General features: G+C 47.7%; 21 protein-coding genes and 1 long non-coding RNA gene across 53 annotated transcripts; 15 read left to right on the forward strand and 7 right to left on the reverse strand.

Annotated features, from left to right (window-relative positions):
* Positions 1 to 12,518: 12,518 nt before the first annotated feature.
* Positions 12,519 to 31,197, forward strand: TRPV3 (transient receptor potential cation channel subfamily V member 3). Its single transcript, XM_084493363.1, has 17 exons — positions 12,519 to 12,674; positions 15,965 to 16,069; positions 17,720 to 17,803; positions 18,875 to 19,032; positions 19,702 to 19,878; positions 20,084 to 20,224; positions 20,666 to 20,946; positions 21,671 to 21,847; positions 22,932 to 23,090; positions 23,548 to 23,649; positions 24,196 to 24,269; positions 25,182 to 25,347; positions 25,864 to 25,930; positions 26,314 to 26,585; positions 27,395 to 27,507; positions 28,238 to 28,308; positions 29,211 to 31,197. Exons 1-17 carry the CDS (start codon positions 12,556 to 12,558, stop codon positions 29,303 to 29,305), a joined length of 2,361 nt encoding a protein of 786 aa, XP_084349489.1. The 5' UTR covers positions 12,519 to 12,555; the 3' UTR covers positions 29,306 to 31,197.
* A 145-nt stretch (positions 31,198 to 31,342) lies between these two features.
* ASPA (aspartoacylase) lies at positions 31,343 to 47,276 on the reverse strand. 7 transcript variants are annotated; one of them, XM_084493375.1, is made up of 7 exons: positions 47,182 to 47,276; positions 38,775 to 39,037; positions 36,153 to 36,348; positions 35,044 to 35,137; positions 34,137 to 34,244; positions 33,092 to 33,201; positions 31,343 to 32,541 (listed from the first exon to the last, which is right to left on the reverse strand). In XM_084493375.1, exons 2-7 carry the CDS (start codon positions 39,011 to 39,013, stop codon positions 32,329 to 32,331), a joined length of 960 nt encoding a protein of 319 aa, XP_084349501.1. In that variant the 5' UTR covers positions 39,014 to 39,037; positions 47,182 to 47,276; the 3' UTR covers positions 31,343 to 32,328. The 7 variants fall into 7 exon arrangements, with proteins under 7 accessions (XP_084349501.1, XP_084349498.1, XP_084349502.1 ...); XM_084493372.1 differs by lacking the exon at positions 47,182 to 47,276 and adding an exon at positions 40,715 to 40,833; XM_084493376.1 differs by lacking the exon at positions 47,182 to 47,276 and adding an exon at positions 40,363 to 40,452.
* SPATA22 (spermatogenesis associated 22) lies at positions 41,449 to 58,638 on the forward strand. 8 transcript variants are annotated; one of them, XR_014684876.1, is made up of 10 exons: positions 41,449 to 41,711; positions 42,962 to 43,054; positions 43,417 to 43,497; positions 44,227 to 44,281; positions 44,419 to 44,514; positions 45,298 to 45,652; positions 45,975 to 46,104; positions 46,958 to 47,055; positions 55,814 to 55,906; positions 56,009 to 58,638. XR_014684876.1 is itself a non-coding variant. In XM_084493364.1 (9 exons), the coding sequence occupies exons 2-9, from the start codon at positions 43,012 to 43,014 to the stop codon at positions 47,638 to 47,640; spliced, it is 1,050 nt and encodes a 349-aa protein (XP_084349490.1). In that variant the 5' UTR covers positions 41,449 to 41,711; positions 42,962 to 43,011; the 3' UTR covers positions 47,641 to 48,103. The 8 variants fall into 8 exon arrangements, 7 of the variants coding, with proteins under 7 accessions (XP_084349490.1, XP_084349493.1, XP_084349496.1 ...); XM_084493364.1 differs by lacking the exons at positions 55,814 to 55,906; positions 56,009 to 58,638 and adding an exon at positions 47,449 to 48,103; XM_084493367.1 differs by lacking the exons at positions 41,449 to 41,711; positions 55,814 to 55,906; positions 56,009 to 58,638 and adding exons at positions 41,764 to 42,071; positions 47,449 to 48,103.
* LHFPL7 (LHFPL tetraspan subfamily member 7) lies at positions 47,483 to 112,826 on the reverse strand. The gene is made up of 3 exons (XM_084493379.1): positions 112,474 to 112,826; positions 101,455 to 101,593; positions 47,483 to 51,926 (listed from the first exon to the last, which is right to left on the reverse strand). The coding sequence occupies exons 1-3, from the start codon at positions 112,759 to 112,761 to the stop codon at positions 51,700 to 51,702; spliced, it is 654 nt and encodes a 217-aa protein (XP_084349505.1). The 5' UTR covers positions 112,762 to 112,826; the 3' UTR covers positions 47,483 to 51,699.
* Positions 64,320 to 114,840, forward strand: LOC311421464 (uncharacterized protein). 6 transcript variants are annotated; one of them, XR_014684880.1, is made up of 6 exons: positions 98,902 to 98,939; positions 104,524 to 104,645; positions 106,252 to 106,368; positions 108,709 to 108,896; positions 111,083 to 111,322; positions 113,316 to 114,840. XR_014684880.1 is itself a non-coding variant. In XM_084493380.1 (4 exons), exons 1-4 carry the CDS (start codon positions 98,906 to 98,908, stop codon positions 108,784 to 108,786), a joined length of 351 nt encoding a protein of 116 aa, XP_084349506.1. In that variant the 5' UTR covers positions 98,902 to 98,905; the 3' UTR covers positions 108,787 to 109,107. The 6 variants fall into 6 exon arrangements, 2 of the variants coding, with proteins under 2 accessions (XP_084349506.1, XP_084349507.1); XR_014684878.1 differs by lacking the exons at positions 98,902 to 98,939; positions 111,083 to 111,322; positions 113,316 to 114,840 and adding exons at positions 64,320 to 64,527; positions 76,859 to 76,948 and having other exon boundaries at positions 108,709 to 109,107; XR_014684881.1 differs by lacking the exons at positions 111,083 to 111,322; positions 113,316 to 114,840 and adding an exon at positions 110,024 to 110,052.
* A 2,332-nt stretch (positions 114,841 to 117,172) lies between these two features.
* AKAP10 (A-kinase anchoring protein 10) lies at positions 117,173 to 136,965 on the forward strand. Of its 2 annotated transcripts, XM_084493384.1 has the most exons (15): positions 117,173 to 117,992; positions 121,220 to 121,267; positions 123,583 to 123,765; positions 124,103 to 124,654; positions 126,061 to 126,159; positions 126,679 to 126,763; positions 127,127 to 127,250; positions 127,838 to 127,974; positions 129,044 to 129,188; positions 129,920 to 130,093; positions 132,328 to 132,437; positions 133,300 to 133,382; positions 133,978 to 134,030; positions 134,619 to 134,714; positions 135,490 to 136,965. In XM_084493384.1, exons 1-15 carry the CDS (start codon positions 117,188 to 117,190, stop codon positions 135,493 to 135,495), a joined length of 2,700 nt encoding a protein of 899 aa, XP_084349510.1. In that variant the 5' UTR covers positions 117,173 to 117,187; the 3' UTR covers positions 135,496 to 136,965. The 2 variants fall into 2 exon arrangements, with proteins under 2 accessions (XP_084349510.1, XP_084349511.1); XM_084493385.1 differs by lacking the exon at positions 121,220 to 121,267.
* Positions 136,966 to 137,843: 878 nt separating this feature from the next.
* On the forward strand, positions 137,844 to 145,037 carry NLE1 (notchless homolog 1). 2 transcript variants are annotated; one of them, XM_084493398.1, is made up of 13 exons: positions 137,844 to 137,897; positions 138,092 to 138,235; positions 138,310 to 138,527; positions 138,609 to 138,688; positions 138,954 to 139,030; positions 140,382 to 140,479; positions 141,643 to 141,835; positions 141,982 to 142,117; positions 142,455 to 142,501; positions 142,652 to 142,854; positions 143,788 to 143,947; positions 144,037 to 144,107; positions 144,593 to 144,860. In XM_084493398.1, the coding sequence occupies exons 1-13, from the start codon at positions 137,892 to 137,894 to the stop codon at positions 144,603 to 144,605; spliced, it is 1,446 nt and encodes a 481-aa protein (XP_084349524.1). In that variant the 5' UTR covers positions 137,844 to 137,891; the 3' UTR covers positions 144,606 to 144,860. The 2 variants fall into 2 exon arrangements, with proteins under 2 accessions (XP_084349524.1, XP_084349525.1); XM_084493399.1 differs by lacking the exons at positions 137,844 to 137,897; positions 138,092 to 138,235; positions 138,310 to 138,527; ... (1 more) ...; positions 138,954 to 139,030; positions 140,382 to 140,479 and adding an exon at positions 140,598 to 140,739 and having other exon boundaries at positions 144,593 to 145,037.
* LOC311421473 lies at positions 144,374 to 151,197 on the reverse strand. The gene is made up of 2 exons (XR_014684883.1): positions 147,776 to 151,197; positions 144,374 to 146,094 (listed from the first exon to the last, which is right to left on the reverse strand). It is a non-coding gene; the product is annotated as an uncharacterized lncRNA (long non-coding RNA).
* Positions 151,198 to 151,351: 154 nt separating this feature from the next.
* On the forward strand, positions 151,352 to 190,955 carry ULK2 (unc-51 like autophagy activating kinase 2). 2 transcript variants are annotated; one of them, XM_084493382.1, is made up of 28 exons: positions 151,352 to 152,016; positions 153,254 to 153,346; positions 154,570 to 154,611; positions 163,527 to 163,559; positions 163,920 to 163,956; positions 165,041 to 165,214; positions 166,321 to 166,394; positions 167,407 to 167,508; positions 167,847 to 167,905; positions 168,220 to 168,302; positions 171,592 to 171,642; positions 172,006 to 172,094; positions 172,627 to 172,798; positions 173,718 to 173,778; positions 174,019 to 174,111; positions 177,364 to 177,501; positions 178,564 to 178,709; positions 179,264 to 179,344; positions 181,976 to 182,262; positions 182,390 to 182,583; positions 183,099 to 183,208; positions 183,855 to 184,007; positions 184,735 to 184,943; positions 186,235 to 186,413; positions 187,336 to 187,454; positions 187,820 to 187,977; positions 188,867 to 189,002; positions 189,102 to 190,955. In XM_084493382.1, the coding sequence occupies exons 1-28, from the start codon at positions 151,924 to 151,926 to the stop codon at positions 189,167 to 189,169; spliced, it is 3,234 nt and encodes a 1,077-aa protein (XP_084349508.1). In that variant the 5' UTR covers positions 151,352 to 151,923; the 3' UTR covers positions 189,170 to 190,955. The 2 variants fall into 2 exon arrangements, with proteins under 2 accessions (XP_084349508.1, XP_084349509.1); XM_084493383.1 differs by lacking the exons at positions 151,352 to 152,016; positions 153,254 to 153,346; positions 154,570 to 154,611 and adding an exon at positions 160,313 to 160,453.
* Positions 190,956 to 193,998: 3,043 nt separating this feature from the next.
* Positions 193,999 to 206,453, forward strand: LOC311421470 (aldehyde dehydrogenase family 3 member A2-like). Of its 4 annotated transcripts, none has more exons than XM_084493395.1 (11): positions 194,002 to 194,269; positions 194,542 to 194,773; positions 194,867 to 194,952; positions 201,247 to 201,455; positions 201,595 to 201,712; positions 201,843 to 201,984; positions 202,079 to 202,245; positions 202,715 to 202,814; positions 203,641 to 203,876; positions 204,836 to 204,959; positions 205,285 to 206,453. In XM_084493395.1, exons 1-10 carry the CDS (start codon positions 194,108 to 194,110, stop codon positions 204,914 to 204,916), a joined length of 1,533 nt encoding a protein of 510 aa, XP_084349521.1. In that variant the 5' UTR covers positions 194,002 to 194,107; the 3' UTR covers positions 204,917 to 204,959; positions 205,285 to 206,453. The 4 variants fall into 4 exon arrangements, with proteins under 4 accessions (XP_084349520.1, XP_084349521.1, XP_084349518.1 ...); XM_084493392.1 differs by lacking the exons at positions 194,002 to 194,269; positions 194,542 to 194,773; positions 194,867 to 194,952 and adding exons at positions 200,017 to 200,222; positions 200,496 to 200,727; positions 200,833 to 200,918; XM_084493393.1 differs by lacking the exons at positions 194,002 to 194,269; positions 194,542 to 194,773; positions 194,867 to 194,952; positions 204,836 to 204,959 and adding exons at positions 200,017 to 200,222; positions 200,496 to 200,727; positions 200,833 to 200,918.
* A 438-nt stretch (positions 206,454 to 206,891) lies between these two features.
* On the forward strand, positions 206,892 to 213,317 carry LOC311421471 (aldehyde dehydrogenase family 3 member A2-like). Of its 3 annotated transcripts, XR_014684882.1 has the most exons (12): positions 207,004 to 207,263; positions 207,942 to 208,115; positions 208,306 to 208,537; positions 208,643 to 208,728; positions 209,525 to 209,733; positions 209,854 to 209,971; positions 210,102 to 210,243; positions 210,338 to 210,504; positions 211,418 to 211,517; positions 212,265 to 212,500; positions 212,666 to 212,815; positions 212,925 to 213,317. XR_014684882.1 is itself a non-coding variant. In XM_084493396.1 (11 exons), the coding sequence occupies exons 2-11, from the start codon at positions 207,954 to 207,956 to the stop codon at positions 212,678 to 212,680; spliced, it is 1,467 nt and encodes a 488-aa protein (XP_084349522.1). In that variant the 5' UTR covers positions 206,892 to 207,263; positions 207,942 to 207,953; the 3' UTR covers positions 212,681 to 213,317. The 3 variants fall into 3 exon arrangements, 2 of the variants coding, with proteins under 2 accessions (XP_084349522.1, XP_084349523.1); XM_084493396.1 differs by having other exon boundaries at positions 206,892 to 207,263; positions 212,666 to 213,317; XM_084493397.1 differs by lacking the exon at positions 207,004 to 207,263 and adding an exon at positions 207,364 to 207,785 and having other exon boundaries at positions 212,666 to 213,317.
* Positions 212,976 to 219,289, reverse strand: LOC311421467 (multidrug and toxin extrusion protein 1-like). Of its 4 annotated transcripts, none has more exons than XM_084493388.1 (18): positions 218,978 to 219,289; positions 218,486 to 218,665; positions 218,173 to 218,274; positions 217,893 to 217,961; positions 217,591 to 217,739; positions 217,448 to 217,490; positions 217,310 to 217,354; positions 216,864 to 216,961; positions 216,593 to 216,690; positions 215,984 to 216,097; positions 215,804 to 215,871; positions 215,453 to 215,561; positions 215,270 to 215,345; positions 215,122 to 215,191; positions 214,734 to 214,866; positions 214,347 to 214,441; positions 214,056 to 214,203; positions 212,976 to 213,936 (listed from the first exon to the last, which is right to left on the reverse strand). In XM_084493388.1, exons 1-18 carry the CDS (start codon positions 219,056 to 219,058, stop codon positions 213,731 to 213,733), a joined length of 1,884 nt encoding a protein of 627 aa, XP_084349514.1. In that variant the 5' UTR covers positions 219,059 to 219,289; the 3' UTR covers positions 212,976 to 213,730. The 4 variants fall into 4 exon arrangements, with proteins under 4 accessions (XP_084349514.1, XP_084349513.1, XP_084349512.1 ...); XM_084493387.1 differs by having other exon boundaries at positions 218,486 to 218,725; XM_084493386.1 differs by having other exon boundaries at positions 218,486 to 218,728.
* Positions 219,290 to 219,833: 544 nt separating this feature from the next.
* Positions 219,834 to 229,503, reverse strand: SLC47A1 (solute carrier family 47 member 1). Its single transcript, XM_084493391.1, has 17 exons — positions 229,359 to 229,503; positions 227,783 to 227,884; positions 227,218 to 227,286; positions 226,734 to 226,882; positions 226,285 to 226,327; positions 225,510 to 225,554; positions 225,011 to 225,108; positions 224,679 to 224,776; positions 224,247 to 224,360; positions 223,958 to 224,025; positions 223,396 to 223,504; positions 222,930 to 223,005; positions 222,529 to 222,598; positions 221,755 to 221,887; positions 221,293 to 221,387; positions 220,973 to 221,054; positions 219,834 to 220,645 (listed from the first exon to the last, which is right to left on the reverse strand). Exons 1-17 carry the CDS (start codon positions 229,455 to 229,457, stop codon positions 220,410 to 220,412), a joined length of 1,686 nt encoding a protein of 561 aa, XP_084349517.1. The 5' UTR covers positions 229,458 to 229,503; the 3' UTR covers positions 219,834 to 220,409.
* Positions 229,504 to 234,841: 5,338 nt separating this feature from the next.
* Positions 234,842 to 287,012, forward strand: NXN (nucleoredoxin). 2 transcript variants are annotated; one of them, XM_084493400.1, is made up of 8 exons: positions 234,842 to 235,174; positions 269,845 to 269,962; positions 271,472 to 271,605; positions 272,068 to 272,168; positions 272,447 to 272,553; positions 280,140 to 280,319; positions 282,880 to 283,004; positions 285,809 to 287,012. In XM_084493400.1, exons 1-8 carry the CDS (start codon positions 234,857 to 234,859, stop codon positions 285,989 to 285,991), a joined length of 1,266 nt encoding a protein of 421 aa, XP_084349526.1. In that variant the 5' UTR covers positions 234,842 to 234,856; the 3' UTR covers positions 285,992 to 287,012. The 2 variants fall into 2 exon arrangements, with proteins under 2 accessions (XP_084349526.1, XP_084349527.1); XM_084493401.1 differs by lacking the exon at positions 234,842 to 235,174 and adding an exon at positions 265,887 to 266,087.
* Positions 287,013 to 288,850: 1,838 nt separating this feature from the next.
* Positions 288,851 to 290,822, reverse strand: MRM3 (mitochondrial rRNA methyltransferase 3). Its single transcript, XM_084493405.1, has 4 exons — positions 290,611 to 290,822; positions 290,290 to 290,534; positions 289,714 to 289,881; positions 288,851 to 289,578 (listed from the first exon to the last, which is right to left on the reverse strand). Exons 1-4 carry the CDS (start codon positions 290,805 to 290,807, stop codon positions 289,013 to 289,015), a joined length of 1,176 nt encoding a protein of 391 aa, XP_084349531.1. The 5' UTR covers positions 290,808 to 290,822; the 3' UTR covers positions 288,851 to 289,012.
* On the forward strand, positions 290,802 to 296,213 carry GLOD4 (glyoxalase domain containing 4). Its single transcript, XM_084493406.1, has 9 exons — positions 290,802 to 290,978; positions 291,179 to 291,228; positions 291,897 to 292,017; positions 293,004 to 293,148; positions 293,357 to 293,493; positions 293,803 to 293,889; positions 294,119 to 294,232; positions 294,319 to 294,405; positions 295,020 to 296,213. The coding sequence occupies exons 1-9, from the start codon at positions 290,889 to 290,891 to the stop codon at positions 295,083 to 295,085; spliced, it is 897 nt and encodes a 298-aa protein (XP_084349532.1). The 5' UTR covers positions 290,802 to 290,888; the 3' UTR covers positions 295,086 to 296,213.
* A 178-nt stretch (positions 296,214 to 296,391) lies between these two features.
* GEMIN4 (gem nuclear organelle associated protein 4) lies at positions 296,392 to 299,842 on the forward strand. Its single transcript, XM_084493404.1, has 2 exons — positions 296,392 to 296,423; positions 296,522 to 299,842. Exons 1-2 carry the CDS (start codon positions 296,414 to 296,416, stop codon positions 299,704 to 299,706), a joined length of 3,195 nt encoding a protein of 1,064 aa, XP_084349530.1. The 5' UTR covers positions 296,392 to 296,413; the 3' UTR covers positions 299,707 to 299,842.
* A 385-nt stretch (positions 299,843 to 300,227) lies between these two features.
* TLCD3A (TLC domain containing 3A) lies at positions 300,228 to 305,019 on the reverse strand. Its single transcript, XM_084493407.1, has 5 exons — positions 304,860 to 305,019; positions 304,679 to 304,762; positions 302,570 to 302,783; positions 301,952 to 302,047; positions 300,228 to 301,679 (listed from the first exon to the last, which is right to left on the reverse strand). The coding sequence occupies exons 1-5, from the start codon at positions 304,979 to 304,981 to the stop codon at positions 301,410 to 301,412; spliced, it is 786 nt and encodes a 261-aa protein (XP_084349533.1). The 5' UTR covers positions 304,982 to 305,019; the 3' UTR covers positions 300,228 to 301,409.
* A 182-nt stretch (positions 305,020 to 305,201) lies between these two features.
* On the forward strand, positions 305,202 to 365,009 carry VPS53 (VPS53 subunit of GARP complex). The gene is made up of 22 exons (XM_084493408.1): positions 305,202 to 305,311; positions 306,652 to 306,732; positions 307,819 to 307,868; positions 308,650 to 308,716; positions 322,383 to 322,469; positions 322,707 to 322,822; positions 323,852 to 323,971; positions 329,277 to 329,355; positions 330,717 to 330,860; positions 331,395 to 331,537; positions 332,217 to 332,358; positions 334,216 to 334,317; positions 337,479 to 337,573; positions 342,131 to 342,373; positions 343,854 to 344,001; positions 344,918 to 345,000; positions 347,485 to 347,563; positions 352,992 to 353,140; positions 358,348 to 358,417; positions 359,621 to 359,758; positions 362,963 to 363,067; positions 363,406 to 365,009. The coding sequence occupies exons 1-22, from the start codon at positions 305,228 to 305,230 to the stop codon at positions 363,574 to 363,576; spliced, it is 2,496 nt and encodes an 831-aa protein (XP_084349534.1). The 5' UTR covers positions 305,202 to 305,227; the 3' UTR covers positions 363,577 to 365,009.
* A 4,746-nt stretch (positions 365,010 to 369,755) lies between these two features.
* Positions 369,756 to 375,129, forward strand: RFLNB (refilin B). Its single transcript, XM_084493409.1, has 3 exons — positions 369,756 to 370,002; positions 370,917 to 371,026; positions 372,265 to 375,129. Exons 1-3 carry the CDS (start codon positions 369,808 to 369,810, stop codon positions 372,593 to 372,595), a joined length of 636 nt encoding a protein of 211 aa, XP_084349535.1. The 5' UTR covers positions 369,756 to 369,807; the 3' UTR covers positions 372,596 to 375,129.
* Positions 375,130 to 383,838: 8,709 nt separating this feature from the next.
* Positions 383,839 to 417,322, forward strand: RPH3AL (rabphilin 3A like (without C2 domains)). Of its 2 annotated transcripts, XM_084493423.1 has the most exons (14): positions 383,839 to 386,034; positions 386,219 to 386,378; positions 386,617 to 387,506; positions 387,645 to 387,736; positions 387,843 to 387,927; positions 388,016 to 388,125; positions 390,543 to 390,651; positions 391,959 to 392,102; positions 394,130 to 394,259; positions 398,301 to 398,387; positions 406,262 to 406,436; positions 411,644 to 411,760; positions 412,209 to 412,391; positions 416,566 to 417,322. In XM_084493423.1, exons 6-14 carry the CDS (start codon positions 388,104 to 388,106, stop codon positions 416,601 to 416,603), a joined length of 1,005 nt encoding a protein of 334 aa, XP_084349549.1. In that variant the 5' UTR covers positions 383,839 to 386,034; positions 386,219 to 386,378; positions 386,617 to 387,506; positions 387,645 to 387,736; positions 387,843 to 387,927; positions 388,016 to 388,103; the 3' UTR covers positions 416,604 to 417,322. The 2 variants fall into 2 exon arrangements, with proteins under 2 accessions (XP_084349549.1, XP_084349550.1); XM_084493424.1 differs by lacking the exons at positions 386,617 to 387,506; positions 387,645 to 387,736; positions 387,843 to 387,927; positions 388,016 to 388,125 and having other exon boundaries at positions 383,840 to 386,034; positions 416,566 to 417,321.
* Positions 417,323 to 431,458: 14,136 nt separating this feature from the next.
* Positions 431,459 to 453,571, forward strand: DOC2B (double C2 domain beta). Its single transcript, XM_084492913.1, has 9 exons — positions 431,459 to 431,897; positions 439,830 to 439,909; positions 444,292 to 444,366; positions 445,574 to 445,683; positions 449,292 to 449,418; positions 449,590 to 449,747; positions 450,911 to 450,992; positions 451,175 to 451,271; positions 451,471 to 453,571. The coding sequence occupies exons 1-9, from the start codon at positions 431,567 to 431,569 to the stop codon at positions 451,605 to 451,607; spliced, it is 1,197 nt and encodes a 398-aa protein (XP_084349039.1). The 5' UTR covers positions 431,459 to 431,566; the 3' UTR covers positions 451,608 to 453,571.
* Positions 453,572 to 455,031: the final 1,460 nt, after the last annotated feature.

Raw genomic sequence — 455,031 nt, forward strand, 5'->3', positions numbered from 1 at the left:
GACCTTGAAAGATCATCTAGTCCAATCCCCCTGCCGGACAGAAACACCTCAATCATGTTACAATATATATCCTACCTGAAAAACATGGAGCCACACAGCCATTATTAAGAGTGTACTTTACTGTGCCCTCTGCAACAGCTGGCATTGGAACCTGAATAGCCCTCTTCCTAATTAAACACTAATATTAATCCCTTCTAAGGCAGCATATAGGCATATTTTTGGTAAGGTCCATGGAAAACTACACAGCCCACAAGAGGGCCCCCTAGCTATGTTCAGGATGCTTCCCAATACCTCTGGAGTACCCTATAGCTGCCTTGCCCCGAGAATGTTGCTCTCCCTCTGACACCACTTTGTCCTGCTTTGCCGCCCCTCATCAGATTCATTATGCAGAATCATTTTTATTTTTGCCAAATGCCAGGTAATCCCACTGCTCTTTGGTGGCAAACATCTATGTCACACTAACACATTACTCAATCTTTGCTGGCATCTTTGCTGGAGTCCCTGGTACTCAAAAATCCCCAGGGTGTTTCCCCAACAACTGCTGTACTGCTGCAAAACACAGGGCATCCCGCCAAACCCATAACTTTATGGAATAAAGCCAGTGGACTCAGGTTCTGATGCTGGAAGTTTTCAGAGCACCATCAATAGGAATTTGGTATGTTTTAGGTTAAAAAATGAAAAATAAATTGTTGTGTTAAATCTGCCAAATTCAAAAGAATCTATGTGCATTAAAAATCCCAGATAAGGTGATGTTTGGAATAACCCCATGTCGGCTAGTGTGTTTGGATATTTAATATCAGCTTGTATGTTTTGGTGTGTTAGAAAGAATCTTCTTGTAACGATGGTACTTTTTATGAATCTTCCTTGCTCCATTAGGCAATAGGCATAGATTCACTGAGGCCTGGAAAGATGTCTTAATTGACATTGCCAGATGCAGCATAGAGATTCTGGGTCTTCTGATGTGGTTACGGGGCTCTGAAGTGCTTCCCATCACCCACATCACGCAGACTGGGGTTACTTCTGACTCTGGAATAGTTTCCACAGAGAAAATATGGACTGAATTTCTCCTACATCAGATGTTAAACTGTACAAAACACTTCAAAATAGATGATGGAAAGAAATAGTTATTTCTCTGGAAAGGAGAGGAAATCAAATGATCTTGTGAGACTTCTGCCTTTCTGGTGTGTTTGTGAAACTGGCAGAGCTGCATCACTATTAGTAACGCTTCCTGTTTCAATATGCAGGCAATGAGTGGGTATGAAGAAACATAAACGTTTACAGAATCACTGAGGTTTTCAAATTCCATCATCGTCCAGAACTGTACTTCTCTGTTGTTGTTGTAATCAACCTCCCTGAAGGTTTTAGTCACCCTAAATGTTGCTATGAAAGGTTATGTCGCTTGGAATTGCCACGTCAGCTGACAGTGGAGTAGACAGGGAGAGCAACTCCCAGTTACAGGAAGCGAAAGGAAGTGTCCTACTCACTCAGCCAGAAAGAGCAGTTTTAAGCCAAGTCATCAAATGGAAGCCATTTATTTCCAAGCTGATATAATAGGTGTAACCTAGACAATTCCTTGTATTCCAAAGGAGAATGTGAACAATGAACCACTCAGAGAAAAGGGATCATGTCCTCAGTTTCTTTTAGAGGGGGAAAGCCAAGAATGTTCAATTGGTATAGAGCAAGACACAGTAAAGGTAGTGTCCCTCATTACCAGCAAGATACAGAACAGTGAAGAAGCTGGAAATGGGTAGAGGGTTCTCAAGAGACTGATTTGCAACAATAAATGGAAGCAGTTAGCTATATCTTAGCTAAGGACTGAATGACAGAAAACAGAAGCATTGACAAAGCGAGGACATGATCTGCATAATAAAAGAGGTTTTAATGAGAATAATTGTTTGAAATTAAGACAGAGAAAATGTACCCTGAACAAGGTGATCTGTCCATGGGGCACGTATGATGTGTATCTTCTCAAAGAACTCCCTTTGAAAACACTGGAAGATTCAAACTTCAGGCCTTGTATGCAAATACATCCAGTGTCATCCTGACCGCAGCAACATGGGACCTACAGATTTAGCTTTCTCATTTTGGGGAAACCAAAGTATCAGAGGATTTATTTTGACTTGACAACGTTCGCCTCGAATTCTGCTTCACTTATTTCCCAGAAAGAGCTTGACAGTAAGTGGAAGGGACCTGCAGGGACTTTATTTTGTTAGAGTTAATGAGCATCTGATACACTGCTACAGTTTAGGTGAAGTTTAGAGCTCAGTATATAACCTGCTAGTGGGTGAATTTTTGTTTCCCTCATTTTTTCCCCATCTCTAACTAGATCTTTGAAGGGGAAAGAACTATTCCAGAGATGCAGATGGATGAGACTGATGATGTTTTTTTCCTTTTAAAGAAGGAGATTTGATGCTCCTTTGACTGAACCATCAAACGACTGAAGTACTAGTTCAATATGAAATGATTAAGGTTCCTGACCAGTTTTGATGATTAGCCTTGAAAGGCTAATAAGTCAAACAGCAGCAGAACAGATGTGAGCAAAAGAAATGTAGCGTATAGGTGGGGCACGCTTTGTTCACGGTGTATTCCTTGGGGCATTTTCATATTGCTTAATTCCCCTGCACTGCTAAGCGTTACCAGAAACTATGCACCACAACTGAAGATTTACTAAGGGTACGGACTCACTCTGAAATAGCTGTAGAACAACCCTGACCTAGTTGGGACTGTGAGGCTCAGAACAGCCAAGTTTGTGCTTTGAAAGCTTGCAATGAAGTGTTACACGTTGGTTCATGTAGGAGACGTGGTGCCGTTCTGGGTGACCCCTAAGTCAGAATCAGTGGAAGGGAAAATTGCCTGCTCTATGGTCTTAAAACTGTTTTTCTTTCTTTCCTCAAATAGAAACCTCAGAAGGTTTCATACCCAAGTGAACCTCCACCACTGACCCTACATAGCCTGTGACCTACAGCACCAGCAGACAGCATGTGCACACAGGACAGACACAAGAAGTGCCCAGCACAGCACTCATCGATGGACTGACGACTGACAAAGGTCTTTGTAGGTCTGCGCTGTTACTATGTGCCTAGGGAGTGGCAGGGGACACTACCAGTAGCACAGATACAGGAAAAGAGTGAGAAAAAGTCATTCATCCCATCACTTATTATGATCTTGTGCTTATGTAGTCCCCTGTAACTTCGCCAGGAGAGGGGATAAATGTGACCTGAAGTCAAATTCCAATGCTACTTATATGACATGGATTTTTACTACACTGACTTCAATTCATTTATGACTGAGCTTGTGCGTATGTAGAGAATGGGCCACAGGTGGAGGAATTAGAGAGATTCAGGTGGAAGTGACCACATTAGCAGGTGGTAAAAGAGTATAAGGGTGGGGAGGAAGGAGGGTTTTCCTTTTGCCTTTCCCCTTCCAGGAGGGAATAGGTAGCAGCTGAGATATGGGATCAGTTTTGTGTTGGTTTGTTTTTTGTTTTTTTGTTTTTTTCTCCCAACTTTTTCTATATTAGAGTAGCCCCTGTGAGCTGTAGCCATGGCTCAAGGCACTGCTGTGCTAGGATTTACTCAGACTGACTGATGAGTGTCATGGGCAGCGTTGCTCATTGTCATAGGCAGGAGTCTAGGGGCATCAGAACTGCAGCTGGAGAAAGCTGCTTGAATTGGGTCCATAAAAAATAGTTTGGGGAAATAGGAAATAACTGGGGTGCCTGACTGTTGGATGATTCTGGCAGTCCCAACAATAATGCTGTTCCTTCAGTGCATCAGGCTCATCTCCCTTGTTTGCCTGAAGGAAAAATAAGTTGCATAGAGACATATTTGCAGGATGTATACTTGTGGTGGAGCCTACAGTAACTCTTCTCTATCAATTTGGGAATGGGATTGCTCTTTTATGGCAGGAATCTCTGAGGAATAAAATATCCAGGCCTGAATGTTATCCAAATGTACATAATGATATTGCTAAAGAGGCTGATTTGCCCTTGCAGCCTGGACCATACCAACTGGCAGGCGATATCCCAGTATTTTTCTGGAAGGATTCTTTCCCCAGGCTGTTTCCTGTTAGATGATGGTCAAACACTCACAGGCTAATTTATTTCTCTGTTGCTCAGCTGCACAAAACAATCTCTTATCTCATGGTTCGTAAGCATGCTACTTAAATATTTGCAAGTGCTATTCAGTTGTCTGGAACAGTATGAAAAGCTCTTCATACATGTGTGAAGCAGCACACAGATATGATCCTGGAACAAGCTCAACTTCGAGTGGAGGAACAGGAGAACATTTTATGAAAGATAGTATTACTGAAGCTATGTTCTTGAAGAGCAGTCAGGAGTATACTATTTTAATTCTTTAAGCTGAAGTGTCCAAATCTGAGAATGTTTAGTATTAGTTACTTTTATATAGCAAAATATGCGTGTCCAAAAGTGTTAGCGCAGTACAAAGTCAGTGCAGACTTCTGCTGTTCCTCATAGTCCTTTATTCTCAATACCTCAGAGTGAGAACAGTTTAAAAAAAAAATAAGAAAAAAAGTGAGGAACAGAAACAACATCTGTAAATCAAGGTATGATTTTCAAGATGAAAAATCACATATAATTCTTAATTTTAAAAAAGCCTAAATCATTTACAGAACTGATTGAATTTATCTCTAAAATGGGGAAATGCTGGCATACATATGTAGGGGAGATTTTCCATCTGAGATGATACTTGTTTGAAGTATTGTGAGAACAGGAAAAGCAGCCTTTGAAATGCAACAAGCATCTCTTTGAATTCACATAGAATTCTATGTGATTCTATTCTTTTGTACAGGAAAATGAGGGACAGTAACACTGATCTATTAAGCAATAGCTGTTTTATTATTTTTCTCTTATAAAGTTTGTGTAAGACTGAAGGAAGGTGCTAAGGATCAAGGTCAATCTGTCAATTTGGGAAAGGACGACATATCTTTTTACTGGTGATATAAAAAAGATGTTGCAAGAGAGACAACTGACTCCTTATCATAGCTGACTGAAGAGAAATCAATAGCGTGAATCTTATTAAGACTGGGGAATAAAAAGTACCAAAAAAATCTGGCTCCCCAAATCAGGAGTTCAATATTAGCAAGCAAGCCACTGAGATCAGGAGATCTCTGCCATGCTACAGCGTCACTCCCCCTGGAACAGCTGCAGCATTTACACCTTCAAACACAGTGAGCAACAAAGCAGCCTTTCTGAGCTCTGTTAGAGTAGAACTGTGGCCACACTTGTGATTTTCCTATTCTCTCCCACATCCTTTCTATCTCTCCGTCTGCTTAAAAGTTAGCTGGAAAGCCTGTGGGAAAGTGATAGTATCTTACACCTCTTAGCATACCCTACAGAAGTACATCTTCATGTGGTTCTTCAGTATAAAATGTATTACTTGCATTAAATGCACATACATTCTTTTAAAACCATAGATCTTTTGGAGTCTTCCCACAACAGACCAACACTTCTGAATCCCTTTTCACAGAAACAAAGAGAATTTAAGTTCATTTTTTCCACAGTGAAAAAAATCATGAAAGACTCTTATGAATCAATTAAACACTATGCTCAGGGGAATTGGGCTGCTACTGGTAGTTGGCATGCACAGTGTTTTAGTACTTAAGCTTTTAAGGAGCTTGGGGAATGGAATGCTGACAATAAGTAATTTACAATTATCCATGCTGTTACCTGTTAATGTTAAAAATGCTTTTTAGACAATGACGTTTCCTCCTAGTGACTCCCTGTCGGTGTACTGAAAATCACAGAATTAAATATAAAATCTGAATAATTTCCTAATTCAGGTTTAACACAGATTATGTCACATGTCAGCAGAACAGAAAATGCAATTCTGACTCGCTGATGTCAAATGGCAGATCTCCAAATGCTCAATCCCTCCCATCTGGGGCTTCCTTCATCTTGTTCATTTTACTTTCTAGTGAGTCTAGCACTTGCTAGAAAAACAAAATAATGAATGCCAGATAACACGTCTGCTGCTTATTGGTGCTGCGCTGACTATCCAGATACAAGGTCTTCAAGTAATTTTTCATAGATGTGCCTAGTTATTAATGTTCTTGACCTCTATGGCATATCTCTAACTGAAGCATCTGGTAGCCATTGTAAAACTCTGTAAAGTGGTCTGCACAGCCATGGTACAGACTATTGCAAAACATTTCATGGCTTGTCAGAAATCTTAGACTGGAACGGGTCAGGAAACATAAAGGTTAAGTGGGTTAATAATTAAAACTATAAGAAAATGGTTGTGCAGATGTGACTTACTATAGTTCTGCCTCTCATTTCCTGACTTTTAAGTCTTCCCTTAAAAATTCTCTGTTCAGGCTCACAACACCTATGTGTAAGCACATGACATTCTTACCTGTTTTCAGGAAGATTAGCTAGAAACAGTCTGTGTTCATAGTTTTTAAATCTGACAATTGCACGGGAAAGGCCACACTTAGGTTTAGCAAGCCAAGGCTGTCCTTGTAATGGAAGGAGAAGCTGTTAACGTATACCAGCCAGGGTGAAGTGTAATTCTTGGGCGTGTGAATTGTTATAGCTCTTACAATCTTCTACACCTTTTCATAGGCAAGTTTGATACAGGGCTCTGACTCTTGCTGTAGCTTGTCCCAGTTTTTCGTTTTGGATAACTGCCATGACGTTATAAATAGACCACACTGATAGGTCCTATACTCTTCTAAACCACACAGGTCTGGGTGCTTTCAGATATAGCTTTCAAAGTTCAAAGTACTGCTTGCTGCCAAACTAATTTTCTCTCCATAGCAAAGGAATTTTTTAACTGCTCTTCTACTGTGGTTTATAGGAGAGTTAATGCAAAGAGTCCTTAAATGCACCCTCACCCAGATTTAATCAGGCTTTGCCTATTTTCACATGCAGTACTCCAGCTCAGAGTGACTTCAATTAAACAGTCTCTTGTAGTGTATGTGGAGAACTAAGCCAATGTTCTCCCAGGCAAGATTAAATGCCAGTATTCAGTCCTTATTCCAGGTGGTTAGACAAGCAGCTAGGAGTCCATCAAAGCAACTGACTCTAGACTGCAGCATAATAGCTTAGGCAGTCATTTGACAAGGCGTGAACGACTTTACCCAGTGCAGGGTTTGGAATATATCATCATAAATTTGTGTCAGGCAAAGCTGGATTTGTGCTCAGCTCATCCAACCAATGCTCTCCTAATGCCAAATCAAACTGGCCTAGGCATGGCCCTTTTCACCGTGCTGTTCTGTGGAAGCTGATTCATTACCAGAAACATCCTAAAGGTATTTTATGTTTGTATTTCCAAATTCTCTGTCCATTTCCTACCAAAAAAAAAACCAAAAAAAAAAAACCACTTGACTCTTTCTTACCTTATCTACAGCTGGAGAAAGATTTCTGTTTTTTTTTTTTTGGCCTGCACAGTTCCCCTTGAACTCACACCTTTTAATCAAGTAAAGGAAAGAGGAGCTCTATATTCATCTCTTTGGCCTCACTGCAAAGACATACAAATTTTAAGTGTACTATTTCTGGTGATAATGGAAAGATTCTATTAGGAGAGCAGAAGAATTTATGGTTACTCTTCTGGCACATCCCAGAAAAGGAGTCTACATTAACCATTGCTCAACAGCTCAGAACTAGCAAAGCTGAAAAACGCCATTCCCTGTAGTTCACGTAGCAAGAAGTAACACTAGCACTGTTTATGTGAAACGCCTCTTTGTATCCTCACGGACCCTAAGGGTACACATTCATCAGAAAATATGGAGATAGGGAAAGATCTAAACACACCCACCATGTTTTCACTGACATTATCACTATGAAAGTGTAATATTTTCTAAGCCCATTTCTACTTTTTCAAAGCGATAGTAAAAATGTTTGCTTTCTGGAGCACTTAGCATGATCATTTTCTCATTTTTGCTTTGTGCTTTCTGAATAGTTCCATAATATATAATAAACTAAGCATGACATTAAGGGATGTCATTTACAACCCAAATGCATGTGCATAACCATTTTCTTTTGAATACAGTATGTAAACTGCAGAGCACTGTGATCGTTTGAGATATTCTACTGGTACTATTAAGTCATCTGTAAGCGACTCAGCTTTAGTAATATTTCAGTATATAATTATTGCGTGTGTGTGTGTCATCCCACTTTGGCAGCTATGAAGTAAAGAGGTTGTTGTCTAGCAAGTTTCTCTCTGCTGCCTAATTTCAGATGTAACAAACCCTGTAAGGCTGCAGTACTCCAGCGCTGTACTTATCTGTGCTTTCCAACAGCTGAGCAAACCGGATGACTGAAGAAGGGTGTTTTTGCGTTTTTAGGATAGTTTTGAGCTTGAATATAGTTTTACTCGTTTGGCAGATCAGTCTCTTCGGATGTTGTTGAAGTGTCAGTGGGCCCTAAACCTGAACTTCATTCGTACCTTTCGGAGGTGCCTTCTTTATACTGAAATGCAAGTTTTGTAAACAGGGTAAGTTCTCAGAGCTTCTGTGGGTGTTCGGTGTAGGTGTGATGCTTTTGTGGAGAATGAAATATGCTGAACTTTCTTCACTGAATATATCTTTCAACTGGAGAATGCTTTTCTATTGTGCTTGTTGCTGTTTTTCAAATTTATAAATGTCTTTCTCCCAAGATGTGCCACATGGACTCCTTAGGCATTCAGAAGTTATGAAATATGTAGTTAATTTCATTTATACTTCTTGGCCTGATGTATTGTGAAACTCCCTAATTTCTGTGGTAAGGGTGTCTAAAATATACTGACATACAGGCTAACCTTATAACGCGTTGTCTTCTCCTACTGAAAGGTTCGGTCACTGTAGTGGCTGTCAAAAGCAGAATACCTGGCTGAGCAGAATAGTCTTTATTTCAACTCACTAAAATTTCTTCTTTTTATTACATTTGGAGATAAGCAGGTAAATAATTTTAAAGGACTTTCCACACAAAAGAAAATTGCTTTTCACAGATACTTTTAAAATCTCTGTTAGGAAAAACCTTCATAGGAAAAGAACAAATTTCTCACCAGGAAGAAAATAACTTTTTTGTAGTGCCTGAGGTTTACTACAGCCCTTCAAAAGTTAGAAAATCTTACAGATAGTTTGAAAATCTTACAGAAAGGTGGATCTCTTTTTGTCAAGTGTGATTTCTGCCGATTGGATTTATATACCCTAAATAGTGCACAAAATTCAAAATGGAGTCTTACTACCGTTCCTCTGGGAAAGGGGATTTCTTTTTATGAGTTGGTAAGAATTAGTTCATAGGTGCTAGAAAGCATCACAGTCTGTGCTGTGGGTGTTTGAAGGGTCCTGTGAATGAAACAGCTATTGGTAATCACTTCCTCTCCTCTGCCCCTAAGGCAGTGGAGACCTTTGTGCCATGATAGCATGGGTAAATGTTTCTTTTTATTTGTAGGATTCTCTTTTTAGCCACTGTGTTTATACTGTCATTGATCTATAAAGATAATAATATATATGATTTATCTTTGTCTCAGGTAAGCACAAGGTGAGTCTGTGATAGCAAGTAACGTCCTGTAAAAGTGGCAGAGTCCCATTCATCATTACAGATAAATGTCCTTTCCTTATCCCCACCACGCTGGAGGTGACATACCAAGTCCTCGATGTCCTCAGAATCCTCCCCAAAATAATTCTTACTACTAAAATTAACACGGTATTTTTGTCTCACTGCCCACTTCAAATAAACTGCTTCTGTGGCAGCCTGTAAGCAATGATTAACCAGATAATGAAAGAAAAAAAATAGTTACAACAAAAGATGACATTCTGTATCAGGTTACATAGGCTACAGTACTTATTATCTGACATTCTCCAGACTGTTGCACTGTTTTTCTCCGTAACTCGTAGATTACATAAAATGGTAGTGCACAGGAAGATGATGATGAAAGCAGTTGGTCATTAAACTAACAAGACAGAGGGAGGGAAGAAGCTGATAAGCATAAAAAAGCTCTATTAACTTTCGTGAGATTTGCATGGGTATAGCTAAAACAGGAACTGAGTTCTGTAGGAGATACCGTCAAAAGCAGTTTTCATCTAGACATGCAATTAATCGTGATTAAAAATGAGAAGCAGACGCTACTTCAGCACTGTAGCAAGGTACTTCTACCACTGTGCCTGCAGTTATTTACTTGTGCGCGCTCTGACATCTCGTTTAAAATAGTCTCTGTGGCTGAGAGTCCAGTCGTAGATGTGCCTTTGAAAGCAGTAGTCCATGTATTAAAAAATAAACCTTTCCTCTTTTCCTCCCTAAATTGCTTCATTAAGCAATTTACCTTTTTTATTATTACCTTTGACTATTTTCACCTCTCTAAATGTCTAACATATCTGCAGTGAAAATTAGCTGCAGGTGGGGCTTTTGTCTTGCTCCCCCTGTAGATGGCCCATGCAGAAATGTGGTGCCTTATCTGAGCAGCTCTAGCATTGCTCACAAATCAAAGTCTCTTCGCTGTGTCCGTTGTGTTTTACAGATTTTAACTTTGGTCTTTATTTTCTCCAACTCTTGCAGTTGCTCCCGCTGACCCCTCTAATTTTGACACGTGCCAGCTGCGTCCCTCTTAACTTGGCATCACATTTTGCTGACACATTTTTTGACCTACTGGTCTGTTTCCAACTATTCTTTTCCTATAAAGTTGCTTCTTTTGTAAAGCTGTTTAATGCCCATCTCCATCTTATTGTAGTCCCCTATAATTGATTTATGTCAAATACCACATTCGCCTCTTCCTCCGGATGGGAAATGTCTTTACTCTGCTCATAAACTGCTGTGTATTCTAAAATCACTTGGTAAGAAGTAACTCGCAGAATTATTTATGAACTAAGCACAACAACAGTAACTTGCTTTAGCTGTGCTAAGTGAAAATGTTTATCTGTCTATGAACTCATACAACATGTGTCTGAAAACTATATCAACTGCATTTTCAAAGGCATGGACAAAACTTTTTTCCTACTTCAAATATGTAATGCCCTACTTCAGTTTTTCTGTTCACTAATTGTGGTGAAAGCTACCATTTCCTTTGTATGCAAGTGTACTAAGTTAATCAAGTTTGTCCTTTATAAATTATTTCTATGACTATTGTAATATGAATTCTTAGGACATGCATTCACATGGTATATTTCTGAGTGGCACTGGTGTGATGTCACATCTCTCTTGTAAACATGTCTAACAGTGGTAGAAAACACAAAATTTTATTTTCATGTTGTTTTTTAAGCCAACTCTTTCAAGTTAGACGGTACTTTCCAATATTTCAGATTTCTTCTCTGTTTGGGTTAGTGAAAAGAAATTACAACTGCACTTCCATGTGTTGGGGCCTTATAAATTCTCAGTTTTCTGTATTTGGGATGGGAAATGTCCTATACGTAAACATCAATCATATATATGTTAACGGATTTATATTCAAATATTTGATATGCCTGTCTCCTTTTCCACAGTAGGTGTCTTTTCAAACATGCTTCACAATCTGCTTTCTGTATCTTGAGAAAGAAGTAGAAGGTTTGTATGTACATTCGTCACATTAAGGGAAGTGGATGTAGGAAAGGAAAAACATGCAGTTCTTTTTGTGCAATCCTGCATGCAAATGATTTTTATAAAATCCTTGGGTATGGAGGGCATTGCCCTGATTTGCTTGGGAATGGAACCATGACCTCGCAAAACTTAGTGTTTTTACACTTAGTGAATTTTAAAGGATCCTAAATTCATATTGTTTGCTTCCACGGTATTGTTGGTGATTTAAAATGATGCCCTTGAGTATTATGTTGAGAAAGAGGAAGATAATTATTCTTCATTAATTACAGAATTCCTATTATGAACGTTTATAAGCAGATAACATGTATTAACATCTGTTTATGTTATGTGCTGTTGATCATTTCCATATAGCAGAGTCATGACTTTTTTTTTTTTCCCCAAAGAAATGTTGAGAAATGTTGACAGCACACAAAAGTCCTTGATGTCATCCATGTGACCATTTGTTTAGCTGAGTTCAGGCTGGACACAGTATTTAGAGTCTGACTGTTGCTTGTGCTATTCTGATGCATTCAAAAAGTTCAGGGCTTTTTCTGTGTTCACTACCCTTTGTGTATGAAACCTCCCTTCTCACATCATACCTGCTGCACAGATCTTTCTGTAACTGGCCACTTTTCTAAAGTTAAATTCTTTAAGAACTGACTGCTTATAATAATTGTAAATATGCACACATTATAGGGGAACTTATGAAAGCCAAAGAGAACATTGTGCTCTTTGCATTTCTCTATATAAGATATACTGGCACTGTGACTGACAAACGCCCTTCAGTTTAATTTGGGCACATACTTGAAGTTACAGTTCTCCTGGATTTATGGTGTGGATTTTCCACTCATAATGGAACTTCTCCTACAATGTAATTTAATCAGTCTTGAATATAACCCTCCAGCCTTGACACATAGAATAACATGTATGTGCCTAATAACTGAAAGATGAAAAAATATTAAGAGTTGTGTGCTCACGTGTGAAGAGATTGTAAACTCTTGGTCACTAAACCTTCTTGAAATGTACAAGTGGTAAGTAACTGTGATTCTATCTACTGCAGAAATATGATTAAAGATAACAAAGAAGTTGTTCCACTAATGGGCAAGAAAACAAATCCATCTGGTAATCCCCCTTCAAACCAGCAAGAGAAAAAGCCAACTGAGAGCACTCCCACAAAGAAAAGGTAGGACTCTCGCTCACTCTAAAACATTACAACTCCTTGTTATATCTACTGTAGTAGATATTTGCACTGCAATATCACTAACATCTTTAATGCTATATATATGGATGAGATAGACCTCATAAACAGAAGGTGCCTTCAAAAAATCATGTGCTTATACTGTTTATAAGTGGAAGAGTATCCTGCTTACTTAGACATAAAATGTGTTCACCCTGATGGGACAAATACATAACCCCTATCCTAGAGACATCAGACTCAAGCATCAGTCTAAGTTAGTGTCAGGCTTTCTGCATCCAGTCTATATAGCTGTATAAACTTACGTGATTGTGGTCAATCAATGGTCATCATTTCAATAGGAGAATGTAAAGTGATCACATGGCAGGGTACACCAGGTTTCATATAAAAGATGCTGGCCTGAAAAAAAGGGACATTTCAAATTTAGCGTCACATGAGAACGTAAAGGATTACGGGGAGACAGAGGTGGAATTAAGGAATAAGGGCTGGGTAGAGCAGGAGGTTTGGGAAATCCGATTACAAACAGAAACCTGAATTCACTCTATTTTTCATAATTCTGATTAATGAGATTTCTTATTTTATAAAATATTCACTTTAATTCATATTTTATGCTAGTGAATTAATACAATGATTAAGGGTTTGAATTTAATATGAATAGAGAAATAGAAGCAGTAATTCATCCATGATACTGTTATTGAAACTACCTAAGTTACTGTAGACTGAGGATGGATTTTCATTCATAAACTTTTCACTCTGTGGCTAATTACTAGCTATTATAGTAATTTTTGAACCTCTGAAGGCCTAGGCAATTGTGGCTGTTCTGACATTTATAATTTCTTAATAATCAGAGGAATCACTTTCTACAGAAAAGGTGTCGTAAGTTATTTGAGACCCACTGCCTGGGTGGCCCAATTTCTCCTCTTGTCATTAAATGTAAAAAGAGAAGCTCTTCATTTGAATCGCTGCACTTTGCTGGTAGAATGGGGAGATTGAGGTATCTGAACAGCTCACAATACACTTAGTACTCCAAAAATGGGCGATTCCATGGAAGATTTATAGTTAAAACAAATATTGGCAAACAGTGGTAAATACTACCCTTCACTTAGTTATCCCCTATCTCCCATTTGGTTTTGTGGCATCAGTAACAGTAACCTTGGGGATTTTGCCATCTCTCTACCAGCAGCTGAGGGTGTGACTACCAACATTCCTGTAGTATAAGGAATGAAGATCACGTGAATTTTAATGCAGTGGTTTAACGTGTTCTATTAATTATATGTTTCTATGCTGCTGTACTTCTGTTGCTTCAAAATGCTTCCTTCTGGTATGCTGTGCCACTAAGCAGCTAGTGCATCTCCATGGGTAGCATTTCTCATTTGGCAAATGTATTGGCCATGTGTACTTTATGAAAAGACATTGACTTCCCCTTCTTGAAGCTGCTGGTATTTGGGTGGACTAGCAGAATGTAATTAAGCACAGGAAAACCAACACGTACGCTGGGGAGGAGTGCTGCCAACGTTGTCGGAGCCTGATTATGTTTGTGGGCAGTGTTCCTGACAGTATGCACCATGGCCACGTAAGCACTTGGTTATTTTTTGGCAATTGTCCACTTTGCGTGGTGGTTTTTGTTTTCCCTCCCCTTCCCCCCATGTTATCGCCATGTAACCCACATGTTAGTATAGGTTAGGTATGTCAGCCTCCAAAACAGGGCCTACTTCATAGCTGTTATATAGCTTTTGGTTGCACATGAACACAATCCTAGGAGAGACATCAGCCTGTAACACACCATCTCCTCCTGGTGCTGAGCCAAGTGCAGGTGGGACGGTCCAGCTAAGCCTGAAGTGCAGCACTTCTGGCTTTCTGTAGATTCACTGTAGCCTCCAACAGATGTTGGGACAGATCCTGCACATCATAGCCAGGGAATGCAAAAGCAGGATGAACCCATGGTGTTTTCACCCCTCCTCAGTCTCTCTGCCAGGATCTCTGTGAAACAACAGTGATTTACAGCAGCTGCAACCCTGGTGAGTGTGGTAGAAGTGATGGCAATAGTCCTGTTTCTGTCTAGTTTTTTTCCTGTGCTCTGAGGAGCACTCTATGCCTAGGTAGTTTCAGGGACACTGTTGTGCTAGGCAGAAGCTGCACATCTTGAATGTTAAAAGGTATATAAGTTTAAACACCTATACGCAGTGAATTAACACTGGGATCCCCAAGACATTGGAAAATGATATGAACTAGGGCCATTATTAGATCATGCTATTTTTAGCAGATATCAGTGGGTTGTTCAGTAGCGTTCTAATAACATAAAGCATTTTAGCATGAGTATGTGTACTTTGATTCAACAGGATTCTTTGGGGGAGATGCAGTTAAATGAAAGGAAGAAATACCCTAGGGACTAAACCACAAATATTAGGTGAATTGGAGGTATTTTTCAGGTGACTACTGGAACATTTTAGATATGTAAGACAGTTGCTGAATGAGAAGCCTTGTGGGAGTTACTACGTTCACCACTGAAACTCCCCTGTCTTAGATGAAATGTAGCGTGGATTAATGAGATCTAGTAATACCAACCCATTGACTTTGCCTCCCAACTCTGCAGGCTTTTAAAAGGCTAAATCTTCCAGTTCTTCTCATATTCGCTTTTCTGTGTTGTTTCAAATTTCATTTCTTTTTCCTATAAATAGTTATTTGTTAGCTAGACATTGTTAAATGTCATGCACTGACTGGCAAGATTCAGTTCTGGAGGGTGAATATGTCTTATGTCATTAAACACGTGACCTTTCAAACTTTCTGATTTAATGTTTATTACTGCTGATAGGTTTGGAATGATCTATTTTGATGGCTCCTGGCTGGAGAAATAGGGGCTGCAGTAGAAGGGCGAGCATATTAACGTGTCTGTGTGTGTATGCATATATGTATGTCTGTTCAATAAATGTATGGCGTTGCATTTAGCGCTTTGCACAGAAGGCAGGTGCAAGGCTGTTTTTAGGCTGATGGTGTAGTGGCTTAGACATGTCAGGACCTGATGCCATGCCTCCTAAAAAAAACTTGGGATCTTTTGCCCATCTTGCCAGCATGTAAGTGCTGGACACTGCCTAAATGTTGGAGTCTGGGATCCTCCCAGGCAAAAGTAGACAAGTCTCTTTCCATCATCTTATTAGATATAATGCCAGCAAATTTAAACTGTCAGCATTGTCCCAGGCATTTACATGTACTGCTTTGTTTATTTTATGGTTCAGTTTGCTTTTTTTTAACTAATATTTTTAATGCAATGTGTTCAACAGTTCACACTTCTTTCTGGAGATTGATGGTTTTGAAAGTAATGCAACTCCAAATAATACATCTCCCCCTGTGTTTTCAAAACCAATGGATTCAAATATTCGTCCATGGTAAGTTATAGAGGCATATTCAGTAGTCATATTGCAAATATATCTATTTTATTTTCAACAGCTACTCCATATTTCTCCTTATATTTCAGAGCTAAAATTTCTCATGACTTTTCATAGATTTTGGTCACTTTAAAGACAAAACTCCATTGGAGGTCTATTGTTGCTAGATAATTTATCTTTATCTGCTGCTATCGTTCACATCAAATAAATCAGGCCTCAGATTTGAATTAATTTAAAATCAATACTATCTTCTTTTTTTTTTTTTTCTAAGCCCCTTATTTGGGATATGTTAGTACAAATGCCCTGCACACCTTTGTGTGTTTTCTGATAGGTGAAAACCACAGCTTAATTTAGTAAACCACATTCCCAGCTCTGTGTGCTAATATCCTTGCTCTGTTGCTCATTAACTACCAAACAACATGAAGATACTGAGTCTGAGATGTTTAAGGCAGCCATTTATGCTGAATGAATAGAGAAAAAAATGTGTCTGGGAAGAGCACACCTAATTTTTAAAAATTGGAGTGGTACTAAAAGCCAGTGATTATGAATACGGGAAAATGTATCAATTTTAGCATAAACTCAGAATTATCAAATGGATTTTTGTTTGATGGATGTCTGGTCAGCTTTTTGGAATTAGCTGACCAATTTATTTTGGTTTCAAAGGAAAGGCATCAAAGTTTCTGCCTCTCATTCAGGGACAAACCTGCACAAGACACACGTATGCTTTGTCACTAGATTCCTCACGGTTTTCTGCAGAGAAGTGATGGACTGAATAAGAATGGACTCTGAGCAACCACCTTTGTTTCAAATAAATATCTGCAGGGCAATGTTAAATGCTTGCATTTTTGTCCATACATCCACTTTGTCAATAGCTAATAGTTTAGTCTCCCGAAGTTATTAACTGGTGATTGTTCATCAAATCTGAACATTATAGAAAACAAAATTATAAGTGAAAAAAAATTGCTATCAATTCATTTTAAAGTCAGATCTGCCTTTAGGAATGTCTGGAAATGGCATAAGTAATTACAAAATACTAATGGCACCGAGATCCTTTAAATTTATTACTGAAATATGTATTTAGAGCCCAGTCTTTGATTTCTTTTAGCTGAGGCTTCCATCTCAGTCAGCTGCAAAATGTTCTTGAGTTGCCTGCAGTGTACTGCGTAGTAAATGTTTAAATCACTTTCATTGTTTGTTTGCAACCCATACTGATTTAGCACTTGTTTTGTGTCAGATGACAAATTCAGGATGTGAAAAGGAAGAATGTAAGCTTCAAGCTGCAGCACTCAGGATGTTGCATAACAAGCACTGAACATTTAAAAAAAATTAAAAAAAAATTCCCACAGATAATGAAATAACATAGTAAAATAAGATAGTAAAATGTATGAAATAACATAGTAAAACAAAACATGTGGTTTTCCTAAGGATTTTTAAAATATAATAAAGTCTTTTGGGTCTCACCCTTCGTACCACTCACTTGAATATATACAAGGGAGATAAAATGATAAAATTAATATCAGTGTCAAATTAGATTAATTTCAGTTCTACTGTAGATGCGGCTTCCTAGCATTGACTGATTCATCATGCAATTTGGCAAAATGTCTTCCTATATCTTCTTGACTTAGCAGTTATGCTTTTTGTTTTCTGCAGTGCATCTGGAAATGGAGAAGATATGGATTCCCCACAGTCTCTTCAGGATGATGTGACTGAATATAGCCCTAACGTAGACAGTTGGTGAGTAGTACATTTTGTACAGATTAAGTCTATGATAGGGTAGATATCACCAATTTTGTTTGACATTTTTCAGAAAAAAGATACCCATGCCTTTCTTAGTTTTCAATAATTAAACTTTGAAATGAACAACTCTAACTTGTGCTTTTCTCAAATCTCATATTTAGTATGAGGATTCTTCGTATATAATTTCTGTTTCATAGATGACAACACAGGACCTAAACTCTTATGCCAACAAGGCATGAGAAAATTCCCAGAAATCAGTATTGTGTACCAACCATACAATGTACAATGTATTTTTCCTTCAAAAGCCAGCTCTAATAGGCTAGAAAGCATTTCTTTTAGAGGTGAAACATTGCCCTCTATTTCAGTCAGTATTAAGAAATCTTTGTTAGCTTGATGGAATGAACAAAATGTACTTTCTTAACACTTCTGAGGACTAGTAATCCTGATAGCTAATCTCACTGTGAAAAGAAGATATATAGCTGATGCATTAATGAGGCTTCCAAAGGAAATCAGCTGGAAGTATTTCTGACTGGGGGTAAAGTATTAAATCATTCCAGAATAACGTATGACCAGGAAAGTTGTGTAAGAAGACGTGAGATTAAAAACAATCTTCTGCTGTGAGTGGGATGGGTGCAGCTGGAGTGCAGCATCAGATAACTTCAGGCACTGAAGTCATAAAGTTGTAGATGGGTCAGAGAAGCATGGAGGGGAGTAATACTGAAGGCAATGTAAAGAAAAGTGGAAAGAAGCATATTCATTAGTGTTTCTCAGCCTTTGTTTTAGAAAAATGGACAAACTGACAAAAATGCAAAACAAAATTACTCGAAAAATGTACATTGTAATAAAAAAGCTCTCAATAGCCACTTCTCTGCAAATAAGCAACCCACATAAACGTAGATCTATGCCAAGTTTTATATATATATACATGTACACACATATATATATGGGAATAGGGCCAGTATATGTAATCTGGTGTAAGTAATTGCATTTCTTCTTCCTCTGTGCAGAAAATAAAATAAACCCAAGTAAACTGATTCAGCAATTTCATTATTATTTTTGATAATTCAGTGCTAACATATCACAAGGTCCTGAGCAGACAAGTGCCCGGAAGAAGTTGAAAAGATACATATTTCGAGCAGTATCTGAGGGAAATGTGGAAGAATTGCAAGGTCTGCTCGCAGAGCTGAAGGAAAGATCAAATGCATGTACAAACATGACTGTGCCAGGTAAGCAGTGGAGTTACCTGAAGGAATACTGATACCACATCCGGCAGCACATGTATAGTCTAAAACTAGGAAACGCAGCAGCTACTTGCAAGTGAATTTGAAGTCACTTGTTTTCAATTAAATTTATGCCATTTCTTATTTCTAAATGAAAGATTAAGATACTCAAAAAGCTACCTCCTTGCTGTCTCTGAGGCAACACTGGAGAATATTTGTCCACTGTTTATAATATGCTGAGGGTCTATCTGCACTGTATTCCCAGAGCCATACGTAAATTAGCCTTTTGCAGTATGAGACTCAAAGCTGATGTCTCTACCACCCTGTAGTCAGTCTAATTGCAGTATAGAGAGGGTTTGTGATGTATTTTAGCATGGCAGAGTGGGTTGGGAAGTTAGGAAAGGGTTTGGGGTTTGTCTGGATTTACCATGGCAGTGGGATATCTGAAAAAGAAACCAAATACACTGGCCTCCTTATAAATCAGTACCACATCTCTGAAAGTGTCATCTCACAAAGTAGCCCAAATAGAGTAAATAAGGAGTAATTGCTTGCTAAATAATATCATATATATTCCCCAGGTCCCACCCCAAATAAACAAAAGATTAGAATTATTTGCCTTCCACTTAATAAATAATGAAGCCTAACGTGATCTAATCTCAAAATTTACTCTTGCAGATTATCTGATGAAAAAATTCACAGCTTCAGATACTGGCAAAACATGTCTGATGAAAGCTCTGCTGAACATCAACCAAAACACAAATGAGATCGTGAATATGCTACTCTCCTTTGCAGAAGAAAATGGTATTTTGGAGAGGTTTATCAATGCAGCATACACAGAAGAGGCCTATAAAGGTACTGCCATCTGATACCAATTCAGGAATATGGTTAAATATACCATCAATAAATGTAATGTTTTCTTCCAACATTCTAAGAATGGTTTCAATTCCTGAAACAACTTTGATTCATTGTTACTGGTGCTATCTGTTGTGAAACATCATTAATGTTTCATAATGTGCTTAAGAGATTTCACACTAAATACCTGCGTCTGCTGTTTCAGGCCAGACAGCTCTAAATATTGCCATTGAAAGAAGACAATATGAAATCACTCAGAGCCTTATAGAAAAAGGAGCTGATGTCAATGCTCACGCCCAGGGTATTTTCTTTAATCCCAAACATAAGCATGAAGGCTTTTATTTCGGTAAGTAGAAACGTGATCTCTCTCCAAAAGGCAGGAAGGAATACCCAAACAAGTAAGTCAGTATGGAAGATGGGCAAGTGTGGATCTTTAATATTAGCTGACCTATATTAAGAAAGTCACATCACAAGATATGAAAATGTCACAGTACCTTTTGTAAGGTAACTTGTCAGAGTGCAATGTATTATAAACACTCAGAAATACTTGTAAAACAATTATTAAATGCTGAATAGCAAATAAATTGGCATAAATTTGAATCTGAAGATTGTCTCCAAACAATGTTTTCTTGCAAATGAAGTTTTTCTAAAGCAAAAGCCAAATTAAAAATAATCAATATTTAAATGCGCTTTCAAATACTAAGATGCTTAACATAGTCAATTCTATAATACAGTTTTAATGCTTGTAATAAAACATGAACAGATGTTACATTTTATAATTTTGTAGGTGAAACTGCACTGGCGTTAGCTGCATGTACCAATCAACCAGACATAATTCAGCTGTTAATGGACAATACCAGGACTAATATTACTTCTCAGGATTCCAGAGGAAACAATATCTTGCATGCATTAGTTACTGTTGCGGAGGACTTTAAAACTCAGAATGACTTTGTAATCAGAATGTATGATATGATTTTGTTGAAAAGTAAAGACAGAAATTTGGAAACAGCAAGGAACAAGGATGGTTTGACACCACTACAATTAGCTGCAAAAACTGGGAAATTAGAGGTAAGTATTAGTTCAGTAGTATCTAAGAGAAATTAAATATAGAGAGAGTCAAGGCCAACCATGTACTCAGACATTAGTGCTCTAGCATGTAGTTTTCCATGCTGGTTATGCAGTACTATGTATCAGTAGTATTCAGTGAGATAATTTTGCTCAACATAAAAGCAAAAATTTCTATTGCAGTGTTGCTTCTGCTCTTCAAGGTTTTTCTCTGACAATACCTTTCTGTATCCATGCTATTTAAAAACAGCCTTGCAAACCTTTGTATTGTACTGAAACTCAGAAGTATTGCATTTATTACAAAACTATTATACAATATAAAATCTTTGTAAAATTTCAGAAGACTCACTAGTACTGCTCTGTTAAGCTGCTGTGGCATTTGGCCCACATAAATCATCTGTGTTGTGGTAAAGAGTTGACAGTGGGTTAATTTAGAAAGTAAATGATTAAGTTAAGGGAATGTGAACTCATGGAAAATTGTGCTTTCATCCTTTAGAAAAATCTCTCTGATAGAAAGGCTAGAGGCATTAAAATACTATATTTATTTCCTAGAGGTCTGTAACCTCTAACACCACTTATCAAATGACGGAATTACAAATGTATTGAATTGCACTACTCTAGCAAATGTGATAGATTTAACGTATGGGTTTTGGCAAGTGTATCAGTGTGCTTTCTCTTTTCCCACGAAGAATGCATCTGCTTACAAATGATTCTGTTAACGTTTTAGATTCTGAAATACATCCTGAGCAGAGAGATAAGAGATAAGCCTAACAGGAGCTTGTCAAGAAAATTCACAGACTGGGCTTATGGTCCTGTTCAGTCTTCTCTTTATGATCTGACAGAACTAGATACCACCACGGACAATTCAGTATTGGAGATTATTGTTTATAACACGAATATTGGTGTAAGTTGTCTATTACTAAAATTCATGTATTTTCTAGCAGTATACTCATTTCAGGTGCTTTAGCCTACACATTTGACTGAAGAACTTGTAAAACAGTAAATAATAACTTCTGCTTCTTAGTTTTGTATTGGAAGCAAGGTTAATTTTACATCTCTGTAGATTCTCAGCTGTAAGTGAATATGGATTCAGATCCTCAAACATTGGCTAAGTATTTTGGGAGCGTTTCTTTTTCTACATTTAAACCATTAATTTGCCTTGCATAGGAACATAAACAAGGCCCAGCTGGTCAGACCAAAACTAGTATAATTCCTCCATGGTTTGGTCACTGGCAGCTGCCTAAGAAAGCTCTTGAGAACAGGGGAAGCAAGCAGCAATGCATTCACAGGATACTCCACCTGTCCTCAGGAAATTGCGTCTCACCAGGTTTTGGAGGCAGGGGTGGTGTTTTTTGTTCTGTGCCCTGATGAAATGCTTAGCACACATAGAAGCCTGTGGACAGGAGTTGCCTGTCTTTACTAATACCATTATTGCTGTGCTACTGTTTATTTTCATGGCATATGAAGTGTTCTTAAGCTGTCAGAACAACACCCTATTTTGTCCTATTAATACAATTACTACAATTAACTTATGTATTGTACACAGTTGTTCTAAAAGAAGGTTCTATTAACAGTCACGGAAGCCATAGGGTTGTATATTTACTTAATAAAAACTTCACCTCACATACATGTATTTTAGACATCTAGGGTAGAACCTTATCACAGAATTTTAATTTTTCAAAGCCAGAATTTGATGTTTGCCAAATTAAAAAACTGTCATAAAGCTTCTGTACGAAGCAAGTGCAGAAGTTCACACTACAGTTTTATCACAATCACAGTTTAACAAAGCATGGCAGGTTATCACAGCCTGAATTGAAGTTGGCTCATTGTATCTTGTAAATTTAGGGTCTGACAAATATATTTGAGTACAGATGTGTTTCTAGATCAGCAAGATACTGAATTAAATTTATAAAATACATACCTGAAATCATCTCAGTTTCCTTACAGGTGGAAAGTTCAAATCTTAATTGTTTGTTTGTTTTCTACAGAATCGTCATGAAATGCTGACTTTGGAGCCTCTGAATTCACTGCTGCGAATGAAATGGAAGAAGTTTGCACGACACATGTTTTTTATGTCATGTTGTTTTTATTTCCTATACAATATAACACTGACATTAGTTTCCTACCACAGACCTAATGAAAATGAAGTGAGTACAGTAACTTAACAAATTTTACTGCTTTAAATTGCAATAGTATTTCCTGATCTGTTTTTAAAATGCTGGTGAGTCCAAAAAAAAACTCCACCAAAACCAGATACCAGTTTATCTGGCTACAGTAAGAGCAGGTTCTCCCAGATCAGGTCTTTGCATCTGGAAGGAAGAGGTGTAACAGAGGAAATAATTCTATTTGCGTTTTGTGCAAGTGACCTAAAAGCCACATAATACAAAGACAGGTAGTTAAATTTCTAAAAGTGTGGGGAGGGGTTTTGCTTTTCTTTTAAGAAAGAAACCTCTGCTATTCTCTGTAAATCCACCATGAATTCAACTCTTAGTGTAATGGCAGAAATTGGGTACCCAGAGAGCTAAATACATGAGGCTTTTGGTTACTTTGCCTTTTACCCTTCAGATATGGAACTCAGTCTTTCATTTTGGACCTATCTTGCAGGCTCCACCTTATCCACTAGCTCTAACACGTGGTGTGGGATGGCTGCAGTTATCGGGACAGGTGATGGTTGTGTTAGGAGCAATATTTTTAGCCATAAAAGAGGTAAGACTTTTAAATAACAAATACATAACAGAGTAGGTAAAGAACTTGTCTAGATTTACGAATATGCTGATGATTTGTGTAATGTCTAAAAGTATTTGGCAGAATATGTCACTCATTCTGAATGACCCTGGATATTTATTTGAATATGACTGTATTGCTCTGTGAAACAAATATGTGAGGGATTTTCCTTTGGAATTCTTAAGACAGAGAGATTTTGTATTTATATGACAGTAACGTTGTCTAATTACTGGGGCTAAGTACAGTGTTGAATTAGAACCTATAACAGCAAAAAGCAGGGCATAATTTTTTACCATATACTATAAGTAATTAAAAACAGTATCTAGTTGTTAAATTATGCCAAAGATGATAGAAATTGAGACTCCGCTGTTACAGCTCCATAAAATATTTTTAATTCTAGAAGCTATCATCTTGTCTTATCAATAGATTTTTAGAAGACCAACTTCAAATGCATGATTTTGAAAAAATGATTTTGAGCCCTGCTTTTTCTTACTACCATTTCTGTATTATATTTATCTGTTTACATAGAGTGTAGCCATCTTTCTGCTTAGGCCCTCAGACCTGCAGTCAATTCTCTCAGATGCGTGGTTCCACTTTGCATTGTAAGTCTGTCATGCATGTATTTGATGCTCTCTATATAATACTTATCTATCCTGTGGTCACAGGGAATGATTCCTGGAGCAGATGCTCAATTTTCTTTAGATTATTAGTTTTCAGAGGGATGGATGTAATCTTCCATGCAGCTTTTCTGTAGCACACACTAGTGCTTTCACTGATCAATAACAATACTGGGTGTTGATGTGTACAGGCTGTATTTTTCCCCAAAGTACAGACTGTCTTTATCTCCTCCAGATGCTGTATCTCTTCATGCTGTATATAGAGAAATGTGTTTAAGAAATCTTTTTAATAAACCAGATCTAGTTTTTAACTCCTCCAGGAAGGAAAAATAGCATAAAGCTGGTTCAGCTGGTCAACTAGTCTTGATCACAGATGGTTCCCTCTCCTTTCTAGAATAAGATTGTGTGATCAGTAAAAAGAGGTGTCTTAACTACACTTTTCTTTCTCTTTCTACAATCATGCTAATATCAATTTTGTGCTGCCAAGAATCTGGTCTATACGCTATCAGAGTGCATCACATGTTCTCTTAGTGTCTTCCTTGCAGAGAGGTTCATAGAAATATCTTGTTAGACCAGAGCTTTAATTAAGCTGCGTCAGAGATGCTATTAAGGATTCCTAATATCTTGCCAGCAAAATCAATTGGCCAGCTATTCTGGGGAGAAGGGTTTACTTAAAGTAAGCTTTAATAAACATAACCATGATATATTAATATACTTACACTTTCTTAAGTCATCTATTTTATTGTTAAATTATATAGGTTATGTTTGTAATGGGGAATGGAATGCAATATGAAATTAGAATTCAAGCATAAGAAACAAGTCATTTCATATTTTTCCATAATGCTGTTGGTTTTGTTCTAGTAATTTCCCTTTTACATACATGTGTTTTTTTAACAGTTTTATACAAGCTTTGCTTGTGATCTTCTCTGTCTTTTTGTACTTGTTTTCCTACAAAGAACACCTCGTGTGTCTTGTTTTGGCAATGGCCCTAGGATGGGCTAATATGCTCTATTTCACCAGAGGTTTCCAGTCCATGGGAATATACAGTGTTATGATTCAAAAGGCAAGTATGTTTATTTGTTTATTTATCTGCCTTGTTACAGTGATTGCTTATCTATATGAAGCATGTTCAATTTGAAAATATTTTATGATTCATATTGAAATTTCTTATTTTTGTATTTTGCTGAAATAATGCATATAATCTACTTTATAACTTCAATAACAGAGACTACCTTGAATCTTAAAAGTAAGATTTTATTTTATTAAATATGCAAGTAATTTGTGTTTGTGATTTTCAAATAAGAGTTCTGCTATTTAATTGCATCATAGGTTTAACGCCTATATTGTGCAGCTATAGTCACCATTAGAAGTACACAGCGTACCAGGCTCTTACTTGCAAGATTAAAAAAAAAAACAGACCTAAGTTTTCTCTTCCCACTGAGGCTACAATCAGTTTGCTTAATGAAAACAATCTGATACTTCAGTGTTTACTGCACATGTATGCTAGCAGAATATATAAGCATAAAACTAGTTCTCAGTTTTAATTCCTGATAAATATTTAATTTAATTTAATTTTTAGGTCATCCTGCAAGATGTGATAAAATTTTTAGTTGTCTATATCGTGTTTTTGCTGGGATTTGGCGTAGGTAAATATTACTGGAGAAAAGCACTGATGCTCTGTGTGAGTAAAAATTTTGGCATTATTATGAATAAGAACCCTATTGTCATGATGAGAGCTCATGTTGGGGTTTCTTCTGGACATTAAAAAGCCAAGTTTAGAAATTTAAAGTCTACCTAGAAACTATCTGAACAGATAAGTAATTTGGCTTTTGCTCAATTGCTTGCAATTTCATCTGCATGTGGGTACTTTCTGTTTCCTTTTGGTAATCTGTCACCTAGCTGCTGATGCGTATGTTGCTGGGTAGCTGTAGCTCTTTATTATGCAGTGCTTTTTGAATTCTTCAGGATAAAACGCGATGTATAAATAAAGCATTATTGTAATTAAAATTTTCTCATGCTTTTTCCTCAGCTCTTGCTGCATTGATTGAAACTTGCCAAAACGGCAGTGAGTGCCATTCTAACAGCAGTCTGGGACCTGTTCTGATGGATCTTTTTAAGCTCACTCTAGGACTGGGTGATCTGGAGATCCAGCAAAATTCAAAATATCCTGTGCTATTTCTTCTGCTCCTCATAACTTATGTTGTGTTGACTTTTGTTCTTCTCTTGAACATGCTTATTGCATTAATGGGAGAAACAGTGGAAGATATTTCTAAAGAGAGTGAGCACATCTGGAAACTCCAGGTTTGTTTGTGAGTTAGCTTGCTTAATGAAGAATTGATGCATTGGCCAAAATCTTCTAAGCTGTATATGTGGTCACTTATTGTGCTCATAGAAGGGGACAGATAATGACAATGAGAATCTCCATTTGCATATGTGTACAAAAAATGGAAAAATGTATGTTTAGTATAAGAATATCCTGATAACTTCAGAATTAATAGAATTAATAGCTATCCTAAAGGTAATCTTATGGCTTGAATTTTCAATCCCATGTGCTGTCACATAGCTTTGTGACTTTCATTCCCATGGGTACGTCACCAGGAATGTTTGTTTTACTATCTGCCCAGAAATCTGTAACACAGCATACTTTGCGATTTCATCCCTTGAACTTGCACAATGCATGAGTTCACTCTGATTTTTTATTTTTTACCTAAGCATGCTTTCTGAATCCCAAACTGTAATCACGAATGCAGTCAGAATTAGGACTGGAGTTGCTTTCTGTGATGGGCAGCATCCCACTGAAGGAGATATAGCCCTATGGCAGAGTGTTGGTATGAAGGTATTGGGGCTAAGCCCTAACCACTGAGCCTACTTTGAGCATGCCTCCTGAGCTGGGTCTAACTAGAGGAAGTTGTGGACTACCTAATTGCATATGCCAAATAACCAGTGGCATTCCATATTATTTACTACTGCTGCTGTGTGTATCAATTATAGATGGTGGATGGGAGGGTATGGTATAACATATTTTAATGAAAGATGGAGCTCAAAAACTGCATATACAGACATTTCTGAATATAGTTAACCATCCTGATGTTACTATTTATTGTTAATAGAGAGCTAGAACCATTTTGGAATTTGAAAAATTCTTACCAAAATCTTTGAGGAAAAAATTCCAACTGGGAGAACGGTGTAAAGTGGCTGAAAATGACACGAGGGTGTGCTTAAGGTAAAGCAAAGTTAGAATATTGTGCTATTGATTATGCTCTGTATCTCTCTTCAGGGTTATTTCTCTTCAAAAGACTCTGAAATATTTTATACATCTGTACAAAACATCTTCTGCTTTTAATACATAGCTCTTTATAAGAAGAAATAGTAAATGCATTTACTGTACTAAAACTCCATTTGGGTTTTTTTAGTTCTGATCAATTGCTTAAGAAAAGGGAAAATACATAAGGAAAATACGTAATTTTTTATAAGAAAACTGATTTTCAACCTCAGGTATGTTTTTAATGTAGAAGTATCAGATTTGCTTGCAGGAGATACCAATTTTGTCATAATCACCTTTGAATGTTAACTTAAAAGTAATTATATTTGGAATTAATTGCTAATTGATATGATTAGCATATTGAAGAAAATGTTTCTATGCTGTTTTATGAAAACACTAAAATATTTAATGTGAGTTTCAATACTATACTCATAATGTGTGGAATTACAAAATAGTCTGAATATCATTCCCATCTACATACAATGTGTAACACTGCAAAAGACAGTCAACCTTTTAGTAAGACAGGTGTTGATGATAAACCACGGCAATCCCAAGACGGAATGAGGAAATAAAAGGGCAGTGATATAAATATGAAATATTATGAAATAAAAGGAATGAGGAAATAGAAGTGCAGCTATGCAGCTAGGAGAGAATGCGTGCTAATAACATAATTTATATACAATATAAACAGGATTAATGAAGTGAGATGGACCGAGTGGAAAACGCATGTTTCATTTATTAATGAAGATCCAGGGCCAACAGGTACTGCTGAATTTTACACCACAGTATTTGTGAAATCTTTTTTTCCTTAGAAATGCCTTGATGTAGTTTTATACCTTTAAAAATATAAACTTGCGTAACCTAGATATTCAAAAACTCTATTTACTGCAAGGGAAACTCATGGCTAGTATGGTAGGGGTGTTAAATTAGTTTAAAAAATTTGGAGAGAGGTTTGGTTACAACTTTCATTATTTATGCTTTGGTATTGAAACATGGTAATGTTACCATATTTATTTTTCTCTAAGCAGTTACACTTGATCTAAGTTTTACATTTTCTTCAGGCATTTGAATGGTATAAGAGTGAAGAACTTGTAAACAGACAAAATTTTTGTTCTGAAACAGCTGTCACAAACTACATTAATTTCCTCCTTGAATAGTTACATACAGCATTGCAAAATTTGGCAAGAAATCAGACTGATTCTACCTAACAATACAGTAGTTTGCTATGTTTTAGTCCTCAAACATTCATGTTTGTTTTGCGATATACATTGGATGACAAATGGCTCCTTGTAAATGTTAACCAGGAAATTCAAGATACCCATCTGCTGACAGTGTTGGAAGTGTAATAGAGAAATGACCTAACTTTGAGGTGTCAGATGTCCTTCTGGGAACAAACGTCGGAGTGTATAAGGGCATCTGAAGATCTGAGAGATTTGTTTTGCAGTTTGTTCTTTAGTCAATTAACATTTATACTGCTTAGTAGAACGATCTCAGCAACAATGAAAAGGGGCAGACAGAAAACTTTGTATAAGATATGGTAGCAAACTGACAGCTTACTATTTAAATAAATGCATGTTTAAAAAAAAATCAGTTGTGCAAAAATTTGGTCTTGCATATACAGTTTCTACCATATCCTGTTTTGTTTATAATGCACTTTTTTGCAGATCCAAGCAAAGTTCAAGATAATTCAAGAACTAATAGCAAAACAACCCTGAATACGTTTGAAGAAATGGATGATTTGCCTGAAACTTCTGTTTAGTTCTTCTGTATTTCATGTGTGGATGTTTTGGAGGCTAAAAGCATCAGAAGCTGATGTTGAAAGCTTTTTTAGTATTTTGGACAGCTGTAACCAGCTGGAACACAAACTTACAGTGACATGGTCTGATGACTTTAACCCATTTAATCAGTGCAGCTATGCTAAAAATAAAATGGACTATTTAACTGGTTCAATTTTGAGCCTCTTAAAAACCATTGCTGTCCAAGTATGTATGACTATTCAAACTTGGATCTAGACTATGTACTGGTTAAAAAAAGGTCTAATGTGAGATATTTCTTCCTTTTGTGGAAAACTGAGATCTTTGTGATCCCAGTCTGATGTCTTTTGTTTTCAAATCTTTAACACATTGTATTCTGAAAAAACTTAAGCTTTTGTCATGGAGAAAAGAAAGGCATTTCAATTTTGAAGACTACTAAATGAAGAATGTTACTTTGAAATAACAATGTTCTGGAAACATTTGAAACTTTTGTATTGATGGTCAGTGTTACTGGAATCTTTATCCCACAATTTGGAGAAAGCCTCAAGTGGAAACATAGCCCCTTTGGGTCTCATTAGCTTTGTGATTTATTTTCCTGTGTATAATACCTAGGGTACAAATGTGGTCTTTATTCATGTGGATCATATGTGGATTTTTATTCATTATTTATATATGTGCCTTCCCATAAAATAATAGGGCAGAAACACAATTCACAATGGAGAATTTCTGAGTTTGTTCAAGTCACAATGTCTTTATTTTTCCTGTTTCTACCTGGCTTTTCCATACTGGTGAATCTTGCTATCACACTGGAAGTTTTCAGGTTTAATTAAATCAATTTCTACATTCAATCACTTCAGAAAGATGAAAGTCAATATTTCTTCCCAAAGGAACAGAATAAGTTAAATGCAATATAATTGCAGACTTTATTTTATTTTATTTTTTTAATTCAGAGGACTGTGTAATGCATTTCTGTAGCACTTTTTATTTCATTATTTGTGATGACCTAGTACTATAAATTATATTTTTTACTTTTCTATTTGTGTATGTATAAAAAGAAATAGTTGTCCTGTGTACCTTTAGATTTCAATTATTACAATATGTATCCTCATTGTCATGGATTTTTGTCGTATATACATTTGGTGCCTGTTTTAAAGGTACTATTTAGGAAACACTCAGGTAAATTCTGTTTTGCGTTTGAATGATAATATGAATTGCATTGGATTCTTACAGCTAAGCCTGAAGTGCGCAAAATGGTCCAAAAAACTTTCTTAACACAGAAGAGAACGTGAGGGAACTCTCCATCGGAAAGGATAGTGCAAAGCTATTTGCAGCGATGGTGAACATATTTTTTGCTACCAAACTGGTCTTCTACAGATGTCCTATGAGGCATTTGCTACCGTGTATGGCTCGGATGGATGGGATCAAGTTGAAATCTTCAGTTACTTTTTCACAGTGCATAGGAATTCCAGGGGAAGGACATTCATGCATATCAATATACTGATGTAGTATCTGAGCATTGTTTGACCTTCTTAGTAGGATATGTGAGTATGAGAAGAAAAAATCATATCTTCCAGAATCATTCATCTGTGCTGGTTGATTTTGCATTGAAACTGACAACAAAGAATATTGTCTTAGGACTATGCAGTTCCATTTGGATTCTTTTGAGTGCCAGTTTTTGTACCAAAAAAATACCTCGTCACATATACTCAGGAACCGGAATAAATGAGTCTGCGCTGTATTCCATATTGTTATGGATAGACTTGTCACTAAAAACAAGTTCAGATGTCTCTGCACTGTTCTGAGGTCAGACTGTAGGCACAGCCATAAAACAGGGAAGACACAAAAAACGTAAGGAACGTGCTGTAGCCATGTCCAGGTTCAAAGCTATGTGATACAAATGAGGAAGGGGGTGGGTGGGTGGGATTGTTTCTAAAAGTTCTTCACTGAGAAAATACCTTGCATTTGTGGCCATAGAGTCCTGCCACATACCAGTTGTCTCCTATCTCAAGGCTCTTACCGAGAAAAATGACTACAGCAGATCATTCTGTACTTTTTATACAATATTTATTTCAATATAAAGAAATAAAATGTACTTCAATAAACATCTCATTCTGTCCTGTATTTTTATTTTATTTTTGTAAAGTTACACAAAAGTAGCTAAAAAGGTTTTTGGCTTAGTAGTGAATAAGGAGGACATCTCTTTTTGAAGTATATACTTTAGGGGTTATGTTGGTAATGAATCAGTTAGTAAACAGCTAATTATTGTGTGCTTTCAGAATTTGTGTAAAGTTCTTAAAGTTTTTTCTGTCTCTGATTATTGTCAAATACATTTAAAACATCTGTAAAAAGTTAATTAAATCCTCATCTTCTTCTCTTTTTCAGCTAGTATGACAGGCTTTCTTTCTACAAATACAGAATAAGTCAGTCTTGAAATTCTGATAAGTCTCTCCATACAGATTTCTTCTTAATTTCCATTCTGAGATAGTCAGGTATGATTAGTGCATTGTTCTTCAACACAGCCTGCATAATTGCCTAAATCCTGCCTTGTTTTTTGAAACCTTTCAGGGCACAACAGTTGATGCAAACTTTATTTGGAAATGTTACAAGCAGGAGGTGGAGACAGTAAGTTAAAAAAAGTTAAAATAAAATTGCTGTATTTTCTTCTTTATCATGTAGTTTGGGGGGGGTTAACTTTTACTTTCTATGTAATTCTGGATAGATGCTTTATAGCTACTCATCAATATATCTTGTATATTGTAATATATAACATATATATTTTATATAGAATAAACTATCAAACTTCATAAAAATATGATTTGTATCTATACTAATCTATTAGAACAAGTAAATAGTAGCCATAATTAGCATTATGACATTATCTTTGATCTTAAAAGTTCTCAACAATGTTAATTAAATTACAATTCAAAGTTAGATTCTGTATATATTTAGTCTGTGAATAACAACTGAATGGCACTGAATTTCACAGAGAAGAAATCCACTATTTGTAAGGATAACTTGTAAAAAGTTTTCAAGAAGTATTCTGGTCTAAAACTGAGGACCTGATATGTTTTGCAGTGAGTTCCGTTTTGATTGTTTTTACAAAAGCTTGTTTCTTTTCATAATACGCAGCTTCATTAATAAATGTTGGATAGACTGTACAGTCCCCTTTATATGCAATTACTTCTCCATCAAGAGTTAAAAATAGAGGATCACCATTGTTCAGTGGCTGCCAATCTTGATCCTTAGAGAAAGAAAATAAATAGAATATATTTACATGAACATTTAAAAAGAAAATTAAAGTGAATTCTAAATTTATGCTCAATAATTATATTCCCTACAGTTGATGGCAAAAGCTTCTAAAAGAATTCCTTTTAATTACATAATATTGGGTTTCTGGCCCTCATTTTCAGGTTTGTGTTGAAATAACTTACTGGTAAAGGTGAACTAAAAGGAAACCATGTATGCTCACAATTGATTGAAAAAGACCCTCACTTTAGAATTAAAAATTAAGATTCACATTTTAAAATATAAGCTATCCTATTGTCATGCTCTTTTCAGTTTTAGGTTCAAAAATTATTTTAGATTCACTTATCTACAAATCAGTTACTGAAATATTGTATGACCTTAGTGATAGAACTTACTATAGGGAAGATCTAAAGTATTCAGTAAACCCAGTGGCAATATTCTCATTTTAAATATTTTATTTACTATTAAAAACATACTATAATGTAGCAGGAGCTACATAGGAATACTTATAAAATGTTGTAAATGGACACTGCTATAAAATTTACCTGCAGTTTAGGGTGAATAATAGCAATAACTTCACCATTTTTATTCCTGGGATAATCTACTTTCTCCATTATTTTATAAACCTCAATTGTACATGGTGGAAATTCTTTTCCTAGAAAGAATAAATGTGGTTTAATGTCAAAATGAACAACGGACTGTTAAAAAGAACAATGCATTACTTATTCTCTGTAGAATGGCTTAAATTATTAGCTTGTACATTGTTAAGGTTTGCACACCAGTGATTAGCTCATACATCAAAAGCATGTCTAGTTCCAGGTCTTTCTTCCCCTAGAATCCAAGTTACAGAAAGATAATTCTGTTGTGTATTGTTCCATACATAGCCCTGATCTAAATTTGATCAGTGGTGCTGAAACGTGAGATTTCACTATATACTTAAAAATACTTATTTTGTAGATGAAGAAATTGCTGAAAGGCCTATATTGTTGCATAACACAGAATGGTGTCAGTGCTGTTTAATCTTTACTATTCCAGCACAATAATGTAGATTCTGACATACACAACTAAATTCTTTTCCTTCTACTTCCAAATGTAGCCTACTGACAAATGTACTCCAAAAGAATTTTCAACACCTATTTTTGTCAGTATGTTTTACATAAGTGTACACAGGTAATAACAAGAATCTTACAGGATTTCTTGACTGTAATTTGAGATAATGCACAGAAAATGTGTAAATTATACATCTCCTTAATTTATGTACACAGTGTTCTCAATGAACATACTACTACACAAATACTTAGGTACTATTTCGGATTCTTAAAGCAACTTTAAGATCAAGTACACATACTGAATCTTTTCTAAGGGGAAATACCCTCAAAGCTACCCAAAGCTGCTATAGAGAATACTTCGGACCTTCTCCTGATGTTGCAGTTAGGTCATCTAGACAACACCTGCTCTGTATCCCCTTCAATTTTACTTGTTTAAATGTAAAGTGTTGTAGCTCAACCTATTTTATTTTTTGAAAAGCTACTCTTGAAATAGTCCACTGACATGACACAGGGGGGTTTATTCTTTCATTACTTACTCTACCTTCATTAAAAAGTTGAACAAAATCAAGGCCATGTTTGACAATCTTCCTCATTTTGTCCAAAGTATCGGCTCTAACAACACCTTGTGGCTGGGGACCCACCTCCACACCTGTTTACAGATCAGGGAGATTATTAATATAGCCATAATATATCACAGACTACAAAGGAAAAATACATGTCTGGTTGGGTCTGTGTTTTATGTTTAAGACAAACTTTAAACTATACAGTTACGTGATTTTGGATGGCAAGCAGGAAATTTAGCTCCTGAGTAAGGATCAGTTCAAAGAACCATATGTACATTTTAGAGTGTGCTCCTCGGGTAAGGGAAATGGTCACTACATATGTTCATTTCTCTTACTCTTTTTTAAAATTATCTTTCCATGATGCATTTTGGAGAACTCAGTGTTTAGTATGACAGGCAAAATAACATTTTTGTTTGTTTGTTTGTTTTTTCCCCTTTTGTTACGATTTTGATTCCATAAATGAAAAACTTAACAACTTCCATGCAGAAAATAATTTTCACCTTCCTTTATTACATCATCTTTTTTTTCCCTTCTTGGCTAGGGCCCAATGTTTCAGGCAAGGCTTATTTAGAGGAATTAAATATTTCTCTTCTGAAGCTGTTACTTCTTTCTTATCCTCATATATTATAAATATTTTCTGAAAACAGTGGGTTAACTAAGTTTATAAATTTCCATCTGGTTTCTGTATTTTGTAAGCCAAGTAAAAATCAGTGCACTTCAGAAGAGAAAATCATAAACATTTGATTTGGTAAAATACATTGTCAAATAAATAGCTACTGGTGATCAGAGCACACTGTATAATGTAACAAAATGAACTGATCAGGAAACAGACATTTTTATATAATTTCTTGTAGGTTAAAAATGGTATTTATTTTTCATATTTACCAACAGGATGTTTTGCTACAGATCGGGTTGTTGCATATTTCAAGTTAGGATGTTCAATCAGCAAAACAGGACAGCATTCTGGAGCCAAAGCATTCTGTGGAGATTGTTTAAAAATGTCTTTGTTATGCAAATATTTTAAAATGTTGTGCCACAGAAGACTACTGATGCAGAAGTGATTTACACAATGTGTTCAATATGTTGCCTTTATTTCACAGTGCTCAAAGAAGTAGGACATCTTTAGAAAACATACAAAGCTGTATTTGTTGGTCTTCTTTCCATTAACTCATGCCAGGCATGGTCCACTGAACTTTGCTGTCTCCTAATATAACTGAACACAGTGCTGGCCTTAAATTGCTAACAGGAAGAAAAATCTACACATCAGTGTTGCAGAATTTATAAGCAAAATACTTTAAAGCAGATTTCTAAGCAAATCTTGTAGATTTAAATTAGATCAAATCAAATGTTAAAATATGCCTTACTTGTAAGGTAAATAATAATAATAATAATCTAAGTGCACATCATTGGCCTAACCTTTATTTCTTCACTCATTTTCTAGGTCACCAATAGCATCAACCAGATTACTTAAAACAGCACTTCTGCAAACCTCACTTCACTGATATTTTTCAGCCCCAGAAATAGCAGAATCAAATAGGTTTCAAAAGCATATTAATATTCCTGTAAGTAGCGACAAGGGGAACATTACTTGTTACCTGGTTCCATTAGTTTTTCCATGTCTTTATTTCATAAAATTAATGTTTAACTATTTAGTATGTGTGACCCAAATTTATTTAAATTGCTGAGAGATCAGTGTGGCATCAGATTAAATTACATTTATTTTCACAGATTTTGTTCTAAGCATTACTCTCTGTGCATCAGTCTTACTAGAACTCATGTTAATACATGAAGATTATGAATGAGGTCAAATCTGAATTACCTGATATTATAATAAAATTATTAATTATCTCTGATTTTAAAAATCAGGAATGATTAAATATTTTAAACAGTTTTGCAAAATAAAAAATAGAATATTTAAAGAAACTAAGAAATAGTATATAGTAATACATTACAAACAATAATCTATTTTAATAATTCATTTAAATTAGTTTTACCTTGATATAATGAAACATTTGAATTGTAAAGTCATCCCTGGAGTTTTCAAGAATAAGGGTACCACCCATGTTAGAAGTGGTGTTGTGAAGGTCAAAAATAAGGTCATAGGCATCATCACTACCTTTTGGACCAAATATATGATTGATTTCCTGAGCCCTTCTCACTTCATATGGAATATCTTCCACCACTGTCCTGCTGTTAATATTAGTACAAAAAAATTAGTAAACTCATTCCATGGCTTTACAGTCAACAAAATATGTATATCCTTTTCTTTTCACTTTAATTCCATAATTGGCTGGAGTTGAAATCACCTATTTAAGTGCCTTACATAAAATATGGTGTTTGTGCTTGAAGGAAAAATGATTGTTATTGAAAAACAGATCTTACTATTACTATCTCATGCAGATTTTTTAAATCTGATTTTAGCTATAGACTACTTACTTCTCTCTTATTTCTTTACATTGACTTCTAGTCCATACCTCCATTTACCTCCATGCAGAAAACTAACCCCAAATTTATCAAAAACTTAAGCCACTTCCAAGACTGAATCCAGCTTCTACTGAAGATGGTATTTGGACATTGCTTTGTGCCCTTTTGTCATGGACCTCAGTTACAAAGTCTTTCATAACCTGACTTCATGTATTCTTGTGTTCAGATCAGATTTTATTACAGCCTGTTGTTTTGAGTACTCTTGGCCTTCAAAGCTCATAGAAGATTTTGCTACCTCAAACCTGTTCTTCCAAAGTTTTAATACATTTAGTCTCAGGTGGCTGTATCAGTAGTAGACTTAAAAAATGGTCTTAGCCTAAGGAATGGTCTTAGATATTTGCTTCCTGTCTTTATAGGGGAAGTATAGGAAACTGATACACGATGCCAAGTTACCTTCCTTACTTAAACAGTGTAAAAAGCTGCTGCAGTTTAGACTTGTTCTGCATATTCAGCAGATTTGGTATTCTTGACAGGCTTGGGATGCTACCCAAGTACAATACAGAAACACCTAGTATCTTTTGTGCTAAATTCAGTTTTTTTTTTTTCTCAGTACAGCTCAAGCTTTGTAAGGTTTCGATTTTGTAAGAAATACTGGTATTAAGTTGCATAAAGAAAGGTTTGTTAAAAACTGGCAAAACACCTTGCTAACTGCACAGATATTTAAACATCAGAAGAGGTTGCTAAGGAAAATTATGGGGCCAGCTCTGCTGAAGTAAAAGAAATGGCAAGGAAATCTATTACGAATGGTGATGTGAACTTGATCTACTGGTGGGATGTGATGTGGGTAAGAATTCTTACTTGAGCCTCTCAAGCTCCTTATTTTTACAATTCCGTATATCACAGAATCTATCTCTGTATTCTCTAGTTCTGACTTTGAAATTTGGAGTTCCTTCACATAAAACTGTTAAATACTTCTTGTCAAAGCCAATAGGACTCCCACCGTTCCTTTCAGTAGTATCAGGATTTTCCCTCTCCTTCTGATTTTGTAAAATCATTTGCAGTCTTGAAGGGTCTGCACTTAAAGTGATTAGGTAAAAATCATTCAAATATATTCACTACTATTGTAAAAGGACAGAGTAATAGGATATACAAAGGAATATTATTTTTAAAAATGATGACAACCTGGAGGTGTTTTAATCTTTTTTTTTTCAACTGTCCTATGTTCAAAACAACCTTTTTTTTTTTTTTTTCCTCATGTTTGTCCTAAGTAAGCAATTAAAAGAATGGCCTTAACATTTCCGTGTAATTTTTTAAAATCTAATTTAATAACCAGCAGTAAAATTGTTAAATGACACCAGGTGAAAAAGCATGCAGGCTAAGAATAACCTGATTACAAAATAAACATGATACATTTTTCTTTCAGTGATATTCATTTTCACCACTAAGACCTTTCTGATACATAATTACCTGTTCAGCATGCAACTATACCAAACATTAAAAGTGTTTGGTTCATATGACAAGGTACACCTCTGGAATAGATGTCTCGAAAGCAGAAAAACATAAAATCCCATTAAAAATGTGAAATCAATTACTACTGTACAGTAATTATAGATTGTACTTCTCCAATATAAAGAGACAGTTAGATTATTGAATTTTTGTTGATCTTTTTGCCATTGATTTCTTTATTTCTTACACCTTATTTCAAGTTTTATTTTTTTATTATATGTAACTGAAATTAAATTGTATCCCAATTTATATGCCATTTTTTCAGATACGGGGGTCTCCATTTAGATTGTTTCATGTTTTCACATATCCTATATTACTACAAGTATAATTGTACTCAGAAGAGCTCCAGAGCTTCATTGCACTAGAAGACATGAGAAATAATGACTTCACAACTCAGAAAAGCAATACTTAAGTTTACACAAACACAGCTAATCTCATACTAATTTAAAATGCTATGTTTAAGACTATGTGTTGGTTTGAGACTCATTCTATTAGCGACAAATCTAAAATGAAACTGCTAACACAATTTGTTCTTTTTGGGTTAAAGGTCAATAATTTAAGTTATGTGACTGCACAGTTAAAATAGTAGTGGAACTTGTGTTTACAGTTTAATCTGGAAAAGAAGCACCTTACAATTTTTTAAAAAAAGAGAAAATTAAAACAACAGAAAGCATGACTATTCTTACCCAAGATTATCAGGGTCAAAAACACGGTTCAGGTCACAGTCAATGTATCTAGTACACTTCTTCACAGCTCTTGGATTGGTAAGAAATGGTTTCACTTCCATTCCTGTTCTTTGAATTTCAGCTCCATTCTCTTGCCAGTGCTTGACCAAAAATATCCCTGATAATTCATTACCATGAGTTCCTCCAAAGATAGCAACCCTTCTGACTGGAGGTTTATGAACAACAGAACAGGAAGTCATGCTTTTCAGCAGCTATAAGAATTGCTGAAAGCAAAACAGAAAATAAGGGTAAAGTAAAGCTTGTGTCACCAAGAAAAAAAAAAAATATATATATATATTTTTTTTTTTTAATAGGAAATTATTTATGCCTGTTTAGGTCAGACGTGAACGAAGCGAATTAACATTTCTCTACCAGTTTCAGATTCCTGTTGTGAGGCGGGGAGTTGCTCATCGGACTCTCCTCCCTCTCAAGGATCCCTCCCCTTCATTTACCATATTTAGTAATACCTCCAAGGCTGGTAATGGTACAGTTAGATAGTTCAAAAGTTAACTTTTTCCCGGCTGGCTCTATTAATATGTGATATATAGGCAAATAATGTGCTATGAAAGTATGAAGAAACTTTTTTAATGCATACTTCAAGAATGTACTTAAACGTCTAATATTTTTGCATTGCAAGCTGTGGGTAACTAGTATATTCATGTGTGTTTTACATTACATAAACATTACAGTATACAGAGCAGAATGATTTAAAGAACAGAATGATTTAAAATGAGAAAAAAATAGTAAAATATGAATCATATCTTGGCTCTAGATCAACACATAATGCTGAAACATCAAGTACTTTCATCTAAAAAAAACAAGAACAGCTGAGTTCCTCAAAGCATGTTGTTGCTTGTATGACCTTTTTTGTTTTATAATATCTGAAGAACAATGATCAGAATGAACACTATCTGAAATTAAAGTGTAATATACCCATAAGTCACCTAGTATTCCTGGCTCTAGTTGTGTCTTGGGATCTGCTAACACAGACCTCTATGACATTGAAACAACTTGGTGAAGACCCCTTCTAACATCTGCAACCTCTTATTAAAAAAGGAAATTGATACAGACCACAGATGGATATAGTTTTCTCCCCCCAAAAAAACTTAGGCAACAACTTCTTCCACTTCCAAAAGCATTCAGGTAGGATTTCTGAAAGGAAACTTCAGCTAAACATTTAGAGAACGGATCTTGATAACAATAAACAAGGTCTTACTGCTGTAAATGACAATTATTCACAACTAGTGTCCAGCACACAATATAGATATAAAAATGTTAAACTGTAAGGGAATATAAAATGTTTATCAAACTATTCTATTTTATTAAGAATATACTCCAGTAACTGACAGAGTATTTGGCTAGTATCTGTGAGAGGTTTTATAACCCAGGTTGATAGAATATATGTCTATGAAAATAAAGCTAAACATAGGACTTACCTAGACAAGTTCTGTCAGTCATACACTTCCTAAGAATGTTATTCTCTACATTGCAGCTTATGTCTACAGATTTGCTGAACCTTATAGCAAGTTAATATAGATAGACTGCTTACTTTGTCGCTGTATGACTGTTGTAAGCTGTCAGATATTTAATCACAGTAAGTAATTTATTAAGCAAAGCAGTAAAGCTCTATTTTACAGCACTGGACAGTCTGTACTGTCCTTTGACCTTGGTCTCTAGCAAAGGTGCCAAAATGGCTATTTACATGCTGCTTGAAAAAAAGACTCGTGCTCTGAATCTTGGTTTGTTGAATTTAAACACCACCGCAGTTTGAAGAGTAAAGAGCAAAATTCAGATATGCAGTGCTAGTACACATACTTTATCTTTCATTGCTGATGGTGCTGAAATGGTTATAATTCCTTGCAAAATGTTGAATGAAATACAGAGATCATTTGTGCACTTACCTCACTTAACATGCAAGAAGTTTGTTTCCTAAGAGCTTTCTTAGGACAGATACAGTGCATTTCCAAATGAGGTTAGGAACTAAAGCCATGGAAGCTTCTTTTATACCCTTAGAGCAAGTTAACTTCCAAAGAGTTTTTAACTCCTGGTCTCCCGGGACATTACAAACACCCATGAATATGTGGCATAAATGTAGACAATTGAAATGTTTTCAATTTTCTTATTTCCTTTTTTCCTATGCTTTGCCAATACTTGCATGTTGACAATTATGTAGGAACATACTTGGTTTATTAAAAATTCAATATTGTTTTTATGTACTGCTTTTTTTCAACAAGAGTTTTGACTTAGTTTATGACTAAGGAGTGGGGGAAATAAGTTATTAATGACAACACTACGTTCGCTAGTAATCCCTCCTTTTCCACTGAGGTGACCTGATCTAAAACTCAAGAGCACTCCGAAGCTAGCAGTTTGAAACAGAATCTGCTTTGATCTGAAAGCTAAGATTTAACACGGGAGCCTGACAGAAATTACACCGTTGCAAACAGCTGTGTTAAAAACCCAGCATGAAGAATGGAGATAGCTTTATTTATAGCCGTGCTTGTGTTCACCATTTGTGGATATTCAGCTTGTGCCCAGGGTTCTGTGAGCCCCAAACACGTGGGTTGGTACCCGAGGGCAAAGATACCTAATTAAATCCTAGAAACACCAATTTATTGTTCCTATATTGGTATTGAACGGGGATGAGTCCCCAGCCCCGCCGGTGCCCCAGGGCGCTCAGTAGCGGCCTCTCATGACCACCGGCGCCGGCAGCGGCAGGCGCAAGGAATCGGCTCCTTCCCGCCCTTTTGCCACCTCGCGCCTCAGCGAGGGCGTGACGGTTTGGTCCGTTACTTTTGGCGGGCTTCACCTCAGCCCCAGCCCTCAGCCCCCTGGCCAGTCGCTTCTGTTGGTCTGTGAGGGGTGCTGCTCTTGTGTGAAGTTCTGAGGCGGCTTATCTCGGTATCTCCCCTTACCTATCTTTACTTTTACTTTTTTTTTTTTTTTTCTTTAACTCGGGGCCTTGGCTTGCTCATCTTCAGGAGAAGACAAAAAGCAAAGGAAGATAATCTAAGATCTTATGCAACACAAAAACTGTCTTCAAAAGCTGAAATTCCAGGTTTATGGGATTTTATTTGACAAGTGTATTATTTACTGATTGTCATTAAGCTTTATAGAGCTACCAATGCATTTTAAATATAAATTAGGTAACAGCAATAAAGTGGAAGCTGCTGCAATGTCATGTGTAGTTAGCGTGTATTACAGAATTAAAGAGTAAATTGATTCAGCTGTGGTAGATACTTGGGCTTAATTCTTATCAAGGTATGTAACAGCTGCATACAGTTAACTACCAAAACAACAAAATAAATATAAAGGCAATGGTTTATGTTATTTATGCATAAGTATGTGGTATTATTCATGTGCCACTAAACGTGATACAAATCAGTAGCTAACTGAGAGAATAGCAACAAATGATACACAATAGTATTTGTAGTATCCTCAATGCATACTATAATTTATGGATATTTCCTATAAAAATACTTTAATCAGCAAGCAAATATAGTAAACTATCTGTATTTAATATGCTAATTTAATATGCTAATTTATATCTTTTGGTCATAATCTTTTAAAGAATCTTTGATAGTAATGGTTTTTGATGTGTGGAATGTTTTCTCTGAGGAATTTGGGGAAAGACTTTAAATCTGTACAATACAGTACAGAAAAGGTTATTTTTTTTAAAGCATGACAAAAACCTACATAGTATCTCACATGTAGTTAAATCATGAGGTGTTTTTTTTCAAAGCAATATACCTTGTCTTCATGTTTTGCAAACAATGCTTAAGTATTTATTTTTATTAGTATCGTATCTACCTGAATTAAAAAATGTTCTTTATTTTTTGAATGTATATTTACTTTTAAAATCAAAAGTGAATTCAGTATTTTTTACGGTATGCAAATAACAGAGAATATTTTTTTTTGTGCAAGGATGTAATAATTTGGGTCATTAATCTGCAAAGACCAATTGCATGCTATTTGTGTACCTGTGAATCTTCTAAATCTGGTTCAAATTCTCACACAATATAGACTTCTCTAAAGTAATGTTTATAGCAGAGTTATACCAAGAATTAAGATGAACCACTATAAAGTAACATAAAATTTGAACATGTTTACAATATGAATTAATTTACTTTTTCCATTTACCTTTCATACAGCAAATTTGAAGTAATCAATACAGTGTTGCCTATTAAAATACAGTACAGAAATGAAAAGGAGTTTATCTGACACTTCAACTCGCACCACAGCAGGTACTATGCATTCTTTTGTGCTTTACAGTTTATGCATTTTTATGCTTATACCCTAGAACACCGTTTCCCGAGTAGACTTGTTTGAATTTCTATGTTATTACAGCACAGTGCAAAATTTTGGAGTAATGGGATTAGTCACTAAGTGAAATGTTTAACTCACAGACTGATTTGCAGGATTGAGTTCTAGAGATACAAATTCTGTGAAGCAACGTCTCATCTATGTTATGTGTTTATGAAGTATAATTCCTATGGATGATGTAAAATAAAAGAATTGTTAGGTAATTACTATTTACATAATTTAAGTATAGATTGTGTATCCTTTTGCTGTTGGTATAACACTATTATGTGAATTTTAATTTTAGGTTGTCTGCCTGTACCACTGTTCAATCAGAAAAAAAGAAATAGACAGCCCCTCACTTCAAATCCACTTAAAAATGAGACAGGTACCAGTTCTGTGACTTGTACTTATGACTTATCTCCTACATCATTGTAAATGAGATACGTATAATTTTAACGGCTCTAAATCCAATTAAATGTTAACTTTGTTATTATTATTATTAAACTAGATATTGTATTTATAAAGATCTATATGCATCCTTTATATTTATTTCTGAAAAGTTCATTATGTAAAAAATGTCCTCCAGGAAGTTCCTTTCTCCTCTGTACAATTGAGCTTTTTTACTTTGTGCCTAGAGGGAGGTCAACTCTTTGTGTGTTAGAGAATGAAGTAGCACTGGCATTTAAATAGAGTCTCTTGAAACTCTGACCTTTTGTTTTCAGTTTATTTCAATCAAAATTCAAGCCTTGTGTTACAAGAAGAAACATAAGATGTCTGTCTTGTAACTGAGAACTTTTTTTCAAATTGTCCTTAGAAAGGACTATGCTGAATTCAATCTGTTATTATTTTCATTATGCTTTGCTTGAAATAAAAATCTCTGTGCTTATAAGAAATGTCTAATGTTTATAAGTTAAGCATTATCTAGAAAAGCAACTTGTCAGAAGTTGCCTTATAATTATAGATATCAAAGGATCACACCGCACCCCCCTTTTTTTTTCCTCCTGAGCAAGACTATGTGTGGAACGTAAGGCAGATAAAGAGTAGGAGGCCTAAGCAGACTTTTAGATCTTTTCAGTTTGTACATATATTCAATCCTTTGTCTTTTGATAATTAGGCTGGGGAACTGCGAACCCAGGAGGAGCTGAACTACAGAAAGCAGTGAACGATGGGTATGTAAAACTAGATTATTTGTTATTTACTGATTTTATTTGGGTACTATCTATTAGTTTCACAACCTATGAGCCATGTGCATGTCTTAAAATAAAGCTGCTATTCTGTTACTGATATTTTAACTTATCTTTTAAAGCCGAGGAGAACATGAGATGGCTCTTTCCCTTATGAAACCACCAAATGCATCAAATTCTAATGTAGCAAATGCTGGCAAAAACTTCAATGCCTACAGGTTAGTTAAGTCTTTAATTTTTACTACGATTATCCAAAATAATTTTTATTCTGGTGTGATACAACTTGCATTATTCCATATTCTAATAACATTTAGAGCGACCCTTTTAATTCTAAGGTCATCACCGTAGGCCTAAACAATTACGTTCTGCTTATGAGCCAAAAACTACTGAAATGGAGTATCTTTCCAGTGCACCTAATGAGGCCTAATATATAGCCTTTTTATTTTTTTATCATAATGGTTTCACATTGACAAAGTACTCAAGTATGTATCTAAATCTCTGGGTTTAATTGGGTTTCACACGAATAATTGTATGAGGAAAGGGGATCAACTTAGCACCAGGAGAGAACTTCAGAAGGAGAATTCTAGGAATCATTTATCAAGAGACTATCGATAGTTTCTATCAGTGTACATTAAGGCAATTATATATAGAAACATTCAATCAGAACTTATGAGTTATGAGACTTATGGAAAATTGTAAATCTTAGGTCAGGAAAGATCCCTCTGTAGGACAATTTATTTCCCAGCTTGGGACTGCAATTTTTCAGTCATATTAAATTCATATTTCAGTCACATTGAATTCAGTGGGATTTAAGCAAGTATGTAATCACTGTTCTGTATATGGATAAATTTAAATATATGTTCAAATATTTATTGAGTCTAAATATTTAACAGATTTAAAACTGAAACAATACACAGATTGCTTTTATATACCGTAATTACATATCTAAGTATTCAGAATAGATATTCTGATACTGAATTGTGTCTTATGTTACGCTTCAGGGCAGAAGAGAAGACTCCCAGTACTAAAGTTTGGAACAGAAATGAGTATACTCCTCTAAGTAACAGAACAGATTTAATATCTGATAGTGGAACTATTCGAAAGTTTGAGAACCCTTCAAATACTTTGAAAACTGTTCAGCAGCAAAAAACCAAAGATAATTATAATTCACCTCAGCATACCAAAACAAGAGCAACTAACCAAACATATGCACGTACAGGCCAATGGCCAGTGAAAGCTAACACTGTACCAAGAAGTCTGCAGGATCATGGTCTGGCATATAAATTTAACTGCAACAGTCAGCAAAGTAACATGAATGAAAAACAATTTGATTGTGTTCCAGAAGACAAAATTCAGGTAAATTTCTGTAGAGAGTTAACAGAAAGAAACAATGAAGAAAACTGTAAAGAAAAAGAAAGTTGAGGAAAGATGAGGCTTTCATCGGTCCTAGCAGCCTTAATAAACCCTTAAGTTTATAAAAATTTGAAACCAAGATTTTAATATTGTAATAGCCTTCAGTCCTCAGCATGATCATACAGATTGGAAGGGGTTATTTGTATAGTCTGAACAAATACTGTAATGTAAATATCGGATATATAACAATATTACATAAACATCTATCTGCCTTTTAAATTCTCTAAGTGTGTATCTAACTTGAGTTTTCTTCTTCCTCTGAAAGGAAGTTTCATCATCTGAATTAAAACCTAAAGAAGAAAGGAATTCTTTGCGAATCATATCTGCAGTCATTGAAAGTATGAAGCACTGGAGTCGATATGCTTACAAAACTGCACTATTATTTGAAGTTTTAGGTAGGTGTTATAGGTTGTGCTACAACCAATAATAATGATAGGACAACAGCCAAGAGAAACTGTGTTATTAACTGTTAAGGAACAATAGCTGAAATAATTAAAAATGCAAAATACTAGCGCTATTTAATTTTCCTGCTGGGAGATCTACTCAGCTATCAAAGGTGATTGAAATAGGAGCAAAAATATTAAAATAGTCATCCATCAACATTTAAGCTCTTTCTACCCTGTTCGTTTACTTTCCTTGTTACGATACATTCTATAAATTTTCTTATTTAAAAAGAACCTTCTGTAGAGGGGTACAGATTTACAATAATCTTTAATTAGGGAATAAATTCAAGCCTGGAGTGCTTCTAAATGAAGATGACTTTTAGTGTGTTTCACTTTGCGTTTTAAGTGACGTTATCTGAGAAATGAACATGACAAAAGATGAAAACTGGCTAAACTGTTTAAATCAAGATGAATAAAAATACACAATGTAATGGCATCTCAGAAACTATAATTTTGACAAGGCTACAAATATATGTAATGCTTAAAGTTGATTTGTAAATGAGGATCAATAAAACAGAGAATTTAGTTTTGCTCTAATTAACAGGAGAATAACCCATTTACTTTGACAGTTGTGAAAATGGCATTTTATCACTCAGTTTAGACAGACTTCATACACAATTTTACTGTAAAGCCTGTAACTTGTATAGGAACATCCAGTGTTGTCAGCACGAATTGTGATAGGATGCTGATGCTGATTTATGTATCTTTGTGCTTTTGTGTAAGAAATGTTGTCGTGATAATTTTGCACCTTATTTAGTACTGCTGTGATGTTTACATCATAGTTTGTCATTGCTATATGTTGTAGGCACACTTGATTCTGCAGTCACATCTGGAGCATACGGAGCAAAGAATTTTCTTTTGAGAGATGGAAAGGAGAGTCTGCCTTGTGTTTTTTATGAAATTGTAAGTATTCCCACTCCTACATACAACACAGACACCACTACCTACAATCCCTTTTAAGAAGTTAATAATATACAGTTCCAATGAAACAGAAAATTACTGTGTAAAAGGAAGGCTAGATGTTTATACCTTAATGTTTCCAAACTGTTGTAGAGCAATATCGCAACCACTATTTAGGCATCCTCAGACTTCTGTTTCACCAAAAATACTGATGATGCAGTGATGCAGCTCGGACTTTCAGTTCAAATCCTAAATATTTGATAATAGCAAAAAAGCTGTTATAAATTCCTTCTGTGTTTGATATAGTCATCAGAAATCCACTAACAATCAAATATTTTGAAAGTTTTCATGTTAGAAAGGTGATATAATTTTTTGTTTATTATGCTTTTGATGAAGGACCGTGAGCTCCCAAGACTAATTAGAGGTCGAGTGCACAGATGTATGGGAAACTATGACACAAAAAGGAATATTTTCAAGTGCGTCTCTGTAAGACCAGCAACTATTCCAGAACAAAACACTTTCCAAGAATTTGTTAAAATGGCAGACGTTGAGATGACAGCATATGTAAAAACAATGAATGAAATTTAAAACAGTCAAAATGGTTGTCTGAAACCCATTTTCATTCCTTACTACCAAAAAGGCTGGACATCCTAAAGCATTTATCCAAACTAATACAGAAAATGTCATTAAACAATTGCAAATATTACTATGCTATGTTATCTAACAAATGTTAATGACAATATTTTGTTTCCACTACTACTTTTAATAGTTCATATTTTCTAATTATCTGTGCAGGTTTTGTTATGTAGCTGATTAGATTTTACTGGAAAAATTCTGAATTAAAATGTTGAAGTTGCTTATATGTACATAGTTTATTTGTATGAACTGTTCCTGCTTAACTAGGATGAGTCAAGTTCTATTTTTCTGGAAAGAAATGGACTGTTTAATCAATTTCATCAAAAAAACAAAAAAACAAACAAACAAAAAAAAACAACCTCACTATCCATGGATCTTTTTCACTGCAAAAATCACGAGGAATACCCCATTCATAGCTCTTTTGTCTGTTATTCCTAGTGGATTCAGATCATTAAAAGCAGAACAGGTTGATTAGTGACCAGTCAGTGAAGAAAACACTTAACAGTAGAACTATCTTTGACACATGAGAAGGCGAAATGAGGCAGAATCACAGGATATAGCTACATATTTTAGGTATTCATATGGTTTCCATTCTTATGTTATCAGATTATATTTTTCTTTAAAAACTATGAATCATTATAACACCTGTATAAAATAGCAACATACCTTGAAGCTGTAGGGACATTGTTCAAGGACACATAGGAAGTTGGAGAGAAATAACTACTTAAACATAGAACTTCCTTTCCTTTGCCATAGGAACATCATCTGAGGGACCGTGTATATGTTTATGTGTCTTAACCTTCAGACATTGACTTTCATAGATTATTCCTGCTGTTTCTGTTCCTTTTTTCTCCTTACTTCAATAGCTTTGTACCAAATCTGTTGGGAATTATTTTTTTTGTGTGTGGTTTGTTTGTGTGTTTGTTGTTTGTTTTATTTATTTATTTTAAAAATAAGATATCAAAATACTGAACAGTGTGATTTTTTTTTTTATTATTATACAGTGTTGGCAATTGGAAATTTCACATTTAAAATAATTGAAATATTGTATCCAACAAGTCAAATACAGAAAACAGTTAATATTCTAAAAAGGAGCCAGCTAATCAACGCAGAAACACATTAATGGAAAATACAGCTTTTAGTTACACTTAAAAAATTATATATATTTAGAATAAAACTTGAACCTGATCCCAGAAATTTTTTGACTTTTAACAAGAAAACGCTTTACACAGTTTAACTCGCAGACAGTCTTTATTTAAAAAAGTGATCTGTCAGTGTTAGCACATGTATTGTTAGCAACACCCTCTAAATCTGTCAGTTGAGGAGCTAAAGTCACTAACTTAGTTTATTAACTGTAGTAAGAATCATTTCCATCATCATCTCTTTGTTCTGTGCTAAGCTGGTTCTGAGCATGGATTTTTAAAGTAAAGTTTTGGCTATCCAGTTGTACAGGTGATATACATATACTTGATTTCCTTTATATATTATAAAATATTAAAGAAAGTTCCAAATGGAAGCATTAGTTTAACTCATAAAAGGTGAAGAATATTGCAGAAAGTAGAGTTTGACAATGCTCACAACAGAAGAATTTGAGTTTTAAAAAGTAATGGATTTGGTACAGTGGCGTTGTATCTTGTAGGACTCCATTATAAAAGTAAGTCAAAGTTACAAAGGAAGCTTGAACTATGGGACCAGACCTGCAAGTATGTGTGTAATCAATATCACACAAATGTAGTTCTAATGATTTCAGTTGATTGACTGATGGTTCCACTTCTGCATATGTAAAAGTTATGTTAATAAACAATGATAGGAATAGATCATTTGTGTCTACTAAGTATGTTATGGATGTTAATAAAAATCTAAATTAATTTTACTTCCAGTATTTAGAGTTTTGCAAGAAAAAATATTTCTACTTTACACTAACAAATCACTTTTCTAGTGAAACATTAAGTAACAGTCGTAAACATTACACAAAACAGAAAAAAACCTACATAATACACTTTATACACATTACTTAACATTTTTCAGTTGTTGATTTTTTTTATCCATATTGATCCTGTCTTGTATAATGGTACTAGTGTAAAGGCACAGGTTGGTTAGGAAAGAAAAGCCTGCCTCTCTGTCTCTCTCTACTTCGTGGTGATGACCTTACCTGTTGTTTGTTATTCCTCACTTTTCTGACTTTTATATGAAAATTATCAATTTCAGCTATTCTTTTAAAACAAAAGTTTAAGACATTACTGAAAAGCACATTACTATACAGAAATGATTGCAATCTCTTCTGCTTATTTTAGAGACATTCCTTCAACATACTTTATTAAATAGTTGGAAGATACAATTCCTTAGTAAGAGCAAAACCATAGTGCTCTCATTCTCAATGTACTTAATTCTACTTCAAAATCTGTATTCAAAGATTAGTAGTGGAACTTCCGAAGTTTATGTGCAGAATTTGCCTTTAGAGTGCATGACAACATAACAACAGACCATTATCTTGAAAAATAATGCAATGTTCCATTGAAGTTTATAAGTTTGAGGAATGTAAACTAGACTGTAGAAGTCTTTGACGTATTAAAATAACACAGTGATTGTTCAATCTGTTTGCATTTTCTTATACATCCTCAACATGTCTCTCTGTCCCTTCATATACACTTTCCATTTAGGAAAAAAAAAAAAGGCAAACTAAATTCAGGAATTAGTTGGGCTCACTTAAGTGAAAAATAATAAATTTGATCACTTGTTTTTTGCCAAAATAAAAAACTGAGAAGTACAGCTCTGAATTAAATATAATCTATCTTTTTGTTAATAAATAATACAAAATAAAATATAGAAAATAGAATTAAAATTCAGATTTTAAATGAAAAACATAATAGTAGGGTGAGATTAGAACCCAATGTTTTGTTTAAGACGATCAAGTGCACTTATTTGAATCTTTGATAGTAATGAATCCAATGCTACCGAGGAAACTAGACAGATTTCAAATACAAGTCCATGAAATATGTCCATGTGCTAGTTCTGACACAGAATCAGATTCGTCATATTTGTTGTGTTCAGTAGCATTTTTTTGTTGTTGTTTTTTACAATAGTGGGATCTTAATATGAATGGAAATATTAGAAACTAGTTAATTCTGGCAAATATTGTCACTACATACAAGGGCCATAGGGCACATACATTTTGTAAACACAGTTTTTTCTTTACAGCCTTAAAAACAAACAACAACAAAAAACTTACAGTTGTCATAGTTCAAGTCATTTTGTAAAATTCCACATAAAGTTACAATCCTAAGAAATGTGGATTTTTTTTTTCAGTTGGTAACCTGTTGTATCATCATGGAGCCCTTAGAAGTAGTTAAATCACTTTCTCTGTCTCTCTGAAAAAAGTCATCTAAAATTTATCTTAATGAAGATGACTGTAAATCTTGAAGATTAGATTGGTATTAAAAAGTGTGCTGACAATTTACAATATGGAAGTATTACTAATACATATAGACTAAAAAGAAACTTTTTCTTGTATACAATTCTTTTTAGTTATCAAGCTTAATTTTAGGCCATGGCTACTAGTAGTCTTTTTTCACTAATCAAAATAATTATAACAAAATATCATTATTGGTTTTAAAACTATTGGGTTCATAAAAGTTTTGACATTTAATAATATATAAAAAGTGAATTGAAGCTTTTAAAAGACTTACGGTTTTGAGACACAAATGAAACTTTGGGAGGTAGACAGATGTTTTGAGGATAAACAGATATATTTTTTTTGTCTAAGGCATTATGCCACTGTATGTTTAGAGCAGTAAAAAGGCTGCTGATTAATCTTAGTTCAATTCCAGAGTGTTCGCTACTTATACGTACGGAAGACTATCAATGCACTTTTGGTCTTTGTGAATCTGACCTTCTCTCCCATCTCCTTTTTTTCCCCCTTCTTTTTAGCAATACAGCTAAATGGAAGTGCTATAATAATTCTGCCCATTGCCTGTAGACAGGAATATTCTGTTCTTAAACAGTAATAAAATACTATAAAATAGTAGGTATTGGAGTTGGAGATATGTGCTCTTTTGGTGCATATTTTGCAAAGAATGGTAAAAAGACAGACAGCATGACCCCAACAATTGCCAGCATATACCCCCATCCAATCTGGCAGTCTCCTGCATAGTAGATGTCTGAATTCTCACAGAATCTCTTCACAGTAGCAGAGTTGAAACCAAAAGGGTAAACCAAAAGCCCAGAAGCCATTATGAACACTAGAGAAGAGGAGAAAAACACAGTTATTATTGAACATTTAATTCCTTTGAAAAAAATCCTTGTTTTAGAAAGGCAAATGTTATGTTCAAATCAATGGGAAAAGTTATAGCTTAAAAAAGAACCTTCCAATTGTCATATTGTTTTCCTTTTCATAATTACCTCTGATGGACAGCAGTGTCATAACATGGCAGCAAGTTGGCATTGGGATATTTTTTCATGAGAACTGTTGCCCATTATGTAACTTCTGTAATACAGACCATTTAAAAAAAGTAAGATGATTCAGATATAATGGAATCCAGAGGAGAAGATATCCTAAGACTGCAGATTCCAAACCAGCCTGATTATCTTTTCAATAGCATTTTCAGACTTGAGAAAAACAATTACTTTGTTCTGCCAAATAAAAACTTTCAATGAAAGAGATAAAATAGATTTTTTTTCAGATGCTGCTGATTAAGTTCCGATAATGTAAGCACTTTCTTATTATTCTCAGTATTAAAAACTCAATTTGTTTAAAAAAAAAAAAATCCTGCATTTGACCCAAAGATTGTGAGGTGAAGAAAATATAATTTGTCTTATTTTTATTTGGATTTGAGCATTGGAATCTTTCAGAATATATATATATATGTGTGTGTGTGTGTGTGTGTGTGTGTGTATTTTCTCTGTAAATTTGAATATTAAAGACCTAAAAATTAAGACCTAAAGTTTCCATGTTATCTAGTTTTGACAGCTTGGGTTTAAAACCATAGAGTGAAGATAACAAGACGTGCTGTAGAATCTGGAGATTCAGTGTAAATGCACAAATTTAAAGTAAGAGGAAAGCAGCAAGTTTTTTACTTCCTAAAGCCAAATACACTAGCAGATTAATCCAGTGTATAATGAGGAAATGTATCTAAAATGCAAGCAAAGCTTAAGCTATCTCTTGATGTTTGAAATCCAGACTTGCCACCCGCAATTACAGTGTGTATTACCTGTTAGCTTTTAATAGAACTTCGCAGATTTTAGTCTTTAGTGAATACGTTATATATTTAAATATCATGGTTTATGCAATTAATGAACAGTAGAACTACTTTTCCAGCTTTGAAAATAAGCCTGTCAAGGTGTAAATCATGGCTCTGATAGAGATGCATTATAATACTCCAGGTACAATGCTCAGGGCCTGGTTTTGTCCACCTTGGAAGTCAAGAGGGGCTGACCGAGGCCAATATGAAGGCTTATGCCATCCCAGCCATTGTATATTCTTCTTGTTTAAAAGAACACTGAGAAATTATTATTTTAATTTTCTTTATTTTGTGCTAATGAATTACTGCTGTATTTAAAATCTGTAGTGTATTTTAAAAGGCTTTATTTTATGCTTTTTAGGAGGATAATTATGATGCAGACCCTATTCCGAACTTCTGTTCTTCCAGAATAGCATTTTGTTCAAATTCAAGGTGTATAAGTAATTCAGGAATAGTGGTAACCAGAATTAACTGTTACATTTGAGCTAATAGATAATTCATAACCAGCAAATATTTAATGAAACATTAAGATGATAAAACAAATACTACTTACTATTCTCTGAATTTGTAATTGCCTTTAAGGTAAGGCATGTGCATATTACTCCAATTATAATATTGGAGAGGCTAAGTCTTAGAACTATCCACTAAAAACAACAATCAGTCGTTAATCTTGTTTAATTAAAAAAACTTTAGTAAGTTTGTAGGCTACTTGACCTCAAAAGTTTTAACGTGCTCGGCTTGTAATGTCCCTTAATAATTTGAATAAAACCTTTTCTTCTAGTCTAAGTGGAACCACTGAGTTAATCCTTGTAAAAAACAGTAATACCACGAAAACAGAACTTAAAAGGAGAGAAACTGGAACAGAGGCAAACTTGCAAGTCTGTTTCCCTCTAGGGTAACTCTTGTAAGGGTACAAAGAGAAACTGCCTGCCAGAAAGTGGAATTCTCTGAGAGCAGGTGCTTTTCCCTTGCTCCCACACCCACTCTAATTCCCTTTCATCACCTTTGTGAATGGTAAGGTTACACTGATTCACAAGGAAAGAACACAGTGGCTTTGCCCTCTTTCCAGGCTTAAGGTGTACGAAGGTGTCGATGCTACATGCAAGGTCCTTCCCAGCCCAGCCAACATCTTCAGCGCATGCTTTTCATTCCATGACATTTAACCAGAGGGAGTCCAAGATGCTGAGCACTGTACAATTCTTAGCAGCTGTGCTTGTGTGCTCAGACTCTACTGTTAAACAAACATACAGAAACTGAAGCTAAATACAAAGAAATTAGTTGTACTATGCAGAGCTACCTTTACTGCACATATTAGACCACTTAAAACAACACAAAAAATAAATACAAAATGAAGCTAAACTAGACACATACACAACCTTCTTATCTATCAAAGGTCACTGAGCTTTCCCAAAAGAAGAAAAAGAGCTAAGGGCCAGCACACTTTCTTTGTTCATTAAAAAGTTGTGGCACACTTGCATGGCCAAGAAAATTATCATAGAGTACCATCTCTGTGGAATGGAATATAGAAAGCAACCTTGGTGAACAAACAGAGGACTTTTCCTAATGTTATTGTAAAGTTTGAATGTTAAACATCTAAGCTGAGCTGTATACTAAACTGGTATCAACCCATAAAACTATTTAGGCTGTAGCATTTGCTTGTGGGCTCAGATGGGAAGTGGAACAACATACTATTGAAAAGGCTGTGATGTAAAGTGGATTTGCAGCATAGACCCACTCAGAACCCACACTGCACGACTGCATTAAAAATCTTGAAATAGCCATATGGTGGAAAAACTTCCGTAAAATGCTAGGGCCATTTGCAAAGGAAAGCAAATGAGTTTTAAGAGAAACAGAATCTTCTCTAAGCAAGAATCAGGTCTAATAGCAAAATTTCAGTTCATTCACCTTTTCAAAGCCAAAATAATCCACACATCTCATTCAGCTGAACAAGTCATTATGCACAATTGGAAGTAATCTTTTTATCATAAAATCCCTTTAAACTTTGCTGTTAGAATTTGCTGTTTTTCTGACAGAATCTCAGCCCTCCTGCTCTACTTCATAAATCTGTCCGTGTATATGTTTTCTTTTTTGTTGGGTAACCCAGCTACAGAGTTATTTTGAAGGTTGTGCTTTACAGTGACACTAATGTTTTGATTACTTGGTGCTGATGTTTTTGTTTTTATAGTTTGATTTAATAGAAGAAGCTTTTTTTATTATATATATATTTTTTTTTTTGTGAGGATAGAAATAATCTGTGACAGTTGAGTGTAATGTGTTCACATATCAAATGGGCTAAAAAGTTACTCATGGTTTCATATCCTCAGGCATGTCACAGAATGGCCTCATTATTCTCATTTAGGTGCCCTCTTTCTTACAAAGGCTCAAAATATTGAATAGCCTGTTATTATCAGCAGAAGCCAAGCTTTCAGACATGGTGCTAATGACTGCTTAATGGTGCTGTCTATCAGCAGTGCAGTTAGCTGGGAGAACACACAAAGAAACAGTGGGACTCCATTTAGGCACCTCATATAGCACTTATGCCTCTGCACGGTTTTCCAACAACAAACATCTCTTTGAAAGGTGTCAGACTACAGCAGTGAGTGTGTATTACCATTATATAAAGTGTAATCCCACTGCCATAGAAGATCATGAGAAGGCAAGACAACATATTTGGGCTTCTTCTACAATATAAAGCATACGGAATATAGAGCAGACTTGCTGGTAAAATGGATGGTTGGATTTCTTTTTTTAACATGGTTTGACTGATCATTTGGTTCCTCAGACTGTTTTTTGACACTTATCTGCCATAAACTACTGTGTTTTGCTAGAAACATGCATTTTATTTTTTTTTATTTTAGTATCTAACACATGGTATTTGTTATCGCTAGGACATCATCACCTGAGTTCTCACAGGCCACCACCAACAGCCACTGTTGAATGCAAGTCAGTTTATAGTCAAGTCCATGTGCATCGAGTCAACTGTAAGTCACTTTTAATTTCTGCTTTCTAACCTTCTGCCCTGACAAAAAGTTACAGTCTCACTCTTCTTCTCTTGTTCTCTGTACTTCACTTGTGTCCTGCAGCCAGATGGCAACTGACAGTTTCTCCTCTGAAGGGTTTGCTAAACAAGGCTGTGCTCTTGTTACCTGCTGCACAACCAAAACTTTAAAAATGTTTTCCTCTTAAAAAAACAACAACAACAAAAAAAACCACAAACAACCTACGTGAATTTGTCAATTTCTAAATAAAATAACTTTCATTATAAGGAACAGGTTATCATTAGAGTCCTTTTTATGGAGAACACAGAGTGTTCTATACAAAAAGTTTTAAATTATAATTGGAAATAATACTGAAATAATATCATTACTACTCAGGGAAAAGCAGCATTTTCTGCTGTTTTAAAATACAATAAATTTTAGTTCTTTGTCATTGCACAGGTTCATTTATTTCATTAATCTTCTGAAGTACTATTTAAGTATTTAACAGGACAACACATTGTGATTGATTTAATTTTAAACCAGACAAACCAAAATAATGCAGTTCTCTACAGTATGTGCAGAGGGCACTAATGTACAACTGTCTTAAATACCATGCACAAAAAAATGGCTATTTCCATTTCCATTTCTTTCCCAAAGACTGCTGGAGTTTTCAAGATATGAAACAAATAATTTAACAGCTTTCTGTATCGTGAGGCAGGAGTGTGAATACTTGGTTAAGATTATGTGTATCCTTCCATACTAATGTTTAAACTCTGAAAAGAACTGGAGATGGAAATGGTCCACAGATATAAAGATCAAAAAGAACAACGGAGGGTGTATTGTTTTATTTTATTGTATTTGTTAATGTGTTTAAATGATGTGTAACAATGATTACAAGTAGTAAAGTATGCTGTGTGCCTGAATTATCTTCCTGGAATTACCTGCTGTAAGAAGATTATTTGGTCTTAGAAGTTTAATTTTCTTACTTTAGGAGTAAATTATATTCCTGATACTCGTAACTATTATGGTTTAGTTTCAAGAGTGTAGGACTTCTTATCAATCATGAGAGTTAGGGCTGAATCCTATGCGAGTAAGAGTATTCTTCCAAATGTGTTAAAGATTACTTTACCATCTTATCTATTCTTGGAAAATTTTTATTGACAAAACTTAATCTACCAAAGCAGTTGTACTTTCTCACTCATCTCATCAAGAAGTTTCCTCTTACATATAATCCATTGTCTCTCTTCTTAAAGCTGGCAGTTCATCTTAGGCACACTCAGTTGACTTTGAGTAACATTTCCTCAGGTTTATACAGTGTTCTCTAATAATTTTATTAGCTCCTCTTAAGCTTTTTCTTTATGTTTATTTGATTTTACTAATATAATTTTAAATAAGAAGGTAGATGCTGATCCAAAGACACAGACACCCTAACACAAAGCCAGAAATACAGCTAATATCTGAGCTGCACTGAGAAAAACCTTTAACCAGTAAATCAGCCAGAAATCTTCAAAGGCATCATCTTTTCCTACTGCACTGGCTAGGCTACTTTTAGTAATTTCCAGCACTCTTCCCTAGCAAATATTTTTATGGCATGCCTGAAGGGTCACTACATTTAGGATATTTTGTACGTACATGGTGCAAGTTCCCCTGTACAAAAATGAGATATATTTAAGTCTTTTCTACCAACTGGAAGCCTTAAGACAATGCTAAATAAAATCCAAGGTCACAATTGTTCTCCATGGTAATAGCTGCACATGAGTCTACAAGCAGAACCAAGAGGCATTTTGGGGCTATCCACAGATGAGCAATTTCCTTTGGCTACTTCAGAAGAGGAGGAATTACCTAGACTAAATTTGGTGAAAGCTGAAATACATCTAAGATCAGCAGGCCTCATTTTAAACGTCAATTAAGTATAAATAAAATGGTTGGAAAAGTGATTTATTAAAGATAAAACTAAAGCAGACAAAATCTTGCTGTGATGGAAACAAAATATTTGAGGGGTGAGGCAAACAGGGACCACTGTTAAATGCCATTCTCCTCTACAGAACTAGCAGGTGCAAGTCAGGTACCCATAATTCAAACTTTTGAAAACAGCCCTAGCAATTGTTTTCTCCATAGAAAGCAAAATGGAGAGAAGGGAAAAGTGATAATAATGTCCATATACTTGGTATCAAAATGAAGCTGTCTCCCTCTGAACAAAGACCTGGAACTAGTTATAATGATACAGTCACTTCTAACATATTACAGTTTAGCTCTTTTCCTTTTAAAGAATGATTCCATTGGCTTCATTTCAGTCAAACATGTTGTGATTTGAAGAACATGTATCACTCCTGGACTGCTGCCAAATAAGTAGATTATACCAGTTCTTTTTCTAGCTTTTCTAAATGGTGCAACTCACAAGTTAGAACTTCACAGCTATAAGATAAATGTGGTTATAAAGAAAGCTACGTAGCATGTCTAAATCCTTTCTTAGCTAACAAAGGATATGTACTGGTTTGTACAATGTTTCAGTCTGTGTATAAATAAATGCTAAGTATGTTACTACAGCTCGCAGGCTGAGGTACTGCATCAGATATAGTAACTTATATTTTTATATATGTATATATATGCAAAACTACTGAGAAATATATGTATGTAAAAAGCTGGACAATATTACTATAGCGTTTCAGTTTATCTGTATTTAGCTGAGGTGGAACAGGAAGAGGTTATTTTAAATAAAACTAACATTGAAATAAGAGTGCCCACACACCTTTTTTTCAGAAATCTTTTTAGTACCACTTAAATACCCCACTCAAGTTCTGTTGGCATAGCTTCCTTATGCAGGCAGGCCCTTAGTGCACAAACAGCCTGTTACAGAAATGTGTAGCTAAATCTACCCTACATTTTAACTGAAGGAAGTGGAATCTAACTATCCAGACTTTGGAAAAGAAATTCTCTGAAGACAACATAGGGGTAATTGGCCTTGGTAATTGCTGCATTAGCTACAAGTTTATTAAGGGCCACAAAAGAAAATGCCATCCCAGTGACCTTTGAGGTTGCGTTTCACAGCATGTTTTCTACATGAGAACAAATGATGAAACTTCAGTATTTCTGCCAAGTGAGTGGTAGCTATGGTGAAGATTTATTGGTGTAATCTGGTAATCTATGGGCCTAATCATGCAGTTATAGAGTTGTGTGCCATTTACTCAAAAAGGCTGAAGTGATCTAGCACTGTGTGGACTGTGGTGAAGGAGTGCATTTTGTCATCAGCAAGGTTAGAAGATATACAGCCTATTTAGCAGACTGTAAAAGGCAGAGACAAGAACTAGTGGTTCTCAGAATAGCAGATTGTTACACAGAATGTTACAAGGCTCAGAGAGTTAAGAAATTGGGACTGTCAAATGCACTCTAATTTGAAAGCCATTAGAATTATCCTATTTTTTTTTTTTAATTTCTCCAATAATTATTTATATTTTCTATTTAATTTATGGAAATAATGGAAGTCATGCTCACTTCATCTCTTTCAGAACACCAAACAGAAGTAGAGTAATAATATAATATTGACACATTTAAGTGTTGGATTCTTTAGATGAGAGCAGCATGCTCAGGATGTATTGTGCCTGCAATGTGCCTGCATTCCCTTATCTATATTAAATTTTATTCAACAATTAAGAAGTGCTAATAAAAATGCATATTTCAGTTGCTCTATTTTAGGTAAACATAATATGGTACATGTTTTCTAAGCAATGCACATTGGTTAGCTGCTCAGCTCCATTTCTACTGATAGAAATAAAGGTGGCAAATGCTTTGCTTCTGTTAGTTAAGCTATCCATGCCAGAACTAGCATGCTGTCCAGCACAGGCAGGGAATGAAATTGATAACTGAAAAATTAATCAATACTTCTTCTTGTAATCTTTTGGCTAAGAACAAATGCAGCTTCAATTCACCATCCAATGCATTCCCTAGCAAGAATAGTATCAGCCTGGGTCCATGTGCAGCTGGAAGCAGTGAGGGAGCAGACACATCTCCTTGTAGCATATTGTCTCTCCCAAGGTGACAGCTTGCCTGGGAAGCGGAGATTCTGCGCAGCCTACATGCAGCAGGTCTTGGCTCCTGCTCTGGCTGTCAGTTCCAAGTTCCTAAATAGCTATTTAGAGCAGCGGATGAGGTCCAAAAGATGGGCAGTGATGTGTAGATCACCTGAAATGTCATGATTTGACATGACACATTTGCTCCCTTCTTTTCCCAACCTGCTCAGACCTCATAGGTCTGTTTTAAATCAATTTTTCCACCTCTCCCAAGACTCACAATTTAAGCAGAGCAGATGCTCATGAAAACAGATTTATAATGAAGCTGGTAGCCATTAAATGCTAGCCTTACATCAGAGGTGACCTTATTGTAAAGGCATCATACAGTGAATTTATTTTGACTTTGCACATTCTATATCTTGTCACCCACATCACGGAGATGCACGATGTGGCAGCTGAGTCAGTGGTAGCAGGAGGCCTGATGCCTGAGAGTAATGCCCACGTCTCACTTCGTTACGGTTGCACTTTACATCCCAACAGTCTTCAAGCCTCAGGGATATTGCATTCATTACCTCTTTCAGAGGCATGTATTTTACATAAATGGCTGAATGGTGATTAGAATCCCTGACAGAACAGCATTTTATATGGAATGCAACCATGAAAAATACATGCTTAAAACAAAAAAGGCATCTTAGATCCTTCTTCTAATTGATTTAAGCTACAAAGATCAGCTTCCATTTTCCCAGGACACAGGAACTGCCAGGAAGACACAAATTGCATGTTTTCGTATCTCGTAATAAAAACTCTTTGACAGGGGTCGAAACTACAGTTTTCTGTTTCTCAGACATCCTAGTCCTGTGAATGTCATCACTCAGCAGAAGTACATGTACTGCCACCTGATCATAAAAAACAGTTCTGTAACAACCCTCATTTCACGCTACTGATTCCAGCACACCATAAATCAGCAGCACCACAAGTAATGCTGGAAGTAATTGTCTTCTCCAGGGCTCCCCTCTTTTTACAGCCCAGGTGCCACAGCTGTAGCCATATGGTTGGGTACATCCTACTGAAGTCGGTTATAGCTGCACCTCCAACAGTAAATACTTGGAAGGTTGTTTTTTTTTTTTTTTTTTTTTTTTTTTTTTTTAACGCTGCAAACTTGAAAGTGCAGCTTGTAGTGGTTTTCCTAATCTTTAAAACTGTTATAAAAAAATCACCTGTGGCTTAACCCTAGATGCTCTGCAGATAGGAAATGGGAATGCAACTGCTAATTCACTGAAAGCAGCCTGGTATCTCTGCAGGTCATCCCAGGTCCAATCCTCAGACAAGTCTGCCAGCGTGCTACACTCTGACCTGTCCTTCTTAAGTCAATGCACGCTCTTTCTACTGTCTACTGTCTACTTTTCTGAGCAGAGGTTGCCTGTACTGATTGCCAGCTGTGCAAATGAATTAATGCTAACATTTTGGCTCCAGACTCTTTACCTCCCACTGCAGACACAATTTATAGGTACCTGAGCAAGTCAATAGTTACCTCAGCAAGTCATTGGTTGCAATGGGCACTGCCAACTATGACATTTTGTGATTCTGTTGTACTTAAAGAAGCCGCTTCTGGCTCATGTCCCTTCTCTGCTTCATGGAGCTAGAAGCCCATTGTTGACTGGCATGTGCTATAGCTCTCAACTCATAAACACACACATGTAACTTTAGGTCACGGTAAAACAAAAGAAGTATTTGAGTTCTGATGCAGAGACACTTAGTTAGAAAAATAATATAGAAATCCACAGTAGTGATAGAAATACCCAAAATGACTAGCTACATACAAGCGATTTGGGATATCTGACTATTTTTATCAGGTTGGCTCTGCTGCTTAATTTCCCATCTTCAATTATACCAAAAGGACCCATACTTCCTCCTTCATTAATGCATTTAAAGGATTTAATGAGTTACTTCATCAGGTTAATAAATCCCTTCAATAACTTTATTACAGTTTGATACAATTATTCAAGTGGTTCAGCTAACAAATGATCATCATTTATACTTCTTGACAGAATAACTTAGTTAATATATCTGGACCATGAAATACAAAATCTATAAATAAACTATGAGGACGATTGAATCCCCCTCTTTGTGGGGGAGTTTTTATATCTCCAGTTAAGGTAGCACTGAAAATTCTCTGTCTCTTGTGCAACTTCAGGCAAATGCTAAGAACTGCAGGAGACTGGTGCCTCCTAGCAGTATTCTGCATCCTGCTGAGTGCTTAGGAAGAAGGTGAGCTGCTGCAGGACTCTATAAGCAGATCTCTTAAAAACGCATTAGAAAGGACATAGCCTGTATTTATTTTTTTTAATGCTTTATCAGGTTTAAAATCCAGCTTAATAAAGGCTGTTCCATTTCTTAAGGTTAACATATTTAGCTAATTTTGACAAGGTGCAGTGACACCATCAGAAAATAACATTGTATTCTAGAAATTATTTTAAAAGTAAATTGAATTGGTTGCTATGCCATTTTTTTTCTTTGTGGCATCATAGTAAATGATGGCACCAATAGAATAACCTAAGGGGCAAGGATGTTTTCAGAATCTTGAACCTTTGATTGGCCAGTAGTATTACAGTTTCCTATTTCCAGAGTAATAATATTTATGGTAGGTAGACTGCAAGAATGGAACCATACCATTTATTTACTTTACTTGATAGCCACCTCTGGCAAGAACAAATTTCCCATTAATCACCATCTTATCTCTGTAAGAAACAGTTACTCTCAAGGACATCTGTATTATTCCCTTTGTTTTATTAATACAGAGAATAGCACTGCTATGGATCTTCTGACATCGAAATGTATTTATTTTCTATACTTTCTTTTTTAAGGGGAGCCGAAATGCTTAAATAAAACAAGCATTGATCTTTGTTAATAAACAAACTACTGAAGACCCAGATCATAGAGAGGGACATGTGCACTGGAAATCTGAGTACATTTATTTGTTGTTTGTAAAGAAACTGCAAATCACTCTCCTCTGTTTTTTTTTTTTGTTTTTTTTTTTTGTCTGCTGAAACTTCAGTTATGAATTCTGAGTTTCTCCTGGGAATGCAGATGATCTTGTTAACATGTAAGTGCCAGAAATACAGTGCCCTCCAGTCCCGCAGGTCAGGGAAGTGAAGCTAATTTCTAAGCTAAGTCTTTAGCTTGTAATAAAAAAAATCTTATTTCTCTTCCCTTGCACTTGGTCTTTAGTTAGCATTTTTTAAGTGACATATTATGTTGAGCCACAGACTGATTTGTTTTTCTAATTTTTCAAGAATATTGTATCATATATTTTCATATTTAAAAAGGAAATCAATATAAGCCCATCAGGGAACAATATTACACAGACAAATTCTCTTTCATGTGAGAAAAGCATTAGTGGAAATTCTTCTATGAGACAAGATTTGTGAAAGTTTCTCCCTGTCAGCAGGTTTGGTTCTGTTCATGTTCCTAAAACAAAAGATAATTGCAGATGAACACAGGTCTCAGGTCAGCTGAGAAGGACCAAGCTCTTCCTCTAGCAGCCCACTAACTTTTGTGCAATCTGCGTTGAAATAATGGAGCCACAGTTTCCCATTTCCTTTCATTTTGGTTCCAAGTGCCCTGCAGAGCTCAGAGTGGCAGGGCCACTCAAGCACTGTGATTGCAGAGGAGACGCAGGCAGCATTTAATGGTTGCTTTCCTGTGCAGCCACCTCTCAGCTCAGTCTCAGCAAGCGATAACTGTTGGCAGCAGGATCTGCTGATGCTCACGTGTGTTAGACAGAGCAAAGTAAAAGGTCCTGCTGCCAGCCTGCCCTGGGACGCTTTTCTCTCCATCTGTCACAGCTCAGGACACAGAATACAGCCTTGCATTGGCTGTTCTCATCAGTGCCTACTGAAATGTGTCTGTCCGCCCTGCAGGCCTGAGTCTCCTTTCCATGGAAAGCAGACCCTGAAGATGGAGGAAAGGAAAGAAAGAAAACTGCTCCATGCTCTCTAGAGCATGATGGCTCCTCTTCAGAAGTGATCACGTGCTTGGCAGGCAGGAGATGCACCCCATGGCCCAAAAGCAAATATCTATGTTTCAGTAGCACAAGCCTTGCGCAGTACCAGAGTTAGTAGTTTTGCTAGTGCAAGGGGGACCTGTTCACTTTCATTTGCTGTTTAATTAGGTGTCCAACACCATACAATGGCAAAAGACGCTTCCTTTGATGGGATGAGCCACCTAATTGTCAGTTGAAAATGCCGTCGCGCCTGCCTCCTAAATCCACGGGCTGCTCACACAGCAATTACTCTGGAGTCTGTCAAATGTGATTTAACCAGTAATTTGCCTGCAAAGTGAAAGCTGTTGTTTCCAATATAGTAAAGGTTTCTACCCTCTGCCCTGCCCCTGTGTCACAGCTGGGCCCAAGCTATGCTAGTCCTGCCAATCACAGCTGTCTCCTATGGGATTTAAGGTGTGGGTAGGGTTGGCTGAGCCAGGAGAGCAGTGGGAGCCTGGCAAAGACTCTGGAGAGTCTGTGTTGGAGTTTGGCAGGTTGCTGTGTGTCTGTGGGGGTCTAAGGATGCTGTTGGGAGGAACACTCCGTAATGCAGCTGGGTTTTCCTGACTCTAGAGGTGAGTGCAGCCTGGCTTCAGGCATCCTTGCTCTGCTGTGCCTGCCCAGCTCCCTGCCACCCTGCTGAGAGCTGGGATCCCCATTTTGCTGCAGGCACCAGCACCGGCACTGCCAGCCCTACAACACAGCAAGGAGAAATGCCCCAGGCAGGCACTGTGTCTGGGCTGGTTAGTGCATGATAGGGGCTTCCTTCAGGGATGACAAAAATAACTCCATTGCATCTCCATCTTCTTGCATGTTTGAGTTAATAACATTTATGGGGCAGCACAGAAAAAATTAAGTTAATTACATCATTCATCATCTCAGGATACCAAATTACACTGTAACTGAAAGAGATACAGAGAAATGTATCTAATAAACGTAGTGTATTTTGCACAATTTACTTTGCATTTTCCATATGCTGCAAAAAGCACAGGACAGTATGACTTCTTAATGATCATAATGTATGTGCAGAAAGAGCAGTTCCCTGAGGACTGCTGATTAATCAGGGAAATACTCATTTGTTCTGCCAGAAGTGATGTGCATCAAGGCACAGCAAATGATGAATCTTAAATGCATACAGCAGCCATCAGGGTTCAAAAGTTTCCATTCATTTAACTATTTTTCCCTTCAAGAAAGGAATAAGTTTCTGCACAGCACTGGGATATAATGGCACTTGTTCTCCATCCTAATTCCTTTAGGGTTTTGTCTCATGGAGGCATAAAGAGGCCCCACATTCATTTCAGCAGCTGTAAATGTATGCAAGTCAACTTCCAAACTAAGAAATCACTGCTGCTTGCTTAGAGAGGGGGAGGACATAAGGTCCCCACTACAGTATCTGATTACAGTGGAAGGGTCTTGGGAACAAGTTAGATTTAAAGGATTTTTCATCAGGTTTTTAGTACCCTAGAAACACTGCATGCCCACTGACTGCAGTCCTTCCCACACTCCATCTCAGTCATATTAATTTTGTGGTTTGGCACGGTTGTTGCCACTTTGAAGTTTGCTACCTGGTGTTTGCTAGTAACGATGTGCAACTTCTGTGCTGCACACGTATTTCTCTATAGTGTTCATTTGCAAATGAGCCACAGAGAGAACAAACTAAAAGCAGATGTGTCATACTTTTCTCTGTACATTTGGAAGCTCAGTCGTGGAAATGTCTTTGTCAAATAAATGAATTCCAGGTCACTGGGATAAACAGATGCAATAAAATACTTGTATGCAGAAGAAACCCATATGAAAATGAGATCCAATAACTCTTCAAGGAAATTGCTGTGTAAGAGATCCAACTTTGAGGCTTACCTCAGGCTTTTACATAACATGATAGTTAGTACTTTAAATTGGAGAAAATGTGATGGGATCTTTCAGCTTTTTTCCACTTGCTTTTTCAATTTCATGGGATCAGCAGAAAGTGAAGGGAACCAAAGCTGAACCAAAAAAAAAAAAAAAAAAAAGCTGCACTTTTGAATCCAGTGCTGCCTGAGCACACAGTGGGGAATTTTTTTGGTGGAGAAAGGAGTATGTCTTCCCCCTTATGGGCATCCCAAAATTGTCAGAAAATGTGGATTTTTTGTTTTCAAAATAGCATGAGATAGAGGAAAAACAGAAATAAATGGGAAGGCTGAAACATAATTGGAAAACAGCAGATATTTAGTTTGGCTCCTGATTTATTAATGCATTATAGTTATGCACTCAGGAATGAAACCTCACTTTAAATGTTTTCCAATTCTAGCAGGGATTATTTACAGGAAATAAAAACAGTTAAAGAATTGGAATAAAAGCCTGCCTGTACTGAGTTGACAGGAGTGTTGCCACTGACCTCATTGGGCCAGGTTTTGCCCCCAGATATCTACAGAGAACCACAGTTCTCTTGCAATACGACTAGCAGATTAATATTCAACAACCACAGGCATTTTCAAAGCTGCAGTGACAAAGTACTTAAAGTTTATCTTCCTCTACACAGTCCTTTATTTTTATTTGGTTGGCCTAAAAACTCTGCTCCACGGTTTTGCTTTTTAATGCAAGACAGACGCTGATCCATGCTCCATTTTAGCCCAATGTGGCCACTCCCACTTGGCGTAAGCACCCCTTAAAATTATTTTCCCTCTATGTTTGTTATAACATTTTTTCCTCTGAGATATCTGCTTTTGCAGCAGCAACTTTAAGGCATTCCAGGCTACTGAAGAACTACAAAATCAGCACTGTGCTCTTTGATATCATGAAGAACATGCTTCTTTAACCCTGTCCTTCAAAAACCCATAAGCAGTTGCTGTACTTCATCAATTTGCCATATGCTTTTACAAGGAACATTTTGCATCTGTCACCATAATACAGGAGAAATGCCAGCTTTGGAGGAGAAAACATTAACTAATTTACACAAAGCTTTAGGTGGTCTATTAGCCCAGCATAAAAACAAGAACATGTAATTACTGGATCTACAGACAGAAGTAAATTTGATTGACTACAAAGAAGGATCAAGTGGAGCAATTAACAACAAAACGCAAGTAAACTCTTTTGATTGGGAACCCAAGGCCTGGCTGAATGGTGCTGATAGCACAGTATCTCTCTCTGCTGTCCCAAGAGATGTAACTGCAGAAAAAACTTTAACTCCATGCAAACAGTTAAACTTCTCTCAACAACAGTGCTCTGCTATATGCAGCTGTTGAGGACTACTTGGATTGCAGAAGATACAAACCAATAGCTGTATAGCCAGTATGTAGTCAGTTCAGCACAGTAGTCTTCTAACAGTATCTGCATCGTTAATTCTGTCAAATCATTCTTTCTGCTTTGTTTTTGGACAGGGCTAGGAGCCATGGTTGCTCTTCTGTGGCTGATGCTATTTTGGGAGCATAGTGTCTCTCACCACGTACGTGACTGGGCAGTGCAGGAGATGCTGTTCTAAAAGTGTGATTGAATAGTTACTTCATAGGCTTAAGTTCATCAAGATACTTCTAACTGGTTAGACACAAGTGTGCTGTTAAACTTAGAACGACAAAATCTGTCCAAAAGAAAAGCATCTCCACTTTCCAGCTCCTCAGCCCCACAGGTTAATTGCAAGTCTTTTGGCAATGCCTGTGGTAAGGCAGGAAGCTGGGGTGTTTCTGTCACAGTTTCTGTTCATTATTTGATTTAATGCTCTCTATGAGCAATTGCATCTCAGTGTTTGTAATAAGAAAATGTCATAAAAGTACCTGCTGCCTGCTTCAACATCTTTTGGCTTTGACAGTTCAGATTTACAGCTTTAATTCAGCAGTGTGGAAGTCTGGTATTCTGTACACAGTGAAGGGCTGAAGGAATGTTATTTTATAAAATGACTTACCTGTGTTCAGTGACCCATGGAGGATCAAACTCCTCAGCCCTTGTACGATGACTTGCAGATAAATTTGTAGTCCAGATTGCCCAGTGCCAAATTACAAAGTTAACCCCCTGTATGTCCCGACTCAAATGTTTTGCCTCCATAGAATGAAGAGTGGAACTTTCAGCAGCTTAAGTAAACAAGTGCTTGACTGGACTCTCTTGGCCTCTTCTCATAAAATCTCTCAAGCTTAATTTCTCAATCATGTATACAACAAACTGCATTTTAAAATTGTGATCTCCCTTTCTTACATTTCTACAACTTAGGTTGGATATTAGGAAGAACTTCTTTACTGAAAGGGTTGTTAGGCATTGGAATGGGCTGCCCAGGGAAGTGGTTGAGTCACCATCCCTGGAGGTCTTTAAAAGACGTCTAGATGTAGAGCTTAGTGACAGGGTTTATTGGAGGACTTGTTAGTGTTAGGTCAGAGGTTGGACTAGGTGATCTTGGAGGTCTCTTCCAACCTAGATGATTCTGTGATTCTGTGACTTTTTTTCCTAACAGTTAATTTGCTGAGGGATGGTGTAGCTAGAATAAACAAACAATTATCAGTGAATCCAGCACCTGCATTGTTCTTGCTGCTTTTTGGACAACTTCAGAACAGGATGACTGAGGCTCCTTCTATGGGCAAGAGATACAGGCAGTGTAGAGGACACAGCTGTATCCATGCCGTGATCTTGCATACTCTGACACAGCTCCAGGTGTATTTGGTATTCTCCTTAAAGCCTCAACCCACCACTGAGTCAGAAAAACTAGCTTCCTCTCTCCAGACTAATATAAGTAGGATTTAGGGGCTTGAATTGTGACATCTGTTGCCTGCCCCTCACACCACTTCCCTTATCAGCATTGACACAAACCATTTTTCCAGGGAATTCATCTGAGTGAGGCAGTATATTGCTGGTTTTGGGGTCAGTGCCAGGACAACCTGTGTGCTGGGAGTAGGTCAGCTTTTGTGTGCAAGGCAGACAGCTGTTTTTATCAAGTAGTTTCTATAGCAATCATAGAATGATAGAATCGTTAAGGTTGGAAAAGACCTCCAGTGGCAATTTGACTTTCCATGCATTTGTGTTTATTGAAATGGTTTATAAAATACTGATAATAAATAAATAGTGCACTGAGCACTGTTACACATGTATAAGGCTGCCACAGTGTGCCTAGCACAGGCCTGGATTGCTAAAGACTGAAAGAGACTGTCAAAGAGAAATGTAAAAATTTCACCTATTTAAGAAAAGATTAGATCTTTTCTCTCAGTTCTGCATCTAAATCTATGAAATCTGCACACCTTGACCCATGAGGAGGATGCCAGGAAGGTGGGACATGCCATGAGCACCCATAGCATAGCAGGAGTTGGAGTATGTCCGTCAGAGCAAGTATGGTCCTATTACTCCTGATAAGCAGGTGATCCAGCACTTCATTGCACAGAGGCAGTAAGGCCAGATGCAAGGTGCACCTTTACACACAAAGCCTGCAGCCCACATTTTGCAGCAGTCACTACACAGAAACTGCACATCTGAAACACATGCTCGTCCAGAGCTAAGTGCCTGCATGAAAGGCACTGACACACACCACTTGGGAGACCCTGGACAAAACAGCTATGGGATTTCCTTTAGGAAAAGAGCCTTGTGTGGCTGTCACACACAAGACAATGTCACCCTGCTGAGCACAGTGGGTTAGGGGGAGGTGAGTAATGAAGCATTAAGCAGAGGTGAAGGGAGGCAGCACCCAGCCATTGCCCAGACCATCCCACACCACAGGGAGAGGCCAACTTTGACACTTTTGCTCCTTTTGCAATCAAATTTGAGTCCTGCATCTCTGTTGCTGCTGTGTTCCCAGGGGTCACATTTGGGGCTGTCATAAAATGCAGGCACGCCAGCATTTCAAATGTCCCCAATCTGTGCCGTATATGCAGCTGTTTAATGAGGCCTGCTGTCATTACAGCAAAATGACTCAAGGACTTTCTTAAAAAAGCTTCTTATTTATAGTGCCATAGATTACCTCAATGCCTTTTTACTGGGAGGTCCTTTGAAATGCTATGCAAATGTTATAAAATACTCCTGAAATAATGTGAATTTAAACAGAATCTAAAAAAGAAATCATAAATCCTGGTTGGAAGAGAAAGCATTCATTGAAATCTGCTGAAATCTTCAGCAAAGTAGTATTTTTATTAAAATATTCTCTTCTAATCATATCTCTATGATTCTATGATCTCTGACTTCTGTTGGCACATCAGTCTCTTTCCATCCTTTCCATCACATTTCTGTGACATCCTCACTTTTTTTTTTTTTTTTTTTTTGTGTGTGTGTGTAAAATACAGACTAAACTTCAGTGTTGTGTCCCTATTTTTGCTGTTGTTTTCTGTTATGGCATAAGTTTCAGTTTGCACTTCAATCTGTCATGGAGATACGGAAAATTTGATTCGTACCAACCTCTGTGTGTATTAGTGCAGGCTTTCTCTCACCAGATTAACAATAGTTAATACTAAATAATAAATAGTAGTTAATAGTCAATTAGCAGTAGTGGAGATGAGCCCTCCATGCATCCCTGTTTGAACAAGAAAAATATTTGAAGTATCTACTTGGTGAAAAGAGGAGATATCCAAGACACGCTGATTTAAGTCCTCGTGTTCCTACAGCGGATAATTACAGGTGGAATCTTAAATGGAAATGTATTTATCAGACTTGGACCTGCTGCCAGAGCCCTTCCCATCAAAACTCAAACAGCATCAGTAAAGTGAATTTGTAATGAGAGAGGTTCCATTTAGCCTCTAAATCTTTTTTTTTTTTTTTTTTTTTCCTTAGGTATCTATATTTTAATGGAATTAGTATGCTTTTTAATGTAGGAGACATTTTGATGATCTTAAATACAGTCTCTAATTAAACATTCTGTAATTAAACTTGTTGGTTTATCTATGTAAAATGCCAAGGAATTAGAGCAAGCCTTATGCCTCCAGGTTAAGCCCTACTTGAACTCAAAGACACACGGGGAAGACAGCGTCTAACACCAGGTCTCATCTGATAAAGCAGTTGTGAGAGCAGGAGGATGCCTGTATACCAGAGAGCCCATGCAGCTGCAGTGGGGCAGAGCAAAGGAAAGCCCACGCATTTGTGCTGTGTCAGGGCTGATGGGCTCAACGTGCTCCCAGCAGCCTATGTGCCTCCTGGCCTGGCTCAGTTGGAAACTCCTGCCTCTCTGGACTTCTTACTCATTTACTTTTTCCGTAACCTTTGATGAGATTCCCAAACGTGATGTGGCATTTGTGAGACATAGACATCATTTTAATCAGAAAAGAATATTTCGGCAAACATGCAGGTGACATAAGCACACTGGGTTTTGAATGTCTTTATCCTTACATGCCAACATATATTATTGCATCCCAGAAAAATACCTTCTAAATTATCATTTTAATTAATTTGTGGAGGGTCTGTCTCATAGAAAGATTTATGCTATATTCATCTTTGTTTGCTATATCTGTAAAACATCCATTATTTTTCCATTGTGTAAGTGATCTCATTTCTGTTGGTTTCCCTGCAACACAGTGCCATGTTCATTCCTTCTTATAAAATCTCAGAAAGAAAAGCAATTTGTAAGAGTGACAGAAAAATGGCTTCTCATTTGTGTACACTACAGCAATCTGACACACAGAAAGAGGCTCTGGTGAGTTTCACAAGCCCTAATTCTCACTGAGTTTCAAGCAATCCAGATTTAAAAAAAATCACGTCAACCAATTCGATCATAAAGATTCTAATTCAGCACAGGTTAATTGAGAAGTCAGATTTCCTGCTATCACTTCTGGAGAGGAGGGAGATAAGCGAACACAATGACTCTTTATCAACAATATGGGGACTTCATTTAGGGAGAGAGCATTAGGTTACAGGCTAGAAGATTAGTAGCAATCAGACTGCTCTCAGAAAAGAAAATGCACTGGGTAATAAAGATAGAAGGCATGAAGCTGGATGCATAGAAATGAGGTTTGATGCCAAATATTACAGGTCAGATCCGAGCTATCTGTCAAGTTGGCACCAATCATTGCCAATGCACAATTATTATTATTCACCTGTGATCAGGTCATTTACCACTATCAAGTCAATGGCTCCACCCACCTATTCCATTTGCAAATGGCATTTTAATGAAAAAAAAGTCTATCTATTATCTATCTGAGATCACTAACCATTGTATTATAGCATGAAATAAATTTACTTTTTCCCAATCACCCATAAAAAGATATCAGCTGTTATTCTGTTTCTGAGACATAACCCCATAAATCTGAGTGCAGTTCTGCATTTAAAGCTGGCAGGCTTATTTTTCCTTTTTCTTTGTGTACCATGTGTTTTCCATACCAAAAAGTGCCTGTTTTGTTGTAAGTGACAGAAGGAGAATTTAAAGGGATGCTGGAGGATCATAAAGACTCCCCTCTACCCAATCCCAGGCATGCTTTCACCTTATTGTTCTGCTGACTAAAGAATTAGAAACTATTAATATTGTCTCTGCTGGCAGGTCAGAAATATACTTATTCTGTAGTCAAGTAGATTAATCCGAAGGGGGAAATAACCCTGCAAAGCCCTGCGAAAGCTCGCTGTCTCACCAATCCATTTTCTAAACCCAGATGTTTTCAATCTGTTAAGTGTTAATCTCACAATATTTCTTTTTATGCTTACTGAAACAATTTTAACATGTTTTGAGCTATTAGAGAATCCGTGCTATTAGTGCAGTTATTATTTTATTATTCTTTATGAAGGAGCCTTTTGAACAAAACCCATCTGTGAGTTTGTCAGTCCGTTGCTCACATTGAGGCATGTTAGGACCTCTTGCCATTGGCTTTTCTGATGGGCTCTGGATACTGCCCAACTTTGGCTATTCTTTTCAAAGGAGCATATACTGCAGTCAGAGGCAATATAATACGTACTAGGTAAATTACAGATTAAACACTGGCGTTCTATGATGAGAGCCTGAACGAAGCAAGATTTAGGCTTCAAACAAGATGATTGAAGGGCTTGGTCCTGGGAAGATATTGAGCACTTGTCCCTTCTGCATATCGGCAGGGAATTTTGGATGCTCAGTGCCCTCCCTTGAGAGGTGATCTGAGTGAAACAGTTAAGCTACAAAGCAGTTATTACAACGCTATATCCAATGACTAATTGAGGTTCCTGGGCAGACCAGAATGAGTAGGCAGAAGTTGACGTCAGAGGAACTGTATTGCAGAGACCATGACGAGTATGTAGAATAGGTTTGCAAATGAAGGCACTGGAATCTAGCCTTGGATATACTCCAGCAAAAACTTAGTAACTCTACAAAATGTAGTTAGTAGTTTTTCCTGAAAATTTAATTGATTTTTTTTCTTTCTTACACACATCCATCTTATGTCTTATCTTGGCATGACTTTCGTCTCTTCTGATAAAGAGATGGTTTGAAATAAGACAGCTAAACTGTGAGTTTTAAGCTGAGACCTCTTCTGTGATAGGTGCTGATGGGCCCTGCTATCTGGGCTTGCTGTGTGAAGAATAATGGCTTGTGAAAGGAAGGTTACGAATAAGGTTATGAAACAGCTCAGGAAGCCTTGCATTTCATGTCAAGGATCTTAAAGGTTATAGGAGGGCTGCAAAACTTCCCTCTGGAGCTGCTGACAGATCTGTGTCATGATTATTACCTGATTTTGATAAATCATGTTGATCTACCATTTGCAAAGGCTTCAAAATGCTGTTTGTGAGTCATGGATTCCTGTGAAATACTGGATGAATTCCATATGAAAAAAAGAGCTTATGCCTTCCTACATGTCCTGCTGGCATATATACTGCACAGAAACTAGCCTTTGCCATCTGAGGGAGGGACTTTGCCCCTAGGGAGCTGCCCAGCCTTCATGTTTGGCACTTGAAGGCTTTTCTCCATTTGTATAGTGTGTGGAGCCTCTTCCATTTTGTGAATCTCCATAGACATCCCAGATGTCCTCAGCCATTTAGCCCCTGAATCCTTAATCAAAGTCCCTTTGCACAGCAGCAAGCTGTAGATTTTGTCTGTGGGAACTGGCTAGGAGAGAATACGTGTAGCTGCAGGCAGCTGTGCTTACGCACACAGGGTGAGGGGGTTATCGTTGGGTTTAAGGATGCTTCTTTCATTAGTTTGGTAAGAGATGAGGGAGAGGAATCAGTTTAAAAATAAAACGAGGATTTTTCAACTTGTCCTTAGCATTTATAGGGCTTCCTTTGCCTCACAGACAGATCGTCGAAGAGAAGATGGAAAGCTGTTCATCCTTATTTCTTGTGCTTTTAGTTCAGATTTTCATTGTTTATACTACTTTAAGCAAAATAACTGTTGTGGAAATGCAGTCATTTAAAAAATCCAGCCTACTAAGCCTTAAACAGCAAAGACATGTCCTGCTATGTTTGTTCCTTTGTTGTTGCTATGGCATTACCACACATTTTTCCATGTAGGAAAGGAAATCCCATGGAGACCAGATAATAAAGGCTTGAATTTCCAGGGCACAGTGTCTGTCTCGCCTCTTGACCTGTTTGACACCCTCTTTCACCAAACCTGCAGTCATTGTATCCAAATAAACAGGCAGCCATCAAAGGAAATATTTTAAAAGGATCGCTTATGGTTAGCCTTGATGAAATATACATTGGAAAACCTGCATTTTAATCACATTTGGAGTTCTGCCTTTCAAAATGCAGGTTTTGTTTAACTACATCAGACTTGTCATTCACGGAAGTTTCCTTCCGTAGGATGCCTGCATTTAAAAGTCAAGTTAACGAAACCCAAACAAATTTCCCAGGAGGCCATAACAAGCTAGACAAGCATCTCACACACTTGGTGTCTGACCTCTGCACTCTACCAGGTGTGTCTGCCTGCTACTGCAAGTGTCTGAGTTGCTGCATATTTATTCAACATCACCAGGTCACAACAGGGTGCTATGAGGTTTCATCAAAATATCATCACTGCATATTGCTTGCTGGGGTAACCGTGGCTTAGACCTTTCATATGGTGTGACACTAGTTTACAAAGATTATTCCTGTGTCCTAGCCAAAGTCTGCTCTGTCATTCTAGGTTGCACATGATCACTGTGCTTTGGTTTATTTTAGAAATACCTATTTCCTAGTGTTACCTGAAATTATCCTTTGCAAAAATCTTGAAATTGATGCATTAATACAAGTTCATAAAATGCTCTGGGACATTCATCCCATGTGGTTTTTCATTCAGGCTAAGATACATGGTAGTTGTCATACTCAGTACCATTGATCTTCAACTTATTTTATTATATACATGGTTGTAATTTAAGTGTCCTTTGTTGAAGACAGGGAAGAGAGAACAGTTCACAACTGACTAAAGAGCAAATGCCTCAGATTCAAAATTGTTCTGATGCACAGTGGCATGGTGTATTTTGGGACATATATCTTGGCCTTCATTTGTTGTCTGTCATACACTGCTGTCATTTTTCTGTAACATAATTCAAAGGCACTGGCCTAGCAATCCTGGTATAGTAATAGTGCCTTGTATCCTCTCAGCTTTCAAAACCACATATCCATATTGCATATAGGATATTGCAGCCATAAGCCATATCCAGCCAGCACAGGTTAATCTGCCACAGGCAACATATGGCTTGTGGCCTTCCAAATTCTTTAGACAGTACAGGAAAACAAAAAGCAGCCTTGCAGACTTAATGGACCTTTAATGGGTTTGATGGATTCTGCATCAGCAGTTTCTAATGGAACAGTTAAAGAGGAAAAATTTCTTTCCCATAGAGATTCCTAGGAGAAAGTGAACTGACGGTGCAAAGGCTCCTATTTGCAACACTTTAATGCTGTGCAAGAGAACTCAATGACAGGACTCAAAGTCTTTGGCTTCTCTGAGATGTCATTGAATTTTCAGGGGTTAGTAACTGAGCCATGTCCGTGCCATAAGCTTGTCACGTACTGCTGCACCGGTAAACCCCATGAAGCCAATGACCTCCTTGATCAGGGCCATTTAACTCAATCCCTAAAGCTGGTGAAGAGGGGGTGCAGAAACTGAGGCTAAAAGTCTGCTCCTGTGCCTAGAGGGCAACTGTGTTTTTAGATGGGGGGTTGTTCTGTAGTGATCAAAAACAAGACAAAGGCTAAAATTCCTTTGTTGAATCCAGACTGGCAGCAGCAATAATATATTCTTCTAGTCACATATCTTTGCCTTTGTTATTTTTGCATAATCTTTTAACTTCAACTATTGATAAATAAAATGGCTTACAAATCAGAAAGTAAATCACCATTCTCCACTAAGCTACTACTGTGCCTTTCATTTGTAAGGCAGTTTTCAAACTTGTTTTTTTAATCAGTTTGTCTGACATTTTGTTTTTCTACTATTATATATGGGCTGTATCTTATGAATGGATATGTAAAATACTTTAATTCCAGTTGTTGCAGTTTCGCAGATGCCCTCACACAAAAGCTTTCTCCAAGTAGAACATTCAGGTACAGAGTTTGTTCTCAGTTGTGCTGATACAAATTCATCCATCATTCACTGAGATCAAAAGGGCTTTCCTCAGATCTAGAACCATTTTCAACGTTTAAGAAAAAATCTGAGCAATACTCTTCTCAGAGTGTACATCACCACCTCCCAGCAGCATGCTTTGAAGATGGGGTTAACTCACTTATCCAGTGTCCTCAGCTCAGTAACTGAACCTGGTGCTTCTTGTTGCAAGGGATTACCAAATGCATTCAGCTGTGATTTGACTGCTTTAGTAATAATATGTCAGAAACATGGCCCCATTTGTGCTGGACGGATTTTGTAACATTTGCTTTCCAAGATTTTGGATGCACCCAGTCGTTTGCAAACAATGGTGTTGTTGCATATACTAGAACTCAGTGACTAATTAAAGCAAGTATTAGTCCTCTTTTGATGGCAGGTGTTAACTTTTTTCCTGTGAGAGAGCAGGCTATCACTAAAGCAAACCTGCAGCTCTTAAGCCTTTGCTTGCAAAAACTGTCACCAGATGCCAAAAACCTTGCCAATTATTACTCTCTGTTTCACAGGTTCCTCTGATCTCTGAGCTTCTGACTTCACACCTGAGTATGGAACAGACAATGTGTGAAAACAAGAGCTTTGTTGCTAAGGAGCATTTAGTATGTAATTTTGCCATTTATTTTCATATACTAAATGATAGTTCATTTCTTAGGAAGAAATGTGTAATGTGGTTCACAGCAGCTGTAGGTAAGGTGCAGTAGGAGAGGGAAAGAGCAGTGCCTAAAAGCTCCTGCACTTGCACACTGTCTTGTTGGGGCCAGACCTGGTGCCAGAGCAGCAGCTGGCCCATGGGAAGCCTCAGCATGGAGGCAGCGTGGGCTCTGCCACTTGCAGGCTGAATGGGTTTCATTTTTCATCTCAGCACATGGAAATGGTATGGTTAATTTGTATGACATCGTTGTGACAACACAGAGCTGTGAAGATGACGGATGTCACAGAAGCCATTACAGGGCAGTTTGTCAAAGATGACTACAAACACAGCACAAGGCAAAAGACACAGTTTTGTGTGTGTAAATGAGGCAATTACAACCAGAGGCATGCAGGGCGCATATTTGCAAAACTACAGCTCTCTTGTTTGAAGATGTGCCTCTCAGCCACATTATGCAGGGCTTTCCAGGCTTGCCTGGTTTTGCATTCAGGCATAGAGAGTAGGTGGGATCTGCTCAGCCCAAATTGATGCTAGAGGCCTTGCACCACAAGGCCAACAAGTTTTGCTGGTGCTCTGCCGGACCCAGCACAACTCCTCCCTGTTTTAACCACAAAGTTCCCAAAGACCAGCCTTTCCTGGGGGTGGAGAGCAATCCTGCACAAGGCCTTCAAGAGTAATTTATCCTTATTTAGAAAGGCGTGTTATTCTAATGGCATTCCATGCAAGGCATGATACAGTTTAAATGTTCTTCACTGGTTACAAACGTGACCTTCATTAACTCAGCTTTGTGTGCCTAGATCTACAGGAACAGCTCATTGCATTTCAATTTAATTTAATTTGAATGATAATTTAAAAGTTGTTTGATGCAAATGCGACCATCTGCATCCTTGCAGCTGACACAATTTTTAAAAATGAGTTTATTGGCAGGGGTAGGAGGAGCTTGATGGAAAATGGGAGCTAGGGGCCTTACAAGCACCCCTTAGAGCACCCCAGGAGGAAGCTGTGAGGATTGGGGCTGGGGGGAAGAGGTGCTAAGTCACGGAGAGGAGCTGTTGTGGGTTCTCAAAGCTGTGCGTGGCCATGTAGGCATGGAGAGATGTCATCAAGCAATCCCAGCTCATGGTACTGCTCGTCATCTGAGTCATGGTAACTACCCTTTGGGCAAGTCAGCCAGAGCTGCCCTGGCACAAACTGTGTGGTAGCTTAAGCTGCTTGGGAGAGCTGAGCCATGTTCTTTGCTGCCTCGTAGGTGGCACTCCAGTGCCTTGGGCTAGCTCTTGCTATGGATTTAATTTCTGTCCTCAGACTAAGAGCTTACATTCTTAGCAGCACCTGTCAGAGCTCACAGTGACTTTGATGGGAGAGAGGTTGTAGGAAAAGCTCTATGTCCTTGCTATTGGCAAAATCTAAGCTGTGCCTGTGTATCTCTCCCTTCTTCTGTGGGCTGTGCAGTCCTGGACACTCAGGGATAGTAAATAAAAAACAGTGCTAATTGCTGTTTGTTCAGTCACTCTTCAGCTACCGAACTTCAAATAACTTGGTAAGACTGAAACCCTGACATGTTGCACTGACTCTTCTAGAACTCACTCTGTATTGAATACTGACTTTGTCCTAAAGTGATATGATAAAGTGATTTCTGTGACCAAATAAAGACCTTGAAAAGGCACCAGAGGAACTATTTTGCTCCTAATGCTTCCTTGCTTGCAGAATTGCTCAGGTAGGACAGAAGGGGAGCTCCTTGCCCAGCCCTCATTTAGATCAGCAGCAGTTCTCCTCTCCAGGGAGCAGTGTAGGATGTTTGGAGAGTAGCTTCCCATCTGGGTCCACCAAAGCCTACGGGATCTCCACTGAAAGGGCCAGTGAAGGGGAGAGAGCTGTGGAGGTATTAAAACAAATTGCTTTCTGTCCTGTACTCTGAAAACCTTCTGTATTTCCAATCATGCTTTTTTGGCACCTGTGTGCAACAGCCATTGAACTGGTGCTCATGGGAATGTCATTGAAAGCTTTTAGCTAAATTTGCAGGCATCATCTCCCTTGCTGTTGTGAGCCTGGATGAAGGAAATGAGAAAATGACCCTTTCTAATATGGAGCGGTTGGCATAGCATTGTCTGTGGCTCAGGAGACCTGGGTTTAATTCCGAGTACAGCCCCGTGCTCCTGAGAGGCTTAATTCTCTCTTCTGATTTCTAGTGAAACTGCAGCATTACCATTCCTAAAGAGGCAACTGTGCCAATCTCTGCTCTTTTTGGGGGTTAGCACTGTGTGCTGCCATCTTCTTAAAAGCAAAAAAAAATGAGCGTGTGCTACTTCAGCATAGTGGAATTGTAAGTGGGGTTTATAGCAAAGCTCCATGAGAAGCAGATCCTTTATTAAAATGAGCATGCTTATTATGAACGGTAGCGTTTATTGTCTTAGACCTAGGAACTGGATGAAATATTGTTAGAAAAATATTGCAGCAGCTTTCTGTGGCAAAGACTTAGCTACTGATGCATTTATGTAACGTTTTTCTTGCCTTTCATTTAAAGCCACGCTTTCTGCCATTTCTCTTGTGCTCGCTAAATTGGGACATGAGAAATCACATCTTTGGCAGCAAGAGCAATTGCCTAGAACTCCCCATACGGCTCAGCTTTCTTGTTGTGTTGTGTTTCGCATGCCTCTGAGCTGCATTAATGGTCACTCAGGAACACCAAAGCTTGGAGATGCTTGTATGGCTGCATTTTAGGAAGCAAGGTGCACAAATGACTCGGTTAAACTTGGTCTCACTTGAAGTTCACTTTACAAGCAGCCTGTCAGTATCCTCGGCTCCCTAACTGGCAGAAGAAAACTAAAAGTAGCAACCTAATTTCTTCATTTCTATTGGATGCCTCTTACTCTATAAATTACATTTAAACTGTATTTATGAACATTAACCAATGTTATCTAATTCAGCTTTTGGAAAGAAGCAAGGGAGAGGCCCCTGCTTTTCTAATGAGAGGATCAGATGGTGAATAAGGTGTACAGAGAGACTGAGAAGGTGGTTGGGAGCAGAGGCTTTAAACTGCGACTGTAAGGCTGATTTTGGATCCTTCTGCTCTGTGTCAGTATTGCTTCTCACTGAAACCATTAGAGAAACACTTAACAGAAAAAGGCAACCCCCCCGGGAGAGTCTTCCACCTCCTGTAGAGATTTGGAAGAAGGCTCACATCTACCCATTAGAAAAAAGTACTTTTAGCTTTTAAGTTCATATTATGGATCTAAACAACATATGCTAGAACTGAACACAGTCTTGCTGGGAGGGGATTTGCCAAATCCAAGGCTGTTTTAGCAGTAAATAATAAACCTAATTAGGCTCCTTCTCTCTGGAGCATCCAATTTTGCAATAGTGATACAACAGGGCATCAGAGCCTCTCTTCTTAATAGACGTTCAGAATTGCACTGAAGTGTAACAACAACAAAAAAAGCAAAATAACTTCATGTTGTTCTTGAGAACAGCCAATTGTAGAGAGTTACATTATCTGTGGTTGTGTTTCCCTACTATTGTACATCAGCAGCTTCTTTAAAAAAAAAATTCGAACAGCAGCTGGTCTGATGGCTGTGCATTGCTATGCAAGGCAGGGAAGGCAGCTATTTTATACGAATACTGATTGCAATGTGAGAAAACTATGGGTGCCTTATTTTTCTCACAATACTTAGTTTCCTGGTATCAAACATCTCTTTGATAGAAACCTTATAGTTTGGCTTTCAAGAGGCAAAATCACTTTAACTGGTGTGTTAGAAGGACTGCAGATTTCATCTGTCACTGAAAATCCTTCTGTGCTTCTTCTACAAACACAAACATCAAATGGTGGAGCTCTTCCAAGGCTGTCGGCTCAGATATCCTTTTCTGGCCTGGAAGATGCTTAAAATGAGAAGTTTCAGGGAGAGAGAGAGAGATGAGAGGACTCATGTTTCACCATCTTCACGCTTGCTGTGAAAACTCCCACTATGCGCATTGCCCCTTGCTGGCAGTTCAGCTGAAAGACTGGGAATTCAGCTATCTATTCCCTTTCGATCTCCAAGCTTTGGCTCTTCCCTCTGCACAAACCTTGAAACTAGTCAGAGGAAATGAACGGTGCTTCTCCACCTGCCGGTCTGCCAAGCCTGGTTGGCAAACCACAGCTGATGTTGCTACTTAGTCCTGTGAGCAGCCAGTGCTGGTCGTGCGAGGAATGTTTCGTGCCTTTGTTGCAGGAGGAGAGTTTTTTGTGCTGATGGGGTAGGAACCCCTCAACAGCTTGGTAGCTGAGCCTTTTCCCCCTTGTGTCCTCATAAATTAAGCATAACGGCTGCCTCCTGTTCCTGCAGACAGCCACATTCTAATAAATCATGTAAATAGAGACTTGGAGACTCACTGCCCTTTATTTCACTCAAGTCCCGTAACTCAGCTGTTAATTGGATCTGAGATAAAAAACTATTTTCCCGCATGCTCCCTAAGCATGGTGCTGGAAGGTCCTCTCCAGAACAATACCCTATAGCATTGCCCTCTTTGTTTTGCTCCTCTCCTGCCCCGTGGAAGAGAGCAGTAAGGCAGCACAGCCAAACCCATGACGAATTTCTTTCCTTGTGGCTTTTCCAGGTCATTCCTGTCCAGGTATCAGCTCTGAGCTACCAGTGTTTTGGTGAAATTTTGGGGGCTGTTTTTTGCAGCAGTGGCACAGCTGCCAATGCAGGGCTGTTTCTGCCTTCAGTCTCAAAGCAGTGGTTTCCAAGGAGCCTGGCCAAGTGTAACCCCTTTGGAGCAATTACGCCGGGCTGCTGGGGCTGCTCTAAGCAGCAAATGCTTCATCCTAACAGTAGCCTTGTTTTTCAGAAAGGTACTAGAAATTTCTGGTAGTTTAACTGATGTAATGCCCCTTTTCAGGTGGGAATTTTATAGATGAAAACAGACATGTGAGGTTCAACCAAAAAGGTGCTTGAAGCTTCTTTCTCAGGAAGTAAATGCTAAATTTTCTCTTTACTTCTTGTTTTGCACTAACTACAACACAGAAGTTGTTTCAGGCTCTTTAAGGACAGCTCTTTAAAGAGATTAATAAAACCTATACCTACGGAAATGAGGAAATGCAATGTTGTTTTTTTTTCAGCATTTTTTCCTCAAAAGGGAAATCCTAACAACTTTTGCAAGAAGACTTGCAGTGGGGTCTCTCATCTAGAAATCTGTCACCTCCCTGGTCTTGTCCTGGCGAGTGGGTGGCTTTGGCTTGGGACACAAGCTTCCAGCCTGAGCACACTGTGCACAAAGAGCCCTGAGAGCAGGGTGATGCCTTCAGTTGGCCCCGTGCAGAGCTGTAGCCTCACACAGCTCATGCCAGCTAGGCTGTGGCAGTTTGGCTGCTGCCCTTGGTGTTTGTAGACCTAACCTGAACCAGTATCTAGGAGCAACAGCAAGATAGATAGCTTTGGCAATTAGCAGTGCCTAACTGAAGCTGCTGTGGACCAAAGGCACGTTTTTAGACTTCAGAAGCAGCAATTAGCGTTTCATTAAAGTAATGAGCCTAGCTAGACTTCTGAGCCTGCCTGGGTATGCTGTTCTAATTCTGGGATCCATTGATAAACTCTAGGGGCATTAAGTGACATGCATTGGATCTTTCACCATAAAGGGTGAAAAACATGCCTGGAAAGTGAAGATTTTTGACTTTACTCGGTTGGCTAATGGCCATGGACATCTTGGTTTATGTAGGAAGCATCACCAGACAGCACCAACTGCAGAAAAGCCAGATGGGTGCAATTGGCTCCATGTCCTTGAAACTGGGGTCTCTGTAGCCCATAGGAGGTAGAGGTGGCTCAGGGAGGCTGTTTCAGCTCTGGCTTTCAGGTTCTACCTCCAATCTAGGGGTAAAGAAAATATAAACAATGTCCTATCTGTAACCCCAAGCTAGCATCCTTTTCATTAGTGTTCTGAAGGAGAAAAGCATGTTTCTGCTCCGGTTTCATATTTCAGTTCTGGTTCCTGTTTGGAAAAAATAATGCCTGTGTTAGGAAACAGATTTTTCTTTTTTCTTTTTTTTTTTTTTTTTTTCCTCCCTTGAAGTCTTGCCTGCAGCTGTGGCTTGGTGGTTCGTTCACCTTAAAACTGAGGTCAGGTCTGCCTTGAGGGGAAGAGGCTGACACCACTTTGCCAGGTGCTAGCGCCCAGTCAGGCTGAGGGTCAGTTAGGCTGTGCCACTGTTGGGCATCAGGGAGTTGGGATGGCAGAGATGCATTATGTGCATTAAGATGCATATGCTACGTTCAAGTGCCAGGTTTCAAAAACTATTAGCTATAATATGGTGATTCACATCTTGTCAAAACGTCTTTTGGATGCTTTCATTATTTTGCATCCATGAGATGAGTTAGTGACCTTAAACAATTTGTTAAACTTGTTCCTGCCTGTACAGAGAAAGCAGTCTCATTCTCTTAATTGATAGCTGCTGTTCCCTATCTTTCTTGCTTGAAATACCCAAAATATGAAGGGTACAATATTATTTATTATTTTCAGGGATTCTTGTAATGAAAATCATAACGCAGAAGTTCATTAAACTTTTCCTGACCAAGTCTCTAGTGTCCCCACATTTCGTACAGGTTTTAATGTGGTGTTTATTCCATCTTGGCCTCACCTTGTGAAAAATGTTTTGTCCTTTGGTATACTGATATATTTAAAACTGGACTGGACAAATAAATGCACTGAAAAAATGCTGAAAAAACATCTTATTTCATTGGCAGATAGATGAGATGTATCTTTATAGGTAGCCCTGGTTTTGAAGGTCCAGGATAAAAATTTGCAGTGCACATCCCTCCCCACCACCGTTCTCACATATTAAGCTCCAGCTAACATACCAAACAGTATTTAGTGGTTTTGCTAGGAAATGCCACTACAGAATCAGCGGAATACACCTTTTTTTTTTTTTTTGACTGCTCTTTGGCATAATACAAAAATAAAACATCCTGCTGTGAAGCTTTCTAATATTCTAAGGGTATTACCCAATGCAGCTGTTAAGATAGCCTCTTTTCCTTGCAACATGCTAAGTTTTGTGCTTTATTACAACCAGTAACTTGGAAACTTACTAAAAAATATTAAAAGGCACAGACCCATGCTTCAAGCAGCCTTCTGCTAAAGAAATGGACATGATAAAGTCAGAAACTTTCTAGATAGCAGTTTTATCAGGGAGGTGTTAAAAATAACAGCCAATAACCAAGGAAGTCTTTGGTGCCTCTCTTCTGAATCAATGTCCTTTGGTTTGAAGATATAGTCCTCTGGGATATGCACTTTGCATTTCCATAAGGACTCTCTCAGCAGAATGTATTGCTGGATATACCAGAAAAATAGGAATGCTTTCCTGTAGACAAAAACTTTGGGATGAAAAAACGTGTTCCCTCATTCACTGCTCAATTACGCAAAGAGGTTTTTATTTATGGCTCTCTATCAGGCTTGGGATTTTCAAGGGGGAAGAATACCGAAGTATCTCATCTGGCTCCCATGAAGTTTCTGCCACTGAGCTGAGCAAAGGGGAAGGAGCTCAGCAATGGGATGCCCATTTGCAGGTCAGAGACAGGCCCCTCCCTGTGACATTGGTGTTCAACACCCACTAAAACTCCAACCTCAGCACTGGTCACCATCGGCAGTATTTGTCACAGCTCATTACCCAGCAGGAATGTGGAAGCCTGGTGACCTTTCCCAGGGGGACAGGCAGAAAAGCAGCTACACAAAAGAGGGAAGAAAATGTTGTACACTTTAGAAGAGAAATAATTGAATGTTATTGTGATGGAAAACACTGAGCTGACAACAGGCACGGACAAAGATTTTCCTTTTAGAGCATTGATTGTGGGATATGTGGGGTTTGGACATCTGCCGGGGTTCAGCTCCCCTTCCTGCCTTCTCCCCTCAACCCCACTTCTAGGGAATTTCAGGCAGGTTGGGGAATGGCCCTCAGGTCCCAGTGGCATTAGGGTGTGGGGGAACCAGGCACCTTAGTGATGCACTGGAGCAAGGATCAGAGGTAGGAGAGCTGGGGCTGCTTTGTGTGGTCTCCTGACAAGCAAAAGATGCAAGAGCCCTAAATATGTGATTTCTTTGCCTTGAATCCTTGAATAGGTATATTTTTAGCTTTCTTCCCAAAGCTTCCCAGCTTCCACAGTGAAGGAACAGAGCCCCTAGGACTCCTCCCAGACTGCCTCCAGAGCTTCTTCAAATAGGTCCAGGTTTCCAACTACCTTTTCCCCCCTTCATTTCACTCTAGTTTTTATTTAATCTGACTTCTCCAGTCTCCTGAGACAAACTGATTAATTCTTTTCCCCTTCATAGTCCCCTGAGTCCCTTGTTCAATCTTTCCTGCCTCAGTGAGATCTTAATAACTGCTGTCTGTGGCTGGAAGTGGGATTGGGTCTCAGAACTGTAATTAATTTTTTACTTCCTCCATTGCTTCAGTATGCTATTTACAGCTGTCAGCCCATGCAGAAGTGGAGGTGAGCAGACTCCCTCCAACTTTTGCTGCTGATTAATGTGTTGTATCTACCTTTCTTTCTCCTTCCTCTCTTACATTTCTTGGTTTGCTTTGTAACCAGTTTACTCTTGATATGTGAAAACACTGATGGACTTCCAGTGAAAAGCATACTCCCAGAGACAAGAATTGCCACTGTTCCCTCTTTGCTCATGTTCTGTTATTTGAAAGCCTCCTGGTCCAGACAGGTTGCTCATGACAGGACATCCAGACCCACTGCAGCAGCATGACCATGGTCTGTCTATAATCTCCCCAATTATTTCCTGTAGTCTGCTCACCAACGCACTGACTGTCAGCCCAGGGAGTGCTTTGGAGGCATTGCACAAAGGGAGAAGGGTGTGAGGAACTGGGAGAGTGATGGGAGAGAGACAGTGGAAGTGACTAGGAGGATGGGCAGCCACGAGTCAGGAAAGATCTATTAAAAGGGCTTGCAGTGGTTGGTAGGGGGGAGCACAGCGAATGCTCAAAGCCTGCAAACATCACCAAATTAGGTAGGGTGATGCTGTGGAATATAAATATGAGCAGATTGAAATTAATGTAGGTATAATTGGGCTGAGTGGGGGTAGTTGCTCCTTGCTGGCTGTGGGAACCTTCTCTGGTGGGGCAGGGAGCCCCGGCACTGACTGTGTTTAATCCTGAGGGGAGTGCCTGGGCCTCCTGCCCAGGACCCGCTCAGGGTTTCAGCAGTGAACTGGAAAGCTGCATTCAATATGCCAGCAAGGGAGTGAATGCAAATTTCCTCCTTCTCTCTCTCTCTTTTAGGTGAGATTTATGCCACCTCCACATGCACAGCCTCCTGGCAGCAATAAATCACAGAGGGGGAGGGAATGCAGCAAGGAAATGGTTACCCTGCAGTTTCTGTGCGAGGGGTAGGGAGATGGGATGTGTGGGATCAGCCAGCCGCTCCCAGGCACGTATCCCTCACATCACAAACCCGGTCCAGCACACACTCTTGCTCCTTCCAACAGCCACACCAGAGACCACCTCCCTGAGCCAGGGAAACAGAGAAGGGATTTGCTGCTTCAGTCACCCCCCTCCCCTTCGCTCTGTGTGAGTGTTGCACGTGTGCCCAGACACCGCAGGCTGGGACAGAGCTGGCAGCCTCATCTCGGCAGATGGGTTTATTAGAGATGAGCGCTTTGCCTGCTCTGTGCCAAAGTCCTCCCCAGCGTGTGATGAGCTGGGCATCCCCCAGGCACGGGCTGCATCGCAGACCTACAGCTCCTGCATCAGCAGGCACCTCACCTGCTGGCTGGGATGGGTTGGGGGTCCTGGTTCAACCCAAGCTGTGGCAGAGCACGGCCCTGCCAGCAGCTGGTGCAGGTGGAAAGACATGAACTCTGTTTTGCCCCTAGCAATGGGCATTAATTCTGCTCACCCTGCAAATCTGGTGCAACCTCCTTGACCTCTCTGTTTCCTGACAAACGTGTCTGGGTTCAGACTGGGGAAAGCAGAATAGCCACAAAGAGCAGCAGGGGCATGAAGCAAAATAAGCAGATGTGCCTAAAGAGTATCTCTCGCTTGAGGACTGGAAAAACTCCAGAGACGCCTCCCAGGCACTATTAGTATTGCCATTGGGTGTCTTAACCTCTGCTCTGCAAAGTGGAATTGGTGGTGAGCAAGGCCATGGACATATGCAAAGCAAGGCAGGTGCTGCAGGAGAGCTCTCAGTAGCCACACACACCCTGCAGGGCACCAGCTCAGTGCTCTGCTACATTTTGCAACTCCTTGGCAAAAGCACCCAGTTGATCTCTGATAAAACCTTTCTGTCTTTTCCCCAATAGCCTCAGCCATCTCTCAGCCTTACCTTTCCGTACCCCTGCTCCTGGGACTGACGGGGCAGCTGTCAGGACTGGAGACACAGGAGATGCCAAGTCCCTTTCACACTGGCCACAAGCAGCAAGCTCAAGAAGGCACAAAGGGAAAAAGTTCCCTCTAGTGCGTCGTGCTGAGCCCGGCACACTCTGCTGCCTACCACAGCTGCTGCCTGGGCCAGGGAAATAAGCCCTGCTCCCGAGGTTCTGGGTTCAACCTCCAGGAAAAGCATTTGGCTGCTGCCTGTAAGCACGTGACTACAGTTTAATCCACTTTCAGAGCAGAGTTCTGACAGGCCCCCGGCAGAACTAGGACAGCTAAAAATACTCAGTGCATGGAGAAAATAATAATTTGGGTAGGACTGAACCCAAGTGATTTATCTCAAATCAAAAGGTGTAAAATGTGGTCGTATCGGGTCAAGCATCAGAAAAGGAACAAAGGCATGAGCTGGTCACAGGGTTTAAGAAAAGCAGAAAGATCTAAAAATAAAAAAATAAAAATTTCATATTAAGAGCAGCAGAGCCTGCACTAGCAACGCAGGGATGTGTGTGCCGATTTCCCCACCATACGCTGACTTTACCTTTACTGTCAGTCTAAATTCTGCCAATTATTAAATTATCCAACTTGCAGCAGGAACACAGTTAGATGTGATCCAAATGGTGTCACTACAATTATGGTAATTATCTGAAAACAAGCCAATTACTTCCCTCCTTCATGCCAGTTGGTACCAAGATAGCAGCTGTTCGAGGCAAATTTGTTATCACATTACTGTACATTTGTTAAAGGTTGAGGTTATAGATTCTAGCCTTCTTTTAAATATTAAAAATGCAATAAAGTCATGGAGTGTATAACTTATTAGGATTTTTTTAAATGTCAGGGAGAGAGAAATTTCTTTTACATGCCAAGAGAAGTGGTGGGAAAGTGATTTACTAATGACTTGTGGATGGAAATGTGTGCTTTGCAATCAGCATACAACTGAGCTATACATTAACCTGTGTCATCTCGTTACCTCTGCTTGTGTAAAATGAAACAAAACCAGAAGTTTTCTAGGTTTCTTTTATACTCTTCCTTCAGTTTTAGCATTCAGGACCATTCAATACATTGGGAGGTGTCCTGCAGGGTCAGCCCCACCACTGGGTTTGTTTTCAGCAGCTTGTTCAGCTTGTCAAGTGCTTTGGCTCATTTAATCTTGTGACACTCGCTTATGGAGAGTGCATGCAATGGATGGCTCAGCTTCACCCACAGCCCTGGGAGCTTTGCGCTGCTGCCGGGGCCAGCGGCTCTGCCTCTGGGCAAAGCAAGTTGGGACAATGCCGGGCAGAGCCACGGGAAGCTCTGCCCGTGTGAAGAGGCTACTGAAGAGTGAAGTTATCAGGGCATCCTTTACTTTTAAATCTGTTCCTAGTAAGGATGGCCTTGCTTATGTTACTGAGCGTCACAACATACAAAACCCAGCACTTGCAGCTAGTGTCAGAGGTGCCAACAAAGCACCTTCAGACCACGGATCAGCATGACCTCTTGTTTTGCACAGACCCTCCTTGTAGAAAACCAGAGCCTTTCATCTCATGTTTGCTAGTGTATCCTCCCTTGAGCTGACCTTATTTTTTTTTTCTTGTGGTGTTTTGAAATCTTTGGCTTTGATGTGCGCAAAACACTCCTTTCAATAAATGTCAAGAGCAGATTAAAGAAAATTAAACAGCAGAAATAAAAGATACTACTACTTTTCAGTTGGAAACAGCATTTTCATGACAACTGAATGAATCAGCTATGAAAAATGTGTTTCCCTCTGTGCTTAAGGTACATACCAGTAGGATCTGTTTAGATCTGTGGGCTTATGTACACCTTCATGCATCTGTAATTCCCTGTAGCTTGTGTGCAGCTACACAGTCAAGGCACAGGGCAGAGCTGGGTTCCTGGGAGCAGGTTAGTAGCATTAACCTGCTGCTTTGCTTGAAATAATTAGTCTTGCTCGCAGATGACCTTCACAGCAAGCGCTAAAGACTGACAGATTTGGGTTACACTGGAGCAACAGAGAAGCATGTGTCAGAGTGCTCCTCCTGGAGAAAACCCTGCTGCTCACTCCACTGCCAGCCCCCAGGAGCTGTGGCTGGGCACTGTGGCGCCTGCCTGCAGCAAGGGGGTTCCTCACCTCCCATGGGACATGGGAGCCAGATACAACCACTGGGCTCCACTGTGCCCTTGGACATCCCTGGGACCTTCATGCTGTTCTTAACTGATGCCATCAGCTTTCCATTTTCCTTTCCCAGAATGTCCCCTCTGCTGTGAGAGTGACATGTCCGGACTCTCTCGTTTCTGCATTTTGGGTCATTCCTGCTAACTTGGCAATATGGGAAATATGGCCCCGCATGGGAGAGCATAGATAAGCTATTCCTTACCAATCACCACTTGATTCTCCCTCGTTATCATTTAACTTTTAGTTATTGCCATTGTTCTTTTGCTTCATGTGAAGCCAATTCCATATTTGTTATCCATTAAAACTGCCCTGTTCATATTTCTCTCTGTTAAGCAGCAATGAGACATTTAGCCACAAGGATTATATTTGATTGAGTATTAAAAAAAAAAAAAAGAAATCCAGGCAGTTCCCTGCCCAATTGCAGCATTAGCTATGAGTGTGTAAACAGGTTTCTGCTTATCAGTCCCACTGCTATCTTCTGCACACAAACTGCTCAGCCCCACAAAATCCAATTTCCGAGAGGTTAGAGAAGGAAACTGTTTGCAGAAACACAGCAATACAAATCTCTAAAGCCACAGCCCTCATTATGCTGACGTCAAAGGGAGAAATGCTGCTTGACTCCTTCTGGCACCCAAAGGTGACATTTACTTTTGTGACTTTGATTGGAATCAGCCCAGCTTTGTCATGGGATCATTTCCTCATAATTTTCCTCACAGTCATCACCTTCTGTATCCCCCAAAAAAGCCTGGAAACTTGCCTTGGAAATGCCAGTCACACGTCGGCAGGAGACACGGGAACACCGGCTGCTACCTCCCATGGGGTACTCGGCGCTGGGCACGGAACGAGAGGACAAGCTCCTACATTCAAGGCATGTTTTGAGCATTTGCACGGGACCTGTTGGTGCACAGATGCTGCAGCTCTGTCCTGGAGGAGCTGAGCCCTCTGGCATTTGGGAGGAAGGAACGCAGCACCAGGGATGCTCTGGCTGGACCCTCTGACCTGGCTGCCACAGGCGACAATGGGAGGGATGCAGACCACTGCCAATTGGCAGCATCCAGCAGCAGCAGTGCTGCGAGATGCAAAAGGCAAACATGCCTCAGCCCCAACACAGGCACGAGCTCTTTGTTTATTTCCAAATTGAGCGATCAGGCAGCAGGCAGCCCGCCTCCGCACTGACTCTCCTGCAAAGGGCTGTTGCCCAGAAGTTCACCGCATCACTAAAAATGCAAACTGTAAGCTGATTAGCTATTCATAGATACTCTTTCTTGATTAGCTCACCATTAATATTTCAATGTCAGAACTGGATGCACAGTGCCTCCCAGCTCTCTTCCTTCCTGCTTAATTAATTTTGACCATCGCCAACAACGGTTTCCGACAGATAGCAGAAATTAAAGTGGGCTGTTCCGTGACTTTGCTTGCTGTAAACAGCTATTTGCAATTCCTTTTCATACATCACCCACCTGCAACAAAGAGATCACAGCAGCAGAAAATGAGTCTCCCTCATAAGGGCTTCAGAGCTCCAAAAGAACATTTGCTTCTTCAATAAAAATAATCAAAAAGACAATGTGGTAGGCGCAACTCAACAACAAGATTTGCATCTCACCTAGTAGTCAGCTGGCTGTTAAGCCTTAAAAAAAAAAAAAAAAAAATGTTAATTTGTCTGTAAAAAGACAGGGCCTTTGATTTAGGGGAGCTCATAAAAGCTGTAGTATGCCCCAGCTGTGAGAGGATGTGATAATCGCTGCAACCCCAGCAGTGGTATGAGCAGGTCGCCTCGTAAAATGCAGGCTGCACAGCTGCCTAACACACACCAGACTCATCCACAGCTGATAACACAACAAGCTGCTAATAGCTGGATTGATTTTATTGACACATTCAAGATATGCCTACCTGGAGCCACAGCAGCACTCAGCTTGGGTTTACAGAAAGATAAATTTTGCCTCTCTTTGTTGCTACTTGAGCTGTATGTCACTGCTGCAAAACAAGTATTTTGCTACTGGACACACTGCACATCTCCATCTACTGCTGCAAACATGTCCCGACCCATCCTCCAGCCTCTCGGAAGGATTCCCTCTAGGGAATGCACCATGATGGTGGCCCAAAGAAAGTGGTAATGTAGGAGCGGCACATTGCAGCCATGCTCGGCTCCATCCCCTCTACACAGCAGTAACTCAGGCTGTTAAATGCCTGGCCAGTGCTTGCCATCTGCTTCCAGTCTTCTAAGAATCCCGCTGCGTAATTCAATCAAAAAGGAGAAGGTCCTTGTTTCACTGAATCGTAAGTCACTCTTCAAGTAATTATATTTTTATACCCCTATCAGGAGGCAACAGGGGCTGTTCATTTTATGGGCTTCAGCAGCCAGGGCCGTGTCTCTGCCAAGGTCATGGCTGGGAAAAGAACACAATTTAACATTTTCTCAGCTACCAATAAGGGCCAGCTCCTGCTAGTGTCTCCTGTGCAGCCCCTGGGCCAACTGTGGTTCCCAAACGCCTGCTCAAGAGTACTCTTCTTGCAGAGCATAGCAAATGCTCTGGCTGGGACCAGAAGAGCTGACCAGCATGGTCAGTCCTCCCCTCCTTGATGGCTACTCAGAGCCTGGCTCTCCAGTTAGAACTTTCAGAGTGGCAGGTGAAAATCAAAGACAGAACAAGGCCAAACCATCAGCATGAGGCTGATCCTCAGTGGCATAAACATGCCAGTCCTGCCCTTCCAGAGCAATGCACAGGGTGGCTTCTGCAGCACCGTGATTACTGCCTAACTAGGAGCAAAATCCTGCTTATCCCGGCATCTGGAGGAAATGCAGGGTTGCATCCCTTGTGTGCTGCCATAGAAAGGTCAGATGAGATTAGTTCAGTGGAAAAGCCTGCCAACTTGCTCTATCTAAAGTGCCTGGGATGCAGGCCTCAGAAAAAATCAAGGAGTCTTTAAAAGATCAAAAGCAGTAACCTCACTAGAGCTTTCTGCTGCTCTTTGTGGTAATTTCCCTATTACAGACACTTCCACCATCCTACAGTTTGTGCCCTCTCCACAGACAACCTTTCTTTAGCACCAGCGTCCATTCTTGGGTCAGTTCTCCACCTGCTCTTTCACTGCCCCAGATGTTCAGTATTTTAAGCAGATTTATTCCCTTGACTTTGAAAAGGGCTTCACCATGTTTCCATCTGTGTTTACACTCCTTGCAGGGTAAATTTCTCCTCCTAGCAGATCTGTTCCTTACCAGTAAGGAAATACAACTCAGCATAGACTCAGATTGGAAAGCAGAGCAAAACATTTCTGAACAGCACTCACTTGGGAGCTGTGCTACGTGCCCACACACGGATGGAGACCTCTGCCAGACCAAACTGCATTATCAGACTGTGCAAAAAGGAAGCTGCAACTGGCCCATAGCCACCGCTCATGCATCCGCTCTCAGGGCTGGCCTCCCAGCTCACCCAGATCATAGAGCAGTTACTCAGGATGCTGAAGCCAAGCACTCATCCAGAGCAAGCGAAGCAGGACTGAAGCATCTTGTGTCCCACCAAAGGGTCTGAGCCACGCAGCTGGGGCTGTGCTTCAGGTCAGACAGGGCTGTAGCTACCAAAAAGGCACAGTTTGTCAGACCTTCCCAACACCTTTCTCAGGGAAATCCCATCTCTGTACTTGCCTTCTCTTAAAGCAGGACTGGCTGATTTATTAACAAAGCCAATTCTAACTGCCTAGGCAATTTGCAACACAAAGGACAGTGAGCAGCTGCAGCCCAGATTTATCACCTTGCTCACCAAATCCAGTCAACACTTCTCTGCTGTGCACCAAGAGTGCAAGGTCTAGTAATGACTTCCCAGGCAGATCTACAGATAGTGTGAGCTTCATCAAATCTAAGAAAAGAGATTTCAAGGCATGTGGGGGCTTCAACCTAATCTGATATCAGCTTTCATGTTTTGGGGCAGCACGTTGCTGCTGGTAAATGAGCGGACATGCTGCTCTCATAGCTGTATGCTGCTCCTCTCTGCACTGACAGCTCCCTGTCCCCACGTTCAGATGACTGTTAAATTACAGCCAGGATCTCACCAGACATTTATGTCTGACACCCAGGCTAGAGACTGTCTTCTGTGCTGCTACTACCAGTTTAGCACATCATACTAAAAGGCCCAAAACTTCTAACACTGACAGAAAGGGAGGGCTGGATGTTTAGGTTGATGATGGCTCCCTAAAGTGCAAGCATCCTTCTACCGAGCAAACCAAACTGTAAACTGCCCATGACAGTCCCCAGCTCCCTGTTATCATCAGAGAGAATGGGGACTTTTTTTTTTCCTCTACTTTACACTATACATTCAGTCGAGATGGATGAGTCAATAATGATGATGCGACTTCTACACAATTGCTTCAGGATGCATGAAATGCAGCTAGGACCTCCACTCACACAGCGAGGGAGGATATTCAGGTGGCCTTGAGGTGATTTGCAAGGGTCAGTGTCCATCTTCCCAGCAACAACAGATACAAATATGAGCCAAGACAGAGGAAAAAAGGGAATAATCAAACCCTTTTTGAAAAGAAACATCAGCCAAAACACCTAATCGCATAGCAGGGAGATAAGGAGACGTGCTCCTTCTCAACACTGGGCAGCCAGTAGCGACAGCTGTTAGATCATAGATGCTCCAAAGCTTTGCAGGATCTGGTTTATCACATCCCAGTTGTGCTATGAGCAACCTTCCACTTGCAGAGGAAGAAGGACCCTTCCAGGAACAGCCAACAAGCACAGCTAATGTCCACGAAATGTAAACCACAATCAAAGGCATCTCTTCCCAGAAACTCGTGTGATGAGTCTGCTTGGGAAGGTATGGCTTGGAGAGCTCCCTGAGCATCACTGGTACCTTGAAAATATCAGAATTCTGAGAGCAAATGTCTGCATGGAGAGGCACAGACAAGGGGAAGCAAACTCCCTTGGAAAATGAAGCATGAATTTTCCTATCTGAAATAATGCACAGTGCTGGGCTCCTTGGGGTTGGCTTGTATTTCCTCAGGGGAAGCAGCTTGGAAGCCCAGGGGAGCTGATTATTTGTTGTTCCCATTTATTACAAAGCACTGTTATTATTTACAAAACATACACTTTATGTACTGTTACTGCATTCATGTGCAATAACTAGTCTAAACTCAAATCCCTAGGAGAACTGCTGAAAGAGAAGCAATTCTACCACGTATTAATAACCCTAGGATTTCCCCAGGTTTAAGGGAATAGAAAATATGTCTCATACAAGTGAACTTGCTCTTTCTTACAGTATAAAACTGCTCTTTTCCAATGATAGCAATGAAAGGATATTGCTTCTGTCACTGATGCCACTGGAAATGTATTGCCCCTCTCCAAGAAACCAATGAAAGGATATGGCTGGTTTATTCTCTAAATGAGGCTGCTGAGAAATATGCTGCTCCCAGCGCTAGCCCAGGCATGATGCTACTGCTGTGTCCCCAGCCTGAAGGCACCATGTGAGCATCTTGGTGCCAAATGGCAAAACTGTGGAGAAAACCAAACCAGAGTTTGAGATCTAAGCAGAGGAAAGAAACTGTCCAAATGTCAGATAGAAGTGAATCCCTAGGTTCCCTCACCGAGGCTGGAGTAGGGCTCAGCTGCTCTATAGCACAGCCAGGATCTGGCCCCTTCTGCTTCAGCAGCTCTGCACCTCGTGTGAAATGAGTTTAAACCTTGGGAGGGAAGGCGAGCCCACACTTAACCTGTGGCCAGGAGCCTGGCCATTAGGAAAGCTGCCAGACACTCTCCCTTTTACTGCTAGGTTTAATGGCCTGGCTCTGTGCTTAAGATTTTAGGTTTTGAAAGCAAAATCACAGAATGGCTCTCAAACCGACACTGTCTGCCACTCAAATGTGTACACCAAAGTGAGCATGTTCATGTTCAAGGCAAGTTCATGGGCTTTATAGCCTGCTTTTACTGAGCTGAATTCTGGAGCAACTTGGCAAAAAATGCAGCAAAGCAGAGGGCTGCATCAGCAAAACATGAGCAGGTGTAAGTCAGGCGTGAGCAATGCCGGTGCCGGAGCGGAGCAAAGCGCAGGCTGTGCTGCCACAGAGGTTCCTCTCCAGCGCCCCGGTGGCAGTGCTCAGTGCGGTGGCATGGGTGCCTGCCCACAGATATTTATTGGTTGTGTCAGGAATTAGTGAGAGTTCACTGGCTGAATAATAATGTGCCACGGGCAGTTTTTTGACGTTGCTAATGTAATTAAAGCAAGCAGGGGGAAAAAGCCTTGCATGGGGAAGGAACCGGAGCTTTTGATGTTGTTGGTTACTGTCACTATCGCAAGGACAAAATGTGAAATGTGAAAGGGAGAGAGTAAAGCTGGCAATGGGGACCTGTGCTGTGACAAGGACCATGCAATTACTTCCAGCTGTGATGGGAGCACTGCTCCTTCCAGCGAAAGCCAAGGGAAAAGCAGAACAGGTGCCCTTGGAACGCAGGAGCTGGGTTCACGTGTGAAGCTGCTGCTTTTTACTTGCATGCCTAAGCACTTTGCAACAAGGCTGGACTTTGCTTTGGTTTTGGTGCTTCTCCTCTTGCTTAGCCAAGCCTTGCAGTTCTGGGGAACCCTTTGTGGATGGCTGGAAATGGCGTTATGACACCAGTTTTTATATGGTGCCTTGGTGGTCAGACCCAGCCAGCCAGCAAGGTCATCTCATTAGGTCTTGACAAGACACTGCTGCTGCAAGGAGAGGGGCTGCTGGGGCTCTGTGATAAAAGCCAAGATGCTATTTTTATGTCAGGGATAGAGGACTGATAAAGACACTTTGGGTTACTTTAAATCAAATCAATGCCTGGATAGCAGGGTGCTGCTCCCCTCTGCCACTGCTGCCAAAAAATAAAATAAAATTATCAGGAAACTATCTGCATTGGCTCTGGCTTGGGCTGCATGGAAGGAGGATGTGAAAGGCTGTATGGTCTTGGACCTTTCTCTTTTTGGACATTTTTAGCCCTCAGCATTTTAACATTGGACACAGCTTTGGTTGCCCAGATCCAACCTGTCCACTGCCTTGGACAGCTGTTTGCTCCATTTGTCTCCTCAAAGAGGCGCTGCAGGGGCCGTGCCAGGGACACATGCAGGGGACACTGCTTGCACTCTGGGACTGGTGGGCACATCCCCTCCATCACAGACACCATCAGGCAGTGCTCCAAAACCACCTTGGGTGGTAGTGATGGCAGCAGGGAAGGGGGGACCTTCACAGTGTTTTTAAGAGCAGGTCAGCAATTAGCAGGCAGCCATGACCCCTCTATTTGCTGCCACCCTGGAGATGCTAGGAAGGTTGAAGTACCCTGGCAGCTTGGCCATACACTCTCTTGGTACTATTTTTATCTAACTTACTAATTACACATTACCTATATGTCACCAGGCTGATCAATACTAGTCCGAGAAATCAATACGGACGTGGAGGACAGTGCTGTTTGCCATTCAGAGCCTGCACAACGAAAAACAGGGCACCATCGATCCCAAAGGTGGGCTGAGACATGGGGAGGGCCAGGCTGCGTGATGGGGGCAGCGAGCTCACGCTGCCTTCCTAAATAACTCTGTGACACTGCCACCAGGCCAGCCTCCTGGCCAGGGACCTGCCATCTGTGTGCTGCCTCCTGGTACACGCCTGCACCCTGATGCTGGGGCAAATCTCCTGCCCCTCCCGCAGCACGCCTGGGCAGCCTGTTTGGTCCTGGTTGTTTTTCAGCCCTTGGGAGGCAATGCATTTAGAAGATTCACTCTGATCGGAAAATTAATGATTCTTCCTCTCTCTGTGTTCTTACTTGATGATCAGTGTCTTAAGTAATCAGAGGGTACTTCCAAAAGCACAAGGTCTCCTGCATTTTGCTTTGCTGCCTGACTAATCAAAAGCAAGCTGTGGCTGCGTCTCTAATGCCACTGTGTTACTTGTGCCAGCAAGAGGGACTTGAGCTGCGAAATGCAATCAAATTTTGTAGGAGGAAGCTCTCAGGACTACCATGAAATTTAGGATTAAAACGAGGTTAAGTAAGGGAATTGCATAACTGGGGGCTTTTGCCTGTCTTACTGGAGTCTTAGGACTGTTCTGATTCTGTCATAGCGATGCTGGGAAATGGCTCTCTGAAACTAAAAGAACCTTAGAAAGGCACGGGTAGGTCAGGATCATTTGCCCTCAGCACTTGGCTCTTTTGAGCAGATAGTTGATGGTGGTAGGATTAGACAGAGAGCAGTGCGGGGTAAAAACAAAACTCCCCCCAGAGGCTTGCCTCGTGCTCAACCATGCCTGTGCCCTCGCCAAGGCGCAAAGCTCTGCAGCCTCCTCCTGCCACACGTCTGGGAGAGGCTGCGGGGCAGCTGGGGGAGCAGCCAGTTACCAACTGCCGATGGATCAGGAGCCCTTTGCCTGAAAAGTGTATGATGGAAAGCTTCCAAAAAGCAACAGTCCTGGCTTTTATCAAGGCTTCTAGGGTAGCAGAAGGAGCTCTGGGTAGAGGCTGCTGGTCCCTGCAGCCCACCTTTGAAGACCTGTTGCTTTTCCTAAGCAGCAGATGCAATCTGCTTTGGTGCCAGAGCACATCTGCCAGCAGCTTAATCCAGCAACAGACCTGTAATCCTTCCCTTATTCTCCCAAGCCCCCAGAGCAGAAAGCTGCCCAGATTTGCTGTTTGATGGGGTTTACCCAGCCTTGGTTGCTATCCCTGTTTCCACTGGCAGATGAACATCATCCGCGGGAGCAAGTTCCCTGGGGGATTTTCCCCTAGCGATGCTGTAGGGACACCACCCCATGGTTTGCACCACTCTGCAGCTCAAGGACTTCAGGTTTCAGTACCGCCAAGGGGCTGCGTTCAGCAGAGCAAAACCTGCTTATGGTGGGGATAGAAATGGAAAAACACTGCCAATCTGCAGCGGCATACAGCTCTAATCTTCTCCCCCAATGTGGCAATGTAGCTGGGGACTGTGTGGGCTGTGATGGCTCCGAGTGGGTCCCAGGGGCTCCCTGGGGCATCACCGATGGGTATCATGGGTGAAGCTGATGCCTGAGACACTGCGATCACCCCACGCTCCTTCCAGCAGCTTTGCCACTGGCAGTCACATGAAAACCTGTCTGAGAGCTTTGCAGAGGTAATCTGAAATGTCCAGCTGTGAGCCTCCTGGCACAGCACCTGGAAGCCACTGGAAAGGTTGTGCAGCCACAGCCAGCCTGGAGAACATCCCTGGCCCTTCCCTCAGGAGACATTCCCCCCTGGAATAAACTCCCAACTTACAAATACTAGCAAAGAGGCTTTTTCTGAAAAAGGACCATAGCAGGATTTCAGCTGTGCAACATTTGCATGCCCTGTCCCTCTCCACCTGCAGCAACAAGCTGCAGCTGGGCCCTGCTGCCCCATATATAAATGGGGCCAGTCAGGCTGCTCCTCCCTTTTTGGGGGTGCTGTGATGTGGGCTGCTGAGGAGGCACTACAGCAGAAAGGTAATTTTAGAAAGATGGCACCGTGCTTGGGGGGTGAGCCACATCTCTAATCTCTGAGAGGCAGCTTTGCCTTTCTTGTAGGGTGTGAGAGCTGAACAAATATTCATCCCCCTATTTCTCTGCTGTTTGTTTACTCTCATTAGGGATCATCCTCATGTCATTTGTGCGGATATGTTGTGTTGTTTTTTTTTTCTATGGAGTGGATGCCAGGCATCGGGAATCATGTGTTCAACGTATGGTGGCAATTAGCCCAGCTCTGAACCCTGATGGCATGTCTGCGTCTGCAATTAGTGCTCTGCTCTATCTGCATGAATTTTCTGTCTTCCTTCCATCTGGGGCTGGAAAAGGCATGACTTGGTTCTCTAAAAATAGCGGAAAATGTTAGATGCAGCCTGAGCCCCTCTGCCACTGGCTGTGGGCTGCTCCCAGGATTGGGCCGCATTTGGTTTGGTCTCTGCACCTGGGTTTGTGTGAGTGTGGCTCAGGGCACTGGTCTGATACGGTGCAGGGGCTGTTCCTGGATCTGCCCGTGCTGCTGCTCCTCATGCACTTTATGGCAGGTTTCATGCTCCTGGCTGAGTGCACCTGGCCCTTCACTGGGAAACCTGACGGCCTGGCTCAGTGTTTGATAGCATAGGGCTCCTGCCTGTGGTACTCTGCCAAATTCCCTGAGTTGTTTTTGTAGCATGGGAAAATAGCAAAGTTCTGATTTTGGGGGAAGAAGTCAGGGCAGACAGAGGGATGACACCTGTGGGACCTGCTGTGCTGTAGGGGAACCTGGGGTTGGGAGAAACATGGCCCTGTCCTCCATCCTACTGCTCTGCTGGCATCTCGTGGTAGTCTGACAGGGCTCTACCCCATCAGAGCTGGCACTGCAACAGGGACAGAGCTGACCCCACCAGCAAGCTCTCTCCCAAAACTCATGGGCTTGCTCTGCTTTCCTTCTCTTCCATATAAATTCATCTGTCCTTCCCCAAACCTGCTTTTTCTCCCCGAGATAATGTAATTTTGAGGAGGAGCTTCTCTTGCTGTCACCCAGCTGCTGGCTGGGCTGCAGCTGATCCCTAATGAAGAGCTTCCTCCTGGAGAGGGTGGGAACAGGGAGAGGAATTACAAGGGAGAGAGGGGGGGGGCAGCATTTCTGAATCCAAATACATTAAACCACTTAATTCTGTTGACTCAGGGCTGCCTTGCTCTGAATAGGAATTAATCTGCAGTGAACCAAAATTAAAAAGCGCAATACAAAATGCTTAGCAAGGCACCACCAGGGTTTAAAGCAGCCCATTAGCTTGCTCAAATGTACCCAGTAAATTTTCATTTGTCAATAATGCTTAAAGCCTACAGTTTATTTACAGCCTGTTCAATATTACTGAGCCCCCTCAGAGTGCCTCATTTGTATTTATCTAACACAGTTGGTTTCCTTTCCAGGGATGCTTCCTCATCCCTCAATTTACACTCGCTTGTACCTCTCATTGCAGAGCCAGATGTGGCACCCCCATGGGCAAAGGTGATGCAAGGTGACCCCTTTCCATCCCATTTTGTTCCCAAATGGAGACCCCCTGAGCCCAGGTTCCAGGTGACCCACACGGTGCCCTGGTTGGGGCTGAGACCCCTCAGTCCTGTACCCAAAGGACCCACCCTGGCCACACAGGGAGGTGATGGGAACCTCCAAACTGTAGCCTTCAAGGGACGTGTTGGTCACCAGCAATGGGACAGGGGCATGAGCAGCTGGCTCTGCCTGCCCGTGGCGTGGCTGTGCTCCAGCGGCCGTCGCTGTCAGGCCAGGCCCCTCCATCTGTCCCCAAATCGGCTCCTGTGGGATGAGTCGCAGCAAGGAAAGCGCCTAACAGGATTTCCCCCAAAAGCTGCTTGAATGCTGGCAGGCTGATAACAAAGCCTGGCTGGCCCCGAGGATTTCTCCAAGGAAAGAAGTTTATTCTCGGGCACAGACACGAGGGGGTGCTTTAAATCCCTGCTGCAGCTCATGGCTGGCGCAGCATTGGGGCTGCTCAGCGCAGCGCTTCAGAACCTCAGGTGCAGCTCCCTGCAGGGTGGGTAGGGCTGGGGTGGGTTTTGTGCCCTGCAGGGAGCACAGTACAGGGCCAGCCCTTCCCCTCCACGCTAGTGCTTTTCCAAGGCAGACACATAAAAAGAATGCAATGGAAATAAAATCTAATAGGGCATCAGGCGGGCTGCCTGCAGGGTGCCTGGAGAGGCCAGCAGGAAATGTGGGCTAGGGAAGGTGACATCCAGTCCCGGTTATAAAGGGTATGGAAGAAAATGCCTCCAGAGGCTTAACCTCAAAGGTGGCCCATTTTATAAGCACTAATACAGGAGTCAGTTGCTAAAGTTAAGGTTTGTTCTCTCTTGTCCTAGCATTGGTTAGGGTTTGCAAGTGCCTCTTGCTGCTGGGAGCCAGGATGCTGTGGGCTGCACAGACATGGGTGGCTGGGCAGTACCCCAGGGAAACCCTCCCTGTCCTTCCACCCCAAAGAGCCGAGTCCCCGTCACTTGCCTGCTGCTGTCTGCATGTAGCCAGCCAGGGTGCACACTCGCCTCTCGCACACTCCGCTGGGCAGCAGGACGGCGACGATGGCCAGCAGCGAGCTGAGGGCCAGCAGGACACAGCCACCCGCACACAGCACGGCGCTTGTCTGGAAGGACACACAGAGCGGTCAGCGAGGCAGTGTCCCCCACCACCCCCACGAAACATCCCCACAAATTCCCCCTTCTCCTACAGTGGAGTGAGGAGCAGGGCCCCGCACGGGTGACTTCTCCCGCTTCTTCCTCCTTCTGCTGCTTAAATTCACCATTGAATCTTGAGTCCACGGTTCACCCGTCACCTGGTCCCAGGGGTTATTAGTATTTGGGCAATGGTGATAATAGCAAATGTATTACATGCATGAAGGGCTACGTCATTAATACAAGTGCCATTAGATGCCTGCAATGCGTGTCAGTGCCTCCGCTGAGAGTTGAAACGCATCTCATGACGGCACCTGCCCCTGCAAGCCCAGCAATTAGAAGGTATTTTGCCAGTGCTCCACGGTGGGGAGCCCACTGCTGCAAAGGTTTAATTGCAGCTGGCTCCCACCACAACACCGGGCTGCTCCCTGGTCTTTGATTTAGCCTCTTCAGCAACAAAACTCAGTCATTTGAGGCTGGAATTCAACTCCAGCTCATGCTGAGTGATGATGCTTTGGGTGCTGGTGGCTCCAGGAGCGCCCAGTGGCAGCATTTTCTGGATAGGCCAGCACAGCCTACAGCCTGCCTCAGCCACTGCCCAGCTGGTGTGGAAGGAGTTTTGCTAATTAATATTCTGGCCATAACGTGCAAATTGCATCAGAATCTAAACCTGAGAAAAGCATTAATTTACAGCAAAACCAGCTCAGCCGTGTGTATGGGTGCCTGATAGCTGCACTGTTGTGGTTTCTGTCCCCGTTACAGGTGGCATTTCCATCTCTGCCAAGGGGATGGCGCTGGCAGCAGCAGGGATGTGTGCCAGCCCGGCCAGCAGCATGGTGTGGCTGGATGGGGAGGACCCACGATGGGTGCCTCCTCCTCCAGCACCCAGCTCCTGGCACTGTTCGAACGGTGCAAGAGCACCTCAGTCCTGGCATTGCTGCAGGCACATCAAGTCCTGTTATTTCGTAGTATTTTATAGCAAATTCCGTGAAATGCCTCTGGCTTTGGTGAGTCAGCCGGTGGTAACATCCGTGCCTTGGCTCCATAATGCAGTGCTCCTGTAGGACAGGTCTTGTCCCAGTTTTCCTAACAAGACTGATTTTCATAACCCATGTGGGAGCCACTAGGAGCTCAGGTCCCACCTCCACCCATTTGTATCTGGTCCTCACCCTGCTGAGGTGTTCTGGTTAGAAATGCAGTTTTCCTTTTTTCCTCTTCCCCCAATGTTCAAGCTTTTGGGCAACTGCGGTTACTATAGAAACAAACCCAATAAACATTTCCGTTTGGTGCCCCTCACCAAAGAGGTTATAAATCAGGAATACAATCTATTAAATGTGTGTTGTGCTGCGGGAACCACAGGCAGACTGGAGGGTGTGAGGGGGAATTGGGTTTCCCCTCTGATGGCCATGGTGGGTCCAAACAGCAAAGAAAATCTCCCTGTCCCCCTGTGACTAGTGGTGCTGCCACCCAGGTCTGATACTGTCCTGCCTCTACCTGTGTTACCTCCCACTGAGCTGTATTTTTAGCACCTGAGACATCTTTGAGGTGCTGGGGCAGCAGATCTGCTGTCTGCCAAGCCAAACCAGGAGCTGCTGTTGCTCCACGCAGGGACGGGCTGGCGCTGGTGAGGAAGCTGCCGGGTGCCACCCTGGCACCCCGGTGCGAGCGCTTTCCCCAGTGCTGTGCAGTGATTAAAAATCAGCATTTAATTTATGGGCTATTTTTACACTAGAGAAGCAATGCAAATGCTGTCCTGGCAATACATTAATTCCTGACATGCAATGGAAAAGGCACGGCAGTGCAAGCAGCCACCAAAAGGAGTGGAGAGGGCGCTTAGTCAGGGACTGTGGAATCTGCTCCTCTCTTCTGCCTCTCAAGACACTGAGACCCCAGAGACAAGTGCTGCCTCAGGACAGGGGACACCGCACTGGTGACCAGTCCCTGGCCCCATCATAGCCTCTGAAGGACCCAGAGAGCAGCAGCATGGCACAGAAATGTGTACCCATTTAAAAAAAAAAAATTACTCTAGCTGGCGTCTGAATTTCACCTTCCACCCAGCAACATGCAAAACCATCCTTCTTTGCAGGAACCATTAATTATTTACAGCAATGAATTTTTCAGCAGAAAGGGGTCTTGTGAAGCAGGCCTGCTCCTCTCCCGTGTGAAGCATATTATTTTTAATGATCGAGGCTCATCATAATTATGTTGGCACAACTCCCCTAAAAACTTGCAGCTCCTGCTAGAAGCAACCTTGTAGCTGCTCAGGCTACTAATCCCCGTGGAAACGTGCAAAGGGACAAAGTATTTTTCAGGCCACAGCACCGGGAGAAAAGGCACAAATAGGATCAGTGCAGGTGAGTCTTGTACTGAAAGAAGAGCCAGATTGGTTCAGATCCTGCCATTGGGGTTTGCACAGGCAGGAGTGTGAGTCCTGGTGCTGGCAACACCCTGGTACACACAGTGGTGGCCAAAAAATCCAGCCAATCCCTTTGCCAGGGGATCTAAGGTCATGCTCTGAATAGAACTTAAGTGGGCAGGAGGAGTAGGTAAACAGTGAGCTTTGGATGGAGGCAAAGGATCCTGAGCTGCCAAGTGACCTTGGGGCAGGGTGGGTAACAGCTGAGCGGTTTTGCCATGGGGCACAAGTGACAGCAGTGGTGCTGCTGGCCCCAAAATGGGTGGTAAAAGGTGCAGGCACAAGGTGTCTCAGTGCAGATGGCAAGAGACCCCACTGCAAGCTGCTGGTCCTAGCCTGGCTCCCACATTATCCTGCTATGCAATACACACAGCTGCTTAAGCACAAGGTGCAAACTTCTTTTTTCCTACCATGTTGGCATTACCTCCCAAAGCCCTGGATATACTCCTGTAAAACAGATTTTTTGTTTGTTTGTTTCCTTTACAGGAGCTTGTCTGGAAGTTAAACACAAGCGCTCCTGCCCTGTACTGGAATTGCACCTGCAGATCAGCAGCCTCTTCCTAAGGAAAATAACAAGCCCTAAGTTTGAAAAAGTTCATGGAACAAAGGTAAGAAATTGTGGCAGCTAAAAAGCCTCTCCCTCCAGCTGCACAGCACCTCCCTCTCTCCTCTCTGTTTGTGCCTGCTGCATCTTGAGCGGAAAGGAGAGGATGCAGGAAACAGGATGCAAAGGCTGAAAACCAAAAATAGATGGGGGGGAACAATCACGATACATCAGCTCAGGCAGGAGCAGGAAAAAGCCCATTCATCACATGAGAAGGCACAGCTCCCACTGCAAAACTGGCCATGGAGAAGCAGGACCTCGTGCCCTGTGGCTGCTGCTGCCCAGGCTGTGAACAATCCTGCCTCTGCCGTGCCGGGAGATGTAAAACCATGTCAGATTTTCTGCTCCCACTCCTGGGGAGATTAATTGTTTATCCCTAAACAAATTAATAGTCCCCTGGTGGGACTGTAAATTTGTCTTTATGTAGCGTAGTAAATTCCGATTAACAACAATCCCCTACCCATTATTTTAATATTTTACAGGTCTGACACGCGCCATAGCTATGCCATTCACTAAGCAATAAATCTGCTGAAGATACCATTCCATTCACCAAAAAATCAAAATTAAAACATCACACAACGACCACCCTGGGGAGAATCACTTAATGTCCCTAATGGAAAGTTTAAAAAATGGTTAAGCCATCCTTTGAATCCAGCATCCATGATCTTTGTTTCTTAAAATGAAAAGAGCAAAGGGAGAAAAAAAAATCCAGTGAGCTGGTGCTGGGAAGTGGTACTTGGCGATTGGTTGAATGGAGATAAACCATTTTGTCCCTTACATTGGTATCTTTCCTGCTGAGATGGAAGCTGAGCAGAGCTCCCAGGATCACGTCCTGCATGCTGGGTCACACCATGCCACACATTAGTTTATGAATGCAATTTATTAATTGCAGCTTGACCACCCTGAGAGCTGCCATCCCAGATGGGGCCCATGGTACACAGAGCAGCAGGCTGAAGACAAGGTTACAGATTGCACATCTTTGCAAATGGGGGCAGAAAGTAAATACACTAAATAATTAGGAAATAAAGCCAGGGGCTAACTGACAAAAGACAAAGAGTGAAAGTCACAGCCTGTTTGCCTTTCTGGGGTTATCTGTTGAGGCAAAAAAGGTTTGAGAAACCCTGAATGAGCTGGGGGAACACTGGCTTGAAAAGCAATAGCAAGTAAAAGGGGACAAAACTTAATCAAACCTTTCTCTTTTTTTTCCATGCAGTCCCTTCCCATCAGAGCTCTGTGTGATTAAATATTCATGTACAGAAGATATTTTGGGGTCAAACTGGGTAGCACTGTGCCTAGGGAGGCAGAAACCAAATGGACACTGGGGTTTTAACCTTGTTAAAATGAATCAGTGCTGGACAGAGGTGCTGGCTGGGAGTGCAGGGTCTGGAGCTTGCAGCAGTACTGGCAAGGACACAGGAGGCTGCAGTGGGAGCTGATACTGGGAAGTGGCTCCAGATGTTGGCAGCTGGGCTCATCCCTGCTGCGGGGCCTGAGATGCCCCTGGCTGGGCACCGGGTGGAGGAGGAACCATCACCACCGGCTGTTGGAGGGGGAAGTAAGAGGGTTGGGATGGATCAGCTGCAAATACTCAAACTGGTGTCTATCTGCAGGGCAGCAGCAACACTGGAGCAGCAAAGCTGCCTTCTCTCCAACCCAGTGCCCAAGGGGTCTGTGCATATACCTGCACCATGCAAGACTTGCAGCCGCCAGCACCATGTGGCCACAAGGTGTGTCAATCTTCCCAAAACTTTCCGTGAGTTTTGCATTGAACCATATAATCACTGCTTTTCATCCAGACCCCACTAGGTGAGGCTGCCCTGCTCCTGAAATAGTAGCGCCTTTTCCTTGGGCAAGGGCACAGGAGGGAATCTTGGTAGAAAACCACGAATATCCACCTGGGTGCATGAGAGAGGCATCTGTCTCTGCAGGAGATGCTGCGTGCAGAGGGGTGGGTGGATCAAGACTCGCAGCTTGTTCGTATTTCCCCCACACAAGTCACAGAAACAAACATCCGCCATCTGGTCGGCATTATAGCAGCGGCCGGGAAGAGGATCCCACACGTCCTCATCTCCTCCCCAGCAATTACCTTCCTTTCGGCACCATCTGAGAGCTTTCGCCTTCCTATTTGATATTCCATCCCCATCCTGCTCCCATGCAGATGTTGTTCCCTGCTCAGCAGCATTGGGAAGTGCCTGGTGTCATCTGATGGGGACATGGGAGTAGGTGCAACCTCCCAAACCAGCCCTGCAGTAATGTGGAGCCCCAGGCAGGACGCTGATGGGGGTGGCTGATGTCTAAGAGTGCCATGAGCTGGGGTGGTTTTGGCTGCGACGTGTGTGCTGGGGCACAAGGACACAGAGGAGGCAACGAATCTTCAGTTCTCTTTTCGTCCCATTTGAACGAAGATTTTGGTCGATGAGGACCTGGCAGCACCACAGCATGCACAGGGGGTGCTCCTCACCAGCTCAGATTTAGCTGCTCATACACAAAATTCAGCAAAAATCCTGTAGCCACAGCTCAGCCAGTCCTGGCCTTTCAGGTAACTTTCCCACTTTCAAGCTAATTGGTGTTTTCAGCATGAATGCCAGAAAGGTTAGTGCCCAAACTGATTGAAGGGAAAAAAGAAAAAAAATCATTTTAATTAGGGAGAAAATAAGAGACAGATAATACGCCTGATGAATTATGGCTGTCTTTCTTCCAGTGCCATTGCATCTGGGGACGCTGGAAAGCACCTCTTAATGGCACTGCTTTATCTAAGAGGATGATGGATAGTGGTGAAAGAAAAAAAAAAAAAGGGGAAAAGTAAGACATTAGCACATCAATGGTGTGCCTGTGACCTCCATCAAGGGATGCGAACCAACTTAATGAAATTTTAATTAGGCAGCAAGCAGTGCACTGTCGCTGGGTACCAGATCAGACCTTCTCACCCGCACTCTGTCATTATCCTTCCTCGGGATAAGCCCTTTTCTGGCACTGACAGCAAAGCCAGGCTCATCGTCCGGGGCTGGGGAGCTCCCCCCAGGTCTCCCAGCTCTCCCATCTGCTTCTCCCTACAAAGCCGCCAATAGAACTTGCAGCCTCAAGGGGGATGGAGGGAACATTGTGCCATCAAAATGTCCCTGACGTGTCCCCACCAACTTGCACCCAACTCTGCTCTGGGTCCCACGAAGGAGAAGAGCAACATTCAGCCCAAAACATCCCCACAGGTGAAGGTCCTGCCCTTCAGGGCGGGGTTCAGGGCTCCCTGTTTCTGTTTGTCCAGAGCATTTGGGGGCAAGTGACTCAGCACGAGCAGGTTATCACCATCACAAGCAGCCGCTTCTCAGCTAAGCCCTGGCTGCTGCTCAGCCACAAGCAGCGATGTTGCAGCTAATACCCACCTTTCAGTGCCTTTGTGTAAGCAAAGCAGCTTCTGCCTCCTGTTGAGACTGGAGCTGTTAGAAATAATCCCTAGAGCAGGCTGCCTGTATTTTCAGTCAACTTGACCTTCCATGGCCCACCCATGAGCTGGTCTGGTCTCAGCAGCTGGGGAGGCATTTCAGCCCTGCTTACTGGTGAGTGGCTCCCTGGCTGGTAAGTCCTGGCTATCGTCTGCTACACGGGCATTGAAGTGTAGAGCCAAGGTCACAGGTTTCCCCAGCACTGGGAATTTTATGTTACATTAACATAGGTCAAAAAGCTCTGGGTGGCTAACAAAAGGAAATAAAGTCTACTGCAAAGTAACACGCATGAAGAGGAAAATGGAAGATGGTGATTTCAAGACTTGCTGAGCACTTATGCTTTATGCTAAGGCTGTGTAAATGCAATTAAAAATCAAACTATCTGATAGAGGTAGGCCAGGAAGAATCTGTTCTCTCGGGAAGGTCTTTGATGAGGAGCTAAAAGTTGATTTCCTGATAACCCCAAATTAACACGCCGGCCTCATACATGGCCCTCAGAGGAACAGCAGGCTCTGCCCAGGAATGGCAACCCAGGCACACCCAAGATGCTCAGCTCCTCTTTGTGCCAGAGCCTGTGCTAACAGAGGAGCAATGGATTTTCTAAAATCCTTTCTTTCCCATGCATAGGGGCACGCCACATGCTTTTTCACTGGGAATGGGACTGCTGCCCGGCTCTGCAAATCTGACCCCCACGAACAAACCTAAGGTCACATTGGGAACCAGTGGCTGAACTGAACAAGAAACTGGCAACAAAACAAACACATGAAACTGGCAGTGGAGGTGTATGAAACCTTTCAGCATCTTTTAATACAAGGGTAAGCATATGTGCTACGCCTTTTCTCTAGGCTTCGCTGGATCTTTTCAGTCCCTGCTATGGACAACAACCCAGGACAGACCAACCCAGGTACCTCATGGGGCTGTGCAAAGCTTTCTCCCTCATCCTAGGTGGGTTATTTTGTGCTGTGCTCCAGCAGGTTACTTGCTGGCTTCATAAGCAAATGGTCAATGTGTTTTCAACCCGAACATCATGGGCTGATCAGCTTCTGTTATTTTAGATTATGTGCTTGGCAAAGCCTGAAAATAATTGGAGACTATCTGAAAAATAAAAATAGAATTTTGAAATGAAGCAGCACTAGCTTCTGAAGTGCAGCACTGACATACGAACCCATGAGCCAAATGTTCCCACTGAAAGAGAAAATAAATTAGCTCAGCATAAAGCACTATTTTGCACGCTCACATAGGCAGACAGGGATCTGGCACCAAAAAAAGAAACAGTGAGATGCAGTGAAGCAGCACAGAGCTCCAAAGCTTGCCTGTTTCTCCCATCTCTTGCAGTTGGGCTCCCAAGAGCAATCTTGTTTCCCCACGGTGCCTGCACCCCTCAGGATGCCCTGGCAGCTCCAGGTCCTCCCATGATAGATCCACCTTGCCATCAACTGTCCGTGTAAGGGCCTTGCTCATAAATCAGCGTTGGCCCCTGGGCAGTGTCACCATCCTCTCTCCTCACCTGGCACCCACCAGCCCCTGCCCAGTTTCCATCTGCCCCTGCAAAGTCTCATCCTGTGTGAGCTGCCCGAGTGTCAGCCACATCACTGGGTACCAGTGATGCTGAGCACAGTGCAAAGCCTGAGCACCAAGAGGGTTAAATTAAAGGTACCCATGATATTAGAAAGCTGCAAAGTAATTACGAAAGAAGGAAGCAGAAAAAAGCCAGCAACTCTAAGCAGACATGAAGGCCCTCTTAAGAGAAAAAAGGCATGTTAATTAACCTCTAGACATGATTCAAAGAATCATTTGTAGCATGATTAACATAATCCCCCAAGTGCAAACACAAAACTGGCATTAACGATCATTCGCTGGGCTGAATGCTCCCCACCCCTTCATTGAATCAGCACATTTGAGCAGGGGATGATTTGACACATGGTAACCGTGCACGTTTCAGGAAACAAAAAGAATCTCATCCCCGGGGACTGGACATCCAGGCTGCGGCTGCTCCCACCCCTGTGCTCTGCAGGTGGGTGTCCCCCCCGGGTGTGCTCTCAGCATCCTCCCCAGGTGTGCCACCAGCTCCACACTAGAAGAGCTCCTGAGCCCTGTGTCAGCTTTTGCTTGCTTCACTCCCCACAGCCACAGCTTCAAACCCTTCATCAAAAGGCTGGTGGCTGCTATCAAAAGCTCCTAGATTCTCCTCCACATTAGGATCTTGGCTTTCATTTAAAGGAGCCACCCACAAGATTGCTTGAAAGATTGGAAATGAATGTCACATGTTCTGAAAGCAAAGAAAAAAGAACCACAGTTTCCCCAGTTCGTGACCTCCCCCATCTCTCCAAAAAGGAGAATCTCCTGCTTGAACTTGGGCAGGGCTCACAGTGCTCAGCTCCCCCGTGCTGAGCACCAACTCGTGCAGGTGCAGGAGGCTGCTCAGGCAAGGGAGCCAAAGCTGTAGCCTGCCTTAGGAAAGCTGCCACGGGTGTTTTATTACATCGTACACCATCGAATAATCATCACAACAGGTATTCGCATCCTTGCCATGGCAGAAAGCTGGTAGGGGAGCACTTTTACCTGAAACAGACTGCACTGTTTGTTGTTCATCAATTATTTGGTTGGTATTAATTAAGGTAGCAAAGATGTGTCACCAAAATCCCCTGTAAACCCCACACAATACCGTGACATTGTTCATCCTAACCACAGCCCAACCTTGGGAGCTCAGAGGCTTTGCATTACATGATATTCTGGATCTAGAGGCTTTTCAGAGGCTATTAGATGGCTGAGGCTGTTTGTAGCTGAAGCTTGTTCAAATGAGTCACTGCTGAGCTTCATTCTTATCTTGAAAGTTTGTTATTGCTTGGAAGTGTTTATCTGAATTACATTTGCAAAAACATCTGAACAAAGGCCAACTTATGGAAACGACAGCATTTTTGCATGTTTTTATATAAATAGGAAGGATTTTAAGCAGCCGGTTCTTTTCTTTGCAATTCACAATATTTGTCTTTAATGACAGTTTTAAGGACCATGACAGGATTTAAACAATCGCACGCAGACCTGACATCCTTGGAGAGCGAGCAGCGCAGCTCCACGACAGGCTGAGAAATCCAACTACTGACACCCATTGTGCTGGGAGCAGCCACGACCTCGCTGGGATTTAGCCCCCATGTTGGGATTTCTGCAGCATAGCAACCTGGAGCAAATCAAAGCTCGTGCGTTTTGGGCAGCAGCAGCAGCAAAATCATAAAACCTCAGGGTAAGAAGCTAAAAGTAAAAGAAAAAAAAAAAAGGAGAGGAGGAAGAAGGGGCAAGGGCAAGCGGCCCGCAGGCACCACGGCTGGGCTTTGTGTGCTGCGTGGTCCCAGTGCACACCCACCACAGACAGGCGGCCTTTGTCACGCCAGGACACTGCAGCAACCCCTGGGCCCTGTAGCTGATGAGGGCAAGCAGGGAGGCCTTGGCCTCCTCCTCCCAAAACCTGGCAAGGGCATCACCTGGGGCTGGCCAGGTGGGGAACGGCAGCAGTCCCCACATCCGGGCTCAGTCTCTGGAGCCGCGTGTCCCAGAGGCAGCAGTTTTGGCCACCTCCCTGTTCCCTTTACACTTAGCAAACTCAGCTGGCACGCGATGCTCAAAGCCCCACTGGGGAGCACCAAACCTGACCTGTCTGAGCCCCGACTCCATCCCACACGTTACGCAGCAGCTCGCCCGGGCAGGTCAGGAAGGTTTGGGGTCCAGGCAGCTAGGCACTGCCAGGAGCCCTGATGGGGCAGGCAGCAGGGTCAGACCCGTGGCACCGCTGGGGCCACGGCCAGGATGGGCAGCGCAGCAGCACTCGGGCTGCATTGCCTGCCACACCTGCACGAAGAAGGTACCCAGGAGGTTCCCATGCAGCACGCCAAGCGTGACCGGGAACCCCCAGAGGGAAGCAGCACCGCGGGGTCCGCAGGACACCTGGGAGGTGCTGGGGGAGTGCTCAGGGGCAGGACTGGGGGGATGCAGGGGATGGATGGGATGCTTGAGAGCAGCGTTGGGGGGATGCCGGGGATGCTCAGGGGAAGCACGGGGGATGCTCGGAGCAGGACAGAGATGCTGGGGCGGGTCTGGCGGACAGGATGAGGGGATGCTGGGCAGCCTGGATCCGAACGGGAGATGACAGGGGAGGCTCAGGGAGGCGAGGAGGAGGGCAGAGAAATACCGGAGAGCCTGGGGCAGGTCTGCGGGGATGCAGGAGGGATGATGGAGGGGATGCCGGAGAGCTCGGGACTGGGTGGAGGGATGTCGGGGAGGTGCTGGGAGGATGCCGGAGAGCCCGGGGAGGGACGGGGGGATGCCGGAGAGGTGACGGGGGGACACCGGGGAGCCCGGGGGAGGTCGCGGGGGGCGCGGCGGGCCGGAGGCGCTCACCTGCCAGGAGCCGGAGGGGATGTCTCCGAAGCCGCCGGGACCGGCGGAGCCGTGGCAGCCTCGGGGCGGCCCGGCGCAGCGCCACAGCAAGCCGAAGCCGGCGGCGGCTCGGCCGGGCGGCAGCAGCCAGGCCGGGGAGAGGAAGGCGGCGGCGCAGGCGGCCAAGAGGCCGGCGGAGAGCAGCGCCCAGAAGCAGCCGACGCCGCTGCACATGGTGCGCCGGCGGGGCAGGGAGCCCGCTCCCCGCGCCGCCCCCGCCACCGGCACCGCCACCGGCACCGACAGCATCGGCGGCGCCGCAGCGCAGCCGCCGCGGCCGGGCGCGGGGCCGGCAGCGCTGCCCGCGCCCCTTGCGCGCTCCTTGCGCGCTGCCTGCGCGCTGCCTGCGCGCCGCCCCCCCCCCCCCCCTTCCTCCGCGGGGCGCGGCTGAGACCGGGCGGGGTGGGGCGGGGGAGCCCCGCGGGGGCAGGGGGGCAGCGGGGCCCCCCCCCACCTGCGCGCACGTTTTTGGGGGCTCCCCGCCCGGCTGTGGCCGCAGGGAGCTGCTCGGCGGCGGGCGGCAGCGGGGGGGGTCTCACAGCAAACACGCACACGGGGGGGGCGGAGAGCGGCGCCCCAAAGCGCTGTGGTTTGGAGCCGGGCAGGGGTTCCCCGGGCAGGGGTTCCCCGCTCTGCCGCCCTGCACGGCTCGGGGGGGCAGCACCGCCCGCACCGGGAGGGCACCCGGAGCGCAGAGGCTGGGGGAGAGGCGCCCCAGGTGCCGTCGGTGTCCGCCTCTGGACACCTCTTAATTAAGGGTCCGATCGCTCGACCGATGTTAATTTTACCCTTTAATCGTCTAGGTTTAGGTTTCCCCGTTCGAGTCGGAAACGCCGCCTGAAAAGCGACGCAGAATGTTTGCCCGGGAATTTGGGATGACTTTAAACGAAAAAGCTGCGCCGCCCGGCGCTGCTGAGCTTTTTTAGCGGTCGCTCGGAAACTTGGTGGGTCAGCCAGGACTTATTCCTGCTCTGCCCCGGTCGCCAAGTGAAGGGCTTGTGCCCGCGTCCCGCTGATGTCGCTGCGTTTTACGGGTCCCAGCAGCTCGGCTCTCTCCCAGCCGTGCCCACGGTCCCAAACGGCAGCACGGGGAGGCAGAGCCCGTATAAATATGGCACCAGGCACCAAATTATTTATCCTGCCTCCGGTGGGCTTCGGGCAGCTATTGCCCATACGGCTGAAACAGAGGTAAGGATGCTTTTTAAAAAAAAAAGGAGCTTTCCCTGCCGCTCTGGGTTCGTTGCTCCGGGACTGCGCTGGGGGCAGCGAGCAGTGAGCAGCAGGCGGGGGCTTGGCTCCCTCTGCCGCTGTGCGCCGGGACTGCGGGCGAGCAGGGGACCGGCCTCCAGCCCGCGAGAGCGTCTTGTCCTTGAGTTTAAAAACGTGCGTCCTTTAACTTTTAGGAAAGTTTAGAAAGAGCAAAAATCACACCAAGTCTTCTTGTCCTCGTATCCCAGGTTTGCAGATGTTCCCGACTACTGTTATGTACTTCAGCACTTCTCGTTCTCTTTGAGGCATTTAGGAAAACCAAAGGGGAAAAAGCATAAATGGAAAAACAGAGATAGCAGTTTAAAACTAGATTTTTCACTTGTTTTTATTCAAGTATTAATGACACCGTAAATGGCCATGAATTTGGAAATAAAACTGAAATTAGTGAAAGGTCATCTGAGGTGATGGTAATGCTGCCCAGACAGACTGGAGGTAGGAACGATCCAGTTAGTTTTCAGTAAAGCAGAACAATGCCAGAGTGGGACAGAAGCCCTGCAAAACCTTCAAGGAACAAGCTGATGCAGCAGTGTTGGGGCTGGAGGAAGCTGCAAAACTGATGCGAGGGCTTCTCTGCTTCCCTTTTCTTTGCATCTGTGCAGTGCTCCTTGCCCAGAGCTCAGATGCCCAGAAGATCACCAGCAAGTCACTGATGCAGCTCATCCTGCTGTAAGTGATGCTTACTTTTTTTCACTCTGTGCTGTATCACACTTCATGGCTCAGGCTCTGACCACCCACAAACCCACTGCGAGTCAGGCAGGAGCTCCTTGCCCATTATTTGTGCAAGAACCCCTCTGGGTAACCCAACCTCCAGGTGTGGAGGAGCAAGGCTTCCTCCTTGGGCATGTGCTCAGTGGAAGGAGACAAGAAGGGATTGCAATGTTTTAATAAAATCTGTTAATTTTTGCCTGGCTGGGATACAGGATAATTCCCTTCTCTGAAATAGTTGGCACATCTGAGAAGGCGGCATCAACCCTCCCATTCCCATTAAGGCTAATGGACTGAGGTCAGCCACACTGAAATTTGCAATGATTTTTATGTGCGCATGCAGCCACTTGTTTTCCCATTAAAAAGAAAGAAAGAAAGAAAGAAAGAAAGAAAGAAAGAAAGAAAGAAAGAAAGAAAGAAAGAAAGAAAGAAAGAAAGAAAGAAAGAAAGAAAGAAAGAAAGAAAGAAAGAAAGAAAGAAAGAAAGAAAGAAAGAAAGAAAGAAAGAAAGAAAGAAAGAAAGAAAGAAAGAAAGAAAAGAAAGAAAGAAAGAAAAAGACGAGACTGTAATTGAAGCTGCTGTGATTGCAGTTTTGGAGCACCCCTATGGTAATTGTATCAGTTGTGTCTTCTCGATTCTGCAGCTTCTACAGAGTCCTGTTGTGCACCACTATATGTGAGTGTGGCATCTTTCCCACTCTCCCTCACCATTAATTCCTGGATTCTTAGTGATTAATATTTGTATTGCGTATTTTGCAAATTCATCTAAGATACCTAATTCATTTGAATTAACAATTTTAACAATACTAATGGCAATATTTAGACTATGTGATTTTAAAGCTTGTACTATGTTGCTGTAAAGGCATCTTTGACTCCTTAAAAATTTGGGCATTGACTGCAGAATAAGATCTAGGCTGTTAAACCCCATATTGATATACATTTTTGTTACTGTATTCCCAAAGTAGTGAGAAGTCTATGTATGAGATAGAATCCAATGCCACGTAAACATGTGTAAATAAATGAACAGACTGTTCTGTCCCAAAGATGTGAGCACCAGAAAGTCTCTAACGTGATTTGTACATTTGTGGATTTTTGAATGCTGCAATGGAACAGAGCAGTTCCCTGTGATTAATTATCTGTGAGTCAAAGACGCCAAGCTATCAGAAAAGTCTTGTTCTGATTTATTAATTCTGTCCTAACAAGTGCATCCCATTTAAATGTTTTCCAAGTCTGCTTATTTTTCTATCTATGGAGAGGGGAAAATCACCGAGCAATGAAGCATTTTTTCTTTGAGTACCTGAATTTAGGAAGGTGTCCTCCAGTTTCTCTGATGTCAGCCAACCTATGTCTCCTGAAGTCGTATTTCAACTGATTACTCAGTTAATTAAACTGTCATGTTCTGTTAAAATGTGTTAAAAACTCCAGAACCTGATCTTTTCATGCTTCCAGTTCAGATCTCTACGGTCTGAGGCTGTGATGAGCTGTGGATTGGAGCTTCAGCCCTTCTGCATTTTCCCAAAAGGGGGAGATAATTTCAGTCCAGCAAACATAACTTGTGCCAAAAATACTTGTAGCTGGAGGTTTCATCAATTATCTCATACAAAGATAATTGAATTATCCCAAAGCCTTTGACAGATTTTGGATTAGTTTTTTTGGAAAAGGAACTGCTGCTTGAAAATTAATTGCAAAATAGAAGGTCTTTCTCTTTGAGTGTGATGAGGGATACCTTCCATTTACCCACCAAAAATCACATTGCCAGCTGGCCAGGTTTCTGACAGCCTCGCCTTATCGATGGTAGCAATCGCCACTTCACAGCTGGCAGTGCATCCTCCTGAGACTGCGTGCCCCAGCATGAAAGGGTCTGGGCTAACTGAAGCAGACACACATAGCCAAACAAACCTGCTTTGCAGAAAGCTTGCCTCCTTCTCCCACTGCTCAGCCAGAGGAGCTATGCTGGTTGTGATGTTTGGGCTTGGCGGTAGAAGACGTGTACATAAGGTCAGAAAAAGGCTCAGACTTCCATGGGAAATTTACCACTGATGGCAACTCAGCCAGCACGTGAGACCAGGGTTCTGCAGTACCGTGTTCTGCTCCGACCCCAGCACACACACACTGAAACCTACAGCCTGCTCTGCAAAGCTCGACCCCTTAACCTCACCGCGCCACACAGACAGCAGGCTGTGTGCAGCACATTGGGGGATCAGACAGGCCGTATTAGGGCTGCCTTTGTACTGCAGGTTGTTATACATGTTTGTAGAGGTCTGGGTGCAAAGATTTTTTTGACAGAAGATGTTAGTTTAATGTTCCCTGTATGATTTAGCCCGTTCTTTCAAATTTACACACCTTTTGAATATTTAGTTTGTCAACCTCTTTAGGGTATGTGCCAATTAAATAATTCAGCTCATTATGAAAAGAAAAAAAAAGACTTCCTCAAACCAGCCTCTGGGCACGTGTACAAAAAGGTTTCGAAGAGCATCAGTTAGCAAAAATAATATTAAAAGAGAGAATGGCGTTGCTGTAGGGTGTTAATAGCTGCAACACGGTGCCCCTGAGATGGCTTCGTCTCAGCCCCAAGGAGATCCCCGTATACCTTTTATGCATTTTATGAGTCTTAATTAATGAGCGTTTGTGAAGAGCTTTGGAGCACTCGGATGAAAGATGCTCCAGGAATCACGCAGTGATTATTAATTACGTATTTTTGTATGGCCCGAACTCGGCAGCAGGACAGTCACAGCACAGGGGGACGGCGCTGCCCCGACCCGCCCCGACCCGGCGATGGGAGCGGCCGAGACGCAGCCGCGGCCCCTGCGCAACCCCTGGGGCTCGCCTCGGGCCCCTCGCGGCGGCGCCTCCCTCACAGGGCCCGTGCGAGGCGGCCACCGGGGAACGGGAGAGAAACTGTTCCACGCAGCCGCTCCCCCAGCGCCAACGGCGGGCGGGTGGCTGTGGGGTTTGGGGAGGGCCGCGTCCTGCTGCCGGGCCTCAGTTTGCCAAGCACAAACCCGAGCTCCGCCAGCAGCGGCAGTGCAGCAGCCGCACCCCGCCTCGTGTCTCGCGGCCCGAGGTGGCCGCAGGGCGCCCCCGGTCCTCCTGCCCTCAACAAAGATGGCGCCTCGGCCCCCCAGGCGCCCCTCGCCCTAACCAAAGATGGCTCCCGGCCGCTCAGCAGCTTCTTGCCCTCAACCAAGATGGCCGCCTCCCCGCCCCCCGCGGATTGGCCGAGCGCGCTGACGCCGGCGCGGCCCCGTCGAACGAGGCGGGGGTCCGCGGGCGCGTCCCGGCGTGCCGCGCGCGCCGCCGGCCGGCCGGAAGAGGGAGCGGGGCGGTTGTTGACAACATGGCGGCCGCTGGCGGCTCCGCGGGAGGAAGAGGCGGAGGGAGCGGCGGCGGCGGGCGGGGGGCGCAGCCCCGCTCCTAGGGGCCCGGCTCGCTGCCCGCTCCCGCGGCCACGCCCCCGGCGGCCGCCTCGCCCCCTGCCCGGCGCCATGTCCTTCTTCAGGCGGAAAGGTAGGGCCGGCACCGCGCCGCGGGGCCCGGCGGGGGCAGCGCCTCGGGGCCGCACGGAAAGGCCGGGGGCGGTCACCGGGGGGGGGGCGCGGGCGGAGGCTGGGGAAGGAGCCCGGGGCGCTCGGGGCTCCTGCGGGCTGCGGGTGTCCGGAGCGGGGCGGCGGAACGGGGCCCCGGGGGAAGGGCCGTGCCCTGCCGGGAGGCGGCTCTGCAGCAGTGCCCGCTGCGCCCTCCCGGAGCGGTCTCTGGGTTTCTCCAACTCCAACTCCCGGCCTGGGAGGTGAGGCTGCGGGCTGGGGCTTACAGCGCGTTATCGGAGCCACCCTGCTGCACCCGGCTGACAAGTGCTGCTGTAAGGTTTCCGAGCCAAAGCAGCAGCGCCGAACGGTTCGTTTTTGGTGCAGAATGTAAGCTGCTGTTCATGGTAGCAGCGATGAAAGCTCCCTGAAATCCACTGAGGGTTTTGCAAGTGTTTAATGATTCCTGAGCTGTTTATGTACTGATGTGGAGCTGCGGAATAAAACTTCCATGCTGCTTATAAACAAACTGGTCAAAAATAGCTTCTGCTGCTTTGTAGATGAAAAGAAACGTGGAGCTGATGTTCTCTCCTGATGCTTAACCCTAGGAGCAGTGTGAGCTTTGGTGGAAACTTTCTCGTGAAGGTAGTGAAGTGTCTGGAGCTGTGATTAAAGCATCTTCGGTCAGAGAAGCACAGTCAGAGCTAAATGCCCAGCAGAGGCATTGCTAAAAGGTGGAGAAGAGTAAGCTCTCAGCTGGGTTGTACATAAATAATACTGCTTTGTGTATCTCAGTTATAGACACTGACTTTTAGAGAAGATCTTAAACTGCAGCTGGTGAAAAGTGACAATTAAAGGCTTAGGATAAACCTCTGTAGACTAGACACGTGCAGTCTAACACTGGACAAAAGCGTCAGTGTTTTGGGGTTGAATTGTTCTTATTTCAGCAGATATAATATTGGGAAAATATGATAATAGTTGTTTTCAAATGAAATTGTAGCAAGGATGCTGGAACTACTGACGTGTAGAAAAATCTCAAAAATACAGTGAAGCAGTTTTTTAGAATGGTCTATAAAACTGTGGTTGGATAATCAGTAGAGAAATGAAATAATAACAGTTGGGCCGGGAGCCAGGGGGCTTGAGGGCACCATTATCAGTGAAATTATCATGAAACCATTATCAGTGAGAACAGTCGGGCTCTGTGCTCATTCATGGGGGATGTTTTGGAAATGATGCACGCTGACCTCTGAAGTTGTGCGTTGCTTTTCCTATACGTACATGCATGAGCAGCTTAGGCTTGTTCATCCTTCTGTCTTCATTCATCCTTCTGCCATTCAAGATGTGAATGAATCAACGTTTTCAAATCTCTTGTGGTCAGCTGGTGTTGGTTTGATGCAAGCCCTGTTCACGACAGGGTAATGCTACTGGAAGTTGTCACAGACCTCTGGCCTTGGTAGTTGTGTACCGCAGTTATCTGTCTGGCTGCACGCAGACCAAATGACATCCGTTTTTCTGAAGAAAATGAAAGTAAATTCCTTAAGTGGAGCTTCACCCTCTGTAACGTGGTCTCCTCACGTACAGCAGTGTTCCTTTATTCTCCGCTGGTGCTCCTTAATCTTGTTCTGCTTGAAGCTGGCAGTGACAAAAGACACCGGTGTACAAAGAGGTTGCGGTGTGGCCTGGGAGTTTGTAGTAGTGGTAGTAAGGCGGCGAGGAACTGAGAAGTTGGTGAGAAGGAACAAGTACATTGGAACACCAAATAGGTGTGTGGAGGGCCCTTCTGCTGAAGCTCGGGAACTATTGCCAGTGGTTAAATATCAGTTGAACAAATTACTGGAACCATTCTAGAGAGGTGCAGAGTTCCTGAGGCTGCGAGCTTTGTGGTGAAGGGAATTGCTTCGTGTCTGCTGTAGCTCAGGGTTATTTCAGGCATGCAGGCTTTCTCAGTGGTTCCTCTCCTGCACATCAGCACGCAGTCAGTTATGTAAAAGCTGGGCTGTTCTCACCATTCGTGTGCAGTTACATCTGGCTGTAAGCTCAGTTTAAAAAGGACCAGTTCTTTTAGCTGAGGCTTAAACCTTTTTGTCTCGGGCAGTGTGTGGAAGCCGCTAGCTTAACTCGTACTCGCTGAGGTGCCAGTTGAGATCTGCAGCATCCGTGCTGCTCGCAGGGAAGGCTGGCAGTGTGGCAGCGCTGCGGCCACGATCGAGCTGGCAATTATGTAACGGGAGCTTGAAGTTTCCCTTTAAAATATTTAAAATGCTTAGGTCTAAATAGGAAGCGTTTTCTAATCTGCCGGTGTTCTGTAACACAAATGTTTGATTCTAGTCAGCTACGAATTGTGGTTATGTTTGGAAGGACTCCAGAGTCAGTGTTCAAAGATGACCTATTTGTAGTAATAATCCCAGCCTGTAGCGGCTGTACGAGGCTCTTCTAGCAGATCGTGTTCTGCAATGTCACCAGTTAATTTCTTGTGCCATCCTGCTTCTGAACTCCTTTGGTCTCTTTATTTTTGTTTTAAATAGATATCCTTGTTCTTTTCCTTTAGGAGCTCCTTTTAAGAACAATTTTTTTTAAAAGGCACTTTTTCCTCACGAGTTTTTTTTAACTGTGATCTTCCCATCAATTGTTTGCCATAGCCTTTGAAGGTAGATGAGCAGTATTATTTATAAGATAATTAACCCTTTTCAGCATCCTTCCAGAACACTTGTGGTACCCCCTGCGTGGTGGAGGAGTCACAGGCTGTCCCTGGTTCCACGTGCACCTCCCCAGCCGTCCACGTTACACCGGTCTGATGCTTGTTTTGGGGAATGCCATTTGTAGCTCGGAGAACATCTGCCGTATCCTGCTCCTAGAACACATCTATCCCTTTCTTTCCAGTTAATGCTGTTTATTAAAGTAACCTTGAGTGTAGCCTTGCTTTAATCGTATGGACAGCAAGAATCTTTCTGGCTGTTAATTCTAAGGTAGTGTATTTCATTGAACTTAACTTGTGAATGAGAAGGTTTTGCTTTTGAAAGGAAAGCAACACGGAAGCGTTGAAAGTCTGGCAGTTACTAGTTATGCGGATTTAAATGAGATCACTTTTAGCAAAATGATGGCTTGCATCTTCCTTTGATACTTGCTGAAGTTGGGAATTTTATATTCCTTCTCTGGTAGATGTCATTGGTCACCCAAAATAACATTAACATTTTCCTTTATATTTTACAGTGAAAGGTAAAGAACAAGAAAAGACCACAGATGTGAAAGCAATTAAAAGTAAGAGCGATGCTTTGTTTATGAATTCAGTTACCTAATATCATCTGACATTTTTATTGTAACTATGGAATAATTTCCTTACAATTGGGCGCAAACCCGATCTAAGCCTTAAAAGCAAAACAGAACCAAAAGTTAATTCTGTTCCCGAGTATTTATAGCAACTAATCTTTCCTAGCCATCTCGCTGTATCTATAAGTACAGAAGGTTATTAAATTATGTCAGACGTGAGCTTTAATTCAAAGGGATGGTAAAACTCAGTCACCTTGCAGACAGTAGTTAATCCTTATCTACGATGAGTTGCTTGTGAAGTTTCTTGCTTATTTGTAGTGTCCTTTGTGGTTTTGAAGATGCAGCTTAACTGTCTAATTGGCCAAAGAGGGTGCCAGTGTCTGATCTAGCTCTGACTGATGTGTCTTGTGAGACCGCAGATGGGAATTTTGTTCAGAATGAATAGCTGTTCTAATGCTCCCCCATGTGATGCAGAAGTCTTGCTGCTGACTGTTGGGAGACAAAGTCTTGATGGGAAAGAAGTTTATAAAATGTGGGAAAACAAGGTTATTTATGCTATCAATTTTTAGTGCAATGCTAAAAGGAGCTGAGGTAGTCCATGTAAATCTGGCCTGTTGCTTTTATGTCCTCAGACAAAATCCCATTTCTGTACTTGTGAATGTGCTATCTGGATAACGAGAGAAAATGAAAGGCTTCTCTTATCTTGGCGTCTCAAGTCAAATATAGGAAACAGTTGCATCTGTTTAATAGTGTACCCCATTATTTTAGTGCAAATACAGTTCCCAGGGACTATCTGACAGAAGCTGTCAGGGAGAGGCTGCAGTTTGGTCACCATTGAAGTTGAAAACTTCCTATATTACATGCAAGCTGCTGCAAACAGGGAGCATCTTTCCAGTTTGGCAAGCAGCTGCTCCACAATCCATGTGATGTTAGGTTAGATTAGTGCCATCCAGAGGTTTTGGAACAAGTGCCTGATGCTTAGATTAAGTAGAACAATTTTGCTTCAAATGTTTGTCATACGAAATTCAATTTGAATCTATTTCACAAAAGCTTAAACCATTACGAGCAGTGTGGCTCTGGTTCTACACAAGCAGCCTGCAGCAAGTTTCCCTCATCAGCCAAGGGACTGGCTGCCATCCATTGGCATGGGGAAAACTGCAGGTTTTCCATTATTATATTATTAAATATTTTTGTTTATCTATTTTTTATTATTAAATATTATTAAAGTATTAAATAAAGGCTATGTAAAAGACGGTGAGCAGTACCTTGGTACCAAATACTTTAAATGCAGGAACACTTCAGGATAGCATCAATGTTTCAGCTCTCCTGTACTGTTGCTTCCAGGTATCTGCTACCGTGATATTCAAGTGTGATATCATCAACTTCTGTCATCACATTAAATTGTGCATAAAAATAAAGTTACACAGCATGAAAGTCATTAAAAAAAAACAACTTTCTTAACACCTTGATGAAACACGTCATTGTGAAGCAGTGTGCTGAGATAGTGTCATCTGACTCGCTTTATTTTTAACAGTCAGAGGTGTAAGATGTCCTTGTGTGACATCCTAATCAAATGTAATTTCCTGAGAGCTTTGGAAACTGGTATTGCTGTGTTTTGTTTTGTTCCAGCTTTGTCATCAATTAACAACCACTTGATGCTTTTTCACAGATGGTTTTGCATGAGGAAGTTCTTCTTTGTTCTCTCTAGGCTCAAATAGCCAGCCATGTTCTGAAATGGCCAAGGGAGATGAAGGTTTATAATCTGTTTCATCACAGATGTTTCCTTCCTTACTGCTTTTTTTTTTTCCCTCTTAGAACTCAGGTACAGACAAAATATTTTTGAAAGATGTTCTTCTTAAAACTCTCAGTTCTGTAGTTCAGTTTTTATTAACGCATTTAAACCTTTAAAAAGGTAAGGAAATGGATTTGCCAAGAATAATGCAACTAAACTACATTGCTGACAAAGTATGAGATTGTTGTTACAGAGGTTATAAAGGAAGCAGGAAGACTCAGGAATAATATTTCACATGCACACTTGGATTTGTTGGCTTTTGATTACCTACTGAATAAGGAGGATATAGGGGGCGGGTACCACTCAGATCTATTGGAAGTGAGATTATTCTTGCCATAAAACTTGTTTGTTTCTGTAATCTTAAATCATATTAGACCCTTGATCCAAGATGATGTGCAGTGGTTCCATGAGGTTTTTAATAAGATTGGCTTGTTTGGGGAGCACTTAGCACCCAATAATGCATAGAAATGGTGTGAGGATCCTTTTCTTTTAATCACTGCTGTCTTGATTCCAGCTCCAATACCTGTACATTCCCCTCAAAGAAGCACTAGAAATCATGCCTTGCTGGAGGCTGCAGGACCAAGCCATGTGGCAATTAATGCCATCTCTGCCAACATGGACTCTTTCTCTAGCAGTCGGACAGCTGCTCTTAAGAAGCAGCCAAGTCACATGGAAGCTGCTCATTTTGGAGACTTAGGTAAGGCTTTATCTGCTCTGTAATACTATCAGCAATTCCTTTCTTTTTTTCCCTCCGGTGGATGTTATTGGTATGCTGACCATTTGTTGGTTTTCAGTCAAGTAAATTGGGTAACTAAAAATCGATACTGCCATTTCAATTGCATCTGTTATAGCCTGGATGGGCTTTGAATGGGCAGTAAATTCGTTGCCTTTTTGGTTAAAAGAGATTCCTTTGTCTTGTGTACCACCATTAGGTTGGAATCATCTCTTCACTAGCTGCATTCCAAGATGTTTTTGTATCCAACTGAAATGTTTGTAACACAATACAGAGTTATTCTCATAATATTTCCCTTTAGGCAGATCGTGTCTGAATTATCAGGCTCAAGAGACCAAATCAAGCCTTTCAAAGACCCTTGAACAAGTTCTGCAGGACAATGTAGCCCTCCCTTATTTTATCCAGTTTATGGAACTGCGCAGAATGGAACATTTGGTTAAGTTTTGGTTAGAGGCTGAAAGCTTTCACTCCACAACATGGTCCCGCATAAGAGCGCACAGCCTGAACACAGTTAAGCAGAGTTCGCTGGCAGAGCCGGTGTCGCCCTCGAAACAAGAGGAAATGGCATCTTCTCCGCCTGGATTGCTTGAGGAGAGACTGGAGGATTCTAGCACTGTGCGACTGCTCAGGACCAAACCAGTGGCTCCAGATAAGAACAACAGAACTAGCAACAGCCAGAACCACGTGCTCTCGGGTCAAGAGAGGGATAATACCAGTGTTGTTTGTCTAAGAAAATCTGAGACAGGGATGCATTCTGTTGCAGCTGATCAGCAAGAATCTTCCAAGCTTACAGTATCAAATAGAAACAGCCCCTCATCTGCACTAAAGGACTTGTCAGGAAAACTAATGAAAAGTAAGTGTCAAATATCCCCTTTTTTGAACAAGGTGGGCAGATGGGGAATGTACTAGCTACTGCTTGCTTTTTATGGTGAGCTGCCTTGGTTCTTGTGTTCGTAGTAAGCTTGGTATGGTGCTGTGAGGAGGAAAATCATTTTGTATTTCGGTAACTTACTGTGTAAGTGGATAGGCAGTTTAAGAGTTATGTATTTGTTTTGACTGGTTGTTTAAAAATAAATATGCTGTTCCTACTTGTGTAATCTTAAGAAACGAAGATGAACATTGCAATGTCCCGCTCTTCCCTCACACATTCCACCCCCCAACTTAAAAGAATTGCAGAAAATTTGGATGATGGGGCTGAGAATTGATAATAAACTGCCTGTGGAAGGTAAATATCCTGAATCACGTAAAATGGCGTAAGTATTGGTTCCAAAAGACTTGTAGAGATTTTGTATGGAATGTGCTGTTTTTGTTCTTGGATTTATTTGATAGAGTTCCTCCCCTTGTAACTTACTGTTCTCATTCGGAGTCCACCTCTTCAGAGGCAACTGGAAGTAAGGATGAAATTAAAATACTGACTTTTGATAGTGAGCTACATGCACCTGTTTCTGTAATCTGCATCGACTCAGTTCGCCCTCATTTCTGCAAGTATGCAGGCAAAAAGGAAGCACTCCCTTCTTCGTATCGATTCCTTTTGTTTGCTCAATGGTTTCCTTATGTTACATCCTTTTCTCTTGCTATTTGCCTTCCTTGTATAGCCATTTATCATATGCCTCCAGAATATGTAACCTCAGCCCCAAAATATCATAAGCAAACAATGACATAGTCATGAAAAACACCTCTGATTTCTAACATTAAAATAATTTGAAAGGACCAGGTCCTTTCTGAGAAATCTGGGAAGTCTGGAGTACAATTTTTTCCCTCTCTACGAAGCAGTGTCCTAACTTGTTTGAAAAATGACACGCAAAGCGTACAACTTGTTCGGGGGAATCCAATTTTCTGATTTTTTTTTTTTTTTCCTTTAGTTCCTTTATAATGCAAGTGCTTTCTGTTCTGTGTGATGAGCTAGAAACTGGGAACTTCCATGCAGTTCATGCCACATGGGTGTTACTACTGGGGCTAAGATGTGCAGCTGAGGCAGAGGGTGCTGTCTGGTTTGGTGGGGGGGGATTTGGAGCTACGTTACTGTGTTCATCTCACTAGCTGGTCCATGCTGGGCTTATTGTGACCTGGCTGGAGCTAACACAGTTGTGTTAGATTGCTGATAGCAAAGTTTTGAGCAAGAAACTGTGAAAGCTTCATGGGAAGGAGATTGTAATTGTTATTAGATACATCTGCTCTTCAGGAAAGAAAGTTATTCACTCTTCTTTTTAAACCTGTACCAATGCATACAAAGTTTGACTCTGAATTTCTTCCTTGCAGGTATAGAACGGGATGCAGTTAGTACTTTTACCAAATATATTTCTCCAGATGCTGCTAAACCAATACCTATTACAGAAGCGATGAGAAATGACATAGTTGGTAAGAATGCATACTGCCTGCTCAGTTCAGAGCTTCCTCTTTCACCATAAGTATCATTAGTACCACACGCGCTTATTTTTCTGAATTGCAAAGTTAGTTTTAAAAAGATAGCTAAACACACACCTGATGATTGCAGAATGCTCCCCCCCTCCCCCGCCTTGGATATTTTGATAGCATGCAATCACATGGGTATCAGCAGATCTTACCTTTCAGTAATTTTGTGCAACGTCCACCTAAGAACTTGCAGAGACTTTGCTTAAAATAGTGAAAATTCCTGATGGTTATAGGAAGAATCCAAACTGAGTCTTCATCAAATATTTTAGCCATAATAGTATCAGTCAGCTATCTGCAGTGCTAAGAAGGCAGTGCTAGTGCCTCTTAGCAGCTTTTTTTGTGCAGTTAGGACCAGCTGATTCTAGCAGATTTGAACTGCAGTTCTTCATTAACTAGTCATCGCTCATGTCTTTCAGCTTTTTTAAACCAAACGTGCGTTAAAATTAACCCAGTCTTTCTTTGCAGCAAAGATTTGTGGTGAAGATGGACAAGTGGATCCTAACTGCTTTGTTACAGCACAGTCAATAGTGTTTAATGCAATGGAACAAGAGTAAGTTAAGGAATGGTTTGGCTTCTTGTGTTTGTTGTCCTTTTGCAAAAGGTGGTTCATTTAAAATGCTTATGAAGACGACCATAAAATTGCTGTTCTTTGTAGCCTCCTATACTTGAAATGCTGCTCAGATCTCTTCCTCCAAATCTGTTCTTGTGATTGCTTGCTGAAGTTGTACTTGCATGCTATTAATGCGTTCTTTATACTGTTCCCATGTCATTTGTATACCCTGCCTGTTTTTTTCTTGCCCATTTTACTTTTGTCTGACTGAAATAGTAAGACTTCTGGGGCAAGAACTAATTGGTTCACAGAGTGTGTTGAATGCTGTTGGCCCTTAATGACTAATCGTTATTTCGTGTGCAGGCACTTTAGTGAATTTTTGCGAAGTCATCATTTCTGTAAATATCAGATCGAGGTGCTGACTAGTGGGACTGTTTATCTAGCTGACATACTTTTCTGTGAATCAGCCCTGTTCTATTTCTCTGAGGTGAGTATTGGGGTTGTGATTTGTTTTCTTGATTCCATTCTATCACGTGGAAAATATATTAAATATAAGAAAATACATATAACCAAGCACCTTAAATATAACCAAAGAGATGAGGTGTATCTGTTTTTTCTGGGATTAAATGCAGTAGGATAAATGTGAGGTTTTACAGCTCTGGGGTCCTGTACCTCTAGGGAATCATCTGTTAGGAGTAAGATAATTGTCCTGATAGTCTGATAAGCCAATATAGTTTGGAATGGCAAGCTGGGAAGCTGAGGCATGCTGTAAACTAAGTGTAGCATGAAAATAGCTTTTCCTATGTCTTTCAGTATGATGTAAACAAGTAATTGTTTAGAAACTAAATGCAAAAATCTGTACAGAAAAGAAATGTCGCAAGCTCTTTTTTTAAACAGAATGCAACAAGCTAATTCTGTCTGCAGCACTATCAGACAATAGAAAGTATTTATATGCCTTTGATAATTTTGTGTCACAAATTTATGGGCTGTTTTTTACTTTAAGTGGGATGGAGGAAGTTTGTTTGTGCTTGTTATGTTTTCTTGCTAAAACTTTATTTTTAATTTCCCTTCTAGTACATGGAGAAAGAAGAAGCAGTTAATGTATTGCAGTTCTGGTTGGCAGCAGATAACTTCCAGTCTCAACTTGCTGCCAAAAAAGGCCAGTATGATGGGCAAGAAGCACAGAATGACGCCATGATTTTATATGACAAGTGAGGGAGTTCAACAATTATGTTTCTGAAGCTCTAATTTTGTCTTTGCCCTTCTGTGTTGCCGTGTGCAAGAGGAACTTTTAATTTTCAAATGCTGTGCAGTATTGCATTGTTTTGCTGAAATGCATTTTATTTAGGCGACCTCCAGTGTATGTGTGTACGTACAACAGCTCTTAGAATGTTTCCTTACACATAATTGTAAAATCCTTATAAAGACTTTGTTCTTAAACAAAAATCAGAATTTTCAGGACTTGATTGCTTCAGTTAGTGTTTGGCCATAAAATATCGAAGCTACTTGGTTGCTATATAAAAACATGTAAGTTCTAAACCTTATAGCAGTGTTAAGTGTAGAAAAGTCTTTAATTTCAGGTACTCTTAGTCATTTAATGTAGGCTGCAAGTGCTTTTACCACATGTAGTAAAAGCCATGTAGAGCTGGTTATTAATATTTCAAAAGATGGTCCTTATTTTGGTTAGGAAGCAACCAGTCCCCTTTTATTGTCATTTTCACTCTCAGTAGTGTAACTTCTTTCCTTTTTGTGCTTCAGCTTAGCAACAGTGCAACTGGAGGATGGACATAAAAAGTGCTTCCAGAAGCTGAAGTGTAAGGCTTGTTGCCATAAGCTTGTTGAGTTACTGTCCTGATAGGAAATAAAATTTGGAGAGGAAGCAAAGAACCCACTTCCATTAGTCACACACCTCTGTTACCCTCCGTTGTCAAACTGTTTTTAATGATGAGCAAATGCTGCTTCAGAGTTCTGGGTGTCCTCTGCTTCATTCCTGCTTCTTTGTTACAAAGCTGTGTAGGATTCTGCTCATCAGTAATCACATGATGCTCTGTTTCTTTTATCTGTATCTTCAGGGCAAGGCTTTATCAAAAAATGTTTCTGTGAATTGGGGACTTTTTTCTCCCTGCACTTAGTTACTGTCAGTTGTACGTACATTTTGAAGCCAGCACCATCTAGTGGCTGCAGCATGGTTAATGGCCTCCAGTGGAAAAGGGTAGGTACTAACACTGCCAAATTTTGCAAAGTGTTTTTGTTGTCTTCTTCCCCTGTCTGGTGCTGCAGGTACTTCTCCCTTCAAGCCACGCATCCTCTTGGGTTTGATGACTCTGTGAGGTTAGAGATTGAATCCAACATCTGCAGGGAAGGTGGCCCTCTCCCTAACTGTTTCACTACTCCCTTACGGCAGGCGTGGACTACCATGGAGACGGTGAGACACCCTCTTCAGAATGGTTTTGGCAGTTAGTGAAGATAATGGGAAGATCTTGTAGCATCAGACTTGCAAATTCCATTTGCCATCTCTGACTTGTCCTCTTATTTTAATAACTTACTGTTTACATGAATAATAGAATTAGTAAAATTTGGTATTTTCCCCAGCCTACTATGGAAAGATACCACAAAATGGTTAATCTGCAAATTGTTGCATATTATTGGGAGTAACGGAATTCCCCCATGTATGAATTGTTATCAACAGCTTATTTTACTTTTTTTTTAACAAAATTTTTCTTCATGCTAGTAATCGTTGTTTGCAAGTGCTAGTAGTAGTTTGCAGGTATGATACCAGTGCTGTGGATAACAGCGTAACTGTAGGATACAGGGTACTAGATTGATGGCTTGATTCTTGAGCTGCTGCTGGTTTCTGAACAGTCTGGTAAGATAGCTGTAAGGCTGTGGGGCTGTCAGGCCTTTCTAGAAGAAGGAAAATCTCAATTTTAGTTCCAATCTGTGGGGAATTTAGTTAAAACATAACTGTTTTTGTTGTTTCATTTTGCAGTAGGCCTGAAAGCAATTCAATAGCTAATCCAGAATAGTTCCATACCTGAACACTTGTGTACCATCTACACAAGGACTGAGATATTTGTGTGTCTCTTCTGTTTTACAAATGATCTACAGCAGTCGTGCAGGCCTGCTGTGATTAAGGGGACTTCTTCTGTCTCTCAGGTTTTTTTGCCTGGTTTCTTGTCCAGCAACCTTTATTACAAATACTTGAATGATCTCATCCATTCTGTACGAGGAGATGAATTTCCAGGAGGGAATATTGCACTGAACATTCAAGGGCCCGGCAGTTCTCCTGATAGCGATTCCATAGGGGGCCCAGATGGCTCTGCCTCCCAGGTATGTCTGTCTTGGTTTAATTCTGTTCTAGCAAATGCTGCAGTTGCTTTCCTGTCTTGATATCAGAGTTCATACCCTGTAAGGGTTTATTGTAATTGTAAGCTTCCTGATCCTCTTTAGCATCACTGAACATTACTAAATCTTGTGTTATGTTAGGGTATGTTTACTGTGCCTCCTGCTAAGATGAAACATGATGTTGGTACAGGACTGTATCTATCATATTCATTGTCCTCAGAGTCTTGCACTGCTTTTAGTTCTTTGACTCAAGGTTATGTTTTTTCATTAAGTTGTTAATAATCACCGAAGACTGTTTCATAGTGCTGTAACACTTAAGAACATTTTTATAAACGCTTTGTTTATGAATGTTTTAAAGAACATTTTAAAGCTGTGTTTGGGGGGAACAACACCCCAGTTACAACTTCAGGCAAATTTGACACTAGAATATACTATGGAATTTAAATATGGACATTCAAACTGGGTGTTCAGTGTCACTAAAGTGACACACCTCTGTACAGAGAATTCCCCTCAGTTCTAGTGTTCATCATCTCTCAATTCACATGTAGAGTAATGACAGTTTATCTCTCCCAGCTGGTTTTCATTAGTTTGCCTCAGCAGATATTTCCATGCTGTAGTTCTTAGGGTAGCTGGTCATGTTGGTCTGGTAGAAGATGGGCAGACTCCTGACCTTAGCAAGAGCTCTGGCATGCTGGAAATACATACTTTTGACACTGTATTTCCATAGAAATACACACTGCAGACACTATTTCCACCGAGATGCAGTGATTTGGGGGGTGTTGTTCGTGTGTCTATCATTTGATGTAAAGCTGGCAATAAAAAAATAGTCTGTTGTTGGGTAGGGCATTCTTTTCGTTCATTAAGCATGATTAGGGCTATGTGGCTGTTCCTTTGCAGTACTGTGTAGAAGCAAGAATGTAGCTGGGTTTCTCTGGCTCTTACCTTTCCAGTTTCACTGGTGTTCACTGGCTATTTGCTCTGTGCCCTGGTCACAGACCAGCATCTTTCTTTTTTATTGCCTTATGTGGTGCTGGGTTCCCATGTGGGCCTAGCCTCAGACGTGGGCAGTGGAGCACATGACATTTGGTAACCGTGCAAGCAACATCAAAGAAATGTTTTTTAACAAAGAGTTGTCTGTTCCAAAACTTCTAGCTTTGCTTGATTCAAATGTGTTTGAGGGAGAGGATAAGCAGATTCTAGCTTATCTGTAACCAGGTCAGCTTGCAAACTGCAAGCCCAGCTGAGAGCAGAAAAGCTAAGCGAGAACTGCTTCTGCTGAGTTGCTTTTATTGAATGCTGCAGTGTTACCAGGGGGTTTAAATCTGGAATGTAGACCAACAGTACCGACATACTGCAGTTCAAGCAACCTGGAAGCTGTACTACTTGCTTGTAATGTTTTTATACCTCCCAACTAAGTTTAAAAAAAAAAAAGTGGGGAATGAAATCTGTTCTGCCATCTTAAACTACCCTGCCTCCTGATAGTAGTAGGAGGAGAAACTTCTGGTAATTGGCCTGCTTGGAATGCTTGGGAAGGAAGTGCTGCATTTTGTGGTATGCATTCCTACTTAGCTGGAGATGCTCCTAGGCAGATCTCTGCATATTTTTGCATAAAGAACAGCACTTGCACAGACCGGCAGGAAAGGTGTTTGCAAGGCAGCTGCCATAAATGTTTCTGTTCTGAGTTAAGGTGCTAATAGATTGCTATACGTTTGTGCTCTCCCTGCTGTTGCTCAAACGTTTCCTTGTTTTTTTTTTCACGTTCCTATGTAAATGCTTCAGTCCAAAAGATAAATGTTTGTTCTCTGTTTGTGGGGAACGCATAGAGTACTTAATAGGAATTGCTTACCAGGTGCATGAGAGGGATGAGTGAAGCTGCTGCAGCTTTTGAGGTAGTTCAGTGTTAATACTCAAACAAATAATATGCATGCACACACAGATCTATTCAGCTGATAATGTTTAGACAGCAGTCTTTACATGTATGTATGCTGACCTGCACATTGTCTTTGGCTCTGGTCATGTAACTTTGTCATCCTCTGTTTCAAAACAATGTCATACGGTGTTAGCAATTCATTGTTGTGTAGATGCTCTCTAATTCTTTTATGCTTGCATGAATGTTACGGAGTTTTTTATCTATGTGTTAAAGCACTAAAATGGTAATTTTGTTAAGAAGATACAAGTTGTTTGCATTGGGCACTAATACTTAGAATTTTTATTTGTAGTCCAATGTCAAAAAGGCTAATGTTAAAATCCTGAAAAATTTTGATGAAGCAATAATTGTAGATGCTGCAAGTCTGGATCCAGAATCTTTGTATCAACGAACATATGCAGGGTAAGGCTCATTCAGTGCATCTCATTCTTTGTAGCATACTTTTCACGTTTCATTTTTGCTGTGTCCTTCGCTGAGAGTATGCGTAAATACTAAATGTTGCATTATTAGTACATCCTAGTATTTGAAAGCAATTTTATTTCATTAGTGTGATTTAATACCAGCATCATAGTGAATGATTCTCTGAACAGAACAGCAGCCAGAAAAATATTTCCAACAGATTTTTTTTTCTCCTAGCTATTACTCTTCTGACTCCAAAATATATAGCAAAGTAGTTCCTATTTGGGGTTGCAATAGAAAAAGAAAAAGCTCAGGTGCATTTGATACTGTAATGAACATCTTCAGTTTCTCCCTACTTCCATGGTAGAGAAGGGCTTGTACTTCATCAGCAGACTGCGCTGCTGTTTTCCTGTTTCTTAAGTTGCTCTTTGTTATAAAGCTCTTCTGCTCTGTGGATCTCATAGAGAAATTCTTTGTTTCTATAGTTGCTTTGCTATTGCATGCCACTCTTCTGTCCCTTTAAGTACTGTAAACTGTTTTCTCCTGATGACGTGTTTTATAATAGTGTAGAGCACTTGATAGCTCTGCCTGTTGATGTTATGGTTGAGTTGAAGCATTTGCCTACTTGTAGTTCCTAGAATTTTTAAGATAGGCTCTGAATTCAGATACACAAGGAGGACGGGAAATTTTTCCCAGTACATCATTTCTAGGTGGAAAAGGTGGTAATTGGTGTAAGAAAAAATGGCATTTTACTAGATCCTTTATTGTATTGTAGACTTGTTTTTGTTTCTCTGATTGAGAACTTTCCCTGTTACTGGAGTTCTCGTGGTAACCTGTGTGGTCCCTTTCTTCCTTTTCTCTGCAGGAAGATGACATTTGGACGAGTCAGTGACCTGGGACAGTTTATCAGAGAATCTGAACCGGAGCCTGATGTCAAAAAATCAAAAGGTTTCCTTTCCTCTTTTAATTTCAATACACATCTGCAAAACTATTCTCTTCTTCTCTTCAGTCAAGATAAGCAAGATTCTTGTCTCTTTCAAGTTCTGGTTAAAGCCAAATAGAGATGTTTAGGGAATTGTCCTGTACTGAGGCAAAACCCATTTCTGGCCTGGTTCCCTAGCCAAATTGTGCTTTTCTGGTCCAGCTGGACTCCTGGGATCATGAGCAGCCTGTGGGGGTTGGAGCTGTCAGTGGAACCTGGCAGGGATGAAAGCTGCTAGCAGCTGAGCTGATGATCAAACCTCAAAAGATTTGGTCTCAAGATGAAAAAGAACTTCAGCTCTCCACATGCTTCCCACTCAGTTTGGGATCCGCTGTTAATGCAGCTTTTCAACTCTGCTTTCTGGTAAAAAGGAATGATTTGGACTCAGAGTCTAGTGAACCATGGCTCCCTGTAATCCTTTGTCTTTTATTTCTTTTCTGTGTTCTCTAACACCAGCAGTGCAAATCCTTCAGAAGGATAGAAGGAAGTAGCTTTTGTAGAGATGTGCCACAGAGCTTGCTAATATACCTTGTTTGCTGTTTTTTTTTTAATCTCAACTAGGGTCCATGTTTTCACAAGCAATGAAGAAATGGGTTCAAGGAAACACAGATGAGGTGTGTACTCTTTTTTTCTTGTCCTTGTGACATACTTTACCATTCAGATTCTGAATAGGTCTGATACACCAGCCAGAACTGTGACACTGTGATAAGTATCATCAAATTGCATGCACCAGTGAAACAATTTGTTTGTTTTTTTGACAGTGCTGAATAGTTTAATAAAATAGTTAATTGTGTGCTTGCAGTCAAGGGGTTTCTTATTACAGTGTTTTAAGATAGATCCTCAAGTAAGTGTGGAGGTGCTGTTCTTCTTTGGTTTTACCGTGAAGTGACCACTGTATGTGGGTTGCAGGCTGCGTTTCTCCCTCTGGAGGGGCTTGGACATGTTCCCAATAGATAAGTCTAAAAACCTTACCAAATGTTTTGGAAATTGCATCAAGCAGTAAATGTTCATGTTAATTGAAGTTAATGCTGTACTTGGAAACCAAGGTGCATTTACATCAAGGGAGGATATGCTTACTCCAAGTCACTGAGCTGTGAAAGCTAACTGCGTATCCAAGGTTGAGTACATGAACTATGTTGAGGGCACCGCATTATTTTACAAACTTCAAACCATTTGTATTTGGGATGTTTTTGCTATGGCAGGCTCAAGAAGAGATGGCTTGGAGGATAGCAAAGATGATAGTCAATGATGTTATGCAGCAGGCACAATGTGAACAGCGTTCAGAGAAGATTACAAAGGTAAGAGGGTGGAAAAGCAGTGTGCCTTTATCTGGCTTGAGCCAGCGTGGGAGGAGCAGAGCTCTTGCTGTACCACCTGTGGTGCTTCTCTTGTGCAAATCTTGAAATTGTCTTTGTTCGAGTATTTACAATCTGCCTTATTAGGTAAGAAGGTGATATGTGCTGCAGGATCAGCATTGCAGTTCCTTGTTTAAGTTCACGCTTATTAGCATTCTTTACCATGAAATAGTGTATTTGCCTAAATTACCACTAAAACTTACGTGTTGTCTTCTAAAAAAAGAAAAGTTCTGATGTACCAAACTTTTTGTGAAATAATGAAGACAGTAGTTTATCAAGTATAGAATCTGATACTCCTGGCTTTTGAGCATTTGAGCATCTGACTTTTTCAAATTACTTAATTATTGAAAGTAACTGTGCCAAATCCTAGTGATTAGGCTTGAATGGATGGTCCATAGTTCTTGTGTTTTTTTTTTTTGGAATAGTTATATTTAAATGACTTATAATAATTGTACTTAATTCTATAATTCCAGTCTGACTAGATGACAAAGTCACTCAGCAGAATATTTAGAAATGTCAAGTGGCTGCAGATGCTCTGGATTCGATTAAGCAAGCAATAGTTACTGTAATTGGAAGATTGGGAGTAGCATTTCTTCTCTCCCAAACTCATAAGCATACCTGGCTTCAACACTTGTAAACACAAAATGTCTTTCTGTTGAGTGATTGATGTGTATGTTTTAGGGTAAGATGAACTCTAACCCTGTTCTTCCTTTTTCAGCTATGATTTTAGAAATGCCAGAACAGGAAATCTGGCTTTCTGCTTTGAGAATGAGTGAACTTTCCCTTTGGGTGGATTCTTTAACACAGCCAATAAAAACAAAGCACTGTTACTCCAACCGCTGATATCTCCCTCATTGATAAGGAAGAATTAAAAAGAAGCAATCCTGTACCTCCACTGTAGAGCGTGAAGAAACACTTTTTCCTGTTGTATGTGGCATTCACAATGATGGTTTTTAGAGAGGAAGACACCACTTATGAACGTGTCATTGAGTAACTGTGATCAACTTCACAAATACTTGACCCTGTCTCAAAAAGACTTTTAAGCAAAATATCTGGAATGGGACACAAGCCACAAAGAGGGGAAGGTTTTGCTGTAGTTTCTAGTTCTACCTGTAATTTTTAATTATATAACTGCAAATGCCACGGGATGCATCCCTGACATTGGCCATTGGAGAAGCGAACCTGAAATGGTGAATTTATTGGCAGTGAATGACCTAAAAAGTTTTAAGTTTTATTTTTCCTTACTTGAAATAGATGAGCATTCACCTGTAAGATAAATGTATTTTACTTCATAACTCCATTAACTTTGAAGGCAGTGTAGAACGATCAGGAGCGAAGCCTGGACAGCGTAACTCTTCCTTGTCGAGCTCTTACACCTGCACACACTCATCCCCTGCTTCAGACACACAGCCCACTCGAGCAGACTTGAAAGCCAGTCTTGTGCTTGTGCAGCCCTCTGCTCCCGTGCATTGGCTCTGAATGCAGCCTGTGCTTTGAGGAGATCGTAGCCAGTAGCCTGCTCCATCTTTTTTCTTTCCATCCCACAAGCAAGGAAAAAAGTAATTACTGCCATGTGCTGCTGCCATTCTCCATAACTTCTTGTCCTCAAACCAGCGTAGTATCTAATTCCAGAGGTTTGGTTTACAAAGAAAAATAATTTTTAATGACCTTCAGCCACCTTTTCCCTGATGTTGTTAACACTTGCAACTTGCAAAACCTTTAGTTTAAGTAAAAAAAAAAAAAAAAAGCCACGATGTGACACAGCACCTCTATTTTTCCCAGCAAATTGATTTTGCAGAGTATCAAAAACACTCTGTGTCACTGTTATGTTATCGCTGCATTTTTAGTATACAACACTTCCATTTTGGTTTTTATTTAACTCTTATGATTGCTTTTTTTCCTTGAACTTGTGCAAAAAATCACTTTGCAAAGAAATCATCTCCAATGTTCAGAGTATCTTGATTGACTAGCAAGTGTTATACTGTTGCAATATTTGATTGTATAGAGACACTGTATTATCTATAAGAAAAAAAAAAAGCAAAAAAGGCTGTGTATAGGTTTTTGGTACTATGTACCACCTCTTATTTCTCTCATGCCCAAGTATTCGTGTACTTAAAGCATACTATATTTAATTGTGTTTTGATTTAAAATATATAAATATTAAAACTTGTGTCAATTTTCTGTTTTGATGGGATTTGAGTTTACATGTTTTTTAAAGGTGGGTCTTATAGGTTCATAAAAAAAAAAAAACAAAACAAAACAAAAACACCTGAAATGTTTGTCCTTGGTACATTTGCAAATGCTAATTAATCTTGTAATGGATGATGTAGTGTACTAAGAATCATTTCAATAAATTCTAGGGCCTGATCAGAAACACTTCTGGAACAAAAAGCAGGGAGAAATGGCTGACAAGGTCCCACCTCATTCATGGGGCCAGCCTGCTCCTCCAGGGTGCACAGACATGGTCTTGGGAGCTGTCACTGACTGGCTGAGCTCTTGCTTTGGGTAATTTCTCTAAGCTGTTTTGCTTGAATGGTGGCAAACTGGTAAGACAGTATTCTGTGGTTGGTTTGGTTTCCCTCTTCTGTGCGTAGGCAGTATTGAATTTTGATAGAGTGCTGATCGCTGGGGGCTACGGACACCTGATGCTTGCCATGCTTGTCACTGGTTTGTGCTGGGTGGGACAGGAGATACTGTATTTCTTGCTGTGTTTCATATTTGCATAGCAGGGTTGAGTCTGTCCTTGGTGCAGAGCCCACGGAGCCAGTGTTTTTATATGGCGGATAAAACACTTCAGTCTGCAGCCCAGCCCTCCTACTAACATGGGCAAGCCGTAGGCTGCAGAATTACCTTATTTTTTTACACGGCACTGTGACAATCTAGGAGCCTCCTTATGCTTTTACAGCGTTACGTGTGAGAAAGGCATTAAAAAGCATCTCGGTGGCCACTACCAGAAAAGCCACGACCGGCGGGGACCGAGTCCGTGCTCCGAGGGGTCTCGAACCCGCGGCTCCCCGAGCCCCCGCCGGCCGCCGGGGGGCAGCAGCGCCGCGCCCGGCTCCCCCCGGTCCCGCCCCGGCGGCGCCGCCGCTTCCGGCGCACGCGGGCGGCAGCGCGCACATGGCGGTGAGGGGGGCACCGGAGGGGGACGGGGCGCTCCGGGACCCCTTGGCTGCTGTGGGGGTCCCCCGTAGGGCCCCGTCCCTCGGTGGGGTGCTCGCTAAGGGGGGCCGCTGCCGGCCCGGCGCGGGGGGTCTGGGCCCCGTCGTGCCCCCGGGTTGTGCTGCCGGGGTCCCGGCGCTGAGCCCGCTGTCCCGCAGGGCGCGGCGCCTCCCGAGGACGTGGAGCGGCTCCTGATCCAGTTCCGCGATGAATCCGGGGAGCCCCTGGGGTCCCCCTTCGACGTCCCGCTCCGCATCACGCCGGGAGAGCTGCAGCTGGTGTGCAACGCGCTGCTGCAGGAGGTGAGGCCGGGGGGCACCGCGCGTCCCGGCACCCGGGCTGCCCCGCGCTATCGCTCCTGCCCCTTCTCTTGCAGGACGAACCCGTGCCCTTGGCCTTCTTCTTCCGCGATGCCGAGATCGTGGTGTCGCTGGAGAAGACCTTGGCGGGGCAGGCGGTGGAGACAGAGAAGGTGCTGGACATCGTCTACCAGCCGCAGGCGGTGTTCAGGGTGCGGGCGGTGACCCGCTGCACCAGCTCCCTGGAGGGGCACACCGAGGCCGTCATCTCCGTCGCCTTCAGCCCCACGGGAAAGTACGAGGGGCTGGGTGCAGGCGGGGGGCTCGGGGCAAGGCAGGGTCACCGTGCTGAGCCTGGCTCTTTCTCCTGTCGCAGGTACCTGGCGAGTGGCTCTGGAGACACCACGGTCCGCTTCTGGGACCTCAGCACGGAGACGCCGCAGTTCACAGCCAAAGGTGGGTGTGGGGTGCGCCAGGGGGGTCAGCTCCTGAAGGCCCGCAGGGATCCTTCCCCCTGTCCAGGGGGACATGGAGCAGCCCTTGGGTGCTGTGCCAGCTACATGGCACCTTCCCTTGGAGGGGAGTTGCTCTGTTCCACTACTGAAGTGAAGAAAGGATGAGGAACATGCAGGATTCTCTGTCTCTTGTCCTGGGGGTGCTGCATGCTGGGGCCAGGCCGGTGCAGCTCTCCGCTCACTCTTGCTCATGCTTTCTCTGCCAGGTCACCGGCACTGGGTGCTCAGCATCGCCTGGTCTCCTGACGGCAAGAAGCTGGCCTCGGGCTGCAAGAACAGCCAGGTGGGTGCTGGCTCCGTGGTCCTGTGGCGCCCCAGCAGCTGGGCTGGGGGGAATCGGGGAGTACAGAGTGGCCTTGCCCAGGAGAGCCTGCGCAGCTCTGGTCTGAAGCAAAACGCAACCTGCAAAGTGGGTGCCAGGGGCTTTAGGGGCGAAGGCTTGTTTTCTTTGGCAGCTTGGGCAAGGCAAGTGTGCAGTCGTTCAGAGCAGGATTTCCTGTGCCCTGGAGGAGCTCTGCGTGCGGATGCTTCATAGCGGCTGCGAGTAGTGGCTCCGAGCTGGCCTGTGCCTCAGCTGTGCCAGGCAGGGCTTTGTTTCTGTTGCAGCAGTCTCGCCGCCGAGCCCTGCTGTCTCGTGGCAAATGCTTTTGCCTCTGTACAGGAAAGAGTCCAGGATTTGGACATGGCCCTTGGCAGACGGCTCCATCACGAGGGAGGTGTCTGGAGCAAGCAGGGTGTTGCGCGGCCAAGCCAGGGTTGCTGTTTGCATGACCCAGACATGCAGTGGCAGCCTGTTTCGCTGCTCCCGCTGAGACACAGACAAATTCCCTCTTACAGGAATGCAAAGGGGGCCCTTCCCCAGCTGTGGAGCCTAAGCAGCTTCCAGAAACGCCTGGGGAAGCAGGGGCACTTGGGTGCAATTACAAGCGAGTCAGTTACTTGCTGGGCTGCAGCGGGACCTTCGCTTGCTCTGACCTTCGGACGGTCTGGGAGCACAGAGAGCGGCTGCAGAGCTGCCAAGCGGCGCTGTCCCGGGCTCACTGTCTGTGCAGCTGCTCTGGAAGGCCACTGTGACACGAGCCCAAGGAAACAGGCAGGTTCTGGCTTCAGTTTAACCCAGGGAGCTGCTTGTTCTCTGTTTTTCCCAGGTTCTTAAGTAGCAGATGACTAATGCCTTGGCTCTTTGGATGAGCATTTATATAGAGAGGGAAAAAACAACAGAAAACTAGCATGTGTCCCGCCCACAGAATCCGATAATAAGTAGCATTTAGCACTCTCTGGCTTTCATCATGCTCTGTAAACATTCACCAACTCTCTGGCGCAGAGTGTCAAAGGCTCAGGCTGGCTTTCTGGAGACCTGGATTGCTTTTGGGTTGAGGCAGATATTTTTGTAACAGCAGCATCTAAAGCAGAGAGGAGGGCGATCAGGTCTCATGCGCTGAGACATCAGCTGATTGCTGCTGGGATCTGCAAAGGCATCCAGTCCTGCTCTCCTCCTGTTCTGCTCTGTGTGCCAACGTAAATCGCAGCCCCACAAGACTGGGGACACCTATCCTTTCTAAATGAAGCCTCGACGTTCCTGGGATTCACGTGATGTGTGGCCTGACACGACCCTCTTGCTTTCTCTCGGGCAGATATTTCTGTGGGATCCAGCCACCGGCAATCAGATCGGCCGGGTTCTCGCCGGCCACTCCAAATGGATCACGTGCCTGTGCTGGGAGCCGCTCCACATGTAAGTGAGGGGCCAGCCCAGCCCTTCTGCCCCGTTACTTTTAAGGAAAAGACCGGCTTGACCTGAAGGGCATTCCTCCTGTTTGCCTTTCTCCTGTTATGGTGCACAGAGGGAGCGTGTGCAGCAGAACGTCCTGTGAGGTGGGGCAGGAAAAAGGCATCCAGCTCAGGAGTCACAGCCGCTGCTCGCAGTCCCTGTGAGGGTGCTGGGGAAGCTGCTGCTGGGCTGTGCCTCTGCTCCCCTCACCCCGTATAAACGAGGTACCTGCCAATGGAAAGGGCTTGATGTTTTCAGTGCTGGACAGGCTACTCAGCGTGCTGAGATGGGAGCAGGAAAGCCTGCGAGCGTGGAGTCTGAGCTCAGCCTGTGCAGAGCACTCCTGTTCTGCCCTCCTGCATCCTGATTGCCTCTGTTTGTTTATCTTGAGGGCTGATTAACTCTGCAATCTCCTTATCCCTTGGATCGGCTAAACCTCTGTCTGGGAGAGGTGGGTGAGGGGGGACAGTTATAGCCAATAATCCAAGCCATTATAGAAATAAAGAAGGAAAAAAAGGGTCCCTTCGGAGCAGAGCCCTGCAAATTGAATTTGCTGGTAGGAAACTCCAGCAAACAATTAATTGGATTTGCAAAAACTGATTATAAAGGAGGATCAGGAAATGGAGAGCTGGGAGACAACCCTGCCAGAGCTCGACTTCCCTGTCTCCAGCCAGCTGCACAAGAGGAAGGGCTGTGTTCTTCCTCACCCCAGCACTGCCCTCATGCCATCGATGTGGCCAGTGGTGCTGTCAGTTGTTAGTAAATCTCCTGACTGCTTGGCTTAGCGTTGTGCTGCTCGGTTTTGCTTTTTCTTTGAGGATGGTTTGCTGTCAACAGACAGCTAAAGGGAGACAAAAGGGAAACTCCTGAGAGCAGCGATGCAGCAGGAGGCAGCGAGCATCCTTTTCAGCCCAAGAGTTGGTTTGAAGGGATGCATCTGTCTGCTGGTCCCCTGCCTGTGGGATCTGGTTCTCTGTAGTTGCCTCTGCCTGGCCTCTCTCTGTTGTTAAGCCAAAAGAGAACGTTGTATTTTAGAAACTTTTGGGCTCTTAAATCCTCTGAGGCTGACAGAGTAAGATCTTAGCTGTGCCTGCAGTACATGTGGATTTGACGGTCTTCTTTCCCAGAAACCCGGAGTGCCGCTACCTGGCAAGTGCCTCCAAGGATGGCAGCGTCCGCATCTGGGACACGTTGATGGGCAGGTGTGACAAAATCCTGACGGGCCACACGCAGTCCGTGACGTGTGTGAAGTGGGGTGGCGATGGCTTGCTCTACTCCTCCTCCCAGGACAGAACCATCAAAGTCTGGAGGAGCCAGGATGTAAGTGGGGCAGGCAGCCCTGTGGCCTGCTGACCAAGGGGGCTGCACGTGGCATTGGAGCTTTGTCCACTCTGCCTGGCGTGGATTGAACCTGGTCTGGTTCTGTGCTGCCCATCCCTCTCTTAAGCGTGTATTTTTGTTTCCAGGGCGTCCTCTGCCGCACCTTGCAGGGCCACGCTCACTGGGTGAACACCATGGCCCTTAGCACCGACTACGTTCTCCGCACTGGCGCCTTCGAACCTGCTGAAGCCACCATCAACCCGCAGGCTGTGAGCGGCTCCTGTAAGTGCAGCGCTGCGTTGTAGGGTGGAGGAGGCAGCAAGACCTCTTAATGCTGCCAGGAGCTGAAGCAGTCTTCAGAGCTGGGAGCAGACTCTGTGCCGGTGTCGGTCATGCTTACAGCTGTGATACTTCTTGTCTGGGGCATGAGACTGCCTTGAGTTCAGAGGCTTCAGCTCCCAGTGTGGTTCCTGGCAAAGAGGAAGAGGCTGAACAGTCACAAATGTGTTTGCTTGGCCCACAAGAGTCAGGACTGGAATTGGCATCATAGGATTATAATGTTGCTTTTCTCCCCACAGTTGCAAGTCTTTCTTCTTAGCCCTTTCCCTTTCTCTTCTAGTGGCAGAACTGAAGGAAAAGGCACGGCAGAGGTATGAAAAAGTCAGGGTAAGTCCCATTGCAAAGTTTGCCCTTGCCATGGTTTGTAACATTAGTACTGGTGGAAGCAGTAAACGCACACAGTTGGCTGTTGGGTGTGTTTCCAGGCTGCTCACACCTAGCTCTGATGAGAATTGGGTTCTGTCATCCCTTTCTCAGGGGTCAGGACCAGAAAGGCTCGTCTCGGGGTCAGATGATTTCACGCTGTTTCTTTGGAAGCCAGCAGAAGACAAGAAGCCACTGGAGAGAATGACAGGCCACCAGGCACTGATTAACCAAGTCCTGTTCTCGCCAGACACACGGATAATAGCTAGTGCTTCCTTTGACAAGTCGATAAAGCTCTGGGATGGCCGGACGGGAAAGTGAGTTTTTTCTGTCCTCTTGTGGAGGTGGTGTTTGTGTTGGGTCTGCGTGTGATGTGCAGGTTACGCAGAGATGGGCAGTGCCCCAGTGCCACCATCAGCAGCTGCCTGCTGTCTTCAGCATCTCTGTAGCCTTAACTCACTCAAAGAAGTTCTGCTCCTGTTTCTTTGCCCTTGGGAAGTCCCCTTGTTGGGCTCCTCACGTGTTGTAAGGTCTGTGCTTAGTCGAGTGCGTGGGATTCTGCTGTTACCCAGCCGCAGTGCTGCCTGGCACCCGTGTGGCACACGCTGTCTGCTGCAGGGCTGTTTCTCTGGGGCAGGCACAGCTGCGGTGGGGTGGGATGTTCCACTCGGCTGCTCTCCTGAAGATGTGTGCATTGCACGTTGCAGACTGACCCAGTTTAAACAGTGCCCATGCCAGGGAACAGCTTGTTCTGGATGATGCAAATTCTTGTAGTTACAAGTGGTGCTGTTGGTGTTTGGATGTCCCCGTAATCTAGCTTTTAACCTTCTAGAGTGTTGGTGAGCTCCGTGGGGCAGCAGTCCTCCCCTTGTTCTCCTTCGTACTGATGAGCTCTGACTTCATGTCAGTAGTTTTAATGGTTTTTCTACATCCAGGCATGTTTCTGCTCAGCTAGAGAGGAAGGAGTTACCTTTACAGTGATGCTGCAGAGTTGCCTGCTGGGTAAGGGTTTCTTGGAGGAGTTGAGATGAAGGGCCTGTCCTCAAGAAGGCTCTGAGCCTGTCTGGGAGGAGTTCTAGACAGACTGAATTGACTTTATACAATTGACTGCCCTACATGTGCCGAGTGTGAGATGGGTGTTCTGGGCTCCAAAGCACTTGCTTGCAACCAGCGTAGAAGCATGAAGACAAGGCAAAGGCAGGTTTGAAACAAATCTGTTTCAATTTTTGGTCATGTCTCCTCTGCCCCAGGTACCTGACAGCACTGAGGGGACATGTCGCGGCCGTGTATCAGATCGCCTGGTCAGCCGACAGCCGCTTGCTGGTGAGTGGGAGCAGTGACAGCACGCTGAAGGTTTGGGATGCTGAGACAAAGAAACTGGCCATTGATCTTCCCGGCCATGCGGACGAGGTGAGTGGTCAAGCCAAGGTGCTTGAGAAGGGTAGGAATGCTGACTCCGCCAGGGACAGCAGAATTAACTGGGACTTTCCTTGTGCTAGGTGTTTGCAACAGACTGGAGCCCAGATGGACAAAGGGTAGCAAGCGGAGGGAAGGATAAGTGTCTGCGGATGTAAGTAACCTGTGGTCCGTCCATTGAGGAAGTCACAGCCACTCCACATCTGCAGTTCCGTTGCAGAGACCTGCACAGTTAGGGCGTGCTCTCTCCTTGCTGAGAGTACAGCACAGGCCATGTCCCAGCTCAGACCTGACCTGCCTCAGTGCAGGGACTTCTGCTGTCCCCTGGGAGATGACTAGAAAGCAGAGTCCCTCCAACTGAGCCGTCAGTGGTGAAACTTGACTCAGATGTTTTGGCTCCCGCAGGGGGCTGGAGGGGGGGGAAAGGAGCAGTTGTACCAATCGGTCAGAGCCTTCCTTTCTCACCTTGCTCTGTCTCCCAATTATGCAGACAGACAAATTCCTGTGAGTCGATTGCCATTTGAGCACAGCTGACGAATGAACCAGGTCTCAAGGTCCTTGCAGTGCCGCTCTCGCACTAGGCCATGCAGCAGCACTGGTGCCAGGCCTCAGAGACTCAGCAGCTCTTTCTGTCCACAGATGGCGTAGATAGGAGCAGCGACATGAAGCCACCAGTCCTGTCCTAAGCTGCCCTGCCCGTTGGCTCGATCCGCCTGGGAGATTGGCAAGGTGATGGACAGCAGGGGCTGACCTGAGCACGTCTCCTTGTTCCTGTTACCTGCTGTCTCTCATGGACTCTTTCCTTATATTTATTTAAGGAAATTTTAATTCTGGTTCTTATTAAGAGCTGTGCTTTGCGGGATGATTTCCTCTGAACATTACAGGAGGGATATCTCATCTGTCTCCATCTCAGCCTGCTTTTTATTGAAATTTCAGCCTTACAGTGTTCTGCCCCTTTGGAAGGTAAAAGCAAAGAGGGAGAGGAAGGGGAAAATACAGCACATCATTACGTTGCAGAATTGTGCTCGGCTGCATGCCTGGGACAAAGATCTGCTGAGAATAAAGTCTTGGGGGTTCCTCGTTATTCCAGTAAGGTTTTGGCTTTCCACTCAGCCTACATGCCCATGAGCTGTGCCAGCCATTAGCTGTCAGTGATCCTCCTCGTCGACAACAGCAAACTATTTGCTCATCCATTTAGGCCTGGGTGCAACAGGCGTGGACTGCAAACTACTGCTAGAGCTGTGCTGAGTTTTCAGGTCTCAGTGTCTCTTTGAAATGAGAAAATGAGGCATCTGTGCCTCTGAACAAGGTGCTCGTTTCCCATCCACTTCTAGGGAGGAAATAAGGAAGGGATGGAGAGGGGGAAGGATGGAGCCAGAGGCATTCTGGTTGTTGAATGGCCCTTGCCCTGGATACGTGCTGACAGCAGGGCTGGGGCTGTCACAGTAAATGGCAAAACTTCTATTGCACAGAGTTGGCTCCTTCTGGAATTTCTCAAGTGGGTTTATGTGCCCAGTGGGTGAGAGGGATTCACTGTCAGTTTTATGTATTTGTAAGCTTGCTTACAAGCCTTTTTATAAGTCACTTTGGGCTTCCAGCAATCGTGAGGCAAATAGATCTGGATTTAAGTTTTTATTTCCACGATGGTTATAAAACAGTGAAAATCAGGGGGTGATTAATAAGGAGTAGAGAATATATTGTCAGATTTTAATTGCAGCAAATTAGCTGCAATTTCAAAATGAAGACCAAGACATTCTGCATAGCCCTCATACTGTGGTTGTTCCTCAGTGATTACTGCCACTCAGAACAGAGTTCCCAGCTGCAGAAGATGCATTTTAGGCTTTTATTCCTGCTGGCAGGATTGCTTTGGAGAATTAAGAGGGGATGGTGCAGTCATGACTGTTTGCTTGTCTGCAAGTGTTCGGATGAGCAAAGCACTGGAACAAAGTGTTACATCTGTAGTACAACTGAGAACACAAACTGGTTCCTTTTGTTGTTAGTGTCTTTCTCAGCCAGGCAAATCAGCGGTCTCTATCTTCATGGGATCTTTTGAGAAGGACTCAATATCCTGTACCTGCTTTCTCATTCATATGCTTCCTCTAGCTGGTTCTTGCTGGCACTGAAGGCCATGTTGCATCCATCTGCATAAACAAAGCCTTTCGTAATTTGCTAAGGTAAACGTTAGGGCAGAGGATGATTTAAAACTGTAGCTGATAATTCTGTCCTCTCCAGACTGCCATGCCCTTGGGAAGGAGAGGAGAGTGCATGCAGCTGGCAGAGCTCCGGTCACAGCTGAAAAATCTTTGTTGTGCAGTTTTTTAGGGGAAACAACCTATCTTCTGGAGTTCAGCTCTGTCTTTGTCCTGTGGTTTGACTTGCTGCAGCTCCTGGTAGCGTGTGACTCTTTCTGTGGGCTGCACAGGGTCGCTGTGCCCCACTGATCTGCAACGCATTTTGTGTTGGAAGTGGTGATTTTTCCAAAATGGGAGAAGTGATCCTGCAGGTACTGGCTTGGCTGTGTTTGTGTACCTAAATACCAATTCTTTGTCCACTGATTTCCAACGCAAAGCCACTGCTGTGCCTTCTGGCCATGCTCCTGACCTAGGTTAGCTCCTGCCATACCTTCAGACTCTACTTCTGTAATATTAGGCGCAGAGCAGAGCCTGATTAAAACCCACTTTGTGCTGGGGCACAAACCTTTCCCAAAGCAAAATGAGAGCTCTTGAAGAAAGGGAGGGCCTATAAGTTCATGCCAAAGAAAAAAACAGAAACCACCACCTACCTTAATTGTTCTTTGACCTGCTTGTGAGTCGATTTTGAACCATGCCATGTGATGAGTTCTCACAGAGACCAAATCATATTTTCCTATCCTAAGCAGCTGCTCCCATTTCTATCATTCATACAGGACCAGCCTTCATGCATACTAAGTGCTGGCCCCTTTCCAGCTGTATTCCCAAGCAATCCCATAACACTCCTCCCCATTTTATTTGAAAGTGGCATTTCTCGGGCCACGCTCTACAGTTTACTGACTTGTGTGCTGGGAAACAGCTGCTGCCCTTTGCTTCGGGGGTGGCTCTTTTCTGGCAGGAGACAAAGTAGCACTTGATCACCCTCTCTCTCCTGGCAATGGGAGCTTTAATTAGCTAATTTTTAGAGTTGCGGTTGCAGATCTGGCTTGATGGTGTTATTAGTGGATACAATGTAACTTTTTGTCAAAGGCCAAGCACGAGCTTTGATTGCTTTGTACCTACTCAAGGATCTACCTAGCTACACTTAGCAAAAAGCATGCTTTAACAACTGAAGTTTTTAAACCCAGTGCGATAGGAAACTCAGGATGTACGGCTGCATTTCAATCCAGTTTCACCCAGGTTACTTATTAAGCATACCACACAGGTATGCCTACCAAAAGGACCTTATTTTTCACTGATACCGTAAGACTAATTTTAAGTGTATTCCGCTGATACAGTGCTTCTCCCACAGAGCCATCGGACACTTTCTCCTTTAAAAGCTGTGATAACTCATCTTGTGCCACCATTAATTTTATTACAAATCCCTAATAGGGAGGACAGTGCTGATAAGGACTGGGAAGCATGCCAGTCTGCTGAGAAAGGCTTACCTGTCTTGATTAAATTCCCAAGTATGATGCAGGGAGGGAAGGAGAGAAGAGAACAGTGAGAGCACCTAGGATGAAGTAGGCAGACCAGGATAGAGCTGAGAGGAGTGGGAAAGGTGACAGGTTCCTGTCCCCTGGGGGTAGATTTAGATAAGTGGGGCTTTAGCATCCCTCTGAAAATCGTTCTCAGGGCTGTGTGTTCTGCTTACCCAGGCAGGAAGGCTGGTGAAGTGGTGTTGCAAGTTGTGCTCCTGAGATCCTGGTTCCTTGCAGTCACGCGTTCGTGTTCTGCTTGACTCAGCTGATCTCTTGATTATTTTCCCAGATCAGTAATTTAACTTCCATGTGCATACTTATTGTCTGGAGAGAGATGCAAAAAAGATGTTTTAATGAACAGGAAGAAAATCGGTATCATCTTTATTCTGCATCAGTATTAGAAGAAGCAATCTTCTCTCTGCTTTTCTTTGGGTGAACCTAGGCACCATTCAGGTCGTGTTTCCCTCAGAAATGGCTGCATTTTGGTGGTATGGTGGTAAGGGCTTACCATAAAGGCCATCAGTGCTTTTGATGAAGGTACTATGGAAACTCAGAACAGTGATGTCTGTGTATTGGGGAACTCCTGCCAGATGAAAGCACACTTCTCATGTGCGCTCAGGCAAGCAATGTGGAAGGTGCTAATTCCTTCCCAGATCTGTGCCTCTCGTGATCAAGAGTCCCAGCTCACATCTGAGGGGCTAATTTGGCCAAACCAATGTAGTGCAGGTAGGAGAGAGCTACAAATACCTTTCCAGTAATGTTATTTTCTGTTTTCCTCACCCTGAAGGTTGGTTGTCCTTGCTGAACTGCAGCTGGCTGATAGTTTTTGTAAGTCCTGCCATTGCCCGGGCAATGATAATAAAGAAATAAACTCAGCACACAGTACTCTGCTTTTGAAGAATCATCGTGGCCTCTTAGACCGCGATGCTAGTGCCCGCTGCCCAGCCGTGCCTTTTGAGTGCGCTGGGTAATTTATTGTCCTGCTGCATGACTTTGTCAGAGCACAAAGCTGCATCCCTCTGAGTGCTGCAGGGCTGCTGCTGCCTGTTAGTGCTAAGTGGTGAATCTTTGTGTGTGTGTTCTGGGTGAGGGAGGAGCAGCACGAGCCCTGCAGGTTATCGTATGTTGCTCTCCCAGCATCTCCAGGAAGGAGGCTCTCTAGAAGAGGCAGGTGAATACAGTCCGCTTCATCTCCAACCTCTTTCAGTAGCAAAAGCAAGGGAAGGTGCTGTTTGTAAATAGGTTTGTTGTAGTCATAACGCTGGAAATATTGACACCTAGAAACTCTCCCAAAGACTTAACAAGGAGCCAGTTCAAACGAATGACCTGCATGCAAATCTCCCAGCCCTTCATCGAGTGCTTTTTCAGATCTCAGCCCCTCAGATCCTGTTCAAATCCCAGTGCTACGCCAGTGTATTTAGTTATTCTGGTCAAATCTCCTTGCCACTCCTTGCTGTTTTGTCCTTGCTGTGCTGAAATAAACCTGCTTGAGGGCTCCAGCCCTATTATGAGGACAAAAGGACATCAGACAGGCTGCTACCAAAGGGAAACGTGTCTCATTTTTGAAGTGTAATGCAGAGCAGGTGGTTTAGAAATTCCTAAAGTGGCTTTCTCAGTTCAAAAGGGATCTTTCTTTTTTTTTAATTTTATTTTTATATTCCCTAAAATGCAGTTTGTGACTTAGACTTTGGGGTGATACACACTGATGCTGAGAGGATTAATACTGAATGTGAGAATCAGTGGATGGCAATAAACAGCCAGTTCTGAGGGAAATTATTTTGTGAGTCAGAATATTTAACACATTGAGACTTGTGGGCTTTTTCCTGGTTTTAAAGGGGCATTGTGAGTACATCCTAGAAAGTGCTTGTGTTACTACCAACACCTTATTTTATGATTAACTTAGAATATTTTTACATCTCATTTATTCCTTCCACAGTGGTGTTCTGAGCTGCTGAAATTAATTGTCCAGCTTCACTTTGTGTTTTTTTTTTTTTTGTCTATTTGTTCATTTGTTACGTTAGTGCCACAAGGGAATTTTGCATAGGTACTCAGAACTTCAGAAAATAAAGGGTGAATTTGATCTTGAGGGATTTTTTAAAGTTCTTAATTCTCTGTGGCACAAAATAGATGTGTCAGGATTCTTCTGGTGCCTCTATGTAATGTTTAGAGCTTAAAACATCCTTCATAAAGCTGTCAGTATTCTCTTATTTATCTCTTGCTAAATATTTCTTATGCAGGTGTGTTATCTTTGGAGCAGTCTTTAACCGTGGAGTTTTTGACATGGCACACCACTCTAGTAGTTCTTGGGTTTGAATTACAGTAAGTGAAGGGAGATAAGTAAAGAATAATTGGAGAGACAACTGTGTAACTGCTAGGTCACTATTTTCATCTAGAGCACTGAAAGCAGACCCCAAGAGAGAAGGAGCAGTGCAGGTGTGTGGGGTCTGAGATCTGGCCTGACAAGATCACAAAGTGCATCTTGTGGTGCCTGTAACTGCCCAAATCCCAAGTAGTGCTGTGTCTGGCAGCTGCCTGCTGCCCCTTCGATGGCACACAGCCAGATGGGTTAATGATTGCTGCTGCCATGTGTAGTGATTAGAGTGCTAACGGGATCCGGGGCAGATGGGGATATTTGGGTGGCCTGAAACGTCTCGTACACGTGAAACCTGGATGCTGAGGTGGCATGATGGAAAATGCAGAGAGAGAGAGAGGAAATGAAAGAGCAATGAGGAAAGGAAAGGAGCATAATTATGTAGATCTGGAGGTGAAGGTCAAAGTCTCCATGTGACTGGTGTGTGGTGTGACGTATGGTGTGATTTTTTTGTTTGGTTTTGTTGGGGGGTGTTGTTTTTTTTGTTTGTATTTGTTGCTGAAAACTGCCCAAGGCTGATCTAGAAGTGCTGGGGGGAAGAGGGTGCAAATTAGAGTGGCCATGCTCTGCATGAGATCAAGCAACATGAGAAGTGTCTTTGGCTTGTGGTGCTTACCTGTATTAGCATTTTGCCTGTGTGCTCCTCAGTTGCTTCTCCATTCCTTTAAGTTTCTTCTGATGTAGAATCTGGCTTACTAAAGGAGCAGGGTCAGGGCTGAGGGTGAGCCATGAGGCGCTGGGTAAGCAGTGTCACCGCCCTGGCAGCAATGCCGGCCAGGATGAGCATAACCTCTGCCTTCCTACCTCTGCTGCTGCCTCACAGTGTGGCTCCTCACCCTGCATCAGTTTGTGGTGTGAGCAGGGTTCCCCTCTCCTGGTGGCCCCTCAGTTTTGTCCCTCATTTCAGGCGGGCCTGAGGTGGCTGAGGAAGCGGCCCAAGTGCTGCGTTAAAAGCGATTTCCAGGCAAGGCAGGGGCTGAAACTCGAATTTTGCCTCAGCCTGGGCTTCCCCAGGTGCCGGGACGAGGACGTGTCCCCTGAGGGGACGAGGGGGGGGTCTGAGCACAGCAGCTTTGGCTCCCCCAGCGCTGGGTGTGGGGGCGCGGGGGTCCCTGAGGCGCCGCCAGAGCCCTGAGGTGACGGCGGCGGGGCCCTGAGGTGACGGCGGCGGGGCCCTGAGGTGACGGCGGCGGAGGGACCGCGCCTCGAGCTCCCGCCGGGTTAAACGGGGTGAGGCACTCTTTGGCCGCCGGCGGAAGAAGCCGAGCGCTGGAGCCTGCGCGATGCGGCCTATAAAAAGCGCGGGGTGGCGCGGAGCTTTGGGCAGTCGGAGCCGGGGCTGGCGGGGTGCGGATCGCGAAGGAAGCGCTTGGCCGAGCGGTGGGAGCCCCGGAAGGCGGCGGCGGTGGCGGCCAGAGAGCCCCTCATCTGCACCCTCCCTGCTCGCTCCTCTCCCTCGGGGGACGAGGAGACGACGCCAGCCCTCCTCGGAGCCGCGGGCCGCGCCTCCCTCCTCTCCCCGCTGGATGCTCCGGGGCTCGCTCCCTGAGAGGGGCCGCGGCGCCGGCAGCCCCCGCTGTGGCGGGGCCATGGGGGCGGGCAGCGGCAGGGCGCCGAGCCCCCTTCCCCGCTGAGCTAAGCCCTCTCGTCCCGGCGCCGATGCCGAGCTGTCCCCTCACGGCCGGCCCCTGAGAGCCTCCCTTCCCCTCCCCATGCCTGACGGAGCCCCTCGCCTCGGAGACGCCCTGCAGCAGCCCCGCCGGCCGGGGGGTCTGCGGCTGCCCCCGCGGGATGAGAGGAGCTGCCCCGGCCGCCGGGGGCAGGCAGGAGAGGGGCAGGCTCCCAGCCCGCCGCCGGCTGCCGTGAGGCGGCTGTAGCTGCCTCGGCTGGAGGAAGAGCCCCTTTTGTTTTCCTACCACCCCTTCCCGGGGCTTCATGCCCCCCTGAGGGATGATGGAGGTGGTGGGGGACTTTGAGTACAGCAAGAAGGACCTGATAGGACACGGAGCCTTTGCTGTGGTCTTCAAAGGTCGCCACCGCAAGGTAAATAAATACCACAGCGGCGGGCTCGGCCCGCAGCCGGTTACACAACCCCCGCCGGGCCGGGCCGGGGTCGCTCGGAGGGGCCGCGGCTCTGAGGAGCCCCTGCCGGGGGTGGGGGGACAGCTGCCGGGGGCCTTCGGGGACTTGTGGGGTTGGGGGAGGGAAAATAAAAGACAAAAAGGCAAAAAAGGTGCGGGGTGGGCTCAGAGGTAGCGGGCCGGGGGCGGTGGGGCCCGGAGGTGGGCCCTGCGGCGGCCTGAGGCGAGCCGCCGTCACCCGGCCTCGCCAAGCGATTTCTTTTTATTTTTTTTTTTTATGATCATGATGATGGTTTAATAAAAACGTCAACAAAACGCCCGGCTAAGCCGTGTTCTCACCTCTCCTCCCTGCTGTTTGGTAGCTTCCTAACATAACGGCGAGCCGGGAGTTGCAGCTGCAGGGGAGCCGAGCCCTTTGTTTGTCAGCAGGGGCACGTTTACCCGGCCGGGGACAGGGGGACCCGGTGCAAAATTGTCTCCTGGGGGCCTGGCAGGAAGATTTCCGAAATTCAGAGGTGTCTAGTTTCCTGCCGTGGCTCGCCGATCACCCCGGATCTTCATAGCTGGGTTTCTTGATGCTGCGAGAGTTTATTCTGGGGCTGGTGCCTGAAGTGCTGTGCTTTCCAGAAAACAAGACTTCACACTGACCCTGTGGGGGAAGAACTTGGAAGGGCACAGCACAGAGATTTTTGAGTTTTTTTTTAAAAAAAAAAAAAAAAAAAAGGCATTAGAAGCTTTGAAGGCCAATGGAGGATGCCAAAGACAATTTATTTTTAGGCAGTGTATAAACATACAATAAATAAACTATATATTTATGTAAAAACCAGATGCTCGTGCAGTTTTCAGCTGTGGAGTGTAAGGAGGCCAAAACTGAGAAATCTAAGAGAGAATAAAAGTGACTTCATCACTGGGACAAGACTGAAGAGCAAATCAGATATGATAATTTTTGTTGTAATATTTTTTTTAATGCTTTTAAATCCATGAAAATGCAGTCTAGCTGCAGCCGGTTTTTAATAGCTGCCTGCACTGTTGTGGAATGAAATAGTTCTTAATGGTGTCATGTGATGTAGTAATCACCGGTGGGTAGAGTAGGGGTGATCTCGCTGCTCTTGTGCTTCACTAGATACTTGTTAGTGCATAAAGTTAAATATGTATATATATATGTGTTAAACTGACGATACTTTTTTGGTTGTTTGCAGAAGACGGATTGGGAAGTAGCCATAAAGAGTATTAACAAAAAGAACTTGTCAAAGTCACAAATCCTACTTGGAAAAGAAATAAAAATCTTAAAGGTATGTTAATTGCAGTGATTTTTAAAGCTGCTTTACTTGAAAAGGAAAAGAGACTTTTGACGCAGTTCATTCTGGGTCATGTGCAGTATCACAGTAATTGTTACTATGCCTTTTGCATCTTTATTAGTTCCAGAAGAAATACAGAACTAAAAAGACAAAAAAAAAAAACTTTTTTAGTTCTGGAAATGCTCTCAGAACAGGTTAAGGGCATGTTTTTGTTGTTACAAGTGAAAAACTGTTGTAGAACCAGTATGTGCTTTTATTGCACATACAGAAAGCTTTGTCCTTCAGGATGCTTAGTGTTGCACCACCTTTCCCAAGCTGTACAGTCACAGCCGAGGGTAAAACACAAGTCCTTGATCCTTCTTCTATTTTTCTTTTTTCTCTCTCCTCAAAAATGCCTTGAAAAGTTAAATTGGCATGCTGAATATGATTCTTGGGGCAGACTTTCCACTTCTGAGATAATTCACTTCAAAAATGTAGCATGGCTTTAATGAAGGAAATTGAGCATCATTTAGTTCTTCAGTGCTGTTTTACAGAAATGTCTGCTTGGATAGTGTCTTACCATTCTCCAGTCTCTGAACTTCACTGCATCTCATCTAATGTAGCTTTGCAATAATAAACAGTGCTGCTGTTAAGTTCAGTGCTGTTTCCAACTTTCTTGAGATATTTTATATGCGAGTATATACTATTCTAGTTTGTATATTGCACACTAAAAATTGCAGCCTTGTGTCTATTAGTGTGTTGCAAGTGCTTAGCAAAGTGTTGCTTTTGTTTTGAACAGTTACAAATAATTGCATGAGTTGTCATGCAAGTTGTAGTTGATGTTATTTGGCTTGTTTTCCACTTTATTGTAAAATAAGAAGGTTGGCTTGAAAATAGCATAGTTGGTTACTCCCCTAAACAATAAATTGTTTGAGACTATAATTAAATTTAGTCAGTTTTCAGTATTCATTAAAGGATCATGTGTTGTAACATTTTCTATAACAAGATATAGAAAATAAATCTTGAACCAGATCTTTTTGACCTCTGAAGATACTGTCTAATTTTCTATCAGTTTAAATACAGTCTAAATAGCTGGGGTTTCCTCCAAATTCCATTGAATGGTCTAAAAAATATACTACCTTTCTTTGTGAAACTTGGTTATCTTTGATTATCACCTGGTATATTAAATTTAAAATAATAACAGGCTATTTCTATAATATAAATATTTTGTTTTACAGGAACTTCAGCATGAGAACATTGTAGCTCTGTATGATGTCCAGGTAAAAATATACCTTGATGCCTTTTTCTTTAAATTTTATTTATTAAAATCTAATGTGTTTAAATATCAAGTAGATTTTTAAGTAGCCGTATATTTTCTTGCCATAATCAATGTGGTATTTAGAAAAAGAAATCTATTTCCCTAGCAGTGGCAGGGGGGTTCTCTCATATTCAACACACTACACACTTATTTTATACTGTCTCTTTTTGGGGTAGAAAGGGGCATGGAATTTGGTTTACTTCCAGGCACAGGAGCACATGGAAGCCTGATAATCTCTGCAGAGACTGTGTAGTCTGGTCCTGTCTCCAGAGAGAAGCATCAGCTGGCTGGGCTGGGAGCTGTATCAGTGGCAGTAACTATTCTCCTGAATTAGCATTGTTTCTTTGGCCATTGTTTCTTTTCCAATTAAATTTTCCAATTTAATTGGAAAGTGGATGTTTGCGGTTAATGACTGAATACACCCAAAGGAAAATGCGCTAGTAGGAGTTGATCTGAAAGGATGAAGCAAAGTGACATTGAGAAGTCAACATAACTGAAAATACTGTTGTAGAAAAGGAGCAGGGGTTTTGAGGCGTCTGTGGCAAAGAAATATATTGTATGGCCCTGCGTTACAGTGAGGGAGAACTGAGGGAAGCAGATCATCATCACATATGTATGTTGCTGTTACATACCTGTATTCCAGTTTGGGGGGGATAAGGTATAAAAACCAAACAGACATTTGCATCTTTCTGTTTAGGAGGAATAAGGATTAGATGGTTTCAAGTTGTCTTCCCCTTTTTATTCCCAGGATTCTGCCTGACAAGGTGAAGGCATTTCTTTTCTAGCCTATCCAGGGTAGTGCCTTCTACCTAGCAGGAAGTACATTTTTTGTATTATAAGGGCTGCAAGTGTTAAGTAATGCTAAATGTGAGATGATGTAAGGTGTGCAGCCATTTGTTCTACTTGAATACGAAATATACATTTGTCTCATGGCCTCAATTCTAATCTTAAATACAGAATTACATTTATGAATAAAATTATTAAGAGCCACCCTCGGGGCATTGCATAGATAAAGCAGTACAAAATAGACATTTTTTACATTATTCAACATTTTTGTCTTTACATGTTTGCATTCTAAAAGATTTTCAGCTTATGTGTAGATGTGTATTTCATGTAGCTACAGAAATTTGTGTTCAGAAGATATATGCCAGGTAAAGTCAGGTTTTATTGTGTTTTGCCCTGCAGGACATGTATCAGCTTCTGTTGACCTATGATACAAAGCGGTGAATTCAAGTAATAACAGATTATGCTTCAAAACTTCCATTTGGATGAGTACACTCTTTCCTGAGGTCTTTTCTTTCCCTTTTTGGGTCCTGACTTCAGAACTCTGCATTTTGAATGATATTAGCTGCTCTGAAAGGGAAGGTGCGGTCTCTCAAAGAGACCAGGCTTTCCTCAGTAATGCTAAATGGAAATAATCTGTCAGCATCCTGAATTTAGTGTATACACACATCTTAAGAGAAATTGGAGTTGTTGACGGAGGATGTTGGTGTGTGAGTAAGCAGCTGAATTTTGGATTTATCATTTACAGTTGTTTGATGTGAAGATTACTTATTAAGCTTTGCAGCTCCACTTGAAGGTAGTTGACCAGATATAATGTATTTTGATGACTTAACATCATCTTCTAATTCAAAGCTTTGGAGAAGCTCTCATTTCTTATTATTTCTATACAGAACAGCCACAAGGGAAGAAAGGACAGAGCTATATACTTGTTTATTCCTTCACCTAAAAGTAATTTAGAAACACGTTTTTCATGCTTTTATGTTCTACCACAGAAAAGGGTGCCCCTATGAGTGACAGTACTTTGTGATTGGTCAGCCCCATATTCTCCTTTTGAGATGTTGCTGTTTGTCACTGGCCATTGAGCTTCAATAAAAAGAACAGCTACAGCAGAGAGAAGGGAAAAACTGTCTCATACCTTGGATATATTTCAAATGCATTCATGGCAAACATAAGGCTTGGCAGTATAATGCTACTTCTATAGAAGAAATTGCTGTGCAAAATATGGTCCAGAGGATGTGACACTTGCACAAATAAGCTTTCCCCTTTCTGCACAGGGCTCTGTTTGTGAAATATTATACGTCATTAACTTGTATGATTATATTAATTTATAACCCAGCAAGAATGAACACTATGCAAGGCATTCACATGTCTAGTAGGCTGCTACACCTACTAATTTTCTCTAGCATTTCATGTTCTAGCATGTACTGCTCTTTTTGTTTGTCATAGTTGTGTACATGGACATATAGTATAATAGATAAGAATTTAGGAATTTAAACAATATTTAAGTTACAGAAACTTTTTTTTTTTTTTTTTTACTCCATGGTGGAGCCAGTGGGGTCTGTGTCATAGTAGGGAGTTCTCAGTGTGACTGGAAATCTGTTTTATTTTTATAGATCTGTTGGTCTAAAGTTTTTCTTAAATGCTCACATTTCAAGTGCACTCCTAGGCAGACCATTTATCTAAATAATTGAAGAACTGTTTGTTGTACCAACTGTTCAGATAAAAAAAAAAAAAAAAAAAAAAAGCTGGTGTGCATTGCAAGTTGCAATAATAAGTGAAAAAAAGGTGTATTAATTGCAATGAATAATAAATATTTTTTATAGCTCACAATATTAAGTGAAATTATTTGTACTTGATGGCGGTACTTGGAGATTAAAGCTGTATGCCTGTATAGCAATTTGGAATATATATTTTAAGCTTGAGAAAGAAAGGGTAGTTAATATTTTACATATTGCAAAAGGCTTCATTTAGAATTGTTTTCACATGAGGTAATTACACACATTCCTTCTCTTTCATCTCTGCTCATTTATGGTTGCCTTCCTGTTGCATCTGCGACCAGTCGCACAAGTGAGTGCAGTAAAAACACATACACTGTTAAGGCTTTGATTGGATCTAAGGAGAACTTGTGAGCCATCCTAATGATAGGATATGAGCACTTGAAAACCTACAGTGCTGTTGCTTCAATTTCTTATGAACACCATTTTTATATATTCCTTAATACCTATAGGGTCCACTAAGTTAAATTACTGGAAATGACCATTCATCTGCAGACATCCCCAAAAGGACTGGTGCGCCATTAGTGTTGAATATGTATTGGTCAGCATTAAAACCTTTTGTTCTGTTGCCAGCACGATAATTGTCCTCAATTTCCGTAAGGTGGTCACGTGCAGTGCTGGCAGGTTTGGTTTTCAGTTATGCATTTGATGTAAGCAGAGTATGTTTTTTGTGCTAGCTCAGAAGTCCAGGGAGCTGCACAAAACTGAGTTTGGAGAAGAACGGTTTTAAGACTGAAGGCGTTTGTGGAGATGCTTAAATATGAGCTTTCAATCTGTGAGAGGCAAATGTTTTTGATGTAGCAGGGCTTTGGAGAAAAGAATGCAGCTCACCTCTCAAGGTGAAATTACTTTTTTTCATGAAGCAAAAAGCAGAGTGCAATAGATGGATTCCAAAACATAACCTGTTGAGACATTTTTTACTTATCTTCTTGGGCAGGAGGTTGGTATTTTTGAAAAATAAAAACCACCTGAGTCACTGCAATGGTATAGGAATGCAGCTCTTCTCCCATAGTGGTGCTGGGAGATATCATTCATCCTGCAAAAGAAGATCTGAGAGTCTTGGATCACATTAATTGGGGAAATGGAGCCTTGCTTCTCAAAAGCAAAAGGAGTCTAAAATAACCTCTAACTCAGCAGCATGAAGTGCATTGTGGTCCTGGGATAAAATATTACACTGCACTATGAAGGTATCAGTAAGTTATTTGGAATGTGCTATACTTAGGCCATGAGTTTACAGTTTTCTGCAGTTCATGATCCCAAGTGTGTGCTGACTAGAACTAATCTCACACAGTGCCAGACAGTGCCTGTTTTAGCAAATAATTTAATTCAAAACCTCTTTAGAATGTCAGCCATCAGGATGAAAGCCTGTAATGTATCTCGGAGATAGCGCTTTAGAAGAATGAATTAGTCTTCGCTGTATGGAGTCTGAAGTTTGCTATTTGAGCAGTAGTTTAGAGAGAACGAATTTCTAGTTTGTTACTGGAGAAAGAGTATCTGTATATAAATTGTTTCTTAGCTCGTTGACGCAGAGCAGGCAAAATAACTGCAGCTGCTTCTCCTGTCCTTGAAAGCAGCAAAAGCTAGTGGGAGCAAAGCCAGTGATCCCTTGGTACCTATCCCTCAGCCTTTCCCATACAAGTACCCGTCAGTTCCTACTAGGGATGCTGGTGGACAGAATGGTGTTTATCTATGGTTGCTGTTTTACCAAAGGGATTAAGTGCTCCTGTCTGGGTTACCCAAGGACTCCAGCTGGTCTGGTCGTCTTGCATGTTTCCTGAGGCGGTAGCTTCAGGCGTTCTGGTGTGTGCTCTTGATCTTGGTGTGTCACAGCTTTGATTGCCTCCGTGCTCTCATCACAGCTGTTTTCTGAACCATCATCTTTTAAATTAGGATGTCTCAGTATTTTTTTTGTTTTTTTTTCTTCAGCTCTTTGATTGAGGCCTCTTGATTTGATAGCATCCATCCTTACTGTGCATGGATATGATCATAGGAAAGCATGCTTTCCAGACCATTTTTCTGGGTTTGTATTTCCCCGCCACATGACAGATGTTTTTAAACAAAAAGGAAAATCCCGCCCTTTAGAAAGTGTAAAGGTTCTGAAATACCACCTTGTAGTTGGTGCTAACTGGAAGGCTGGTAGCAATATCAGACTGCAAGGAATGACACTAGGTGTTGAAGGTTAGGGATAGCCAGTTAGTTTGTTTTGACCACGAGAACCAAAGGTTTGGAGTTGCTACATAGTCCTTAACTCCTTTGCTGTGCCTGGATGCTGTAATCTGTATTTCAAAACTGTTTCAGAAGATCTTTAAGTATTTGAGCGTGTTAAGTGCTTGGTGTGCCATGAACAATTTTGCCTTTCCTTTGTGTTGTGCAGTCGCCAACCTCTTTCACTGTCCCCTGTGCATATTACTGAAGTACAGCAATTCACATACCAGCAAATGAGTGGTACTGCTGTTGTGGGACATATCCCATGGCTGATTTTTCTTTTATGTGAATAATTGGCAGCGTGCATGCTATTTGAATCCTACAGGCACGTGTCAACTGACGTTTAGTCTGAGATTTAACATTTAGTCAGAACTAACAAAATGTTCAGGCCTTTGGACATGATAGGAGCTGAACATGTTAGAAGCTGCCGGTGCGGTGCACTTGTAAAGCAAAACGAGAGTGTCTGTAATGCAGGCAGAAATAGCCTTAAAAAGATCTGGACTGGTCCCTTTTCACTAAATCATTAGAACTTTTGCCAAATGTATCTAATGCTCCAAAAAATGGAGTGTATTCCTGGGGGGGGAAAAAAAAGGCACAAATTAACATGTCAGAAAATCAGATAACGGCAATACATAAGCTGTCAGGCTAACTTGCACGCTCTTGGGACTCGGATCATGAACTGCAGCTAAACAGAATCTACAAACTGAGCAAAAGCAGAGTAACTATTTACTTGCCATGGTTTCTCCTTTGGCAGCTCACTAAATACTCACTGCAGACTTTTATCTTTTTCTAAAGGAGGGCTTCCTATCCAAAAAGAAATCTCGGGTATGTTTCTGCCAGTGTGCTAGAGTTCTAAAAACAGCTGTCAGAAGTAACCACGAATGTTTTGACTTCTTTTTCAATTAATGTCTTTTAAATGGAACTACTGCACCGAGCCTGTGATTTGGGTTGGAACTTCACATCCCTTGAGACAACTGTGGGAAGTCTGGGATTAAAACACAGCAAATTTTGGCAAATATGTTGCCTCCTAATCTTCATCTGGTAGGTTTACCTGTTAGTTTTCAGAATTGTAAAATGGTTTCCTATTAACCTTTGTTATCTTCTACTTTATCTTGCAAGTAAAACTTTGATTCAGAATAAGAAGTAAAAGTAGGTTTTTGTCAAGAAAACTTTGAGCAAATAAGGCAAGGTATGCTGGGAAACTGCTCCATAATTGTTTAAACACAGCATGCATTTGTTTTGCTTGATTATTTTTCTAGGTAGGAGTGTAGGCCGGAGCAGTTCCAGCTGCTATAATTTTATGATCTGTATGGGAATGTAAATTTTTGAAAGCGTTGCTATCTGTTTCAAGAAGCAGTTTAAAATAGCTTGCTAGGTCAGCTTTATTCCTGAACCTTAAATCTGAAACGCGGTGGTTTACTTATCTTTCCCTTTTTGAGCACTTTTCTCTGCCTAGCTAGTCAACAAGAACTGCTCATCTGGAGAACGATGATAGGGATCGCTTTATTTTTCAGCAAAATAATTTATTAGGGAAAAATGCGTCTGCAAAATTGATTTGTGTTTTCTGATTGTATTCCCAAAACGGAGATCATATTCCCAGTCAGGCCGAGCAAGAACGGGAATGCAAAATGTGAACAACTGTGAAGGGATGAACAACTTCAGCTGTTTTGAAGCTGTTTTGCTTGCATTGGTGGGATATTGAAAAGTGCATGTGGTTATGAGTTAACCACCCTAATCAAGTATTTGATTTTAGTTAATACCCTCAAAATAACACTGATAATACTGTAGCCAGGATAAGGCTTTAATTAAAACTTTAATGTGATGTATACAGATTTTTGAATACCAACATTTTATGGGAATTAAATATTAAGGGGTTCATTTGGGCAGATTTAGAAATCCCAACGGAGATTTAAAACTGTTTAGAGGATTTGTGACGGGTGGGTAGTTGATACGGGGTTTGTAATCTGTTGCCAGTTTGCCTTGATTTCCCACACCCAAATACCAAATTGGTGTCATCACCTGTACACACGAGTCAGAAGAGCCTGCTTTCAGGGTGGCTGGCAGAAGAAAGCCTATGCAGGTTTGGTGTGACACAGCCCTGTTTCTGCCAAATCTGAGCATACATTTGTGGTCTTCCTTTCACACAGACTCTCTGGCCCCGTGTGCTCCTCCAGGTGCCTGAGGGTGGCCAAAATAACAGTGCCGTGACATATTTGCTCTGACTTAAGTGATATGTTCACCTGTAGGTTCTGGTTTCCTTGCCTGGAGAGGTGAGGGTTGGTCTAACAGGGCAGATCAGCTCTGTGTTTTGGAAGGGAGCAGCTTCATCTGAAAGGACTTTGTGTCCAAGACAATCCAGACAACACATTCTCTTAGTTCTGTGATGAATACAAGTCTGTCATGAGCTGAGCGCTACATGCTGCAGTGAGCTGCTGTTTTTGTACAGTGTGTTGTGTAGCTGAGGAGCTGACGCTGTGGAACATCTATTTCTGATTCATGGGATTGCTATGTTTGGGTGGAAATCCAATAGCTGAGCTTTCTTCTTGTCACTGGAGAACAGACTCTTTCCATGCTTCTTAGAAGTGTTGTTATTACACATTGCAGTTGTCCTGTAAGAGAAGTGCTCCTCAGCTGGCAGAATTTGGGGTTTGATCACTGGGGAGCTCAGGGTAGCACGTGGTCGGCTACCGGCTGAAGTACAAGGGAGGTTAATGACAGGTGGCCATAGCTTTCTGTTTGCTCATTTTGTTATTGTTCCTGTTCCAAAGATTTTAGAGATTTCCTCCTGTCGTTCCTATTCCAAAGCTTTCAGATTTTATTTTCGTTCTACAAATGGTGGATTTCTTTTCATGATTCTGGCTTGATGTCTTTGTGTCGAGTTCAGAGGAAGGTGTCAGGGAGGCTTTACTGGCACTTGCGGTGCCAGTATGTCAGAGATGGGAGTGGGAGCAGGTGTCTTGGCTTCTTTTCTTTTTTCTTCAACACAAGACTGGCCTTTGCTGGGCAAAGTGATGAAAGTTGTTTGGAATTAGTTTAATTAGTGCTGATAGACAACTTGGAAGCTAATTCCAGATACGGGTTACTGTTTGACATCCGTGGGTTCCTGAAAGAAGATGAGTTTCTATCTTGAAAGAAATTGTTGCAAAGGAACAGTGCAGAAAGAAACAAGATTTATAATTATGTATTTTCAGTAATTTACAGGGCAGGTATTTGTGGTGGTGGTGGTGTATTTTGCTTTAATGTATTCCCTTCCTGATAAAATGCGCTTAGGTTTTGAGGCATTTATAGGATTTCAAATTATGGTTCATGTTGGCCACAGCTGTTACAGAAACATTGAACAATTGGGACTTCCTGAAATGTGATCTACTGCTGCTTTAATGTTGGTTGGAGCACGCCCTTCATTCCCAACAGATTTGCCTAGCATTCCTAGAAACATGCTTTCTTTGAAACTAATTTCAAAATGTAAACAAATCTGTAAAGTGCTCGATGTTCTGAGCTGGAAAAACCCTCAAGTGCCTTTCTGTAACACAGATGAGAACGGCTAAACTAAATGCTTCCAGAAAATGAAACAGCCTTATGTAGTCTTGAATTAACCTTAACGCATCTGGCTCATCTTAAACTACTTATTCATGCAGTTGTGTGTGCATTAGGTGTCGTTTTAATCACGATCATGTGAACAGCAGCAACATTTGACAGTAGCTTAAGAGTTAATGTTCAAAGCTCTTGTAAACTTTAGGTTTTCCTTCTTATAAAATAACATCACTTGACACTTCAGCAGGTTTTGAGTATAACATTCCCTCTCAGGAAAGAGATTTTTGCTGTGAAGCTGTTTGGCTCTCATTTATTCATACTCAGTTTATGTTTTTGTCTAGTTTTGCCTAACAAAACTGGCTTTACTTAGTGTTGATTTCAATATATATTCTTGATAACTTGAAAAACTTAAGGAAAACCTCTGCAATTGATTGTTAGTAAACATACTTATTTGCTACCCACAACGACTTTAACATAAGATCTCTCATCTGACTTGAAAAAATCTCTTACTATATACCAGTTAATGCAGGTGTTGAAGGCTCTGTCTTGTCACATTCTTAAACTGAATTTTCTTCTCTTTTAGGAAATGCCCAATTCTGTCTTTTTGGTGATGGAGGTATGTGTTAGCGTATGTGTTTCTTTCTGGTTGATTTTTAAAAACGATTTTTAGAAAAAAAAAAAAAGCCTTTGCACAGCTGCAAAATAACAGGTAATTCTGAAAACTAGATTATTAATTTTCTCTGCAGTCCTAAGTTTGTCAGCAGTGTTTGTACCATAAATTCATTTTTATTTTATCATACTGTAAGCATCAATGAAGGTGTTACACTTCAAATTAGTAATTACAAATAATAGACAAAACAAAGTTAAACAGCTGGAAAGGGCCTTCTAATTTTATTGGAAAGATTAGAAAGCAAAAATAGTCACAGCAAGTGTTTCAGACCTTGTATTTTGAATAAAAATCCTTTCTTTTTAACAGTACTGCAATGGTGGGGATTTGGCAGATTATTTACAAGGTAATTGATTACTGTATTTCCCTATTAGGAAGCTATTGCATTTAATGTTTATATTCTGTGTTTGTATAATCCATTGAAGTTTCTCTGAAATTTTTGCTTGTGGTTTAAAAATTTTCCTGTTTATGAAATGTCTGTGCTTGTTTACTCTTCTGCTCTTTTAAAGTATCCTCTTTATATGATTAATTGAATTCACTGATCAGTTCTACATCAGCTGATTTATGGGAATAGTTCTGAACCGATGCTGGGAATGTTGCATTCAGTGGTAGTAAGGTCATCTGGTTTTTGATTCCACCTGCTTTCTTTGCCACCCTTCAAACTCAGCCTTATTAGAAATAAAATTTTCAGCAGATATAATAATCTCAGCATTTTTCTGATGAAAATATTCTTCTGCTTGCCTCTGTATCAGCAGCGTGTTTAAGGAATCTTTTTGTGAGCAGCTATTGTTATGGTAACTGTATATTAAAAGCCTAATTTACTTCCCATTAAAATCCTTGGAAAGACTCATACAGTATAATCCAGCTCCTGCATTCAGTACATTTTCAGGCTGCAGAATGAGCTAATAACTTCTGAAGAGACTTTCCAAAGTATACCTTTTTCCCCTCAAAATAAATTTTATCATGGATAAAATCTGTGAGCAGTGTGGTTATCTGTGTCCCCAGAACAATTTCTTTAAAGAAAGAATAGGTTTTCAGCTTCAGGCTGTAGCACGATCACAGATACATTTAGTGTTATAAACTGTGGGAGTTCTTTAATTTCACTGGCTCCTGTGGTTCTTTTTAGAGAGTTTAGGATTTGATAGTGGTTAAGATGTTCTAAAATTATTCAACTCAGTAGCATAATAAACTATTGTAAAAGCAGATATTTCAGAGTACAGTAAATAGTGTAAAACTTGGATGTATTGTTAAAATAATATACATTTGTAGAAAAATAGAAATTTGATTGTTGAATATAATTTGCTATGATTTGATTGCCTTTATTGTTTTCACATTTATTTCTGTGAATTTTGTTGCTTTTTGCCCCAAAATAACATATTACTTTACATTATACATATTTTCTCATCTGCTATTGTGTGTGTTATTTTCAGCTAAAGGAACCCTCAGTGAAGATACCATCCGAGTGTTCCTCCAGCAGATTGCAGCAGCTATGCGTATTCTGCACAGTAAAGGAATCATTCATAGGGATCTTAAACCACAGAATATTTTACTGTCTTATGCCAGTCGTAGGAAGTCAAGTGTCAGTGGCATACGCATCAAAATAGGTAAATGTGCTTTTCTCTGATCTGAAGGTAAATAATGATTACTGAGTCATTTCCCTACTCAAAAGTGTCTTTGTAGTTAAAACGCAGAGGGTGTACTGGCTATATTGTATTTTAAATTGAGGAAAATCAAGTCAGTAAGTCCAGAATGAGCTTTATGCTGTAATATGGTTTTTCAGTATTTAAAAAAATGAGTCAGAAAGACCCTTTTGATTAAATCTGTAGGAAGAAGCTGCCACTATAAAGCTGATATTTCTAATATTAAACTACTTTAATTAAACACAAATCTGTAACCTTTGAAATGTTGAGTAGCCTTTAGCCCATTTCAAAACTGTATGCAAGGCTCCAGTCACAGTTCTAACTGGGCTGTTTTTGTTGCAGACCCTCCTAAGGGTTTTTGAAAAATTTAAAAATGTAGGTTATGAACTATTTTTGACAGAAGGAGGTTTGGCATTGTAACTGTGGAGAGGTGGCAGCTGTTCAGGGTACTACCAAACTCCTCTTGTGGGAGACTTCAGGGGTTTTAATCTCTCGTTGCTTTCCCTGTAAAGTGTCCATATGAAGACTTTGGTTGTGGCAGGTTTCTTTTCTGTGCTTTTGCTTAACCAATTTCTAAGGTCTGTTCCAACTCAGTCCATCTTCTGAACATCACAGAAAACTTCCTCTCTTACTGCCCTTACTTGATAATTTCAGATGCTGTTGCCTACATGGAAAACTCAGGCATCTGAAGCTGGATATCCAAAACTTCTACCTGAAGTAATTTCACTGAAGCAGATAGCACATTCATCACTCTTAATGAACCGTTTATATTTAGCCACTGATTTTAATCCTTTCCTACTGATGCCAGACAGCATGCTCTGCACCTGTGGAGATGGCTGAGCAGCAGTTTGTACAAATGATGCCACTGCTGTTTCTTGGCTTGCTGTTTAGAAGATAATTCCTTCAGCATATAACATAAATTTTGCTATTCCATGAAGATGGCTATATATTATGCCTAGTTTTTGTTTTCTAGCTGATGATTGTAGCAGATTTCAATCAGAAAAGATTATTTCTATATTATGAAAGTTTGAAAATTGTTTCTTTTCATTGACAAATGTTTCTTTACACAGCTGACTTCGGTTTTGCTCGTTATCTGCATAGCAACATGATGGCCGCAACTCTGTGTGGTTCACCTATGTATATGGTGAGTGACAGCACTTTTCAGATTGTGGTTTATCTCAGATATTCTCCTATGAGAACAAAATAATTTATGGTTGGAAGATTGGCAAATGCCTAACGTTGCATTGGAAGTATTAGGAGCAGCATGCAGTTCACCTTTATGTAGTTTTACTGGCTTCTTTTTTGCTTGTGATTTGAAGATTGTGATTGTTGAAATGAAAAGGAATGAGAGACATTAAACATTTCTTAGTGCTATAGGGAAGAAACATCAAAAAAGGCAATACACTATATCTATAAAATTTTTACATCAGTAGAAAAAAAACTACTTATTTTTTTTTGTTTCATTTCTTTTATATGTATTCTCTCAAATTTGGGTTTGATTTATTAATTTTTTTCCTTCTTTTTGTTTCCTTTTTTAAATAATTTGAAGTTAATTGCCATTATTTTTAAGTAGTGTGGTAGTAATTTCAGCACTGAGCTGTGTGTCCTTACCAGTGCCACTACTGTGCAGTGTGGTCATGGGCAAATCATTTAGCTTTCCCATGTCTTGTTTTTCAATATGTAAAATATTTAATTTGTAAAACTAAACATTAAATTAATTATTACAATTAAAATATTAAACTAATATTAAATATTAATTTAAATGAAAATATTTAATAGGTAAAATATTTTAATATGGTAATAATTATATTCTTTGTGAAATCCTTGGCTACTTACCCACAGAAGGACTGCACCAACCAAGTAAATAATGCTTACTTCTTATTCCCATAGGCATAGATCATGAACTTCTTTCTTTAGAACATCAATATTTCTAGTTTTCTATGTTTCTGATATTTAATTTTCATTTCAGATAGTCTAATACTATTACCTTTCAAGTCATGGAATGACACAGACTAAACTTCTCACATTTTCTGTTAAATATTTTGTATTAGAATATTTTACTCTTTACAAAAAGTTGCTGTCTATTAATACCACTGTGTATTATTTCTGTTGCCATGGCTTTGCTTTTTCTTCTGAAATTTTCCTGTATTTTCCAGGCCCCTGAAGTGATTATGTCTCAACACTACGATGCTAAAGCAGACCTATGGAGCATAGGAACAGTGATTTATCAGTGTCTTGTTGGAAAACCACCTTTTCAGGTAACATTTTATTTCCCATTTCCTCTTTCTATTACTCTTTAGTCTAATGGAAGTTCCTAGACTTTTCCTTCTAGGCATGAAAACAGAAGTAAGTAGTGATGTCTGTGTCGATGCTTGAGGATACCAAAGGAGAAGTTGTTTGTAGTCAGTCTTTGACATCAATGTGTTCAAACCAGGGCAAACGTATAAGAATACTCAGTACTGAAGTCAGGGCTGTGCTCGGTGTTTTCTCCTTTAATGCCCATATGCAAAAGCCTTTTTTTGTATGTGCGCATAGGTACAAAAGGTACTTTCTCCATTAAACTGAGCTTTAATTAATGTACATTTTTATTTGACAGGCCAATAGTCCTCAAGATTTGAGAATGTTTTATGAAAAGAACAGGAATTTGATTCCTAGGTATGTCACCGTGGCCTTTCCTGTCACTTACATTTGTTGATTGAACACTTTTTCATCTTTGGGAATGCCTGGGATTCATAAAAATATTTGATGTTGCTATATTGACAAGAAAATAGTATGATACCAGTGACTCACATTGCATCTTGCCTTCATTGTATCTTGCTGATTTGAGTGTCCTATACTAAAGCCATGGAGCATGTGTAGTCAAGACGTAGGGATGTGGCAGAATGCTGACTTCTTGAGATTTAACGCAGTATGCATTTTTTAATACACGTGTGATATTTAATGCATGCTTTGCTTCCTTTTATATGCAGTATCCCTAGGGAAACATCAACTTATCTGGCTGACCTGCTGTTGGGTTTGCTTCAGAGAAACCAAAAAGACAGAATGGACTTTGGTACGTAACTTTTTCTTTTGCTCTCTTGACCTGTTAGTTGTATACATATGACAAAAATAACTCTTCTGACCTTCTATCTATAGGCAATTACATGAAAAGTGAAGGTTTTTTTTCTTCTGTTATCATAAAGGAGTCAAAAAAATTACTAGGGTCATTACTGTCGGTATTAAATGAAGTGTATAAAATACAACTTTCTTGTTGAGAAGTGAAATATAGATAAGTTTAATGCTTTCAGCTGTGGTTTTCCCCTGTTGTTTATTGATATGCCTTAAATTTCATGTTGCAGTATTTTCATTTAACTGCTGTTTTGTCTTCTTTCTAAGAGCAGACGTCTCTGATCTCTGTGTGGTTTAGTTTACAGAAATGTAACAAAGTAATGGAATAACCAACTTTGGAAGCGAAATTGCTTTAGGTTGTTTCTTCTCCATTACTTTCTCCTGCAGGCTGCAAAGGTCATAACTGTTAATGGTGGTACAAATTGTGTATATTTGATTTGACATTGAAATCTGTATGTATGTTTACTGGAGGGCAATGAGAGAGGTAATGTTAAATCAAAATCCCTCATATTTACAAAGATGAAGTGCTAGTATTATGCGTAGGTGCTGCTAGCTATAGACACTTCTTTATTTTAGTGAAATATTTTCACTGCTTTTTAAAGTCAGAAATCAATAGAATCAAGTTGTATCTTTATATTTCATAAATCCTAAAATTTTAGAATATTTAAACTGTGTAGTGACTGAAGTTTGCATACTGTTAGATTACTGCAAAGTCTGCATACAACTGCCCATTGAATTATTTGGGAAGTTAAGCCTAGCACAAACCAGGTTGATACTGCTTTAACAAAAATGAACTTGTGGCTCCAGTGGCTGCTGCATTTGGCTTTTCCTTTTTAACTGGAAATCTTTGGTTGCAGAACATTGTGCTAACTTCTTAAGATTTCAAAGCCTCCAATCGGTGCTATTGAATCACTCAGAATGGCTGCAACTGTTCTCTCCTCAAAATTAGTCAGGAGTATGGTTCAGGTTTGTGTGCACTCTGTACTAGCTAGATGTCTGTTGTTTACATGAGTACTGAAAAGACTTTTATTGGTAGTTTTTTGGTTAGCTAACAATTTGTTATTGTAGTTTTATTATAAATCCCAGGAAATGTTAATCTTTTATCTAATTAAAGCTAGTTTAGCTAAATAAAATTAACTTTGTGTTAATTTTGACACAATGAAAATAATTTGTTTTATACCGAGATTTGTTTTTAGCAACAAGATAGGTGAATCCATCAAGTTTAATCTGTGGAATAGTGAGAAAGAGCCTAAAGCTTAAAATCTCTTCACACTCCTTGCAGATGAGTGTTCTTTCCTCACCATTAACTATTAGGTCTTGTGATGCTGAGATCTTAGGGTGAGTTACAACCTTGAGACATGCTCAGTTTCCTTTCTGCTTATGAAACTTCACGTTCCTGTTTAGTTATGCATGCAAGCTTGGTTTTGACGCAGTACTGAAATACACAAATTGACTCATTCATCACATGTGGTTCTTGTGCGTTTGTGATAAGAAGACTATATTCAATGGGCTGTGGAGAGACAAGAATTCAAAAGGTATCTGGGTTGTTTACTTAAAGTGCAGGACTTTTATGACTACATTTTTTTTTTCCTTTTCAGTTTCTGATATTTCTCCAGCAAACATCAAACTTTTTAAAAATAATTTAACACTTAAAGCATTGATGCTGGAATAATTACTGTTCTGATAACCAGGCATGGTTTTTTTTGTGTGTGTGTATATGTGACTGAAATAATGTAATTTAACTGCTGTATGTAGGAACTTGAGCAGAAATCAGATATAGAAAAAAAAATCAGGATACTTGGGTAAAATGTCCAGATGATGCTGACAGTATTCAGATGTTGATTTTCAAATCTGTTTTAAAGAAGAATCAATGTCACAAATGTGGACTTTGAGTAATTGATTCCACCTGCACGCTGGGTATGCTGATCTCCACAGTTTCTTCAAACGTGGGAAATTCACTGTAACATTGTGGTAGTATGAGAACGCATTTGTGCTAAGAAGGAAAAAAACAAAGCAGAATGGTAGTGGTGAAAGTCATGTTTCCCTTGGCTGAGCTGCTCGAAGGGCCTCAAAGGGGCTGCTCTGGAATGTGCTTAGCAAAGGGAGTGAAAGGGAGAGTGTATAACTGAGCCCGGTTGCCTGTTGTTAAAATAAAAACAGCATTGGAAATCTTGCTGATCTTTTAGCAAAGTGAAGTAGAACAGCAGGTGTTGTACAAAAGCTCAAGAACACCTGATCCTTGTGTTAAAGTTAATCATTATATTGTTCTTGTGTTATTGCTAGCCTCCCTTCCTTATCACGTTGTGGAAGAAAGTGTTGTTGAAGGAAGAAGAGATGGTGCAGGCCTCAGGTGTTTTTTTTCTTGGTGGTGGTAGTTTTTTTTCCCCTTGTTATTTGCTTAGGTCTGATGAACAGTATTGTTTTTCCTCAACTGTTAGAACATTGAAGTTCACAAAGTTCAGCAGTTAGCTTCCACTAACCATCAATTTTCCCTAATGATATGAAGGCCTCTTGTATAAAAGAACTTTTACATGTACACTGTTAGTCAACTGCTTATGCTAGGTCAATTAAATCCATCTGAGAACATCCATTTATAACAAAAGCAAATGTTTCTATTGTTGAAACAGTAACAAGTTAGCTGAGGAAATTGTTAAAGTGATGTTTACTTCTGATTTAAACTGAACCAGCTGCGCAGGTTGTGTTCTGTTGGGAAGTGGGAAGGAGAATGGCTGCTGCTTTGTTGTGATCTTCAACCACGGAAGGAGTAGCATTAATGGGTTCAAAAAACAAGTGTCAGTTCGTGGGAAAGGCAGAAGTGAAAATTCTTTCAATGTTTGTTGTAAAAGATGCTAATCATTCTGTAGAGGAAATTAAAACTGAACAAGTACTGTGTTGTTCATCGCAAATATAATTTCATGATGTATATAGGAAAGCTTGTTATGTATATGATTCTTAAGTTATGTTAGCATCAAGTTATAAAAATGTCCTTTGATAAGTTTGTCTGATTTGCCTTGCTGGCTGTTCTTGGAATTTATTAAATTGATTTTGTTTCCTTTCCAAATGCTGTAGCAACATATAAGAGATTAAAGCCTTCCATGTTGTAAGCTTTTCATCCTCTGGCTGTGAATATTGATTCTGGGAAGGCAACCATTTACCACTGTCTGCAATATAGTCTACAAATTCTGTGTCATTTGTACGTTAATTCACAGTGGTGGTTGTTTCTTGTTTTACAGAAGCATTTTTCAACCACCCTTTCCTGGATCAGGTTTCAACAGTCAAAAAGTGTAAGTAGTTTTGATTTTCCAAATATTTGTGTAAATGATGAATGTCGGGGACTAGTGGGGAAGAAAAATCATGCTAAATGTTCATGAGGCAATTTCCTGTGGCTGGCTGTTCTATTCTATTGTGAACCTTGGAGCTGAATCCTATTTTGAACTATCTCTGAGATATGACACTTATTTGATAATTCCTTTCATATTTCAACTAAACTTAAATACTATTGTGTGCTTAAGGATGTGCTGTGCTTATAAAGATAGGGGTTTATGAATGAAAAGCAGTGAGGAAATCAGTTTGTTTGCAATTCAGCCTTTCACACGGTTAGTTGCATTTTTTTTTTTCTTTTTTGTGTCTGGGTTTTCCTCTTTTAGCTTGTCCTGTACCAGTGCCCACATATGCTGGCTCAGTCTCTGGCAGTTCCTGTGGAAGCTCCCCTTCCTGCCGCTTTGCTTCTCCTCCAGTAAGTTCTCTGTTTTACAAAACAATCTGTAGAAAATATTTTCTCCAGTGCTTACCCAAGATTTCTTGAATTTTAGATCTTTCAATTCTTAGACAGAATAACCCTAAACTGTCCTGTTTAAAAATGTAGAACAGGAATATCACTGTCAAAAAACAAAACAAACAAAAAAAAAAACAATGCATATACGTATCAAACACTAGGTAGTAAATCTTCAGGTCTGTTAACATGGCTTGCAAAGTAATGAATGTTACAGATTAACTTTTGAATCAGCCTTTTTGGCTGACACTACTTATGTTGGTATGAACAAGTTTACATGACAGTGTTATCTGGCATTTCAAATTTCCAAAATCAAATATATTTTATATTTCTGAAGACTTGAACAGTCTGAAATATAAATTCATCTATTTATTTATTTGGTACATTAGTGATAATTCCTATATTGGAGGCTTTAGAGTTAAAAGAGCAACTTTATCTTCTGAATCACTGAATTTATAGTGTTGTTTTTTTCACTCCCCCTCCCCCTCTTCTTTAGTCTCTTCCAGACATGCAACATATTCAAGAAGAAAATTTGTCTTCCCCTCCATTGGGTCCTCCAAACTATCTACAAGTGTCTAAAGACTCTGCCAGTACCAGTAGCAAGAACTCTTCTTGTGACACAGATGATTTTGTTCTTGTCCCACACAACATCTCTTCAGACCACTCATGTAAGAACCTTCCATTATTTTCATATTTTAAAACACTTTCCACTCATAGCATACCTTCATGCCTTCTTATTATTTGGCTTTCTTTTCCCTAAATGTATCTCAGTTCACCTTGGAGCTAATTGCATCAGTTTGAGTTAGTTTTTGAAGGGAGACTCTTTGGTATATGTACATGTCCATCTGGGACATTTTCACCTGCAGTTGAGTGGCCAGATATGCCAAAGACACCAGGGTCACTTAAAGTCATGGAAAATACTGGATTTTGGCAGTAGAAGAAAAGAGAGTCAATTGTAAACAGCTGCTGATAAGAAGCCCAAGGATTCTCTCAATGAGAAAGTCACATCCAGACTAACTGAATGTTTAGTCCATGTTATAGAGCTTTAGATAAACAAGTGGAGGTAAAAACATACAACATGTTTAACATGAAACGTTAGGCATCAGACTGGGCTTATACAGCTGAAAGACTTGGATGTTGCACATTGCCATATTATATTTTCTAAACCTGAATTGCCACTAGAAAGCTAGTCATCTGACTTCTGTACAGTGCCACCAACTCGTGTTATATATTTGACTAAATTAGTACCTAGATCTCTGAAGCATTTCTGTCTTTCACTATTACAAATTTCCCAATGTTGATACATTGTACTCTTAAAAGTGGATTTAATCTCATAATTATTATAATGAGTATAGCAAAAAGAATAATGTTAAAGAAATACTTTCCCCGTTTTTGTTGTAGGTCACATTTGAGGTAATTTCATATGCAAAACAGTAAAAAAACTTGTATAAAACTTGTATATATTCACAGAAGCTTGTCAGAAGCAATTATTTCTACAACAGTAATATAGAAGATTTTTTATTTTTATTTTTTTTAAGATTCTAGTTCATGATGTTGGTTTTCAATGTGTTCTTCTGCTTACTGTAGATGATATGCCATTGGGAGCAGCTGGCAGGCGGGCTTCAAGCGAGTTCTTGATGTGTGGAGGGTAGGTGTGCTGAGCTTTATCCAAAAGAAGTCTCATGTTCTAAAATTGATGCTATAGAAGAGGTGGTTGTTTTTTTTTGGCAGTGATGGGTTTACACAGCTGTAAGTGAACTTTTTGGGGTTAATACGCCAAGCTGAATTTAATATGAATATATAAACAGCTTGAATTCAGAAAGTTTTGCTGCAAAGCAGGTAGTTTCTGATGTGAACTGTCTTCTGATAATGTTTCTTGTTCCTACAGGCAGTCACCATTAACTATTTCTGGAAGCTCAGGAACTGTACAGAAGCCATCCTCAGCCTCTTCTCGAAGTACTGCTTCTGGTACAACTAACAGGTGCATGATGAAGGCTTAGTATTTCCTCTCTTTAAAAAAAGTTCTCTGTTTTACTGTATGTTTTTTTTTTGTTCTGTTTTGTTTTAATTTTAGATTACTACTGGAAACTGAACTGAAATAGAAGCTAGATCTGTTTTTTCTAGGCTCTCTGCACTTAATGCATTGTAATAGCTGATGGTTGCGTAGCTAACTTCTGGTTTGGATGCATCCCAAAAAGATTTCCTTAAGGAAAGACAGCATTCTTTTGTCTGCTTAAATTTTGAACTGTCTAAAGGCAGAAACTTCAGACACATAACTAACTTGACCTTTTTGTGTTACGAAGTACAGCGTGTTCTTTGTTTACTGAGTCAAGATGTTAAAAGCAGTTTACTTCTCACACAACTACATCTTGAAAAGAGGGATTCAGAAAGCACAGTTTGCTATGGATTTGTCTCAGGACTGGATTATCTTGCATCCAATAACTGGATGTGGCCTCTGTGCAAGCAATTATTATGAAGTTTGTGTTTGTGGTTCACAAGATACCCAAAGAAGCCCCATAAAAGTGTTGAACATTTATTGCAGCTTTTCAATCAGCAGGGCTATTAATAAGGCCCCTTTCTGCTACATCGTTGTAGACAGTTTCTGCCAATTTGAAATTGAATTGATATTTGTCAGAAGTGCCTGACATCTTTCCTGTATTATACTGGAAAATGTAAATCTTATCAGATGCTTAACTATTCATGTAACAGCTAAACAGAAAGGGTAGATTTGTCATTTGACCAAATAATGAATTTCATAAAGTTTTCAATACAAAATAGAAAGAGGACAAGTGGCTAAAAGGGGAATAATGCTATTATGTTGGGTGTATTTTTGGCTTATGCTAGTACTACAGGACTGCAAGTCAGCATTATTTGTTTAGAAATGCTTGTCACAAGAAAAGTTGGCTATTTTGTGCTGATCTTGTTGCAGTTTGCAAAATCTGCTGACATGGGCTATCAATAAAGCTGTAGCCTTAACTTTTGTGTTTAAGGGCAGCCAATTTGAATGGTTTGGTTGTAAAGATCCATTTGTTATGGATTGGCTGTGTACGGAATATTATAAAATACGGTAATTTCCTATCTTATATCGTCATGTGTCACAGTTTTTAGAGTTACAGGTTTTATGAAAATATGCCAGTTATGTTATCTGTATGCTAGTAAGTTAAGAGCTAAATGGTTGTGTGATTAGAAACAGGTGCCTACTGTTCACACAGTCAGTTTGTACTGCAAAAGTTTGATGTAGGTATTGGTTGAGTAAATTCAGTGACTGACTGACTGCTTTAGGTCATTGTCTCAAGGTAGCAGATAATCTACCAGATGCTGCTTTGTTTTTTTTGGTTATTTGTTGCTGAGAAGTGTTCTTTCATAGCGTGTGATTTATTTTATTTTATTTTTTTACAAAATGTTGTTATGCCCTGTGATACAGTGGGTTTTTTTTTCTGATTAGATGATAGAACTGCATGAATGGTACCCATAGTTACGCTGCTTTGTGGCAAGCAGAAGAAGCTGTGATGCTTCTCATGCTCCAGCCAGAACAGGCACAATAGGTGGAGGCGGTTCACTCTTCTGTGGTTAATTCCTAATTTTGTTCTCTAGATCCCACAGATACAAGATTTGCATGCAACTCTGCACACGTCTGTATTGCCTCTTTCTCTAACCAGTAGCAAACCACATCAGACTAGGGGATCCCTAACCAGAGCGTGGCTTTGGGCCTGAGCTGGGGAGCCCTGAAGAAGGCCAAGTGCTATACCACCATGCTAACACAGCACTTAACTCACAGGACCTACCTGTAAGGCTGTGTGACAACAGGGGAAGGCATATTCCATGCTGGGTACTTTAAAAGTTGAAGTGCCTTCATGGCCTCCTCAGCGGCACTGCTATGGTTTGGATTTCCCCTATCCAGGTCAGACCAGGGAGTCTCCCTGTGCTGCCTCAGCTTGTTGTGGTAGTCAGAGCAGGCTGCCTACTGCCTTTGTGTGGTTTCTACTTGTGAGACCTTCTCCTTGTGCAGAAGCTTTCAGGCTTTCCACTGCCTGTGTGGTCACAGCTGCAGATTTGTCCCATCTTCTGCCAGGCTGGCCACTGTGGCACAGCAGACTTAGGACTTCTGTCAGGCACAGCTGAGAAACTTAGTGAGTATGGGTTTAAGTTCAGGGAAACTGATGAGGCTGTGGAAAAAGTGTTGGTACAGATCTATTGAGGCTTGTTCCAGCTGCTTTTCAAAATTACTAGTCTCTAATTAGTAGTCTCTAGAACCTGGGTGGCAATAAAAGGACAAACTTGTTTTCTTTTGCTAAGGAAGGACCATGCATATTAGGAAGTAGTATTTCATTCTCAGAGGTTGCAAAGGGAATATGATAGAGTCAGAAATCAAGATTGCTGTTCAGCTGTATCCATGCAGTAAGTGGTGTAACTGCTTGTTTTCTAGAGCTTTTAAGTAGGAGTGGTAGGACTTCTTTCACATTTCCTCTGAGAATCTCTAATTTTTGCCTGTTTTCTGAAGAATTAATCAATAAGGGGCCTGATACTAAGCTGATTATATTCCCAAAAGTCATTTAGTTTGAAATTCTTTCGGTCTAATTCTTTTAAAAGTGTTGGTAACTGCTTATGCTGCAGTGGTTTGATTCCCTTATCAGGCAGTACACTGAGGTAAACCGGGTCACTGACATTTGGTTGAACTTGGGCAATGCTAATCTGCAGTTTGCGTCTGTGGATTAATGTTCAGGTGTGTGGTTTTGGTCATTTTGTCAAGGGTTGGTTACATAACATGTTTTCCTTTTGCAAGTTCACTGTGTCTCATGGGATATCTCTGTGCTTTAGTGGCTTTTGTACACATTCCAGCCCTGCTGCTGAACTTCCTGTTCTTAGCACAGTGGGTTTTCCTAGAACGCTATTTTGAAGTGTGGTAAACAGAGCGGGCTGATTGGCAGGAAGTCGGAGGGATCTGTAGATCGCTGTGATGCATGACGACATGCTTCAGCTAGTACTGCACTCTCAGCTCGATCTGGTACTAGCCAGTATAAGAAAGGTAGGTAGTAACGAACAGATCTTTGTCTTCCTCTGTGAAGTGTCAGAGCTAGATTGGGACAAACTAAGATCACACTGCACGTGGGGAGTTTAGAATCAGTTTATTTGTCAGTTTCACAGATTTTATTTAACTTCTGAGAATGGTACAATTTAGAGAGAGACCTGTCTACCTCTATTTATCTCCTCTCTCCATATCTTCTTACTTCAGGCATTGTCAGCCTTCAGTATCCCCCCGCAGTGAAACAGCACCTATCCCAGTTCCCACTCAGCTCCGGAATTACCAGCGTATAGAACAGAACCTCTCCTCTACTGCCAGTCCTGTATCAAACCCCCACGGATCACCAAGGTGAGTATTCTAATTCCTTTTTCTTGGTTCTAGTTTGTATTTGCACCTTCACAGATGTCCATGCTTTCTTACTGATGTCATTTTTTTCTGCACAAGACCATACTAAAGAGGCTAACGATAACAAGTAATAGTCCTTCACAATCTCAGGGTTGTTGAATGGACAGTTGAAATTTTTCACTAAAACAAAATGAGCTTGTTCGTTTAGGCAATTGCATCCAAAGAAGATAAGAAGATGAAGTATTGCTTTTTTCCCTCCTTTGTGTATTACGCAGCATTACATCACAAACTAGAAAGTAATAAATTTTGTTTTCATACATGCAGTGATGAATGTGTTGTTCTATAGAATATCAAGGAAACAGTTTTTGGCATACTAGCTAACCAGCTTGTCTTAATACAAGGCTCTAGTGTGCTAGACTTATTCTATGCCTTATGATCTACAAGATAGGGATGGTGAAGGACAAAGACCCAAACTCTTGAGATCTCTGGAGGACTGTACCAAAAAAAAAACAAAAAAACAAAAAAACACATGGTTCCTTTTTTTTTTTTTTCAAGATCTTTGATTTTACCATTGTTTCTACACTTGAGGGCATGCCTTTCCCTAAAATAATGTGTTCTCAGTAGTTGAACTTCATACCAGGTCCAGTACTTAAAACTTTGTCCTAATCTTTTTTGTAGGTTCCTTCTTTTTCCAACCATAAAAATGAACATTTGTGTCAATGCATTTCACTCAGTTGTAAAATTCAAAATTAAATGGCTAGTTGTCTGAATATCAGTAATCCATGTACTAAGAGATATATCTGTTTTAAATTTCTCCAGTTAACAGACTGCTATGGCTTTGAAAGTTACAATCATAGCGGGAACAAAGGGAATTGTATTTTTCTTGTTTTCTCAATGGAAGGCTTAGCTTAAGTTATTACCTTAATAAGCTTCAGCTTTATGGCTTTCTCTGTGAATATTTTTTTTTTTTTTAATTGATCATTATACTCCTTAGGGGATTCTGAACCTCATCTTAAGGATCCACAGTTGCTATAGCATGTATAACCATTCTTTTCATCTTGTTAGAGCTGGGGTTGTGAGACGCTCAAATACTAGTCCGATGGGCTTCATGAAGATGGGTTCCTGTTCTCCAGTACCAGCTGACACTGCGCAGGGTGTTGGGCGCCGGTTATCCACAGGATCTTCAAGACCATATTCTCCCTCACCGCTAGGTAAGCCCATAAATTCTTGGGAAGGTTTATCTGGAACAGTTTATTCAGAAGACTAATTCTTGCCTGAAGTTGCCTTAAACTGAAATCTGCTCAACTAGATCATGGTTTCACCGGTGCTGCATACAAGAGGACGATCACTCTTCTCTAGCCCTGCTGGCTGCACTTCCCTAGTCCTGTCATTGGCCTTCTTGGCCACCTGGACACGCTACTGGCTCATGTTCAGCTGGCTGTTGATCGGCACCCACAGGTCCTTTTCTGCTGGGCAGCTTTCCAGCCATTCCTCCTCAAGCCCATACCACTGCATTGGGTTGTTATGACCCAAATGCAAGACCCGACACCCTTGTTGAATGTCACATGATTGGACTCAGCTCATTGATCTAACTTATCCAGATCCCTCTGCAGTGCTTTTCTTACACTCAAGCAGTTACATTTACAGCAATCCATTTCTGTTAAAACGTCTGGTATAAGTAAGATAAACAGGTTTTATTTTCTTTCACCTTCATTTGTGGATGAAGTATTATGCATAAATTTACATTTTGATTTTATTTGCTTAGTTGGAACAATACCTGAGCAGCTTGGACACTGTTGTTGTGGACAGCTTCAAGGACATGAATCGAGGAGCAGAAACTTCTCAGGTGAGAGACTGGGCAAAGTAACCTGTATGATTTTGGTACAGCTTCTACAGAGTTCTGTGAAGAACAAGGAGAGCCAACACTACATAGGTATGGATTAATAGGAGATGCTTGGTAAGCTGTACACTGAGTTTCTATAGAAACTTAGCCTGAGTATGGTTGTATCAGGACACCTTTTCCCATAATTAATTCTCTACACAATAAGAGAGTGGCTGAAGTTCTGAAGTTTTTCTTTTTTTGTACAGTGTGCAACATGCTTTCATCATTCCCTTAGGAAATTGCCTAGGATCTGATGGTGTTGCTAAGCATTCAGTAAGCTTTGCACGTCATAAATTGGTATGCTAGCAGGGGAAAAAAAATTTGAGACTCTGTAAGATTGAATTGCACTGTAACATCAGAAGATATAAAGATGTCTTCTTTATCTAAAATACTAGCTATCCTCTTTATTTTGATTTTTTAAGAGGTAGTGTTGAAACTACGGTGTGGGTTATTTTCCCTGTTTAAACACTTTCCAAAATTCTCTGGAGTTGTTAGTGTCTTCATTTCTTTTAATAGATATTTCATATAACTGGGGATGATTTCATCCATATGAAATAAATTCTATGAGATATCTTAAACATTTCCTTTTAAACTGCTGTGCCATTGGCAATCAGGAAAAGACAAGGACTGAGTGAAGCCTCAGATTTGAAATATTCTCTTTTCTTTTGTGAAATAGAAAAATAAAAAGGCTTAGGGGAAAATGGATGGAATGCAAAGCAGAATATGTGCTATTTTGTTGCATCTTTTTTTTTGGATAGAACTTTGTAAGACAGTTGGTTTAGTGCCTTTTTCCAATGTTAAACCTATTTGTAGTATACAACAGGACTGATTTTATGGCTATAAGAGTATTTAATGTTTAATTTCATCTGTTTCCTGCATTCTATTCCTACTTTATTGCTTCTTAATTTCAAATGACTGCAGTGGTATTTCTATCTGTAAAATATCACAAATTGCAGCATGTCTGTTTTCAGCATTTAAATGGGTATGGGAAGTTCTTTGCTTCTGGGTGAAGCAAGATAATGTAATGAGATTTTCTAGGACCTGAAGATATTTGTCGTAATGCAGCTTCTGAATGAATTGAGTAACTCTTGCTGCCAGTGGCAGCAGGGAAGAAACTTTGGATTGAGAACCCTTCCCAGTGATGGTGCTGACAACAGAGCAGCCACCAAAGAAATTTAAGACTGCTTTCTGAAATGACAGGTTTCAATGCTATGAGACAGACAAGCAGACTGATTTCAAACAGGCAAATTCTCAGCTGGGAATTTAGTGAGGAATAGACGAGTACTCTGTTGGAGCTGCAGGCAGAAAGGCTGCTCTATAGCACATTGTTTAAATGGAGAGGAATGGAATCAAGATGAAGTGGCTCTTATTCAAAGTCTAACTAGAAAAGCACAGGCTTACGAAGGCTGGAAGATGTGTCGTAACAGCTGGGCACTTTACTGAGCAAACTGCAAGAAGTTTAAGATGTTTTTTAAAGCATACATTTATGAAACGGAGCCAATATCAAAAGATTGCCTTGGCCAGCTCTTAAGAATCTTATATACTGAGTTACAGTACAGCCTAGGGAAAAACTAGTTAGAATAGTTTATTTTAAGTTGTGCAATTTTTTTAAAGGTGAGTGAAATTGTTGTCACTTCAGTGTCAGTTCTTTGAGGTTACAAAGATACGTATTTTATCTAGGAAGCTGTGGCCACAAAACTGAAGTCTTGCATACTGTTTGTAACTTTGCACAGTTCCTCATCATGAAACATAAAACTATCACAGGGAAGAGACCACTTAATCAAGTTTCAGTTTCCTTATTTTGAAAGAGGAATGGCATCTCAGAGTAGGTGAGATGTTCATAGGAGATGTTTCCCTAAAGCCATCGGCTTAAATGATTGTCTATAGCTCTTCCAAATCTTTGTGCTTTAGGAGAAATTTTGAGTTCATATTCAAGTGTGGACTTCCTTTGTACATAATGAACTTTTGAAAAACATGTTCTGACAGACTAAAAATAAATGACTGCCCTAAGTACTGATCCCAAGCTGTTTCATATGAATACATATAAATATTTTTCTGTTTTTTAATACATACTTTTCTTGCAGAAGCCATGAGAGGGAGCTGCCTTTTTAGTCTGCAGATTAAATTGTTACAAACAAAACAAGTCATTAACATGCAATGTTGCATTCACATTGCTGTTTGCAGGAATATAATTCCAGTACTTGAGAAACTCTATCCAACCTAGAGTCTTGGTGGCTGCACTTGAAATTTCATTATTGTTTATGCCATTCCTGCTGAATTCAAATACTTTATTTGTCTTGATGCAGGTTGCCAGAAGTACTGCAGCTGCCAGTACAGCTGTCACCCTGAAATCTTGCCTTTTTGGCAGCTTGAACACAAGCATCATCTCATCAGTGTATGTAGCCTTAGTCCAAATAGTTGACATGCTAAATCCATTCTCTTTGCCATCTAGTGAGTTGATGATCAAACATATCTCACAGTACTGCAGCCCCATCTCTTCACAGATCAACATTGATCTTTAGCATTTTGGGTTTCATTGCTACATTTTCAAGCACTGCAAGTAGCATTTTACTTGACTGTTTTTCATCCTTACAGGTTCTCCGATACCACCATCTCAGTCTCCACAGTCACTTTTGATGGGAGCTAGGTTGCAAAGTGCTCCAACTCTCACAGATATTTACCAAAACAAACAGAAACTCAGAAAGCAGCATTCAGACCCAGTATGCCCATCTTATGCTGGGTATGGATACAGTCATTCTCCACAACCAAGTCGGCCAGGTAGCCTGGGAACATCACCAACCAAACATATGGGATCGTCACCTAGGAGTTCAGACTGGCTGTTCAAAACTCCATTACCAACAATAATTGGCTCTCCTACTAAGGTGTGTTAAGTTTACCAATGTCTGTAAAATGTGAAGTGTTAATACATTGTCTGAAACCATTCTCAAGAATATTTTTGTGTGCTAACCTTATTTTTTATATATATTTTTTTGTTTTTGTTTCTTTAAGGCTACGGCTCCTTTCAAAATACCTAAAACACAAGCATCCTCAAACTTGCTGGCTCTGGCTAATCGCCAAGGGTCGGTAGATGCCCCACTGCAGCCTAAAGACATCACCGAACCAAGGGACTTCACACATTTCCACTTGACACAAGGAAGTGAAAAGCAAGCAGGAGAGCAGCACAGTAAAGCTACATTCGGCAGGTAGGCATTGTAGTGTTTATGACCTGGAAAACTGGGTAGGTAATTCGGCAGAAGCATGTATGTTTCACATAGCAATTTGGAGGGGCAGAGCATGCAGAAAATGAGTGGTGAGGATATGCTGATGTTTATTGTACATAACAAGCTCTTAGTACTGTGTATAAATATAGCACAGACTTCCTGAAGCACTTTGTGTTGCTGTCTAGTTCCCTTTTGTTTTGATTATCTGAATAAGGAAGTCTCATTGCCTATGTGAAGCCTGTTCAGTTTTGCTTCAAAATCCAAATGTCAAGACTTGCAATATAAATTATTAAGGGAAAAAGGTTCCTTTATGGTTAGCTCTGTTTCAGTAGGGCCATGATGAACAGTGAGATTTCAAGGCTTTTTGTACTTCTGTTGAAGAATTCTGTATAACCAATATAACACCAAAAATCTGAAAGCCAGCTTCTGCTGTGAGTTAGATAGGAGGAACTTACTGAAAAATCTTGTTCTGCATTCATATGCTTTTTTTTGTCTAGATCTGTTAGTACTGGGAAGCTATCAGATCAGCAAGTGAAGACTACCCTTGGCGGCCAGTTATATCAAGGCAGTACAGACAGCCTCAATACAGAGCGACCAATGGATACAGGTAAGGAACAGACTGATACATTCAAATTGACTTTATGTGCTTTTTTTTCTTTTTAAGGAGTGCCATATAGATCTTGTTCTGCTTCCAAACTCAGTAGTTTGTTGCAATAATTTTTAGTGTCAGTACAGAAGCCTTTTTTTAATTATCTTTAAGGGAATATATTCCAGTTCCTTAACATAGCTTTAAAAATAAGTGAGACAGGAAAGTATCTCTATGCTAAATACAGGAACATCACTGCCTATAGTAGCTAGAGTTTTTTTGTTTTTGAGCAGATGGAAGAAGTTCTGCAGACACTGCTAGTCTTTAGCCTTCAGACCTACCATGGTCCGCATTTAGAAGTTTTCTGTTGTGTCTTTTGCTGAAAGACTGATGTTGTTCTCAGGCTCTCAGAGAAAGCCCCTGTTGTGTTTTTTTTTCTAGGTAGGGGTAGAGAGATAAAAAGATGTATGCAGGTCACATCTTGGTTCTTTTTTTTTGTATTGCCAAGATTGTCCACTCAGCTTGTTTTATTTGTTGTCAGAACTTATAACTATTCTCGGATCTTCATCAAAGCATGGTGTGTTGCAGTACTCCAGTTTGCTGCATATAATTACAAAATGGTATGACTGTATGCAATAGGGACTAACGTGAAAATTTTATCTTCCAGCTCCAGCAGGGGCCTATGGAATTACAGTGGGACCTCCTTCCATGGGAAGTGGGGCAAGTTCTCGAGCTGTCATGTTTACTGTTGGGTCTCCTCCAAGCAGTGCCACCCCTCCTACCTGCACCCATATGGTCCTCAGAACAAGAACCACCTCAGGTAAGACTTCCCTGGCAGCTGTGGACTGCTGTCAAACAATATTCAGGCTTGCCCACCTCTTGAGATGGTAATCTGCCTACTGCCATGCACAATAGGTCCTCTAGCCCATACGAAGTGCTGTGTAAAGTTGAGATAAATCCTGGAGTTCTGCCTTTTCTCTACTAAAGAGAAGGCCAGAGGCACCGATTTACCATCCAGCAGTGTATAACACCTTGTGTACACTGTTTTGCTCCACCACAGGGAGTTTTAACAGCACCTATGACGAAGGTGGAGAGGAACGATTACATCTCTTATTCTGCATTTTTGCCCACTGTTATGCGTTGTACCAGAAGCAACATAAAAAATGAGCCGACTGCATTTTAGCATGTCAGCTACATTGTCAAATATCAAAGATCCCAAGGTAAATGCCTGAATCTGCTCGGAATGAGCAGGAGTCTGAATTTGCAGCAATGTGCTTTTGTGAACTATAGCACAACCTGTCTGTCCTATTGGGCTGCCTGCCTTGGAATCCCTGTCAGCCAATTTCCAGAATCCATTTTATAAATCATCACCGTATTAAGGTGCAGCCCTTGCATTCTGTACAGAGTGATGCGAGGAGCAAAGAAGAGATCCTCCCAAGAGTGAATCTGTGGTGATTACTGATTTGTCACTTGCTATCATCTGCAGCCCCAGAGCTACAAAATGGAACAACCTATTAGACTGAATGTGTGTGTTATTTTTCTTGTAGTTGGATCAAACAGTTCTGGAGGGTCTCTCTGCTCTACTAGTGGCCGTGTATATATGGGCTCCCCTCCTGGTATTTATATGGGTTCTTCTCCTCCGGGAGCCGAGGCAGCTCCAAGTCTGAAGTACATGCCTTATGGTACTTCGCCTCCCAGCTTAGAGGGCTTTATCACTTTTGAAGCTCCCGAATTGCCTGAGGAAACTTTAATGGAGGTATAGAAAAAATAATTTAATGTTTTATAATGTTTAATGCTGCTAAAACAGAGACATGGTAAAAACAGGACTGCATAGTGCACTTGGTAGTTTCCTCTTCACTGTCTCAGATATTCCTTTTTAAGACCTTGAAAATATTCCTGTAGCAAATGTGACCATTTCTCTTTGATAGTTATTCCTGGCATTTCTTGTATTTGAATAGGTAACCAAAGGAACATGACTGCTTTTGTTCACCAGAGCCTTCCAAATAGGCCTCTGTTTTAATGCCAAGACTTTGGACGTGGGTGCTGACAGAAGCAATGTCGTTCTAGGCATTGTATTTAACTGCTTCTTCGCAGTCAGTAGATGACATTAAATCCTACTTGTGGGAAGAGTGTCCTATATTTTTTTTAAATGTGTGGAGGCGTGGCACTTTAAAAGCACATGTTGGTGTGGTCCTTCACCAGAATGTTATCGTTGGACTATAAATTTCTCAAGGCAGATTGCTGTTCTGTTTTCTCATTCACATCTAGCTGGAAGGTGTTTGGTTACTTATTGAATCTATACGTTATAACATGAATGTTTGACAGTGCACTGTTTTCTTCCCACAGATAGTTTAAAATTTATTTAGACCTGCATTACTAATGAAAAGATTATAAATATTACTAAGATGTGTTTGTTTAGTTTTGAAGGCTGATACTCTTTCTGAGCAAGGACCATGCATGTAGTGTCTGTTTTAGTCACCAACAACCAGTGAGTTGTTAACTCCAATTTAAGTTGTTTGTCTTAAAAGGCAATCTTTGGCAACAGCCACATTTTAATACAACTTAATTCTAGATCCAAGTGTAAATTTGAGTGACGCAGATAAGCATGAAGCTTCAGATCAGTTCTTTTGTAGGTATTAAGTCTGTTATATAATAAAAGCCAAACATTCCTCCTGGCTTCTCATATGAGTACCAAGCATACTTCTGGGTTGCTGATAATATAATAACAAGTAATACGTCTCACTTCTGATTCCCTTACTTGCTCAGGTTTCAACAAACATAGAAACTCCATGTCCCAGTTCCTTTGGCTTTGTCGAAAGACTGAAGTATAAGCTTACAGTATCTTGAAATCATTAACAAGAACCAATTAATATCTGTTGATCCTTTTGGATCCATTTGGTTCTGTAGTCTCTAGTGCTGACTCTATGTGATTTCTGCATAAAATTAACATATCAAAAGATCCTCGAGTGCTTAAAAAGAGTTTTAATTGTACTTGTTTGCCTTATGGCTTATAGTTGTTAAATTGTCATCTCCTTTTCCTCTGACAGAGAGAACATACAGATACACTGCGTCATCTGAACATGATGCTGACATTTACAGAATGTGTTCTGGATCTGACAGCAGTACGGGGAGGGAACCCAGACCTGTGTACTTCTGCAGTATCACTGTACCAAATCCAAGAGAGCATAGTTGTTGATCAGATTAGCCAACTAAGCAAAGAATGGGGGTAAGTATGTGGTCAAATAGTATCAAGAGAACTAGTAAAAACCAGATGCATCAAAAATGTTTTTGGACAACCTATGCCCTCTTTTTGTTTGGAGTGGTTATTTACTACATAGAATGTTATTTAAGAATACGTTTTTAACAACTGAAGACACATGAGAAAAATATAGCAAAGGATAGAGAGAGATGTGCTAATAGATAGGTGAGGACCATGTTTTCTGGCCTGCCACATAAGCTGGGGAAAGTGGCGAGAATTGCAGACTTGTGTTGAAGTAGTTTGTTTCTGAACCTGGAAATCTATGTACCATCTTGTTTCAAATCCAAGTCCTCTGTGATCCTGTTGATCAGGCTGAAGCAGCAGCTCTGAGGTGGAGGGAAGGAGTATCCAACTTTGACCTTTAATCAGTGTAGCCAATCAGACCTAATACAAAATCAGAAGCAAGGAGAAATCTGGAACGGTGGAAAAGGGCAGTTCTACTTCCTGCCTTCTTTCTGGGGAAAGAAAAAAAAAAAGAAAAAGGAAAAGAAAAAAATCCCTGCAAAGTGTTTGCATTTCACACCTGTGAGAATACCCCTGTGAGAATACCAGGGGATAGGAAATGACGCTGCAAGAAAAGGACGCCCAGTTGCTTGTGGTAAGACCTTGACCTCAGGCATTCAGTCCCCATGAAGAAGGGTTCCTTTTAAAAATGTCTGCGTTAAAGCAGTTTGTGTTTGCTGCTGCAGTTACTGGATGAGCAGATGTACTCTCAACCCGTGACAGGGTGTTTGTGGAGGGAAAGGAGGGGTGGGGTTGCATTTAAAACATCTGTTTTTTCTGCTGCTGCTGGGTCTTGTGTAGGATTGTGATAAAAAGTGGTGTCTGCCTAAGGCTTGGATGTGTTCGAGAGAGGTTTTTTGATATATAATTACTTATTTTCCCCCAGACAAGTAGAGCAGCTCGTGCTGTACATGAAAGCAGCCCAGTTACTGGCATCTTCTCTGCATCTTGCCAAAGCACAGGTCAAATCAGGGAAACTGAACCCATCCACTGCTGTTAAGCAAGGTAGGTGCAATATAATCTCATTTTCTCTGCTTGTGAATTTCCTTTAGTTATATGTCACTCAAAAAGCTGAAGTTGCAACATTTTTGTTGTCTTCTGTACAAGGTCATTGCACATAAGTACAGTTGCAAAATTCTGATAGTAAACAAAGATACAAAAATCAACTGTTAAGAAATGGGCGGTTATTAATTTGAAACTTTATGATTTGATATATTTGATACTTCATTCATACTAGTAGCAGAGTAAGTAAACATTAGAAACACAAGATTAAACAGATTAACTTTACCTACCACTGGAAGAAGCTGTACTTAGGCTGTTCGTGGTGGTGGTGTTGGTGTTGGTTTTTTAATTTCTTATTTTTTCCCCAGTTGTGAAAAGCCTCAATGAGAGATACAAATTCTGTATCAGCATGTGCAAGAAACTGACAGAAAAGTTGAATCGTTTCTTTTCGGATAAGCAGAGGTTCATTGATGAAATCAACAGTGTAACTGCAGAGAAACTCATTTACAGCTGTGCTGTAGAAATGGTAAGTCACTCCTTTTACCTAAATGATAGGACATTGAGATTGATAACACGTAGATTCCTTTTCTCACATACCTCTTATTCATAACCAGAAAATAAAATGTATGTTTCCAGATTTGTTCATAGTCATTTTTGTTACTCTTTCACTTTCCATCCTGCCCTCCCTTAACTGTGGCTAAAGTCCTTGGCATATACTGTTCCTCAGGGATATTTCCCCTACATCACCACATTTGATACATAAACACTAGGAAATTACCTCCTAAGTCAAACAGCCTCTAAAAGTGCCCTATGTGCTGAAACACCATCCAGTATGGTTTACTAAAGCACAGAAACAACAGAAGTAGCTTCCTCAGTCCACCAGGTCAATTTGAGGAACACCAGCCTTGTTCATACAAAGCAAATGCGGCACATGTGGAAGCTTTTTTATGTAATTGAGAAACTTTATATCTGCCAGAGAGCAGGTACAGTAAGCGTACTAGAAACTTAAATGCTTTTTTTGATGAGAGGGAAGTCTTTCACCATAGGTGTCACAAAAAAGGTACCAGCAAATATTGTGCTTAACCCTGATAATAGTGCACAATTAATTTGACTTCTTTACAAGAGAATATAGGTATGAGAACAAGCATACTTATTTGTATACTGTCATAATTTCAGAATATGTTGTAACACAGAAGCACATGAGATCAAAAAGTGCTTTTACAGCTTACGTGCAGAATACCCTTTGCTAATACAGCACAGGGGCTCTGTTTTCTGACTGCATTTTGTTGTCTTACTGTCATAAAAACAGATCAGCTTAATTAAGGCTCAAAAATAGTTTTTAATCCATTTTGAATTTTTCATTTCAGTATTTGCCTAAAGCAATTTATGTAACTGAATCTACTGAATGATTCCAGGTTCAGTCAGCAGCTCTAGATGAGATGTTTCAGCAAACTGAAGATATTACATATCGATACCACAAAGCAGCCTTGCTGCTGGAAGGACTGACTAAAATACTGCAAGACCCTGCAGATATAGAAAATGTACACAAGTGTAAGTTTATGCTCAATGAAAATAATGAAAATTACACAGAAATGAATTATAACACTGAATTCATCACTTTTTTCCTTTTTTGACCTTTCTGTTTTTCAGATAAGTCTAGCATCGAGCGAAGGCTTTCTGCACTTTGCTATAGCACAGTGGCTGTATATGAGCAGTAGGAATATCCCAAGGACCAGATGGCGTGAACATAAGGGACCACATCAGTGATACTGCACTTTTTTCACTACAGCTTAATTGTTGTCCTTGTTCTGCCCCACGTGGAAGATGATTCTTACATTTCTGTGGTGACTACCAAAGAAGCAGCAGCATACTCAAAGAGGAGAAATTCCAAAAGTACATTTGTAGAAAACTTGCCTTACAGATCCAGCAGCTCCTTTTTCTTCCTAGCAACAGAATTTAAAAGAATCTGTCTTCACATTTCAAACTGATCCTTGTACGTGTGTTTTGACTTGAATGATCAGGGTTTTTTTCCTCATGAGGTCTATAGAGACTGGATCCTTCTGCATCAGGTACAAAAAGACATTTCCCTCAGAAGAGTCCCTCAAAAGTTCGTGGAAAAAAAAAGGTTTTAAATTGTCAGTAAAATGTGTCTGACTGAATTTGGGAAACCCTAACCATGTGCAAGTGCTGTTGAAAGCTTTTGGGGCTAAGCTGGCTTGTATCTGAGCTCACATGTTGTAAACATGGCTCAGCTTGTCTTGTGAAGGGATGGTGAGAAAGCGTTCTTTTATTGGGGGGGGGGGGGGAATGGTAATGGAAGAAATTGCGCTCCATCTGTGCAAAATCCTCAGTGGATTTTCAGCTGATGTGGATACAATTTGAAGATCTTCTTCCAAAACACTTTGTTTTGCACTAATTTACTAAAGCAACTGTATAGTCATTTTTGAAGAACTATATAAAAAAAAAAAAAGAGAGAGAAGGCACAATGAACTTGGCTGAATTTCATTTCAGTGTACATAAAATTCTTTTCAGAATTTCAAATGTAGCTTCTAGAAGACTTTCAAACAAACTGTAAAAAATTGTATTCATGTGAACCTTTCCATTTTATACCTATTTGTCTAATACTTGAGTAACTACTGCTCTGGACTTTCTCAGTGATAGCAATGTTGAGTTGCTGGTTGTTTGCTTTTTATATAGATTTGGTTGCATCTTCTGTTGTGCATGCGAAATGTGCATTAATGCCTGCAGTCTGTAGGGGTGTAATGACAGTTCTCAGTAGTCTTGCTTCTTGGGCAGTATTACAAGAAATACTGTAAACTGAGAGGTTCTGCAAGGAACCATGCAAAACCAGAAAATAATGTTTGGATTTGAGATGCTGATAAATTGATGTAGAATATCTACATGGTGTGTGTGAAAAATCAGGATTATTTTGTGTGCATTTTGGGGGAGAGGTGGGAAGCTTCATTTAGCCTTATAGGCATTATCATTTCAAGCATCCCATGAGATTATCAGGACAGCGATTTGCAAAGTATTTAAGCAGATCAGCTTCTCTGGAAATGGTTCCTTTTACTTTATTTTTGGGACTTTTTTTGTTACTCGATTGCTTGAATACTTGAATAAACCATTCTCCAGGACAAAATCATTTTAATCCTCTTAAACACAGTGGTCTGAACTATTTGACAAAGTTGTACAGGGCTTACACATCAAAATACTCTTTCAGTGTTTGGATAACCATGTGTTTCCTTTACTTTGACAGAGTAATGTACTTTTTACCTTATTTATCTGTATGAAATTCCAACAGTTAATTTGAAAGTGTTTGTTTATATAATGTTTGTATTTTTAGGTCTTTAATACGGTGTTTCTACCTCTCCTTTGTAATTGCATGCATTATTCTTGAAACTAGGTAATAACTCACTGAACTGTTGTGTAATAGCCTTTTTATTATGGCCTGTATAAATGTATATTAAGGTAAAATAAATACACTAGAAGTGTTTCTATGGTAAAGCCGAGTTCGTGTAACCAAAGATCAATGGTGATAACTTCGGGGCGGGGGAGGGGAGGGACAAAGCCAACTGTCTGTACTCGGCTCATTAAATCATTTGCTGAATGTTGCCTGGAAGCTGAATCTGCTTGGGTCAAGAGACACTCACCTCAGGGCGATGGGGCAATGAGCTCATTATCTCTGGATAACTCTGGCACAAAGTGTCCTCAAGTTTGTTTTCTGTTGCTTTGGGAAAACAGTGTACCCTGCTTTGTTGTTTGTTGTGAGGTTGTTTGTTTGTTGTTGTTGTTCATGGGGTTTGGTGGTTGTTTTTGTTGTGTTGTTGTTGTTGTTTTTTTTTAAAAAAAAAAACAGCTTTGAAAACAAATATATGTTAAGTAGGTTCTTAGGTAACAGTTGTGCATTCTTTCAGCAAGGTGCTTGTTTGTTGCCTCCAGCAAAGAGGAGCTGACTGGGCTGCCAAGACAGCATATACAGAACTAAAAATAAATAAATAATGATAGGAAAAAAAACTGGCAGTAAGTTACAATTACTGTCCAAGCCTTACAAAAAGCAGGTTTCCTTCACCTTGTAGCTAATACCCTCTCCCCAGCTGAGGTGTGCTGTTATAGCTGGTACGCAGCTGTTGTATTTCTTAGTTGTAGTATCATTTTTTTTCCATTTTATTAAAAAATAAAACCTGCGCTCATGACTGGCATATAACAATAAAAGAAGATGAGGAGTGAGTGAGCAGGGAATGCTAATGAAATATCTGAACATGAATCTAGGAACACAGTGAAAGCCTTAAAGCACGAGTCTAGGAGATAGTTCTTGGGAAAAGCAGCCTCATGATTTTTTATTGGTTTTCTTTTTTTCCCTCAGGATTCAAGTTCATTCTCCTCGCTCCTGCCAGTGAGGCTACAGCTGCACAAACAAGAGAAGAAAAGGGCTATTCTTGCTCCCTGTCTTCAGGAGGAGGAGGCCGATGCTCATAGCCTGTCTTTCTGTATAAGCTCATTCCACAGAGATCCTGAAGCTGTCCTCTGTCTTCAGCTCTCCGCACTGAACAGCAGGTGCTTGTTTTTTTTTTTTGTTTTTTCTTTAGCCTTTTGAAAGATAGAACTTGAAAGGATACTTGATGTACTGCTTTTCTAGTTCAACTCTAGCATCTACTCAAGAATGCCATGTTCTTCTGTACTTCTGTATTTTCACTTTCTCCTTAATGTGTAGAATTGACTGAGAAATATAAAATATAGTTTAATTCTGACATTTGCTGCTTTTTATATGCAAGATTAATTCTTGACCTTTCCTCTGATACAGAGGATGAAATCTAGTGGGTCTAACTCACAGCCGATTTATTACAAATTATTTAAGAAACGTTTTTCAGTTGAGATGTGAGTTGTTGGTCCTGGGACTCGCTAGGTTCTGCATTGCTCTTGCTACTTTATCCAGCAACATCAAGATATTCCCGTTGTCACCTTATGGGTTCAGAGGCAGTAATTGTTGTGATCCATTGGTACCACAGCACAGTGCAGCGTACAGTCCAGGGGCACTGAAAACAGAAGCTTTCTCCTTGGTGTAGATCAAGTAAAGCTGGACACTGTTGCTTTCAGAGCTTGTTGAGGCTTTGAAATTCAGACAGGCTGACTTGTGATCTGGCTTGTGACCTGCCTCATTTGACTCGTGTTGCTGCTTCTGTTTTTGTTTTGTTTGGTTTGGTTGTTTTTTAATTTTGATCCTTTGTCTTTTTGTCATTTGCTCTGAACTCTGCTTGTCACTGACTTTTTTTTTTTTTTTTTTTTGACTGTCCAACCTGAGCCATAACCCTAGCTGTGGCTTTTCAGTAGAACTGCATGTTTTGCTCCTCCTTTCTGTAGGTCAAGGAAGTATATCTCAGTAACCCTTCTCTTGAAGTCAGTTGGAGCCCAGTCTCCTTGACTCTTGGCACTGCTGCTTTGGACAAACACCTTTTTCAATAGCCTATTGTATGTGGCAGGCTCCCCCCTCCCCTTCAGCTGAAAGCAAATGAAATGCCAGTGGTGCTGCTGAGTCTTGTTGCAGTCTTCGTGCCAATCATTTTCATTGTTTCTTTGTGGCTCTTTCACATTTTCCGTGCTCCAGCTATGTCTACAATGCAGCCCACAGACCACAGCTTTGTACTGCAGAGTATCTTGTTCTTGCAAATGTGAGATCAGCCGTAGCTTTCAAAACAAGTGATGCCATAAATGAACTGAGACACATTTATTCTTGTAGGTTCCTTAAAGCTCCTCCCTGTTGTTAGTTTTCTGCACTTGCTTTTTTTTGATGGAGTGTTATTTGAGCTTTTGTATCTGCCTGGCTTGTTGTGCCACCACCCAGATGATGTAATTTAGGAGTAAACACTTGGAGCTGTACACAGGATACACATTTAAGTGGGAATTTAGGATTGCCAGCCTGGCTAAAAACTTGGTTATGTCAGGGTGGTGTGTGAGCTAATAAAATATGTATAGAAGAGCTGCTTTATTCGGTGGACTCTTGAAAGCAAACGCTGCATATCTTATCCTGTAAGGCAAGGTCCTCCTTCAGCAGGCTCTACTGGCTGCTGTTGGGGAAGGGAATCAACAACGGTGCCTTGCTAGAGCTGACTGCAGGAGGGGAGCTGGAGCTAGAGGCTGCTAGGCAAGGAGGGAAGAGGGGCAGCAGCGCAGATTCTCAATCAAACCTCTCCTGCCGCTCTGTGCCTACTCCTGGCGATCAGAGAACCTCCGGCACTGCTTACCTCATGCTTCTCCTGCCGGTATTGCCTTTCCCAGAAACAGCTCCCACCTTCACTGCCTCCAGGCGGGGCCGCTGCCTTCCCCCGGCCGGGCACAGCCCCCGGGGACCCGGCACCGGCAGCACCGGGGTGCTCGGCCCCGACCGGGACCCTCCGGGGGCTGCGGGCGCTGCCGCTGCGCCCCCTCCTCCGGGGCCTTTTCCCGCGAGTTTTGTCCCCAGGCCCCGCCCCCGAGCCCCAGGCCCCGCCCCCTAACGCACAGGCCACGCCCCCCGAGCCCCGCCTGAATGGAAGCCCGCTGCTTCCATTCGCCGGGGACCGGGGAGCGGCTCCGGGGCTGGGTCCGTCCCGCATCAGGGGGTGCCGGGGGCTCGCAGGCACCCACGGGCAGGCTCCGGGTCCCCGCAGCGCCCAGCGGGCATGGAGAGGATGCAGCAGGTCGTGGGGAGGGCCAGGGCGGCCTTCAGCTCGGGACGGTGCCGCTCGCTGGAGTTCAGGCTGCAGCAGCTGAAGAACCTGGAGCGGATGGTGCGGGAGAAGGAGAAGGAGATCCTGGCGGCCCTGCAGTCGGATCTGCACAAGGTCTGTGCGCAGGGGCGGTTGGCAGCTGGGGGAAAAGTGGCAGCCTCTGGGCTTTATCCTGATGGTTGAGTGGTGAAAGGGCTTGGGCTGGGAGGGGGCTTAAAGACCATCCAGCTCCGACCCCCTGCCATGGGCAGGGTGGCACCCACGGGATCAGCATGGCCAGGACCTGGAATGGCACTTGTGCAGCTGGATGAGCTCAGTGGCCACCCATGGGTGCAGGAGGTGAGTGCCCGCTGTCAGCACACTCAGTGAGCTGCCTGTCATTGCAGTGTGGGCACAACGCGTACAGCCACGAGGTTATGGGAGTGCTGGGGGAGCTGGCCCTGGCCATGGAGAATTTGCCATCATGGGCGGCTCCTCAGCCGGTGAAGAAGAATCTGCTGACAATGCGGGATGAGGCGTACATCTACCCCGAGCCGCTGGGGGTGGTGCTGGTGATCGGCGCCTGGAACTACCCCTTCATGCTGGTTGTGCAGCCGCTGATCGGAGCTATTGCAGCAGGTGGGGACCTGCATGGGGTCTGGGTCTGTGTGGGGGCCATGGGAGGTGAGAAGATTGCAAGGGTTGAGCAACCGCACTGGGTTTGTCTCCTAGGCAATGCGGTGGTGGTGAAGCCGTCAGAGGTCAGTGAGCACACATCCCAGCTGTTGGCAGATCTCCTCCCCCAGTACCTGGATGAGGTGAGTGTTGTTCTGCACTGCACTCGTTGTTCCACGCCATCTCGTGGCTGCTCCAGTGCAGCTGCTCCAGACCAGAGGAACCCCAACATGCTCATATACCGCAAGGAGCTGAAGCATTGTCTGACATCTGTTGCCCTGTTCTAGAGAGGCTGTTCCACTTGCAGCACGGCTCTGCCGTACAATTTGCTCTCAGGAACTAAAAACATTATCTAGGTGGGGAGAGAGAGCTGAGGAAGGGGAGAGCCTGGTGGTCACTCATGCTGTTGTCTGCAAAGTGTGGAAGAAGCTTGACAGCATGACTCAGCCCTGGCCTCCAACTCAGTTTCTTCCTAGTTTGTATGGGGCTGTGCAGTCAGTGGAGTTTCATGTTGTTAGAAGGAGCCCAAGTTGCAGCCTAGCCCAAAAGCGAGTTTCTCTCATGGAGAGCTGCTCTCTGGATGTACTTGCTTTGAGTCAGGGTCGGTGTGAGGTTGTCGCTCATCCCTGCAGGAGCTGTACCCGGTGGTCACGGGAGGAGTGCCTGAGACAACGGAGCTGCTGACACAGAGATTTGACCACATCCTGTACACCGGGAACACTGCTGTGGGCAAAATCGTGATGGCAGCGGCTGCCAAGCACCTGACGCCCGTCACCCTGGAGCTGGGTGGGAAGAGCCCCTGCTACATCGACAAGGACTGCGACCTGGCCGTCGCCTGCAGGTCGGGCTGTCGTGGGCCCAGGGCAAGGGCTAAACATTGGGGCTGGGTCAGGAGGACGTGTCTGGGCTTCTGTGGGCTCATAGGTGACGGTGGGGTGGCAGTGGGGACTAGAAGGGGCTGAGTCTCCCTGTTGCTGTAGGCGGATAACGTGGGGGAAGTACATGAACTGTGGGCAAACCTGCATTGCCCCGGACTACATCCTGTGCGAGCCGTCCATCCAGAGCCAGGTGGTGGAGAACATTAAGGCGACTCTGCAGGTGAGCGCGGAGGCTCTCGTGCTGTGGCCGCTGTCACCTTGGAAGTGTCAGTTTGTGACACGGAGGCCCCGGAGCTGCGGCCGTGGTGCAGGTGAGTGAAGGGCTTTGGTTCTGCTCTGGCCTTTGCCAGGAGTTCTACGGGGAAGATGTGAAGAAGTCTCCGGATTACGAGAGGATCGTCAACAAGCGCCACTTCAGGAGGATCGTGAGCCTGCTGGAAGGCCAGAAGATCGCGCACGGGGGAGAGACGGATGAGGCCTCCTGCTTCATAGGTAGCTGTGGCGCGTGGTGGGCAGAGGCCCTGTGGCGGACCCCATCTGTTGTGCTGCTGACCTCATGTCCTCTGTGCTTTTCTGCTTGCCTCAGCACCCACCATCCTGACGGACGTTTCTGCGGAGTCCAAGGTGATGGAGGAGGAGATCTTTGGGCCGGTGCTTCCGATTGTGTCAGTGAAGGGCGTGGACGAAGCCATTGAGTTCATCAACAGTCGGGAGAAGCCCCTTGCCCTCTATGTCTTCTCCAACGACAAGAAGGTGGGTCAGGGCTCTGTGCGGCTCAATGCTGGGTGCAGCCGTCCCAGGCCCGGCTTGGTGCTGTGCCCTGTTGGCTGCTGTGTGTGGGTGGGTTGCAGCTTTTGTGTCCTGTGGGACAGGCGTGTCCGCAGGGAGAGTTGCCAGAGCCCCCAGGGCACATGCTGAAGCACTCAGGATCTACATGGTGTTGTGAAACAGGGGTAGATAAAAGGCTGAATTTCCTGCTTGGAATCTAGCTCAGCATGCAGTGATCCTGGGGACTTTGAATGTTTTGCTGTGGAGGAGGGTTCTTGTGTTTCTAGGTTTTCCATTTCAATTAGTGTTTTGTGGAGAGGGCTTGTCTGAGATGTAAGCCAGAGAAAGTGAAAGTGAGAGCTTTTTGTTCCATGGCAGAGACCTGTTGGTCTCTGCTAGGCCCTCGTTATCTTCTTGTTGTTATTTTTTCTTCTGTCAGGTAATCAAGAGAGTCATCTCAGAAACCTCCAGTGGGGGCGTTACTGGAAATGATGTCATCATGCATTACTTGCTCTCAACCTTACCCTTTGGTGGTGTTGGTAAGTTTCTGGGGCTCCTTAAGTGTTGTGACTTGGTGCTTGTGCCACAGCACTGCAGTGGTTGGCTTGTGCCCAGCTACTCCTGCGCCTGTCACATGTGAAGGGCCTCTGTATAGCAGGTCTCAGTAACAACTACAAATTCTACAAGTCTCTTAAGGGAGAGGAAACATGAGAGAATAAGAGAGGGAAGTATGTTTGGTATGTGTTGTTGGGAGGATTGAAGCATGTAGCATAGGCTAATGTGAAAGGTGTTTTCAAAGCATTAGTTGTGACCAGGGTGATCAGCAGTAACTGCTGGAGGGAGGGTGCAGATGGACACCTTAGAGACCGGGAAGTTCTGCAGAGAGGAAGGACACATCCTCCCTGCAGGAATATAGGGGAGAAGTTAAGCTTTGAAACTACAGCAAGCCAAAATGTGGATAGGTAACTTGCACTGCAGCTGGCCAGCAATGGAAACTTTCCTATGTTCCTGCTTGCCGTGCTGGTGGCCACAAGTAGCCAAAGGTTTGACTGGCACAGCCTGTGGTGTGACCTGGCCGGGTTGTGTGTCCCAGGGAACAGCGGGATGGGTGCCTACCACGGCAAGCACAGCTTTGAGACCTTCTCCCACCGCCGCGCCTGCTTGATCAAGGACCTGAAGATGGAGGGCATGAACAAACTCCGGTACCCACCTGGCAGCCAGAAGAAGCTGGATTGGGCCAAGTTCTTCATTTTGAAGCGGTTTAGCAAGGTCCGAGTTGGACTGTCGTTGAAGTGATTTCTGTGAATTTCATGTTTGTGGCTCATTAGATATGAAAGATACCATGTGTAGGAGATGAACATTTATTGCAGCTTTTCAAACAGCAGGGCTATTAATAAGGCACCTTTCTGCCACATCTTTGTAGGCAAAGTTTCTGCTAGTTCAAAATGGGATTGATAATCATCATGCCTGACATCTTTCTTGTATTGTACTGGAAAACGTGAATCTGGATGTTTAACTATTCATGTAATACCTAAACAGTCTGGGTAGATTTGTCATTTCACCAACTAATGAATTTCATAAAACGTTCTATATAACATAGAAAGAGAACAAGTGTCTCAATGGGCAATAAACCTTTGGTGTTGGGTGGGTTTTTTTGGCTTATGGTAGTACAGCAGGGCTGCAAGTCAGCATTATTTGTTTAGAAATGCTTGTCACAAGATAAGTTCTCACTCGGCACCATTCCAGGAGACTCAGCTGGTATTTTGCAACACATAAAGCAACCTCAGCTTGTTTCTGGTCCATAGCTGGCTAAAAGATGCCCCTGCCAAGGCCAAGGGGCCATCTCCCAGGATGGCATCACGGCACTGCTCTGTCACTCCTGTCAGTACAGAGGAGCCTCAAGTTTCTGTGAGGGCATGGCCCGGTAGCAGTCTTGGGCCCCAGGATGAGATGCAGGCTGCGATGTTTGCCTGCTCTGTGTGCTGCCAAGCACGAGCAGCACTGCAGTGGCATGGAAATCCTTTGGCTGAAGGGGGAGAATTTTCAAGCAGGAGAGCAGACTGGAAAACGGCCACTGTGGAAAGCACAGGTAAGTAATGGTCTCGGTGTTCCTGCAGACACCCTCTTGTGGGTGTGCTCACTGCAGAGGATGCATTGCAGCGCTAACACCCAGGACACAGCGCAATGCTCTACTCCCAGAGTTCACAGACTCTTCCTCTGGCTGCAGTAGGACGAACCCCTTGTCTAATTTTTTTTTTGGACTCTCAGGTAGCACGGCACGTGGACAGAGCTTCAACATAACCTGTGTGCAAGCGCACTAAATAGGATCAAGGAGAGCGTGTTCACAAGGTGTTGCTCCTATGAGAAAAGTTCCCACTTTTCCTCCTTGTGTTGTCTTGAGTGTGAGCCCAGCTCCTTTTCATCTATCACAGTGCAAAGGAGCCACCAAGCCCAGCCTGGTTTTCTTTACATTGTGCCTGCTGCGTGCAAGTATGGGCAGTTGCTTATCACTCTTTTCCACCGCAGGCTGGTTACTGATGAGGTTTGTGCAATCGCTTGTGAAATGGTCGTGTGCTGGCTGAGCCACAACCCGCAAGTTGTTTGCAAAACTACCCAGCTGCAGGAAAGGCAGGCTTTGTGTCGGGGGGAGCGGCAGCTCAGGCACAGCGCCTTGGGCTTAAGCTTGTGTCCTGCCCTTGGAGAGACACTGATCTGGGAAAACAGCGTGGAGATGGAGCTGATGTGAGGGGAGCAGGGGTCCAGGGGGATCTGGGCGTAGATGCGGGGTGCCTGGGAGCTGCTGGGCAGCAAATGCTCTGCTGCAGCCCCATCTTGGGGGCATGAGCAGCTGGCTCCTGGCCCTGCATGGCAGCGAGGTGAGCGAGCAGGTGCAGAGTTAGCTGGGCATGGTTTTGGCTGCGGAGCTTCACAATAATACATACGGCCTCTGTAAGAGTGTCAGGTATGCTGCCTGAGGAAGTGCGCCATCTGAGATGACAGTGAGTAACACCTCTGCAGTAAGTTCCCAGTAACCCGCTGCAGTTCCTGGGAGTTGCGGGACTGATTTCACGGGAATGAGCCTGACCTTGGGTCAGCGCCCTTCCCTGGATGTGTGACTCGCGTTCACCACATGAGAGCTGCCTCAAGGTTACGCTGCTCGCCGCTCAGTCCCCTGCTCTTGCTTCTTTTGCCCCCGTGCCCACCACGTGTGATTTCAGGGCCCGGCTCTTCCTTGGCTGCCAGCGACCGCAGCCTCTGCGTCCCCCCGGAGCAGGGGGAGCTGGAAGGGCCCCACGGCTCAAGGCCGAGATGCCACGGCAGACAGGGGAGAGGCCGCCCCGTGCCATCTCCCCTGCTAGATAAGGGACCCGGCCCGGCGGACTTTGCCCCTGCCCCGGCGCTGCCGACCCACGACCGCGACCCGCGGGAAAAGCCGCGCTGGCCCCGCCCCCTGCAGCCAAAGCCCCGCCCCCATCGCTCTGAGCCCCGCCCCTCGCGCCGCTTCCATTCCGGGGCGGAGCGGCCGGGGAGGGAGGGACGGGGACAGGGGGCAGGGGACAGGGGGACACCGGCACTGCCCGCACGGCCCCGAGCGGGGAGCGGGCATGGAGAGGATGCAGCAGGTCGTGGGGAGGGCCAGGGCGGCCTTCAGCTCGGGACGGTGCCGCTCGCTGGAGTTCAGGCTGCAGCAGCTGAAGAACCTGGAGCGGATGGTGCGGGAGAAGGAGAAGGAGATCCTGGCGGCCCTGCAGTCGGATCTGCACAAGGTCTGTGCGCAGGGGCGGTTGGCAGCTGGGGGAAAAGCGGCAGCCTCTGGGCTTTATCTTGATCGTTGAGTGGTGAAAGGGCTTGGGCTGGGAGGGGGCTTAAAGACCATCCAGCTCCGACCCCCTGCCATGGGCAGGGTGGCACCCACGGGATCAGCATGGCCAGGACCCGGTGAACCTGGCCTTGAACGGCGCTTGTGCAGCTCAATGAGCTCAGGGGCCACCCATGGGTGCCCGCTGTCAGCACTCTTTGCAAGCTGCCTGTCGTTGCAGAGCGGGCACAACGCGTACAGCCATGAGATCATGGGAGTACTGGGGGAGCTGGCCCTGGTCATGGAGAAGCTGCCATCCTGGGCAGCCCCTCAGCCGGTGAAGAAGAACCTGCTGACGATGCGGGACGAGGCGTACATCTACCCCGAGCCGCTGGGGGTGGTGCTGGTGATCGGCGCCTGGAATTACCCCTTCGTCCTGGTCATGCAGCCACTGATCGGGGCCATCGCAGCAGGTGGGGACCCATGGGTGGCCCATGTCCCCTGAGGGGTCTGTGTGGGGGCTGTGGGAGGTGAGAGGAGCACAAAGGTTAAGCAGCAGCACTGGGTTTGTGTCCTAGGCAATGCGGTGGTGGTGAAGCCGTCAGAGGTCAGCGAGCACACGTCCCAGCTGATTGCTGATATCCTCCCTCAGTACCTGGACCGGGTGAGTGCAGCTTTGCATAAAGTATGTTGTTCGTCGGTATCTCGTGGCTGCCCCAGTGCAGCTGCCCCAGGCCGGGGGAGAGCCTGGTGGTCACCCATGCTGTAGGCTTCAAAGCATGGAAGCAGCTCCACAGCCAGACTCAGCCCTGGCCTCCAACTCAGTTTCTTCCTAGTTTGTATGGGGCTGTGCAATCAGTGGAGTTTCATGTTGTTAGAAGGAGCCCAGGTTGCAGCCTAGCCCACAAGCAAGTTTGCCTCATGGAGAGCTGCTCTCTGGATGTACTTGCTTTGAGTCAGGGTTGGTGTGAGTCTGTCTCTTGTCCCTGCAGGAGCTGTACCCGGTGGTCACAGGAGGAGTGCCTGAGACAACGGAGCTGCTGACGCAGAGATTCGACCACATCCTCTACACTGGGAACACCGCTGTGGGCAAAATCGTGATGGCAGCAGCTGCCAAGCACCTGACGCCCGTCACCCTGGAGCTGGGTGGGAAGAGCCCCTGCTACATTGACAAGGACTGCGACCTGGCCGTCGCCTGCAGGTTGGACTGTCATGGGCCCAGGGCAGGGGCTAAACATTGGGGCTGGGTAAGGAGGACGTGTCTGGGCTTCTGTGGGCTCATAGGTGACGGTGGGGTGGCAGTGGGGACTAGAAGGGGCTGAGTCTCCCTGTTGCTGTAGGCGGATAACGTGGGGGAAGTACATGAACTGTGGGCAAACCTGCATTGCCCCGGACTACATCCTGTGCGAGCCGTCCATCCAGAGCCAGGTGGTGGAGAACATTAAGGCGACTCTGCAGGTGAGCGCGGAGGCTCTCGTGCTGTGGCCGCTGTCACCTCGGAGGTGTCAGTTTGTGACACGGAGGCCCTGGAGCTGCGGCCGTGCTGCAGGTGAGTGAAGGGCTTTGGTTCTGCTCTGGCCTTTGCCAGGAGTTCTACGGGGAAGATGTGAAGAAGTCTCCGGATTACGAGAGGATCGTCAACAAGCGCCACTTCAGGAGGATCGTGAGCCTGCTGGAAGGCCAGAAGATCGCGCACGGGGGAGAGACGGATGAGGCCTCCTGCTTCATAGGTAGCTGTGGCGCGTGGTGGGCAGAGGCCCTGTGGCGGACCCCATCTGTTGTGCTGCTGACCTCATGTCCTCTGTGCTTTTCTGCTTGCCTCAGCACCCACCATCCTGACGGACGTTTCTGCGGAGTCCAAGGTGATGGAGGAGGAGATCTTTGGGCCGGTGCTTCCGATTGTGTCAGTGAAGGGCGTGGACGAAGCCATTGAGTTCATCAACAGTCGGGAGAAGCCCCTTGCCCTCTATGTCTTCTCCAACGACAAGAAGGTGGGTCAGGGCTCTGTGTGGCTCAATGCTGGGTGCAGCCGTCCCAGGCCCGGCTTGGTGCTGGGCCCTGTTGGCTGCTGTTTGTGGGTGGGTTGCAGCTTTTGTGTCCTGTGGGACAGGCGTGTCCGCAGGGAGAGTTGCCAGAGCCCCCAGGGCACATGCTGAAGCACTCAGGATCTACATGGTGTTGTGAAACAGGGGTAGATAAAAGGCTGAATTTCCTGCTTGGAATCTAGGTCACCATGCAGTGATCCTAGGGACTTTGAATGTTTTGCTGTGGAGGAGGGTTCTTGTGTTTCCAGCTTTTCCATTTCAAGTAGTCTTGTGTGGAGAGGGCTTGTCTGAGGTGTCAGCCAGAGAAAGTGAAAGTAAGGGCCTATTGTCGCATGGCTCCCTTCCCAGTGCTGATTGATGACGTCTGGTCTCTGCTGGGCCTTTGTAATTTTGTTGTTGTTTTTTCTTCTGTCAGGTAATCAAGAGAGTCATCTCAGAAACCTCCAGTGGGGGCGTTACTGGAAATGATGTTATCATGCATTTCTTCCTCTCAACCTTACCCTTTGGTGGTGTCGGTGAGTTTCTGGGGCTCCTGAAGTGTTGTGACTTGGTGCTTGTGCCACAGCACTGCAGTGGTTCGTGTGCCCGGTACTCTGAGTCTGTCACATGTGAAGGGTCTTTGTATAGCAGGTCTCAGTAACAACAACAAATCCTACAAGTCCCTTAGGAGAGGGGCCATGAGAGGGAAGTATGTTTGGTATGTGTTGTTGGGAGGATTGAAGCATTTAGTGCAGATTCATTTAATTTCTTTCTATTAGTTTTCCAGGAAGCTAGTTGAGCTTTCTAGAAAAGGGTTTGGATGTCACGATGCTCACAAACTGGTGGCGAGGCAGCAGCGTTCTTCTGCTGTGACCATCAAATGCTGTGTGGGGACTGAGAAGCAGAAGTGTACTCTGCCAGGGAGCTCAGGAGAAACCCTTTTCATACAGCATGGATCGGGTCTCGGAGGCATGTGTGGCGTTTTGAGGGAGGGATCAAGATCCAGGGGAGTGCTGGGCATGGCTCAGACGCATAGGGAACAGCACCTACAGGGACACACTGAAATCCTGGAGTCTGTGCGGTCAAAGGAGAGTGGGGAAGATGGGAAATGGAGTGCAGATGGACATCTTAGAGACTGAGAGGTTCTGTGGAGAGGAAGGACACAGCCCCCCAGCAGGAATATAGGGAAAAAGTTATGCTTTAGACCTGCAGCAAGCCAAACTGCGGGTAGATAACTTGCACTGCAGCTGGCCAGCAATGGAAACTTTCCTGTGTTCCTGCTTGCCATGCTGGTGGCCACAAGTAGCCAAAGGCTTGGCCTGCCAAGCCTGTGGTGTGACCTGGCCGGGTTGTGTGTCCCAGGGAACAGCGGGATGGGCGCCTACCACGGCAAGCACAGCTTTGAGACCTTCTCCCACCGCCGCGCCTGCTTGATCAAGGACCTGAAGATGGAGGGCACAAACAAACTCCGGTACCCGCCTGGCAGCCAGAAGAAGCTGGATTGGGCCAAGTTCTTCATTTTGAAGCGGTTTAACAAGGTCCGCTTGGGACTGATCTTCTTGGCCCTGCTGGGGGTTGTGGCAGCAGTGGTGATAAAGGTGAGCTTTGGCTCTTTGCTCTCTACCCGAGTGCATGTGCAATTCATCTTATCTGCTACCAGTTTTGCAATTGCAGTCCTTTCTTAGAGCCTGGCCTGTTTGTTTTTTTTTGTCCTGACACGATATCTGGCCTATCTGAAATTACTAAAATCTGTTTTCACTCTTGCATATGATATCTAGAATAGGAATGTCCTTAGAGGAATTTCCTAGGTTTCTGTACTATTTCTTGCTCTGCCCTGGGTGGTGACACCTCTGAGAAACTCCCTGCAGAGGTACACAGAGTTTGGTGTATTTTGGGCAGGTCTCTTAGGTTTGATTTCATTAGGTGTGACTTCAGCAGGGCAGTGCATAGGTGGGGCTGTGATATGAAGCTGGGGTCTGTGACAAGCTCTTGTTCATTGCCTGGTTGCAGCCCCTTTCTGACCTCAGCTCAGTTATTTATCTTCCCTCCCCTGTTTCCAGTTGGGTAATGAGGAAGGATTGGATGTCCTCACGTCTGTGCAGGAAGCAGAAGCCTGCTAGCAGCGGCTGGAGGACTCAGGATGCCTCCTGAGGTGGAGCAATAAGATCTGAAACTCCAAGCTTGCCTCACGTTGGTTCTCTGTGGCTGCAGACCAGGCGCTATGCATGCCTGTGTGGCTGCTCCTTGCAGAGCTCAGCTGAGCATCCTTCCTGGCCCTGCCCTGGGGATGTAGTAGCCTTAAGGGAGCAGCCATTGCTCAAAAAGGAGATGGCAGTTTGTTGTTCCGTGTTGTTACTGCTGTGAGGGGAGGTGCAGGAGCCCAACCAGCAGGAGGAAATCACTTTTCTCCACATTTGAGTGCAGGAGGAAGTGCAAGAGCCAACAACTGGCTCAGGCCTTGCAGTAACAGCCAGGGAAGCAAGCCCTGCCTAGGTGAAAGACTTCTCAGTGAAGAGGGGGAACTCACAGCATCTTGAAATCATTTGGGTTTTCTCAGAGTCACCAGTCTGTGCTGAAGAGAAAAGCTCTCTTGATTGTGCTGGCTGTTCAGCGGCTGGGCTGGCTCAGTGGGTGTTAAGGAGCAGCAGGTTTCAGAGCTCTGCTGTTGCTGTTACAGTGAGGTAGGCATCTTTTTCTTTTCCTGTGTGCAGACCTGGTTTGAAATTGGGCGAAGCTTTGTTAGAGTAGTGAATGTGGGGCTTGGAGAGGTTCCCCCTGGCACCAGAGAGCAATGCTTTCCCTGGCAGCAGTCAGAGCTCGTTCGTTGTCCAAGATAACCAGCAGTGTGTGCATGCCGTGGGGACAGGAGGCGAGTGAGCTGGTGCCAGTGACACCCTGGGGAAGCAGAAGGGAAGGAAGGGGCTTTGCTTCATGCTGTTCTAAAAAGACAAATGGTTTTGTTTCAACAACTTCATCACAGGACGGTGGTGTTTTTTGCTTTCACAGATGGCTTACTAGTGAAGAGAGGAGAAGACACCGTAACCCATGTGCAAGATATTCTGAGTGCTCACTTTGTGTCTGTTTCTTTAAGTCTTTTTTTTTTTTTTTTTTTTTTTTTTCCTTTTTGAGCTGGATTATTTCAGTGAGCTGTTGAGCACAAAGAGTAGCCCTGGGAAGGCACTAAACAGAGAGAAGCCTTGGACTCATGTTTACTAAAAGGCCGTAATGAAAGAAAGGGACCTTTGGGTACAAGCTCTCAAAAGGAGAACAGAAGAGCAAGAAACACCAGTACCTACCACCAGCCCGTGCCGTGCAGAGCACAGCTTCCAGGAACACACACCCTGTGTCTTACACCAAACTGCTTCACTTCCTTCAGTGACAAACAGGAGCTCATGTTTCAGCTGTCGCTGGGCTGACGTTTTCCCTGCAGTTTTTGGGATGGTTGCTCTTCTGTCGTGCTCCAAACAGCCACCCTCTTGGTGACAAGTCTGAGGCTGTGCTCCTGCTGTGCTGGCTGATGATTTGTGCCCATAGTGAAGGTTATGAATAAACCAAGCTTGCCTTCTAATTGAGGTGAAATATTCCCAGGTCCCTATGAGCAAGAATCATCCGTAGCTGGTCAGGTGATGCAGGCTGCCACCCTTTTTGGGGCTCTGGTTTTCACCACGTGCCTCTTAACAATTATTTGACAATTAGAAGATAACAAAGAAGATATATGCACTGCTCATATTTTACTAATAAGAATATCTTATGCTCGTACAAAAAAAAAAAAAAAAAAAAAACAAGAAACAAACAAACTTCGTGGCCTGTAGAGAGAAGTGGTAATCATGAAAAACCTGTTCCTGGTTGGAGTCTTTGAAGGGGAAACGATTACAGGAAGTGCGTGTACTCCTTTGTGTTTGAACTTCTGGGTCTGCTATAATCTTGCACTGGGTTATAACAGAGGACCTGTTCTAGCTTGGGGAGACAATACTGGAGAAATTTAAGATGAAAGGACTTAGTAAATGTTGTTTAAATAAAATTTAAAGTGATGAAAGGAAGAGGAAGTAATTCTTAGAAAATTGTATTCACTGTGCAGGAGGTGGGATTTCTTCATGTCTGGTGAAAATCCATACAATAACTATTTTTAATTATATATTTTGCAAGTACAAAATAAACGCTAAGAACTTAAATAATGAAGCAATTGTGTTAAGTCGCTGCAGTCTCCTGTGGAATCCTGCCTGTCCTCTGCCACTCCTGGCGCTGGCCAAACATCGCAGACGTGTTGCAAGGTGTCAAGCTGATTAACAGACGTGCCCTAGGACAGAAACACAGATCCTCAGCGCAGTGGTCTCCCTGCTCTTGGGGAACGATCAGTATGACTGGCTGGACCATTTCTGCTCCTGCCCCGTGGAAATCCATCCATCCTGTGTCTCCCACCCGCAGGTGCCAGTTTGGGATTTACTTTCACCTGGACGATAGCGCAGGCTCTGTGTTGTTGACTCCCGACAGCTGCAGCAGCACACAAAAACATCCCCTGGCTTCATGCTCTGAATCAGAGCAAAGCCACGTGGTCTTGCAAACAGGCACAGGCCTCTGAGTCACTGCCCCAGCTGAAACGCTGCCATCGCAGCACCGCCAGTCCTCCTGGGACGAGCACGGCTGCTTGCGTGCCTCTTGATGGCAAACAACACGCAGCAGCGCGGCTGCGCCCTGCACTGGAGAGGCCATCGAGGGTCCCTGCTGCCTGTCCCGGTGCTTCAGTGAACCCAAGTGACAAAAAGGAGCAGTGCTGCCTCCCGTGCAGAGCAACAAGCTGCGATTCAAGGCTTGTGTATTCGCAGCACGAGGATATATCTGGGTAAAGGGTGCCTTGTTATCTAAGCCCTGGGCCAGAGCCAGATATCCTGTCGTGGGAGGAGAGCACTCCAGCTGTGTCAGGGGAAGGGCTTGTCCCTGTTCGTGCTTGCACTGGGAGACCAGCTGGGAGAGAAGCTGCTCTGAAGGTAACTTTCATTTTTCCCTTCCTTTTTTTAATGAGTCATCTTCTTTCTTGGTTGGCCTCAGGTTGGTGTTGTGCAACGGTGGCAGAGAATGGGGAAGGGCAGATTGTAGTGGGTGCAAGGGAACCTTAGAACTTCATTTCATGAGGCAGGGATTGTGAGCAAACTTCTCGTCACAAGTAAAGCCGAAACGCTGCCCTGGGATGCAGGATGAAGCCTCCATGATGTTTCCTAATGGTGGTGTCATGCAAGGGCCTTGCAGTTGTGCCATAGTGGGCTGGTTGCTGGTACGCAGCTCAGTCTGCAGCTGCTGCCACGCAGGACACAGTGATCTCCATGTTACGGCTCCTTGGAGCACACCTGTGAGCAGAGGAGGGGGTAGCAGGTAATTTAGGCCAGGAAGAAGCAGCTGCAGGGAGATTCATCAGCTGTCCTTGGAAGCTGCTGTGAAAGGAGCCCTCAGAGTGAGGAGGAGGGTGGGCTGCTCTGTGTGGCTGCCTTGGGAGCAGGGGGACACCCAACAAGGTGAGCACATCCCAGCCTGGCTCTGGGTGCAACATTTCTCAGTGGTGGCCCGGTGTTGAGCGTTCCCAGCACTGGAGAAGCTGCCTCTGCCTCCTGGCAGCTTGTGCAGTCTGCCCAGGGCCCTGCGGTGTGATGAGTTTATTGCTCTCCTCACAGCGCCCAGCGGGCATGGAGAGGATGCAGCAGGTCGTGGGGAGGGCCAGGGTGGCCTTCAGCTCGGGACGGTGCCGCTCGCTGGAGTTCAGGCTGCAGCAGCTGAAGAACCTGGAGCGGATGGTGCGGGAGAAGGAGAAGGAGATCCTGGCGGCCCTGCAGTCGGATCTGCACAAGGTCTGTGCGCAGGGGCGGTTGGCAGCTGGGGGAAAAGCAGCAACCCATGGGGCTGCCTTTGCCCTGCCGGGTTTCTCCTGATGTCCCACATGGTCCTGAATGAGCTTGGTGGCCTCTCCTGGCTGCTATGGTGGGTGCAGGAGGTGGGTGCCCGTTGTCAGCACCCTCAGTGAGCTGCCTGTCATTGCAGAGCGGGCACAACGCGTACAGCCATGAGATCCTGGGCGTGCTGGTGGAGCTGGCCCTGGTCATGGAGAAGCTGCCATCCTGGGCAGCCCCTCAGCCGGTGAAGAAGAACCTGCTGACGATGCGGGACGAGGCGTACATCTACCCCGAGCCGCTGGGGGTGGTGCTGGTGATTGGGGCCTGGAACTACCCCTTCACCCTGATTGTGCAGCCACTGATCGGGGCCATCGCAGCAGGTGGGGATCCACGTGTGGCCCAGGTCCCCTGAGGGGTCTGTGTGGGGGCTGTGGGAGGTGAGAGGAGCACAAAGGTTAAGCAGCAGCACTGGGTTTGTGTCCTAGGCAATGCGGTGGTGGTGAAGCCGTCAGAGGTCAGTGAGCACACGTCCCAGCTGATTGCTGATATCTTCCCCCAGTACCTGGACCAGGTGAGTGTGGCTCTGTGCCTGATGTTGGGACTGTCCTGAGGAAACACCTGCCTTGCTTTCAAAGGGCCCAGCGTGTTAAAGGTGAATCAGTTGCCTGCTATCTCCCAAAGGGCATTAAGTGAAAGATATGGGAAGGGTTGAATTAGTCCTAGAGTACAGAGACACACTGATATGTTCTTCCTGCTTTCATGTAGCCTATTGGGCCTACATAGCCTCCCTGTCTTTTTGATGTTCATCACAGCATAAAGGCTTGTGCAGGTATTTCTCACTGCAATACCTGCTGTATGGGGTGCTGGTCTGTAGGTAAGCACAATTTTGTGCCAGATGCTGGCTGTGCCTGGCTCTTCCTGAGCCAGTTTGGGGCTGACTTGCTTGGTGGCTGTCAAACTTCACTTTTCACATCCTGCCGTGCTTACAGCATGGGGCTTTGTTAACTCTCCAATTGTCTGACATCAGTTGCGCTGTTCCAGTGAGGCTGTTCCACTTGCAGCACAGCTTTGCTGTGCAGTTTACTCTCAGGAGCTAACACGTTCTCTACATGGGGAAAGAGAGCTGAGTAAGAGAAGAGCCTGGTGGTCACCTGTGTAGGCTTCAAAGCGTGGAAGCAGCTCCACAGCCTGACTCAGCCCTGGCCTCCAACTCTTTTTCTTCCTAATTCGCATGGGGCAGTACAATCAGTGGAGTTACATGTCATGGGCAGTGTAGCCCACAAGCAGGTCTGGCTCATGGAGAGCTGCTCTCTGGATGTACTTGCTTTGAGTCAGGGTTGGTGTGAGTCTGTCTCTTGTCCCTGCAGGAGCTGTACCCGGTGGTCACAGGAGGAGTGCCTGAGACAACAGAGCTGCTGATGCAGAGATTTGACCACATCCTCTACACCGGGAACACTGCTGTGGGCAAAATCGTGATGGCAGCAGCTGCCAAGCACCTGACGCCCGTCACCCTGGAGCTGGGTGGGAAGAGCCCCTGCTACATTGACAAGGACTGCGACCTGGCTGTTGCCTGCAGGTCAGGCTGTCATGGGCCTGGGGAAGGGGCAGGAGGACGTGTCTGGGCTTCTGTGGGCTCATAGGTGACGGTGGGGTGGCAGTGGGGACTAGAAGGGGCTGAGTCTCCCTGTTGCTGTAGGCGGATAACGTGGGGGAAGTACATGAACTGTGGGCAAACCTGCATTGCCCCGGACTACATCCTGTGCGAGCCGTCCATCCAGAGCCAGGTGGTGGAGAACATTAAGGCGACTCTGCAGGTGAGTGCGGAGGCTCTTGTGCTGTGGCCACTGTCACCTCAGAGGTGTCAGTTTGTGACATGGAGGCCCCGGAGCCGCGGCCGTGCTGCAGGTGAGTGAAGGGCTTTGGTTCTGCTCTGGCCTTTGCCAGGAGTTCTACGGGGAAGATGTGAAGAAGTCTCCGGATTACGAGAGGATCGTCAACAAGCGCCACTTCAGGAGGATCGTGAGCCTGCTGGAAGGCCAGAAGATCGCGCACGGGGGAGAGACGGATGAGGCCTCCTGCTTCATAGGTAGCTGTGGCACGTGGTGGGCAGAGGCCCTGTGGCGGACCCCATCTGTTGTGCTGCTGACCTCATGTCCTCTGTGCTTTTCTGCTTGCCTCAGCACCCACCATCCTGACGGACGTTTCTGCGGAGTCCAAGGTGATGGAGGAGGAGATCTTTGGGCCGGTGCTTCCGATTGTGTCAGTGAAGGGCGTGGATGAAGCCATTGAGTTCATCAACAGTCGGGAGAAGCCCCTTGCCCTCTATGTCTTCTCCAACGACAAGAAGGTGGGTCAGGGCTCTGTGTGGCTCGATGCTGGGTGCAGCCGTCCCAGGCCTGGCTCGGTGCTGGGCCCTGTTGGCTGCTGTTTGTGGGTGGGTTGCAGCTTTTGTGTCCTGTGGGTCAGACATGTCCTCAAAGTTGCCAGAGCCGCCCAGGCACATGCTCGAAGGGCCCTGGTCTTGTACTTTTCCCCATGTCTCGGCTGGGTGCTGCTTCCTCATAAGTCCCCTGGCCCCATTTAGGATCAGGTGACGGTTCAGGAATTCAGGTCAGGGATCGGCACTGGCACCACACCACTGCACAGCGTGTGGGAGGGCTGAGCTGTGCCCAGGCTCAGGTGTCTGCACCAGAGCCTTCCCTCTCTGTTTTGTTAGTACAACTGTTGCTGATCTGATGCTTAGGTAATGTAAAACTGAGTCAACCACATGTAGGTTTGTTTCCCTGTTTGTACATCTTGTACCCTGGGTGTATCCTTTTGTTAAGGGTACCCTTAACAAAACCTTTTGGGTCTGGGTGTGTCTTCAGTGTCCGTGTTTGCCTCTGCTTCTCTGAGCTCCTTCCCTTTCCACCAGCCTTGACCCAGGCAATGTTTTGGGCTGCTCCTGCAGCTGCAGAAGGCCACCACACGTAGCCATGTCTTTAGGTGTCATCTGACAGAGATGTCCCACCAAGGCCTGCCCTGAGCCGTGTCACCCACAGAGCGTTTTCTGTAGGCAACCACGGTTTCCATGTCTGGTGGGACAGCCCTGTTGGCTCTCCAATACACCAGCAGCAGCTGCTGAAGCTGTAATATTTACCTGATGTGGTATGAATGGATACAAGCACAACCCTGACACCCATGTGCTCTTTGTAAGGCCACGGAGATGGTGGCCTGCCTTGATTTTCCTCTGTTCTGTGCCATCTCTCATTTTGGTTTAGCTGATCAAAAGGGTGATATCGGAGACCTCTAGCGGTGGTATGACTGCCAACGACGTCCTCATGCACTCCACAGTCCTGGATCTGCCCTTCGGCGGCGTGGGTAAGTCCCCGTTACCTATACTTGATTTTTGTGCCCCAGCAGCAGCGTCTGATCCTGGTTCTGTCATCCCCATTTGTCAATTTAGTATCTTTCAGCTGCATTTCCCCATTAAATATATTTTCAGAGTGGGTACCTTTTGTGAAATGGTTTATTAGCAGTTGGAGTAGCATTGGTGCTGGCCCTGAGAGGAAAACTCTGGCACATCTGTGCAGCTCCAGTTCCCCCATGTAGGATGCAGTTGCCCAGGGATGAGCAGCTGGTTGAACCTCCATGGCTTTGTGGCAGAGACAGCCTGGCTACGGGCAGTGGGCTGAGCTCTTGGCTGTTTATGACAGCCGGTTGCTGTGTGTCCTCTTCACATTCCTCTGTGTGAAATAACAGCCCCTGTCCCTGCCCTCCCGCACCCCAGCATAGGTTCAGTGGGAAAAGCAGGACTTGCCCTTGGGAGGAGAGAGCTGGTGCCCTTGTAATTTCAAGGGTGGGTGGACAAAGCCAGCCTGAGCTGCAGCATCAGTTCAAGACAGCAAGTTGTCTTTGCTTATTCCTGGTGGGTTGTTAGAGCTCCTTGTTGCTTCTCTGCCCTGGGGGAGTACAGCTGCTGTTTTCAAGTGTGAGAAGCACAGTGAGCAAGCTTTCCCTGTGTCCTTGGGGCTGCAACACAGCAGTTAAGAAATGCAGCTGTCATAATGAGTGAGAGGCTTGGCCTGCCAAGCCTGTGGTGTGACCTGGCCGGGTTGTGTGTCCCAGGGAACAGTGGGATGGGTGCCTACCACGGCAAGCACAGCTTTGAGACCTTCTCCCACCGCCGCGCCTGCTTGATCAAGGACCTGAAGATGGAGGGCATGAACAAACTCCGGTACCCACCTGGCAGCCAGAAGAAGCTGGATTGGGCCAAGTTCTTCATTTTGAAGCGGTTTGACAAGGTCCGCTTGGGACTGATCTTCTTGGCCCTGCTGGGGGTTGTGGCAGCAGTGATGATAAAGGTGAGCTTTGGCTCTTTGCTCTCTACCTGAGTGTGTTCCCAGCTGCATTCCCTGAGCCTCACCATGTCCCATCCTCCATCCACCATTGCCTCAGACCTCCCTGATGGCCCCACAGGGCTCTGTTCCTTCTCTGTGGGACTCAGCCACGTTTCTGTGCCCCTTTAGGTGATGTTCCCGTGACGAGGGGTGCTCTATACTCAGCTGCACATTGGGCTTGTAACTCATCATTCTCATCCTGCATTCCTATTCTTGCTGCAACTTCTTCTCTTCCAAGGCATCTGACCCACTAATGAGGCAGAAGTAAATGAACCCCAGGTAATGCAGAGGTAATCAGTCCGCTGGACTGATGCAGTCTGAAGCCATGGGTCCTGCCTCAGCAGTGCAGGTGGAAGGAGGCAGTGTCTCTGTCCTGCTCTCCAAACAGGAACCCATGGAAAAGTTCTTGGGCGCGGGGAGATCATGCCACAAGCACATCAAAGGAAAGCCACGTGTTACTGGGCCCGTTATCTATGTAACGTGTCTCCTGTGATCCCTGTATAAAGCTGTCTCACAGCAGCAAGAAGCCTGACAAAATGAGTGTGACGGATGGGGACCGCAGGAGCGCCAGGGACACAGCACTGTTGGTGCGCAGCATCTGGAGCTGGGCACCAGCAAGGGGGAGCTGCGGTGACCCAGCTCTAAGGAAGAGCCTGAGCAGCTGGTGACCTTGTGCATAATTTCATTTATTTTTTTTTTGGTGTACTGGTAATCTTTTACCTCTGAGACTGTAACTGGAAGCCTGACCCTTGCTGAATAAAACCCTTGCTTTACCATGAAAGCCACGTGGGGACTGGGACTACGAAGGGCAGGGTAGCAGGTGCCAGGCACAGGACCCAAAGGAGCCAGCCTGAGCCCGGCTGGGTTTATTCTTTATTTGGCATTTTTCAGATCAGCAGCGTGAGCCGGGCTGTGCAGCTCTGGTCAGCAGGCAGCAGTTGGCAGCGTGGGCAGGGAAGGGGCTACCTGCACGCTCGGTGCGTGTCGGGCAGCCCAGAGCAACATTTTGGGTGTTGGAGCAGCTGTAGGGCCCGGCCCCAAGCAGGATCGGATGAGATGCTGCCAAAGGCTGAACACATCTGCTCTGATGGGACACGCGGGTGCTGGATCCTTTTGCTGGCTGGTCTGTGCTTTGTGCATCCGTCAGTCAGGAGGGGCCTCCGTCCCCAAAGTCCCTGGAGTCCCAGGTGCAAGTCAATGTTTGCTGGTCATGAGCTTTATTACAATGCCGAGCGCAAGCACGGTGATGGCCGCAGCCACTGCCAGCCCGCGCCGGAGGATCAGCTCCTTGGTGGACATGGTGCTGCCCGGTGGCTCTCCCTGGGGCTCTGGCTGGAAGGTGGCTCCCTCCAGCCTGGTGATGGCCGTGAGCACCACGCCGTTCTGCGCTTCCACCCCCGCTGCAACAAGAAGGTGATGGGATCAGCGAGGGCTTCTGGGCTTTGAGGGTTTTGCCTGAGGTCTGACAGCATTGTACGAGCACCGCAGGCACGCGGACAGCCCCAGCCCTCAGCCGTACCTACGCAGCCCCGCACTGCAGCGGCTGGGAGGTGAGCGTGGGGCGGTGGGGTTGGTCCTGTACCAGAGGGCAGCGCCTTGCTGGGGGGTTCGGGGCCTGGTTGTGGCTCCTCTGGTGGCCGCGGGGTCACTCCTGCGCGGTGCTGAGCCTGGGGGGACAGCCGAGCACAGGGAAATGGCCGTGGTCCCAGATGCAGAACCCTGGGTTTTGCTATCCCAGCCCGCTGCGAGCACAGCAAGGCTGGCAGGGACCACCCGGCGGGGTGGGCATGCTGCTGTGGTGTGCGGTTACCTCCTCGGCAGCCTTCCTCCAGTCCATGCGGGAGATGTAGACGATGAAGCAGGTGCAGAGCATGGAGACACAGACCAGCATGCTGAGCCACAGCCCTGCCGAGGGTACGCCGGTGTCAGCCGGGCACCACCGCCGGGCAAACCCAACGGGGATATCACTGAGGTCAGCAGGGGCATTGGGATGGGGCTGCCCAGCAGAAATGCTTTTCCCCAGTGTGATTTAGGGCTCCCAGCAGTTACAGGGACCATCCCAGTCCGCCCCAGTGTGCCCTGCAGAGCCAGGCAGGGGTCATAGCAAGCTGTTGGCAGTGCAGGGGCAGCCACATCCATCCAAGAGGAGAGGAGAGGATTTTGGGGGTGCAGAGCTTCCCACCCCAGGGGTTTGTACCTATGACACCGATCCTGGCCACGAAGAGCAGCACGACTGCCAGGGGCAGGCCCATGCCGTAGTAGCTCACGGCGTTGAGGATGGCACCGAATTTCTGCTTGCCTATGCCTCTGAGCACCCCACCGCAGGCACCCTGTGGGGAGAGGGAGTGGGGCTGGGGCCATGTGGTGCACCTGGGGCTGAATTCAGGCCTGTGCTGCCCCAGCGTGCTGGACAGACCCTGAGGACAAGGCTTCCCCTGCCTCTGATGGTTATTTCTGTGTCCCTGCCCCATCCTGAGGGCTAGCATCTTTACATGAGCTTGGGGTTTTCTGATGGGTACTCCTGGGTAGTTGATTCTCAACTCCGAGGTCCCCTAGTGACAGTAGCAGTGTCCCCGGGGACTTACACACATGGCTTCAAACAAATGGAAGACGACGTAGACAGGCAGGACCCAGGCCACCAAGTCAACGATCTCCCTGGGGACAGAGAAGAGCCAGCGGTCGCTTTTAGGAACAAACATCCATGCGCCTGGGCCAGGAGCTGGGGACACTCACTTGTCGCTGGTAAAGATATATCCCAGCACGTCCTTTGTGGCAGCTAAAATAGCCCCCATGGCTACACAAAAGAACCCTGGAAAACAGAACCAAGAGCTGGGAGCATCCTGACAGCAACGGGGAGCACGGAGCAGGAGGTGGAGGGGATGACACCACCACCTGCTCCCGCGGAGCAGCCCTGACCTGTGCAGAGCAAGCTGGTGGACGAGGCCCTCTTGGACGTCTCGACGTCGCCGGCACCCAGCGCGTTCCCCACCTGCACGCTGGCAGCCGTGCCGAGCCCCAGGGGGATCTGCAACCACAGGGTTTTGGCCAGGTAATGGGGCCAACACAGCGACAGCAGCAGCAGCAAGGGGGGACGGAGAGCAGGGTTTAAGTTAGGATGTCTCCATGGGAGGGGGAGGCAGGAGCAAGGAGAGAGTATGGAGGGGGGAGATGCGGAGAGCGGAGTCAGCCGGAGCTGATTTTGGCTATGAGTCCATGCTGGGACTGCTCTTAGGGAGCCTGGTCTGGACTAAAACCCCCAGCCCTTACCATGTAGGCGACGACGGACACCTCGTAGATGATGGACTGCGCTGAGAGCTCCACCACGCTCAGCAGCCCTGGGGGCAGGAGGGCTCAGCACCGGGTTCAGGCACCCCCAAAAGTGCTGCCTCAGCCCCTGCGCTGCCTGTGGTGCCCCATCGCACCCTGGCAGCCCCCCTCCCCGCTGACCTATCAAGAAACTCCCGATTTCGTAGGTCCACCACTCGATGCACATCATGAGCATGCTGGGGATGGCCAAGGAGGTGAAGCTGTCCCACTCCAGCAGGCACTCGCTGGACCAGCCTGCGGAGCAGAGACACCCGATGGAGACCAGAGTGGCAAAGAGTCACCTCCAAGGGTGCCCGAGGCAGCCGGACACACCACTTGCACCAGCACCCATTTGCAGATCCCCAGCACAACACCCATGGGCTTCATGGCACCTCCAGCCACAGAGCAGGCACTCAGGAGCTCTGCTGATGGAGCGGAGCAGTGCAACGCTCAGCTCAGCCCTCCTGGAGCAGAGCATCTGAGGACAACTTCATGCCTAGGTCTGTGCTCATCCGGCTTTGGGGCTGAACCCTCAACACCTCGGCAGGAGGTTTCCTTCCTCCAGAATTAATGATTACTGCGCGGTGCCCTGCCAGCGCTCACATGATGAGCTGCCACCGAAGCGGCGCTGCGTTCCTGGGCTGGGGTTAATGTTTCCCCTCCAGGACTACCAGCAGTCACTCAAAAGAAGTGCTGGAAGATTTAGGAACCGTGTGCATATAAAGCAGGAAGCGGTCAGCGCTGCCTTACCTCCCCACGTCTTCACGTGGAGCTTCTTGCCTACAATATACAGGAACAAGAAAATGGTTTGAGAATACTGAGCAACAGTGTTGGCCCAGGCAGAGCCCCTGGAAAGGAAACGAGAGCGGTCGTTGGCATCACACTCACACCTCCCCGGGAGCAGGGTGCTGGAACCTAGCGTCCCACCACGCCCCATGAGCAGCAGCTGCAGCTGGCGGTGCTGATTTCCCCACAAAATCACTTTTTTTGTGTCCTTTTTACCCCTAGGGGCACTACTCACGTGATTCCCAGGTGGAACACGTAGAGGAAGACGCAGTTGGCGATCACGTTGACGATGTTGCCGACGATCCCGCTCAGCACCAGGGGCCACATGATCATCTGCAAGCAGGAGGGGACAGGGCTGCAGCAGCTGCGGGGACACCCTCGCCAGCCCCAGTCCCTCAGCTTTCACAGCCAGAGGGGGGAAACTTCTGATGTTGTCTCCAGCTCGGAAAATGAGAGCTTTGAAGGTAAAATCTCAACGTGGGGACGTGGGAAGGGATGTCCATCAGGCAGAGGAATGCAGTTTTCTGTGTGATGGGGTGATCTCCAGGGCAGAGCTGCTCCGTGGGGCCTTGGACAAATGCTGCCTTGCCATGGGGAGTGGCGTGGATGAAAATCCACGTGTGGTTGAGGGGATCCCTGAGCCGGGAGGATCCTCCATGGGCTCGGGGCTGTGGGACCCACCTGGTTCTGCAGGTACCTTGTCTCCAGGTTGTACAGAAAAACCGCCTGGAAAGCAAAGGGGGGCATGAGCCAGGGCTGCTTCTGAGCATGGGTTGGGGTACAGTGGTGGAAAATGTGTGGCCAGCACCCAGGACTTACCGGGAGAGCAGGGACAAACGCCATCACGTAGAGCTGGGTTAACCTGGGGGGGCACGAGAGCCACGGTCAGCAAGGGACCACAGCCACCATCCCCTTGTCATGCTGGGGAGGGACAAAGCAGGGTCCCCTGGAGGCCACCCGACCTGGAGACCTCGGGGTCCTGGTGGAGGAGGAGCAGGAGCTGCTCGATGTTGATGAGGATGGCGCAGCAGGGGAAGCAGCAGAGCAGGAGGATGAGGGTGGCACGCTGCAGGATCACCCCCACACGCAGCAGGTTCTTGCTGCCGTAGGTCTGCAGGACAGAGGAAGGCAGTGAGTGCTGGGAAGGACTGGGAATTTCCTTGGGAGCTCAGCACTCCCTCTTATGGGGTGGCTGCTGGGGCTCTGCAGTGCCTGGTGATGCCAGAAACCCCGTGTCTTTAGGGCAAGCGGCAGCGTTACCCACCTGTGATATCAAGGTGTCACATGCTGAAGACAAACCATATCCTACAGAGATGGCAGTAACATTTATAACCTGGAAAAGGGAATAAAAAATGAGAATGGGGAGTATTTAAGGCTTTCCAGTAGGGAAAGAGGGAGAGCAGTTAAAAGGAAAGAGAGAAGTGCGAAGTCTCCTCTGTCCCTACAGGTCACAGGCAGCCCCAGCTCTGTCCCCATATCCCACCCCAGCATCAGTGGGGTCAGGGCTGGTACCCAGCTCCTGGGCAGCCCCACAACGCTCTTACCGCGATGGCCAGCGTGACGGAGGCCAGCTCGACCTTGCCCAGGTGGCCGCAGAATATGGAGCTGACGAGGTGTATCAGGAAAATCATCAGCTGGATCAGGATCTGAGCGCGGAGAGAAGAGGCGGAGGTGAGCAGGGGTGGCTCTGCGGGGGACACCTCGGGGCTAGGGGACAGGAGGGCAGCATATTTAGCAGCCCCCGGGGTCCATCTCATCCAGGAGCTGTTGGAAGGCTCCGCTGGCTGAGTTCCCTGCTCCTCGTTGTGTCGGGCTGTGGTCGGTGCAGCCCCAGTGCTCGCCTCCTGGGATCCTTACCAGTGGCCCCGCCAGTACCAGCAGCTTCTTTGCATCCTCCCAGAAGTTGTCCGGGATCAGGCGCTGAAGCCAGCGGTGTTTCTTCCCGCAGCCCCCGGCCGGGAGCGCGTGCTGCCCGGTGGCTATGGGCTCGCTGAAGCCGTTCTCCTCCGGGAGGCTCGCCCGCTTCATGCTGCCGCTCTGCCAGGGAGTGAAACGACCCCTTCCTCTGCGCTCTGTTAACACCGCCGGGTGCCACGGCTCCTCCAGGGTGAGCAATGTGTAACCCGGGGCGTGAACTTCAGCCAGGCGAGCTGGCTGCGTGTGCCCTGCGGCCGGCAGCGATGGGGAGCAGGGGCAGGGGCAGGGCACGGGGCTGTGAGCAGCACGGAGCCTGCGTCCCACCGCGAGCAGTGCGGAGGAGCCCAGGCGTGCAGTGCAAGGTGCTCGCTGCCTGCCCCAAGCTGGTGTGGGGACTCAGACTTCCCAAATCACCCCCGTGAGCACTCATACCCTGCTCCTGCTCTGCTGTGGCTCCGCTGGCTGGTGAGCAAGACGGTCGTCCTCCTCTTCCAGCGGAGACGGAGGGTTCATGGGTCCGTCCGCTGTCAGGTCCTGACTCCGAGTGCTTCACCAGCAGTTGCTGGGCCCCTCTCATCCCAGCGGAGGTGGCCAAGACAAGCCGGCCCCATTGGCTCCAGCTGTCGGCCTCGCACAGCACGGCAGCGTCAGATTTCACCGTCACCACTCCGCCAGGCCAAATATAGCATCCTGCCTTGGCCCGGCGCAGGGAGCTGGGGGGGCTCAGAAGCTGTCACCGTGTGTGCAGACCCTCTCTGGGACAGAGAGGCTGGGGGCTCCATGCCCATGTGGCAGAGCAAGGGGCTGTCCTCTCCTGGGCTGTGTTGCCAGAACTACGAGCAGGGCCCAGCCTGCTGCAACCTGCAACACCTGGGCACAGCAGGACCGTGGTTACCACCTGCTCTGACCTCCTGCCTGACCCCTTCTCTCCATCCACAGGCACCCAGCACAGCCCGACGGGTGATGCCATCCTCCACTGGATGCGGTACTCATCTCTGAGCACCGGCTGTGCTGCAGAACCCACGGCATCGCTGCTCCATGCAGCTCCAGGTAAGAGCAGGAACATGGGACAGGGCTTGGTGTAAGTGTCAGGGGGCTGGCAGTGCATGAGGACCCTGTGGCCAGAGTCAGCTTCACCACCCAGGACCAGGAGTTTGAGGGTGCTTTTAAGGCTGTTCTCATGAAAAGTGGTCATTCAGTACTACCTCAATCTGTGTCTCTGTGCTGATAGCTTGGATGTGCTAGTGACCCACCCAGGTCATGTTCATACCACATTAACAGCAAGATGTTTATTCAGAAAACTTTATTATATTAAAAGCCCACATTACAAAAGTGCAAAGAGCTGATTTAGGCCCTGTGCTTGTCACATACCCGGTAGAGCAAAGTCAGAGACCTGGCAGAGAGGTCAGCCCTTTTCCACCACAGTTGGCCTTGCACAGCACTGCTGCAGCAACAGAGAGTGGGCTCTGATGCACTGAGATCCAGGCACAGGTTGGTGGGTGAGGGATGGTGCTGTGCAGGCAGCACAAGCCTCTGCCATTAGTAAATGCCGAGGACAAATGCTCCCAGCAAGGAGGAAGCATCACAAGGTCCCTGTCTCTATCCCTGGCCAGCCTCCTCCAAGTGACGCCCCCCAGGCAGTGCTGGAGAAGCTCTGAGGCACCTCCAGCCCAGGTACTGCACACTCCCCTCCTTTAAGAGCTACGGATGTAGCATAAGACAGTTTCAGTTAACCAGCCATGGAGCAAAGTGTCTCTAACCAGGTGCTGAGGGGGGAATCCCTTCCCACACCGTCCCCCTGGGACATTCCCACCTGCCCTCCTGCACACGCAGCCAGTTTCTCCGTGGCACACTGGTGCTGCCTCTAGCTGTTAGTGGTCAGGAGCCGCACCAGCACGCCCGCCAGCAGCACAGCGAGGGCAGCAGCAGCAGCCAGCACCCGGCGGATGATCACGGCCCTCCACGCCACAGGAGGAGGAGTAGGGATGGCCGCAGGTTCCTCCTGTGTGATGAGCTCGTGGTCAGGGTGCCTCTCGCCTCCCACCACACTGTCAGGCAGTACCACGGTGTCTACAGTGTCTGTGTCCACGGAGATGTAATCTGGGCAAGAGAGGTCAGTGTGGCAGGGAAGCCAAGCTGCAAAATCAGCTCTCAGTGTGAAGCTGCAAGCACCAGTGACAGTCCTGAGAGTCCTCCCTCAAGGCTCACGGACACTGGGACGTGCAGCAGCACAGGGACGGGTGTGCTCTGGCTCTTCCCTGGAGCAGACGGGGTGGTGACAAAGGTAATGGGGACCAGTGCCAGATACTGTGCCCTCTCCAGCCATAGGGGCTGACAGGAGAGACACCACTGGCATGACCCTGAATGAGAGGAAGGGATGGGTGGAGAATTGGGGCTCCCTCCCTGTTGTCAGGCCTGGTTACATACCCACAGCAGATGTTTTGTTAGCAGCTGTGCCATTGGAGTTCACATCTTCTAGCTGTTTCTTCAGTCCAGCTCGGATCTGAGCCTAAAAACACGTTGAAGAGTTGTTGTTCTCAGAGCAGAGATGTGCTGCCCAGCCAAGCAAACCTGAGCCTCCTTCCTCCACCCTCCCAAAGAAACCATGCTCAGCACCGAACTACTCCTGTGCTACAGCAGTGACAGATCCTGTGTCACTTCGCTCCCCCCCAGACAGCTGTACCATACTGGGGCAGGAGCCAGCCTAACACCTTTGAAGAGTTGCTGCAGGAAAGCACCAGTCTCACCTCTTCTGCAGCTTTCTTCCAATCCATGCGCATGACAAACGCTGAGAAGGAGAGGGATTGCAAGGAGATGCAAACAATCATCCCCACCCATAGCCCTGCAAGAAGGGAGAGGTATTTTAGCAAGGGCTTGAGGAAACCCAGCTTCTGCCGATCACTGCTAAAATGCCCTAGGATTTCAGTGGGGTGAGATCATCGTCCCAGGAGAACAGAGCTGCCCTGAGAGGTGGTGAGAAGGAGCACTGCCTGAGTAGGTCCCGTGCTGGGAGCAAGCTCTGATTTCCCCCCATTTGCTAGAGACAGCACAGAGCCTGCCTGAGCAAAACACGTCAGTGTGTACTTCAGCCCCACCGACCCGAGGGAGGCTCTCAAGTCCCAGGACTGAACCTTTGCCCAGGGAGCAGGGTTTGGCCCAGCAGCTCCTACCCAACCAGGCTCCCGCTGCCAGACGCACGATGCACCTACCTAACACCCCCATCTTGGCCGCAAACATCAGCGAGATGCCGATGGGCATGCCGATGGCGTAATAGCCGACAGCATTGGCGATGGCACCCAGCTTCTGCTTCCCTGTGCCTCTCAGCACACCGCCGCAGGTCGCCTAAGGAAAGCAGGCAGAAGGTGAACACGTGTCATAGCTGGTACCACCACAGGGCAGCTGGGGTTTTAGCACAGCCCTGCAAAAACGGGAGCCCCAGGAACTGTCCCACAGAGCCCAGAGGGACCAAAACCAGGTCACAGACAGCGTGGTGCAAGTTTCCTCTCCTCCCAGCTGCTGAGCCAGGCACAGAGCACGGAGCCATCTGCAGGCACCGAGGGGCAAGCAGCAGACTTCACCGTGCTGTCCACACTGCCTACATCTCCCTCCCAGGGACATGACAGAAGAAAGCAGACTGGCATTGCTGTCTAATGAGTTGTATGAGGACTGCCACTGTGCTGTGAGAGCTGGATCTTCAGAGATGTCAGAAGTTTGCTTGTTTTGCTCTGAAAAACTAGTAAAAAGCTGAAGGCTTGATGGGAGGAAAAGAGGAAGAACTAGGCAGTTCTGCAGCAATGCCAGTGGGCATCTGCAAGCACAAGGGACAGAGATACTACAGCTAATGCAAGTAGCTGCTGTGACAGTTTTTCAGTTTGCTTCTCTGTGTCACTTTAACAGATCAAGAGAGAGCTGAAATCAGCTTTGCAGTCTCCGCTGCACCCCAATCTACAAAGAGAGATCACTCTATGTGCTGGAATACTCACTGCTGCTGCATCAAACAAGTGGAACGGAGCAAAGATGATCATCACTTTGGACACCAAGGTAACGATCTCCCTGTGGAGAAGATGTATGTACTGATCAGGGAAAGCAACATGGTCTGATCTCAAGACATTCTGGTTCTGACACATCTCCTGGCCAGCTGTGATGCCTGCTCCCAGCCCACAAGACTTGTGGGGAGTGCACACAGCTTGGGTATGGTATTGTCCCACCCTCAGCAGCATCCACGCTGCCCACTGACACCTGGTGGTGAGGAGAAACCTTTGGGGAACACATTTGCCAGATGGACGTTTATGAACTCTATCCCTCAGGTCCCTCCAAGCTGCTTCTGGGGCAGATCACATTCTCTGGGAAGTTATCAATACTCTAAAGAAAGCTGTTAACTCACTTGTCATTGGTAAAGATGTAGCCCACCACATCCTTTAGGGTTCCCAGTAATGTTGCAACCACCACAGCAAGAACTTCTGCAAGGAAAAGAAATAATCAAACAGCTTGCCTCAAAGGCAGCATGTCCTGCTCCTGGTCAGGCCCAGACCTCGGGGGCTTCAAGTGATAGGAACCGGGCTTGGCTGACCTCCAGCTGTCACTGCAGTAGAGGACAAGTCTGTTTTCCCCATTTTCTGCCCAGATGCTCCATCCACCTTCTGGAGGTGGAAAACAGAATGCTAAATTGCATTTTTTCACTATTGGAGCCTTTGTGCCAGGTTCCTAACAGAGCAGAAGAGCCAGGGTCTCACCCTGACCAAACAAGTGGGTTGGGGTTGCTGGTGGGGTGTCCCCAGCCCTGTGAGAGGTGAACTGAACCCGGTGCTGATACCTGTCTTTTATTCCCCTCCGCAGGGGCTTAGGCTGACCTGTGCACAGCAGGGCAGTGATGCAGGAGGTCTTGGCTTGCATTACATCCCCTGATCCCAAGGCATTGCCCACTCTGACACTCGCAGCCACGCTGAAGCCCAGAGGCACCTGAGTATCAGGAGACAAAGAGGGGGGTGAGTGGCAATTAAAGCCTGCACCAAATTTTCTTCTTCCCACTAGGGAATCTGGGACAAAGTGCTAACACCCACCCCCACACTGCTTCCTGCCCAATGTGCAGAGTTTTTTGGGAAGCATCAGAGCAGACTGGAGTTGCAACAGACCCCCTACCCAGCCACTTTGGTGAAGCAGTCACACACACACACACACAATCACAGTGATGCCAATACGAGCAGACTTCGGATATTCTCTGAGCAGAGACTGGCAAATGCAGTAAAGGGATTTTTCATCTCCAGCACAGCCCTGGTTGGCAGCTACACGGTAGGCTTGAGAGTTATCACCTGCCTGGTACTGACTCCTGCTTCCTGCCATGCTTCCCTCCCCAGCACCATTGTCTGGGGGATCCTCCCAGGCTGATCCCAGTTGAACGCACCCAGCCCTTACCATGTAAGCTGCAGAGGAGAGCTCGTAGATAACCGACTGCGCGCCCAGCTCCACCACACTGAGCAGTCCTGGAAAAGATTCAGCACATCCTTCATTAGGTCAGAGTTACAACTCCTCCTTTGCTGACAAGGAGGCAGTGACTACATGGTTCCCATCTCACAGATGCAGCATCCTACAGAATCAGCTCTGGAGACGAGGACGCTGCTGGCAGGAGATGCTGAGGGACACACTCAAGAGGTGGCCACCAGAGCAGGCATGGCTGCACCAAACGACAAGGATTGGGACTCACCTGCCAAGAAGCTCCCGATCTCAAAGGTCCACCACTCAATGCACATCATGAGCATGCTGGGCACCGCCAGCTGGATGAAGGAGCCCCAGTCCAGCAGGCAGTCCCTGGTCCAACCTGCAAGGTAGGAGTGAAGCAGCGTGAGTGCATTCCCCAAAGGGAGCCACACACTTTTCTGGACGCTGCAGGACAGCATCCCAGCCATGGCTCCCAGCACATCAGCTCAGTCTTGCTGTACTGTCGTGCATCCCTGAGGTAGGGTGATCAAGAATTAAGCCGGGTCCCCAGAAAGGCCGTGGGATCATGTCTACAGCCTCGCCCCACGGTGAGGGGATGGTAATTCCTTTGTTGGACCTACACCTCAGGTGCTGGTGACTGTGCCAAATCCCCAGGGCCAGACACTGGTATTTTGAAGGGCCAACCCACAAACAGTACCTCCCCAGGTCTCCACATGGATCTTCTTCCACCGCACATAAAGGAAGAGGAGAATGGCCTGGGTGTACTGAGAAACAGTGTTGGCCCAGGCTGAGCCCCTGGGGAGAGAAACAGGCAGATTACAAACACCACCCTCACCCACTCCTCAGCTTCAGCAGGGGACCTGGTGCCACCCATGTAAGTCTCAAGCAAATCACCCCCAGCCTTATCTTTCCAAGCTGGTTAGCTGGGGGCAGAGTGCTACAGAACTGGGCACTCAAAACAAACCCCTACAGCCCTGAGCAAACCCCTGCACCCCGGGAGGGGCTGTCACCACCTCTGCTCACACTTACACTATGCCCAGCTTCAGTGCATATAGGAAGAAGGCGTTCATGGCCACATTGAGGATGTTGGCTGCAATTCCTGTCACCACCTGAGGTAAAATGATCGCCTGGAAGCCAAGGAGAGACTTTGGAGTTTGCTTCCCCAGCACAATCCAAGCCCCCAAACCTGCAGCCACCACCCAGTGAACACTAGGGAGACCTTCAGCAGGGTCCAAGGAGAAAGCCAAGAAGGTGGCTTGCATTTCAGGACTGTGTCAGACACACAGAAGGCAGCATGCAGGGCTCAAGAGCTGGTGCAGAGCTGGGAGGTAGCAGTGGGGGAATGGAGCAACCCAAGGGTGGTTCCCCATGAGCTCTCCCTGTCCTGCAGAGCCAGCTGGAGGCTGTGGATCACACATTCCTCAGCCCAGCTCTCACCACGACGGGAAGAATTTAGATCCCTAATCTTATCCATATTGCTAGGAATACCTTTAACCCGTGGCCCAGAGCCCAGTTAGTTACACAATACCTGACTTAGTAAATATCTTGTCTGCAGCTGGTACAGAAACGCCGCCTGTAAAAGTCAGGATTCATTTCATCAGCAGTGCCGTACCATGGTTCAGCAGCCAGCTACAGTTTAACACCTGCAGCTAGGTCCTTCCCAGGACTCTTGCATGGCCCTGTCAGGGTGCCACAGCCCAGCACGATGCCTGACACCCTGCGCCTCTGCTCTGTGTTAAGTTTGGTGTCTGCTGGGACTGGATGCAGCCCAAGCCAAGAGTAACAACAGGCACCTCCCGTTCCTGCTAGGCGGAGATCAGTCTCCCAGTGGGAGATCTCCCTTGCTTCCTTATCAGCATGGGACAGCAGAGCCTGAAAACCTTGGCAGAAAGCATTAACCTACAGGCACTTATTCTCCAGGAGTACTGCTCCAACTTAGAGGAGCCTCTCCAGAGGGAGTAAGCAGCAAAGAGCCCAGTGGCTGCATGTGCTAACAGCGAGCTGCAGCCTTTATCACAGAGCTGAGTGAGCCCTGCAGCCCCTGGTTCCAATGTCCAGAGCTTCTTACTTGTTGGGCAGAGACGTGGCCTGTAGTAAAAGCCTCTGCACACTAAGATGAACGGCTGCGTGTTTGTTGGTCCAGCAGCCACTGGCCAGTGCACGTCCATTAATGCCTAAGATCAAGGTGCACATTGTAAAACCTGAAATCATGCTGCCCTGTGACCTGCAGTGCAAGGACCCTTCCTCCTTTCCCCGTGTTACCAAGGGAGACAGAGCTTCTAACAGCTTTAGCAGCAACTTACAGGAAGAGCTGGAATAAAGATCATCACGTAGACCTGAGTTAACCTGGAAAGAGAGATGTTTACTCAGTTAAGGATACAGGAAAGCAAGAGCCAAACCAAGCAGCATTGCGTTTGATCTCCATGGCGTCTCAACTTCAAGACTACCCAGCCACAGCCAAATACCCAGCCCAGAAGGTCTGGAGGAGAAGAGATACACCAGCCACTGCCTCTGGTAGCAAGCTGAGAGGTGATGGGCACTCCCTGCAGTCCTCCAGATGCAGAGGACACAGAGGCCTCAAATCCCAGGGAAGCTTCAGGGACTCTTTAACCTGTTAATGGGGGTTTCTGTTGGCTCTGCTAGCAAGCAAGGTCCTAGATGACACCCTGTTCTGACCCAGGGGCTTCAGGGCTTGGAGGGCTGAGACCTGACACGCTGCTGAGGGGGAATCAGATTCAATGTCACCCCTGACCTGGAGACCTCGGGGTCCTGCTGGATGAGCAGGAGGAGCCGCTCGGTGTTGATGAAGAGTGCCCAGCAAGGGAAGCAGAACAGCAGCAGGATGAGGATCCCTCGCTGCAGGATGGTGCCCACCTGCTTCAGGTTCTTGCCACCGTATGTCTGCGTGAGGACAAAGCAGCAAGGTGAGAGAGATGGGGAACTGAAGGATCTGGGCAAGTGCTCAAGACTGGGACAACAATGGACTGATTAAATACCTTTCCCCCCTGCTCCCAGGAGTGGTTAGCACCAAGCTGGTTGGGTTTAGCTGTTTCTCAGATGGATTGCACCCCACTTTGCTACCCAAGCGTGACCCAGTGCTCCTCAGGGAGCCCATCTCAGATCCATCCCTTGCCTGTACCCTTGCCTCCCACCCTTTGTGCCCAGACCACGCTGTGTAGGAGGTGAGACATTGCCAACCCAACCCCACCAGGTACAAAGGGGGAGCTGCACCTTACCTGGGACATCAGTGTGTCACATGCTGAGGCCAAACCAGAACCGATGGAGATGCCTGTCACATTGATGACCTGGAGGAGACACAAGCGACTTAGGTTGCAAGGGAAGACCTGGCCCTAAGCACTGTGTCCCTCCCAGCTGGGTGGAGAGACAGTTCAGCTATGGGTTTTTGGGAAGTTTCCAGTCTTTCTCTGTTTCTCAAAATAACACATTCATGTTACCTAAATAGTCTCTTCCCTGTTCTGATGTGAAAAGGAATCTCTACCGAGGGATGAGTATCTAAAGGACTACAAACAGTGCTGCTCCTCAGCACACACACGCCTAGGTCTGGCAGCTCCAGCTCCCTGACCAGCTGCTGGCCTTGCACCAGCACAGTCATTACTGCTCAGCTCTCATCCCCTGCCTCTGTTCGGGGCAAAGGAAGGAACAATTTGGTGGATGCAATATTTGCATTGCATCAGGCTGTGCTGATACACAGGGTCATCAGATAAACATTCCTACAAGACTTCTTTTTTGATGTCTCTATTTACATGCTTTAAATCAGAGGAAAAACAGAGTAATACATACAGACACAGCCAGTGTCACAGCGTCCAGCTTGGCTTTTCCCAGATGGCCGCAGAATATGGAGCTGACCACGTTGATCAGGAACCCCAGCAGCTGGGCTACAAACTGGGGGGGGAAGAGGAATGGTGAGGTGATCACCCAACCAGACCTGATGAGCACCGTCCCTCCCCTGCAGCTGGACCATGACTGGTCAGGTTTGGACCATGACTGGTCAGGTTTGGACCATGACTGGTCAGGTTTGGACCAGCAGCTGTAAGCCTCCCACAGGCTCTCAGTGGCTTTGTCTTTCCACACCGGCTGCTGCCTCTGATGGTATTTTGGTGTTGCAGAGTCAATCTGCCAGATGTCTTTGTTTAGCTGGGGCTTAATGGCTCCCCTAGAAAGCCTCTTTTCCATCATGAAAACCGAGTAGAGAGAGAAAATAAAAAATCCCAATGCTTCTATGCATCTGGGAAAAGCTCAGCTCCACAAACCACACTGTCCTCTCCTCCTGCAGAGATGCTACGTCCAGCCTGCTCGTTCCTTGCCAGGGGCTACAGCAAGGCTTGGCGATGCTGTCGCAGAGACTGTGCTCACCACCTCATTTTCCCTTGGCATGAGGACAGCCCTGCTCCAGCATGTGAGGCACAGAGCTGCAGCACAGCGTGGACTGGATGCAAAGAGCTAGAGCCCCACTGACATGTGGACATGGCTGGGGACCATGGGGCTGCTCTCGCTTCTTTCCCAAGCCCAGGCTGCTGGAGAATCAGCTCCTGCGGGGTCTGAGGAAGAACCCAACAAAACCTTCTCCCACCCCGACCTCCCGCTGCTGCCTACGGATGCTCTCAGGCCCCGACACGTCTCAGCAGTGAGTAATCCCCGCAGGAGAGGTCTGCACAACCACGATTGCTCCAGCACGGGGTTTGACACGAAACGAGCGTGAACTACCACGTCCTACACCTGGAAGGCAGCTGTAGGTTTGGTTTTGAGGTTATCAACGCCCACAGAGCAGCACTGTGCCAAAGGTAGAAGCACTTGGGGGCACGGGACTTGGGGCTGACGCGTTCTGCTCCAGGAACAGAAACCAGTCGTTACTTCCTCTGCGGCCCCGTCGCACCAGGTCCCTGGGAGATGTCACCGAGGGCATCTCAGCGCTGTCCTGCAGCTGGTCCTTAGCCACCACGCGGAGTAGCAGATTTGAGCCTCAAGGCTTTGTGTCCCAGGGCTTCAGGCCGGGGGCTGTTCCTGCCCTCGGATGAGGACCCTACTGAGGGAGGGCTGTGCCACCAGCACCCGGCAGGGAGATGCTGGGAAGGGGCTGCCAGAGCCAGCGCTGGCTCTGTGGGACGAGCAAGCAGCCGGGTGCCAGCGAAGGGCTAAACGGTGGCGATTTAACGCTTTAATCCCAGCCTGCTGGGTACAGAGCAGCACACAGCCTCTTCTGCAGAGCTCGGAGCCGAGCCAGGATGAGGGAGGCGAGGTGAAAACGCCGCCTTCGGAGCCTGCCTCGCTCCGCTCCCCTCAGCGCCGCCGTTACCCGCCCGGTTCCTCTCCATCTCCCCCCCCCCCCTCCCCGGTCCCCTCAGGCCCCGTCTCTCACCACCGGCCCCGCCAGCCGGGCCAGCTCCCGGCTCTCCCGCCGGACACCCACGGGGAGGAGGCGCCTGGCTCCCCGCAGCCACCCCGCTGCCGTCGCCATGGGCCCAGCCGCCGAGCTCCAGCCCCCCTCCAGCCGCCGGTGCCGCCTTATGGGCACGGCCCGGGCCGCCTCCCCGCCCCCGGGGCCATGGGGTGCCGGCTGGGGGCGGTGCGGGCCGGCTCGGCTCGGCCTGGAAGGGGCCGGGGCTGGGGCTGGGGTTGGGGCCCCTGAGGGGATTCCAACGCGGAGGCGTTTGGGGGAGGCTGAGGAGCCCCCCTCAGGTTGGGGGGTGAGGGTTTGTGAGGCAGCGTCTGTGGGGTGGGGACACGCATGGGCTGCGCCCCCCCTGCTCAGGGGTAGGGCTGGAGCCTTATAAAAATGTCCCGAGGGACACTGTGAGGGATATGGGTCTGCAGAGAGCCCCCCAACAAGGTTTGCTCAGCCAAGGCAGGGATTGCTCAGCGCACCCTCCAGGGATGGCCCCTCTGCCTCTGTCCCATCCCAGGGACACCTCACCAGCCAGCCTGGGCACCGGGGGAATCACCCCCCAAAAAAGGGATTCCCTGTCCGCCAGGCAGGCTGAAACACCTCAGCAGTGCTGCAGGGGTGTAAATGTTCAAAGGTGGGACCATCTCTGGGCTGTGGTGCCTGTGGCTGTGTTTGCCCGGCACCTGGTGAGAAACGGGGCCCTGCTCTGGGTAGGATCGGGGCTGTTGGGTGAGATTTTACCTCCACGCAGGTGCCCATAACCAAGTAGCTGTAACAAAATCCATTTCCAATGTGTGGAATTTTACAGTGGAAAGTGAGGCTTGCTTTTAGGGCTGTTTAAACACTGTCTTGGTGCCCTACAGGTGTGATGCCACCAAGCAGAAATGTAAAACCTCGTTAATGTGTCACTTACCCCCCTTGCTGCTTCGGCTGTAATGTGACATCATGGAAAGCTGGGCAGTAGCGGTGGTGAGTCACAGCCTCAGGGATTTGATGTGCCATGTTGAGACCCAGGCACTGCAGGACAACAGGGTGTTGTGGTCTGGTCCTCCTGTTCCTGCTGACTTTTGGGGAAACGTCACCTTGCAAAACTCCCCCAAATTCATTTCTTTAAGAAACGCATGTTTCAGTGCAGAGGTTTTCATTCACCGATCAACAAAACCTTTTCACAAACGAGGAGAGAACAATGTAAAGCTCAGTGTGAAGTTCCCGAGTTTATTTTAACTCTGGGACAGTTTCCTCTTCCTTAGGCAGTGTTCACATCACTCGGTGCTCGTGCGGGAGTCTGTGCTGCCTGCGAGGCAGCATTTTTTTTTGGCAGCTATGAAGAAACAGAATTTGTTGGCAGGGAACGAGGTGCATCCTGCCTGGCAGTTGTAAGTCAGCTGCCTGATGGCTAGAGGGTTCCTGCGGTGCCGGTAGGCAGGAGGGGACAGATAAGGCTCAGATGGTGCCATTCAGTCCTCAACAAACAGCACAAGTGTGAGTCGCTTTGAAGTTTGCTGGTGACCCTGCTGAGATCAAGACCCAGGGCTGGCAAGGAGGAGGGAGAGAACCAGGCAGAAACCTGGGGAAAAGGACTATGAAAGGAATAAAACTCTTTCTCTTCAGGCTTAGGGGGGAAACAATACCTTCCAGCCCCAGGAGCCAGGTCCTGGGCTAGTCCCTGAAGAGCCAAACACACATGGAAGGGCTGTGATGGATGGACAAGCAGACATACACACACACACGCACTCTTCTTTTGTTTTGCTGCTGCTGTTTGAAATAAAATATTTATTTTTCAGAAGGGTTGTTCTTTTTTCATGGTCACATGTGGACCCTGATCTTGCTGGGAAGCAGACTGGGTGTGACGAGCAGAGTCAGGGACATCTCCAGGCTGGGACCACACTGTTCCGCTGCCAGCAGGACAGGCAGCACACTGCCGGGGAGGGGATGAGGTGCTGTGCAAGCTGAACCTCATGCTGCCACATTTGCTCCTTCCCTTTCCATCACGGGCACAAGGACATTGCCAGCTGCCCCACAAGGTTCAGCAGGGCTCTTCTGCCAGAGCCCCAGGGATGGGGAGGGTCAAAGGTAGGGCTGGCCTTGAACCCAGCCGCCCCCAGCAGTCCGGATGTTAACGCTGTTGCAACACCGGCTGGAAGAATTTGAAGGGTCAAATTCCTTCAGAGCGTAACATCGTTGAACTCGGCCAGTGTAGACCTCCAGTCAACGTGAAGCCGTGCTGAGGAAGCCCAGTACCTCAGCACAGACCTGTTTAAAGGAGTTAATGTGTGACTGGCTACGAACCATCTGGAGCACACAGATGGCCTGCCCTGTCGGAGCTGGTTTCAACAGCTGGGCCCCCGTGCCATTCCCAGCAATGCTGGTGTAAATCCAGAAGAAAGCAGCTGAAGGGAGAGGGTTTGCAATTGCACACAGCATCAGGAGAGCAGAATCAGGCCCTTTCTCTGCAGATTTCCAGCAGGATGGCTACCCAGGGGTTTCTCTAGATGTATATGTCCATATTTTGAAATACAGCCAACATCACATTACTAAAATAAACCTCACAAATGTACCGTGTCTGGAGCCATTAAGATTAAGAGCTACCAACTAAGAAAAGTGTCAGAACACAATGGATTTGTGTCAAACGCTCAACTGTTTGAAGAGCCCCTTTTCTTTTAAGAGACTTGGCTACTGGCTAATGTCCAGATACCATGGAAAATCCACTCCTCCCCATGTCATTTGGAGTTCAGAATACAGCTAAATTAAAAACTAAAGAGCCTTTAGTTTTTAAGTGCCATACCTTGGGACCACATGATCAGAGCTGTGCCCTGTAGCTGTGTCCTCTGATCTCAGAGGGGAGAAACAGTACTAAGAAAGAGGATTGAAGGAGTAAAAGAGATGGGAGATGGCAGGAACAGCCTGTTGCAGCTCAGGATGCTCACCCAATCCCTGTTGCAGTCAGCCTTCTCATCATGTTCCAGAGGGTATCGGGCAGGTTGTATTTCTGGGGTCACATAAAAGAACTGCTCACCCTGTTGTCCCATATGGCCAGCGCAGGCACGCCTCTGTAAGAAGGGTTACAGAGAGGCTGGAAGCTGCTGTTCACAATGGATGGAAAGTCTCCAAAAGGCAGTTGCCAGTTTCACAAAAGCAATGAGAAATCCAGAGTCCCGCTGGCACCCGCAAGTCCTCCTGCCTTGGCACCGCCGTGCACCCACCGCCGCCTGCTGCTGCCACCCGTGTGCTGGGAACCCTGCTGGAGCCCTTCCCACGATAACCAGGCTGCTGGTGGCCAGGAGTTTTCTTTGGTGGCTTCTTTAACCTATGGCTTTAGGTTAATCAGGCTTCTCCTGCTTAAGAAACCACCCTGAGCGTACCTTTTTTTTTTTTTTTTTCTTTTTTTCTTTTTTTAATGCCACGGGCTTAATTTTCTCGGGCTGATGAGCATCTACCACCACGCCCTCACATCACCGACTTCGGGCAGAACCCACGAAGTGTGAAGAGCTTCTCCGATTGAGACAGGAAGCGTGAGCTGAGCTCGGTTTGCAGCTCCCGCAGCCCACCCTGCATCCCTCCTGCCCCACCGGGACACCGGGGACCGGGCACCGGCAGCAGGAGCCCGAGCCCCGCTGCCGGTAGGTGTCACTTGAGGCTCGGGAACCTCCAGCACGCCGAGCTTTCCTCGCTTCCACGCAGAGCAGGAGGGAGCCGGGGATGAAACTCTTTTTTTTTCAGGGTTTCTCTCGTTTGTTTGACATAAACCCGTCGGTTTCGCCCCTCTTCAGACCACTTGTTCGGTATTTCCTTTCTTGTGGAAAAGACCCCGATAAACACCGATTGTGGGGAAACCAACCGCAAGGCCAGTGGAAGTATTTGCCAAATGCTGTTTGCCAGATACTCTGGCAAAATATTTGCCAAATACTTTAGAGAAAAATACAGTACGCGGGCGGTGCAGTTTCAAAAGCAGTAGCTCTAAAAATGAATAGTAGAAAAAAACAGATTGGCAATAGCTCTTTGCAGACAATAAACTGTTGGGTGAAAGCCCCTCGCTGTCCTTGTGCCTCTTTAATTGTGGCCCCTCAGGGTGATGCTGCGGGGTCTGCATGTGAGCTGATGGCCACTCACAGCGGGACTTGCCAGAATTTGTATGGGTTCACCCCATTTTGGGTAGCCTCGCCTTGGGGATGCTGCTTGGACAGGTCCAGCTGGTCCTCACTTTTTACTTGTTCTCTGTTTCAGGGCATCTTATTTCTGCTTGGTTCATTAAAAAAGAGGTCATTTTCAGTTGACTGCAGCTATAAATATCATTATTTACTGCAGAGTATTTATATTGCCACATAGGTTTGTTGAGCTCAGGGCCACCGACTTAAAAAACAGATTCCCTGCCCTAACGAGCCCAAATACTTAATTAAAGCAGATAAGGCAGGACAAATAAAAACAAGACAAAACTCCTCTTGCTTTGAACCACCTCTAGGGAGCAGGTCTTGGCAAAGGAAAAGAGAGATTGTAATGCTCTAATAATAATAACGATAATTAATTGTATTTATAAAGCATCCCCTAATGGCTCTGGATGCTATACAACAACTTTAAATACAATTGAAAGCAGCAATAACAAGAAGCCAAGTGAAAAGCCAAGTAAGGAAATGTTGTAAAGATAAGCGTCTCTTACAGTAGCCAGCAAGATGTGGGGCTGCTGCTTTGGGGCTCTCCTAGGAAAGCCCTCAGGGAGCAGGGGGCTGCCCTGTGCAGGCACCTTTCCCTCACCAAAGTGTGCTTGTGTGGCACCAGAGGAGCTCTGTGCCTTTAGAGGTGTGTTTGTGGGGTTTCTGAAGCTGAAGTCTTGGATTCAGGCACCCAGTGCTGGCTGTGGTCTTGTGGGGAGGTCGCTGGAAAGTGGGTGGCTCGGGCTTGGGGCAGTGACACGGGTGGCTGGGGACCTTGCATGTCCTGCGTGCTCGCAGGTTGCAGGCCCTGGTTACGAGAGGGGATACATTTCAAAGCCTGCTTTGCATGTCCCTGTGTACACTTTATTTCCTCCCCGCGTCGCAAGGCAGCCAGCCGCCGTGCTTCGAGGCAGCCACATTTCCTCGCCTCGACGCTTCGGCTTTTGGGGTTCACCATTTGGCAAACAAAGACCGCTTCCCACCTCGGGCTGCGACCCGAGGGGGGACAGCCGAGAGCTTAGCGAGGCCGGAACAAAACCACTTCTCAAGACACCAAACCCCGTGAGGGCACCCAGCGCCCATCCATTAACCCCCCCCCAACACACACACTTCGGGTTTCCCCTCACGGAGCCCCGGGGAGGCCGGGCCGGGCCCCTCAGCAGCAGCAGCAGCAGCGGCGGGGGCGGGCGGAGGCCGCGCTTGTGTCGGCAGCGCCCCCTGGCGGCCCGGGCGGGCCGGGAGCGGCGCAGAGCGGGGCTCGGCGGGGCCGGGGCTGAGCTGCAGGGTTGGGGGGGGGGAGAAGGAGGCAGAAGAAGGAGCGGGATGGCGGGCGGCCTGGCCGAGGTGCTGGGCGAGGTGCTGGTGGCCGCCGACGGGGAAGAGGTGGCGGTGGCGGCGCTGGCGGCCCGCGGGGTCTCGCTGGTGGGGCTCTACTTCGGCTGCAGCCTGAGCGGCCCCTGCGCGCAGCTCGGCGCCAGCCTGGCCGCTTTCTACGGGCGCTTCAGGGGGGAGGCGGCGGCGGCCGGAGCTCAGCGCCTCGAGATCGTCTTCGTGTCGGCCGAGCAGGAGCAGCAGCAGTGGCAGGAGGCGGTGCGGGCCATGCCCTGGCTGGCGCTGCCCTTCGCCGACAAGCACCGCAAGGTGAGACCGCGACGGGGCTGCGGTGAGGGGTTTGTGCGTGTGTGGGGGGGGGGTGGCCCCATAGGGAGGGTCCTGCCGGGCTTTGTCCCGCTGGGGATGAAGCGAGGAGCGGTGGGGCTGCGGGCTCGGAGCCTTCCAGAAAGTTCCTGCGCGCCCCCAGGGCTCTGGGCACGGCTGGGGCAGAGGGCTGGGGGCACGCAGAGGGGCGGTGGGGTTGTGGGACTGGGTTTCGCCACGCTCCTGGGGGATGCTGAGGCTGAAAGGGGATTTAGGGGAGCTGCCCAGGATTTAGGGGAGCTGCCCAGGATGGTTTCTTGAGTCCTGGGTGTGAGGGAAAACGAACGAGCCCAGGGCCGAGGGCAGCCGGCGGGTGTTGGCCGTGCCCCGGCCTTGGCTGGCCCCGCGGAGGACGGGGACGTCTGCTGGGTGTGGGACCCAGTTCTTAAATAAAAGTGGGTTTTCTGTAAGCCTCCTGGCTTCCTTGGGATTTGCTCCTCGAGACGTAAACTTGGTGCTACGGCTGGAGCTGGCGGTGGCTCTGCCTGGCTGAGGGGCAGCTCGGGGCTGGGAGCACCCGGCTGCGTCCCCAGGGGATCTGCGGGATGTTGGCGAGGATTTGGGGACGGCATCGATCGGGTCTGTGGTTTCCCTCAGCTTGTAAAGGGACGTTTGGTGATCGAAAAAAGGATTGGAGCCGGTTTGGGAGTTCCTGGCAAAGCAGCCGGCTGAATCGATGCTGTTCTTTTTTTGGTATTTATTCAGCAGCTGGTATTTTTGGTATACTACAAGTTACAGTCCCTAATCTGAAGGGTTTCATCTGAAACACTGAGAAATACCAGACAAAAAGAGCTCTGTAAAACCCTGAGATCTAAGGCTGCAAGGGACGGGAGGGCAAAGACCAGATTTTCAGATTCAGCGAGTTCTCAGCGTTGGTAGGTTAAGGGGAAAAAAAAAAAAAAAGCCTTTACAAACGTAATCTTCTCTGAAAGCTGTTGAGCAATAATTAAAAAGATGGAGCCCCGCAGTGTCATTTCTAAACATCTTTCTGGAGCGGAATCGCAGCGGGCTGTTTGAAAGCCGCGGGTGCGGCGAGCGGGGTCCTCTCCCTTTGTCAGCCACTGGCGGTGGCCAGGCGGGCGCTTGCTCAGCCCTGGAGGAGGTGGGCTCGCCCCCAGCCCTTCGCCTGCAGCTGGGCTTCAATCCCACGCCTCGAGAGCCCAGGGGGTGACCCTTTCAAATGTGGGCTCTGCTGGGGTGGAAGAGGCTTCTCCTTCCTGGCCCGGACCCCGAGCCCTCCGCTGTGCGCATCGGCGAAGTCATCTTTGGAAATATTCTGTCATTGGGCTCGCTGTTGGATGTCCCCTCTTCTCAGAAGTATAGGTGGTGTGATTTTTGGCTGGTTTGCTGTCATTTTTGTCACTAAACCTCTGATTCCTCCTGTCCAGCTTGACCCACCTGGGTGCTGCTGCTGAAGACCCTCCAGTTTCCCCCCTTGAACCCGAGGCAGCTCTCAGCGGGCGCTGTGAGCGCAGGCTGTGGTCACTTGGCTTAACGAGGGGAGTTGCTTTGTCCCTCAGAGGAGCTGGGTTTTAACATCAGTGCCTTTAAAACCCAAACCTCTTGCTACAGGGGCATGAAGAGATTGTGGTTCCAATTAGCAGCTGGCCATTTCCCTGCAGAACGTTTCAGGTTGTTTAGGTGCTGGGGCTTTTTGCTTTGCCGTATTTGCTTTAAAAATTCCCCTGTAACATAATGAAATTGTTGGGAAGTGGTTGGAGTGGAAGGCGGCATTAATTTTACGTTCTGGCCAATACTTCCATCTATTAGATTGCGAGAAAACATGAAATAAAAAGATTATGGGGTCTTAAATTCTTATTCCAAGAAACCCTGAGTTAAATTCAGGATTATTTTTGTGCAGAGTGTAAAGTAATTGAAGCTTGTGCTGTATATTTTCAAAACTAAGCAGATGTGATGTGGCTTTGGAGGAAGCTTAATCTGTGGATAACAGAGAACCTATTTGTAAGTTATAAGGGCAATTATGTCGGGATATCAGATTTCTAAACAGGAGATTTATAATCTGTAGTTCAGGCAGATAGAAGTTTCCTTGTATAATAGGCTGCTTTTTAAATAGGCGGGCTAATGACCCGGCTCTCCAGAAAAGCACAAACTTTCTATTTTTTAACTACATGCCAGCAAGAGCTGGGGATGTCTAGCATATGCTCGGTACCTTGCAGGCTTAATTTGTTTAAAAACAAAGGCATTAGGAAAATGTAGACAGTCCTTTTGAGTTATGGCTCTTTTGCTCTAAAAGCTATTCTTAAACCCGATGTGAGACAAGCCCCAGAGAATTACACAGATTTACTGGAAGAAAAGCGCTGTGTAGATACAGAATAGGGATAAAAGGGAGGCAGAGACGTGGGAAAACCAGGCAGGGAACTGAAATTCATCCCTGAGCTCACAGCCTTGGCCCGGAGGGGCTGTGGGGAATCGTCCTTGGAGCTTGGCCGGGTGAAGCCGTGGCTCTTTTGTGTTGGTGGCTGTGGCTGGAAGACCTCTGGAGGTCCCGGCAGCCAGCCGATAGTTGGTCTGGGGTTGTGAAAGCTTTGTGGGGAGACGACTTACTGTCCCGTGTTGGCTGTAGCATCAGTTTTGTTGCTCAGAATTACTGAATAATACGGCTCTGACAGTTTCCTGCTTGTCAGACTACTGAAATATTTATCAGCGTACCCATCACCTTTCCCTGGTGCACTCCGTGGTATTATTATTATTTTTTTTTTTCAATTTTCTCCCTTTTCCGAAGCCCAGGCACTGAGCCTTGCTGGGTTCGAGCAACCAGCCTCCTTTCTGGGCTCACGGTAAAGTTCCCACAGTGCTAAAAGTGAAATAACCTCTTACTCCTGTGGATATCGGTGCCAGTAGCGTGGGCTGCCCAGGAAAGGAGCCGCTCTCACGGAATTCCTGGGGAGCTCGGCGATGCCAGGTTGGAGGACTGAGGGCGTCCTGCAGCAACCGGTTACGTTTGGGTAACTTTAGCAGGGATTTCCGTCTCCAAACCAGTAATAAAAGAGCCGGAGAAGTCAGCAAACATCTGGACATGGGGAAGGCCTTTGATTAATGAGGAGGATGGCGCTGTGCCTCTGTCTGAGCCACAGGCAGCCCTATTATTGTGAGTTTTTTTTTTTTTTCAAGAACGAAATCGTTACCAAATGAGATCGGAGGCCTTCAACTCTTGGTACACATCCCTCAGTCGAGGCGCTCAGGCCGGGTTTTGGGGAGCTACAGCAGCTGCCGGCGATTGATTTGTCTCCTGATGGAGCCTGGAGTCGCTGAGCAGGGCACAAGGGAGATGTCGAGCCGTCCCTTTGTTTCAGCCGGGGTTTTAGTTTAACATCACCCTGTCGTTAGCCGCTTGCACGAGCAGCTGCTCAACTTTTGGAGGGCTGCTTTCAGGCCGGCATTAATTCCTGACGGCTGCCCAAGGCACCAAGGGGCTCGGCGATGTCACCAGCCCCAGCTGCCTGCGTGCCCCGTGTGCTCCATCCACGGGAGCACCGACATCTCCTGGCCAGCACCAGCACCCCCAGCTCCTGGGTGAGCCCATGGGGGACATTTTGGGGCTGTCGGAGCAGTGGGGGCACAGAGCCTTGGGCAGGAGCGTGCTGTCCCTGCTGGCTGCGGTGCTTTGTGCCAGCTGGGTGCTTTTTGCTACCAAATTGGCTGCTTTCAGGATCGAGGAGGTGCTGCCACACATCCCTGCGTACAGAAGGGTGCAAGAAGGGTCCCTGCGCTGGAAGAGAAAAGGATCTGCATTAAGAGAAACAGTTTAAAAAGAGAGAGAAGTGTCTGCAATGAGAGAGAAGCAGTTCATCTTCTGCTGCTCTTTATTTGCCCTTGCTTTTGTTTCTACCTGTTACTTGCCTGGTGCAGTCACCTTCCTCGTTCTTTTTAATCCCGATTTTCCCCACCCCTTGTTCTTGGTGTGGCCGCTCGTGCGCAGCGCCGCACGCTCCGTGCTTCGCCCCGCAGTCTGTTTGCTTTCCACTGCCTTTATGCATCTGCCTGAATGCTGCCCAGATGCTTCCCGGGAAGGCCAAACTGTTTCCACTGGAGCCGAAATAGTTCTCTTCTGGTTTTAAACGAATGCAGAACATGTTTATTACATTTCTGTGATTACTCAGTGAAGTCTCTGAAAACAGTTTGAGGATCTCTCTTTGCTCATGCTGGTAAATATGTTTTGCTTGGGAGAGAGTGGTTTCCCTTCATCCTAAAGCTGGATTTGTGCATCCTGGTCTGGGTATCATCTCCTGTACTAATACAAAATGTGGCTCTTGCTGAGCTCAGTGACAGGGGCATGTGCTCTTCCTCTGTGCACGAGGAAAACAGCAGCTCTGTTTAAGAGGGAGAGGAGCGTGTTCATAGCTTTGGGTGGCTTTGTTCCAGTGGATTGACAGAGGTAACGGGTGATCCCAGCTGGGCATGGATAGAAGAACCTCTTCTGTACTGGGGGCACATCGTCCTCATCACTGCAGGTAAAAGGTTGGTCTTGGTGAAATGTGACTGACCTCTTGTGAAGATTTCTACAATAAATACTTTTTTTTTTTTTTTTTAATTATGTTTTCTGCCCCCTGTCTTTCCAAGAACAAGGCTTTTTCTCTCTGCTTAAAAAGATCGTCAGCTGTAGGAGCTCTGCTAATAGGACACCCCAGACGGATTGGTGAGGAGCTGCAGGTGTGCAGCGTGGTGCCAGCATTGCAGCTCTGCTGTATGAGCAGGCGGGGGCCAGGTCTGTGCAAGAAATGGTGGGGAGGAGGTGGAAACACCACTAAATCAGATGGTATTAAATACCTGGGGGGGAGGAGGCCCCAAACCCTTGGTTACAGGTGAGGTTACACCCTGGTTTTCAGGGACTTGCAAGGTTTCTTCTTGCAGCCGCCATCTGCTGAGGCCGGGGAGGCAGGCGGTCAGCACAGATGGGGGATTTGTCTGACGGAGGGTTTGGTAAGGCAGTCGAGGCAGTTTTTGAGTTTCATCATAGAAAAATATCGAGGTAATCGCTTTCAGCTGTATTCCTGACTTGGTGTTTTTTGGGGTGGGAATGTGTGTGAAATCCTTGGCTCGAGGAGATGCAGATTTGAAAAATCTGCTCTTCTCATGACATCAGGCTGTTGAGTAAGGAGCGAGGCAGCAGCAGCACCGACCGATTCTTTGTTTGCTCTGAAACCCGCTGGTTCTGAACCAGAAGAACGAGAGATCTCTGAGAGTGGCGCGGGGGAGCCTGTGTGCTGTTTTTCATTGTGGCATCTTAATCCAGATGTTGAAATGAAAACGTCCATTGAAAAATGCCCGGCTGACGTTTCATTTGTTACTCTCGGGTTGCAGAACTGAGCACAGCGACTTTGCTCCGTGCAGCAATCAGCACGGTTCCTCCCCAGCAAGGCGTGCCTTTGTAAGCTGAACGTGGAACTCTTCCACGGGAGAAGGTGCAAAAACACAGGGCGATGCTGGAGGGGCAGAGCAGCCAGCTTTCCATCTGGCCCAGGAGTGGCTCTGCAGCATTTCCACGTTGTGAGCGCAGCACCAAAGCCAAAACATTCTCTAACCCGTGTCGCTGACGCTTTTCCAGATGATTTCTGAGCGTATTTCGTACAGCTCTGCGGCGACCCTCCGTGCAGTCACCAACCATCTCCTGTGCAAAGCCCCCGGCCTTGCAGTGGAACCCCAGGATCAGCAGCCCCCAGGTCTGGGTGTAAAATCCACGTCCTGCAATAACATCACAGACTTCCTCTGAGGCTGGGTTTCCCCACACATCCCCAACGCCGCCCGCCTGAGCGCTTTCCCCAGGGGGGAAATTAATGTTCTGCGTGTCTCGCTGGTGTGTCATCCGCCGGGTTGTTCATTGCATCCCTTCGGCTGCTTGTTGCAGATATCCGAGGCCCTGCTCTGAGAGCCCTTGGACGCCTCTCCATAAACCTCAGGGGTATCTGGATCAGGCCCGTGCTTTGTTCACGTCCTGCTGGCTTTACAGCAGGGGGAAGCAGCAGGAGCTCAGAGCTCTGCCGTGTGGCTGGCTCGGGGGCTGGCCTCTGCAGGTCCTGCCCAAAAAGCTGCCCCAGGCCTCGGCTCGTGACTCAGCCCGCTCCAGATTTTTGGAGCAGTTTGATAACACCGGGGTTTGAATTGGACAAAACCGTCTCCTTCTCCAGGACTCGAATCAAGCCTTTTGTGCCATCACCTCTCGCTGTCTGGAGGCGCTTCTTAGTCCTGGGGCAGTCTGTGTGAAGTGGTAGGATTTCTGAGAGGGTCGAGGGATGTTTTGGAGGTTTCTGATCCCTTCTCATGGACGGACTTTTAATGTTTCAAAGCTGCGCACGGCGAGGTCAGCTGGTGCTGCCTGGGATAAGGTTTCACTTCTGCTGTGTTTTGCATTCCTGTTTTTTTCAGCGACGTTCCCAGCGTACGGGTTGGGTTATGGTTTTAATCTCGGCAAAGTCAAAAGATGCTTCGGGGGGGATCAGCCCAGGCTGCTGCTCGCCCCTGCCCCATGCGGGGACAGGGCGAGCTGCTGGAATTGGGGCTCCAGGCAGCATCAAGGGGTGCCAGGGGCTGCTCTGGGCTGAAGAAATGAGGCTGGGCAGCATTTGCCTGAGCATTTACCCTGCAAAAACCTCGTTGGTATACACGGGTTGCTTCCTCCTCCTCCTCTTTCTCCTTCCCCTCCCATTTTTTATCAGGGAGCCAAGTTCCAAGCAAAATATTCCAAAGTGATATTTAATTACTCTTTAAAATGCAACTATTTGTCTTATCAGCCATGTGGATTTCTGTTTGCCGCTTTGATTTGGCAGTTAGTAGTTTGTCATTTTTAAGAAGCTTACACACCCCAGGAATCTGTGATTTTTGTGCTTTTGAAAGGAGAGATGTTGAATTAACTGCGGCTTTGAACTATTCACGGATAATTTCAGGCCCCCTGCGTTCAGCAAATAACAAGCTGACTCCCGAGCTTTCAGGCTGGCTTGAGTGCTGAATAATCCTGGCTGTACGGAGCCTTTAAGTCAGCTCTGTAACACATCCTGGTGTAACACACGAGGTGTTTGATGCGTTCTCCAGGCAGGTGGCTTCGTGGCAGTGCCACCGCCGTGCGCTGGCAGTCGGGAAGGGAAGAGCACGCGGAGGGCGCTTGGATTCCTTGCGACTCGTGCTTTGTGTGCAGCAATTTCCTCTCGTTTCCTCGCCTCCCTTCTGCTCTTGATGCCTTAACGCTGCCGCGTTGGGCTTTTATTGGAACTTTTTGGCTGATGTTTTCGAACCCCAGCGAGGTCTCGTCACCTCGCTCCGGGACGCGCTTCGTTACAGGCACTTATTTCACAGGCGGGCAGCTGCAGTGGCAGACACTTCAGGGACCTGTCCGTGGCTGCAAAAATCCAACCTGTGCTGCTACAGGTGTTAGACTCCTACCTCGGGGAGCCTGTAATTTGAACAGGCGGTGAACAAAAGGCACGGGGAGATTTACAATCCGGAAAAGCCATACAGGAAATCTGTGCCACGGCCGGATAAATTCCAGACTGGTACCCGCAGCCCAGCATCGTGCCCTTTCTGGGATCCCCTTTCGGAGGGGCAGGAGGGTTTTGTCCCCCCAGCTGTGCGTGGGCAGCCTGGCTTGTAGTGAGCTGTGCTCGAGGTGCTGCCGTCCCTTCCTCTGCTCGGAGCGGCTTCCTTGTGCTGGGTCCCACCGCTATTTGGCTACGCAGCCAAAAAATACAACTGCGGCTTAAATCCGAAGGTCCCGAAGTAAAGATAAGGCCAGTGAAGGAGCTGGCGGTGAAACGAGGAGCTGATGAGTAAGCAAAAAGACACAAATACGTTCCTTCTCTTTCCCACCAGAGAATTTGTGCGCGTATTTCGGATTACCGCCCGGGTGCCGTGTGCGTGCGCCCCGCTGCAGGGTGGCTCATCGGATCATCGCCGTGAGTTTTCCAAAGAAAATGCAGTGTCGTGTTGACTGGGGGGAGAGCTAAACAGATGCAGGAATGTTTTCTGCATATTCTCACGTCCGCCTTTCAACACCGGCAACAATTGAAACCAACAATTAATACGCAGAGAATTTGCGGGCTTTATTTAGCGTGACCGACTGACTGAGCGCTGCTGGTGCGTCAGGGCCCTGCCTGGTGGGCTGCTGCGGGATCAGCCCCCTGCCCAGAGCACAGCGAGCCCCTCTGCTCACAAAACGAGGACGGGAGAGCCCCCAGGATGCTCCCACTGCTTGTGCTGGGACAACGAGCAGTGGAGACAGCGTCAGGGAGATGCTGGTCTGCAGAGTTAAGCCCCAAATGTGCTTCTAGGGAGCCGTGGGGACCACGAGCTGTGCTGCCAGCCCTGTAGGAGAGTGAGGGCAGGAGCCCGCTCAGTGGAATCACAGGAAAGCGAACTCAGGGCGCAGCAAACCTCGCAGAGCTTGCTCAGAAGGAGGAATGCAGCGGGGTGACCGGCGCCGGGAGTCCTCCTGTGCCGCCTGGGGCAGAAGCAGAGCCGGATTTCCCAGGCCAGGAGCAGCAGCGTGGCGATGGGGTGGTTTGTGAGGCTGTGCTGTGAGTTTTGCAGCCGGGAAGGTTGGGAACAGACCTGCCCAGCCGGGGAGAAAGGCTCTGGAGTCCTCTCCGCAAAGGTCCCTATTTAAAATTAATTTGCCAGGAGTTACCAGGTTCCTGGTTGATGCCCAAGGCATTAAAGGAAGGAAAAAAAAAGCTGGTGGCATCCTGGGGAGCCCAGGTGAGGTGTCTGGGATGGCTCAGGGTGACACTGTGGTGACAGCGGGGTGCAGCAGCAGCCCCACCAGGAGGGAGCAGAGAAAGGAGCCTCGCTTTACGTTTCAGTGCAAGGATTTGGGAATCTGGGTGAGAATTAGGTAATGTGTGCGGGAGAGAGCAGGACACAACCGAAACTAATTGCAACTGTGCGAGCGAGCTGGAGAGAGGAATTCTGCTTCTCCCTCGTTCCTGAGAGACTTCCCCTGGCGAGATGAAGTCATAGCCATTACTTCACGAGCAGCAGCTCAGCGTGCTGACAAATGAGCCCTCTCGATTCGTGCCGGAGCAGCTGAAGAGGACGTTGCCCCCTTGCAGAGACGGCTGGGCAGGTACGAGCAGCCACCCTGTGAGCGCCTGAGCCCCGCTCGGGGAGGGATAATTGCACCCAGCGGTGTGAGCCCCGCTTCCAGAGCAAACAAACGGCTTTAGGATCTCCCCCTCGCAGCACTGCTAGGGGAGTCCCTTTTGGAAAAAGTGTGAAGTTTATGGTAATGCGTGCTGAGGATCTCGTGGCGGATCTGAGCCGCTAAATCCTCTAAACCTGAGCCCACGGCCTCATTGACAGGGCCTCTCACTTTGCTCTGCTCCAAGCTTATGGTTTCAGTGCTCCAATATTTTTCCATACATGGAAGCATTCCTGCCCCAGCCCGGGCTAATCCTGACATGCCACTGCATCTGGATGTGAGCTCATTTCTCGCAGCTGACACTGTACACAGGCAGACGTCTGAACCTACTGGTGTTTAAACGGATTTACATCAGCCAGCAAAAGTCTCACCCCATAGGTAAGCAGGGAAAAAAAAAAAAAAAAAAAGTGTGGTTTCCCATTTTACCTACCCTCCAGGGCTCTTAGGTGGCCGGACAGGCCCCTGGTGCTGCTGTGCTGGGGAAATATTTGGTGTTTAAATGATGAAGGGGCACGAGTTTAACTGGACCAGCCTCCAGCACAAGCCCCCATCTCGCTGCCGTCTCTGCCTTCGCCTCCCCTGCTCTTTGGTTGCTCCGTGTGCCCTTCCTGGCTCTGGGCGCTGTCCCCCTCAGGTCCCCATCTCCCCTCCTGTCCCCAGAGCCCCCCACTCCGTCCTGCCAAAGGCTGGGTGCAGCTCGGGCCGTATCCACCAGCTCTGCGGGGTCCCACTCCCGGTTGAGCTGGGTGCCGCAGCAGCGCAGAAGAAAGAGCTGCTTGTGCTGCTGTGTGAGCTGGAGGCTGCTCCCATGCTGGAAGCTTTAATTAAATGGTCGTAAGGTGCTCTGAGATCCTCTGCTGAAAGGCCCTGTGTCAGGGCGAAGTCTCCAAAGGAAAGTTCAAGTTCTTCTGGGTGCTGCTCTGGTGCTTTTAGGGCGGGTTGGAGGGCAGCAGGTTACAAATCCTGCTGCACAAGCACTGCCTGAGCGCTCAGCATCCAGGAATGCGCTTCTTTATCAACTGATAGCTGCTGTTTAGCAGGGCGAGGAGTTATGCTGATTGTATCCTAAGCCGGTGACTCCCCACGTTTATTTTGCAGGCTGCTCCCTCTCTAATTCTGCTTGGCTTGGCGGCAGTAGCACAGAGGCTGCATTGCTGCTCAGAACCACCTCTCCCCTGCCATCTCCGTGCTCGGGGAGCTTTGCAAATCGTGCGAGGGTTTGTTCCCAAAGCTTTGGAGCTCAAATGAAGCTGCTGTGCCTGTTGTCTGGAGGGAAGGGGAGCAGAGCAGCAGCCTCCTTGCTCCGGGTGCCGGCGGCTTTTCCAGCCCCGTGCGACGTGAGCCCGGCCTGCCCCCCGCCGCCGCGCTGCACGCTCCCCAAATCGCTTCGTTCCAGGGTTAGAAAAGCCCCGGTTTTGTGTCCTCAGAGCTGGATTTCACAGACACGCAACGGGAAAGGTCTTAATGCCTCCAGCTTGATCTGCTAATCTGAAAGCATGGCAAGTTTTCCATAGGCAGATTTGCTGCCTGGCTTTCACGGTGCGAGTTTGCACAAATAGGTTTTAGTCCTGCGATGGGGCCGGGCTGCTGGGTGCCTCCCACCAAGATTACTGAGGTTTGGGTCTCTGGTGTTGGTGGAGGTGCACAGAAATAAATTTAAGGAGTAGGGGGTTCCAGGGAGCGGTACAAATGGCTGGAAATTGAGGGTAGGGAATAGTTAAGTGCTAACGTATGGCGTAGCTTTGATTCCTTTTTATTTTTTTTTTAAGGAATGGAACAAGCTGAGGGCTGCTGCCGAGCAGTTTTTCCTCCCCTCATGACACACTTGTCCTCGGAGCCTTGTAGGCTTTCTTGACAGTCGCTCCCACGCCTCCTGGCCGTAAGTTGAGTGATTTTGTGTGACGGGAGCACCCAGGGCCCTGTTTGGCACAAGGTGTTTATTGCCTGGGCTGTGCATGCAGCAGCGTCTGCTGCCCCAGTCGCTCCCAGGACAGGTTTTTGCCTAGAGAGGCAGTTTTCGAGCCAGTTAATTGCCAGGTTGTGAACCAGAAGGGGCCGTGGGTGTCCCTGCCTTCCCCTGCGGACAAATCCCTACCGGTGTCTCTCTCGGGGTGGAAGGGTGGTGACAGGAGGAGCCTCGTCCCCAGGGGCAAGGTGAGCACGGGAGCAGAGGCACAGGGACGGGACGGGACCCACAGCAGCGCTGCCTTGGCTGGGAAGGCGTCGTGCTGCAGGCAGCTTGACTTGGAGTTGCAGGAACGATCCAGGTTTTAGTCAGCTGAAGTCTAAAATGCCCCGTGAGCTGTGCCTTTTGGCTCGGGCTGCCTGACCGGCCGCCCTGCTTTGGGCCCCGTCCAGCATCCTCTGTTTGATGTTGTCTCCGCGAGGATTTACTGCAGGCTTCACAGCTGAAAGAGCGGGGCAGCTGGCGTGAAAGCCTCGCTAGGATAAAACTTGATAGGATGAGAGGCCACCGAATGCCACCTCTGTCTGTGGCCATCCCTCTAATTACTGAATTAACACCCCCGGGCACAGCCTGAGGGCCCACCTGGGGCTCGGGGGCTGTTGTGCTGGCCCCTGTTTGCACAAACACACAAGGAGAGGCTGTTCTTGGGGTAAAACTGCTTATTTTTGGGGGTGTCGGTGCTGTGCAGGCGGGGAGCAGCCCGGTCGGGGCTCCGTGGGACCCCCTGCAACGTGTGGCACAACATCCTCCCCCTTCACTGCTGTTGGGAAATCACACAGCAAACGAAGCAGCTCCTGATGGCCAGCGTGGATCATCCAGAGCTCCAGATTATTTTATAGCAGGGATTATCCAGAGATCCTTCCCCCAGCTGCACGCTTCCAGGACAGATGGACACCGAGTGGCACGGAGCAAGGCAGGAGAGCCCAGCATGACACAACTGCTGCTTGGTGGCACAGGTGGAGGTTAGGACATTTAGGGTTTCTTTGAGCTTTGTAGTGAAGAATCTGAAAACGTGATTCATCCCTTGATCCACGTCTCAAGTATGCGGTGGTGAAGCTAGGAAAAATCTGGGTATGTATAAAGCACTTCCTCCTGGGGGCTGGGAAACCCTTAGGTGCAGCATTTGTTACTTTACTTAATTGGGTTTGAAATCCTAAATGCTCAGAACAAGCCAGCTCATGTCTGTTGCAGGAAAAACCTCAATTGCTCAATAGGAACGGCTTTTCATCCTGCCGCACTAAGGAGAAAATAAGGTCAAATCTATTGAAAAGAAGAATTACTGATTTATGTATTTATTTTGTCATCTGCTCAGGACCAGGGAGATGGCTTAGCAGGTACAGCTCGTGGTGAGGAAGGTCGTGTGTGTGAGGCAGCTCCCGAGAAGGAAGGCGGTTCTGTGCCGATGCTCAGCCCTCTGGTATTTAGCCTGCTCTCTCACTTTGTAATTATCCCAGCAATTAGCGCGGTTACAGATTGTGCCTTGCCTTTGCTGCTCCGTGTGCGCTTCTCAGGGTTTGCTGGCCGTGGGAAGAAACCAGCTTGGTGCAAAAAGCACAAGCCTGGGCTGAAGAGGCAGCGTGATGGGAATCGTCGCCCACGGTGGTGCTGAGTTGCCACCTCGGTGGTGGCCACTGCCAGGGAGGTGGCAGAGGACAGCCTCTGCCTCGCCCGAGCTGGGGCAGCCGCATCTCTTGGGATTTTGTTTTGTTTTCCTCTCTCATTACTCAGTGTTTGCTTCCTCCGGAGCTTCAAGCTATACAAACCAGGGGTGTCGAGCAGGGCGAAGACGCAGCGGTGCGTAATTCTCCTCGTGGTCGTGTCACCCTATGCAAAGCTGCCAGACAGCTCCTGATTTCAGAGTCGGGAGCTGCCGTTTCTGTGCACTTTTTCGGTGCCTGGTTGTTACCGGTGGAAGCCCATCCCGAAAGAGAACCGGGTATTAACGTGCCTGGTGGTCTGGCTGCCCTCCCTCTGCTCTGCTGCCTGTGCAGGACCAGCCTGGCGCATCCCATCCCAGCCTGGTTTTCGCTCAGGTACGAGCTCTTTTCCATGCTGTTTACGCTCCACTTACCAAAAGAGCTCGGAGCCAGATGGTTTTCCTGCCGAGGATATAATTTCATGGGAGAGAAGCAGGGGTCTGTAAAACAATCTGTGGAATTAGTGGCACCTCAGCTCCTGCAGGGTCTCCCCGCCCCCTTTTTGGAGTCTGATTTCTGTTCTTTGAAAGCTGAAATTTCCATTGCTGCTGATGCCCTGCCAGGCACTCTAGCAGGGTTACTTTCCCTTGGATGCAGTTCAAGAAACCATCGCTCCTTTTCTTTATCATTCGTCATCAAAGCAAGAGGAGCGCTTTGCTTTCCCTGCACTTCCCTGCTGCCTCCAGAGCTGGGGAGGGCAGGCGGCCGGGGCTGCTCTTCAGACCCACGGCACCAGAGATGTGAATTTGAAAAGCTCTTGGTAATGGGGAAGTCAAAGCCTTGGTGTCCTCAAGAAAACACACTTCAGTAATTTAAAAAACATGAAACAAAACCTGCTCAGGATACCGGCAGAGGTCTCGCTGGAAGCCCTCCTCCACGGAAGCCAAGATCTGAAGGCGCACACTTCATCTGACACTAGGGATGTGCTCCAGTCCTGTCACATTTACCTCGGCTCTAGGATTCAGGCTGACCTTTTCATCTCATCCTAGAGTGTAGATTAAAAAAGAGAAGAGTGTTTAACAAGGAAAAGAAAGCTGCTGCTTAGCTTTTTGCTGCTTGTAGGAGCAGTTGGCTGCAGGACGTGCTGTTTTCTGATGGCTCGTCCAGTTGGATGTCGGTGGAATTACTTTGATCTCAGCAACGGGAGCGATTGAAGGATCCTCCACTGGGTGAACTGGTGTGGATCTGTCTGCTCCTGCACGTCCACTGGGATATCTCCACCTCTCCTCATTCCACCTTACCTTGTCGTAATGAAACTAGGGCAGGACTTGGTGCTGTTGGTAGTGGGGAAGAGTTTTCCTAGAGAGAATATAGAGGTCCTCTGCTTCAGAGAAAACGTTTGGGCTGTACTGACAGGAGAACTGGCTGAGCAAGTCAGCAGTGGGTTTGAGCTGTTAGCTTTGTGGCTTTTGTCTACCAGAGCCCGAGCAGTATTTGATGTGCAGACATGTTTTCAGACATTTCTCATAGAGAAGGTGTTGGCAGGTCTGTTGTTAACACCCTTGCCTTTAGGCCAAACTATTGAAAATTCAAGTTCAGCTTGAATCTCATTTCAATGGCTTGGAAGGCTGCAATCTGATGGGCTGAGAAACCTCGTCCAACTCCAGCCCTTATTAGGAGCTTAATCTGAAGTGCAGCCAAAGCCAAATAAGGGGGAGAGCACAAAAAAAAAAAAAGGCAGTAAAATGGAACAAGAAATGTGCATCCAATTTACAGTATTCCTCTGCAACCTTAATTCAGCCCCCTGTACGCGTTACGAAGCAGTTTCTAATTATGGGATCATGGGCTGTGTTTTTCCATGGCACCCCTGCCCTCGCTGCTCGTACGGGACGGGCAGAGCTCAGCGAGGGAGATGGAGGTGGCCAGCTGTGTATGTGGGACCTCTGCCCTGTACGGCACGGGGCTGGGAGCGAGGAGAGCTGTGGAAAACCAGGAAGGGTAAAGTCATGGTTAAGGAGACGGGCATCCTGCTGTGCCGCTGCCGCAGGGTTCGTGTTGGCGTGGGGTTTGTTGCCCTTCCCGCACAACTGGTGCCTTGAATTCCTGGGTCCCAGTCCCAGGGCTGGTTTGCAGCCACTCGGTGTGCTCCTGCTGCAGATGGTCTCACGGGAGGTGGCACGGCAAACATGTCACACGCTGCTCACTGCTATTTGTTTCCTAAAAAGCGAGCTGTAGGCTGATCTGGGCCTGGATGCCCGAAGCTCCTTTATGCCTCCTCTCTTCAGCTACAAAATGGAGGCGTTAGGAACGTAGCTCTCTAGGATTTTATGAAAACTCACATCCTTTGAGAAGTATCCCAGCTTGGCAGCGGCAACACGCCTTCATTTTTGCCTCGGAGCAGCACACGAGAAGCGTGAAGTGAAGAGGGCTCAGCACCGCAGCGAGCGACTGGGTAACTCCCCACCCGAGGAGCATCTTCTGTTCTCGGTGCCATCTGCATCAGGACTTCATGCACGTGTGGCATGTGTCCGTCTGAAAAGGACCATGCACAGGTGGACCAGACCAAAGCTACAGAGAAAATATATTTCCAGCACGTCCTCGCTCTGTCGGGCTTGGCTTGGCCCTTGGCCATTTGTGAGGTGATACAAATTGCAGGACCAGGTGAGGAAGGAGCTGTGTGTGGAGGGTACAGACATCGCTCTGTAGGATACCCTACAGGGAGACTTCATCCTTAAGGTGGTAATTCGTTTGCTTTTCTGACCTGTAGTAGAAAGCTGAGGGTTTGGGATCGTCCAGGAAGGATCCTGTGCATAGCTGAGGCTGCTGCCGCCAGATGTCTGCTTTTGGCTTATCGGACGTGGCTTCTGCTTGATCTTTAGGTTGGAGCCTCACTTGCAAAACAGCTCCCGTGTCCATCGAAGACAGAGGTTGAGGAAGTTATTTTTTCTGTGGTTTTCTGGAACTTCATACCGTCGTCTGTCTCTAAGGAAGATGTGACGCACGGTGGCTTTGCAGCTATGCAGCTCGACGGCGAGGCGCGTAGCTGCCGACGCTGTCCCGGGGATGCTCTCGCAAGGCGCTTGCTAAGCCGAGAGGCAGCCCACGTTTCCCTCCCTTCTCCCTTACCCTTTGGACTTTGCTCCAGTTTATCTCCATCCCCTCAAAATGTGGATTGGCAGAAGCAGCACACGTTTCACACCGCACGGGCAGGAGGAGCCCCGTCAGCCGTGCCGCTGGGAGGAAGGGCTCAGCCGCGCTCCACGAGCTCTCTGCCATCAGCAGATGTTGTCAGGCATGCTCAGGCAAAACCTTGCTCTCATTCACTAATTATAAAAAAAATTCCTGGCAGCAGCTCAGTGTGACTCAGCTACAAAAAAATCACTTAGGGGAAAAAAAAAAAAAAAGAAGCTTATGGCATAAGGCTGACTTGAGCGCAGAAGAACGAGGGAAGTTGGGGCTGTCTGGAAATCCCGTGGGTCGCCCACCCTGCGCTTGTCTGGGGAGGGCAGCGCTGGGAGGTGACAGCTCCCGGCTGCTGGTGGGGACAGACGGACAGCGAGGGGCCTTCCTGCAGCCAAAGGAGAGCTGCTGCTGCCTCGTGAGCCGGGCTCTTCCCTGCAGAAGCCGTGGGGACGGCGAGGACCTGCTGCCCGCTCGGGGCTTTGCGTTTGCTTTTCCCCTCGCTGCGCCACCTGAGAGCTGCACGGGGACACGCGGGGGCTGCAGCAAGCCTCCCACCTCGGCAGGTCCGGAGTGATCCCCAAACAGCGTGGTGAAGCTGCCTTTTTGTTTTTTTTTTGTTCCTTTTTAGAACGTTGGATTTTATTTTTTGTTATGAAAACCACATAACTAATTTCCCTTGGAATCTTTTGCAGGCGTCTGCTCCGAGTGTGTTTTGGCCTCGCTGTCCATTGCTGGTTTTGAATCCCAGTCCCAGCGGTGGGAAGTTTTTAGAATTAATGCCAGTTGTATTTTTTTTTTTTTTTTAATAGAATTGCAGCGTCCGCCTGCGGGTTTCAAACAAATATCCTTGACTTCACATTTTGCCTGCGAGTAGACAGAATCCTAAGGGTATGTGGCCAACAACAGCTATTTGGCAAGGATGCAGCACTTCCCCTTTGTCAGAAATGGCTTTGTGTGTCTTTTTTTTTTGTAATCTGCTGTGCACTTTCCCCATCCTGCTGCTGCACCGAGCTGTTGTGGTCCACCAGGATAAGTGCTGTGTGCTGGGCTGTGGCGTAGGCTCCCGGGGGAGGTGTGTGCAATCCTCATCGGCGAGTGATTTAAAGTTCCACCTGGAGAGCACGGCGCAGGAAACGATCCTGCCTGGTGCCTGTGGGGATGGATGTGAATTTCCAGGGTTGATTTTTTGGCTGGGCTAAATGTATTTGTTTGCACTGACCGTGCACGTGCGCTGAATTGCTGCCTCCACCATTTTCCTTTCTGCTTCTGTACCTGGTTTTAAGATGCGGCTCCCAGGGGAAGGTAGGCTCTCAGGAAGTTCCCCCTTCGTTTTGATCCCAATATTCCCTTTTTTTTTTCCAGGATGCCCTTTGCAGCGTGCCTCCAGCTTACTGTAGCTGTGGCCACACTCCCGGCCCTGTCCCCGTTGGTGTCCCTGCCCGTGCCAAACACCCAGCTCAGCCCCTCTGGGGTGCCCAGCTCTGCCCAGCACCAGCAGTGAATGAAAGCAAAGAGCCAGGTGGGAGGCTGGGTGATGGTGACCCACTCATTTCCCTTCCCGGGGGCACTCCAGGTGCGACGTGGCCGCGTTCTGGGTGGATTTGCAGGGTGCCCAAAGTGGGGCTGCTATAAAGTGTCAGCGAGGAAAGGAAAAGCGAGCAGAAAAGCACGTGGTGGTATCAGAAGCGGTCATTGGTGGTGGTGATGTTAGCGTGGAGGAAGATCGGGGTGAAAACCTCCTTCCACCTGGGATGGGAGAGGGAGGCAGAATTCCTGAGCGCAGTTCCGTAGCTGCGTGAGGCCTCCGGATCCGTAAAGCCATACGTCTCCTGCAAGGGGCTTGTGTTTATTTCTTGGAATCCAGAGTTTGTAGAGCATGTGCTGGCCATGCAAAAAATCTCCGCTTTGCTGTAAATTTGCGTTTTGGCAGTGCTTGTCAAAATGCCATATTATCCAGATAGGAACAGATAGGGGATTAGGGCAGAATCCTTCGCTATTTATGGACTCCCTTTGGGGACACGCTGCAGTGTTCTTTTGAGTTGAATGAAAGGTAACCGCAACAACCTGCTGCCTTCGCTGCGCTGCTAAATCTTCTCCGTGGCCCTCCTTCGACCTGCAGAGGAGGAAGGGGGGGGGGATGCTTTGGCGATTTCAGCCCGCAGACCTGCCGTAGCGTTCAGCCTCCAGCAATCCACCACCTGCTGACTCCCTGGGAGGCATGAGGTGGAGCAGAAATCAGTACACAGCTTGGGATGTGTGCCTATTTTTTTTCACTAATGGGCTGGGTTTAAGTCCCTTTCCTCTTTTTGTAAGCGTGTCCTGGCTTGGGGGAGGTTATTTTGTGCTATGCTTAGCAGCATCTTTCGGTAGAAGTTTCTAAATCTTTCCCTGCCATTTCTTTGTAAATCTGGATCTTGTGTACCTGGGGCGGAGGTGTGGGCTGGGACCCAGTGTGCCAGGGGGTCTGGGAGCACTGCGTGGAGCTGCTGGCTCCCAGTGGCTATTGAGGAGCAAGAGGTGACCTCAGAAAGCTTTTCTCCTCCTCTTGCTTGAAGTCAGGAATCTGAAGCACCACGTGTTTGTGCATGGAGCTTCCAGTCCTCAGCTGTGCCCTGTGGAGAGAGCCCCGATGGAGGGGACCCAGCAGGAAGGGCAGCGGTGGCTGAGCTTTGCCCTGCCTGCCCGTTTGTCCCTACAGCGGGGTCTGCTGGCAGCTGCGCCCCCGACACCGCCTCGCAAAACCCACCAGCTTCACAAACCGGAGACGAGGAACGTTTCCCAGTAGGAGCTGAGTTCTGCAAACCAGCTGGCTCCGTTCGGGATGCTCTGGGAATTTCCTGGGTTTGGGTGTTTATACAAACTGCTGAGCCTGATGCAGCCCCTGGGGCACGCGTCTGCCAGGGAGCCAGAGCCTGCTCGCTGCCTGCCGTGGGGCAGGTGGGAGCGATGCTGCAGCGCCTGTGAGGCACTGGTGCCTCCTGCAGAGCTCCTTTGCTTTTTTTTCGGGAGAAGCGGGCTTACCCACGCCTCACTTGCCCCGCACCCTTCGTGCCGTGGTGCATTTGTCTGAATTCGCTGAGAAACAGCAAAACTCAGGAGTGGCCGGATGGCCGGCGCGCTCGTTCTCCTTCACATGCCTGTTTAATTGGATAATATGCTTGGCCTTGCCTTTCTGTTTACCTTAGGGTTTGTTATGACAAAGAAGATGGATTTTTCCTGGCTCTCGCATTTACAGTATGTAAACCAACAGGATGCAGCACACGGCTCCGCACACCCAGTCTGCCGCGATCTGGGGCTTGGGGAAGTTTCTGCTGTGCTCTGTGTCGGTGTTTACTCATCGCTGTGTGCCTGTGGTTTGTGTTACACCTCCGCAGCTGGGCAGCACGGCTCCCCTCACGTCCCCAGCCGCTCGCTAGCACTCACAGGGTTGTCCCAGATTATTTTTCACCTAGAAATGGGGGCATCTAGGAGAGGAGATGCAGCTAGACCTTTGACATCTGTGGGGTTCACCTCTGGATGTGGTGAAATCTTGGAGGCAATGGGTTTGTTTGCATCTTCAGTGGTGTTTGCTCCTCGCTTTTTGTCCCAACAAATTGTCCCCCAAATCTCGGGATGGTTTTCGTACAGGCTTTTCCTTGTTGTTCACTTGAGTCTTGTGTTTCTGAGCCCTTACATGTAGGTAACTGCTTTTTTCCCCTCCCCTATACCTCTTAGCTCTTGAGTGATTTTTGTTAATTTATCAATGCTGGCTTGTCAGTAGAGACTTGGAATGAAAGGCTTTGTGCTGTGCTGCTTAGCTGGCTGTATAAACATGAAAGTACCAGGTTTTTAACCAGCTTGCTCGCATGGCTTTTCTCTGCAAAGCTTCAGCCAAAACACTTTGCTAGATAAAAGGGATGCTGAGAAAGACCAGGTCACTAGCAGATTGTCTGAGAAGGAGGATAACATTGATCTTTGTTTTAGTTTTTACTTTTATTTCTTGTAACTTCTCAGTAAGAGCAGGGAACGAGGATAAAGTGTTTTCATCTCTCAGTGGTCAGGGATTAAGATGGATGAGGCGCTGGGCTGCCTGGCAGAAGCAGTTGAAGAGGAGCCCAGCTGCATCCCAGCTCCCTCACATCTTAGGTGCCGTTGCCTCCTGGCAGCCTTGGTCTCAGTGCCAGGGCAAGGAGATGCTCAGCGGGCTGGGGGCTCGTCCCCAGAGCCCACCAGGACAGAGGGACACGAGAGGATGGAGGCTTGCCTGCCCTTGGGCTGCTCAACACCACTCCTCATCCTTATGCTGGCAGGAAGGAGTCTGCTCGGGCAGCCAGCCCGTGACAGCGGCGTTGTGCCCGTCCTGGTGCTTACTGAGATGAGGTGAGCCTTGTTCCTCTCGTCCAGGCCTCGTTTTTTAAGGCTGTGTCCTGCAGAAACAGACACACCCGAGGCTTTGTGCTGGGCTTGAAGCCTCATGGGGTGGAAGAACACAACCAGTGGCTACGGCAAACCCATGCCACCAGCGCAGCTAGAGAGCTTTTGTGCCTCTTCAGCATTTACCAGGGAGAGAGGAGTTTGCACAGCTGTTGGGTAGCTGTTTTTTAAGAAGTTACAACTCAGCATCTCTTTGATCTGGCTCCTCGTGGCTTGCCAGCTCTGCCTGCACGTTGCTGCATCAGTCCCCTCCTTCCTGGCCATCCTTCGGTGCCGCTGGGCTGCGGATCCGCTGCGGGGGGAGGAAAACCTCTGGAGCATCGCCCTCACTGGGAGGTACGTGAGCACTTGGGCATTTCCTGGGCTGCTCGTTTAACTCAAATTCTGCTCACTTGCTTGTTTTAAGGGCTGAGCACGGTCGCTGCAGAGCCCTGCCAAAGCGGGATGCAGCTTAACAGCACCGTAGCTCCAGGCCCAAACAAGTTTTGTGCTTCCTGCTTCGCAGGCGCCCTTCCCCGAGCTCCTCTTTAAATATCTGAGCCGGTGACTTATTGCCTTGAGTTCGCTGAGCTCTTTGAACTGGAATAAATGAGAGGCTCTGGGGATGAGGCCTTTGATCAGGCGCTCACCTCGTAGGGCAAGGCTTTGAGTCAGGTGAGGGATTAAATGCACAAAGTTTAGTGCCCCTCGGGTCACGTCCTGACCAGCCTGCAAAGGCTGCCTGCTGTTTGAGGAGGCTGGCTCAGGTCTGAGAAAGCAGTTACAGACCTGAGCATCATCCCATGCAATCTGAGGGTAAAGAAGGGGCAGAGCAGGCTTTTTGGGTAAGAAGCGATGCTGGGTTTGGGGTCAGGCTCAAGGATTTCAGGTTCTTCGCTTGTCCTTTGTTGCTCAAGGTTTCACGGAACTGGGATGAATCCCACCTGCATCCCAGATTTGAACCTGCAGGGAGAAGTTTCTCAGGACACTTGAGATACCATTCAGCCTGCTTTATGTTGGCAGTGCACAGGAAGGGGGTTCACTGCTGGAAAAGGAGATTTTCAGGCTGGCACCTGTGGGGTGAAAGCCACCAGACAGGTCAACGTGGTGCGTCTGTGGTATGGGGACGTGCCATGTCGCACTTGTAGGCATTTAACAACTTCTGGTTTTAAAAGGGGCTCAGCTGATCGCCAAGAGCAAATGCACAGCTGAAGACACGAGACCCTTGGGTACGGGGAAATGGCTGTGCCAGAGCCCCAGCATTTTGCCCTATTTGAGGTGAGGGGAAAGGCCTTGTCCAGAGAACCGATGATGGAGCTTTGTGGTACCCACGTGCAGCCAGGGCTCACTTCACATCGCGCTTACGGAGCTGTTGTGCTGAAATGCAGAGGAGCTGGGGCAGGGCTGGCTCTCAGCCCCGTCCATCAGCGGTGCTCAGCCCTGTTCTGGATAAATTGTTCCCTGCCTGCTGGCTTGTGCAAGCAAGTCCTCCCTGTCCTGCCTCTCGGATCAGCCTCTCGCAGATGATTGAGAGATTCCTGGCACCGATTTCTTTGCGCAATGCTCTCTTAATGTTGTTATTTCGTTAATGAGCCTCCGAAGAGGCCTTATTGGAAGGTGCTGGCTCGCCGGCGGTGCCGGCTGGGGAAGTTGCAGGTCTCTCGTGTTTTGCTTTGCAAGCCTGGGCTCAGCTAATGAGAGGAAGCACATTTCCCATCCTGGAGAGACACTCAGCTTGCACCCGATGCTGAAATAGCAGGGCTTGAATCGTGAAGCATCAAGAGACTTCCCTACAGAAACACATTACCGGTTTTTACTGTCACTGCTGCTGCTGGAGTAGCCCCTGGCTGCCTGCCTTTGTAGTGTCACTGGGAGAGGACAGAGGCTTGGAGAAGCCACGTGGCGAAACAGGGCTCAAAGGGACCTCTCAGTGGTGTTTTTATCTCTGGAGATCAGAATTGGAGCTTTGGCAAGGCAGAGACCTTTCTGACAGTGAGAACCAGTGCGAGCCAGTAAGCCCCAGCTTGTTCCCTGAACGCAGCCTGATGTGTGTCTTGCTATTTCATAGTCCTTGTTGGTTACAGGGTGGTGTTTGATGATGATGGGGAGCCTGGGGTCCCAACCCCATTTAATCTGCTTCTGACCCCGCTGCTGCGGTGACGTTTTGTCGGGCTGCGTGGTGGGTCGCGTGGGGATGCACCCACAGCATTTTGTCCTCCAGCGTCCCTGGTGGCACTGGAGAGGGCAGGAGACTCGTCTGAAGCCCGGGAGCCCCTCAGCTGATTCCTGGGACTGGAGACTCACATTTTTCTGGAAGCACTGCTTGGACACTCAGCCCACCTGGCAGCATTCGGTCAAGGACAGGCGTCCCTCTCCGGCTCACCCCGCTGCTGGGCTCCCTCAGCAGCCACGCCGGAGCTTGGAGGTGAAGATGTGGCACTGCAGCAGCTGCCAGACCATGAGCCCATCGGGTCTGAGGATTTGTGTCTCCTCCGAGGGCCTCTGTCAGACTGTTCTGTGCAGGATCGGGGTGAGCGCAGCAGGTCCAGCGGTACGCGTGCCCCGCGGTGCGATGGCGGGGCGGCTGTCCTGCGCTTCCTGCCCTTTGATGTGCTCTGTGTGGGTAACGAGCATCTGCCCCCTAAGAGAAAACAGATTGGAGTTATAAATCTGAAAAAAAAAAAAAAAAAAGAGGGAGCAATTTTGCTTAATCATTCTCACACAGATCCACAGGCGTTTCGTGGAGAGCGAGCAGCATCTGGTTCAAGAGCAGTCTTGGCTGCTTTGAACTCTGGTGCAGCTTCTGCAGTCTCAGGCAGAGCCTGATGTTCCAGATGCTGTTCCCAGCAAGCAGATCAATGACATGCTTATTCAGGCTTTTCAGCTTTTGCAAGAAGGAAAAAAGTAGATTATCCTTTTTAAGATCATCTTAAGTGTCAGGAATCTGCCAGCCTTTTTCCCCCCTCTTTTCAGAGGGGATGGCTGCAGATGATTTTCCTATTTCCAAACACCATTCAGGAAGCAGGAGGAAGCAAGAGGTCTTCTCAATACACTCCTGATCCCTCCAGATCCTTGCCGTTGCCAGAAATAGAGGAATTCTTGCACCAGATGAATAGAAAGAATTAATTTCCAGGAGAAAGGACATCATGCAGTGATGCCCCGTGGTGCAGCTCGCTGAGCCAGGCTGTCCTTGTGCCCCAGACGTACCCTTGGGGTGTCCTGGACCGGAGGCTTCACATTTCTACCAGTCAAAGCCAAAGGCCAAGAGAAGCACCCGAGCCTTGTCCTGCTGCGGAGAGGAGTCCTGGGGTCCCAGCCAGGGTTTGGTGTTGGGTAGGTGCTGCCGATGAATTTTCGCCTGTTCGAGGTCTGATCCCATGTGAGATACGGAACAAAATTCCACCAAATAAACGGAAATTAAGCTGCAGGTTTTGTTCTCATTAGTGTAAAATCCTAAGATCTGGTGTTTGTGATGTCTCTAAAACATGAGGAGAATTAACTCCTGGAGAGTGGAACCAGAGGATAGTTAAAAGGCAAATTGTTCACATACTTTTCTTTAAAATTTGCATGAGTGTAGTGAAAGGTCATCAGCGACTGCCGAATCTGCTCCTCAGATCCTCGCCTGCTGGCAGCTGATTGCAAGAGCCTGTTGCTAAGTGTTCCTGGAAACGGAATAAAGATGAAGCCAGATAATTGAACAAGACGGAGGGAGAGGGGAAAAAGCTTGGAGCTAATAGTCTAACTGCAGAGCTGCCAAATGAGATGAATATGTTGGAGTTTGACTCTGTGGCTGCACCTAATCAGCTCTGATTGAGGGGTGGAGAGGGGGTGACCAGCCCAAAACTTCGTGGCAGATCCTTGGAGGAAGCTGCTGGGACGCAAGCAGATGACTTGTTCGTGTTTCCCGTAGCTCGTCCAGCCCCGAGCACGCTGCTTCCTGGCTCTGAGTTTGGAGGAGGAGAAAGCTCAAGGCTCTCTGGAGATGGCTCGTGTTATTGCCATGTGTAAGAGCACTGCTCCCACAGCGTGCGTTTTGGTAGCCTGGGATCTTGATCTAGAAAATCAGTAACGACAAAACCCAACAGGCGAAGCAGGAACCCAAACAAATCCACAGCTTGAGCCGGGAAGCCCCCAGCTCCAGGTGACCCCGAGGGGTTTTCTGCCGCTTTTGGAACAGGCTTCCTCTCGCTCTGAGGGTTGGGCTGCGTTGAGAAGTGCAAACTGTTCGAGGTTCCTGCATCGCCCGGTTCCTCTCAAGGCAGTTCCTTCACCTCATCTGTGGCTGGCTCTGCAGCCAACGCTGTGCTGGAGCTCCAGTGTTAATGTCACACTCGTACCCACAAATGAATGGGAATTTGTAGCTGGGGATTTCCTCCCAACTCGCTCAGCACCGTCCTCCAGCCTCTCTCATCTCCCTCCATTGGGTCTGCACCTTGGTGGTGAGGGCTGGCATTTGCTCGAGCTCCAGGGCGGTGCCGTGGACGTGCTGAGCCCTTGTAGCTCTGGGGAGAGCTCCGTGACTTAGCTCATTTTGTTTGCCCCAAATAGAATAAAACCCCGGTGCAGCTCCTGTTTATTGCCGAAAAGACAAGGAACCCAAACTTCCTGAGCTGCGGGATTTGTCTAGTCGAAGCTTTTGTAAAAATCCAAGACTTTCTCTTTCGCTGTCTCCACGGATCGATTTCCTGGAAGCAGTTTCAGTAACCGTTTCTGCCGAGATTTTTTATCCTCCCAAAGCATTTTACAAGCTCTGAATATAGTAACAGCTGAAAGCCAGCCACATCTGAGGAGGGCTGCTGCCAGTGCACAGCGGCGTTGGGCGGTTTATAAAGGAACACGTGCTCGGCTCTTTCTTTTTGCACAGAATCCTCTTTATTTCCAAGAAGCCAGGGCTGTGCTCTGCCGCTCAGCCCGCAGCACCTCCGGGTTCAAAGCTGATCCTCGGCAGAGCGGCGACGGGCAGGCTCGGCGCGGGGAAGTCTCTGCTTCCCAGCCTCCAGCTGGCTCTGGCTGTCGGAGGAGGTAATGAATACTCTGCGTCTTATCTGACATTTCGACTGCCCCCGTGGGATTCGCGTTGTCATCGGTTCCTGGCAGCGGCGTCTCGTTGATGGCGGGGTCGCTGCGGCTGCTTGCGCACCGCGCCGTGTCTGCGTTTGAAATGGCAGCTCGGGGACAGGGAGGCTGCCCGGCGGGGTCGGTGGTGGCCTCCCAGATGTCACATCGTGTCTGAACGCTGACTGATGGACTCCCACTGCTCTCAGAAACCGTATATCTAGTGACTTCCGTGGGTCGAGTCAGGATGTAGCTGCGGCTTTTGACCCTTCTCTTGATTTATCGCCACCTTCTTTTTTTTTTTTAATTGCTTCAGCAGTTGCAAAACGTCACTCGAGGCTTAAAATGAAGACGGGGCCACCCTGACCTACCAAGAGTGGATGTGGGGTTGTGGACCCCACTGCTGGGCACTGCCGGAGGGCCCCGGGTCTGTGTGCATGGGCAGCTCAGCCTGGGGCCAAGCTCCGCTCCATCCCCATCCCGTATTGTTTCCCTGTCACTTGCTTTTAATTTTCTAAAGAGCTAGAAGAGAGTGCAGTGAGCCTACCCATAAGGGAGCAGCCAGGTGAGGAGAGGGTTTCTCTCATCTCCCATACTAGCTTTTGCTGCTGTTTTGGTGTTAGCTTCGTTGGAGCCGTGTTTAGGGTTATTCCGGTCTGGTTTTTAACATGTGCAGTTGATTAATTGCTAACGCTGGGCTCGCAGTTGCATTTTCATATTTAGACGTCACTCCCATCGGGTTTCCATTTCCAACCTGCAGCCTTGCTGAGCAAGGATTGAGTTTCAGTTTGGGGCGTAGGAGGATGAGGGGAGCGCAGCAACGTGGCACGGCGGGTCCTGAGCAGCCGCTGCCTGGAGGCGATGGGAAGCCCCCAGGGTAACCCAGTGGTGTCACAAGGGGGAACCGCTCCCGCAGTGGTGTTTGGGAGCCCGTGGGGCTGCTTAACTCAAGCAGACCGGGATCAGAGCACGGTTACAGAGTGAATCTCTTGAGCTGTAAAACCCCATTGAGCCATGAGAGCGCTGCTCGGGTCAGCTGGGGCTGTGCTGAGTCCCTTCCTAGCTCTGCCACTGCGTAACCTTTGCGTGAAAAGGCTCCTTGGGTTGCACACCGGGAGCGCTGCCAGCCTCAGAGTCAGCACCGGCGTCCCTGGGAGGCTGGGGTGGCCGTGGCTGTAACTGTTTGTGCTATTTGTACTAATCCTTGTACTAAGCTCAGTGTTGTCTGAGGACCTGCTGAGTTTCTACACGGTATTCGAATTGGAAAGGAAGAAACGAGTAAGTTTGGGCAAAGTGACGGCTAGGTGGGCACCAGAACTTCACACAAGTGAACGCCAGTTCTGTCCGTCCAAGCTGGGGTGAGCTTCCACGCTGCTGGAGTCTCCTTGCGTTTGGATTTCTGTAGATGTTACATGAGTTGGCTGAATGCATTAATTTTTATTATATTTTAAACGCGACTTCATTTGCTTAGGGCATACGTATACTGCTGACATCCTCGGTATAACGCTTTTTCTAAGCCATACGTATATTTAAATGAAAACAAGTCTGAAATAACTTCCAGCTTTCTCTTTGGCTAGATACTGGTGTGGGTGAAGATGCTGGTGAAATGCTCCATCTCTTGCTTTGCCAGCATCCTCGTTCTGCAGAGGCCGTGGGATCGGGGCGGTGGTGGAGGTCTGCGGGACATCGTGGTGCTTGGGGCGCTCACTGCCCACCCCTGGGCTCGCTGCAGTCCTAACAAATACCCTATTGTCTTCTCAGTGAGGGTGTTTTTAGTGTGTTTTTTATCTGATTGTGTAAGGTTCCCTTTCGGATTAACCGCTGAAAACAAAACAGAAACCACACCAATACCTCATTGTGTGTATTAAACAAAACAAAAAAATCCCCATTTCCCTGCAGATTTAAAAGGCTTTTGTGTTCGGTGGGAACTCTGTCTAAACATGGGGCTTTTCAAACGAGTTTCTTTCGTAGTGATCTGCGATTGCAAGGCGTTTGACCTCAAGATTACCATCAGCACTGGATGCTGGCTGCCTTCAAGCGAACGGTAGCAGCGAAAGCAAACGGGGCCGATAGGAAATCCGCGCTGCAGCATTGAGGTAACTCTGGCAGCCAGCCCGCTTGGGATGACAGATGAGACCTGGGACCAGGAGAGACCCTGAACTTCCATTCGACGTCCCAAACTACCACCCCACTTCTTGCCTTTCCTCTAAATGGATGGAAAAATATTCCTTCCCCATAGAGAGAGAGAAATTATTATTTTTTCTTATTACCTTAGTGTTTACATAGCTGTTTCTTACTCAGTGGTAGTCATTTGTGGGCATAATTTATAGGGGCCATGTATGATACACTTCTACACGTGTCTTGAATTTTTCCCACAAACACTTGAACTCCCTCCATCCTCACTGCTCTTTATGTGTTTGTCTTGCTGTCTTACCTCCAGAGCTCCGGTAAGGGGATGACAAAGCACAGGCAGAGTGGGGCTTTACCAGCAGCCACGTACCATAAAGCAGCGACACGCGGACCCTTTGGGTTCCAGTCCTGACACATGGCTTGGGAGGGGGTGACAGGTGGCTTGGTCTTCATCCTCAGTCAGGTTTTGATTTTGTGGCTGCTAGCTGGTATTGGTAAATGCCAGAAACGATGCTGGTGCTTCCCTTCGGGGTGTATCTGCAGTCCCTGAAGCGGTGCGGTGCCGACGTGCCGCACACCTGGGTGTGGAGGGGACTTGCATCAGGTGAGCTGCTTGAAAACTGTGCTGGGACCTCCCTGAAGACCCTGAACGAAGTGGGTTACAGGGGCTGACAGGCCTGGGTCCTGCACCCATCTCTGCAGTGGGTTTCTGTGCGAGCCCCAGGCCTGTTGTCCTGCGGGAAAGGAGAAATCGCTTAACCCAAAGCAGAACTGCGGGATTGTTTATAAAGTGTCTCAAGATGCTTACATACAAACGTCCTTTTAAGAGGTAAACCGAGTCATACACATGGAGAAAAAAGGGCATTTCTTGGGAATGCGTGGAGGTTTATTTCCTAGTGCTGGCTGTGACTGTCCCAGATTCTGCCTCATCTTCCGTCTGTTCAAAACCAGTGAGAATCACCTGGAAAAAAGACCTTTATAAAGGACATATTCGGTATCACTGACAGACCAGCCTTGTCTGTAGCATCCCCCCTGTGTGTTTTGCTGCCTGTGCTGTTACCCGTGTGCTGGGACAGACGCGGCTTTGCCCCGATCCTCGGCTGCAGTGGAGCCGCCAGCCCAGCACACGCGAGGCAGGCCCGCCTCCTGCGCCAGGCCCCGGGGCTCTGCTCGCCATAGATCATGTTAACCGCCCTTAAGTCCTGCTCAAATTAAATGTTTTCATATCAGATGTGGGTTGCGGAAGATCCAGTCTGTCAGCCTGAATGTGTGTCAGGAGGAAATAAGGCAGCTTGTGCTCCGAGTCTGGCGTGCGCGCCAGGGCCTGGCAGCCATATGCTTTTCTGCCCCGAAATAAAATGCTCAGCTCACGGTCGCCTTGCCTGCTTAATCCTTTAAATCGCAAGGAGCGGTAATTGGGGCACTTCATGAGGAGAATAAAGGTGCTGTCACCTTGGTGGGGGACAGCAGAGGGGACAGAGGCGTCCGGGTGGAGTCGCGGTGCAAATCCTAATGGGATTTAATATGGAGAAAGAAAAGCACTTGGCTGTGGGATGAGGCTGACAGGGCTGTGATGGGAACAGAGCCTGTGCACCCCGTACCCATTCCCCTTACTGGTACCAGTGGTGCTGGTGCACAGCGTGACTGGGAGAGGGGTGGTAAGAGAGGGAAATGGCGTCATGGGAGCAGGGACTGTGCTGGCCCCGGTCCCCTCGTTCGAGGACTTTGGCTGCGGAGCTCCTTGGAAATACATAAAAAGCAGTCCTCCGCTGGCAGGGGCTCTGCCAGAAAACCCTACTGAGAGGGTTTCCTTCTGCTTCAGCCTCCAAAGCATTTGGCAGAATAAAAGCCCCAGCCAAAAGCGTGGCGGTGCCAGGCTCTCTGGAGCCTGCAGGGGGCCCAGGCCCATGGGGCTGGGTCAGCCCCACAGCAAGGAGGGAGGCGGCTGTGACAAGCGGCCCGTGGGGCTTCGTTTTGGGTTTTGTCTAGTCCAGCTCAGGCAGTTGGGACGCAGCCATTGGGGGGAAGCATGTGTGAGGGGTTGTTCACAGCAATCACATTTACCGCGACTCCAAATCCTCCCTCCTCAGCTGATTAACAGAGCCAGCATCTCTCTCACCATTGTGTTTTATAATTAGGTTTTAATTTCTTTTCAGAGGGAAGCGGCAGCACAACAGATAGGAATTTACCTCGAGCCTGCTCGCTCGGTCTCCTGCACAAGGTCAGACCTTGCAGGCACCATCTGCCCCCAAACTCCCCCCTGTATTCGCCTGGGTTTGGCTCCCTCGCTGTGCCCCGCTCCTATTGCAGGAGGCGAGGGCGGCGTGGAGGGGAGGCCTTCTCCTCCTCCTTCTCCTCAGCTCAGCCCGAATCGCCAGGACAGGCGTTAACTGGATTTAAACCACGGGGCGAGGGAGCAGCCTGTTGTTCTACGGCCCTGTGCCTGCTTTTCGCAGAGCCTGGGTGGCCCCTGGCACTTGTAAGCCCTGTCAGGCCGCTGTGAAAGCTGTGATTTAACACGGGGAGCGAGCGAGGACAGAGGGGTCCCCGCGGCGCGGGGCCAGGAGAGCAGGGCGGTGCAGGGCCCGGTGGTTTGTGGCCTCCCTCATTTTCCCCTGCTGAAGCAGCTTTGCTGGTTATTTTTGTTGGCCACGGGAGCTTCGTGCACTTTGCCTGCTGTGTGTTGGTCAGCCTTGCCTCCTGATCCGAGTGTTTGTCATGGGGCTGCCGTGCCCTGCACCGAGGGAGGAGGGGGGGGATCAGAACAGGATCAGTCACGGTATCTGCAAGAAATAAAGAGCTGCAGGAGGGCTGCAAAACATGCAGAATGAATGCTTCCCTTGCTGCTGGCATGGGCAGATACCTCTGGAATCCCTCACTTGAGGATGGAGGGGTGGTGTCTGTCGCAGTCCCACATCACACAGAAATGCAGCTCCCAGGGGGGCGGCTGCTGGCGAGCAAACCTCCCGTGACAGCAGCGGCTGCGTCCTGCTCCCCCCGGCCGTGCTCCCAACAGTTGTGTTTTATCTTTGCCAGCGTTAACCGCTACAGCTCAGGATTTATGCTCGTAAGTTAATGCGACCAGGGCTGATAAATCAATCAGCACGCCCAGAAATAGCGACCCGCAGCTGTTAGGAGAAGGGGTTCCCTTTCCCAGCAGCTCACTGAGCAGGAGGGGATTTCATCCGCCCCGGCCGGATTCCAGCCGGTCTTCTGCTGTACACGGAAAACAGTGGTTTGCTGGGGGGTGGCCTCCAGTTTGACACCTTTATTTGGAAAAATTACTGAAATGTGCCTCATGGTGAGGCGTTTCCAAGTCCTCCAGGGATGCAGCAGTTGGCTCAGGTGCGTAGAGCTGCTCACAACCAGCGCAGATGCTTTGTGCTGCTGTAGTGCCTGTGGTCCGTGACTGCCTGTCACCTGCTGGAGGTGACAGGACATAATGGAGCTGGTAACATCACTTCTCAGGTCCCAGGTGGTTAGGACCCTCTGACCTCAAGTAACAAATGGTTATTCTAAAGCCTTTTGCAGCTGCTTGTGGATGGAGTCGCAGAGAAACCCAGGGCTGTGGTTTCCAGCTCCTCCAGCACGGCGCAGCGATGCTTTGCGTTATGGATAAGGTTACCAGAGGAATCTGGTGACTCTGTTTTTTCCACTGGACTGCTTGACTTAACCACCTGCACAGGAGCCAGATCGGTTTCTGTAAAGCCAATCAGCCTACATGGCATCGTGAGAGGGGCTGTGTTTCCCCACTCCTTCTCCAGCAGGCGGTTGGGGTTGAGTGTCGAATTCAGCAGGCGTGCACCGTGATCAGGACTGAAGAGGACTTGGAGAGGATCAGCTGATTTGGGGCTGAATAGTCTGCAGATTATTTCCACATCTGTGTTAGCTTTGGCTTGATCCCGCAGATTTGCAACAGCTGTTGGGAAGCAGAGCAGAGATCCTCTCTTTAAATGGATGATCAAATCCTCTGAGTGTGGAGTGTGTTATTTTCTATGTCATCCTCTTCAAGACAGGAAAAACAGCTTTGAAAAGTTGCTGAGGCAGCACTCAGCTCTGCTGCCCGAGCTATCATCTGATCTTCCTGTGGTTTCAGAGCGAGTCCTAATTTGTGTTCCACATCCCACGCCTAGCCCGACATGCGGTCCTCGGAGAGGTGCGCGTCTGCGTGCGTTTGCTCAGGTACCTGCACAGCCCCTGCCTTTTTTCTCTTGGGCTCGCCTTCTTGAGCATCGCTGACATCCTGTGTGGTGCTTGGAGAGTGGCCGGATTCCTCCCTTCCCGTGTGCCACCTTGAGGACTTGGCCAGGTGTTGGGCAGGACCTTGCCAAGCGCCGTGTGGTGACTGTACAGAGGTGCGCCCAAGCGTTGGCTTCGTGTCTCGCTTGCCCCTTGCACCCCAGGCTTTGCTGATGCCTCGGCTGGTGCTGAGGAGTTCAGGTCGTGGTTGGTTTTCATAGTACGTAACATCTCACAGTCGTTGTCGTCTTTCAGCACAGCGCCGTGGCCAGCTGACACCACAGATGCAATCCTGGTATTTCCATCGAGCGGGAGCTCAGGCTCCTTTCCAGACTGCGTGAGTGAAAATCCTCAGCTCTGTGCTCCGAGGACACCTGACTGGTCGAGTAACTTACTGGGAGGTGGTCCTTTTGTTCAGAGGCTTTACCTGGAGGTTGGTTGTCTTTGTTGGAAGCTGCAGCTTGACCACAAAAGAGCGGCTTGGTGTGGCAATCCTCGAGGGCTGCTTTATCCAAAAGCCCAGCTAAAGGGTCTCTTGTAAGAAGCTTGCTGGGTTTTTGTTTTCTAAGGCATCTAAATGCAGGAACAGGAGGCTTGCTCCTCAGTAGTGCCTGATGCACTTCGGAAAGCCGAGCCTGGAGGAAGGGGCCCTCGCTGCGGGACTGGTGGTAGATCTTGGCGCTCGTCCTTCGGTGCATGCGTTTCTCATTTCCAATCAGCTTTCCTAATGCACAGGAGAGTCATCGAGTCGAACTGCTCTGCCTTTAAACAGCGCATTCACGTGCTTTCTGATAGAGACATCAAAATGAATATGGTTTGTGCTTCAAGACCACCAATTTGCAATTCAAACCTTTTAGAACTGGCCTTAAAATGGCAACTCGATTCAGGTCGTCATGCAGGCAATTGTCGTGTTTGTTCACCCGTGTCGTGTGATGGTGTAAGTGACAGCCCCGGCAGTAGCAGCAGCTGAGTGCCTTTCTTCAAGGGGATGATCTCTGAGAATCAGCGCGGTGCTTTTTAGCAACCTGAAGTGCTCCAACCTCCTGGATCTCCACATTGAGGCTTGGGGTGGCCTGGGATTGCTGCGTGGTGGTGTCGAGAGACATGCAATAGTCGTGGCTTTTGTGCAGATGCAAGGTAAAACCTTTTATCCTCTGGTCTGCGCTGCTCCAGCCCCGTTCCTTCGAGGCAGCGAGCTGATGTTGCCTGTTTGGCTGCGATGTGCAGTCCTTGCTGGCTCCCTCAGCCAAGCTGAGCTGCTACAAGACGCCGCGGTGCCCTACGGGGAGCTGCTTTCCATATACAAAGGGCTTGGCGAAATGAAGTGAAATGTAAGCAACTATTTAAGGAGAACTATCCGATTGCTAGCTGTAATTTCCCCTTTGTTTGCAGCACCCTCATAAGTGCTTGTGATCCTTATAAAGAGCTTTTCCCCACCCTTTAAACTTCACAGAACTGGGGTTTACCTTCTGTGGTTTGACCACACTCAGTGCAAGGGGGCTGTTTTGCATTTAGTCTGATTTTTGTTCTTTTTTTTCATGCCCAGGGCCGTTTGGTTTGTGAATCAGCATTATGAATGAGTTGATATGTCCCGAGAAATGTGTCTGTCAGAAACCTAATGCTGGTGGGTTGAGCACAAAACCCTGTCTTTCTCCAGGTCCTAGTAGATGGAGATCAATTGCGTCTTCCTAGATCAGTGCTAACGCTTTCCTTTAGACCCAGGAGGATTTTGAGTACACCACATTGGAAGTAGGTGAACTCTTGTAACTCACTCAGGAGTCTTTTATAAAAAGATGTTGAAAAAAGTATTTAATATAGTGCCATCGAAACTAAACATGGGTGCAACTTATCCCCTTCACCAGATCTCTGGAGAGAGTGCAGAGAGGTCAGGTTGCTTTGCCTGAACGCTGCATCCCTTTCATGAGATCACATCCCTTCTTCCCCAAATCATTCATATCTTAAGAAGTAGTGGGGTTGCCTCTGTTTGGAAGCTGGAGACAGCGACCAGGGGAAGGGAGCGATTCATTTCCTTCCCCTCGGGCACCGTGCTATGGTTCGGTTTTATTCAAGAGCTTGATAGTTCACTGCTCAGCCAAAATGACCAGGAAACAGCAAACTGTAGCCCGGGACATGCAGCACGTGGCCGTTGCCGCATGCAGGGCTTTTGTTCGTGGCCGGCGGAGGGCCGCGGGGAGGCTGGCAGTGCGTTACGGGTGAGCTGTGCCGTGCAGCCCCCAGGCTGATGCCAGACCTATTAAGCAGCTCCCAGGAACAAAACTGGGAAGCCCCAGTTGCAAAAGAGTCGTGTTTCTGTGTTTTGGCCTTGTTTTGAGCGTGGCTGTGTCTTGGCAGGGATTGTGAAGTTTGTTTAATGAACATCGAAATGGGAGAGGAGGAAGCAGCCAGGGAAGCGTTACAAATTACTTCAGAGCAGTGGCATTAAAAGCATTTGTGCTTACCATGTCTTCTAAACAAAGACCTCAAAGTACAGAGCAGGGCTGGTAAGCATTAGCCCCATTTTACTTGCAAAGAGAGGCAGATGTGGTCGGAGGAGAAGCCCTTCACCCACGCCCCTGTGCGAGCCTGCAGCAGGAGGGAGACGGCGCGGTCGTGGCTCCCGGTGCTTTTCACCCAGCCTGAGGTGCAGAGGGCTGGCAGGATGGGGCACGGCTCTGCAGGAGCTGGAAGGACAGGCTGTGCCAGGGGCCACGGAGAGACGCTTCCAAATACACTGCTGAAGCGTCGGCTCCATCTCTTTGCTTACCTCTGACCTCTTGTCTGAAAGATGCTAATGCCCCGAGATCTTCCTGTTCGTGCTGCCAAGCTCATCTTTCTTCTTCTCCCTTCCTGATCTGTTTTGCAGCTGAAGCTGTGGAACAAGTACAGAGTCTCCAACATTCCTTCCCTGATATTTATCGATGCTTCCACCGGGAAGGTGGTTTGCAGGAACGGCCTCCTGGTAATCCGAGATGACCCAGAAGGTAAGACCTGGAGTCCTGTGTGCCCTGGAGACACTGGCACGCGATTGCCTTGCTATTTCGGTTCATTCTGAATTGCCTTGGAGGTTTAAAAAGAAACCAAAAAAAAAAAAAAAAAAGAAAAAAAAAAAAAAGGGAAACAAACAACTATTGTCATACTTGACTAATCAAGGCACTGTATTATTTTCAGTGTAACATTTTCTGCATCGTTCCTGCCAGATCTTGTGTTTTGGTTTTGCTTGTTGAAGAGAACAAAGACTTCCCCTCCAGGATTTTTGTCTGAAGTGCTAATGAGGAAAAAGTTAGACTAAGTGACACATGAAGTTTGGATTTTCTGTGATGGAGGCACATGGCTAGACAGACCGAGGGCCCAGACTTCCCCTACCTTGGGAGCCAAATCTTTCCAAAATACGGGGTGGGTGCTTATCACTGACACCAGAGCTTTGGTAGGGTAATGAATTCCCCATTATTTACAAACGAGACAGAAAAATGCCACCATTCTCAGTTTGTGAAGGTGTGTTGGGAGTTCACATTGAATCTGTCTTCTTCAAATTTGCAAAGACGTGCATCAGATGTGCAGGACGTGTGTCCTCACTCCCACATTCTGCAAGGCTGACGTTCAGCTGTTAACCTGGCCCTTCGAACGTGTGATTTCACATGACAGCCGTCATTTCTCCACGCGGTAGATATCAAACGTGGTGGCTGGTGGCAGAAACTGTGCAGCAAGTACCAGTTGTGGCCTGAGCCATCTGTGATGTTGCCTCATCTCTGGCTCAGTGGCTGGATCGATTGCTGTGGGAGCTGGCAGTGGATGATTCGGAGCATGTGTTTGCGTGTGCACACGTGTTCTCTTTGGGGTGCAGAGGATTCGCCTATGTTCTACAGGTCCCTGTGTCCAACTTCAGAAAAAAACAGCCCAGTGACACGGGTAATTGATACGATTAAAGCCCTAAATACAGAGGAATTAGGGCTGCGGGGATGTGTCCTGCACCATCTGCTTCCCTGTTTGCGTGGAAAGGCAGCTGGTCGGGAGGCAGGGTGGGTGTGAGGCCTGGAATCGACAAAGCAGCTTTATCTGGAAGGGGCAAACAGTCTGACTGCATTCCTGAGCACGTACCACCTTGCCCCTGTTATTAAAACAAACACCGTGGATAAGGCAAAGATACATTATTGGGCACAAAACCAGAGCTGGCTTCATCAAGCAGAAGTTGCCCTGACTGGGGCCAGGGTGCAGGTCCCTGTGAAAAGGAGGTGGCCCTGGATGTAGTGCTGAGCTTGGGGCATGGCCCTGGTGGTGCCCAGGGAGCTGAGCAGCTCTGCATCCCCCTCGGGTGGGGATGGACCTCAGCAGGATGCCTCAGCTAGCACCTCACATATCTTTTAGAAAGCAGAATGGTTTTTTTTAGTGTAACTTTTTGAAACTGTAAATGCTCCAGGTGTATCTTGCTATTTTTTTAAATTTTTTTTTAATTTGTTTTTGTTTTTTCAACCCCTAATCCCAACCTCCTCTAGGTCTGGAGTTCCCCTGGGGGCCAAAACCCTTCAGTGAAGTTGTTGCTGGGCCTCTGCTAAGGAACAACGGCCAGACGCTAGACAGCAGCGCCCTGGAGGGCTCTCACGTTGGGGTCTACTTCTCCGCGCACTGGGTGAGTGGTTTGTGCTTTGCAGGGCAACTGCAATGACCTCAGGGCAGACGTGGAGCTCCAGGCGTCCCTTCTGCAGCCCTCAGGCAAGGTGTGCAGCCCCTGCCAAGCTCTGCAGGAGGGTGAAGACCTCGGTCCTGTCGGTGTTTAAGCAGTTAAGATGTCCTGGTCCTTCTGGGAGAAGCCAGCAGCATTGCAATTGCAGGTCACCCTCAGCTGACCCTTCAGAAGGGGAAGAATTTTTAGATTTTAAAACTGGGAGAGGTTTCTTTGGCGATTTAAGCAGTCAGTGACCTCTTACCATAAGCACCAGCCGCTTTCAAGGCTGCTTCCTGGCTCCAGTAGAGAAGAGATCGTGTCTGGCTTTCAGGGATGGCCTGAAACTTGTCTAGACGTGCTGGGGTGCGAGCCAGGCCCCGTGAACGAGGTGGGAGACGGCGTCCTCACGTGCGTGTTGTTTTGCAGTGCCCACCCTGCCGAAGCCTCACGAGGGTCCTGGTGGAGTCCTACCGGAAAATCAAGGAGGCGGGCCAGAAGTTTGAGATCCTCTTCGTTAGTGCAGACAGGTAATGCAGTAAGTGCAGAGCTGACTGCCCCACGGCAACCAGTCTTGGAGGGTCTGAAATATCAGAAAAAAAAAAGCAGTGCAGACCTCTTTGTGAGGGACTGAGGGCTTTTAGTCTGGCTCTCCCCAGGTTTATGCCTCCTAGCAGCCCTCGCCTGGTGGGTTTGATGAAATGGAGCAAGGCCCTTGCTGGCCGGGTTTTTAACGAGGAAAAGGGAAAGTAACGTGGCAGAGAGAGGGGCTGCACTCAGGATTCCCTGTGCTGTTCCCGTTGCACAGGTCAGAGGACTCCTTCAAGCAGTATTTCAGCGAGATGCCCTGGGTAGCTGTCCCGTATGCTGACGAGGCCAGACGATCGCGCCTGAATCGACTCTACGGCATACAAGGTAGGAAAGGCCCCCGCGGCTCTCCTTTCTGCTGCTTTTGTTGAATATTTGTGATGTCTCCTCTTGTTTAACTAAAACAAGAAAACAGAGCAAAGCACAGTGCCCCAGGCAGAGCTGCCTCATGTTTCTGCTCTCCACAAACTCACATTCCTACCACCTGCCAGGCAGGCTGTTAGTTGAAACAGGACTTCCATAAACAACCTAATTCTTCCTGGAAACTTGGAAGCTGTTTTTGGCTTGGATGTTTTTTGCCTAATTACTGAGTTATTTATTTTTGCTTTTTCTTCAAGGTTTAAATTTCATTTTCTTGCTGTTTTATGTAATGCAAAGGCAGGCGATCATTCTCTGCAGAGGCTGAGGAAGATGGCATCTGGTTTATGTTAGTAACATGAATTACAGAAGAGCACATGTTTGATGTAAACCATGGCTTTGCCTTTACTGTATGTGTCAGTGCCAGAATCCAGCAGCCTCGGCTGCTCGGAGGGGCAGGGGAGAGGCTTGCTCTGTCTGGGTGTTTTCAAAGTGTCCTGAATATGATAAAAGCTCCCAGCAGCCCTCCTGGGGACCAGCGCGTTGTTCACAAGCTGCACAGCAGAGACACGCGAGGTAAATAGCTGTTGAGGAAGCCTTCCATCTATACACAGAGTTTCTACCCGTGGTTCAGGGTCTGGAGGATAAAGAGCTGCTGGTCTTGCTGCAGTTTGTGTGCTTCTCAAATGTTTCAGGGAAACATTGGTGAGGGGGGGCAGAGGAGCAGGAGTGTTGCCAAAGGTGCCCCAGGGCCTGGGGACCCTCCTGGTGGTCCCACCCTTCTGGATTTGCCTGTGTTGCTTTTGCAAAGCCTCATCAGTAGAAGGGTCCCGGAGTGACCAAACCCTTGAGAGTGTTTAGATCAGGTTATTCACCCATGTTGACTTAACTGGGGTAGTTCTGCTGATACGAGCTTTTGGCTGAAACCCAGTGGGCAGGGGAAATAATCCTCCTTGGAACCCTCCCTGAACCCCCCTTCTGGGGTGAGCTCAGGTGCCATCGCTGCGCTCTGTTCTCTGACCTCAAACCAAGAATAACTGTTAGGTAGCCTTAAATAGCCATCAGTTTGCTTCTTAATTACCTTCCCATGGGGCAAAAGCTTTCCAAATCCATCTGCCTTTTTCCCGGCCCGCTCACAAACCTCTCCAGTGCCGGTTTCGGCTGAGCTCTGCAGGACTGCTGCCAGTTTCGCTGGGACTTTCTGTAAATAAGGTGTCCAGACACGGATACTTCAGCACTGACTGTGCTGTAGCCAGGGAAACGGTGACAACAGCTTTCCCTTTAACTCCAGCCGCTGTCTCCTTAAATGTCTCTCTTTGTTGTGTGCTGACCTGAAAATGTAAATATTTGCTATTCCCCTGTGCCCTGATCCCTTCTCGCCGGCACAGCTCCCATATTACCCCTCTGGTTCTGCACGGCAGGGGTGCTTTTCCAGGGACACTGACCCTGGGATCTGGGCATGTTTGACTGCAAGCCCTGCTTCATTGTCACAATTTTCCCATGCGGTAGGAACCTCTCCGCAAGGACAAAGCGCGACGCACAGAGTCACTTGGAAACACAGAAGGGGACCGGTTCCTATCCTGTGCAGTGGGAGAAGAGGGAGAGAGGCTTAGGGGGAACCCTTGTGCTGCTTCCTGGGGCACTGGGATGTCATTTATCCTGCACAGGCATTGACTCCTCATCCTCTGCTGACTTAGGAGTGATGGTGGGAGCGCAGCAGCAGGCAGGTGCCTGCCCGTTTGCAGCCTGGGCTGTCGCAGCAGGCTGCCACGCTGGCCGTGTCCAAAGCTTTCTGCAAGCAGAGCTAGATGGCACGGGCTCGTCTCATCACCCTTGGTGGTTATTCCACCTAAATGAAAAATCAGCTGCATGCAATCTGAGCTGCCTCTCCTCAAACGGATGGCTCTCGTGCTGCCCAACGTCCTCTAAGCCCTCTGTAACTGCACCTCTGAGTGCCCCCTGTGGAGCTGCAACTCCGTGCCAGCAGCAGCGTGTCACCTGGGAAATGTCCCAGTGACCATCCTGGTGGTTTCACACAGCGCTGGGTTTTCAGATCGGTGTTACTGATCTCAGCTCTGCTCGTCTTTGCCTGGTGCAAAGAAACAACTTCCTGCAGTTCCTCTCCGCTGTCTTTTTAATGGCCGCGCTAACTTTGTCTTTTTCCTGAATCTCCAGTAAAACTTAAAAACGCTACTGTTCACCTCCAGCATCCCTCGGTTTATTTGTTGCTGTGCTTCTGGTTTTGCTCTTCGAGTGTCTGCTTGGCTTTCCCTGTTTCCTACGAAACTTGGACAACGCCGCGCTGCTCCCCGGAGCTGCCTTTGTTCTCGGTCCTCGCGCCGCGCGTCCGTGCAGCCCTGCCTTCCCTGCTGCAGGAGCTCCCTTCCTCTGCGCAGGAGCACGTGCTTTGGGTTGTGCCTGCAGGGTGGGTTTTCCTCTCATTTTTGTAAGGCTGCCGGAGCTTTTCCGGGAGCTGGGACAACAAAAGAACTTGTCTTCCTGCGCAGCGCTAAGCTGCTGAGCAGGGAAGGCAGCAGGATGGTCAGACCTCGTGTTGGTTTAGTCCTCTGTTGGCCCCTACAGCATTCAAACGCTCAGTGTAAGATGTAAGTTGAGTTATTGGCCTTTATTTGGGTTTGCTTGAATGCCTCTATTCATAACCCCAGTGCAGTCAGAGGGCTGTGCCTTACCCACCTATATTAAATTGCTGCTGGGTGCAGCACTGTCTTGAGAGAGAGCCATTTCTTGTGTCGTGGCTGCTTGGAAATAATTCTCCATTGTGTGCGCTGCTCCTGGGCTGCGTGGTGCCCGCCGTAGGTCAAGTCCCCTTCCTCTCCCTGCGGGACAGGGAGCGGTAACAAATGCTGTGCTCGGGTGCGGATTGCCCCACGTTGTGTGTCCTAGGAGAGATTTGGGGCTCATGAAAGTTTCCTGTGGGCTCCACTGCAGCTCTGTGGGATTTGCAGTTGCTCGGGGGAACTTCAGAAACCCCTTGCTTCACCCCTGCCCTGGGCTCTGTTCCAGGCACCCGCCGGCCGCTCCGCAGCCCGACTGGGAAGTCACTGCCAGGAGAGGTTTCCTGTACCGAGTTTCTGGAGCTTTCTTCTAAAGAGGTGAAAAAACAGCAATAAAACCCGGTGGTGTATTCTCTGAGCGTTTTGCTCATGGCGATTTACATTGCTCAGCCAACAGACTTAATGCAGATGAGATTTCCATGTCGGATATGGCTTTTTAATATATAAATAAATAAATGTGTTGCCAGGTTCAGTAACAAATCATTTGGCCCCTGTGTTTTCGTAAAACGCTAGCCCCAGGAGAGCCGAATCCATTTTCTGATGCGTAAAGTCAAACGGAGCCCGTCGATGCTAATTCTCATCCAAAGCTTATACAATATTCATGGCGGAGTGTCTGATCCGCGATGCTTCTTGATGAGGAAATTTGTGAGTTAGGGCTCACGGCAATTAGTGGAGCCCCCAAAAGGCACTGAAATAACAGTGGTGGCTGTGGGTGAGGAGGGAGGGGGGAACACCAGGATTAGCAGGTGTGGATGAGGTGTTTAAGGACGGAGCCTGGGAGGGCAGGAGAGTGCTCAGCAGTGCTCGGGAACGGCTCGGGAAATGCTCGACGGCTGTGGCAGCGGGGGCAGAAGCGTTGCAGCAGCCTCAGCCTTCACCACACGGGGCCAGAAAGGAGTCCGGAGCTTTGTGGGGAGCTTCTGGTGCCAGGGAAAAGGTGAAACGCATGGATCCGGCACGGCCCCCGGCTCCTAACAGAGGGAAAATCACAAAATCAGCCCCAAGTTTTCTGGTGCGTTACTGGCATTTCCCAAACACGTTAAACCGAGATGATTTATCTTAGAGTTTTGTTTTCTGGGTGAGTTTTTTATTTGCGTTTGGGAAAGGGGTAGGAGTTAAAAAAGGATAAAGATCCGAATCATGCGGGATGCTGATCGTCATGTGCTTGTCTTGGCTGCAGTAGTATTTTGTGATACTTCGTGCCTTGCAGGATAGGGCCGGTGTGAGATTGCCCAATTCCTCCCAGTCTGTTTAACCTCTCCCTGCCTTGGAGCTGTTTGGAATACCAGCAGGTAATGAATAAGCCTTTCTGTGATAGAAAATCGCTTTCTTGGCATACCCTTAGGATTTGCAAGCCCAGCCATCACGCTGCTCCTGCGCGGCTCTCGCAGCAAACCCGGCGCGCGCAGCCCCGCGCAGGGGGAGGAATGTGAGCAGCGCTGTCTGGGCTGGAATGAGGGGAATGCAGCTGCTCGCCCGGACCTGCAGGCAGGCCAGGACAGACAGACGTCCGTGTATTTCCTAGAGAAATGCCTCGAATTCAGAGGGCTCGTGAGTAACCCACTGTTGTACAAACACAGGAGCGCAGTGCTGGGAGCTGGCAGTAGCTGCAGGGGGGAGCACGCTGGTTTCTCCCGCACAGAAAACGGTTTGGTGGAGTGTTTCTAACAAATGTGGTTTTCAAAATTAATCTTTGGGCTGAGAGGTGAGGGTGGGAGGATTGGAGCTGCCTTAGTTTGCTGACTGTGATCGGGAGGCTGTTGCTGGGTGGAGGAGGTGATGCCTGATAGCGATTGGGTCGAAGACCGAGTGACGAGGATCTGACAGCAGAGCCTGGCAGTAACGCTGGCCACTTGACCCCTGTCTCTCGGGGCCTGATATCAAATTGTCTCCCTCTTCCTTCCTTTCGGGATGTTTTTTTGTCTCCTCGGTGTGTTTTCCAGATGAAGTCACCAGCGTGAGCCACTCCTGCTGACTTTCAGTGCCACTCCTGCAGTCTGGGGGTGCCTGGGGCAGCCTCGTGCAGGCCAGGGACAGCCGACAGCGCTGTTAGTGCAAACCCAGGTGTTCCACGTAAAAGCCAGGCACGTCCTGAGAGCAGCATCCCACTGACGTGCCACACCGTTCATTCCCTGGAGCCGCATTGTGGGGACTTGTCACAACTGTGGCTGTGCATCCTGAAAGCCTCCTCGGGGCGGTATCAGATGGGACAGCCACCAGCTGGTGTCCCCACTGCGTGGTGCCAGCCCGGCTGGCTGGCAGTAGGTGCCTTGTGCTAAATCTCACCCTCAAAGCATCCCTTTTATGCAAACAGCTGGACCTGGGCATCCTTAGGGCACTGCTGCTGCTGGTCCTGATTTGAAAAGCGATGGTTCTGAGCAGGTCCACGGCACATCTGTTTCCCTTGAGACAAACACGGGCTTGTCGAGCAAAATCCAGCTTGTTCCAAAAAGGAGCCCCGTGTTTGCAAACCCAGCCCTGTGCCGCTGTCTCGGTGTGCCCAGCTCAGCCCCTCACCTCAGCCAGGCTCACACTGATACTTGCAGGTGTTGTCCTGCGTGAGATGCTTGCCCGGGTGTTGCAGGGGGGAGAGCCCGGTCTGGCTGGGTGAGAGCTCCTGGAGGGAGGCAGCACAGGGCTCCTTTCAGGCAGGATTAAAAGCAGAACCGGCCCATGCCTTTGCTGTGTTTTCATAGCACTAAAATATGTGCTGAAAACTTCCTGGAAGACCATTCTTAAGACGCCTGCTGCAGCCAGGCAGGATGAATGAACGCTACGCCCACTGCAACCAAATTGCAGTAATCCCAGGAAGAAAAAAAATCCATTAGTGACTGCTGGGAGCCCTTCCTCTCTCCTTTCCTCTTCCCACACCCACCCTGGCTGCGTTTCCAGGTGCTTGTTTTAATGCAAGGCTGTTGTGCTCGGACACCCCCAACCCCATCCTGCGCAGTGCCAGACCCAGCAGGTCCTGGAGGATCCTGCACAGCCTCGGTATCCTTGGGAGGGCTGTGGCAGCTCTGCCTTGTCCCTCTTTGTATGGAGGGACATATTTAACTGATTATCTGCCTTTTTTTTTCATGTTTTCTTTCCCAAACGAAGCAGAGTGCATGTGTTCCTCCCTCTCCCAGGGGCTGCTGTTGCAGAAGCAAGGAACCCAGGACCTCCGTCCCACAGCAGGACAAGTCTGGCTGTGTGCCAGTGATCTGCAGCCCGGCACCAGTGTGTGAGGGAATCTCAGATTCCTCCATCCGTCCCCACGCTGTCCCCTGGCAGGGACATGTCCCTGCCATCGTCTCCTGCGGGCTGGTGGCACAGCCGGGGAAGGCTCAGCAAAGTCTCCTGGAGTCAGCACGTATGCACACACCCTGAATCTTGCTGTTCGGGTGCACACCTACACCCGTTTGTTGGATGCCTGCTTTCTGTCCAAGATCTCAGGCTCTTTTTTAGGCTAAGGGCACAGCTCTGCGTGGTCCCTGTGCCGTCTGGGGGGCTGCAGTAACGGGGTCCTCTGTGCTCTGAGCAGCTGCTGGTGCAAACACGGCTGGAACTGCAATGTGCAAACCCGTCAGGACGGCATTTCTCATAACCTAGGAGCCAACTCCAAAGTAATAAAAAGTGAAGTGATTATCTGCAAAATGGATTTGCAGCGTGGGAGGTAGCCAGCGGCTCCGGAGCTGTCATCAGAGCAGGGCTCTCTGTCTGTTGGGGGCTCAGGGAGGGAAAGAGCAGCACAAATGACACCGGGTCTGCCTTCCCCCACTCCTAGCCACTGGCAGGCTGCAGCTCAGGGGTTGTAGAGCTGGGGTGAGGTCTGCGTCTTTGTGTTTAATAGCCCGTGGTGGTTGTTTTTCGCCCGAGAAACATTTTAACCTGTGTATGTGTTACAGAAGTGCCTCCCTGACAGCTGTGCCTGGGAGCTGGTGGCAGCCTCGGGCACTTTGCTCGCTGGCTTTGCCGTGCTGGTTGGCAGCCTTGTGCTGCCAGGACACCGGGGCTCTGTCCACAGCAAAATTCCCTTTCCATGAGCCCCGTACCTTGGGTTCTGCGTCCCCTTTTGTCAGGCTGGGGCCAGCTGTGCCAGCAGAGCCTGGTGATGCTCCCTGGTTTTGTTCCTGCTCAGCGTGGTGCTTCCTTGCAGCCCGAGGACCGGTGTCGGAGGGGGTGCAGTCGGTAATTGTAGCCTCTGTGTCTGCCTCGCCACGTGCAGTTCAGCGTCCCAGCCATGTAACATCCATGGCCAGGCAGACACATCTGCGTGCTGTGAAAAGGTCCAGGCAATTATTTCTGAGGGTCGGAAGGGGTGTGGGGGGGTCTCAAAGGAGTTCCCGGCTGCTGAGACGTGGGGGTTTCTGCTGGGAGCTAACACGCCCTGCTTCCTGGCCGCCGCTGCGTGCAGTCTGCCCTGCGAGAAGGTTTGTGTGTGTTGCTGTGAGTTGTGTGTCTCAAAGCTGGGGTCATCCAGCTCTGCCGTGCACGTGGGAGCTTTCTGCCCGGTGCTTCTGGGCAGGGTCAGCACGGTCTGTACACGGGAACGTCTGCATCAGGCAGCGGTGACCTCTCCCTGCACTCGGACAGGGAAGGACAGGCGATGCCAGAGGCTGCCTCCCGGCTTCCTGCTCTGCCTCCTCAGTTCCAGAGCTCTCCTCGGGCAGAAACAGGATCCCGGGACCCTGCTTCCCACCCCGCGGGCTGTGATGGCAGCACCCTCTCGTTCCCATATTACTGCTTTGGCACTAACCCCGTGTTTTCCTCCCGTCGCAGGCATCCCGACGCTCATCGTGCTGGACTCCCAGGGCGAGGTGATCACGCGGCAGGGGCGGGTGGAGGTGCTGAACGACGTCGAGTGCCGGGAGTTCCCCTGGCACCCCAAGCCCGTGCTGGAGCTGACGGACTCCAACGCTGTGCAGCTGAACGAGGGGCCCTGCCTCGTTCTCTTCGTAGGTACGGAGCAAAGTCCTGACGGGGAAGGGTCTGGGTGACCTGGGGGCTTGACAGCTCGCTGTGTCCCCTCCAGGGACTCAGGAGGGAGACGTTCCTAGAGCCTGGCCTGTAAGAGATGCAGCTCGCAGGGATTTGCTGGAGCCATGCTCATGGCACAGCCTGGTGTCCGTAATTCTCCTGCAGCTCCAGCCCTCAGTGTTGAGGGATGTGGTGGAGCAGCAATTTGCAGCGGAGAGGAGCTGTCACGGAAGATGCTTTGGTGGTGGCTGTGGTGGGATCGCTAAGCAGTGCTGGAGAGCGCTGGAAATACGCTGGTGGTGGTCAGGATGAGGAGGGCCTTTCCTGGAGCTGAGACCTCAGGCTCAGGGGATGTTTCGGAGGAGGCAGGGGATGGGCTGGGAGGTGCCTCCAGGAGGGACTGCAGCTCTGTGCTGGAAACCACAGCTCAGGGCTCGAATCCCTGGGCTGAGTGAGGCCGTGGCAGAGGGTGGCTTGCTGGCTCTGCTGCTTCTTTGGGTATCCCCTCTCCGTGGGGAGCTGGCTGCAGGACAGAGCAGGCTTCCCCCTTGAAAGCTGGTGTCCCTCTGCCACTGCTAACCCACCCATGAAGCTCAGCCGTGGTTGGAAGCGGGCCTGGAGCTCATCTGGAGCACAGCTGGGCTGTCCCGGCCCCTTCCCTCCAGCAGCAGCTGGTGAAATCCCGCCAGCGCTTTGGCTTTGATGGCGTGTGCTCCAGGCACAGCGGCCCGGCCGGCAAGGGAGCTCCGGGCGCTCAACAAGAAGCTGCAATTTCCCTGATTTTCAGAGCGTGTCCGTCCCTAGAACGCTGTGCAGAGCGCGCTGGGGTTTGCTGCAGAGCCTGCATCCCCCTGAGCCTGCCCACCGGGATGCGGGGGCTGCTGGGACACGGGCAGGGCTTGTCCTGCTTCCTCACACACCCTTTGTTAGCAAAAAAAAAACCTTTTTCTGCAGCGTTTATAACGTGGCTCTTACTCTTTCCCATCTTCCCTTTCAGATTTCCTTTTGACCCTGATTATTTATTCAGTAGAACCCAGCAGGGGATGCGAGCGCAGAGCCAAAAATACTCTCCTCAAGCTGGGAGGACTGGCTCGCCACGCTGAGTGTGATTGATGGGGGCTGCAGGCCTCTGGAAGGGAGGGGTTATTTTCGGCTTGCTCTGAGCGAAGTTTTTCTATCACCTTTCTGCAAACAGCTTGTTGGGAGAGGGCTCTAGAGTAGCTCTCGCTTGGCTCTGAGAGGATGCTCAGCCCGGGTGGAAGCCGCTGTGCTCAGGCAGACAGAGGTGGTGCAGCACCAAGGCACTGGGGACGTGGGGCTGGAGGCTCCATTTGGAGCTCACTCCTTTGTGCCAGTTTTCTACCTGAGCTTTAAGGCCATAAGCCCAAGGTCAGATGGTGCCTGGGTAGCCTGGACCCAGCTTTTGCAGGCAGCAGCACCCCCAGCAGCCCAAAGCCCTGGGGAGGGAGCTGGGATGCGCCGAGCGCAGCGCGTGTGAGGTCGGGGCTGTGTCAGCAGGCTCGGCGAGCATCGGGCAGGAATAAATCACCAGCGATGTGCGTCCGCCGCGGGACAGTTTGGGGCTAGGTTAGCCAGAATGATGAGGGCTTGCCTGGAGTGCAGCCAGCAGCATTTGTTAGCAGAAAAATCAATCACTGCATAAAGCCCACGGCTCCGCGCATTTATCACTGTCACCCACGCAGGACAGACCCCAGGAGGCAGCGGGCGGTGTCCTCGGCATCCCCTTCTCCAGAGAGGGAAGCTCAGGCAGAGCTGTGCTGGTTGGCAGCGCCTGCCGGCTGGATCCATCGAGGCCCACACAAGCTGCACGCTGCCAGGGGACCGGGAGCCCTTTCCTTGCTTTTTATTATTATTTTTATATATTTTTTTTAATGCTCAAAGTTGTCCCCAAATTGAAATCGTTTCATCTAGGTGCTGTTCAAGGACGCTGTCTCTCCTCTTCCCGACTCGGTATTTGAACTTCAGTGGTGGCTGGCGTTTGATTGATGTTTCCATCTCTTTCTACTCTACCTCTGTCAAATCAAAGCTGCCTTCACAGAGCTGCCGCCGCGGAGGCTCGAGCAGCAAAGCCGCCGAGCAGCAGTCCCAAGGTGGAGAGATGGTGGGTGGCGGGCAGGGGTGGCAGGCAGCCTCAGATCAGCTCGTTCGTTTGGTCTTCAAAACATCCCGATGCTTTTCAAGCTGCGGCCCAGCTTCTTTATTTTTATTTCTGCGCCTGTTTGTCCCCGTGCTTCACCAGCAGCAGCACCAGGGGAGCGAGCGGTAAAATATTTGGGAGCAGGAGCTGCTCCTCTGTGACATGTTGCCCTGTCTCACATGAAAAGCGCATTTCAGCGGCTCCCTAATTGCTACACAGCCTCTTGGCTTTGAAGTTGGCGCTGCGCATTCGGGCTCCTGTTTCCTCCGTGGTGCTGCTATGGGATGGAGCTGCCTGCGCCCCGGCCTGTTCGCATCCGTTTGATCCTAACCTCCTCTTTGTGTCCTCTCTTTTGTTTCGTCTCCCCGCGGCTGTGCCCTGCAGATTCGGAGGACGACGGAGAGTCGGAGGCAGCGAAACAACTGATCCAGCCCATAGCTGAAAAAATCATTGCCAAGTACAAAGCCAAAGACGAGGAGGCACCGTTGCTCTTCTTTGTGGCAGGCGAGGTAAGCGGGAGGAGAGCGTGAGAGCTCCCTGCGAGCACGGGGCTGCGTCCTGCCCCGTTGGGGCAAACTCTGGCAGTTGTGCTGCCGAGCCAGGCCTCTCGGTAGCTGCTGGGCTGGAGTCTTGCTGTGCTTCCCGCCAGGTCCGAGCTGGGTTGGGTGGTGGTGTCCCTGCTCTCCAGGCGGGTAAACTGAGGCATGGAGCCACTGCAGCCAGCTGGGGACGTGGAACAAAGCTGGAGCTGAGTCCTGGCTCAGTCCCTGTGCAGCCTGTGCTGGACTAAAGCAGCTGAGGGGCTCTTCCCCAGGTTTTGCTGTGGATCACCCTCAGCACTTTGACTCCTGTGCTTGTTCAGAGGCAGAAAAGCCTCAACACCGGCAGGGACAGGCAGGGACAGGCCCTGGGAGGCAGGAAGGAGCAGCGAGCTCCCACGCTGTGGCTCCCAGCCCCGTGTGGCCGCTTCAAATACCGGGCTCCGTGCGCTGGCTGCGCGGGCAGGAAACCTGGCTGGGCTCTGCCTTCAGTCCATGCTGGTGGCCAAATCGGCCCCGCCGTGCTTCCCTCCTCGCTGCCGTGCTGCTGCTTTTCTTGCCACCCCGAGCAGCGGGAAGGGACCGGCACTCCAGCCTCTTCCCTAATGGGTTGGCAGCTGCCCAAAGTCAGCGCGGCGGTGCCAGCGCGAGCCGGCGGCGTGGGCTCTGCTGGGAGCTGGGCCAGGCTCATCCCGGGCTGCCTGGAGGGGGAGAGGCTGCCAGGGCAGAGCCCTCCCGGGTTGCTGGAGAGGGGTTTCCTCATCCCGGCTGGCCGGTGAGGAGGAGGAGGGACCTCAGGGTGCACTCGCCTGGCTGATGGGGTGGCCCCTGGGTGTGGGGGAGCCTGGCCCGTGGCGGGTTTGGGCATCCTGCAGCGTGCTGGTGCCCACCTGCTATACCAGCAGAGGACAGGCTGCAGCGGGAGGCAGCCCCCATCCCGTGGGCTGGGCTGGTTTCTGTGCCTGATAGCAGACAAAACTGCCTGTGGGAACGGCCAGGGGCTGCCCAGAGAGCAGAACTGCAGGCCCTGGGGCTTGGCTACTGTGGTGCTGGGTGTTTTGTGGCAGTGCTCCCTCCTCTCGGGCCTGTCCCCGTGTGGAACGAGGAGCGTGCTGAGCCACCACGCTGCTGGGTTGGTGGTCACGATGTGCATGTATTGATGTGCGGGTCTGCCGTTGGTCTTCGGGGGAACGGGCTGCTCTTGTCTCCCGTGCAGCCCTTTGCCCTGCTGCAGCCTTGAGCACTCGAAAGGCTTTGTGCAAGGCTCTAGAAGGCTCCTGGCTCCCCTCCTGCGGCATCCAGGCAGGTGGGAGCCGCTGAGCTGCTGTGCGCCTGCTCGCCCGCCGCGCACGGCCGGCCTCCGCTCACGTCACCGCCGCAGTGCGAGCACTCCCCGCAGCCACCCGGAGCACAAAGGGGCTGCGACGCCGCACCCAGGCTCCCCCCGCGAGGTGAGCCCCCACCGCTGCCGCCCGCAGCCCCTTCGGCCCCCTCCACCCGGGCGTTCCCACTCCCGTGACGGGTCTCCGAGCATCCCGGCTCGGCCCCATGCCCCTGAATAAGCCCCTTGTTGGGAAGGCTGCTTTGGGAGGGTCCCGGGACCTTCCCCCCCCCACCCCCAAGAGCCTGTGAAGCGTTTTCCTCCCGCTCGCTGGCTGCAGCTGAAACATTGCTGCTATTCATGCGGCTCCTGACGTCCCTGTGGCAGCGGGGACGAAGAATGGGGAGCATCCGGCACGTCCCATTCATCCGTCACCTCAATAGCCCTGGCTGCTGGCCCCGGGTCTCCGCCGGCCTCAGCGCACAAAGCAGCCCGGCCACGGCCGGAGCAGGCGCCTCCCATTCCTCTCTCAGCACCTTCTGGGCCGGTTTTGCATTGATTAAAACATTTCAGTTGCTTTGCAGCGATCAAATCAAGGGCAAGGCGTCCCAACACCTCTGCTCCGGGCTGGCCCCAGAGGTGGGAAGCGTTCGGGGGCGGCCGAGTGCCCCAGCACCGAGGTCCCAGGCCCGGCCCTGCTCTCCCTTCCCCGCCACGTGGTCCTGCGCCAGAAACCCCTGCAGTAGAAGGGGAGGCGCGATAGGAACCACCCTGCCGGCCACCGCCTCGCGCTGCAGAGCCACCAGCTGCCTCTGGATTCGTTTTATTTCCATTGCTGCTGTTGGAAAACAGCTCGGAAAAATGCCCGGTTCCGAATGCCACGCGTTGTGGGGTCGACCCCATTCCTCCCAGCGTCTCCCCGCCGCGGTCAGTGTCAGCTGCGGGAGATGAATCACCCCAGGGCTGGCGATTGAATTCCACAGCCCCGGCGGTGACAAATGAGTTTTTTCCCTTTGTTGAGAGCTGCAATTTGTGTGGCTGCAGTGAAGGCAGCCGGTGCTGACTGCGTTGCTCAGGTGTGCTCCGTCCTTTGTGCCCTCAGACCTCATGGGTCTGCTTTTGGAGTCCCGCAGTTGGCTCAAACCCAGCGTTTTTGTTCCCGTTTCCTGATTTGCCCCACCTGCACGCTCGAGGCCCTGTGCGGGCTGCTGGGAGGGGTGAGGCAGGGGCCGTGGTGGCCCCTGGCTCCTCTGGAGTCGGGGTCTGGCAGCCAGCGGGGGGCTGAGGGTGAGGGGGTGCCTAAAGGAGGGGAGGAAAGGGGCCAGAGAGGGGTGAGAAACAGCACTGGGCGATTGTGGGTTCATTTTCTGGGCAGTGGCAGGGATCAGGGTGGCTGAGGGGACCGGTGCCTCTCCGCTGATGGCTCCTCTCTGCCTCTCGTTTTGGCCCCCAGGACGACATGACCGACTCCCTGCGGGATTACACCAACCTGCCCGAGGCCGCGCCGCTGCTCACCATCCTGGACATGTCGGCCAGGGCCAAGTACGTGATGGATGTGGAGGAGATCACGCCGGAGATCGTGGAAGCCTTCGTCAGCGACTTTCTAGCAGACAAGCTAAAACCCGAGCCCATCTAAGGGGGGTTCTGTGCCCACAGACGTTATTTAAAACTAGGTCTCTCTTCTGCCGCTCATGGATTCTCCAGCGTGTTCTCACGCCCGACCCAGTATCCAACCTTCTTGTGGTGCCTTGTTCTACGCAGTGAATCCTTCTCCTAAGCAAACTCCTTGAGATGCACTTTCAGCAGGGAGTCGTTGGCGTTTGGAGACTTCGCTTGTGCTTCATGGTGATATATTCTCTAATAACCAGGCCAGAACTGTTACCGTATCCTTATTTTATACACGGCACTAGCTAGCAGGCAAATCTTTTTTTGCATGGTGTTCTTCCCAACATATGCATCAGGCAGTGGATGGGGTTCTCGGGGCTCTTTTCTTCTCCTTCTCCCACTTCTTTCCTTTCCTACGATCTCTGCTGACTAAATTACTTTAAGGAAGCAATAAGGAAATTGTCCCTGGCCCCCCTTTTCCTTCCCGCTCACGTAACGGTGCCCTGACGAGGCCAAGACAAAGTCTTAACTGCTGACAACCTCTGAAAGACCGCAGTGCAGCCGAGCTTTTCCTCCTCGGGGTGAGAACCTCCTGGGTAGCTTTCCCACTCCCACCCCGCACACCGACAGCCTTACGAAGCGTTGGCCACGCGCGTCAGGGGGAGTCCACCCCTCCGTGGCACACGGATGTCCCCCTCCTGCCCTGGGCCAGGAGGAGAAACCCCACCAGGCTGCCCTTGCCTCCCCGTGGTCTCCCCTTTGTGCTCTCCCTGTCCCCTCTCCCTCTCGCTCCTTCTCTCTGGTATGAATTGTCTGCCCCTCTATGTTAGTCGATTGAGCTGTTTTTTCGTAGGCGTGTCCCAAACCTGACATTAATGGTGCTGTTCTTTAAAAAAAAAAAAAAAAAGAAAAAAAAGAAAGAAAAAAGAAAAACACCAAAAAAAAAAAAATCCCTCCCCAGTCCCTAGCAGCACAGCCCCCTGAAAAGTGACATTGTAAAAACTGTACATGGTGATTGGAACTTTGTAATAAAACCGAGCTAATAACCGAGACCTCCGAGGTGCCGACTGCCGCGTCCTGCTGTGGGGGTGAGGGCGGGGTGCCCGGCACAAGGGACCTGCCCTTCGCTCGAGGCCGCTGCCTCCTCCGTGCCCCCGTGAGCCGCTGCTCCAGAGGCACGGGGAGGGGGGTGCAGCCTCCTGGCCCCCCAGGACCGCTCCCCTCGGTGTCCCGCGGCAGGGCGGCGTCCCGGAGCCGTGCTGAATGGCGGCCGTTGTGCGAGCGGCGCGTTTCCTTTCAGCTCGTTTGTCAGCAGTGGCAGGCCCGCAGCCTCTGCCCTTTTATCGCCCGTACAGCGCGACCCGCCCCGGCAGGAGCTGGGGAAGGCAGGCGGTGCGGAAGGGCAGGGATCGGATAAACCGTGCTGTGTGTTTCAGGTTCTTGCGTTCGGTGATGAACTCGTGGGCGCTCAGGAAGCAGCAGCCCCTGGTGGCGCAGGGAGAGCTCAGGGAGGCCGCGTGGGGCCGAGCCGCAGGCAGGAGCCGGGGTGAGCGCAATGGCAACAGTGGGGCCGAGCTGACAGGATGAATTAACTCCAATTCCCTCGCCTGTTGGCGGGGATTTTTGAGGAACGCCGTCCACCTCGGGGTTAAGGGAGCATGCGGAGCTGTTTCTGCCTCGCGCTGTGCACAGCAGAGCGGCCTCCAGCCCCCGCTGCCACCTTGCGCTGTGTGTGCCGCGGGCTGCTGCTGCTCTGCGGGCAATCTCGGTGTGTTTGTGGGTTGAGGCTGGCAGCAGCACCGCGCTGTCTGCACTGTTTGGTCACATGGCAGCAGCTGATTTATTTATTTTTTTGGGCAGGGAGCACCCAACCCATGCTCGCTCCCTTCTGGACATTGTGGTTGGGGCTCCCAGAGAGGCCGTGAGCGCAGATGGGCAGCGCCGCCGCAGCTGCTCTGGTAGCTGCTGGAGCGAAGCAGCAATTTTCCGCCTGAGAACTGGGTCATCTGGGGTCAGTTTGATGGGAAGAGAACTGGAACCGGTCTCTGGAGATGAAATTGGTGGGCTGGAGCGGTTTCAGTCTGGAGCTAATGCCTGCTCAGCCCCTCAGCTACCAGGGTTTGGGCTTGAGGAGGCTGAATCTCGGCGGGTCTCTCGAGCAGCCGCCATCGATGATTTCAGCGTGGTAACGGGAAACTGCAGCCAGCAGAGCCAGCTCATTGTGCAGCTCACAGCCAGTGCAGAGGCTTTTCTCAACGCACAGCAGGACAGGCGGCAGCCAGCACTGCCACAGGAGCCGTCCATCGGCGTGCAGCTGTCAGTGGAGCCCAGGGGGGAGCCCCCGCTCCTGCACCCGTGAGGGGGTCACAGGGGCTCCTTCCCAGCACCCCGACCCTCGTTCCCCTCCAAGGGACGCTCACAGCAGTGCCCGCAGCTGCCCCTTCCCACCCTTCCCGTCCCTCATTCATAATTCATCCACGCTGAGGCAGCTGCGTGGGGCCAGACACTGCCACCTCCCGGCAGCGGCACCAGTGCTGGAGCTCAGACACCCTGCGGCTCGGTGCACAGCTCCTGGCACCGGTTAGGGCACGGGCTTTGGGTAAGTATGGGCAGGATCTGCTCTGGTGGCAGCCACGCAGCCTTTCTGACCCCAAAACAGCAGCTGCAGCCAGCCCTGCTGCCCCCTGACAAGCAGTGGAGCACCGGTGGGCACGGTGCAGAGGTGGTGAGAGGAGCAGCATCCCGGCACTGATGGAGCTGTGTGGGGCTGGTGGGAGCGCAGCTCTGACCCCTCTGCCACCCTGGGGAGGCACAGGGCAAGCTCTCATCCTGCCCTCAGCACACAGAGAGGTAAGACAGGGCCCCAAATCTGCTCACATTTCACTTGAACTCGCACGGAGCAAGTGGGGCTGGCTCCCCCTCTGCCAAAGCTATTTATTGACGTAATTTACTCATTTATTACAAAGCAAACAGACCAAGCTGCTATTTTATTACCTCCTCTGGGGAGTGCCAAAAGGAAAAGATGCTGCTCCAGCACCCAAGTCTCAGCGGTTCAGCCCCCTACAGGGACCTTCTGCCTTTTGTCCTCCTGCTTGTTCCTCTGCAGCAACTGCCTCCTCCCTTCAAACAGCACGATGGCAGCAGCTACGGCGGAGTTGAGGCTGTCCACGCCAGGCACCATGGGGATCACCAGTCTCTTCCCACCCGTGCTGGCTGCCAGGTGAAGTGCGCCCGGGCTCAGGCCGTGGGTCTCTCCGCCAACCACTACCGCCGCTGGAGCCTGGATCCAGCTCTCGTAGTAATACCGTGTGGTGAGCTCGGGGGTGCAGCCGCCTGCCATTCCTTCCCCGTCCTCATGTTCAGGAGGAGCAGCCCTGGGTTTAGATTTTACAGGAGTCTTCGGGTTGCCAGAAGCGGAGCCGGGCCTGCCAGCTCCCTGTGACACGGGCTCTGCCTCAGCCTGAGCGCCCGGGTCTTTGTGGTCGGCCACGCAGACCTGGACGGCGGCAGGGAGGTTGCTGGGGACAGATTCCCAGTCCAGGTTGGCAACGATGGGAATGCGAAAGTGAGCTCCCATGCCTGCACGAAGCACCTTTGGCTCCCACGGATCCACACACCCTGAGACAGAGGGAAGGAAAAGTGACGGTGCAGCACCTCTGACAAAGACTCAGTAACTGCTGAGCACTTTAAGCACCTGCCCTATCCCTGATTTGTCAAACTAAGCTTTTTTTCCCCCCAGAGAAAGGCTCTTACCTTTGGTGAGCAGCACTTTTTCACACCCTGCTCCAGCTGCAGACCTCAGGACCGTGCCCAGGTTTCCTGGATCCCGGATGTTGTCGCAGATGAGGACCATGGGCACCGAGCTGGCGAGCTGGGCAGCGGGGTAGGACATCTTGGTGGGGTCAGGCTTGGAAAAGATCCCTGAGGAGACAAAATGCTGATGAGCTTCTGGGTAATACGCTCCGAGGAGAGGGCTGTGTCTTAGCTGACCCAGGTTTCCCTGAAGATGTGCTAGAGAAAGCCTTAGGAAAAACGCTGCTTAAAGGAAGTTTGTGAGGAGATTGTCACTTCACAGTAAGCACCATTTCCCAGTGGAGCGTGAGCACAGTGCTGTTAAAAATGAGCGTTAGCAACCTCCACTGAGTCTATCAGCCACTTTCATAGTTATCACAGCAGGCCAAAAAGAAGAGAGCTCTCACATCACGCCACTCGTGACACCGTGCCAGCCTGCCTAGGAGCTGCTGGTGCAGGGATTGCCACCATCCCCTCATGAAGCGCTGGATAAGTTTCCCTTTGAGTGCTGTGGTGATTGTTCTTAGGGAATCTTACCTATAACCCCCTGTGGCGTTACGAGGTCGGACCAGCTCTTAATCTCCTCAAACTTCACCTTCACCAGGCTGGCTCCCTTCAGCCGCTCCTGGGGCAGCTCCCTCAGGAGCCCGGCGGCGCTGAAGAACAAACTGCAGGGCACGGCCCCGGCCTCCAGCGCGTCCCTGACGAGCCTCAGCCCCTCCAGCAGCACCTTCCCGTGCCGGTCCCGAAAGCTCCGCGACTTGGCGACGGTCACCACTTTTCTGAGGAAGAGAGAGAAAAAAAATCACCACGGGAGCCCGGCGGCGGGGACCCGGCTGCCCGCGGGCTTCGCCTCACCGCAGCCTCCCGTCACCGGGCGCCACCTTCTCGTACCACAGCCCCGGCCCGGCCGAGCTCCGCTCCACAGCGGGCGGCCCCACGGGGCTCCGCGGCTCCTCAGCCGGCTCCTGAGGCGGCGGCAGGACCCGCACCGGGCTCCTCCTCAGCGCCCGCACCCAGCGCCGCCCGCCGAGCCCCATCCCCAGCGCCGCCATCTCGCGGCGCCGCCTCCCTCTCGTCAGCTCTGCGCCTGCTGACGGCATCGGGGGGAGTCAGGAGGAGGCGGCAGCGGGGCCATGGGGATGCGGCGGGCTCTGCACTTCGTCTTCAAAGTGGGCGACCGCCCGCGCACAGCGCGCTTCTACCGCCAGCTGCTGGGCATGAGCGTGAGCGCGGGGCAATGCGGGCGGGAAGGGCCCTGAGGGGAGCGGCCCCTGAGGGGAGGACGGGACCGCGGCACCCCGGGCTCAGCCCCGGTTTCTCCTCGTTTTCTCCTCTTTTTCTCCTCGTTTTCTCCTCGGTTTGTCTCCTCGCAGCCCTGTTTTCTCCTTCCCGCCTTCACTTGTTTTGGTTTCCTCCCGGCCAGGTTCTGAGGCACGAGGAGTTCGAGGAGGGCTGCAAGGCGAGCTGCAACGGGTGAGTGCCGCGCGCCCCCCGCGCTGAGCGCTTGTTTCTCGTAAACCCGCTGTCTGTCGTGGCTGGGCACGTATCAGTGCTTTTTGTGTGAGTTTGGGGGGTTTTATAAAGTTATTCCCTTGGGATGGGCAGTGCTGCTTTGTGGGTAGGTGTGGAGTTCACATTGGAACACGAATATTGCTATATTACATCCCTCCAGCATAAAATGATCCCTCAACTTCCCCTCAGAATTACACCGTATTATCTACTGCCTCATAGACACAAGGCTTGAGTGAAAAATCCTCCCTGTCAGCCCCCTTCCCGTGGCTGACAGCGCTCTCGCAGCCTGTCACTGCTTTCTTTTCCTGCTCTGTGCTCCCGTCACGCCAGCTGAGGCACGAGCAGTGTGTGAGGTGTTAGTGGGCAGACCTGGCTCTGTCGCCCGATCAGGAGTGGCAGCCTAAGAGCACAACTCCCGAGGGTGGGAAGGTGCCCGCTGTGTGCTGCGGGGTCGCCACGAGCTGCCCCATGAACTCAGCAAAGCGTCACCTCCTGCTCGCTTAATGAGGGGGGCAGCAGGTTGGCTGTGCCCTTTGTTTTAGAGATGCAGTTCTTTGTCGAAACATCAATGCTTGCAACTCTTGGTATTTATTTCTCGTATTCACTAAAAATAAATGTGGATGTTCTAGCCCTTATGATGGAAAATGGAGCAAAACAATGGTGGGCTATGGGCCAGAAGACAATCACTTTGTTGCAGAATTGACTTACAACTACGGTATTGGAGAATATCGCCTTGGCAATGACTTCTTGGTAAGTGCTAAAGTTAGCAAAATCTCTGTCCTTTTGATAAGCTTTTTGTTTAGGAGTCTCTTCTGTATATAGCTTGTAAAGATGTCTTTTTTTTTTTTTTTATTAATACAGTTTGACACTTTTTATTCTTGCTTTTGTAGCTGTCTCCAAGCTGGAAGAGCAAAAAGTAGAGCAGCTTTATGTTCCCTTAGGGTCCAGGAAAGGCTTCCTTGAGCACTTCCCAATTTGTAGTTGCTGTGCTTAGGACAGCTGATGTTTGCTGACAGATCCAACCTGAAATTATTCACTAAGGAGGATCTTGCTGTAGAAGAACACACTTCTATTTGTTATTTGTGTTTATTATTATTATTTATTTTTTTTACTAGCTGATAGCCAGCAAAGATCTCATTTCTTCTACAAAAATTTGTAGTGTGTTTGCTTACTGCTTCCCCTGAGCTAATATTCTTTCCCCAGTTTGAAAGCTGTTAAGAAACAGGCAGTGAACAACAAATATCTGCCCAATCTGATAGAACAGTTAGGAACTTGCTTTTTTTTTCTGTACAATGCATTGACTCAGACTTTTAAATTCCTTTTCCTTTACGTTTCCCTTTGTCGTGAAAGAGGGGCAGAGTAATGCATTCCACATCTATGGGAGGTGCAAGCTTAGAATAAGTTTATTTTCTAGGAGTGAGATATCTGCTTCTCAGGAGATTGTGCAGTAGAAAGTAATCCATTTTGTTCCTGGTCATTTGTAGAGGCAGGCTACTGAAAGGCAGGACTTCTGCACCATGCACCCTGCCTGCAATGGTCAGATCTCCTTGACCACAAGCACAGGTTGGAGCAACCATTGTGGCCAACGGTGCCTGGAGAATGAAAGTGATACAGAGAGAGTTCTCCCCACAGATGCATGTGACGGGGAGGCGCAGTGTTAGTGCGGCTGGGCAAGTGGTGGCTTCTTGGCCATTGTTGCTCCAGGGAATTGTGCATGTCTGTTCTGTGCTTGGCAGGGCATAACCCTTGTGTCCAGCCAGGCTGTGAGCAATGCGAAGGAGATGGGGTGGCCCCTCAAGGAAGTCACAGCTGGTGTTTTTGAAACTGAAGCGCCTGGTGGTTACAAGTTCTACTTGGAAGACAAGGAACAGCTAAAGCAAGGTGAGATGCACACACTCGCTCTTCTTTGTGTTCTAAAGAGATCCGTGAGTGGGGTATTAGAATTGGCTGTGCATTTGTCTCTGGCATTTTATGAAACAAGGATGTATTTGTATTATTTCTCTGTCACTTTTCTTCTCAAGAATGTAAAACCGCAAGTTTACAGCTGCGATGTGTTTGTAACTAAGCCTCAGTTATTGCAATCTCACAGATCCTGTGCTGAAGGTAACCTTGGGCGTCTCTGATCTGCATAAGTCCATTAGCTACTGGTCTGATTTGCTTGGGATGAAAATATATGAAAAGGATGAAGAAAAACAAAGGGCCTTGCTAGGCTATGCGGATAACCAGGTTGGTCCTGGAAAATTTTCCAAGTATTTGAGTCGTGTGTCATAGGAATCTCTTCTTCTGTGCAAAAAAAGTCTTAAAGGAAAAAATCTCTAGATAAAAGCAACTGTGAACTTAACTCTTTGCACTGAAATTAAAGCATTGGGGCTCATAACTGCATTTTGTAGCTGAAAGCTAGGGTTTGCTCTGAGTAATTCTGACTCATTGGAAAATGAGAAATTGGGAAAATACTTGTATGGGCAGTGATGAAATTGTCTGCCACAGTGAAAAGCTGGAGATCCGTGCAAGTTAGGCTTTCTTGTTTTCTTTCAGTGTAAGCTGGAGCTGAAGACCGTTGGAGGAGCAGTGGATCACGGGACAGCGTTTGGGCGGATTGCCTTTTCCTGTGCAAAGGAAGAGGTAGTAATTGTGCTTCCCTTACCCTTAGTGTCACCCAGCCAGCTAGTGGGAGATGAAGTTCTAGTATTAGCAAAGTATCTCAGGTGTGCACAAAACGGATACTAGGTTTATGTTTCTGGTGGTGGGAATGCAATTAAGTTGCATATAACAGGAAACTGTAGATGAGAACAACCTGAACTCATGTGAGCTTCATCTGAGTGGGGTTGATGTTGTTTGCTTTCTGTTTAAGTTGCCCAACATTGAAGCACTGATGAAAAAGGAGAATCAGAAAATTTTAACACCTCTGGTTAGCTTGGACACACCCGGCAAAGCTACAGTGCAAGTGATTATTTTGGCTGATCCTGTGAGTAGTACTGGAAATAATAATAAACTCAATTCAAATTTCGCTGTCCCAATCTTCTAACTTATCTACTGTCAAATTTGGTTTAGGATGGCCATGAAATCTGTTTCGTGGGAGACGAGGCATTTAGAGATCTGTCCAAGGTGGATCCTAATGGTGACAAACTGTTAAATGATGTAAGTAATAGACAGACATTTATTTTCATCCTGATTATAGACACCTGTAGAATCTAATTTTCTTTCCATGGAGGCTCCTTTTAGTTCCACTTGGAGTTTTATGAGAAGCAAGTGATATGGTGCTTTAGCTCGGGCTGCTGTCCTGCTAAGGAAAACAAAACAATTTTTAAAGTTCACTTCAGCATTGCAGCTAGAGTTCTCCAGCCTTGCTGTCAAGGCAGCTGGTGGTGGTGTGTCCTGTTGGACTCGCCAGCAGCACTCATCTGCACGTTATTACGGAAAATGTGAATTGTGGCACTAACATCAGTGCAGATGAACGCTCTGCTGAAGGGCTCTGGTGTAGAGCATGAGCTCTGTGTGAAGGTGTCGAAACTCTTCCTGTTTTATTGCTGTATTACCAAATCATCTGTTTTTGCAGCAGCAGAGGCCGTTGGTTTTCGGTGCCCGTTTTCATTGCTAGTATATGCACAAAATAGCTTCCCCATCAGAATGGCTTTCCCCTGGATTAAGAGTTTCTCACAATCAATCCGGTTTTGTAGGGCTGAGTGTGGGCAGCCAGGTGTTTGGCTGACTCAGCTGCAGTTCTGAACATGTTCGTGCTTTTCTTTGTGCAGGCCATGGAAGCAGACAAGAGTGACTCGTGGTTTGCTGCGCAAAAGAAGAAGAAGGCGTCTGCTTAGCTGGAGAAAGAGGCAGGACTGGCTGGTCATTCGTGCCTTGGTTTTTGTCTGAGCAAAACGCCGATCATCTGTGACGTGTTGCATTGCCCATTCCAGTGGGAGGGCGCAGTGATGTCCCATCATTTTTTTTGTTTGTTTTAGGCTTGTATCTCTTGTTGTTGCTCTCTCCTTTCAAGCAAATGTCATGTGCTCCTTCATACATGGGTGAAAATTAAGGAATAGGTTGGGCATGTGGCTTCCAAACAGGAGCCATCAGGAGAACCTTACGTATTTCTAGTGTGATTATACTTGAAAAAGAGCTTGCTAGGTTAATTAGAATATCCACTTCTGTAATTAATGAGCTTTAGCTGTCCCGATTTGCGGTTTAGGGCAGGGACTTTCAGGCAGCCATTGCAAAGACCCTGCTTTGGTGGTGAGGTGCCAGGTGAGGGGAGGGGCTGCTCGTGGACCACTCGAGCACTTTGGCCATCAGAGCGAACGCCTCCCTGAGAGCACAGCCATTATCTTGTTGAAGCATGCGGCTCTGCTGGTCTGAAACAAACAGCAGCTCCATGCCAAGCTGTTCCCCAGCTTTCAAGGTGAGGCATTCACTCGAGAAGCCTGTGGTGGATCTCGCTGGGATTGTGCTGCACGAGGTTGCTCTGGGCTCCTGCGTATGCGGAGCATCTCGGGTTCCAGGCGTGTAACCATCAAGTGTGTTCTGCCGGGGTGCCAGCAGGCAGCTCAAAATAAGTATATAATGGTTTTGTAATTAGCTTTGATGTGGAATTACCCTCGGAAATAACAGTCCAAGGGTTATTTCATCAGAATGAAATCGGCTTTTCCTAGTGGAACAAGAATTGGGGGTGCAGGGGTGGATTACCCACAGAGTGCATTTCGGGCGTGCTGCCTAGCTTTTAACTTTTCTTGGAGAAAGCCTTCAGTTTCATGGAAAAAGCAGGAAAAATCAACAGCATTAGCAATCACTGAGACACAGTGCCTGTAGCAAATGAGTTTAAAGGGGGGAGAAAAGCCCTCGATGTGATTTTTGGTATGTTTTCGATGCAGTTGGCTGAACCACAGCCTGATCAGGCTGAGCCTGAACTGTGCAGTCGGCCTTTACATGAATAAAAAGTGATTCGTGACGAAGCTGCGCCTCCTGTCCTTCCAGCCCCCCGCCGCGCCCTTTTAGGGCAGCTTTCCCCTAAATTCGGCCTCGACGCCTTAAAGCAACCCAAAATCCCTTGGGGGGGGGGCGAGCAGCGCCTCCTCCCAGCCGCCAGGAGCCGCTGCGGGCCGGCAGCCGCCGGGGGGGGGGGGCGCCTGAACCGGCCTCGGAGCGCGCCGCCATGGAGCCAGGTGGGAGAGGGGGACACGGGGGGATCCCGGGGGGGAGCTCGGGGTCCCGGGGGTCCCGGGGGGGGGCTCGGTTAACCTTGCGCCGCGTGTCTCCGCAGGGCCCTGGGGCGTGTGCGAGGAGATGGCCATCCTGCACGGCGCCTTCCTGCTGGCCTCCAGGCTGGTCCAGCCGCGGGCGCTGAGCGAGCTGCGCAAAGGCGAGTGGGCGCTGGTGGGACCCCCCATCACCGACGCCCTGAAGGAGATCGGCGCCCGCTGCCCCTCCCCGCCGCAGGGCAGCCTCTGGAAGAAGGAAGCCGTGGCCGTCGTCTGGGCCAAGGTGCTGCTGCCTGCCCCCCCCGCCGCCTCGCTGGACCAGGAGTGGAGGGAAGATGCGTTTTTCTCGGTGGGCAGGATGATCCCCGACGTGAACCACACCGTCCTGTTCGAGCTGGTCAAGGCCCTTGGCGAGCCCCGGCATTTTGTGCAGCTGCTGCTGGCGCTGCCCCACGCCGTGCGCCGCGACGAGCTGCAGCGCTTGGTGCAGTACGTCGCGAGCGAGACGTCCCCGTCGGACATCAGGTTCTTGCTGGACGTCTGGTGGGAGATGATGAGACACGAGGAGGGGCAGGAAGACAGAACAGTCTCTACGTTCAGCGCCCTCGTGCATCAGCATGGGGGTGAGTCCTCTCCGGACGATGGTCTTCAGCCCCCGAAGAGGTTCAAGGGTGACCCTGGCTCTCTGAGTGGCTCTCCTGCTGCTGCCAGCCTGCTCATGGTCCTGGTAGAGGGGCTAAAGGAAACCTACAGGAGCATTGCCCAGCCCCGCGTGAAGTGCTGCGCCTTGGCCAACCTGGTGGAGCTGCTGTCGGCATTCACCGAGCTGGCAGCAGAGGGCAGCCCCCTCCCTGTCACGGAGTACCTGGAGAAGGTCAGCTCGGTGGTCAGCCTCTGGAGCAGCGACGCTGAAAGCCAGTACCACCACAGGGCGCTGGATGAACAGGTAAAAGAGGCTGAGAGAAGCGTGAGCTTCTCGTCCCTGGCCAAGCTCTCGCGTGAGGAACTCTTTGTGGGTTTGGACTTTCTCTGCAGCTTGCTGCATGCCTGGGGAGAGGAGCTGCAGGGCATCCTGAGCAGCTCAGAGGATCCCTGCTACGAGAGCTACCGGCTCCTCGATGCTCTTACTGCCTTCAGGAAGAACCTGGTTTGCTTCTCTGAGAACGGAGGCCTGAGTAAGGATGAGATGCACAAAGCGATTGAGCTGCCACAGACCATCGAGGACTTTCTCAGGGAGATCAGCACCAGCCAGAAGAGCAAGGATTCAGACACCTGCCTTGTGTCTTCAGTTGCCATGACAATCATCGAGCAAAAGCTGCACCGGCACGTGGAGATGTGCTCCGTTTTTGCTTCTGAAGAGGCCTGGGTCTTTTCAAAGGGCTGGGTTGACTGCCTTGTGAAAAACAAGGAGCTCTTCCAGAAGCCAGAGCTAGTTCTGAAATTGCTGCAGACTCTGGTGAACTTTGCCAAGTCCTGCCGAGACAGGGAGGCCCGGGAGATGCAGATGCAAGTAACCAAAGCCATCGTGGAGTGTTACAGCGAGCTTTCACTGCCTGACAAAAACCAAGTGATCTCGGGCGTCCTGGCATCTTGGGGGGGGGCAGGTCTGTCCCTGAACTTGCAGGTGGTTGTGGAGGGGTTCCAGGAGGATCTCAATGTGACGTTCAACCAGATCACAAAGAGTGTGTCTGATGAAGGCCTTACCAGGGCTGTGGCTTCTGTGGCCAGGCTCACGCTGCTGTACCCTGAGGCCACCCTGAAGCAGGTTTGTAGTCTTGCCGTTGTCAACCTAGGATCACACCAGTTCCTTGCGCAAATCCTCTGCTCCCTCCCAGCGCTGAGCTTCCTGGAGACACACGACGATCCAGGCAGGCCACGCAGCCTGGTGGTGCGGTGCCTGAAGGAGGCAGTATGGGAGAAGCTTTCTGCTGCAAGGGAGAAGGAGCAGTTCCTCGAGTTTCTGGCCTTTCTCATGCAGCCAAGCTCAGCTGCTCCACTTGTGTCACCTGCAGAGGTGACCAAAGCCTTTGTCCTTCCCTATTTGAAATCAGACTGCGCTCAAACCGAGCTGAGCCTGCAGATCCTCAGTAAAGTTTTGGGGATACCGTCCTATCCAGAAGAGGACTGGATCAAGTCCTGCCACCCGTTCCCGCTTCTCCTCAGCCTCTGCAAGCTCCTAGATGGCTACACAAAGTACTGGCATCAGCCCAGGGACCAGCCCTTCCCTTCACTGGAGACCAAAGACCTGGTGCTGAGCACCCTAGGCCAGCTCTGTGAGGCTGTAAGACCAGAAGCTGCTCCCTCCCCAGAGGTGTGGGTCCAGTCACTGGCGTGGCTTCACAGGAAGGTGGCGTCACTAGACTGGACCGTCGGCCTCCGTCTGAAGAAGTTTTTCGGAGACCACTTTAAGAACGAAGTCCCAGCCACGCTGTTTGAGATCTGCAAGCTCCCCGAAGACGAGTGGACATCCCAGTCTTTGCCGGCCTATGGGCCGGGCAGCGGGCTCCTGGCGTGGATGGAGTGTTGCTGCGTGTCCACAGCGCTCAGGGAGACGATGCTGACGCTCCTCGTGGTCAACGTGGACAACCCTGAAGAAGTGAATCTCTTCAGCAAAGGCTTCCTGGTGGCCCTCGTACAGGTCCTCCCTTGGTGCAGCCACAGCGAATGGAAGAGGCTCGTGCACGTGGTCACAAACCTGCTGGAGAGGCAAGTGTTGCACGTGCCCTACACGCTGGAGTACGTGCAGTACATGCCCCTGCTCAACCTCCGGCCGTTTGCCCGCTCCCTCCAGCTCTCCGTGCTCTTCCTGCGGGGCTTCCAGCTCCTCTGCAGCTCCAGCTGTTCCTCCTGGCTGCCGGCAGAGGCCTGGCTCCACGTGGTGCAGCTGTACTGCGGCAGCCTCACGGACCTGCTGAGCTCCATCAAGAGCCCCGCGGGGTCGCCCTCGCAGCCCCCTGAGGCCAGGAGCCCGGCGGAGGAGGTGGCCTTTGTCTGCATCCAGATGTTCTGCCACCTCCTGCACGTCGCTGCCATGCTGCCGCCGGACAGCGGGTGCGGCGAGCCGCTGGTGGTGGTGGCCTTGGAGATCCTCTCGCAGTACGAGGCGTTCAGCTCCGCCGACAAGTCCCCCAGCAGCGTGCTGCGGAGAGCCAACGAGAGGCACTTCTTGGAGTCCATCACGGACAACGTCGGCGACCAGGAGCTGCGCGGCACCCTCCTGCAGAAGCTCAGCAAGCTGGGAGCCTAGGCAGCCCCTTCGCTCAGGGGTGGCACGAGGAGCTGAGGGCAACAGGGTTGAGCGTCGGCCCTGCCACAGGGGACCTGCTATGTGGAAAGCTGTAAGATCCGTAATAAACCTTGTCTGTTTTTCTCTTTTGAACCTATTTCCCCCCTGCTGTGTTCTCTCCTAACCCAAGCAGCGAAGGGGCCATGCAAAGATGGCTGGGAGCAGCTTTTTTTTTTTTCCCCAGTGTGAATAGCTGCGAACACAACTGCTGCCAGTCCTGCCTCCGACCTCGCAGCATCAGGGAAATCATTTCCCTGCGGCTCCCCTGCCGCCAGCCCTTCTCCTCGTGGCGGGCAGGTTGTTGTGTTTGCTGCACGCTGCCGGAGGGGGGAAAGCGAGTCAGGCGAGTGCTCTGCGGGACCCGCAGGTACCTCTGGCACTGGGTGTGGGATGTCCCGGGGCGGGTGTGGGTACCCTGCTGCCTTGGTGCCTCCCCACCCAGCAACGAATGGCACGTGGGGAGAGGCAGCCGGTGGCACGACTGAGGAAAGAAGTCTTTATTTATTGGTCTCTTCCGACAGGTGCAATAGTGAACAGGGCAGTGGTGGTGCAGTAGTAAACAGGGCAGTGTTAGTGCAAACTGAGATGCCTTATTGGCCTTTTTGTCTTTACGTAAGGCACGGTATTTGTAATAAAACCAGCGAGATACAAGTATTTGTAGTGGGTAGCAAGCGGATTATAGCGCCTCGATAGGTAATGTAACAGTAGTGTTTCTGCAATAACCGACTGCGTGCTGGAAAAGGCCCCCTCGTCTTCCTCCCAGCCTGTGCAGCCACGGCTGGGACGAGACCTGATACCCCAAGAAATGGTCCCCCAGTTTGGCCCTTTCCAGCCCTCCTTTTTAGCTTTCAGACAGAATGAAAGGCACAGAGCGGCCACCGGTCTCTCAGCTGCCCTGCAGCAGAGGGAACCCCAGGATGGGGCAGGAGGGATGGACCCTACACCCTGAGCTCAGGCTGCTGCTGCTGGTGTCAGCTGGAGGTGAGCAGGGGCGAGGAGCAACCGTTTTAGGATCCTGGTGTCAACTTCTCCCTCCAGCCCTGCCAGCAGCAGCTGTAGTGAGAAGCCCCCGGGGGGCAAGCGGAGAGCCCGAAGTGACTCTGAGCCCCGCATCAGGGAGGTGCGTGTGGGAGGCTGGGTGCAGCCGTAGCTTAAGGGCAACGTTGGTGACGATTGGGAACGGGCTGTGCAGAACCACGGCTCTGCTCCCTGCTGGAGGCTGTAAACCGGAGCTGGAGGAGTGGCTCTGAGCAGTGGCAGGGACAGCACGCGGCTCCCCACGGCCCCTGCGCTGCTGCGTGGGGCTGGGCGCGCTCCAGCATCGCCTACGCTGCTGCTCTGCAGGGCCCTTCGCGCCGCGCCTCGCTCTGTGCTGGAATCAGTCCCAAAATCGGGAGGATTTGTAACTTTGGGCTGGAGGACGCCAGGCGCAGGAACAACGTGGGAGGAGATTTCCCCCAGAAAGTCCCCCCAGCTGCAGCCGGCGCTGCCTGGCACGGCGGCGGAGACGGCAAAGCTGCCTCACGCCCGAGCAGCCTCGCGGTACGGATGCTTCTGCTGCTCTGCCCCCGCTCCAGGCCCTGCAGCGCTCGTCGTGGAGGCAGAAGAGCCGGGGGGGGCACAACCCTTCTGCAGCCCCCGCGCTCGGCTGCCTCTGCCGGCCGTCAGCTGCTCTTGTCGGCGGGCGAGCGGCCGTAGAGGCGGGCGGCCTTGCGGCAGATGAGGCCGAACCAGTAGAGCTGCGGGGCGAGGAGGGAGGCGTTGGCGATGTTGCAGTGCAGGGGGATGCGGAAAGGCACCAGGTAGAGGGGGATCCCCGCCTGCCTGGCGTAGGCCGCGTACATGAAGGGGAAGAGGAGAATGCGGCAGAGGAAGAAAGTCACCAGGATGAGGATCCCGTTCACCTTGTGCAGGAGCGTGTGCTGCATCTTGAGCTGGGGAAGGAAGAAGGCGAGAGCAGGTGACGGCCGTGCTCGGAGCATGGAGATGCAGCAGCGGCCGGAGCTGGTTCTGCCCCACGGCCCTACAGGCCAGGAGCTGGGTGTAGGGGAGCGGGGAGAGCTCCAAACGCAGCCCCCTGCACCCCGGTGCTGCGGAGGGGAGCAGGGGCCGAGCAGTGGGCAGCAGGAGCCCATCCACCCGCTGAGCCCGGCCCTGAGGCTGAGCAGAACGGCAGCGATCAGCCCCGTCCCCCCCCCTCGCGTACCTGCATGAGGATTTTGCCCAGCGACACAAAAGGAGTGCTCAGCTCTGCCGTGAAGATGCAGCCCACGAAGAAATCCCCCAGCTCTCCCCTGAAGTGCTGCGAACAAAGACAGCGGTGAGGGGCTGCGCTCAGGGCCCGGCTGCCGGCCCCGCTGGTTTCAGGAGAGGTGGGTTGGATTTAACACCGAGCATCTCCCCCGGCTCAGGGCTCCAGCCAGGCAGCGACGCTTTGCCAGACACAGCCTTGGCTGTGCTGCGTGTGATGCCAGCCAAGTAACTGTGAGCAGAGACCCTCCGCAGGTCGGTCTGAGCAGGGAGAAAAGCACCGAGCAAGTGAGCAGGTCCCTTCTGGGGCAGGTGGGGACCCTCCTCCGTGGGGAGCTTGCAGGGCGTGAGGAGGACGCTGCCCTGTCTGGGAGCAAGGGGCAGGACGCGGTGACACCCGGCCATGCTCCAGGGCAGGGACATCTGGGGACAGGAGGGAAGGAGTTGCAGATGGTGACACAGGGAACGAGGCTCGTTGGGCAAGGGAAGGACCCGCGGTGATGCAACCATCCGCGGTGACACCCAGGGACACCCCCACGGGGCTGTGCACACAGCAGCCGTGCCCGGCCCTTACCTGGGCGACGGGGGTGAGCACGATGAGGATGAAGAGGTGGTGGGTCACCATGAGCCGCTCCTGCAGCAGGAAGCTGCGCACGCTGGCCAGCGAGTGCTTCTTCTCCGCCACCCCCTTCTCCTGGCTCTTGTGCCAGTGGCAGAGGTACATGACGTAGATGTCGTAGGTCATGTAGGGGACGAGGACCCAGATGTACTCCACGGCCAGCCAGTGCCTGGGGAGGGAGCAGCACACGGAGGTGTGTGTGGGGGAGACCCACGCTTGCCACTGCAGTGAGGGGGTGTCAAGGCAGAGCACGGCCTGACAGCACCCCGGGGCCCATCTGCCAGTGTGTAAGGCGGTTGTGTTCCTGCACCCGTGCTACTTGGAGCGAAGGGGGAGTGATGGGTGATTCCTGAAGGCAGCAGGCGAGCGGTGCTCTAAAAGCAAGGTGTTTATCCAGGTGGTGCCTTGAGGTTTCTGCTAGGGCCGTGCAATCAGCCCTGCAGCAGGCAGGAAAGCCACAGCCACGAGTGACAGAGAGCCCCAGCTCCCGAGGAACCCAGGGGCTCCCAGCACCCCTAGGGTCTGCTCTGCAGCAACATGACCGTTCCCCGCAGTATTTGGGGGCCCAGCACCCCCTTCCCCAAGGACGCTTCCTCGGCACTGCCCCGTTGGTGGCTCGCCGTGCCAGGCGCCGCAGGGCTGAGCACAAACACAGGGCGATAGCACGGCAGGCAGGTGTGTGCCGGGGCTGGAGAGCTGCGCAGGGCAGCTGCACGGCACCTCCCCGCATCCAGGGCTCGTCTGCCAGCCCTGCAGCACGCAGTGCCCCCCGGGACAGCCGGAGCCAACGCCTGGTGGGAATAAAACACCTGAGCCTGGATCCCTTCTGCGTGCCCCTCCTGTCGGCTGCCCAGCCCGGGTCAGTGTCTGAACGCAGCCGGAGACCTCAGAGTTAACTGGAGGTGCCTGGCCCGGAGTTGGGAGAGTGAAGCGCGAGATGTTTAATATAGGCAATAAATCCCTGAGAGACGTTTGTCTGTTGGGAAATAATTGCACGCAGATGCCTGTTCCCAAAGTATGTCGGAATCCCGGTTGCACAACCCGGCTGCAGTAACCCCTGCTCGGCGCGGGGACCGGGCTCCTCGAAAAGCACCGAGCGGAGCTGCAGGGGCAGGGAAAGCACCACTGCTCCCAGAAACATAGCTCGGGGCCCAAATAAACCGGCTCTTGCTCTCCTGCTGCCTCAAGAAAAATTCCCTTGGGTGCGTTCCTACTGCGGCCAGGAAGAAATCCAAAACGCGTGGCTATCCCGGGGAGGGGGGCGGACGGGCCCTTGTTGGTACAACTCGCCCAGGGCTTCGGAGGGCAATTAGGGTGCCAGCAGTACAATGCTCGTCTGCTTGTGTAAATAAATTGGCAGCTTTTATTGCAGCCCTTGTGCTGCTTCCTGGCTCTCTGTCTTGCTGTCGTTCTCCCAGCCCTTCCCCGCTGAGCGCTGTGCTGCAGTTACCCCAGATACAAGGGAAATCTGGGTCTCTGGCCGCAGAGCCACGGGGCTGGGATTGTTCCCCTGACCACAGGGCGGGTTTTGGAGGGTTGAGGTCCAACTCCCTGGGATCCTGCTGCAGCGAGAGGAGATTTTTGTACCCGTGTGCCCGAGGCACTGCCGTGACCCGAGGCCGCTCGCCGCCCTGAACGGCCCTGGATGCTCTGCGGGCACGAGGATGCTCACGCAGCGGGCAGCCGGGCTCTGTGCGGGTGCTCTCACCACCACCCTTAGCGCTGATTCACACCCTGAAGAGCCCAAATCTGGCACGATGCTCACCCACCGCCCCGCCACGGCTGCGTTCTCCGCGCCTCCTCTTTCCGTGCCGCTCTCAGCTCTGCCTTCCAGCCTCTTACTCCGAGTATCTCTGCTCAGGGCTCCTCACGGGGCGGCTGCCGTGAGCCCCGGACGATCCAGGGCTGCTCCCCGAGCACCACCAGCCGCGCTCCCGGGATTTCTTCTCCTGGACCTGTGGGGCTGCCCCTCTCCGGCCACCCCCGGCTGGCTGCGGACCCGCAATAACGGGGACCCCCCCACCCCCGGCACCCCCCCACCCCCGGCACCCCCTCTCCCGTTACCTGTCTCGCACCACATCCCCGCAGCTAAGCACCACCGTGAGCCCCGACACCGTCGCCATCGTAGCTTGGACCGTGGACACCACCCTGCAAAAACGGCGGCGAGGGGGGGGGGGCGGCTCAGACACCGACCCGGGGCACCCCCCCGCCACCATCACCACCCCCCTCCCGGCCCCCTCTCTACCTGCCGCTGAGCAGGACGCGGTCTCGGCTGCTCCATGCCGGGGCCGCCCAGCGCAGCGCCCGGGTGCAGAGGGCGAAGAGCCCCGGGAAGAAGGCGGAGGCGAGGCCGAGCGTGCGCCACATGGGGCCCGCGCCGCCGCCGCCGCCACCTCCCGCCACCACCTCCCGCCACCGCCGGGGCGCGCCGCGGAGCCCCGCCCACACAAGCCACGCCCCCTCTAGGCCACGCCCCCCTCCGCCAAGTCTTACCCTCTCCTTTAAGCCCCGCCCTCACTGTTAAGCCCCGCCCTCTATGTTAACCCCCGCCCCCTCTCGACTCGGTCCTCCTGGTTCCCGGCATGCCGCGCGGCCCGGAAGCGGCTGGTCGCTATGGAGGAGGACGAGCCCGAGCTGGCGGCCGGGCTGGAGGCGGCGCTGGAGCTGGCGCCCGCCGTGCAGGCCGCGATCGAGCAGGTGGGGACGGCACCGGGCTGAGGGGACCGGGGGCGGCCCGGGAGCAGCGCCCGGCGCGTTTTAGAGGCGGCTCCTGGCGCCCCTCCCGGGTTTCTGGGAGTCCCCTAGGCCCTCAGGCCTCCCCCAGGCCCCCTCAGGCCCCCTCAGGCCCCCCGGCGGTTCCCTGGGCTGCGCCGTGCCCCCAGCAGGGGCTGCCCGGGGCTGTGCGGGATTGTGGCAGGGCAAGGAGCGGCTGTGATGCTGCTGTGGGGCAGGTGGCACGGCGGCTCTGCCCTCCTCTTGGCAGCAGTGTGTGTGAGACGGCTCCTGGCAGGGCACTTACTCACCTCATGCCATGCATGTAGCTCTTCTGGCTCCAGCAGCTGGTGGTGGAGCTGGGCAGGTGCCTGTGAAGGCCTCTAGGTGAAAGCTGCTCACGAGGCCTGTTCCTCGGCAGAGTTTTTCTCGTTTAAAGTCTGACACAACCACTGCTGTTACTCTGAGAAAGGTGGATGGTGCGTGTGCCCGGTTAAAACAGGGCTTTGTGAGGGCTTTGCGTGCAGGGTGATGTGTGGAGGTGGTGCTGCAGTGATGGGGACAGCTGCTGTGCTTGCTTGGCGTGGTTTTGACCACAGAGAGCAGAGCTGGTGGCTGTGTGAATATGGAATAAGTGTGGTACCAGAGAAGGGAATGCAGTGTGTTTTGGTCTGTGGGGACAAAAACAAAGGCTGCCAGCTGTACTTGCATCGTTTAAGCTATTTCTGAAGGCAGATCTGTCTGCACCACTGCCACTCTCTTCCTTTTCCTGGGGTAGGAAGAATCATCCAGCTGATTCTATTTCTTTCCCTTTCTTTCATGTGTGAGTGGCAAACCCCAATCTCCAGAGAACTTGTACAACCATTTCTTAATTCATCATGTTTCATATTACGTGACTCTGAAAAACAAATCCTCTGCCTCTCACCACGGGGCCTCGCAAAGCCCAAGTGAAGATAAGGGCAAGGCCTCAGCAGGGGTCATCACTTCCACACAACTGCAAAGCTCAGAATGGTTTGGGATGTGTAATTAATGGCCTGTGCATCTTGGGATTCCCTTGCACAGGGCTGGTTGTGCTCGTGCTGTATGTGGAAGCACGCACGTGTGGTATCTGTGTTTATCCAGGCTGATAGCCCCTGGAATTTTGGTAGGTCAGAGATCTCTAGAGATCTCATTCCTGAGGACTTTGTGCAGGCTTGTTAGAACGTTGCTGTTGAACACAACCTGAAGTGGGTGCTGAAGTGATTAAAAAGTAGCAGATATTGTGTAAAGTTACAGAAATTAAAGTTGATGTGTTGTTCATTGTATTTTTCCCTCCCTCTCCTCAGGTGTTCCCCAGCCAAGATCCCCTGGACAGAGCAGATTTCAACGCTGTGGAGTACATCAACACTCTCTTTCCCACTGAGCAAGTAAGTAGTGCTCACAGTAAATCCTCTGTGCAAGGAGTAACCTGGTAGTAAACGACTGAAGGCGTGTTTAAGCCTGTGAAGCCTTTTCTTCCACACAATAGCATTGGTAGTAATGCTGTGAGAACAATCACTTCTTAAATCCTCATCTAATGAGGTCCGCTCGTTACGCAGCTTCTTTGTACCCAAAGTGCTGGCTGGAGTCAGAGTTCTTTTATCTGTGGACGTAAATTAGCTTTATACACAGAGGTTTGTGTAGCAGCACACCTCATAACTGCTGTGTGTTAATCATTAGTGAATCCTCAAGGGTTGTAACCGCATAAGACAGGTGTTGAGTGTGAAATATCACTGAGGAGTCATCCCTGTTTATAACCCATTGTTTCTTTTGAGATGTAGAGAAGGAGGTTGCTGTGGGATCATTATCCATACTTGGTCTTCCCCAAATCAGCCCCGGGGCAGTTTTGGAGTAAGCTATTGTGAAAAGGTGTTTCTGCAGCTCAAGACCGGGTTGGGAGGCAGCTCCATTGCAGGTTCTACCGTGTTTAAGCCCCTCTGCAGGGTTGGCTTTTTGGCCTTCAGGTTTCTCTCTTCAGTTTGCTGGTGGGTGCTGGCTTGTCCTTTCTCCTTTTTGCTGGTGGAAACCTATTTTTCCCCCTCAAAGCCCCTGCTACAGCTCCAGCAGCAGCCAGGCCTCCTCCAGCCGTGCGCTGGGTGCCTGAGCTCTGCGGGAGGGTCCTGGCCAGGGAAGGTGAGAGCTCTGCACTGCCCGCTGGAGGTCACTGTCACCACGGCATTTCAGGGCCGTTCCTGCTGACTGCAGGCTCCTGGCAGTGCTGAGAATTGCAGGGGACACCCTGCGTGCCTGGGGCTGAGGGGGACGTGCAGGGCTGTGCCCTCTCTTTTGCTGCTGTTATGTGACCTGAAAAGTCGCTGAGTTGCCCTGTGTCTGTTTCTCCACCTGTAAAACAAAGTCACGCTCTGCTTCTTGTAAAGTAAGATGCACGAGAAAGTGCTAATTGCCACAGCTGGTGCGTAGCAAAGTAAAAAGGGAAAACCTACTGACTTTCCTTTGTGTTTTTCATGTTGTAGTCTTTGGCAAACATCGATGAAGTTGTGAACAAAATCAGACTGAAAATAAGGTAAGTGTTTCTCCATTTCATCGCATCTCAGATGGGCGGTAGTCTGGTTGTTACCAAGGCTTCAGAAGTACAGCCTGTGCTGTGGCTAATTAGAGCTTTTGATTTGCTTAAAAGACAGGACAGGATCAACCTGAAGCCTAATAGAGTTGGAAAGAGTCAAAAATGTATCGCTAATTAGAGGGTTTTTTTAAATCCTGCCCCTATTGTGTAATATCTGCCTTTCAGGTTATTTTATGATGGGTTGCAATGAACTAGAAATCAATGAATACCAAACTTTAGTACAGTTTGAAGGCTGAGAGAACAAACTACCCAGAATACTTGCTTGCTGAGAATTTTTATGAGGTCAAAGTAGCAATTGTAAAAACTCGCATTTTATGTTTTTGTCGTTATTTGTACTGTAAATGTAAAATAAAAACTCTGCAGGAGGAAACTTACGTTTCTGCACAGTCTGGCACTGGCAGCCTGAAAAGATTGAGACAGCACTTTAATATATGAAAAGTGGAAATGAAAACCGACGAGGGAAAACGTGTGATATTGCTTAAGGGAAGAGAAATACAAGGAGCCCCAATTAGATTATGTAAATTTTTTGTTTTTGCAACAGGAGCTTTATATTGTGTAAGATATTGCCCCACAGAGAGAGGGAGAAAGAAGTATGAGTTCAGCATTGGTTCAGCACCAGCTCTTGGATTTTAAATCAATTTTGTAGCTCTCAAGGTTCCCAGAAATTATGTTGCTCAGGCATATAGAGAATGGATTTGACATTATAAATTCATTTCTGCAGGAGGTTGGATGACAACATTCGAACTGTAGTGAGGGGACAGACGAACGTGGGACAGGATGGCAGGCAGGTATGTGTATTTCATCTCGAGCAAAGCCAGCGGTTCTCATCTTGTGATGCTAAATTGAGGCTTGGCTCTGGCAGGTAGAAACCTGCTCCCATTGTTAGGGAGGTGTTTCTGCTCTCTTTTACACTAATGACTTCCTGAGCTGCTTTCTGAACAGCTGTTCTGTCCTGCCTTCTGATCACCCTGCAAAGGGAAGTGAATGAGAAATCAATTATAAAAATCAAAAGCAAAACCAGGAGGCTTGCAGTCATGCCTCTCTAAAGCTAATTATAAACTAACAGGATTAAACAGGTACAAACACATTTGCCATTGAGTAAGAATCAATAAGAGGCTATTTAGCCTCCTAACTAGGCTGTTTGCTGAAGTACCCCGAGTAGCTAGTGACTAAGCTTGATGACTGCCTGCCAGTTCATCCTGTATGTATTATTTGGCCACCAGGTTTTCCATTTGTCTCTTTCTTGACAGATGTGTTTGCTCAGAGTCCAGTATTGAACAGCATGGCCATGGCTGCGGTGTTTGTGAACACTGAGCTTGGTCCCCATGTTATCTGGCAGTGAGGTATCACTTGGTGCAGCTGTACCTCCTGTGTCTATTGATTCATCTCTTTAATATCAGATTGAGGAAGGGGTTGCTGGGTTGGGATAATCGTTCCCTCCCCAGCAAGGCTTTTCCAGCAATTCCACTTCTTGCTGCAGTAGCAGTTGGCGCATATCTGCTCTTTTCTTGTGGGAGCACTGCCCCCACTCTCACTTTTTCCCCCTTTATTAAGTCTGTTGTGTTGAAAGAATAAGTTCTGGGCAAACTGGACATGAAGCCCCTGCAGGAAGTGGTGAAAAGAACTCTGCGTGGAGAACAGAAAAAGACTGAGATGAAAACATACATCACTGGCTGGCTTCCAACAGGCTGTGTGTGCAGCCTTGTGCTCCAAGGGCTTTAGAGAGGTTACTTCATCAGAGAACACCCAGAGATCGGGGCTTGAGGTGAAAAACTTTTCATTTCTAATCCTACCTCTGCCACAGAGTCTGGCATCGAGTGAATTATTTACCTTACCTGCACCTTTGTATTGTTCTCAGGCAGATGTGAGCTGCTTACCTCTCCTAGCAGAACCAGTTCGGTGTTTGTGTGGCTTCCCAAGTAGTGCTGTTAACCTGGGGACACTCCTGGGATGTAGCCCACCTTGGAGTGGTGCTGCCCGCAGTCACTGCGGGGATGAGGCAAGAAATCAAGTGGGCAGCAACTGCAGAGATTGAGGAGGGGAGTGGAAACGAGTGCAGTACGTGGAGGAGTGTGGGGATGGTTGGTGGCAGCAGGGAAACTGCTACAGTTGTCACCTCAAATGGGCTCAAAAGGCTACACGTTCAGAGAAGGCTTTAAAAAAATAAAATCAAGGAGAGCTGTGGGTACAACTTGCCCAGAGTGCCTCGGGACTCACAGGTCCAAAGGATGCACGGGGTGGAGGGGAGAGACAAAAGAGGCAGTGCCACAGTCAGCAGTGCTTGCAGGGTAACAAAGCCTCCCTGTGCTATGGAGGTGCAGTGAGTGTTGTTTAGAGCTTTGCCTTATATCTCTGCTTTTTACTCTTTAATCCCTTTGAAGTCCCCAAAGCGTGTTGAGGCAGACTTGGACAGTGTCCTGCTCTGAAGTCTCGAGAGGCAAATCATGCGTGCAGCCCTTCATTTAGCTTGGTCGTAAAAGAACCAATTAAATTTCTGTCCAAGTTCTTTTTTTTTTTTTTTTTTAAAGAAAACTTCAAACGTGAATGTGTTTGTGGTGTGTCTGTTGAGCAGGATGTTAAATTTTTATAGAGCGAGAGGCCTGTCTTCTCCCACTCAGAGCAAGGGTTTTGTTTTACAGTACACGGTAAAAAGAAGTCTCAGTGCAGCTGAAAGCAGGGTGCCCTTAAGACAAGTCAGTGCTCTGCTAGGAAGGAGGTCTGAAGCTTTTTTTTTTTTTTTCCTCCTTTTTATCTTTTCTGGTGGTAGTTTGCAAGGTCTTACAGTAACATTAGGTGCTCTCTTCCACAGATCTCGCTCAATTTGTAGGAAATGGTAATCTTCATAATTCTGATATTTCCTGTGAAATTGGGTTGCAGCGTACATGTAGATGGATGGTGTCACCATCCTGTGAGCGTCTCCTCAGGAGGCCCAGGGTGCAGATCATTATTGCATTTTATGATATTTACCACACCCTCAATTAATAAAGAAGCGGGTGGCAACCAGCTTTTGCAATAGGTTGGAAATAAAGCTTAGAGGCAGCCCCAGCAAGAAGCTGAATAAATCTTCCCATTTATAGTGGCTTGTTGCCATGAGATGCCCTTGGCCCATAGGATGCACTACTTGCAACAACCTAGCTTTTGAAAAACCTATCCCTGGCTTTTGACATATCTCTATCCATGGGCACACCGAAACCCAAGGACGGTGCAATCCTTCCTTTCCTTGAAAGCGTGTGCTGTGAATAAAAGTGCCTGTGGACTCTGCTACAGCTGCTTGGATTTCAGTGGCATCTTAGGGTACATTTACTGTACATTTACTGTAAGCTTGGATCTGGAAGGTGTTTTGCAAATACCTCTTCAGTTGTGTTCTCTCCTAACCCCATGTGGTGCAGACTAACCAGGATCTGCCAGGGTTGCCTGACCTCATGATATCAGAGCTAAAGGAGCTGCTTTTGTCTGGAGAGTAAGTAGCACGCTTTTTATAAACATCCTCTCAATCCCTGACTTCCTTCCCAAGGAAACAAACCTCAGCTCCAGTGGTAGAACAACAGAAAAGTTCCTGTGCGAGCCAAAGCAAGCCGGGAGAGGGTTCCCTGCTGAGTCCCTTCTCTCTGTTTTCCACAGTAGCTGTGTCCCCCTGTTGTGGGTGCAGCCGGAGCTGTGCACACCAGCAGTTGCTGTCCCTGCTGTCCTCGCAGAGCACGCGCCGTGGGTGGAGAAGCTGATTCAGGGAGCTCAGCCTTGGCTTTTCCATCTCCTGGCAGCTTTAGCTGCCAAACGGGGGATTGGGAAGCTCGTGTAGGCTGTTGCTTCAAGTGCCGCCCAAATCCCAGGGGCCAGGGAGCTGTTACTGACTTATCTTTGTTTTTATAGCGTGTTTGGAAACCGTTGATACCCAGCAGGTTCCTAGAAGATAAACCGAGGCTGCGTAGCCTGTAACAACTTGGTTTCTCTTTGGGTACAGGGTCATTTTTCAAAGCTGCTGGCAAACAGCCCTCCCCTCGTGCTGAGGAGCAGTCCTTTACTCAGCCCTGCTGAGAGCTGCACCTTCGTGGCTGTCCAGGAGGGGGGAGCCCAGCCTCGTTTTTGAGACAGGGCAGGGTTGTGCTGGTAAGTGCAGGCAGTGCTGCTGAGGTGCCTGAATAGCGCTGCGAGCTGTTCTCCCAGCTGGAGCAGTTGAAATCCCCGTCAGGCACCGTGGTGAATAATTTGTATGCGGCTATGGAAATGTGCTCTGCGTGCTCCTTGAAGAAAAGGAGACCTCAGGGTTAGCGAGTTCAGCGTGTTAATTGCAGATCCAGCCACTGATGCTGCCTGTGATTGAGACTTCTGGCTGGTAGCGTGGTGGTTGCAACGCTGGGGACGACGTCTGTGCTCCAGCTGCGTGCTGAGATGAGTGAGCAGGCCTTCGAGGGGAACCGTAGGTGTGTGAAGGATGCAGGAGTAGGTTTTTTTGTCATCAGTCATTAACTTTTAAGCAGTTGCCTAAGTAGTCTTGATCTCACACACACGTTCGTAGCGAGTCGTACTTAGGTCTCTGAAAAAGCAGGTTCTAAATCTAGAAATAAAGTAATCAAAGAGATGTGGCCCCCAAAGAGTTACTGAAGTGGCTCTAAAGGCAAGAATGCTCTCTCCTCTCCACCGAGCGTAATGTTTCCCAGTTCAAAGCATCTGCCTTTTTGAAATTTTGCCCTAGAATTTCCTCCAAATGCAAGAGCCTTAAAATAGTCTGGCTCATTTGGCTTCCCCTTCCTGGTGCGATATTTCAGTAGAGCCTGCAGACAATGCCGTGAACTTCAGAAATTATCTCCCTAATGAGCCTTTTATGGGAGGAAACAACAGCCGTGGGTGGAACATTCCTCTGCAGGGCGTAACAAAATTTTCCTTGGGAGTCCCAGACTTGGGCTATTTCTGCTGCCTTGGGAGAGGCTGGGAATGCAGGAGCCGCCGTAGTTCTGGCGTAACGATACGTGGCTCGAGCTGTGCCTGCACTTTCTGGGGAGCCAGCACTGTCCGATCCTTTTTCTTTTTTTTTCTTGCAAGGTTTTTCTCAGATCTGCTGCTGGACTGGAGGCTGGGCTGACCTTGCTAGGAGCTCCAGTCCAGTTGTGGTATAATTTCCTCTTTGCCCCAGGGTGTCGTATAAAAAGTTCCCATAGATTTTTCCACTGGATGTGTAACGCGCTCAGTGCGTTTCTATTTGTCACTCTCTTTAGTTGTGTTTATTGCTGAACCTTCTACATGGGCTGGCTGTAATTTTTTTGACAGCAGCTGACATGCCTTTACTGCTTGTTTGGCTGAAGCTGCTTCACCTATCCTGCTCTTGTCCTTGCACGAGGCAGCCTCTGCGTTTTCAGCCCGGTTTAACCCTTAACAGTGCCTGTGCAAGCAGGGCGCAGGGGCCTGTGTCAATAAAGGTGAGGCGGCTTTGTGTGAAGCCTGCTTTGGGAGGAACTGAGACCTCAAGGGGCTTTCCAAGATCCCCGGTGGTTTTGTGGCTTCATAGTTTGACTCCTTAAAACAAACAAAACCTCTTTGTCTGTGGCCCATCTTTCCCTTCCTGCCCTGTGCACGCACAAAGTAAATAACTGAATTTCAGTGGGTACGGGCTGCTCTAAACAAAAGCTTTGCTTCCAGAACAGAATAATTCAGTTGGATGGAGCCTTTGAAGATGTAGTCCAACCGCCTGACCTCTGCAGGGCTAAACAAAAGTTTAAAATATATTAACGAGGGCCACATCCAAATGCCTCCCGGCACTCAGTGTGTCCTGGTGCGGTAGGGTCCTGCCTCAGTCAGTGCTAGACCAGAGTTAAGCACTAACTGTAAGAGGAAAGGGATGTGCTCTGGGCTGGGAAGAGCCATGCGTGTTTCTCATGGCTGAAGATAGGAGCTGATAACTGGGATTGCTTTCTTTGGCTCCTGCTTCTTTGCTTTGCTCCATGAGAACAGTAACGTGGTGTTTTTTTCCTCACTACAGCCGTGCAAAAAAGGGGTGGCAGCTGCTGTGCTTAAAGAACACAAATATATTCTTGTTGCCCAGCCTGAACCCGGCGCAGCAGTAGACAGCTTAATTAGCCAGCCCGGGCTGGGTAACCATTGCTGTCCTTTCTCATCGCATGTAAAAATAAACACGGCTCAGCTCTGCAGCTGTGGTGAGTCCCAGGCAGCCTTCCCTGCCCGCGTGCTGCAGCGTCTGGCAGTCATTAAGGCTGTGGAAGGAGGGGAAGGATGCGTCTGGCATGGAAAAATGCCCACAGGTTATTGGGTTTTACAAGGTCGTGGCTGGAATTAAGTGAAGAGGGTTCGTTGTTTTTCATAGTGATCGGGAAACGTGTTGCAGAGCCGATACAGGGAGGAGAAGAGATGAAGATGGGAGGAAAAGAAACGAAGATGGACGGCGAGCAGAAAAAAGTGATGTGCAGATGCTGCAAGTGGCAGAGAAGAGCAGCAGGGAGCGTGGCCCTCCCCTGCTGGTGGTGTCAGCCTGGCTGCCGGGTGCCCGTTTAGCTGGCACGTCCTCAGCTGCAGGGCAGCCGGCGGGTGGTGTCTCTGGAGTCAGAGCTTGTCCTCCCCTGCTCCGAGTGCTGCCTTACAGGCAGCAGCAGCCTGGCAGGCAGAGCTGATTTTGTGCAGCGTCTGCATAAACACACTGATCAAACAGCGCCCTCGCTGCAGCTTCCCTTCCGACCTCCACCTGTTTGTGTGGAGGTGGCTCTTTGGGCTACAGGTGGTGTTTGGCTCGAAGCTGAGGTAGCCAGTGCTTTCTGATCTCCTGCCGTAGGTACTTTGGTTTCATTTCTGCGTTTATTTAAATAAAGTGCTCTCTTCCAGGCGTCCAAGTGCACGCTGCTTCCTTGGCTGCAGGTTTGGCTCGTGGCCGGTGCTGCTGTGCCTCAATGAGGGGCCTGGGCTCTGCTGGGATCGTTTGTGTGAGCATTGAGAGCAGACAAAATCACCTTGAGAGCTCAATAACTAATTAAGCCTACGTCTGAAAAATACTTGGGGGCTTTTTTGTGTCACCACCCCTGATGTAGGCACCAACTCTGGCCTATTCCTTCTCTCCCCCCAGGGCTGAGCTGTACTGTGTTTGTTTTCTATTGAACGGTTCAGTATTCTGAAATATAAACAAGCAAATGTTAGATTTCACTGTTTTAAGGTGATGAATGGATGAGGGTTAAATACCGTGTCTGAGGCTGTGTAATTTTATAGATTAAAAAAAAAAGTCCTGCCACGGATTCTGTAAGGTTCCAGCCTGGTGACTGAAGTCCCAATATTCTTTTGTAACCAGAGAATAATAAACAGAAATTGAGCTGCCAAAATAAATCAAATGTGAGATTCATTTAGAGTCACTTCCCTAGTGAATTATGACAGCTGGACAATGTCCTTCCCATCTAGGAGACACGGCGAGCTCTTTCTAGCCCAGAACGTATTTATTGAAAAGGGTTTCAGGTGAATGGCACGCCAGGAAGAAATAGCGCTGTTTATTATTCCTTTGGCTACTGGCCATTAAAACTGGCATCTGCAACTGCCCGAAGAGGTCAGGCATAACTTCTGCCATCTGCTGCAGAGCTCGGTTCGAGGCGGGTCCGGCTGTGACCTTGCTTTGTGCCTCTGGGTCAAGAGGTAAGGAACGCACCGTGTCGTCCTGCCGCCCGAGGCTGGGGAGCAGGGCACGTTTTGTGCTGGTGAGAGATGTTTTTTTTCATCTGACGGTGTTAAAAGCAGGTTGCAAAGGGAGCCTGGGATGATCCACAGCCAGCGCTGCCTGCTTTTGGGTGCCAGCAAAGCGAGAAGCCCAGCCTGGAAATAGAAATCCTGATAACACACAGGAGATTTTGTGTTACTGTGGGATTTTCTTCCTCCCCCTTTTGTCATCTCCCATTTTTGGTGAGTGGTATTATTTATTCTAGTTATGTTGCTTCCATGCCTGTGGCAGGTGAGCTGTCAGCATTTCCATTCCGAAATCCCCGTTTGTAGGGTTTGTGATGTGGTTGTCCATTCCCCCACCTAGATCTGGCCTCCTAAAGCCTAAACCTGAATTCACCTTGCAAAGTCTGAGAAGCACCGACTCGACGGGCTGCTGAACTTGGCTGCAGGATGTAAAACTTGTGCTGCTGTGACAGGTAAAATCACTCACCTGAGCGAGACCAATAAAACTGCTGTCAGTTACAGCACACCACCACCTTTTTTTTTATCGTGCAGGGCTGGGCAGTGCCATAAAACTGACAGCTGAGAAGGGCGCTGGCTTAACGCAGCAGTGAGCTTCAGGAGCTGGGCTGCAAGGTTTCAACCAGCACTACCTGAACATCGCCTCCTGCTTCACATCTGCTGCCTGTGTTTGTGCAGCTACTCAGAGCACGGGTTTTGATTCCTGAGTATGATTTGGAGGGTTAAGTGAAGGGACAAGAGGAGCAATTTTAAGCTCGGTGCAGTATTGGACATAATCTGCTTTGTTGATTTAAAGCCTCCTGTGCAGCCATAGAGGTTAGGACTAGAGCTGATGACAGAAAACTACATTTTTTAGAGGCAATTGTGGTGGTTACATCGCGTTTGATGAACTCCTAGGGTGGAAATTTGCTAAAATCAAAACCAAGGGTGATGAGTCTCACAGGTTTGTGTGCTCAGGGGAATTATCTGGGTATCTGTGGTGTGTTGTCACAGTGCTCTAATGGGCAAGCCCTCTTGGCTTTAGCTGCAGCAGTTTATCCATTGCTGTAAAACTTAAGAGCTTTCTCTAAAATGAAATCAGACTGAGAATAAAAGTGTACTTCTACCCTTTCTCAGTCTGGAGGGACTCATTTGTGTGAGATTTTAGTGGCAGAAATTGTTGTTAGGCTGGTCACAGTATGCAAGGGTTTCTTTGAAATCTGCAGCTGAGGCTCCTTTGAGAACCGGGGATGGGAACTTATTTTTAGTCATGGTCCAGATTTTCATTGATCTGGGCTGTAAGTGTGGCAGCAAATGAAAGAAGCATTAACACACTGTATTCAAGAGCGGGGACCGATCCAGGAGCGTTAAATTCTCAGCATCCTGACCACAGCCCAATTTGTAGCATTAAAAATACATTTGGATGCTGTGAATTTGGCAGATGTGTCAAGCGTCCATAAAATACTTAGCAGAGGGCAGCTTTCTGATGGGAGTAACGACATCCAATTGAAATATATATTGGCTAGAAGGAAATAAAACTAGCACGTTTCTAGAACAACACCAGGGAGCATATGGAAACTATCAAGGTATTTTAACCCTTGCTGGGGACAGAGTGATGTTGGTTCAGATCATCCCAAATCTCAGAGCTTCCTAAGCAAGCAAACTGCCTCTGAAAATTTGTTCTTTCCCCAATTAAAGAAGGCTTTGTAGTACTGCACTCTTAATTCCTCTGTTTGCGTATTTCCTGGCATTTCAGTATTTGTGTACTTGCACGAGATTCCTGATAGGAAGAACATCCAGAAATCAGCACACCCACCAAGGAGACACCACTGCTCGGCTGGAGGGATGCGCAGCTCTGTAGCAGAGGGCAGGAGCTGTGCCTGGGGTGGGGAGGGAAGGAGGATGCTGTGCCCATTTGCAGCAGCTCTGGGGATTTGCAGAGGCTGTAATTCACTGACTTTGGTTTTAGGCTCGAACACTGTTGCTAATGCTGATTTTGGTGGTGTGAACCTCATACTGTAAGCCACGGGAACAGTAACTTTCAAAGGACGCTTTGCTTCAAAATGCTGAATTCTAAATTCGTGCCAGGATTGCTCCGTTAGGCTTGGTCTCATCCTGCTTCTCACTTGGCTTGTTTTATTTCCTCCTTTTGCTGGTTGGAAGATCAAGATAAAAAGGTGCCACAAGTGATGATGTGCAGACTGACCTTAGAAGTTGCTTGGGATGATGCCAAGGAAAGATATTTTTTAGGCTGGCTTTTTCTTTGTGATTCATGCTTTAACTGCTCCCTGTCGTTTCCTACTGGTGTTCAATGGACTCCTTTCCTCTTGCATCTCAAGGTGAAGAGGGTTAAAGAGCTGCAGCTGATTCATGTGCTGTGCTTTTCCCTCCTGCTTTGGAGCAGATGATGGAGACCTGTGTAGCTCGAGGTATGTCCAGCTTACCTGGGGGTAACGTGTGCTACAGAGTTGGGTTTTCCAAGTCCTGTGTGCATCTTCTCAGCGTTCTGCGTTCTCCTGTGCCAGAGAAGGAAGGGGCAAGCGATGCGCAGCCAGGCCTGTCGCCTTGCATCACACACTCTGTCTTGCTCCATTGCTGGTCCTGCCCTCTTCCTAAATTCACCGGTGTCAGAGCAGCCCTGGGGACAAACAGCTCAGCAAAAGGCGATCGGGCAGAGTCCTGCCAGGGCTGGACTCTCAGCTGGTGCCTGGCATCCAGGGACCACAGAGGTTGCATGAAGTTTTAACAAATAATGCTGATGGGTTCATTGTAGCTTGCAGGCTGGCTTGCTGATTAGAGTCATATGGTGTTCGTCCAGGGCATTGCGAGCTTAATTTCAACGTCCTTGTTTCATCTAAGGATAACAGATCACGTATCCAGTCACTTATTTATTAGTGGTCCAAAGCCCTTGAAATGAACTGCACTTTTAGGGAAGGAAATACAGTAACGTAGTTTTTGCAGGGCAGTTGGAAGCGCCGTAAATTTGCGTGTATGGTGAGGAAACCAGTAAATGATACTGCAAGGTGACCCCCGTGTCAGGCCACAACAGTGGGGTTGGTGGGTGGTGTTCATCGTGTACGCCAGCTGTGTCAGAGGAAGAGCAATTCCTTTCCTCTTGACACGCTTCTGGTTTTAGAATGTCTGTCCACAATAAATCCTCTATTAATAAAACAACAGCAAAAGCAGTAAGAAAAGGCTTTTAAAATCCACGATTTGCTGTCTTAATGGGAGCAGTGTGAGAATTTAGTGAAGGGAAATGCGTTTTCCAAAATCTGAAGTGTGCTCTTTTTACGTGTCTGTAGTTTCCCATCTCCCGTTTTACAGCCGAAAGAGTAATCATTATGCACAGCAATAAATCTATTTATTATTCCTTGAACAATTAGGCCTGCTTTCCTGCCTCAGATGTCAGTTTCATATTTCTTAATAATGAACACCATTCATCAAACGTGAGGCGATTTTGCGCTTTTCTTTCCCCTGTCTTCACAGTGACCAGGATGGCGAAATTATTTTTTCCCCATTATTGCTTTTACTTATTTCCTTCCTTTATGTGCAATATTTTACTTTTGGATGCTGCAGTTGGAATGCTACAGCCAAAAAGTTTTCATTGGTTTCCATAAAAAGAGCCATTAAGAAGTTTAATTGTAGACTTTGTGCAACAGATAACTCTTTGGATTTGTTCTGAGCTTTCCCTCGGATCCCTTTGGTAGCGCCCCTCTGACTAAAAAGAAATAGGTTTTTACACGGTCCTACTTTGAGCAAATCTCACTTATGTTTGAGGAAAAATATCTTCATCTCTGTTATGGAAATTATATTTTAAAAAAGCAAATACATCAATGAATTAGTTTCATCTAGTTCAAATAAGGAATATGCATCTCTCTTGAGGAGAGGAGCTCTTGAACTGGTGGAAGATTTGTCTTAATGGTGAAGCAACTGTTTGGAAGCAGGTTTTAAGGAATGAAGGCAGTGTCCATGAGCAAGTCTGATTTACTCAGGTCTGTTAATTTTGCTGTTGAGTTCTGTGTTGTTTTTTTAACAGCTGTAGGAATGTTTGCCCTTCTCTGAGAGATGCAACACGGGACTTGGACAGCCGCCGTTCGTGTCTCTCCCCATGTTACAGCCAGGCCGTTTGGCACAGCAGCAGGAGGCCTCGCTTCTTTAACTCACCAGGCTGGGGCACAGCACGTGTTGCCTCTCCTGTTTTTCCAGAGACCGTAAGGAGGTAAAAGCAGCAAGTATCAGGACCAGGTGATGACACCATTTCACCTCGTTTTGGCCGTTTTTGGTGTACAAAAACAAAATCCCACTCGAATTTGCTCTCTGCTCCAGGGGCAACCTTGAGGAAGGCAGCAGGCTGCTGCCCCCAGAGCGCAGGCCAGGCCTGCAGCAGGAACGTGGGCTTCAGGCAGAAACCAGTCTTCTCTAAAAAGCCTCTGCTGTTTTTTTTGTCACAGCATTATTAATAGTACGTTAGAAAAATAGATTGTGTGGTTTCTCTTTTGTTCGCTGTTGCTATGTGAACAGCTTTAAATCTTCGTTGGATCGGGACATTCTCTGAGGATAAATTATGGGCAGTAACTTTGGAAAAGGTCCCTTTTATCCAGCTAGATGATGTTCTGTCTCATGAAGAAAACAGATAAGATAGTTTTTCCTTTGTGGATAGGGGTTTTATTGTAAAACCCTTCTGAAGACCTGAGATGGAAATCCTCACTCATGGTCTTGTTGACTCTGAAGTTGCTGAAGGCTATCGAGAGCAAATGACTTCAAACCAAGCACTGATGCTTAAGGTAGCAGCTCAAGCACTGCTTTTCTTGGAGAGCAAGCTGTGGACGGATTGCAGAGGATGGCTGAAGGTCTTGGAGTTCAGCTGGCAGCCGTGCATCAGCAAGGAGAGCTGTGGTGTTGTCTGAGCCTGTATCTGAAAAAAAAGAACCCTGTGGGAGGGGAGTGGTATCCGAGGTGTGTTTAAGAAGTATATGGGTAGCTGGGAACCTGGAGTGGTCCTGCAGGGTGCCAGCATCGCTCTGTCATGCTGCACTGCATGCAGGGCCTCCCCGGGCTCCTTGCCTTGGCTCCACCTGTTTGGATTGCTTGAGACCCTGACTTGGACCTATTGCTGCACCTTGGCTCGAGGTGATCTAAAGATCGAATGGTTTTTGTGAGGTTGCCTTGGCTTTGGCTATGAAGGAGGATAATTGGATAATGTCTCTTCTCAGGGAATCTTTTTTTGGGCTGGTTAAATCCTCACCTCTCCTGCTGGAAAATTCAGCAGCTCTGCTGAATTCCCTGGGATAAGAGAAATCAGCATTTATTGTCGGTGTGGAATCAAAGGGAAACCGAGCAATTGGCACCTGTGAAGAATCGCAGACTGACTTATTTATTTTCCAAACCTATCCACATCTCAGGATACGCGGGGTGGTTGCTGCATGCTCCATGACCCACATGGGCGATGTGCTGCAGCCGTGCCCTGGGACTTGTGTAGAGCCTGGAGTTAGAGGCAAGGGGCGTTCTTCAGGTCTTTGGTTTGGGTTTAATCCATGTGCCTTTAAACAGGACAGAAAACTTGATTCTGAAAGGTGTCTAGGCTGGAGCCAAATGAGAAGGTAGGTGGTGGTGGTCACCTCTAATAGAGGTGTCCCTGTAGCACGTTCGTGTGTTCACTTCCCAAACATGCCGTGTGACACTAATGGGTGAAGTGTTAACTTTCACGTGATTCCAAAGATATTTCAGAAGAGACTTTTCCCCTCTGGAAAACGAATTATAGAACGTTTCCAACTTTTATACTTTTTATTATAACGCAGCTACGTTCCAGCAAAACCTCCTGGCAGATAGCTTGCTCCTACATTTCAGAATGAAGATGTGTTAAATTTATTTGCTGAAGGAGCTTGTAGCTAGCCCCGTAACCCTGGTCATGGGGCTGGATATAAAAAGAGGGCTAGAAGCCTACTTAACAGCGGGGAAACAAAGCGGGGCTGGAGCTGGAAATGTTATCAGGCCGGGAAGGCGAAACGTGTTGAGATACTTCAGAAGTCAGAGTTTGGGCATGTGATTTTGGACATGTGGCTTCGCTCACTGCATCCACGTGTGGCTCACGCTGCTCGTGTGAGGTCAGATGCGCCATGGCTGTTTAAAGACGACCAGATCCCCAAAGCATCCTGCAGTAAAAACAGCACAAAAATGCGGGCCAAGTCTATTTCCCCCGCTGGACCCCTGTAGGTCCTGCTGAACCTCTGTGCGTAGGACGGGTGCCTCCGCTCCTCGTGCCTGTGGGAGGCAGGCTGAACTGCCCACCCCACAGCAATCTGCCAAACGAGCAGGGCGTTTTCCAACAGGATAATATCCTGCTAATTCAGCGAGGTTTTTAGGCGAGCACTCAGTGTTCTGTATGTGATGCGTATTTTTGATTTAGGATTGATGGAACATCAGGGTTTTGTGTGGAGGTTTCGTTTCCGTACTCTAAATGCATATTAATCAGGAGTAGCTACATATTTTTCTACGCTTAGTGAACAGAAATTTATTGCAGGAACCTTAAACCTAATGGTGCTCCAGGTCATGTCACAGAGGTGCTTTCATAGAATGTCCTGATCAGATTTTGCCAGCACATTGTTGTAACATGAATGCTGAAGCACTGGTCCACCTCGGCTAAAATCCCACTATGTGCATCGTTGTACACTGGCTTTTGTTGTGCTGCTGCTATTTTCTTTCTAACAAAACTGCTCCCCTCCACTGACCAAGACCAAGCAACTGAATGTTTCTTAGAGGTGAAAATTGCTTGCAGGTTTTCTTTCCACTCTGACCTTGATTCTTTTTCAGGCACTGGAAGAAGCTCAGAAAGCCATCCAGCAACTCTTTGGTAAAATCAAGGATATTAAAGACAAGGCTGAAAAATCAGAACAAATGGTGAGTGGCAGCTTCGTCTTAGCCTTTGAAGGGGAGGGAGGCACTGATTTTTTATTTTTCTGTCTTTGCTGCTGCTGCTTGGCTGGTAATTTGCTGTTAAGCATGTGTTGCACCTGTATCCTTGGCCTTGCATTAATGTGGCTGCGGAGCTAAAATGGGGAGAGCCCTTCTCATCTCCTTAAAACTTTGTTGCTGCGGCTTGATATTTAACCAGACTCCTGTTTTTTTGTTCACTAGGTTAAAGATATCACGCGGGATATCAAGCAGCTAGATCATGCCAAGCGTCATCTGACCACCTCCATCACCACCCTCAATCACCTGCACATGCTGGCAGGAGGAGTGGACTCACTGGAGTAAGCACATGAATTTTAGTGGCACTTTGACACCACTGCTGAGTTCTTAATTTCGGTGTAGTGCTCCGAGTAGGTCTGTAACAGCTGCTTATTTTTCTGGAGGGAAGTTTACTTAATAGGTTGGGAATGAGAGTCTGGCTTCATGAAAGTGTAAGGCAGTCTGTCCAGTTAGGTATCGTCATCAGGGATGTGCTCTTGAGGGGTTTGGGGGGATTCTTAGCAGTCTCTTCCTAAACTGGAATGGGATCTCTCTCTCTGGAAGGTCCTCTAATTCCGAGAACAAGTTCAAAGCAGCCTTACAGCTTGTACTGTGTATGAAGTGGGGTTAGATGGTTCTAATAATTCTTTGTGGTTTTCTTTTTTTAATGTGCTTGAGGAACACACGGGCTAAGGGAGTTCAGTTTTTACATGTTGCATCTGTGAAGCTGTGAGACCCAAGCACAGCCTGTTCTTGGACTGCAGCAAATTCTGCACGAATGCTGGATTGCGAAGTGTTCAGAATTAAATTTTACTTAGGCTGCTGTCTCCATTGGAATGATCCTAGAGGATGAAATAAAAATAAAGTTGTTTTTTTTTTCTGCAAGTTCCCTGTGAAAGTTATTAACAAAAAAGCCAAGGCTAAGGGCTTTTCGGCATAATGATTCTCCTCCCTGTGAAGCTTTAACTCACGCTTTGTGTGTGATGACGAATGGCTTAACTCTGGTCATTATAGTAAAATAACATTGACTGCCTCCGGACCCATACTGGGAAGCGGATGCATTCAGTAGTTTACATGTTCTTTGCCAAGTGTTGCTTTTGACATTTATGTTTTCTGGAGCTTTGTTAGATGTGTGCTGCATTGGTTTATTTTAGCATCAGTTAAGTGAAATTTTAATGCAGCATTGGAATGTTAATGAAGAGTTGTGTATTTTAGAAAAATAAATGTCAGTGGAGATTGGCATGACCTGGTGTGGATGAGGTAACCTCTGGAATTGCCACCCAAGATTTTCCTCAGACTTGCTTTGTTAAAAGCTTTAATTTCCTTTACAGGGCTATGACCAGGAGGAGACAGTATGGGGAAGTTGCCAACCTCCTCCAAGGCGTTGTGAATGTGTTAGAGCACTTCAACAAATACATGGGGATTCCTCAGATTCGGCAGCTGTCTGAAAGGTAAAGTCATCAAGGAAAGTTAGAAAATGCATGAGAGAATCGGTTCCTCAGGAATGTGAAGGCTGGACATGGCCCTTTGAAATTCTTTCCAGCCAAAACAAAAAGGTTAAAATTGGACACAGTTGGCTCAAATCTGGAGCTGCCTGTTCTGTTAAATAACAGTAATTAATATGGATGCAATTCGTGAATGGTTTGGGCTTCTGATTGACTGGCTTTTAACTTAGTTACCTGGAGTAATGCATGGAAGAGCAAATTGTTCGATGTGTTCTTCACATACAGGTGTTTGTTGTAAATCCTGAAGTGATGCTTTCTCATACCTTGAGTTTCTGCTGCCAAAACCTGCCACTGTTGCCCAGGTCTACTGAGATCTGGGGCATGTAGTGAGTCCTCCCAAAATCACACACACCGCTCCTGACTGCTGTAATCATTTGTGCTGAGTTTGCACACTCCTGGTTTTCTAACGCGGAATTATGCATTTAAATTTGGTGAGTTTTAGTGCAATTCCAGCAAGTGCCCACCATTCTCCGCAGTGGCATGCTAAGGCTCTGTGATGACTAAGCCACCAGCTTTCCTACTGTCTTCACTTGTGACTTCACAGCTGGGTGTCAAGAGAACAAGGTCCTCCCTGTTCTAGGCTACTTTGCTGTTCCTGGCCCAAACCTGCTTTACAGCAGGCTTATTTTCCCTTGCACCACACAGATGATGTTTACTTAGCAGCTTGTAGTAGTGCTGAGCACAGCTCAGAGGTGCAAACAGCCTATTAACATTTGGGATGAACCTTCTTAATGATACAACTGTATCTGATAGCATTTCTTTTCAGTTTGAAAATTACACATCTGTCACCACCATCCTCTTGATGCCTGAGATTACTTTGCTCATTATGGAGTTAGTTCATGGAGTCTTCTAATTAATTAGGGTTTTGGTGACTAATTAATTTTGTGGTGACTCCCTTTGCTAAGATGGCAGCTGGCTGCCTGTGCTGTTTAGTGATGGAAAAAGTGTTTGAGTGATGTGTTTGTAATAATTCCCTGTAAATCTGTTGGACCTTCTTTATGGTATGGATACATCTTCCAGAAAACCCAGATGGAATCAATGAAGCTGAACAAAACAAAGATCCACCCTAAATCTTGAGAGAGAAAAGATGGAGCCTTGTTTTAACAAAGCATTTGACCGTAAGCATTTGCTGAAATGAACACGAACATCAAAGAGAGAGAAACATATGTCAATGCTCTTCTGAATTTAGGTTGTTGTCTATTCCAGCCTCATGCTCAGAAAGATAACTTGCTTCGTTTTCTTCCAGATTGGTAATGACAGAAACCTGCTGTCACTGGCCATTTTAAAGCCATGTAGAACTTAAGCCTTGGTGCAGAACTCTGGCTGGCTTTTGCTTTTTAGGGGATGATTATTACTTTTGTAGTTGTTGGTAATTAAAGAGAACAATTCATCATGATGCTAAAAGGCACAGTGGTATCAAGTCACACCAGAGAGAGTGGCAGGGACATGGAGGAGAATTTCCTTTGTTTTCTTCTCCTTTCAAGATAAGGATCTGAAAAGCTCAAGAAAGGCTGTGCCTCCTATTTTTAGCAGTGTCTCTGCAGGGCTTTCCTCCCAGTGTTTACGCCGCAAGAGTCTCACCATCTGGTAGCAGTAGAAGTGGCTGCTTGTGGGGTGAGAGGAGAGCTGCACCCAGGGTGTTGCTGGGGTCTCTTTACTGCTTTGACATCCAGGCAGCAAATTACTACAGGGAGGTCTCCAGCACGGTAATATCTGCTCTGCAGTTGGACTGCCCATGTACCTACTGGGGCCCAGTTTGGAGTTGACTTCTCTCTCCTTGCTTGGAAATTCTTCCACGACTCGTAAAACATCAAAGGAAGTTTGCCTGGCTTTCCTCAGTGCTATTTTTAGGCTGAAATTACTGGGGTTTGGTATCTCATGGATTTGGTTTAATAGCACAACTGAAGCCTCTTGGATGTTTGTGAAAGCAAGAAATTCTTCAGTGGATTTTGGCGCAGACTGTGACAGTAACCCAAGTATTACATACAGTAAATCTATTATATACACTGCTAGACGAGTGGATTCTCTTGCTTTATTTAATAAAGAGCCTCTTTTCTTTGGCATGAATGGAGTGAAGCCAAATATGAATGGGAGACCATGTTAGATGCTTCATGTTGTTAGGTGTGATCTTTGTCATGTGGGGTTCAATCTAAGTTCCTGCTTAGGTTTTACAGGCTGCTTTCTACCTGTTCCATCCCCTTGAAAATAAGCAAACAAAATCCCACAGTAAGTATTTATTGGAAACCTGACTTAACTCTCAGTTGGATTTTTGGAGAGATCCTGTTGAGTAAAATGACATAAACGACGTAAAAATGACATGATTTGCATCTAGATGTGAACATTCTCCTATTTGTGTTCCTGAAACTACTTCTGCTGCGGTGCACTGGAGGTTATTTGTTGTAGTAAATAGCAATATTTTCTCTCAATATTCTTTTGTTCTCTATCTGTAGGGGGAGCTTACAATTAGTGGTCACAAACCCACCCATGAAAAAAGCCTTGCAGATAGTGGAAAAAAGCTTGGAAAGTATTTGGGGGGAAAAAACAGATTATAAGTTTGCCCCAGCAGAACAGGCTAGCTCAGCCTCTTTGTATCTCAGCGAGCTGCCAGGCGTAGTTTAAGATTTCTGGTAGCTTTGGCTGAAGGGATTGCGGTTTCTAGTAATTTTTGTCGTTTGAAGCATAAGTGTGAGGATTTTTTTTGTTTTTATGGTGGGGAAACAGTACAAGAAGCCACTAGTAATAAAACAAAAGTCAGAAAAACAAAAATCTCTGCTCGTATAACCAAACGTTTTGGCACACGTGAGCAACCCCAGGAAAAAAGCAATTCCCCACTGCGGCAAGCCAGGATGGCTGCTGGGCACCCCAGCAGGCTGCCGGGAGGGATCCAGTTGGGGAAAGAGATCTGTACAAAACCAGCCTAGGAAGACATCCTAAATCTGTTACCAGCTGCGAGTGTCTGAGCTTGCTGAGCCTTAGTGGGTAATTCACTTTTTGTAAGTATTTGAACACATGCTCTGTTAAACACACGCACAGACGGTCCTTCAGCGATGAACACGAGTGAAGCTCGCCCTGGGGTTGAGGCTTTCACCCCAGCAGTTTCCATTCCCACTGCAGGAAGGTTGTCCCCAGCTACAGAAAGGCTTGGAGCCTTGGGGAGCAGGAAGCTCCAGCGGCTGAAGCAAGTGCTGTCCTGTGTTCTCCACCTAAAGCAATCTTCCTGGAAAAACACGGCGTAAATGTTTTTGTTTCTCTGCGTGTGCTGGTGGGAAAAAAAGTAATTGTGTGGGATTGTGTGCTTACATAAAGAGCGATAATTACTGGGAGGATGCTGAGGCACCCTGTTGTTGCTCACACATGCCTAAACCTTTGGCCGGTTTGATTTCTCTGCCCCATCCTTATCTCTCAAAACATTAAAAAAAAATAATAATAAAACTCATTTTTCTTGTTTGCTTTCAAGAGATTTTTAAGCAGCTGAGGTTTAAAAAAATACTACTTTAACAGCCCAGCTCAGCAAGGCATTCATGCAAGTTTCTTAGTTTAAGGATATGAGAATCCCCATTAAGGATACCCTTAAGTACTTTCCTGAATCAAAGCCTAAAACAACAAAGCCTGTGGACAGGGCTTTTAACTGCTTGACAGTGCCTCTCTTAAATTTGTTGAGGCTTGAGGAATCTGGCTGCTGTTCTTTCCAGTGCTCCCACTGTACTTGTGCTGCAGCTGCTGTCTAATGGGAAGGTCCCTGCTGTATGCAAGGCAAGAAGTGCCGCAGCTCATGGGTCCAGTTGCTTATGCAAGCTCGCTCATTCATGTGACTCTTAAAACTAAAGGCTTTTTGTTTGTAGATCACTGAAAAGATGAAAATTTTCAACCCATGGTTAGTATGCTTACTGTACGTCTGGAGCTGTGGTTGCTGGGCTGACTTCCTCCTCCTCGCTTAAATACTCTGCTCCATCTATTTCAGCACATGAGTGAATCCCTCTTGTTTTACAGTTACGAAGGTGTTAACTGTGGATCTATACCTGGAAGGGTGAAAGATTTCTAAACATCCTGCGAAGCTGAAAGCTCGAGTGAGAATCAAGTTTGACATTGCAGGCAGGAAGCTTTTAAAGCAAAATCCCCCCAGATAAATCCTGGATAAGGCAGGTCATACTTGTAGTTAAATCACAGATACAAAGTTATATTTCAGCCATGACTTTTAAAGGACCATAATTTTTGTCGTTTGGCACCGTTAAAGAATCCAGACCATTCTCCAGCATTGTCAGGTCAGCTTGGAGCGGAGCATTTCCGCTGCTAATGGACCTAAACCGGGAAGATTAAAGAAACAGATCATTCCTTGATGAAGTTGAGGAGTCGTAAACAAAAAACTACCCAAATTCTTCCCACAGTCTGAAATGCTTTCTCAAAAGTAAACGTAGCCCTTCTTTCTAACATATCTCAGTGGAAAAATCTACTGCTTTGAGTAATCAATTCAGTCCTTAAAGTGTTTCCAGTATAATAAAAAGTGATGGAAGAATGTGAGGGCTGCAGAGGGATGTAAGTGCCTAACTATTTGTTTTGGCTCTTTCTAGTACGTGTAGGCATTTCCATTTCCCTAGAAGTATCAATTAAGCCATAGTGACTTTTATTTCTGGAAATTGGAAGCCTTATTCTCTCAGCTAAATAAAGAGCAAGATCGTGATCTGTTCGGACTTTTTCACCCGTCTCATACCTTTGCTCTTATGCTGCTTAAGACAGAAGATTTATAGGGTAAAACCACAGCCAATGGCATGCACATGGATGCATTTAAAAATAGGTCAGTGCACCTGGAGCTGTGAAAGGTTCACTCTGAAGATTGAGACATTGTGAAGCTCTTGTCTTAAAAGCGTACTTTTTGAAAACTGATCAACAGAAACAAGTATAAAGACCTGCTATAAATTGATCACCTTGGCATTAAAGGAGCTGTGCTGATTTCTCAGTTGATTAAGTGGCCATTATTGGAATACTAAATTGCAGCAGCGCGAGAGCATCGAGGACTCATTCCAGGAGAGCTCAGGGGCTGATGCTGTGCAGATGGAGCTGTCTTCCAAGTGTCATTCGTGGAGGAAATACTTTCCCAGTTCTGACATACAGGCCTTAGTGTGGATGTTTTTTCTTTAGCATACTTTTTATTTTGTCCCTTAAGAGAACCCTGTGTAGGTGTTAGCCTTTCAGTCCACTTTGTAGGAAAATTTGCAGAAAGTGGAACAAAAGTTGTTTCTTCTCTCCTCATCAGGGTGAAGGCAGCGCAAAATGAATTAGGACAGCAGATCCTGGCTGACTTTGAGGAAGCCTTTCCTTCTCAAGGTACAAAGGTAAAGCTCTTACTTCCTCTCTTCTTCCCATTGAAAAGTGTTGCTGAAAACTAGCCAACATCATTGTCATCGGCTTTTATCTCATTTTACATCTAGGCTTGATCTCTCTGTTTCAGGAGCTAATTTAGAAAGCAAATGAGTCTCCCAGGCTGCAGGGTGCTGAACACATTTCTCACTGTTTCTCTCCAGCGAATGTGTGAGAGAAATAACACCCTTCCTCTGTCAACGCTGCATCTTGAGTCTAGCTGAGAAGTGCTGTTACACTGATCATTTGCACAGACAGAAAAAGCACTGATCGGTGAGATCTCCATCACGGTGACTTTCCAAGTCAGCCTGTTGTTAAAACACAGCTATTGCAGTGAGGTCTGCGAGCCAGTCAAGGATTACACCAAGCACTGTGTGGCCCTATAGACCAAAGTGGGGCCCTGCACCCTTGGCACGTAATCCAGGTGTTCCTCACCTGTGTTTGCGGTTATTTGTTGGGCACAAAAAGTCTGTGTTGTATCCAGGGAAAGCCAAGCACAAGCTGTCTGACAAGCATGTTGACATGCTGCTGCCACCAAGTTTGTCTCTTGTTTACTCAGCACAGATACAAATCTGGGCTAGGGCTATGGCACCAAATGTGCTTCCCCCAAATTATGCATCCAAATGTTTGCAAACAACATGGGGGTAGGTGTGAATTTGAATTTATTCTAAAGAAAACACTGGTTTTGTCTTCCAAAGAAGAAGAAGCACTGAAGAAGCACCAGCTCTATTGGTTTCTTCATGAAACTAGCAAAGTATAGAAATGAGGAAACTACTTGGAGCAGGTGCTTGATGAAGGGCAGATCTATGTGCACATAAATCAGCTTCAAAAGAGCAGTTTTAATGCTACTAATTTTTTTGTATTTTCCACTACCATCATCATATGGATCAATACAAGTCAACAGATGCTCCCTTAAGTGTTGCTTGCTGATCATCACTAGACTGCTTTTTTTCCCATTCATTTGGCCCTCAGTTTTGCAGAGTTTTCTTGTTCCACATCAGCCGCTTCTCTTCAGCTGTTCTTCAGAATATCTAGGGCAATGAAAGAATCTTCTCAAGTGCTAGAACCATGGTCCTTTTCTGTAAAGGAGGTTGCTGCACTTCTGTAGTAGGTGGATTCCTGGCTGTTGAACCATGAAAGAACTTTTTGGCCAGTGAAATGGAGGGAGCTCAATTTCATCCAACAGTAGAAAGGTGCCTCAGTAATAATAGAGTAGCGTCAAAAAGAGGAGAATAATGGGAAAGGATAAAATTGAGATAACTTGGATACAGTACAATTCGCAATCACCCATTCAGCTATTTAACCTTAAATCATTTGTTCCTGTTTATTTTGTTAGAGGCCTGGTGGACCCAGCAACGTTCTGCGTGATGCGTGTCTAGTCGCAAATGTCCTGGATCCCAGAATCAAACAGGAAATCATCAAGAAATTTATTAAACAACACCTCTCGGAGTATCTGGTCCTTTTCCAAGAGAACCAAGATGTAAGGGAAGCATTGTGAGCTACATTTGAATTTTGTAAATGGTCCTGCAGAGCAAAATACAAAGTTCACATTTCCACAGCTTCCTGTGGTAAAGTGACTTTGACCCGAGGGCTTGGAAGCAGTGACTTGTTGGTGTGATATGGACTGGTTGATGAGTTGGGAGGCAATCTTGTCTTATGCCAGGATGATTTCCTCCTCTCCTAGAGCTTAAGTTCATAGATCAGCCTTGTAACAAATAAATATTTTCTGCCCTGTAAAGCGTTGAAAAACATATTCTGATAGTTGCAGACCCCAAACCCTTAATAAAAAGAAGTTCAACAGAATTTGCTCTATCCTCACAAGATAGGATTTTCACTCTAGCGTGTGTTTAGGCACTTTTCAAGTGCTAGCAGTCGTTCTTCAGGATTATGAAAAGTGAGCAAGTTAAATGTGATCAGTAGCCCAAGCTCCTCTGTGAAACTACAACAGTACAGTTAAGCAGTCAGGCTGAGTATTAACAGCTGCTGCTGTTAAAGATCCTGTTCTCCATCTCAGGTCGCCTGGCTGGATAAGATCGACAGGCGCTATGCTTGGATAAAACGTCAGCTGGTGGACTATGAGGAGAAATACGGGCGCATGTTTCCCCAGGAGTGGTGCATGACAGAGCGCATCGCTGTGGAGTTTTGTCACGTCACAAGGTGAGCGTGGGGCAGGGGGGGCTTGTGGTGCTTCCCAAAAGCATCACCTACCTTGGAAGAAAAGATTTGGCATGTCTTTTGCCAGGTGGATCACATAGTCATAGGGCTTTAAAGGCAATCTCCGTGTGTATGTATACAAATTGCATGTGATTAAAAGCAAGTAGAGAGTGAACAACCCAAGAAGTAACCCTAACATTGTATGTACTGTTGAGAGAGCAAGACAGTATGGAAGTGGATTTTCAGTGTACATACATAAAAATCAGTAATATTAGAAAAAAGTGGGGAAAAAAGGTGGGAGCAGACTATGATGCGACTGCTCTACATTATGTTTGTTGAAAGCCAGAGACAGGGGACCAGAGGAAAGTTCCAGCAGGAATTCTGGGTCCTTACTTGAGTCACTGCACCTCCCAAGATTTGACGCTGCTGAGTTTCCTGCCTGCAGTGTGTTCTGGGTGTTTGGAGGCAGGGTCCTGTTACCCAAAGCTCTTAACAAATGCGCTTATGTTTGAAGTGTATTCTGTAAAGCAGTTTTGTTGTTAAAGAGAGCATCTTAGGAAATAGCTTGTTTTGTGGTGAAAGCATCCCTAGGTAATAAAATTAATTTCATTCTTAGGTTTTGGATCTTTTTCTTTATAGAAAACCACATTTATTTTCCCCCTTTTCTCACTCTCTCTTTCAGGACTGAGCTCTCAAAGATAATGCGCACAAGAGCAAAGGAGATTGAGGTCAAATTGCTTTTGTTTGCAATTCAGAGGACAACCAACTTTGAAGGACTTCTGGCTAAACGTTTCTCAGGTTGCACTCTAGGTGATGGGACAGTGGTAAGCAGGAGCAACCCTTTCTACAGCTTCCTGGGGGGGGAAAAGCCCATCTCACACATAGTTATGGTAATGGGAAGCTGCAAAAGGTCTCACCTTCAGCATCCACTGGCAGGTGGAATGTTATTGTGACTGTATTCAGTGGGTTGTAGTTGAGAAAGTGATTCCTGATCTTGGAGTTATGGTAGAGGGGGTGGTATAGGGCTCCCAAGAAGGAAACTACGCTGATTGTGTACTTCTTTGGTTCTCCTGGACGCTGCTGTTTGCAGCTGAAGCCACGTTGGTATGGAGAACCACAGAGTAATTACGGCACGGTGACTGCATTATAATATTTGTTCTCTGCATATTGAGGACACATTATAACTGAAAGTCGTCGTCTCAGTTCATTTCTAGGTACCACACGTTTACCCCATGGTAACAACTTCCAATCTCACATTGGGTTAATTTTTCTTGCAGGGGCGTCGATAGTTTCCACTTTTCTGTGTCTTGTCTGGTAGGCTGTAAAGGCAGAGCCAAGAGAAACACCTCGGAGAATATCTCTGGGGTCATCTCTCTGCTTTTCATGCCTGAAATCTCATCTAAGTGCTCTACCAGCCAAGTGCCCTGGGAGCAGAGCCCACATGTGGCTCAGGAGCCACTGGTTTGAGGTTCGCTGCTCTGGCCAGCTGGTGTCTCAAAGCCTACTTGGATGTGATAATTCAGTTTATGAGGCAAGCCTGCTGGGCCTGTTTGTAATTTGCGGTGGATCAGCAGGTGCTGCTAATTAAAAAGGGAAGTCCTGTAAGGATTTCTTCCTGGCTGAATTTAGATCTCTGAAGAATATTGGCTTTGTTTTTCTGACAAATTTCATACGAAGTTTGCAGCTTTAATTAAATTGACTTCACTGGGTTCTTATCCCTGTGGAAAAAGGTAGGTACAGAATCTGTTACAAATGAAATAGACAGAAGGGGAGAGTGCAGCTTGAAAAAAAGAAAAGTTTCCCCTTCTGTCTACGTGATGTACCTAGAGGCTATGACACTCAAGATGTTGTCATCTGACCTGTTTTAAACACAAAATGAAGCCCATAATTTTCAATGGCTATCTAGTGAGTACACAGTGGGGACGAGCAGTGTCATGGGAGCAATAACGTAGGATTTAGTGCAGCAGCAGTGGAGTTTTGGAGCCTCCTGTCAGAGGTTGTGTCACCAGTCCTGCAGTTACGTGTTGTGTTTTCAAAGGATTTAGGAGCCAGTCACAGCAGTGCCTCCTGAGCAAGAGCTCAGCATCCTGACACGTGTGTGCCTCTCTTTGCATAGGAGAAAGGCATCAGCTAGAATTGTAAATTCAGATGCTTTTACCTGCAAGTTAAATAAAACCTGAGCAGAAATCCCTTTCTGGGAGAGAGAGGGAGATGGTCAGAGCGCAGGAGCCATCTCATCTAAGCTTCCTGATGACACAAGGCTCTCTAAGAAAATACAAAGAAATATGCCACTGGAGGAACTGCTCTGAGCTCTGCTTGAGCCTTCTGTACCCTTCTGGGCTCTGCACCTGAGAGCTGCTGAAGCAGCAGGGAGCCCTGATGGGTCTTCCTGGTGGAGACCACATGTTTTACAGCATGGGGTTTGAGAGAATGGAAATTCCACATTTCAAATGCCCTTTCCAGGGATAACTGAGGCAGAGTTCAGTGAGCGTAGGTGCAAGAGGAGTAGGCTTTACAGGTGAAACACTGAAGTCTGCAGTCACTGCTGTGCTTGGAGAAGACCAACTGCTGTACAGCGCTTTGAAGGGCTTAGTAAAGCAAAACATGAATGCAGCTGTGTGGACTGTGGGTCAAACCAGACTGTTCTCTAAGGAGTTTTCCTTTTTTTAACCTTTACACAGAAAAAGCCAGAAGTGCCTCCTCCCTCTACCAACCCATTTCTCGAGGATGAAGCTGGGACAGAGACAGATGAGATTGTAATTGAAAAAAGCGATGCAGAAAAAGTAAGTTTCTGAAGCTCTCCTGTTCTTAGTGAGTCAGTCTCTGTGTCAAAACCTCTGGTGGCACCTAATCTTTTCCTGTGACATTGGTTTGAAGGGTTTGTTTTCGCAGCAATTAATTTAGCACAGTTTTGTTTCTCTGTGCAGCATACAAGCTCCCAGTATGACTCTGGTTTGCTGTGGTTCGCTTCACTGAAACCAAAGCAATCTTTATTTCAGTTAATGGTGCAGAGACAATCCAGTCACATGAGACCAAGCAGGATTCAGTTCTAGCCCATGCAGCAACAGCTCAAATGTAACTAGAGGACTTCTGTCAAAGCAAGATGAACTAGCACGGTTGGGTTTTCAGATCCCAGGAGGAGCTCCCACTACAAGGAGCTGCAATTCATATTTTGCCTTGTCAGCCAAGCAGACTAAGTCTGGAGTCATCAGACAGCTCATTGAACTTTCAAGTGTCAGTTTTAGGTTTTCACTCCAAATATATTACTGCTGGGATTTTTATATCTGTAGTGTTTTTCATCCATTACCTCTGTGTTGCTGGCAACACCTAACTGCTTGTAAAAGCATTGGGTTTCAGAAGCCCTCTGCAAACAATAAAGGAGTGAATAGTAAGAGCTTTTGTTTTAATTGGCACCGGTATCAAAGTCTGCAAGCCCTCTATTTTTTACTCACCAGAAAGATATTTTCTAAGCGTTCAATTATATGTTGCTTGGGTTAGGTACCCTCCCCATGCTTAGTGAGTTCAGGTGGTAGCCTGATACGTGGCTGGGGCCCTAGGACCTACTCAGATCCATGCCCCAAAATAATTTGTGGGCTGGTAGCTTTCCATCAGCACAGCTGGGTGCAGTGCATCCCCTCCAGATGGCAGCCCTCTGCCCTCACCACACACAAGTCCTGAAGCAGAATGATAAAGCAAAGTTTTGTTTTGTGTTTTTTTTTTTTTTTCCATTAAAATGCAGTGTGGAGAGCTGGTACTGGCCAGACTTTATCAGTGATCTAGAAGAATGAGGTTGGGAGCTCAGGGAGACATGTGTGATGTATTATTTTTTTTTGTGAAGAGCTTTCTTTCTGCTCTCTGCAGTGGCTGAAGGAAGGTTGGCTCTGATGTGCAGCATTGAGATGAGGGGACATCCTGGGAGAAAGCAGTAGTGCCAGAATGCAAGCGAAGAGATAAATCACAAAGCCTTTTTAGGTGGTTTAGGGCTGGTTTTAGTGAACGGTGGAAGGCTTTGCCCTGGCCAGAAGCACCTGCATGACACCACAGGCCCCAGAAGTTCTGTTTCAAAATGCCAAGAATTGGTTAGTGCCAGTGAGTTCATGCTGAAGGTCTCATTTTCTGCTGTCACCAGATGGAGAAGAGAAAGGAAGGGTTGAAGATGAAGGGCTGAGCGGTAGAGCTCCTTCAAGACACTAGTTCTGAGAATTCAAGACACTTGTGAATCTAAGAGGGAGCCTAAGAGTGAGGGGGGAGGAACCCATATTAAAAAGAACCTCTTTTAGTGATCCTAGCAGTTAGGTTTAATCTGTTTACTTTGGATAGTAATGAAAGGAAACTGGGCCAGCTGCAGACCTCCTCACTGTGACAACAGTAACCTTTTATTATTTCCATCAAACTCAAGGAGGAAATAGCTTAAACATCTGCAGCTTTTGGACAGGATTGCACACTCAGAAATACAGCTTCGCTGCTACTGTTAAAAGATTTAGTATTCTCTCCACCAGACATGCTGGGAGCAGCATGATGCAGAGGCGCACGCACGCAAAAAAACAGTTATGCCTTAGGATTCAGCTCTTCCAGCTTGGTAAATCGTAAACATGATGAATCTGCAACCTTGTGCTGGCGCTGCCATTGTGGAGCCTTGGCGACTGGAAGGCTTCTGTAATTACCACCTATTGTTTTCCTCCCAGCTCTGATGAGTGTGTGCATCCGGCAGGAACGGGCAGGCACTGGCAAAGCGGCTGGGGTAGAGGATGCTAGGCAGTGGCGCTCTCCCAAGGCTGTAAAAAACTTACATTCTCCAGCCCTGCTGTTAGTGAAAAGGTTAATGAAGCCAGTCTCATAGAGGTGGTCTGGTCTCCATAAAACTGTTCACTCACTTTAAGTTTGCAGCCATATGTTCGTATTCATCGCGTCTCTGAGCCTTAATTATTTCCGAGAAATACTTGCCTAGCAATTTCTGCAGATGACTTAGTGCCATCATCTCTGTTATGTAGGAGAGAACGTCCTTTAGGCTCTCTTGTTTTGCTTTTTTATGCTTTAAAAAAAAAAAAAATGAACTGGAAAAATTTGTATCTTCATTGGCTAGGAGCTGATCCTGGCTTTTTGTGGAGAGAGGCAAGAATTCCATTCCAGAGCTCTCTGCAGGCAGTGAAAAGTTGTCAGCTTGCCAGCCAGCAACAAGGAAAATTATTTCAAAAATAAAATGAAATCTAGCTGTAGGGCAAAGACAAGTTTAAAGAGCCTGTCCAGCTTGATAGTTAAACATGCACATATTTAAGCATATGAATAGTCCCAGTGGCTTCAGTGAGATGTGCTTGGCCACTTTGCAGAGTACAGTACTGAACTGAAGTGAGAGTAAACTGGATGACTCCCAAACGGCGTCTGTGCTTAACACTAACTGTGATTTTTAAAATAGAAGTCTTTGCATCCCCAGAAACATGTTTTACAGTGAAAGCAGGCTTGTAATGTTGCCTGTATAATCCCAGCTCCAGTAATTACACTCTGTTTATCTAAATAAAAGTCATCCAGATGAAGTCCATAGCTTCAAGCTGTTATCCTTAATGTCCTAAAATGTAGGGGTTTTCAATGTTATTTCCAAGTAACTGCTGCATTTCGTTTCAGAGGTGACCAGGGAAGTCCTGTTACTACTGCATTAACATTTTTTTCTGGTGAAATCTGTTAGTATGGAGCAGCCTTCCCTTGAAGGATAATAGTATTTTAAAAGTGAAAAGATAATTCTCTGGAATACTGACAGCTCTGTAAAAGCAAGGGAAGATGGGGAGACGCTGACCTTGTACATACTGTTGGTTATATGCTTTTGATTATTTGACAACAAATTTTAGTGTTGTAGCATTTCTGAGAGCTTAGATCCTCCGTGCTGTTGCATTACAATTTCTTCAGGTCTTACAGAGCGAGTTGGAAACTAACACTCAATGCTTTCTTACAGCCAAAGAAGCCAAAGGCCCCTGACAATCCTTTCCATGGCATTGTTTCCAAGTGCTTTGAGCCTCACCTTTATGTGTATATCGAGTCCCAGGACAAGTGAGTAACCACCGTGCTCTTTTAGTTTTGCTTTTGGCCGTGCGTTCCTGTTGCATTGTAGGAGGTTCTGTCTGCAGAAAATGAAATTTATTGAAAATTTGATTTCTGATTTCATTACGAGCAGCAGTCGTGGTTGAAGAAAGTTCGAATGAGTAAGGCCTTTGCTTAGGCAAAAACGAGCATTCAGAGGGTTGTGGATGTTGGTTTCATCTGTAATTGCAGAAGCCTGTAGGAATGATGCCTGCTGCCTTTCTGCGGAAGAGGCTTAGTGTTTCTGAAATTGCTTCTGTTGCCTCTGCAATTCTCACTGCAGACATAAGCCCTTCTCTCGTCTCATGTCTTCCACAAATAGTAGGTTTGCTTTTTCTGTAAAATACACAAGTGGCTTCATGGCAGAGGAGTTTCAAGATTTGCTTTATAGAAGCAAGTTATTTGAGATCCTCAGATGAAAGCTGCTGTAGATGAGCTGGCAGTAAGATAACATTATCATCGGTCACAGATTGGGACTTTGTCAGGCTTTGTTCGGGGGTTTTAATCCCTAGAACCCTTCTTCATCTTCCTCTTTGAGTTACAGCAAAATAACTTGGTTGAGGCGAGCTTTCAGCTTAGAACTCTGGGAAGTTTTTACAGCTCTCACCCATGTTGTTTGTGCACCTTGATTCACACCAAGTTTTTAAAAAACAACTCTGACAACAGCAGTTGTCAGCTGGGAGAGGAGATGGTTGAAAAAATGTTGGCTGCAGTCTTTTAGTCCAGGTTAGTGGCCAGAAAGGAAAAACAAGCATCTGCCTTGTGTCCCTCAGCCATCTTATGCTGCCCTTCTGTCTTCCATGGACTTGCACATCGGCTTTGATTATAAGTCAAAGTTAGAGTGTCCTGATTTTGTCCAAACTCCCAGATATCCATCCTGAAAAAGGTTTCCCTGAAATCTTTTATGCCTGAAAGTAAGTAAATAAATAAAACCTCGCGCAATGGTTTGTCATGCCAAGGGTTGGTTTCGCTCTGCAGTAAAAGAAAGGGAAGCAGATTCCCTAGCGTCCCCCCACCTCAGTGATCTGAGCACTAACTTGTTTGAATACTTCTTCCCATCTCACTGGGGGCCATTTTAATCCCCGTTTTGGTAATTCTACCCCACTGTGCTCCTACTCCTTTCAGTTGCATTTTTTTCCTTTTCTTTTACAGTTCCGAGATGTTTTATATTAGCTTTATAGCCACAGGCTGCAAGGAGTTCAAAGAAGAACTGCCACAGTATTCGCCACGCTGCCCTGTCTGCCAAAAATTGCTTTTCTTTGATTTTCACTCTTCTTCCCCCTTTGATTGAACTTTTGAGGAATCTGTTACTGATGTCTGAAAACGAGGAGTTGCTTAGATAATTGTGTGCTTGGGCTTTGAACAGAGAGAGAAGCGGGGCAGCTCCATTCACCGTTGTGTTAAGTTTGGGGCAGAAACCAGCCTGGTCCTTTTCTCCTGAAAAATTGTTTCCATACCCGTTTAAAGAAGCACAGTGCCAAAATCTGCAGCAATTTAAGAGGAGATACCTGAAAGAAAGACTTTAAAGATGCTGTTCTCCACTGTTAACTGCAGCGTAAATATCAGGTTTCTTAACAGCGAAGCATATTTAATTTCTCTTTCCCTTTGGGATATGTGTCTTCAGCTCTTCTTTGTGGTCTGTTAGAGCCACAGAAGTGTACGTGTGTGAGCCTAGCAGTTCTGCAGGAGCAATAATCGGGTCTGCAGTGCTGAGAGTATGCAGAGCTGTGGTTAAGTGTGCTAAAAGGCCTGCGTCCTTCAGATTGTTCAGCAAACTGACGCTTTGCAGTGGGTGTTTGCAGCCGCGTGAGCAGAGGGACTTCCAAAATACTCAGTTAGTGGAAACTATCCTGCAAACAAGCCAGATAGCTCAGTGCCATTCACACCACTGAACAGACTGACTTACCAAGCGCTGTTTTTCTCTCGTGCTGGTTTCTGAGGAGCTGCCTAATTCCTCTTGAGATTGCCAGAGATGCAGAAAAATCACTGAATAGGCTGAGTGAAAGAAAAGAGGAATAATAGGAATAAAAGGATTTGAGAACCAGAATAGAATTGCAATTTTAATTTCACGTTTCCTTTTGGTTAGATTAGGACAGGTCTTGCTCCCAGTAAATATGCTACTGTTTGGTAGCACAGATGTGATGCTTCTGAGAATTTGCTTTGAGCTTTATTGCAGAGCCTATGTGCAAAAAATGTTCACTTTCTGTAGCTCTCCTGCCTTCTTCATGGTTGTTCTCTTTTGCAAATTTTTCTGCCAAATTCTTTGGGCTCCCATTGTATAACCAACATGTTCATAAAAGGTCGTTAGCCTTCATCTTGTGTTTGAGCCAACTGAAACTAATGAGAGTTTTGTTGACGTCAACTGAGGTGTGTGTTAATAGTATATTAGTGTCCTTAGTAAACAATATCCTGATGCTTTGCTTGTGTCCATCTCATGCTAAAACAAGTGCAGTCCTCTTGGCCTGTCTCTGAGAGGCAGTTCGGCCAGGTTAGGATCAGAATGAGCACGAAGTTGCAGCCCCCCTCTCCCAGCTATTTTGGACAGCTGCGTTTCCTCACGCACCCCAGTTGACAAGACCTTGGGGAACCAGGGCAACGCAGACAGGTTTCACTTCACCTTGGAGCAGAGGAGAACATGTGGAGGAAGCATAAAGAAACAAAACCCGTCGACATTCCTAACTGTGCCTTGAGAATATGGAAAAAAAAAAAAAAGCGGCTGGTGACTGCTAAGAAAGCTCCACTTTGCACAGATGGAGCAAAGCACAGATGCAGAGGTAGAAATGCAGCTGTTTAATTCAGCGGGACTTGTGACAGCAGCAAGCCACGTCTGCTTTGCTGGAGAACCTGAGGAATGCTGCAGCTCGTAGCACGTGGGAGCCCTCAGGCAGCAGCCGTCTGTTTGGCTGCCGTACAGCCCAGGGGTGAGGTGGGCTTTGCTCCGCTGCGGTCGAATCCAATCGATGCTGCAGCTCAGCGTTCGATCGCTCATGCCAGCGTAGAGATTTATCACATCGGTTGAGAAGCCTGATGTTTTTACAGTTCTTGTAACCAAGCCGAGGAACTGCGTTTGTAGAATCAGAGCTGCGTAAAGTACTCGAAGCAGAAAGTGACAAGCATCAAGAAAGAGGCTACTTGAGGAGCTGAGTTTAAGCCTAAGAGCTTTGCTTTGCAGTTTGAAGCCCAGGCAGTACAAGCACAGCTCTGTAGATCAGTTGGGCCCAGGCAGATTATCCGTGGTGCAGCAGTCTGTAGGTTTATTGGAGAGGAGCTACATCACCTCTTCCTCTTGTGCACTGTTGTGGGGTTTGCTGGTATGGGATGGGAATTTTTTTTTCACTTTCACAATACGAATAGAAAGAAATGATAGAAAGTGGGGAAAAGTTTTTTTTTGGTGGTGTTTCTTTCCCCTTTCCATGGCAGAAATAAGCAAGAATGTGCTGTAAGGCTGTACCCATCCCAGGAGGCCTTAATGCAGTCGCTTTGCATGGACTCTTGTGCTCTGCTAGGTACTTTGTGAATTTGCCTAATATTGGGAGAATATTTTAAGTTAAATCTCTTTGACAGGCTATTTTTTTTTTAATTTGGATCATGCACAGCATAGCCAGAAGCTTTGGTGACTCAGCAGTAAGTGTTCTGGTTGTGCCATGGGAAAGGGAGAGCTGGAAGAAGCAGAACCAAGACTGTAGAGGAAACAGGAGTATAAAATATGTGAGCTTCACAGCTCATGTTGGTCAGTGGAGTGGTATTTTGTCATCTGAAACGTCTATGTATTCCAGAGACAGAGATGTGCAGCCCCTGGAGGAATAGGACCAGCGGAACTCCCCAAGATCAGAGGGTTTCTTTTGGTTCTGTGTATGCTCTGGCCCTCTGCCATGCTAAAAAAGCCTTTTTGTCAAGATGAAACAGCGGAGCGAAGTTTATTGTTGTATAAAGACCAAAATATTTGAGTAAGGACCAGGTTATAATGAATCACTGGAGACAATAGTGGGGCTTTTTGGGCTTTAAAAAAGAGTTTAAGTAGGAAGTGCACTTTGTGCTCGTGCTAAATAAAACTGCTATAAAGGATGTGTCACGTTGTGCCAAACCAGGTGGTTTCCAAATGGGACCCAGCAGTGGCAGTGGCACACCATTCTGAGCACATCCCCTTGAAAGCCACAATCCCCAAGGCTGCTGATATGGGCAGTCTGACTGTTCCTTCTGCCGGTGCCAGGAATGAAACTCGAGTGTGCATCAAATGTGCTGAACCGAGCCCTGGCACACTTGCGAGCTTTTCTATGTGACTGGAGAACAGATTGAAGCTGCCACTAAAGCTCTGAGTACAAAGGGTCGTTACTCATCCACCCAGTCTTCATTACTGCACGAGGTTTGTGCTGGGAGGGTGGGGATGAGAAGGGGCTGGAACATCAAACCGCTAAAACGTGTTTATTGGTGTCACAAGACGGCATCTGGTTTTAGGCATAACTCTCTCTTCCATCCATTTCCTCCCCCAACATACTAAAATATCTTCCCGTTGTTTCCCTGCTGTAGAAATCTCAGCGAGCTGATCGACAGGTTTGTGGCTGACTTCAAGGCTCAAGGTCCTCCCAAGCCCAACGTGGATGAAGGAGGAGCCGTCCTGCCCAGCTGTGCCGACCTCTTTGTTTACTACAAGAAGTGCATGGTGCAGTGCTCCCAGCTCAGCACAGGCGAGCCCATGATAGCCCTGACCACCATATTCCAGAAGTACCTTCGGGAATACGCCTGGAAAATTCTGTCTGGAAACCTGCCCAAGTGAGTTTAGCTTCCCAAATGCTTCAGCACAGTCTGGTGAGACATTCCAGCGAGGAGCAGATGCTTCGTGAAGATAATTAATAAATACATACTTGTTAACACTTATTTTTCTCTGTGAAAGAAAGCACAGAGCAGCAGTGTGACTACATTTACTTCACAATTTTCTCAAATGTTCAGTTTGTTGTTATGAGAAACAGCAAGAGACCAAATGGTCTGTCATGGCTTTTTTTATTTTTATTTTTTTAAGGGTCCCTGGAAGCTAAATTCATATTTGGCTTTGATTAACAGTCAGAGTTACTGTTTCTTGAAGTTCCTTTTGAAATGCCAGCCCAAGTCTTGTCAGAAAGATCTGTCTTTCAATATTGCCCATACCCTGCTGCTTGGGAAAAAGCTCACACTTTGATTCTTAGCTCCCTAGCGATATAAGCTCAACGTTATGCATAGATATAACTTATAATGAATGTGGTTTATTTGTGTGATGCTGGAGTGCCTACCTGTAACTTTCTGCTCTGTAAAATTTTATATATGCATGAATAAAACTTGTAGGTGGAAACGCAGTGAAAATATAAGTCATTAGAGGTTTACACCGATGTGAGTGCACAAGCTAAAGTTTTTGAGATATAGCCAACTTAACTACAGACAATTTTGTTATGCTATTTGCCATCTTCAGTTTGTTTTCCTTGTAAACCTAGGAGCAGCAGAATGAGTTTCTGAAGCCAGTAAAATCTTTCACAGATGGAAGGGGAGAGGGTTGCATCCAGAGAAGTGGAAAGATAAAATTTTATGTGCATTCTCCATCAGACCTCAGTTGCATTCTTTGTACACGTTTTTTTTTGTGTGCTCCATTTTTGCTGTCCAAGATAAATATCACTGTCCTATTTTTTTAATGGATTTGGATTATGAAGAGTTGAGAGGTAGGGAATTTCCTGACTCTAAACTGTTCTAATTCTTTCTCTGTTGATACACAGCAGTTAATCACTGGAGCACAGTGGAAAGAAGCCGCATCCTCTATGATTTTCTCTGTTGATATCATCAGTTTTTAAAATGGGTTACCAAAGTTTCAAATGCATCTTGACATCTGTTTGGTATTGAGGAGATAAATATGACAAGTTGCTTGATAGTTACTGAGATTTTCATGTAATCTTTAATTAGATTTTGAGTAACTGACAGTGAAGGTGAAGTTAGCTGGAGAAAGGTGTACTCAGCTGGCATTTTAACCTGACATGTTGTGAACGAGTGAATCGTCCTTTTGCATGAAGACTTAATATCAAGTTCCATTTGTCTTCCTAAAAGACATTTCCTAACCAAAATAGTAATTACATGTTTGATGCAAATTTGGTTACACATCACTGCCCTTCGTTGCACAAGGCATTGGACTTGGTGGTCTTAAGAACCTCTTGTGGCTTTGAAATCTAGGAGTATTTTGGCAGTTTGTGTGTCTGTGTACTCCTGAAAGCCTTACAGGTTTTCTTTCTTCCAGGACAACTAGCAGCAGTAGTGGGCTTACCATCACTAGTTTGCTGAAAGAAAAGGAAGGCTCTGAAGTGGCGAAGTTTACTTTAGAAGAACTCTGCCTCATTTGCAGCATCCTTAGTACAGCAGAGTACTGTCTGGCGACCACCCAGCAGGTGAGCTTTCCTCTACAGCACCTCTCAGATGACACCCAACAGCAGTCCCTCTGCTGTCATGAGATGCTGTGCTGTTCTCTCTAGGCTAGGCTAGGGTGCTATGGAGACTGCAGGAATCAAAGTACTAAAATATGCATAGTAGTGTCTGCTCCCATAGATTCAAAAATGTAGAGCTCAGTAATCAGTATTTCATAGAGAAAAATATTGATTTTGCTGTTTCTACCTGAGAGAAGTCGTATGTTTTTAATCTTACTCTGTAGCCACAGTTCTGGATGCTCTCCTTCGATGCTTGCTACATAGTTTGTTTTGATGGGATTGGGAGGAAAAAAGGATTTGCTCATGGTTCATAATTTCTGTTTTATATGAACAAGAAAAACAGTAATTCAGAGTAGGTTTGGGAAAATGCTCGCCTGAAATATTGGGGCAAGGTGGAATGAGGAGAGAAAGTATTTATGCTGATATGCTTTGCAGCCACAGTGCTCCTCACATTCAGTTGCTTTCAAAATGCCACAGATAGTAGATGAGCTGTGATGTTTGGCTGTATCGAGGCCTCTCACCACGAGAACTGGCAATCCTGCTTCTCTGCAGGTTGGGCACCGACAGGGTGTTGGACTACAGCTTTATTAGCGGGACAGGTGCCACGGTGTTAAGCTGGTACATTAGCATGTCATGCTACAGTTCTGTTTATGATGTTGGAGGTTTACTTCTTTGACTGCCACCGTAGGCCATCCTGGCAGATCAGTGTCTAGGGGGTCCAGCAAGGAGAGATTTCTGTTGTTCACTGGCTGAGTTGTGGATGCAGTCTGAGCACAGCTTAGTTTTTAGGAAGCTGAGTTTTCCAGGACTTAAGTTTTCAAAAATGGTTGTGTCAAGTAAGAAATCTGACCTTTCTGTTGGCTTTTTTGTTTCCTAACAGTTGGAAGAGAAACTCAAAGAAAAAGTGGATGCGAGTCTAGTGGAGAGGATCAACCTGACGGGAGAGACAGACACTTTCAGCATGTATGTTCAGCAGATGCATCCTCCCACAATATATCAAACATCCTAGTTTGTCAGCCAGATGGTGCTGGAGTAATACAGCCACAAAATCCCAGCCAGCAGTAGGACCCACCCAGATATGCAGCCTAGGTAAAGGCGTTTCCCTGGTGAAGGAACGGTTCTTCCTTGGCTGGTCCAGGAGCAGCAGTAGTACAGACTTCAGATGTAGTTGTTCCCCACCGTTCTAGCCAAAGGAACAAGAGCACTGGAAAGAGGAAAGGAAATAGTGAGTTTCCATTTGAAACATCATTTGCATCTTGGCAGCTCTGCGAGGTGGCTGTTACATTTCAAGAAAGGAAGCTATTTCAGTACATTCCTTCCTGCTCTAACTTCCCACTGTTAATCAGCGGCCTTGTCAGTATGATCAAACCCCATTTCAGATGTCATAAAAGACTGATCCAATCTTATATTTGGGAATTATAATTGAGAGAAGATTATCATTCATTAAAATAACTTTTTATGTAGTGATGCTAAAAATATTCCCCTCTAACATCATCTCCTCTCCACCACTAGCAAACGTATAGAATATTTTTGAGAGAAAGAAATTGGGGCAAAAAATAATTGTTTTGCCTCATGCCAGACAAAAAGCCTTGGCAAAGATGGGAAAATAATCTGTATCACCAACTCCTGTTCTCCCTAAAGCTAAGATTCAGCCCAGATAGCAGCAAGGTACTCTTTTTTCAGACTTCCTTCCTGTGATACCTCCTGTCTTGCTCCAGTGGGCAGGATCCCACTGAATCTCCATCCATCCATATTTTTCACATGGGCTTGGGCTCCATCCCAGGCTGCAGAGATTCCCCTTCTTTTAGATATTTTTCAGACCTTTTTAAGGGTGTATCCCTGACTGAAAGCTTGGGTTGCTGTGCTATCTTGTGTCACTGCTCAGTTTCCACAGTGGCTGCCTCAAGATGGTCGGTCGTGGACAGCTAATATCGTGTGTTTTGGAAACTTTTATTGTATAGCTTGCGTTTAACTTTAAAGATGTCCAAACCTGGCAAACCATCAGGCCTGATGTATTTTGTAACAAAAGACTTTTTAATTGACTTTCAGTCTGTTCCAGCATAGAGCACTTTTTCAGTCTCCTGTCAGTTTAAGTCATAGCTATAAAACTCTCTTTGGCATTTACTCATTCAACATCAAACAAGTTGTTTCTTCTGGGATTTGATGTCTTGTTAGGCAGGATCATAAAGCAAATGATAAAACGTTGCTGATTACATACCCTGGGAAGCATTTCTTTCCTCACACAGAGTGCAGAGCTACCATGAACACCTTTAAAATAATTGACTGGGAGGGTTTTACTGCTGTGGAGGTTAAGCGTTTTCTTTGCGCTCTTCTTGAAGCTCAACAGAAGGAAAATTATGGTTGTTTAAACCCAGAAATCCATGCTTCTTCCCCACCTCGCCCCCTTTGATCTGTTTTGAGGTTATGGATAGTGTTCAGAGCCCCCTGAAATCCTGAGCTCACTGGGCTCTCTGTTAGAGCCCCAACAGCTTGCTTGTGGCCTCTGCTTCCTCGTCTTCAAATTTCTGTGTATCTGCCCAGAATTGTATGGGGCACATTTTTATGTGCATATTTTATGCACGTAATCCTGAAGCTGTAAACAGGCATCTGCAGCAGATTTAAAGTTAAGTTGTTCTTAAAAACTATACTTAGTGAAATGCACTCACTTCTTGCTTTTAATAGGAGCTGTCTCCAGTGCAGGCACTGGGTTACGTGCCCCTGAGGGTGGTCTGAGCTGCTGCAGATGGCGTTTCTTCACCGTTACCTTAGGATCAGTTACACCTTTAGGCACATCATTGGGTTCTGAGCCTTACATAGAGGGATCAAATATCCCTCTAAGCAACGTTATGCTGTTTAAGTATAAAAGAAAAAAAAAGTCTTTGTCCTTTAGTCTGGTATATGTCTTTGAGCAACTCAAACAATGGATGGCTACAGTCCTAGACGTAGCGTAAATAAGGCTTCTGCCTTGATCTTCCCAAATGGGTGACACGCTCTGAACTCACATAGATGTACTTCCTAAAGTCATCTTCACAAGTTTCTGTGAGTAGTAGAATATTGACTGTGACTGCATAGCTGATTAATTCTTTTTTAAGGCTAGATTAAATTTTAAGCAGAATTCCCACCTGGCCCTAATCAGTACTCAGGGGGTTTCTCCTCTTCCTGATGCAGGGGGGTTGCCCAGTCTGACATCTTTGATCTCCAGCCCCTTTTATGTGTCAAAACAAAAAGATTAACTGTAAAAATATCTCCTCTATGCTGAAGCACCTTGTGTGGCTCCCTAATGAACAGCGTGCAGATTTTCCAGGGTTCTTTTCAGTACAATTTTAGCCTTGTGTATTCACAGCATAATGGATCTAGTGGATTTTCTTCCTTCCATGGTCAAATAAGACAGTTCTGATACTGTATGAATACTGCTCTAAAACTTGTGCTTATTTTATTTTTTTCCAGCGTGATCTCCAACAGCATACAGCTGTTAGTGCAGGACCTGGATGCAGCCTGTGACCCTGCCCTGACTGCGATGAGCAAGGTAAGGGTGGATTTGTTTTGGGGAGAGGGAACGCTCAGAGTCTGCTGATGGCTTGATTTCACTCTTGACATATTCTTTACACTGCCCTAAGCCTTATCAATATATTGATTGCTTCTCTCTTCTTAGAGCAGCAATTGCTGTAGCTAGAAATATATCCTTCACTCCAAAAACTATAATTGACGTTAGAGCTTTCATTCTTTTGCAGCACATTAAAGCACACAGACAGTATAATATTTTCTGCAAGTATCTATTTCAGACTTTCCAATCCTAATGCTAGCAAGAGTCTTAAAGATTGGGAGAACTTTTTTTTTTTTTTAGCATGAAACTTCAAATGCTACACCTCATTTGCTATCTTCATTTTCTTTGAGGAGGAATTTTACTAGCCTGCTAGTTTGTGGCGGTTAGATGGAGGTGGTTGAAGGGTAATGTGGAATTGGGATTGAGCCCTATTGCTTCTGTGATCCTCTTGAGGACATATGGAGCCATTCCTAGAGAGGCCCATGTGATTAGTGCTTAAGGATTTTGTTGCAGTTACGCTGCTGGGTTTTATGTGTTTGAAATGCAGAGCTGTGGTTTCTTGCCAAAGTATTGTGAAAACCCAGACTGCTTTAGACGGAGGTGAAGACAACAAAAGTGGATTGCACTATTTTTTTTAATTAGAAATATTAAACATAGAGCTGCGTTTTTGTCAGATCAACACACTGTCTTGCTGCCATGAATTTTAATAACTTTCTGCTTTATGATGTACTCCAGCTGTAACCAGCCCCGCCACCCCCAACTAATATTTGAAGTGGAATGCAGCTAGCAGTAGAGCTTGTACATGTCCCACATGGAAAGAGGATTTCTTTTTTCCCAGTAAAATATCACCATTAGGAAGGGCTTGGCACTGCAGGTGTCACTTGTTTGCCGTGACAGTTCCTCAGATCTCCTCCTGAACCCACCTAGTGTAGCAGTGTTTGAATCACTCAGCTCTAACTGTTTACACCCAAGTAAACCACAACCTTGAGAAAGCAGCAGCTGGTGGGCCATTTATTTTTGTCTTTGGAACACCAGTAAAATGCAGCATATGTGATGAGACTGACGATATATAAACAAGTTAAGTGCTGTGAAATTAACTAAATAAATACTTGTCACTGGTGCACACATTCCACTCTTCGCATCAGACAGAGTCCCTTTATATGATCTTTACTAGACCTGGGTTTGGTGCAGGAGTTGTTTCCCTCACCCTCCTCTAGCCTTTCCTTTAGGTCTGGCTTATTATTCTGACAGGTAAGTAAGAAATACATATAATTATTCAAACACACAGTTAGTATTTAGAAGTGTAAAATTTCAGCCCATATTGAAGGAGTTGATGCTGTTTGGCTGATTTATTGCAACTTTCCTGTGATGTGAAGGCACGTCTGTCTCAAGACCACTGCTCCATTAGAGCCCTTCCACTGACTAGCTTCTTTTCATTTACTTCACTCTGATATTCTCCAAGATTGAACATTGATGATCCTTTTTTATTTTCTTGCAAAAATATTTGGTAACTATAGAAGTAAATTAAGAAATGCTTACACCTCTAAATCTGCTTTGGCTTCAGATGACACTGAGAGAGTTAACAGGGAATACAGCATCATGGATATTGCTTTCAGCTGGCAGTGGTGCTCAGTTTTGCTGATTCTTGAACTTAGGCATTCTGGAAAAAATAGTAAATGATGACAAAGCTCCATTTTACAAAATCTGTAGGTGATAATCTTTACTCAAATTCTACAACAGGTGTAAAATGATTAAACGTGGCCATAGGAGGGGAATGTGGGATAGGGGAGGGATTGGCCCTAAACCCCTGGTGCCATAATAATTTGAAAATATCTTATAGGATACTTTTATGCAAGTGCGTTGCTCTCACTTCAGCCTGCCACCTGCACCGCCCCATGTCTAAGTGAACAGGTTTGCTCTTGTCGCTTGTGGTCATTTGCTCTGTGGTTGTGAAAGTTGTTCACTACAATTTTCAATATCAGAGCTGCTTCTGAAATAAACGTGGGCTCCCAGAAAGGCATGTCTGTATTTTGGAGCTGTTGATGGCACAGATAGCTATAGCTTGTCCCCAGTGCAGAGCCAAGCAGCTGTGCTAGCTCCAAGGGGCCCTGTTCTCTGCTGCTCTGCAGGGCTCGGTAGCTCTTAATAGCGAGTGCATGAACACCATGGTGGGAAGAACAAATATGTAGACAATTTCCTCCTGGTGACAGGGCTACCAGTGTGGTACAAGTGCCCCTGTAAATTCTGGGGGACTCCTGCTAACGGTGTGGTACCCTGGGACAGAGCACACACAATTCCCCTGCTGTCCTGGGGGTCGTAGACGTTGGTGTGTGCACCCGGAGGGCTAAGGTAAGGAGGAGCAGCCACTGGGGAAGTTTGGGTGCTGACAACAAATCACCTGGTGCTGCACAGAACTTTTTGTGGATGACAAAGTACCGTGAACGCGTTGTGGCATTTAAGTTGCCTGGTGTGCTTTTTAATTGTTGGGAAGAGGAACTGCTAAGCTGCATGAGATATTTTTGCCCCAATTAAGTTTATGGATTGCGCTGGATAAGGTTTTATTTATTTGCTGAATTAAACATCAATTTATATGTAAAACTGTGTATGTAAGTGGGACTGGGGGATATTTTAGTGCCTTATGTAGCTTGCTTGCTGTTTTTTATATTTTGCTAAAAAAAAAAAACCCTTCTGGCACAGCTGTAATTTCCCACTTCCTTACAATTGAGTGGACAACAGCAAGTGCTTAAGCACGGAGCTTTAATGATCTCTCCACTACATCCAAGGAAAACCCAAGAGCAGAGCGATCGGAGCTGCCAGCTGCTAATTAAAAGTCAGTGTGAGTGCACTGCAGCCAGCAGACAAGGTGCAGCATACAGCAGAGTGCAAACTAAAATGGTTTCAAAGGCAGCGATATCTGCTGCCTGCATCACCCTCTGGCCTTCCTCCACCCTCCCACCTCTTCCTGCCTGGGTGACACAAGGTCAGGGGAGAAGGCGGTGGCCTGGTGGTGTGGGTGCTGCCTGTGCCCCCTACCAGAGCCTCTAATGATGTTCTCTACATCCCTACCCTAATGAGTAGGGATGCTCGTGTGCATGGGGAGAATTGGAGACTGATTCATCCCTGGTTAAATCCACAAAGCGACCCCATTAGCTGGAGACCCATGGCTGCACTGGGTATGTCACAGGGACCTGGTGGTTCCTAGTTTGGCTCTTTCATCCTACTCCTGTCTCTTTGGGGACATAGGGACACGTTGGGACATGGGATTCACAGCCAGGTGGACCTGGGAGCACTTGAGGGCTTCCACTATGCCCAGAACATTGTACAGCTCTTGTTTTGTACCAAACCACTCTGGTTTTGCTCACGGTTTCTCTTTTCTCCTCCCCTTCCTTAGGAAAGCACCCTAAAATCCTGAGGGCTGTGTGTTTGTGCTATGGAAAACCAACTCTGAGGGTATCACGGGTCCCTGCTGTGCAGCCAGCCACGTCACCCAGGTCTTTGGGGCGTGCGGGTGCTTGGGGCTTCTCCCTGGGGCTGCCGAGCGCGGTGCCTCTGCTCCTGTCCTGCTCCTGCCCTTGGGGCTGGTTCTGTGTGTAGGCTGTGTGGATATCCCAAGAAAAACATAGGATGGGGGAAAAAGAGGAATAAATTTAAAACGACAGGAACAAAGCTTTACCAGAAGAGTTGGGCTCGTATTTCTTCTGATGACTTTTCAGTATGTGTGCTATTCCTTTCATTGCAGCTACTGGGTTTTTTTCTGGTGGAACGCACCCACACGCACACACGCACAAAGGGCTATTTTTACTGCTCGTGCTTTAAAGGCTCGGTTGTAAAGTATTGCTTTTGGAATGAAAAGCAACAAAATGAGAAGGCTACTGTTTTGTTGTTGTTGTAATAATTCAGCTCAGCAGTCCCTTCCCACTTTCTGGCTGATCCTGTGTATGGGGACGGTCTGTTCGTTTGGGAATGGCCAGCGCTGGGAGGCTGTGTGCGAGTCCATCAGGGAGGCAGGCACAGAGCCTTTTCTTCTGATGTGAAAATTGCCACAAGCCACAGAAAAGCAGTTGTCTTCTGAGCAATCTTCCAGCTGAAAGTAAGACGGAATTAAAACCTGTAGAGCAAGTGATGAAAGAAATCTCCCTGCTAGCTCCCCGGTTACTGTGCGATGAGCACTTCAGGGTTTTGTTTGCTTGGCTAAAAGAAAAGATAGCTGTGGTAGGATGTGTGTAGACTCTGGCAGACACTGAATTTGCAAAGACTTAGGCTTTTTTGCCCATTAAGTCACTTATGCTGCATGTTTGGGTGTAATTGAACAAGCTGGGTTGCAGGGCGCAAAGTAGCTGTTTCTAAATTAAAGATAGGAATTTTTTAAAAAGTTGCATGAAAAATCCAGAACTTTTGAAGAAAGGTTTGAGGACAAACCTAATCAAAAGATAAAACTCATCTTCTGCATCTGCCCAGTTTTCTGTCCTGATTTTCATACAAATCTTATTCTTGTTCGATCTCCAACATCAAGAGTTGCATCTCCACCTTGCTACATGGAGCACGTTGCAGAGTGCATCGTCTCTGAACAGTAGCGGTGCTAAGAGCACTTTCACCGGGGAACATGAGCACCCAGCAGACTTTGTATGCACATGTTTTGCCAGGGACATCAAGGTCCTACCCAATTCTTTTTTTTCAAACAACTTGTACTGTGTGCTCACTGTGCTTTTTCAAATAAAGCTTTGAGGAAGGCGAGGGAGCCACATATCTGGCTAACAGGGAACAGTCTGTTGCATTTCTGCTGATGGTAAATGAAAACGCAAAAAGAATTACTCAACCTCTCATTTTATTTTTTAATGTGTATTTGGGCTGAGGTGAAGCTGGCATCCTGGCTGGTACACCAGAAGTGTTTTCAATGTGAGCTACACTGGTGTAGAGTGTTTTGGCCTTTGAGACTATTTCTACCTCTTCCATCTATCTGTCATCAGTCTCACCAGTATTAAAGCTTTGGCTGCCATACAGGAATCCAGACTTTGCAAGCTTGCAGTTATTTTCTCAAATGCCTGTAATCAGGATTTATATGGGCACTTCATCCCAGAAAACTGGGAACTGTTACATATTGAAGCAGTGTAGGGTGCTCCAAAAGCCTTTTTACTGCTAATGTTTCCCATTACCAGGCAGAATCTCTCTCCGCTCTGGTGCAAAAAGGGCCATTTTGGGTTTCCCTCCTTTGTGTTTTGTTCTGGGAATGGTTTTGATCAGTCAGTGTAGTGACGAAGAACATGACCTTGGTCGTGGTGAATTGCAGAGGCAGTCTCTTGATTATTCCTTAGAGATCCTTTGGCAGGAAGCTCGTACAGTTTTCCTTGCATATCACTTGAACCCTAATGAGTTACACAGTCTTTTTGCTTGTTTTTTCCTCTCTGTGCAGATGCAGTGGCAGAACGTGGAACACGTTGGCGATCAGAGTCCTTATGTCACCTCGGTAATCCTCCACATCAAGCAGAACGTCCCCATCATCCGCGACAACCTGGCATCCACGAGGAAGTACTTCACTCAGTTCTGCATCAAGTTCGCAAAGTAAGTTACCCACATGGCAAAGAATCCCTCAGGGCCTCTGCTTTCACTACTCTGTGCATGACGATTTGCCTCCTCAGTGCCTGGGCAAAGACCCTTCCCACCCAGGGAGAGCACAGAGGGAGGTGGTGCAGGGCAGCAAGCACCAGCAGCTGCTGGCAAGGTTGAAAGACACTTGAATTTCTTGTCTCAAGTTTCTTGCTGAGGCAGATTTTCTCAGACGTTTGCACTGATTGGTTCCTTCTTGTGTGCCTAAACCATTCCATAAAATATTTTGATGATCAGTGGTCACTTTTTGCCAAGTACGGAAGGTTTGGGGCTGGACATTTTAAAAAAGCTGAATATAGAGGACTATTACTGAGGAGTTGACAGCTCTTGTTATGGAAACCTGCTTTTCCTTCAGTGATAAAAGACTGAAGTACTTCAAGCACATAAATTTTGGTGCATCATTTGCCTTAGAGTAGCTTATCTATCAATTGTAGGACTGTAAGGATGGCAAGAGTAATGAATAAATTCTAAGTTAACAGATTAAAATCTGCTTTTCTGTGCAAAAATGTTTCAGAAAGAAGTGGAAAAGTACATTTGGATTTTGAGGGTAATTATGAGTGTCTTCCCGGCAAGTCACTTGATGTTGGGCAGGGTGAAAGGAACTGGAAGGTGAGACAGGAATTCCCCTTGCCTTTGGAATCAGGGTTGAGGGTGAAGTCCAAACTTGGAAGCTGTGTCCAAAACCAAAAGTCTCTTTTTTTGGGAATACACTTTGAACTCTTTCCTGCTTTCCTGAGACCAGTTGGGCTCTGCATGCCAGTGCCCCATGAAAAAGCCCCGGGAAGAGCTAGCCGGTTGTCTACAACCGGTTGCATGGGGCCGTCCTGGTAGAGGCTTGGGAGCAGTACCACACGTATCGCATGTCACTCTTCAAAACACTTAAACATTTCATTCATCTCTGATAAGCTAATCATCCTGAAATAAACTGCATGGCCTGGCAGTTACTGTGTGGGTTTGAGACCAGAAGTTCAGTTCCTGCTTCAGCAGGAAAAGATGCAGTAGGCTCTCGTGAGAACCGTTAGCTTTCGCAGCGAGGAGGCTGGCCTGAGAGCTTCGTTCCCCCTTTCTATCTCTGGGTACTCATTAGTTTGCATTAAAGAGCAGTTACTGATAAATCATATTATGACATTGCCCATAATCACTGTTTGAAATACTGTCCCAGTCGAAATTTATTGCACTTAAGCCTTCTGTGTGGTTACGCTTGAATTTTATATCGCTAACATGGTGATAAATAATATAAAAAAACATTTACTCAGCTGTTCATAGCACACTCTTAATACCTCAGCTTAGTTGTCTCCCTTTTAACTTTATTGCTAAGCACATACCGAGTAAACTCCGGGTAAAATACCCAACTCTCACATTCAAGAAGCGTTGAAACCTAAACTGAGGGCCTTCCTCAGGGCTTGCTCTATGGAAGATCACAGAAACCTGCAAAAAAACTACTTTAAAATCTTTTTAATAGTACTACATCCCTGATGGGTGGCACATGAAAATTAAGACACAGTCCAGAATTGAATGGATTGCAGATCAAGTGCAGAAGTGAAAATTTGGTTGCAGGAGAGCAATCCCTAAATACTGGGATTTTGCCAGACAGTGTTTAGAGTTCTGTGCCACTTGCTTTTCAGGAAAGCTATCAGAGTGATAAGAGTGCATTATCTACTTAAAACCCTTCTGATGTTTTAATGTGCACAAGTATTTGTGTGCTTGAGGCTCTGAATTCTTATGGAATATGCTGGCCTGTCTAATATAAATACCTGGCTTTTTGTGTGCTCCACCACGCTGAAAATCCTTTTAACAGGCGTTGTGCTCCTCTGTACATTAATGCCTGTGTCTCTGAACTGGCAGCCACTTCTCAGCTCTAATGGCTTGTGTGTAGGGCTGGTATTGAGTTACAGGACCACAGGGGAGAAGGCATCGAAAGTCACTAAATTTAAAGCTGAGGGATCCGAGCCAAGTCTGGGAGAAGAAAAATTGCCATCCGAAATCGCATCAATCCTCTAACCTGATCTGTCGCTTTTGCTTTGTTGTGACCAACGTGCAGCCCTCGCTCCTCCGAACAGCGAGAAGCAGCTGAAGCCACCGACGTCCCGGAGGTGCTGGCAGGCTGCTGAAGGGCTCTGCTCCCCTGCACCCTGGGCCTTATCCTCTGAAATCAAAAAAAACACAGCAGTGTGGGGCTGGGGCTGCTCTGCTGGGGTGTGTGTGGGCACTCGGTGACCTGACCTCGGGGACGAAGAGCCGAGAGGCAGGAAAAACAAACAGCTCTCCCCTTGCCAGAACAGCGGGGCGTTAATCACAAACAGCTCAACGCGCTGGGTGACTGCACTGCACCTCCCTGCGACCGCCCTGGCCTTCGGATCCAGCTCGGAGCGAGAGGAGTCGGGAGAAGGATTGCAGTGAGGAGGCTCCCGCTGGTTTTCTAAGCCCGGGTGAGTCTGCGAGGGCTGGCCACCGCCTCGAGGGCGGCGTGAAGCAAACAGTGACACCAGGATGCCTGGAATGATATCCTGGAGTAGCTCATCTCCCGCCGGGGAGACAGCTTGTGGTTGCATCTCTGTCTGCCTTAGCGAAGCGTTGTGTTTAATGCATCATCAGCGCAGGGGATAAAGAAAACACAGGCTTTGGCAGAGCCACACCCTCGGATGGAAGCCTCTCAGATGCTGGGGTTTCTGTGCTTTAGGTTCCTGCTCCGCCTCGCGCTGCTTGATTTTTACGCTGGGGACTTGTCTGCTTCTATGGAGAAGATTTTGCTGGATTCCGTTTTATGGCTGAAACTGCAAACGATTTCTGGCATCCAGTCGAGCTCCGTGGATGTGCAGGGAGTAAAGGCAGTCAGAGTACAAAACCGTGCGCGCAGCCTTTACCGCTGGAGACGCACGTACCGCTCACGTCAGGATCGCCTGCGGTACGCTCCGAGAGCCAAACTTCGAGCCCAGCCCAGGCAAGAAACCCGAGCAAATTTTTCACTTAAGCGCAACTGCTCTCGACGGTCTTTGCTAGACAAAAAAAAAAAAAAAAAAAAAGCCTCAAAAAAAACAGAGCAGTCCTTGGATCTGGTGTTTTGTCTTGTCTGTCCTGCCGGAGTCGAGAAGCTGTTTCCAATAAGACAGCGTGAAATAACAGGCGTGCAGGGATGGAAGGTCGCTCTACCCTGCTGCAGTGCTTGTGGGTGGCCATCCTAAAAGGCCTGGGAATTGTTTCAGGCAAGGGAGGGCTGTCTGTGGGAGACCGTGTGGTTATATAGCACAAAAAAAATAGAAAAAGAGGAGAGCAGGGGGGTTCCTTTGCCTGCCAGTCTGCCACCATGCAGCACGAAAGGCTCTCCCTGTTTCTCCTGCACAGCATGAGCGTTAGCTCTGTGCCTGACCCTACAGAGAGAGAGAGCTGGACCCCCATGCAAGATCAAAGGTACAATTAACCTCTTGTGCTCTTCCACTCGTAGCAAGCTGCTGCCTCCAGAACTGCTGGCAATTGTTCATTTTGCAGGACTGCCGAAGCTCCAGCTGTGCTTGGCACTCTCTAATTGCCCTCTGGGAATTATTTATACACCTGAAAAATGGACTTGTAAGATAGGTTATGTCTCTGCTTTAATGCTTTAGTGCAAGAGGAGACGGGGCTTGTTTCCCTCCTCTTGCTTGGCTTTTGTTGCCAAGGTCATCTCTCTGGTGGCCAAATTCAAAGCTGTTTGGGGCAGCCCAGTAGCTGGTTCTCAGCAATGATTTGAAATTGTTCGACTTGACACCTCTCCAGGAAAAGATGATTCAGTGAGAGAGGTCGTGGCTGTGTCTGAGGGAAGGAGCCTTTGCTTGGAAAGATTCTTTGTTGAGCCATTTCTTTTGATTTGCTTAGCAGCTTGGCACGCTCCGTGCCTGAGTTACGCTTTTGTCATTCTTTCATGAGAAAGGGGTGAAAAATAAAAGCCCTGGCTTGGAAAACAGGTGGCAGGACAAACAAGATGCTGTCCGTGCTCCCTTGTTCATCGAAAGGAAACAGCTCAACAGATGCAAGGGGGAACCACACTGAAATTAGATCACCGTAAGCAGCACCTCGTTCAAGAGGACAAAAACCAGACCAACTTGCAAGAACTCAGAACAGAGATGCCAAAATCCAAGACCTGCCACCAGATCGTGGACGGGGCCCTGGAAACAGCATGAGCCCTGCAGGTGTTCAACCAGCAAAGGCCATGTGGAAGAGTCAGAGTATGTCATAAAAGCAAAGTAAAAGGAAGTAAAACAGTAAAAGGAAGACGACAGGATTGGTGTCGTGGTCCTGACAGATGGCTCACCCCTTCCAGAGGGGTTTGCTCTGCTGCCTCTGAATCCTCACGCTCACTTGTGGGTTTTCCTGGGGCTGCAGCTTGGTAGGGCAGGAGCTTGTCTGGCCAGCCCCCCTGCTAAAAGGGAGCATCAGCTTTCCCACTGAAGGGCGAAGCTACCGCAAAGCCTCGTATCAAGAAGCAAAAGGCTAAAACCAAAGCTGATGTTCTGGAAGACGTTGCCCAAGGTGATGAATGTTGGGCTTAGCTTCTGCCTTTGCCAATTTCTGCACTGTTGTGTGTGTCATTTAATAATCTTTGAGTCTAAAGCCCATGTCAGTAAAAGAGGGTAATGGTGTTTTCCTTTTCACAAAGCTTCTCATCGCCCTGATTGTGTTGGCTAGGAGCTGTCTGGAAGAGTGCCGCGCTGTGCGAATGGCCAGGGCCCAGCAGACCTCCAGCCTTGGCTGGACCTCAAGTCCAGTCTGTAGTGTGCATGCTATGGAATTACTAGTATGCAGTGAAATGTAGGTCCTGGATACAATCAAGATACTTCCACTCCATGAGTAGCTGCACAAATCCTGGTGTGTTGCTGTAGTTGTCATGTGCAATAGTTTGCTTGTTCTTGAGCTTGTACTGTAGCACTTCACATGTACTCTGTAGGAATTTATGTACGGAGTATGTATGCAACTTCTCAACTTTAAGATCAGCATAGATATAAAAAAAATAAATAAATCAGTTACGATTCTTTCGCATTTAGTGTTCTTAGTGTGCCCAGTCAGATGGAGAACCATGCGCTTTGTCTCTGTGGAAAGCCGTGCTGTTCTGTTCTTGTGTGCTTTGTTGCCACAGAATATTGTACGACTCCAAATACTGACGTTTGTGTCATTCTGTGTCTCCTCTGCAGCTCCTTCATTCCCAAGTTCATTAACCACCTCTTCAAGTGCAAACCCATTAGTATGGTGGGAGCAGAACAGGTAAGCAAGCAGTCACGTTGGCAGTAGTATTTCACTTCTGTGCTCAAAAAGTAAAAGGGTAAAAAGGGGCTGAGAACTGTTACATGGCCTGAATTTGGTACAGCTGAGTGCTCTCTGGTTGTCTGGAAATTGCACAGTCAGTGTAAGGCACCAGGGATACGTTCTGGTGGAGGACAGGGTTAAAGCAGGTGTGTAGTGGTGTGGCCACAGCTGACCCTGTAAGGTGGGAGGGAGGTCCTAGGCACCTTCCCAGGCAGCTGAGCTCTCCCTCTGCCAGTCAAAGCACCGTAACAACAAACCTCCGAAGCACGTGCCTAATGTGTCACGGTGAGATCGTCTTCGCTGTGCTCATGGAAAGGAAAAGCGAGTTGCTTATGACAAACGACTGCAAGAAGCTCCCATGTCTTTCTCAGACTGTTGCTTTTACATCCCATTTTTCTCAAAGTAGGTAATCGCTCAGTCCCTTTGCTGCTACTTTCAGATTTCTAGCCCTCACCGGTCTTTTCTCACCTCTTTAAACACACACAGTGTAATCAGAAGGGTGCAGTATTTGGGGTAACTTGCTCTATGATATTCTAACTCCCAACACTTCATTATCTGGCAGTAGTTGAGCACTCTGCTGAATTTAGCTGCTCCTTGCTGCTTGTATAGCTGCTGGTCTGGTAAAAAACAGCATACAGCAGGCTGTGAGCTTCGTGTGTCAGTGAGCACAGGATATTGCTTAGTTCTGTGTTGCAGTTCTCTTTAAAATAAGAAAAAAATCAAGTGGTTGAGTAAATGCAGAAATCCTGATATAATTGCTGATTAGCTGCAAGAGAAGGTAGGGTGTTAATTCATTTGACCTTGATATTTAAATAATGGCACACCTACAGCTAATCAAGGTGTTCCAGTTTATGCTGTCAAAGGGAAGAGGACAGAGAAATCCGCCTGTGCCAGGTGCTTTGCAGCCACAAGTCACTGCAAGCAGAATCAGCAACTCTGTCAGAGTCAGCAACTGGTGCTGATAAATAGCCGTGGGGATAAACAGCCGAGGGTGATCTTGTCTCCTTGAAGTGCCGTGACAAGGGTCAGTTCCTTCTGCAGCCCCGTTACCGGGATGTTTTCAGCGTGAGAAGCATTATACTTTTAAGCCTGTTGGATTACAGCAGCTAAAGCAGCCTGGTTTACGGGGCCTGGCTAACGGGGTGCAATTTGCTGTTGCAGCTGCTGCTGGACACCCACTCCCTGAAGATGGTTCTCCTGGATCTGCCTTCCATTGGGTCCCAGGTGGTGAGGAAGGCTCCCGCCAGCTACACGCGGATAGTGGTGAAAGGCATGACTCGGGCTGAAATGATCCTGAAGGTAACTCAAGACTTTTGATAAGCTGCCAGCCAGACTGCTGGGCTGGGAACCGGAGCGAGCGAATTCCAGGGGGCCCTTCCTTTGAACGCAGCGTTGCAGAGCGCACGTGAATGTATGCGTGCTCGTAGGGGTGTGCTGCCAGCTGTTCTAGAGACCTGGCTGATTTGCCTTGGTTTTGCTGCCGCTCCCTTTTAACGTAGCCTTTGGGTTTTGGTCCTCGTTTTTCAAGATAACTTGAGCGCTCGAGTTCTGCTTCCCAAAAGAGTCGGGGCACCAGACTTCCTTGGGAGCTCGTGAAAATCGGAGCTAACATCCCTAAGTGTCTGCCTCGGGGCAAAGCCTCCAGTTCAGGTTACTCCAGGCCTTTGTGCAGACTCCATCACGCAGGGGAGCCAAGCCGTGCTTGAGTCACCTGTTTACTGTCTAGTGTAACAGCCAGTGCAAACATGTCTGGGTTACTGTATTCACCAGAGTCCTTTTTCATTTTCCAGACCTGGTGCCTGGAAAATGACCCAAAAGCAGTGTGTTGTCTTCATAAAGCGTAACAAGCAAAGCGATCTCCCTGCCTCCCCTTCCCCCCCGCTGTTGTCTCTCTGAAATAAGAAGTCAGGCTTGATCCCAGGGGAAGCCCTGGGAGCTTTGCAGTTATGCTCTGCCGGGCAGGGGCTTGTCCCCCACTCGCTCTCAGCACTGTGGGGATGTGACTCGGTGGCACCGGTGTCAGGTGGGGTGGCCAGGCAGCAGCAAGAGCCTCACACAAACCACAGCCAAGGCAAGGAGGGGTTGGACCCGATGGGGTTGGGCCCGGTGATCTCTTGAGGTCCCTTCCAACCCCTACAGTTCTGTGATTCTGTGGGTGCAGGGACTGGGTTCCCGCTGCTCACTGTGGCTCCCTAGGCAGTGTCACCATTCAGTTTGCTCTCTGACTTCATAAATTAGTTCTGAATTTCTCTGCTTTTGAAATAAAATGACTGAGGTGTTAGTGGATGAGTTAAAGCAAGTCTAAATTTTTGTAGAAATGACCTGGAGAAAAATTGCTTTTTATTGTTAACAGGAGCAGGAACATGGGTGCCTGCTGCATACACAATCAGGTCTTTCCTTGAAGCTCGCATACACAATCAGGAAAGCAATGGAAGTAATTTCTGTCCCCTTAATATCACCCTGGCTTCATCGGGGCTGACGTGAAGGTAGCGTAGGAAATGGATTGCTGCCGCTCAGCCCTGAGCCTCGGGCAGCGAGCGGTGGAAGCGTGGCAGGTTCACAGGCATCAGCAGCACGGGTGCCTTTTCAGACATCCCATCCTTGCCGTGCCTCTGCATAAAGCACTTCTGCTGGCCCCAAGTGAGGGCTCAGTGTCAGAGCAGGTAGTAATTAAACAGCGACACGCTCACAGCGTTGGATGCTCCACGGAGAGATTTTACAAAATAATGCCCCATATAATCGGCAGGTGAGCAGGCTGAATGCTGATGGAGATCTGTTAATCGTAGTGGCTGAACGTGATTGCCCAAAGTCTGGGCAACCCACAGCCCAGCATCTGGGGCTAGTGTCAGCACCAGCCTCTTGGTTATGGGGTAGAAGAGCCTCTCAGAAGTGCCCGTTCGTGCTGAGCCACCGGTATTTCTGCAGCACTGTTTGCCTGCAGGAGCCCAGAGCTGGCTGTTTGTCTTTGCCCATTCTGTTTGCCTTGCGGGTCGTCTCTTTCTGTCGGTGCTCAGCCTGACTCTCTGCTGCTTCCAAATTGTCCATTAAAGAGTCTTTTTTGTAAGAACTCTCTCACTCCATCAAAAGTACGGGCTAATGCCCTCCTCCTCGGGGTTTGCAGGGCTCTCCTACACAGTACAGAGGCTGTTCAGAAGCGATGCTGTGCTGCACGCAGTGCCACCACACAGTGCTGCGTCCTTGTACCAGCGCAGCTAATTCAGGGGGAGCATCGTTAAGCCCGTAGATGGCACAAACAAATTATTTCATTGAAGCCGTAGAAAGCGCAGATGCGAGCAGGGAGGAGGGAATCTCAGCGCGCACGTCCCGCAGAGCTGTTTCCTTTCTCCTCTGGCTCCGGTGTCTGAAGTTCCAGCTTTTCATCTTGGCATACGATTTTTACAAGGGCTGTAAATTAAGGCTTTATAAGTGTACACACGGCTATGATGTTTCATTGGTCTGAAGTGCAGCGAAAGAAAGAAACGTCTCGGTGACAGAATGCAGCGTGGGGTGAGATGGGTCAGTGGAAACATATGGAAACGTTTTCAGAGACAGGGAAGAGTCTGGTCCCGGGCTGTTCCTGCCCTACATGTGCATATGTACTTCCCAGAGAGGTGCTTCTGTTCCTGAGCATTACCTAAAGATGTTCTTCATGGAGCTCACGGCTCGTGTAGGGAAAATACACCAATGAGTAAGGAATCATCTTCCTAGCTCCAAGTCCCCATTTTAATTTTATTCCTGACTTGGCTGTTGTTGGGCCGGGGAGGGTCAGAGCTCCAGGGCAGAAGGCAGCAGGGGTGCACGCTGCAGCCCAGCCTCCCAGAGGTGTGTGCAGGAGGGGCTGCACCCGAAGCGTGTAGCAGCTGGGAGCACCCGTACAGCCCTGAAGCAGCTCACTCTGCCCCACACTGTTCTGGGGAGGGGAGGAAGCATCTGCAGGAAGAGTGCTGTCAGGGTGTCCTGTGAGATGCTGTGTCTGTTCTGCTTCTGCACAGGAGGGAGGCACAGCTGAAGGGAGGCTCTGGGCAGCCTCCAGCCGCCTGCTGCCCGATCCCCCAGTGGGCTTGGGGCTCCCGAAGTGCCCCCTGCCACCAGCGCTGCCTTTCTTCCCCAAGCAACCACCAACTGCCCGGCAAGGCTTCCCCGTGCAATGAGATAAAATCTTGAGCTCTAACAACACACTAGTGCCTGCCAGCTGACGAGCACACAGACAAAGTCCTGCTGCTCTTTGCAACGCGGTGCACAGCTCCTGCAGCACCTTGGTCTGAGAGCTGCTGGCTGGGCTGGAAGAGACCCCGTGCTCTTCTCTGTTCTTAGGCTGCTCTTCACGTTGCTATTCTTCCCTCACATTTATCTCTCAGTTACTATCAGCACATAAAACATCTTTCCTGTTCCTTAAGCATTTTATTTTATGATAAACCAGTCCTGCTGTCGCTCCTCTGCCTGAACTGAGCAGTGGCTTTACCTCCTAAAAGTTGTCTGATTTTTTTTTTCTTATCTTGGCAGGTGGTCATGGCTCCGCACGAGCCCCCGGTTGTGTTTGTTGACAATTACATCAAGCTCCTTGCTGACTGCAGCACTGACACTTTCCAGAAGATACTGGACATGAAGGTTAGGATCAGTCCTGTACGGAGATTGCTGGGGAGTTTTTCAGTAGAAATAGAGAGGGGTTTGGGAGTGGGCAAAGCACTCTTTAAGGCAAGTGTATCCTCTGTACTCTGAAAGTGTCTGGAGTTGCTAATGAAGAGTATTTCTTCAGTTCATTTACCTTGCTTATAGCTGTGCTGGGGCTGAGCTCAGTTGCCTCTGGATCACCCAGAGATCTGCACTTGGTGGGCAAACAAAGGATCGAGGTTTGAAACAGGCTCTGCTGTGGCTATCATCGTGCACGCCTGCTCCTCGATCAGGCAAGTCTAACCTCATGGCTTCACTGCTCTTTGCTCTCACAGGGCCTGAAGAGGAGCGAGCAAAGCAGCATGCTGGACCTCTTCCGCCAGCGCCTCCCGGCACCGCCCTCTGGAGCAGAGAGCAGCGGCTCCCTCTCGCTGAGCGCTCCCACGCCGGAGCAGGAGTCCTCTCGGATACGGAAACTGGAGAAGCTCATCAAAAAAAGACTCTAAGCCCGCAGGAGAAAAGGCTGTTGCTCAGGACTAGCTCCAGTCGCTGGGAGCAAAGCTCTTCGGACTTATGTTTTACAGAATGCTGCTGCTGAAAAATTGGTGTCCCGTGATTGTCGTGCCCTGTGACCCGTTAACCATCGTGCACCGTGGCACTGCAGCTCTGCTCAGACTGAGGGAGAATCTGACCAAGGTGTTTGCCTTTAGGTAGCTTAGCATGAGTGAAACCCCGTGTGGTGGAGAAAACAGGTACCTGGAGGTCAGCAGCTGCAGAAATGGTTTGGGTGGATTCAGAGGATATCCGGCTGCGATACACTTGGCATCCCAGCCATCAGCCCAGCCAGGCTCTGCTGCTGCAGCACTAAGGCTTTTGCCCAAGAACTCAGTGTTACTGCTCACTCCCTGCTTTCAGAGCTGCTCCTCTGTTTCATTATTTATTCTGGGGGGAGGGAGGGCGATAACAAAACAAACAAAACTAAAAGGAGGAGGAAAACCTTTAACAGCTGAGCTCCAGGCATCTGCAGTGAAACCATTGGAAATGCCCAGTGTGGGTTTCAGCCCTGCTCCCAGAACAGGCACACACAAACCACCAGGAAAAACAGCAAGGCAGCTCCTTTTCAGAACAGGGGGAGAGGGCTGAATGAATGAAAGCCTTCTGAGCCTTGCCTGATACCCTAGAGGCCAAACTAAACGCTACAGAGCCCATCTCCAGCTCCTTATTATTTCCGTGTCGCATGTGCTGGGCTCACCCCTGTCCCTGATGGGAGTTCCCGTGCTGCATCTCGCCCTCCATCCATGGTGGGATAAGGGATCAGTGTGCTAAGTTCATGGGATAAGCGTGGTACGGTACCAGCCCTGGTTCTCATGCCAAGGGGCATGGCCAGAGCTTGGGTCTGCCCCTGTGGCCCCTTTGCTGCCCTGCACGGAGAGATGCTGGAACTGTTGGAGCCTGCAGCTGCCAGGGCCTCTTCCCGGACAGGATGCTTACACAAGCCTCAGACTTCAAAGGCCTTCATCTCCTCCTCCTCCTCTGAGAGGGGAGAGGAGAACCAGAGGTGAAATAATTCAGATAACCTGGGCCTCCCTTCATGGGGGTCCAGCTCACGCTGGCACCCATCCACAAAGCCAGCACAGAGCAGGGTCTGGCCGGGGGTGTGTGGACATCAGCATCCCTCCCCTGCCCCTTGTGTAAGCCGCCCAGAGGAGTTTCAGGCAGGGACGTGTCATCTCCTCGTTAGTGACGCTGGATTTCTTTCTAAACTCCTCTGTGTGCTTTTCTTGGGAGGCATATGCCTGATCGATAAACAGTTGAATCCCACATGGATTTAGGGGCAGATAAACCAGTTGTGCCTGCTTTATTTTAACTCAAGCTTCACTCGGATTTGCAGGAAATAAAAAGTCATGTAACAGTTTGGGAGGTGAGGAGTGATCGCGCTGTCAGACGCCTTCTCGGGAGGGCTCCCCCCACATAAAGTTGGGCCTTAGGACTATGTTTTTAGGGGGCTGTGGTCACTCTGAATTTTAGTATTCACTGTGGCACATTTGGGACAGAGGAAGGGGTGAGGCACACTGCAGGAAAATGAGCTGTGTGCACCCAAACCCGGAGATTCACCAGAACTCAGGGGGGGAAATGAGAGGTTCCTGTGCCTACCTGGTTGCATTTTGGTTCTGTCCCAGGGCAGGGAGCTGGGTGGTGGCAGGGGTGCGAGCTACACCCCTTCCCTCTCCTCGGCTGGGTGGTTTTGGGAGGGCAGATCTCGTGCCTGGCTCGGTAAAACCCTGTACTCCTTCTGCACAGCCAGCAAGTCAGCCTGCACCCGAACAGTCGGGACTTGAGCACGGGATTCCAGCAGAAAGAATAAATCAGCAGAGATGAAACCCTCACTAGTCAGGTATTGCTAACACCCAGCTGCTGCTGCAGGGAGGTGTGAGCTAACAACTACACCCACACCGTCCCTTTAGGACACGTTTTCAGGGGTCTCCCCAGGCCTGGACCCTGGCTGCAGTGATGCCCCAGCAGCAGTTACGAGGGACGGCAGTTTCTCATCACTCCAGTTTTACAAATCTCCCCAAGTCCAACATTGCTTCATTATTTTTTCTCTCTGGATTTCACGTCAGGTGACAAAAGAGGGAAGGGTGTTGGGAAGAGCGTTGGGGTTGTGAAGAGCCTTTCCCAGAGGACGCGCTATCTCGCGGTGCGTGTGCAGGATGGCTCACGCGTTATCAGATACAAGAGCTGGGGCGGAGGGAACATGGCTTTGCAGAGATTCCTTATTCCCCAGGGGGGCTAAATAATTTATTTTAGATTAATTTTTTTTTCTTTGCTATGACTCTGGATGATTCTCTAACTAAATTATGAATAGCTGAATATGATGTTCAAGTTATCGTCGCATATCTTCCCCTGAAGGCTTCTCCTGTTTCATTATCTGCATTTCATTCTGGAGATAAGAAATAAAAGAAAAAATGAATTTTTAGTTTCAACCTTTGAAGATTTACAGTCAAGTTCTACTTCTAGAGGGCAACTTCGCAATTTTCTACTTTCACTTTTAAGGATGTCATCCCCCTGACTCCTGGGTATTTGTCAGATTTGGCACGTCTGTCTGCGTGTACGTTAGCTTTTGGGGATTTACATCTCTGTGGGATAAAGGAGAGGTTTTTTTTTTCCTGTATAAAATGCCACTTCTAATGTTTTTTTGGCCGAGGTGTAATTCTGGCTGTACGTGGGACTGTGACACTGCAATGAATTAAATGGTTGCTGACGTTTAGCTGCTGGGCGTTTTCTGTCCGACTGCCCCACAACTGCAGTGGCTGGGACGGGGCCGTGCCGGACCTCTCCCAGAACACACCCCGGGCAGGGAGCCGCTGCTGTCTGCCTGCACTTCCCTCTCGTAGCTCTTCTCTCTCCTGGCTTCCCCACCTCAGAGACTTCTGTAGCTCCAGCACGGGCAGCATTGGCATTTACAGCAGCTCCCAACACCGTGGAGGCAGTCTGGGAGAGCTGACCTCGTGCCCGTAAATAATGGGATCATCTGTGATGAGTAACTGCTGGAAAGATTTCTGAGGGATCTCAACTTTTTCCTCTGAAATTAATTAGGAGGTAGGGCCTTTTTTCCATAGGATACATAATGCTGGAGGAGTTCCTTTAGCTTGGAGAATCTGTGACTCATTTGCTTTGCTCCCACCGCTCTGCTGGTCCTGCCCCCTCCATCGTCAGGCAGGAGAAAGCCTGCGTGAGGTGACGTGGGTGTTTATTTCTTTCACCCAATTTTACAGCGATGAATCTTGAGCAGCCGAGTGACGACGTCTGAGCCTCCCCGAGCCTTTCCCTGGTGCTGCGGCTTGGCAGGTGGCAGGATGCTGTGCTGTGGCCGTGCTGCTCTTGGGACGATGAGCTGGAGCCTTCGTGCTTGGGCTGTGCCTGCGAGTTGCTCAGCAAAATGCGTTCCTCCCTGGGCTCGCTGTAGGTGGGGCCGGTTACAGCAGCGATTGCGAAGGTCACCCAGAATTGCTCGGTATAAAGCCTGCGCTCGTTCGTTCATCTCAGCCGGAGCAGCTCTGCTGGTGCTGAGCCCAAGCCCAAGGTGGGAGCACGTGGACTCGAACGTTTTGCCAGCCCGGGGTGGTGGCACCGCTCGGTGTCCTCGGTGTCCTTGCAGCCGAGCTGCAGGAACCTGAACCGCTCCCGGGGCTGGTGTTAATCCTGCTGCCTCCAAGCCTGGCTGTGAGCAGGACGCGGTGCCTGGCGGGTTTGTGGTCGGCACCCATGGGAGCAGCCTGGTATTTCCCATCATTTGGAAATAATTTTCCAGCGTTATCGAGTCACACGGGGTCCTTCTGAGTGGTTTCACCCCGCACACGGTGATGGAGCCCTGCTCGCCGACAATGTGGCTATTGTTTGATTGCTGATTAAACCGAGCGAGCCCAGCCCCAGTGGAAAGTCCTTTATGGAAGAAGGATCTTGATAAGGTATCATATCTGCTCTGTCCCTGCTGCGTGCAGGCAGTTAGAAAGTAAATAACGTGGACAAACAGACGGGGGGAAAAGATTTCCAATGCCATCAGCGTTTGTACAGATCCACATGGTATGAGAGGCTTAAAGAGAGGCAGGCTTTCAGCGGGGAGTAGCTCAGTTATCGGGTAGCTACAATTCTGCATAAACCCTTCACTTTTGCCCTAACAAACAAGTCTTCAGCTCTGGACACTGGCACCGCAGGAGGCAGAGCTGGCTGCAGAGCCACCTCAGGCTGCTCAAACACCTCTGTTTCCTCTGCCAAGCCCAGAAATGAGATGCAGGAAGGGCAGAAAATAAATGTGTCGGGCCAGCATGGGAGTCTTTTGGTTAGTAAGTAAAGAGCAGCAAGATTTCCAGAAGCCTGCATGGCTCTGCAGCATCCCAGACACAGCCAGCCGTGGTTCTGTGCAGCTCCCAGGCGCCAAGATCCTCACCCTCAGACCTCACTGCCCTGATCCCTGCAGGAGCAGCTGCTGGGAGACACCACAGGTTCCCCTCCCCTAAATTGCACTAACTCAATTACTGGCAGAGCGGTTTTTAGCCCAGGAGCTCCGTGGCAGCTCTGAAAGAATAATCGCGTTCATCTGGAAACTGCTGCAGCGCCTTCTGAGGCGTCTAATTTCATCAAGGGTTTTTATGGGAGATTTTGGAACGAGAAGCGATCGGCTTTCCCGTTGCTTGTGGAGACCAAAAATCCCTCTTTTCGGGGGAGGGGGGTTGCATTTAAATCAAAAGGAACAAAACACCTGTCTGGTGCATTTGCTCAGCCCCCAAAGATTTCAATCAAAAAATCTTAATGTTCTTTTTGTTTCCATCTGCGTTTTTCAGCAAAGACAAACGGCCTCATAGTATTTCTTCAAAGGAATGTAAATTCCTGGAGGAAGTATCCGGAGTTCCCAGCACTGCATAGCTGCAAACCACAGACGCCTACGGCTGAAAGCTCTGCTCTGCTTTTAATTTGGGGGCAGTGGAGGAATTCTTTTTAAGGGTTTGGGTTCACTTGTGCTGGGCCCATCAGGCCAGACAGCTTGTTACTGCACCAGGGAGTGTTTACTTTGGCTGGCTGCAGACATTTGCTTTCCCTCCACGAGAGTATTCCCCCACCGAATCTGATGACATGGCGCAATTATTTCATTAGGATTTTCCAAAAACCCTTCCCTAAGTCTCATATAGCACTAGAAAAGACCTCTTCTGTTTTCCTGTTTCACCTTCTGCAGCTTTGTCTGGAAAAAAAACAAAAAAAAAACAAAAAAAAAACGTGATTGAGGAGGGCCCAAATCTTCAGGGGGAGTTTGAGAAAGAGCAGCTCAGGGGAGAGGTTGAGGGTTTTGAAGGGCGCTGTTAAACTTCAGGCAGAGGGTCAGTCTGTCTTCATTTCCCTGCCTCTGGGGCAGAGCTTGGTGTTTTCTATCAGATCTGTGTAGGGAAATGATTTAGAAGGGGTCGTGTGCATGTGTGTACTCAGCTCTTGCAGCTCGCTCAGGGTGAGTTATCGCAGCCCTGGATCCTGCGACTGTTTTCGGGACGTGCTGAGCTGCTTTGGGGTGTTGTGGGGTGAACCAAGCCGGTGCCTAAAACCTGCTGCTTCACGGCACGGCACCGCTCTGCTGCTCCCAGGCCTTGGTGGGCGCAGATCCACGACCTCGTGTGAGACCTTCTCATGGGCGCACCTGGAGCCTGCAGCACCCACTGGGGGCATTTGCTGCTTACGGTGGCACCGCAGGGTGGGTGCTGGTGGCTGGGGGTCTCGCTGCCACCGGGAGCGGGGTTGATGAGGGTTCTGGGTGCAGCCCCCAGCAGCCCCCAGCAGCCCCCAGCAGCCCCCAGCAGCCCCCAGCAGCCCCCAGCAGCCCCCAGCAGCCCCCAGCAGCCCCCAGCAGCCCCCAGCAGCCCCCAGCAGCCCCCAGCAGCCCCCAGCAGCCCCCAGCAGCCCCCAGCAGCCCCCAGCAGCCCCCAGCCCCATTTCCATCCCTCCACCCAAGGGGGCGCGGGAAAGAGCCGGGCGCAAGCCCCGCCCCTTTCATTGGCCCCGCCCCTTTCCGCTACAACCGCGCCCCATTCATGGCGCCCCCGCCCCATTCATTGCGGCCGCACCCCCCCTCGAGGCCACGCCCCCCTCGCGTAACCCCGCCCCTTTTTCCTCGTGGCCACGCCCCTCCCGCCGCCGCCGCCCGGGCGCAGGGCGCGGAGCCCCGCGGCGGTGCCGGTGCCGGCGGCGGGGCCATGGTGGGGAGGCTCAGCCTGCGGGACGTGCCCGAGCTCCCGGACGCCAGGAAACGGGGAGACTCCGGCCTCGACAGCCCCGATTCCGGGCTGCCCCCCAGCCCCGGGCCCTCCCACCCGCCTTGGCCGCTCGCCGCCGGTAGCCCCGAGCGCTCCGCCGCCGCCGAGCCCGAGCCCCCCGCGCCCCCCGCTGCGGTGAGTAGCGGCCCCGCAGCGGTATTAAAGGGGGGGGAATGGGGATGGAAAGCCGCCGGGGGGAGCCGGGCTCGGGGAGGAGCCGCCGGTGCTTCCCCCGCGGGGGGCTGGGGAGCCGCTGGGGCTCGGGCAGGGGCGCACGGGCTGTGCCGGGGGGTTTGGGAGGGTTGGGGCTGCCGGGGGGGCGCTTTGGGATCTGCAGAGTTTTGGGGCGCGACCCTTTTCTGCGAGGGAACGGGGAAGCTGCCCCCCAGCCTCCTCGGCTGTGGGCTGGAGCTCGGGCGCAGAAGCGGCTGCAGGGTCCCTGGGGACCCCCCGGCCCCTTCCAGCCGCAGGGCGGTGGGCTCGGCACCCCCGGCCCTGCCCTTTGGCAATGGGTTTTGGGGTGCTCTGGTGCACGCTGCTTGCTGAGGGTGAGCGGATCCTGCCCAGGTGGCCGGGAGGGAGCTGGGCTGGTGTGCGTGGGGGCCGTGGCACAGCAGCGAGCTGAAGTTTGCTCGCTGCGAGGTGCCCGTAGTAGTTCTCTGCTGTGGCCTCCCTGGGGGGAGGTCTGGTGAATTCGGTAAAAAGCTATCGTACAGACTCATACAGCATTAACTGCACGTTGAAGGTGAGCTCATAAACATGAACATTGATGTTTTATTGTCATGGTTTATGCTACAGAAAGTTACACTCTACCTGGGGATTTTATTTCCTTTCCATTTCCAACGCTGGCTTCTTTGAAGTCAGCTCCCAGGTTGGAACTTTGTCTTCGAGATCCATACCTTGCCCCCATCCTTGGTGTGTGGAGTTGGGCCCTGCAGGCGGTGCCCGTAGGCACATCCCTGACTGGCAGGTTCCCTTGTATATAGCACGAACCTTGACAGCATGTAGCAAATTGGGACATAAAAGGGATTATTTTTGCATTTTTGCAGAATTCCGTGTTCTCTCCCAGCCCTGTTCTCGCCAGCTGCCCTCCAAGACTGTGTCCTCTATCCTTTGGCGAAGGAGTTGAGTTTGACCCTTTACCACCAAAGGAAATAAGGTAAATATTACATTACAGGCGTCTAGTTTGGAGTGAGTTAGCATGTAAAGGAGTAGCTAGGCCTTATCAGTGCCTGTGAGTCAAGTTAATTTATTTGCAGAGCTATTGCTCATGCAGCTGTACATTCCTGGACTTGGACATTTGCACAGGCTAAAGGAGTGTTCAGCCTTTTTTTAATCCCATATGTTTTTTTTTTCCAGGAAGACTTCTTGTGTTTTACTGTCCTGCTTTTACTTCGTTGCACTGCTCCAAAATGTTGCCTCTCAACTGATTAACCAGAAGGTAGTCACGAGAGAAGGTCTTCAAAGAGCCATCTTCCTAGAAATGCTTTATGAGGGGAAAAGCATTTTGCTCTCCCAACCTCGTGGTTTTATACTAAGTACTTTTATCAACGGTGGCTGCTTGTGTGAACTCAAAGAGTTCATATTAAGAGAGCGCATCATTTTTTAATGCACTGCATCACTTTGCAGCTCATGAGTTACTCCTTTGAAGGTCATGATTTATGGTTAGGAGAAGTGAAGGCTCCCAGTCGATTACTGCTGCAATCAAAGGGAAGCCCAGGGCAGGAGAGGGTAAAAAACGCTGTCTGCCCTGCTGCTGGGAAGGGAAGGAGCCCACCTGGGGCTGGAGCTGAAGGCGCTTAGCACTGGGTGAAAGCAGACCCAGAGCTGTTGCAGGGTAAAGGATGAAAGCTTTGCTCTGTAGACCAGATGAGGAGGCTTTTCTTGTTGGTGGAGTTTGATGTGTAAATTTTTCCTGGTGGTTGAATTTTAAAGTTTGCCTTCAGACAGTGCTCCATGCCGGGAGTCAGAGCAGAGAGTTGCTGTGCGACTTGACAGAAGAAAACTAAGAAAATGTTTGCTTCAATGGACTCAGCACTCCAAGGAGTCAGGATGCTTATGTGCAAAGCCTAAACACGAGTCCAGGCCTCTGGATTTAGGCACTGGCGTTTGAAAGATGTCCTTAGGCTTTGTACATCTCAGCCTTAAAATGATGGGCGGTAGGCTTGAGAAAATGCTTCACAGTGCTGGCACAGCAGTAAGAGGGCCGTGTGTGCTGCTAACGTAAGGCTTTTTTCTCTTCCCATAAATGAGTGAGGCACCAGCAGACAGTTTTTGCATGAAGTGTCCAGGAGCAGAGCTGAGGACCAACCCAGATGCTCGGTAGCTCCATTTTCCAAAAACCACAGTCCGCTGCTCTGGAGCAGAGCTCGCTCACGTCCCTCTCTCGCGTTTCAGGTACACGTCCTCGGTCAAGTACGACTCGGAGAAGCACTTCATCGACGATGTCTACATGCCAGTGGGCCTGAGCGTTTCCTCTTGCAGTCAGACGGTCATCTGCGTCCCTAACTGCACGTGGCGCAGTTACAAAGCAGAGGTCCACTTCGAGCCCCGCAACAAGCCCCAGCGTTTCACCAGCACCACCATCGTCTACCCGAAGCACGCCAAGACTGTGTACACCACCACCCTGGATTACAACTGCCGCAAGTCCATGCGACGGTTCCTCTCCAGCGTGGAGCTGGAAACCGCCGAGTACCTCGGGAACGACTGTGTCCTGGACGGCTGCTGACCGCCAGCCGCTCCCTCGTCGCCATCCGTCCCAGCCCCACCTAACGTCCTGCCCGTACCTTTGCAGTCAGGTGAAGGGAACCTTACCTGTCGCCACCTCTTGCTCAGCTCTTAATAATTTCTGCTTTAAGCACCAGAAAGGCCTGAATGCAGTTTTCTGTGGGGACATTAACTTTGTAAGGAACTTGTTTCTTCACCTTGAATGTCGTGGGTTCCCTTCCCTACCCCGCCCCGCAGTGCAGTAGTCAGATGAAAATAAGGGGAAGTATTTTTCCAAATAAAAAACTACAGGTGAGAAAGAATGTGGAATAGTGTCTGGCAGGTGGAAGTGCATTTGATGCTTTGTGGGGATGTGCAAAAATAAGGGCAGTTCACTCTCTTGGAGAAAATCTACCGTGTTGTTTCTTTATATATAGACAGAGCTGTCATGCATTTTGTTTTAGATCATGGGGCTCTTTCCTCCAGATGAACAATCTCTGGAATTTGCTGGGGAAAAAATAGCATAAAATCTGGAATTCTGTTTTTAACAGATACAAAAACCTTATCTATGGCATTCATGTCTGGTTTGAAGGTGCGATTTGGGAAGAAGTGTAGAACAGGAGATAAACTGCTTTAGCAGCTCCAGGCAGCAGAGAAGGCATCAGGTAATTCTAGTCGTTTAGATGAATGGCACGATGCATCTTCTGTAATGACTTCTTGTTGTAATGACTTGTACAGCACTGCAGTCTGTGTAACATGCTGACATTTGTGTGCCTGTAATAGGACTTGTAATGAAGAATATCAGGCCAGAAATTATCCCTGTTTTGTTGGAAAGTCAGGTCTTGACAGTGTGGTGTTGGAAGAACGCCAGTGCTTGTTTTTTTTACCAATGCTATGCTAACATGTCTGCACTAAAGGAGTTGGAATTGGGAAAGTTTCAGGAAATGTGCAGTGTATACAGGAAACTAGTGTGGCGGGGGAGATGCTGGGATCAGACATGAGATGCTGTCGTGGTGGTGGTTGTAAAGGATTTCTTAGAAAGAGGTAAATGGTAACAAATCTCTGTCAAATTTTAATTGGGTAGCAAAGTCCACAGCTGTAGCTCTGCTTCCCTGTTGAGGTTTTCATTGCAAAGGTCCACGTCCCCTCTGGTACTCAGGATGTCACCAGGATTGGGTAGCATTTGCCTATCTGTAGGCTGCTGGATAACCCCACCAGACCCACATGCATTGAAGCAAGAGGCAGAAGTGGTTTGGGGCCAAAGGGAGTAACTTCAGATACTATGAAAGCCTACCCAGATGTTATGTGCATTAGTTTATGGTGAGTTTGATGGGGAAAAAAAAGGGGGGGGGAGATTTATTAGTTTACCCAGATATTTCTTCTATGTTCACAGAGAACAGTGTAGTATGGAGAGCGTCTGCTTCTGGTTGTGTGCCTCGTGTTGGTGGTGAGGGAGGTGTAGCAGCTCAGAGGATTTACTCAGCAGGCTGTGGCTATTTCAAGGATTCCAGAACTCCCCTGAGGTGCAGGTCACCTTCTGGTGCAATGTCAGCTCTGTACCTGCTTTTAACAAGGATTTAGTGCATAGACCAAGGGTGAATTTTGTCTGCGGTGAGTTAAAAACTCAGGAGCCTGTTCTTGAGCTGAACTTAGCGCATGTATGTGCACATGGGGTGAATGGTGTGGAAGCATACTGTAGTGTGAACTGAAATAATTTGGGAGCCTAAAAATGCAGCAAGAAGGCAGGCTTGAGTTTGTATGGTTTGTTTTTTCTTTTGTTGTTGTTGTTCTTGTTTTTTACTTATTTATTAGCTCAGAACAGAATGTCCTTAATCTTTGGTACTTGCCTCAGAAAACCAGATCCAAAAACAATTCCAGGGTGACACAGGATGCCAAATTCAGGTAGGCTTTGCTCCAAAACTGTTAAGAGCAGCATGGTCTTGTCATTAAATGTTCTGGTTTCAGACTACAGCATTTAGGGGATGTGTCTTTAGTCCACATCATGATTGTCCCTTAAACATTGCCCCAAGATGCACTTGTGTAAGCGAAGGCACAACCCAACCTGTAAGCGTGTGGGTTTCAAACGGACAGAACTGCTTGTTGGGAAAGCTATCGCAACATTGCTCGCTTTGTGGTTTCACATACCTTGCTCCTGAAATGTGGTGCTGGCCACGGTTGGACACAGGACCCAGGAAGAACACGGACCCTGGATTGCTCTGACAATGTTCTTCCAATGAATTTGTGTGCAGGAGATCTGAGAGAAGATTATTTTAAGTTGTAATCATTAATTATTCCTAGTTAAATTAGAAATGAAATTACCCTTACAGTATGGCTTTAGGATAAAACACATGATTTTTATAAAGCAAACTTAATTACGTGCTTTTTAAGATATTTTAACTGGTAGAGATACCTTTTAAATTATTTATGTTCCAACATTTGCAAAGCTCTGATTAGCTCTGTGCAAGTGTTCTGATGTCTGTGAAGTTTACTGTCTTCCCACTCTAATTTTCAAATTGTCTTTTACTTTACTGGTAATAAATGATCTGAAAACTGTAATAGAGGGAAGTCTCTTCATTTTTTTTCATTTAAAGCTTTTCAGTGTTTATTATGGTATTTACTTAGAAATAAATATGTAATATATCCTGCTGGTCCAACCTCCACTCTTGTTTCTCTTATATTATGTGCTACTTCTGTTACATATTCTAGGAAGGCATTTCCTATATAAACCATCTGTATTTAAAAATTACAAATGTATTTTTTTCAGTTTAGTAAGTCTTGGAAAAAGTGCTTTGAGGACAGCTGAAAATGCCCTCTAGTATGTGAGTCTTTCATCTGATACAGTTTTATGTCCAAAGACAGTTTCTGGTATGGGTTTCAGCATATCCTACAAGTGGAAGCAGTTGTCCTTTTTAAATATAACAAGTATTTAACTAGATAGGAATTTCTTGTTCATTTTGAATTAAAGTGTAGATGCTCAAATGCTATATTAGTAAATACAGCATAAAAATAAGACTAGAATGTGTTATGCATTAAACTTCATAAAAACAAAATAGATGGTGACAAACTTGTTTTGAGAGAAATGCAGTGGTGGTTTTTTGGACACTAAATCTGTTGTTTAAATCCTTCTAAATTAGCAGGCACGCTCATTTTGTTGGTATCACTGGCAGAGTAGAAATAGATACATTAGAATATCAGATAAATCATGATAATTTTTTTTTACTTATTTTTTATTGTTCATCTGGTTATCTGCTTGCAAAAGCTCCAGATTTGCATGTAATGACATTATTGGGATCTAGGAAGCTTTGAAGCTATCCTGAAGCATTCCCCTGCTCCTGCAAAAGTCTGTGCAAGCATTTGCACATCGTGCAGTGTTTAAAGTGCTGAACAGCGTAAAAAATATATTAACATCACTAGCATTCAAACATCACGCATCCGAAGAGACATTACGAAAAGGTTTAAAAATCAGAGTGGTATCTTTTAGGAGGGCTTCAGAAAACTGGAAAGCTTTCATATGTGCCATCTAACTTCCAAATACTTCCTCCTTTAGTGTGCTCTTGGCTATTGATCTTAATATTATAGTAGCACTGGGTATGATAGCTGTTGCTTTACTTTGAGAAGTTGAAGTAGGTGGGTACAAGACAGGCTGCTTCCTGATGCGTTTAATTCGTGTTGGCCAGATGGTTCTCAAGTTACGTGCAGTGATGAGGATAAACCCGTCTTCAGAGATCTGTGCCATTTTCTTTGTATATGCCATGCTTCAGAATGTCAAATCTGGGGGCCTTTTCAGTCAATTTCTGATTCCTGTAACAAAGGACTGTGTTTAACAATTAGCCCTCAAGCCAGGAGACAAGGGCTGGATTCTACTCCCAAACTCCACAGCTTGCTCAGTTTCAAATACTCAGTAAGCTTGTGTACCTGCAGATGATTTCAGCCTTCAAACAAGGTAACGGGTCATTCAGCTGCTCATGCTCAATTTCCCTGCCTGCCACAAGGACTGTGCTTGCTAATTTTGCAATGTGTCTGAATACCTGAAAAGCTCAGGTGTCATGCAACCAGCATTGCTTTGACACTAACAAATAGCAGTGACTAGTGATCCTGCAAGATGAATAGGCAGAAAGAAGCATTTTTGAATTGTTGGAGTAGCCTGAGCTGCATGTGTATTTTAGCAAGCAGGTTGCTTTGTTTGTTTTTAAAATGCAAATGTTCTGTTCTCCATGCAGACACAAAACATCGAGCAATCAACTCCGAACTACAGAGCTTGTTGAGAGATTTTCTTGACAGCCCTGATTGCAGCTTGGAGACCGTTGGCTTGTTCGGTATTCAGGACAAGCTCGTGTTTGCTCCCCTGGAAAATAACTGCAGCAATCTTCACATTCTGGGTGATCGCTGCTTGTGCACGAAGGCCTGACATGAAGTAATGGGGAATGCCTGACAGCTGGGCAAGGCTCAGCAGGGAAATGTTGCTGGATATACAACCCGTACCGTTTCCTCCTGTTCACCTTGTAGATTTGCAGCCTTTCTTCCTCTGCCACAGGGTCCTCAAGAATCCCGTCCCATCGAAGGCTTTCATTAAGCTGAGCAGAAAGACCTAGATCTGTTTGACCAGAGTCCAGAATGGTGGAAGTTGATGCTAAAACTTTGTTTGCTTCTGCCTCCATCTGAATCCCTTTGGCGTAGTTTTGGGCTGAGTCAGGGTTCCTCCCATCACTTATGATTTCAGGCGGTGCAGCAGAGCAAGCCTTCTGCTTTTGGGGTTTGTGGTGGTGTTTACCTGTCAATGTGGTAAGAAGCAAAAATTTGTAAGTCGTCACTAAGGCTTTTCTGCTTTTTTTTTTTTTTTGTAATGAGAATGAGGAGGTAAGTGCTTGCTGTGCCCTGTGCGTGCCCAGTAATAAGGAACTAAAAATACTAACAGCCTAAAATCTTACTTTCAAGTGGGAAATATATTTATATATACGATTGGCTAACCTAACAATTCTCTCACCTGTCAGATGTGTTTATTGAGGCTGTTAATGCATTAATAGCACTTCTGCACTGGCATGGAGTTCACTGTGCTTACTGAACCTGATTTATGCAGGAAATTCAATCTTGGTTGCCAGGGATTTTTCCAAAGCTGTCATCCATTCATAGGACAAGCAATGTAATTTTTTTAGTACCATTTCTGGAAGCTTTGAGCCACTGGAGGGGCACAGCCATGCTGCTGCTGAACGCAGGCCCATGGGATGGTGGGCGTTGGAGTTGCTCTGCAGCTACCAACAGAAAACCGCTGTTATTTACAGCATTTTCAGCAGTTCTTGAAACTTCTTGACAGATGCCGTATGCCTCCTACTGTTTATGCTGTGTAGTTACATGTACTCAGTCTTTTAGTTGTAGGTGTGTAGGTATGCATGCACAGAGCTATACATGAAGCTGCATGGCTGAACTACAAGCCCTGCACAGGCACTGGAGCGCCGAGAGATGTCGAGTGCCACAGGTGGCTCTGAGGGAGCGCTGTGGCTCTTCTCCCCACATACCCTTCCCCTGGCCCAGCTCACCTGCCCGTGTGGCAGCAGTGCTCCGGCTTGGTGCTGGTGATGGCTTCACCCCCGGGGGCTGCGGGCAGCCCCTGGCCCCCCGCCGCCTGCCCTTGCTGCCCTCTTGTCCGATGGTTGCTGCAGGAGCCCCAGCGTGGCCCCGTGCCACTGCCCCCGAGCCTGCTGGGGAGGGAAAGAGGAGGAGGGAGAGTCAGTGACCATGGCATCATCCTTTCTCCGTGACAACCTCCACCTCCCCTCAGCACTTTCCCCAACATCCCCCTGAGGTTTTGCCCCCGTCTCCCTTCCCTCCTCTCATGCCTTCCCCCTCCGTTTCCCCCTCAGGTATTGCCACTCCATCTCCCCTTCCCTCAGTGGCTCCCTCCTCAGCGCTCTCCCTCTCCCTTTGCCCTCAGCACCTTCCCTTTCTCCTCACCTGCCGCCTTCTCTCCTCCTCTGGGCACCTTCCCCTCCATCTCACTGGGCCCTTCCCCTCCGCTGCCTCAGTGAGGTCTCCAGGGCAGCCATGGCGCAGGGGCCAGCCCAGGCCTGCCCGCTTGGCCAGGGCCCAGCGCTGGCTGCGATCACTGCGTCCCCCTGTGCCTGGCTGTGGCAGAAAGCCCAGGCTTCCCTGATGCACTGCAGCCTTCGCCATGAAGTCCTGAAGGGAAATTGCCCCTTCAACCCTTCTGCCTAGCCCACCTCGCCAAGCAAGGCGATGGCTGTGCTCCTTGGATGGCTGCTGAGGGAAACAGAGCTCGGCTCGGCACAACACATGGCTCTCCTGCCACTCTGCGAGCCTGTTGTGAGGTGAGCTGAGTTGTTAACAGCCTTGCTGGGGAGATGAGAGCACTTAATTGGGAGGTGAGCCCAGATGAGAGAGCACTCACGGGCTCTTTTGCAGCAGTCACTGAAGTAATGCACCGCCTTCTTTGTCCTCCTGCCCCTGGGTATAATGGGAGGTTTAGTTCTGGTTTTGTTGCCTTCCCCCCTTTCCTCTCTGCCTCTTCCCTTCTCTCCTTCTGATCTATTTAGATGTGAAATTTGGCAGATGCTCGCAGCTGCATTCAGACAGGTTGTGATGAAATCGGCCTCCCAGGAGGCTGCTCCCACGGCGGCTCCGCGGGCTGCAGGCAGCACTTCTCCGACTGCAGCTAATGGTCTGATTTCAAAGTGTCAACAGCAGGGATTTTGCAGTGATGGTTATTACTAATGCTGTACAGCAGCCAGCAGGTCTCCAGAGCGTGCGTGCGGATGAAAGGGATGGTGACACGGGGCAGAAAGGCAAGGCAAACAGGAACGGCAGTGATGGGATGTAAATAATTCATCCAGGCTGAAAAGTGAGTGTAATATTTTTGCAGGCTGAGAGAAGGGGATTACTTGTTGGTAATGGTGGCTGTCCTTCATTTTATTATGCCAAAATCTGACTTTCCAGCCAAATTAGAGCCCAGTGGTCATGGCTGGCATGGTCCACACAGAAGAAGACTCATCTTCTGATACCAGGCATGTCGGACAGGCAGGACCATCAGCAGCGTTTCCTGCTTAATCTGCCCCTGCTGAGGCTGGCTGAGAGGCAGAGGGGTGGCGAGGTGCTCTCCAGCAGCAGGTAAGTGTATTCTGAAGGTGCACTGTCCCCAGGCAAATCCCACACCCCCTTACTCCTCTCTGTGCCTTTCCTCTTCCTTCCCCTTTTCTGTTCAAGCCAGGCTCCGGTCTTAGTGGGTGGGCACGCAATTCACATGAAAAATACGAAGAACAAACTTTCCACTGTCCTCTGAGAGTTTCACTGTGTCTTGGAGGCATATATATTTTAAAAGGAAATACTGCATGATTTCATAAGATAAAGTCCAATTTGCAACCCTTGCCAGTAAGTAATTGTGTTAAAGCAGTAGAGCTGATCTGTAGGTGTAAGGCTTGTGAGATTTATCTTTCAGTTTGCTTGAATATTCTCACTGTCCTCTTTGGTTTTAGCTTGCCCACATTGTGAGCGTTACCTGAAGTGAAGGCAATGCTGTGCTTGTTTCCTCAGGTGAGACAGGGCCGTTACGATGACCCCAGTTTGGTGCCAAACCTGGGTAATGCAACAGGCCGGTGCCTCTGAGGGGAGAAGTGTGAGCATGCCCTATATCCTGACTGGAAAAGTTAATCATTCTTTAAGCAAGTCTATAGATGTGGTGACACAAGCAAGAAACTTGGCAAGCCTTCAATGCAAATCTCCCTCTAAGACAGTGTCAGAAAGTAGATCCTCACAGATGTAGTGTATATTTTATTAGGACATAAATAAATGCTTAAAACCCCAATAAGCATCATTTTGTAATGCGCTGTAATGACCAAGATAAACCTCCTGCTGCGGCTGCTGGGGTGAACATGGAAGTCTTCTTGTGGAATATTAAAGCTGATGCTGTGAACTTACCTTGAACAGGGAAATGAGAATTAGAATTGAGATGTGTTCATGCAGGTGAAAAAAAAAAACAGTGGATCAGAGTGGGGAATTTGTCTTCAAAATGGGTAAAGAAGTACCTTAATTTGCTATGAAGCATCAGTATTTTTTAAACTTTTCCTTTGGCTTAAATATTCTTGAACAGGTGTGTTCTATAGACCTTTTTTTTCTTTGCCAGATTAGTCACTGAATCGTTGACCTTTTTGCTTAGGAATAATAATTAGAGGGACAAGTACAAATTGAATTGCTGAGGACTGAATAATTACAATCAGAGTAACAGTAGCTTGGAAAAAAAAAATAAATCCTGGGCTCCTTGCTGTGAATTGCAAAGCAGCTAAACAAGGCTGGAGTAGTCAGGGTGATGAGAAAGGGAGCACCAAATGTCCCCTGAGTGTGACACCTCCTGGCTGCCTGTCCCCAGGAGGGGGCCTTTCAGAGGTGAGCAATCAGCTGGTTTGGCTTTGGGTTGCTCAGGGTCTTTTGAGCCCGCCCGAGGGTTGCAGGGGAAGGTGCCAGTGCTGGCCAGCATCAGCTGGGGCATCTGCAGTGCTCTGACAGCGTCGCTGACAGCCCTGCAGGAGCAGCTTGCTGCCCACTACAGTCCTGGTCGTGTGTACAGCTAAAACCTTTGGCAGCTGTGGGCTGGTGAATAATTCAGTGAAACCCATCATCGATAAAAGAGAGATTTTGAAGGGTTCCTTGGGTGGAATTGGAAGTGCTGGCTTTCTGAGAGATGAGTGTATTAAAAATTGACTTCGTGCTATCAAGATAAAACTCATATTTAGCCTTTCTAAATTTTTTATGCAGTGTCATATTTTTTCCCTGTGACTTGCAGCTCTCAAGGCCCAGCTTTGCAGTCGGACTCTGAAGCATCCGTGGTTCTGCGGGGATCTCGACAAGCTGATTTGACAGCAGAATGGATACAGGCTCTGCGATGTGTGTCGTTTCCTGTGCCTATTGTTCTTGCCAGTACGGCTTGCTAAATAAGGTAATTTATCTTTTTCCTGAAGTTGGCTGAACCGTGTGTTTAATTTATTTATGTTATTGACTGTGTGGAGGAGTACCCTGGTGTGAAACGTCATCTTCAAACGCTTTCTTCCATGGAAATACAGGCTCTGTATTAATGCAAACACTGCTTCCTCTAATATATTTTTCAGCGTTTGCCTAACCCCAAAAGAAAGCAAAGCATATACTCAGACTTGAGCTTGATTTATGTAAAAGTTAATTTAGGTTGCCTAAGCTTATTCCATGAGGCACACACAGAGGGATGGGGGGGGGGGGGCTTGCAGGGCTGCTGGGCTTTTTACGAGCAGGCAGTAAAAGCACAGACTGAAGATTTATTTTTTCTTCTTTTTTTTCTTTCTCTGGCAGTAATTAGCATTTGTGAGAGTCTTCAGAATGTGAGGCGAGACAAGTTTTACAGTGATGAACTATGAGGGAGTGGGCTTGAAGCAGCTGTGGAGAGCAGGAGAGCCATGCAGGTCCCTGCGTGCTAAGGTGAGAGGAGCAGCCCGGCTCGTGCCATCCTTTGAGGGGACCCAGCTTCTGCTGACACGGGGAGACCTCTCGCAGCAGTCCTGGCAGGAAGGGCAAACGGAACCAACATCACTTTAATTCTCAGAGCCTAGGAAAGGGCCTGTCTTGTCTACTGTGGTGTGCTCCTGCTCCAAGGCACAGTGAGGAGCAGACCCCCAGCCGTCACAGCAGTTCCTTACAAGCACCTCTGCCCGCTCTGGGGACACCTATTGCTCCACAGCCCCCTGGGCACTTCAGGGTTGCACAGAGCCACTCGAGCAACATCACAGGCAGCCAGCGCCACTGCCCAGAGCAGCACGTGGGTCCCAAACCCCTGTCCTCCTGCCCTGACAGTGCTGTGGCTTCCAGATGGAGCAACTGCACGGTCCTCATGGCTGCATTTCCCCATCACAGGGAAGACTGGAGGTGATTAGCTTGCTTCCCCAGTTGTAAATTCGGGAGCACCCGGCTTGAGTGAGCCCGCTGCAGGCAGCACAGCATTCAGTGGTGATTGGGGTTTTTCCCTGCATTAACCCTGCACCTGCACCTTCCTCCCAAAGCCACATTTTGCTGCTGGTCCCAGGCCACCTTCTGTAGCCAGTGCCTGTTGTTAGGGTCATGTGTGCAGATTTTGGCCCACAGCTCTTAAATTTGCTGAGCGTTGTTATTATCATTATTATCATTATTATCATTATTATCATTATTATCATTATTATCATTATTATCATTATTATCATTATTATCATTATTATTAGTTGTTTGTTGGGTTTGCTGTTTTTTGGGGGTTTTGGTTTGCTTTGTTGTTGTTGTTTTTGTGTGTTTTGTGTTTTTTTGGTTTTTGTTTGTTTGGGTGGTTTTGTTTGTGTTTTCTGTGGCTTTGTTTTCCTGTGGGTTCTGCTTGGGGATTTTCGTGTGCCTGTGTGTGTTTTGTTTGTTTTTGTGTCTTGTTTTTTTGTTTTGGGCATTCTGTGCGTGGCTGCGTGTTTGCATGCAGTTTTGCATTTCCATTCTTTTTTTTTTGTTGTTCGCTTTCAGTGCTTGTTTCTTTCTATTCAGCTCTCGCCTTGTGTTTTTCCTCCTCGTGCGTGTTTTTTTTTCCCCCTTTCCCATCCTCTCCCCTTCCTCCCGCCCCTCGCTCCATCCCCAGTCCCTTTCTCTCCCCCCCGGGTAACTCAGCAGGGGCTCACCCCGCTCTCTTCCCCGTTCGGGGCCGTGTCCGCGGGGTCTGTCCGGGGTTTGTCCGGGGGCTGCTGCCGCCAGGGGGTGCCCGGCCGGCGGGGGGGGGGCCGGTGCCGGGCGGTGCAGGTGGCTCCGCTTCCGCCGCGCCCGGGGGCGGCTCCGGGGCTCGGTGCGGGAGCGCAGCGGAGGCGCAGGTGGGTACCGGGGGGAGAGGAAGAGGAGGAGGAGGAGGAGGAGGAGGAGGAGGAGGAAGAGGAGGGCGGTGGGGCTCTGCCCCGTTCAGCCCCGCCGTGCCCTGCCCCGGAGCTCAGGGCAGGTGGCCCCGGGTGGCTGCTGGGGCTCAGGGTTCCCGGTCCCTTCCCACTGGGTAGCCCAGCACGCTCTTTGGGAACACCGCAGATCCATTTTGGGAGCACCCCGCACCCCCTTTGGGAGCACCTCGCACCCCCTAGCACACCCCAGGGCTCTCCGTTTGGAGGGTGCGGTGCTGGAAGCTCCCCAGCCAGGTGAAGCCAGCGTTAAGTGGCAGAGGCACAGGGGAAAGAAGCGAGCGGTGCCGGGCTGGACGTGCTCAACCTCGTGGAGGTGGGGAGTCCTGGTGAGTCCTGGTGAGCTGGGCCGTGTGCCTGGCACGGAGCGGCCACGTGGATCCATCCTGCAGCCCTTGGATGGGTGCTCCCTGCAGTTCTGGGAAGTGCTGCCGAGCACCAGTGAGCCCTGCTGCGTGCGGGGTGTTGGGGCTGCTGCAGCTCGGTCAAAGTCCACAGCTTCCTTCCTGCTCGCACCAGCAACAAGGCTGGACGTGGAGTCGCTGCTGCCGTGCCCACGTGTGGCTCAAACGCCTCCCGGGATGCCTAAGGCTTCGGGGTGCTGAGAAAGGGATTGTCACCCTCCAGGTAGGATGGCTGCGCTGCGGCTCAGGGCTGTGCCCAAAGCAGGTTTTTGGCGAGGCTCCGCGCAGCAGCCGTCTCTCTGCCGGCCATGGAAGTGCTGTTCCTGGTTCACTTGAGGTTATAGCGGCGGAGCAGGCTGGCACGGGGTTCTCCTGCAAGGGATTCCTGGACAAATGCTGGCCTGCGCTCAGCATTTCCCTTCTCTGTCCAATTCTTTCTAAGAAACTTGATGCTTCTCTGGAGGCTGGGAGGTGCCGATTCCACCCTGCCAGCCACCCGCCACATAAGGCCTCCTGAGCTTTTTAGCATATCAGAATAGCGAAAGGAGTCTTTCTAATTAGCCATTTAGATGCTAATTTGCTTCTCTCGAGGCCTACGCCAGATCAACCTGCCCCAGAAGGTGAGTCAGAGGGAGCAGAGCCTGCTGCCTTCATGAATTATTTATTCACTTGGTGCAGAGCACCTGCCTGGCTGGGGATCAGAAGGAACCGAGGCCAAAGTCTGGTAAATAAAGATACACCTTGGCAGGTGGAACAGCGCTGGCTTCCCTCCCCAGCATTGCAGGGTGCTGGGGAGCCAGAAGACTGATTTGCTAGGGCAAAAACTGGTTCTTTATAGCTCACCATAGATCAAGTAGCTGTGCTAATAAGTGCCTCTCATTAATACGGGCTTGTTGGTACCGTATGTCGGTTTTCCTGTAGAGCTGATTTTATCTTCCCACTCAGAGGACTGGCATGGACCTCCAGGGCATTGTGTTTTATAATCTCTTTAACAAGCACCGTCTTAAAGCACTTAGGCTTCTTGCCACTGCTGCTAGGATTGTGAAGCAGCTCTGGTGCATGGGAACCTTCTTTTTTTCCCAAAAAAACTTCATCCCCGCTTGCTCCTTTTCCCACTTAGCCTTACGTGCTAACAACACTTCTCTCCCTTTCCGTGTGCTGAGACTGGTTTGTGCTCATCTGAGCTGGGCCAGCCAGAACCCAAGAGATGGCCCTGAATGAGGTCTTCACTGTGCCGCTGGCACTTGGATTGAGCCATTGCGATGGGACAGACTGGGAACAAGTGTCTCCGTGTGTTCCTTAAACACTGTCCCTAAGCCTGCCAAGGCTTTGTGGTGCTTATTTGGATGCTGCGTGTTCTTTGTTGGCCCAAGCCGCAGAGGCACGAGTCAAGTCAGATCAGGTTGTGTTGCGTGGCTCTCCGTCTGCTGCAAAGGGCTGGCACTGATGGCAGGGACTTGTCACAGCGAGACACTGCACAAATCCCCTTGCTACCGTGCTCCAGCTGTCTCTCTCCCTTTCCAAAAGCAGCAGGGCGAGGGCTTCTTGGCTTCCTGATGAGCCCCAGGGAAGTGGCCGTGCCTGCAGCAGGCTCCTGGCCATCGGGATGGCTGAGGGACTGCTGGATGTGGGCCTGAGTACAGCCCCGACTCAGGCTGGCACTTGTACAGTGGCAACTCTGAGACTTCATGTGCCTTGAGAGTGACCTACGTGTCTTCTGCCACGCTCCTGCAGCCCCAGGGGTTGCTCTGTCCCCCTGGAAGAGCCGCGTGCTTTGAAATACAGCAGTGGCACGAGGATCCTCAGCACACGAGGGGAAGACCAAGAGCCTTTCCCTCGCCTCCCGGGAGGCGCTGGGTTGCCCTTATCTCCCTCCGTCCCCGCTGATCCCCTGTCATAGCAACGAGAGCAAGCACTCGCTTAGTTGCTAAGGTTTCCCGGGGCTAATGGGGTCTGGTGTGCGGAGCAGAGAGTAATTACGCTGTGTCTTTGAGGGAGCAGCAGCTAAAAGGAAAACGAGGCCAGAACGGCACCTGATGCGGGCGGGGAGTCCTCGGGGAAGTGCAGCCCTTGGAGCAGGCGAGTTAATTACACCGGCACCGCTCGGCTCGGGGATCGGGAGCTCGGCTCTGGCCAACTGTGTAATTTTTATTTTTTTTAAATGAAGTATTTAAAAAAAAAAAAAAAGCCTAATTAATTTTCTATAAAAACAAATTAATACAGGCGTGATCTGCTTAGCTGAAATAACCAGGCAAATGAAAGCTGGCTGGGGAGCTCCTTATGGGGCTGTGTAGGACGTTTTTGTTGTTTTGGTTTTTTTTGCAGGGCTCCGAAGGATTCATGCTTCGTGGGCACCTGTAATCAGCCCAGCCGCAGGAGGGCTCGTGCAAGCTGTGCCTTTGCTGCCGTGAGGAGCTGGTGCCTGCTGCAGTGACTGCCTCAATGTCAACGGGACCCTTTGGTTTTTAGCCTTGGTGCAGTCAAGGTACTGTCAAAATGTGTTCGAGGTGGAGCAGGGAAGGGGCTCAGCGTAGCAAGACGGCACTGAAAGTGTACATGAGCTGGAAAAACAAGTGGATAAATTTGGGACGGAAGAGTGTTAAGGGTGTTAAATACGAAGCTACAGCCTGGCTCAGGGAGTGCATGATGCAGGCATCTCTGTTGGGAGGATGTTCTGGGAAAGTATCGCTGTGCTCTGCTCTGTTCTTCTATTCTTCTCTAAGCATCTGCTCTTGGGGCTGGTCAGATAGCAGCCACCGTGCTCACTGAACCTTTGGCATGACCTGCCAAGGCTCCTCGCTGTTGTTCAGGTAAGGATGGGTTATGTTGAGGCTGCTGTTGGGCTGTGAAAGGCTGGTTTTTCAGAAGGGCCTGAAGTGCTTTGACAGGGCTGTGTCTGCAGTACTGCCTTCTTCAGTGGGGGCTGTCTGGGGGAAAGGCCTCCTCCTTCACTGCCTTGTGGTCACCACGCAGGGCTGCAGGACCGAGCCACCAGCATGACCCTGCTGCTTTTCCCTCCTCTCAGACCTTGCTGGAAGATTTCCCCTCGCAGACTGAGGTCCTGCTGTCAGGCACTTTGTTCTCTGGCTGGTCCGGGTCTCGTCACGGAGGCAGCAGAAGCAGCTCTCTGTTAGAGCTGCAGGCAGAGCAGAGCTCAGCTACGCGTCCCCGGGCTGCTCCTGGCTCACTGCAGGGCAGTGCTCCTTCCCTGCCACGCTCCCCACCGCTCCTCTGCCAAGCACAGCCAGGTGGACTCGGGTTTAATGAGGTTTTGTTTCACATGGCTTCCTCCATCGCAGGAAAGGAGCGAACAGGTGGAGGGTTGTTCAAGCAGGTCATTTCGTACCAGCAAGACAAGGGCTCCCTCGTAGTTCTTAATTCGAGTGAAAAGCAGAGTCGTGCAGCAGGAAGGTTTCTGTCTGTACCACTCGGTGCCTGCGCTGCCCCTCTGTTCTGTATGTGGTGTACCTGTGGCAGTGCCAAGAGCTGTGGGTTTCTCCTGCTCTCGCTGCTGGAGACCGGCTGCTTCCCTGCTCTCTGCCTTGGGGAGAGGAGAGGAGGACAGGGAGGGGATGTTCGGGGAGGTGGGCGCTGATTGCAGCATCTCTGAAAGGTAACACAGCGAGGGCTGGCTGCGAGGGGGCTGTTTGTTTCACCACAGCCCACAGAAATGATTCCTCAGCCTGCTGGGGTTTTGCTATCTCGGTGTTTCTGATGAGGCTGATTCCCCCGTACTTCTTGTCCTGTACAGAGATAAGAGGGAGGGTGCTTCATGTCTTCCTGGTACCGTTTCCCTGCCATCAGTCCTGGGGCCGTGCAAGATGTTCCTTTCCCTCCAGCCCTGTTAGTGCTCCCGTTTCCACCCCAGCAGACCATGGCCTGCAGTTTTATGGCGTTCTCGTTGCCTTCTTGGAGGTACCTGTGTCAAACCACCCCGATCTTTTTCCAGAGGCAAAGGTGCAACGCCGTCTGCAATGCCAGGGTACATCAGAGGGAGCAGCAGATACTCGCTGCCGCGGAAAGAAAATGCTCCTGTAAATATTTTAGGGAATAATCTCTCTGAAGACTGCTTGGGGATATGATGGATCTCCAGGCTGTTTTGTTTTCCCTCTCTCTTTGCAGATGCTGCTCAGGGAATGGTGGAGAACAGAAAGCGTATGCTCAGTAACAAGAGGCAAAAGAGCATGACATTGCTTGTTTTTGTTCAGTCATGCTGAGAAAAGCGCACTGTGGTATGAGGCTGGAGAATGTGGTTAGGTCTCTCCTGAGAAAAATGCTTAGCTGATGTGCTCTATTCTGACTTGCCTTCAGCTCTGTTAGAGCAGATAAAGCTCTGCAGAGGAGGGGTGGATGGATTCAGCGCTGTTGTCCACCCTGAAGGCACAGCTGCTGGCAAAGCAAACTCCTCTGCCCCGGCCATGCTATGGGGCAGATTTCCAGCTCTGGGTTCTAGGATAAACATCCCACAGTTGCCAAGTGCTGGTCACGTCGGTCTGGCTGTATGCATTCAGCCTTGCCAGTGGCCATCAATTGCGTGGGCTGTGCTTTTCTTCAGGTGTGTGTGAGTGGGAGGGAGGAGAATGTGGTACAGCTGAGGAGTAATTTAATATATGCATTTGTGTGGGGGGTAAATGTGCATATAATCCTGTAACAACGCATCACAGGCTCGGAAAATCTCTGAAAAATCCCGGGTCGGCTGTGCTGTGTGAAATTTTAGCTTCTCTCTTCTTCTAACACTGGCCTGGGGGCAGGAGCCTCTGTGTTCCTTTGCCGTTAATGCTCGATCGCTCCCAGGTGTGTGAGCTGCTGTGGGACATGTGGGGACTGCATTCTGTCCCCGCCTGAGATCACGAAGGGGCTGACAAGAGCAGGAGGTGTCCTAGTACGAAATGCAGGCGTGTGTGAAAGCAAGGAAAGTATCTGGTAAATAGAAGATGCCAGAGTTCAAGGATTTCATCAAGGGATGATGCCTTTCAAGAGCAGTCCCCTTAGCTAATGTAGTAAATGTTTAAAAAACTGTGTGACAACTCTCTGTCTTTCTTGCCTTGACCTCTTTCTCTGCTGAACCTTCCTGCAGCATGCCATCTCCTCCCTGCCTCGCTTTGCTGTAGTCAGGCCGAGCTGCTGGAGCCTTCACCTGATTTACACGGCTGTCCCCTGCACTGAAAGAAGTCTGTGCCTCGCCTGGAATTCCTCCTCCTCCATCCTGCCTGGTGGAAGAGCTGGGTTTTCAGGCTCTCCAGAAGCTGGATGGTCGGAGAGGAGGCTGCCGGGTTGTGGTTTGCAGCCACCCTGGCTGGCGGCTGACGTGGGTTTGGCAGGGGATAGCTGCCAGTGCTGCAGCCTGGGTCAGCGTTTCTGCGCTGGGGGGCGAGTGCGGCACATGTGGCACATGTGAGCTCAGTGCGGGGAGAGATTGATTTGCACAAGCTGCCCGAGTATAAAAAGGCCAAGGCCGTGCAGCTTGCGAAGCCTCTGCGCCTGGCAGAGAAGCAGAAGGCTCTGTGTGTCAGCAGCAGATAGCAGGCGGAGGTGCAGCACGCTGAACCGCAGCACCGGGGTAAGTGTGCTGTGAATTGAGACTGCAACATGTGTTTTCTTGGGAATTACTGCACTGTTGGCAGGTGATATAAGTTGCCTGCTATTGTATCTGATTTGTGTTTGCCAAACAGCATTAAGCACGTTATCTCTGCCCAGCAGGTAAGGTTTCAAAGCTGGCAAATGTCTGCTCTGGGAAAGGTAAGTATTAATACCTAGAAATTTATGCATTAAGGCTCATGAGACACTTGCTCTGCTGGAGAGCAATTCCAGCTGGAAGAAAGCTTGGTGCATCAAGACTGGGTTTGCCTCTGCTGAAATCTTTTGGCTGCTTCTGTCCCTTGGTGCTTCCCGTTGGTTTGAGCTCCTGGTAGGGCTGAGGCTGTCCCTTCTGGGGATGCATTTCTCCCGTGAGCGTGTGGCAGGCGGCTCACGGTGAAGCTGTCACCGAACGTGGGGGATCACTGGTGTGACTGTGCTGGTTACAGGAGCCCCAGTAGGAGATCTGCTGAAAGAGGTGCTGTCTTAAACATCAGCGAATGCAAACAAGCTGCTATTGTAGGCTGTAGTTATAAATATCAGGCTATTATGGAGGCAGTTTTAATGAACGAAGTGACTTGCCACTATTCATTCTGATTGTCGCGTGGGCTTTTGTTTGTTACCCCATTAAGAGGTAAAAACCCAGCAACTGTAGCTTCTTTGTGTCCTTTAGAGTGGCTTTCTCTGTCAGTACTGCAGCACTAGGGCTCCAGAGGTGATGGGGCAGAGATTGTTCTTGCAAACAACACTTTTCTCTGGTTGGAAATGAGGAATTACAATGGAGCTGACAGAGTCTGCGGCCTTTTTTCAGAGCCATAAAATCTAAACTTCCAGCCTTGTCTTAATGTAGTATCAGAAGGTATTTATTGGCTTATATTTCATGAGGATGATGGTATGTTTTTACTGCTGTCTGTGGGTGCGAGTCAGTCTGCTTCCAGCGAGCGTGACGCCGGCAGATCACCTCCGTCGTGTTTGCTGGGAACAGCATCCCTTGGGGACGACTGGTGGGGCTGTGCCAGCCGCTGCCCTGGGCTTCCCTGCTGCACTTCATGCGGGTGTTTGCTTCTTACAGGTGTGACCCCTGCCTCCTCCCAGCCCAGTGCCATGGCCGACACGATTTTTGGCAGCGGGACGGGCCAGTGGGTGTGCCCCAATGACCGGCAGCTGGCTCTGCGTGCCAAGTGAGTCTCCATCCTCTCCTTCCAGCCTCCAATTAGTGTTGTGGGGCAGCGGCCTCATCCGCAGCCTGGTTGTGAGGCAGGAGTTGCTGCCTGTCACACAAACCCCTCTGCACCATCGGGGTGAGCTGCATGGATGGGGCAGGAGCCTGCTAAGCTGGGGCTTGGTGCTCTGGGAGTCCATCAGTCTGTCCCACCAGCCCTTCCTGGGGTGAAAGGAAGGGCTTGGAGACAGGCTGTATCTCTGCACCACCCTATATATAACGGAGAGCATCCCCCAGCTGCCAGAGCTCCTTTGTTTTAGGAACTTGTCATTTGATCTCGTTTTCCACTGAAGTTCAATTACCGCATGACCTAAAGACAAGGGGATGGAGGTGAGTCAAGCACTGGAATTGCATTTGTTTCTTGGATGCTTTCCTTCTCCGGCAACCAGTGCTCTGTCCCTGCCACCTCTGCTCCTGGCTGAATCTCTGGGGTCAGCCTGCTGCAGGCTCATGGAAAATATGGGATCACCCAGTGTCAGAGGGGGGCACTGGCTGAGTGGGAGCGGTGCGTGCCACTGCCACTTCCCCTGCCTTCACCTGAAAGCCTCATTAAAACAGCTGTGCCTGATTGTGCCCTGGTTTCTGCTGGCAAGCATGACTTTATCCAGTGACCTCTAAACCCCTACTGAATGGTAATTAATTGAGCTGTGAAAGCTCCCTCCCGTCCCCAAGCGAGCTGAGGAGAAATGTCAGCTGTTCTACACAGGCACGGAGGGAAGTGGCTTGCCACAGTGTTCCTGCAGGCCTGGGGTAGACCAAGGGAAGAAGTTTCCAAATTTCTGTTTATTCCCAGGTATGCCTGGTGATTTGTGTGCTTGAACTGAGGCCCTTAGGAACACGGGATCTGGAGGGAGGAGGGTGTAGGCACTCCTTGTGCTCTGGACTCGCTGCAGGGCATTTGTGGTGTCTGGCATCAGCACCATCTCTGCAACGACACCGCCGAGGCAGCCTAGCCCTAGGGGGAGCAGATTTCATTTTGGACAGTCAAATGGAGGGAGGACATGGAGTGGTAAAATACAAACTGGGTTGTAGAGGGAAATGAAAGGGCAGGGAAGGAGGAGCAGCGCTCATTGCTGCTGGAGGAGTGTTGTGGTGGGCTGGGCAGTGAGAAGAGACCCCCGCTGTGGGTGTTAGCCAGGGAACAGGCTTGTCTGATGGAAGGCTGGCGTACACCCCGTGTGCCGGGCAGGTTTGGCCTGTGGGACAGGGCAGGGGTTTTGTGCTTTCCTTTCACAACTTAATTCCTCCCTCCACCCCTTCCCGCAGGCTCCAGACGGGCTGGTCAGTGCACACGTTCCAGACGGAGAAGCAGAGGAAGATGCAGGCTCTGAGCCCGCAGGAACTCGAGGTCATTCTGGAAGTCATCCGCAAGGCAGAGAAATTGGACGTCGTCGAGCAGCAGCGCATAGGGTACAGTCACGTTCGTTTGTCCCCTTCCTTCAGAGGGAAAGGTCAGAGCAGATGGAGAAATGGCTCTCCTGGCTGCCTGAGCTCAGCCTCCATCAGTCAGAGCATCCCTTAGGTCGTTTTTTTTCCCCCTCCCATGTTGCTTGTTTGGAGGTGATGAACGTTAGGAAGGATGTAATTTAGTTTTTTCCTTCTTCCCACGTCGCAGGCCTTTCTCATGCCTTCTTTGAGCCTTGGGACTTCTGTGGTTGCAGCCACTGACACAGTCCCTGGTAAATGCAGCCTGTGCTAAGGCAGCTGCCCCAGGGGCTCTGGAAGAGGCTTGGGGAGATGCCAAGCTGTGCAGCTGCACCCAGTGCTGGTGGACGGCACAGCTCAGAGACCATTCCTGGCAGCGCCTTAGGTTTTCCCTTGTCCACAGCAGCCCCCTGGGATTTTGCCTGGAGCAGTGAATGGGTTTGTGTTCCACTTGGCTGAGTTCTCTGGATGGGGGGTTTGTTAGCCTGAATTATTTGATTTACAGGCATCCTTCTCCTTTTTGCTGCTGCGGATTTCTATTTGCTTTCAGTCCTGCTGGAGATCTGGCCTCGGCTGTATCTGTGCTTGACCTGCACTGACAGTCTTTAAAGCAGGAGAGTTTGGCTGTCCTGCAGCGTTTCCCAGCAGGGTTTATGCTCACCAGGCACGAAGCCTCGGTGACTCCCAGCCCAAGCCCAGCAGGCCCAGCTCCATGCCCCTGTGCTCAGCTCTGTCCCTGCACAGTGCACGTTGGTGCTGGTGAGGACGAGCAGTGATGTTTGTGTGCTGTGTGTGGGGGACCCCAGCAGTCCTGGAAGCAGCCAGTGACCCCGAGGGGCTGGTGGCTCCTGTGCTGGTGTAGCTGTGCACAGCGACAGCCCCGCTGTTCCCCTGCTGAAGCGTTCTCCGAAATGCCTGTGTTAACTCCAGGGGGTTCTCTTGTGCTGAAGTCAAGGATCATAAATCCGGTAAGGACGGCTCAGCCTGGCTGTGTGGTCTGACCTCGGCACCGCGGGCAGTGCCTCTTCCAAACAGACCTTGCCCTCCTCGCAGCGCGGGGCTTGGCTGGTGGGACATTAGCACTAATGAGAAGGGGGATGCAAGGATAACAGGACCGAGCCACGTGGCTGCGGCTGGTTGCTGCCTCTGAGAAATGTTTGGCTGTTTGTCATCCTCCCCCCCGACAGACGATGCCTGACAATGGCCTCGCAGCGATCTCACGACAGCAGCCTCGCTCTGCATGCCCTCCACATCTCGCATCCGAATCGCCTGTCCCTCCTTCCTTCCCTTCCGTGGTCCTGCTGCTGTGGACGTTGTGCATACAATATGTGCTTCCTGTCTTCCAAGCAGGCTGTCAAACGAAGCAGGGGGTAGTTGCTGGCATTCTTGTACCGTAGCCAGGCTCATTTTGGTCTGATGGCTTCGGTCTGGCCTTCCTGCTTCTAATGAGATGTAAGTCGCATGCCTGCAGTGCTGCTTTCAGGGAGTGCATGTGAAAACAGAGCAGGGCTTGGCAGGTCTCACTGTCTAACTCCTCTGCCCTTTCCGTGTGCTGACTTGCCCTGGTCTGAGCACTGAACCCTTTTCCTGCTCCCCAGGCAGGAAATCACTGTGCTGAGACCGTGCTGCTGAGGTGGCACTGAGCTCCTGAAGGGTGCTGGGTGCCCTTCTTGTGAGCCATCTGCCCTGTGCCCACTGGCTGAGCCGTGCCTGCCAGTGGTGCTCCCAGTTTTGCTTATCCTGGTCTCAGTGAGCACCAGCAGATGGACTTAGAGGGGTTTTATTCCCTGAAGACCAAGAGCCAGCTACTAGGAAACACTGAGCGCAGAGGCTGAAACGAGGGTACATACGGTCCCAGCAAGGGGCTCCGAACTGCACGGGAAGGCTGAGCCTGGAGCACACACCTGCAGGTTTTTGGCACAGCTTCCTCCTGTAGATCTGAGATTGCCACAGAGCCGTTCTGCAGTGCCCAAGGACCTGCTGTGACCTCTGCCTGGCCTTGTTCCCTGCAGGCGCCTGGTGGAGCGGCTGGAGAACATGAGAAAGAACGCGATGGGAAACGGCCTCTCCCAGTGCTTGCTCTGCGGGGAGCTGCTCGGGCTGCTGGGGAGCACCTCGGTCTTCTGTCAGGACTGCAAAAAGGTGGGTTTGCTCACAGGGGTTCCTGCCTGCTCCTGGTAGCAGATCTGTCCAGGCAAGGCCACCGGGGCTCTCGGAAGGGAGATCGCTCTGTAGAGTTAACTTATCTTGGCCCTGCTTGACTGGGTTGGTGCTGTCAAGCCCCAGTTTGTTTTTTTTTTTTTTTTTTTTTTTTTTTACCTTATTCCTTGTGATCCTAAAGTGCCCAAACTGCACTTACTGCTGAGATGGTGTGCATCAGCCGGGTAGATACTGGGGTTCCAGAGAAAGGGCAGAAATGTGCATCCGTCAGAGGCACCTATAGAAGTGTCTGTGTGCTTTACTGCTCCTTCCCGCAGGGTCTGCCCTTAGATGTTCCAGTAACATGTTTCTACAGAGGACTCAAACCCATCTTTAAGTTCCAAACCAGTGTAAGGTTTCCAACCTCGATGATACATAAATTACCCTGTGCATCAGTGACTGTGTGTGTCATTGGCAGGACTGCACAGGTGTTGTTTGGAAGGGAGCACAGGCATGTAGGGAGACCTACATAATGTGTAGGTCCTACATAACATCCTACATCCCTGTGGGATGATTATTGCTCGTCTGGGCTCCCCGACAAGCAGGGGTTAAACTGCATTGCTGCGGAGATGAGGATCTCCAAGGCAACCACCTTATCCTCCCTCTGCTGGGAGGCTGCTTCTCCTGCACTTGAAGCCCATCCTTCCCTGGGGAGATGTCTGTGCGAGTGCTCAGAGCGGTGCCTGGGGAGATGTGAGGGTACCAGTGGGTGCAGGAGTGCTTCTGACTGGTGTCAGGGTGGGAGGGAGCAGCCTGGTGTCCCTGCTGGGCACCAGAGCCAAGGGGACACTTGCTGGTGCCACCCACCCCATCACTGCAGAGTTGTCCCATGGAGTCTGCAGGGCAGCACTGAGTAAATCCCACGTCTTACCACGGAGGGGTGTGTGCTGGCAGCTCTGTGCTTAAGCAGCTGTGCAGGCTGTGATGGAGAACCTTCTGTGCTGGCGCTGGTGGAGTTGGTGAGCTGCAGGTCTTGCAGGCAGTACCAAGGGCCCAGCACCCCTCCACCATGCTCAGGGAGCTGCCTTGGCTGTGCAGTGAGCTTCTCCATCAGCTCCTGTTTCAGAAGCAGCTCGACCAAGGCAGGGGTTATACCAGAGATCGCTGGTAAGGCAGTGACTGGGAGGGTGAATGCACATTTCTGAACCCCTGGGTCCTCAGCCAGAGGAAAGGAGCTCTTCCAACCTAGAAATTCTGTGATTCTGTGATTCTTTTAGGAAGGGCTGGGAACGGAGGCAGCGGGAAGATGCTGGGAAGTATCTGAAGGGTCTGGCTTAAAGGGGAGCTGCAGGGCAACTCTCTCAGAGGGGAGCACGGGCTCTGTGCAGACGTGTCTGTGGACAATAAAGGGCTGCCTGGCAGACAGGAGGCGGCTAGCTGTTTCCTGCATTTCAAGCATGCAGAATAACAGGATGTGCTGTATTCCTGCCTCCTTCCCCTGGCGATTCTGCTCTCACCTTGTCTGAAGCCAGCTAGGTCATGGTGCTGCAGCACTTCCTAACCTCCTTCCTGCAAGCCCCGCACGCTAGCACGTGGAGGCAAAGCTGCTGCAGACCCTGCCCTGCTCTGCCCCTTTGCAGTTGCAGGAATAACCCCTAGAGCTAGCGAGGCCGTGAGTGCCTGAGGCTCCTGGGGGGCTATAACCAGAAAGACACAAAGAACTGGTTCTTCTTGGGTTTGTTTAGTTGGTTTTGGGGTAGGGTTTTTTTTCATTGTTCTCTTTTTAGTCTGTTGGACAGTTCAGGAGGATTCACATCGAGGTTGACTTAAGGTGAGATCCTGTTTTTCCCAGTGTGCATTTTGCAGCTGCTTTCAGCTTGGCTGCGCTTCTCAGCCATGTGTGAGCTCAGGGCAATGGTGAGTGGGTGCCCTGGGCTTTTCCCCTTCCTGCTTTGTAACGCAGTGTTGTGAACCCAAAAACAGTTGATCCCTCAGCAGAGCACACAGAGGGGGCTGTTACTTTAAGCTTGTCCCCAGTCCCCAGGGATATCCATCACTTGTGCAGCGTTGAACGCGATAAGCAATGACTTGTCAGGGAATTATGGATTTTTAAAGTTCATATTTTTCTTGCTAGCTTTGCTCTGTTACCATCTCATTGGAAAGTCGTTGCGGCCCTTTTAGCTCAATAACAGGGATTGCTGTAACGATACATCTGAAATATAGCAGAGGACTTACCTTCTGCAAGTCCCTTCTGCTGAATAGAGGCTCTATAGCTCTTGGAGCCTGATGGATTTCCTAAGTGCCACTTTCTGTTTTAGCATTTATAGGTCAAAATGAAGAATGATTTTAATATTGGTTTTTATTATCTTAGAAATAAATGCATTATGGCAAGACAAAGATGTATGCAAATACAGACGTGTTAACAATAGCAGTAGTCAGACAAAGCATAATGTGCAATTTACCATGCAGAGGGTATCAGGATCATGTATAAAAGGTGAAATAGAAATAGGAGAAGAAAGATATCTTGTATTTAATGAAGAACAGGGCTGTGTTTAGCATCTTTGATTTTTATGTCTTCTGAGGGGTTGTGGGTGATGCTCGATTTCCCAGCTAGTCTGCAGGGAAGGGGAGGAAGAGAGCCCAGTTTTGTGTTGGAGCTTTCAAAATTTATGGCTAGGAGGAAAGTTGTTGGGAAATTTCCACTAGGGGGAGTGTTTGAATGTGCTATATGTGGGGATTGGGATCTCTGAGGGTATTTACGACTGAGTTACTCCCTCAGGTTTTGGTCTCAGAAAGGGAGAATTTGGTGCATTTCAGAAGGTGCCTCCTAACTGCGGCACTATCTGCTGCTTGCATCTGCAGTCCCTCTTGGCTTGGGTAGCACCATCTTGAATATCGATATGCACCAGACCAAACAGGTTGTTTCTTATTTCTCTGCCCTTCCTGAAAACCTGTAGGCATCCCAGCCAAAAAACCATTAAAGTGCCCGTTGGGATGCAGACAGAGCAAAAGCCTTGACAAAAGCCATCTGTTGAGCTGTTAGCAGAACCGAGAGCTCTGCCTCTGGGCTGCGCTGACCGAAATATTTGGGTGTGTTTGCTCATGCAGTGAAGCCATTCCTCAGGTACTGTCTTTCTGCTGCTCTCCTCCTCCAGGCGTGGGCACTGAGGGCAAAGTGAGCACCAAGCCTTCATCCTGCAAAGCAGAGCTCCTGGCTTATAGGGGGAGCAGCCTCGGTGGGGAGAGGGGTGAAACCCAGCTGGGGGGAGTAAATTGTCTCCCTAAGCAAGCTTTTGCTCTCCAGGGCCCTCTTGTGAGTGGATTTTTCTCTGTGAGGATCAAAGCATTCGTCCCATTTCTAATTCAACTGCAAGCCAAGCCTGATACCCATCAGCTTCATTATATAATATTAGGTGATTTGGGTTGTAAATGGCTTGTAATGCCAGCGGAGACGTGGAAGCTCCCTTGTGCAGGGATGGATGCCGTGTGGTGCTATCAAGCATTCTGCTCAGGAAACGTGCACGTAGGCACGGTCGTGCCCGCTCCCTAAGCAGCCACAAATCAATAGCTGCCAAGCGCTGGCCGAAATGGAGGGGAAGCCGTGGGGTTTCAGGCAACGGTGTGAGGGAAGGGAGGGGAGGATTTACAGTCCTGCACAAACTCGCACTCGTTTTGTGCTTGGTTACAGCTGCTTTCTGTGCCACGGTGACTGGGCTTTCGGATTTAGAAGAATAAAAAAAAAAAAACACTCCAGAAATACCTGTTTGTTGTGTGGCTTGATCTGCGCTGTCCAGTTCTCTTGTCACCCTGGAGTCAGGGACCGTGCAGTAGATTTGCCTTTGTTTTAACATCCTTATAGACCTGAAGCAGCTTCTTAGGATCCACGTATCTCTGGGATAAATAACAGAATTGTGCCATGTTTAATATTGGTAAGGAAAGCAAACCAGAACTGTTGGGACAGATGCTTCTCAACCTCTTTGCTGGAGGCTATATGGCTGTGGGGAGCTGCTCACACCACCCTTTTCTTTTCTCTCTTTGTTTCAGAAAGTTTGCACCAAATGTGGCATAGAAACCTTTGGAACCCAGAAACGCCCCCTTTGGTTGTGCAAGATCTGCAGCGAACAGAGAGAGGTAAAATTTAACTGTGGAGAGAAGGGGCTCAGCAGCACTCAGCCACCTGCCCTGTGTCTGTGCTGAGTGTGCATGGGCTCCTCCCTCTGCCTGGGTATGGGGTGGGGAGGTTTGGATATAGGGTTTGGGAGGCTCAGCTGATGCTCACAATGGTGATAACTTTAGTTTGTGATGTTATGGAGGGGAAAAAAAAAACACAGCCCCTCTAGCCTGTATTGTTTTTTGTTTGTTTGTTTGTTTTCTAGCTATGGCTGTAAGGAGACTTACCTTTTGCTGCTGTTTTCCTCCGAGCTTTGTGGCAAATAAACTTGGCTAACGCTGGTTCTTTAATACAGCTGGAGAGATCTATAGCCTAGCTTCAATATTTGTCCCTCTAAAAATAACCAGGATTGCAGCTTTTAACTCTGTTCCCCCACCTCCCCCTGCCTGTCAAATCCCATAACTTGCCAGCGTGTGAGACTTCTGATGCAGGTCTCTAAATTTTTGTGTCCTTTATCCTTGACTTTACACTGCAAAAAGTAATGGCCTGCCTCAGTTCTTGTCTGCCAGCCAGCATCCACCAACTTCAGGCTTGCTGCTGTGCTGTGAAGCCGGTGAATTTGTTCAGTGATTACAGAGGGACTTTCACTTGTTCCCATCAATTTATTTTGAGCTTTTGCTTGTGGTCCTTGAACATCAATCCAGTGCAGCTATTCCTGACCACTGCAACCAACTGTGAAACCTGGGTGCTCTGCTAGATCCATCAATTTTGGAAGTGCAGTGAGAGCGTTTCTGCAGGTGTTTGAGATGGTGAATGTTTTTGTATTAGTTGTGGAGATTTAGCGTTGCTTGGGTTTTAAGTAGGAGGGGATTATCTGTGTGCGAGTACTTGCAAAATTCCTGTTTGGGTAAGATGATGGATGCTGTCTGTAATTTTTGAGTGGCAATGCGACTAGGGCAGGCAGAGAGCATTCGAGCTCTCTGGCTATTGCTAATAATTTGATGCACTGAATCATCCAGGTGTTTTGAAATCCAGACAGTAGTCCCAAAGTGGAGAGTGTGGCAGGTCAAGGCAGTTTCCATGTCCTGTGGGGAGATGGGTATGGGGCTGAGATTGACTTCATTTCTTTTTTTCTGTTCTTGTATTTTTTCTCATCCCACAATGTATAATTGCCTTTTTTTTTTTCTTTTTCTTATAAAAATAATGAGGAGCCATGGTCACTGGACAGAGAAGAACATTAACCTGTCCAGTAAGTGTTACGTGCAGTCAGTGTGTGAGGGAACGGTAACCTTCAGAGATCCCTCTCTCTGTGAGTCCTGAGATACAGCCGACGTGCTTCTCTAATGAAAATGGATGGAACTTTCCCTCGGAGACTACCTAAAAAATAGCCTCATCTTACCTCACAACCCTAAACTTCATCTTTATTTTTTTTTTTCTTGATTCGTTTAAAGGTCCGTTCAGGTCTGTCTCCTTTCCTGTTTGTGGTGGTGCTTGCTGGTGCTCTGACCAGAGATGTACGTGATGTGTGGGTACTGGTCCAGTTTTGTTTCCTGGGATCCAGATGGGAAGCTTCAGGAAACCTCCCAAACCCTTTGTGTTGATGCAATAACATCACCAGCAGCCACTCTCACCTTTCTTCTCGCCCTTTCTCAATGCACAGCACGGTAATGAAGCAAAGCTCTCCTTTAGCCCATGCTAATGAAGTGCATGCTTAAAGCAGGCTTGTCCCAGGCTGCAGAGCTCAGGCAGTGCCTCCCAGCTTGCAGGGCCGTGTTCAGGGCCCTGGCCTTGTCCAGCTCTCGTGGGTGAGTGTCTGATGCTGGTCTGGCGCGGAGGTGGCAGTAATTGGTGTGGTGTTCCCTGCCAGGAAGAGATGTGAGCCCCCAGCAGGTGTTATGAGATGTGATGTTTCCAAGGTAGGTGATTCCTGCCGCGTCAGGGCCGTGTTTGCAATCTGTAATTTTCTGAACCACTGCCCTAGCTGTTTGGGCATGATATTTATGAAGCTCTCAACTCTGTTACCGAGAGACTGCCAGGCAGTGAAGTGAGATCGGGAGGTCATTCAGAAACCTGGGTGGACTAAATGATGTTGGCTAGAGTTAATGAGTGTCGTCTGGCTGGGACAAGAGCCTGGGACTGACATTGTCCCCTTTAACCCCTGCTGTGCACTGAGTGAGCAACTGAGTCTTGTGGTCCACCAGGATGTAAAGCCAGCGTGGTGGGGTTGGACATTCACATACAGCAGCTAACAGCCAAAGTGTGCAGCATCGTGCACACGTGCTAAAGCTCTCATCCCTCCACTCCCCTTGGTATTATTTATCCCCGTAAGCTTGAAATTTTACTGAAAATGTAGTGGTGTGGTCATCTTCTTTGCTCCTTTGCTGTGTGGACAAAATCTGTGCTGGCTTCAGTCATGAGTAAATCGTCCGTGTGTGCCTAGGCCAAAATGAAGACCGAGGAGCAAGCTATTGTTTACATCAGTTTTTCAGTGGAGGTTGAATGCTTGATGTCCACAGATCCCATCGGGAATCCCAGCCTCAGCCACTCAGAAGTGTTCTTTGCTGCTTTCTGTTTCCTTGAAAACCTCCGCTGGGAAGGCTGTGCTGCATAGCAATGAGCAGCAAGTTGCTCTGACACTGTCTCATTGCTGGAGAGTGGAGGTGATTAATGGATTCTGCCTGCTGCTTGCATCCCAAGCATCCAAAAGCAAAGCAGCGTGTTTGGCAACGCTGGGGCTGCCCAGCGTGCTGTGTGTCTGCAGGGTGGGGGTCTCCGAGCTGCCAGAGATGTGGTAGGAGGAAAGTATGGTACTAAAATATCTCTGGGACCTGACAGAGCCTGGGTGCTTCTCCAGGCAAAGGGAACATCCCCGAGGGCCAGCAGACACCCCTGCATGATAAGCACATCTCTTCCTACTGAAATAAGATAGACCTGATCTGCCTTATGCCAGGACTGGCATTTTGGAGATAGCACTTGTCCCATCTCTTTACAGAGGCACTTACTGTAAAAAAAAAAAACACTTTTGTTCTTCCAGGTTTCTGTGGACATTTTCCTTTACATCTTCTGAGTGAGGTGGAGTTAAAACAGGTGTGGATTGTGTTTTATTGCTTATGCAAGTGAGACTAGGAGCAAATTCAGTCATGCTCGCATTTACTTTCAAGGGCAAGAACCTTCCTTCTTCCCTCCCTGACGTACTGCATTGCTTTCCTCGGCTTGGCATCTCGTGTGGCCTTCCTGGAGACTGAACGTGGAGGGCCAGTGGGCTGATCCTCCCTGGAGCAGGCCTGGTAGTGCATGCACATGAAATCCCATGACACGACTGGGGAGGCTGATCCCTGACTGCAGCAAACGCTGGCCACGGGTTTGTAGCGACAGGTATAAAGCAGGAACGATTCCCTGCTGCCAGGCCTCTGGCAGGGCATGTGAGCAGGAGAACAGCTTGGGCAGCAGTGCCCACGTTGAATCAGTGGCGTGTGGCTGAACTCTGTCATCACCTTCTGCCCTGCAGCGTTGTGTCAGATCCCTGCCCGCCCATGTAACTCTCTGCACAGTCTTGTTTTGACTGATACCACCAGGTTGTGCAAAGCGCCTCCCTGAATTACCACTTTATATATATATATATTTTTTATATATCCATAATTAGCGATGCTATCATCGTAATTAAAATCCTCTTGGAAGCGTTCATGCACATTTACATTTGAATTGACACATCCAAAATTGTAGTGATAATGAAAACAGTTAAAGTAGGGTGGGGGGAGATAAATAGCTTTTTTTAAACCCCATCAAATATGAAAGAGCATGTCAGCTATCAGGGACCTGCTAAAGTTTTAATTTGCCCCCTCTGCTTCACTTTCCCTTTAATTTCTTCTCCGCTAAATGACATTTTCATGGCTGGCTGCATTTCTTGGTTTATCAAAATAAACCATGCAGAGGAAGAAGCTTACCGTGCTGGAAGAATGGAATTGTCTCCTCCCTTTTTTGCCCCCAGGGCTTCCCTTTTCGCATGTACACTCGTACCATTTTGAACATTATAAACCAGCATAGCCCAGGGTTATTCCTGCCTGGCATGATGATTTCTTGGCAAAATACCGTGCTGATGGAGGGGAGTGTTTATTTTGGGTGACTCTGGATTGAATCGAAGTGATGTGCACCTGTTTGCAATTCAGAGAACTCATCAATAGCCTAGCATATTATTTTGGGGGGTGGTAGCAAGCAGTTAGCCTCAAAATAGTGTCCTCTAGAATAGAGCCCCAGGAAAAAAAGAGGCCTGATTGAGAGGGGAATGATAAATCATTGAAGGCTGGCAGCCACTGCAGCTTGAGAAACGTTGGGGTCAGAGGTGCAATACATTTTGCTATTCCGGAAACAAAGCTCCGAACGGCAATTTCACTGCCTTTTAATTTTCTTCATCCTCAAGTGCTGAATGTGGGAGTTGACAACAGATTGCTGTAAATAATGTAATTGGAAATCTCTGTGTTATGGAAAAGCAGATGAATGCAAATAACGAAGCCGAGGAGCGCTCGCTCTTTTTTTCCCAGCCAGTGGTTTGCAGCGTGCCAGAGCCGCGGTGTGGAGCTGGGACAAAGTGAGCGTGTGGGTATGTGCTGCGTGAGGGCAATGGCAACAAAGTCCTCTCCAAGAAGCTGCCTTTGCAGGTGCCTTTCTCTTCATCGAGTGTAGAGCCCACGAGAACTTGCTCCCTGAGGCTGAGGGATGGAGCTGATAGCGCATTTGTTGGCATGGGAAGCTGAAGGTGGCTCTTTTCCTCTTGCACAGCCCAACCTGGGCTGCAGAATGATACAGCTGCTGCGTGGCGAGCAGTGGAGGGGAGAGCAGAGTTTGGCTCTGCTGGAAGAGGCTTTCCAAGGCTCTCTGTCTGGGGAACTCATGGCTCGGTGATGCTAACTGCTGGGGGGCTAGCAGCAGCTGGCTGGAGGGGCCGCGAGTGCTCGTTACGATTCCTCTCTCTCAATCAGTGAGTCCTAATGTTGTCTCTGATCAGGAGCTTGTTTTGGCACTTCTGTGCTCAGAGAGAGGGGAGAGAGAAGCCTGAGCAGTAATGTGTTTCACCTGGGCCCCGTGATTTCCCGTTAGGTCACGTTAACAGGCAGCACTTGAATGCGCTGGATGAAATACGCATCTGCTGCAGTCTGTCTGAATACAGCCTCATCCTGTGTTTGTACTGGTGGCTTGATGCAATTTTAATAGGGATATTGTCAGGGTTACAAAATGCATTGTGCTCTCTGGACTTGTCATGGCCACAACCATTAAATTGGTTCAAATAATAAAAAGAGGAGCCTCTTGCTCAAGTATCTCTTCTCGTCCACGTCCTCCTCCGCTTTGCTTTCAGGTGGATGAGGTGTCAGGGGAGGCAGAAGGACAGGAGCCTGAAGAAAGTCAATATTTGGCATGGATTTCTGCAGTGTTTTGTTGGGCTGGGGGGGAGCAGCAGCAGGACTGCTCCTGAGCCACTGCAGCAAGTTCCTCCCAGGCTCCGAGCCTCTGCATCCTGGTCTGGGGTAGCACTGGTGCAGATCCTTATTCTGTCAAGCACTCTCAGAGCAGGGGATGCTGAATGTTATTTAAAAGTGGGTGGATTTATTTTATTTTATTTTATTTTTTGCAAGGAGCTGGAAGTGGCTGGCTGTTGCTCTCTGATGAGATCCCAGTGCTGCCCAAACTCAGGCTGCGCTGGGGCAGAGTTTCTCCTAATAGGCTAATGGGACTGGTTGGAGCAAAACTCTTCCTCTTGGAAAGAGCCAACTGCTGCTAATAAGCGGGAGTTTTATCTGTGAAGCACCATTATAGATTTATTAATTTAAAATCAAGCAGGAACTTTGCTGTTGGGCCACTTGCAATCAATGAAACTAGCATGACGAGCAGTCAGCAGCATCGATCCGTTTTGATGCAGGGATGCTGAAGCCAGCCTGCTTGCCCAAGTGCAGAACAGAACGTGAACCGTGGGGCGTTTTGGATGGAGTGTGCAGGTAACTTGGGGGGAGCAGATGTCCGGAATGATTCCAGGGGAGAACATCTCCCCTGCAGCTGCAGCTGTTTTAGAACTGATCTCAAAACAACTTCGGTACTGCTGCAATGAGAGCAAATGCTATTAGAGGCACCCGTGTGAAGTGAATATGTATGCATAGCATCAATTTTCTATTGGTATTACTACATCAGGGCTGGGTGTGTTATATTGTTTAACTCTTTCTCTAACTGGGCTCGCTTTGGGGTTAATGGGAGAGACCTGGGGGTGCCCAGCCTGTTCTTACCGCAATCCTTGCTGTGTCTGATTGGTTTTATGGTCTGCCTAAATTGTACTTCGCCTGAAGATAATAGGTCTCTTCAGTGCTTCAAATTAAATTACAGATGTTGCAAGGTCTGTTCGGAGAACGACTGCAAAGAAAGGCTGCTTCCTCCCCAGCAGCTTGTGTGGGGGAGCTGCGTGTGCCCCAGCTACCCCTGGAGTGGCAGGGCACCACCCTGCGGGGTGCAGCCCCCCTGGCTGCAGGAGCCCCTGCTCTGAGCCCCTCTTTTGCTCACTGTACCCGGCGTGTGCCTCCCTGAGACAAGGGAGCCCGGTCATGGTGGTCAGAGGCTGGGTCAAGTGCTCTGCCTGCTCAAGCACCCCCTGTGGAAGAAAAACCTGCAGTCTTTTCCCCCTTGAGGAAATGGCTTCCCAGCTTTTTGCAGCCTCACCGTCCTGCTGGGCTGCTACCGAGCAGGGAAACGGAGTAATTGCAGGGTGCTCTCACCTCTTGGTGTCCAGATCCTGCTGTGGTGCAGGCGAGCTCCTGACTCGCACTCTTACTGCCACGTGTGCTGGGTCATGGTGCTGCTCTGCTGTCTTCTGCTGGGTGTTCTTCTTTTTAAAAGCATACTGCCAGGCTCCCTCCTGGACCCAGATTGCCTTCACTTGGGTTTCAAGACCCTGAACACAGAGATTTTATCCCTCTGCGTTCATGGCTGTGGATTAGGAACCAGGCAACCTGCAGAGTGACCTCCTCCCACCAGTGAAATGGCAATGGTGGTGTCCTGCTTTTTGTGCCTGCATGAGAAGAGCCTGTCATGAGTGCCAGGTGCTGTCACTGCCCTCTGCTTTGATTAAGCCCAGTAGTTAAAACGCAAGTCGCAAGCTTATTGCTGTAATTAGGGAAGTCTGCGTTTGCACCCGCTGCCATCATGGTGGTGCTACATGTAAAATGCTTTGGGAACTTGGAGTACAGACTCTTACGATCTCCTTCACTCTGAACAGAAGTGCAAGGTTTCTATCCCCTTACATGAAATGCAAAGTAATACTTTTATTATATTAACTTATTTTTGCCCTGACGGTCTCATTAGCTCATTATTAGACTGCTGGAAGGCACAAAAGAATGAGGTTTTTAGAAACCATTTCTCCTTGTCTGAGCTGCCATCCTCTCCCCCTTCCTCTGGCTCACAGCAGGCTTTATATTAAATATACTTAATAGAGCTCCTTCATCATAAGCTGCATTAAAACTAAATTGAAGAGTAGAGGGCGTTCTTACAGGACATATTACAGTTTAGTGTTCTCAGTCCGTTTCCTGCTCCAAGTTCAGGTTATTTAAGTGTTGTTCTTGTTCTGGGGGTTTCAAGCATACCCGTTTGAAGATCTGGCTCGGCTCCACGAAATGAATGCCAAGGTTGTGCTGCTCAGAACCTCACAAGGCAGCGTTTTGGGTGTCCAGGCGTGACCATTTGTGTACGCCTGCTGCTGCAGGTCTTTGACCCTCACAAAAATAAGGGACAGAGAGATAAAGGGACAGAGGCTGAGGGACCCAGCCCAGGAAGGGAGAGAGGTCTGCCAGGATTTGGTGCTCCTCCAACCGGTGCAGTACTTGTTTGCCTGTGCTTAAGGTGTCGGTTGTGTCTCCCACAGGTTTGGAAGAGGTCTGGCGCCTGGTTCTACAAGGGGCTGCCCAAGTACATCACGCCTTTGAAGAGCAGCAGCAAACCCACCGAGGTGCACTCGCAGCCTCGGCAGAGCGAGCCAGCCGTGTCGGAGGCCGAGGGCGTCGGGACCAGCCGTTCCTTCACCTGGGCCAGGGGCAAAGGTTGGTCGGGGGCTCCTTGCCCAGGAGGCAAGCGGGGAGAAGGGCCCGGCTCCTGCTGCTGCTAGCAGCATGCAGCTCACAGGGGAGGCTCGCTGGAAGATAAGCGAGGTGCTCTTCTGCAGTTGGTAAGCAGGGGCAAGCCTGTGCTGGCTGTGTCCTCTTGTGCCTGATGCTCCGGGTGAGGCTGGCAAAGGGTGAAGCTCCCTCCCCAGGCCTTGGAGAGGGTGTTGGGGTTTGCAGCATGGATAACCCCGGGTGAGTTGTGCTTTAAATGCATCTCAGAGAAGCTGTTCATTAACTTAGCCCTGAAGAGCCTGAAGATTTACCAGCTTCAGTGCTCACATCCTTGTTCTTTGAGGCAGACCTTGATTGAAGTAGACCGATGTATCACATGTGGCTTCTTGGCTTGCTGCCGTATCAGATCCCATTCACGGGGCTGCCTTGTAGGGCTTTTTTTCTCCCCTCTCTTCCATCTGTCCTCCCCATCACTGCTCATACGCCCACTCCAGTGCCGTGCCTGGAGCGAGCTGGGGGGAAACAGCACGGCCTTGAGGAGCTGAGCATTCGGGGTCATTAGCGCAGCAGTGGATGGATGCTGCAGAATTAAAACGGCTGCCAGTCTGCTTTGATTTCTCTCCACTTCTTGCTGGTGTGGATTAGCAGATCTGGCCTCTCTCCCGTTCTGTCTTTTGCTATTAGATCCCCTCAGTTGGAGGAGACCTCTCCGGTGTACCAGCAGCATTCACTCTTCCACTTCAAGCTAAATCTTACCCGTGTTGCAGGGGGGAATAACCTTTTAATAAAGAGGACTCAGGAGGGTCGGGTTTACAAGTCTTCTCTTCAGGCCCCAGGAAAGCACTCCCAGCCTGACTGTAACTTTTGTAATTAAAGACAAATTGGATCAAGAATAGATGGTTGTGCTCCCCTCCAGGAGACGCTTGGAAGGTGCTGTCTTAGCAAATGAACTGATTGATGGAGTATTCACACGATACAGAAAGCACCATGAGTCAAAGAGGTTGAGCCCGGACTCTTGCTGCATTTTCATTGAGCCTTGCTTTGGGGGAGTGCTTTCTGCCCTGGTGGGAGCAGCTGGAGGACAGTGCAGCCGCTGTTGGTAGGCTTTGACGTGGTGGTGAGCTGTATTTCTCCCTGTACTCTGATTTTTGCTGGCTGCTGTTTTATGGGCGGGATAATATCAATTTATAGTTTTATTTCCTGGTGCTTTCTTCCCTCGTCGTTCTCTGCTAGGCTGCCTGTCCTCTGGACGGCTTTCAATGGGCACTGCTGGCTGTAATTCATCCCTGAAGCTGAGTGCTTGGACATCTCACCCCTCTATTTAACTCTTTTACACCTGCCAATGCTGGGCCTTCTGCTGTTTGTCATCCGAACCCCCTGTGCCGTGCGTGGCAGCCCTTCCCAACGTGGATGTGATGTAGAAGGGATTTTGCTGGTACAATTGTGGCTGGGCCTGGGCAGAGCTTGGCAAGGCCTTGGCTGACAGGGCCACGGCTCAGCTCTGCGTGGTGCGTAGCACATGCCAGCTCACACCTCGTACGCCCTCGCCCGAGCGCGTCCCTTCCCCGCTGCTTCTTTGGCAGGGTGTTCTCAGGACTGAGCGATGGTATTTAACGTGCTGGGCTCTGGTCGTCTGCTCTCGGTGGGGTTTCCGTGGTCTTGGCTGGCCACGTCTCACCCCACCGCTCTGCTCCTGAGGTGCCAGGCAGCCGGCTCACAGCAGCTGAGGGCTTTGAGCCAGGTGGGACCAGCACATGCGTAGGGGTGTCCCCCGCAGAGCCCAGGAGAGACAAGCAGCGGGTGTCCCTTCCACATCCTGCCTTTCAACGGGGCCAGAACAACCCCAAAGTGTTCCTTTTTGGGATGAGATTTATGTGGGGCCACCGCTGTGCCTGCTGCAGCGGGACCGAGGGGCTGCAGGAGCGTGCCTCGTGGAAGGAAAGCCAAACCCACCGGGAAGAAGTTTTATTTTTACACACCCGTAATTTCTCTGGCTCTCGCTAATGCCGGGATTTGCCGCTACCTTTAGTTTTTCTGTAATAAACAAGCAGTTGCCATGGGAACCCTGTTATTAGTTAAGGCAGAAATGTATTGTCGTGGGGAGAGCAGCAGTAATATTTCTTGTGCCGGGGAACAGCTCTGCTCCATGTGGTGGCACGTGGGTGGCTTTCTGCACCGGGTCGGGCGGGACGGGGTCCCCAGGGGGTGGGGAGCAGCAAGCAGCAGGGCTCTGCTTCCTCCAAGCTCGGAGTTCTGCAGAAAAATGGGAAGAAACTGGGTGGAGGAAAAAAGTAGGATCCTGAAACTTGTGCTGCTTGCCACGAGGGCTGCCTGCTGCTCCGAGCAGTCCCCGGCGGTTTCTCCCATCACTGTGCCAGGAGATGCAGCCTGCTGGGCTCAGTGCTGTTGGAGGTGCAGGAGTGGCGGCTGCCAGGGGACACGGTGGGTTTGTCTGGTGCTGGAGGCCAAATCCCCGAGCACTGGAGCAGAGACAGCGTGCCGGGGCAGGTCACGAGCCTTGCAGGTCCCCACGGTGTCATCCAGCTTCTCTACAAGCCTGGGCAGCGCTGAAGCTACACGATGGTGCTGCTGAAGGGGAGAGCAGGCGCCTGGTGCCCTCCTCCTGCTTGGACACGTCCCTGCTCTCTGCAGGATGCTTTGGTTGGAACAAAACCCTTCGTGTGTGACCCTCCTGCCTGCTGTGACCCGGAGCTGCCAGCCTCCTGCAGGTTGGGTTTGTGGGGAGGCGCCCAGGGACCCATCCTCATCGCAGCCACGCTCGTGCCAGATGGATGCATTTAATATTAGAGCTCAGCCCCGGCTGAGTGCTCCCTTTCTTGAGGCAATTCCTTCCCTCACCCTGAGCTGTGGGGCTGAGCACAGCCTGGCTCCCCTCTGCCCTCCCTGTGCTGCAGGGCCCCATCACCTCCTATTCGGAGGCACTCAGGCCCCTGACAAGTGGCCCAGCCCCATGGGAATATTGCTTTTCCTGCAAGCTTTATCTCGGCTTTTTTTTTTTTATGAGCTTTTTCAGTCAGCTGGAGATGGAAAGGGATAAATCTGTTACGTTCCCTGAAAGTACAGCCGTCCAACGACTCTTATTGATATATCAGCAACTGCTGGAACACCAGATTTACGACTTCTGGGCTCTGGAAAGTGCCAGCAGAAGGTTTGGGAGCTTTGGGAGAAATATTACCTTAAAGGGAAACATTGGTGCAGTGGGTAAAACACACTCTTATTGGCAGCAGAGGAAATGAGAGCAGACAGGGCTGGTCCTGTGGTGCAAGTGCCTCCGTGTCATTAATATCTTTCTCCTCTTGTGTTGGACCTCTCTGAACTGCTGAGTGGCATAAGGGAAGGCAGCTAAAGTCACCTCCATTGATTCATCAGGGCCTTCTCCAAATAAATCCTGAATTCCAGCATTTTGAAAGGATTTGTGGAGGAAGGAGCCGTTACAAAGCGATGGATTTTGTGAATCCGGGAGGACAAAAAGAAAAACGATAACCAAATGGGACAGGAATGCGTTTGCCAAGGGAATTGGGCAACTGGACAGCCAGAAAGGTTCTGGCAGCCGAGATTTGGATTTTGTAGCAAAGAGCCTGGTACATGTGGGTTGTTATTAATGGAGCTTACTGATAACCCCGGGAAGCTCTGGGGTAGAAGTACTGAAGCTGCCTTTAAGACAGCGCCTCGCGGGGAGCTGCCTGCCAGGGCATCTTCAGGAACACTTTGCAATAACGCTGCCAGCCGGTTTAATATCCTCAGAGATGTTAACTCCAGAAAAGAGCTATTTTAAGTATTAATTTATTTTTTTTTTATATCAAATATTTTGTGTAGTACAGATTGCTGCCTGAACACAAGAGCGTCTGCGGAGGTCCTTGGCAGAAATGTTGGACAGCTTGTGCTTGCCTGTGCCGGGGGAAGACTACCAGCCCTCGTGCCCTGGGCAGGGTTAAAGGCTTTGTAGCGCTGCTGACTGCGTGTAGGGAATGTTAGCGCTGGTGAAGAGAGGTGAACTGACAGCTGGCTTTGCTACCCAGTGCTGTCACCTTATTTATACCACCACGCTCACGTCCCTCCTGCTCCTGGCAGCGCCGTGAGGCCGGGAAGCTGCAGTTGGCAGCCCAGGTACCTTTTTGAATGGTATAAGCAAGGAGAGGTGCTTGCATAATCGCATGGAAAAGTGGAAACAGCCTGCTGGTGTGCGGAGTGTCCTCGGATTGTGTCTGGCAAAACGAAGCTCTTTCAGCTTGTGTGGAAACTGTGAGAGTGGAAAGCAGCAGGATGAGTGCCAGGATTCAGGGGAAAATAATTAAAAAACGATAAATAAAGAGGCCTTGGAAGTGGAGAACAGTCTCCTTGAGGAAACAGAGAGACCCTTGCCTGTTAAGCTTTGGGGACATAGGAGTAACACAGCTCCAGGCAGCATGCTGATAGCGATGAGCATCTGCTGAATGGGTGTTGGGCTAATAAGGTTGGCTCTCCGTGTAGTCACTGCAGGGCTTTTGTGCTTGATGCACGTAGCATTTATCTGGTGTGTTCCTCAGAGATCCTGGAGCCTCCACAGGGGTCCTGCTGCACATGGAAGAGGAGACCAGGGCTGGACCTGCAGCCAGTCCCTCTTCCCGAATTATTAAAACGTGGATCCTTTTAGGATCCTATTACTCTGGAGCCAGGACCCTGCCTTGCACCCTGCCCAGCCCTTAGCATATTGCTTTGTGCAGGAGGCAGCAAACTGCAGGAAGAAGGGGCTCGCTGGTGTGCACACACAGGTCGGCAGGAGCAGAGCCCTGGCTTCCAGCTGGCTGTGCTGCAGGGCACTGTGCTCCCCGGCAGGGAGCTTCGGGCAGCAAAGCACGGAGCAGGAGCAGCGTGCTCCCCGTGGTCCCAGCAGGGCCTGAGATTGATGTGCTGGTGGTACGTGCACCTGCTCCAGGTGCTGGCGTTGCTGGGTGTGTGTGGCTCAACTGCAAATCACCTGGAAAAAGTAAAAGCAGGTTGTGTTTGAGAGGAAGCGGGAACAGCTGTGGAGGAACTGCAGGTAGGGCTGTTTTTTGGAGAGGGAGAACATGATCATCGAGTCAGCATTTGTGCATGTTTTATTTGGATCCATCTGGCACCCTCTTTGCAAGTGTTATGAACATTGTGAATAACTGTCTCTCTCCTCTCCTCCCCCCCAATCTTTCCTGCAGTGGTTTCTAGCGACAGCGAGAGCGACTCGGAGCTCAGTTCCTCCAGCCTGGATGAGAAGCCCTCCTCGCCTGTGGGGTCAAAAGGCTCACAAGCCAGAAAGCAGCAAGCAGGACCGGGTAAGGAGCTGCTGTTCCTTGTGGCTGAAGGGTGGGAAGCGAGCAGTGCTCGAACGCGTGGCTCTTGGTTTTGGGGGTTTTGCCCCCAACTTGGCTGCCCTGCGCAGGTGCAGCCCACTGGCTCCAGCTGGGGTCTGGTCTGTTAACACCAAATAGCAGCAATGGGTCGAACTGGTGGTGGGTCTCTGTTCCCTGCAGCCTGTCAGGGGCTGTCCTTGTGGTCAAGAGCTGCTCCTGGCTGTCTGGCAGCACATCTGCAGCCGGCTCCTCACGCCTGACCAGCATCCCTGGTGCCATTTTGGGAGTGGAGCACAGGAATTGGGCTTTTTTCCTGCTCCCAAGGGTACCTGGGTGGGAGCAGGAACACTTCTGCTCTCTTGGGACCTGGTCCAGGATCTGTACCCATTTCTCCCTCCCCTGACAACTGCTCTCTGTTGTGTTCCTGCAGCACCCAGCGGGGAGCCCAGCCGGCCCATGGGCAGGGTGCAGGCGAGCACCCACCCCCCTGCCCTCTTGGGGAGCCGCAGCAGCCTGGGCAGCGAGCAGGGGGCTGCCCTCAGCGCCTCCGAGAGCTGCCAGAGCGACCACCCACCAGAGGGGCACGACAGCGACGTCAGCAGCAGAGTCCCTGGTAAGCTGATGTCCCCCTCCTGGGCACATCCCCACGCTGGGGGCTGATCTCCCTCGAAGCAGAAGGCTCTCAGGAGTGCACCTGGCAATGCCGTGGCCCAGCATCACCTTTCCCTGCTGTTTCGCTGGTGGCAGATGCTGTCACAGCATTACAGCTCACTCCTTCCCTTGTGCAGAACCTATTCTGCAATGTGAGTAATCGTCTGGGGTGGGAGCTGCCCACAGCTGCCTGCGGGAGCCACAGCAGCCTGGGTCTGTCCCCTTCGGAGAGCCTGGAGCTCACCTGCCCTGCGGAGGCAGCAGCACAGATCCGAGCTGTTAATGGCGCAAAGCAGAAACCCAGCAGCTTCATGAGACTGAATACAATTTCTTCCTAATGTTAGGTGGCTCTCAAAGCCAAGCATGGCTCTTCCCAGAACTCTGCAGTGCAAAAAAGAAAAAAAAAGATACTTTTCCCCCTCAACAACCTTGGAACAATTAAGTGACTGTGAGAGCAGAGGCTGCTATCACGCCTGATCTGGAGCAGCTGAAAGAGATGCAAATGTGTTCTCTCCTTGATTCCTGCTAATCTATTCAATAACCCCTTAAGTTATCGTTTAGCACCGCTCCCCCCAGAGCGTTCCTGCTGCCCTGCGAACTGCCACTCCTTTTGTTCCTGAGTCGTTTCTGTGCTGTGCTTGTTGAGGCGTAAATTGGATTAGGGAGAGCAGGTTTATCCTTCAGTGCAACAGGGAGTCACAGTCCCCCTCCCCGTGCTTCCTGCTGGAAATAGCCAGCATAAAATCGTTGCTGGGTTCTTCCCTCCCTCCACAAGTTCTGTGGATTTGCAGTTCTCTTTAATTTAATTTTATTTTTTGCAAAGCAAATCAGATGAGTGGTACTTCTGCTCTGCCTGTCCTCTGTCTGGATTATAATGCTGCCCCAGCCTGGGGGGGTTATTTTTAAGCCTCTACTCGATGTGGCTTTAGAGGTGGGTGTTTGCCGTGGTGTGCTGGCTCTGCTGCCTGCTGGAGTGGAGCAGCAGATTGTTCTGTGGGGTGGAAGGGGTCTGTGTGACCCTGGTGCTGATGCTACGTGGCTGGAAGCAGGCGATGGCCATCCTGCATGGTGTGTTCGTGCAGGGCTTAGCACTCGGGAGCTTTCCTGCCAGCCACTCGAAGCAGCTGCCACCTGGCCATGACAGTGCAAACAGCATCTGAGAGGCAGAAAATGCCTTTTTCCAAGCAAAAACCTCTTATGCAAAGCTTGGCACAAGGGGTCAGCGCTTTCCAGTGGATCTCCCTTTGCTAGGCAGGAGAGAGCTGAAAATGACAGGCAGCGCGGACACACATTTAAAAAACAAGAACTGCACTAATCTCATGAGCCCAGTTACAACAGCCCCCGAGACGCAGAGAGGATCCTGCTAAGAAAAAGGTTAAGCCAGGTTGGCCGACTGGAGGATACCTGTGAAGATCTTCATTACTCTTATTTCCCAGGCTCCCTGCAGCAGGGACTGCCCTGTTCAGGGGGGCTGCAAGCTGCCTCCTGCCCGGGCTGGGGGTTGCAGTCGGCAGGGACAGGCTGGGGAGGTGATGGAGGTTGCTGTGTCAGCACGGAGTGTGCCCAGCTGGAGAGGGGCTGCAGCGGTGTAGGAATTTTGCAGGAATTCGGTAATTGGCGTGGCGCAGCGAGGTGGCTTGTAGCAGGTGGTTTGTGCAGGTCAAGATGTCCAGGAGGCTACAGTAGGGAATGCCCCGGTGCTTTGCCAGCAGCCTGGCAAGAGCAGAAAATAAAGAGAAGAGCAAACCCAGCTCCCTAGTGCCCTAGGAAGCGTGCTGCTGTGCGGAGGGGTTCATGTGCCCTGGGATTACAGAGATCTGGGACGTGCAAATGCTTCCAGTGCTGATGAGCTGGGAGCATGGGTGCTTCTCCCCTTCCTTACATAGGTCCGAGCTTCTCACTGTGTTTTTTTTGTTTTTTGTTTTTTTTTCCACCATGGGTCCTGCTGGATGCCACTTGCTGCCAAATCTCAGAGGCTGCTCCTGCCGTTCAGGTCTTTAAGGGGTGCTGGAGGTGATGGGTCCTGTGTGTCAAGGCCAGCAGACTGCATTGCTGCCTCTCCCTGGCTGTGGGACAGTGCCCGTGCTCTGCTGTGTCTGGAGAAAGTCAGAGCAAGGGGCAGAGATCCTCTCTTGTTCAAAGGCCTGATCCTCAGTGGCAGGATGAGGGCACAGAAGGGAGATTTCGCTACAGCTTTTCTAAAAGGCTCTGAAACTTTCTAACACCATACAGGGAGCAATTTTTTGCTTTATATTAGCACCTCAGGTATTGTTCTACCACTGGCTTTCTTTTTCTGCCTTTTTCTCACCTCTGCTCTAATTCAGCTCTCAAGTGCAACTGTGTAGAACAATTTAGCATCCTTAAATCCAGGGCCACGGGGAGTGGTACTGCAAAGGCAGCTGCTCGCAGTCCTGAGCTCCTTAAAGCCTGAAGGCCGAGACGATGGCATGGTCGCATGGCCAGGGGAAAACAAGGAGCTATTAAGAAGAGGCTTGCAGGTTTCCAGCACACAGCTCCAGCTCCGGCTGGGGTTTGGTGAGGCAGATAATGAAGCCTGGGGTTTGTCACGAAATGACTCATTGTCAGTGCTGCATTGGGATTTAGGCAACCTCAGCCCGTGAGCCAAAGTTGGAGAAGAGAGCAGGGAGCTGAGAAGATGCCATTTTTTTAATTTTTTTTTTTTTTTTACCACCTGCTTTCAAACGGTTTCAAAAGCATCATTTTCTGAGGGTCTGAACTCCCTTCTCATCCTGAAGCTCCGGTTCCTGGAGGTGAAGCAGATGAAGGCCTCCAGAGGTCCCTTCCAACCTTAAATATTGTGTGTCCGCTCTGAGGTCACAGCTGCTAAGGAGGCTGCTAAATCTCCCTCTTTCCATGGCTCTTGCATCTTTCCACTGGGTGCCATGAGGTGTATGTAGTGCACATAGGAAGGCCATGCACTGTTTTGGATGGAGGATGATTTATCCTAAAGAGAATGAGAATTGCACACGGGAGAAGCCCAATCTTCCTTTTCCCCCACCGAGGGAGGGGAACCTTTTGCTCTGGCTGCACAGCTGCTGTGCGAAGAGGTGCCTCAATCAGAGACGAGCGAAATCCTCGCTGTTCTTAATTACAACATTTTTATTAAAGAGAGGGAATATTAAACAGAATTAAACAAATCAGCAATGCGTTATGGTGGTTTTCATTAGCCCATGGAGAGCTTTTTGTGGAAATTACATCTTTGAGTTTGGGCTTGGCTCCTGCAGGGGGGTGATTAAGAGCACGGGGGATCTCCCCTCAGCTCAGCTGCAGTTCTGATTTGGTGGGTCCTCGTTGCCGAGTGTTTCCTGAGGACCTTGTCCGAGGAACAGCCAGGGTGGTCAGGCTGCCTGAAGAGTTTGCAAGCAGGGAAAGGTGAGAGGGGCTTGGCGCGGGCTGGGGGGCTGCAGAAAGTTGTAGTTTGGGCTTAAAAGAGGATATTGGCAAAACAGCCACAAGACGAGCTAATTAATGAGTAGCATACATCTGAGCGCAAATCACAGCCTCCCCATCTCTGCCTGTGTGCCAATGTGTTGTCTAAATCATTAATACTTAAAGAGTGGTGCAGCAGCTGGCAGTTAAACAGAGCCACGTTAAACAGCGATGTCTCCGAGCCTGGGAGCTGAGACAGCGACAGCAGCACCCAGGGGTGTAAGAAATATTGTGGCTGCAGCCAGAGGTGTTGGGGTGGTCTGAGGGACCCCGAAGGTCCAACCTGGGCCCTTCTCCCAGGGTGGCAGAGCTGCTGCTTCAGGTACATCCCTCTGGCTGCTGTCTTGGTGGCTGTCGTGCTGGAAGCAGCCGAGCAGAGCTGAGGGAGAGGGTCTGGAGCTGAGAGAGATGGGCAGGAAGCACTGCTTCCAGCTCCCTTAATTTGGGGAGATTTATGCTGTGTCTTTCAGGAGTTTGCTAGATTTAGAAGCGAGGTGGTGTCACTCTCTCCGTGGCTCAGTGCCTCCCTGGTTGGGGTAGGCATCAACTTTTGCTCATAAATATGCAAGCTGTTAATACAGGAGACAGGCAGAGCCATCCTGCATTATTTTCATGGCAGGAAATTCTCCGGGCATCTTTGAAGTTGAAGCATTAACTTCTTTTTTTCCTTCCCTTCTGTTTCTCAGATGTCTGCTTTGCTCCCTCAGGGACGCTGAAGAGGTAACATCTTGCTTCAGCGGGTCTGACTGCTCCGTTCCATGTCGGGGAAAAAAAAATTTGTCCTAACAGCAATTAGGCTCTGAATGAGATAGTAATTTCTTTAATGACTTTCTTTGTGGCAGTCTTTGGGGAGGTGACTTTTGTTTTGCAAGTTTGGCAGGAAGGTTGCTTAAATGTTTTCAGACGGCTCGTTCCCTCGTGTACATGAGCTCCAGCCAGAGAGCATCATCCATGATGAAGGCATCACCTTCCATGGTGCTTTCTCTCTTTGCAGCAGGGCAGAACGGGTCGGCAGCCACACTCACAGCCCCTGCTCTTCCTCCTCTGCCTTCAGCCTCAGCTTGCAGTGAGGGGACATGACAGGAGGAGGGGGGGGTCTTTGGAGTCAGATGTGTGGGGCAGACCCACAGCATCTGCCTCCCACCACTGCTGGCCCATCTCGTTTGCCCCCGTGTGCTCTGAGCTCGCTGTCATTGCCGCAGGGTTGAGTTTTCTGATGAGGATGAGTCGTCCCTCCTCCACCAGTGAAGGAGCTGAATTGTGCCTTCATGGCTGAGAGCCTCAGAGCTGTCTCTGCCTTCTCGTATGGGTACTGCAGAGCACCAAACGATCCTGCTGTATTTATAAATAAAACATGTATTCCAGTAGTGACGGTGTCAGGAATGATTCAAGGTTTGCGTTTTAGGTACAATGCATTTGTAAATACGAATCTTAGAAGGAGCGTCTGCCCCCTCCCATGTTTTAAGGAATTAAAATATTTTCATCTTCAAGTGGTAGAACCAAAACATTTTCATCTCTTTGAGTCTGCCTTGAAGTTAAGGGAATAAAGGCTTGAGTACCTAAAAAATAAATTACTTTCACTATTTCTGTAATTCTTCATGGAGTTTTAAATTGAAGACTTCTTCCTTGAAAATAGGGGAATGACAAAGACTCATTCTCTTGCCTCTTTCACTCAATATATCTGGAAACAAGTCTGCTGCTGAGGATGAAAATCCTATTTTTGTGCCTTCTTTCACTCTGCAGAGGTCTGTACTTTGGTCTTTGATCAAACAGTCTGCCTGGCCTCCTGTCCCCATGTCCTTAGACTTATTCTCTGCCCGCTGCAATACGTTTACTCCTCATGCTCCCAGCTTTCTATTGAGCATTTTGCACAAAGCACCGAGGGCAATAGTTGATGTAATCTTTCAAAACAAAACATAAAAGAAGGAGCATAGGAGTCTAATACAGAAGTTAGGAGTCTGGATTTTGGTGTCTTTGTAAACAGATTGAGAGGTTTTATGGCTTAGGAGGCTATCTTTGAACTGGGACATTTGCCAGGAGCCGGTAGAAGGAATATGCAGCGCCTTGAACGTTTTGTATGAATGTGGTGACTGCAGAGTGTCAGGAGTTGAAGTAATTTGTGTCCCCTTTGGTTCAGAGAAGCAGAAGAGAGGCGAGTACCAGGGCCTCCTGGTCCAAAGTCCAAGGGCTGCCTCCTGGTCAAAAAGTTGCCTCCTGGCCACTGCTTGGGCACACAGAGGGCAGGAAGGTGAGGGGAGGACCTGCTCTGTGGTGTGTGGGCGCTGTCACCTGGTTTGGAAACCTCAAAGGGCTGAGACTTGGCTTTCTGTCTAACTCGGCAGTCTGAGGGGACCAGCTCCATCAGCACAGCTCTTTCTTTCTCCTCTTTCCCAATTTGCCTGTCTTTTCTTTCTTTAATAAAGTTTAATGGGCCCTGACTGCTGACAGAGCGTGGAGTAATGATGCACAGACATTCTCCTCATTATTATTTTTAGGAAGCTCTTAAAATGGCACCGAGGAGGTAAAAGCAATCTAAAATAACTTTGTCAAGTCTCTCCCCTTTGCTTCTTTTCACACAAAACTTTTGTCTGTCTCTGTTTTGAAGGCAAACGGTACATTCACACCAGAACCCGGTGCTGACGGAGGTGGAGATGGAGCTGCTTGCCTGGATCCAACACTTGCCCACTCCTGTAGACCTCACTCCAGACAACAACTGCCACCAGTGGGGACTTCTGTGACCACTGGCTCTTGCACAGACATTTGCAGCACCTGGGGAAGTGCTGGCCCGTCCTCCCCGCCTCACTGACCTGATTTCTGGTTTGGTTTGGTTTGGTTTTGTTCCCCTCCTACCTCTGACATGCTGGGAGAAGGGTGCCGTGCCCTGGGGCCCAGCTGTGTGTCTGTTAGAAGGGGCAAAATGCTCACTGGGGCTGAAGAAAGGTATTGTGCTGCCTCTGCTGGCCTGCCAAATTCAGACCTCGGTTCTGCTCCTGGCCTGACAGCCCTGGCTTTGATTTCTTCAGGGGAAAGGGGAATTCACCCCCGTGCTCCTGAAATAGGGTGTGAACACCACAGCCCCTGTAGTGCTTCTCACCCAGCGGTGATTTTCCCTCTGTGAGCCCTGAGGGTGACAGCGGGCTCTGATTTGCACTAGACTCCATGTGCCTGGGTTGTCACCCCTTGTATGCCTTGTCCTCGTTCTGGCATGAGGTGGTGTGGGTCTGGTGGAGGCATCCCAAATGAGCTGCTGAAGCTGAGCTCCCTTCCCCTGAGCTATCCCTCCCAGACAGGGCTGTCTGCTCAGGGAGGCACTTCAGTGAGTACAGAAACACCTGGAGAAGTTTGCAATGACTTTTTTCAGTTCTCCTGGCTGCGTGCTGGCCTCTGTGTCCTGCAACGAGGGCGATGCTTTGGTGTTAGGGTCATGGGCAGCGTGTGTGCTGCAGCTCTGGGTGGGAGAACGCTCACCAGCCCACAGCCAGCTGGCTGCCTCCGATTACCCAAGTCAGCTAAAAGCTTTCCAATTACTTTATCTCGTTAAGCTCTGCAGATTCTCCTCCCACATGCACACCTTATAATCTGTTGCATGAGCAGGGGCCTGCATTTTGCCATTTTCCTGGAAGTCTGGAGCATCTGGCCGACCATGATGGTGTCATGATGAGTCAGGCTGTGGAAAGCTCTGTGCCCAAGTCCTGCTTCTTCTCCAGAATGGGCAATTTCCCTCCAAGGCCTGGCAGATGAGAAAAATCAGATTAGCTGACATCTCCAGAGCAATTAGATCTTTAGAGGCTTGAACGAAAACACACGCTAGGCAAGTGGGAGTCTGTGGATTTTTATTAAATGCTTTGGATCTGACCTGTGTTTTGCTGAAGAAATGAAGGTTTCCAAAAAGTTCCCTCTGGAGTCGTGGATTTAAAAGCAATTCATGCCTGTTAATGTCAGCCTGTTCCCTTGGTTATTACTCTTTTGTTCAGCTCTCCTTTGCTGCTGGGTGCTTTGTGTGCATGTAGTATATGCTCTTACAAATGGCTGCAGTAAGAAGATAAATGAGATTGGGCGCTGGAATGCTCTAACAGGAGATTGGAAATCAATCCTTGACTTTCTTTCTAAATGAACATGGTCCAACAGAGCACTGCTCCTGTACTGCTTTTCCAGCTAACACACCATGGCAGGTTGCTGAGAAAATCCTTCCAGCTCCGTGATCTGCTTCTGCCCTTTGACAAGTGAAAACAAAGCCTTTGGATGACGTGGGCTCCTCGAGGTGGCCTAAAGAGAAGCCTCTGAACATGGTTTTCACACCGCCAGTGTTGAAGAGAGCAAGGGATGTGCTTGTTCTCCACAGAGGGGTGCTTTTAGTGTTGTGGTCTGCGTTGTTTAAACCTGGCCATCAAGGCTCTGATCAGCCCCATTGCTGAAAGGGGTGATGCCAAAATTGTTAGCAGTTTCTGGAAAATTAAACCCAAAAGGCAGCTTTTCCTGAAGTGCTGGTATGATTTCAGAGCTGAAGTCACGCTGTTTCTTCTGAGAGTTGCAGGGTCTTCAATTTCAGAAGTGTGCTGCCACCAGAAAAATCCTGTGCTGCCTTAGAGCTTTTGACAGTCCTACTGAGGCTCTCTTGCTCTGTCGTTGCCGCTGTGCCTGAGACAGCCTGGTCTGCCAGCCTAAGTTAATCCTTCAAAAGAAGAAGGAGAAAGACACTTAAAAAAAAATGACTATTTTCTTAAAACCTGTTACTTTCTCATTAAAAACGCTACACTGAGTTGGAGAGAGTTTTTAAAATTGAACACATCATTTCTAGCTCTCCTTGTGTTTCTTATGATTCATGCCTGGACAGTGCAGGCAGGTTAGTCATATTTTCACCCTCGTCCTCACTTCTTAGGTCTGTTTACCAAGCTGTGGGTTGCCAGCTCTACACAAGAACCTGTTCATCTCTGCCGGCTTACTGTGCTGCTTTAAGGCATGGTTTTGATTTTTTACAGAGACCAAGTTTTACAAAACAGATTAATCTGGGACTGCTATTTTGTACCAGCAAGACTAGAAGTGATGCTTTCTTATCTCTATATTTTACCTCCATGGAGTAATTCCACCTGAGTTTGAACAGAACCATTCTGCTGCCTATGGAAAAACTCCCTGTGGGTCGAGGGAAGTCTCTAGCCACATTCAAATGTGATAGATAAACGTACTCAGCTCTGTGTGTGTAGTTTCTATTAAAGCTCTCCTTTCCCTTTGGTGCCTCTCTCTTGGTTGTGTTTTGTAGCTTTGGTTGGAATATAATCCTAAACCTGCACCAGCTGACGGCCTTTTTACTTGGCTCAAGGTGGGCAAGAAGGGCTCAGCCTACTCTGATCGTTTGTGTTGCTTTTATTATTTTGTTGTTCTCATCTCCGTCCCTTACAACTTTTATGTAGTGTTTTACTACGGGAAACAATAAAGCTTTGGCTCTCTAACAACTGCTTACCGTTCTTGACACAGTAAAAACTTTCATTCCATTCCCAGGTTGCAGATACTCTCCAAATCCTTGGGCTGGCTCCAGCGAGGAAAGAAAATAACCCAGCCAGTGGAATGGTGATTCACACGGCTGGAGTGTAATTGAATTATGTGCTCAAAAGTTGTCATTTGTCTATTGCCCCTCTTTGGCACCTCTGCAGAGGGCACAGGTCTGCTCCTTGGCCCCTCTGTGGAAGGTTTTTAGTGTTGTAACCACTAGGCATGAAACAGCGATGTCTCTGCAGCCCCCAGGGCTCGTCTCGCCCCGGTGTGACAGTCGGGGTCTTTGCCTCTCGCATTGTTTGCTGAGTGTGTGCAGCCCTGGCCGCTCTGCATTCAGCTTCAAGGTTTCGAATGGCTTTTTAATCTGCTTTTCCCATTTTAAAAGCGCCTCAATAATTGCTGTTGGGATTGTTGTGCTGGGGAGCTGCCATTAGTCCAAGGATGGAGCACGTCAAGGACTAACCTCCTCTTGTGCTGTTCCTTCCCGCTCCGCTTGCCATGACAACAGCCGCTGTAGGGGAACGTCGGCTGCGGGATCTCGGAGTCAGCAACACTGGCCATGATCTACCGAGTTTTTTACAGGTTTTTACATACTTTGTACAGCTGTAGGTTGAGGGGAAAGGGGGCCCTTTCTCTGTGGGAACCCTGTGTAGTGGCTCAGCGCACCTGAAGCAAATCAGCTACCAGCTGGTGTTCAGACAATGTTTTTCTGGCCATTAATGAGTCGGACGTGGATGGCCTCAGACTATCAGAGTGCCTGGATGTTGGCACAAAATCTCTGCAGATTTCTGATGTTCGTTTGTAAAACAAAACCTACCAGCAGTTGCTCTTCCCTCCTCCTCACACCCCTGCAGGTGGGTGGGATGGGAGGAGAGATGGGGAAGTTGTTCGGAAGGGCCGGTGCTGCGATTAAATGAGGAGACTTGGAGCCGGCGCAGGATGGCAGGTGACAGGTAAGCATCTCGGGGGAGGCTTCTGCCTTGAGCTGATTCACATTCCTTCCTGGCCAGCGTGCCTGATTAGCAGTGTGTTCAGGTAGCCCTGGAAATGCCTGCGATGCTCGGGAGGCACAAGATGATGGCAATGCCGTGTCCCTCCGCAGCAGCACAGAGACGGGAGCACGACGTGTGCTGTGTGTGCAGGCAGCCAAGTACTCGTGCACCCCTGCCCTGTGCCTTTGCTCTGCAGAAATTTCCTCTAAATGTCTTCATAGCAAAGCAGAAAAGGAGCCAGCCCAACTGTGTGGCACAGAGGGTGCTGCTCTGCACCTCTGGGAAATGAATTCGCGTCCCTGGCGCTTTGCAGAGGTCCTGTGTGTTTACTTGGGGGCATCCATTGCCTTTCTTTTTCCTTCTGCTGATTTCTGCCTGGCACTGGAAGCTGTTTGTAAAATCTTGGAGGGATTATTGCTCTTGTTTTCCCTCTCTGCAGTGAGTGGCTGTACACGATGTGTTTATATTTTGCCAGGAGAGATGGATCGCGGTTTTAAAGTATTTTTGTTGTGGCCTGTATCGGTCTGACAGCAGCTGTTGTGCTCTGAGCCCTCCGCTTGCCCCCAGACCCCAATTTCCTCCTGGATCTCCCCTGGTACCCTTCAGTTATCAAATGCAGCCCAGGGGCAGTGCCTCTGCCCCTTCTCAGCACGTCTCCCTTTCCGAGGAGCTGGGCAGGGTCTGCTGGGTCTGGGCCCTGGGCGAGCCACGGTCAAGCCAACGATGGACAAATGATCCTCATGCAAAATCAAGCTCCTCCAAGCAATTGCACTGTGGACGTCCTAATGGTGCCTTGGAGGATGGAAAAAATAAACCGAGAAATGCAAATGGGGGCTATAAATCTTTCTGCCTGTGGCTGGGAGGTACCTGTTTAATTAGCATCATTGAGCAGCCCTGGTGTAGTAAGTGCTAAGTAGGAAAGTTGCCAAATTTTCCCTGTTTGGGTAGCAGGTGACTTGCGAGCTGTTTGGATTCCCACCTTGTGACTGTTCTGCTGCACTGGGGAGGAGCTGCCAGCACCATCCTGCCCCAGTCCCCTGCAGAGCTGGGGGCTGTGGCTTCTAGGTCCTAAGGGACCCCAAAGATCTTTTGACAAAGCAAAAGCCGGGCCCCCGGTGTGAGGTGCTGAGCCTGGTCCTGCTCTGGGGACAGTCCTGGGGCACGGAGCTGCCCTCCTCCTCCTGTCTCCTCTTGCACAGCTCTGCTCTGGGCTTTGGGGAGTTGTTTGTGCGATGAATAAGAAGGTTTCTGTGAGGATTTGGGCCAGGGAGTCCCTGCGCCCGTGTTGATATATCACCCCTGGGTATTCTCCTGCTCTGACGCTAATTGGCACCACTGTAACACCAATCTTTTTAACGCTGATAACGCCTGTGAGTTACTGGAGGCTTGGCTGGGGGATTTCAGGCGAGGTGTCTGGTGGTGCTGCCACCTCCCAGGCCCCGGGTCCTGCCTGGGTTTTTCTGGCAGCTTCTGCGCCCATGCCATGTGTGGTGGGAGCAGGACGATGGAGTGGTTGGAGAGGATAAACAACCACGGTGCCACATCGGCACAGCCCAAACAATGCCTTTCTCCTTCGTGTTTTCTCTTTCTGTCAGTTTGCCATTCAAGTGTAATAAGATCAGCGCGGATAATTTGTGTATTCATACCAAACATAATTTTCCCTCCTGTGCCTCACCAGCTGCACTGCAGTCGGAAAGGCAAACGTGCACTTTTCCTTTGCATGGTTATGAATGGGTGCATCTGTTCCTCAAATATCGGGAAAGGAGGGCGAAAAGATGGGAAAGGAGAGGAAGAAATCAGATGTTGCTCACTTCACTGCCTCTGTGGGGAGGGAAGGATACAGGACTTGGATTTTTGCAGCCTGGGCCAAGTCCCACGTTAGTGTTTTGGGGACTGGCTCAGTTCTCACCGTGCTGTCTCCCATCAGCTCCACACAGGGCTTTTGGGGAAGCAGAAAAAAGAGCAGGGACTGAATCCCCCGGCCCTCACCCCTGCATCCCCCGGGCTCTGCCTGAGGCCCGTGCTGGCAGTGCAGGAGGAGGAGCAGGGCTGGAGGCTGCAAAGCAGCAGAGCTGATTTACTGGGCTTGCTTCCCTCCCTCTTTCTTCCCTGAGAGATGCCCACTGGAGAGGGAAGAGGAGGGAGGGAAGGGGGTTAATTTTCTCCCGTTATCTGGTGCCTCCAGCTGTGAGCAACGCTGACAGCCCCGGGGCTGATCAAACACCCAGCAGTCTGCATTCAGCATCCCATCTACATGGTCACAAATAATGTCAGCACGTCCCCGGTCCCGGCAGTAACACATGCGTGTGTCCCTCCTCCTGCTGCAGCGCCGGGCTCCTGCCTCTGCTGCTCGTGGCACGGGGCCGTTCGGCTTTGGCATGGCATCGTCCCCCAATGGCACAATCGTGGGCAAATGTGCTCTTCCTCTGAGCAGGTACAAATTCTGGTTCTTGCTCTTTCCCGTTGAGATCAGGTCCCTCTGACCTTTCAGCTGGGTTTGTTTCTGTTTCTCACGCACTTTGTGAGTCCAGAAGGTTCCACTTGGGTGTGAAATAGCGTGTTCTAGTTAAAGCATGGGGTAACACTTCACCAAAGCCACGTGGAGCTTCTCAGCTGCCCTCCAGGCAGCGGTCTTGATGTGTTTTTTTAAACTTTTGCGATGTCCACACTTAATAGCTTGGGTTATTACAGCAGAGAGATGCTAAGTGCCAGGCTTTGAAGGCGCATGGGAGCTGCACGAGGCTGGGACAGGCCGAATTCCTCCCCTTTCCCTGCTTCACTGATGGACATGGACAGGGACTCCTCCAGCAGTGCCACGCTGGGAGCACAGCGGCAGCATTCCCCAGGCAAGTGGTATTTTAATGCCTTTTCTTTAAATATTTTTTTTTGTGTTGCAAGGAGTGTGGTGGTGATCTGGGGGGCTGGAGGTGCCTGGGGAGCGAGCACGCAGCTCCCGGTCGGTCCTGACTCATAATTATTGGTCCTGTGAAAGGAGGCGGTGGCTCCCCGTGTGCTGCTGCATTAGCAAGGCACTCAGGGACGTTTCGGCAGGCAGCTGCCCAGCTCTCAACCTGTCATTTTGTGGGTGGGCTGCAGGGCTCTGCGCTCAGATGTGCACTCTGACGGTGCAGCGAGCCCTGCTGAGGAGGGCAGGGCGCAAACTGCTTGTTTTGTAGGGCAGCACGCAGCTGACAGGGCCACCAAACTGTTGCCCCTGTCCCCAGCCGGGTGGGAGCAGCGTGAGGAGGAGGGATGCTGCTCCCGTGTTGGCATTGGGGTGGCCCAGCCTTGTTCCTGGCAGCAGGGGATGGGCCGTGGGGCTGAGCTGCCAACGGCCACGGCTGGTCACCCAAAAAGCTGTCAAGGATGCGGTCAGAAGAGCTTCATCGGGATGCAAATAGATGTAAATTCATGTAAACATATGTCTCGGTGCAGGTAGCTACTCGTGCCCAAATTATGCAAATGTTCTAATCCAATAACGCTAATGTCATGATTAGCCGGTGACACGATGTTCATTAATATGGTTCCCTGGCTCTTACACCCATCACTGTCAGCATGATTATGCTGAGGCAGAGACTCGCGGTGTCACCGGCGAGCAGAGCCGGTGTCAGGGAGTGAGGGGGACACCCAGGTCCTGGGGCCACCAGGAAGGTCCCTGGGGAACGTCCTCGCATGGTCCAGGCAAGGTCCTGGGGACCCCATTCCTCCCAGTGGGAGTTCGGAGCAGGCTTCCCAAAAAGCCTGCAGAGCAGCTAAACAAGCAATGCTCAACATCCATCGCTGCGATCAGATGAAGAGGACTAGCAGGGCCATCTAGTGACTCCTCTGGCTGCTTAATGACCTGGGAGGTGCCCCCCCCGGATGGGAGTAATTACAACGCTGGGGTTTAAACCTCTCCTCCTCTCCCTCCATCTCCCATTTGTTTTTCTCTTCACTGTTTTCTCCTCCCTGGCTCACCACGGGGCTGGGAAGTGCCAGGGCTTCCCCACGGCAGAATGGAAATTTCTGCTGCCTTGGGCTGGGCGACGCGAGGTTGCACGGCTAGACAGCCCGCACATCTTGCGCTGCATTTTTTAACGTCTGCTGCTTATTGAAATTTCGGCGTGATGCTGGGATTTGGCAGTGGGGCTGGGAGGAAGCCCCAGCAGCTGGCTGCCTGCTGGTCCCCGAGGCTGGCTGAGCCTCACGGTGCGGGGACAGCGGGGCAGCAGCCAGCCCGGAGCTCTTGGGGCTGCGATGGGTACGTTGGCTGAGCACCAGCACCGACCGGGGGCTCCACTTGGATTGCTCTTGGCAGGATGTCGTTAGCCTGATGCTTACGTGGGAGAGGAGCAGCTATAATGCTTCCTTAATGCAGCCAAATTGCTCTTTAATTCTGCAAAACCAAGATGTTATTTCACGAATCCCCGGAGCTCGGCGTGCAGCGTCGGTGCTGTGGGTTATCGGGGAGCCCTCCCGTCGCTCCCTGCCTCCTCTTGGCTTCGCACGCGTTAACTCTGGAAGCTGGTGGTGACTCCCAAAATGCCTCCTCCCACCAAAATGCAAGCAGAAAGTCTATCAATTTCCATGGCAACAGGGCCAGGCCCCAAATGCTGATGTTAACTCTGCTCCTGGACATCTCTGGGGCCCAAATTGCCGGGCGTGCGGGCAGGCAGCCGTGCTGGGCGCCGTGCCCGAGCCGTGGGTAAGGTGCTGCAGGATCGCCACCGGGCTTCACTCCTGGGAAGTGATGCTGACATCCTGCCGCAGCTGGGGAAGAGGTAAAAGGGTAAAAGTACTAAGACAAGTCGGCTGGATAATCTCAGAGGACGCTGACTCCAGCTCGGAAAGGCACCGAGAGCAGATAAAATTAGCCTAATAGGAGTTGATGCTGCACAGAGCTCTCCCCTCCCATGAAAGCAAAGGATCGGGTCTGTGTTCGGCTTGCAGGCACGTAGCGAGAAGAGCTGGCGTGGTGCAAGCAGGTGGCTCTGCCTGGCCTCCTGATGGCAAAGCTCTGGCAAGGCTCTGGAGCCTGACCCCAAACCCTGGGGTGCACCCCATGCTCCCAACCCAGGCGCTGCTGCCCTCCTGCGTGTGCCTCACAGGACTCCAAAAACTCCAGTGCTTTAAAATTACAAAACAAAACACCCAACTATTTTGGGATTCACATCGAAATGGCAACATATGCTGCGCATTAAACATCAGGCCCTGCCGAAAGTTTAGCTATTCTGGGCCCATCCTGAAAGGCACTGAGGATGCTCAGAGAGCAGATGCCTTCCTGCCGCCTCCCGTCCTTTCGGAAGCATTCTTGAAGGTTCAGCTGCGGTAGCACAGTGCTGGCAAGAAGGCTGCCATCCACCCTTGCCATTAGCTGGGTGTTTCATAAGCTCTCTGGGAACCTTAAACATTATTTTGGGGGGCAAGGGCTCCTTCTCAACCCCATTTGCCCTTCGCGTCTCTTTCTGAAATGGTTTGTTTGTGTCTGCTCTGTGTAATAGAGCATGGGCTGTGTTTTGCCACTGTGATTTCGTTCGCAGCTTGTAATTATTGCTGGTTAAATCTGGTGCAGTGATGGCCGTGAGCAGGGCCTGGGCGAGCACATAGCCTCAGGCTGGGCTCGCACCGAGGAGCAGCGGGGGCCGGGGCACCGGCATCGCGGCACGGCTGGGGAGCCGTAATCGGCACAGCCTGTTGTAAGCCTCTTAGGATTATTTAGCCAAGTTTCCCAGTTATCATTATTATTATTGCTTTATTTAGCAAATGTGGGGGGCGTTTAACCAGGTAGGGCCCGCAGTGCATGCTGTGGGCTCAGCTGAGCTTTGCCAGCCGTGGAGGCAGGGACCTTCCACTGCTGGTGCTTCCAGAGCAGGGCACATGCTGCCTTTCCATGAAGCCTCTTCCATGCACACAGCCCAGCTGGGGCTGAGCATGTTTGGAAGAAAACAAACGTGTTTCATGTGTATCAGCAGGGTGAGCTGAAGACAAAGTTGGTCCTGAGCCACCCCAAGGGGCTGGAGGGCTCTCTGCACATGCTGCTGCACCTCATTTCTGGCACAAAAATGGTGGGGAAAAAGCAGAAAGAAAGCTCAAGCTGTGCGGCTGGTGCTGCCCTGTGTCTTCCCTGCATGTTGGTTTTGAGGTTTGGTTTTGAGCTGGGAAGTATTAAATAACCACGGGGTCAGTTATCGAATCTCTGATAAGCGACGGCGACGTGCAGCCGTGCTGCTGTGCTGGCCCTTTGGAGAGGCATGGATTAAGCAGGAATCAGCCCTCAATTTGGTTGATTTAAACCTGGAGTTTGACAGCAGAATGCAATGCTTAGTGCTTGATTTGGTTGAAATGTGCACTGAGGAGGGGCTCTGTTTTTGGGTATGCTGATAATCCATGTGCTACCCTTTTGTTTGCTGCAGGGAGGCTCCTGCTCACCCCTTTGTGCAGCGCTGGCAGGGTGGCTCCCTGACGAAGCTGTGCTGCAGCACGGCTCTGCCTGGGGCATGGGGTGAGGTTGGGATGTGCGTAAGCCTCTGCACGTGCCCCTTGTGCAGGACAGCATTGAAACTGAGTCTAAGCTGTCCCTTTTCTGAGCCTGGGCTGGGACTGCAGCGATGGCTCTTGGCCGTCTCGCTTTCTCTGAAGGATCCATCCTTCCTCCAGGGATGGGGCATCCCTGAGAGCAGCCCTGCAGCATTTAATCCATCACTTTTCCTGCAGAGGCTGTGAGGGGGCCAGCATTTGCTCTGCTCAGGGAGATGAAGGCCACGTGCAGGGCACTGCAGCGCCGCATCACCCAGGCAGGGCACAGGATCAAACCAAGTCACATTCCAGGGCATTAGACAGACGGTGGGAATTAAAGACTTTACCTGGAAACAGGCTTTGCAATACTGAGCCCTGCCTTTGTCTCCCAGCCTAAGGCTATTTTTGTCCCTTCACCTGCCCATGGCCAGGGGAGCCCCATCGGGTCAGCCCAGGGGCTGGGGGGAGGCATCAGGCAGCACGAGGTGGGGAAGGACGGGTTATCAAAAGCCAGCTGCTTCGTTTTGCAAGGTGTGGACTCATTAAAAGCTAAGGAAAGGCTCCAGCTGCTTTCGGTAGTCTTGGGATCAGAAATTCCCACCTGGGCTATTAGTCTTGTTTTTGTTTCTTTCCATCTCTCCGGTCTGGGGACGGGGCTTCCCTGGGGCCTTCCCGGCGAGGTTTGCTGCCTCGGCCTTGCCTTTCCCTCTCCGTGTCTCTGATCCCCGCGTGTATCCGGCCCCACAGGGCTGTGTGCGTCTCCCCTGGGTGCTGCTGGGGCCTGCTCCCTGGTAGGGTGCTGCAGGAGGCAGGGCTCAGGGGCTCACCTCAACCCCACAGCCTCAGCTCCCTGACCCGCGGGATGATCTTCTCCTCCCCGGGTCTCAAGCTCTTTGGGGAAGCATTTGAAATAATGACGCTGGTGTAACGGCAGTAACGACATTAGGCTCTTGCACACGTAACTCGATTTTATTTATTTATTTATTTATTTGCCCTTTCCTTAAGAGGGAATTGCTGTTATTTTCTGGGCATTGGGCCCGGTTTCTGCTTCGTTCTGCCCGAGCCCGTGCTGCAGCCTGGATGTGGTGCCTGAAGCCAGGCTCGCCCTGCCACCAGCCCCGTGGCTGCTCCCATCTCCACTTCCATCCACACTGAAACTCTGAGTCCTGGGATGTGGGAATGGGGCTGAACATCTCAGGACCTTGCTTGGGGCTGGTTGCACAGAGCAGCACAGCTCACCCCAATGTGACGGGCAGGGGCTGCCCTGAAATTGAAAACACGCAGAGGGAGGAGAGGCCGAGCCTCAGGTCATGAGAGCACCCGTGGGCATCGTGTCTAGGTACAGGGCGATGACAAGTTTGGATGCTTCAGGAGAGAAATGTTTGCTTCCCGGCGAGAAATAAATTGGGTTAGTTTGCCTAATGTCAGTGTGTTATGAGTCAGGGGAGTTCGTTAACATTTACCAAAATCTGAATGAAAAACTGAATTTTTCATTAGACAAAGAGGCTGTGCGTCATTTCGCTGGTTTTGGGGGAATCTCTCCAATGAGTGGAGTGTGATGTTTGAGACATCAGCACGCCAGGCTGCAGGAGCTGCAGTTCTGCCTGTCTTGGTGTGGGCTCTGTGTGCTCTCGGGTTGGCTCGATATATGCGGCGTGTCCAGCACCACGCCAGCAGCCCCGAGCCAGCAGCAGGATGCGGTGCTGGAGCTGCCCACAGCATGCAGGTTGAGGTTGTGCTCAGTGTCTTGCACCGTGTTCTCACTGTGGTGCTTTTCTGGCAGTTCTGGCTCAAAAAAAAAAAAACAAAACACTCCTTGCATCGCGTGGGAGCACAGAGGTGTGGGTCTGAGCCTGGGGGGAGGTCAAGTGGAAGCCCTGCTTGGAGACAGCTCCCTGTGCATGCCACAGGAGTCCTGTTCCCCTGCTGCTGGACTCACCGGGCAGCCTGTCCCTGTCCCTGTCCCTGTCCCTGTCCCTGTCCCTGTTTGGGGAGCATTGTGGCCCCAGCCCATTGCTTGCTGCTCCGTGATGCTTCGCCTGCTGCCTTGCTCCATGCCAGCAGCTGAAAGCCGGTTTGGAGAGATCACGCCCAGTGTGCCGCGAGCGAGTGCCACACACTGCCTCAGCCCTGGCTGGTGACGGCCACAGGACACAAAACTGGGCTGCGTGCTCAGCGTGCTGCACAGCACCACCATGGCACGGCCAGGGGGCACAGGAACAACGCGGTCCCCAGGGCAGCTCCGCTCCCCAGCCCGCAGCACCGGGACCACACGGTGACCTTCCTCCTCCTCCGAGGGGCCCGAGGGCACCGAGCTGCGGCGAGCAGCCAGCGGGGGAAAACCACTGAGGGTCCGGCTGCTTCTTGCTTGTGCCTTGTCCTCCGGGGCCACGGCGGGGAAGGGGCTGAGGCTGGCCACAGCCCTCATTCCTCCGCTGCTGGTGCCGCTTTGTTGCTAGCTGGTGACATCACCCGAGAGCCCACCCCCTGCCTCCCCGCCGCCGCTCGGTCTCGCTCACTCGCTGGCAGGCAGCGCCGGCAGGATCAGGGCTGCGCGAGCGGGCGGCAGCAGCATGCGTGCGGCGGCTGAGGCTGAGGGCGCGAGAGCCACGTAGGGTGCCCGGCCGAGCCTCCCCGCCGCCTGCCTCCTGCCCCCCGCCAGCACCGTCGCGGCTCCCTCCGGGGACGCTGGGCGCCGACAGCCGCGTGCATGACACTCCGAAAAGGAGAGAAAATGACCATAAGTATCCAGGAGCACATGGCTATCGACGTCTGCCCCGGCCCCATCAAACCCATCAAGCAGATCTCCGACTACTTCCCCCGCTTCCCTCGTGGGCTCCCCGCCGCCGTGGGCCGCAGCGGGGCCCTGCGCCCAGCCGTCAGCCAGCCCTCCGTCAGCCCCGCCGAGGCGCCCCGCGAGGAGGACGAGGACGTGGACCAGCTTTTCGGGGCGTATGGCACGACGCCCACCCAGCAGCCGGCCAAGTGCCCCCCACCCGAGGAGGCGGTGGACCCCGAGGGCTACGAGTCCGACGACTGCAGTGAGTTGCCAAGTTTCTGCGGGAGTTTGTGTGCTTGTGGTGAGGGGGTGGGGGTGTTTGGGGTCTGGTTCCTTGTCTTGCTGCCCGCGCCGTGCACCCTTTTCCCTGGCCACGCTGCCCGTCCCTGGCATTGCACTGCAGCAGTGACAAACCCTCTGCTGTCACCGCGGTGCTGCCCCCAAGGAGGGGTGGCCCCGGGAGCATCCCTGCCGCAGCCAGGCTGGGCGCTGAACCCAAACTGGGGAAGTCTCCCAAGAGCCACCAGTTGCTGCGTTTGCCGGTGCGGGTGAGGCGCTTCCCTGCCTCGTTCCTGCTCGGCTTCGGGTCCCTGGTGGCTGCCGGTGCTGGGCGCGGAGCCTTCGCTCCATCCGTCTGGGTGGTGCAGCCGCCCGGCTGATGAGCTGGCGATAACGCGCTCGCATCGCCCAGCTTGAGCTCGGGCGCTCCGCTCGCAATGGCACCCGCCGGGAAATCTCTGCCCTCGCCCTCTGCAAACTCCAGCTCCCGTTCCTCGCCCCCCCAGCTGCAGGCAGAGCCCCCACTGGAGGGACCAGGGGGCTTCCGAGCAGGCTCCGGCAGATGCAGGTGTTTGCAGCTTGGTTTAACCCCTCCCCACCCAAAACGTCCTTCCCACCCGGCTCGGTGGAGCTTGCAGGCTGCAGAGCAGCTGCTGTCTGGCTCTGCCAGCCGCGGCGGCTGGGATAGCATCGCTTCCCCCCCGGGTCAGATAAAAACCAAGGTCTCCGCTCAGCCCAGCCCTTAGGGGCCAGATCCTGCCAGGGGCTGAGCACAAAGTTTGCAGCCTGGAGGCGACGAGGAAGGCAGGCAGTGCTGCTGAGCGCTGCTGCGTGCCCGTCCCCGGGGAAGGGGTGGGCTGAGCTCCCACTGAGCCGAGCTGTTTACGGCCCCGTGCCGGGCAGGCGGTGGCTTTCCCTGTGCCAAATGTCCCAGCCCTGCCTGGGCATCGCTCCCGGCTGCTGGGCGGCTGCCAACGGGGCTGGGCCCCTCCTCACTGCGAGGTGGCACGGCCACCACCATGCCCTGCCCTATGCTGCCTGCTGCCCGTGGCCAGGGGATGCTCTGGGTGCCAGCCCCCGGTGGGTGCAGCCCCCAGTGGGTGCTGCCTCGCTCCCATCCCGTGCTGGGGTCACGCTCCCCTTGGAGGAGGAAGAGGAGGAGAGCAGAGCCATGCCCAGGGGGAGCATCCCCGCTAAGCCCTGTTTGTCCCAGCCAGGCAGTTAGCAGCGACTTTAACCGGATTTGGGTTATTTGCTGCTCTAATTATCAGATCGCCTTTGCTCATCCCGGCGCTAGACACGGGAGCAGCTGGGCTGCAGGGGCAGAGGTGTGCGCGGGCGCTGGTGCGCTCAGGGCCGCAGGGCACGGCGCTTTCACCAGCACCCAAGGGCGCTACCGTCTGTGCCCAGCGAGGCTGGGAGCTGCGGGGCTGGGGGCTGGAGGGCGTTCGTCCTCCCGCTGGGCGCTGGGAGGAGCATTTCTTGCAGTGTAACAGGTGTCGGCCACGCCGCCGCCGCTCCTCAGCCAGATGTGCTGGGTTTTCCCCTGGCAGAGGCGCAGCAGCGCCAGGAGCGGAGCGGGTGCAGTGGGGACGGCCGGGATCCCAGCTGGGGGACAGCGTGGGGTGGCCCCAGCCTCTGTCGGGGTGCAGAGATGTGGGATGGAGCCTGCCCATCCTATGTGGTTAGCAGGCACGCTGCAAAGCCAGGCGAGGGCTCGCTGGCCCCTTTTCACAGTCAGGGAGCTGGGTGGGGATTTGTGCAGCCCGCCCGGAGGCACCAGCTAAGCTGGGGAGTCTTTCGGCACCCCCTCATATCCCCAGTGGGTGATTCAGGGCTGCTGCATTAGTCACCTGCACATCCCTGCCTGGATGGCGGCTTGGGGACATGGGGACTGGCTGAGGGCTTGGGTATGGCAGTGCTGGAGCTGGGGGCAGCACCCATCACCCGCTGCAGTGCCCGGGTAGCGCTGCGGGGCAAGCTGCCTGCCCGGGTGCTTTGGCTGCCCGTGTCTCCACCTTGGCTTTGGTGCAGCCGGGTTGGGATGTTCCCTGCATCACTCCCCAGGGATGCTCCCAGCGCAGCCCCACAGAGGTGCAGGATTTTGTCACGATAGGGCCCGTGGGAAGAGGTCGGCTCCTTCCCGTTTGTCCCACCTGCCTGCGGGTTTCCCTCCCCTAGCACAGAAGCGATGGCGCTCCCATGCCCTCTGGGAGGATTTGGGCTGCTTCTGGCTGAGGAGATGCAGTGTTTGCCTGGTTTTCCCCTAAATTTGTTCCTGCCCAGCGTTACCTCTCCAGCCTGGTGTTCCTGGGTGCCCAGCAGCACCGGGGCTGTGTGGCTCAGCCCCGCAGCACTGCAGGGGCTGGGGATGGAGCAGAGCCACCAGCACCCTGCCCTACAGCACCCGGCGGGGCTGCGGGCTTGGATGCGGGGCTGGGTCCCTGCGCTGCAGTCCTATTTCTTGTATTTCAGTGTATTTCTTTGGCACCTGATGCAGGGGCTCGAGTTGATGGCTCTGGGGCAGGAGGCAGCCATTTGGGGCACCCTCCAAGCAGCCCGTAGGTCCTAGCCGAGCAGCCTGCAGCTCCCAGCTGCGGCCACCACCCTCCCTCTGCCTTTTGGCCTGTCCCTGAGGGCCACCAGCCTCCAGGGCTGATTTCCACCCTGTCAGGCGGTGTGCTGGCGAGGGAACTCGGTGCAGAAGGAAAATCAGGAAATGCCAGCTAGGTGGCAATGTGCCACCTGCCAGGAGCTGGGCAGCAGCTCCTCACCTCCCGGCTCCCCTCTTCTGAGCAAGCCACGGCCCCTCCAGCGACTGCGCATTCCCCGTGGCAGTGCCTGGGCTGTGCCACAGCTCGCCTGAAGGGCTCTGGAGGCTGTGCAGGGTGTGGAAACGTGGCTCTTGGGAGGGAGAGCTGCAAGGACTGCTCTGCTTGGGGCTGACACTGGATGCACAGCCATCCCTCTGCCGCAAAGCACAAGCCCTCGAAGAAGCTCTCCGCGCACCTCAGCTGCCGAGTGAGGCTGTGGCAGGGTTTCGCTCCCTCCTCTGGACGTGCCAGGCTTTGGGTTTCAGGACGGGGAGGCAGCCCGAGAGCACGGCTGCTGCTGTGGAGCTGGGCTGGCTGGAGGAGCTGCGTGGTGCTCAGGCACAGACAGACGTGGCCGTGGTTGCCCACCGGAACAGACAGCTCACGGGGCTGCGGCAGCAAGAAGCCCAGGTTTCCGGATGGGAGCTCGTGGCTTGTGACGCCAGCTGGAAGCCACCAAAGTTATTTAGGAAGGCTCTTTTTTTTTTTTTTTTTGGAGCAAATATGATAATTAGGCAAAGTTGTAGGGCAGTTATTAATTACTGTCTGCTTAAAGACGTAAAGAAGACCAAAGGTCTTGCAGGGCACTGAGTCTCCGAGTCGCCTGGCGGTGCTCGTGGCCAGGCAGCAGGAGGATGAAGGGGAGATGGAGGGGAAGCATGCGCCGGGAGGATGAGGATATTTACTTCTGAAACACAGCTCCTTAGCATATGCTGCCACTGCTATTTATAACCTTTGAATCGTCTTTTCAATCCAGATAAGGCCAAAAGAGGTATTTTTTGCTCGGGAAGCTAAACAAACCACCGCTGATGGTGGCGGAGCCTGGAGCGTGGCTCTGCCAGAGCCAACGGCGCCTGCGCAGGTGCCGGTCGGTGCCGGACCCCGGGTGCCATCCCCGGGGAGCTGGGGACAAACCTGCCCTGCCTCCCTCCTCCCTTCCCCGGTGCCCCGTGCCCGAGGGCTTCCCGGATCTTTCATCTTTGTATTTAACACTGAAGGCAATTTCGGGGGGTTGTTAATTGCAATACCGTATTTCATTAAAGGGAGAGAGAGGGAGAGATTTGAAGGCCATCTCCAAATTGAAATTGCTGGAAGTCTAATTGCTGCTGACATCAGGGACCATTTAGTGCTGTAAAACATAATTGCATCTCTGAACTGTTCTGAGCAGATAAGTGTTCCTCTGAACACTCCTCCTGGAGAAGACAGAAGAGCTGATGAGCATCCATCAACCAGCCTCGTGGAGAAGCAGCTCCCTGCTCTGGAGCTTGCCAGGGGCTGGCGCTGTGTCTGGGAAATGAAGAAATATTAATTGTCATAGATTTTAAGTAAAAAAAACCAACAACATGGAAAGGCAGGAAGCAGTTGTGAGAAGGAAGAGTTGGGCTCTTTCCTTGCTCCCACTCCTGTTGCATTCAGCCACAAACCTGTGCCATCCCCGGAGCTCCCAGGAAGGGAGTGCATGGATCCAGTCCCTGCTGGCTTTTGTGCAGGACCAGGACATCCTGCTCAGTGTCTGTGTCCTAGCACAGCGTGCTGCCCTCGGGACACGTCCCACATCCTTTGTCACTTTGTCACAGAACAGCTCACGGTGATTCCTGGGGCTGTTTCCAGGAATTAACCCAGGGGCTGTCGGAGTTTTGCTCCCCACGGCGCAGGGAGTCAGTCGCTCCTCGCACGTGCCCGCCAAGGCGATCCTCAGCTGCCTGGCTTGGAAATGGCAAAAATTATTTCTGTTCCTCCTGAGGAGTCATTTGCTGACATTTCTCGTGGGGCTGTAAGTGCACAGAATTACTTGCTGCCTTTCAGGACCTTTAAAATTATCTCCATTGCAGAGGAAAATTAAAGCAATGGAAGAATGGGGACCTATCTTTTATAGTGCATTAAAAAACACCCAGCCTGAAGGTTACTGAACCTGTGCTTTCTGTAAGGGAGCACTAATCCAGACAATCCCCAGCAGTCTCTTTACTGCTCCACTCTGATCTCCCTGGCACAAAATCCATGAGCAGATTTTCTTGGGAGCAGCAATGCTGATAAGCAGAGGGACTTAAGGCTTTCGGACTCCTTTTTAATTAGTTCTAGAGCAGTTTTTAGCGCGCACCTTGCTTTCTCCCAGCACCTAGCCTTGCTGGGCTTTCCAACAACAGTCATGTTGCAGAAGCTTCCCCAAGTCTGGAAGGTGAAACACCCTCACAAGCGATCGCTGCCGGGCTTTGTTGAAGTTTCTGGGACTGCTCTGCGGGTGCCAGTGCCTCTTTGCCATCTCCAGCACCTCCTGGGCAGGGGAACTCTTCCCCCTCGCGTGTCCCCAGCCAGCAAGGGGCCAGATCTGCTGCTGAATGAGGGCACCTTGCCCACACAGCCAGGGACCTGCTAGGGAACATCACCCAGATTTACCCCTGCAGGTATAAACAGAAGATGCTTGGGGCTCCCCGTCTGATGGCAGATACCAGCCATAAACCACGGGGACCATCCCTGGGGGGGCGCAGGACCCCGCGGCGCCCCCAGGCTCCAGACGTGTGCCATGGCCGAGCCCGGAGCCACACGGTCTGGCTGCTGATAATTTCACAGCCCGCTGAATTAATCAAAACGCCCAAAGGTCGGTGGGGGAAGAGGCCGCGTTCCTGCACGAGTCAGATTTATTTTTCTTTGCAGAGCCTGCGCTGAGCGCCGGCCCCGGGCTGGCACCTTCCCATCAATCTCTCCTGATCCGCGGCCGGGAAGGAGGGTCAGGCCCTGCTAATGAGTTCACATCTCCTAATGGTTATTTTATCATTGGAGCAGAATAATCGCAATAATAATGATACATCCTGCCTGCTGCCTGGAGAGCGCTAAGCTGCCTTTGTAATGCCTGACAAAGGCATTTATTTATATTTTTTTTTATTTGCAGTCCGTGTGATTAGAGGGCAGCATTCAGAATAGCTCAGTAGAGTTAAATATGTCTGGTAACAGCGCTTCTCGTCTAATTGCTGCCCTTTTCTTTTTTAGGCACTTGCTCCCCTAATTAACAGCACAAGCTACTTCCATCTCAGCTGCGAGGATGGCTGGGAGGGGGAAAAACAACAAAAGCAGGGCATCTCGCCTGCTTGGCCGAGGGCTTTGTTCAAAGCCGGCTGCGTGGCCGCTGCTCCGGGCAGCTTTGGGCCCAATCCTGGCACCTGGGGGCTCGGTGTGACCCCAGGGACGCTCACAGCTCGAGCACCGTGCTCACCACCTGGTGGGATCCCACGAGCTTTGCAGGCTCTCACCCTGCGGCTCAGCCGTGGCCGTGCCCATGCCCGTGTCCCCGTGGGGCCGCATCCTGCAGCCCCCCCCAGCTCCAGGCTCCTGCTGCAGCGCCACGGCTGCCAAGTCCCCCACGTCACCCTGATCCCTTTTGTCACTTCCATACGGCCGCGCTTTTAAGCAATTAGTGCAACACATCCCGATGATGTTTCCATGTCCCTCTGCCGAAGGCGGACCCTTTCTTGGGAACGGGAGCTCACCTTTGACAGCACATATCCATGCGGGGAGCAGGACCCTCCCCGTGCTGGGGGAGAGCAGTGCAGGGGCCGTGCACCCCTGCCCGTGCTCACTGCTGCTGCTTCGTCCTGCTGGGGCCGGGCTCGCTGCGCCCTGGGGCAGGTTGTCGCGCCAAGGGGACAGGAGGCTCTGCCGGCATTTCCTGGCCAAACCCCGTTTCCACGCCAAGCTTTTAATTTGTTTTATAAACTGCCAAATCCAGCCGGCTAAGCCGCGGCCCCCTCCTGTGGCTGGCGGGCAGTGGCTGGCTAAAGGGCAGGTGAGGATGGAGAGCCTGCGAGAGCAGAGGGTTCTTCTTCCATAGGCAAAAACCCAGCTTTGTCAAGTTTTGATGACTTTGCCATGAGCCATGGGACCAGTGCTGGTCCTTGCACGCTGCCATGCACAGCTGCCAGCCCCCTACCTGTGCCGCCAGCCCCACGAGCAGTTTGGAGCCTCAGTCGCAGCACAATTTGGGTGGTGAGTGCTCTGCAGGTGCCCCTTGAGCCCAACGCAGAAGTGACACACAGGTGTTGCAGATTTGGCCTCACCCTGCGTCGCCTCCATCTCCCCGAGCCCAGCAGGTGAACCCCACAGAGCCAGCAGCTAACGCACCATGAAATTACTCCAGAGCAAGGGGGGAGCATTATTCTGGCACAAACCTCCGTTAATATTTTTCTTCTTCGCTTTGAAGACAAAATATTTACTCTGGAGCAGCGGGTTTTTGTTTGCTAGCAGGCTAACCCTTGTTTGGGCTGGAAGATCACTGTGAAATCACCACGCGGAGGTTTTGGTTGCCTCCACATGTGCCGCCTCGGGAGGTCCCAGTAGGGGAAAGTGGGCACAGCAAAACACAGGCTGGAGCCCCTGGGGGGGCTGAAGGCTGCTGGCAGGTGAGGCCATGCTGGGGGAGATGCCAATCCACGTGGGGATTGGGTCTGGGGGCCTTGGTGAAGGTCTGAGCACGTTTCAGAGGAAAGCAAACCTTTTTAAGGCTTTGCCATTGCTTTGCCATTGCTTTGCCTGCAACTTGCTCAGTCCAGAGGGAGAGAATTTCTCAAACCCAATTTTCCCCTGCTGCTGAGGCTCCTGCTCTGCGCTGCCCTCCCACCCCTTCCCCTCGGCCCCGAGCACCGCTGTGGCCGCAGCTGGGTTGCCGATGCCGTGAGGGAACGCCACTCTGGCTGAGGGCTGTTGATGTTTTTCATCTTACCCGTAAAAGTATTTCCATGCTCGCTGGGCTTAATTTACAGTTCGCAGCCAAGCCGGAGCTGGGAATGGGTCCCACCGGTGGCTCATTTGTTCAAAGGTGTCAGCGTGCAAATACACGCGGCGGGCATGCCAGCAGTGCCACAGGAGGTGTGGGATGGGATGTGCCACGCTGCCCGGCTCCCCCTGGAGAGGAGCCTTGGGGCTGGGGAGCCCCCCAGTTTCTCCCCAGGATGAAACACTGCAGGACGTGCCAGCCCCACTGCTTCATTCTGGGGCTTACTTGGAGGATGCTTTGCTTCTCTGTTGCATCTCCATCCGCTCCCTTTGTGTTACGGGGCGAGGAGCCAGCGGTGCTGGTCCCTCTGCTTCACAACCTCTTGTGTCTCTTGCAGCCGCGCTGGGGACGCTGGATTTCAGCTTGCTGTACGACCAGGAGAACAACGCTCTGCACTGCACCATCAACAAAGCCAAGGTACGTGGAGCCGGCCAGCCCCGCGGGGCGATATGGGGACACCAGAACCCTGCCGAAAATGGGGACACGGGGGCTCGGCCGGGGCTCTGCTGTCCCCAGCCCCATGCCCGCACCATCTCCAGCCCCAGTCCCATGGGACGCAGCCATTCACCCATCCCTGTCCCCGTCCCTGTCCCTGTGCCGAGCCGGCTGCAGCTATTTATGGCTTTCAGCAGAGCACCCAACCCGATGTTGTTATTTACTTGACGCTGTGACCGGCTGTCAGTTTATAAATGGCTCTTTTAAATGCTGCTAATCACTGCCACAAAGTGCTCTGCCTCAGCTCCTTTGCCGTCTGCGTGATTGAAGCAATTAGGGTTTTTTGTTGTTGTTGTTTTGTTGGGCTTTTTTTTTTCTTTTTTTCCTTTTTTTTTTTTTTGCACGTTTTGGAGCAGAAACAGGCAGCGGAGGTCCTGCCTCTGCCTTTGGGCGCATGGCTTCAGGGTGCTGCTCAGCTCCTCCCTGACCTCACCCAGCCATGGGGGCCTGGAGGGAGACCCACGGCCCTGCAGCCTTGGGAAGGGCTGGGGGGGCTGCAGGTGACCCCCAGGGGACCGTTTCCCTTCTGAGGATGCTCGAGGACAGCCGGATTACCTGCAGCCCCCACCCCGGAGCAGAGCACCTCTGGGTGCTGGGTGCGCACACCCGTCGGGAGCAGGAGCAGGGGCACCACAGCTCGGCTCAGGCTGTGCACAGCCGCTGGGCAGCCTCGGGTCGGGTTTTCCTCGTAGTGCTCGGGAGCGGAGCCAAGCAGGGGTTTTCTGCTCGGGTTTGCAGCGGGAGGAAGGTGGGGAGGAAGGAGCCCCACGAGGAGGAGGAGGCTCTGACAGCAGCGAGAGCGAAGGCAGGGCTGAGGAAGGAGAGCCTTGGTCCAAGCATGCCCCAGAGCTGGGCTGTAAGGGAATGGCAGCAGCTGAACCCCCCTAAATACAGCCCTGGGCCCTGCCCGCGGGTGGGACAAGCTCCCCCCCGCCGCTCTGACATTCAAGCGTTGCAGTCCTGTTCATTTCCATTCTGCTCTCATTCTCCCATTTTTCTCTTTTATTTACATTGCCATCTGCTCGCTCTCATTTCATCTCTCGCCTGGGGAAAGCTGCCAAAACTTGACTACAGAAAGGTAAGGGCCAGGACCCCGGCTGCCGGCGGTGGGAGCTGGCGGTGGCTGCGCAGATGCTGCAGGGCAGTGCCGGGACGCGTGGGTCCCACGGGGCTGCGTGGTGTCAGCCGCCTGAGAAGGGTTTTTCTTTCTCCTCTGGATAACCTCCCCCCTTGGTTAAATCCGCCCCGTCTTGGTCCAACACCAATTTTCTGCTCTGCAGCCACCGACTGCTCGGTTTGCAGGTCAGGGCTTCCAGGGGGTTCCCTGCTGGGGCGCTTTGTGCCTCAGTTTCCCTAATAGCACAGAGCTCTGCCCTCCCAAAACAGGACGGAGAAGGACCTGGATAACACGAGGTGCCACAGGCTGTGCCCTGGCACAGCTCATGGTGGTTTTGGTCTTGTTTTCTGCTCAGCCTAACCAAGGCCAGCGTGCTGCACCGATCCCTGCAGGGCTATAGGGGCATGGGGCAGCGCAGACACCGCTGTGCTGTCCCGTAGCTCCGTTGGGCTCCTGTTTTTGGGAGGAAGGTGCCACGGGTGATCCTCGGGCAAAGCCATGGTGACACAACAGCACTGCCAAGCCCACTGCCTGCAGCGGGGGGCTCCTGGAGGACACCCGGCAGCTTCCACCCTGCTGAGCGCCTGGATGCGCCCCACGAACCCGCGGCCGAGTGCTGGAGATCTGCACGGAACACGAGTTATGAATTTGCTCATCCATATTTATCACTGCGGGGACATTCCCAGCTCCGAGCCACAGCTGCTGCTCCTGGCCCCAGCGGGGACACCGATGCCACCCCCTTTTCTCCGGGAGGGCTCAAGCTCCTCCAAACACAACTCCTTTGTTTGCAGCACGCTCTGGGGAGCCTTTGGCTGTGATTTCTGGACATGCCCATCTGCGAGGGGTGACACGGCCCCTGCAAAGCAGGGACACACAGCACCCCGGGCTGGAAAGAGGCACCAGAGGCTGGGTTTGGGCAGCAGCAGCCTGCCAGCCACGGGGGGATGCTGCTGGCACGAAGCCTCCTCCTGCGATTCCTGCGTGCCTCGAGCGTGGCGTTAATAGGCAGCCCGATTAGCCCGCCTCGTAATTAAATCCTATTGATTAGCTAAATGTCAGTGGCACGGAGTGCAGCTGGCGGCAGCGGGGCTGTCGGTCCCCATGGGATCGCAGCGGGGATTTCGGGATTACAGAGGGGATTTCGGAGCTGGGGAGAAGAAGGGGAAAGTTGTGAGCAGCATCAGTGCCCCAGGGAGGGCAGATTGGCATGAGGCCGTGCTGGTGAAGCTGGTGGGTTACTTTGTCCCCAGCGTGGGGCTTGGGGAGCCCTTGGCCACACTGCCTCAGCCTCTTGGCTCTCTTGGAGGAGATTTAGGTCCCTCCAAGCAGAAGGGGTGATGGCACTGTCACCCACGTGCCCCTGTGGGGCAGAGCCATCGCGTTACATCCCACTGGTGCTGAACCCGAGCAGAACGACGTGGGAGGGAGCCAGACGTAGCATTAGGAGCCATTTTCCAGGCTCCTGTCACCCCATCCTCCGTAGCACATCTGTTAAAAAAGCCTTAAATAGCCTCCTCAGAAGGTAATTTAATTGAGCTGATTTGATGGGTGAATTACAGAGCTGCCTGTCTCCCTCCATCCATTTTCATGGGAATTTGCTCGCTCGCTTATGGCTTCATTTTCCACACAGCATCCGTGCAGGTGGGGCAGCTCCGCCGCAGGAGCCTGTGGGCAGGATTCACTTCTCTCTGCTGTGAGCAACCGGTGATCCCATTCCCCTGGGTCCCCACAAGCCAGGGCTGTCCCCATGTGCCGTGGACACCTGTGGAGCCGCAGCTGGCACCTGCCTCCCGTCCCCCGTGTTTGCCACGTTCCCCTTTGACTGGGCCAGGGAGGTGACCTGAGCTGCAATGCTGTTGAAACAGAGCCATTTAGCCTACATTTGCTGCTGATATTTTTAATCCTTCTGGCTCTGGTGGAGGAGCCAAATCCTCTTTGCCGGGCCCCGTTTGGCCGCCTGGCCCCAGGACAGCGTGGATGTGGAAACCTGGCCGAGGTTGGCAGCTGGTCCCAAGGTCCTGGGCTGTGCAAACCCGGCCAGCCAGGGCTGCCAGTGTGCAGCTGGGTGTTATTCCATATGCCACGCGATTTACCCCAACATCTCGCCCTTCAATTTGCCCCAAATCCACCCTCCATCTTCCAACTTCCATTGCGCACAGCCACTCCAGCAGCAGCCGTACGAATGCTCCTTGATCCCAGGCACCAAATACCCTGTGCTAGGGGCCTGGCAACCCGTGAGCATCCCACAGCCTGGTTCCTATGCCCAGGTGCCTCTCCCACCATGCTTCCAGCCAAGGGATGCCCTCAGGCACCGGGAAACAGCCCCTGCAGGGCTCCTGCAGCCAGGCTGGAGCAGCCCAGGGCATTTGTGGTAGGGCTGCTGTGGTTTCCAATAAGGACCAGTAAAAATGAGGCTTTGAGTGTTGTGCCGCTGTGTTGCTTCCCTTCCCTGTGGAGTTTGTTTCTATGCACATTGTTACAGCTTTGTGCTGGTTTGGGGCATGGCCCTGAGAGCATTTCCAGCCCCGCGGCTGTTCAGAGGCCACGGGGCAGAGCAGCCTCGTCCCCTCTGCCCAGAGCTCCAGAGCAAACACGCTCGATGTCATCCCCTGAGAGCGGTGGGGTTGGGTAAAAACCCATCAGTGAGGGGCACCGTGAGGGCTTCCTGGTGGCCGTGCTCCAGTACCCGTGGGCACCAGGCTCTGACCGTGGCTGTGCCACCAGCGGTGCCGTGCCACGGAGCAGGAGGACGGCGCCTTCGCGCCCTGGGGAGCGCTGCAGGGGAAGAGCACAACAGCAGAGGTGTGTGCTTGCTTGTAAGCGATTATTAACTGACAAAACCCTGTAATTTTAAGCCATGAAGATCACTGCACTGCTTTCCCTAATCCCCAAATTAATTGCGAGCAGGGTGTCAGAGTCAGCTGCTCCAGCAGCGGAGGTGCGCGGTGGCCGATGTGACACGCCACAGGGGAGCCCCGGGCGTGCTCTGCTCTTGCCACATAGCCTGGGTCTGGCACTGATCCTGCTCTCCTCCCTCCCTGCTCCCGGGGCACCATGGCCCAGCAATGCCCCATGGAAGTGGGCATCAGAGGCTGGGCTCAGTGAGAGCACCCTGCGGGCGGCTCTGCCTCCCAGGACAGCTCCGGTGCTGCTGCTGCTCTGACTCCTGCTGCTTTTCCCTCTCCAGGGCCTGAAGCCGATGGACCATAATGGTTTGGCCGACCCCTACGTCAAATTGCACTTGCTTCCCGGAGCCAGCAAGGTGAGACGCCTTTCACTGCCCTCTCCCTTCCCAGGAATTTCCCTTGGGAACCTGGTGATGGTTCCCTGGTGAGCAGCTGTGTCTCCAGGGGCTGCTGGAGCATCCCCGAGGGACCGCGGGTCTCTGGGGGCAGCGGTGCCTCCCCACAGACCCAGCCCAGCAGCATTGGGTGCAGGCATCAGGCTCACAAAGTCCTGGGACAGCTCCAAGCATGGGGAGAAACCAGCTCTGGTTTTGTTTGGTGGTTTGGTTTTCCTTCTCCTGTTGCATTTAAAACCCCTCAGATCCCAATAAAGCAGGGTATAAATCGTAAGGGAAATATTTCCATCTACTTAAGCTCAGCGCTTGCTGGAGAGAAGAGTAATTAAAGATATTGATGTGTAGTGAGAGCGCGGTGTAACTGATGGGGATGTGGAATTTAAATGCTAAATGTATGTGTTATGAATATTAATTGCGCTCTTATTTTACACTAAAGGGAAGACCTTTTGGGGGGAGGTATGTTTACTTGTTACGGTTCAGCTGAATTAATTCGTAACGTTCAGGGCGGTAGAGGGAGTTTTTAACCACATTTCGAGTTCCACTGGAAGCAGGAGAGCCAGGAGCGCTTTCATCAGCGATATTATCTGTCACTTCCAGTTTCTGCAAAGGCACTGATTAGCATTGCTGCTGGGGGGGGGACGGCCGCAGGTAGCAGTGCCTGAGGGCAGGGGTGGCTGCGGGGGGACCTCACGGGGACACCCCCCTCTGGCCATAGGGCGAGGGGTCAGGATCTGGCCCCAGTGACTGCGGAGCTGCGGTACCATGAGGCATTACCCCTGCTAACAAAATGTACGTCCAGGAATTTATTTTGAGTTTTTATTTTGAGTCAGCCAGAGTCAGGAGCTGTGCTGGAAGCAGGAATGCAAATAACCAGCCAGAACAGCAAATTGGTATTTTTTAATGAACCTGAAAAAAGACTTTTTTTTTTTTTTTTTTTTTTCCCCTCTCTCACTCCTGCTGTATAAATGAAATCCCCGCTCTCTCGCTGCCTCTGCCAAGGTTCCCGTTTCGCTGCTTGTTTCCAGGGAGGGGGATGCGGAGCTGGATCGCTTTGCAAATGAGCCAGCAAGCGCTGTGCCATGCTGCGGGAAGGGGGATTTTGGGGCACCCACGGCCACAGCCTGGGGGTCGGGGTCCCTCTCACCATGCTCCTCCTTTGCTCTTCCAGGCGAATAAACTACGAACCAAGACGCTGCGCAACACGCTGAACCCCACCTGGAACGAGACGCTCACCTACTACGGCATCACCGACGAGGACATGATCCGCAAGACCCTGCGGTAGGGCCCCATGGCTGCCACCCAACCCTCTTGGTCTGAAGGCAGAGTTTAGCATTTTCCCCTCAGGGGAAAAGAAAAAAGAGCTCGGGGGGCACAGGGCAGAGCCCACCTGTTGCCTGCAGCATGCCTGCAGATGAGGAACCGAGCGCCACGGGTTGTTATTTCACATGGAAAATATTAGTCATGCTGAAAGTGCTGCAGGCCTGCCGGGCTGGAAAGCCTCTGGTTTTTGATTATTATTAGCGGTGGGTATTTTTTATTTTTTTTTTTTTTTTCACTGCAGGCTTTGAAGTTTGCAACCTCTCAGGCGTGGAAATCAGTTTGCAGGGAGAGGTTTGGTGAAACGCAGCAGGGAGAAAAAGCCCCAACACACACCTTCGGGGTGCTGCACCCGCCTGTGTCGCCCCCGTGCCTGGTGCTTTGCTGTCCCCTTGGAGCTGCTGGCCTCTGCCTTGCTGGCCTCATGCTGTCCCTGCACAGTGAGGTTTCCTGGCAGACCCAGGCTGCATGCTCAGGTGGCCCCGCCGCCACCCTGGGAAGGTTTTTGTGCAAGTGAAAAAGCAAAGGAGTTGGTGAAGTGGGGAGGCTGTGAGGTTGGGGCTCAGGGCCTTTGCCTTGCCTGGACATTGCTGCACAGAACTAAGGTAGATGGGTGTGTATGTGTTCAAAGGAGATGTTTTTCCTTGTCCCTTCCCAGCTCTGGCAACATTTCTGTACCTGGGGACACGTTCCCTTGCCTATGGCTCATGGAGTTCCCCTGATCTCGCCATCTCCTGGGGCCCGTGGCTCCATTCCTTTCCCTTGCATGGGGCAGCCAGTGCCTAAAACTCAAGTGCTCTTCATTTAGCTGAAGAACAATTCCCCAGCCTCCTATTTCCTTTCCTCCATCCCTGCGGCAGAAGGCATCGGCAGAAGAGTTTCTTTATCCTGAGGCAGGCGTAGAGATGAGGCTTCTTACAACTGAGCCACAAGGAAGAAAACTCAGCTTTTATTTCAATTCTGTGCTTAGATTTCCTTCTTTTCAGATGGGTGGAAGGGACGTGTTGCTGCTCTTCACTTGGATACCTGCCTGCCTGTGCCCTGACCATGGAGTCTTTGTAAAAAAATAATGGATCAAAGCCACCACCAGTCTTTGCCTCCCAGCTCCTGGGGAGATGTTGAAGGGCCCCACAGCCTCCCTGCCCACCTGGGCTTCTCCTGCCCTGAGCTCAGCCCCAGCTGTGCCCCCAGCACTGTCCCTTGTCCCCGTGGGACAGAGGGGACATGCAAGATGTCTGAGGGACTGGCAAGCAGAATTTTGTTAATGAACCAACCCCCTGAGATGTATTTCAGATTTCAGGAAATGCATCAGGTGGGAGGATCTTGAAAGGTCTCATCCATTCATCGAGCAAACCATCCTTGAGTCTAGCCCAGGCAGCACCAGAGCCCCCCACCAGCACTGCAGGGCAGGGGAAATTGAAGTGGGCAGAATGCAGCCGCCTACATTTAAATTATCCGTGTAATAGGCAATAAATAGATTGTATTCGTAATAAATACCGGAGCTGGCCGGAGACTGGATACGATTATTCATATCCAGATATATTGGCGGAGCGATGCATTATTCATATGATATTCAGCGTGCCTGCGAATGCCAGGAATTCTTTGTTTAATCATGTGTTTGACAAACATCATGACTCATTAAATATATTATTCAGAAAATAGTATTTGATCAGGTCTAATAGGCACACTGCAGATACGTGGAGATTTGGGGTCCCAGATTGCATTACACCACGAGCCCTGGACGAGTGCTGCTGCAGAACCATGGGCAGCCTCGGGCCGGTGTCTGACAGCTCCGTGGTTCCTGCGCTCAGACACGGAGGGGTTTTGATTGGTGACCCACACTGGACAGTCCCAGATGCTGCCTCTTGCCATTTTCTCTCCTTTCCAGGCATTGTCTGTGCTTAAGGCATTGTGCCTCTGCATTGAGAGCCTCCCAAGTTGCTATAGGGACCATGGGGAGCTCAGAGGCAGGCGCTGCGTCCTCAGCATCCTCTGTTACTTGTGTACGTTAAGGGAAAGGGTACGAGGCTCCAGCTAAATTCCTCATTGACCCCATTCTCCCCTTCCCACAAGGGAAAAAAGGCCAGAGGAGCTCCTGTGCAGGCAGCAGCCGTGAGTCAGCTGCGGGGTGGCTGGAGCTTCAGTGAGTCAGGGCCGGGAGGAGTGGGAGGAGAAGTTGGGTGAGCGGCGATCGCTCGCGCGCTCCCCGGCTCTCTGCTGCAGCGGTTTCACGGCCTTAGCCCGGAGGTCAGGAGCCCTCCTGGAAGCTGTCAGATCGACAGCAGGGTGCGAGGGACTGGGTTTGATGAAGAGAGAGGCGGGAGGGGGGTGATGCTCGCGGTACAGAGCTCCTAACGGGGAGCGAGGGTGGCTGCTGGAGACATGTGCTCACTGTTTGTCATGGAGCTGATTTTCTAACCCAAGGCATAAAAATTCCATCACATTGATTCCTCGTAATAAAATTCAAGCCGGTGTAATTGCATTACGCCTGTTTCCAAAGGCAGGGCTGGGGCCGGAGCTGCGTGCCGATCTGACTCACGCCTCTGCACTGACTTACGGGGCCAATGCACCACAAGCCACCAGTGACAGATACCACACCGGTGGAGCGGAGGGACCACAGCCAGGTGGCTATAGGGCTGGAGGGGTGTCAGATGGACTGACCACAACTGACACCTCAAAGTGCTTTTGGGATGCGTCCAGGCAAGGTTCAGGGTGGGGAATCTTGTTGCTCTTGTTCTCAAGAGGTAAAATCCACACGGAGCACTGCTCCCCCAGGTGCATAGGCAGCAGCCTGGCCTCGTGCTCCCATCTCCAGTTCATCCTCTGCAACCGCAGGCTTGCTGCTCCCTGCCTGGAGCTGCAGCAGGATGGGGCCACGCACGCGTTGGTGAATGCTGCATCTTGTCTAGAGCCACCGCTGCTCCTTTGTAGGTTTGGGTCTTTGAAAGAGAGAGAGAGGAAGGGAACTAAGAAATACATTGCCTGCATTTCAGATTCTCTTTGAGGATTTTGCTGTTGCGGTGGGGTGTTTTTCTTTGCGGGTATCTATAGTAACGCTGCATCCATTTCTGGAGAGCAGCACTCCCGTGGCCCCTCTTGGGGTTTTCTCCCCAAACCCTCTCCTTCTGCCTGCTCCCCCGACCTGGTGTTCCTCATGCGGCTTGGCTGCACCGTCTGGGTGGCTCCTCACTGCCTCCTTCTTCCCTGGTGGTCAAACTGCCATGGAGAAACCACCCACAGATAAACCACACGCAGATAAACCACCCATGGAGAAACCACCCATCCATGGGTAAACCATCTACGGTCAGAGCCATGGTGTGCAATTCATTCCAGTGACATGGGATTGCAGGGCAATATTTATCTGTAACTCCTTTTATTCCTTCATGAATTGTTCCTGGGTTTATGAAGACTCAGCAAGGCCAAGGTGAGAAAGGGGCGACAACAGGAGCGTCTGCCAGGGGGGAAAAACAGGCAGTGAAAGGACGGGAAGCTGTCACAGAAAAAAATAAAAATCATGGAAAAAGGAGCCCCCACACAGCCCCGCTCACACCGCCCTGTGCTCCTTTCAGGATCTCGGTGTGTGACGAGGACAAGTTCCGCCACAACGAGTTCATTGGGGAGACGCGGATCCCGCTGAAGAAACTGAAGCCCAACCAGACCAAAAACTTCAGCATCTGCCTGGAGAAGCAGCTGCCGGTGAGTTGGCGGGGAGGAGGGCAGTGTGACACCTGAGAGGTGCCAGCAGGCAGCATTTGGGCTGTTTTAATCTCGGTGTATGAGTGATATTTGACGCCAGCGAGGCGCAGGCCTCATGGTGGGCATCCGGCACTGGAGCAGCCCCGGACTGGCTGTGTTCCCCCTCCCCAGATAGATAAAACAGAGGACAAGTCGCTGGAGGAGCGCGGCCGGATCCTCATCTCCCTCAAGTACAGCTCGCAGAAGCAGGGCCTGCTGGTGGGCATCATCCGCTGCGCCCACCTGGCCGCCATGGACGCCAACGGCTACTCCGACCCCTACGTCAAAACGTGAGTGACGCGCCGCCGGCCCGCCTCGCCTGTCCCCGCAGTGGAGATTAATCCTTCTCATTAAGAGATGCAAACGAGGGCGTCACGGTAGCAGCTTGTGAGCGTTATTCCCCAGCAATTATTCCACGATGACGCCAAGTAGAAAAGGTGTCAGCCTGCCCCGTGGCTGCCCCGTGACGAGCAGCACCCGGTCCCTGATGGTTTTGATGTGCCTTGCACTGTCCTGTTCCCCCCTTCACGCGCCCACCAGGTCACTGCCATGCTTCAGAAAGGCTCTAATTACAGCGCGTGTCTAATTAGGTCAGGCAGCACTTTAATCGCACCCCGTAGCTCTGGTGGCTCCAGGGGCTGGTTAACAGGGCTGGGGGCACGTTTGCAGGTCCTACCGATGCTTTGCGATGTAAATGATGGGGCTGTCTTCCTTCTGAAAAAAAAAATGTCCTTTTAAAAAATAAAAAAGCCCAGAAATGGCTGGGGTGGGCTGCTGTGAGCTGCCCTCACCCTGTGGGGCAGGGACGTTTGTGTTACCCGGGGTGCTGGGGTGCCAGGGGAGTCACTGCTTTGTGCCCACAGGCAGGATGATGGCCATGGCTCTTTTTTGAGGGAGGAAATATCAATTTTCAAATTTTCACTCTCCCAAGTGGAGACGGATGTGGCAGGAAGGGCTGGCAACCTGCGCCCGTCCCTCATCCCTGTCCCCAGTGCTCTGACCCCAAATGCAGCACTTTTAGGGATGGCATTTGTTGAGACAGAGTGACTGGGATGAAACGTGCCTGGTATGTGGGAGGCCAGTAATGGAGTTTATCAGCAGAATGCTTTCAGCTTCCTACTCAATTGCTGTTTAGCAGTGGAGACGTTTGTATAAAAATCCACCCTTTCTTTTTCAAATGCTCATCGGAAAAGCTTGGCTCCTGAAACAACAGAATTCCCTTTGTTTTTCGTGGATGCTGCCTCACATGTATGGCAGGCAGTGATCATACCTGCAGGGCTACAAGCAGAGCAGACAGACGAGTGATGTTGCTGCAAGCCCTAATTTTTGAATTACAAGCAAGATACGGAGAGTGCCAACGTGGGAACATGTTGACCTGGGACACAAAAACAGGGGAAAACCCTCGTGCTGCCCAGCGGCTGTGTGCTGACTGCCTCAAATGGTTTTCTTGCAGCTACTTGAAACCGGATGAGGACAAGAAGTCGAAGCATAAGACGGCGGTGAAGAAGAAGACACTGAACCCCGAATTCAATGAGGTGGGTTTTTGCTGCTCGTGGTTCTCACCTGGGGGGCTTTTCTCAGTGCTGTGACTTAAAAGAGAAAATAAAACACCCCGGCCACTGCACAAGGAGAGAGATTTGAGCTCCCCGTGGGGAATGGCGCTGCTGGCGCTGGGCCCCATGACAGCGCAGCCTGAAGGCTCCTGCTCTCCCCACAGGAGTTCTGCTATGAGATAAAGCACGGCGACCTGGCCAAAAAGACCTTGGAAGTCACCGTGTGGGACTACGACATCGGGAAATCGAATGACTTCATAGGTGAGTGGGGCATCTGGAAGCGCTGGACGTGTTCCTGAGATCTTGGCTAAGTGGCATTGCCCCCTGTCCCGGCTGCCTCTTTCACTCCCCAGTTCTTCCTTTGGGGTGGGATGGCCGGCGTGTCCTGGTGTGCCCCAGTGTGTCCTGGTGTGTCTTGCAGGCAGGTGCCCACCCACCTCTCCTCTCTGTCTCTCCCAAGGTGGAGTCGTGCTGGGAATTAATGCCAAAGGTGAGAGGCTGAAGCACTGGTTCGACTGCCTGAAAAACAAGGACAAGAAAATCGAGCGCTGGCACACGCTAACGAACGAGCTGCCAGGGGCCGTCCTCAGCGACTGAGCGCCCCGCGGACTGCTCGCCTCCACGGCGTCGGGCGGAGGGGAGCGAGGCACTGCTGCGAGGGAGAGGGGACATCCCATGCCACGCCACGGGGACACGCTCCCCAGGGAGCAAGGCAGAGGCTCCTCGCTGTGCTCAGCGGGTCCTGGTCCCTAAGGCTTTTCCAGAATGCCTCTCAGCACCCTTACACACACACACACACGCTCACGAGCATGCACAGACACTCGTGCGCACACACACACACACACTCTCAACACACACCTGCATGCACTACAGTTCTGACTCCTCTCCCAACTCGTCGCTGTACTGACTGACCTTCCTGCTGCCTTGCAATTCAGTGGCAAAAATGAATGCATCAGTCTTCGTTCGTGTATCTAATATGAGCAAAAAGGCGTCACTAAAACATGGAACTACTTTATCCAGGCGATTGTGCCATATTTCTGGTGGTTTGTCAGTCTCTGTGGTTTGGGCCTAAACAGTCTTTTATGCATTTAAAGCTCCTCCGTCGGAATGATTGTGTTCTCTGATAACCTAGGAAGACTTTGCTTCTCTTCCAGAAATGTGCTTGTTCTCTCCCATCACCTGTGCGAGTCAGCTGGCAGGCTGAGGGGCTGAGCACCTCTGCAGCCCCCCACAAACCCCCAGGGACAGCCCCAGCCCCAGCCGCCTCCCTGGGAGCTGTCATGGGGAATGAAAGGGGGGAATAAAACAACGACACCGAGCAGGGCAGCCCCGGGCTGTGCCAGCTGCTCCTCTCCCCGTGCGCTGCTTCCTGGGAGCTTCAGCCCCTCTGTTTTTCCAGGAAAGCCGGCTTTTAGGCTGGATTTTTCTATCACTTTCCCCTTCATCTCCTTTCCTAGTGCATGCCATTGCATAGGAGCCAGGCAGTTTCCACTGCATGCTGTCTGTGTGCCACAAGCTGAGCCTGTCCGCGAGGTGCTCAGCTCAGGCACAGCTGCCAGCTCACCCAATTTGCTGCAGCATGCACGGGTCCAGCCCAAATTCCTGCATACGGCACGGGAATACCGGGTCTGAGCTGTGTACGGCACCAGGTCTGAGTTGTCCTCTGCATCCTGCCCTGCCGGCTCTCGTGCAAAACCCAGCGAGGCACTGACGGGTGAAAACTTTCTGCGAAATGCTGCACCTTGCCAGAAATTTCTGAAGCCTTTAAACTGCGACTCCTTCGGAAGAGCTGCTGTTCCGTTCGGTCTCAATCTCTTACCTACAGCTTCTGAGCCGTGTATCCGTGTGTGCGTGTGCGCGTGGGTGTTGACGACTTTTGGAAAGCAATCAGACCTCCGTTTACTTTTCCAAGTTCCAACAGTGTTACACCTTGTTTGATATGGGGGGGGGGGGGGGGGGCGGGAAATGTTCATAGGGTCTTTTTTAATGACTTAATATTTGTAATGCGTTCTACAGATATGCATGGATTTTATTTGAATGCCAGCAGCGTGTCCACGAGGATGCTCCGGGTGATCTGCCGCTGCTCCAGCACCGCGATGCCCGGGGGCTGATTTCGGGGTGCTGAGCCCCTGGGGGCGCGGGAGCGTCCACCTGCAACGTTGGCAGCAGTAAGCGACGGGTTCAAGCGCATGTCGCTGTGAAACTGCCTTATGGCTGCGGGGGAGTAGGACGTGGGGGTTCATCACTTTGCACCGAAGCCTTTTCTAAGCGGACTGTCCGTGCATCCCAGCTGCATGCAGAGCGGTGGTCGTCGCGCCAGCCTTGTGAAATGTTTGATACCGATGTTTTGCTACAATGTGAAGGCTGCAGAAATTGTCCTTACCTGCATCCTAAAGGAATTTTGTATTTCAGTATTATCTATCTGTGTACTTTTGGTCAGATTTGTTAATATTTATAACGAGAACCTGAAATAAAAAGGGGGGAGAAAAAAAAAAAAAGGAGGTGCAGCTTTTGAGTTTCCCCGTGGCCGTACCATGGTGGTGTCACATCGTGTGGCCCCAGTCCCCCTGTGCTTTGCATTCCTGGGCACTGGGGACATTTTTCTTGCTGCAAACCCAAAGTTTTTAGACTGATGTATGGGGAGCTGCTGAGGTTTGTTCTGCTGTCAAACCCTGTACCTACAGTGTCCCCACTGTCACCAGGCCCCTGACCCACCCCAAAAGGGCTGAGAGGTTTGCATGGGGACTGTCAAGGAGAGGGGATTAGGCAAGGGAGGATTAAACACAAAGTCTTCTGGTGTTTGGAGTTTCCATTAACTTTTCATCACTCAAAGGCGCTGCATCAGCAGACGGGTATTAGAGACGATTCATTTTTCCACCGCAGACACTGGTCACCGTGTTCCCAGTGCATGGGGTAAAACCCTGTGGTTCTGGCTGCCCAGCCATGGCTGGGGTCTCACCAGTGCTCCGGATTCCCCAGGGGTCTCTCATGGGCAGAATCTGCACTTTCCAGCCCAAATATGCATGTACATCGTGCATCCTCTGCCCTCAGTCACTGGCTGTGAGCATGGGGAGAGAGCCGCCAGCCAGGCATGGTTGCACACACGTACAGAGGTGCACAGCAGTTACACGTGCACCTGTAACGATACAAATGTGCACGCCTACGTAATTACTTGTTGGCGTCCTGCGCCCCACGTGCTGCTGCTGCCTGCATGGGGCACAGCACAGAGTTACGTGGACATGTGCATGTGTGCGTGTGTGTGTGTGCATGAGATGCACTCTTTTATACATCAAAATGCTACCGTATTATAATACGTAACAATAAATAGCAATATTATGGTATTATAATACATGTATGTGTGTCTACAAATACATCTATACATGGAGCGCTATATAAATATATAGATGTATGCATACATATGTATAGCTGTGTATACAATTTTATATATACTATATTATATAATTTATTAATATATATGTTATATATATATTATATATTATATACTCTGTATATATATACACACTATAGATATATCTCCCTAACCCCCCATATACAAAACTACACATTCATCCTTCTGTCTATTATAGTATTATCATAAATAAAATATCTAATTGTTGTATTTCTACATATATTTTGTTTATAATTTAGACATCTCTTCCCTGTATATACTAAATATATGCATGCATGTATATATATATTCATTCATATATTACATGTACTTTTTACAATTGTTTTCTATATAATTTAACATGCATATATATGTATAAAATATTTATATACAATAGGTTATGTAAGCATATAATATATATTATCTATATACAGATATATAATATATCTGTATATATTAGTATAATGATACCTGTATATATTATTTGTGGATATATATATATTTATATATATATAATTATAGAAAGAACTGTAGGTATAGGTAGCATGCTCTCATGCTCTTTCAGACTTTCGCCACATATATATATGTATTCGTGTGTATGTGCATATATATGTGGCTGTGTTGCCACTGGGG

The sequence above is a fragment of the Aythya ferina genome (assembly GCF_964211825.1).
Source record: "Aythya ferina genome assembly, chromosome: 19".
Classification (NCBI taxonomy): domain Eukaryota; kingdom Metazoa; phylum Chordata; class Aves; order Anseriformes; family Anatidae; genus Aythya; species Aythya ferina.

Bases quoted from the DNA above. Each gene is read 5' to 3' on its own strand.
- RFLNB (XM_084493409.1), top strand. From the start codon at position 369,808: ATGGTGGGGAGGCTCAGCCTGCGGGACGTGCCCGAGCTCCCGGACGCC. The intron at 370,003-370,916 runs GTGAGTAGCGGC...GCATTTTTGCAG, and splicing joins CCCCCGCGCCCCCCGCTGCG to AATTCCGTGTTCTCTCCCAG. The intron at 371,027-372,264 runs GTAAATATTACA...CTCGCGTTTCAG, and splicing joins TTACCACCAAAGGAAATAAG to GTACACGTCCTCGGTCAAGT.
- LOC311421464 (XM_084493380.1), top strand. From the start codon at position 98,906: ATGTGGGCTGCTGAGGAGGCACTACAGCAGAAAG. The intron at 98,940-104,523 runs GTAATTTTAGAA...TTTCCTTTACAG, and splicing joins GGAGGCACTACAGCAGAAAG to GAGCTTGTCTGGAAGTTAAA. The intron at 104,646-106,251 runs GTAAGAAATTGT...GTCTATCTGCAG, and splicing joins AAAAAGTTCATGGAACAAAG to GGCAGCAGCAACACTGGAGC.
- AKAP10 (XM_084493384.1), top strand. From the start codon at position 117,188: ATGGCCCGAACTCGGCAGCAGGACAGTCACAGCACAGGGGGACGGCGC. The intron at 117,993-121,219 runs GTAGGGCCGGCA...TATATTTTACAG, and splicing joins GTCCTTCTTCAGGCGGAAAG to TGAAAGGTAAAGAACAAGAA. The intron at 126,764-127,126 runs GTAAGTTAAGGA...TTTCGTGTGCAG, and splicing joins TTTAATGCAATGGAACAAGA to GCACTTTAGTGAATTTTTGC.
- MRM3 (XM_084493405.1), bottom strand. From the start codon at position 290,807: ATGGCGGCGCTGGGGATGGGGCTCGGCGGGCGGCGCTGGGTGCGGGCG. The intron at 290,535-290,610 runs GTGAGGCGAAGC...TCTCTTCCTCAG, and splicing joins CCCGGTGACGGGAGGCTGCG to AAAAGTGGTGACCGTCGCCA. The intron at 289,579-289,713 runs GTAAGAGCCTTT...CCTCTGTCTCAG, and splicing joins AAAAGTGCTGCTCACCAAAG to GGTGTGTGGATCCGTGGGAG.
- TLCD3A (XM_084493407.1), bottom strand. From the start codon at position 304,981: ATGTGGCGCACGCTCGGCCTCGCCTCCGCCTTCTTCCCGGGGCTCTTC. The intron at 302,784-304,678 runs GTAACGGGAGAG...CTCCCTCCCCAG, and splicing joins GGGGATGTGGTGCGAGACAG to GCACTGGCTGGCCGTGGAGT. The intron at 302,048-302,569 runs GTAAGGGCCGGG...CTTTGTTCGCAG, and splicing joins TGCTCACCCCCGTCGCCCAG to CACTTCAGGGGAGAGCTGGG.
- LHFPL7 (XM_084493379.1), bottom strand. From the start codon at position 112,761: ATGCTGTCGGTGCCGGTGGCGGTGCCGGTGGCGGGGGCGGCGCGGGGA. The intron at 101,594-112,473 runs GTGAGCGCCTCC...GTGTCCTTCCAG, and splicing joins TCCCCTCCGGCTCCTGGCAG to ACAAGCGCCGTGCTGTGTGC. The intron at 51,927-101,454 runs GCAAGTGACGGG...CCTCTTCTCTAG, and splicing joins CTACATGCAGACAGCAGCAG to TGTTCATAATGGCTTCTGGG.
- TRPV3 (XM_084493363.1), top strand. From the start codon at position 12,556: ATGATTAAAGATAACAAAGAAGTTGTTCCACTAATGGGCAAGAAAACA. The intron at 20,225-20,665 runs GTAAGTAGAAAC...ATAATTTTGTAG, and splicing joins GCATGAAGGCTTTTATTTCG to GTGAAACTGCACTGGCGTTA. The intron at 21,848-22,931 runs GTAAGTTGTCTA...TGTTTTCTACAG, and splicing joins TTTATAACACGAATATTGGT to AATCGTCATGAAATGCTGAC.
- RPH3AL (XM_084493423.1), top strand. From the start codon at position 388,104: ATGCTGAGAAAAGCGCACTGTG. The intron at 394,260-398,300 runs GTGGGTTTGCTC...TCTTTGTTTCAG, and splicing joins TCTGTCAGGACTGCAAAAAG to AAAGTTTGCACCAAATGTGG. The intron at 412,392-416,565 runs GTAAGCTGATGT...TCTGTTTCTCAG, and splicing joins CGTCAGCAGCAGAGTCCCTG to ATGTCTGCTTTGCTCCCTCA.
- DOC2B (XM_084492913.1), top strand. From the start codon at position 431,567: ATGACACTCCGAAAAGGAGAGAAAATGACCATAAGTATCCAGGAGCAC. The intron at 450,993-451,174 runs GTGGGTTTTTGC...CTCTCCCCACAG, and splicing joins TGAACCCCGAATTCAATGAG to GAGTTCTGCTATGAGATAAA. The intron at 451,272-451,470 runs GTGAGTGGGGCA...GTCTCTCCCAAG, and splicing joins GAAATCGAATGACTTCATAG to GTGGAGTCGTGCTGGGAATT.
- GLOD4 (XM_084493406.1), top strand. From the start codon at position 290,889: ATGGGGATGCGGCGGGCTCTGCACTTCGTCTTCAAAGTGGGCGACCGC. The intron at 291,229-291,896 runs GTGAGTGCCGCG...TGGATGTTCTAG, and splicing joins TGCAAGGCGAGCTGCAACGG to CCCTTATGATGGAAAATGGA. The intron at 294,406-295,019 runs GTAAGTAATAGA...TTCTTTGTGCAG, and splicing joins GTGACAAACTGTTAAATGAT to GCCATGGAAGCAGACAAGAG.
- ULK2 (XM_084493382.1), top strand. From the start codon at position 151,924: ATGATGGAGGTGGTGGGGGACTTTGAGTACAGCAAGAAGGACCTGATA. The intron at 165,215-166,320 runs GTAAATGTGCTT...TTCTTTACACAG, and splicing joins TGGCATACGCATCAAAATAG to CTGACTTCGGTTTTGCTCGT. The intron at 187,455-187,819 runs GTAGGTGCAATA...TTTTTTCCCCAG, and splicing joins ATCCACTGCTGTTAAGCAAG to TTGTGAAAAGCCTCAATGAG.
- VPS53 (XM_084493408.1), top strand. From the start codon at position 305,228: ATGGAGGAGGACGAGCCCGAGCTGGCGGCCGGGCTGGAGGCGGCGCTG. The intron at 332,359-334,215 runs GTAAGCAGGAGC...ACCTTTACACAG, and splicing joins CTCTAGGTGATGGGACAGTG to AAAAAGCCAGAAGTGCCTCC. The intron at 347,564-352,991 runs GTAAGGGTGGAT...CTCTCTGTGCAG, and splicing joins CCCTGACTGCGATGAGCAAG to ATGCAGTGGCAGAACGTGGA.
- LOC311421467 (XM_084493386.1), bottom strand. From the start codon at position 219,058: ATGAACCCTCCGTCTCCGCTGGAAGAGGAGGACGACCGTCTTGCTCAC. The intron at 216,691-216,863 runs GTGAGTAGTGCC...TTTCCTTTCCAG, and splicing joins GTGTTCCACCTGGGAATCAC to GGGCTCTGCCTGGGCCAACA. The intron at 214,204-214,346 runs GTAACCGCACAC...CTGTCCCCCCAG, and splicing joins GGAGGAAGGCTGCCGAGGAG to GCTCAGCACCGCGCAGGAGT.
- SLC47A1 (XM_084493391.1), bottom strand. From the start codon at position 229,457: ATGGCGACGGCAGCGGGGTGGCTGCGGGGAGCCAGGCGCCTCCTCCCC. The intron at 225,109-225,509 runs GTATTGTGTAAC...CTTGGCTTCCAG, and splicing joins CAAGATATTTACTAAGTCAG to GCGATCATTTTACCTCAGGT. The intron at 221,055-221,292 runs GTGAGACTGGTG...ACGTGTTTTTAG, and splicing joins GGAAGAAAGCTGCAGAAGAG to GCTCAGATCCGAGCTGGACT.
- NLE1 (XM_084493398.1), top strand. The intron at 141,836-141,981 runs GTAAGTGGGGCA...TTTTGTTTCCAG, and splicing joins AAGTCTGGAGGAGCCAGGAT to GGCGTCCTCTGCCGCACCTT. The intron at 142,118-142,454 runs GTAAGTGCAGCG...TTTCTCTTCTAG, and splicing joins GCAGGCTGTGAGCGGCTCCT to TGGCAGAACTGAAGGAAAAG.
- SPATA22 (XM_084493364.1), top strand. From the start codon at position 43,012: ATGAAAAGGAGTTTATCTGACACTTCAACTCGCACCACAGCAG. The intron at 43,055-43,416 runs GTACTATGCATT...TTTTAATTTTAG, and splicing joins TTCAACTCGCACCACAGCAG to GTTGTCTGCCTGTACCACTG. The intron at 44,282-44,418 runs GTATGTAAAACT...TATCTTTTAAAG, and splicing joins CAGAAAGCAGTGAACGATGG to CCGAGGAGAACATGAGATGG.
- LOC311421471 (XM_084493396.1), top strand. From the start codon at position 207,954: ATGGAGAGGATGCAGCAGGTCGTGGGGAGGGCCAGGGTGGCCTTCAGC. The intron at 210,505-211,417 runs GTGGGTCAGGGC...ATTTTGGTTTAG, and splicing joins TCTTCTCCAACGACAAGAAG to CTGATCAAAAGGGTGATATC. The intron at 211,518-212,264 runs GTAAGTCCCCGT...TGTGTGTCCCAG, and splicing joins TCTGCCCTTCGGCGGCGTGG to GGAACAGTGGGATGGGTGCC.
- ASPA (XM_084493375.1), bottom strand. From the start codon at position 39,013: ATGACTTCCTGTTCTGTTGTTCATAAACCTCCAGTCAGAAGGGTTGCT. The intron at 36,349-38,774 runs GTAAGAATAGTC...TAATATTAACAG, and splicing joins TTTGACCCTGATAATCTTGG to CAGGACAGTGGTGGAAGATA. The intron at 33,202-34,136 runs GTAGAGTAAGTA...TATTCTTTCTAG, and splicing joins TGTTCAACTTTTTAATGAAG to GAAAAGAATTTCCACCATGT.
- NXN (XM_084493400.1), top strand. From the start codon at position 234,857: ATGGCGGGCGGCCTGGCCGAGGTGCTGGGCGAGGTGCTGGTGGCCGCC. The intron at 235,175-269,844 runs GTGAGACCGCGA...TCTGTTTTGCAG, and splicing joins TCGCCGACAAGCACCGCAAG to CTGAAGCTGTGGAACAAGTA. The intron at 269,963-271,471 runs GTAAGACCTGGA...AACCTCCTCTAG, and splicing joins AATCCGAGATGACCCAGAAG to GTCTGGAGTTCCCCTGGGGG.
- LOC311421470 (XM_084493395.1), top strand. From the start codon at position 194,108: ATGGAGAGGATGCAGCAGGTCGTGGGGAGGGCCAGGGCGGCCTTCAGC. The intron at 194,953-201,246 runs GTGAGTGTTGTT...TTGTCCCTGCAG, and splicing joins TCCCCCAGTACCTGGATGAG to GAGCTGTACCCGGTGGTCAC. The intron at 201,985-202,078 runs GTAGCTGTGGCG...TGCTTGCCTCAG, and splicing joins TGAGGCCTCCTGCTTCATAG to CACCCACCATCCTGACGGAC.